Below are 491,826 nucleotides of genomic sequence, written 5' to 3' on the forward strand. Positions count from 1 at the left end.
CCAGGGCTTCCATTTTAAAGGAAATTAAAAGAATTTTACATGCTTAATGTGTTTTTAATGCTTACATTTCAATTTAAAACAGAGAGGAGCTAAAAAATTTTTGAGCGCGCAATTAATAGACGGCAATGATTGGTTAGTATTTGTCAAAGTTGTATGTCGATTCAGGGGCGGTATGTTTCCCCACTCAGTATTCGGCCACACTACAGCGAAGTTGCGGCGGCGCGTTTGGTTCGGTTTTTAAGAAGTATTTATTAAATAGTTATAAATAATAGCTGTAAACAAACCATTAAAAGCGAACAACAAGTGACAAATAAATATACATTACAATTTCTAGTTATACCATTAAATCGCGAAAGTGCAACTGCAACGGGGATAAAAAGTTAAGAAATTCCAGGAATCCTACGTTGCGCCTGTTGCTCTCTTTTGTTTTGCGGGTGTGTGCGGGTGTCTGCGTGTCGGTGAGAGCGTCTCAGCTGTGCCTGCGATATAATATTGTTTATAAAGTTTTTTTTCGCAGTATGCAAATACTTAACAAGCCGGTCGGTTGATTTCATCGTATTTACTCTCGTCGCCGCGTAAACGAAAGTGATTTGTTGTTGTTTTGTTTGTTCCGTCTGCCTCCAATTGAAGAATTGTGATTTGTTGTTACTAACGAAAATTGTATTGTTGCTGTTGTTGTTATGCGGTCAGGTCATTGCTTCAAATTACTCAATCAACGGCACTTGTGGTAAGTATCTGGCACAGTTATAAATTTTGTATTCGTTCTTGCTTCTCATTCTTTGCACCCCTTTATCGCTATCGAATTTCGTCTTTTGTTCTTTGACTTATCCGCACTAATTCATTTGCTTGCAAGCCGCGCTCGAAACTATAGTATTCTCTGTAGGGCCGATAAGAAATATTTCTATAATTTCTAATCAGACGCCCTTGCGTCTCCAATTGAAATAAGCTATTGTTTAATCCTCTCTTTCAATTGATAAAACAACAATGAATCCGCTTTAATTTAAGTGATTATGGCGACTTTGTTCAAGCTCCAAATTCCCTAAGAAATTGTATTTTAATTAATTTTAAAATAAGTTAAATAAGTGCTTTCTTAATTGAATTAAAATAAATATTTAGGCTTCCCCAACTAGCTAAGTAATTATTTCATCGCTTTAGATTTCATTTATGCTTATTAGGTAAACAACGAAACGCATGATACCCACGATTTCCAATTAGAATGAAATTCTTGCTAAGGTCGCAGATTCTCCATTCTTCTTCTTCGTGGTCTGTCGACTAGAAAAAGCGCGACAATAAACAAAAATTAAATGCAAAGAATACAAACTAAGCGCGACCATTTGCGTGGCGAAATTCAAAGTCAAAAACGAGTTGCCAGGCCACGCCCGCTATATGTACATATATATAGGTATATATACGTATGTATGTATGTATGTAAACTTATGCAGCCCAGGTCTTTGGGCCTCTCGCTCCACGAAAAAGATTTATATACACATTGCGCCTTCTGCCTTTTTGCCATCCTTTTTTCCTTTTTGTGCCTCGGCCCGTGTTTATTTTATTTCTTATGGCCATGCGCGTTGCGCTCAAGATTCTCTGCCCCTCTTCCAGATCGGCTCCCCCTTCGGTTCTTCCCCGTTTTTGTAGCGGCTCTGCTTGATTAAAGTGAGGGGGTGTGGTGGGTGGAGAAGTGGGAAAAGCAGGGGAAAAAGAGGAGCTCGAGCGTTTGTCGCCTTTGTTTTGTTTCGATCTTTTCCAGACGCGTCTGTTCATGTTTGCTGGGTGAACAGGAGCGGATTTGGTAATCGCCAGGATAATACAAATATTTTTTTTTTTAGAATCGCGAAAATTTGTAAACATTTTTTTTCCAATAGATCTTTTCATTTGCATTTTAAATCCGTAAAGTGGCTTATAAATCATTTCAGACTGCGCTCCTGTATTCTTTCCTGCTTCTGGTTAGCTTTTGTTGAAGTGTGATAATTCCGTAGATCGTATTGTTGCTGTTCCTTAAGTTGGAGCCTCGTTTCAACGTGCCGTTTGTTTGTGTACACGCTTTTCACTTCGCAACACGAAGAGGATGGAAGAGGAAGGGGAAAAAGGGTAAGGACAGCGGAACGAAGAATATACCGCTTTGGGGGCTAATCCTTTAATCCGCTGTGTGCGACTTCAAGGTCAGCAAGTGATCTTTGCACGAGTGAACTTATATAGTGTATATCTCCTGTCTAGTCGGGGTTAATTAATTGTCCGTTTAATCGTTCGATTTGCTGCCTGACTTGTCTGTCCACTCTGGTTCCTCTTTTGTACCTCTACTCTTATCCATATGTTTGTACATACAGACATACATATGTATGTATGTTATGTATATTTTCCACCACTTTTCGCTATCCCATTTTGATTGATGTCAGCCGGAACGCCCACGTCAATTAGTCAACCAGGTAACTCCCAATGCTCTAATGTTTTAGTCGTTCAATGTTCCACGGTCAATGCCTCTAGGGGCGCTCAAAAGATTCGCACGCCCACGCCCCCTAAATATAGATTTATGGCCTTGTCTTCAGAGTGTGTTGTAACCAATTTTTTGTGTGAGCGCTGCTAATTTTAACAATCTCAATACGAATGCGACATTGTTAGTGACGTCCCACAGAATAGATCATAAAACTATTTAAAAATATTTTTTGACGCTGATGGATACAATATTGAAAATATGAAACTATCTGCAGAAGAATCAGGGCGTTTATTTAAATAAAAAGTTCTTGTACTTTAAGACATCAGGAAAAAGTAATGAGTAAACTCAAGGGTTAAGATCGCCTCTGCTTGGTTGTAAATATTTACATACATCGGCTTTTGGTAAATTAATATTTTTTCTTTTTAATCCGCTTTTGCAGACACTTTTTCTTGTCAAGATGATGGGCACAAAGCATCGAAATTCACATGTCAATGGCAGCATCAAGTCATCATCATCGCTCCGATCGAGCAGCAAATCCTTTCAGGCCAAAATGGATAGAATGTCTGAAAGATTGTATGACGTCGTTAAAAGCGGTTCAATGGTCAAAAGGGCCCAAAACAAAAAACGATTCACGCCAGTGAACTATAAACATCGGTGGTTTGAGTTGACCAAGCGAACTTTCTGCTATTTCGATGTGGAAAATGTGGAGGTGAGTCATTCAATTATGAAAACGACAATTGGTTTTATTTGGAATACACTAAATCACTTATCAGAATGAATCAACATAATCTTTATTAAATAAGCGAAAACAAAACGAAAAGCTAAGATTTTTTCTGGGAATTTAGACTGTTAATAAATGATCGGTTTAATTAGTATGCATTTTGTTGAAGCAAAAATATTTCCAATTTATAATTTATAAATGGACAGAAATTTTATTTAGCACAAAGCTCGCCAATTATTATTTTACATTAGGGGTTTTTTAAATTTTATTAACCTGATTTATAATATATAGATTATAGACAACTCATTATAGGAATCCAAAAAAGAACATTTGCAAGGAGTTAGCCAGTTTGCTTGGCTGACAATGACACGTCTTGAGATTCGGACGGACGTTCATTATTCATGTTCAAGTGGGCATCTCATCTTGTCGTCATGGTTTCGTCATTTATTGCGTCGTTATTACGGCACCTACCGGCTCGCAAAATTTCACCACCCACCGACCGGGAAGAGTTACTCTGCTCGGGCAACCGGCTGCATTCGTTTCAAAACAAATGTCGCTTTCGTAGTGCCCGTTTCGGAAAAGTCTCCAAGCTCGACTTCGGTCGTAGATGTGCCATCCAGTCTCCGACTGGAAATTAACCACTGTGGGGGTTGGAAAATACACACACAAAAGCAGCTGTTAACCGGCACAATGCCCGAAAACCCACCCTCAAAGTCCTTGGGTGTAGACTCAGTGTCCTATCCCGTTATGCCATTCCAATTGGAAGCGGAGTTTCCCTTGAGTTTCCCTCTGAATTTCCTGGATGAAGTTCAGTAACCGTGGCAGGAGTTTCTATCCTGGCTTCGTCGCGTGTGGACGTGCGTTAGATTTTCGCTAAAAATAATATATTAATTTCCTGAACTTTCTAAAAGGTGTTTAAATAAATAATACAATTTATCGTGAGTTTTTTAAAATTAAAAAGTTTTTCAAACTCTTTAGAAACATAATTGTTTGTCTCAGTACTGGAAAAACAAACAGTTTTCTTATGCGCCGGCTGCTACCCTTGAAAATTTGATTGGTTTTCAGCGGCAAACTGAAACCACCCTTATTCCTCATGTTTCTAACTATTAAAGAAACTCTTGTTTATTAAAAAAACATAAAACCATAAAAATAATTTAAAAAGTGCACTGCAATCTTTAGATTGTCAAAACGTAACCACCCGAATAAAACATTTAAATCGCAAATCCCTTCCATGGCGTCGTTGGAAAATTTTTTGCGAATCTAACCGAAAGCCACCGAAAAAAAGAGAAGAAAACGCCCCACCCAAGGCAAAAGTTTTTCAAGTGTACCCAGCTGCCTCTGTGTGCGTGAGTGGTGCGTTTGTGTATGTGCGTGAATCTCCGTGTTGTTGTTGTTTTTGCTACTATTGCCGCACCCCAAATTTCGAATTTTGTGTGCCTGTGCCTAAATTAAAAGGATTATCCTGACGCCCAAAAGGACGCATTTTTAGCCCTAGGTAAGCAGCGTGATGAGAAAGAGGAAAGTCCTCTGGGAGATACTAGTTTATGTGCCAAGTTTGAATGCCGTAATTGAATTAGATAGGCTTTTTGTTCTGGGGGATACGCCTAAAATTATGCAATAAAGATTCATTTTGGTCTTGATTGGAATCGAGAATTGTTTGATATTATTGTTTGTTATGAAACTGGTGTAATAACAATTTTATTTGAATAAAACAACAACAAGAGGTATTCAAAGAAAAAGTTTTAGCCACAAGCTAAATTAATGCGTAATTTATATACATATGTACAGTATATTACTAAAAAAATAAGATAATCTTTAAATGTTTATTACCAAAACAGAGTAAGGTATAAGGTTATATAAATGCGAATTTACTAATATGTATATTTTTTTAATATTTTAAGCTGAATGCAAATGTAACTACGCAGTACAATTTACTTCTTTCTCAAGGGAACGCGAATCGCTGCATCACAATCTAAGCTCCTTTCAAATTTAAGGAGACGAACGACAATTGGGTGTCAATCACTCTTGTCACTGTAGCCCATCATTTTCCCATTCATTTATTCATTTGGCTGGTTTTCCTTCCGCCACCACCGCCGCTTTTCTTTTGTCCTTATTTTGAGGGCTGCTACAATGGTGGAGTTCGGTGGTTCGATGAACTCGAGTAGAAAATGTTCAATTAATTGATTGATTCGCGGTGGCTTCTTTGTGAGGTCCCACCCCCTTTTTGAAAGTTGAGGATATTTCCAGCTGCTTGGCACTCTTCAGTCTACCGTCCTTCCTGCCTTGTAATCCAATGTCCGAGCCTGTCATGTTTATTGGGGTCAGACCCTTGGAGCTGATTAATGGGTAGCCAGCAACAAGCTGAGCCGGTCAATTCATACATCTAGTCATTGCACTTTTACACTAAGAAAAAAACAGATCCAAAGCGTCTCCTTTCATGTTTTATGAAGTCAAAGTCTCTATATGTCTGAGTGCTTTTTTTTCGCAATTAGGGGGAATACGTTATGAAACTTTTATAAACTGATTAATTATAAAAGAATGCAGTAGAGCGATTTTTTATTCTTTTTGCTGGGTGTAACCGATGCACTCCCGCCTAGGCTTCATCATCATCGCCACCACCGATGTCGTAGTTGTGTCATTAACCTGTCATAAAAATCGCAGCTTGGGCCAGGTCCCAGTTACAGTCGCAGTCCCACGAGTGGAAAAAAAAAGGGGGAACTGAAGTTTGGAGACGGGACTCGAGGAACCGAACCATCCTCTATGGCTCACCGCGGTGGTATGCTAATTGAACCCGGACTTTTTGTTTGCCAACACTTTGCAGTTCTCTACGCTCTGCGCTCCGTGCCAATGCGTTCGTTCTGCTCTCTAATACATTTCGCACAGATTAAGGCTGTAAATAACAATTTTCCGAAAGGAGGCGGGTCGCCATGCGATCCGCGTTAAATAGAGAAATGAGAAGGGGGCTAAGTGTGAATAACGAATGTGGGAATGCGCTTTCTTAAGGAGATTTCTAAAAGGATATAAAGCTAATACTTAAAATAAAATAATAAACCTATATCACTTCTGAAGACTATAGATTAAATCGATTAAAAAAAGGTTTTAAAATGGAAAGCACAGAAAGAAATTTCTTAAGAAGAAACAGGTGACCCCCACTTTCAAAATAAGTGTTTAAGAATATGTTACAAAATATGATTATGGTTTGATCATAAAAGATTATTTACATAGATCTTTATTTTATTGGCTTTGTAAAAACTCTCCATCAAACCCCTTTCTAACTAAATTCAAAGATAATTTCTGTGACTACCTTGGGCTTAAGGTATTTATAGCTCTAATAGATAAATATAAATTGTGCATACCCTTGCCTCATATCTATTTCCATGCCAATGCCCACTGCCCTTCGGCTAATGGAAGTGCCATCTGGTTGGGCTTGAGTTCCTTGCCACCTCGGCTCGTAAATATAAATGCTGTAAATGCTTTCCCCATTATTGATGTTTGCCTGTGTGGAGGACTAATCCTGTCCAGTAGCCACTTCGAAAACGAACTCCTTCTCCGTAGCGAAAAACATTTTTTTATGACTACTCGGGGAGTTTTTATTTTTTTACGACACACTCGGAAAGTGTCTTTGGACCTTAAAGCCCGGGACTAGAGCTGCTGATCAATCTCCCACAATTGTGAGGCATACCCAATTAGACATTTTAATTTATCTCTTCGCTGGCCGTCACCTCTTTTTCTTGCTTTTCCTCGCTTTTAAGCCGCCTTCGGTAAAAGAGAAATATGTCTCTGGTGGGGATTATTACTCATCGCATGCATTTTAAAATTCTTCACGAATTGACACCTTTGGGAGGCCTCCGTCGAATGGCTTAAAGCTGATTTCGTAGAATTACAAAACCCGCATCGCTCGTTTTTACCCTTCCTCCTCCAATGCTGACAAATTAGCGAGCGAAGCTGAATATTTTTATATGTTGGGTGGTCCCGTTTCCAATCGTTGTGTTTTATGCCTTTATAAATCTTCGCGCTGCATTTTATTTAACACGAAATTGGCGCCAAAGCCAAAATGTTTTTGATAAGCTTCGTCTTCTGTTGTTTTTGGGATGGGGAAAACTTGACTCTGACATATGTCGCCCCTCTTTTCGGTTCCGAAAATGAGCGTATGGCATGACTCTGTCCTCGATTTAATTCCCGAACCTTGGAAGACAACCTGATGTCTTTTGCGGATGGAAGTTGCAGTTGCAACCGCAGGCTAAACGACTGAAATGTTGAAGCCTGATTACAGTTTCTTACAGTTAAGGCTGATACTCTTTGATTTTTGGGGAATATATGAATAATAAGCTTATAGAAAACATATATTACTACGGATATAATATTAATATTAAATATTTTTGCATGCTAAAATTGTAATAATGAAAATCAAGTTTTAGTACAATTCAAGTTAATATTACATTATAAATCTTGTCTAGAGAAATATTACATTTATATATGTGAACAATTTAAGGGTACATTTTTATTCTAGCTCAAGCTTATTAATTATTTTTACAAATTCCTAAACATGGCACTACAAATTCTGAGAACAAAGAACCCCAATTTCCATACACCTCCTTACATGACAGCTGACTTTTGTGCTGACTAATTACGAGCACTTTTGGAGCCATTTACATGTGCACATGTGCTCAATACATTTCAATTGTGCAGAGACCAAGCCCTTTTGGTAAGCACTTGTAACAATTATGAATCACATTCGAAAAGGTAACACTCAAGCTGTTCGAACTGGAACTCGAACCGAGCATGATATCAATAAAATTATAAGGAAAACCTGTTGGACAATTGGTGGTCCGCTGGTACATGATTTGCCTATTAACGGATTTCTGTCCGCGAGATGATTCATTCACTGAATGGAAGAGTTTTTGGTGTTATCCGGCGTGTCTTGAATGCCAAATGAAGGTTTTGCAGCGTCTAATGAGTTGTAAAGCCCTAAAGGAAGAGCCTGCGGGCCTAGGAATTTATATATATTTTACCTTTTGTGCCTGGACTCCCAGACGTCGCTTTGTCTGCTCGAGCTTAAGCTTTTCATGCTTCATTATGCTGCCTTGAATGAATCTCTCGCTCTGGTCTATCTCATCCCTGTTCGGCCTCCTGTCTTCCTTTGTTTTCCTTCGCCCACGAGCTGACATTGAGTTATTACATCCAGACAGAAGACCCTGCCCTCAAGTTGGCCGTAAAAATAAAGCCCAGTTCCAATCAAGTCGCTCCCACAGCAAGTGAGTTTAGGCCTAAGCCTAAACACCTTTTACGCCTTATTATCGGGCAGCGACAATAAACAATCATTTAATTGGAATTATGTTCGAAAATAAACGCCTTTCTACGGAAAAACTAAAAGTCTTAAGCCGTTTTATTGGCATTATCGCTTCAGCTATTTCCGCTGTTAATTCAAAGCTCACGAGCCATCGAATCAAATAACCAAAAAAAAAAAAGCCGAAACCCCAGAAAAAACAAACCGATCCCAATAATTAGAAATCAAAGCCGGTTTCATCCAAATGTGTGAGCATGTGGGGAGCAGTGTGGTACGAAAGTATATATCCATAATTTGAGTTTCAAGAGAATATTTTACTTATTAATAAGTACAAAAAAGAGTCTGAAAGTTAAAGCTTATATGTATTTTAGGGATACATTTTTAAAGAAGTTAAATAATAATCATTTTGTTTTATTTCAATATTTTCCCAACCAACTGCCTTACATTTTTGAAACGCACTGTATCTGAAAGCGATTCCGAAAAACTTGTCTACTTTCGTATTCAATAGTGTTATCATGAAAGATGGTCTGAATGGTCAGACGCAGACCGCAAAATCGGCTCGGGGTCTTCGAGTTCCAGATCGTTGAAAACTCGTAGCCTCCCCCTTTCCCCTCTGTGGTTGATGATTGATCTTATCGCGAGCCGCTCGCCTCGTGAGTCATCATAAAAAACACATATTTCTCTTCTTCAGCAGCCGCAGCAGCAGCAGCAGCGATCGCCATAAGTTGTTAGCTGTTTTGTACTTTATGGCTTTTTGGCGGCGAAATAGGGGCGGTGGATCGCATAAGGGGGGGATGACTTCATAACTCAATGTGGGTTGTCGTTTCGGTTCTGTTTAAGCTGCGTGCGAGACTTACTTTCCTCATTTTTTTGGCCCACACAAAGGCCGTTGCTAAAGTACTATGGAACGAAAAATGCTCTCGGACAGCTAAAAAAAATATGTTTCAACTTGTGGGAAAAAATGTAATTATGTACTATAAATTTTCAAAATAATTACTTTTGCAAGTTAATAAACATTTACGACTATGGGCATATATCTTTACAGTAAAGAGTACGTTTTCATTTCCCTTGTCCCATTTTTAATGCAACAATTTAATTTAATTTTCGACTCAAGTCTTTTAAAACACAAACTAAAGTGTTGTGCTTTTAGGTAAGTCTAGACAAGAATTAAATTTGAGTTTGTTTCTTTTTTCGATTTTACTGTTTATCATCAACCCATTCTTGTTAAAGTGCGTAACTGTAAAATCATCCGGGCAATTGTCCAAGCAAACATGCAAAAAAAAAAATATTCACACACTGGCTGAAAAATGTCCAAAATGATAAATGGCTTTCGCCGGTCGCCGCTTTTGACTCGACTAATTTCCGCTTCCAGTGCAATTTCGCCAAATCAAAATTCCCTTGAATTTGTCGTGTAAAAGATCCCGATATGAAATGCAGCCAGAGCCACTCTTTCGCTGAATACAGCATAGGAACACATGTAGGCATGGCCAATGATTCAATCTGCTTGGCATCCACCCCATTTCCGGTTTCCATTGCAGTTTCCCAGGCAGCTCTTTCTCTTGGTGGCTCTTTCTTTTTTTTCATTTTTAGTTTTGGGGGGCGTTTCGCAGTCATCGGTCAGGAATTGGCGCAGACACTGCGCTTCTGTCAGAAGGCGAAGGATCCCAGAGTTTCGACCCAGACAAATTGCCCGGCGGGCGTTGCTTGTGTGCTCTACTGCCTGTTGTAGGTTCCAGTAACCCGTGATCCAAACCGAACTACAGTGTTACTTATAATAGTGGATACAACCCATTAACCCTTTTAAAATATTCTTTAAAAATAAATAGCAAGCAAACATTTAAAATTAGCACAACATTTTCTAAATCTAAGAATGTAAACGGTTATTTCACAAGAAAAAAAAAGATTATCCAACCCGAGAATTTAATATGGCTAATGATGGTTTATTTTATTGGAGCTGCGCTTTAAATCCGCGTTTAACCAACCAACCGCCCTCTTCCTGCCCTAATTATGTTGTTGCAGATGCAGTTTTATGAATGAATCACAGCCCCCAGCTCTTTCCCACACGCTTGAAATGAATGAGAAATTTTTATAAAAATATTTTAAAATGCGTTGGAAAAAAAATTACAAAATAAAAAAGTTGGCTCGCCCGAGCAGGGACTTGAACCCTGGACCCTTGGATTAAAAGTCCAATGCTCTACCGACTGAGCTACCCGGGCACATGGCTACATAGGGGTTTAGAACCCAACAAGAGCGAAGCGTGCGAAAATCAAGAGAGAACAGAACATTGGTGCTGCTTGCTTGTGCGCTCTCAGAGTAAAATGCTCTGACTCGCGTGCCTTTGAGTCCGTTAGTCAGTGTTCCTCCTCTAGAATCGTGTTCTAAATATAAACAATGCGCCTTTATATATTTCTTACTTGTATTTTGGTCATTTTTTTTTGGGTATGAATCATAATAAAATATGATAATAACAATTATAAATCATAAAAAATATTCTAAATTTCAATACCACAATGTAATGATAATGTACTACAAAACTAATTTGACTGTTAAATATTTTTTAAATGCAGATAATGTATTAATCATATAGAGCACAAGCTGAGCGCAATACATGTTGTGGTATAAATAACTCAAAAATGCAACAATAAATTTTGAAAAAATATCATTTTTTATAAAATAATGAGCGTTATTTTATCATTTTTTAAATTTAAAGGACCTAATTTAGTTACTACATTTACACACATATTTACACGGACAACTAAACGAATAACATGGAATTTTCTTGTTCTGCATTATTTATCAATAAAGATGAATTTAATTAAAGCAAGACCAAGAAGCGTTACGCCTCAAATCGAATTTCTAAATTAATCCGATTTGTTATTGATATCCCAATTAGAGCTTCCATTCAACACAGATCAAAAAGTATAAGAACCACAGTGAACGACCTCCTCGACGATTTGCCGATGTCTGTGAATGAGATGCGGCTGGAGAAATGCATTTATCAAAACATAAAAATAAACACGAATTGCTTCGAAAATAGACAAAGGGCGCAGAGACCAAATGTTTCCCTCGAAAGATCCGAGGAAGGAGTATGGTTATATTTAAACAGCTAACCAAGCAGTGGAAAATGCTGAAAAATGCCTTTGCGTAGGGGCATACTTCTTCGGCTCCAACTCCAACTCTGATCTCAACTTCGGCTTTTCCTTTTCTTTTTCACAGCTGTCAAAGGGAACGGGAACTCTTTTCGTTCGCATGTAATTACTTGATATTGGGTAGATTTCAGGGGATAGGAATTTCGGGATAGGGGTTTTCATTGGATCCACTCGCCGCTGACCTTATGACTGACAATTTCCTCAGCACATTTATCTCCTCGGTTGCCCAGCTATCGCACTTTGTTCCCCACTCACTTTTCAATTATTCCTCTTTCTTTGTCTCCGCGGCGGACAAGTTTTCCATATGTGTGTTTGCTTAATACGTTTTAAGCGCTTTTTAAGCGTTCAAGTCACGATTTTCATATTTATAGAGTTGGTTGGAAAATCGAGGGGAAGGGGATAAGGGGATCGCTGATTGATCAGCTGTATATATGCATGTGTATATGTGTATGTTTGTGGATGTACAAGCTCTTCTTGATGCCTATCTTCGATTCGATTTTTCTTCTCTTCTTCGTCGTTGTCTTTTCTTTTCTATAAATTTAATTATTAGGGTTGCTCCAGGCCAACTTTGAACTTTGTCTTATCGTTAATTACATCGCCAACGCTTTTTCGTTTTTCCCAAGATTTCCTCTGGTATTTCTTTCTTTCTGCGACCCAATGATGGATCACTCCCATGTGTAGGGGAATTCCAGCGAAATTGCAGTTCATGCTTTGATGGCTTTTCTCAGGACGCACACGAAAAATGATGGCATTTGTTCTCAAGCTAAGCCCGAAAATATAGATTTTAATTAAACACTATAATAAAAGAATACATTTACTGTCAAATTTATTTGATTTTTGCAATATAACTAGTAATTTATTCGTTTTAAGTTGAATGTGTATAATTATTTTTAATGTATTCCTTAAAAGTTTTGTTAATTTCATCAAACAATCAAAAATCTGCATAAGAATTATTTGTAATGAGGTGAACAGTTTGAGTTTGAGAACCTTTTCTTGAATGCAAAACGCAGAGGAAGTGAATTTTTTTTATCACGAAGAGGCGAAGACAGCCTAGATGAACATGGAATGATTTGGCACAAATTACACACACTAAAATTAATTGCGCCATCTTGACCAGAACGTACGAGTCAACCAACCATGTCCTTTTGATGGCTGGGAACCAGCACCAAAGACCAAAAGACCAGCGAAAACAACTCAAATTATGCATAGGAAAATTTTCGTTTTCATTGGAAAAATGCATAAATTTCCCACTGCCCCCTTATCCGATAGAGGAAACATATGCCGGGCAAAGGAAAAACTTGGCTGTCTTTGTTTACATTCTTCTTTTAACTGAAATTTATTGCCGTTTGCCGCTCCTACGCGTGAAATTGTAATAATTAAAGAAAAACCGGGGGAAACTTGGGGGAAATTGAAAAACCATTACGTCGGGTCATTTTGTACATTTGGTTTTCTCTTTATTACAGTTATAATTTATTTGAGGCAATTTTTCAATCGCACTCCACATGCGGTCAGTTAAAGAAGCGCTCCCTCCCAGTCGCCATCAATCATGGGAATTGTCAGGGGGTTTCCCCCACCCCATAAGTTTACCCTCGATCAATCGAAGGGAACATATGTATGTACATATCTTGCCCGATTCGTTACGCGGCTCAAAGTCGAACCGAAATGGCATTTTAACATGCCACATGAGGCAGTTTGGTTTTCATTAATCAACATTGTAAAGGTTTCACTCTTGAACTTCGAGGATGCACTTGAGTGGGCGATATAGATAAGGAGTGGGGGCGGTACACTTAACTTTCCAATGGAGTGGTTCTAGCTTCCTAATCGGGTTTCTATCATTCTAACTTTTAAGAGCACTTCTAGCCACCGTAGGAATAATATTTTTAGGGAGTGTTAAGAATTTGGTCTTGTAAGTCAGATAAATTAACTAAAACAACACTTGTTATGCTTTTATATGAATATGAATAGAAATCCTTTCTAATGGAAATAATAAGCGTAACTATTTATTAGTTTGTATTTAAGCCGTTAAAAAATAATACATTCAAAATGGAGCTTCAACACCATTTAGTGTTCACTAAAAAGTGAAGCAATCTTCTAGTTAATTTGCTTATACTTTAATTGCATTTTCTCCGCTTGCTCTCTTCATCTATTCTTTAATTATCGTTTCATTTTCCACGCTCTCTCCTTCTGCTAACCCACTCCACTTTGACCCTCGGCAATGGCAATTTTCACTTAATCGTTTTCCTTTATTGTGCTGGTACTCAATTTTCCTGGAGTTTTGTTGCGTTTTTCCTCGCCGGCTCCCCTATTTTTCTTTCCTTTTCGTACTTTTTTTTTTTTTTTTTTTTTGCTTACCTGAGGTGCAGTGCAGTTTGCTTTGACAGCTCTCTCAATTATGCACAGGTGATTGCCGTGCCATTAGGACGCTCTTTTCCGAACCCTCCCCTGTTTTCCCTGTTTTTCCCCGTGAACAATAGAATTAAATAAGTGTACACACTGAGTATACTGGGTCCTTTACAGGTGCGTTTCGTGTTTCAACCTGTTGTCCTTTTTAGCATATTGTGTTACCTTTGGTTGCCTTGGCTGCCTTTTCTTCTCATGCTTCCGGAAATTCCTTTGCCATTTGAGAGTGCAGCAGAAAAAGCAACTACCTTTTGTGTTTTTCGTTTATGCAAGAGAAATACGTTTTTAACAAGCAGGGAATAATTAAGAAAAATATTCCCATGTCAGCGGCATTTCCTACTGTAATAAAGAATTAGCCCCAAGGAGGTTTTCTCCCAAGTTCTATACACACTTTGTTTGCTTAACCAACTTTCGACACCCGAAACCAAGTTCAGGCTTTAGCCATTCCATTTTCATATTCATTCAGTGTTTTTATGGCTTTTGTTTTTGGCTGCAGGCGATTCCAGAAAGGTTCGAAACCGAAACTGCATTTCGTTAATCAGTTTGATTAATGTTGCCCTAATTGACTTTCACTTGGCGGAGTTCCATTTCGTCTGGGCCTTTCCATTTCGTTTAACGAGGGTATATTATTTTTAAACAGCATTCTGCGGATCGGGTTTTACAGGGTATCGAGCCTTTCTTTTTCATTTTCAGTCAATGGAAATTTCCATGCGAGTTTGAACGATCTCCGTTTAATTGTCGGCAATTTTTAGCTCGTTTTCACTGTGAATCAGAAGCAGCTGCATCTCCATTTCGCTTATTGATGCCACATGTCCGGACATATGCTCAACATTTGCGCAACCTTTAGATGTAGATACATTCGTATCCGCTGGTTCGTTGACCTTTTCACTCTGCGGGGAAGTCAGAACTTTGTCCGCAGATATCAAAGCAGAAACCATAACTAGCAGTCATAGCCATTTTGCAGTTATGTAGCTCTACTTTTCATTTCTACATCCATTTCGGTTCAGTTCAGTTGGCTATTCACGAGAAAGTGGCACGACATGTTCCTCTTCCACCTCCTGTCCCACTAACTCCTCCTCCGAACCAAGTTGGCGTGTTCAGGAAGCATCGTCTGGCGAACCGAACTGAAACTGGGTTGAATTGGCCTGACAGACGCCGGATGTCATCTAGCTGTCGGACTATTTTCCTAGCCATCTCCTCCTCCTCCTCCTCCTCCTTACCGCCTTTTCCGCTCGGTGCTCCTATTGATGGTGCTATTCTTCGCCCACTCCATTTATTCTTGATTTTTCAATTCACTGAAAGTTTAGTTACTGTGAAGGGGAAGCAGCAACGACATTAGCTAATAATGCAGAAAGTATCTTCTGCATTCGAGATGAAGTTTTTTATTTATACAAAAAGGTATTATAGTTTTTAAAGCTCATCACGAAGTTGGGAATTAAAAGTTTAATATTAGTTGTGATACAAACTTAAATAGAAACTTGTTCCCCTCTAATTTAACCACTTACCTTTTATGGTAATGTTATGTTTGTTCTTAGCCAATTAAAACCAATATAAAATGTTTTGTCAACAATCACAAGGATTAAGATCAAGGATTTGCAGTTTTCAATGCAACCATCCCCTCGAATGCATTATACCCAATCCTTTTTTTTAACAAACGATGGCAATGCATATCGTTCACGTACCTTGACAGGCTTAATAAACTTCGTTAACTGGATGCCGAAAAATGTGAGCCATTTAAATTCGTATCGCTCCTTTTTTCGTTTTTTCGGCATCGTCCTGGCATTCCACTTGACGGCACTTGAGCAACGTCGTCATCGTCCTTTTCCTTTGCCAGGGGTTAATTTTGCACGTGTGCCGACACTTGAGGGGCAACTTCGGAGGGGCTGTGAGGTGTGTGGAGGGGGCGGAAACTGCCGGCGAAGACGGTGCAACAATTGGGGGAAGACCTTTAAGCGCTGCCAGCTCAATTAAGTCAACGTAATTGGCCTAATTGACTCAGACGGCCAACAAAGGCTGCCATCTAAGCCATAACTTCCAGGGCGTGAGGTGGGGACTCCGCTCGCTGGCTGGAACACACAGGCAGTTCGGAGAGTGAAATTTTAAGACCAACAGATAAGCACGTTGTTGCCTGTCGGGTTAGCTTTTGGCCCCAACTTATCGCAGCAACCCAGAAACGAACGAAAAAAGATCTATACAAACACAAAGTGAGGCAACCAACGGCAGACGCAGCATAAAAACCCCATCAACAACAGCGTTGACACAAAGACCTCAAATAAACAAGCAGCAATTTCAAAATAAGAAAAAATAAAAACAAAAGCTCTACAGAAAAAAAACAACTAAACAAGCGGCTGAGGGTAAAGAAAAAACAGAAACTGAAATTCAAGAAAAGAAATTGAACTTCCTTCTTGGAGTTACAAGACTTCGAGTTGATAAAGGCATACAGAGAGAGAAAATATAATAAAATGGGGCTCACATTCAGTTTATGTTTTGGATCGAAAAGGAAATATATAAACATATTCACAAGATATTTTAATCAAATGAAAGGCTTTTGAAATAAAAAGTAAGGATCTGATCATAGACCAAAAATCAAGTTACCGTAATATAAAAATCATTTAAGATACAAATCATTCTAGTACCAAAAATTCCTTTTTCTTTGTTGTGTACATAAAACTTGTGCATAAAAAGTCAAAACCTATTTGGGTTAAGTCAAAAGCTAAGTGGTGGGAGGTAAAACAGAGGGACGAGTGAAGAAGGCGAACCATGAGGCAGCACAAAATTCAAATTCAGCTTCAAATTCGTAATGAAATTGAAAATGTGTGTGTGTGTGTGTGTGTGTGTGCGGCAGGAAAAGACAACTTGGCGGCCAATTGAGAATTGAAATTGAAACTCGCACTCCACTCGAAAATGAGCAGGAAAATCCACAAGGCGATCCGTTAAATTGGCGCTGCTAATGTGTGAGTTTGTGCGATGATGATGAGTGGGGAAGATGATACCGAGATACTGCCGACGAACATGGAGCGCTAATGGCTCCGATGATGATGATTGAAGAAGCCAATTTAAAGAGGGTATGCTGTAATGGAAAGTCGGCTGCTCGAAGTGTTTCTCCTTCTTTTGTAGACACAAAAAAAAAGCGCACTTCCGTGTTCGTCGAGAATTGTAATTAATATGAATTGGAGCAGAACTATATTTCTAATCGATTTGTATAGTTCCATAGCAAACAAATTTATTAAGGAATTAGATGTGCCTGGGAGCCATACCAATTAAACCTAATTTATTTATAATTGTTCTTAATTGGGAGATATTGTGTTATATCTTTTATTATGAAAAAGTATCTCAAAAGAATAACTGGAGAGGAAGAACTGTTACTGTGAAATATAATTGGTTATCTAAACTATTTTATAGGCAGGCTTTAAATATTAATAATTAAATTTTTCAAGATTTGAAGAGGTTTACCATTCAATTTAAAATAATGGACTTAATAGTAGCACTATTTTAGCTGCAAATCGAGTCCAATTTCCTTTTCCCGAACTGAAAGTAAACGCTTTAATTAGTACCACCCCTTGGTTAGTTTATCCAAAAGCTAATTACAACTTTCCCGTCGCTCTGTTTCACTTTCAGCGGAGGCGCGAACGCGGTCGCATTCATTTGAAGGGCGTTCGCCTCGTGGAGGAGGCGACGGTCAGCGGCGAGGGCGGCGATCCCTTTGCACCGGATGTGAGTAGCCAGAAATCGCTGAGAAAATAAATCGCAGAGATTCATTAACTAACGAAACGTTAACGCTGAAATCCATCCAGGGTTATCCGTTCCAAGTGGGCTACTGTGAGATCTCATCGTCGGCGAATTCGCAGCAGTTGGAGAACGGTAACGGCGGCGGCGGCGGTGGAGTTGGAGTTGCAGTTGAGGGCCAACAGAGTGGACGAGCGGTGCCACAGTACACACTCTACGTGATCGCCAACAGCGAGAAGGAGCGAAGCGAGTGGATCCGCGCCATCCGCCAAGGTGAGCCCCCATTGACTCGACTGATGATGACCCAAAAACACAATACCAGGGAGCCAGACCAACTGCAGCTGTTTTTGTTTTTTCGGCCAGATCAATCGAAGGCGATAACGAAAACAGCCGCTTTGAGTAAAAAAAACGCCTGGAAATTAGGAGAAACTGTCCAAGAACTACTAACAAGGTTTAATTGGTTGAAAGGCAGATGCCTTTTGAAGACTTGTTCCTAAAAATTACAGTTTAAAGCAAAGAATCGAAAACTTTTAACTGAATTTCTTATGTAGTAATTATACTGTACTTTAATGCTTCGCAAATCAATTAACAGCTAATATACTTATTAACAATGTTATTATACGGTTGTTGTTTTATTAATAATCAAATTAACCTCGTCATCTTTATTTTCAGTTTGTGAGGATAGTAATACGCCAAAGTCGTATCGCTATCATCCAGGATTGTGGTCGGGAAAGAAGTGGAGTTGCTGCAAGGGATTATCTCGAACCACTTTTGGTTGCAGAGCTGCTGCCCATTGGCGAGAAGCCAACAATAATCCAAGTAAGTAGCAGTAATCTTCTAAGGGAGCTATTAAATTAAGTTGTTAAGTTGTTGTTAACAGTAAAAGAAGGAAAGTCCAATTGCATAAGTTCTTTAAAATAATGATATTTACTATTAATCTGCAATAAGGAAATTAATCTTTATACCCTTTAAAATGCAATACCTGGATTTCTAGCAAATTTTAAGTCTCTGGAGATTCTATCTTTAACTACGTACAAAGTAAACCCCAACTCTCCGCCGGAGTTGAAGAACCTCTTGAGGGTAGCCTTGACTGGCGACTTCCTTGCCGTGTCAGGCGAATGTCATTGTCAACTGTGGGAGTTCCTCCACGGCCTTTTCCTTGCCCCTGAAAATCCCCAACTGTCCCGCCCCATTTGCAAAAATCTTCCTTTGTATCTGCGCATTTTTTTCTCACTTATCGCCCCTTGTTTTTCACACACATGTTCTGCATTCGCAACGCTTTTCCTTTTTCCTGTCGTCAGGCCTTATTTGACACATTGTCTGCGGTGCCAACTGGCTCCCCATTTGGATTTCTTTCTTCATTTCATATTGTGTGCGTGTCTGGAGAGCAGCTCTTCTACTTTTCTAAGCCGTTAATGAGCAGGCTCAAAAGGCGGCTGGAGACGAGAAGTATCTTGCAGTTACGCAGATACTTGCACTTCTTGGGTGTGTGGCAGGAACAAATACCTCCACAAAATGGGTATACAACTCTAATGCAACTTGGCACCTGATGGGAGGTTTCTTTTTTTTATTGACTGGGTGCGAATTCCACATAATGCGTCTGTGGTCAGCAAATAGTTGCTAAAAAGGTTGTCTTTCATATTGAACTTGGGTTTTCAGAGAACTTAGGGGTTTGACTGCCACAAACTTAAGAATAAGAAAACAAATAAAGTTTTAAAGTTATGTAAATCCCACGCATTTCGATACCAAAATAAAGTGGATTAATTTTCTAATGATATAATTTACTCATTGTTTACCAAGCTCACGAGATTTTTTGTTTGAATGCGTCGCAGGTTTTGAGTCATCAAAACAAATGTTTGTTAGCAAGAGATAAAAAATCCACAGGAGATAATCAAGGGGTAAAATACACCTTTCTTTATTATCTACACAAAAAAAGACCCAAAACATACTTCCCAATGAAATGATACACAATGGCTCTTTCTACTTATTTGTTCAGTATCTAATGTGCGAGATTGGAATGTAAACAGCCTTTTGGTTGGCATTATTTCCCAAATCCTTTGCTCTCATTATCAGCTGTCATAAATATTTTGATGTGGATTACCAATTTTCCCGGCACCTTCTTTTCAACCTTAACCCCTGACCGCCCGAGGCAGCTGAAAATTGTTGGATAGAACTTTTCCCATTCGGCGACAGCCCGCAGATGTCAAGCTGATTTTCAGATTGCTCATTTGTGTCATCAGATTAGATTGGGAAATGGGAACGAGACTGGGAACAACCAGAACCAGAGGACAGACCCCCAGATGCCATGTGTGAGCACATTGTGTCTGATTGTTTGACAGTTTTACCGCATTTAGGGCCCAACAAGTTTCAGTCTGTTCCCTCTGGTGACAATATCTTCATGAGGATGCTCCCCCTTTTTATTTTGGGGACATCATTTAGAGGCGTCACTTTAAATTGCCGTTAAGTCTGCCAATTTCGGCCAGTCATTGGGTGAAATAAAAAATCGTCGCGGCTTCCATGGGGATCTCCAAGGAGCGAAGCGGAAATAACAATAAAAATCAGGTCGACTTCATCTTCATTTATCAGCCGAAGACAATGAAAGTGGAATGACTGGGCCGCGATTGCGGGAGCTTGTCAGTTGCCGTTACAATAAATTAGCCTGTCAATTTTCTCCTTCGGTTATCTTTCACTTCACCTCACGGTCCTACGCCCCCGAATTTTCGAGGTCTTCAGAAATTAATTATGCTACCCGGAATCGGAATCGGAATCCCTTTTTTCACTGCATCTTGACTTTCGCCGCGTGCCAATGGCTTTTAACGTGTTGGCAATGGTGCAATTAAAAGACCTTTTCGAATGCATCTTAAGTCGGTTACAAAACGAGATTGAGATGAGTAAGAGGAAAAGTGTTGAGCAGTAATTTTAATTCTGATCCGAATAATTATCAAAACTTAAACTGCTATAATAATTACAAAACTAAGAATTCCAAGAAGTGTAACATGCCCAAGAATGTCGGATTTTTCTCCGATTCATTTAAAAGATGGAAATAAATGAAGTAATAAACCAAACTAAACAGAATAATCAGGCGAAACGCAGATGGAACGGTCCGCTAGCTGCAATTTAACGATGTCGTTGCTCTTTCTCCAGATCGTTTTCTTCGGGTTCGGTTTTCGGTTCTTTTCCACTATTCCCGAAAACTAAGATTTATGGGTCTCGTTTTAAGTGCTTCAAAAATAGTTTCATGTTGTGATTATTATCTGGGTACCGCGGGGTTAAGAAAATGAAGAGTGAAAAGGGGCGGAGGGAGGGGGAAATCTAACCCATAAAAAAGTGAACTCGAAAACAAAGAAGCAAGCTCTTAAAAGTTTTTCTATTACGTTTAAACTTGAGTTTTTGGGCTGCACTTTTTTCGATGTTTTTTGTGTTTTTGTGTGTCTCCTGTTTTTTTTTTTATTATTTTGACAAACCAACAAACACCCCCACCGAAGCCATGGGAGGTTTCCTTTTGGCCAGTGGCCAGTTCTCCAAACTGGTTTCGGTTTTTAGCCAGCTCGGATGTATCCAAAAAGGCAGCCAGTTCGATATTTAAGAGCACACCTCAAGAGAACAGCAGCCAAACAAACTCAAGCCCAACAAAAACCAACAAAAAAGCTGAAAGCCGAGCACAAACTGGTTTTTATTTTGGCTCTGGGCTTGGGCCAATTGTTTAAGCCTCGAATGGAAAAAGTAAACAACAACAACGGGCCAGTATCTCTGGATCACCATTGTGTGAGTGTGTGTGCCTAGGCACGTGCAATGAACTTGGCCAGAAAACTAGGATGGAACCTGGACTTATAGATGCGATGCTTCCTTTCTGGCCTCAGGCATTGAATTCTGAATTCTGAACATTTTACGACCGAAGGGGAGGAACTGCCCCTACTGTCTATCTATCAGTCTGTCGGTGCTCGCCTGTCCCCCTGATGATTTGATTAATTTCGCTATTAGCCGATCTCGAGCAGCCGTCCGCCCCATTCCATTTGATTGTAATTAGCTGCCCCTTGTTGTCTCCTGCAGCTCGGAAAAGAACACCAAAATGCGTCGGGTGAGTGACCATGAAAACGGACCTAAAGTCCGAGTCTGATAAAAAGTCACAGTGCACTTGGACAAAATGTTATATTAATTGAATTATCTATAATTACATAATTTAAAGATTTATATTTGTTTTATAATTAGGAACTTTGGAGTTAGGCAACCCACTAATTCATTTTCAAACTATTTTTGATAACAAGCGATTGATTGAGCTGTGAGGATTATCCAAAAGATAATAAAATTGTATGGTTTTTTAATAATATTTTTTTTTGACAACACTTTGCTTAATTAAAATATTTGTTTCTAGTGTAACTTGTCTGAATCGCGTCGCTGTTCCGTTCTTGAAAACCAATCCGCCAGACGAGAAACGCGCCTGCTTGTGTGCCTTGTATTAGTTGTTGCTGCTGCTTTTTGTTCATGCATCTTCAGTGGCTGTTGGCTTCGATGCCTTCGACCTGCCCAATGTGCCTTGCTTTTCAGCTCCATTCTGTTGGACTCGGTTCGGTTCTGCTCGGTTCTGTTCTTTTTTTTTTTTTCTGTTCTGGTCGGATCTTTCAAAAAGTTTTAGGCCGCCCCGCGGTTGGAGTGCGGCATCCCCACCGCATCCCCTGGTCATCCTGCCATGATTAATGATGCGTTCTGTTGTGATTCGTTCTAAACGTGGGAAATCGGCAGCAGAAGCCGAGCTTTCGAATGTTTTGAACCCTACGTTTATTTCACCCGTTCTTCTTTGTTAACTCACTCAGTTCTCAGTTAACCTTTCCATCTCGAAAAAGACCACGCAATAATTATTTTCGACCATACATAATATCTTGCCAAATTTCTTAACCAATTAATTTTCTTTTCACGAAGAAGTGGCGTGTGACAAGTGTTTGATTTCTCATAATCTTCCATTGGATATTATATAATGGCGAGAGTTGTGTCTTGCGACAGGATTTGTTATGCTAATCTATGGATTATCTCATGTCTGCAGAAAAATATGTGAAATTGGAAAAGAATTTCTATAATTCGCCAAGCAGGTTTGCGAGTTGATTAGTGGCATTTAATCATGGGATATTGAGAGGCTTGTGTCAAATTCGTTTGATGGATGGAAGTCTTTATGTGCTTGAACAAATGTAGGATTTCATTAAGTAAGCAGTAATTTTATTTTTCTCCATTCTTCAATTGAAGTAACTTTTAGAAATATCTACCATATATACTATACAAACATACATATTTCAATTTTGTACGCATTCAGCTTCCTCTTTTCTTGATTAGGAAAACCAAAATACATATTTCTGTTCTTTTTGAAGTCCATTTTCCTGTTGCCTTCTATTTGCGGTTACGTTTTGCTCCAAAAATGTTTTTCCTAATTGCGTCTTATAATTGATATTAGCCATGTCTCTCTCTTTTCTTCTATCTCCCTCTACTTCTACGTTGGCAACTCCATTTTGGCCGCCAGCCAAAAGATGCAGCTACCACCCCCTCTCGCCCACCTTTCCCATTTCTCCATCTCTTCTCTCGTTCTGTCTCCCTCTTTTTTTGTGTGTGTGCTGCATTGCAAGTTGCCTTGTCCAAAAAAAAGGAAAGACACACAAAAAAAAAATGTTTCCTTGAGCATTTGCAGCTTACTTCCTTTAAACTTCAGAATTTTATTTTAACGTCTTATGGCCCCCCCCTATCTGGCTGTCTCTTTTCCTCTCACGCTTACGCATTTAAATCATTTTTAACCAATTCTAACTGTAATTGTGAGTGGCTAAGTGCACAAGTGCTCATTGATTTGCCTAGGCTGCAGAACAGCACAAAAAACAACAACAATTTGTGAGTATGCTCGCTCATCAGTTTTTCTCTGCTGCACTTTTCTTCTCCGTTGTACTCCCGCTCCACTTGCAGTTGCTCCAATCTTCTCTCTTCTGATGCTCCATCACTCTCTAACCCAGCTGCTCCACTCGGCTGGCCTGGCTTGTTGTTGTTACCTAGCTTCTCCCTTAAGATCGGGTGTTATTGTCTCTCTTCTACATTAAAGAGGATCTCTCCCCCATGCTTGCTGTCTTGCTTGCTCTCTCACACTCGAAAAAATCTTTGTTGCAGTAAGTTATGATCGGAACGAGCACATGATAAGCAGAAAGACTTGAAATTTTTTTTTTCGGGTGTAATATCGACAGGGCTGCCGCAGCGCGCTCTCCCACTCTTGAGCTGGCCAAGAGCGCTCGACGCCTGCGCGATTCGGTTAAGTTGCTTTTGAATCGTCGTCGAGTGCACAACGCAAAGCGGAAAGCGGATTGCGGTTTCGAATTTAGCTGTTGTTTCGATTGTCGCGTGTGCCATTCAAAAATATAGCAGTACTAACTGAAAACAACGCTAACCAAGCTACTTGATCACTGGCCGCGTAAAGCCGCAAAAAGTGCAATAAATTAGAAAATTTGTTTACGACCGATACGTGCGGCGGCGACAAAATGTAAATGCTCAAGCAAAAGTGAAGTTTCTCAAAGTGCTTAAAAGTGTTCTCAGCCTCCGAAAATAAATCCAAATGTAAATATCTGTATTGAAGAAAATAAAGTTAATTAATAACAAAGTGTTTGCAGCCAGTCGAAGCGAAGAAATTGTGTTTCATGATTTATTGCCGATGGGAGATCTCACTCATCTCCAAAAACTCATTTCTAACAGTAAAAGTTGCTTATGTCACGGCACACAAACACTCACATATGTACCTGCGTTCAAACCCTATTTAGTTGACCAATCTGGCAACTCTTGGGAGCCGAGTAAAGTTGTTTAACTTGTTTCTTTTTGGCGTGCCACAGCAGTTTTTCTGCTTTTTGCTTTCGTGCTTATCTTTTGCGCATTTTCTAACAGCCCCTTGTCACCTGCTACCCCCCTCAGAAATTCATTATTTTTTTCTGCCCATTTGCTTAATTAACTTGTCGAAAAAAAAACACACACAAAATACAACTAACTTTCCTGAAAAAGAACTCAAAGGTTTATTTTTGGTTTATTGTGTTCTTCTTAGTTTTTTGCCATCTTCATGCTTGATGAGCATAAATCAATGGATGTAAATTTTAGGTTCAGGCACGTGTAAAGACCTAAACCGTTTAAGATTTCATCCAATAGTTTTTATTTAGGGTTTTAATTAATTAAAAAGGTAAATTGAAGTACAAAATAAGGAGTTTACCTTTTTTGGTAGCTCTTTCTGTCTGTTACTACTTAATCCCTACCTTTCTCACCAGACAAATTAGTAAAGTGAGGGCGCCTCCAATCCTAACGAACTTCAATTTCAAAGTCGTTTTATGGCTTTGAGAACCTGAGAAATATCTTAAGCAGGTAGTCAAAGTAGTCTATCCTAAAATCCTCCACTGTTGTGTAATTTAATATTATTCTTGTGGATATTTGTGTATTTCCAAAACAGGATCTTCAAAACAGCTCTCTTTTTTGTTTCTTTTCTGGAATGTTTTTCGATTGAGTCTTGAGTTTGGGTCACTTTGCTTTAACGAGAATTTGTTAGCCGTTCGCCGTTTGTTTTATGTTTATTTTTTCGTTGTTTTGTTGTCTCTTGTGAGGCCAGCACGTTCAGGCAAATGCTTAAATACTTAAGCCTGCTTATCACGTAACCCAGCTCAGAAACAACCCATGAAAAGCCATGGAATAGCACTACCGACTTCAAACCGAGAGCCAAGTGTCGGCATAAGGCAGTCAGTCTATAATGAAAGATATTGCCTGGGAGTGGTCATAAAGGAAGTATCAATCTTCATCGGGTCTTATGGGTATTTCATCATATCCCGTAATGATCTTTTGTATTCCTTAAATATGCGCCATCGAAATTTTATTGTTCAATCCAAAAAGTTTTCAGTTTCTTTCTTACAAATCTTATATAATTAAACACTATTGGTTTGTGGAAACAGACTACATAATATTTTAATCTCGCTCTATAATTAAAAATTAATAGGTCACTTTACCGCATATCATTCATGATACTGGAATCTTGTAAAAACCGCATTTTCTTACAATAACATCTCAAAACGACATGTGTCATTGTTTTTCCGCAATTTTTCCAAGTAATCGGATAGTTTTCTCATTTCTTTAATCCATTTCTCAGCTTACTCTCACAACTCTTTATTGGCTTATCAGTTGAACTCTTATCGCTGATCCCAAAGACATTAAAAAATTTCAAAAAGCCGCACTAAAAGTGCCGTTTCAAATTTCAATAGAAATCAATTTAAGTCTACTCGTGTTTTCTCAGCTTTCGTGAAGCTTTTGTTTATAGACAACATTTTCTTCTCATCTCCTCTTCTCCGCTTCCATCTTTTTCTCCATGGTGTTCTTTTCATGGGAAGAGGGTTCATAAAAATAATAAAAATAACAAACCAAAAAGCCATTAAAAGGTAGCTTGAAATTGTCATTAAAAACTGAGAAATGAGCCGAACAAAAGGTCCGAAATGAGCGGGTTGACTGAGTGAAAGATACAAAGTCCCATACATGGCAAGGCATTAAATTTGTAACTCCAAAATGTAACTACCGAGTCATAAATGTTTGGATTACAAATATTTTGATGCAAGCCGATTAAACAAGACGGGAGGTTTACTTTTACCGCACTCTTGAGTGTGTGGGTAATTCTTGGTAAATGCGATTGGCATCTCGAACCTCTCCATAAAAGTAAATAAAACAAACGAGGCAAAATGTTCTTAACAAATGAGCAAACAGTAAAATCCTCTTTATGATGTAAAGTACTTCCATACAGTTGCGTTTGAAACTGTAGTGTCGACAAGATTTTGAGCTATTAAATCTTTATGTTTTGAAGAAACAATGTTTAGTTTTAATGGATTACTTAAAATTGGTTCATTTTTTGATTATTTCGTATGTAAAAAAAGATTGGGATCCTCATTTACTTACTTTAAATAACGTTAGCAGTTAACGTGCTAGGCATTATCCTAGAACTATTTTTTTGACCTCAGGTGTGCGGTATGTGTTTATGTGTGGCAGGTACCTAAGAGAGTTATTCATTGTCCATGTTAATTATCGGTAGGAAAAATGTATGTTTTCCACTCTCAAACAGGCCAAACCACTTGTGTGGTTGCTTGGCTCAATTTATAATGCAAACCAGGTTTAAAATCAAAGTATCCTTCGCCTAACGGTTGTGGCAGTGCACACACACACCGGCTCAAATGGCCAGGCACACAGATGCGAAAAGGTAGTTTTCGGATGCCTCTTCGAAGGTTGCAAATAAAAATCGGAAACAAGTTTTTCGCTCCATCTCACTCTGCCTTTTTCCGTAGGCAGCTCTCTTTGAAACTGGTTAAAACTCTTTTGCGTATTGCGAAAGCCAGTACTTAGTTTTTTCCTTTTTTCTTTTCTGTTTCGATACCGTTAGCAATTTGCCAAAAGTAAATTGGCCCAAAGATTCAATTGCAATTTGTTGGCCGTTGCGGCTGCCTGTTCATAAAAAATTGCATTTTATGGGAGCCCCAAAAGCAGCGGGTCAAGGTCAGCTACGTGCCATTTCATTTGCGGACTTTTTTAACACCAGCCCGTAAACCCCGAAAAAGTCGGGGGAAAGACGCAAAAGAAGTCGAGACCACAACAGAGGAGGGAAAATAAAAACATGACAAGCGAAAGCTATAGCTTCTTTCACTCCCTTCGTCGTCGCCGCTTGACCGCTTTAAATTATTTGGCGGATTTGCTTTGTTCACGCTCCTCAAGTTGCTGGATTTTTCGGTTTTTTTTTCGACTTTAGCATTTACCTTTTGGAATCAGGTCAAAGCGGTTGCTTTCTTTCACTTTGCCACGCCCCAAACGGTTTATTTTGTATATTTTATTTTGGCAGCGCTTTCCTTTCGCTCGGGGGCAGCATCTTAACTCTTTTTTGATTTTTGCAGGGTCAGGCAAGGTCAATGAGATGTCCATATGTCACCGTCTTACATATTCATTTATTCAGATGTGTTTCTTTTTTTATTTAGTTTACGACAAGTAAAAGTTGAACTGTTTTTCTCCTGTTTTTTGTGTCAACACTCGTTTAATTAAAGTAGCAATTTCAATGGCAGTTGTGTAAGGCGTGAAAATTTCACTTTTCCCCATTCGACACGAGTTTCGAGCAGCAATCTGTAGCACTTATATCTAGCCAATCAACAACAAACAGTCATAGCATTAAACTTTGAATAAATCAAGTATAAATGCCTCCATTGTTTTCAAATCTCCCACGACTTTTCATCAGGCATTTAACTTTAGTTTTCTCAAATAAACAATTTTTTGACCTTGGATTTTAAAGACTTATATATTTACATTGTTTCAGTTTAAATTAATGAATTGCAATTTTCTGAAAACCTTTAAAGGTGATAGCTAACTTCCGAGTGCGAAAAATAGGGTTATTTTATTTTATTTTTTTGGTAAAACAGTTAGTAAGTTATTTTTGCCTTTTCATCTGCAATTTGATCCGATTTCAAATAAACTCTATCCACACCTGATTACTTCCATATCGGTTTAAGTGTTTATCAACCTTCTACCAATCAATCTGTAAATAGACTTTAATTTTGATACAGGTCCACGCCCATTTTAGGTAAACCGCAAGCCGAGCCATCGTTAATCATTTTGAAAGTTCATTAGATTTCGTGTATTTGTTCCACTGAATTAAGGAACCAACGGGGTAAAAAAACTTGAAAATGATGTTAATTATGTTGCCAACAGTTGCTACTAAAAAAAAGAGACGCCCAAGCGAGTGTGTGCGTTACAGTGGGGCTCAATGAACTGCGCCTAGGTCTTCTCGGCCCACGGCTATAGATTTTTGTCTAAGATTGTTTTCGATGGCATTTTTTTTCTCAACTGGGTGCGCTTTTGTTTGCTTCAAGGTTTTCACTTGCCTTCGATGTAGTATCTCCAAGTTGTAAACGAAATTGTTCTATTTAGTTCAAAGCCTCATAAATCAATTTTGGTTTAAAGATTGGATCCGTCATTAGCTTCTACCGCACAAAAATGATTATTAATCTTGAGCTGCGCTTCACTCGAACAATTACAATGCGAAAATCAATGAACCTGATGATGATTGTCGATAATGATGGGGGCAACCTCAACCGACTTTGGTTGCAGCATCATTAGCATTTGCAGCAGTCTAACCCCGATTGTTTAGGAGCTTTTTTTTTCATACTGTTGCAATCTGTGCCAAGCATGTTTAAGGAAATTCTTGAATTCGTCTTGAGGAATTTTTAAAGACCAAACACGTTTGATGTTCTGCAAACAAAGCATAAATCAAATGCAAAATGTGTTTGATTTATGAGAGTTTCATGTGTCCGAGGTAGTTAAAAGCATGCCTCTAATATTTATATTCAATTGCCAAAACAGGAATTGAAATTTCGTCGGCTTCCTCTGTTGGGTATTTTGCCGTCTTGATTGATTGTTTCAATGGTCGGGCAGTTTTTGCGTTTTGGGCAATTAAAGCATCCATGAATTTGATGGACTTTAAGTGGTGTTGTAGTTTGCTTCCGCAAACGTTGTACTTGAGCAGAAGCTCATTAAGTTGCTGAACCTAATGTATTTATGTGTGACTCAAAAAATCGCAATTACAAATCGGTGCAAAACGAAAAAAAACTACAAATAAAAATAAAAATAAATCGCTTCGAATGGCTCCAAAAAACTGCTTGCTCAACTCAACTTCAATGACCCACAACGCGCCAATGTTTAAACAAATCTATTTCTCCCCCTTGGCAGCAGTAAAAATTTAATTGAAAAGGAGGGGAAGTAAAGAGTTTGAAAACGCGTGTGCAGCGCCAGCGTTTTTAGTCGCCATCACATCCGTTCTCAAATGATTCCCTGCGTGAGTTTGGCCGAAACGAGCGTCATTGGCAACATGAAGGAGCGGGTCAAGGAAATGAAAGTGTTCGGCTGCCGGCTCAACTTCTGGAACCACATCGGTCACAGTCTGACCAGTTCCAAAACCAAAGAAGGTAAATATCGAAAACCCAAAAAAAAACAGCGGATCAATACACTTAACACAAGTGGCTAAGCCGTCAAAACAAGTGTTTCGTGTTTTAAATAAGTTATGACAAAACATGTTAAGAACTGTGCCAAATATTTGTTATTTGAGATATGCTAAGTACAATTTTCTGTGTCTGAATCCATGTTTACACCAACAAACAAGAAGGAAAGAACAATAAAGCACATTCGTCTAAAAATAACATTTATTTTGGGTGTGAAGAGAGCTTAAATGTTATTAAAAAATATACAGGTTCTGTCTGTTAGATTCGCTACTAAACAAGACAGCTTATTAAGATAAGACTTAACTTTATCTGACAAGAAAAACTAAAAATAATTTGTTTTAATAAAAGTTCAAAGTCCAAAAAAAAAAACGACTGCATGTAAAATGTACGTCATTCTTAAGAGAAACTTATTTTATTGTATCTTAATCAGAGAAGTGGTATCAGAGAACAAATATTTAACAAATGTTTCTGTTGAACAATCTTGACATGAGTTTACTAGCAAGTTCTGTTTCTTAAGGGTTTTCAATTTACAATAACCGATAAGAGAAACTTCTTGGGCCATTGTTTGTTTATTTTCACCGACAGTTTCTATAGCACAAACAAATGCTTTCAATCTTATGCAGGCAATCCCTGTGCATCAATTACGTAAATGTATTGCAGCGTAAACATTTCCAGAGGCTTTGCCATGCCAACTGCGAACACGAATCCGTTTAATAGGAGATGCATAGACCAATTCTGATATGTATTGCCGCATTGCATGCAAAGCGAAAGCTCAACTCCTATGGATGATGAAGCCAAGTCATCCCGCAGAGGCGTCGCTGGTGATGATTGCCTTCAAAAGAAGGCGGCAAATGAAGCATGCACTGAAAATAATATAGCTTGACAATAGAAACATTTAGAATTAATAAAACACTAATTTGGAACTGTTTGCTAAAGGGAAAGTTAGAAAGTTTCAGTAAACAAACAAAAAGAAGACAGTTATTTGAATTTTAAGACTCTTTAAGTAAATTTATTCTTTACATAAGCGACTAGTCGCACCTTTTAGAACCATATTTTCGCAGTGTCTGAGCCAAGCCAGCATTTAGCGACAGTCTGCCGATGCCGATCGTTGCTGGCCGCTCTTGGTTCTCCGCTCCCTGACAATTATCATGATTATATGGCCATGGCTCAGATGGCAGGCGGTTATTAGATGATCGTCAGCCGTGCGGCGGGCAGAGGAGCATACTCGCACTATAAGAACATATGACAGCAGCTGGGCGAGACGATGCCAGGCACACGATAAAGAAAGGCTGAAAAAAGCGAAAGATGGCAAGATGGCAAGAGGAGTGATGCGGGAGACATGGCAATTGCATAATTGAAATCAATTAGCAGTCGTCGGCCAAGCCCAGAAGATAAAACCTGATGAGGAGACGAGACAAGACATCCCAGAGATCCAACCAATCCGTCGTTCCAGTTGCAATAAAACCGAAAGTGCCAGGCTGGGGAGGAGAAAATTGTAGATTCTCTACGATGTAGATTCTCTTCGGGCAGATGCATTAATGCCAATCGAAAAGTCTGCTCTTTTGCATAGTAATTTCATATGCGAGACGAAGATTGAAAGGTGCTCCATCATGCCTGCTCTGTAACCCCTTTGTAGTCCCCCCTTTTTTTTATCCATTTTTTATAGCACGCCCCAGTTGGAGCGTTTTGTGTGCTGTTTTTCTCGCTAGACTTTCGGTTTTACTTTTGTGTTGTTCAGTTCGCTTTGTTTTCTTTTGGCTGATTGGCATGCCAAAGTTGACAATAAAATTATTGCATTGTTGTTGCTGTATAGCTGTGTGCCTATTTATGGCCTTAACTTAACAATGACCACAAAAATTTGCAATTTGCATTTGCAATTTGAGCCGAAAGCACAAGCCATTCGCAGCTTCTGTCTCTGTCTTTCACAGCCACTTGTTGACTGTCGAGCGGTTTCGGTGCTTTAAAGTTGACCAAAGCAATTGACCAGAAACATTCAATTTATTTTGCACTTGTTATTGTTTTTGTTTTTTCTGGGTAGGAATTCATGTGCATGTCGTGTTGCGTTTTTAGGGGGTATTATTTGTACGCTGTTTTGTTGGATTTTAAAAGCGGTTATCTACGAAAGGCTATCTTTTTTTGTGGCTCAACTTATAATAGAAATTTAATGTCTAGGTCGTTAAAGCTTTGATTAATGGAGAACTATAATAAATATTACAGCTTGTTTAATGTATTTTTACAAAGCTGTAAACTCAATTTATTACTTTTCTCGTAAAAGGGTATTCATTTGGTGTAACCCCAAATTAGTTTGATTTTGTTCACATTATTTTGCTAAGTAAAAAACGTGTGTTCGCCATGACGTCACAGAACTAAGTTCGTGTCGCAATGCGAAATCACCGCAAACTTGACGCAGATGCTAATTATTACGGCAGCGCACCTGTGACCAGTTACCACTGTACTTTGCCTAATTCCATAAACCAACAAACGGATCTACGTCAAGTTTCACCAGAACTTAGTTGTAGTTTATCGATATGAAAGCCAATTGGGGGAAATAACCCAGTGTCGTGCGGATTCCGATGCCATTTCCAATTTACCCGAAATAGCCTTCGCTGGATTCGGTTAAAATTGTCTGAAACGAAACCGAAAACAGAAACCCCAGAGACGCAAATCTTGTGAACCGGCAATGGCACGTTCAGCTCAAGTCAACTCAATTCAACTCAACTCAAGTCAAGTTAAGTTAAGTTAAGTTAAGTTAAGGTAACTTGGGCAGTCGCCAAACCAGTTGGCTGCCGAGTCAAAGCAGTTGCAAAAAGCGTATTTCAATATTATTGTAAATTGTCTTTGGCCCGACAAAGCAATCGGTGACTCTTCACAGCAGACCATGGGGTTTCTTTTTCTTTTTTTTTTTTTTTTTTTTTGCTTCTGGGCACGAAGCTACGTGCATTACTGCACCTGGGTAACTCTTAGGTCTGCGATCTCTTGGCTCATTCTTGGTTGAGTAAGTTCTGTTGCCATGCTAAACAGCCGGAGATCTTTGCCATCCATCCAGGTTACCACTTTTATTTATTGTAAATTCAATTTGCATCGATATGCGAAACATAAAGTTGTTGACAAGACGTCTGCCTGAAAATGGAAAAATGTCTTTCAGGCTGATCTACAAGAAAAAAAAAAACCCAAAAAAATAAACTATAAACCGTCAAGGTCAGAGAGCAGCTTAAAAGTTGCTTATCAACTTTATGATTTTGAATTTTAATGCGTTCAAGTTGGAGTTCCTCGCTGTCATAAATTGAATTTTCATCTGCTTGTGGTCTCTTAAATGGTTTCATTAAAAATGCATAAAAAATAAAACAAATCCCTTGCTCCCCGTGCTGCAAGCTGCGGGCAAAAATGAAATTAATAAAAACCAAAAGCACCCAAAAATAACAAAATATTCAGCAGCAACGCCCGCTTTATTTTCGACGTCATTTCTCATATGCAAATGGGGTCGATTGATTTCGCTTTGTCCCCGACTATTTCTTCCTTTGTTCGAATTTTGTTTTATATTGTGTTAATTGGAGACATAAAACCCCACAGGGGGAGTGGCAACTGCTTAGAGGCGGTCGCTAATCCCAAAAGCTTTGTTTGCATTTGGGAATGATTTAAGGCTAACGTCGATCGCCTGGGGATATAGTTTTTCAAGGGAAATTTAACTTGGGATTTATGTGAATATGGAGAATTGCATAATATATATACAAGCAAACGTAAATCGTATAAACGTGTTATAAATGCATCCCAATAGATTAGCCAGTCTTGAAAAAACACTGTTTTATTTAATACATTTGTGCAGTAATTATTAATTATGTCATTGCGACTGAACATTATAAATCCATTAAGAAAATGCCCTGTCAATTTCATTTAATTTACTTAAGTATCGAATTTCAGAAGCTTTTTCTGTCAATTTCATCCCCTGCTTCCCTTCAAAAAATTGACAGATTGCCTAATATATAAGCTTATCCAATTACAACCTACTCGATCCCACTTCCGTCTGGCATTAATTGAATGCCAGAATGCTAAACCAAATCGAATGCATAATTCGATGCATTCCCGGCTGTAAATTGGATAAATAAATTACCGTTGAGGCAATTAATCAAGCGGTGTAAAGTTATTGGCGAAAGGAACACCCACAAGCAATCCATGAGATAATCGCGAAAAACATTTCAATTTGTTTTTGGAACCCCCTGACGGGAAGAACCAAATAACACCCCCCCCCCCCTCAGAAGCGGGGGCGCCCAAAAAAAAAAAAACAATTATATAAAAAAAAAAAAAAAAAAAAAATTAAAAAAAAAAAAAAAAAAAAAAAAAAAAAAAAAAAAAAAAAAAAAAAAAAAAAAAAAAAAAAAAAATACTTATTTATTCGGTTAAACAAACTGAGTTTTTGTATTTAATTAATATAATTAACTAAGTCAAAGTATGTAAGAAATAAATTTACAAATAAACTAACAGCCTTTTCATCATACCTTCTATTATTGAACCGACCATAATATTTATATTGTTAGAAAGTACTGTAAAATTTACGTTCCACAAGTAATGCGCTGCTTCACTGTTTACGTGTTGACACAAAAAGTGCAAAAACCAGAACTATGCTAAATGCAAGCCAGCCCACATAAAATCGGAGATGGGCGAAGAATGTGCGAATGACGTCAGCTGCTAAATTGCACTGAGAGAAAGTACTCCAACACAAACCACCATGCAAGAGATAGACATGTCCCGTCCTATCTTTAAAGAATACAGGCCATCAAAGCCAACCAGAAAATAGACAACCGCGCAGCCTGGGCTATATATAAAGCAAGACACCAACACGACGATTCACTCGACGGTGGCAAACCCAACCATGGACAGCCACAAAAACTCCTTGAACCGCCAACAACTCAACCAAAACATCGTCTGCGACCGAACCCTGGAACACGAAGGACAAACACCTAAAACATCCGAGCAACCATCCACAAGCAACAGACAAGTAATACAATACGAAAACGATACGAGATGACCTCAGCTTGATACTCAGACCAACCACTTCCAACACAAATCCAACCCAATACTAAAATTTACCCTAAAAAATGTCTAAAGGGAAAAAGATTATCAAACAAGACTACATGTTAACAAGGTCTAAAATAAAAAGTATTGCGAGTAATACTATCAACCCTTATTAACTAAATCCAAGATAACCCTACCTTAAACCTAATTTTATTATTCGATAGAAAACACAAAACTAACCTCTAAACAAAATCTTTAATCAAATCTAAATGCTAAAATCATCCAATGGAATATCCACGGCTATAGAAATAACTATACCGAACTTAAATGTTAATTAAATACACAACCACATATTATAGCACTAAGAAACCCATCTATCAAACTCTTACTTCCAACGATCAACTTCTACTTTACACCGCGTCAACAATAGCAATAGCTTGGGGAGCTCTAATACAAATTCCATCACCCAAACCAAATATCCCTAAACTCAGACTTCGAGCAGTCGGGGTAAACATTCACTCTAAAATCAAATTCAATATTATATCCACCTCATATCACCTTCCAAACCTTTTAACTCTAAAATCTAGAAAACATCCTCGACCCGCAAACACCCACACACTAGTGCTGGGTGACTTCAACAGTTGGCACCCTACTGGGGTTCACCAAAGCAAAACAGTAGAGGAAAACAATTGCCGACTACATAGACAAATCTGACTACATTCTACTCAACGATAAATCCCACACATTTTTCCACCCATATGACCTTTACACACATAGATCTATCCTTTGCCTCAGCATACATTGCCCCAGAAATCCATTGGAAAGTGTTGGACGACCTCTATGGCAGCGATCACTTCCCTATTCTAATTTCCATGTTCAACAACCATACTTCTCCCCCCTTTATTTCAAAACCCACATTCAAACTACAAACAGCGAACTGGGACCTCTACAGGGAAACAGCTTCCAAACTAAACACCTCTATGCAATTCCAACCAACTTCAAATGTCAATCACGAAGCAGCCCTCATAAAGAAATTAATAATCCAAAGTGCCCACTTTTCCATCCCGCAAAACTCCACGTTTTCCCTCAACCGCACTGTTCCCTGGTGGAACAAAAGCTTAACACTTCTTAAAAGGATAAATCCAATAAATGGAACAAATTAAAAGGCAAATAAGCAACTACAACATCATAGAGTACAAAAGCCAATGCTAAACTAAAAGAGCAGTAAGGGAAGCTAAAAAGCATCTATTCATAAATTCACCACAAATATAAACCAATTCTCGGACCCTACAAAACGTGGACAAACATAAAAGACTCTGCGGCCTCTATCCGCAAAAACACATCCACTGTATTTGCAACCCCATCGAAACAACCGATCAAACTAAAATAGCAAACGCATTCGCCCAAACCTGGTCAGAACAAGCAGAAGACATTAAATTTTCCTCACAATTCCGCCTTAATAAACACCTCCTTAACACAAACCCAACTTATCAGACCTCCAGCACAGCTTTAGAAATAGAAAAGATATCTCCCCTTTAGAATTTTCAACAGCACTGCACTCCTTAAAGGCAATACGCCAGGTTTCGACCGAATTTCCTACCCTATGATAAAAACCTACCTTTCGCTCTTAAATATAGAATAATCAACCACTACAACAACATTCTCTCCACCCACATCCCGCAATCATTTAAACTTAGTCTCGTTTTACCAATAGCCAAACCACAAAAACCCAAAACCGACATAGCATCATATAGGCCCATCTCCCTCAATCCATGTCTAGCTAAAGTGTTAGACAAAATTATGGCTAATAGATTGTGGTGGTTCGTTTTAAACAACGATCTCATTCACAACAGCCAACTCGGTTTTAAAAGGGGCAAATCTGTTCTAGACTGTCTACTTTACGTAGACCACCTAGCTCAAAGATCGATTGCCCTAAAAAACACCTCTCAATCATATCGCTAGACTTCGCGAAAGCATTTGATAGAATAGGCATCCACACCATAATTCACCAGCTACACAAATGGAAAATGGGTCATAAACTATTAACTATATAAAAACTTTATGACAAACAGAAAATTATAGCAAATCCGGAAAATGTCTCTCCGATACATTCCCCTAAACAACGGCATACCACAAGGGTCACCCATTTCAGTATTCTTTTCTGATTGCCTACAACTCATTAGCTAACATCATTCCAATCTCAAAGAGATCAAATTTTGCGCTTACGCCGACGACTTCTACCTCACCATCAACACAATAAACGAAAAATCCAACAACCAACCTTTCAACCATCTTTAACCGTATAAGCGAATGGTGCTTAGTATCTGGCTATTATTTCAGTGGAAAATGCAAGTTCTTCATATCTGCCGCAAACATAATTGCAAAGCTGAAATAATAACAGGTGACACAAACATTCCATCCACAAAACTCTTAGAATCCTCGGCCTTATAATAAATCATAGATACAATTGGAACTCACACATTAATATACTTAAATCAGAACTTGCCAAGACCCTAGAATTATAAAACACCTGTCCTCACTAGTACAACACCGATACAACTACTCTAATCCAAATTGTTAAATCAATTATTGTCTCTAAAATAGACTTCTGCCTTCCCATATATGGACGTGCACCCAAATCCCAGCTCAATCGGCTAAAAACTTCACTCAACTCAGGAATTAGATCAGCACTGGGAGCACATCGCTCCACACCAATAAACAACCTTCTAGCAGAATCCGACATCAACACTTTAGAGCACAAAAGAGACTTCCTCACTGGCAAACTTTCCAAAATTTACTCCAAGCCAAAACACCCCACTAAAAACCCTTATTAAAACTGCAAAAGGACCTACAGATACACCAGTACCATAGACGAAATTATAAAAATATGCAAGTCCATTCTATCCCTTACCTCCCAAAAATAGTAAAACCTAAAAATTCAATATGCCAAATGTCCTAAAGCCACGAACACCTCCTTTCAAATATAATAAAAACACCACCCCCGATCGTATTTCAGCAACTATTTCATCCTCAAACTCTCCTATCCTAACCACACCTTTGTTTAACTGAGGCTCCAGTCAGGCGGAATAAAACATACAGGTTACAAATGAATCAAAACCATAAACCGCTCTACCATTACTGACTTTCGCGAAATCATAGAACATAGGCCGAAAATGCAAAGAGGTAAAATGATATGACGACTCTTTCGTATGCTATCAAAACCAAACAACATGTCACTACAACCACCGTTAAATATTATCACCCAAACTTTCCAAAATTAAAATTATCTATCAACATGATTGTTGGCAACAAAAGCAAAGTGCCAAACTAAGCCAAACCCCCTTAACCTACACCCCTAACCTAAACCCAAAGATATTTAAATTCTAAAATTACTACTAAAGAAAAACAAAACGCTACTTACGTCCACTGGTATCACGAAATCAAAAATCATAGAACAACCACCCTTATTAACTCTTCCTAAGCAGAAGAGAACAAAATCATACACGACTAGACTTAAACATATTTAACAACCTCAACCTTGGCAGAACAAAAAGACCCCCCCCCATTGTCCAACAATCCCCAGTCCACAACCCACCAAAAAAAATCCCCCCCCCCCCCCCCCCCCCCCCCCCCCCCCCCCCCCCCCCCCCCCCCCCCCCCCCCACCCCCCCCCCCCCAAAAAAAAAAAAAAAAAAAAAAACAAACCCAAAAAACCCCACAACCAAAAAAAAAAAAAAAAAAAAAAAAAAAAAAAAAAAAAAAAAAAAAAAAAAAAAAAAAAAAAAAAAAAAAAAAAAAAAAAAAAAAAAAAAAAAAAAAAAAAAAAAAAAAAAAAAAAAAAAAAAAAAAAAAAAAAAAAAACCCCAAAATAAAATTAAAAAAAAAAAAAAAAAAAAAAAAAATAAATAAATAAAAAAATTTAATAAAAAAAAAAAAAAAAAAATAAATTGGAAACTTTGTTCTGTCAGCTCGACAAAATGCCTGCAAAATGATTAGAATTCCATGGAGTCTTGATTGCCGCAATGTTTTGTATTCATGGCGCATGCGTTAAAATGTTATTAACCCACATTTGCATAAAAAATAACAAAAACAGAGACGCGGCCACGATTACAATTTGTTGTTTGTCTTTTTGCCGTTTCCTGTTTGATTATTATTACTGTTTTGTTATTGTTTCTTGTCGCTGGTGTCGCTGACTGCACAATTTTTCAAACAATTTGCGTGTAATTATTTGTTTTCTTTGCCGCATGCAACTTGCCAATTAGTTAACAATTTTTCACACGCGTTTTTATGAGCCTCGGATGTAAACATTTAACCTTAATTTTTGTTTATACATACATATATTCGTATTTGGTTTGGGGTCTGTGTTTGCCGGCTTTAAGAAGGTTAACAACTTCAGTTTTTTGAAATAAGAGTTCATATTGTAAAATTTATGTATCATGTATTTTATAAATTTCTGAATACTTTATAAGATCTTAAGGCTTTTACAGGCTGGTTTTCCCCACAATTGAGTTGTTATCTGGACTTTAATTTACTATTGACAGTTTCACTTCTAAAGTCGTTTTTTCTATTATATACGTTAAGTGTTAACAAACTTATTTGTTAAGGGCGCTAAAGGGCTTTTGACCAAATAGTGTTTGGGCATGTGGCAGCAGACGATTTTGTTTTGCTCGATTATCATCTATTTCTTAGTAGCTTCTACTTTTTTTCAAACAACAAATGCATTGTAACCACAGGTAATATCATAAAGATATTGTTGCCTACTTTCAGGCAGTTTCAAAACTGAAAAGAAATGGGGCACATCTTAATGAAAGTTTATGATATATTAGGAATCGGAAGATTTAAGAAGATCATTAACAACAGAAAACAGAAAACAACTTAATAAATTATAAATGTTATATACAATTCATTAAGAAATTGTTTACTATTATGTTTAATTAATTGTAACCTTAGTGTTGCAATGCTGACATTAAAGAAATGGTTACTACTTAATTAAATAGTGTAGTATATTTTGAAAAAGTTACGCATTTATGCACAATTTCATCCATAAACATTTAAAATTGAAAAATGTATTTATTTTTCTCTTCGGCAGCAACATGTTGCTGGTGTAGTAGCAACTTATGTTGCTGTTGCCAACCGTTTCATATTTATTGGCTACCGGCTTGGCAGCGCACACTCACACACACCTTTACAGGTGTGCAGACATCACCCATCTCGCTTACACCTGCTGACTTTTCCAGCCTGTTGCTTCATCTTCGCAAAGAAGAAACAACAAAAGAAACTCTACTTTTTTTCGGTCTTGTCTTCTGCGGCTTTTTTTTCGTTTTTTTTCCACACACTTTGCTATTATACAAGTGAGTTTTTCGTGCTTTTTGTTCTCTGAAAACTTTAAACGTACCAGCAAAAGTTCAAAAGTTTTGTTTCTTTTCATTGATGTAATTGTTGTAATCGCCGTCATTGTTGCTGGTGTGTGGCCGTTATGGCAACTTTACCGTTAACATTCAAAGAAAATTCGTTTTACAGTTGAAGGGGCATCGTTTGGTAAATACTACAAAATAAGTTAAAAATCATAGTTGCAGCTTCAAGATTTCGAATAAAAAGAGAAGAAGAGGTATACATAGCTCTAAACTGTGCACCTTGATCGGTGATGTTTACACATGTGTGTGTTTTCTTACACTGTAAAAAACTTAAATACTGTTGTATTTATGTTCAATGGATATCTAATAATTTAACCAATCTTCATTGATCTAAGGCAAGCTGGTAATTTCAAAGTAGATCGGTGGATCTTGGCAAAATATAAATATTTATTTAATGTTATTCTATTTAAATTGTTCGCAGTGTTTGTTTATGTTGCTCAAGTTGTCGTCGTTTCGCTTGGCGGCTTCTGCTTTGTTGAGCCTGTTGCTTTTGCTCTCCATTCTCTCCACTCTTCGCTCTCCACTGCTACAATTAAGTTTTACTTTATGTTTATGGCCTCCGTGTGTTGGAAGTTGTTTCTGTTGTTGCTGTTGTTGTTGCTGTTTTATTTCTCAGCCAAGTTGCTGCTGTCTGGCTAAAAAATTCAGTTGCCATTTCAGTCAGTTGGCTTTTAAACATTTACTGAAACAGATCGCGTCGCGCACAAAATTTGATATTATTTATAAGGAGAAAGAAATTACTAGAAAAAAGAAAAACATTAATGAATACAACCAAGTTTTTGTGATTTTATATGTGTTTCAAATAAAATTTATAACGCTGTTGTTGAGCATAACTAATTCGTGAAAATGAAAATTAGTTATAGCATACGGAAAATGTTTTCAAAATGGCGTCGCCTTATGCCATTGTGTGAAAACAGATTTCAAATATTAAAGAAAATAAAAAATTAAGAATATACATATATAGCGCACGTCGAAATTGCTAGAAATAAAATCTTGAGCACAGGAAGCTCAAAGTTATTTATTTGAGGGCCGCTTTAACGGTAAAAGCCGCTCAGCATCGCTGAATGGGGAACGCTTAAAGGTCAACAGCAAGCAGCAATAGCAACTACTACGTATAATAACAAATAACAACAACAACAACAACTGCAGATTGCAAAAAGGAAGCAACCGAGAAACCAGTTTGCCAACAACCTGAAACTGTAGTTCAAAGAATTGCAAATCGAGAAAGAAGCAACATAAAAACCGAACAAGCGATTTATGTGAAAGTGAATTGACACAATTACCACAAGATATCGTCGAAGAGTGGAATTTTTTTTGCCGAGTGGAGTTGACGGAGTCTCCATCACAGATATTCGCTGTAGCAACTATGATGCTTTTATCGGCACTAAAGCTGGGTAAGCTGAACGATCGAGGTTTAAAACAGATATTTTAGTTCTGGTCTTGCCTTTTTAGGAGGTAATTAAAGAATTCCAATGGGTGCGGGGCTGAAAGATAGTTACCACGCGGTTTCAGTGAGGTTTCTCTTTATTAAAATATTCCTATGTCTGAATTAATATACAAGTTTCATAGGAACAAGTATTACGATTCTATCGTTCAAGATTTAAAATACCCACGATAGTTTTGGTTTTGGACCCTGATCTTGTTTGTAACTTTTGTGGGCGTTTCTTTGAGCTGCTGTCTTTGAGTCATCGTCCAAGCATTTTGATTAGTTTCACCTGCTTTGAACAACCAATGGAGAACAAAGCAGCAAACACGTGTTTGAAAGTCTTGCAGTTTTTGATTTTCACAAACAGTTGAGGCTCGAGGTTGAGCACCAGCTGCAATAACAATACTCGCATTAACAGCAATAACAAGAATAGCAATTTGCATAACAAATTGTTGGCAGAGGAGGGTTTTCCAAGGGGGGACTGTGTATTGGGGATTGTGGATGGCGGTAAAAGCGGAGCAAAGACAAAGCACAATTACACAATTAGCTATAAATACCTGTACAGCGGTAATGACAAATGTTGCAAGTGGGCTTGGAAATTCAACGCACCTGTTGATGTGGCATACACTCTTTATAGTTTCGAATAGTTTTGCGTAGCTATAGTATCCCCTCTCTATATTTATGTGCAATTTATGAGACCGCTTCGACTTTTACATGAATACATGGAAAATTTACTTCCGTTTGGAAATTCGCAAGTGTTTTCAAAATGATTTAAATACTCAACTGGCTGTGCAACGAGAAAATCCAGTTCGGGTTTTATGAATTATAATACTCTGCCACCTAAACAAAGCTTAAATATTTTCTCACAAATTTTACATACTCTTATTATTTTACAATGCAAATAAACAACCATTGAAAATAAAATTATTTATTTTTCATAAAGTCTTCTAAAAAAAATCGTTTTTACGCTAGTTACCATAGATAATTTCTATAATTTTCCTATTAAAGTCAAAGCAAGCATAAAACACGGCAACCTTTCGGAAGAAGTCAGACATCAAAGATTGCAATTTTCTTATTATACATAAGTATATGTAAGCAGAGAAAATGCTTGAAGCGCTTTTCATTTGCATGGAAAATGGGCAAACAAAAGCTCGAGCACGGCTTTAACAACCGGCAAGTGTGCGATTGTGTGCGTTTCGCTGGGAAAGAAAGAAAAACTTTCTATTTTTGGTTTCAATCTTGCATCAATGCAGGGGCACGAGCACTCCTCAACTGCTCGACTGGCGTATTGTGTACGTTGTAGTTGGAGCGTTGCCTCCAAGGCTTTTGTCATCTTTTGCCGGCACGTTTTCCTCGTAACTCTCTGTTGTTTGGCCTGCCTGTGAGAATGGGCGGAAAACTAGGGGGCGGGGCTGGCCCAACGAGTTTTCACATGAAATATGTGCGCACCACTTGCTTTGTGATATTAAGAAAATTGGCTTATCAATTGAAAGTCAGTGGCAGCCAGTTGCAAACTGCAGGGCAAATTTTTCTCCTCACCGTACTACTTTGTATCAATTTATTTATATACGAGTATATATCGACCAGTTGGGAAATCGCTTAGGCCGTAGGCAGTCACTTTCGCTTCGCGATTAACCTTCACTTTTGTTTTAGCCGCTCGGTGCTCGCGATTCTCGAGCAGAGGCGCCTACCTGAAGCACTTCTCCATCCGCTCATCCAATGCAAAGTGGATTCCAAGTGGCACACAGAAAATCCGAAAAATCAGACAATAAAGCCAAAAAAAAAAAAAAAACAAAATGTGTATCATGAGCAGCGCACGTTGACTCATTTGCTGCAGGGCGATTGCATAAGAGACGCCCACTCAAATGCCGAAACTCGACTGCTCTCGACTGGCATTTAAGTTTCATTTATTTATCTTTATTTATTTTTTCATTAATTGGGGTTACACGTTGAGTTCACTTCGAGCCAACGTTATTATTATTGACGGGCACTTGAAAAACCCCGGTTGGCAAACACCGAAATCGCTTTAAACCGAGCAAAGTCCAGCTCATCAAACCGCTTTCCATTGCCCGAATGTCTTTGATTTATCTGCGAATTGTGGGCGACTGAGCGGGCGCCTTGAACCATTGAAAATCTTGTCAATGTTCAGTGTCAGCGTTTGGCCAGTGTCAAATTAATTATCACCTTGACAAGAATCGCAAGCGACCAAAAAAAAAAAAAAAAAAAATATATATATATATATATAAAAAACACCAGACAACATAAGGCGATTTTGCGATATTTGTCGATGGCTAATTAATTGGACAGCCCTGGGGCCAGAAAATGTTTAAAATTAGATTTGTGTGTAGTACATGGTTCACAAACAAAAAAACCTTAGAGGTGTTTTAAAAATAAATTACATGTCTTTAATGATGGGCAATTTGTGTCAAGTATTAAATTTGTTGTTTTATATCACCTCTATATATTTAAATAATACTTTGTTATACATTAACAGTATAACACCAAATAAAAGGTTAAGAAAACCAACTCAAGCTATTGTAATTATTTTTCACTTTTGCATAATTCAAACGAAAGACTTAGGCAACGAACTTGAATATTTATACTTACATTTTTTTGTTTTCTTTTCGTACTTTTCCAGGCAACGGCAGTTCTCCAGCCCAGAATTCAACGCGCAGCATCAGTCCCAACAGCTCCACGACCAACAGTCAGTTCAGCTTGCAGCACAACAGCTCGGGGAGTCTCGGCGGCGGAGTGGGCGGCGGATTGGGAGGCGGAGGCAGCCTTGGCCTAGGCGGCGGCGGAGGAGGCGGCGGCAGTTGCACGCCCACATCACTGCAGCCTCAGGTGAGTCTTTATTTTTGTTTCTTTGGCGGAGACATTGCCCCATAAATAAACTTGCATCTAATCAACTTTCGTTTCGATTTAAAAAGTCCTCGCTGACAACTTTCAAGCAATCTCCAACTCTATTGAACGCCAACGGAAATCTATTGGATGCCAATATGCCTGGCGGTATACCAACCCCCGGAACACCCAATTCCAAAGCCAAGGTGGGCATTCAAATACATAAGATTATAACAAATGGTTATTAATTTCTATTTCTTTGACAGGACAATTCACACTTTGTCAAGTTGGTGGTGGCACTCTATCCATTTAAGGCCATCGAAGGCGGTGATTTATCGCTGGAAAAGGTGAGGCTTAGATCCCCATTATCCATGAATATATCATAATAATTTGTGTGTATTTTGCAGAATGCCGAGTACGAGGTTATCGATGACTCACAGGAGCACTGGTGGAAGGTCAAAGATGCCGTAGGAAATGTCGGCTATATACCCAGCAACTATGTCAAACCTAAAGCTCTGTTGGGTCTAGAGCGCTATGAGTAAGTATATATTTACTAAAAATAATACAATACCTTATAATAAAACTCCTTAAAAAACAATATTAATTAAAAGAATGTAGTATAAATTATACACAAATTTACTTGTACTTTAAATTTAAATTTATATAAACTAATAATGATTATAATCCTTTTTAGATGGTATGTGGGCGACATGTCGCGACAGAGGGCCGAATCCCTGCTAAAACAGGGCGACAAGGAGGGCTGCTTCGTGGTCCGCAAGTCATCGACCAAGGGTCTCTACACACTTTCGCTGCATACCAAAGTGTAAGCTAAAAATACAACAAAATTAAATACAAATATTAACCCTTGGTTTCCTACAGTCCACAGTCGCATGTGAAGCACTACCACATCAAGCAGAATGCCCGCTGCGAGTATTATTTGAGCGAGAAGCACTGCTGTGAAACTATTCCGGATCTGATCAACTACCATCGCCACAATTCCGGAGGATTGGCCTGCCGACTCAAATCCTCGCCCTGCGATCGCCCAGTTCCACCCACAGCTGGATTATCCCACGACAAATGGGAGATTCATCCAATGGAACTGATGCTAATGGAAGAGCTTGGATCCGGACAGTTTGGCGTGGTGCGCCGCGGCAAGTGGCGCGGATCGATCGATACTGCGGTGAAGATGATGAAGGAGGGCACCATGTCCGAGGATGATTTCATCGAGGAGGCCAAGGTGATGACCAAGCTGCAGCATCCGAATCTCGTGCAGCTGTATGGCGTCTGCTCCAAGCATCGACCCATCTACATTGTCACCGAGTACATGAAGCATGGCTCCTTGCTGAACTACTTGCGTCGGCATGAGAAGACCCTCATTGGCAATATGGGTCTCCTTTTGGACATGTGCATACAGGTCAGCAAGGGCATGACCTATCTGGAGCGCCACAACTACATTCATCGAGATCTGGCTGCCCGAAACTGTCTTGTCGGCTCTGAGAATGTCGTAAAGGTGGCCGACTTTGGCTTGGCTCGATATGTTCTGGACGATCAGTACACCAGCTCCGGCGGCACCAAGTTCCCCATCAAGTGGGCGCCGCCCGAAGTGCTCAACTATACGCGTTTCTCATCCAAGAGCGATGTTTGGGCATACGGTTAGTCTTTGTCAGCCAATTCCTATTTGTTTAGAGTTTAATCAATGTATTCATTGCTGTTTTAGGTGTACTCATGTGGGAGATCTTCACCTGTGGCAAGATGCCATACGGTCGCCTAAAGAACACTGAGGTTGTGGAGCGTGTGCAGCGCGGAATTATCCTAGAGAAACCAAAGTCGTGTGCCAAGGAGATTTACGATGTGAGTTGATAAGTTATTTCAAATGGAAACCAGTTTTTAATGTTGATTAACTTCTTTAACAGGTCATGAAGTTGTGTTGGTCACATGGACCCGAGGAACGTCCCGCGTTCCGTGTGCTCATGGATCAGCTGGCTCTTGTGGCCCAAACGCTAACCGACTAAGAAGCGGATCAGATTGCAGCAAATCCCCGCCTGCAAGCAACACGCACTGAACACACTGAAGCATCTTAAGATATTGGAGAACGTTAAAGGCATTACAATTAGGTTACGGATGCAGTAAAAGAAGATGAAAGATATATTTAGATTTATACATACATGTATATGAACCATAAGTTTTAGTTAAGCGCGAGCCAGTTTACGATTACGGCACGATCACCATATGACTATGGCATACTTGGATTATTTGATAGAGCTAGAGCTGAGCGAATGATATCATTATGTTTATGAACGCGTTAACTGTTAGTCGGTGTAGATACCAAGCGCAACAACTGACAGTCACATATAGCAACTATATTACAAAAAGATAAAACCGAAATGCATTAAAGTATAGAGAACTGTAGTTAATAGTCAAATTTTTGATACATTTCACTTACCGAAAGCGATTAAAAAAAAAAAAATTATAACTATACGTGCATACGATATGATATTTAAATGTGCTTTTTTAAATAGCGAGCCAATGTGCTAAGAAAAATATGATTATCTCTAAAGAATGATGAAACAAACAAGAAAACTGATTAAGCATTAAATACTAAAATGTAAGCCTCAAGTCGAAAGCGAAATGTTTGCACAACTGATTAAGGATGAAGAAGGAACCGAAGGAGAAAGATGGAAAAGTTCGCCAAGGAACATAAACAATTTTTAGACTAGATTTGTACGTGCTTAGTTTAAGTTTTGTGATTTATTGTTTAATTCTTGCAGACGATTTATATTTTTATTTAATTTTGATCTTGCGATGACTTCTACCACGCTCAAAGTATGAATCAAGTACGATATAAATACGAGAAATTTATACCATATGCTTTATATTTTAACTGAATTCTTTCGTTTTTTAAATATGATATAATGAAAAATATCTATACACATATTTTATCGTATTTTTATGAAAGTTTTACTTAATTAATTTTATCATTTGATTAAGCAACCAGAAATACAAAAAAGAATACGAAAAACCGAAAAACAAATAAAATGTACGATGAACATTTATTCACATTCCCCCTTTTATTTTTTATTTCTTTACGAAATTCAGAGACTGCGAGCAAAGAACTCGGTTTCACACCAAAATGTTTGCGAGCCAAGATCAGACGAGAACAATTCGAAGCAATGAGAACAGAACCAAAATAGAAGCAACTCACATAGACTTATAGCCAGACTATACCAGACACCAACAGAAACCCAATCAAAACAGCAATTCAAGCTGAAAACTCCAACAAGCAACAAGCAAAGCCAAAAGCGCATTTTGTACAACTTTTGATACAGCATTTTGATACGAGATACGAACTATACACAGAAACCGCAAAGGTTGCTCTATGTTTATATGAATGTGTGGTAGTTAGTAAGCGTCCTTCGAACGACTATATCTAGCATTAGCCGATCCACAAACAATGGTAATGTCTATCTATGATGATTCCTTTTGCTGAGCGCATGGCAGAACAGAATAGATAGAAGCGTTTTCCTCCTGCCGATCCGCATCCATGCAGTAGCCACTATCCAGACTAAGGTCAACATATGCAATCTACAAATTACACTACTAACTTATAATACGCGGCTTAGTTGATTTCTTGCGCCTATGCATATAGAACATTATATATACGATAAACATACAAATACGAAATACGTTTATTGCCATGAAACCCACTCCCAAAAAATAAAACAGAAACCAAAAATCATCAACGTGATATTGCTAATAAATGAACCGAAAATACTGCAGGCCTCTCATGTTTTATGAATAGTTGGGTTCGGTGAAAATCACAGAAGTGAAAACTGCAACTGTCTTCAAAGTGGCGGTGAAATGTTGTTAACAATATTCATATCACAGCCAGCTTTGAGGAGCGTTGCGGTCTTTCTGACCTGCTACCTGTAATTTTTAAAATCATTTTCAATTTGAAATACAAGGAAATAAATATACTCGTATATAAAATATCATGTAAATTGTTTTGTATATTAAATTTGGGAGCCGCTTTTGCTAAATAATTTTTGGTTAACATTGCTACTTAGCCCGAAATTATGCCACGATATATTGATGGTAGGAAAATAAAACAAACTTTGTAAAAAATATTTAATTTTACTGTTCTTTTGTGTTGCCTACCAATAGGGTATTAGAAAATACATTTTTCTTTATCTATTAATGTTAATGAAAATGGAAATCAACAGCTATTAATCTTAAATAAATCATGCGTAAGTGTTATACACTTATTTAATTTGTCGTGTTAGCTAAGTATAAATGTTCTTTAGTCATCTATTTTATTTTTAGACTACTTTTTGGTTTTCAAGATACAGTGAATATTTGGAGGTTTACGAGTTTACTTAAGAAAACACCCCGCAAACCATAGTCATGATTTACTAAAGCGCAAGAATGTTTAAGATGCAGATAACAACATTTGTCACATAGTTTTAAAAAATTCTTAATAGTCGCGGTTTCTGTGCAAAAACGAATCGTCATGCTCCATTAGGCACGTGTGTGGGTGAAGGCTGTCTGTGTGCCACCGCAGATGTGGTGCAAAAAGGAGGGGGAGTGGAAGGGGCCGATGGTTTGCCGGAGGCAAGATCGCGGTCTCTCATTACATAACCACAATCAAGCGGCATCAATTGTTGTGAGCACCGCCATAAATAGGCCTCCCGATGAGCGCAAACCCAATCGAATTACAGATAGCCAATGAGCCATTAAGATACGATTGCAATGTGGGCAGGAGACCGGGGGCAATGTCTATGTAAGGCGACCTTCCCCTAGATTTGACTTTCTCGATATGTAAATGAGCGCCAAAGCTTAATTAAATGGTAATCGATCTTAGATTTAAAAAGATTTATTTTGGTGGAAGAATAAGTTAGCACTCCTTGAATTTCAGAATATTGGAACAAAACCATCATTATCATATCACTAATTGGGAGTGTGAAAGATCTTAAAATTAAATGTGTCAAACACATCTATTATTTACACTTTCCTTTCAAGTTTTATGGCGGTTAAAAAAATTACTAAGCACACAATTACTATGTATTACTCAGACAATAATTCACAAGTCTATTTATTTTCGCATCATAAAGAAAATTATTATAACATTTTTCTTATAATTTACAGTTATTTTTATTACCTTTATTTAATAACATTATATTAGTTTCATGAGTATCATCATCATACACATAACAAAAGCAACAGACCAAATTAGCAAATAAATCGAGGAAAAATTTTATTTTTAGGCTCCATTTAACAAACAAATTTCTAAGCTGCATAACAGAGGGAGCTATGTTAGATCTTACGTTGACTGTTAACACCAAAGCCAGGGCTTACGTTACGTCATGGAGTCGCTACGTCGCAATTTGAAACGAAAAGCGAGCGTTAGCGACTTTATACCGCAGTTTCTGTTCGACAGCCCTCGAGTTCGGTTCTAGCTCTCTCACCTGAAAACAAACGCAGCTCTAAGCGGCCAACAATCGCCATAAACAAATCAGCAAAGTGTAATTTATTTTGGAAGCCTCTTAATAGATTTCCACGCGAGTCACAGAGCTCGACACTCAAAAGCAGCTGTCACTTGAACCCAATCAACGAACGAATCAACGAAATAATAAATCAGCCACGAAACCAACAACAATAACAACGAAAATAGCAATCACTTCGAGTGCTTCCGAGTGAACAGATGTTTTGAAAAACACCCGAAAATCGCGACTAATCCTGACAAGGACTGTAGGCAATAGAAGTTATTATTGCCGCGATAACGTAAAGTTTTTTACTGTGCAAAAGAAAGTTAGCTAAAATCAAGCCATCTAAGCGGAAGCAGGAGGAGATACCGCCGATAAAGTATTAGCCCTCGGTAAGGATAAAAGTGGAGTAGGCGTTAACCGTCAAGTCTGAGGCCCATCAGCCCAACAGCCCAACAGCCAGGGGATTGCGTGCTGACCCGACGACCCAAAAGTTCATTGACTGTCTGACTATTGGCATTTCCTGGTGGCACAGGGCTGTTCCGCCCAGTCAGCTGTTCCGCCCCCAAAGTCCGCATCGCTCCTCCCATTGTTTAGTCAATGACACTCGCGTATTGATGTCACTTGTTGGCGCAAACGTAACCCTTCCGCAGGTTCGCCGGATCTTCGATACCTTTATGTCTGCCTTTTTTTGCTCCGTAGAGCCCATGACATCAGCTCTAATAACCGGTCGACCCGACTACTCAGCTCATTTTTCAAAGTCAGTGATTATGGCAGGCACAACACAAAAAAGCGTTAACCACACAAAAAATAACAAAGTAACCAAAAGGAAAAGGTTAAACAGAAAAATAATCTCTCACGGGACGGGGAAATGCAATAATCGCTAAGCAAATATTTATAAAATGATCCAACAGGTATTTATGTATTTTAATCTACGAATATTTGCATATATGCAAAATGGTGTCATTCTGTGATCTTAAGTTCAGAAGATGGCGTACCCAAACCATAAATCATTGAAGCGGAAGCGAGTGTCCCATTAAATATGCCACAAAGACTTGTAATTATTACAAGCCATTCGAAATTTTAATAGTGCCTTTGAGAGCTTCAAGATCCAGTTGTTCGGAGAAGGTTTGCCAATTTTTCCCGCCTCATTTCCCAGCTTTCTCTCGGCTTTAAGAGCCAAAACACGTTCGCTGCAGAACACAGAGAATGTTGAGCAAGTTAATTAGATTTGGAGATCGCAAACTAGTTCACACAGCTGACGTCAGTCGTCGGTGTCTTGCCGCTTTATCAGAATTCAGACTTGAGAGTTCAGTTCGTTTCATTAATGTTTTTGGCTTTGATTCCCATGTTTTTGTTTTCCTCTGCTGTTGTTTTTTTTTCTTTATTTTTTTGGCCTTTTGCCGGTCGCCGCTGTTCACTTGTTGTCTGTTGCTGCTTTTGGGGAGGAATTGCCCAACTCGTTCGCTGTTAATTAAACTTATACACCGCCGCCGCTGTGTAAGGCGAAAAAGTCAATAGTTAATAGAGACAGCACACGAGTAATCGCCATTCGGCGGAGTCATGGAGTTTTGTGTGGAGTGGCGTGGGTCGGCCTGCCGTCTGGAAACCCAATTCCGAACTGGCTTTTTCGGACAACTCAATGTGGGCTAAAGGAAACGACGGCTGCCGTATTTGGGCGTAAAAGCCAGAGACTCCGAGATGGACGGCTGGAAATAGTCTAAATTTTGGGAATGAGCTCATGTTTAATTCGCCATTGGGAGGGCGTGAAATGAAGTCAAAAGAAAATAAAACGTTTTCAGTGAGTGATTGTTGATCATGTCAGATAACTGATACCCAACATACTACGTAACGAAAACAATGTTGTCTTTTAAGAGTTCAGTTATTACTGCTTTTATTCATTTATTTTGCAGTTCATTTGCATAATAATCAGAGATATCAAATACAAATTTATATATTCTTTAAAGTCGAACATTTAGTTGAAACATGTTTACTTTGCAATCTTGCTGAAATATTATTCATAAAGTATTTTAAAATTTCAACAGGGTATTTTAATTTTGACATTGTTTCTGGTTAGCGTGTTTATTTATATTTTTAAAGTTGATATCATAAATTGAAGCTGACGTGTGCTATTTTTGTTGTTGTCGTCACGGGTGCACAGTCGGGTCAATTGTGTGAATATCAATTTAAATCAAATAAAAATAAAGCAAAGTAAGCGAACACACAAGGTCACACAGATAATGCTGAAAAATTGCAAAGTCTTTCACAATCGGTGTACCTGTAACTAATCACGAGAGTCAAGGTTTGTTTTTGAAAATTGCTAAAAATATACAGAGAGTAAGAGAGATTGAAAATCGATTGTGTGGGTGTTAATATTCTGCTGTAAAGCCGGTTTTCACGTTGACCCCCGTTCATAGATTATCGAGCATCACCATCTATAATTTGATTACTGAAATCTGATCGCCACATGTAAATTTATTGCATGAGCAAACGCTCTATTAGCTTGATTAAATGCGACCTCTTGGCCGGACTCCCCAGACTGTTTTTAATCGAAGCTACACTTTGAAAAACGTACTTAATACTTTAAACTTGTTCTATAAACACTAGTATTTGTACCAATACAATTAACATCGATCATACTACTAAACTTCCCACTCTCAAAGATACTTTCAATAAAGCTTCTTGGAATTAAAATTGATTATAGATTATTGATTATCTTTTGTGTTTTGAAAAGTTTTCAATTAAATATTCTCTATTCTTTCTAATACATTTATTATATTAATTAAAGTATTGTCTGTTAAAATAAATTTGTATTTCATTTAAAATAATTTCCAAGCTTTTTCTATATACCATATGCATTATGTATTTCCTAAGATTTTGGCAGCTTAAAAAGTGCTCTGAGCACTGATCTTTATTTAGATACAATTGTATCTGCTTAAACGGATTTCTTCCGATGCAAACATCTGTGGGCAGACAAGGGGCCAAGAGTCAGTGTCTGACAGATGTCTGTCTGACTTCTGTTGGCTCAGCTGCCGGCTCTGATTCATCCGACGGATTTTCAGCTGAGTTTTCCCAACTGATCTTGGCCTCGAACGGCAATTGAACATGATGTTCGATGTGTGGGCTGCTCCAAGCTCATGATGGTGATGTAAGAGCTGCCATATAAGACCGGCTGATGAATATGCCTTGGGAACAGAACACTGCTTTTATTTTTTTTGAATTGCATGCGAGGTCAGGAGTCGCGAAAGTGGCAAGTAACAAGTGCAGCAGGCGGACTAAAAAACTAAATAAAACTCCTTCTTGGCAGGAGAGCGACGGCTTTATTGGCCCTGTTAACAGCCAGTCCACGCCCCCTAACATAGTTGTAATTATTTACACAGCCTGGCGAATTTTCACGGCCACCAGAAGTGGCACGCTTCGCTTTTTTTTTTCGGGTTCAACTGCGCGCTTGAGTTTGGTTTTGGTTCGAGGTTTGTTTTTGTTTCGGTTTTAGTTTTTTAGGGCTGGCTTTCTTTGTCCGTCATGCAATTGTCGGCCATAAGTCATTAAAAGTAATCGTTTTGTTGGCTTACATGCCCCACAAAATGGGCAGCATTAGCACTTAGCATACTTCGTAACGTTTCGATTCGGGGCGCAACCTTGTTGACCAGGCCCTTTGTACTCCAATAAATAAATGGTGGGTTGGAACCCCCAAATCTCGGAGGCCGTCAAATCCGAATCCGAATCCAGCCCCGTATCGATTACACTCCCAGATGGTTGCTAAAAAGGTGGCGGCAGCCGGGAAAAGGAGCTCCTGATACCAACAGGCACCGTCTGTTTTCCGCTGTCTGCCAGCCTGTCGATGGGCAACACTTTGGGTTTCCATTCCCTTCCATTCGAGCTGTGAAAAGAAGGTCGTCACCCAGGGCAGCCGGTTTTGGGAATAAAAATGTTGTTGAGCTGGCTTCTAATTAAAATATTTATGATGGGCAACTCTTTACTAGCTGGAAACTTTTTTACTATTTCTTTTGTTACGGTTCGAGTGTAAACATGTGCATAATAAACTTTTATGCAACGGAAGAAGTTAAGAACATTTTATTATACAATTCTTTGTCAGTAAAAACGTTTACGTTAAATTATTAAATTGCTTCAAAAAATATTATAATGTATTCTTTTATTGCAAAGTTTTGTTTTTCCACCAATTACTTATTTTTTATGAATAAAATAGATTTACAAAATATTGATTTAAATGTATTTTATTTATATGTTCCCAATAAAATCTTAAGTCCCACAGTAAAATAAAAATTGAAATTGAAGTGTTAAATATTACTGCGGATCTTCAGGTAACATAACATAATTGAGTTTGAAATTTGTTTTTGGGGGTTTGGCACCCCTTCCTGCCGCTGTCACTGCCAACTTAAACTGACGAGCCTACCGCAAAGTTATTGCCATTGTTTGTCTTTCACGCGGCGCAACAAATCCGCGACTCGCAAAGAAATAAACTGCAACAACAACAAAAACAACAATAAGAACCGAGCAACAGCCACTGCAGTGGAAAGAAAAAAAAAACAGAGTGACAGCCGCCACACGACACGCCCCCTCCACTCACCTGCCCTCGAATTTCCTTTATGGGCAAAAGCCCACACGCCTGCCCATTAGCCGCCCCACGGAATTGGCCCAGAAAATTCGAAACAACACCCAACAGGCCATAAGTATACGATTGATTTTTGTGTCATCGACTGGCAGTTGGAGCAGGACGGAATTTGGATTATTAGGTTACCCAATTTTAGGGGTCGAACTATAGATTTCGTTCGGTATTCCCATAAAACACTCTGTCTTAGCCGGAAGTTTAGTTAAATTTGCGTTTATATTTGTTGGGAGGGAGATTCCTGAATTTGATTACTTATAAACTTAAGACAAGCAAGATGAGGAAGGTAACTGCCATCAAATCTCAAGATTATAAATAATAAATCACTTTTACTTACCCTTAGGTCGACGTTTCGAAAGACACAAAGGATCAAGGACCCTGCGCCCGAGTGCGTAAAATACGTCCTATTAACATGGGCGGCAATGTGGAGCAGCGTCCTTGGACTCCGACGGTCCGAATTGGCAGGATCGCTGCCGAAACCACCAATCCAGGTCCAGCAACCGTCCAGCTTCCGACTTTGATCGGTAAGTACTTGAGATTACTATACTATAGCAAAATATTCGAATGCTTGCAGAAAAAAATACAATAGGATAGTAGATTTCTATGCTTAAATAAACTAAATTTTATTTAGTTAGTGCTTTAGGCTTTCGTTTAATATTTCCGCAATATAACTTATCTTTCAGGTTAATGTTTGAGCTACAAAAATGTATCATAATCAGACATTTGAAGGACAGATAGTAAAGAACTCACAACAAAGAAACTATAACGAACTTTGCAAACTACAATTTTAACATTTCAAGATATAAAAGAATTTTGAAAATATTTTAAAGTACCTAAATTTAAACTATACTAACAAGTGTAAAAAGCCACAATATTTCTTAGATTCTTTGCTTATATTAATAAGTTAACTTATCTAGTAGTTACTCATGATGGAACATATTTTCTTTACAGGCAGCAAAGTTCCGGACTCGAAGAAGAAGGCGGCCCCCTCGTACTCGTTTGGGCACAAGCTGGGCGGGAAGTACGACACCTCGGGACCTGGTCCGGCCCAGTATAATGTGACGGGAATGCGGGCGAAGGGCAAGGACTATCCGAGGGCGGCGACTCTCCAGAGTCGTCCCAAGGAACTGACCCGCTTCTCGAATCCCGGGCCAGGGGAATACGACGTGGTGCCGGCGGCCAAGGCGGTGATCGATGCCACGCCCAAGTACACTTTTGGCCAGAAGCCGGCGGCTCTGAAGACCTTCCAGATTCCAGGTGAGTTTCAGGCTTCTGGCTTCGGTGTTTGAATGGTGTTTTTGGACTTGGATTTCGGAGTTGGATTTGAATTTGAATTTGAAGTTGAATTTGAATATGGCGTTGCATTCGGTGTGTGTTTCGGGCTGCTGTTGCTGTTGGTGTTGCATGCGCCGACCGAGGAAATCATCAATCATGGAGCATCATTGTATATAGAAGCGAACTCATTAACTAATCCGAACCCAAGCCAGTTGCAATTTCCTGCAAGCAGCGCGTAAGTTGCTAACGCCCCCTTTCCCCAATTTCTATCTCTATCTCAGTAGCTAGTGTAGTGGTAGATTTGCCAGTAGATTTCTTCCTTATTCTTCTGTATCTTTGGATATCCTCTCTGAACAAAAAGTAGTTATGTCACTCTGTAATGTGCGTGAAAGTTTTTGCTTATTTAGTTTTGTTTCTACCTTCTTTTAACTTGCCATTTCCAAAGAAATCCATTTAATAATTGTACATTTTGATTACTATATAACCTAGTTCAAACAAATTTGCTATAATGAATTTTTCAGAAGACTCTCCGAAATAAAAAATTTCTTGTTAAAGACATAAACAATTTCGAGAAATTTCTATATCTATTTTTGGTTAGTTTCTTTGTTCCGAAAAAGTTATAACTTATCGGCTATCTTTTTACTACCTTATAAACGCTTTCATTGTTTTCCTTAAATAGCTTGAATTTTACGTAGGAAGAATCGACAGTCTTTATTAAAACGCCCACTCTATTTTAGATTGTCTACTTCGGGGCTGAAAGTGAATCATACGAGTTAATTATGAAAGAACCAATAACTTTAGTGCCAAATTGTACGTAAACGGAAACGGGAACCAGATGTCTTAATTTAGTATCTCTTATTTCCTCTATAATTAGCTTCTCTTTTTGCCACACAGTGTTATTTGTACATGTGTTAAATTAGTGTTTTTGGTAATTTGTGTTATGTGTTTCTGTTGCCTGATTTGATTTTAATTTGAAACGTTTCTCTCTTCCAATGAATGATTGCCATGGCAAAATCGAGACTCAGGTCCCAACCATTATCAAGTGGTGCCACTTGATGTCGTCAAGCGGCGTGCCCCACGATACTCCTTTCGCATTAAGGTTAACGTGTACTTTGTTAACAATCCAGGTAACCCAACTAACTGTTTCTCGCCCACGTTGCGTTCCCTATCCTTCTATTTTTGGTGTTGGTCTAGCTCCGCTCTCTCTAATTTCTGACCCAAATCGAACCCACCTCATCACTAATTCCCGAACTAAGTAACATATCTTTCTATCTGTATCCCTCACTCACAATTAGTCGTAGCTCACTTAGTGTAGACCTCTAGTTTGATTCGAGTAGACTTAACCAATGGACGTACCAATTTTTATGTTTTATTAATACTAACAGCTCCGAATAGCTATTGCCCTGAAAAGGTCACGCAATCAAAAAAGAATGCGCCACGCTACACTTTCGGTAGACGAACTAAAATCGAACACGATCAGGGCACACCAGGTAATATTCCCCGATTATACCCAAGTAAATCTGTATCTGTATCTGTATCTGTATCTGTAACTGTAAGCTACTTAAAACCAGGCACCAAATGCTCAAGTAATCCGAATTGGACAGTATCTATAGAATTGACGAGCTTTCCGTTTACATATTCCCGAATTCTCTGGGAACTTAATTCATATATCTGTACAATTCACAGCTCCCGGCGCCTATTGTCCCGAGAAAGTGAAGCTTAACAAGACGCCGGAGTTCAGTTTCGGTATCAAACACCACGAACAGAGGCCAGATTACACTCCAGGTTTGTCACACTACACTTAAAGATTGAACTATCTTTAATAGCTGCTTTATGCCTTCACAACTTTGCCACTAAAATCAGCGCCGGGCACTTACAAACCAGAGCAAGTCGTCCTAGAACACAATCCCGCCTACAGCTTTGGCCTAAAAACCAAACACATTCAGGTCAGCGACACTCCAGGTAAGGCTTCCCAGCTTGGCTTAGACTAGTTATTTGGCCTTAAGACCACACTTCTATATCCTAAATAGCACCCGGTGCATATAGTCCCGAAAAATCACGGCTACACTCTACACCCGCTTACTCAATCGCTGGAAAGGCCTCTCACGATGTTGTCGATTGCACACCTGGTAAGTTATTAAAATGATGGGTTAAACATTCCAAAAGAAGTTCGATTTTGTGATATTGATATACCTATAGGGTTGAAAGAAATACAAGAAATACTGATGCATTATTTTGTAACATTTGTAAAACAAAGTATTCAGGTTTAATTTATATTTAATCGTTGCGTTTCAATATTGTGTTTTTATGGCGCGTCTACTTTTCAATTCACTCTTCTTCTTTCTCATAAAACAAAATACATAGTTCTCACATTTTCTTCCAAATAATATTAAATTCTTAAACATAGTTTTCATACTTCAATTATTACAACATTTTTTTAATACTTAACATTATTTATAATATTATACAGTATTTATTGTCTGAGGTTTACATTAGAGGTGTTTCTTTTTTGTAAGAACATTAAATATTATCAGTCACTTAAATTTTTTATTTTGTTGTAAGAAACCTAGAAGTAGTTCAACACCACCCCCACCACTCACACCTTACTACGTAATCTCTTCCAGCACCCGGAGCATACGAACCCGAGAAGTGCGTGCTGAGCAGGACTCCCGCCTTCAGCTTCGGCCACCGCGTGGAGCTCTCCAAGTCCAGCGACACGCCCGCACCCGGAACCTACAACCCGGAGAAAGTGCGGCTGGACCACATGCCCGCCTTCACGCTCTCCGGACGCCCGGAAACCAAGTCGCTGAGCGAAACGCCGGCGCCCGGTTCGTATGCCCCGGAGAAGTACCGCAACCATCGAACGCCGGCCTTCACCTTCGGCGGTAAGCACGAGCAGCGCCTCGAGAGCTCCACTCCGGCACCGGGCGACTACTGTCCCGAAAAAGTGCGGCACGATCACAATCCCGCTTTCTCATTCGCCGGTCGTCACGATTTGCACAAGACAAGCGACACGCCAGCACCCGGAGCGTACGAAACGGAGAAAGTCCGGCAGGATCACAATCCCGCCTTTTCCTTTGCCGGGCGACACGATCTGCAGAGGCCCAGTGAAACCCCCGCCCCAGGCGCCTACTCCCCGGAGAAGGTCCGCCAGGATCACAATCCCGCCTTCTCGATGGCCGGGAAGTACAGTCAGAAGATCTCCAGCGAGAGTCCGGCTCCCGGGGACTACTGTCCCGAGAAGGTTCGCTTGGATCACACTCCTGCCTTTAGTTTTGGGGTGAAGAACGATCCGAAGGTGGAGAACAACACCCCTGCTCCTGGTGACTACAATCCGGAGAGGGTCAGACAGGACCACAATCCCGCCTTCTCCTTCGCAGGTCGTTATGATCTTCAAAAGCCCAGTGATACTCCTGCCCCTGGAGCTTATTCCCCGGAGAAAGTTAGGCAGGATCACAACCCAGCTTTCTCTATGGCTGGAAAACACGATCACAAGATCACCAATGGCACTCCTGCTCCCGGTGATTACAGTCCGGAGAAGGTGAGATTAGATCACACTCCTGCTTACAGTTTCGGAGGCAAGAATGATCCTAAAGTAGAGAACCACACCCCTGCTCCAGGAGATTATCACCCGGAGAAGGTTAGGCTGGACCACAACCCCGCCTTCTCTTTCGCCGGTCGTCATGATCTCCATAAGCCAAGTGATACTCCTGCTCCAGGAGCCTACTCTCCAGAGAAAAACAGGCAAGATCACAACCCCGCATTCTCTATGGCTGGAAAGCACAACCAAAAGATTGTAAGTGACACTCCAGCCCCTGGAGATTACTGTCCCGAAAAAGTGCGATTGGACCACACTCCTGCCTACTCTTTTGGAGGCAAGAATGATCCCAAAATAGAGAACAACACCCCAGCACCAGGAGATTATCACCCGGAAAAGGTTAGGCTGGACCACAATCCCGCCTTCTCCTTTGCTGGACGTCATGACCTTCAAAAGCCAAGTGATACTCCTGCTCCGGGAGCCTATTCCCCTGAGAAAGTTCGTCAAGACCACAACCCTGCTTTCTCAATGGCTGGAAAGCACATTGAAAAGCTGACAAATGGGACTCCAGCTCCCGGAGACTACTGCCCAGAAAAAGTACGGTTGGATCATACTCCTGCTTACTCTTTCGGTGGCAAAAATGATCCTAAAATAGAGAACAACACCCCTGCTCCGGGAGATTATCATCCGGAAAAGGTGAGGCAAGATCACAACCCCGCCTTTTCCTTTGCCGGTCGCCACGATCTGCACAAACCCAGTGATACCCCTGCTCCTGGAGCTTATTGCCCAGAGAAAGTTAGACAAGATCACAATCCGGCTTTCTCGATGGCCGGTAAACACACTCAAAGGATCTCTAGCGATACCCCCGCTCCCGGCGACTACAGTCCCGAGAAGGTTCGTCTAGATCACACACCTGCCTACACTTTCGGTGGAAAGAACGATCCCAAGGTGGACAGTACCACTCCTGCTCCAGGAGATTACCATCCCGAGAAAGTCAGGCAAGATCACAATCCGGCGTTTTCTTTCGCTGGTCGTCACGATCTTCACAAACCCAGTGATACTCCCGCTCCAGGAGCCTATTGCCCTGAAAAAGTTCGACAGGATCATAATCCAGCCTTCTCCATGGCTGGCAAGCACGATCCTAAGGTTTTCAATGATACTCCTGCCCCCGGTGACTACAGTCCTGAAAAGGTTCGTCTTGACCATACTATCTCATACACATTTGGTGGAAAGCATGACCAGAAAATAGAAAACAACACTCCCGCTCCTGGCGATTATCATCCCGAGAAAGTAAGACAAGATCACAACCCAGCGTTCTCCTTTGCCGGTCGTCACGATCTCCAAAAGCCGAGTGATACTCCCGCTCCGGGAGCCTATTGCCCTGAAAAAGTCAGACAGGATCATAATCCTGCCTTCTCAATGGCCGGAAAATACATTCAGAAGATCACTAATGGCACACCAGCTCCTGGTGACTACTGTCCCGAGAAGGTTCGCTTGGATCACACTCCAGCATATAGCTTTGGTGGCAAGAACGATCCGAAGGTGGAGAACAACACCCCTGCTCCTGGGGATTACCATCCCGAGAAGGTTAGGCTGGACCACAATCCCGCCTTCTCCTTCGCAGGTCGTCATGATCTTCATAAGCCCAGCGAAACTCCCGCTCCAGGAGCTTACTCCCCAGAGAAAGTAAGACAGGATCACAATCCCGCTTTCACAATGGCTGGAAAGCATGATCCCAGGGTCACGAATGACACTCCGGCCCCTGGAGACTACAGTCCAGAGAAAGTTCGCTTGGATCACAATCCTGCTTTCACTTTTGGAGGCAAACACGATCCCACAGTTCAGAATAACACCCCTGCTCCCGGAGATTACCACCCAGAAAAGGTTCGGCAGGACCATGTTCCCGCCTTCTCCTTCGCCGGAAGACACGATCTCCAAAAACCCAGTGAAACCCCTGCCCCAGGAGCTTATTCCCCAGAGAAAGTAAGACAGGATCACAATCCAGCTTTTACGATGGCTGGCAAGTACGATCAAAAGATTACCAATGGCACTCCAGCACCTGGAGATTACAGTCCTGAAAAGGTTAGGTTAGATCACACTCCTGCTTACAGTTTCGGCGGAAAGAACGATCCCAAAATAGAGAACAATACCCCCGCTCCTGGGGACTACCACCCAGAAAAAGTTAGACAGGATCATGTTCCCGCCTTCTCCTTCGCCGGAAGACATGATCTCCACAAACCGAGTGAAACACCCGCTCCAGGAGCTTACTCCCCCGAGAAAGTTAGGCAGGATCACAATCCAGCTTTTACGATGGCGGGAAAGCACGATCCTAGGGTTTCGAACGACACTCCCGCCCCTGGGGACTATCACCCCGAGAAAGTTAGGCAAGATCACACTCCCGCCTTCTCCTTCGCCGGTCGCTATGACCTGCAGAAGCCCAGTGAGACACCCGCACCCGGAGACTACTCCCCCGAGAAGGTCAGGCAGGACTTCAATCCGGCGTTCACCTTCGCCGGCAAACACGATCCGCGACCCCTGAGCGAATCCCCCGCCCCGGGAGACTACTGCCCCGAGAAGGTGCGACTGGACCGGACTGCACCCGCTTTCAGCTTTGGCGGCAAGCACGACCCCAAGGCGGATCACCTCCATCCAGCGCCATGCGACTACGCCCCCGAGAAAGTGCGTCTCGACCATACACCCGCCTACACAATTGCAGGTCGTCCAACCGCCGAGCCCGTGAGCCACACCCCTGCTCCATGTGACTACCACCCGGAACAGTGCCAGGTGGACAGCACTCCCGCGTTCACCTTCGGCATGCGACTGGGCAGGGAACGCATCTCCGACACGCCAGGCAAGTTATCTGCACTATAAATCCTGGGAAAAATCAGTACCTAAATGTGAAACCCTACACCCACCTTTAAGGTCAAAGTTTAAGACATTTTTCATGTATAATATCATTAGGGTGACCAAAGTTGATAGCTAATGATTTTTTGCAATAGATTAGTCCAAGAATAAAACTAGTGCCACTTTTTGCACAGAGCAACATATAGTAATGTTTAAAATATCGAAAATATAGTTATGTAGTCTTCGGTAAACTCACTTGTTTTTTTTATCTTTTTTGATTGTAATGATCTAACATCCTAAAGGATTATTCTCTATTATTGTTGAATTTTTAGATAGAAAGTATAGGTATTCATTATTTACTAGAATTTATTTAATGAATAACTAAGTGATTGCACTTTAAGTTTCCCTGCGATTTATTTACTTGAACCACAACAAAACGAACCACCCTAACGAGCATCAGTAAAATTGCAGCACCCTCCGCTTACGAGCCGGAAAAACACACTCTGCACTCCACACCCGCCTATACTTTTGGCACCAAGTCGGACATCCGAGTGACCACCGATGCCCCAGGTAAATAGTGATTTCTCTATGATTTCCAATGAATGTTGCATGTTGCTGCTGTGTATTGCATGTTCCCCGCTTTCTTTGTTTGTTCCCCTGTCCAACTGTTTAGCCCCCGGTCACTATCATCCCGAGCAATGCAAGCTGGACAGCTCGCCGGCCTTTAGTTTTGGCCTTAAGACAGTGCCAACTGCTTCACTTCCAGGTAGGTTACCCACACACCTCCGCTTTTTTGGTGCCGGATTCTGAAAACTCCGTCCGGATATGCGTACGATTTTGTTTTTTGTTTTTGTGTCTCGTTCTCTTCTGTTCCATGTTTGTGGTTCGCACACATTCCTTGGTGTTCTGGCCATGAATCTCTCATCCGTTTCGAATCTCTGTAAATACTCACGAATCACTAGAGCCCAAAGGCGCTTATATCGAAGATCGCATTGTCCAAAGACGCGAAAGACGCCTGGCAAGTCCCGGTAAGAATCTACAGCATCATCCAATCATTATATCATCTATGGCTTCCTTTTGAAAGCGTTTTAAATTTCAAACAAAGGTTCTTCCAAACACACAAAAAATAAGTTAATATACCTATTTACAGATCATTTCAATCCGTAATGACAAAATTAGAAGGAGCGTGTCTTACATTTTTTATTAGCTTTTTCTGTATATTTATTTTCTATAAATTTGCTGTACATAAAGTAAATATTCACTGAAATTAAACGCTTTCTTTGCTGAATGGTGAAACATATGCTTCTTCCATAAACACCATTGCACTCTTCTAATTTCTGCTGTTTGTTTACAAAATTTGTATTAATTTCTTAAAACTATCGCACAGTGCGCAACCATGTTGAGTCCACCACCACAACCACTAACAATAGCAACAATGCTGGCAGCAGCAACACCACAACAACAACAACAACAACCACCACCACCACAAAGACCTTTATCAATGGGGTGGAGCAGCCAGAGTTGCAACAAAAACAGGTCACCAAGCAGGTGAATGGCACCACCCACAAAGAGCTTAAGTCCGCACCACCAGCACCACTTAGCAATGGCAACCAGAGCCACTCGAAGGTGGTCAGCACCACCACCACAATGCAGCAGGTGGCCCACGGGCAGAAGGAGAGTGGCAACCTGAAGGTGGTGGCCAGCGGTAAGTCGGATGCCAGTGCCACCAAGTCGGCGGCAGTGAGCCACCAAACGGTGGTGCAGTCAGATGGCGCCATCGTGACCAGTGGCCAATCCTCAAGGACGCAGACGGTCAAGTACGCTGTGGAAGCGAGCAGCGTGCAGGAGAAGATCATCAGGTAACCGGAGTGACTGCCAACAGTTTAGGCTTAAAAGAGAGTAATAAATAAAAAAAGATGGAAGTTATTATTGGATAGGAAGTAAACAAATATTTCAGACTTTAATAAAGTAATTAGTTACGCTACGATTTAATCCTGAATTTATTATACTCGTATTTTATCTTTTAAAAGCTAAAACATGAATATATTATTACTCATACGCAACGTTGGCTTCGATCTAAAATCAATTTCAAGGAAAATTCTCCTTCAATAATTCTTAAATATTGTTTTCACATTACATTGCCTATTTTACGGGAAATACTATAGCTTTTTTAATTCATTTATTTAAATCTAAAAAGAAAAGAATAATTAATATTCCTATAATGTTACTCTTTTAAGCTTAAACTGTTCTTAGTGCTCTAACTTCTTTGTTGTCCGCCGTTTCCGTTTCGTGTGTTTATTTGCAGGCACGTCATGTCAAGATCACCCAATCCAACCCGAAACTAACCCGAACCATTCAAACACCAGCCCAAGAGACAGGCCATTGAATTAACCCCAACTAAACCAGTTTATATCAAACATTTAATTAAATCGATTATTATAATTAACAGCTCCTAACGTCTACAAAATACCCACCGTCATGGGCAGCAGCAAGGAGGGCAAGATTCGCTCGGCTCCGGCTTACACGATCACGGGTCGCGAGAAGCCGCCACTCATTCCGGTGATGATCTTCCCCGGACCCGGATACTACGACGGCGAGTACACGGTGGTCAAGCCGAAGCCGCCGGTCTACTCGATGCGCGGCAAGTACAAGATGGGCAGCGAGGACGCAAAGCCCGGACCCGGAGCCCACTGTCCGGAGAAGGTAAGTTGCATGCTCCACCCAATTTTAGATTACTGAAAACTAGCTTAGGTTCTATGGCATAGATTGGAATAGCTAACCAATGGTATTCCATTAAAATCAGATTAATATTTGTACAATATAGACTCTTTTTATTATAAAGTGATATTTTAAATTATTTTAAACAATATAAACGTACGACTATTATTTACTCATTGTATTAAATTCTTATTAAAAAACTAACAAAACAACAAATTTTAATCATCAATGTGTACAATTTTTTTCTTAATTTATATAAATTTGATATATATTGGCATTACTTATTTACAACTTATTTGAGTAAACTAAATAAAAAATAATATCTTTTCAAAAAATTCTTGTTGTATTGCGAAAATGGCATACCATTTGTTGAAATTTCGATCTAGCTTTTATAAGATTGAGTCCCGTTCTTTTGTGGATACGCATTTGACCTACTGATCCACCCACAGTACTGGGAGAAGCGTTCGCCTCCGGCCATATCCTTTGGCATCCTGCACTCCCCGTATCTCAAGAAACCCCTGCCGGTGCAAATTCCAGAGATGTGCACTCGCTATTTGTTGGCGAACCGGGCGGACAAGCCTTACGACAAATTAGGCGATTAAATTCCCTAGATCAGCACAGTATTTAAAGGTGTTTCTGTTCTTTTTTTTCTGTTTTTAAATTATTAGGTGAACCTCTCCCATGTGCCCGCCTACAGCTTTGGGATCAAGCACTCGCAGTATTTGGGTCGCCTGAACGAGAAGAACGCCGAGTTCGACTACAGCTTCTCCGGAATCTGCTGAGACGGCAGCGAATCCACACCAAATCCTCACTCTGCCCAAGACGGTCTTCGATGAACAGCTTCCTTACCTTAACTACACTACCTTCGCTACTCGTATCGGACTAACCTTAAGTTTTAAATGTTTCTGAAACCTATTTGTAAGCCGAAAGTGTTGTGGAATGTTACAATTGTGTACACTGATATATAAAGAGAGATTACTAATACAATCAAATGATTTTCTTGGGTTGGGAAATCAAAAAAAATAATAATACATTTTTAGAATCGGTCAGCCGACAAATCTTAGGCGAAACGAAAGTTGAAGAACCACGCGAACAGAATGCAATAAGTAGGTGGCTACTCTTCTTTTTTAAGAGCCAAAAAACCAACTAATGCATTCTGTTCGCCTGTTATTTTAGATCTCAGTATCACAAATAATTTCGTTGATATTTAACCAAACCCCACATTGAACTACCAGGCGAACATATTGCAAGAGTAGCTATATACTCTTCTTTTTTTAAGATTTTTCAATTGATCCCAAAAGTACGCTCCAAATTTACTATAACTTTTCTAATTTTAATCAGATTTTGATGTGGTATACCATGCATGTATTGAAAAGTAACTCTGTTTTATTGATTTTATATAAACAAATAAAATAATAAACTTTTATAAAAATTGGACGACTAAATCATATAGCTGTCATAGGAACAATCGCAGAAAATACAGGAAAATAAATAGAAAAACCGTCATTACTTGGTTGCTACTCAGCCTATACGCATTTGGCTCGACATTTGTGATGACTGCAAGGGTATTTATATAGCTTCCTTTCTTGTTTTTAATTGAATCGGCATGAAAGCAATTAGCGGTTTTTTTAAATTTTAAATTACATGCTAGTTTTTGTATTAAATCGCTAATTTTATGCAAGCTAAAGTTAGTCTCCAACTATCTTACGATCCGCCATGAAGCTATATCTTTTGTTGGCGGCTTTCGCCATTAGTTGGATTTTAATAGATGGCGCTGCAAGAAGAAGTAAGATTTAATCAGGTCCTTGATCAGGACATCGATGTACTCTTCACGCTCTTGTTTTCTAGCAAGGAACCAAAACTGTTTGAGGCATAACAAGTACCCACACGAAAGATCTTGTAGAGGACAACGTAGAGTCTTTTATACCTTTCACCGCGTTATTTTCGATTGCGCTCAGGTAGTCAGAGCGAAAAAGTAAAACATACATATATGATCCAATAACCCTTTTTCTTCTTTAGGTGTTCACGAAGTGCAGAAAAATGTACTCGAGAAACGAGTATCCAACTTTAAATGCGTGCAGAGATGACTGTGCCTATCACATGAAGGAACCAGTTGAAGATACGACTCCTGCAGATGGAGGTGATAGTACAGTGGCTGCAGAAGGGGGTGGGGAAGGAGCTGAATGATAGAGGAAGATAAATATCCACCACATGGGGATCTCATCCAAATTGTGGGCTCTAGAACTGGAGATCAGCGTACTGCAAGCATCGGAAACTGCAAAATCGACAATCCTAAAATAAACAACTATAAAATTGCTTCCCTTAAGAATTTATTTTTTTTTTTTTTTATAGACATGGCACTTTGAAACAGGTCCCATAATTGGCAAAGTACTGCGTAAATTATAAAACTGATATGGCAAGGGAGTCAACAATTTAAAATCCAAGAAATGTTTAATCTTGAACGCAGTTTTAAGCGTCCCTTCATCGCAAAATTCAGTTGACAGGATTTCTTTTTATAACATTTATTAATAAGTTGGGCCGAAATCCCGGCGGTACTGCAATACCGGGCCAACCCGCGACAGAGGTGGAGCAAGCTCCTAGCACTCCGTCTGATTCCAAAAATCAGTTTAACATTTGTTGTCCTCCAATGGAGGAACTATCAGATGTTAAGCTGATAAGAACAGATACTACACTTTGATCTTAGCCATAAGGCCGAGAAGCGATAACTTGAAACGGAAAATTAGGAGGCTCTCTATAAGCAAACTGTTTGAACAAGTTGAGAATTTTAAAGGAATGTGGAAGTACGGTTGTTAAGGGAAAGTGCAGTCTACCTGAAGGGGATGTTTTGTTCGTCCAGGTAATAGAAGGATGAGGATAATCTGCAGCTGGCCGTCGAAAGCAATCAAACAGGAAATTAATATAAGTTTTCTACAATTTGTTTGTACTAAACAAATAAATATATGTGTATATTAAAAAATCTTGACTTTGTTCGGTATTTTTTGTATATTTGTTTTGTGTGTGTGCACCTCATTACCAGTTTAATTTGCGTTCGTATTTACAACTACAAGATTTGCAAGACTCATAATATAAACATAGAATTTACTATGGGGTTTCCCCACTAGTTCTTGGAGAGCTCGATCTCGGCATGGAAGCAGGACTTGCCCTGAAGGAAATACAAAATGTTGGTAACAGAACAAAGGTTAGTTAGTAGAAAGAACTCACTGTGTCGTGCTTGATCTCCGAATCGATGATGAGGTGACCGCGGGCCATGCCCAGCATGGCCTTGTACTTGCTCAGATCGACGGAGTGATCGTTGGCGCAGACCTTCTCCTCGGCCACGGGACACGAGGAGGGGGCTCCGAACAGCTTCAGCATGTCCTTGCCCTCCGTGGAGGCCTGATCGATGGCGGCGCACAGGTCGATCTTGCCCTCCTTCATCACGATGCCGTCCTTCTGCACCTTGAACTTGGCCACGGCCGTTCCAAATGGCTTATTGCTAATGCAGCCCGATGGCACCAGCTCGCACTTCTTGTTCAGCTTCAGGCTGAAGTCACTGCCCACCGTCATGATGGCATCCTCGCCGGCGCAGTTCTCCATCTTCACCAGCTTGGCCTTGTACCCATTCTGCAATCAGGATCCGCTTTCGTATTAAGTTTGGGTTTCCTGGGCATCCTTTAATCCAATACTTACACAGGCCAGGGCAGCCTCGAGGGCCAAACAGCTGAGCAGGAAGAAGTAGATCTCTCGCAGCATTCTGTATACTTGGAGTTTGGGTTGATTTTGGAATCTCCTCGATGGCTCAGGCCCTATTTATACGGTATTCTTGCTAGCCCAGTTTTTGGAAACTCACAATTATTTGCGCATTAAGCGCTTTTTGACTGCGGCGATCAGTGATCGTTCGGCTCAATTGATCGCTGAGCCCCCACTAAACAGACGGTCAACCATTAGACCGCTCCAAATTTCGGAATTACGGAATATTATGCACTGTCATTTTTAATTGCTCCCCGACATGATATTGTTTGTGTTTGGCGTGTCGCTGGAGTTCAATATCTTGATCTTCTAAAATTTGTTTGCACCCAAAGCTGTGTAGGTATTCGTTTATTAAAGCCGAGTCACCAAGAGTCCGTTGAAATCTGTTCTGTATAATTGATAAGTGGCCATTTCTCTTATTAGCCCACATCTGAATGAGCTTGATGCGATTTGTCAGCGACGTAATTTATCTAATAGTTGTAGATGTGAATGATTTGTGGCTGCGAACGAGGATCTGAAAACCGAAGCCTTTGAGGTTAATTTTGTGTCACGCAATTGTTACGTTGTAAGTTAGGTAATAAACACCACGACAAATCATGACCAACTATTTATTCAAACTTTTTACCGAAATTTGGTAAGGTCTCCAAAGTCACACAAACAACTCGCAAAAGGTTACTTAATAAACTAAAAATATTACATTTGCAAAGAGTTCTTTATGCTCCAGGGTTTACCACATGCCCTTGGAAATAAATGGTGCTCTTGTCTCGAATGGTATACGCAAACGGATGATCTACAGTGATATTTAGAGTTGGCAAGACTAACGGCTTGGAGGTATGTTCAAAAACTAAAGCTGTAGATTAAAAAATACGTTAAAATATTCGAAGCCAGAATGGAACACCAAGTACCTGTGGCAGCCGCTGCTTCGGTCCCCTCTTCATTAACTTCAATGAAGGCCTTGTGTAACACCTTACCGATATTCATATTGCCGGGTTCTACTAGGCCGCTAAAATCTGCCAATTCAAACGCAGAGCGTATGCCCATCTAAAAGTACAAATTTTAGTAGTCGAGCCGAGACTTATCTTCTAACACTCACCGTCTGAAGAATACTTTTAAGGTCTTCGGAATACTCAATCTTGAATTTGGGAAGCTTCAAGTTTACTTGATAAAGACCGAGAGGCCGTGAAAAACCTCTGATCTTTTTCTCCAATTCCTTCAGACCATCAACTTTTTCGGGCAAAAATATAAACATTGAAAGTTCGGAATCACGATAAGGTAGCTCAATCACCTTGGCATCTAAATCTTTAAAATATTCTGCACTGTAAGCTTTATTATTTGACATCATCTGGACAGAAACGCGATTTTGGTCAGTAGTGCGAAAATCGGAAGTCTTGGTATTCTTAGGATCGAATTTTCGATCCCACTGTCCTTTCAAGTAAATGGCATTGACGAGTACCACTTTTGTATCCGAATTTAAATTATTGGATTTAACAATGTCATGGATTTTGTCATGGGTCTGATTTGCCACCCACTTATTGACAATCGAAGCGGCCTCGTCTGGATTTCGTAAGTTGATAGCCTGAGCCTCAGCCTTGAAGGAATCCCTGACCACCTGGTTATACTCAGGCACTATACTTATCGTTCACGAATATGCGGTTTGCCATTTCGAGGATCGCACCTTTCTCACGTCCTTTGAGATTCGTCAGAAGGTCATTGTATTTTTTGGCCACTTCCTTCTTATCGGCAGGAAGTTTCAGAACCTTTCTCATTTCCTCGGCTGTATTTCCTCCAGCTCCCATGTAAGCCATGCTCATAACAATTTCCACGGAAAGGGGTGAGGAAATAAAGTTATCGTCTGCGTTTTTCTCATCCAGAAGTTGGTAAAAGTCATCAGTGAATCGGGCAGTCACTGACATGGCCAAAATAACTAGGACTGAGCACAAAATAGTTCATTTATTATCGTAAGGAAGAGAATGCTTTACTTACAGAAAAGTCTCATTTTGAGTGTGGAATGAAGTGAAAAGTATCCAGTATATATAGTCTGTATAATAGAATTAGATTCGCCTGTGAGCTTTATTAATTAGACAAGCCTGAATCTACAGATTAAATAAGAATTTGTTTGTAAAATTTCTTTATTATGATGTCTGGTGCTTCAGTTTTTGTATAATAATTATATAATGGTAAACAAATTTTTTAATGGAATGCCGCAATAAATTTTTATTAACAAACTCTTTTACGAGTCTGCATTTTTGTAACATGTTGGTTTAATATTTGTTTTTGAGTTTCTTGAAATCACAAAGTGCCCTTTGAAATAAACTGTGCTTCTATCACGAATGACATCAGCAAATGGATGAAAAAAATCCAGAGGATGATCTGAAAACCGGAGCCCTTGTTGCCAATTTTATGGCACGCAATTGTTAGGTTGTAAGTTATGTAATAAACACCACGACACATGATGACCAAGTTAGCCTGATATTTATTCACACTTTTTACCGAAATTCGGTATGGTCTCCGAAGTCACACAAACAATTAGCAAAAATATATTTAATAAAATTAAAAATAATGAATTTGCAAGGCGTGGTTTATGCTCCAGGGTTTACCACATGCCCTTGGAAATAAATGGTCTTTCGCACGTCTTGAACGATATACGCAAACGGATGATCTACAGTAACATTACGAGGAGGGTAAATCACCGGTGGGAGCATGGGATGGGAGAAAGCTGCAGATTAAAAAATACTTTAAAAAATTCAAGGCAGAATCGAACACCAAGTACCTTTGTCTCCCTCTTCATTAACTTCAATGAAGTCCTTGTGAAGCACTTTCATGTTGCCGGGTTTTTCTAGCCCAATAAAATCGGCCGAGCTAAACGCAGAACGTATGCCCATCTAAAAGTACAAGTTTAGTAGTTGACCCGAGACCTATCTTCTAACACTCACCGTCTGAAGAATACTTTTAAGGTCTTCGGAATACTCAATCTTGAATTTGGGGAGCTCCAAGGTTCCTTCATAAAGACCGATGTACCGGGAAAAACCTCTGATCTTTTTCTCCAATTCCATCAGACCATCAATTTTTTCGGGCAAAAATATTAGTATAGCGAGTTCATTATCATAATCGTGAACAGCTAGCTCAATCACCTTGGCATCTAAGTCTTCAAAATATTCTGCACGAAACGGCCCCTTTTGTGACATCATCTGGACAGGAACGCGATTTTGGTCAGTTATACGAAAATCGGAAGTCTTGGTATTCTTAGGATCGAACTCAACATACCAATGGCTTTTAAAGTAATTGGCATTGACGAATACCGCCATTAGATCCGGATCCATATCTTCGGATTTAACAATGTCATGGGTTCTGTCAAGGGTCTGATTTGCCACCCACTTATTGACAATCGAAGCGGCCTCGTCTGGATTTCGAAAGTTGATAGCCGGAGACTCGGCCTTAAAGGCATCCCTGAATGTCTCGTTAAACGAAGTGATCAGTTTATAGTTATCGTTCACAAATATGCGGTTTGCCAGATTAAGGATCGAATATCTTGTATTTTTTCTAACGACTTTCGTCAGAAAATCTTTGTATTTTTTGATTAGTTGATTATTATCCGTGGTAACGTTTAGAACCTTTGCTATTTCCTTGACGGTTTTTCCACGAGCTGCTATGTAAGCCATGCTCATAGCAATTTCCACGGAAAGGGGCGAAGAAATTAGGTTTTTGTCTGCATTTTTCTCAGCCAGAAGTTGGTAAAAGTCATCAGTGAATCGGGCAGTCACTGACGTGGCCAAAATAACTAGGACTGAGCACAAAATAGTTGATTTATTATCGTAAGAAAGAGAATGCTTTACTTACAGAAAAGTCTCATTTTGAGTGTGGAATGAAGTGAAAAGTATCCAGTATATATAGTCTGTATAATAGAATTGGATTCGCTTTCGAACTGTAATAATTGTTAAATACGGAAATATTTTCGATTTATAAAATAAACAAGTTATATTACATGCCCATTTAATTGTAATAAACGGTTTAATAAAGTTAGCTTGGGCAAATAATAATATTCTTGTAAAATAAAACAGAGATAAATCAATCAAAAATTCAGTTGTCAAGCATTTGTATTGCCTGAAAATTGTTCAAACCCTTGTATATTGAAAGAAAAAGGTACTACAGTATTTGAAAAATACTATAAAAAGATTCTAATGTACTAAAAACATTTTCGTATAAATTTAAAAATGTTAAAAAATGCTGGCAGCACTGAGCACTGCTTTGCCTGGCCAGATGGAACCGATTTTTAACGAGCTGGCATCTCCAGTCGACATTTGCGACTATGTTTAATTTTAGCTCTTTATTTAAGACCCCCGTTCGGGTTCAGTCCGTTAACGGATCTCACGGGCTCACTAAGAAAATTTACCATAGATTTTTAACCGATTGGAAAAACGACGTCGGTGTTAAGTTTGAATAACGCCAAAGACAACAACAGATGGTGTGGAGATTGGCTAAGCGAGAGGTCGAACCATTTGAGATACAAATTACATTACATTAACCGACTGACGGAACCGACGAGACAACATTAAATTTATTCTACCCTGTTCGTGACTCCGTTCAATTTTAGCTCTTTTTTTAAGTTCATGTTAAGTTTTCAAGCTGTTCGGACGTCGGAGCGGAATATTGAATCGCGGGCTTTAACTCGTTCGGTGGCAAACTGTTCAAACTTTGCCGACGACGCATTTAACTTGCTGCTTCTAAAGAGAAACAGAAATTCAAAAGTCCCCCACGCAAGAAGTATTAAACAGAAATCATCAACGTAAGCGGTATTTTGGGAGGCCAAAATATAATAACGTATTATATGATAACCGAAACCAAGCCGTGCGGTATGTGTATATAGGTGATGCATCAAAGGTGCTAAACAATTGAATCCGCATTCGAAAGTTTAGATATCGATGAGAGAGAACCCACACCTCGCAAAAGTGAATAACAAAAACACAGATACGAGTTTGATTTCAAATACAAATACAAACACAGCCACAGGTTGTTGACAAGAGTTCTGAGTGATATTGAATTGAAAGTCCCAAATCGAATGTTGTGCCAGTGTCAATGCAATTGAAACCACCAAAAAAGTCAGCGGATATATAGTAAAGTATCAGCTATACATATAGTGCGCGCAGCCATTATCTGTGACCTCTCAGCCGTGCGTATGTGTGGCATATACGTATTATCAAAGTCGGTTATTGTTCATTGATAAGTGTCAAGTATACGAAAAGTGTGCGTGTGTGTGTGTCTATGTTGAATACGTCAACGGCATTCCAAGTCAACGGAACCGCAAACACCGGAGAGCCAGGTATTCAAAATCGTGATTCATCGCCGATCGTGACTGTAATTGTTATGTCTTTGTTGTTGTTGTTATTGTTGTAGTTGCCATGCTGCTGCGGCCAACGGTAGACTGCGTAAGACTATGAATATTGGTAATCCTACGATTTGGCTTACTCACTCAGTTTTTCCAGAAACTCCCAAATTGTTTGTGTACCGGAAAGTGGAAAAAAATTGAAGAGTTCACCTTTCTTTTGTTTGTTTGGACGGCTAATTTTGATCATGTGTTGGTGGCTGGTGGCTGGTGGCTATAAGGCAAATTTCTCAAACCGGTTCCCCCATCGACTTCTTGACCAACCGAGTTGTTGATACATTTCCCCAGCTGACGTGACTCAGGAACCAGAAGTTCCGATCGAATCAAAGGCCCATAACTCAGTGCCTCCAATTGGGAATCGGGCCACTGCAATTGCTCACTGCTCCCAATTTGTTTATTAAACACAGGCCTCCCGTTCTCGACCCCGCTCCATTTATCTTTGACCACTTCAAAAGGATGTTAATTGTTGTTGCCATCATTGGCCATCAATCACTTTTCCGCGCTGGAGTGGAAAAACAAATGGAAAACACTATGAGGCCGTGTTCGAGTCATAAAAATGTCAGCAGAAGTTACGGTGAAGTGAGAGGAAATAGTTGGCCAAAGAGCCGCATAAATATTTACTGGACTTCCCCCATGTTCGCCATTCGCAATTCAACAGGCAAATGTTGTAATAAGCCAGAAAAATCAATGGCCCTAAGCGGTTCTGGGAAAGTGTCTTTCTCACTAGCTACCGGCCACTTGCAGCTCCTTTTCACACCTTTCCACTATGCACATGGCACATTAATCAGACGGTGGCTTATGGCCAAGTATCCGCCAGATACGCAAACCCCCGCCGGTGTCAAATTAAAGTTACTTTACTGCAGTTGATTATGGTGAAGTACGGTGTTCCATTACGAATAAGTTACTTACGCTACACAGGAGAAAAATATATTTTATTCACGCATAAAATCAGAAAATAAAACAGTTTTGTATTTTTTATATAAATAAATTTAAACAGTATCTTTTATTATTTTTATGTTCATCAGTTCACCAGAAATTGCTAAAATAAATTGCTCATCTTATTTCCGCTACAACAAATCTTTAAAAATAATGTAACCCATAGGGACTGTTAAATCCCTCAAGTGAAGAAAGATATATTTTTATTTTGAAGAGTTGAGTTGACTCAACTTTGTTATGGAAAAAACAAGCGCAATTATGCAACAGTTTATTAATTTTTAGTGTGACAAAACATTTGTGTCAATTTCTGAGTTCTTTGATTCTTTTAAAAATCTAAATTAAAGCTGCTTATTTTCTTCTCTTCTATGAAATAAGCAATTTCTGATCAACTTCGTTTGGTTTTCTTACAGTTTGGTTATTAAGCTGAAAGAGTTTTAAGAAATGCGAAATGAAATAGATAAATCCTTTGGGAATTGGCACATAAATAACCATTTGAGATAATATCTGTTTAATTGAATTTGCCGGTAACCGATAGCCATAAATAAAACCCATTCGTTGGACAGTCACCGGCAGTCTCGCCCAACATTGAACACGTTTTCACACCACTCAGTGCGGTTTGTTTGGCATTCTGTGAATGGACACCTTCGACGCTTTACATCCGCTGTGTCAGAACATAAATAATAAATCGAGAACGGACAACAAATACAATTTTGGCCAAGCTGTCTGCATGGGGCGTAAGCGTTTAACGACGGCCTGGCCATAAATCTCGGGAAAAAGGCCAACAGGCACTTGGCTTTCACCTGAGCCCTAGAATAGAGTCCATTCATTAGCTCTGGAATGCCGGTTGGCAAACTTTGTAAGCTTAAGTTTCCACAACTGCAGTTTGGAATTTATCATGAAATGAAAATCGTATATAACTGCAATCTCGTTTCCGCCGGGAATGAATAATAAAATGGAGGCAGCGGCGGCCAATTCACCCAATTATGTCGGCAAAGAAATGCATTGGGTAAACAACGAATTGAGAAATGTTCCATATTCCATCGATAGCAACGTGTTTTTTGAGGTCACGGCAACTCACGAAATGAGCTATATACATTGGCTATATATTTATTTATTAATCGAGCGAGACCCAAAACAAACAAATTAAACACTTGTCGGCTATTAAGCGAACGCATATAACATTTCTATTTATTTCCCAGCAGCTGGCCAACAACTTGTTGTCGCCACGCGTTGTAGTTGTTTTGTGGCTGGGCAGAATGCCAGCTATTCAATTTCACTGGCAGCGTTATTGTTGTTTTTATTAATACCGCATTTCATGGAAAACAAAGAAAGCATTTTTCCTAGACTTACAGCAGACAGGAGATTAAGGGTTACACAACTAAAAACACTAAAGATCTTCCCAAATGACTCACCAAAAAAGATACATTACGTGCTGCAGCTTTTGCTCCGGTAATTTCACTTTTATTTCCCTTGACTTTCTTCGCCGTTTATGTAAAGGCTGCCAAAATAAAAAGACATTTCATTAATTTCTCTGCTGCTGCCAAAGTGTTATTCAACTACCTGCGGCAAAAAAATGAAATTTATCTATTCCCTTTCCTTATCGTAACGCCATTTGAGAGCGGTTGTAAAGATAGAGCGTTGCGAAATCGTTGTCTAAGCAGGCCGATAAGGTACGTGCTGAGAATCGGTATCTGCGAGATACTGTATCTTGGAGTGAGCCCGCAGCTTGGTAACAGTTTGCGTGCTGCCATAAGGGCTGAACTTATCTGCCAGCCTCTCGGGGATTTGCTACTGATTGATCTCACCCACTCTCCGTTCCAGTTGCCAATTTATCTAGGATTACTCGAGTCGTTCCTCTCAGATGTTGTTGTTTATGCATTTGCCTTGCAGATTAGCGCTGCCCGCTGCTATCGTTTCAAAAATGCATTAGATCTGAGCCTCAGAAGCCCGTATTTCTGCTCCTCAGCTGGGAATGTCAACCAGGAGGTGGGCGGTGGACTGGGGCGTGGTTGACAGCAGAAAGAGCTGGCACATAAATTGCGAAACTAGCTTGTTTGTGTGGGCGGAATTCACAGCATGTGCTGCACTTGCCCAAAAAAATGCCACACAAAAATGTCAATAAAAAAAGCTGAGGGGCTCGGAACGATGGCGTGGCCATATATCAATTAATTAGAGTCCGACAAAAAATATTAGACAAGATGTTGCTCCCGCTGTTAAACTCCCCCACAAGCGAACTGACCTCGATCTTCCTGCGATTAAACGTCTGCTTAATTAATCAAATCCAGATCTATTTGCTCGCCGGACTTTGGATGACAAATTACCTTGGATATGCCATCAACTTTTATGTTACTTGTTGAAAAGTTATGGTCCGGTTTTATTGAAGCAATTAGTGTGTTGTTAAACATTTTATGTAGAACTTTTACTAAGAGATCCCATCCCGCACAAGTCACACTTTTTATAGTACTCTCAAAATTGAATAGACTTTCTGCTTCTTTATCTAGCTTTTAAATTAAATTAAAGTATAGCTTCTACAAGCAACTAGTTTGACAATAGAAATTAGGCAAGAAAAACAAACTTTGCTTTAGTTAGAAATATCTTTTTTTATATATTGTGTCACCCGTAAACTTTTTCGAATGAATTTTCACTTCATTGCCAAATAAGATGCACTTCAGAACTAATTTAGATAATGTGTTTTTCTTGGTTTCTCTGGGAATATTTTTCTAAGGAAAGCATTGAAACGCCGACAAATATTCACCCAAAACAAGGTTCATTAGCGTTTCTGGTTAGCTCACGCCTACTTATGGACTTTTGTGGTCCTGACAAAAGGCACTTGGTTAATGGAATTAGCCGACGTTTCCTGCAATGAAACATTACCATGTCACCATTCCTTTCATCATTAGGAGACACGCAAACTGTGCCAAAGACGCGTCATTATGGAGAACGATGTTTAGACGTGGTTTGGGCCAACGAAAAGCGAGAGTTGGCCAAGAGCCCACACACACACGCTTTTAGCCTGGGTGGGCAGATTGGGCCTAGATTTCGATACCGTTGTCTTGCGATGCCTGCCAATTGACAAATAGTTTGATTTATGAGCCAGCAAATCTTAGCTTGGCCCCAATTGCAAATTTCCATTTGCCGGTGTGCGGCTTTTTGAATTTATAATGAACCCAACCCACACCCCTTTTTTCCCGCTTCCAGGCAATGCAGATGCATGAAAATATTTCCTGATATTTCCTCGGGCTGTTGCTCATTATTTTTGGCAAAGTGCCAGCGGCATGTTTGTAATTGCAATCACAGAATTCGTGTACGGCCAACCAACTTTCCATTAAGTTGTTGCGGGCCAAAATTCAATTGAAAAGAAAAACAAAGGCGGCTGGAAAAAAAAAACACTTGACTTTTGCACAGGCACACGCAGCGTTAAAGGTCAACGGGGAAAATCAAATAAAAGCACGGAAAACTCCGGCGAAAGAGTCGTAAATTTCCTTGGGCGGTGCAAAAAAACAAAGGTAATCCAAACAAAGAGACACACTTTTCTCGGTGCCAGATAATTGCATGAATAAACTCTGAGTTGTGGACCATAGAAAATTCAATTTGAGAAAGGAGTTGCAAATTAAAATGTACGGCAGTGAAAAGCTGGACTAAAATTTCCCCGTGATGAGGGTCAGCATATGGATTCCAGTCACGTAACCTGGAAAATTTCAGGGTGTGGGGGCGTGAATCCCAAGCCGAAACACGTGACAGAAAACCACAAAAACCAAACACAAACCACGGAATGAATCTGTTGCACATGCACCAAGTCAAAAGCACGAGCTGGCCAACTTTTTCGTTTATTGGCCATAAAGAACCGAATAATGCTGAAAGATTTCCGCGGCAAAGCGTTAAACTGTCAAAAGTTTCGACGTAAAAAAATGTGGTGGAATTTCTTTTTTTTTGGGAGAAAAACATGGAACCAATAGAATGTTGTCTGTTGATAGACTTAGAACATGAAATGGCCAGCGAGTTTATGGCAAAACCGCATGAAAGAGTTTTCTTGTTTTCCCATAAATAATATGCCGGGTCATTGAATAAATTTACTGCAAAAGTGTGCCTAAGTGCTATGTCGAAAAGATTCTTAAATAAAAACAAAGTTTGTGTAGAATGTGACTAACAAAAAAAAAAAACAAAACAAAAATTTAAAACAATGAAGATAAAGTTAACATATTAAATACCTATAAACTTTTGACGTATTTAATACAATTAACGCTTATCTTACTTTCTGTTCGCAAAATCCTGAGTGTTTTTCCATGATAATAAAACTAAAAGTTAAATCATTTTATAATTTTTTTAATTTAATTTATTTTATTATTACAAATGGTGTAGCTTTGCCTCATTGAAATGTGTTTCCTGGAAATGATTTTCAGTTTCCTTATTTTATAATTTTTACCTTGTGGGTTCCTCTTATGTTTTTAAGATTTTCTTCCTTGAAATGTGTTTTGTTTAGCTGCAAGATCAATTTTTGTAAACAAAAGATTTCGCAATACTCGTTCGATCAATAGTGCAATAATGATTAATGCAAAGAGACACTTGCTCCCAAGGGAAGTTCTCCCCTTACAAACGCAGTGAGTCAACCGGTTTGCTTCGAATATTCTACCTTTTTAAACATATGTATATATTACACAGATATACCTGAAAGTTTGCATGTGGGGCTGTTTAATTAATACGCAAATATTGTCACTTATGTAAACAGATTTACACGGAGGCCTGAAACACAAACGTGAGTGCAAACGTCACACATGAATGACCAAGAAGGTGCGGAAAAAAGGGGGAGGCATCATTAAATGGGGGACATTGAATGAATGAGCGCATTAAAGCGGCGCCACTCGACCATGGAATGACGTCATTCTTTATTATTTATACGCCTTGATGGTGGTACGATAAACATATGTTAAATACCGATATGGTTCCCGACAATCTGAGGAGTGACCCAAAAAATATTGCATAAAAGACGCAATTAATTATATTCAACTGTCTGAAAGTTTAAGTGCTTAGAAATCTGAGCGAGTGTGAAAGAAATTAATCAGTGCAATAACATAGTACTTTATTTTTTACTTTGATCAGACAATTTAAAAGAAATTGTGTTTTTCTTTGTTTCAAAAGATAGATGAAAAATTTGTTTACGCTCAAAAAAATGCACTGAAACAATATATCATTAATTTATAATATGCATATTTATTTTCATCCACTGTTTTTATTGTTTTCAAAAAGTAATTCAATTTTGCTGAATTAATTAGTTTGCTTATCCTATTTATTTTCTTGTAAATATGAGTCATTTGCATTAAATACACAAAGATAAATGTGATTATTCCAATACTGCAAATAACAAAGTCAAAATTGGAGCAGATATTTTGGGAGGCAATCCGGATTCTCTGTTTGCCCACGAAAAGTGACTAAGTGCAGAAATGTGTACTCGAGATAGGGAAGAAGGTAGAGATCCCCCCGCTCCTCCAACTGTCCTCATTATGTTCGGGCTAATTGCACGACCTGTGTTCCGTGGGCTGCGAAAACAATCAGAGAAATATCAGGGCTGAAAAAGGGATTTGCCTGCAGCAGGCACTGCAATTAGGGCGCCCTGCAATTTGCGTCACGGGCACGTGAGGAACTGGGCAACCTTAAAAAACAGCAGAAAAAACGCTGCCACGATATAAATAGCTCCAATCGGGGCTGAAGGAAAATGCCATAGTCCAGAGTCGCCCTTGAAAATTACAAAGTGGGCGTGTCTCCATGACAACAGACATTCCAGCGACAACACAAGACTGTGCACTACAAAAATTCACCACTTCTGTAAAAAATGAATTTTTTAGGTTATAAAGAAAAGCTGTTAAATCTAGTACCACTGCCAATTAATTTATTTTGTATAATTTTTTTAATATATTTGCAAATTTGCAGAGGTATCAACTTACATATAAATATTAGTTGTTAGCTTAATTTGTTTAACATACATTACATTTTCTTTACGTGTAGTAAGTGACTGGCAAAAAGTGGAAAAGAAGTTGGAGAAGTTGTAGTTGCAGCTCGTCAAAGTCGAAGATATTGCTGGCGGGCAGCAACTTGCAACTCGCAACATGTTGCTAGACACATTTGATCGCCTGTCTGCTACTGGGCAGCGATTTATTTCTGGGATCAAGTGTGTGAATTATAAAACGTTGCCAAACTGGGGTTATCAGAGGTTTAAAACTAATAAGTTTTGGGTTTTTCTTATCATTTTTTTTAGCAAAAGATCATTTTATATTTAAAGCTTAACTAAAGCTTTCTAAAAGTATAAAAAAGTTATATATATGAAATATAAATATTAAAAATAATTCAAACAACACAAATTTGTTTTTAAATCACAATTTAAACTATTTAATAATAAACAACATTTAAATATATACTAAATTTATTTTATTTTGAAGGTTTAAATATAGTAGATAATATTCGAAAATCCATATTTTGTAGAACCAAAATACAGTAGAATCCGCTTATAGCGACTTTCAAGGGACCGACGAGTTTTCGTCGTTATACCCGGAAGACGCACTAAGCAAAAGGATATAAGTGTATAAGTCTGTCTGGGGACCAATCAAGCCGTCGAGTTTTCGTCGCAATACCCGGACGGACACTATAAGCGGAATCGTTATAACAGGATTCTACTGTATTTACAAAAGTTCAAAAACCAATCTAAAAACCAAACTTCTTTATTTGCCATAAGGAAAGTGTATTTCCCAAAGTTCGTATTCCGATTCCTGATTTTTTGCCTTTTCATCGCGCCTTTAGCTTCTCCTCACAGGTGATTAGTGGCCGAGTCAATATTTGCCAGTTGATTGCGTTTAATCCGCAATGCTTACGGCTTGGACATGTGGGACAGGTGAAACCAGAGCAATTTCAATTAGCCAATAAACGCCCAACCGACCTCAAGTCCTGGGAGTGACAAAGATGAATGGCTTTGTTTGCTGACCAACTCGCAATTAGACACAATAAGTTGACTGGGCCGAAATGTCATCACGATGGCGATGTTAGATGTTAGGTGTGTCCTCAACGTTTGCCCACAAATTAAATTCCAGTTTATTGATGTCAAGCGAGGAGACTGGACACTTGTTGTCTCCGCCAGTGAGGGATTACATTTTTACGACTCGTCCACGGAAGTGGCCCATCAGCAGCCAGCTCGTTTGCTCTAATTGCCGGCAAACGATGGCGCCAATTACACACACAGGAAAAAGTTGAAAAGATGTTATTTAATTTAATGGCATTCAAAAAGACTGCAATCGGATCTAAGGATTGGCACACACTTTCTCTTCCAGAAACATACGTTTTGCTAAAAGTTTGAAAAAGCTATTAAGAAAATAAAAAAATGATCATACAATGCATAACGATAATTGTACTGTTTAATAATATAAAAAGTGTATTTTTATTTTTTTACAAACTCTCTTTATATTTATTATATATTCCATTCATCAGAAATGCGTTATTTTTAAAATACATATCAAGCAGTTCAGCTTTTAAGGCCTTTTAATCTTTTTACAGTTATTTTATCTTTAAAATTGTTTACTGCTTCAGGCAGTTTGTTTTCCATCATTCTCTTCATTTCAAGCCAGCTGATATGGGAAAAAAACATAAAAACATAAAAAACAGCAAACAAATACGAAACAGTATTAAAAAACGTAATTTTGTTCTGTGTGGACAGCGGCTAGTCAACTTGTTTAATTGTGCATGTCCCGTTGTCATTTGGTGGCTTAGACTGGCTTTTGTGACAGTAAATTATGGCCACGTGGGTGACCTGTTGCCTTTTTATACCCAGGCGTGGTCCACTCCCTTCCTCAAATAATATATCGCCCGGAAACTCCCATTACAAAATGCGGATATGACACCAAAAAAATGTAGAAACCTCTTAAGAACCCTTGGTGCCGAAAGCGCATAAATGTTGTTAAGTTGTTTTGTTTAATGCATGCACATATTTCCTGATAACTGAGCCGATTACTGTGGTACAGATAAAAACTGTTCGTTTTTTTTGTTTTTCGGTCTTATCAAAATAACGAACGCTTCAATGAAAACGAGAGAGCATCAACAATTGGGGGCTTATCGCAACAATGCATTGAAAAGCTGCACTTTCAGTCGGACTTTCATGCTGAGCGTTTGTGCTTGAGGAGCGTTCTTCAAATCGGTACCAATCCTCATACTTCGCTCAAAAGAACCACAACCTAGAAAACTACTTAAGTGCAAAGTAAAATCATTCCGAAAATATATTTGCTTCAAAAACAAAGAAATACAGTTCAAGTAATAAAGCCTTAAACATGTACACAAATAACCGATAAAATAAAAAATTTCCTAGCTCGCTACCAAAACATAAAATTATATTTGAATTATCATAGTCGACAAATAAATGCTAAATTCTTTATATAAAAATTCACCTATTAGCAACATGTATTTTTAAACGTTTGCATATAGTGAATCTTGATTTCCAATAAATGATTTCGATATTTTTTTATTTTTGCAGTGCAACGCTAAGTGAACAAAGTGCCTTCCAGCGTGATCATGGCATTACTGAACCAGATGTGTTAAAATTGTGAATATCTGGCAGAATCAAATTAGTGCAATTAGTATTAGCGAATCAAACAAACAAAACGATCCATATGGCAGTGCTTCCAGGGAGGATTCAGCTCCACTTGCTCCTGCTCACCTTGATCTCGTGGAGTAAAGCGTGTAAGTAACTTTGGGCAAATCCCAATTATTGCCCGACATGCGATTGTGTGCAGAATAATTTCAAGAAACTGATAAGCATTACCCTGAAAACAAACACTTTTCATATGGATTCACTTCGTAAAAAAAACAAAACAAAATAATAATAATCCAGACTATGGTTTCTTTTCTATGTGTGCTTCCTGCCAACACTCTCACATTCGTTATGATAGATTAATAAAAATAAATTATTTTAAATAAAAAGTGTTGCTTACTATGTTGAAATAGACAAATTATGACACATATTATATATGGTATATATATTATATTAATTTATATTGTGTTAAGATGATTGTGATGACACAATACTTCCGTAAATCATAAATATTCTGACTTAAAATGGACTGAAAACTGTCGCTAATCTGACAACGCTAGGATCTTTGAACTCAACCTGATAGACAGCCGAATTTCGATTGAAACGACGCTTGCACTTGGTAGACATCACTTATATACATTTCCACGTCTGAAAGCAATATGCAGAGCATAATACGAGTATAATGTCCATCAGAGGCAACACTCTCGTTATCGCCTGTAAACAAATAATAAATCCGAAGCAAAGAGGCAAGAGGAAGACTCGGTGGAGCAATCGCCGCAGAGGCGCAGTCATAGGGAAAGCCCAGATCAATAAAGATCGGTATGGTAATCGGGATTTTTAAATTGTTGTGCATCTACGCCCATGTCGATCTCCAGAGGGTCGCTCAGCAACAAATCACTTAAAGTCGTTATAGAAGCGCCACCAGTGGTTGGGGACCCAGTATTCTCCAAAGGGGAAACCGAAGGCTAGAACCCGGCAAAAGATAAAGTGCCATGTGAATTGTTCGGTTGTAGGGCATTCGAGCGATCAATGAACAAAACGCACACGAGTACAGTTGACCTTCTGCTACACAAGAAAAAATATATAGTAAATAAAACATAAGCAAACCAATAATAAATTAATATATCTAAAGGTATTTTGTATGAAACTTTTTGTTTTTATGTACAATTTCTTCTTCATTTTTACATTTGATTTTGAAATCATAGTTAACTCTTAGCTTGTGCTTTTACATTTATTAAAATGATGTACATATGTTATTCTTATGTATTTTCCAACACAGCTCCAGCTCCCCAGTTTGTACCTGATCTCGATGACATAACTGTGAATTGCGGCGGGGAGAATGGAGCCCCCCTGATGACGCCGTGCAAGAGCTCCATAATTTTGGACTACCAAACAACAACCTCGCTGAAGTGTGAGGCCGACGAACCGATGTCCTGGTGGACAGCACAAACGAGCATCGTTTTGGATGAGAGTAGTTTCGACAACACCGAGGATCCGGAACGACCCTACGGAACAAACCTGCAACTGAGCGGAGTGACCGCCGAGGATGTGGGCGCCTATTACTGTGTGAAGGACTCGGAACTGAACAATCTCCCCGAGAAGAACGAGCAGGCAATGATCGGGCTGGTGAACCAGGGCGGAGCTAGCTCCATTTACGTGTACGTAGACGACAAGGAGAACAAGCTCTTCACCACCGAAACCATTCTGCAAGCCATGCAGTACGAGGACCTGGTGATACCCTGCAAACCGGCAATGCCAGACACCGAGGTGCTGCTGGAATTCCGAGGAGAGGTGAGTTTACGGGGTCTAGGTTCTTAGAAACCTAACGTCCGGTCATGAATCCAGTATAGGCAATAAATAAAAGACTGTGGAAGTAGCACATCTACAGATATTTGGAATTTTTATAGTTCTATTACTTGGGCTATAATACTTAAATAGTCTTTGTACACACTTTTTGAACAAATTAATTAGGAAACCCAAATACTACGAAAAGAATTAGGAATTCCAATATGTAAGCAATTAAATACGAGATATTTATAATATATATTTATAAGCGAAGAGATAATCATACATTTACAATTAAACCATTGAGTACTGAACAACACGCTTAAGGGTTCTTGAAAGATTAATGTTTGTCCTTTAACTCATAACTCTTTTGTTTTCGCGCACAGTCTTGTCCTTGGAGAATCAGTTCAAAAGGTCAAGTTAAGGGCGACCCCAAGTGCTTCGAAAACGTGAGGTTCCACCCAAGGCGAGGCTTCACCTTCCACGTCACTGACTACTTCGCCGGTTACATCTGGTGCGGTCAGAAGGTCATAGACACTAAATTCGAAAGCAGTATGTCACAGTTTGTCGCTTAGTCAAAACGTAGTTAAAACCGTCTGATTCTTGTACATACCATCCTATACAATATTATATACCTACTATTAAAGCGTAGCATTAACAAACCAGTTTTAAGTCCGTACCTGTATTTTACGACTGCAGAGAGTTAGGAAGCTTCATCTAGGGCTCCATTTCTTAACCCGATTTATGACCATTTGACCATTATGCCTGTGTGCAGGTACTTTCCAGCACTTCTGTCGGTCGATATGATCCGCAGCGGGGATTCACCATCGAAGTCCGTAGCATTACGGACGGCGGCGACTACATCTGTCGGCCAAATCCTCCATTTCCGGATAACGAAGACGAGTTCTCTATCATACCTGTGCGCTTTATTGGTAACGGTCACATTGATAGTGAGTTTTTGCACCCCAAAGTTTGTGATTTGTGATTTCCGTCTATATATGTCGTAAATATTGCTTTCCACTATTCAACGATTATTTATCGAACCGAGCACATGAAGCGCTTTCGGTATCTATTTCGGGATTGGTAACGGTTGTGGTTTTGGTAAACTGTGGCCAAGGATCTAACCTATCTTGTCATTCAAAATCAAGGCGATCAACACACTATATAGCTTTTACACGAATTTACAGATCCTGCACGCACATCGAAATATTTTTGTTTTGGGTTCAAGAAACATAAAATTCCATATACTCCACTCGCATAACATTAATCCGCTTCAAAATTAAAACATTATTTCAAATTTCACTTTTAAATGCATTTTCATTTTGGGAAAAGAAAAATATCTACTCATGTTAACATTTTAATATTTCAATATTTTCAAAAAGCAGCAACGGTATTTTTATTGTTTAATGAAACATTTTTGTGTTTTTTTTAAATATATTTCTTGAATTCAATAAAAGTGTTGAAATTTCGCACCACAACGCACAAACACTGCTTGCACTGCTTGCTTAAAAATTCGCACATGTGCTAACCAATGGAATTTCTCTCTTTCTCAAAATACTGATCGACTTCCTGTTACCCACTGTCACGTAAATCTGCTAACTCCCCCAGAATCCGGATTGGAAATCCCCAGAACCCAAACACCGCCATCGGGTCCCACGACTAACACGGCGTATACGTATGCGCCAGATGTCACCGATTACGATGACGAGGTCATGGTCACTGTCCTCACTGTTACTAACCAATCGCCGGGTAGTGTGGCACTAACCAGTGGTGGTGGAGCTTTCACCCGGGATCGGGCAAGGCGAAGTCCAGCCCGGCTGGCTCCGATGAATGCCTCGCCCTCACCCAGACCAGGGCGTAAGTGTTGTCCTGGCTGTTGTTAATCCGTTCGAGATCTGTTTGTGATTTGATGTGTCTTTATGTTGTTCCTGTTCAGTTTTTGTCTTGTCCTGGCTGTCTTTTGTTATTCGTTGCATCCCTTCTTCGATTTGTGTTCGATTTTCGTTGGTTATGGACTGATTTAACTGAAGTATCTAACTCGCTTGCTTTCTTACTAACCCTGGCTAACATCTACCACCTAAGTGCTGTAAACTCGTTAACCCATTTGTGTCTACGTCTATGTCTAACCCACCCATCTGCATGAAGCTGTAGCATTGCTGGCCAGTCCCAGTCCTTTGCGAAGGGTATCTAATAAAGCTAAACTTTCTACTAACGCCACAGAAGCCGGCAAGGCCCTTCCAAAGCCCGTGATTAAGTCCTCCTCGGGATCTCACGTCATTTTGGGTTCCAACTTTACCCTCATGTGCGAACAGACCTCTCCCTTTGGAGCCACCTACAACATCGAATGGAGAACACAGGATCGCAGCAAGGTTAGTTGAAATGCAATCGGAACTTTATTAGTTTGGTGGCTCAACAATTTCAATCTAAAAGTAGTTTAGGAAATGAGCCTTAGATCTTTATTAATCAGCCAATCGAATAAATTCATTATGTACTACATCTTACTAATCGTTTGAAAATTGTATTTTTTTAATAAAAATTTTCAAGAAGAAGCCAAATTGTTATTAAATAGCTAACCCTACAACTATTATCATCGATATTAAACTATTTTATAATAGGTTTTTCCGAACGATCGCATCATCATCACGCCGGCAATGTTCGACCACATGGCTAAGAACAGCACCCACCTGTTGGGCAGGAGCACCTTGACGGTATTGGATGCCCAGCGTTCGGATTCCGACTTGTACAAGTGTCTGGTAACAGACGCCAAGAACGCAGTACAACACATCTCCTACAGGATCAGGGTTTTAGGTAAGAATTTCAACTGGAAAGTATTTCACTTCATGTCTTAATATTGTCGACACTTGCAGGACAAAACGAGAGCTATCTAAACGTTTATGAGCCATCGGGTCATTACAACGTAATGGAGTTCGCCAACAAAACGATCCAGATGACGGCCAACTTCGAGGGCTTCCCGCAGCCAGAGTTCCGATGGTTCAAGCCGGACGGAACCGAGGTCCGTCAGTCGGAGAACAACTTCAAGATCGAGTCCACGGAGCGGAGCACAACCCTGCGGCTGCTGAGTGCCCAGCTGCAGGACAGCGGCACCTACGTCCTCCAAGGCAGCAACAACTTCAAGACGGTGCAGCGGGAGTACAACGTGAGCGTGATGGACGGACCGGTCCTCAGCATGGCGGACACCTACGTTCAGGTGGGCTCCGTGGCCCGACTTGAGTGCACCGTGCTCTCCTACCCGCCGGCCCTGGTCACCTTCCTCTTCCGTCCCTGCGTCCTGGAGCCCTTCTGGCCCACCTGCTCCGTGCTCGAGGCGAATTTCAGCGTGAGTAAATCGGTCTTTAACTTGGTAGCTACTTTTGTTTTGGTGATGGTGAAGGGAGATGGAAAAAGTTAACTAGCCATTAGCTTGCGACGTCTTTAAATGAATTTTACTGAACTTGAGAAAGAATTTATTATTTATTATAAATGTATTATTTATTTATTGTATCTCAAAAAATATGCGAAATGTTAACTGTTATCGACTTACAGACACTTAAAACTAACAAAAGTTTTTAAAACAGCAAAGTGATTTTCCTCACTAGTTTTTAAAGGTCTTTACGAAATATTGGGTTACGAAATAATATTTAAAGACGTTAAATTTCATTAACTTTTGTTTGTACTTGTCCTTTCAACGTATTTCAATTGCTTCTCTGTGCCGTCCCCATGTGTTGGTAATGCTGTCCTGCAGTCGCCAAGTGTACAAGAATCATATCAGGTAAACAATTAGCTTACAATCTATATACAAACATCACTAGCTGCTTTTGTAACCACTTGTTGAACCACCCACAGTTCTTGAAAATACCCCGACCCGGAAAACTGAGTGTGGAGAGAATTATAGAGGTGTCCTTCCGGCCAACGGAACCGGGAATTCTCTCCTGCGTTGCGGAAAATGTGGTGGGCGGTGAGAGTAAAAGGGCCATAACCAAGGCGCACGTGCTGCTGGGCAATATATCCGAGAATATGACCATATATGGCTTCGATAAGGGGCACAAAATCGCCAAGGAGGACAATGTCAACTGCACCTGCGAGGCACTGGCCTACCACTTGGATGGAAACCTCAGCTGGCTCCACAATGGCGAGGCGTTGGAGGAGTCTGATAGTGAGTAGTATACAGCTTTCTAAAAAATATACTCCTAAATGTGCAATACAACATGAATTAATTGTTTATATTTGCATTCACAGATGTTCGAATTGAAACGAATCGTACCGAGTACTCCTACAAGAGCACAGTGCATATTACCTCAATATCCGACCAAGATAGAGGAACCTACGAGTGCCGGGCGTACCACATTAGAAAGCCATCCGAGTACAGCACACATGAGATAGACTTAAACGTCTACGATCCCTCGGCTCCGCAGTGGGTGAACCCAACTCAGGATGCCCATAAGAAAATCAAGCGAAACCTGAGCCAAACCCTGGAACTGGAGTGCGCCTCCACAGCTGTTCCACTGGCCACGGTTCAGTGGTTCAAGGACGACAAGGAGTTGACCGAATCGAAACTGATGCACTTCCTGGAGAACAACTCCAAGCTGATAATCACACATCTGTATCCCGGGGATGAAGGCGTTTACAGGTGTCTGGTGCAGAACCGATTGGCCAGCATCGAAAGATCCTACACGCTGGACATTTCGGGTAAGTCAGTCTTCCCTTTTTAATGCCTGTATACTTTTCAAACACAATAAATTATAGATATTTGTTGATATATTAATATTTCTTTAAAAACAACAAGTATCTTCTGCTCCTTATGACTCCGAGGTTCGGCAAAGTCAATGAAAACTTTACAATAAGATTTCGAGTTTAATTAAACACTTTTAATAATGAATTCAATATTTTTGTAGATCTGCCCGGCATCAACTTGGCTTGGGTTTGGATTAGCGCTATAATATTCCTCATCCTGATCAGCCTGTCAGTCTTCCTGGGCATTCGGTACAAAATAGAGCAGAAGAAGAACCGTGAACTGGAGGCCACTGGCTTTTACAATTTCAAAGAGGGTGCTCCGGAACGGATTAATAAGGACCTTCCCTTGGCCACCCAGGCATTAAATTTGCCCTACGACGAGAACTTCGAGTTTCCGGCAGAAAAGCTGAAGCTGGGCAAACTGCTGGGAGACGGAGCATTTGGCGAGGTGTACAAGGGAGAGGCCAAGGGAATCCTGGCGGGGGAACCCTCCACCGTAGTGGCGGTCAAGACGGTCAAGGGCAGCGATCCCCAGTCGGTGAAAGCTCTAGTTTCCGAACTCAAGATTATGATTCATTTGGGCAAGCACTTGAACGTGGTCAATCTCCTGGGAGCCTGCACCAAAAACAATATAGCGCGTAAGATAGTTTTTTCTTCACTCCAATGAATAGTGTTCAATCTTTTATGTGATTAATTTTGTAGGCGATATTAAGGTCATTGTGGAGTACTGTCATTATGGTAATGTTCAGAGATTCCTGTTGAAGAACAGGAGTCGCTTCATCAATCAAATCGATCCCGAAACTGATCGCATCGACCCGAGCATCATGACCCAGCGCAATTCCGACCAAATTTACCTGCAGAGGTAAGATACTTTGGGACAATGTAGTAACTAACCCAAAACTTAGTTATAAATTGAAAACCCCAAAAGTTAACTGTCCCGTTAATAACCGTTTTAGTAACTAACTCCTATTTGGTATTGTTTTTTTTGTTTTTGGTTTTGGTACACTATGCTAAAATTTAAACACCGACTAACCATCAACCTAATGCGATACACAATTTAATTAACTGTTGCAAAACTCGACACACACACACAAAAACACTGAATGTTTCTGCACCTGTGCTTGTGATCCCGCTCCTGGTTGTGGTATCCTCCTCTGTGCTTCCCGCTCTATGTGTCTCCTCCTATGTCCTTGTGGTGTGGCGAATGAACTCCAAATAACAGCAATCAGAATGGTGGTGGCGTGAACTATATCACAGTCGCCTTCCCTTCGACCTTGACCCATCAGAGCACGTTGTACAACAATAATTCGCAACCTCCACCGCCAATTCAACACAGAAACTGGGAAAATGATCCACGGTCGGGCACCCGAAGTGGACGCACAGGATCCGGATCCGCCGCCGACTACGACCGACAGATGAACTCCTGCGCCACCAACATGACCACCTTGCCGGAAGGTGGGTTTATATCAAAATATATTGACTCCTTAAAAATCAGATCGGGTTTTTCTGATGGCTTTTTTCATTACCTGATATTTATAATATTAACTAATTCGTTATTCATTTGTTTGCCACATTTATAGATGATTTTCAAACGTCCAAGAATTCTGGTCAAACCATCTGGCGATCAAACTACGTCTCGGAGGCCATGATGGTAACCACAACTGACTTGGTCAGTTGGGCATTTCAAGTAGCGCGGGGAATGGACTACTTATCAAGCAGGAATGTGTTGCACGGCGATCTGGCCACCAGAAATATTCTCCTCTGCGAAAATAATGTGGTTAAGATTTGCGATTTTGGTCTGTCTCGAACTATGTACATGGATGAGTACCATAAGACAGGTATGGAAGAACCTGAAACTAAACAATTCCAAGCTTTTTCAAAATGATTTTTGTATTATTTTAGGGAATAGCAAGCTGCCCGTCAAGTGGCTGGCGCTGGAGTCTCTTAGCAGCAAGATCTTTAGCACTTACAGTGATGTTTGGTCCTTCGGCGTTGTCCTTTGGGAGATGTTCTCGCTATCCAAGGTCCCGTATCCAGCCATAAATTCCAATCAGGAGCTGTTCAACAAACTGAACGATGGTTATCGAATGGAAAAGCCGCAATTCGCCAACAAAGTGCTTCACGAAATAATGCTAGAGTGCTGGCGAAAAAAAGTGCGTAAAGAATTACCTTAAACATCACTCTAAAAATAGTACACCAAAAATTCTTTCTTAGAAAACAATCGATCAAGCGCTCATAATGCAATAATTCCATACAATATTTTCCTACTTTCAGTCCTGAAAGCAGACCATTGTTCAATGAGCTGGAGGAGCGTTTTGCCAGCATGCTGGGCGAAGATATCTCCTCTGTAAGTAAACAGATTTAAATAAAAAAATAACGAATACCTTATGAGTTGATTTAATCCATAGCAATACCTGGAACTAAATGAACCGTACATGCAGAGCAACATCGAGTACAGGAAGGTCAACCCCATGGATTTCCTGGTGGAAATGGGTTCTCCCACCGAGCAGGCGCCTGCACCTCCGCGCTTCGATAGTAAAGTCGTAGTGCCTGAAATCCGTAAGTATTTACAGAAGCCATCATGGCGTCATGGTTGAGCTTACTAACTCAAATATGCACAATTGCACCCATCTAAACCATCGAAACGCACCAACAATCCAATCGCTGGCACACTAACTCAGGCATCGACGAACCGACGGATGGCTATCTGCCAATGAGCCCGGGCAACGGTGCCGAAGCCAAAACCGCCATATTCTCACCCACGCGCCTCGAAGGCGAGGCATCTGACTTTCCCGACCTCTCAAGCGAAACCACTTTCAATTTCCCAGGGGCGAGGCAATCGCCTACGTTGAGCAACAACCTGAACAGCGCATCGAATAAGCCGCTGCTCAAGAAGAACGGCCTGCACATGGTGGATGCAGAGGATCAGGCTCCGGAGGAGATACCCATGCTGCACCGCCAGTCCACCGGATCCGATGAGAGTCCGGAGCAGGGCAGGCGATTCAATCACGCCCTTCACCAGCAGCACGGCGCTCCAACGCCTTCACCCCGCCATCACGTGGAGACGAAACTCAACGGCGAATCCGCCGAACACTACGTAAATGTGAAGCCGCCAAGAAAGAACATACCCAGCAAAACCACAACTGGTGGTGGGGGTAGTGGTCCACCGGGCCCCACGGAAGCCTTCTCGAATCCCGGCTACCAGCCTCTGTCCATCGTCAACGAGAAGGAGCCGCGAAGATTTTAGGAAGTCCCGGAGCCATTTGTTTTAGTTCAGGACTTCTAGCCAGCTCAGTTGGTCTTTTAAATGGAAATTATTAATCAAAAATGTAATCTACATTAACTTAAGTGTAATTTAAACTGTCATAGCTGCACGATAACTTAAAGAAAATTATTAAAATTTCAACTGAACTGTTCGGAAGTCTTTAAAAGCAATATCACTTGGTGATATTGTCAAGATTCTGATAAGCTAGTTAAGCTCGTTTTTAAGCTAGATCATACACACTCAATCCATGTTATATACTATTAAACCATTTCATGTTTTCATTTAGTGTAGGTCTAAGCCGAATAAACTATTATTGTAACTGTTTGTCTTGTACTGAAAAAGGGATCTACAATGGGAATAATAACAATAAAAATTACCATGGACAACTTTAGCTGCCTGCATCAAATCAATTTGTACACATATTTGTGATGCGCTGAACTTTTTCCTCTAATTTAAAAGGTTTGTTTTTTAGATTATTAGCTAAAAGATTGAATAATTTCCTCTGGGCTTAGGTTTATGTTAGGCCAGAAGCTTAATTCAGAAGATTAAAACACTAATTTAAATTTGATAAACGGACATCTCGCTTTCGGTTTTTCAACACTGAGCTATCAATAGTTCCATTAGCTCTATTTTAAGACTAACTTAGTTTTAAAAATGCGTCGCTAAAAAAGCTTTGATTAAAGTTCTATAACATATTATGACTGGTTAATTAAATGTGTACATTTTTTTTGCAGAAATTTCCTTAAAATCTTAAAAATTCTAACACTTTCTCAACTTTTTTTAGGGTCAGTTTTGCACTACAACAATTTGTTTTCCCTCGTGTGCTTGTTGTGCTGTTGCTCTGTCTTCGTCTTTTGAATGTTTGTTTATTAACAGTTTTTAATTTATTAATAGTTTTAATTTCTTTTTTTTATTCCCTTACTTTGAACTTTAATAGGCTCTTCTTATAAGTGCCATAAACATACATGTAAAGTACTTACCAAATCTACAACAATTTCACATCGTTTGCAATTAACAATGGTTGACGGAAAAGTCTGTAGTGCTTTAAGTGAAACATCTACTTGTAAATGTTGCATACATGTGACGCAAAGGCGAGCAAAATGAATGATTTGGAAAAATGCTTAAAAATAAAAAAATTCACAAATAACATTTCGAATTTGGGTTGCCTCCACTGCACTCGTATATTCGGTTTTTTAAATATTTCTTGCATTTGGCATACAGATTGCATTTAAAAACTTGGCGACTACCACATCACCAAAAACAACCACCTATCCTTCTCATGTGCAGACCAAATAAATACAATATAACAAAACTCTGACTTGGACAGACCAAATTAACCCACACACATTACATCGATCCAAACCAAAACAATACCTGCCCATTCTGCAACGGCATAATATCAATAAGACATCTACTTTCCACTTGCAACGCGCTTAACACCCAAAGGCAACAAATATTTCAAAACGCCAACTAAATACTTTCCAACCCCACACCACCAAACATATCAACAGTTCTACAATTTTTGAAAAACACAAATTTATACCACCGCATATAAGACAATCTACATAAGTTAAACTATTTAATTAAATAACTATAAGAAACCCTAAAATAATATTATGTACTTCTCGAGCTGAAGGCCCATGTCGCCAATGCTCAACACCATTGCTAGCTCATAATTTAAATTATCTGCTAGCTCTTTATAAATAAATAAACAAAATAAATAAAAACTTGGCGAATATGTACCCCAGAAGATAAAAAATTATTTAGGGATAAGAAAACTCAATTTTAAAGAGACTTCTGCGCCCAAATGGGATTACATGTCGACCAACCAAGGAGTGGAGGTAGTGGAACTTCTAATGATGGTAATACGGCAAGAACATTTTTTAGCGATACGAAATTATCTGCTGATATTACAGGATTGGATGAAAATGTTTTAATTAGGTCTGCGACATTGCTGCAATGCATGGCATCTGGCTTTTAAATTAATTCGGAAAATTTGGATGCTTTGCACTTTAAATTGTATCCATGGTATTACCTTCCACCGCCCGTTCACAAAGTTCTAGTCCACGGTTCTGAAATTATAAGCTATGCCCTTGTTTCGATAGGAGAGTTGTCGGAAGAAGCTACCGAATCTAAAAACAAGGATATAAAAAAATGTCGAGAGTTTCACACTAGAAAAATATCTTTCTGTCTAAATAGGGATTTATTTAATAGATTGCTGTTAACCTCAGTCCCATTTATAAGTGGGCAAAGAAATTTACATTGCACAAAAAAAAAACAAAATTATAAAGCGGTCTACGATTTAACCAACGTTTGTATTAACCCTCAGCGCACACACTGGGTGAATTTCACCCAGCGCGATTTTTCGGCGGTTCGGCATTTAAAAATGGAAGGAGTTGGGGGCTTGGGAGTGGTGGGGGAAAAAACTTATGCGCCACCACTACGCCCACACCGAGTTTCAGCTTCAGTGTCCCAAAATTCGTTGAAGGGGAAATATCGAAAGTTGCTCAGCGGGTGAATTTCACCCAGTGTGTGCGTTGTGTTCCAAATTCCACGTAAGTACAGACATCGTGTTAGTTTGAAATTTTAATTGGAGACCCCCTTTTTCGCGTTTTTACATGTGACATATCATTGTTTTCATAAAAAAGGCGCCAATATGCTGACGCGGGCCCTTGTGAAGCCATTTCTGGTTAGGAGATTGTTGTTACCATCGTTGCAAATGCAATTGCGGTTGCAAATTGAACAACTCGTAAACTACCAAGATAGGCCTGAAATGGACGACCCAAAAGACTTTTCACTTGAGAACAAAATGTCTAAACACAAAACACAAAGAATTTGAGCCCCAAAATGCATTACTCTATACCACACTTTACCCGCAACAACGAAAAAATTGACCCATTTTCAAATGACTAAAAAAATATACTTTTTGGAGAGTACGGTTAAACTGCCATTAAAATCTGAAATTTCGTACCCTTAACTCTCGAAAAAATGATTTCTTTTGTAGACTGATCACTTTTTTCATTTTAATAACAATTTTTGAAAAAAAGTGACTTTTTCATGAACACCAATCAGTTTTTTACGAATTAAAGTATGAAAAATGTAATTTACAACTTCACAGCTTATACCATAATATTCTTGAGAAAATTCTCCATATTACAAAAAAAAAGTTTTTGAAAATCGGACAATTACAAGTAAAGTTATTAACGGGCAAAGTCGAATGGGTGAAAAACACCCAGTGTGTGCGTTGTGTTAAAAAACAGAGGTGTGTGCGCTGAGGGTTAAGAAGTCATTTTTTTACAGTGTGTTTAGAATATATGTATTTATAGAATTTTCGACAAAATTTCATTGCGATATCACCCCTAGAAATATTTTTGGCAGCGGCTCTATACAAGGCCAGGGGCGGACCCGAAAAAAATGTTTGGGGGAGTCCGATCGAAAAATTTTTTAGTTTATATGGTTGAACGACCGTGTGCTGTAAAGGAATTTGATAGAGTCTAAGATTTTGTGGGGGTCCGGACCCCAGGACCACCCCCTGCGTCCGCCCCTGGTTAAGTTTTTTTGTTTAATAAATCCCCATATTTCCTGATAACTGAGCCGGTTACTTTAGTACAGACAAAAACGGTTTGTTTTCTTTTTTTTTTTTTTTTCGGTCTTATCAATGAAAACGAGAGAGCACCAACAATTGGGGGCTCATTCGCAACAATGCATTGAAAAGATCCACTTATAGTCGGACTTTCATGCTGAGCGTTTGTGCTTGAGGAGCGCTCTTCAAATCGGTACCAATCCTCATACTTCGCTCAAAAGTACCACAACCTAGAAAACTACATAAGTGCAAAGTAAAATCATTTCGAAAATATATTTGCTAAAAACCCCAAAAAATACAGTTCAAGTGATAAAGCCTTAAACATGTACACAATTAACCGATAAAATAAAAACTTTCCTAGCTCGCTACCAAAACATAAAATTATATTTAATAATCATAGTTGCCAAATAAACGCAAAATTCTTTGTATAACAATTCACCTATTAGCAACATGTATTTTTAAACGTTTGCATATAGTAAATCTTGATTTCCAATAAATGATTTCGGTATTTTGCAGTGCAACGCTAAGTGAAAAAAGTGCCTTCCAGAGTGATCATGGCATTTCTGAACCAGATGTGTTAAAATTGTGAATATCTGGCAGAATCAAATTAGTGCAATTAGTATTAGCGAATCAAACAAACAAAACGATCCACATGGCAGTGCTTCCAGGGAGGATTCAGCTCCACTTGCTCCTGCTCACCTTGATCTCGTGGAGTAAAGCATGTAAGTAACTTTGGGCAAATCCCAATTATTGCCCGACATGCGAACAAGAAAGGAAGCTAGCTTCGACAAGCCGAAGCTTATATACCCTTGCAGTCACTAAATATGTCGAACAAAATACATAAAGGTTAAACAGCATTCAAGCTATGACGATTTTTCTATTCATTTTCCATATTGTTCATATGACAGCTAAATGATATAGTCGTCCGATTTTGATGAAATTTAATTTGAAACTCAAGACTCATTAGAAAACTTTATATTCCAAAATTCAAAAAAAGTTTACATAGAAAGGAGGACAGACGGACAGACAGACAGACGGACAGACGTATTTGGATTCTGATCGTGATGCTGATCAAGAATATATATACTTTATGGGGTCTGAGGTGTCTCCTTCACTGCGTTGCAAACTTCTGACTGAAATTATAATACCCTTTGCTCTGCAAGGATCTTGTTCACTTTGCTTAAATAGACAAATTATGACAGATATTGTATTTATATCTAATACATATATAAAATTCTCGTGTCACAGTTTTTGTGACCTTACTCCTCCGGAACGGCTATACCGATTCTCATGAAATTACATCGAGCATTTATATATAATTCATTACTGCGTCTAGCATTTCATTATGAGCCCGATATTGAGTATTATGCTCACTCAAAAGTGGTAATTGGTGCTATAGACAAGGAATGTCCGCATTGTCATGCTCTGAAATTTAAAAATGAGCCAGCTGGGATGTGTTGCGCGTCAGGAAAAGTGCAACTACCAGAAATTGAAACACCACCTGAACTATTGAACGGCTTACTTATCGGCACGGATCCAGATTCTAACGTGTTCCTGAAGTCAATTCGAACATTTAATTCATGCTTTCAAATGACATCGTTCGAAGCAACAGAAATAGTTCGAAATACTAATGCAAATGGTCAAAATTACAATTCTACATTCAAAATTAGAGGCCAAGTTTATCATAAAATGGCCTCACTGCTGCCAATGCCAAATGAACAACAGAGGATTCCGGAAGTGCACTTGCCAATCGCGTGAATGCACGTTGTGATTATAATAACCTGGATTCATTTTATTCCAGACGCAATTATAATAACTTAAACATACATGCATAAATACATATGTAAGTCTAGAACTGAGTAATTTTTGTACAGAAATTATAAAGTCATCTGGTGGCAAAACAACGTTTGCCGGGTCAGCTAGTATATTATATTATTTTAAATTGTGTTAAGATAATTGTGATAAACATAATCATAAATCTTCCGACTTCCGACTGACCGCCCTCACTAATCTGACAACGCTGGGATCTTTGAACTCAACCTGATAGACAGCCGAATTTTGAGTGAAACGACGCCTTGGCAACGAGCTACCGTGCGCTCTGACCGCACTGATGACCAGCGAGAGGCTGATAATGATAACTAGAGCTCGGAAGGCCAAAATATGCATGCAAATATGCATATCCGGATGTTCGATTATACGGAATACCCCTGGTTTTAATTGATCCGGATAATCGGGATTCTAATGTACACGGACAAATCCATCAACTACTGGGGACACTGCTGTCAGTGCCAGATGCACATCATCAATTCTTACAAATTTATTTTAAGGGCAATCAAGATGAGGAAGTTGATACTCGTTGTGCTCATAATCCAACCGTCAAGAGAACCATTGTCAGTTGTTGACATTGCTTCACAAGAACAATCAATTAGTGAGAATGTTCAAAAGGGCCCTGGAGCGCATGCCATCAGCCAGTCATAATATTGTAATAAGAGCCGACAAAACACCTGCTGAAGAGCATGCAACCTCGACTTTGCAATGGAATAAGATTGGCTGTGAAGAAACTTATGAGTAACATCATCGAAGCTAAAATAATCAAAGGAAAATACAAAGGAGATGATGTCTTAATCCCGCATATACCTATGATTCCAACGGATTTGCCATTCGATTTTTAACGGTTGCAATTTCCCGTGCGTCTAGCTTTTGCTATGCCCATAAATAAATCGCAAGGCCAATCGTTGAAAGTTTGCGGTATAAACTTGGAGTTACCTTTTGTGCGCATGGACAATTATACGTTGCCTGTTCGCGCGTCGGAAAACCTACAGCTTTATTTATTTAGGCCAGCAAAAAAAAAACTAGCAATATCATTTATTGGAAAGCATTATGTTAATTCACTGTATTGTGGTGATACGAAGTTCACCGGGTCATCTTGTTCCTATATATATTTTTCAATACAGCTCCAGCTTCCCAGTTTGTACCTGATCTCGATGACCTAGCTTTGAATTGCGGGGGAAGAATGGAGCCCCGCTGATGACACCGTGCAAGAGCTCCATAATTTTGGACTACAAAACAACAACCTCGCTGAAGTGTGAGGCCGACGAACCGATGTCCTGGTGGACAGCACAAACGAGCATCGTTTTGGATGAGAGTAGTTTCGACAACACCGAGGATCCGGAACGACCCTACGGAACAAACCTGCAACTGAGCGGAGTGACCGCCGAGGATGTGGGCGCCTATTACTGCGTGAAGGAATCGGAACTGAACAATCTCCCCGAGAAGAACGAGCAGGCAATGATCGAGCTGGTGAACCAGGGCGGAGCTAGCTCCATTTACGTGTACGTGGACGACAAGGAGAACAAGCTCTTCACCACCGAAACCATTCTGCAAGCCAAGCAGTACGAGGACCTGGTGATACCCTGCAAACCGGCAATGCCAGACACCGAGGTGCTGCTGGAATTCCGAGAGGTGAGTTTACGGGGTCTAGGTTCTTAGAAACCTAACGTCCGGTCATGAATCCAGTATAGGCAATAAATAAAAGACTGTGGAAGTAGCACATCTACAGATATTTGGAATTTTTATAGTTCTATTACTTGGGCTATAATACTTAAATAGTTTTCGTACACACTTTTTGAACAAATTAATTAAAAAACCCAAATACTACGATAAGAATTAGGAATTCCAATATTTAAGCAATAAAATACGAGATATTTAAAATATATTTAATAAGCGAAGAGATAATCATACATTTACAATTAAACCATTGAGTACTGAACAACACGCTTAAGGATTCTTGAAAGATTAATGTTTGTCCTTTAACTCATAACTCTTTTGTTTTCGTGCACAGTCTTGTCCTTGGAGAATCAGTTCAAAAGGTCAAGTTAAGGGCGACCCCAAGTGCTTCGAAAACGTGAGGTTCCACCCAAGGCGAGGCTTCACATTCCACGTCACTGACTACTTCGCCGGTTACATCTGGTGCGGTCAGAAGGTCTTAGACACTAAATTCGAAAGCAGTATGTCACAGTTTGTCGCTTAGTCAAAACGTAGTTAAAACCGTCTGATTCTTGTACATACCATCCTATACAATATTATATACCTACTATTAAAGCGTAGCATTAACAAACCAGTTTTAAGTCCCTACCTGTATTTTACGACTGCAGAGAGTTAGGAAGCTTCATCTAGGGCTCCATTTCTTAACCCGATTTCTGACCATTTGACCATTATGCCTGTGTGCAGGTACTTTCCAGCACTTCTGTCGGTCGATATGATCCGCAGCGGGGATTCACCATCGAAGTCCGTAGCATTACGGACGGCGGCGACTACATCTGTCGGCCAAATCCTCCATTTCCGGATAACGAAGACGAGTTCTCTATCATACCTGTGCGCTTTATTGGTAACGGTCACATTGATAGTGAGTTTTTGCACCCCAAAGTTTGTGATTTGTGATTTCCGTCTATATATGTCGTAAATATTGCTTTCCACTATTCAACAATTATTTATCGATCCGAGCACCTGAAGCGCTTTCGGTATCTATTTCGGGATTGGTAACGGTTGTGGTTTTGGTAAACTGTGGCCAAGGATCTAACCTATCTTCTCTTTCAAAATCAAGGCTATCAACACACTATATAGCTTTTACACGAAATTACAGATCCTGCACGCACATCCATATATTTTTCTTTTGGGTTCAAGAAACATAAAATTCCATATACTCCACTCGCATAATGTATAACATTAATCCGCTTCAAAATTAAAACATTATTTCAAATTGCATTTTCATTTTGGGAAAAGAAAAATATGTACTCATATTAACATTTTAATATTTCAATATTTTCAAAAAGCAGCAACGGTATTTTTATTGTTTAATGAAACATTTTTGTGTTTTTTTAAATATATTTCTTGAATTCAATAAAAGTGTTGAAATTTCGCACCACAACGCACAAACACTGCTTGCACTGCTTGCTTAAAAATTCGCACATGTGCTAACCAATGGAATTTCTCTCTTTCTCTGCACTTCAACCACCGCACTTTCTTCTCAAAATACTGATCGACTTCCTGTTACCCACTGTCACGTAAATCTGCTAACTCCCCCAGAATCCGGATTGGAAATCCCCAGAACCCAAACATCGCCATCGGGTCCCACGACTAACACGGCGTATACGTATGCGCCAGATGTCACCGATTACGATGACGAGGTCATGGTCACTGTCCTCACTGTTACTAACCAATCGCCGGGTAGTGTGGCACTAACCAGTGGTGGTGGAGCTTTCACCCGGGATCGGGCAAGGCGAAGTCCAGCCCGGCTGGCTCCGATGAATGCCTCGCCCTCACCCAGACCAGGGCGTAAGTGTTGTCCTGGCTGTTGTTAATCCGTTCGAGATCTGTTTGTGATTTGATGTGTCTTTATGTTGTTCCTGTTCAGTTTTTGTCTTGTCCGGGCTGTCTTTTGTTATTCGTTGCATCCCTTCTTCGATTTGTGTTCGATTTTCGTTGGTTATGGACTGATTTAACTGAAGTATCTAACTCGCTTGCTTTCTTACTAACCCTGGCTAACATCTACCACCTAAGTGCTGTAAACTCGTTAACCCATTTGTGTCTACGTCTATGTCTAACCCACCCATCTGCATGAAGCTGTAGCACTGCTGGCCAGTCCCAGTCCTTTGCGAAGGGTATCTAATAAAGCTAAACTTTCTACTAACGCCACAGAAGCCGGCAAGGCCCTTCCAAAGCCCGTGATTAAGTCCTCCTCGGGATCTCACGTCGTTTTGGGTTCCAACTTTACCCTCATGTGCGAACAGACCTCTCCCTTTGGAGCCACCTACAACATCGAATGGAGAACACAGGATAACAGCAAGGTTTGTTGAAATGCAATCGGAACTTTTTTAGAACTTTATTAATCAGCCAATCGAATAAATTCATTATGTAACTGATCTAAGTATTGCTACTTACTAATCGTTTACAAATTATATTTCTTTAATACAATTTTTAAAGAAGACCCTTAAATTGCAATTAAATAGCTAACCCTTCAACTATTATCATTGATATTAAACTATTTTATAAAAGGTTTTTCCGAACGATCGCATTATCATCACGGAAGCAGTGTTTGACGACACGGCTAAGAGCAGCACCCACCTGTTGGGCAGGAGCACCTTGACGGTATTGGATGCCCAGCGTTCGGATTCCGACTTGTACAAGTGTCTGGTAACAGACGCCAAGAACGCAGTACAACACATCTCCTACAGGATCAGGGTTTTAGGTGAGAATTTCAACTGGAAAGTATTTCTCTTCATGTCATAATGTTGTGACACTTGCAGGGCAAAACGAGAGCTATCTAAACGTTGATGAGCAAAACGGCCATTACAAAGTTATGGAGTTCGCCAACAAAACGATCCAGATGACGGCCAACTTCGAGGGCTTCCCGCAGCCAGAGTTCCGATGGTTCAAGCCGGACGGAACCGAGGTCCGTCAGTCGGAGAACAACTTCAAGATCGAGTCCACGGAGCGGAGCATAACACTGCGGCTGCTGAGTGCCCAGCTGCAGGACAGCGGCACCTACGTCCTCCAAGGCAGCAACAACTTCAAGACGGTGCAGCGGGAGTACAACGTGAGCGTGATGGACGGACCGGTGCTCAGCATGGCGGACACCTACGTCCAGGTGGGTTCCGTGGCCCGGCTCGAGTGCACCGTGCTCTCCTACCCGCCGGCCCTGGTCACCTTCCTCTTCTGTCCCTGCGTCCTGGAGCCCTTCTGCCCCACCTGCTCCGTGCTCGAGGCGAATTTCAGCGTGAGTAAATCTACTTTTGTTTTGGTGATGGTGAAGGGAGATGGAAAAAGTTAACTAGCCATTAGCTTGCGACGTCTTTTAATGAATTTTACTGAACTTGAGAAAGAATTTATTATTTATTATAAATGTATTATTTATTTATTGTATCTCAAAAAATATGCGAAATGTTAACTGTTATCGACTTACAGACACTTAAAACTAACAAAAGTTTTTAAAACAGCAAAGTGATTTTCCTCACTAGTTTTTAAAGGTCTTTACGAAATATTGGGTTACGAAATAATATTTAAAGACGTTAAATTTCATTAACTTTTGTTTGTACTTGTCCTTTCAACGTATTTCAATTGCTTCTCTGTGCCGTCCCCATGTGTTGGTAATGCTGTCCTGCAGTCGCCAAGTGTACAAGAATCATATCAGGTAAACAATTAGCTTACAATCTATATACAAACATCACTAGCTGCTTTTGTAACCACTTGTTGAACCACCCACAGTTCTTGAAAATACCCCGACCCGGAAAACTGAGTGTGGAGAGAATTATAGAGGTGTCCTTCCGGCCAACGGAACCGGGAATTCTCTCCTGCGTTGCGGAAAATATGGTGGGCGGTGAGAGTAAAAGGGCCATAACCAAGGCGCACGTGCTGCTGGGCAATATATCCGAGAATATGACCATATATGGCTTCGATAAGGGGCACAAAATCGCCAAGGAGGACAATGTCAACTTCACCTGCGAGGCACTGGCCTACCACTTGGATGGAAACCTCAGCTGGCTCCACAATGGCGAGGCGTTGGAGGAGTCTGATAGTGAGTAGTATACAGCTTTCTAAAAAATATACTCTTAAATGTGCAATACAACATGAATTAATTGTTTATATTTGCATTCACAGATGTTCGAATTGAAACGAATCGTACCGAGTACTCCTACAAGAGCACAGTGCATATTACCTCAATATCCGACCAAGATCGAGGAACCTACGAGTGCCGGGCGTACCACATTAGAAAGCCATCCGAGTACAGCACACATGAGATAGACTTAAACGTCTACGATCCCTCGGCTCCGCAGTGGGTGAACCCAACTCAGGATGCCCATAAGAAAATCAAGCGAAACCTGAGCCAAACCCTGGAACTGGAGTGCGCCTCCACAGCTGTTCCACTGGCCACGGTTCAGTGGTTCAAGGACGACAAGGAGTTGACCGAATCGAAACTGATGCACTTCCTGGAGAACAACTCCAAGCTGATAATCACACATCTGTATCCCGGGGATGAAGGCGTTTACAGGTGTCTGGTGCAGAACCGATTGGCCAGCATCGAAAGATCCTACACGCTGGACATTTCGGGTAAGTCTCTTTTTCCTTTATCAATGTCTTTTTACTTTTCAAACACAATAAATGATAGATATTTGTTTCATTTCTTCAAAAATAACAAGAATCTACCACTCTTTACAATCCCGAGGTTTGACAAAGTCAGTGAAAACTTAACAATAAGATTTCGAGTTTAATTTAGCACTTCAATGGGAAGGTTCTTACTTCAATAATGAGTTCAATATATTTGTAGACCTGCCCGGCATCAACTTGGCTTGGGTTTGGTTTAGCGCTATAATATTCCTCATCCTGATGGGCCTGTATGTCTGGCTGGCCTTTCGGTATAAAATGGAGCAGAACAAGAACAAGAACAAGAAGCCCAATGACCTTCACAATCTCATTAAGGGTGTTCCGGAACGGATTAATAAGGACCTTCCCTTGGCCATCCAGGCATTACATTTTCCCTACGACGAGAACTACGAGTTTCCGGCGAAAAAGCTGGAGCTGGGCAAACTGCTGGGAGCCGGAGCGTTTGGAGAAGTGTACAAGGGAAAGGCCAAGGGAATCCTGCTGGGGGAACCCTCCACCGTAGTGGCGGTCAAGACGATCAAGGACAACGACACCCAAGCGGTGAGAGCACTGGTTTCCGAACTCAAGATTATGATTCATTTGGGCAAGCACTTGAACGTGGTCAATCTCCTGGGAGCCTGCACCAAAAACAATATAGCGCGTAAGAGGGTTTTTCCTTTCTTTGATGAAAGTGTACATAAGTGTAACATCTTTAATGTGTACAACTTTGTAGGCGATATTAAGGTCATTGTGGAGTACTGTCGTTATGGTAATGTTCAGAGATTCCTGTTGAACAACAGGAGTCGCTTTATCAATCAAATCGATCCCGAAACTGATCGCATCGACCCGAGCATCATGACCCGGCGCAATTCCGACCAGATTTACCTGCAGAGGTAAGATACTTTGGGACAATGAAGTAACTAACCCCACTAGTCCAAAACTTAGTTATAAATTGAAAACCCCAAAAGTTAACTGACCCGTTAATAACCGTTTTAGTAACTAAATCCTATATGGTATTGTTTTTTTTGTTTTTGGTTTTGGTACACTATGCTAAAATTTAAACACCGACTAACCATCAACCTAATGCGATACACAATTAAATTAACTGTTGCAAAACTCAACACACACACACACACAAAAAAACACTGAATGTTTCTGCACCTGTGCTTGTGATCCCGCTCCTGGTTGTGGTATCCTCCTCTGTGCTTCCCGCTCTATGTGTCTCCTCCTATGTCCTTGTGGTGTGGCGAATAAACCCCAAATAACAGCAAGGCCTTCCCTTCGACCTTGACCCATCAGAACACGTTGTACAACAATAATACGCAACCTCCACCGCCGATTCAACACGGAAACTGGGAAAATGATCCACGGTCGGGCACCCGAAGCGGACGCACAGGATCCGGATCCGCCATTCCCACCTTGCCGGGAGGTGGGTTTATATCATATATCATAAATATATTAAGTCTTTAAAATCAGAACCGGTTTACTTGATCCCTTATTTGATTACCTAAAAGGAATAATATTAACTTCGTTTTTTATTTGTTTGCCATATACATACATAGATGATTTTCAAACGTCCAGGAATTCTGGTCAAACCATCTGGCGATCAAACTACGACTCGGAGGCCATGATGGTAACCACAACTGACTTGGTCAGTTGGGCATTTCAAGTAGCGCGGGGAATGGACTACTTATCAAGCAGGAATGTGTTGCACGGCGATCTGGCCACCAGAAATATTCTCCTCTGCGAAAATAATGTGGTTAAGATTTGCGATTTTGGTCTGTCTCGAACTATGTACACGGATGAGTACCATAAGACAGGTATGGAAGAACCTGAAACTAAACAATTCCAAGCTTTATCAAAATGATTTTTATATTATTTTAGGGAATGACAAGCTGCCCGTCAAGTGGCTGGCACCGGAGTCTCTTAGCAGCAAGATCTTTAGCACTTACAGTGATGTTTGGTCCTTCGGCGTTGTCCTTTGGGAGATGTTTTCGTTGTCCAAGGTCCTTTATTCGGAGATAAATTCCAATCAGGAGCTGTTCAACAAACTGAACGATGGTTATCGAATGAAAAAGCCGCAATTTGCCAACAAAATGCTTTACGAAATAATGCTAGAGTGCTGGCGAAAGAAGTGCGTAAAGAATTACTTTTTGCCTAGATGACACGCACATATAGTAAAATATTAAACTTTAAACAAACATGACTCTAAAAGTAGTACCCCAAAAATTGTTTCTTAAAAAATAATCAATATTTAGCGCTCACAATTCAATATTTTCATACATTATTTTTCCTTCTTTCAGTCCTAAAAGCAGACCATTGTTCGATAAGCTGGAGCAGCGTTTTGCCAGCATACTGGGCGAAGATGTCTCCTCTGTAAGTAGACAGATTTAAATAAAAAAATAACGAAGATCTTCTGAGTTGATTTAATCCATAGCAATACCTGGAACTAAATGAGCCGTACATGCAAAGTAACATCGAGTACAGAAGGGTCCACCCCACGGATTTCCTGGTGGAAATGGGTTCTCCCACCGAGCAGGCGCCTGCACCTCCGCGCTTCGATAGTAAAGTCGTAGTGCCTGAAATCCGTGAGTATTCAGATAAGCCGTCATGGCGTCACGGTTGAGCTTACTAACTCAAATATGCACAATTGCACCCATCTAAACCATCGAAACGCACCAACAATCCAATCGCTGGCACACTAACACAGGCATCGACGAACCGACGGATGGCTATCTGCTAATGAGCCCGGGAAACGGTGCCAAAGCCAAAGCAGCCATATTCTCACCCACGCGCCTCGAAGGCGAGGCATCTGACTTTCCCGACCTCTCAAGCGAAACGCACCAACAATCCAATCGCTGGCACACTAACTCAGGCATCGACGAACCGACGGATGGCTATCTGCGAATGAGCCTGGACAACGGTGCCCAAGCCAAAGCAGCCATATTCTCACCCACGCGCCTCGAAGACAAGGCATCTGACTTTTCCGACCTCTCAAGCGAAACCCCTTTCAATTTCCCAGAAGCGAAGCAATCGCCTACGTTGAGCAACAACTTGAACAGCGCATCGAATAAGCCGCTCAAGAAGAACGGCCTGCACATGGTGGATGCAGAGGATCAGGCTCCGGAGGAGATACCCATGCTGCACCGCCAGTCAACCAAATCGGATGAGAGTCCGGAGCAGGGCAGGCGATTCAATCACGACCTTCACCAGCAGGACGGCGCTCCAACGCCTTCACCCCGCCATCACGTGGAGACGAAATTCAACGGTGACTCCGCCGAACACGTCGTTAATATGAAGCCGCCAAGAAAGAACATACCCAGCAAAACCACAACAGGTGGTGGTGGTGGTGGTGGCGTTCCACCGGGCCCCACGGAAGCCTTCTCGAATCCCGGCTACCAGCCTCTGTTCATCGTCAACGAGAAGGAACCGCAAAGGTTTAAGGAAGTCCCGGAGCCATTTGTTTTAGTTCAGGACTTCTAGCCAGCTCAGTTGGTCATTTAAATGGAAATTGTTAATCAAAAATGTAATCTACATTAACTTAAGTGTAATTTAAACTGTCATAGCTGCACGATAACTTAAAGAAAATTATTAAAATTTCAACTGAACTGTTCGGAAGTCTTTAAAAGCAATATCACTTGGTGATATTGTCAAGATTCTGATAAGCTAGTTAAGCTCGTTTTTAAGCTAGATCATACACACTCAATCCATGTTATATACTATTAAACCATTTCATGTTTTCGTTTAGTGTAGATCTGAGCTGAATAAACTATTATTGTAATTGCTTTCCTTGTACTTAAAAAGGGATCTACAATGGATATTATAACAAAAATAATTACCATGGACAATTTTAGCTGCCTGCATCAAATCAATTTGGTCACACATTTGGGATGCGCTGAACTTTTTCCTTTGAAAGGTTTGTTTTTAGATTATTAGCTAAAAGGTTTAATAATTTCCTCTGGGCTTTGGTTTATGTTAGGCCAGAAGCATAAACATAACTATCACATAACATAACATACACTAATTTAAATATGATAAGCGGACTTTTCGCTTTCGGTTTTCCAACACTGAGCTATCGATATTTCGATTGCTTTTAACCACCACGCACCGAATCCAATGGTCTAGCTAAATCTTAAGAACAGCTTAGTTTTAAAAATGTGTTGCTAAAATTAGCTTTGATTCCTTGTTCCTTGACATATTATGAATGGTTGATTCAATTAACTCGATATATGAGAGCAATATAAGCTATGATAAATAAACTCCCGAAATTGCCGGCTAGGTAAAAATATCTAATCTAGCTATAAAAGAGAGATGAATTGGCAACCCTGGCCACCACTAGTTAAAATTCGTGTTGCTCTCTATAATTTGTATTAATTGTTTTTAGCCCAATCCAATTGTTATTCACTCGCCGCAAAATGATGGTAAGTATAATTAAAAACCCAACGAAAGCCAAAAACCTTTATAATGTTTCAATTAAGTTTTTGTGGCATCAAATATGACTCCTTGTCCGCACACAAAGAAAATCTTATCATCAAAAAATGGGCGTATAAAGAATGGACGATTTAATGTTTTTTTTTTGCCCCAATAGGACGGCACGGATGACTCAAATATACTGAGCGGCCCCTCGGCCAACAACGGAGCCACAATGGAGATCGCCTCGCCCACAAATCCGCTGGCGAATTCAGCAGCAACAGGCGTAGCATCAGCACCAAGTGGTGCCACCAATGGCAGCGGATCTGCCACATCGCCGGATAGTTCGTCCTCCGCCCCGGCCACGCCCGCCGCTCTGGGCGAGAACGCCCTCCACGTGGAGATCTCCGATGCGCTGAGCGAAAAGGAGAAGGTCAAGTTCACAGTCCACACCCGCACTACGCTGCCAGGATTCGCGAAAAAAGATAACAATGTGGTGCGCCAGCACGAGGAGTTCGTTTGGCTGCATGATCGCATTGAAGAGAATGACGACTACGCAGGCTATATTGTAAGTACATATCCGCAAAAATTGTTTAAAGCTTTCTAATTTGTGGTTATCCCACCTAGATACCTCCTTGTCCTCCGCGTCCAGACTTTGATGCATCCCGTGAAAAGCTGCAGCGATTGGGTGAAGGCGAGGGCAACATGACCAAAGAGGAGTTTAAGAAGATGAAGTCTGAGCTGGAGGCGTAAGTTACAAAAAGCTATTGATGTTATATACTCATATTCTCCTTGCTTACTTTCAGCGAGTACCTAGCCACCTTCAAGAAGACGGTGGCCATGCATGAGGTGTTCCTGCGCCGCCTGGCCAGCCATCCTGTCTTTCGTGTCGACCAGCACCTTAAGGTATTTCTCGAATATGACCAGGACCTGTGCGCCAAGCCACGCAAGAAGATGGCCATCTTTGGTGGCTTTGTCAAATCCCTGGGCAAGACCACAGACGAAATTCTGCTGAGCGCTACAGTGCGGGATGTGAATGACTTCTTCGAGAATGAGCTACAGTTCCTTACTGAGTACCATGGTCATTTACGCGAAGCAGCGATCAGGACTGAAAAAATGACGCAACGCCACAAAGATGTAGGCGATTCACATCAGAAAATTTCAAATGCGTTGACGCAACTTTCGACCACGGAGAAGGGCAATGTGGAGACATTTGTGGCGAAGTCAGCGGAGATATTCGAAAGAATAAAGGTAAGTTTAGTCTTTACTCCAAACTTGTTTTTATATTATAAACGTTATTTTCTTCTGCTTTTCAGAATCTGGAGACCCGAGTCGCCAGCGATCAGGATCTCAAGTTGGGCGACACCTTGCGCTACTATCAGCGAGATAGCGATGCAGCCAAAGCTCTACTAATCCGACGTCTACGCTGTTTGGCCGCCTATGAGACAGCCAATCGAAATCTGGAGAAGGCTCGTTCGAAAAACAAGGATGTGCATGCGGTAAGATTGGGTGGCGGTTAGAATTGTTTTCAAAAATATGTTTCAGATCGTTTAAAAAGCAATTGTTTTCCCCTAAAAGAAGTTTCCAGCGGGGCATTTAATTCTCACGCTTCACTAATTACAAACAAAAAATTATTTGCGTTCTTGTATTTTATTTCTACCGTCCACAACCCCACATTGCTCTGCTCTGCCTGTCCCTCCCTCTTCACTCTTTGTGCGTGTTTGTGGTTCTGTTTCTGCAGCCTTTGGAGGTGCAAGAGGTATTTGGCATTTAACATTTTAACCGTCGGTTTAGTAGATGTGTTGCCACCCCACGTAACTGCTGCATGAATTTCACAGATGCTCCACCAATATTCACTTTAGCATGTCCATGTTGCAACCCAGTCTTAAAGGTTTAAAATTTATTTAATCGTTGATATTTGAAACCATTTAGGCTGAGACTGCCCAAGCGGAGGCCTGCGAGAAGTTTGAATCGATGTCTGCTTGTGGAAAGGAGGAATTGATCGGCTTCCGTAACAGACGGGTAGCTGCTTTTAAAAAGAGGTGAGTAAAGGTCTCTTAATATATTGTTACAATTTGATTGAAAATGCTAAATTTTCTGTTTAAGCCTTGTGGAGCTCTCGGAACTGGAGATAAAGCATGCCAAGACTCAGTACGAATATTTGCGCCAATCGTTACTAGCGCTCAAAGAGATTGCCTGAGACGGAGAGCCGGAGGAGGCGCACGAACTGGAGAGACCGGAAGTTGATGAGGAGGGGTAGGAGGACGAGTCACCCGCACATTGTTTACACACCCCTTTGAAGCGCACGCCTCATTGATAAAACGCCCCCGGGAGACGAAGTAAATCAATTGTTTAATTGCTAAGCAAACAGTTTATTATTGCACAGGCCAGATCGAGTGCAACATTATTATCTTAGCCCACGTATTGTATTAACGAATATCCATTTGTTTTGCGAACAGAGCGCTTTTATATTTGTCAAACAAGCATTCCTCTCTAAAGCATACACTACATTTATATTGTAAACACTTGCATTTGAAGCAAAATATAAACGAGAAATATTGTACAGAAAGCGGGCTGTTTGTAAACAGTCAGTATACTAGCATTGCTTGATATCGGTTCTGTAGCCAGGCAACAGCAAACGTTCCAAAATTTAGCGTACCAAGGAGAGCACTTTTCCACAGTCGCTGAAAATTTGTATTCTTGCCAGAGTTTGTTTCAGTTTCCTCTAGTTAATTTTTGGGCATTAAAAATCCTTACGCCATGGATGACTTTGGTGTCTTTGACTATAAGCGTCCTGCCAGCGCCAAAGATCTTGATTGGAGAACCTCGTACTATCGTGGACATCGTCACATCACTGATCTGAGGATGGGCAACAAGCTAAACGCCAAGTTCACGGACAAGGGCATTTATGTGAATGACCCGCTACTGTCGGAGAAGCTGACCTCCGAAAGCATGGCTAATTATGTGTGGCAGGTGAGTAGATTAAGATAAAATTTATTTACCTTTGTATATGTATATGTATCATGTTCGTCTATCCTTCCAGTACAACGATCCCAATGCCCTCAGGAATCCCTGCCTTGGCGTGAAAACGCAATACATGAAGCCGTTCGAGGATGGCTATCTTCGCTTTATAAAGCGAAAGATGAAGCCAATTTCGAGTGTTAGTCATGACTCGTTCGTGCTTAAGGAACTGCCAGAGGAGCAGGAGGTACTGCCGGTAACAATGCCAACCCCGGTTGCGGCCACCAAGCTGGTCATCGACCGTTCGCAGGCGTCCTACAGCAAGCACCTGGATCCCTCCGCCACCACCTACAATCTTTCGTATGTACGCATGAGTCCCGAGGATTTATGTGGTGGAATAGCAGCTCACGATAATATAACATACTGGAATTGGTCAGAGAAGATGCCGCCCCCTCAGAAAGTAGCCCGGGAACCGGATCCCATTATGTGCGACGACGGACCCACGAATCTCTGCCCCAAGCGACGGTGCGAGTTCCAGAACCTCACCAAACGGGTTCCGCATTCGGGATCAATCACCGAGGTACGAGCCAACTTCACGGATCCCCGGTTCCGAACGGTGGAGTTTGATCCGGAAGTAAAACCGATACTGGAGTATGCGGAAGTAACACCGTTCGCCAAGAAAAGCGAGTACGCCATCTACGGATCGGGAGAACCGGTTATTAAGTACGTTTAGAAGTTACCATTGTAAATTGTTTCGACTTCTCATTGAGCTAAATTTATGTTTAAGCAAAGTAAGGCATGCCATTCTTAAAAGCCGACCTTTTTATCTTACTCCCTTGAACGTTTAATAAACGTATTTATTTGAAATTTAACTTTAAATAAAATTTTAAATTAAATCTTTCAACCGCAAAAGTTTGGAGAAGGACCTAAACGGTATACCAGTGTGGAAATTATGCGTCACATGTATTGAAGCTGTACGGAAGCAGACGGTAAGCGGAAGTGACTAGGACTTCATCGTCATCCTGGATGGCAGGAATGCAGTTCTCCTGTTCCGGTGGCGGAGCTTTTGCAATATAGATGGGGATGTCCTTTCGCACGAACTCCAGTATGAACTGGCGGCAGACGCCACAAGGTGTTGTGAACACATCTGGATGATAGGCCACAACAGCGCCCGCTGTATAGTTCTTCTCGCCCTCGCTTATTCCCTTAGCCAAAGCACATCGCTCAGCACAGTTACCCGGCGTTAACGCCACGTTTTCAATATTGCAGCCCGTGTAGATCCTACCGCACTTGGACCGGAAAGCTGCTCCTACTCTGAAATTGGTGTACGGGGCATAGGCGCATCTGCGGGCGGAAAGAGCCGCCTCCAGCAGCTCCCGGCCGTCTTCACCTGGGCCAAATTACATTAATCGGATTAGGTTGCAAATAGGTACCATTTATGCGGGTACAGGACTAACCGACTGCACAGAAGGCAACTGTGAACTCCTCTAGCATTTGCGGATGTTGCAGGTTCTCGGATTCGCTGGCCCGACCCCTGTCCCCGTTAAGCCTGGCCTCCCTTCGGGCCAGCTCACAGAGCAGTCCCTCCAACGTCGACATGTAGGAACAAAGAATCTTCCGTAATCTTTTCTGCCGCAGCTCCTTCATCTTGCCGCCGGCGCATTTGGTACCCGAACGCTCCTGGCGACGAGCCATTTGGCGCTGCAACAACTCCAGCTCCACCATTTTCTTTTCCAGCTCCTTTCGCTTTAGTTCGTCCTGAAGCTCGTTCAGATTTCTCATATAGCATTGGAGGAGTTTCCGCTTCTCAGCCATTTTTTTTGTTAACTTAAAATTTGTAAAATAATAAATTTTTTGTGCCAAAAGCAAATACTGATAGAAGTTTTTAAAAAACAAATGTCATTCCTGATATATAACAGAGGACAATGAAATTCCCTGGGTTTCTAAGATTTGTTTAAATATGTTAATAAATTTGTTTTCTAATCTTTAGAAACATTACAAATTAAGACTTTTTCTCATTTTCTTATTTTTATTTCTAAAATCTATTTTCGAATGTGTGTTTAGAAAAAATAATTTGGTTATAACTTGATTTATTAATGATTTCCTTAAGAAAAGATTGTCTTCCAAAAATTCGTTGTTGACTATATGTCCCGGGTGTTGGAAAGCTGTTATCAAATAAATAAATATAGTACAGTATAATTCGCTTAACTGCCTCGATGCTTAGCTGCATCGTCAAGATAACTGCCTTATTTCTATTTTTTCTGCATTTATGGTCTCATTTGTATGAAATTAATTACGTTTGCTGCATTCAAGTTAGCTGCCTTTCGCACTTAAGTGCCTCGTTTCGGCAGAATTTAACTGTCTTATTCTATGAATATCATCCAACTTAACTGCGCCATCTAGGATTCGAATTTGGAAACAACAAATTTATGAGTTTTAATCATGTATCTTTTTTTGTGCATATGGCAACGCTTGCATCTCTTTGCGCATGTCCGTTTTTCGTTTGTTTTGATCGTGCCATTTGTGTGCATAAATCATTCCTAATCGTAAAAATGGGTAAAGTGAAGCGCTTGGTTGGCTTAACTTTAAAAGAAAAGCTCCAAATTATTACGGCTGTCAGCGAAAAAGTTGATAAAAGTGTTCTCTGCACGAAATACAAGTGTGACAGATCAACAATAAACCGTATAATTAAAAATCAAGACGAAATTCAAAATTTAAAAATTACGTTAGCTGCCTTTTTAAGATAGCTGCCTCCAAAATCACTGCAATCGACTCGATGCAGTTAAGCGAATTATACTGTATTAAGTTTCACTTTTAAAAAAGTGGGAATTCCCTCTATTGATAGAGCGTTACCTATCTATAAAGAAAATTGGCTTTACTACCAATTTTATACTAAGTTTACAATCTTAATCGGATGAATTATAACATTCTATTGTCCAATTTTCAAAAGTCGGTAATCTCCATATTGTTTTTTTTTTTGTTTAATAGTGTAAATTTCTTTATTGCAAGTGATTAGATTAAAATGATATAGATTACTATTGACAAGAGGCAGTAAAGGGGTTGTGTGTCAACCTTGAACTAACTGATTTCTCTCTCTATCGCCCGGCTCCTGCAGTCTAGTGGCATTATTTCCGGTAGGTGTGAAAACTGCTAGGCAACAGATTGTATATTGAGGTGCAAAGAATGGGGTCCTCCTTCTGAAGCGGTTCCTCCTTCGCGCTAATCCTTGCATCAATAGACTGGGCGATGTAGATGGGAATATCCTCGTTGGCAAACTCCCGAATAAACTGGCGGCAAACGCCACAAGGAGTGGTGAAAACTTCGGGTTCGTAGGCGATAACAGCTCCTGCAGAAAACTCGGTGGCTCCTTCACTTACGGCTTTAGCTATAGCCGTTCGTTCCGCACAAGAGCTTGGCGTAAAGGCCGCGTTCTCCACATTGCATCCGCTGAAGATCTGTCCGCCGCTCTTGGCCCGAAAAGCAGCACCCACTTTGAATCCACTGTACGGAACATAGGCTCGCTGACGCACTTGAAAAGCAGCTGTCAAAAGTTCTTGAACCGATAGATCTGGAATTCGTAACAATCCACGTCACAGAGGCATAATAAATAATTTAGCACTTTAAGTATACAGTAAAAATTATCTATAACATTTTATATCTTTGCTATATAAAGTAACAATAATATCTTAAAAATAACTTTGCAGGACACTGTGTTGTCAATTTAAATCAGAAGTTTTACCTAGACTGCCGAAGGTTACCACCACTTCCGTCTTCTCTGGACGGGCAAAATTTTTTGTCAGATCTGTCATTATTATTTAATACTTTTGATCAATAGGGGCACGCCTCTTTTCTAAGATTTTGTTTTATTTTTAGCGAGGCGAGTGCGTGGCTCTGTGTTTCTCCTCTGAACGTCCGCTGGCGAATGGACGGTTTGTGGTGACAACGCCGCGCGAAGTTGCCTATCATGATAACCCTCTCTGTCGAGCGGTGGTGACGAAAATAAACACTTGGCCATATCGGATCGGGAGAGAGAACTAGCTGTGTGTTAACAATAACGATCGAGAGTAGTGAAAAACACAAACATATGCCATGTATAAAGTATTCAATCAACAAAAAGCGAGGGGTGGGTTTACAGAAAACAACAAACGGGGGAGTCACATAAATTATTGCACATGGATTGCTGTGGGCTTGCACCCTGTAAAATTCTTTCTTTCTTATTTTCCGTTTGAGAAACTAAAGCCATTGGGCAGCAGTTGGAGAACACTGGTGCATAGCACCCTCAGTGGGAGATTGGTTGGCTTGGCGGCGTATAGGGGGATGTCCTTGCCGTTGACGAACTCCGAGAGGAACTGTCGGCAGACGCCGCAGGGTGTGGTGAATCCATTATCCTGCTGGGCCACCACCGCACAGGCCACAAAGTCGCGCTTGCCTTCGCTGTAAATAAAAATAGTCTTAAAATAAAGTTCATATAACACTATATGTATAATAGTTTAAAATTATTTAAGCATATCAAATCTTTATAAGTGTATACATCTTTAACAGAAATGTCTACCGTAATCTGAATACGATGAAATAAAAAAAAAAACTTATTTAGTAGATAATACTATTGACCCACTGACCTAATGGCCTTGACGGCTGCAGTGCGCTCCGCACAAATGCAGGTGGCATACGCCCCGTTTTCTATATTGCAACCAGAATAAATGGTGCCATCGCTGGTCCTCAAAGCAGCACCTACAGCAAAGTTACTGTAAGGACAATAAGCCTGCTTTCTGGCTTCCGTGGCTGCCAGGATGAGCTCTTTAATCGAGGGATCTGCTCAACAAAGAAAAAATTTAGAATCAGTAAGCACTGTCTTCAACATCGTACCCAAGCTCTCGAACTCCCGCACATTGGCCTCGTCTCTTGCTCCATTGATGAACACCTGTGTCATGGCCAACGATTGTAAACTTATATTTCGCAATAGAAAAAGCAACTTAACAAATAAACAGCTTCAGTTATCACTCCCACCACAAAAGCTGACACAGCTGTTCGCAGCAGGGGCGGAAGTAGTGTTTTCTGATTGACCTAATAACGAATTAAAACATTTATAATTATAAATCTTTTCATTAAAAAGGTTAAGAAAACACATTTTAACATCAATACTCGCATAGTTGCGCTTTAAAAGTGTTTATAATTAAAGTTTTAAATTCGAATTTGAAAACAAACCCTTTTTAGACGCTCCTGTCTTCAGACAGCGTTTCCCAACACTGTAAAATGACGAGTAAATAAATATACAGGTAGATTAAGTGCGTACCCATACTTCCAGCAATCTGTGAATTGCGCTTGGTTTATTTTTCTCTTATCGTATAATTCAACGCCAATCGGAAAAGTTAGCGGCCGATTTGGTGGGCATTACGACCGGAAAGACCGTGAGTGACTGGTTCGTTGTGGTTTCCCCGCACAAATATCAATCTAATTAAGTGTAATAATGTCGGCGAATCCAAGACTCCAGCGACAAACATCGGACGGCGTTCAGATCTCGATGGGTGGGTCCGGAGGAGGATCTGGCGATGGTGGACCGGATAGGTTGCCACCAATTAGTGCCCAGGACCAACGTTTCCCTTACTGCATTGTTTGGACACCCATTCCGGTGCTCACCTGGCTGCTGCCCATGATCGGGCACATGGGTATTTGCACTTCAGCCGGAGTGATCCGAGACTTTGCCGGCGCATACTTCGTTTCGGAGGACAACATGGCTTTTGGGCGGCCTACTCGCTACTTAAGATTACACCCAAAGTATGTAGAGGGAGGCAGTTACGCCTGGGACGAGGCGGTATCCAAGGCATCAGTGCTCTATGGCACTCGCATTCACAATATCTTCTGTGACAACTGTCATTCGCATGTGGCCACGGCGCTTATAAATATGCGATACAATAACAGCACCAGTTGGAACATGCTCATCCTAAGTATGTGGCTCTTTGTCTGCGGTCGGTACGTCGGAATCGGGGGCTTCATCAAGACATGGCTGCCGTTTGCGGTTGTTCTAACCATTTGCATACTGCTGGGCGTCTACTTTTAAGGTCTAAAACTATATTAATTATATATTGCTTATGCAGGTTGAATTACAATCCTTTTTAAGTAATGTACATAGTCTAAATTCATATTCGGAATATCACTAAAAAATTGTTTTGAAATTAAATAGATTATTCAATCGTATTTATTTACCTATGTAAGCTAATAATGAAAATAAATGCATTATTTATTTATATAGATATTCGTTTTTAGTTGTCATAAAAATTGACTAATAGGAAGATAAGAAATCAATTATTTATAAAGCTGCAGAAGCCTAAAGAAATAAAAGCCAAATAGGAGCCGCATGACTAATTCCAAACAAGAAAGATAAGTTTCAAAGATAAAGTTTATTCACTGGGAATGTCCCACTTAAACGCTTGTTAACATAATGTAGCGTAAATTAATCCCTATGAGTTAAATTTTGGCATGGATTCACTTAATTCTCAACGGCGCGGGTGACCTCTTCAGCCACCTCAAGAAGTTTCTTCCATTGCTTAATAGAAAGTGATATGCCCTTTTTGCCGGGCAAAGTTTCTCCGTTCTTCTCGTAAAACTCTCGGATGTCGACCATCTTGCGCCCTCGGAATTCATTGATTCGCACTTGGCGAAGTCCTTCGAGGGTCCAAGTGGTGGCACCATCTCCTCCGGAATCTCCGGCACCAGTTTTAGCACCGGCTGGCGCCGATTCCTTGGCCTTCTTGCTCGCCGGCTGATTGCGCTTAATTATAAGCAGACGTTTTGATTAGGGAGACAGTTTTCAGAATTTTTCGAGTTGACTTACATCTTCTGGACCGCTGTCGCTTTCTGAAGAGGAGGCCTGCTGCTTCTTCTTTGTCTTGGGCATTTTTTCGTTTATTATTTTCGAGAAAGGCAAGATGAGAACAGAATCTGGCGAAAATGCGTGAAATTCGCGCTTGTTGTACAGTGTTGATAAGCGCATCAAAAGGAGCAGTGGGCAACATTACACCAACAATCGATATACAAAAGTTTTGACTTCTTTATATTTCGGCCAGGGGCGGACGAAGAAAAAAATTTTGGGGGGTCCCGATCGAAAAATTTTTTTGTTTGGGGGGGTCCGATCAAAAATTTTGGTAATTGTTTACAAGTGCGGTGCACGGTAAATACAGCTTAAAAAAATAAAGTAAAATATGGAAACGATGTGTTTTTTTCTAAAACTTCGAAATCCGTTGGCGGAGAGTGAAAATTTTGCACCGTTTTGTTGTTATTAGCAATTAAAAATACGATTTGTAGTAGAAATTCGGATCTGAGTGACCGTATTTGCATGTGATGTGCCGATTATTGCAGTCGTCTGGTGGCGGATTATTGCAAATACGGTCACTCAGATCCGAATTTGTACTACAAATCGTATTTTTAATTGCTAATAACAACAAAACGGTGCAAAATTTTCACTCTCCGCCAACGGATTTCGAAGTTTTAGAAAAAACACATCGTTTCCATATTTTACTTTATTTTTTAAGCTGTATTTACCGTGCACCGCACTTGTAAACATTTACCAATTTTTTTAGTTTATATGGTTTAAAGACCGTGTGCTGTAAGGGAATTTGAAAAAGTTTGAGATTATGGGCCCCCCGGACACCCCCTGCGTCCGCCCCTGATTTCGGCTATTTTATTTTACATTTAAAAACTGTATTAAATTCAAAGCGGCTTTTTAAATTAAGTTTTGACCTTCAAATGAAAACGGAAATTAGTATTGAAAGTTTTTTTGGTAAAATTGCGCTTTAGCGGCTTTTGCTAAAAATGGTCTAGGAATTTTTTTTTTTTTAATGGATACCTTGGGGCCTTAACATTAATAAAAAGTGGCGGAAAGCTTAAATTTTAATTATTTATGTGTTAAAATTGCAATTATTACTGCCGCGAGGCAACCCGTTTTAGAACATTGCCATGTTTTTCTAGCGAAAAACTTTACCGTTGAGAATGTGTTGTGGATGAAGAGTGCTGCAATTGTGTGAAAATTTAAAAACAAAAGAAATTTAACAATTTTACCATGTCAGGCACTGCCAATTTTACTACTGAACGCTGTAAAGGTTGCGAAATGACTCAGAGTGATTTTATAGTACTGAGTGAATACCCAGAAAAGCTATGGCCAGTTGCTTTTTTTGCTATTTTTACAAATAAATACTTAGAAATCAAGCTTTCCGCCACTTTTTTATTAATGTTTAGGCCCCAAGGTATCCATTAAAAAAAAAAAAATTCCTAGACCATTTTTAGCAAAAGCCGCTAAAGCGCAATTTTACCGTTTTTTTTTAAATGTACTTACTGACTTGAAAAGTTAATACTAACTAACTTAATTTTAATAACTAATTTAAAATAAACTTAGTGAAAAATATGTCATTTCTACATTTTACGTAAATCTGACACTTGACAATCTATGTTTTGCCGCGCAGTGTTGGAAAGCCGTGGGCATTTTCGAGCACTGTTTCACCGGCGTCACTTTGGAAGGCGCATTTTTTTTGCGGACTTATCATTTATTAAAAAAAAATCGTATCGTCAGCACGGCGGCTGCTGCATATGAATAAAATCGCGCCAGTGCGAAAGTATTTTTCTCGATATAGAACTAGTGGTAAGTGACCGCAGGTTGTGATAAATGAAAGCGACTAAAAATGTTATTTTTGCATGTGCTCGTGTGCGTGTGGATGTGCAGTTTTTTTTTTCCCCCGTGCGAAGTTTTTAAATTACAAACAAAATGGGCAAGAAATCCGACAATCCTGAAACATCCAGCAAGGGTTCCGATGCGGAGGAGGAGGAGGAGGAATACGCCGTGGAGAAGATCATCGACAGGCGGGTGCGCAAGGGAAAGGTGAGTGATCCGTAGGACCAGACATTCCCACGACACCGAGTCTTACAACGGCGTCTGTTACCCTTAGGTTGAGTACTACCTTAAATGGAAGGGCTACCCCGAAACGGAGAACACCTGGGAACCGGAGAGCAATCTCGACTGTCAAGATCTTATCCAGCAGTACGAGCTGAGCCGAAAGGACGAGGTAAGTGCGATGTGTTGCCAGGTACAGTTGAGTACGCTCGAGTTCCGTTTATATCTGGCTACCGACTCTTAGGAAAAAGCGGCAGCTTCCAAAAAGGATCGTCCCAGCAGTAGCGCAAAGACCAAGGAAACCCCAGGACGCGTTAGCACATCGGCTTCCTCAACAAGCAAGCGAAAGTCGGAAGAGCCATCAGGTAGGCAAAAATTTACTTCTAGGATTAAGCATTCTCAAACTTCTCCGTACAAACATTCAGTATCTCAGACATATTTTTATTGAGCCGCTCAATTTTGTGTACCTAGAAAACAATATTTTCTCTACACTAACTCCTTTTTGCGCGCAAAGTAGTACTTGGAGTAAATAAGAACTAGAGGTAGCCGGAATTTACAAACCTAAACATATATGTAGATGAACTTCCTTAAGAAAAACGAAGTCAGTTATGATGCCCTTTAAAAAAGAAGCAAACCAGACCGAAATATTGTTCTTTACGAGAAATTCGTGTGCTAGAAAGAGACGAAGATAATTTTGCATCAACTACTGAGTACAAAAATCTTAACGTGTAAGGAGGACTAGAAGTCTGGGACTGATAATGCGTTTTACTTTAGAAAAAAAATTTAATTCAGGTGTGTTTTAAGTTTTGAAGAATAAATATAAATATGGTATAAGGTGCGGAAAATTAAAAATAGTTTAAAATTACAGTAGACTCCGGTTATAACGACTTTCAAGGGACCGACGATTTTTCGTCGTTATACCCGGAAGACGCACTAAGCAAAAGGAACCAAAAAACATTTTATTTTTTGTTTATTTATGGTTACCGGCTTCGTAATATGTTTTTAAAGTAAATCAAATTAATTTTTGAATTAAAAAAAAAATTTGATAAATTTAATTCAAAAGCATGGGTTTCTCAAAATACTAAAAACTGAGTGAGCTTATTATTGCATTTTTTGCATTTGCCGAATTTACGCTTTTAGTTTTACTCGGAAAAAAGCAGAAAAAACTAGAAATACAACGGGACATCTCATGGAATAGGCTATGAGGTCTACACACACAGTGTGACGTCGGCATTGCACTTCGACTCTCTCTCTCTCTCGCAGCAGCGTTGTTAAGGCGACAGCTAAAACTAACAGAGAGTTGTGCCAGTGCAAGATCCTTCGTGTCGCTGCTACGCACACAAGCAAGGGTGCCGATCACTGACAAATACATACATTTCTAACAGCGTGTTTTGATGCTTAAATTTGGAACTATGGCACTGTATTTTTTTCTGGCACGACGGTTAAATTTTTCAATGTTCTTGAAAAATTTCATTCTTATAAGCGGTTTGTCGCTAAAAGCGGAAACGCTCTAAGCGGAGGCCCTTTCATATATGTAACTTTGTATGGGGACCAACCAAACCATCGAGTTTTCGTCGCAAAACCCGGACGGACACGATAAGCGGAGTCGTTATAACAGGATTCTACTGTATTTGATACCAACCATTTACACATGGCGAATAACATTTTTAATTTTCCTTAGCACCGACTGGAAACAAATCAAAACGCGCTGCAGAGGCGGAGCAGGACAGCGGCGATTCCTTATCGACCGGATCCACAGGATTCGATCGCGGACTGGAGGCCGAGAAGATCCTGGGCGCTTCCGACAACAATGGTCGGCTGACATTCCTTATTCAGTTTAAAGGCGTCGACCAGGCCGAAATGGTGCCCTCTTCAGTGGCCAACCAGAAAATCCCGCAGATGGTGATTCACTTCTACGAGGAGCGACTGTCCTGGTACTCTGATAACGAGGATTAAATTAGCTCCGAGGTTGCAGCATTAATAGAGCGGAAAAGAGCGTTCATTCATCAAACGAAAAAACCAACCACATAGATATATCTCTGGCCTCCCCGTAGGCGTTCACAAAACCCCCTCACAGCTCATGAAGTACCGGACAACCTTTCTTCTTCTGTCTGGAATTCATGTTTGTATTTATGATTTAAATTTGTAATGAATAAACAAAATTTTTTTCAGTTAAAGCTTATACAAGTGTTTTTATATAAGTTCCGTTCTGGACATTTTTTTGAAAGGGATATTCTAGGTAAAGTACTAAAAGCAGCGATAAATTTTAGGTTTGGTATCGCAAGGAATCTAAGGTTGTCAGGGCCCTTAATTTATACCGTAACGAAATTTTTTTGATTTCATATAAAAGGTACTGTTCCATTAAAGTTATTAAATCGCAAGGAAATCTTGGCAATTTCCTTAGGAATTTAAAAGCTTGTTGGCCACATTGCATTCAGAGTTCTCTAGGACATTTCCGCAACAGGACCAGTGGCGTCTTCCCGGATGTCCTGTGTGCCCGTGACCACAGCCACTATATCCAGGCATTCTACCGTCGCACGAACACATGACATTACGGTTGCCCTTTCCGGAGCAAAAGGAGCAGCAGTGATATATACCCGTATGCGGACGAACCTGTCGCGCCTGAAAGGTAAAAGGTCCACCTTTAATGGGCCGTTCGTTAATAGTGATTGTGAGGATGAGAGCTCCTTGTGCATCCGGCGTGAAGGAGATGTTATAGGTGCCGTCTCGATTGTCGGACACCTCAACGGGTAGGAACTTGGAGCTTGTTTCCTTATACTTCAACATGCAGTTGATCTCTAAACCACCGTGACAAAGGGAAACCCCATCGGCATCTCTGGAGTGGAGCAGCAGGTCTGCTTTTTTGTGGAGTCGCAGCTGGGAAAATCCCTCCCATTCCAAGGTGCACAAACTCGGCTCCACAACCTGCATGGTTATAATTCCGTATAGAGGTATATCGCGCTGGTCTTTAGTCGAAGGAGCTCGGATTTTTGGTAGAAAGTGCAGTGAATCAGATATCTAGAAGGGGAATGGTTAAATAATTGCAAATTCATTTTTGGTCTAGCCACCTTTGGATCCACTGGCGGCTTAAATTGTTGACAGTACTCCAAGCGTCTAAGAAGTATAGCTACATAACTTAGGACCTCCACATCGGCACCAATCTCGCACAATTCCTGGCTAAATCGTATTGCATCCATAGCCTGCTGAGTGCGTTTTTCTACGGAAAAGTAACCATGAGATAACAATGGTGGTTACTTAATAATAAACTATTTGAATTAAATATATTACCGAGATCCAGTTGCTGTTTAACTACTACCTCCACCTTGGACTCCCGAGCTCTACTGATTTGCTGGAGCAAGGTCCTTCGATGAACTTCCAAGGCCTCAATGTACTTCTGCATATACCTTTCCACTTGACTTTGGATATCGTCGCATCGCTTGTTGATGCCGCCTGCAATCTCGTTCAACCTTTCGATGGAGTGCTCTGCATATTGACAAAGCGGACGCGTTTGATCCGTGGCTTCCTTAAGAAGCTTCCCCTGATGTCCAATTGCCCTGGCAATAGTTTCATGACGGTGACCCTTATGGAGCAACACCAAACAATCTGTGCAGGCTAATTGCCGACAGTTGATGCAGAAGGCCTTAAGTTCGAAGTTGGTATGGATTCCACACCGGAGAACGAGTTTACTATTATCACCCAATCCCAGTTGCTGTTGCTTCTGCTTCCTGGCTCGTCTAAGTTCCAGAATGCCCCTCATCCGATGATTTGCAGTGCTCCTTTGTCTTTCGTGTGCCTCCTTGCACAAAGTGCAGAGATTCAGAGTGCAACTAATGCAATGATATGTGGCCTGGATTGAAGGATACGTTAATAAAAAGGCATTTCTATGATTCACTTCTTCTTACACTGATCTCCTCGGTGCAAAGGGAACACCAGACCTTAGAGATGACATCATCACCAGCTTGTAATCTTAAGGCCTCGATGCGTCTTACTAATAAATAGTTTTGAGGAAGCTGACGCACTCCACCCAATGGGAGATCCGTAGAGTAGTTACAAATATGACAACGGATACATCGAGTAGGTACTTCACTTACAAAGCTTCCGGTGAACCGGGTTCCAAAGGAACTGGTCGATCGCTTGCCTTCACTCTTGGACTGTTTATAAGAAGTGGGTTATATGGTATACTTTTGACTCTAAAGACCTCTGCACAAGCACAGTTTTGTTTTTTTGTTGTAGTTTATAATTTTAACATCGGAATTCAGGATTCAAGGAATTGTGGAGAACAATCAATGATTGCCCTGATTGAGTTGTTTCTTAGATTTTTTTATAATTTGGTTGGTGGAGCTACTTTGTTAATTCGGTAATACTTCTGCAGGGTTCTACTATTTGTTTACATGTTTTTATCCTTATAATTCTTTTTCCAAACTTACCCTAATCACTAGGCGATCCATGGATTTCTTTCTTCTCAGACTAAGACTTGCTCCCCGCTGCCTGGCGGGTGAAACCGTAGCGGTGAGTTCAGTACTAGAACCACCCATCTCTGATCTTAGACTATAGCTCGAGGGATCTTCGCTTCGGCCATGATCCTGATCCCACAAGGAGTCATCCTTAAAATTTTCGCTGACCAGGCATTGCAGGCAGAAAGAGTGTAGACAGTACAAGGTTCTAGGATCCGTGTAAACATCCAGGCAGATGGCGCACTTGAGATCATCCGTAAAGGTTATGGTGTTCCCGGGTGGAGTACTGGGTCTTAAGGTAATGCTGGGCGATGGGGAAACTGCTGGCGAGATGGCAGGAGATCGTGAGGGACTCCTGATGAGGGGCGATGGTGCATCAAAGATCTCTGGCCTTGGAGAGGCTGCCAGAAGAAGTTGAGGTAGATTCTGCAGCTTTGGTTGGACGGTGTCTGGCGTTGGAGGCGAGATCCTCAACTCCGGGGAGGCCTTCAGGCTGAGCAACCTTTTCGGATGAAGTTGTTCCTTGGCTTTGATGGGTTGTGCCACTGTGGCATTACTTGCCTGACTACTGCTACTACTTTGGACGGAAACGGAGGAGGCACCACTGAGGATATTGTCCAGTAAGGACTCCGGAGAAGTAGAGCTACCTCCTCCAGCCAAGCTGCTGGTGGGCTCACTGCCACTATCCCTATCCTGCTGTCCGATGTCCTCAGCCGTTGGTAATCCACAAATCCCAACATGGGCGTCATTTGATAGTCCCAAGGTCTTTGAGCGCCGAATAGAGCTTTTCGGTGCAAGTATCGGGAGTTTAGGCACCGGTGTGGGCTGTTTTTCGGAATTCGCATCTCCTCTGGGAGCAATGGTAAAGGTAAACAGCTGTGGGGCTGATTTCCGACGAACTGTATCCGATAATGGTGCAGCCTGAAGATTTTTCTGCGGAGTCTGCGAGTTCTTTTGAAGGAAAATCTTTGACGAACTCAGCTTCAACTTGAGTTTTCCCTGTCCATCATTAGGTGGTACGACTGGTGGAGGTGGTGCTGGGGGAACGACAAAATCTCCCTGAATGCGTTCATAATCAATAAGCTGACTGCTTTTGCTTCCAATGCTCGTCTTCCGTTTGAAAACGATTTTCGGCTGATTTGTCCTGCTCATGTTTTCCCTAAATTATGCAACCCTCCAGTTTTGGTAACGGATTCGTGCCAATCTGTGGCAGTCACAAACAGTTCCGTTGCAATTGGGACTGATACTGATACTGGGTCTCGGACTTGGTTGCTGCCTAATCCAATTACATTCCGCATTGGAAACTCACGGCGTATTGCGAATGGAGAGGTGGCAAAAGACTGACACTGACAATTGTGCAATTATATATTGTGGTTGCACATTCTAAACAGTTTTCTCGTGAAGCTCGGCACTTGCTATTGATTGACCATTACCGTTTTGATGGAAAGTCAAACCATAAAACCAAAAAGTCGGCAACATGTTAAAAGTGTCGCATTATTCTTTAAACAGTGTTTTGATCCTAGGCAGTCTTGGCCTAGATGCATTTTAAGCTTGCTTTAAATTGACATTTTGTCTAAGGTAGGACTTTTAAATATTTTACTTTTTAAATATAAATGTAAAAGCATTGAAAATAATACTATTATCAGAGAATTTTTAACGTGTTTGGTTTTTATACCCTTGCAGAGCAAAGGGTATTATAATTTTGGCCAGAAGTTTGCAACGCAGTGAAGGAGACACCTTAGACCCCATAAAGTATATATATTCTTGATCAGCATCACGATCTGAGTCGAAATACGTCTGTACGTCTGTCCGTCTGTCTGTCTGTCCGTCTGTCCTCCTGTCCGTTTCTGCCTAAACTAGTCTCTCAGTTTTAAAGCTATCTTGCTGAAACTTTCCCAAAAGATGTGTAGTTATTGCACGCAGTATATAAGTCGGAACGAGCCGGATCGGCCGACTATATCGGATAGCTCCCATACAAGAGGTCAAAAAATAAAGGATAAAAAATTATTACGCCGTTGTTTTTGATCAGATCGACTTGAATTCTTCAAGATGGCGTTTTCTAACGGTTATTAAATTTCGGATTAAATTTTAACAAAATCGAATACCCCTATCATATAGCTGCCATAGGAAAGATCAAAAAATATATATAGAAATAATGGCAAAATAATCATAACGTTGTTGTTTTTTTATTCCACGAGCATGATTTTTACAACATCGACTTTATGAACTACCCTTGAACCGAGAAAAAATTTCATCAAAATCGGACGACTATATAGCTGCCATATGAACAATAGTCGAAAATATGGAAAATTAATAGAAAAGTCGTCATAGCTTCGATGTTGTTAGCCTTTATGTATTTTGTTCGATATGTTTGATGACTGCAGGGTATATAAGCTTCGGCTTGCCGAAGCTAGCTTCCTTTCTTGTTTCTTGTCTCTTTCATCTCATTTGCAGAAAGTTCCGTTAATACTTTAATAGCTGATCGAGTGGTCAAGTAACTAGTTCCATTGACATAATACACCGAAGATTACATTAGCCATGGGAAGCTTTCTCTCCCTCCTCACCAAATCTCACTCTCCCACCTCAAACTCACGCCGAAAACCCTCTCCCACAATCACACGATGCCTCTCTTTCACTCTCCCTATCCACAGGCAAAACAAATGGGTGGGAGAGGGAGCTTTTTTACCCAGTACTCGTGGATAGAGGGAGTATATGGTTCAAATAAAATCCATGCAACAAAAAACAATAAGCAGAAACAAAATATTTTACGGGTGAAATAAATTTTACTCTCGCTTTGTTTGATCAATTTAATATTTTATACTCCATACATTTCCTGTTCCCAAGTATCCTCAACCTTAGAATTTGGGTATTGGGTAAAGCGTAGTCGTTACTCTCCCACTTTTGACCAAGCAGCTGGCCCAGTGGCTTTTATTTTCGATTCGTTTCAGTTGCAGTTCGGAAGCGGAATCGGCTCGGATGTGGAATATTTCAACTTTGTACACTCGTATTTTCCACTTGAAAGAATCGGCTGAAAAAAGCGGCACAGAACAGACCGATAAAACTTTCCTCTTACTTTCGCTTTTCGCCGTCGGATAACATTTTCGAGTTTTGTTTTTTTATTTGTGTTCCGGGTTTCTAATTTCCATTTAAAAACCATTCCCAAACCCATGAAATCGAATAAAATCCGTTAAACTGTCAGTGAAACAAAAAGTTTTTATAACGTTTCGCAGTTTGGTTAGTACTTTCGCTGCTTCTGGCTGTTTATCGTGTGTGTTGCTTTGGTGCTGATTTTCGCGGGGGACGCACAATTTTCCATTTGGCTTGGAGCTTCAAGTTCTACGAAACCACCCCCACCATTGTAAATCCCATCGCTTGTGGCCTCTAACAATATGGAAACAGTACGTATTCGCACCTTTCGCCGGTCCCAAATAATAAATGTGGGGAACCGGCATCTGTGTTACAAAGTCCAAGTCCGGTGCGATAATTCCGCTCGAGACATTGCGTAAAAGGTTGAAGTCTCTTCTTACCAAACTGAGATTCGATCGGTTCCGTTTGATCCTCGCATCAGATTGTCCAGCCAATCAACTGAAAGCACTCTTGGGGATTTATTGGTGCCCCCCACAATAAACCAACAAAATAAAAAAGAGAAGAAAAGGTGGATTTTAACTTCACAAAATAAAAAATTTGTACGAATAACATATTTCATAGGGCCCAGAGTGTTAAAAAATGAATTATCTTTACTTTCAAGAGTTTTGTAATATTTTACGATTGCAAGAACATTGATTAATAGGTTAAAGTCTTTAAACCATTCAAGTTGTCGTGAGCGCTTTGATTTGATGTTTGATGAATAATAAGCAGGGACCTACTGATAAGACCTCATTCCAATGACTCCATGAAGAATTTCGGGCTTTGGGACTAAATTCCTCCACTTTTAATAATCTGATAAGCAGTGACAGTTTGAATTGGGGCACGAACGAAATAAGAAGAATAATCTGAGATAATAATGTATTGGGGTAATATATAAATAAACGAGTGAAGATAATTACAATTATCTTGGTATTTTAGAGTTGTAATAACTTGTTTTTGAAAAAAGCTTTTACACTATAAGATTTGGGATAGTCTGATCTCGAGCAGTTGACAGAATCATATATTTTTGTTAACCCATTAAGATAACCTAGAGTAATTAACATTTTATGCCTATAATCCCAGACGTCCATTAATTATACGATTTTGCGCACTTGTTCACACAAAATAAATAAGCCAAGTTTGAGAATCTCAGTACCAGCTGATATTTAATAACATGTCCATTACCCCTTATTGCACATTAAACAAATATTTAAGTATGTCTTGCCGTGTTTTATATAAGTGCATTTGATATGTATTAGTCATGTATATGAAAAATCTATACCTTCTCGCAAACAATTCTTTTTGATAGGTAGCGAAAAAGGGCATGGAGAGCTACAGGTTCGGCAGTGTGGACTATGTAGTTTTCCTGGGGATGATCGTTTTATCCACCAGCACGGGAATCTATTTCGGGTGCATCAAGTGAGTGACCTTCAATTCCACCGACCATTGCCAAACAATTGCGTAAATTGCAGGAAGAACAAGAGGAAGCTCGAGGAGGCGGAACCGACTTTACCGACCACAATGCCAGAAAGGCGAAAACACGATTTCGGATCGGAGAAAATGAGCGAGTATCTGCTCGGGTCACGCAATCTGAAAGTTTTCCCTGTTGCCATGAGTCTGATAGCCAGGTTTGTTTATTTGATGACACTACATCCCTCAAGCATCCCTCTAATCTTTACTCTTTTATTAACCAGCTATATATCGGGAGTGACGATACTGGGCACCACCTCGGAAATCTACAATTATGGCACGCAATATTGGTTTATAGCCATCGCAATCGTGCTCCAAGGCATCGCCGTCTCCTATGTCTACATACCCGTATTCTCGGCTCTTCAAGTAGGCTCTTCATATGAGGTACGACATTAGTCAATACTAAAAGCTAAGTTATTGATTTACAACCTTGTAAATCGGAACAGTTATGGTTTCGGTAAAAGTAGCAGTAGGTGTCTAAATCGACAGTAGTTTTAACGAGAGAATGATGAAGTATATTTGAAAAGCCATTGCTTTTTGTGGCTTTTCTTCAAGAAAATAACAATCAGAAGAAATCGTTTAAAATCATGATTCTTTTAATTGTATACCCAAAAGAAAATACATTTAAAATGAAGAGGCAAATGCCGAAGATAACTACAAAGACGTTATATTGTAGTTATTGATAAGAATGAGACACTTTCTTTGTGATTTCCGCCTGCCCGCTTTACTCTTTACTTTATTTGCAATCAATGAGCGGAAAACGTCGTGAACATTTTAATTAACTGAGAACCGCAGACCACCCTCTTAAGTGGAATTTCGTGGACTTTGGTCTCGGCCACTTGTTGCAATGTTTTTTGTATCTATGGGTCCTAAGTGATTAATTACAAAGCATTTTGCTTACACTTGGCAATTTTGTTCGGCCAATTAGTTATCTCTAAAGTGAAGTGACGTTAGTTTTCAAACTTTACTAACTAGTAAATAAAAAGGAATGGTACTAGACATTGTCTAGTAGACAATTATTTTCAAATTTAAAGATTACTCTACTTTCAGTACTTGGAAATGCGTTTTCATTCGATCATAAGGAGCATAGCGTCGTTTATGTTTATACTGGATGAGGTAAATCAAAATTAAAGTTCAAATGTATACATTTAAAATAATTAATTATTTTATTTAAGATACTGTTTCTGCCTTTCATTGTATATGTGCCAGCTATAGCTCTGAATCAAGGTAAGCTAAAGTGATTATTTCTTAATAATACTTCTCTAATCGTTGGCTAATCTTGCAGTTTCTGGAATTAATCTCCATGTGATTGCAGTTGTTATTGTTGTTGTTTGCGTTTTCTACACTTTTGTGGTAAGTTTAATAAGGTTTGATCCTTAGTTAAGCCCTCCAAAATCGTTTGACCTTTAATTTTTTCAGGGAGGAATCAAGGCAGTGGTCCATACCGATGCCTGGCAAGTTTTAGTGATGTTCCTTTCGGTCGTTGCAGTGGCAATTTTAGCAACAGTGTACGCCAACGGGTTAGATGTCCTGTTTGATGATGCTGCTAAAGGCGGCCGATTGATCTTTAGCAACACAAATCCCTCGCCATATGTTCGCCATACTGTTTGGAGTGTACTCATCGGTGGATTCTCCTATTGGACATCTTTTAATGCTGTCAATCAAACGATGGTGCAACGGTACATGTCTCTTCCCTCGCTGAAGAAAGCGCGTGCTTCTATGGCCATTTTCACCGTTGGAGTGGCTGCCTTTGTCTCAGTTTGTTGTTATGTGGGACTGTTGATCTTCGAGATGTACAAAGACTGCGATCCTCTGAGTGCGGGGCTTATTACAGTGAGTAATTGAATAATTATAAATATGACTTCGTATTTACTTACATTTACCGCTTTCAGCACGATGATCAACTCCTGCCTTTATTTGTCGTCCAAAGTGTGGGGCACATCTATGGAATGTCTGGTTTGTTTATAGCCGGTATATTTGGAGCTGCATTGAGTTCTCTCTCCGTCGTTCTTAATTCCACGTCTTTGGTGATCTTGGAGGATATAGTTCGCGGCTGCTTCAAGATGCAACCAAGTGAAAGAGCCTCCACCATTTTGGTCAAGTCAACTATTATAGTTCTTGGCTTAGTGGCCCTCTCACTGGTGTTTGTCCTGGAGCAACTGAGTGGAATCTTGAGCATTTGCACTTCAATGACGGCCATCGCAGCTGGAACCACTTTTGGCCTGTTCACCCTGGGAATGCTCGTTCCCTGGGCCAATACTGTGGGCACTGCTGTGGGCGGAATTGCAAGTGCTTTGCTCGCCGGCTGGATATCCTTTGGAACGCAGTTTACTATTGCAGCGGGTGAACTGAACTCCCAAAAGCTTCCCGTATCGGTGGAGGGTTGTGTGGGTAATGTAACCCTTCGGGAAAATGTTTGGGTGGATGAGGAGCAAGTGTTTCCGTTGTATCGTCTGTCTTACCATTGGATTAATCCTATTGGTGTGGCCACAGTCATTGTAGTGGGTGCCTTGGTCTCCCTTGTGACGAAACCAACAAACATAAAGACTCTGGATCCGGACCTAATATCGCCTGTTATTCACAGGTACAAAAAACTATATAATCGTTTACTTGTGATTGAATAATCCAAACAAAATCATTTCTTTCAGGTTCCTTCCGAAGGAATGCTTTAACGGTCGCAATCCCCCCGCGCAGGCGCACAAAAACCTTTTGAATGTCTCCTAAAACTGACCCGCCATTACTTTCTGTGCCAAACTAAATGGATTTGGTTAAGCTAATGGGCTTCTATACCTGTGGCATTGTATTCCACATACCCTTTTTTGTTAGCATATTATGTAGTTGTAGTTGTTTTGTGGTAGTTACTTTATAGATAGCCTATTCTAGTACAATGCGATCCAACTATTGGATTGTAAAACACAAAACGAAGTACAGGAACCTATGAATCTGCATCTCCAGCTCCAGAGTGCACAATCATTAGCGTAGATTATTATTGTATTATAATATAGCTTTATTTAATTGTTCTGTTCGTATCTGTTCTTTACTTTCCAGCTTATGTTCAAGCACTTTTTTTGGCATTTTCGATTTGTAGTCAGCAGACTGTGTCTCATAATGTATTCCGTGTGACTTTACAAGCATAATGTCTGTGATAAATTCAATAAATAGATCATACACACACTTTCCGAATTGTTTACACCTAGAATATAGTTTAGCGATTGCAAAGCAGCAGGAATGATATGACCACTGTTTGGATCTGGGATCGGAGTCTGGAATCTGGCTGTATCTAGTCTAAACTAAGCCCCAATTAGGCATAAATCACAAAAGAGGATGTGCCTTGTAAAGGCTCGCTCTTACGTACTAATTGACCTTCCGATGATCTGCGGTCAAGGACTGTCTTCTGTTTTTGATGAACTTTCGCAGCTGGAATGCAATCACAATTAGGCAGAAGAGGCCAGCACTCATATAGCTATTATAGACAAACTGCTGCGGCAGCATTTTGCACTTGGAGACCACATAGTCATCGGGGGTGATGGTAGCCTATAAAGCGTAGGTTATAAGTACAAGCTAGGAGGGCTTACAATTTAATACCCACCAACATAAAGCTGGGATTGACTTTGTTTCGCCAGCTAAAGGAGGCCACCGTGTACTCATCGATGCCCAGCCGATTTACACTATGGCAAAAGTGATGTGAATGGCCGGCGAATGCCAATCTCGGCTTTAGCAGTTCCCCCAGCATATCCGTGGCATCCTTGGAGAGCACGTGAAAGCGTTCCCGAAACGCCTCGATTTTCGGAGCATCGTGTTCCTCGCACATGGTATCTGAAATTCGATACGTGGGAAAGTGCTGCAGTAAGATCGGCTGGCTATACGGGTGCCGTCTGGTGCGGGCGCACTCTGCCTCTAGTGGGTACTTCATGCAGTGAAGCGTTCGCGAAATGTTCTTCAGTTCATCCTCGGCCTGGGTGCAAAATATGCAGCCATCGGCCTCCATGGCCATGGAGTTTATTACGACGAAATGGATCTGTTTGATTGTGTACAAATGCACAGATGAGTAGTTCAGATAGTTTTCAAAGCGTGACATGAAAAAGGGGTGCATCCTGAAAAGGATACAAAGGAAATATGAATGAGAACAAGCCATATATTTTTTTATACGACTAACTAACTTGTAGTGAAAGCCAACGTCGTGATTTCCTGCGACACTGATGAGTGGTATACCCGGTGGCAGGTGAAACATCTTTAAGTAGCGCCACACATATTCCTGGAACTGCTTGTCGCTCACCATATCACCCTCATCGAACAAATCACCCAAGACGAAAACCACGTCTGGCTGGAAGAGTCGGGATGCCGCCTGGAAGGCACGCGTCATGTGCCACTCCCGGTAAAGCTTGTCAAGCCAGTGGCCTCGATGCGGACCCAGGAGATGGGGATCCGCCAGGATCATCGCCCTTAGCGGATCATCGACATACTTCTTGCGCTTGATTTCCGGCCACTTGCACTTTTGCAGCACCACAAAGTCTGCTACGTACTCGCAGAAGATCAGGGCGCACAGCACGATTACAAAGCATGCGTATAGAAATCGCATTTTTCGGTTTTCAACCGGCTTTGCAAAATAAAAACAAATTCAATCCAATAATAATAAAAAATCACTCGATAACTATTTTTGTCTAGAGACATTCGATAATTTTGACAGTGCTGTAAAGAGACGATAAGTAAGCTGAACAGTGCTTTGGGCTTGGCGCGAGTTTTTAAAATTTTTTTCGAATACCTTTTTGAAAAATGTTGTAATTATATTAGTTATATTAATTTACTCATCAATTTTAAAATAATTTCAATTTGCATTTGGTTACCAAAAAAATATCTTCTTGATTATTTTACCAAAATATAGAAGCGTTTTTGCTAATATAGCGGACATTTTATTTTATATGTATATGTATTGTGCATTTCATGCTCCCTAAAGCATAACTAAAAGAGATCGTAAAAATAGTTTAGGCCCTGTCCAAGTTCCCAGATCGAAATGCCAGTGCCCAACTCCTGGGCTAGCTTAATTCGCTCGTTGATGGAATGCAGAGTGGGATAAAAGACAATGTGACGACCATTATCGTTTCTAAAGATAACAGAAAATAAATTAGTAAGCCCTAAATTTATGCAAATATAAACTTACTTGATTTCGAAGAAATTTTCCACATCTCGTTCATCATAAGTTAGGTGTTTCTTTACATGCCTTACTAAATCCAAGTATTGAGAGAATGTTATGGGTCCACCGCCATCGGGCGTGTAATCGTTGCCGTACATGTTTAAGCCCAACAGAATTTTAGCCCGCTTTGCCTCCTGATCAGGACAACCTTCTGGAGCAATTGTCTCTACAGCCTTGCGGACAAAATATAGTGGTGCATTCGCTCCAGGGCGTTGTACACTGGAAAAGTCGTACGTCATTAGCGAGAAGGCGAATATATGCTTGTACAGCTTGTCCATGTGCTTCTCTCCAAAAAGATTGCCTGTATCCTTGCGGAAAGGAGGAATGACTAAAATGAGCCGAAGCTGCTGCTTCTGGAGTTCCTTAGCTAAAACAAAGCAAAATTGTAATAAACCAAAATAGTTAATAAACTTTAGTAGCTTTCACAAACCCATTTGTAGCACCAAACTATAAAGGATTTTGTCATCGATGCGCCCAGCCAGCTGGGACCACACCTCCAGGACAAGTCCATCGAAGCCATTATCCTTGCAGCATTTGATCAGGACTTCGTTAACTTTCGTCCGCTCTTTTGCATCACTGAGCAACAACTTAATATCCCGATCGGTGAAGTGATCGAATATAAAGCGGGGAAACACTGTAATTGTAGAGCTCAAGTGTAATATAGAACTAACATTTGGATTATATCCGTTGGTACCCTTCACTGTCCGCTGATTGTGGGGCTGCTTTCCCTTTCTTCGGACATCTGTCACCCATCCTGCGTCAATGTCGTGGGTTCCTGCCACGGAATAGCGATCTCCCTGCTTTACAATCTGTAGCCAAACCGGCGAGATGATGTCAAACTTCTTGGCAAATATCTTGGCCACATCATAGCCATGGGAGTTCCACTACAAGTAAAGTAAACAATTAAGTTGCCACACATATGAATACAAATATATGGAGAATGTTTTTCACTTACTGGAGTTACATAGCCCAAAGTAGTGCCATTGAACCGCCTTAAGCCCGTTTCCTTGAAGTATCCTCTATGGTTGAACACAATATCCTTGGCCAATGGTTCGCGATTCACCAACCCCAAATCAAAAACATCGTTGTCTTGCGGACCGCCACGCAATGCACTTTCCTTGGTTTTGCTCTTGGATTTCTGGCTGTCTGGGGAGAGGGTTCCTTGGACGGAGGTCAGCAGGAAAAGCAGGACAGCGAGGTGGAGCAGGAGCGCATCAGGCGCACGCATTTTGACAAAAGGAGAACCAGTACCACGGCATAAATCGCACAAAAACAAATCGCATACAACAAAACGGCCGGCAGCAGTGTGACCATAGCGACGTTAACTGACACTTATCAGCGGGGCATTCTACAGTCCAGGTGGTCACCCTAAGTCGGTAATACCATCGTTGCCAGACTGTAGCAAAAAGCTGTTCTTTGGACAACAGCTGTTTAGAAGCATTTGACTTTTTTTTGACTTTGATACATTTTCTTAAGCGCAATTGAAGCGCAGAAAAGAAACAATGCGTAATGTGCCGAAATCGTAAGTTTAAAATTCCGAAACTGCCAAAAAAATATAAAGATATATTTAATTTTTCAACCTCAAGCCTCGGTCTCTCGGTCACAACTCCAGGCGGTAGTTCGGGGGCTCCGGACAGCGGACGCCACAACAGCTTGGAGGATATCAATCTGGACCAGTTCCTTAAAACATCCAACTACGAGGACACTGTGAAGCAGCTGGACATCTACTATGGCATCGGTGAGGATTTATGTAACATAGGAGCTCTGACGGTGGGGCGGTTGGCCAATTGATCACCAATTGATGGCGTCTATTAATAAGCATCGCGAAATGTCGACGCCCCAAGCTTGATTGTAAACAGTGTGTCGTTTGTTTATTTGCATTGCCAATCAAGTAGCGATAACCGGAAATTCAAACACTTTCTCTTCCCGCAGTCAAGCGCCAATTGCTGCGCTACCAGAGTCCGATTACCGGACTGTTTCCCGTGATGAGCACCGACCAGGTGGTGGGGTCCGTCCGGGACAGTGTCTACTGTGCCTCCGCCGTGTGGAGCTTGTACCAAGCATACAGGCGCATAGACGACGACCGCGGAAAGTCCTATGAACTGGGCCAGAGCACTGTGAAGTGTATGCGCGGCATCCTGGAGTGCTGGGTCAAGCAGGCATCGCGGGTAGAGCTTTTCAAGCAGCGCCAGTCTAACCAGCATGCACTGCACAGCAAGTTCCAACTGCACACCGGCGAGAAAATATACCCTGATGAGTTTTACAACCACCTGCAGATTGATTGCGTGAGTTGGTTAGTTGCAATTTAAATAGCACCCGATAACATGATTTTTCTTTTTATAGGTATCTCTCTATCTGCTGTTCCTCGTCCAGATGATAACCTCTGGCCTGCAGATCATTTACACCCACGACGAGGTGGCTTTTGTCCAGAATCTCGTGTACTATGTCGAGCGTGCCTATCGTACGCCTGACTTTGGAATGTGGGAGCGGGGATCCAAGTATAACAATGGTACCCCTGAGATCCATGCCTCTTCCATTGGAATGGCCAAGTCCGCCTTGGAGGCCATAAATGGATGCAATCTGTTCGGCGAGAAAGGAGCTTCGTGGAGCGTTGTCTATGTGGACATTGATGCCCACAACCGCAATCGAAGTATTTTTGAAACCATGCTGCCCAGGGAGTCCAGCTCAAAGGTTAGACAGTAATATATTTTTAAATGCTCTAAATTAATTAGGTTAATTGTATTTCAGGGAGTGGATGCCTCACTGCTGCTCACACTTTCCTTCCCAGCTTTTGCTTCGCACGAAGACCGCCTGGTGGAGCAAACCAAACAGAATGTTGTAAATCGTTTGCGCTGCAAAATGGGCTTTAAACGCTTTACGCGCGATGGTTTCCTTAGCAAAAACGAGGATAAATCACGTCGCTATTATCACTCTGGGGAGTTAAAGGAATTCGAAGGCCTGGAGTGCGAATGGCCGCTCTTTTTCATAGCAATGATAATCGATGGCGTATTCAAAAACAACAACGAGCAGATCGAAGAGTTTCAGAACGATCTGCGCCGCTGTTTGCGCACTGACGTTAACGGCGATCCCGTGGTGACGATGTACTACGCCCCGGATGGAGAAGGTTCCTACATGCGTGCTCCATCGCAGTCGCTGTTCCTCTGGGGCCAATCCTTTTTCATCATTGCCCAGCTGCTGACCGCAGGACTGCTGCACATCAACGAATTGGATCCAATTCGCCGCTACTTGCCAAGCTATAATCGTCCCAGAAGGGCGGGTCGGTATTCAGCTTTCCAGGTGAGCTAAAATCGGGTGACGAGTAGGGTCTTAAACGCTATGAAGTGATTAGTCTTATTTAAATTCAAATGCGAAGCTTTTCAGCTCAAACATCTTTGTAAGTCAAAGATAAACCTAACTCAATTATGTATTAAGCTTCGGTTTTTTGAACGGTGATTGAGAACACATTTCATAGCGTCGGGTTCATAAAGGTTTTTCCGACTTGCCTTTTTGGGAGTTTTCGCTTCTGCCGCCGCTGCCGCTGATGAGTTTTGTGTGTCTGCCGTGTGTGTCTGCGTTCGCTCCCAATTGGAATCTTTTACACATAATTGTTCTGTTGCCTAAGTACTTTGTATGGGTTAAATGAATAATTGGCTATTTACATTTAATTCTATCTACATTCTGTTCATTTCTACTACCAACCACTACCACATACTACTGCTACCACACATCTATATATCCAAAATGAACAAAATCAAATCCTCCATAAAAACCCAAATTGTATAATAATTGGTTTCGTAATAACAGGGAAAAGCTATTGACGATAAACACCATGTAAGTAGATGTCCTGCTATACCAACGTAATTATTAGATATCAAAATTCAAAATTATACCTACGTGTACAAACTAAATTATGCTTTTTAGAGCACAGACACATTCGCACCAAAGATCACTTAGTTAACCTATTGTGGCTTTTTATGTTCGGCAAGACACACTGATCGAAAATATATAGCTATGACACACTTAACGATCAAAACACACACCACACTATAGAAATGATTATTTGCTTATTTTCAGTACGAATTATTATTTCTGTATTACTGTTTTATTTGTATATAGTAAAAATCTTTTTGGTATCTAAATCAAAAGTTTTCTCTTTACTCTTTTCGGTTTTCTTTCCTCTCTATATACCTATTGCATATTTCGTTTAAAAATCAACATAAACACAGGCTCTATAGGCTAAACCGGGCACTGTAAGTAATTTGTCACCAGATGTTTGGGTTTATTTACGTAGTTTGCAGTTCCTAATTCATGTTATTAACCAAAAGGCCGTAGAACAATCAAGCTTGTCTTGGCTTAATATTGTTACGAAGGTTTTAACACTGGGAATTGGCTTTAAAGTTTTCAAAATAATGATCACGCCCTCCCACATGGCTTTTTTCAAATGTTGTTCGGGGGCAACGCTTGAAAATAAAATGCCAAGAGACAGCAGCTTTGCTTAAGCCCTTAGAAAATATTAACCTCTTAACTCCCATTGCTAAATATTCATATGTTCCTCTACTAAAATATCTACACGGTGCATAAAGAAACCACGCATTCCTATTATACTGGATGACAAGAAGGTAATTGTGGTTTAACTTTTGGGCCTGGGCTGGGTCTCCTAATTTTATAACGACACAAATTGGCAGATATAAAATTTGTTTCTTAAAAAAAACCAAAAAACCACATAAAAGTTGCACCTAATAACATATTTAATGTGTTAAAGAATTCGATTACAAAATTGGGTCTAAAATAATGTTTTTCATATTATTTTGTAAGTTTTTTCTAAATTAGTGTTTGGCTTCACCGCCATCTAATATTTGTTTGGCATGTTAGATCCCTTTACTCCTACATTCCATAATTATACCCCTCTGCTAGTATTCCCTTGATTCCTTTCCCTATTAATCTTCCCTTTTGTGTGTTTTTGCATTTTGGCATTTGGCTAGTCAAAATTTTCTTGCAATGTAATTAAAATCCAAGAATATTGAATTGGCCTCTTGCATCCTAACATGTTTAATCGACCATCTACGAAATGTTGACGATTTCTAATAATGTTTTCGCACCCTTACAGGGCACTGCCACTGATCTTGTGGTGCAAATTGTCCTCATTGCCGAGTCTATGCGACTGCAGGCCATGATGGCCACCTATGGCATTCAGACTCAGACTCCACATGAGGTAAGTCAGTAGGCAATATCTTTAAAACTAGAACTAAACTTTTATTTTCGACCAGGTGGAACCTGTGCAAATATGGAGCTCCACTGAGCTCATCAAAGTCTATCAACACCTCGGAGTCAACAATAAAGTTGGCTTATCCGGTCGCCCATCGCGACCCGTAGGATCCTTGGGCACCAGCAAAGTTTATCGTATCTGCGGCATGACCGTGCTCTGCTACCCACTGATCTTTGAGGTCTCCGACTTTTATCTCTACCGAGACATGGCTCTGCTCATAGATGACATCAAGACGGAACTGCAGTTTGTGGGAAAATATTGGCGTTTGTCGGGTAGACCCACAGTGTGCCTGCTTATCCGTGAGGAGCACATGCGGGATCCGCAGTTCAAGGAGATGCTTGACCTGTTGGCCATGCTTAAAAAGGGTTACTGCGATGGAATGAAAGTGCGCATTGGTCGTCTACAGAATCTGATTAGCAGTTCTTGCATCGAGCATCTGGATTTTATGAACCAGAGCGATCTGACCGACAACGAGAATGCATTCTCGCAAATAAACCATGAGTACATTGGCTATCAATCTCTGACAGATGTTCCCAAAGCATTGACTTATGTTGAAGAAAAGATTTCTGTGGCGGTAAGTAAATAAATAAGAAAATTTAGCTGCATAATTATTTTTTCACAATTAAAATTCCAGCACTTTGATACCAAACCCACGCCGGACATCATAAATGCACTGCGCAACACCGATTCCATCTACTGTTTGTGCCAATTGTGGGGTATTATCCTCAATCGCGAGGGTCCGCACTTCGAGGTTAATGGCTTGAATGTAAACACGGCTTTGACGCAGCTCTATCATCGAGCTGGATCCTTGCGCTATTGGCGTGCTGTGCGATACTGCTCCTCTCTCCTTCACCACATTGTGGACTCCATCAGTCCATTTATCACCACTGTGCTGGTAAATGGCAAGGAACTTACCGTGGGCATTATTGGCCAAAAGGAGACGGTGTTTGACAAACCTATGACGCCGGCGGAGATTCAAAATGTCATGTACACGAGTGTCCAGCCCTACGATGTCATCCAGGCGGTGTTGCAGCAAGAAGTTGTTTTGTACTGTGGCCGTTTGATAGCTACCAATCCATCCATGTTCCGGGGAATACTTAAAATTCGGATTGGCTGGGTGCTGGAGGCCATGCGCATCTATCTGAAAATCTCAGGTCAACAGAGCATCGATGTGGACAATCTCTCGCCTTTCCAAGTCCGCATACTTTTGCAGAAAGTTCTTACTGTAAGCGAGTGGGCTGCAGAGGAGAAGTAAGTGATGACTATAAACATATTATTGCTTATAATTGAATATTTTCTGTTTAGGCTTACCACCCTGCAACGCCGACAATTGGAGGGCTGCTTGTGCCGTGTGCCAAAACATTTTTACAACAAAATCTGGGAGATCCTGCAGCGCACCCCTCAAGGCATTCTAACCCAGGGTCATCACCTGCCAGCCACGCCAACATTAACTAATATGAGCCGTGGCGAGCTGACCTTTAATCTGCTGGTTGAGGAGACTCTGATCTGCATTGACCGTCCAGAAAGGCGCCAAATAACCGTTGAATTGCTGTGCATTGTGGCTACCATTCTTAATCGGTAAGCCCATATAATATAGAGCCCAGTCAAAACGCAGTTGTAAATTCTCACATTCCTTTACTTTAGCAATCCTGAGCTGCACTTCAAACAAGCTCTTGACTTGGACGGCATCTTGGCGGAGGCGTTTGCAATGTACTGCAAGGACAACAATATACAGCACCAGCCGGACCCTCAGCAAACGAAAAAAGAGGATCTCAAGGCTTTCTACTCGCTGCCATATTCGGAGACCACTGGCTATTTGGCTCGTGCCGCAGTCAACAAGGTTTTGCAAGGAGGCATCTTCTCCACGACCGAGGAGGATGTTCAGCTTGATGGCGATCGCTTGCACGACGACAACTGCAAGGTGTCCTAAACAGAGGGAGCCGAACAGAAGATTATGTACATAGCACAGTTTGGCATATCCTCGTTGCACTGACCCACCACTAGCTCGAATTTTGTGGCTATTTTACTCTGTTGTTCTTATTTAATTTGTCTCTCTCTGTGTCCCTCGCCGTTCGCCTAGTTCTTAATTAAATGTTATGTATATTTTGTTGCAATAATCGAAGGTGTTGCATGGCCGAGTGTTTGATTAGTGAATAGGTCAATAGCACTTGGGGGTGGAAACCCAAGCAACTGAGCCCTAACCTTGCCTAATGCAAGCCGTATTGATTGGCGCCCTCGACTTATGTCACCCCCACTTGGCTATATAAGCTCTGCACCGATTCCCCACTCGGTTTACTTGACCAGCAGTCGTCGCACTTACACATCATGCGGGCCCCCGAGTGGATGAGCACTGAGATGGCGCGCCTTACATCGCGGCTGGAACGCTATAAGCCAGCGGGCAGTGGCTACAACCGCATACAGCCGATTCGTCTGTCCAAAAGCGTCACCCAAATGCTAAACAATCCGATGCCACAGGCATCAGCCGCTGCCACCGCTAGAACGCAGCAGGAGAGCTCCTTTACAACGCCGCGACGGCGCGGTGTCCTTAGTCGCAGCGAATCGGAATGGGAGGAGGTTTATCCTGCCGTCAAGTTCGCCCGACAGGGAAGCAGCGAGAGTGCCTGTAGTGCGGACAGTGAGCTGCGGTTTACCCACTACAGAAATTGTGCCACTCGAATTCCCTAATTAGGGTTTATATCTTTACTCCGCTTCGAAAATTTGTAAATTTATATGTGTTAGATATGAAATAAAACCAGAAAAACCTCTACAATCACCTAGTCTTTTAATTGAGTATCCACATGCCGAGGGCTTTGTCTTTTTTCTACTTTAGTTCGGTTTAAATGAATTCAGATAAAAATTCATATTTCGGCAAGTCAAGTTTTTATATCCTCGAAGCTTTAAGAATAAATTATTTTAATATTGGATGTCATAAAACAGCTCACGGCTTCCGAAATAAAAAATTGCGTAGAATTTATGACAATAAATTTCGATTCTTTTATTAGTTCGTAAGTATTTCATGTAGATATTAAGCTTACTTTGAAAAATTAAACGCTAAAAAATAGTTACATAATGTATTCACGTTTAAGGTTGTTCGTTTCTTGGTACAAAAATTTATTAATAATTTACATTTATTCATTTTAGTTCATTTGATATTTATAAAGTAGAACATACAGAGTTAGTTGGCGTTCACTAATTTAAGAGATTGCAAATGGGAGATATAAGCTTAGTTGCACTGTAGCAAAATACGTATTTAATTTTGATATGAATTCGCCTAGAAAATAGTTGCTCAAGCAAATGATATTTGCATTCAATACAAAAATATGTTACGTGATATGCCTATAACTAAAGTCAACGCTCTATATATTTGCAACATATTGATTTAGTTCTATAACAAACAGTATAACATATACATAATATCTTTAATCAGTTTTGTAAAGGGCACACACAGGCAAATAGCATAGAAATGTATGCGATTCGAAGCATTACATTATGGTTAATATTACATGATATTTTTTTTTTGTATAAATATAAAACATGATTATTATCTAGGCTCTAAAGTTATCATTAATAACTCGGTTGCTTTAGGTTAGTTGTTATATTTACGTTTTCTGTAAAATGCTAGATTCCCTGAATATGAGTTTTATCGTTATTATTATTAGTATTTCCGTACTTAATCTTCGCTTTATACACTTATTTAGAATAAACTTAAATAAATGTTTTGCATGTTTTAGGCAATTACAATTCACTAGTATTTTCATATGTTTAAACTAACAAATAGCAACACTTTTCGCTTACTTAGGACTAAGCACACAGTTTCACACAGGGGCAGTACTTTTGACAAAAGATCGAACGACTGTATAAATGGGTGATGTGTACTTTTGTGTTCACTTCCTTCGAATATAAAAATGTTTAAAAAAGACTATGAAACCTACGGATAACGCAATACGTACTAAATACGTAAACGAACTCTACCTTACTTAAGCGTTTGGATTAAGCCTATGTTATTGTGGTTGCTGCTGCTGCAGCTGCTCGGGTCGGCGGACACTCATTCGGCTGGGAATCGAGTCGGTGTCGCCGTCATCGTCCACGTACTCCTCCTTGGGACGGGTCCACTTGATTAGCGTCTCAGGCGATCTGTACAAGAAGAGTAATTTGGCAAACAGATCCTCCTCCAGGGCGAACTCCAAAGCCTCGCGTACCTACAAGAATGCAAATGGGGAATCAGTATCAAGCCAAATTCGACCGAAGGTTATTTATAATTACCAGATAAATATCCAGACACAGTTGCAGCACTCTGTCCACATATGGCAGATCTTCGAACATAATCTTTCGATTCTGACCGCCAATAAATGACTTCATAAAACGTGAGGCCAATAACACAAAGGTGGTGTATAAACCAATGATGCTACAAGGAAACAAGTTTAAGTTTACACTTTAAATACTTAATAACCCTTTGATAACTCACCCTCCGGCTGTGAGGAAACTGAACGTCGATGGGAACTTCTTGTCGTTGAACGTGTACATCACAATGCCTGAAGTGCAATTGCTGTAGGCAAACTTTGACAGCGTTTCGTTGTAGAAGGAATCGTTGCAGTAGTCTCGAATCTCCCACCACAAGCCATTGGTTTCGTTGTCTCGATGCATTTTGATGACCAGCGGACGGTACTCGTGGTGCTTTTCGCTCAGCACACTAACCACAGCGGCATCTCCCGAATTGAGAACCTTGATGAACTTGGGGATCATGCCCGGTATCACTACCACTTCCTCAACTTCGGGAATGGTTCCATTTGTAGTGGTATTGCTGTGAATTGGTTCCACGTCGTGAGTCTCGCTAAGCATATGGATAAGAGCGGCACGTCCCTCGAAGGATTCGTCCAGGGATATGGCATGTTCATCGCCCACATTTTCTTTTAATCCCTTGGCCGGAGCCTTTCGCGTGAGGGAATAGGAAAAGCGCGCCTTTAATGTGTGGTCTAAAACAAAAATATTTAAAAATATATTACAATTTGTAAAATTAAGAACAAGAAAATATCTTACTATTTCTCAAATCATTTAACAACCGCTGCCTATCTGGCGGTGCTATGTTCCAAAGAGATGGCGAGTTTCCTGCTAGTCTAACCGCCGCCACATCCGTTGCATCATAACCGGTAATAAAGGTTAGAGCCTGTTTCTCATTTATGTATGCCTTAGTCATCTGGGAGTACATCTCGGAATTGATTTCGAATATACTATCGTAGTTGTTCGTGGTGTAGATCGGGTCATAGGGTCCAATTCGTATTGACAGCGACACATGATAGGGTACGTTGGAGGTGCCCACAGCATTTCCGAGGGCAAACAGGCACAGTGGTCCCCAGATACAAATCACAATCAGCAGGACAACGGTGCCACCCATGATCAGCTTGGAAAGTGAGGCCTTCTTTTGGGCCCTCATGGCGGGAAAATCGGTCTCCGACTGCCGGGTGCAGCGAATCAGGTAAATATTCGAGAATATGTCCTCCATTTTCAGCCAGTCGAAGATGGTCATTGTGCTGTCGATGCAAACCCAATCCAAAATCGTTCGCAGCTCGTAAAGGAATGGAATTTGCATGTACACCTTGAATGCAATCATGTTGACCATCGAGAAGCCCTTGGTGAAGAAGTTGCCCAGAATGCGCTTGGGATAACCGGACTTGATTTGATAGGAGCTGAGCAGCATGTAGAAACACTTGATCACGTAGAAAATGATTGGCGGTGCCAGGGAATTGAAAGTACGCTCCGTAACAGCCGGCACCACGAAGAACATCCAGATGTGTATTCCAATGACCGAGAGGAAGTGGAAGATGATCTTGTTCACCAGGGCTTTGCGCAGATACAAGGCTCGATCTATAACGATGAGCAGGAACTGAACCAGTAACATGATGAGGAAAGGTATGGGCACTTTGTTCTCCGCCAGATAAGTCTGAACGCCCTCATCGCTTTCCGTTTGTTGAGTCTGAAATGTAGAGATTGTCAAATTAGTAAGTCTCTTTATAATATATCTAAACATTAGTTTTACTCACTCCAAATGCAGTGAAACCAAAAAGCAGCACAAAGAAGTTTACAAAATCGCAGAGGAACATCAGGGCATAAACATCTGTGGCTAGGCGGGATTTGTGGACAAGACTAAAGAAGAACTTGTACAGCGACGAGGTGTACTTGGTCCGTCTGCAAGGAAAGTAGTTACATTAAATAAACATTTCTTTATCTTCCAGTGGAGCACTTACTCTAGCTGATTGATGCCACTCTTGCTGTATTCAGGCGATCCTGGTAGAGAAGCCTGACTGACTTGGAGGCTCATCTTCTGAGCAGCATCGTCGTTAAGCTGGCGGGAATCGGGTTGCGATAGATTGTCGCTATCATCGCGATCATCACTGAAATGGAAATATGTACATAAGTTATTAAGAAAATACCTCCTTAAGAACTCTCGAACTTACATGCTAGCGGTGGGTTTGGTAAATTGGTTATCCGTGTCCTTGTAGCCCGACTTCCACAGGCCCTGCGACTTAAGCAGATAGCGATGCAGGAACAGTACCAGCAGTAGAATCAGATCATAAATCGCATATTGGGCTTTGTTCTCCACACCGAAGATTTTAGCTGGGGCCAGCGGTTGGTTGGGCAGTTGGTGGTAGTTGGACCAGATCAGCTTGAACTGGAAGATGCACTTGATCAGGACAATGGCCTGGGTGTAGGCGATCAGGGTGACCCAAAAGGTTTTAGTGGGACGTGGCAGGGACAAGGTGCCCCACAAAAATACCATGATGGGTAGCGGCAGCGAGATGAGACTGGCATTGACCACCTAGAAAATCAACAATAAATTAAATACAACAAAAGAAAATTATTATTGCAATCCCTTACCTGATTGATGAACACCACAATGTAGCAAATGAGATCCGTGTTGGCCAACAAAGCATACCACGAGGAGATCAGCACCTCCACAATGATATGATGATCCCGCTGGGCGAAGTTCTCCTCCTCCAGATTAAACTCACCCGCGCTGCAAGATCACATGAAACAATATTAGATAATGGATCATCCTCTCACTGATTTGTGGAATCTATCAACTTGACATGCCGGGTGCTGTTCTTTTTAGGAATGTGTGCGCTGCATGCTCCACAGTCTACATGCGAGTGCATCGTGTGGAACTCGGGTGGTACCAAAAACTAGGTTTAAACTAGGGTTAATCGAAGCCAGACAACGGTACATACTAGCAAAGAACGCATAGAGATAGGTTTAAATCATAGCATCGAATACAACTTAGTGGAGAGGCAGAGATACGGATACAAATACAGAAAAAGATGCAATTACAGTTACCAAAAGATACTTAGGGGAAGAGACAGAGAGTCGTGATAGATGTTATAGTAGATGATGAAGCTCGACCATGATCGTGACAATAGGGATGGCAATGATCTTGAAAAATACAGAGATATAGATTGAGGAGGGTCGATTTGCAGTACAAATTGTGGGTTTTATTATACCATTCATTCTTAATCTGTTATCTTCTTTCAAATAAAAAAAAGAGATTCGATCAATGAGGTTTCTATTTTAATATATTTGCAAGGTTTAGTTCTTATAGTTCTTTAAGACTTAATTGAATAAGATAACTTGCAAATCAATCTCAATTTCATACCCCTTACATTTTTATCTTTAATAAATTGAAAAACTCTTTTTGTAACCCATAGTAAAGTATTACTTTTTAAGTTTTATTTGTAGAAATCGACCCACCCTCTTATAGACAGTTATAGAGCGTTACGAACACAAACCGAAAGACACCAACACATTAATAGGCACATCAATAGGCTAGGGGGTTAGTAGTAGTGGGCAATACGCATAGTTAGTGGGCGGGACCAGTACCTGTCCACCTGTTCGTAGGACCAGTGCTTGCTCAAGGATCCTGAGCCACCGCCACCGCTGTGGTGATTATGGTAATACTGTGCACCGCGCTCCACGGACGGCGCTTTAATTCGGATCTCAGGCAGGCCACAGTCCGATTTTCGACTGAGCATCGTGCTATATATACGATTTATAGATCACACAGCGCACGGATGGGATGACAACGGGAATGGAATGGAGTGAAATGGGAGAATTGGTGTCACAATGCAGTTGAGATGAGGATTACAGATATAGAGAAAATTGCTCAAGTATTAAGAGTTCTGGGTTGAGAGTCTTAGGATAAGACACATGGAGATGTGTCTTGTGTTGTTAGTTGTTTTTACTGATCTCATTTAAGGCTTAGATTTGTAAAATGGTTTGATCTACTTACCCCTTGGCTGGCGGCGATGAATTGATTGATTGTTTTCTAACAAAACAAAAAATTGTTCGGGTGATCGAAATGCGCGCAGAGAGATGAAAAATGTAAGAAAAAGAAATTAGTAAGGATCTGTTTTTGTTCAATTTGGATTTTCTTTTTTTTAGCATACACATAACCACATTGAATTTATTTATCTCTAGCCAAATGAAATGTGGGTAATTTTATATCCTCTGATATATTAAATACTATGAAACTCGATGTAAATAAAGTTTGACCGAAAGTGTGCAGAAATATATTGTGAATTTGCTTTCAAAATTTGCTTTAAACTTAGTGCATCATAATCATTTTCGTTTTCTATAATTTGAGTTGCGCGATATTAAAAGTGTCATTTTTTTTTAAACAATATATGTTAAGTTTGAATCGAAATTAAAATTGAAATTTAATATGTGCAGACAACATGTTTTGGTTCTGCCAAAGAGGTGGTCTTATATCCCTTGCAATCCCCACATTGAAAACCATTGATTCTGGGTGGCTTTTGTTACCTATGGGGAGCTGCATCGACAGTATCTACAGGCAGTTCGATGATTTCGTCGGCAGCGCGAGCGTGCTGTTGCTGCGGTGTACTGGTCGAAGTTGGTGGTTGCAGTGGTTCTTGTGGTGAGAGCGGTGTGGTTGTCGTGTTCGTGTTCAGTGTGGTGCTGGTGGGGTCTGTGTGCTCGGTGGCATTCGTTGGTGCGATCACCACCCGCCGCGGGGTGGATGAGGAGGCGGGCGGATCACTTTCATCGCTTGAAAAACAGCAGCCGCAGCAGCAACAGCAACAGCAACATCGATCGATCAATCAAGTTCGACAACAACGACATGGTGGCACAAATGATGGAGGTGAGGTGGTGAGACATTGTTGCAGGTGTGTTGTTGGTTTCGAGAATAGTAGTAGTAGTAGTATGTTGTGGAAGCAGGTACAGAGTTTCAAATACACGAAACACAAAAGTATAACGGATATGCAAATAAAAATAAGAAGAAAAAGAATACGAAATAAATATTGAATCGAAATCGAACACAACTCTTGAACAAACGTAAAGTACAAATAAAACTAGGATATAGTAACGCGACCAGAACACGCTACTCTAGGGACGCTCGGGTTTCCAGTTTCCAAAAATCAAAACTTAATTTAAAATTTAACGCAAGCGGCGCACACTGGATTCTTGTTTCCAGAATCGCTTTCTAAATACCTCTCGAGATTGGACTTAAGGAAGTGGAACATGGCAGCGGCACTGGACAGACCCAAGCGATTCAACGAGCTGGATTCCTATAAAAAAATATACAACAATTATAATTAGTTACATATTACATATTAGAATAGCTATTCAACTTACCTTGAGAGTCTTTTTCTCGCCGGCTAAAATGCGATTCACAAAGCGATAGTTGCGCGAGAAGCGGTTCAGTCTTATGGTCAGCGTAACCAAGAATCCCTCGAGCAGTCTGATAATGGGATTGGTGTCAAAGTCCTCATCCGAATCCTTGGCCGTCACCTCGCCGCTGTCAACCTCCATTTTGGACTTGCTATCTGAAGTTTCCTTGGAGGTGGCCTCGCGTCCCAAGCCAGTAGAAGGTGGTGGTATCACTGGCACATCAGCCACATCCCGTGTGGGTGCAGGACTAGCCGAACTGGAAGCCGTGGCCGCCGCATCCCTCTCCTTGGAGATGCCCTTGCTGGTGGAGGGGAAATCACCGGAGGGAGCATCCTTGGATTTCTAATGAAGCCAAAATAATACAACAAATAAGTTTATTCCTGCTTTGTTGAGATTTCTTGAAACATTTACACGATTTAACGAAAAACCAAGCTTATACATTATGCAGATACAAGAAATCGTTTGTTGGTTGTTGATTATTGTACAATATACGAGTATTTTGAGGTGAGTGCGCCCAACTGCTGGTCGGCAGGTTGTTATTGCGGGCGCATTTGGAAAAACTTGAGCTCGTGGGCAAAATAAGTGAAATCAACGGGAGGTGCGCCAATTAAAGACAAGATATTTAGGAACTTCTGCTCGTTCAGACTCACAACCTCGAGCAGCGTTTGGCTGCGACGACCGAAGTCGAGTGGCTCTGACAGCGTTGAGGTGCGCATGCCCAGATCGCACTCGATGGTATCGTCGTCCTCATCGTCGTCGGTGGTCAGACCCAGTTCGTGGGCCACCTTGTCCTTCTCGTCGTCCAACTTCAGGGCAATACGAGAGCCCGGCTCTGAGGCATAGGAACGCTCGCGCATATAGAAGTGCCGACGATACTCGGCATCGTTCAGATCCTTCCACACCTTCGATCACAAGTCGGGGCAATTTTTGATATATTTTTTGTTTTGGGAATTTACAAGAATTTAAATACGGTTCAAAAGTCATGCGGACGAGGATGGCATGCAGCATGGTATGATCTCAGATAATTCCCAAAAATTAATGTTGGAACACTTACATCGTAGAGGGTCTTGCGGCGCTGCATCTTCATTTCGCTTTCGGTAATGTTCTCCTCCTCCAGGAAGTCAATCTCATCGTGTATCAAGTCGAGTTCAAACTTATCGTCCATCTCCTCGAACATATAGTAATCACCAGCACGAGTAGCTACGGGGTTACACCAGAAAACACCATTAGAACATATCCATCCATCATAAAGTTCGATAATAGTGGTTAACAACATTCAGATGGATATTAGTAAAGAGTGGCTAGAGGGAAAGGCTTTTCTTTACGCATTCAATTTACAGAGCAGCACACACAAAGTTTCATGCAGTTAATCGGGAATAGTTTATATACATGGTAAGGGCATCTTTATATATAGTATAGCGGTAGCTTAATATCGAACAAATAAGGCACAACAAACAAAAACTTTACCATGTGGGTGTAATTTAATTTCCTTCCTTCTGCGTACTGTTGGTGCAGGAAGTGGATAACCATGTTCTAAAAAATAATCAAATACAAATACAAAATCAAAACCAAAAAATAAAAATTTAAGAAGCGAACACAATTTAGACGTTTTGTTTTAATCGAAATTAAGATATAAATAACTCTATCAACGGCTCGCCGAAGTTTGAGATGTTGTAAATTGTATATTTCTGAACCGATCCCAAGGCATTCAATATGCTTATAGCAAAAGGATCCGAGTTGAGTTGGTAAATAAAATGAAATATTATAAAACTAGATTTCATAACGTTTTTAAAAAAATAAAAGAGACACTTTATTGAAAATATTATAAAAAGCTTTGGAGAAAATTTAGAAAAGTATTACAAATTCTTCATGCAGATCAAAAATCTTGATTTACAACATGAGTAAACCCCCCGAAGCTTAAGAAAACTGATTCTAGAAATCACATCAAGATCGAAGGAGATTTATAATACACTTGTAGATGCGCTCAGGCACTCTGATTGCGCCTTCATTCACCGATAAAGAAGTAATTGGGAGCAAAGTAGATCTAGATTTGTGTTATTTACAGGGCAGACTCGGAGAATCAGTTGCTTGGGGTCTGCTACACACGACCCCAATCGATTTTATTTGCTTGGAGAGCACGCACATTGAACAGTTTGTCTTTTTTGTACAGAGTTTTCGTTAAAAATTAGCAAAATTATTATTAGAGAGTAAAGAGTCATCCAATACATGGTCCATGCAGCAGTGTAGGTTCGTAGAAGGCGCACATCAGCGACTCCATGTAGGAGGCCGTACCCACGGGTCCCCAGCTATGTGGTCTCTGGGCGGATCGTAGAGCTGTTTCGTCCCTCGCTCCGGATAAATTACTGGACAGACGTTTCCGCTGCGACTGGGAGGGATCGTCCAGGGAGTAGCTGGCATTGCCCATGCTCTGGTGACGACGATGCAGCAGCTTGTGGCGCATGGTCACCAACTCCTCCGTATCCGCCGACTGTTTAGGGTGGTCGACACATAAAATATTTGGCAGGAAGGTTTTCTCAGGGATGCAAACCGTATTTGGACAATTCAAAATAAATTATATAACTTTGATAACCAAAAAAATATACAATTTATGTACTGGCACTGATTAATTAAATTTAATATATTTTACTTATGGAAAAAAACAAATTAAATAATTTAAAACGATTTGCATCCCTGATAATCCCACTTTACCATTTGCTTTTTCATGGGTGAACGCTTGATGGACACTGTTTCGTTCCAGGAAACAGCAGCATTGGTTGACGACTGGTGGCGATGTTCCCGGCGAAGATTCGGAGTCAGATTGGTGGACAGCACTGAGCTGGGGGCACTGGAAGCCATGGCTGTGGCATAGGCAGCCAAAGGAGGAGCCAAGGTTTGCATGCCAACCGGTGCACTGAGCTCGGATGAAGCCAATCCCAGGGAGATCCTCTTCGGTTCCAAAAATCCCTCGGTAAGGAGAGTGGACAAGGCATCCGTACTGGGAGTTGTGGCTTTCGAGGGATCCATTCTCTTTAATGCACTATCCTTTTCTTGGATTTCTGTTGGTTCCACTTGCTTTCTGGGTAGTGCCACCGTTGCTTCCTCCTCGCTGACCGACTGCACATCCACATAGTCCGCCATATCCTCACAGGGCATCACATTAATCTCCGGTTCAATAATCACAGCAGCATCTGCACTGTCCACGCTCTCCACACTGCTGCCACTGCTGGAGAGGATCGAAGCCCTCGCCGGCGACGAAGTGGCCGAGCTGGCGGAGCTGTGCTCATCGGGGGTCAGATAACCAGATCCCTGGCAGGAGGTAAAGCTGATGTTGTGGGCCAGAGGCGCCACCTCCGACATGGCCTGCTCCGTGGGCGTGCGTTGCCCTTCAGGAAGCCAAGGATTAATGTACAAAAACACACGCGACAATTTCCAACGTTCAAAATACAAAAAGGGAAATTGCAAAAAACGCGACGCGAAGTACGAAAGAAATGCAAAAAGCGCCAGAATGGGGAGGATGATGAAATCCTCGAAAGAATCGCACGATAACTTACCATCGAAGTGGGTCTGTTTGTCCAGGGGTCGCAGCATCTTCTGCTGTGTGGCACGAATGCGCTCCATCTTCCGCTTAATCTTGTGCAGCACCTGCTTTTCGTGGTCGTGACGATGGGCAATCTGCTTATGCCGCAGGCTCTCAATGATGTCGGCTCCTCTGTGATATAAAATATATTTAAATAGTAAACAAATTGATAAATAAATTAAATAATAAACCCACCTTGAGGCCAGGATATTATTTGCTTTAGTATCCGTGATAATATGACAGAAGTAGTGCGACTTGAAGATGCGCAGCTGGAAGATGATGAAGGCAAAGCATATTGTGTCCCACAACAAGACCACCTGATGTGTAATCTTAGGACATTCGCCAGGTGCAAGCACCAAAACAGTGTCCTCGGGCAGCATTATTTGCTCCTTGGGCGCATTACTCGTGCAGGTGATGCCCAACATGTGCACCAGCCAACAGCAATCGGTGGTGAGTTGCGTCATGAACAAACAACCAGCCATCTGGAAGGTCGTCTTGATGAGTATATTCGCCACATTGAAGGCCAGCAGCCACTTCCAGCGGCAAATTATGGTGTGGATGGGTCGCAGATAGAAGTCAGATCCCTGCCACAGGAATATAAAGGCACCGATCAGGTAACCCAGCGCAAGCAGATCCGCAATATTGGTTCCTGCGAGGAAAACCACCGCCAAGGTGAACCAGTAAAAGCCGCACAGCACTCCGTTCTTCAGGATATCCGAGTAGTTTCTTATGTAGGAACAGAAATCGTGGGTGGGATTGTCGAAGGGAACGCGACCCAGTTGGGCAATATCCGCGATCACACTGCGGTTGCTGCCCCCAGGATAATCATCATTGCTCGCATAACGCTGTTCAATGCAGAAAATGCTCTTCTGGCGATTGAGGATGATCAAGACAATGAAGTCGAAGATCAGCTTGGGCACGTGGTTGAAGTGCAGAGCTCCCGGCAGCATTGTCCAGCGTTGAATACCCTCTCCAAAGGGACCCTCATCCCAAGGATAAACTGCAAGAAACATAACAGAGTTATTTAAAAATAAAATCTAACAAAAAAATTAGTTTAATATTTTACCCAAACACGAACTTGGCGGCAAACCAACCAGCACAATGTACTGCGTCAATATGGAGATGGCAAAGAACACCTGGAAAATGCCCCAGATTTTGGCACACTGTGATCTTCTGAGAAGCAGGAGCACCACCAACCAAAGAGCATAGGCCACAGCCACAATATCCTGGCGATATGTGATGGTGGATACCAAAGCTATCAGCGATATCTCAATGCCAAACTTGTAGAAGCCAAAGTTGAGGAGGTACTTGACCAGTCCAACCAAATCCTTTTCGGCATCAGCTCGAATAATATGGGGGAACAACAGCTTGGTGGGTGGGGCATTCAAGGCACCAATCTTGACCCGCATTTGAAGCTGGCGTAGGGTAATCACTGCATGCATGGTCACAATAACCATGTAGATGATGTAGGTGCGCAGCAGACTCATCAGTCCGCCGGTTACTTTATCGGCTTTGGTCAAGCCAATCCATTCGGCATTGTTGGCTGTCCGATTGTCCGACTTAAAAAATAATTATAGATTAATTAAACAAGAAATAACATTTATCAAATTGTAAAATAATGACTTACACAAACCACATTGTACTGCGAGTGACTAAGGTACTCAATCTGATAAATCATTTTCGAAAGCACTATAATGGTAACAATGAACGAGATGAGCCGGCTGATCACCACCTGGATGGCCTTGCGCGATGTGGCGCCCAGCACACAGAAGCCCACGAAGACAATGTGCAGGACGCAGACTTCGCTGACGCTGCAGATGAAGGCTGCAATGTAAACCGCCTTCATGATGTGCAGCTCCAGGAAGCGCCAGAAGACGTCCTTGAAGTTCTTGAAGATGTATTCCGATTTGTTCTTGATTTTGCGGAACGAAATTCGCACCAAATCCCGCACAGATGTCTCGAAATCGGTGGTGGCTCCGGGTGCAGCCTCCGCCGAGGGACCCTGGGATCGACGCAGTGAAGCGGCGCTACCACGACGCTTCGATGGCGCCGGTTCCAAGGCAGTTGTCTCCGTGGGCTTCTGCTGTACCGAACCGCCAGTCGCCGGTTGCTGTTGCAACGAGGCGATGAAGCGCTTGTGGAAGTAGTGCACTTGAATCACAGTCAGGATCACAATTATCGTGGGTGAGACCAAGTGTAGGAACAGATCCTTCGTCTGATAGCGCTTAAGGCCAATGTCGTTTTGCCTGGAAATTATAAATCCTGATTAGCAAGAGGATCTAATATAGTATGTTAAATAATCCCTTACAGCGTCTTGGACACATTGAGATAGTCATTCCAGTACGTATCGAACTTATCAAATTGATATGTATAGATCAATATGAGTATGGACATGGCGTAGAAGATCAGGAACAGCCAGAAGCCGTACATGATCTTAACCCAGGCCTTGGACGACGATTGAAAGACCAGCAAGAAGAATAGGAACAGGGCCATGTAGCAGATGCGGAATCCGGTCATATTCTCGCCGGTGATTGCGCAGAGGAAAATCACCAGCACCAGTAGCCAGATCCACAGGCGAACCAGCAGATTCTTGATCACATCGCCGGCCTTCTTTAGGAACTTTGAGGTCTTCTTGCCGTCGTTGATGAGGTAGCTCGATCCAGCCGATCCCACGGTGATCTGCAGTGGCGCAATGATATCCGCCAGGGTGCTGTCCCTCCGCCGATCGCGTTTCTCCTTGAAGAACTGCCGTGATGTCACCCAAAACATCAAGACAAAGGCCGTCTTCACGATCAGCGGCACACACGGACGCATTTGGTTCTCGATGGGTCGCTCGAAGCCAATTTGCTGAAGGTTAATGCCCGCCGTCTGCAAGTACTTGAGCTAATTAAATTGAATTCTGGATTTAAGTGACGCAGCCTTACGGAAACCTTTGTGGGAAGTTCGTTGTTGTTCAGATCCATGCCGTATATATATTGTGCCACCAAAAGTGCCTCAGCATAGAGAACAATAAACGGACTAGACCGCATCATGGCCTTCCGCTGATTGGGAATCATCCAAAGCACATTGGCCCAAAGCAGCAGGATAAAAGTCAGCCAACTGTGATAGACTATGGACCAAGCCTAGAAATAAAATAACAATATTAATACAATTTATTAACACAATTCTTGAACCTAAGCACCTTTGTTGAATTGATTTTTGAATAGTAATAATATATTATTTTGCAAACTTACCATCATCAGAATATTTGTGAATATATAACTGTTCTGATAGATGAAACCTCCGACGCTGACGAAACCATACGATATCTGATCCAGAATCGAGGTGGTGGTGTTCTCCTGCTCCGATCGCTGTTCCATGGAGTCCATCTGGATGTCATTGCCCCGCTGAATCGCACTGGGCGCCACCGAGGATCCACTCTCCACCGGTTGGGGTGTTCTAGCTTTTCGCGTGCTCTGTCGCACCAACTGTTCATAAAGTTATAAGATTAATTAGCCGAGAGTTTAAGCCACCGAAGCAGACATAAAGTAGAGAGAGTTCAGCTTACTAATTTAAATATGTACATACAAAGAGGACTAGAGTTCTAGGGCAACTACGGGTTAGAATGTCGGTTTGGTTACTATCCGGGTGAGAGTTGCAAACTATTTTAAATCGCTTTCGGCGGTGCTCTTTGGCCCAGAACACACACACACGCATTTACACACACACTTACGCGGTTAGTATCATGTTTTGTTTGAATTTTGGTTAGGATTTCTCATGACTTGGAGGCGATTACTGGGGAGGTTAGTACATACTATAGAGCGCTAGAGATGTTAGACGAGAACATTTTTACATCGACAAATGGGAAAGGTTGGAAAAGCCAAAAACCAAATGATACACAGAAAGACAAAAGCGGAGAAGGGCTGTACAGGCTACTCTAATGATTGATTTGGGGTTAGGCTGGGAGGAAGATACACAGTATTTGGCGCAAAGAGGAGTTAGTTTACGTACAGGCGTCGTCTCAGTCGGTTCATTCAACGTTGCACGCTGATCACGGCGCAAAGAAACCTAAAGCGGAAGTAATAAAAGAGAGAGCATAAACAAAAATCAAAAGAAAACCAAACATACGTAAAGGAAAATGGCAAGAAAAGTCGCAAAGGAAAGTGGTCATATTTCAGCAAAAGCACACACAAATGGCCTTCATTTCGAAGAAGTTTTTCGGGGTTAATCGTTAAAAGCACAGACAAACATTTAATTGGATTTTAGTTGGGTTCACTAATTGTGTATAGTGTTTTTGCAGACATGTATGCCCTAAAATAACTATAATATCCCATATTTAATCGAACAGAAATACTGCATAGTAAATAATTATTTTAAGTCGTTTCAAATATGAAGACAAATTTATATTTTCAGCTAAATAAACCCCGAAAAGCATTAAAGAAGAATAAAGCAAACAAAATGTAAGGCAAAATAGGTTCTCCATCATCTAACTGATGGATGTTAATGGCTTATATTTTCCCGGCCATAAGCCAAAGCCGGCTTATTGGGAATTTGCTCCCTGTCTCCTCTTCCTGGCTTTCCCTGGCTCTAATACACCCATTCAATTCTTCTTTGTGCACACTAGAAATCCCCAAAAAAGACTGCATCATTCAGGAGGCAAACCCAGATCGAACTGAAAACCCTAATCCCAATCCATTCGCTCGCTTACACTCAAGCGCTGGTTGCGGATTGCGGTCGATGTGGTGGCGTTGGTGGTTGCGGTGGTGGTGGTGGTGGTGGTGGTGATGGTGCCACCACCTCCGCCAGGATTCGACCCATCCCGACGACCCCGCGATGTTTGCGAGGTGAGCAGCGATAGCTGGCGGTTGACCTTGTTGCCGGTGTTGTTGATGCTGCTGCTGTTGCAATCTAGCTGCTGCCCAAATGCGGTGGCGGGCTTCGATTCCAGCTAGGAATTTGTGGCCCAGCGGTTGGATGTTGAGGTGTTCAGGTGTTTGGTGTTCGATTGTTTTGTGTTAGTGACATTTTGTTGTTAGGTGTTAAGGATGTTTGTTTATGGTTTATTGTAGGCGTGCAGAAGTTGTTGTGTTAGTTTAGAAATCGAAGTGGTTTATCCGGATGCAAATGGCAGCAGAAGAAGAGCAGAAATATAGAGCAGATAAAACTATGTTTTTAAATAATGCTAGGCTTTAATAAGACTGAAAATAGCTAATGTTTTCTCAATTAAATTGTTATTCAATATTCAATGAACCTTACAGTTAAATATATAAAAGTAAGCTTTAGTTATACCTAAATTTTGTTTTAAATTACAATAATGGTTTTCAGTCTTATTGATATGTGTCTGTACTTAGGGTACACTACCCCATAAAGTTTCTCTAAGCCAGTCTAAGCGAGAGTTAGAGCCCCTAGGAAACTAAAGAACTTTAATTTCCAGTAATTGAAACTTACCCGTGGCTTAATGAGATGCTTGGTAGTCAGGGCCAGAGCGAAGTAGGCAAAGAACAGGGCAAACGGATTGAGGTACGAGTCCAGGGACAGCTTATTATTGTACAGAAAGACTCGAATATCCGGCGAGCAATAGGATTCAATGAGCGGCTCCAGTCCAATCAAGCTGATGGCCAGAGATGGATAAAAGTCAGATGATTTGCAGCACAGAAAGCCCCCTTTACCCCCCTTTTACGTACCGAGCTGTCAGGGTGGTGTGATTGAGGTGGCTCTGCATCCAGGGCGTCTGGTAGGACACAATGGACAGGGAGTGCAGCACGAGGACGACCATCACGCAGCGCAGCAACAACGCGAAGCCCCTGCGGAAAAAGGTGCGAGAATACAATGGAACGAGTCAGAAATTGATGGCGCTGATGCGCTGATGGGGCACGCACCGTTGCAGCGTCTGGCAGGTTGCCCAGTAGGTGCCGGCCAGCAGGAAGATGAGAAAGTAGAATCCACCCGGCACCGAGGGACGCAGCACCGCCGCGAAGAACAGCGTGGCCAGGCAGAACAGAGGAGCTGTCGATGGGGAGGCGATTCATTAGTTTTGATTGAAACATATCTCAGTCCCAATGGTGTTCCGATAATCTCTTAATTTAGTGGGTTTTAAACTAACTCCTTGAAATATTTCTAAAGAGAATTATTTAAAGCTCTTTACTTTTAGTGAACAATATTATATAGTTTGGTTTAAAACCATAGAGCATTGTTATGGGTAATTTATAGATTTGAAAGGGTTTAAGTTAATGTAAGTTTAATGTTCAGAATCAAACAGTTTAAATGGTTTCTAGGTCACTAAGAACCGATTTTCTTTAAAATTAGGTTAAAGGAGATTGCAAAATCTTGTGGTATGGCTTCATCCCCTTACCGATCTTGATCAATCCCTCGAAGTGGATGTGCTGGCTGATCATGGAGACGCGCTTCCTCAGCTGCTGCTGCTGCTGCTGCAGTGGCGTGGTGGCCGTGGCCTGTTGCACATCTCCACCATTGGCATCTGCGGCAGGTGGCTGATTAGGTTGGGCGTTTTCCGCCTGACCATCCACCACTTCGCCATTTTCCAGCTGCTCGACGCCAACGGGCTGAGAAGCCACTCGCTTTACAGTGAGATATGATCCTAAAGAAGTGGCGAAAACCAACACTTCGGGCACCAGCCACTCAATAATGGCAAATGGCCTGAAAAGATAATTTGATAAATTAATATATATAAGGTTCGTTACCCGATAAATACTCACTGTAGATCGATAAAGCTCACGAAGCCAATGTGCCTAAGCAATCGCTCACTGAACGAACAGTTGTAGATTGGCAGCGTGAGGCTTACTGCTAGAATCTGGAGCGTTATGTGACCCAAGAGCACTAGAGTACTCAACGCCAGCAGGATGATGAAGAAGGCGGTCACAGATCCTTTGAAGTTGCGTCTTGTGGCCAGCGGTACAAAGGGCGATATGAAGAACATCAGCAGGTACACAAAGGATATGCCCACTGGTCGCATCAGCGCAGCTAAAATTGTTAAATAAAACAATCAGATGAAATAATCAGATGAAATAGTAAAACCCCTTTTGCTATTTTGGTTTAACCCCACAAACTTTAAGAAAATTGTCTGAAATTTGTTTTGTTTCTGTATTGCAAGCTGCACATTATTTTGACTTTCTCATATTATTTTTAAACCAAAATTCAAAGTATTTTGTATGTTAAACCAATTACTTACCGAGTACCAGGACCGCTGGCACCACGATGCGCTGGAGCACCATGCACGCATAGCTGAAGACCATTTCGATTGATGCTCCCGCCCCTGTTCTCCTCCAGATGCCTCTCCGGACTCAGACTCCCACTCCGACCCAGTAGCATTCATAAAAGCCTCAGCTTCGAGTGCAATTTGTTGCCACAAGCAGCGCAGAGCAGCTGAAACAAAAGGGGAAACAAATACGAATTAAATTGCAGCTTAAGCAGACCCGGAGGCCCTGTTGCTAACACTTTAAGAAGGGCAAGTTTTATGGTCCTTAATAAAGCGGACTTAAGAGAAACCCAACTAATTTACGGATACAAACATTGACACACTTTTAATTAAGACTGGCGAAAAAAAAACAACCGAAATAAAATCAAGACCGTGCTAAGAAGTGGGCGTGGCAGTCGGTAGTCGCACGCTATCCTTCGTTGGGTTGGGTTAGTTTCAATTTTCCACTTCCGCTTTTCCGCACATTTCCCAGCTGCAAAGGGTGCGAGGAGTGGCCACGCAGCCCGGTCTTTAAGGAGTAACCCAAGTAGAGGAAGTGGGGGCCACCGACAAGATGGCTTATGGATAAATGTGTAATTGACATTCAATGGCACATAATGTGGCATTTATTCGAATACGCTTTAAACTAATGGGGCAGAAACTGTTGAAGACAAAGAAAGACAAGCAGAATGCGAAACGCGAATAAGGTATTTTAAAATGAAGAAGTTAAAGAATTGTTGTTTAAGGCAAGCATAATCCCTTTTAGAAAACAAATAGAATATGATTTAAACTGAAGTTATTTTTTTCTATTCTTCTATTTCAACAAGAGCTGATAAAATATTTTTTTCGTATTCTTTTTTTGGGGTCTATTTAAAGCCTTATCATTAAAATTTGTCATAGGGTTTTTGTTGAAGCTTTTATTCGAATGTTTATTTTAAGATTCGGGCAGCCACATCCGATCTATTAAATAACATCGACAAGTAGCATGAATTCCTGACCTGATGCCTCACATACTCAATGGCACAAGTGCAAAATACAAAAAATGCAAAAAACGAGAAAAAACATCAGCAACACTGCTAATTTTGCACACATTAGTGAATGGAAAAAAAAAAAAGATCGAGAACCATGACGTAATTCGGCATGTACAAAACTTTTTAATTCTTCATTTTTTTTTTGGCTGGGTTAACCAGAACAACAATGGAGCAAACAAAGAAAGCAACACAGAGTGAGAATTCGACGGGGAAAAGAGAAGCCGCCCACGCCTAAAACGCAAATATTTCCGACATAATGTCGGCTAATAAGAGAGGAGGAAAATCCAAAAAAAAAAAAAAAAAAGAGAGGGTCTGACAGTTGAGCCACCGAGCCGACAAACCTGAAGTGGTGCCACACCTAACCCCACACACCACCGACCACCCACCACCCCTCGCCGCCTTTGGGCAAACAAACAGATTCAACCAGACATGAAAAAAAAAAATGATGGAACTACAACAACGAGGCGGGAGAGCCCCCTAATGGCGATAAAAACTAGTAGTAGGCATATAAAAAACAAAAAAAAAGCACTCTACTATTTTAGCAAAATAAATGCTGGTAGCTTGTGGCAAGGCGATGAGGGGATGCCGGGAATTCCTGTCTGAGCAGATGTCTAATGGCACAATAATGCTGATGGAAGTGCGTCCGTCTACATGGGAGTTTAATGCACAATCACAGCAAAAAGTTTGCGTTCCACACACAGATAAGGATGTTTATAGCAAAAACATAATGGCACAAAGATGAAACAACAACAAGGTATAAGTCAGTATCTATTGAGTGAGCAAAGTTCATGAATCATAGTTTAAGTATTTCTCAAAAAATATAAAGTTAAAGGTTCTTTAGCCGCATATTGTTTTCTTAAAGAATATGTATTATTTTTAATGTACTTAAACTGAGTCTGCCATCTTAAGAAATGTAATATTATTTAAAATGTTAAATTTAGTTTAAATATGTATTGAAATTAAATTGGATATTGTTATTTTGGACCCACTGTTGGGAAATACCAAAACGGGGTAAGCCAATAATCAGAACTCTTTTCGCCTCCACGCGCGGGAAAAGAGCGGCACGTCGCATCGTTCCATCAGAATCGAATGAGACACGTGTTGCTCCTATGCTTTGTGGCTTGATTATGGGCCTAAGGGCATTCCAAAGCACACACCCCCTTTTTGGGGACCACCAACCCGCAATGACAATGAATACGAAATGCGAGGCGAGGTGGAGGGGACTTTAACCAGCGTGTTATTCGCTACTAATTCATTTGCCATGCACGCATCGCTGATTGCTGAGCTTCTGCTGCTGTTTGGCATTATAATATAAGCGTTATAATGTATACGGATCTGCAGATATCTATATGCCAATCGAGGGGCCAGCTGCTGTTGTCCGTTCGCCATGATATAAATGATATAGGGGTGCCTTGTTTCTTCTGCCTGTTGCTGCCACATATTGTGCTCCCGATTTCTGTTTCAATTTCGATTTGAAATTCCATTTTCATTCGGATCCAAATGTTTATTGTCTTTCCATTTGCCCCATCAGAGGAAGAATATCAGACATAAGTAGAATTTGTATGTGCTATTATTGGGTTATCTTGGCACACATATTGCAATGGACACTCCAATGCCGCTGTCGGAGTGGAGAACCTCAATGTTGTCCATTGTTTTACTTGGTTAATGCATGTGAAATGCATGTTTTGGCACTTAAAAACAAACATTAAAATTTGTTTTGCATGAAACTTAGACAGCTGGTTGCAATTGTCTTGGAGTGATACCCATGTGGCGTATACGGGATTTTAGATAGTTCTTAAATATAAATCACAAGGCAGTAAAATTGTTGTTGAATTCGTAGGAAACGAAATAATTCATATGTAGTTAAATGTTAAAAACTATTATTATTTTAAAATTCCATGTTATGTGATAAATAACCAGATCTAATGAATTAGAAGATGTAGTACTGCCTAAAAAATATTTTTTTTCTTTTTCTTCCACATTAAATCTTAAGTTTAAGTCCAACCTTAGCATTACAGCTTTCTTAAAGTTCCTGAACAACTCAGAGTCAATGTCTTATCTTAAGCGGCTTACATGAATAACGAAATTGAGCTGCAAGCGAGGAACTCAATTGCAAGTCTGCTATCATCTCGCACTCGGTGCGACCTTCATCCTCCTCGTCTTGGGGACCGCCTCCCAACCCCCTGGGATTCATTAGCGCAGCCTCATTGCCAAGTCTGCCAGCCACTTGAACTTTGTCTGGGCGTTGGCAGACAACTCTTGCAATAACATTTGCAATTCTATTTTCCTAAGTGCAATTGCGAAACAGAAAAATCGGAAAAGTCGGAAAAGCGTTGACAAAGTCACCTAATCTCTGTCCAGTTAGTCGGTTTTTAGCCTCCCTTGCCGCGTGTCTGTGGGCCATTAATTTACCATTAATTACAAATGTCCAACGCGAGTGGCTTGAGCTTTTCTTTTTGCTCCCCCCTTTTCCAACTTGCTCTATTTTTAGTGTCCGCTTTCCTGTTTGAGGTTTAGTTCTTTTTTAAAACCCCCGTAATCTGAGAATTATTGTGGTGGCTCGGAGACCTCTCCCAGTTTTTGTTTTTAAACTTTTTTCCTGCAATTGTTGCTATAAACACATATACGAGTATATCACATGGGGTGCATGTCACACGATTTTGATTCTGGTTCCAGTTTTCGAATGATGACGTCACTTAGTTTGAAGACTGTCAATGTCACAATTGTTAACCCCTTGTTGCCAGGCAAGAGCTTTAAAAGAAAAGCTATCCGAGAATCAAAGCATAATTACTTAAAAACACGCAATACTTATTCTGAAACGAGGGAGTAGCGAATATAATGAAAAAATTTCATTTGACATTCTTCGTGTGCGTTTGACAAGTAAGCGCGCTCATAAAAGGCCAAAAAGCGAAGAGCTTCACATGCCATTTTACTACGGAGAGCTAAAAGGAAACTAAAAATTGCGGAAGAAGTCGGCAGAATATAGTTTTACTTGCCAAGAGCTCTGCAATGTTTTGCTTGAAGTGAGTCCTTGTTTATAACCTTAAACCTGAAAGGATTGCATTTCCCCTCTAAAAGGTACAGAGTTTATATAATTTTTCTGTTAAGAAATTTAATTAAAGAACCGCCAGCAGTCAATAGTAAAAGGTCAGAATATAATTCATTGAGAATGACAAGCCGAATTAAATACTTTTCGAGTATCATTCCAGCCCGCATTAATCAACAAGGGTTAATTGAATCACACAAATTATGGTTAATGCGCGATAAATCCAAATGGAATCGTTAATTTCATATGCACAGTGTGCAGTTTCATCGCCATCTGCGGAAGATTTGGGTCACTTGCAGCGCTTTCCTCGCTCTTTTATTCAGGGCAAGGGAAAGGGCAGTTCTTACAATTACGTATACGTAAATTTCACAAGGGAAATTAATTTCAAAGTGGTTGCGACCCCATCCCCATGCACATTCAGACACACTCGCACTCGTACTCGTACTCGTATTTATGGCGAAGGGCAGACAGAGTGAGCTAATGGGCCAACAAGCTGTGGCCAACGCCTTCGTTTCACTCAAAGTGACAGTGGATGGCCAAGGAAGGAACGGGAGGCGGGAGGCAGGAGCAGAAGAAGGAGCAATGGGGGCGGAACGGCCGAAATGCATATTCGTCTCTGGTCTTGGCCTACATTTATCTTGGCGACCGAGCCCCCAAAACCGCTCCCACCGTGGAACTACTCTCAGTCTCTTAGTTAATAAATACGAATTTTGAAAATAAAAATGCGTTTGCCAACAGCCAGATTTAAATTAATTTGTTGAGCTAATAAAAACTAAAAGTTTTTCTAAAAATAACTATACAGTCATATAAAACAACACTTTAAAATGTATTATCTGCATAGTTTCAATATTTAGAACGCACCGAAATCTATGCATTTTTTATTTTTATAGGTTTCTACCAAAAAGTTTAAATTACATATTGTATGCTTACTCAACTAAAGTGTACAAAACTGCTTAGAAGTGAAGCATCTTACTTAAAAACCCTTGAGCACATTCCCTTAAAATCTAAGTTTTTGGGCAAACAACTTAATTTGACTCTTCATTTATTGATTTTAGCCCATGGTTAACTGCCACCAGCTGTGCACAAGAGCATCGACTACAAAGTGGCAGGAGGTGGCATGGGGCAAGTAGGCGGTGCGGCCTGTGGATACTCCATAGAGTGCAAATATCATAAAATGTGCAGCGCGCCTCACTGTTTGACCTGTCAGAGCATATTACACATCCGCCATGTGTGCCGTGTGTCTAAAACGATGGGGAGGAGCACAGGCATTGCTCCTGCCTGCCATGTTGTCCATTAACAAACAATTTCGCTGATGCATTCGGGCCAAAGGACAGAAGCAGTTAGTTACGGGTCCGTTTTTCACGGTTTATTTCACGGGTTTATATTTTTTATACCTATTCCCTTTTTGTTAATCTATTTGAAAGGCCAAAGCCCGCGGAGCACGTACACTCGACGACGTGTGTGCAATTACTCCGCCCTGAAAATTGTCGCGACCAGCTAACGCGACATTAATAGTGACAAATGTCGCAAAATGGTAATGGACTGGTCACGACTTTATCCTTTGGCACATCCATTTCCTTTCCATTTCATTTCGTTTGGCCTGTCGTAAAAGTCTTTTTTTCGTCGTTTTATGACAGTTGTCCTTACCTTTCACTTGCTAATTTCATTATCCGAAAAAAAGGAGAATCCTTTCAGTTGAAAGCACCATTAAAGCCAGAAAAATGTAATATTTCCCTCATTCATCATCATACATCGACGGAATAGTTTGGCCAACCTTCATTCCATTCCACAATCCCTCAGAGAAACACGCAACAGTTTTTTCCAGACACTTTTCTTCGGACTATCGGGGGAAGAAACGGGGGGCAGGCTGTCAAATGAGTGTCGTCCTGACAGGCGGTCCTAAGGATTATGGCCCGACATTAACATGCTTCCAAATAGTTGACTCAACTTGACTTCAGGGATATCGTTGAGTCAACAGGTTATGTCCCAAGTGCGGGGAAACTACATTTTCTTGGAGGTGGGGCTTGTTTGATGACGACAAAAGTTATCTAACAACTCTGTTTAAAAGTTTTGGGTTAGTCAAAGTTTTTCAAATGATATTTATTTATTTAGAAAATAATCACGCTTGCATTTTGTTGTTTTCAAGTTGATATATGTTTACTATGTTAAAGCAGAGAATTAAGTTCTTTGCAAAAACTTCCGTATTTCGACATTGACATATTTTGTGAGCCAGGCAAAAAAATATTTAATAAATCATTTTATAAAAGAATTTAATTACTACTAACATCTTGACTGTCTCTATCTTGGCTATCAAAACACTGCACTACGCTTCAAGCAATTCTGGCTTCTTTGCTTATCTAAAATATGATGGAGAAAAATGTTCTTTATAATAAATTCCTGACTGGCAGCGAAGCGTGGCCAAAAGCAGCCATACGCGTCGTTGCACACTTTGTAAAAAGGAATTCAAGATCGAATATGAAGACTTCAGTATATAGTGAACGATAATTGAGAAGAAAACTCAATGAAAACACTAAACCCAGATTCAGTCGCACTCTCACGGCCTTCAGAACATTGCAAAATAAACCCGAAACAAAAACATTCACGCATGAGAAGTCAACCAGCTAGGAATCATCTACATATACCCGATACCGAGAACTATCCAACGATATATCTGAATAAGTCTGTGTGCCAATACAGACGAATATTTATTTTATTTTCTGATTGCAGACCCCACACCCACAACGCGACGATAAGCAAAAATTAATTTTGCTTTTGAGAGAAATAAAACTGTCTGCGATAAAACTAAAATTTAATTAAGGCGTCTAGAAGGGGTGACAGCTAAATAAAACTGAAAACGTGGAAACTCATGCATAGAATATATTCTAAAATATGTTGTTGGTATGTGATCTAAACGTTGAAATAAAGCTAAATCGAAAACAAGTTCTGTGGTCGCGACCGGCAGATGACTAAATTCCAAACCAGACTCAAACAGTGTGAGAGTTGTGTTTTATTGTACCTAAATAGACGCTTATAAATATGTGACTTTGTGTTTGGCCGGCATATAGTATATATATGTATGTACCATTACAGTTCCGTGTGCTAGCGATGACGCAACAACGCACAAAATGTTAAGGAATTCGTTTGCTTTATATTATTTTTTTCTCGCTTGCCTCTGGCGGCAGCATTTTGTTGAAGTATTTCGGTTCAAAAAAGGCCACGACGGGGCAAAGGCCAAGAACAGGTAGGAAGGTAGGAAGAGGAAACAATAACAGCTGCTGCCTATCGCTTCATGAAAATGCATCCTTTTACCTGTAGGTGGTGGCCAGTAAAACCGGAAAGATGAGGGAACTACTAAGGATAAGACAGAAAGTAGACCAAGTTGTGTCTTTGACGTGGTTGGCAAAGAAGAGTTTTTAAAATACGAGTCTTTTTCACTTTTAAAGTCAATTAAGCTCTTTTTTATTACCCAGGATAAGGCATTTTTTATTAAGTTTATCAGCCATAAAAATCTCTTTTGTTTTGCGCATTCGATGATGCACATCTTTACGCTTCACTGGAATTGGACACCATTTTTCAGGCATTAAATCGAATGTGAATCATTTCTTCCATATGGCGTTTCAATATAACCCACGTAGATTGTTTTTTCTCAACGAGTTCTATGCAAAAATCGAAAGCCAAATATGTTAAGAGACGGAGATGGAGACGGGACGAATAAGGTACAAGGACCGAGTGAGCACAAAAGAAAAATAGCAGTGGCATCGACGAGCGACAAACAAAACAAGCTGAAAAATAACTGCAGCTGTTGCAGTTTTATAAATGTGGTTCCCCAAAAACCTACTCCCTCGGTCGCCCAACCAAAAGTGATACCTATCCTCCTCGTACACATGTGTACGGGTATAGTATAGTATATATGGGATATAGCATATAGAAGTGGGTAGATGTAACTGGTCTGTTGTCGCTCGGTTGGTTGGCTCTCCACAATAAAAGTGAAATTTTCCTCGTGCCAAATATTGCTGATGGCGGCGGGTGGATGGTGCTCGGTGGTAACGACTTTTAGGCACTGACACTGAAACAGTTGGTGGAGAACTTTTCCGAGGTTGCACAAGGCAACATAAACTAATTGCAACAACATTTCCGTCCACTCTGCAGCCAAGAAGTAATCAAAAAAGCTACTCTGATGAATGATATGAGAACTAATGATAGTGAACTAAAGGTTTTTTCTTCACTCGTTGGCAATTAGTCAATGTGGTTCTCCTTCGTATATCGCATCCAAGTTGAATGCCTTAATTTGTGTATTTCTCAGAGTTTTCATCGTTAAAATTTTATTGAAATTGTTTCGTAAACCAACTCAAAGGCGAATAGCCGCAAATCAAAACAAAAGGTTGTTTAAACAACTGAACGAATTTAATTCCATTAGAAAGACCTGGAGAAAACACTTTAAAATCAAAGTTCAGTTTCATTGATCTGATCGCAAATCAAATACAAAAATGAATAGTATGCATAAGTAATTTTTAAAAATATTCATGAAGTCATCAGTAGCATCTGGAATTAGTGTTTCATTGAGACAACAAATACATATATATTCCCAAGCCGTGATAATACGATGGGTCTAGACAAGCGAAAGTCGTGGGTCCCACGGAATGAAATGCGTCATTTATTGATTGCAAATAAATAAATATGGGAAAACAACAAGGAAGCCAAAAGCTAATCACAAATGGGATGCAATCCATAATTTCGAAATAAGAAAACAATCAGAGAAGCTGTAGTTCTAATTGTAATTGTTTTGTAATACTAGAAATAATTTTACAAATCATAATGACCCACTTTATAAGATTTCTGTTTCATGTATTTCAGCTCGCGTGCTATATTTTAAATATTTTAATTTGAGCAAGTACAGAACAAACAATTTCCTGATCATAATTGATACCCGTATCACCTGACTACCGCTCTTTACTTTAAGTGTTAGCAAACGCCAAGAGCTGCATTCCCCTAAACAACAAAACAGTAGGTCGTGGGCCTTTTGCCATATGTTCAAAGACTGCACGCTCAGGACTGATAACACTGAGCCCCAGTTGTTTACCCGCACTCATTAATATTTGTGTGTTAGACAACTGCAGTGGGTATGTTAGTATAAGTTTAAAAAACATAGAATATTAGAAAATAAAAACTGAATTCCCACTTCAGTTTATGGGTCATTTTGTGGCTTCTTATCCGTGACCATGACTAATCTGGCTTTGAAAGCTACTGGGTCAACGGCGTTATCGGGGCAAAAGAAAATACTTGTTAAATGAAAGGGGTGAACCACTCAGCGGCTTATCTCCTCACCGAAATGTAAATAAATGAAAGTTATTTACGCTGATTTGACGTTTTTTTGTTCCTGCGCTAATTCCTCAAACTAATTGACACAGATAACGCGTAGCAATGGATCTAAAAAACTTGCAGTACGTTAATGAAATTAAAAATAGATCAACAGCTGAAAATACATGGTGTGTGAAAGGGACAGAGCGAGAGAGCAGCGCCGATTAAAAGTAGCCAGAAAAGTCAAACAAAAGCAAACAGGGAAAAAACAAGAAGGGGGAAACAAAAACACAAAGAACTAGAACATGGGAAATCAGAATGGAAAATCAAATGTGGTATCTTCTTGTTTGTTTGCTCTTCACACTTGTTATTTGAAAATCTCGAATATGTTAACCGACGAAGACCTTCACTTTTTTTAGCGCCCTTTTTCGAGTTGCTAGGCAGTTGGAGTCGAGCAAAACAAAAAAATATGTGTAAGTTCCACGGTGTCTTACCACATTTGCATAAGCTCTGCGAATGGAGACCACAACAAAAACAAAAGAAACGATTTTTACCGATTTATCAACCAAACGCACACACTAAACCATTAACTTTCTTCTTTTTATGACCTTTTCAGATCTTTTTCGATCACTTTGCTAACTTTTCACCGGTTTTTGTTTCGGTCGGTGTTAAACTTTGATTATTTGGTAAGCACTGTAGCCCATTTGTTATTGTTTCGATTTGGCTTCGATTTTTACAGGCGTTGATTTTGTTTCGCGCGTTCGCTCTGTACACCGATTTGGATTGCGAATTATATAGCGTAGTATCCGTTTGCTATGCAGAAACCGTATCGGCGTTAATGTAACATGTTCTCCCGGCGATTTGGGCACTTTTTGTTACTTTAAGCGGAGCACCGAAAACACGTCCAGCTCGGATGAAAACATTTCGAATTGAGTGGAAGTTTGAGCATTGCGGGCGCCTTAAATACCCCGGTGAGAGCGACCCAATATGTTTCTCTCTTATGTGGCTCGCTCTCTTGACACTCTTAGCTCGTTTATACAATGTTGGTTCATGAAACTCTCTGTTAACATTAATATAAATTATAAATAAACTAATTGATAAATAAATAATAATATGTCTGGAAAACTAAATTAATTAATTAAAATGATTACGTTCCTAAGCTTACCAATAAATATTTGAGTTCTTGATATTTGCTGCATAAACAGATGCTGCTATTGCAAGATTCTCTTTTCACTTCGCTCTAAAACTCAAGAGAACGAGTGAGTGGTCTTTCTTATTAATAAATTCAGCACAAAACATTTTAGATATATAAATCCAAGCCTTAAAGACACCTTAAGACAGTTGAAACCTAACTTATTTTTATACCCATTATAATAAGATTATCTTGTTGTCTAGCCAGAATTATATTCAAAATTCAAAGCAACAGTTCGTCCGGGTTGCCAGACTCTACCATTTCCATTATTGCATATGGCTTATTGAACTATCCAACTTTTGGTCACACCTAAAATAGACCTACCTAGTTTTTGCAATTTTTTCTTAAGATCCACTTCCGCTAAAATAAAAACAAAACATGTCCGAATTGCAGGTAAGTCCTACTACTTTAGTCTGTATATTAAAGATTAAACCCCAATATGGTAAACCCACAGGAGTTCAACCAAGCGGCAGAGGATGTGAAGAACCTGAACACCACTCCCTCGGACAACGACCTTTTGGAGCTTTACAGCCTGTACAAGCAGGCCACAGTGGGCGATTGCAATACAGGTTAAAGCCACTGTCTTTACTGCATTTAACCTGACAATGAAGCAAACCCATTCCAGATAAACCGGGCTTCCTGGACTTCAAGGGCAAGGCCAAGTGGGAAGCATGGAACAACCGCAAGGGATTAAGCAATGCCGACGCCCAGAGCGCCTATATCGCCAAGGTGAAGGGTCTGATTGCCGCCGTGGGTCTCAAGTCCTAGACTAAATCTTCAAAAGATATTGCATTTTAAAGTCTCAGTTGTCGTCAAACGCACAAACTTTGATATTCTAGCTTTCGCACAAAATACACCACATACACGCAACGTTAAGCATTTAATTTGTCATATCGGGAATGGATACATAATTAACTATATAGGATACTGTTTAGGCTTCTGTGGGGGGAGGTGGCAGTGCTGCCTTGTGAGTGGCGCTGCCTTTCATAAACCTCACGCTGCAGCTCTCGAAGATTCAGCTCCAGTGTCTCTACTACCTCGAAGTTAAGGTCCTGGCGAGCTTGCTTAATATAACCCTTGATGATGTTGATCTGCTCAATCAACGGATCGTCGAGAGTGGATTTGCTGGCCGCCTGCGGTGCAGACCAGTTGGTCAGAGATTGGAGATCCGACTGAAAAATAAATTCACTTTAAGAATAGGTTATCAAAGCATTAGATTAATACAAACCCCCTGGGCGAAGGAACCGCTTTCTGGGCCAGGAACTGCCACTCCCGATTGATTCGCTGCCAAATTATTCCGCTCGTAGGCTTCCATGGCCATGCGCTGCTCGGTGAGTATCCGCTGCTGTGTCTCCATGCGCCGTCGCTCCTGCATCTGTCGAATGTGGGCCTCCTCCGGCAGTGGCGGCAGCGATAACATGCGCTCCTTGATCGCTTGGATGCAGCCCAACCTAATCGCTTTCTTTAAGGCTTCCTCTCGGCTGCCCGGCTCACAAAATATGGCTAAGATCCGCTTGCTACGTAGGTCCATGGTTTCAGCCACTTGTCCGATCTTTCCGCGAAGAGCACCGGCGTCCGCCAGCGTAAAGATGGTGTCCCCTTCGTTCAAGCTATTGATGATCTTCAAATACATGTCCAGATCGGGAGTTACTTCCTTTTGCAACTGCCGGATTTGCTCGTAGACCTGCATGAGAAGCGGGCGACAGGTGCGACTTTCGTGCATGTCCCGCCGCGTGTCCAATAACCAGAGGCAGTGTTCACAAAGCCGGACGGCGTTCTCGTGCTGATGCAGCTGCTGGAGGGGCTCACTTCTCGTGGTGGAAAGGCTGGCCAGTTGCACTGAAGAATAAGAAAGAGGTTCGCATTCATTTTGTGCTGAAAAATCAGGGTACATTACTTGCATCCTCCAGGGGCAGGAACTTAGAGCAATCGTTACACATGATCCCTCCACACAAGCGGCAGTGGTGTTGTCTACGGGCGATGTGAAAACTCTTGGCGCAGCTGGGGCACAACTTGACGGAACTTCCGTCCAACCAGGCCACCGTTTGCTGCTCATGTTGCCGTCGCTGGACTGAGTCCGTGGGCAAATCCTTCAGCAGGCGGTGGAGTCTAATAATCAACTTGTTCGTTTCGCTGGCATATCGCTCCAAACGCGGATTTCGGATGGACTGAAAATAATCGAAATGGGAGCACTCGGCGCCCGCCTGTTGCCTGGCCATATGGTTAAAAACATTGTTGCGAGAACGTGCATTACTGGGTCCGTTGCGATCTCCGTTGCCATTGGGATTCTTGGCAACCGCCGAAGAAGAGGAACCTCCCGGCGAGGCAGTGGTGGCTCCCTTTTCGTCTTCAAATGGGTTTAGAATTTTCTTTTTGGCCTTGGCAAAGATGTCTTTAAAGGATTTTAGAGCCGCTTCCTCTTCAGCGTGCTGGCGGGCAAAATGATCCGTAAGCACGTCGATGGACTTCAGGTCCGCACGGCAAATGGGACATAGGAAACCTTCCAGGATCTCCCCGCTGGTCGAACTTTGGTCGTCATCGCTGTCGAAAGGATTCCCAGACATTCTGACGATGAGTAATCGTGGATTATTTGGTGGGTGTGTTTTGTTGTGGTCTCCTCCCCGAAAAGCGGTCGTATTTAGGGTATTTCACTTTTACTAAAGCGTTGGCATGGCGGGATCTACGATACTGGAAGGCCTCACGTAATTTGCAACACAATAATTGTTATAAACTCGTTTATTTAATTTATTTAATATTTCCACAAAAATCAGTCAACTTGGTCTTCTTCTTGCCATACTGTAATTCACTTAATATTTTAAGTAGGGCTGCAGCAGGTGCTGGAAATGAACTCTTTGACAACAAGTGTACAACCAAATTGCGATCTGCGTTTTATTTTGCGGTAATTTCCTGAATTGATAGTAAATGTTTACAAAAAAAGGTACAGCTAAAAGTTCATCGTTATAAAATCCGCGAACCCATATTATCAACTTACTTTCATAGTCGTTGCAGCCCTGTTCAAAAGCTCTTCGTGGTGACTGTCTATCGCGGGAAGAAGCAGTAGTTGCCTGCCTGGAACTTTTCTCGGTTTTTCCGTTTAAAACAGTCGTGGGTGTGAAAATCCTGCAGTGATATAGTTCTCAAGTCAGTTGAGGACTTAAAGCAAACGTACCCATTAAATAAATCTAAATAAAAGCACCAGTTTGCCCGCTAACATGTCGGAAAGATCCAAAGGTGACGTGTCCGCTCGCATAAACAACAATGCAAACGCGACGCGTGTCGTTAAAAATCCCCTTTTGAGCGCCTCGGTGACCGGCCTGAGTTTTGATGACTTCCCAAACAAGCCGCAGCTGCTGCCTGCTGCACCGCCCGTGGTCCATGCCACGCCCCCTGCGCCCACGCCCGTCCTCATCGCTGGCATCTTGAACCGCGGTAAGTGGGTCACGGCTCGTTTGCTTGGGAATCCAACGGAGGGAGTGGGTAACCTGTTGCTCGGTTGGGAACATGATAAGCTGATAAGCCAGGCACTTGACCTTCTACCCCTACTTACTCCATGTTTTTTGAACATTAACAAAGATCGAGATAGTCCCAATTACCCAAAATATTTCGGGTAATGAGTCAGGTCAGCATTTGTTATGGTTTTAACTTTTAAATGTTGAAATGCAGTTTGGTTAGCCTTTTTAAATGCACTTTGGTTAATATAGTTACATGACTTAACGTTTCTTTCTAATCTAATGTGTGACACAATAAGCCTCTTATTTTGTAAGGTCTGGTTGAGTGTCACATTTCTGGATGGGATTGGATTTCCCTGATAACTTTGTGACATGTAAGCAACCTATAAAAGCTGCTGCATCCTAAGTTTTCTAAACTCGTATTATGGTAACATTTTATTTTTGTAAAAATGTGCTCATTTGAAATGTTTTTGTTAGGCTTCTCAATTCATTTATCGATGGCATATTTTATTAGACTCTTTCAAGTTATCTTTGACTCGTCTTAAGCGTTTGGCACAATAACATAACAACAATCTACTCCATACTCCTGGTGGAGTGAGACCTATATGTGGGCAGCTCCAGTATTGTCTTCCTTCGCCGGCAGCACCATACGATGCTCCAAATGAGGGCCGCAATAAGCAGGAGCAGTAAAATCACTCCCAGGCAAATGGCTGCAATGGCTGCCTCAGTCAAGTATACATCCCTGACATCGATGATGAGGCTCCTCTGATTGCCTGCCGCATCAAAGGCTACTAGCGATACCTTGGGTTCGCAGCAAGACGCCATGTAGGTGGCCTTTAGGGGCTCTGTGCTGCCGGCTGTATAATAGTTCCTATAGAAAAGACCCTCTGGCGGTGTGGCCTGCAATCTCAGCATGCCCGACTGCCAGTCCTGAGCGGTGACATCCAGTGTCCAAAAACGCTCGCCACAATTAAGGGATTCCGGTGTCAGATAATCACAGCGGCTGCCAAACTCCCAGGACAGTGAAGGGCCAGTTGAGTCCTTAAAAACATTAAAATCTATTTAAGTACTCGAATAATGTGTGAATCTGCAGATCCCAAACCTGAGCATCTATGCTGGTCACAACTTTCAGATTGACCGCGAGTGTGGATGTTTCGCGACCATAATTGGTGAAGGTTATTCTATCTGTTGTGCCTTGAGCTGTTCCTGTGGGCACCAAAACGGTCAGACGCACTATGGCCGTTTCCATTGGCCGAAGGTTTAACCTTCACAGAATAAAATTCCATTAATATAAACTAGACAGTTTTTATAAGCAATTTACCTAGTGGGATTTAGCTGCACCAGGAATCGCCGCTCATCGGTAACCTGAATGGTGGAGTAAACCGTCTCCGCTTTCATGTTGGTGACCTCAAAAAGCAGTTGGGCTGTCTGTCCAGCCGTCACTAAGAGTTGAGATTGTGTTCCAAGCTCAATTTTAGTTCCACATCGCTGAAGAAGCATGGAATTTAGAGTGCTTCTCGGTTGTCCTGTGGTGGCTGCTAATAAAGTTTGATTCAAACTTGGAGAGCTCTGTACTTCTTTCTCGGAAAAGGTTTCAATTTCATTTTTTGGCGAGTCCACATCGTCCTCCAGTTTCTCGGTGTCCTTTTCTTTGTCGGGAAACTGTATTTTAGCCGACTTCGGCTTCGTTTGTCCACTTTTGTAGTAGCTATCGATGCGTTTGATGATGTCGCCTGTGAGGAATTGAAGAAAGACATTAGAAAATCAGCTGCGTACACGTGTTTTAGGTAATACATATATGGAAATATTGCGTTGATGGCGTCAACGCTGACGTTTCCATCCAAGGTTGAAGCACGGTTATCAGTCGAGATTCGTGTTCATTCGGGCAAACAAAACAGATCACGGACTCTTATCACTCGAAATTGAGCGCCAGAGCAGTCAATTAGCTAACGAGGGCTCAGTTCTGTGTGGCAATCAATAGCGCCTGGTTGTTTGCTTTTAATTTTCTATAACTCACCCAAAAACACATCCGCTTTTCTTTCGGCGCGGACGAAAACATTATATTTCTCATTCAACTCGGGCTGTAGTTTCAATTTAAAAATTGCCGCGCGTCGCAGCTTGTTAAGTGGTACGTAGGCATCCAATTCTTGCTGAGTCGAAGTCTCTGTGTTGTTCACTCCACTGAATTTCGACAGTTTCTTCAAGTTGATCTCTAAAAAAAAGTAAACACAAAAATAAACAAAAATCTAACAGCTGTTAGCCATTCACAACGAATCGCGAATAAATGTTACAGGTGTTTTTACGGCGTTGCCACACGTTCGCATTTCGTTTCGCATTTAATTAAGTCATCAATTGTGCAATATAAATTCATTTTGTAAGTCACTAGTCGTGTTTCTTGAAACCGCAATCATAATTAATAATTAGCTGACATTAAATAAGCAAATCAGTGCTAGACAGGCAGTAAATGGAAGACCTTGGCAACCCTGGCCCTGCAGCTGCGCCGTAGTTGTTGTGAAAAAAACACGTCTACAAAAAATCGCGACAAAAACAATTGTTTTTCCTTGTGAAACCAGAGAATTACGAACGATTTAAAGCCGCTAAAGTGTTGGTCAAGAGGCCTTTTAATAGCCGGTCTAGATCAACATTAGCGACATTACTCACAAGTGTAAAAAGTCAAAGAAAATTGGTCATTTTTTGAACTTGCCCTTGACAGTGAGGCGAATTGTCTAATTTTGTTGTTAAAAAACCTATGTATGTATGAGATTTTAAGAGGAAACTCTTATTCAAAAACTAGTTAGCAAGGCATTAAAACTTTAAGTAAAACGGTATATTATAAGCCATAAAAACACAACATTTTGGTAACCATTTTCCTAGGCGTTTGTCCATCTTTGTGAATTTGCATATATTATTGCCAAATATCCAACGAGTATGTGCGTGTGTGATTTTAGTGTCTTTAAAGATTTAAATATTTTGCTGAAAAGGTCACAACTCATTTGGAGTTGAGGCAGGTAATAAAAAAAAACAGCCCCAAAAATTGATTTCTTCAGGGTATACATGTGCAGTGTACATCTGTATTGGTAACTTCCGGATGATAACTTTGTTTATAATCGGCAATTGAAAAGTTTATAAAAAGATTGCAATACTTTCCCCTGTTATTTTCAGTTTGTGCGATAAGTCGATGTTTTGACTTGAAACGTTTTGTTCCATCATTTTTGTTAGTCATAATTATTTTCTGTCTGACCCCGTACAATCTTCTTTTTATAGGCTATATATAAAAATTTGGACTTTGTTCAGTGGTTCGACGTGGCGTATGATTAATCTGGGGGAACGCTCGTTATATTTGATCCATTCTCCTAACCATTATACGTTCTAAGTTAGTCAACAATAATATTTTGTGCCAGACAGTTGAAAGTGCTCTCTATTAAAAGGAATTACAACACAATACAATAATATACAACACGTACTCACCTTCCAGGACGAAACAAAAAGGGACAAGAACACAAAGTGCTGATAAATAGTTAAGATGAAATACCAAAATAACATATTTTAATAGCTTGACAGACAATAAAACGATTTAAACATCAAATATTTATGTGGTAAATTTGTAATGCCTCTAATGTAGCATTTTAAATTAAAGTGACTTGAGTTTATAACTATAACTATTTAATATTTAAAATCGTTTTCTTGTATGTGATTTGGTGTTAAATCAGTTTGCTTTTCATAGTTTTCGTTTTATTTGTGGACCCTTAAAAAGCTAAAACATTTATTACTTTATATCTGTAAAACAGTAAACATATATGTATGTATATTGAAAATTCCTTTGTACTACAGTTAAGTGTTAAGTGTGGTTTTGTTGAGCATTATTATTATTCTAGCGTTTTGGTTAAGGAAAGCGTTTGGGACTTCGGCTATATACAAGGATCAGCATAGCTGATCTGGGATTAAAGAGCAGCGATTCTTCAAGGGTTAGTCAAGAATCTTACGAGCTAAGGACATAAATTACACAGTAGTACAGTTTTTGTTCTTTTCGGAAAGTTATTGGAAGCTAGTGCCATTATCAAGAGGATTAGACTTAGGATCTAGGTAGGTTTTGGCACAGACTCCTACACATTTAACTCGCTAAACACTAAAATACAACCCTGCGTTAGTAGGTGCGATAGAGCAACGGAGTCGGTGCTTGGTAACTCGGTTTTTTTTTTCGAGAGGGACTAACCACCATTCGGCGTTTCCATTGTGGCCCGTCTCATATTCGCATCGATGCGCACATGGAGACTGGACAAAGTCGTGTCCACCGGCAGTTCCAACTCTTGGACGCCCTGATATGAATCCGCCACCAGGGTGAGCTGAAAACAGAAGAGACAGATCAAATGACGTTATTGTATGAAAGTGTTTGTAATGAAAATGCCATGAAGGGCAACGATTTCACTTTAAATAGTGATTTAAAAAAAACACTATTTTAATTGTTTAGTGGTCTGAAATTCCTACTAAAAGCACATAGTGCTAAATCTCTAACCTCGAGGAACTATTTTATGGACCCCTTTGGTCTCCCATAAACACCTGAAACACAGGAAATCCCAAATTATGCAGATTGCTTGTTCCGCATTTGAAGAATTCGAGTACAAAATACTTGATTTGCCATTTTCGCTGTGTGGGTTAATTTCGGCATTTTTGTCTAGGCTTCCTTTCTATCAACAGATTTGCCCTTCACTTTTCTTTCCATAACCTAGTTTTGCAGTGGCCGCACAGCAACAAAAGATGCACCATCATCGACAACAAGTCGCGGAGTCTCGAATGCCCGGCCACTGGAGAGGTAATCCAAGTGGCTACGTCTCAGTTGGCTGCTTGGGCAATCTTGGCTGCTTGGCTGGATCTGGTTGCCACTTTCAGTTTCTCAACACTTAGGCCTTACCCGCCGCACACACACTTTAATTACCCCAATTGCGGGTCAGGTTTGCTCTGGCTATCATCGCGCTCATATCTCACCGTATTGCCAGCAATGTGCTGTCCGTGTTCGGTGCTCACGATGTGGATGATCTCGCCACCGGATCGGATGGCCACCTCGCCCAAAATGCCGCCCACAGCGTCCTCGGTTTCGTTCTCGCTACCCGATCGCTCTCCGTACCACAAAAGGAATAGCTAAAAAGATTTTAAAATGTTTTAGGGGGAATTTTAGTTAGATATCTAAGGTATAGCATGACAAGTTCTCACCCTGATTCGCTTCTTGAGCAGAGTGATGGCCGCATCTTGGACCAGTTCCGTGTGCGGAGGAATCGCTGCTGTCGATATGAAAACGGCACTGTCGTAGGGAACCAGCTCGGCGGCATGGAGCACGCCCACAAACGAGTTGCCGCCCTCGTGCTCCTTGGTGCTATTCAAACCAGCTATGAACTCGCGGGTATTGTTGAAACTGAAGGCAGAAGGGGCTCCTAAATGGGAAGAAATTATTCAGATTTAGCAAAAAATTATCGGTACAACTAGTTCTACAGCAATCAGTTTTCCTAATATAAATTATCTGTTCAGTTTTTAAAATGACATTATATCAAAACAATATGTTAAAGCAATATTAATAATTCAGCAACATTGCTAATCTAGGTATTCGATTTGCAAAGGCGACTAATTGACTTGTTATAAATTAAAAACATTTTCTATTGAGTTATAAAATACATTTAAATAACATTAATAAATCAGCAATTTCTAGCTATAAATAAATAAATGTCAATTCTAGTCTGAAAAACTTTGAATCAAATTAAAATATATTATTAACAAGTGAGTTCCTTATTCAAAGATATTTGATATAAACCTCAGGTTAAAACTCAATTAACTCACCTGCTCCATTAAGTGTTACCAAGACAATCTTGATGTCTATGTTCTTGTCCTGCAAAGCATCGATGTAGAGGCGCTTGGCCTGCTCCAAGGATGCGGACGAGGGATCCACGATGACTGCCAGGGGCATGCGAATGTACACATCCTTGATGTAGTTGCGCAACTGATCCGCAGGCAGTAATTCCGGCTTTAGGCCACCGCTAACTTGGATGTGCTTAGGTTGTTTCCTTGGACTCGTTGTTGTTGTTGATGTCGTTGTCGTTGTTGTGGTCGAAGTTGTTGTGGTTGAGCTGGTAGGACTGTCGGCTTGAGGAGTGGGTGATAAAGTTGTGGCCCAGGGAAAACCACCGAAGCGAGCCCTAAGAATTGGCAGAGCTGTTGTGGTTGTGGTTGTAGTGGGATTTGACTTGACTTCCGCCGGCTCATCGTAGTACTCATCCTCAGTGGAGTATTTAAACTGATTGGGTTTGTCCTTGCTAGGCAGCTGCTGAACTTGAGCCTGTGGAATGGGATCCAGATGCTCCACTTGATAGGATTGATCTGCGGGAGGTTGCTCATCCACCGATTTGGTGGCCTCTTCCTCCACATAATCGGATGCACTTTGCTCTGGATCTCGCTGGGGGAATCTCTCCGCCTTGGCCTGGCGAACATATTCGGGAATCATGGTGGTGGCAACCCTGGCCGTTGTGCTGGCCACCACTTCATCCTCGGGTGCGTCTTCGTAGTAGTAATCCCGCGAAGGCTTCTCCACCTTTGTCACTCGTTTCTGCGTCGGAGCATCTTCCATTTCGGCGCCTGAGGTTTCCTCGGAGTACGGAGCCATGGTGTTAATCCTACTTTCCAATGGCCTCATTGTGCTCATTTCTGGCTCCATGGCATGTGCAGTTTCGGTTTGGTCCTCCTCCAAACTGTTGCGATGCTGCTGCATCTCCGATTCCACCTCGGCTTCCAATTGTGCCGGATCGAAGACATCGTCATTGGGACCCACTTCACCGCCCATTTCACCGCCATAATCTTCATCCTCCCCAGAAACTGAGGTACTAATCAGCAGTGTCACCAGGAGCACACCCAACCATAACTGCGTTCTCAAAATCATTTTGTTGAATTGGCGCCTCTAGCAATCTTCACTTGTCACCATCAAAGTCTGCAAAAAAAAAACGAGCGAAAAAAAATGTCAAAACACAATTTTTGGAAAGCTTTTGAGAGTTCAATGATTGATTGATTGCCTGACTTCTTTCGCTTACTTAATTGACGCAATTATTTATTTTTATTTCGAGTTCACTTTTGTTGAACCGTTAAAATCATATTTTTAGTTTTTCTATAGATTTGTTACTTTTTATACTTTTTTGGCTGTCTGTCTTCTTTTCAACACTTTCGCAATGTGAAAAAGTGAAATGTTATGATTGCTCGTTGTGATTATCATCTTGTTTGTTATTAAAATCATTTTATATAATTAACCCTGACAAATCGAACATTTATGGCAAATTAAAAGAGCAGAGGCTTTTTTGGAAACTTCCGTTTAGCTACAAAGCTCTGGAAAATTCGTATTATTTGTTTAAAATTGTGTTTTAAATGTTAATACATTTCATTTATTTAAATATGTGTATTTTTGACAACCTGATGTGATACATCTGTACCATAAACACAGTTCTCTTCTATTTTGTTCAAGTAGCTTACAATATTTAAATGTTAGCAGTAAACACAAAATTAATTTGAGTAGGGAATCATTTTAACTTTAATAAAAATGAGTATCATAAAAGATTTTTTGCAGAGCCAAAAATACTTTGCAAAAGTCATGTTCGTGAGCATGCAATAATGTAAAAACAAGCCTTGATGCACGAAACTTATCCAAATTATTTAATGTAAACAGACATAAAAGACAAGTAAAACACTGGTATGTGATGAAAAGCTTGGCCGAAAATCCACTAAAAGTCGAAGTAGCTTGTTGGAAAAAAACCGGGTAGGGTATTAAAAATATATACACAAAGATATGGTCAAGGTTTTGTTAAACCTGCTGCAGGTGAGGAAAATAGAAACACAGAAAAAGAAGACGGCGTTGACAATAAAACAAATTCGCCACAAAAAACCGACTTCTCGTGGATGTGTAAGCTTATACATGTGAATTCATTTATGAATAAAAATAAATGTTTAAACTTGATTAAAGCCGGAGGGAACACGCTAACTTTTTGGCTTCAATTTGCTCAATTTATATTATTTGATTAAGCAAATGCAATTAACACATTGGTTAAGGCGTCATGCAAACGTTTTTATGATATGCTATTTTCCTCTGCATTCGCCATTTGTGTATTTAAACTTTTTGTTTTTGTTTTTGTTTTTGTTGCATCTTTGCAGCCGTTTTGTGTTGGAGTTGTTTGAATAACAAATTACCCACAAATCAATTTGAGTGATTGATTTCTTGGCTCTCGCCTCGTGATTTGCAGCGTGAAGAGTGATTTTGTGGAGGGGCGTGTTGGCTCCTCCAAAACGAGCAGCTGCCATTAATTAACAATATGCAAAGCCGCAAAAAAACAAAAAACAAAAGAAACAAGTAAAACGAAATGAAATATACACATTCAAGTTGAAATCCAAAATATATCGCATTGATGCGTAAAATGGAAATAAATTAAGTTAAAATATTCTGCGTTCGTTTTTCTCGTTTGGCAGGCTGCCTGAATCAACATCAAATTGATTTGTTCATTTTTGTGCGTTGCAAGGTCACTCGATTGGCGGTCAGAGGGGATCATGCAATTTAATGGCCAGAGCTTAGGCCTCTCTTGAGGTCTCCCCGTATTTGTATTTTCTCTTTTATGAAGCTTAGCCATGATTAATTCGTAAAAGACACGTTCGTCTGTCGTTTCCATACAGGGTTATTATCGGTACAGATGTTTAAGTCCATTGCACAATTCCCATTCACAAGACACCTTCGAGCGAATGCTGTGCATCGTTTATTTTTAGGTTCTCAGCTCGAGCAGGTCACGTAATTCTTGAGCAGATTTCATTGAACATAGAAAATCTTGTAAGTTTCCAAAAAAAACTGAAAGTTTTTCGGTAGAAAGAAAGTTTTTGCTACAAGAACGAAAGTCAAAATGTGCCAGAATGACACCATTTTTAAGTAACAAAACTGATTGACAAGTAATTAATTAAATACTAAAATAAAGATAAGATAGTAAAAGTCAGGAAATACAATTAAGAACCCGACATAGGAAACCAATAATTGTAAAATAACTTTAGTCGGTTGCTGATTGACAGACCGAGTACTTAACTATTTCAAATGTTAACAACCTAGAGCATTTCCTATTTAATTATCACTGCAAATTCCTGTATGGTTATAAATTAATCTCTAACCCCAAAAGATAAAAACTGAAACGTGATTGAAGTCACCTATAACGGTGCACTTCTTCATTATTTATAGGCAATTTATTTTGTAATCAAGGAAAAGTGCTCAGATGAAAAACCCAAAAAAAAAAAAACAAAACCCGCTGGGGCAGTTCATCAATCAGCCACACAAGCCGTCAGCAGCTGATTCGCTGGGGCTCATAAAAAACTCAAAAAAACTACACAGCGCCAGCAAAAAGGTTCTATAAACAAATTAGAGAGGCGAGCACGTTGTCGGTTTTATTTATTTACATATTTCTTTCTGTTTTTTTTTTTTGTTTTTTTTGTTGCTTTTGCAATTACGTGGAGTCGCCGAGATGTGATTAACAAACGCGTAAGCATTTATTTTCGCTATAATTTTTATATCACTCGGACGTTATTCTGCCGTTTTTATGGCCGCAACAAATTAATGAAAAATAATTGCGAAAATTATAAATTCAAATTGCGTTTGCTTGGCAGCCCCTTTATGCCCCTTGCGTTCTGATCAGCCCCTTCGTGTCAGTTGAATCTACTTGAAATGCACTCTAATTGTGGCAGCTTTATTTGACGATCATCAGCGTTGAATACTTGTGGATCGCGGGGAACTACGCGGGCAAACCCTTTAGAGAACCCACGCGCATTTATTGTTGATATTCTTGACATTGAAAAACCAATTGATTTGTTGATTTTAACGAGCGTTGATAGCGTTTAAAAGGGCCCAGTTGGGCTGGCGAATAGCAATTAACAACCATAAATCTAATGAAATTCAGTTCGTAGAACAAACCGTGTAAACCAGGTTTATACTTTTATTGCTGCATAATGGATTTAATTCTAATTGATTCGCATTTCATTCTTTGTCGAACTTCAACAATTCCGGCTTGCTTTTGCTATTCGTTTGTTTGTTACTCTATTTTTCGATACTATTTCCTACAGTTTTTTACTTGGTTTAGGTATTTTAATTAAACCCGCTTTAATTTATTCTTTCACTTGCCTTTTATGGGAACTTCTTGTCGACGTGGCCGGAGATCAAGTCAGCTTTCAAGTTTTTTTTAATACTTATTAAATGTTTTGTAAATTTTTGGAATTCAAAACAAATAACTTAGGCAACAAACTTGTTTTCTCCTTAGAGCCCGAACAAAATCTCAATGAATTTTAATTACACCTTAAGCGGTGCACTTTATTTATGAGTTTTGCCCACTTCTTCGCATTGTTTATTAACTTGGCAGATTATGCAAATCGCGACAACAACAAAACTCCACAGCACACAGAAATTCACTTGCAGCTGAAATTTACGCTCGTCAAATTGCAAGCGACCGAAGCAGAAAAAAAACGACGTATAAAATTAAGAGCGTTCGATTTTCGGCTGTGTATTGGATTAACCCGTTTAAAATATATTTTTCATGCGCGACTTGTAGTGGTTGGCTTTTGGATTTTTGCCTGGCCGCCTCAGTTTGGCAGCTGGTGTGTTTTTTAGCTGGCGATCGCGACAACGTCTCAAATGAAACTGAAAGCAGAAACACAAGCTGCGGCCAGCCGAGCAGCTCGTTGCTCATTTCCACTCCGATCGACTCAACGGTTCGGCTCTCTTCACCGTCGGCCGTCGCAGCAGGTATAATGCTATATAGCTATAAAGCTATAGCTATATGGGCACATTGGAATCTAGAAGAGCGTGCCACTGATAAATCGAAGCAACGTGCTGGAACAGCTGAGCTGCTGAGCTGATGCCACAATTGGATATGTTCATGACACGATTGTTCGGTGGCAGCGCCATTGGAAATATCTTTGGTCAGTTGGCTACTCGGTTCCCAGAGTATCGCCAACCTGTTATGCAACCTGTGCGCTAAATCATCTTCAACACCGAACAAGCTGATACCACTGTTGGATTGCCAAGATCTTATCTGGCTAATGTGTCATAACTACAAGCAACCAACAAATTTATCTTCAGCTTAGCACTTATGTAGATTAAATAGTTATTAACTCTTTCAGACCATTAAAGCTTAATATTTCATTAACAAACTCAAGATATTGCCATACAATTCTTTGATTTAAATACACATGTATTTTATTTATTACACTAGGCATACAAACTTTGTAAGTTTTTGATAAAGCTTTGTTTTCTTATCTAAGCACATTGATTTGGTTCCTTGAACGCCAAAATACGAGATGCAATGGTTTCAGTCATCTCTCCGATTCCCTGCTTTCGGTATTGATTGATTAGTGTAAAAAGCTCTCCTCTAGAAGAGTTATCTGAGAAATTTAGCACTCGTTCCAAGTCGTCGGCAGCTTTAATTATCTTTTTGTGAAGTTCTGAATAAACATTATTAATCATGTTGAATCGGAAAATAATCAACGGGCTTGTTAGCGCTTCCTTTTTGGCGGGAGACCCAGTCAAAAATGGTCTTTCAGCAAAGTTATTAAATCCGTTAAAATATTCCATCTTCTGTTGCACTGAACTTGACTTTTCTATAGTCTTTCCAATATCGAGATACGCCTTCATTCTTTCCTTGTAATCTTGATACTCAGAATAAGGCTGTAAGGCATCAACCATATTCGATAAGAGGCTCTTCATCTGAATAACTGAATCTTCCCACTGGTCATCTTGGAACGTCTCAACGTTTTGGAAAAACTGGCAAAGGGCTCCATTGTTCCGATTCACAGGATCGCTCCTAGCAAATGTCTGGGGTTTCAACAAGAATTACAAAGTTGAAAGGTTTTTCAAGAGAAGTACTCACTATTAATGCCAGGAATAAAAGAGTCCTAGAAAATACCATTGCTTTGTTCTTTATAATTTACTGAGATTTTTGCCAAGCGCTTAGCAGCTTTTATAGAAAATCTCGCCCAAGACTTATCAACATTTTCTTTTTATATAAGACCTTATCTGTTTTACAATATGAACTCAAGTGCTTTGAACTTTTCTGTATAAACACACATCATGAGAGATTATTATATGAAAAGTCTATTTTTTATAGGTTATGTGGCTGAGTCTCACAGCTTTAACTTAAAAAATCTTTAAAATTGTTTCAAGTTCAAAGTCATAAAATGTTGCTATTTTTTTCGGCAAAGTTCTTTGCATGTTGACCTTTTATTTAGGGATCATTATGGCAAAAATCAACCGTATGCAAAATGAATAGGTAATCGCCTCGGCAGTCGTCAAAATTCACTCAAAACAGACCGACTCTGAACTTGTGTAGGAAGTTCGACTACCCGACTGGCCGGCACATTAAAATGGAGCGTGGAATGAATTTAAAGACAACTCCGACTGCCAGTCGCTGATAGCATCAATAAAATCATATTAAGTACAAGCCCGTTTATATTGTGGGCTATTATATATATTTGCTCATTTAAATATTGTATGCGGAAGCGTTGAGGTTTTCTCCCTCCGATTTCATGGATAGCAAAGGGTTAAGTGGGCCTGCCTTTCCTACCTGAGCCTTACAAATTCCAGAGAAATTAGTTTTGCTAAACGTTTATTGTGGGGTTGTCACTCATGAGAAGGACTACCTGTACCTGTGAGTACCAAGAATGTTGAAAAGAACCAGCCTAATCCATTATTTCGCCTATGACTAATGTTTGGAGGTTTCTTGTAAAAGCACATTTTATTGTTATTCCAGCAGAACCCTTGGTTGCTTGAAAAAATGTGTAAACAACAACGACGGTTAACACAATGATTCTGGTGCTATTTAGCTTGTTTGACAAATTGCTGAGCGTCTTGAGCTCGACTTGACGTATTTTCCAGGCCGAATCGTGCCCATCTTGACCTACGTGTCTCAGTCGAAAACTTCCTAATGCTGTGGTGCTTGGCAGAAACCATTGAACCACTCTGCATTTGACTTTGAATTGCCGCACCACATTGCGTTGCTTAGTACTGTTTTGTGGTTTAACCGCGGAGACATGGGCATTTGGTCGAGGTTCTCGTTTGGTAAGAGGTCGATTCTACATACAAAAAAACTTGTTAAAGTAGTTATGAAATTTGTTAATTTGTATGTTATGTATAGATATAATATAACAATATCTTTTTTAACATAAGTAGTAGTAAATCCCCTGGGTATACAAAAGTCGCAAAAGTCCAACCAGGAGTTCCCCACATTTTAAAAAACAAATTTATCGCATCGAGAATTTATGCAGCTCACGCAATTTTCAATTTGCGAATTTTTCGCTTTTTTTTGTTTTGTTATGCTTGCTTAATAATTATGCAATCAATTTTTTTGGTCGCCTTCTTGTGCAGCTGCTCTTGCTTTCGCGTATTGCTTCAATTAACAACTTTCCGGCATCGAGCGCAAAAGAAAAACCCTTTCAATAAAACAAATTAAATATTTGGCAATCGTTTTGTGTCGATTTTTGTTGATTATCGTTCCATTTGCCGCTCGCTTGCCCGGCCTGTGATTTTGTTTGCGTTTTTGTTCACATATCGATGGCGAGGCTGGTTTAATTTTATGATGAATATATAAACACGTACGCATGTCCAAAGAGTGTTAATCAAAAATTACCAACTTGTTTTCGCAGTAGCGGTTAAACGAGCCTCTCGAAGAACGAACGAACTGGTGCAAGGCGGTGTCAGTTTATTTTAATTCGGAACTGTCACTAAAAATGCCACTGAACACACTTTGATTCACTGTTATCCTTAATTCGATTATCCTTTCGGTTTTACTTCACTTGCACTTGGTTCATACGGAACACCTGACTCCGATCGACTAAAGTAAGCTCCACTAATTACTGACCTTTTTGTACTTGTCGCCTTCGCATGTGGTGTGTGCTTTTGTGGCTCATAAATTGTTCAAATATTGAACAATTGGTTGCAAATGGATGTAGATAGAGTTAAAAGGGAACGCCACTCCTTGTGTCGCTCGATCGATAAGATAGAGTCATAGGAATCCGCGATCGGAATAACCCGAAACGAGCGAGATTGTGGCAGATGCGTCACGGACCAGTGGGTGTGGCAGTGGGTGGCTGACACAATTAGCATACCCGAAATTGCTGGCTTAAGTTCCCCGCACAAAAACCCAACGAAATACCTTCAAAAACATTTCGTGTTTCGTCACCATTTTTCACTTAAACTTGCTGCTACCTGAGTTTGTTTCCTAAGTCTTTTGTTTGGCGGTCCTGGATGACAAACTTCCTCTAAAGAGTATGACACAAAATTTGTTTTGAATGGATGTTACGGTTATCTTGAGGTGTTTATATAAATCTACTTAATTCAATTCAATGTGCAAATGCGGCAGATTCGTAAAATTAGTCGGTGGCTGCAATATTGTTTGGGTAAATTAGAAAAACCATTTTTTCTAAATTCAGCTACCTGATATTGTAGCCCAAACAATTTTCTCGGTTCTGAATACATACATCTTTGAGAGTTAGAGAAATCTTTGTACAAATTCTATGCTATTTTGGAGACCTTAGCCGAACTCTACACTTTAAGATCTCCATAAAAACGGCAGGACGCGTTTCGTGGTCTTTAGTTGTTTTAAATTCCTTCCACTATGCGGTTCTCTCACTTTGTAATTTTCTTCAGCGTATTGGTAAGCATCATTTTGAATGATATATTAAAAAACTAATTTGTTGTGTTGCCTTAGAATCTTATCAGTGGATTTCCTTCGCATCCGAAAAGTGAAGTCGACCTTTTGGATAATTTGGATCACGACGAGCCATGGGGAAATCTGTATTCTACGGTTAGGAGATCTTTGCAATATGCTTTTAGTCGTGCAAGCTATGAGAAATTTCTTCAACGCTGTGCAGATTTCACCGAGAGCATTGTAAACCCGAAGGAAAAAGTGGACTTTTCTCAGGAATACATGAACTATCATATAATAGAGAGCCAAACTGAACCAACACCCATCAATGAAAAGAGCAAATTTAATTTTTTTTCCAAGATATCGCAGATAGCCGAAAAAAATGAGTTATTCTCAACCCTAAACAAAAAACTTAAAACATTAAAAGATGAATTGTTTTGAACCCTAGAATAAAACATTTATATTTAAATAAAATTTCCGAATATGCGTAAAGACAAATAATTATTTATGTTTTACCAACTAAGATCTGCCGAAATTGGGAATACCTTTGATCTAGAGTATTGGCAGTCGTGCCCGCTTTATTTATATTTTTTAGCCGCTGGCAATCGCAGACTGCCCGTCGTCTCAAGCAGCTTCTTCAGCTTCTTCGCGCAATTTCCAAAAAGCACGCATTTTATTGAGATTTATTTTGATTCAATTTCGGCCTTTTTTCAGTTTTTATTTTTCTTTTTAATTTTTGCCTGAGGGTTCAATGCCAAGCATTTTTGCCATCTTCTGTTTGGCTTTTTTTTATTGTCTGAGATTTTTGGATCGTGTTTTGGCATGCGACCTGCACGAGCCTTTGGCCAGCGTTTAAATTCCCAAATTGATGGCAATCTTTTTTGGGGCAGCATTATGGTGGCATTGTTTGTTGTTGCCCGAATACCCATTATGCTTGGGTATCCTGCAAATGATTTCATCGTGCTTGACGTGCTCATGTGGGCCTTAATTGTTTTATTTGAGTGCCATTATGTGCAGGCACTTGGGACAGAAAGACGGACCAACGAGTTGGAGTTGAAGATCTTTCAGATGCTTCTTCTTTTGAGCACTGAAGTGCCCGAAATCTGGTTATGATGTCATGCCCAAAAGTAAAACAAAATTCTTCCACACTTTTATGCTTGTGTGTGTCGGTTTTTTTTTTTTTTTTTTTTTTTTTTTTGGGAGGGCAATTTGAATGAATTATGCTGTTCTACTTTTTTCCCCCCTTTGCGGTTAGTCGAGCGACCGTCTGTATTTATTTTAACACATTTGTCGTAATGCGTCATTGTCATTGCGAGCATTTGTAAATATTAAAACAAAAAAACCACCTCAGGCTCAAGCTGAAAACTGGAAATTTTTCGTCGTTATTTAACATTTTCCTAGCCCCACCTCGAGCAGTTGCCATAGCAAATCTTTGCCTAGTCGTTACAAATGACGACCCTAAAAGTGACAACAACAAATTGACGGGACGCATTCGCAACCAGCAAAGTCGACAATGTCAAGTGCTTTAAAGTGGCAAAAAATACGACGAAAAATAGCTATGGTTTATGTGTGATTTGAGGTTTTTAACCAGACATTTATTTATAAAAATGTGGAAAATAAATATTTTATATTTTCCCGTAAATAAGAAATATGCCTATTAAAGTCTTATGGAATCTTATTTATTTGAGCGTGTTCTGTTGTTTTACTTATAATTTTTTATAAATATTACGACGTAAAACTCAACCTTCTCTAATAAAATCCCCCATATTACAATATTAGCTTTAACAACTTACTAAGGTAAGTGATTAATAGACTTGACAACCAAATGGAAATTACTTTGGTAAAAGGAATACTGATATGCAAAGCAACCGGATTACTGCGAACGCATCTCTGTGATTATTAAGAATCTAAGAGCAGCTCAACCTCTCTCGCTTAATTCAAAGTCCGTAATTTAAATCCCATAATTTGCCATATCCATAATTCTAAATCATTAGACGGTGCTGCAAAATCTGGTTATGCAGCTGCGGCAAAAAAATTCCAAACTCGCTCTTAAGTATGTGAACAATGCAGTTCTTAAAATAGTCTCAATAGTCGAGGTGTGAAAACCATTTGGCCAGCAGTACTCACTTCGGGTCCAATCACGTTTCAAGATCGAGGTGAATTCTTTGACGGATTTGCTGGACAAACGACACGTTTGCCATGTTTTGCCTCTCAATTGCTTTCGTTTCACATCCATCGTTTGAGTTCGCAGCGCTTCTTCCACAAATGCCATGGCATTTGGTGCCGCTAATGTCAAGATTTGGCTTTTTATGACACCCCCGAGTGCAAAAGGAAAAAAAACCCGATTTGTATTTAGAGTGTGGATTAAGCTAAGTCCCCTCCAAAACGTTAACTGACTTGTTTGTTTGCCTGCTTCCCCGTGATTGTTGCTCTTTATTGTGGGTTAATCAAATGGTTGAACCATAAAAACAATATCAAGTCGAATTAAAGGCGGAAACGCTGCTTATTGGGGATTGTATTATTGCATTGCTCTACCATTGAAAAATAATAAAGAATGGCTTACCTGTAATATGGTTGAAATATTAGAAAGAGTGCTCAATAAATTCATAAATGTTACTAGAATTTATTTTTGATTTACCCACGATTTTGTATGGGTTTTAAAGGGTTTTTAAATTGCAAGAAAAATGAAGATGTGTCATCTATTGTGGCAAATTCCATTTCATCTAAACTTAATCTCCAAGTCCAATTCTTCCTTAGAATCCAAGTGCGAGCAAGTAAACCAGTTTGTAGCAGTTCCGTTTATAATTGTGCTTGTTCGCTGGTCGATTTCAATTTGCATTTATTACAAACCATAACTTTTTTTGTTTTCTGATTTATGCTTGTTTTTGTGCGCAGAATGTGAATGAGAGTGGGGAGCTGGAACCACCCACCTGGGCACTTCCGAGTTCAGATTAAGCTTGGGTTTTATATTTGATTTCAATTATTATTTTGGTTTTATACTTAATTGTTTTTTGATTTCCCTGTATATTTCAGAACCGAAAACTTTGGTTACCGTAGGCCAGCCATCGAGCATTGACGACAGCGAAGCCCTCGACGAGATTAACTTGAACACCAGCAGCGAGGATTCCACTGGCGCCGGAGGATCGAGTCCATATCAAGGTGCTGGCGATCTGAACGCCAATCCTCTGTTGGAACCACTTCAGGAGCAAGGCAACGATTCCTTGTTGAGCCAGGCGGCCTCCTCGTTTACCGCCCTGCCATCGGTGGCCTCCAATGTGTTCTCCACCTTCTCGAAACGAATCTACGCCGGCAGCAGGGAGTCCTCCGAGGAGCCCAAGTTGGACATTCAGCCCACTTACATTCAGCAGGCCAGCTACGCTCCTCCAGTAGCTCCTATACCAGCTCCATTTTACGCAGCTCCTCCAGTGGCCGCCAATGAAGTGGTCGCCCCCGAACCACCCAAGTTCTACGCACCCACTGAGGTGCCGCCAACGAACGTAGGAGTCCCTGGACCAACATCAGGTGCAGGAAATCCCAATACCTATCGATTCACCGCTAGAAAGAAGCTATACGCTCCCATTCCCGGTCTCTCGGAGCAGTCTGGACAGGCTTCTCAGTATCCACAGGCTCCGCAAGCAGCTCCATTACCGTTCCAAACGCCACCATATCCACCTCAGCCAACACCCGCTGTAGCTCCGAACCCTTCAGCCTTCGACATATCAGCTCAGTCGGCTCCCATTCCCACAGAGGAACGTAAGTCGGGAGGAGGACTCTTCTCGCTGACGAGTCTCGTGCCCACGGGAGTTCTGCAAAACATCTCGGGACTCGTGCAGTCCGCCACTGGTCGAAGCAGTGAGCCAGAGCAAGTGAATCCTCCACAAACGGGAGGTTACTTTGATATTTCAACAGGACCATCAGCTCCTGCGACCAACTATTTCGGAGGTCCAAATCCAGCACCGCCGACAGGAGGTAACTTCTTCGTACCAGGAGCCACTCCATCTTTGCCCGCACCCGAGGTAGCAGCTCCTCCTTCTGTAGGAAGTTTCTTTGCGCCATCAGTTCCGTTGCCTGTGGCTCCACCATCCGGAGCAGCATTACCATCAGCCGCACCACCAACTGCAGGAGGATTCTTTGCTCCAGCAGCGACTTCAGTCGCTCCAGGAATACCAACTCCAGTACCTTCTGTTTTCACGCCAGGATTAGTTCCACCTGTGGCCACACAAGAGGTTCCACCAGCAAACCTTCCTCCAGCATCGGCAGTAGGAGGTTTCTTCAATCCAGCAGCTGTTCCACCTGTTGCCACTCAAGCTGTTCCACCAAAACCTGAAGCTACATTAGGAGAACAACCAGATATCCTTCCTCCAACATCTTCAGTAGGAGGATTCTTTAATCCAGGAGCGGTTCCGCCTGTACCAGCAACCGCATCAGCAGTACCAGAAGCAAATCTACCTGCAACTTCATCGCCAGGAGGATTCTTTACACCAGCATCGGTTCCACCAGTTCCAGCACAAGCTGTTCCCCTAATACCTGCAGCCACATCAGCAGTACCACCAGCAAATCTCCCACCAACATCCGCAGTGGGAGGTTTCTTCACTCCAGCAGCTGTTCTACCTGTTGCTCCAACAGCTACAAATCCGAATCCCCTACCAGGAGCTCCGCCCGTGGCAGCTGTACCACCACCGGCCGCTGGACAGGCATCGTATCGCCTGCAAAAGGGCACTCGTCTCTACAGGAGTCCATTGACTGCGCAGGAAACAGCAGCATCTACTGGCTTCGCCGCTCCTTTGCCACCCACATCGGCACCTGCGGCTATTTTCAATCCATTCGGAGCAACTGTTCCAGGAGGTTTTAGTTCAGGAAGTCAACCAGATAACCAGAACAGCCAAGGGGTCCCACTCTTTGTGCCTGCCTTCACTCCGGCTGTACCACCAACAGGTCAGACACCGGAAATCGGACAAGGATTCTCTGCTCCACCATTAGGTTTTGCTGCAGGGGTTGCTCCTCCGCCACCAGCATCTATTGCTCCACCAACAGCAGCAACTACTGCAAGTTTTGCTCCTCCAACTTCAGCATCTACTGCAAGTTTTGTTCCACCGCCAGCAGCATCAATTGCTAGTGTTGCTCCGCCACCAGCAGCATCAATTGCTCCTCCGCCAGCAACATCAATTGCTCCTCCTCCAGTAGCAACTATTCCAGGTGTTGCTCCTCCATCTGCACAGTCTTTTGCTCCACCACCAGCATCATCTATTGCTCCTCCACCAGCAGCATCTTTTGCTCCTCCACCAGCAGCATCTATTGCTCCTCCACTAGCAGCATCTATTGCTCCTCCAGCAGCAGCATATATTGCTCCTCCACCAGCAGCATCTATTGCTAATATTCCTCAAGCAGCAAATATTGCAAGTGTACCACTCTTCGCTGCACCACCAACATTCTCCACGGGCATTCCCTTCTTTAATCCGCAACCAACAGAGCAAGAAGTAGCAACTGCTTTGATCCAAAAGGAAACTCCAGCAAGTTCCTTCTTTGCTCCCCAATCATCGGCAGAGACTTCTCTGCTTGAAAAGAGTACTTCAAGTGCTGCTTCGGAAATTGAAAAAGTGGTTCAAGAGCCGTCATCCAACCAAGGAATTCCGTTCTTTGCAGCTCCACCTCCAGCCACAGCAGGAATTAATCTATTTACACCACAATTCAATCAAGAGGAACCGGCAATAAAAGAGGAACCTGAGCAGGCACAAACTCAAGAAACATCTTTGATTGCAGCACCAAAAGAAACTACTGAAACTGCAGCCAGCGAAAATACATTATTTGGCCCTGGAGTAATTGAACCTGTTGTAGAAGATACTCCAAAGACAAGTGAACCAGAAGCAGAAGGAACTCCATCTGCGCCTGAGGAGGAAGAAACCCCATTATTCGTGCCAGTTCCACCTTCATCTGGACAAAGCCAAGGCGTACCACTGTATCCACCGCTGCCAACAGGATCCACCAACGCAAGCGAGCTTTTTGCTCCTCCGCCAGTAGCTTCAAGTGCTTCATTGTTTGCTACTGAACCTGCGACATCTACGGTTTCCTCATTTTTTGCACCTTCTCAAGAGGATTCTACCACCTCGTTATTCGCTCCGCCACCAGCTGCAATATTCAATCCGCTGTTTGCTCCTCTACCAGCAAGCCAATCCGCTCCAGAACCGACTCCGGCAACACCTTCCGAGTTAGTGGATGCTCCACCTGGTTTTCTTGGAACCCCAGAAGCCCTCACTCATAATCAGTTCCAGAGTAACTCCGATACCCAAACGGTTTTCAGTCCGTTTGCACAAACAAAATCAACACCTTTGATTCAGGAAACTGGGCAGGAATTAGTGCCACCTCCCATTGGATTTTTTGCCCAGCCAACGGAAGACGAAGCAGCGAACCACCCGCCACTTGCTCCCTCACCGCTGCAGAGCTTCTTCAGCGCAGCACCACCAGCAACTGCATCCGCGGACTTTAATTTCTTTGCGAATCCAGCACCAAGCAGTGTATTTCCGGACTTGCCAGTTCAGCAGGGAATTGCACCACCACCGTTGGCACAGGAGAAACCTCCACAGGCCGGTGACTTAAGTACTGCCTCAGCTCCTCTGGGATTCGAACAGCTGAACCAATCCCAGCAAGCGCAAGAGCAAACGGCAAGTCAGCCCGAAAATTCGTATCCAAATTCAAGTGTCAACTCTTTCACCGGCTTTTTTGGGGGCCACGGTGCCGCTCCACCGGCACCAGTTGCAGCTGAACCTGCTCCACTGACCAACAGCGATCAGGTCAACTTTTTCGACCAGGTGCCCCAGCCTCAAACTCAGTCGCAAATTCCAGAAGCCAACGAGGATCAGCGTATTCAGAACTTCTTCAACAATCCACCGCTGCAGGATCAACCAGCTGCACCGGGTGAACTCAAATACGACATCGTTCACAGCGGAGTGGCTGTGAAGCAACTGCAGGAGCGTTCGCAAACTCCCATCTCGAATCTTGTCGAGCCGCCGTCGTCCGCCTGCTCCGAGTTCTCAACAATCGCTCCAGTTCCTCCCCCAAGCGATCGTCAACCGGGCGAGGATCTACTTCAACAGCATCTGGGAGAGTTGCCCGAGGAGATTCTCAGAGAGCTCAGGATGGCCAGTGCCAGCAGCGAAAAGGTGGCGACACCTCCAGTCGCTATTGTAAGTTTCTTAAAATTGAGAAAATATAAAAATATGTGAATAATGTATATCAAATCTTATTAGGCTTATTCACCAGTGGTTGTCCATTGGTTCTACAAACGAAGCGTAGATGCAAAGTTCATCTGGACACCATTCAGTCACTATGATTCAGCGCTGCTGGAAACCAGTCTCAACCTAGGTAAAACTATAGATTATAATTCTTATTGATTAAAGGAAATTAACTCATAAGCAAATCATTTTTTCAGACGATTCTTCATTGATAATTCCCGTCGAGGGTGGTCGCTACGATGTGAACATCAAGGAGCGTACCAAGACACCCGTTTACTGGGAGGGAAAGGCCATCGAAGTGAGGCGCTGCTCTTGGTTCTACAAGGGAGTGGACTCCAAGTACGTGCCTTACACAGAGGATACGGCCGCCCTGCTGGAAGCGGAATACAAACGATCGGCGGAGACTGGCGAGTGGCACCAGAAGATCATGCTGGCCAATGGCGAGCAGGTGGTCTTCCATGGACCCACCGTCATCGTGCACTTCCTGCCGCAACAGAATGCCGACACCTGGGGAGCCAGCACGCAGAGCTCCATGCGACCGCGAGTGGTCAAGAGGGATCTGGATGATTTCACCATTGAACAGGGCGAATCGCAGCGCGTGGATCACCTGCTTTTCATGGTCCATGGCATTGGATCGGCCTGCGATTTGAAAATGCGTTCGGTGGAGGAAGTTGGTGGGTTATATAGTGAAGCTGGCAAAAAGTTGATTGGCAAATATAAACGTGTTTTTCTCTTACAGTTGATGACTTCCGATATATTGCCCAGCAACTGGTGCAGTCACACTACAAAAACTCCACCGACATGGGACTGGTGGGTCGCGTTGAAGTCTTGCCCATCTCCTGGCACGGTCACCTGCACTCCGAGGAAATGGGCATCGACGAAAAGCTCAAGTCCATTACTCTGGAATCGATTCCACGCCTGCGAAACTTCACCAACGACACGCTGCTGGACGTGCTCTTCTACACAAGTCCAAAGTACTGCCAGAAGATCATGAACACGGTGGCCGATGAACTTAACGATGTCTACCTTAAGTACCGAATGCGTCATCCGGAATTCAATGGAGGAGTCTCGCTGGCAGGACACAGTTTGGGCTCCCTCATCCTGTTCGATCTGTTGTGCCATCAGGAGCCGCTGAAAGAAAGCGAGGAGGAAAATAAAGTAAGTTTAACCACCAATTATATAATTGAAAAGCTAATAGTTTTTCCGTTAAGGAGAATCCCGACCAACTGCCGCACAAACAAGCCAGTCAGAAGGTTCAGCTGCCAACCAGCGACCTTCTGCCCAAGCAGGTCAGCTATGCGATGGGACAGGAGGGCACTGGTCAACCGGTGATCACCTACACGCAGCTGATTTTCCATCCGAAGAAGTTCTTCGCCTTGGGCTCGCCCATCGGAATGTTTGTAACCATCCGAGGAATTGATAAGCTGGGACTCGACTTCCACCTGCCCACGTGTCCGGGCTTCTACAACATATTCCATCCCTTCGATCCGGTGGCCTATCGCATCGAAGCCCTCGTCAACCCGGACATGAATGGCATTCGGCCTGTGTTGATTCCACACCACAAGGGACGCAAGCGAATGCACCTGGAACTAAAAGAGACCATGACACGAGTGGGTGCGGACATCAAGCAGCGGTTCATGGACACATTCAAGACCACGCTGGACAGTGTAAATTTCTTGGCCACGGTGACGAAGGTGAAAAAGGAAGCCGAGGAGTCGCTTGAGAAGGAAGCTAGCCAGGTGGGTGCATACAATATAAATTCATTTCAAGAGATTTAAGGGAAAACTAAACCTTTTTTATTTCAGACCTCTTCGCAGGCTTTACAAAAGCAAACTGAATATCAGGAGGAGAGCTCTGTGGCCAGTTCATCCTACAAACTCAGAAACCGCAGCGATTCAAATTCAACCACAACTTCCGATCCGGAGTTCATAGAACTCGATTTCCCGCTGGGCAAGCTTAACGACTCGAAGCGAGTGGACTATGTGCTTCAAGAAGCGCCTCTGGAGTTCATCAACGAATACATTTTCGCCCTGAGCAGTCATGTGTGTTACTGGTGAGTGACTTTGCTGCCAAGTTAGTAGATCCCTAACTAATCAACTATTATGGTTATTTTTAAAACAGGGGCTCTGAGGATACGATTCTGTTCGTGATGAAGGAAATCTACGCCAGTTTGGGCATCAGTACCGACAGCCAGGTGCCGCAATCCTCCATGACCATTGAGCGACCCGTTTCACATGAGAGCAGTGTCAGCCAATCGCTGTTGCCGATGTGAGTCTACCAAACCACACGAGCGATTAGTTGGATCCGCGGATCCCACGAACCTAACACACCATAACTATATATACTTAGTACCAATTTATTTAGATATGTTATTTGTTAGCCAAATCATACAAAGAATTTTCCATATGTGCAACTCTAACGTGGTTAATGGTATTATCAAAGTAAGAAGTCTTTATCGTTTGAGCGACTAATCCGTTGCAAGTTCTCGAGCTTTACAAATTGACCTAAATATCTACCGGATGGGCACTTCGAGTGCTGTTTGTTATTTTTGTAATATCGCCTGTGTAATTGAATTTGTAACATTTATGCTTAACAAAGTGTATGTCTAAAAACTTTTAAAATAAATAAAATAATCATTGTTTTCAAATTCGGCGGTTACCTTTTTTCAAAGGGATTATCGGACACAGTGCTGCCCATAAACGATAACTGACTACTATTAGCAGTATTTTTGTTTTTCAAAAATCGATAGTATCGATAAGCCTGTTGGTTTTTTGCATCTCCATCTCCGGCCACTCTGCCTCCCACTGCACAGCCGGTCACACTGCGGGCAAGTGGTTATTTTTTCGTGATAAAATTAAGGAAACGCGACTTTTGCGTTGATAAGCGATCTAAAATTTGCCAGCAAAGCACTCCATCGAGCTGGCAAAAAACTAGATCCAGCTGGATAAAAAATATAATATTGTGATGCTCGGCACTCGGCTGGCAATGCAATAACCTTCTGACGTTCGCTTTGCAGTCGTGGTGTTTTGTTATTGGGGCGGAAAACAAATTGCAAACGCGATTATAAATAGGCACAAAATGTGTGTTTTTGGGACGATGAAAGTTCTGGTGTCGACGAATAAGTGCTCCTGAATGCCAAAGACCCTAAATCAAATAGTTCCAATAAAACCCGGTCGAAATCTACAATTGGGTCGACACTTTTGGTAGGGGTAAGCATATTTCGCTAGCCTATTTCTATTTAAACAACATAAATTTGTAAAATTGTGAGCTAATTATGAGTTGGCTGTTTCAATTAAGCTGCAGTCGCTGATTTAAAAGCTAAATCAAGCGAAGCACTAGCCCAAAGAGGAGTCAACAACAAAAAAAAGCGGCGAAGAGAAACGTCGAAAATTGTTTCAACAGCACACGTTCAAAGTGAAGGTCAACGTCACAACGACTCGACGACGAGCGGCAAGTCTGGCGGCCAAAACCGAAAGACAAAGTGATCCACCGTCAGCATCGGAGGTCTCCAGATAGCCAGCACCATGACTACCTCATCCTTCCATTCCGTGTCCTTTGCTCCTGGCGAGCGGCTAATGCTGTCCTTCCTGGTGACCCTGCTCATCCTGGTGGCCTGTGTTCTCAGCACCGAAACCACCATGCCCACGCAGAACATGTCCCACAAGGAAAGGGCCGAACTCAGGTAAATAATTTTTAAGTACATAAAAACAGAGCTCACACCTGCCTAATTATAAGATACACTTGCAGTCTTGATTTCAAATAACTTATGGTGATTTACGGACATAGAGAAATACTTTCAATTTAATTAACTTCATTAAATAGCTGCCATACACGAAGGCTTGATTTGCATAACCTGTTGTCTCTGAGCGTATAAACTTAAGTGCTTATTATTTGATATATCTTGTTTCGTAGGAATTTATAAAAGATGTAAAGTTGTGAAAGTGTTCCGCAATTTATTACTATTTTTATTCGCTTCCAGGGAAGAGGCACGCGAAATGTTCTATCATGCATATCACGCCTACATGGAGAACGCCTATCCCGCGGATGAGCTCATGCCGCTCTCCTGTAAGGGACGTTATCGTGGAGTGACGCCATCGAGGGGAGACATGGACGACATCCTTGGAAAGTAAGTGAAAAAACAGTAATTACTCCGTGGGGATACTAACATTGTTTATTTTTGTTTTAGCTTTTCCATGACTCTGGTGGACACTCTGGACACTTTGGTGCTACTGGGGGATTTTACCGAATTCGAGCACGCGGTAAAGCTCGTTATCCGCGACGTTCAGTTCGACAGCGACATTATTGTGTCCGTGTTCGAGACAAACATTCGAATGGTTGGCGGCCTGCTGTCAGCCCACATCTTGGCGGAGTATTTGCAGAAACATGCGGACACGATGCACTGGTACAAGGGCGAGCTGCTGGAGATGTCACGCGAGCTGGGTTACCGATTACTGCCGGCATTTAACACTTCCACGGGCATTCCACATGCTCGGGTCAATCTCCGACTGGGCATGAAGGACCCACTGCTAAAGAAGTCCCGTGAGACTTGCACTGCCTGTGCGGGCACAATCCTTCTGGAGTTTGCAGCTCTCTCAAGGTTGACAGGCGATCCCATCTTCGAGGTGAGAGCTCACGCGGCAATGGATGCTCTGTGGAAGCTTAGACACCGTGGCTCCGATCTAATGGGCACGGTTCTCAATGTACACTCCGGCGACTGGGTGCGTCGAGATTCCGGAGTCGGAGCGGGCATCGACAGCTACTACGAGTACCTATTCAAGTCGTACGTCCTGCTGGGGGACGACAAGTACCTGGCCCGCTTCAACCGTCACTACAACGCCGTGATGAAGTACGTCAGCGAAGGACCGATGCTGCTCGACGTGCTCATGCATAGGCCACATGCCAAGTCAAAGAACTTCATGGACTCACTGCTGGCATTCTGGCCGGGCCTACAAGTGCTTTCTGGCGACCTGAAACCGGCAGTACAGACACACGAAATGCTCTACCAGGTAAAGTTATTATTTTCTTTGTAAAATACGCTATTCTGATGTAAGTTTTTGTTTTACAGGTTATGCAAATGCACACCTTCATTCCAGAAGCTTTTACCGTAGACTTCCAAATACATTGGGGACAACATCCCCTCCGCCCTGAATTCATCGAGTCCACATACTTTTTGTACCGCGCCACTGGCGATCACCACTATCTGCAAGTGGGCAAGAAGGCGTTAAAAACACTCCAACAGCACGCGAAAGTGGCTTGCGGCTATGCAGCCGTCAATGATGTGCGAACGAGAAAGCACGAGGATCGAATGGACTCCTTTGTTCTGTCCGAGACGATCAAGTACCTCTTCCTCTTGTTCTCCGATCCACAGGATCTGATAATCAATGTCGACGAGTTTGTCTTTACTACCGAAGCCCACTTGCTGCCCCTTTCAATTGCGCAACTAGGGAATGCCACGTTTAGTAAGTTTCATGATTTAAAACTAGTAACTTTTTGCACATCATAAAGAAAAAGGTCAACTGCCTATCAATATTAGGTTTTTTAATCTTTGCTGCCTTCAAAGCACTAAAGGCTAAGCACTTTCTCTTATCAGCAACTTTATCACAAAATTTGAAAACAGCCCCCGACCAGTCTGAACTATAAAACTCTATTTGCGTCATAAAAAAGAATAACTGACCAAATCATTTATTTCTAAAAAGTATTAATCAATAATTCTTGCAAAGCAGAAAGTTTTCTAATTTTACTCATATGTAAATAACATTGAATTTTCTCGTTAATGCTAATCTTATTTAAATTATTCTCTTTCTTCTCCAGGCTTTCGCCAGTCGGACGAACACAACGTACTCGACTTCATGCGCACCTGCCCCAGTTCAAATAAGCTTTTTCCTGAGAAAGTACGCAAACCACTGCGCAACTTCATTACGGGCTCGTGCCCGCGCACCACAGCCGGAAAGCGGCTCAGCGCTCTGGACTTTCAGGCAAGCAATGCAGATCATCTGCGAGCTGTTTACGACATGGGCATTACCATGGTTTCGGTAGGCGACCGCAGCCAAGGCAAGGTGCGACTGTTTCATAGTTTCTATAATGTAAGTTTTTTTCTGTTCTGCTTTTGGTTTCGTTTGCATTTCGTTTGACACTCTGATTGGGCACCTTGGCACTGCCGGTTTCCTAGAACTTCTGCTTCCTTCTATTCCTTCCCCCTATCGTCATCATATGACAATGCCAAACTGCGCATTTTAATACATTTTCGCTTTAATTCAGGCCAAGAGTCACGAGGAAGGCGAAATGGGACTGCAGTTCATGCAGGAGATGCTCGAGCTCACCAAAATGCAAAGCGTAAACCAGCTGGCGCAACTGCAGGTTCGTAAACAATCTATTAATAAATTTCCCGAATGTGTAACATATGTGGTTTCAATTTTTTTAGGCCGTGGCTTATGCCACCGACGAGAAAGCGCAGGATTGGGTCGCCCTCATGGCCGGACCCTCGCACTTTAGCCCCGAGCTAATCGGCGATCAGTTCGTCCAGGGGGATGTGGTGCTGGCCAGGCCGCTTCGCGCCTGCGATGAGCACCTAGAGAACGCCGAAGAGGCGAAGGGCAAGGTCCTGGTTGCCGAGCGTGGCGACTGTACGTTCGTGAGCAAAGCGCGGCTGGCCCAAAAAGTGGGAGCGGCGGCGCTGATTGTCTGTGATAATGTACCGGGCTCTTCCGGGGAGACGCAGCCGATGTTCGCCATGTCCGGCGACGGCAAGGACGACGTGCTCATTCCCGTCGTCTTCATGTACAGCGTGGAGTTCGGCAAGCTGTCGGCGGTGATGCAGCGACGAAAGCAGCCGCTGCGCGTTCGCGTGATGCAGATGGTGGAGTTCAAACGATGGCAACTGGCCAAGGCACAGCGGCAAAACCAAACTGCGACGACCACACAGAAACCGGACAAGGAGTTGTAGTGGACCGCTGGTGTTGCTGCTGGACCGCCCTCAGCGTTAACTATTGTTTCTGGGCTAATTCGCGCCTTGAAATGGTTCTCGCCAAAATAGAGATACATTTTCTATATCGTAAATTGTACAGTAAGCGATAGTAACTAAATTTTAAATTCTTGTACTTTACTAACAACATTGGAACGAAGTAATGCCGCGAGTTTTTGAACTCCTCAGATTAGGGATCTTTGCATTTCGTGGTTAGTTCTCAGGCTAGCAATTGGCTTCCTAGTGGCAATATGATTACATTTGCGTTCATTCTAAATGTATATTTGGTCCACCTCACAATTTTTTAGATGGCTTTTACTTTTTTGTGTAAGTAAAACCTGTGTACATAATACAGATCCTAGCAACTAATAAGTACCAATTAATAAATAATTTTAAGAAAGATTAGTTGATAATGTAGTGAGTCCGGAGTATGACCGACAAATGTGTAGTTGAAATTGTTTAGTTCTTATACAATAAAAATAGTCTAAAATATACGAAAGATAATGAAACCTAATGTTTTTTGGAATTCTGATTCTGATCGAAACAGATCGTGATGCTTTATGGGATCTAAGGTGTCTCCATCACAGCGCTGCAAACTTCTCACTGAAATTATAATTCCTTTTGCAAGGGTGGGTATTGAACCCCCACAACATTTTCGATAAAAATTATTCCCTAAAATTCAAAAAAGCTGGTATGCAGATAACATTACCGAATTATAAACATGTTTTTTTTTTTTTTAAATAGATTTCCTTTTAATGACATTCATTTGTTTCCATTTTGGTGTTTCCTTTTAACTAAAAATATGACACATCCACTGCTGCAGTTGATAATGGTATATCAAATATTTGAATTCAAAATTAAGTTAAAAACTACGGTGTCTTATGCTAGGGTTTTGATTTTCTTTAAGAAAAAATAAAAAGAACCAAAGAAACAAAAACACTTAATCAAAGATAGCCGCAAGCTAAGAAAAAGCTTTTCGGGTCTGACTTAAGACTAAAGCGAAATTTCGATATATGTAATCGGATGATGATGATGGTTAGGTCTACAGAGTTTAACATGCAACTTAATATAGTTTTGTTTATATTTGAACTACATGTTTTGGGCTGACAGCCAGAAGCATATAAAGGGATCTTACATATTACATTAAAGGCGTTATTCGTATTGTGTCTTGTGGGTGATTTTTTAACAAGAATTGTGAAGAGAAAACAAAAATATGATACTGGGTCCAGACTTTTCAAGTTCACTGGTACATATGTCTACGCCAAGTGTTGCTGCTGGACGGCCAATTTCAACATATGATTGGCGATGCTGTCGACCGTCAAATGTTGCGCCGACATCTCGATCACCTGGGATTTGTGGCGTGCGTAGAACCGCTGCGATCCATTGTTTTGCGGCGCCAAATAAGTGAGCTGTCGCGGATCGGCGGCACTTATCCAGACCTCGTCATTTGTTGCCGTCTTGATGATCAGATGATCCCCGGTATTAACGCCCTCCGTGGCGTCGTCGAATTGCGGCGATGGCAGGCGGTGAACCTGCAGCAGTCGGTGCGAGGGTGTCGCGTGCGACAGTTCGCATGCGATAATATGCACCTCAGCGGGCCTGTTGGGCTCCTTGAGGTGCTGGTAGAGCACCAGCATACTGCTCTGGTCCATGTCGAGGCTGGGATAGTGCATGGCGGCTAGGCAGCGACCCAAGGGACGACCCAAATCGTAGTTCATCAGGGTGTCGCCGCTGCGATGATCCCACACCGTGATCCGTGTCTGTCCATAACCGATTAGCCGGTCCTCCGAAAGGCACTCGATGTGGCGCAGCTCGTGGCGCAGCTGCTTGAACTCCCGAATGGAGGCAAGGGTGTCTAGCGTGGGTGTCAGCGAGTACTTGCAGATACCCGAGCGTGGCTTGCCCATCACCAGTTCCTGCTGCCAAGCCATTACAAAGTAGCGAGACTCCGCGATAGTTGTATATATGACATGCGGCCACTCACTAAAGAAATGAAAATTGACTATTAATAAGTTTTGATGGAATTATTTGTTTAAACCTACCAGCTGACTGCATCCAAGTGGACAGAGTGCATACGTGGCCTCAATTCCTCCTCGCAAAAGTAATACACATTAACATGCAGCGACGTAAGCTTCACTTCCCGCTTATGATGATCCAGTGGCCTGCTGCGCATTTCAAGGTAAACGGGCGTTGAGTTGTGCACGCAAATGCGGCTGCCAAATGGCGTGAAGATCTCCTTTTCTGTAAAGAATAACAAGGATAGTTAAATGCCCAACTATTTTGTAATCTCAAAAAGTTAAATTTACCATTTGTAGGGCGACGCACTCTGCCCAAGTACACCCAACGGGGACCACTTTCCAGCTGATTCTCAGTGTCCCCAGAATTACGATGATACTGGTGCTGTGGTGCTGGTGATTTCCTAATCCCCTCGAAGAAAGGTTGCTGCCGCGGTTGGTGCAGCACGTTGAACACCTTCGAGTACTTCCAAAAGGTGACGCAGTTCTCTTGCAGCACAATAAGCTGTTCCAGCTCGTAGTACATATAGAGAACCTGGCCGTGCTTCGGGGAAAGCGGATTCGCCAGCGTCGAGTGTCCCTCGCTGAGTCGTAGAAGGCCACCAGGAGGAGTAGACAACACTGGGTTGGCATTTCCCGCTTCCTGGCGCAGGCGACGTGGCTCCGGCGACTTCGAATTCAATGGCGGTGATGTCGGAGAAGGCGGGTAAATCAGCACGGGCTGGACATAAGGCATTTGAGCGGGGCAAGGGGAATGGAGTTGAGCTTGGTCTGTTGCCTCGACAACAGTGGGATTACTTAGTTGCTTGTGGGGATTCACAATAGGATCCTGAGGCAACTCTGTGATCCTCAAGGCAGTGTTACTAGGAACGACTGCAGTAGAGTGATCGGGCATTGTCTGAAGATTAACGGGCAGCGAATTGGCGCGAAGCCTTTTGGTGCGTTTGGAGAGGCGACCTGTGGCCTTCGTTGCACTTGTGGCTGCGGCATTCTCCTTGACGCCCTTCACCTTGCGGGGCGTGTTGGGCGGTGCCACTTGCTGCTGCTGCAGGCGATGCTGCAGGGGAAGACTCTTGTCTGCCTGGTCGGGTCTTTTTAGCTTCGCCCGCACAGTCTTGGGCAAATGGGCCTTGTTGGAGCTCTGTGCTGTGCCGCCACTCAGCCGCTTGGCTCTTCCTTGGGCCATTTTGTCTGAGAGGGCGTAGCTCTTGAGCAGACTAACCTTGCGGTTCCTCAGCAGCTTCGAGTTGAGATGCGTGGTGGAGCGGGTGACCAGATCCCGGACTCGTGCGTGCTTCACTGAGCTGGGAGCACCCACGGTAGTGCGACGGCGTTGGGTGGCAGATACTGGTTTGATAACCCCATGGGTCCTTCTGTGTTTTGGTGTCTTTGGCGCCTGAGCTGCAGTAACTGGGGATGAAGCACTTTTAACTGGCAGATGGACTGGGGATGAAGCACTTTTATCTGGAGTGGCCTTTGGGGGACTCGTCTTCACAGGTCGAGGAATCACTGCAGATGGATGCGGGGCACTCACGTCACCAAATCCCTCTCCCAGGTGAGGCATCGTTGGTATACGATTCTCCTGTCGGGGTGGCATCGCAGTTGGCGGCGAGGCGTTGTTGGTAGCCTTGATGATGTAGATTGATGGCTTGGTTTCGCGCGCCTGGCGCAAGCGCTGCTGCATGCTCTCCAACAGCTTCGATTGTGCAGGAGCGGCTGCCTCGTAAATCTTGGCAAAAGCTGCCTTAACGGACTGAACCCGGTCTTCCACCGGCATCTCCTGCTCCTTGCCCGCCTTTTCGGTTTCTTTAGGGGATCGGCAACGCTGGGACTCCTCTTCCTCGGGTGATTTGCACCTCTCGCGCTCCTTTGAAGACCTGTGTGTCCGTTGTTCTTTGGGAAATCCAGCTCGCTCTACCTCTTTGGGCATTTTGATTGACGAGCCAGCTTCCTCTTCACGGAAGTAGGAGTCGAGCAGGCGCTTCGGTTGGCTCTGCTCTTCTGAACGCATAGCAGGCAAATTATGGATGAAATTAAGCTCTGTATCCACTGCTCCCGGAACAGAATTAGTTGCCTGAGGAAGGGAAGTTTCGTCTTTATCAGTGCTCAGCTCACTGCTGGTGGTTAAAGGCATCTTTTTGTCCTTATCCTGCAGCCGCTCTCGTTCCCTCTCCCGCCTCTTTCCGCGCACATTGCTACGCATTCTGTCCAACTGATCTTGGGGTCGCACCCGTAGAGATCGACGTGCCACCGTGCTGTTGGCCAGTTCCCGCATCGCCGTAGCGACCGCATTGGCTGTGGCCAGTTCGGTGAGTCCCAAATAGTTGCAGAACTCCTGCTGCTCGTACAGCATGCTGTCGTTGGCCATTTGCATAGGCATCTCTGCAAAACAAAAGTTGAATTAAGGAAAACAGAACTACTGAACTTAATGAACTCACCTTGTGGCGGTTGTGGCATTTCCTGGTAGTGATACATCTGTTGCTTTTGCTTCTTGTGCTCCATAAACATCTGCTGTTGCATCTTGACCTCCTGACACATTGCATCGTATACAGCATTAGCCAGCTGACGACCATCCGAGCGCTTAACTTCGCTCGACATCGGCTGCATAAAATCGCCAACTACTTGCGAAGCAACCGCAGGCTGGGCATCGGAAACTGATGCCAGTAAATTGACTGCTGCAGAGGACCCAGCCGTTAGAGCAGCCGCGCTGCTATCCAAGTCCGTGGTGGAGGTTTTCTTCGTAAGCTGCCGCAGCTCTGAGATTTGTGTTTCAGTGGTCTTAACATCAGAGGCGTCGTTAGGTACCACCTCCTCTTCTTCGGGCTGCTGTTCCACTTGCAGCTCTTCCTCGGGAATCAACGTAGTGACGGAGGCGTTGTCCATGCCCACCACCTCGTAACAATCGTCGTCCTCATCGTCCAGGACAATGGTTTCCTCGGGTGGCATAATGTGCAGGCAGCGACGGTGCACCGGACGCTCTGCCGACTGGGAACTGGCTAGTTCTTGGGTCGATTCATCTGAGGTCTGCATTATGTCACGCGTAATCTTCCCCAAATTGCGGGCCAGTGTTTCGCGAAACTCCAGGAAGCTGTGCTGCTTGAGCGGCGCCTTGGTAGCCTCGTGCTGGTCAAAGGCGGCCTCAAAGCTCTCCACATCCTCGACAGCCGCACACTCCTCGCTGGCCGCCGTGTTCCAGCTGGAAACCTTCTCAGCGGGAGACATCTGCGGCTGAGCCTGGCAGATGCTGGCCAACCTTCGATCCATAGCCTCTCCATGGAGCGTGTTCTTCATCAGTGGCGGATACTTGCGTTTTAGTGGCGCCACTTTGGACGGAGAACGGCCGCCCATCAGCTCGTCTTCAAAGTCGTAATTGTAGCTGGCGTTGGGCATCGAAGAGGAACTAACTGGGAACTCTGTCGGACTGCTGTGTTCGCGGGGCAACTTCCTGTGCAAGTTATTTTGCGGCGGGCCCTGCTCTTCAAGTTCGCGAATACCAACCGACGTCCGCTGCATGATGCCTTCCTCGTCTTCTTCATCGTCATGGTCCTCTAATTCGTGTTCGTACACCTGACAAATATCCGGACGCTCCTCCTCCATCGGAGTGTCGTCTAAAAATGTAGCGTTCTCGTTCTCCTCGTTCGCTTCATCTTCGACCAGTTCCTGATGCACTAGTGGCTGCTCCAGCGCTGCATCACTGAGGTATACGTTGTTTCCAGCCGCAACACGAGCCTCGTCCTCGCCCAAATCCTGCACCACCTCCTCAATATAGGCAGTGCCATTGAGGCACTCATTTTGACCACCTTCCTCGGGCAGCAGGCCCAGAAAAGCACCGGTGCCGTTTTCGGACATTAGAATGGCCCTGGCGAACTCCTGCTGGCAGGCTACTCCTTGGGTGGCTACAATTATCTCGCAGCAGTGCTCCTCTCCCAAAACAACCATGTTTTCTCCATCTACGGCCTCGTAAATAACACACTCTTCTCCCTCTTCTTCCATTTGGAGTTCATGTTCCTCGTCATCTTCATGTTGCACCATGGCGAACTGATCGATGTTACCGTTGGTCAACAGGATTCCGGGACTGTTGGCCACTGCCTGCATTAGAGCAATAGAAGGATCCTGTGCTGATTCAGGAGAGTCTGAAAGAACATTTAAAGCGGTTTATTAATAAGCATAAATTATCTAATAAAAATGTAAAACTTTCTTAAGCTAAGAATCGAATTCTGTGCTCTCAACCCACCATGAATCTCGATGACCTCCTGCCGGCTGCACGGACGCTTGGCAGGCGTGCAGCTGGCCCATGTAGGAGCTGGAGCGGTCAATTCCTCGGCTGTCACCATGCGGCGGCACACTCCGTAGACATAGCGATCGCGATCGTTGACAAATGTAGTGCTTTCCGGGCTCTCATCCGGCCAGCCCTTGAAGCCGCTTCCACTCGAAATGAGGCTGTGGATGTCCGAATCATCGGATATCACATGAAGCATGCTGTCTACGGCCGGGTCCAGACAAGGCACCACTTCTGGGGGTTCTGCACAGGATTCAATCGTATCCGCCATGTCATCCTCATATTCAGCCACGCCCGTTCCGGCGACTGGAGCTTGAATCGCCTCCGATTCCACCTCTTCGTCGCCTTCCAGCGGCGAGTAGCAATCCAGCAGGTGCTCCTCCGCCGTCATGTAGGCCATTAGACTGGCGCCTCTCTTGGACATTGCAATGGGGATTGGATTACCAGGTCCTGACCCGCAGTGGTCAAATGGTCGGTTCGTGTTGCTATTGTGGTAGGATTTCTTCTGAATTTAGCACGTGAAATTTATAAAATATACTTGATGCTGTCTACAAAACAATAACCGAACTGATTGTGGTCGTTCATGACTACATTATCGAGGCCTGATCGGTTTGCTCGGATTGTTATTTTATGTATTTCTGCGTGCTTGTTGTATATTTCTTATTTGGCAGGCCTTATTTTTTTTTTGATTAGCAGCAGGGTTGTCGAAATTATAAAACTATCAATATATCGATGCTTTTCGAAAATACATCGTAAAACATTTTCACTTATAAACATCGAGGTATCGATATTATTAAATCTACACAAGATGTTACTTAGAGCAGTAACCATTAATTAATAGATATAAATATTTTTGGCAAAACGTTAAAAGCTACTAAATAAAATAAAATGTTCTCTAAGAAGTTTCCTAAATCAGCTGTTGTTGGTTTCACAGCGCAATACTTGGAATTTATTGTGGGGTTAGCGGGTGTTGGTTTATTTAACAAAACCGTTTACGGTCACTCTGCTCTCACGGTATTTGCGATTGCGAGAAAAAAATGAAAGAATTGAAAACCATCCAAGTACACCGCTCAAACGCCCCGAAGAAGCTCCCATGCGCCCGCGCGCTGATAACGCCAGTCTGAGAATCTGACTCCCGATTCCCATTCCGATTCTATTCCGTTCCGAATCCACGAAAACTGAGTAGCTCGGGCAATTATATTTATATAGCGGGCGCCGTCGTAGCTCAGAACAAATAATACACAGCTCTCGAAGCGTGAACGTCGTCGAGTTTCAGTTTCCGCCTTGAAAAATCAAACAAAACAAAAACGCCTTTCGTTTTCGCTCTCAATGTGTGTCTTGAAAACCGGGTTCTAAATTGAAGATTCGAAAAGTCAATAACAACATAATAAAAGCAATCGATATGGAGGACAAGCGGGCAAATGGCGATACCAGTTCCTGTAATGGACACTCCAAGAAGAAGGACGTTCGCGTTTGGTGCGACGGATGGTAAGTTATGAGTCATGTTCTTGGGGAAGTCTTATTTTCTGGCCTCCAAATGTCTGACAACTAACGGTTTCCATTGCGTCACGTCACTCGTTACTCAGCGGTAACGGTACAGTGAGTCAAAGTAGAACAATTCCACGTCGGTCTTCCCATCAATACCAATAGCGGTAATCAGCTACCGATAAATAATCTTCATTTGTTGTGAGGCGTGCAAAGTGTTCAGGGTTTTCTCAGTTGATTAGCGAATATGTGTGGAACTGTTTGAAATAGTCTCAGTTTGCAGCTCTAATAGGCACTCATTGTCATCCGGCTAAAATGGCTATTTCAGGTTCAAGGCCTCCCAGTTTTGAAATATCTGTACTTTTCACAGAACATTAATCTTTGGGTATAATATTTATTTTTATCTCTGCTAATTATGTTTTTTATGAAAGTAACAAAACTTCCGTTAATTCTAGTTTATACAGTGATAATTTCAACCAATTTTTAGATCTTTAAACTTTACTGTTTAATATTTATATATAGTACAACTTTTTATGCAATGCTATAGATGTATAATAAACCATATGCCACAGTATTTTATAAACACATAATATATACTTTGGGTGCTGCCTATATATCCATTGACGCACTCCATTGTTTTTGGTGGCCATCAAATTGTTCTATATGCACTGCGCTCTCCTATAATTATTTGATTTCGTGCAATGCAACGTCGGTGGGAACCGGTTTATCTTTATCGGGAATGACGCATTAGACAGCGATATGGATAGATGGCCTACCATAACAAGTTTGTCTGCTCTATCAGACGGCAGGAATTTCCTCAATTGTGGCTTCCGCCAAACGTTTTATAAATAAGAAAAAAACCAAAACATACATATCTATTGTTTATGCTCGCCCTCTATTTATTCTCTTTTTTCTCTGAGTTCCACTCACCATATAAACAATGGCATACGCCCAACAAACAAAAATATAATCGTACGATTCTCTGTATGTATGCGATACATGCTGTAGCTAACCCACTGTACCGGAGCAGCCGCGTCCGCTTTCCTTATATTTTTTGAGGAGCTTTACATTTTTGAGGGCTGCGTTTACGTGGCCCTTGTTGACTGTGGCTGTCCGCCGGTTGTCCCAAAACATCACGTGATTTTAGGCCTGCGCATGCCTCGTCTTAGCCTTTCCCACACCCAGTTTGCACCACCATCATTGCCATTGCCATCGGCATCGCCATTGACCCACAATACACAGTCGTCATCGTCTGGCGGTCTTTTATTTGCTTAATTTAATTGGCATTTTGCCGGGCTTCCCTTTACCCTGAATTATAATCGTAAGGGATCGGCTTATTTCAGGAGGTAATTTAAATTATAACCGCTACTTGTCAAGGGAGCGGAACTATATTCAGTTCGTTTTACTCTGTGAGAGAGGAAATTGTAGATCAGCGTCTAAATTTATTTCTGTATATAGTCATGTAAATAATTTAGGTACCTACATACAATGTGCTTTATTTTCTTTAAACCCTACACTATGTAGCTAAGATTGCTCTTGTTAAACTATGACCCCTACTTTTGTACTTGTTCCAGTCTATAAAAAAATGGAAGCCATAGCTTATACTGACAGTACTTCTGTCACCTAATTTATAGAGAGCAATTCATTAAAAACATAACATAAAACATAGAACATAAATCTATCAACTTCATAATCGTTTCCGGGTTTTTTGTCGATCTACTCTCCCTTAGCCTCCATAGTCAATAGGTCACACCTTGCCAGTGTAGAAGTCCTCCAGCTGGAGCTGATAAGGCTGACCGAGAAAGCACCGCATTAAAACCAGATTAACAAAGCTGAACAGCCACATCAGCTGCTTCTTCGGCGAATAACAAAAACAAAAAGTATAAACAATATTTTTGTGGAATCTGCCCATTAACCCATCAGATGGGGAGCACATGTGTATGACTTGGACCCAAATATTCTAATCAGCAGAGATTGATCATTGACGCAAGCAAATGCTCTTGCTACTACCTCCTTTCTGCCAGAGTCAATGAACCTGGTCTCTGGCGGCAGCCAGTGGGGAAAAATACAAATGAATGGGGCTCTCGTAATACTGTAAGAGAGCTGTGGGGCCTCACACATCTAGTGGGTCTACGTCGAACGACTACCCCTCGAACTCAAGCCTGGGGTCCGTTGTCAGAGCACAAACTCTACGGAGAATCGCGTGATATTTTTTAATCAGCAAACGGGCGTCGGCGTTGCTGTCGCTTGTGTGCCGCTACTTTTTGCCCACTCAATTGATTAAGCGGCCCCTGGGTCTGTTCTACATATAGAGTACAATGCTATATTGTATGTTATGTACGTACATTCGGCACAGATTTATTTATACTGCAAAAATCTCCGGGAGCAAAGGTTTTTGCTTCGATTAATGAATGGCCCACGTTTTTACTAGATGCTTTCTCGTCTTCGATTTGTTACTATCGGGACAAATCAAGCTTGTTAATCAATTGCTTATTTTTAGGTTAGTACTAGTATTGATGTCGATGGAATTTTTACTAAAAATAATTTCATTTCGACATAAATTAGCTTAACTTTAAAATCTTAGTAGAACCATTCCTCCCGCCTTTTAAACGGAATTTCCTTATCTTTTTCGACCAAATATTTCGTATTTCACCCTTAATCGATAACAGTAAAAAGGCGGGCCTGATAATGATGACGTTTTTAGTCTTATCATAAACAATTTAGTAAAGTGGTTACGTTTTGCATCATGTGTTTATTATAATAGGTCATTGTGATATTTATATTTGAAATCAATGAATATTGAAGCTAAAAATAATACTTCTAAAGTAATGCCTATGAATGCTAATTAATCTGGTTATAAATAAACAATCAAAAAAAAAAAGTTTGCATAACAATCAATCATCTGTTCTGACAGCAGCAATTTTAAAGTAATATATCTTTTGGAAAAAAAGCCAATAAAAAGTAATAAACAACCATTGATTTGCGTAGTGCAATCAATGAAGCACAATAAAAAATAGAAATTGGCCCGACTATGCGATTGTATTAATGACTCGTAGCGTCAAAGGGTATTCTATCCAAGTTGATATTCAAGTTAAATTGTAGTAATATCAATTTGGTAGCCTAGTAATATTAATTCGATATTTTAGTAGTATTTTTTACACTTTACTAGTAGTTACCTGTCCTAGTTATGACTAAGTAGCGATAAAAGTTGCTAGGCCCATTTAAAGCGTTAATCTTAGCAACTGGTATCTGACAGTCGAGGCGATCGACTCTCTTCGAGTACTAAAATTCGGTTCCGTAGTAAATACCTTCATAATTGGTGTTAAATGCAATTTGAGCAGCGGCTCACGTCCCCCAGCTGTATTATCGCTTTCCCAAGCCAAACAAAATTCAGGCCAGGGCACGTGTGCCTATAACCATAATGCCTAGAATCGAGGGAGAATGTAAACAAGCTGAGTGGCGCTATTTGCGAATATGTGGCCACTGAAAACGCTGACGTAGCGTCGTTCACAATTGCAATTAGAATTGCAAAACGCTGAGAAACACCATTGAAATCTCCCGTCCTGGTTGCTCAATCTCTCAACATTGTTTGGTTGTTTTCTTTTTTTTTTTTTTTTTTGCGAACCAACTCTGATGATCGAGTCCAAAGATCAATCTTGACCAATGCACCGCAAAAGTGGAGCACGCAAACCGCCTGGGAATTGCCACCAGTCAGGCGGAGCTACTGGTCATTAAAAGCACTCGACCAGACATCATTGACGCGCTTCGACAGCGGCTTATGTAAATTATGTAAATGGCTTGGCCGAATGAGTTTATTGCTTTTTGCACTGGGTCATAAGCAGTACAACTCGGCCAAAGGTTTCATCCGAGGGTACCTGGTTTTTACCATTACCATTATCAGGATTCCAGCAGAGCGTGAACAAACAAACAATTAAGATTTACCAAAATATTTGTAAACCCAATGCTACACATTTTGGTTGCATCCAAATACGTACATAAAGTATGATTATTTAACAGCAGCGAAGAACATAACTGATTACGAGGTATTATTTATGCCGTTAAACTAATTAAGGGGATTTTCCGTTGTCAATTCCAAGCGAATATTGTTTTTTTTTGAACACGCCTCGACTTTAAGCGAGGCTTATCTCGCACGCTCACAAATTCGCTAATTTTATGAAATATGTGCCATTTTCTGAGTCATATTCGTCAAGGTCGGACGTTGCCAGTGCATGTTACACTTATCTCAGCAATTGTTTAACTTCCCCGAATAGGAAACTTCGTTTCCGGCGACAATAACCCCGTTCATGTCTCGATAATGGTAGCAAATGAAGTTTGTCTGCTTGTTCGTGGCACACTCCTGATAAAAAGATTGCTGTATCTACTTGTTTCGTCTGAGAACTCTAGTAATTGTATGTTGTTTCATTTTTTCTGAACAGCTATGATATGGTGCACTTCGGGCACGCCAATTCGCTGCGACAAGCCAAGGCTCTTGGCGATAAAGTAATTGTGGGGATTCACACCGACGAGGAGATCACCAAGCACAAGGGACCACCTGTCTTCACCGAGGAGGAGCGTGTCAAGATGGTCAAGGGCATCAAATGGGTGGATGAGGTCGTCCTCGGAGCTCCGTACGTCACCACACTGGAGGTCCTCGACCAAAACAACTGTGATTTCTGTGTACATGGCGGTGGGTACAAGGAATACTTATATATCAAGACAAATTCTAAACATAGCATTCTTTGCAGATGATATTACAATGACTGCGGAAGGAGTGGACACATATCATTTGGTCAAATCAGCCAATCGCTATAAGTAAGTATATACAGACATGTTTTCTAGGTATTAGAAATCATAATGCTGCATTGGCAAAATACATCTTATGTCCAGTTACTTTTCTGTTTCGAAATTAAAGAAATGAATTGAATATAATCTTTATCTTTATCGATTTGTTTCACTTAACATTTAATGCTCTTCAAGCAACCGTAAAATTCGTATGACCTTTGACTTTCACAAACTAATACTTGATTTTCTTGTGCTCTTTTCAGGGAAGTCAGACGCACAGCTGGCGTTTCGACCACCGACTTGGTTGGCCGCATGTTGCTCCTGACACGAAACCACTTCCGTCAAGGATCCGCCGAATACGACATCGAGAAAGAAGGTAATTACAGCTTGTTTCAACGCTTTTTTTTAAGCATTTCATTTTAATATTCCTAAATCACAGCAAGCACATTTCCTGTTTTGTGCACCATCTTCATTGTTTTAATTTTTAACTACTTAATAATTAACAAAGACTAACTTTAGTTGTAAGATTTTAATTTTTTTGCACTCCTCCCTCCTGTCTTTCATCTCTTACTGTTGATCTTGTATATTGCTCTGCATGCTGTGCATAAAGTCAAGACGATCAATCAGTTCTAAGGATAAACCATTCAATACTGATATGTTTAGTTTATACCTGGCCACGCACGCTTAGTTTATGATTTTACTGTGATAGATTTCCTCCAACCGTTTCAACTTTTGTTTGCCATAGTTGAACGTAAATAACTTCTTGATTTATGTTGCTCTCTACAACTTTACTATTTCTCTTCTTTTTATTTCTATGTACGCACTGTTTACCACTAACAAAACTATAATATAATGTATGAAACCTATGAAAACTATGCTAAAACCTCAATATGCCAAATGTTATGTGCGTGTGCGCGCCCGCGAAACGAATCCAAAATGCCAAAAACCCAACGACCAACCTGCAATCAAATTATCCAAATCCGAATCCAAATCGAAATCAAATCCTAAACGTAAATGTTGCTATTTAATATACACACCTGCTCATTTGTCTGCGTTGCTTTACAATACCGATCAAAAACAAACACAAAAAACAGTGAAAATTTTAAAAAAACAAATGAAATCTCATCCAGGTTCTTCGAACATGGGCCAAGATTCGGCAGCCAAAAGTCCATGGACCGGTTGCAGTCAGTTCTTGCCAACTACACAGAAGATTATTCAGTTTAGCGATGGCAAGTCACCGAATCCTGGCGATAAGATCGTGAGTATAAAACCCTAATATATAGGAAATATAACATTACTCACCAAAATCTGCTATTTCAGGTTTATGTAGCTGGCGCCTTTGATCTGTTCCACGTTGGCCATCTCGACTTTCTGGAGAAGGCGAGAAAACTGGGCGACTATCTGATTGTTGGCCTGCACACAGATCCCGTGGTGAACTCCTACAAGGGCAGCAACTATCCAATCATGAATCTGCACGAGCGCGTTTTAAGCGTTTTGGCCTGCAAAGTAAGATTAAATCGGCTATTTTAATTTGCCTCCTGATGTATATTTTATTTTCTTCCTCAGTTTGTCAATGAAGTTGTAATTGGAGCTCCTTACTGCGTAACCGAGGAGTTGCTGGAACACTTCAAAATCGATGTCGTCTGCCATGGACGCACACCCATTGCGCTGGAGGACGGAAAGTGCGATCCGTATGCCATACCCAAGACGCGAGCCATCTTCGAGCTAATCGACTCCGGCAACGAGATGACCACCGAGCGAATCGTGGAGCGCATCATCTCACATCGACTGGAGTACGAGCGACGCAACCAGGCCAAAGAAAAGAAGGAAATCGAGGCCTTTGAGGCTCTTCAACGCCAAAAGCAGACCCAAAAGGCCGGCTAGCCGGAACTAGATTCCGACTTCTCACACTAGACGGATGTTTTTATTTATATTTTAGTTGCGTTTTTTTAGTTTGTTTCGTTCAGTTGTCAGCTTTTAAATAATGGCGATTTTGGTTTGTTGCGTTCAAAGCGATCCGACTGCTGCCAAATCGCGCCGTGAGGCCATCAAATTTTTTAACTGGCCCCGACCCAGCGGAAAGCTCGCTCGTTTTCTAGTACAATTTTTAAACTGCTGCGGGTCGCACAGGCGGCTCTTAGCAAGCCTTATTGATATCAAGTTATATACATCTATATATATATATTTGTAACACCCTAATATAGCATATTTAAAATCTAAATTTTATGTATGTAAGCTCAAAATTTGTAAATTCTACTTTCTATGTATGTAAGTGTTGTGAAGCAAATTCAAGTCATGATTGAAATAATAACTACAAAATTGTACGAAATATATGTAAGGCGAATAGCAAAGATACACTGTGACATGTTATCCAAAAGGCGAGGTTGGCGAGAGCGAACTTCGTATGAATTGTATATAAAGTACAGCAATGTAACGCGAGTAGGATGTCCGGATCAGGAAATAGCTGCTTTTATCAAATGTAATCTCCGATACTTTGTCCTTATTTATTAACGCATATGCTAAGTGCAAGTTCAAGTTTTATGTTTCAATGTTTAATCTTAGACTAAATACAAGGCCAAAAATATTGCAAACTCCAATTTATCATTTTCTGGTATTTGTTTTATCAAATTCTTGATTCGCTGATGACCTTTAGTTCCACGGTAAGCAGTTGCTGACACACATCCAGATCCATTAGTTCTCGGAGATCCTCGAAGCTAATGAGGATCACATTGCTGTCCGTTTTGATGAACTCGCTGCAGGGTTGGTTAGCCGACCAGGGAAAAATAGAGCGGGCCTTGATGAGTTTGGAGTAATAACGTGGGGATTTAGCCGGTTGGACCAGTAGGCGCAGCTTGATGGACACATCCTGCAAAGGAGTTGACACCCAAAGGGCCAGGACATCGCACTTGACCCGTTTCTTTTGCCACAGCATCGAGTGGGCGGTGCGGCAGGCAAAGACCATTAGGGCACCGTGCTGTGAGTACTGGCGATATTCCGCTGGCAAATGGGTGTTCCGGTGGCATTTCAGGGGATTGAGTCCTGTGCGCCGATAGCCATAGACACCCAGCAGCGAGTTGATATCGCTTTCTAAGCTGCTGAAATGGCAGGTTAGCGTCGCCTTTTTACCCGCCTCCAGTTCAAAGAAGGGAACTCCCATTCCCGGCAGATGGTCCCTTAGATAGTGACCCAACAGACCACAGGGTTCCATAAAGCATTTGCATTCCTGACAGGGACATGGAACCAGAGACATTCGTGCCCACGGTGAACTGCTGTGCGGCAACACAAACAGCGGGATTCGTCTGCTCCTCGGCGTTTCGGTGAGGTTCTCTAAGCGCTTTAGGTGGAGAAGTTGCTCCTCGGAAGATGAAGCCACCGGTATGGGCAGCCGGCAGTTGGAAAAGTGCTTGGTGTACAGTAGACTTTGCATCTCTTGGAGGCGCTGCTTCCGCCGCTCCTGGCGTTTTTGGCTTCTGCTTCTCCTATCTCCATCTTGGTTTGCTTTGGAGGTGGATGCCGCAGACATGTTGGAAAAGAATTTTAGCCAAACTTACACAAATAACATAATTTTGAAGCCTAAAAGTCTAAAACTGACAAAGTCTAAATTACTACTAATTTTAATTCAGTTTCGGGCTGAGTTATGATTTGGTCCCTGCAGTTTTCGGTCATCCCAATCACCGAAAATTTTCGGGAAAATCTGACATCCATGCAAAGGAGACACTAATCGACTTTCAAGAAATCAAACATTTTAATTGCAGTTTCCTTAAGAATCTTACTAAATCAGGGCAAAATTGCCGATCAAGTTTAACCTGATTTCTTTTTAAAATAACATTTATTATTAAGTTGGGCCGAAATCCCGGCGGTACTGCAATACCGGGCCCACCCGCGACAGAGGTGGAGCAAGCTCCTAGCACTCCGTCTGATTCCAAAAATCAGTTTAACATTTGTTGTCCTCCAATGGAGGAACTATCAGATGTTAAGCTGATAAGAACAGATACTACACTTTGATCTTAGCCATAAGGCCGAGAAGCGATAACTTGAAACGGAAAATCAGCAGGCTCTCAATGAGCAAACTGTTAGAACATGTTGAGAATTGTATGTAGAGAAATTTGAAATTAAGGATGTAGGGAGAAAGTGCAGTCTACCTGAATGGGTGGAAGGGATGTAGGTAATGTTGGTTCAGGTAACAAAAGGACAAGAATAAGTTCACCCTACTGCGGGGATCGAACAAAATTAGTCATGAAATTTAATGGAAAAATTAATTTTGTTATTCCCAATATCTCTTTTAACTTTAAATTAAAATTTTTAGGGAATTATAAAAACTTGATTAATTTACTTTTAATTAAAAGGCATCACCTAAAACTTTATTATTTCGTTTTTTGTTCACTTTTAGTGTGTGGGCTAAAACACTTAGAATCATGTAAATAAATATTCTTATAATATTTACGGTTTAAAATACATCAATAACTACCAGAAATAAGGCGAGGTACATTTTTCTTGATTATGTATCAAGTGTGAATCTACTAAATCCTTTTTGTTAAGGACTCAAAGAGGTAGGGTGTGACGTTGATGATTAAGATTCCAAATCCGGGGACAGACTTAATTCAAATGACATCGGAGGTTATGGTGGTTTTGCAGCTGTCGGTGGTTTGACCATGTCGGCTGGGTAATAAAAATAAATTGGCTTTTAATTTGTATTTAATTCTTTAGGAATTCTCACCACTACGAGACTGCCGTTCCTTTTTATTGCTATTATCATTTATTCGAATGCTGCCGTACTTTTCCTTTAGGTACTTTTGCACATTGGTATTGTACTTGCTGCGGGAATTAATTTTTGATTGGTTTGGTGGACCCGAAAGTTCTTCATTGTTTTTAACTATGTTAAGGGCAGTGGGGTCATTTGAGGACAAAAGGTCCGGTTGATGTTCATCGATTTTGCCGGTTCTTTTAGAGCTTCCTGTTGAAATCGTACAACTCTTAACATCGAAGCTTTGAGGACTCCCATTGAGCTTGTCTTTAAAATTAAAAAAAAATATATTTAAACAAATAAATATTAATTAAATGACCTTTTTACCTTTCGGTTTGCGCTCTGCGTTGATTTTAACACCACAATTGTCTGATGATGTGTGAGCTGCCTGATTGTCAAGGTATTCAAAGTAACTATTTCTATTTAATCTCACGCCTTCATTTCTTCTCGTTGTAAGTTGATCGTCTTGGTACATTTCGTTGTCATTAGAACTTGGGGATTTAAATAAGGAGTAGCTTTTACTAGATGCTCCATTGGCAGCATTCAATTGATCTAGCCCCATTTTTCTTCCTTGAATAACTCCAGAGCTTAAGGCGCTAATTCCATTAGTATCCTCGCTTCCGAACTCCTGGGCGGGAAAACTGGTTGGTTGCAAATACGGATGCTGATTGGGATGAAATTGCTTGAAACGCTTGAAAATCAAGCATGTTACCAGCGACAGAAATATGGACATACAAAGAAATCCTATTGCTATCATACAAATTATGGCAAAGATGTTGGTGTCGATCAAAGGAATTCGCGGCATGTCCTTTTGCACCACCACGCTTATGTGCACCGAATCCTTGCCTCCAGGATTCTCAGCTAGACATGTATAAATGCCCTCATCGCTTTTCTTGGCATTCACTATGGTGAGACGTGATACGAACACATGGTTTCCGAAACTCTGAACCTTTGGTTCATTTTCCCGCAACATTTCTATATAAATGTGCTGCTTTTGTTGAAATTTTGCCGGCTTAGAGCGCGACTCGTATACTTGATTGTTGTAATCCCAGGCAACGACCGTATTGGGAGATCCATGCACCCTGCATATCAGCGTTACATTCTCCTTGGAAGTGTTGATGGAAGTACCGAGTGTGGGATACACTATCTTGGGCTTACAGGCAAATGCCTCTGGTTCATCCTCGATCCACAGTCGACCACGAAGTTGCAAAGGATAATGGCAGGCTGTGGGTGGGGTATATAGATTCATGTCTATAACGTAGTTGCGAAACAACTGAAGATCGCAGGTACAATTCCAGGGATTTTCGACCAAAGATAAAGCTGTTAGTTTACTGAGCCCTTGAAAACTTTCCACTCTCAGTTTCTTCAGCTCATTATTGTCGAGATATATCTGTGATAGAAGCGGAACTCCCACGAAAGCCTGTACATCGATACTCATCAGGCGGTTACTCTTCAGTTCGATCTTGTGCAGATACTTGAGGTTACGAAAGACCCCACTCCGTATTGTTTGTATTAGGTTGCCATTTAAGAATAAAGCCCTCACTTTGGACAGACAGTCGAAGACATTGGGTAGCAGTTCTTTAAGTAGATTATGGGACAAGTCAAGCTCAATCAAAATATTCAGTTGGGTGAAACTTTGCTGGTGGATGTGTTTCAGTGTTCCATTTCGTATCAGTAGCTTCTGCAGATTCTGCAAGTGATTCGTAGAAAAGGCGTTCTCCTCCAGATAAAATATGTGATTGTGTGATAAGTCCAGTACTTGAACTTCCGGACTGAGGTATTCTGGCACTCCACTGAGACTCAAGTTGCGACAATCGGCCGTCTTTTTACCGGAGTTCCATTTGCAGTTACAGTTTCCACAATCCATCAGCCAGTCCGCACTGGCACTTCGAAGTATAAGAATCAAACAAAAACTCTTTAACAGGAAGAGCAACAGGTGTTTACAGGAAGGAGTTAGTAGATCGAAGTTTTGTTTGTTTTGGCTTAGTAAACTTTGAATAGCCATTGATTATTTGTAAGAAACTTCTACTACCACTTTCCCAGATCGACTGGGTTATTGTTTGCCGCACATCTAAAATACTTTAATTAATTATTCTTCATGTCCAATGTCCGGAGTCATTTATATTTTTGTTTTTCATTAATATTCCGAGATCCATCCTGTATAAATAAAAGAAAATATGTTTTTATTGCTGTTTGCATAAAGACATTTTTTTTCAGGTTTATTATTAGCTTTTAGGTATCCTGCGAGAGAAAACAAAAAATAGAAAACAAACAAATCAAATATTCTATGTGTGTCTGCTAAATATCGAATTCCCATGGCGTCCATTACCTTACTCAAGGGAACTGCAGCTTCAAGGCCACTTTTCCTGTTTTCATGGTTTCAGTTTCGAATGAAAACATTGGAAAATGGCGTGTAGATGGGTGCGTGACACTGGCCGTAGCAAAACAAAAAAAACTGCACTTTGTTGGCTTACCAGATATTAAAAAACAATATAAGTTTACTATACCGTCACGCCTAGACCTGCCGTTAAAGAAATTCACCCAAAGACCTCGGCGTATATCCATCAACTGTTTTTATGATTTTTTACTGCCCCATTTACCAGAGGGTTAACAGTGATACTGTGCTCGCGCATGTCCAATAGGCACCCAACTTTTGCCTCCTTTTATGTAAATTAACATTCGGTAGTTGTTCTAATTATTTTACTTTTAGTTGGGCTTATATTAGAGACAGATGAAAAGAATATGAAATTTAAACAAATAAAAAACGAATTTTTAAATATGTACTTATAATAAGCACAAATTATTTAAATTATTTTAAAAGTATTCCTATCTCGTATTTATAAATAAAAGGTTGATAAACAAGGAAAAAATCAAACGCTACCTCCATGCGATTTACAGTAAACAAAGAAGCAACCCCCTAAAGTGTGCTACAGCGACTGAAAAAATATTTCGTGTGCGCGTACTTATAATTCCCAACTGGTTTTAACAGTTTGCTCATGGAGAGCCTTGTGATTTTCCGTTTCTGGTTATCGCTTCTCGGCCTTATGGCTAAGATCAAAGTGTAGTATCTGTTCTTATCAGCTTAACATCTGATAGTTCCTCCATTGGAGGACAACAAATGTTAAACTGATTTTTGGAATCAGATGGAGTGCTAGGAGCTTGCTCCACCTCTGTCGCGGGTTGGCCCGGTATTGCAGTACCGCCGGGATTTCGGCCCAACTTAATAATAAATGTGAAACTTCTAACTCTTTAGTGAGTTTGGTTGGATGGAATGTCCATTGGAAGTGTGACGTGGTAATAGCAAATCGGCCAAATATCCGTGTTGTTTTAACTTTTCGGTTTCGTATTAACTTTTTCGGTTCAGGTTGGAATGAAGAATTTGATCGCCTCCATATAAAGAAAGAACACGGAATGTTTAAGTTGTTAGTTAATAATTCGTATATTTATTTCGATAATACACCTATTATGAATACAGTTCGCTTTTTGATTGTTTGTATTATTTTGCTTCGTACAGTAAGGACCTTTTCTCAACTTCAGGCTATAGATTCTTGTTAAATGAGGGGAAATTTAAATCTTAAAGGTAAGTTGTCTTAGTTACGACGAAATATTTGTAAAAATTGACAACAAAAGATTTGTTTTGGAATAAAGTTGAATTATGGTATAATAGGAGTTAAAAAAGTATAAATCAGGGGAATATATTGCAATGCTGTTGAGCCAGTTTTGACTTTACTGACATGAAGATGAGAAAACGCCCCCGCAATCCATACAATTACAAAGTTCTGTGGAGATACGCTCTTCTCACGGGCGCCGCAATCATTGTTCCTAACACTCCAATCCGCATTCAACAATAAAAGTAAAGGATTTGAAAGTAAACAAAAAAATCGATTCAAATAATGTTCAGCAATTACGATACGTTAATATACTTTTTTCTCAAGGTGAATGCTTAGTTTTTCGGTGTTTGGTTTCGCTTTTTTAAAGGACAACTTCAACTACGGAACAATCTGAGGCTGGCTGTCTCCTTCGTGGCTAACTATTAGCATCTGTACTAACTGGCGAATAGCTGTGCTATGCTCCCACAAACAACATCAACCGTAACAACGCGCTTACATATCTTTGGCGAGAGACCACTACGTTCAATTAAATCGAAAAAAGGGAAGAGATTTGTGATGTGTGTAACGTATACAATGCCATAGAGCTACAGTTAAAGAGTGTTTTACGTGTGGGTTATGCTTAAAACGACGAAAGATTTTGTGTTTGACCATCTCGATCCAGTCCACCGGCCTTAAACGACCACTGCCCCAGCCTCCGAACGGCTAACTGGTAGATCGGGGCAATTTTTCCAGGTGTCCGACAGCGGATCATAGCATTCGACAGCGTTTATGGTCACTTGTGCTCGGTAAAAGTTTACCTCACAGGGCTGATAAAGAAAAAATATAAATTAGAGGTGTTTTGTTAAAATACTGTGGTATATATTTAATTTGATTATAGTAACCTGATCACCGCCAGCTACGTAAAGGAGCCCATCGGCAGCAGCCACGGCAGGAATTGCTCTGGGCACGTTAAGTGCACACACGGTCGTCCATTTGTCCTCATCAAAGCTGTAGCGTTCCACAGAGCTGAGAATGTCCTGGCTAATACTGCTGCCGCCAACCACATACAAGTAGCGATCCAGAACAGCCACGCCCATTTGGCAGCGGGCCGTTTGCATGCTGGCCAGCTCGGTCCACTCTTTGGTCACCGGATTGTAACTGCAATTATTACATGAATTAGCTAAATCAACTCAAATATTATTTCGATAAAAACCTAATCAGATCCGGAAGATGACGTGTTGTTGTTGTGCAACCACCCACGATGTAGATGAGACCCTCGAAACTGACGACACCCATGCTGAATCGAGGCTGCGGCATGCTACCCATTAACTTCCAGAGATCCTGCTCCGGATCATAGCATTCCATAGAGCCACCAATATCGTCGCCAATCCAACCGCCAACGGCAAATAGATTTCCGCCCATTGTGCATAGACCAAACTCGCATCGAGGCACAATCATTGGGGCAATCGGTTGCCAAACGTCGTTCTGCGGATCATAGACCTCGCCATTGGCCAGAATCTGTGAACCACGCTCGCCTCCAACCACGTAGATCTTGCCATTCAATGCCGAAACGCCCGGCAAGATGCGTCCCACTTCCATGGGTGCCGTTTCCGTCCACTCGCGCCGGAATATATCGAACTTGGCCACCGTCTCGAAGATGCAATCAGCCGAGTTCCAAGTGCGCGGCGTGTCCCGATGAGATCCGCCAATGATATAGATGTTCTTCTTAGCCAGCTGGCGGGGACAGACGCGCAGTGGTACCAACTGGCCGCGCTTCGACGCAATGTCCCGGCAAATGGAGCGCAAGGCGATTTTCACCGACATGTCTCGGCAATCATCCTTCAGAGCCTTATCAATCACTTTCACGGGTACCAGGGCCATGCGAACGTGGGAGAGGATGTCGAATACGTAGCAACGGCGCTGCGTAACATCGTGTTTGATCCAGCGAAGAGCCGCCTGGAACACCTGCGACTCGGAGTCCACGCGAAGCAATTCGGAGTTCAGGAGCTGCGACAACAGAGTCTGTGGCGTTTCTAGGAACTCATCCTCAAGCGTTATCTGATTGGGGGAGGGAAAGTACAATTTAATAAATAAGACATTAACAACAAAAATATTAGTCCCCTTAAATATAAAAACCTTATAGTTAATAATTCTTGAAAAACATATATAAGTTGTAATTGTTAATTGTCTTTTCCAAGCATTAAACCAAACAAAACAGCCTATTCCATTAGTTTTAAGCTTTTTACTAAACCCTCTTTTAGTTGCCCACACATAAGCCCCTAAAGTGCTTCCAACTCACCGCTGGGAAATTGGCGTGGACAAAGGTCAGTGCACTCTTGGCCAACGACTCGCAGTTGTGGGCCTCTGCGAAGCGTAAAATGCCCAATGCATTGGAGGCGTGCAGCTCCCGGCAGAGGAACTCGCAACAGCCATCGACCACCTCGTTCAGCTGCAACATGTCGGCGGCAGCGAGGAGTTCCTGGACATTGGACTGTTGGAATATAACAAGGATTGGGGATGAGGGCGAAGCTAAGAAGACAAAGAATTAAGACTAACCTGGGTGATTTCGCAGCGACCCGTGTAGATGAAATCGAGCAGGATGTTCAGAATGTCGCCGTCGATGGTGTGCAGCACCACGGACTTTTGCTTGACCTCGTTCAACCCGAGTTCGGGCCGAAACATGGCCTCGAAATAGGCACTGGCTGCACTCAGGACCGCTCGGTGGGCACTCAACGTGGCCATTCCGGCGATGATCTCCACATCGCAGAATCGCGACTGTTCCCGCAGCTGGTTGAGATTCGAGAGCACCTTGAACGGGTACTGGGCATTGCAGTAGGAGGGAAGATTTGTGCGCTGGCTGGCCGTTGAGGTGGCTCCCAATCCCATATTTTGGCCAAAGAAGTCACCATCGCTGCCGGCGGTGGGACTCTGATTGGCATTCTGATTGGCGTTCGCATTCGGACTGGGATTGCCATTGTATTCGTGGTGGTGTATCTGGTATGTTTTCAACGGTGGCATTTCGTCGGCTGTTCTTTACTTTTCAGCGGATATGGGATATCGCCTTTATAAATGCACTTTTCAGGGGGCAACAGCTCAGACTTTTTACATTCAATTGTTTGGCTTAATTAAACTTAATTGCTGCACTCTGCACACTTCATCCGTTGTTGTTGTCCGTTCATTTTCCTCCAATCAGAAGGGGAACACACACACACCCACCCGCAATTCGAAACGCCAGCAAGCAAAAGAAGTTGGCATTTCACGAACGAAAACAACCGAAATCCGATTTTATTTTCTCTATTTCCCCATTAATACTAATCGGATAGTTTAACATTTACAAAACTCGCATATTTCTTTCAACCTTTTCAATGCACTTTTGTATGTAGAGCTGGAACAAAAATCGATGTTTCTCGGAATCTATCGATGTGCTCTGCAACTATCGATTTTCTTTACTCAAATATTGTAGTGGTGAGTTATACCGTTATCTTTAAAGCCGAGATTCGAAACAAAGAAATAGGTTCTACAAAATTCCCATTGTTATCATTACATTTTTCAAATACTTATAAAAATTTTAATACCTACCTCAAATAAAATTTAAGTTATCCTAATTCCATGGAAATAGAAATTATCTGATATACCAACTAAAAATATACCAAAATTGTTATCGCTGTTTACTCTTATCGTTTTATGGTCATCTCTTGTTGTTATTTAATTTTTACTTTTTACATTTTTCAAATTTTTCAATGAAAAATCTGACAAAATGCTGTCGCGTAAATTGATTAACCTTCGGCTGGGATGTATAATACGTCGATGGGCCAGCACAGATCCACTGAGCATCCAGAACGAAAAACTCCAGGCTTATTTGGAATCCTTACGGCAGGAGTACTATGCCGTTCGTGTAAGCGCCGCAGGAAATAGCAAATCCTACGCCCGCCTTGCTCAGCTGGAGGGCGTGGTTAGTGCTCTGGAGCAGCGACGCGTCCTTGAGCGGCACATTACTAGTGCAAAGGACATGGAGCTGGAAAAAGACGAGGATATGCGCCAACTGATGAAGGAAGAAAATGAAGTCTATGTGGATCTCCTGGACAAACAGGATCAAACGCTCTTGAAGGAATTACTCGCCCTGTCAGATGACGAGGCGTATCCAGCTTTGATCTTTGGCCTTAATGCCGGCGCCGGTGGCCAAGAAGCCATGCTCTTTGCCCAGGAACTTTACGAAATGTACACAAACTACTTTGACCACATGGGCTGGGATTGGGAGGAGTTCGCCAGCGAGTCCACCGACATCGGAGGCCTCCGTCACGCCAGCCTGATGGTCAGTGGGGAGGACGCCTACCGCTGGTTGCGCTTCGAAGCTGGAGTCCATCGGGTTCAGCGCGTTCCGGCCACCGAGAAGTCCGGACGCATGCACACCAGCACCGCCTCGATAACCGTGATTCCGCGGCCTGCCGACGTTCAAGTGAACATTGCCGAAAAGGACCTAAAAATCGAGACAAAGCGTGCAAGTGGCGCTGGTGGCCAGCATGTAAACACCACCGACTCGGCTGTCCGGATTGTTCACCTGCCCACGGGTCTAGCGGTGGAAGCACAATCGGAGCGGTCACAGCTAAAGAACCGAGAATTAGCCATGAAACGTCTTAGGTCGCGTCTTGTGCAGCAGCAACTAGAGAGCGCCGAGGCCAGTAAAATGGCCACTAAGAAGGCGCAACAGGGGAGTCTCAACCGCAACGAGAAAATCCGCACCTACAATTTCGTCCAGGATCGGATTACAGACCACAGAGTTCAAGGTGGTACGCTGCACAACCTAGACGGGTTTCTCAAGGGCGGCGATCAACTAAGTGGACTTATTGAGAAGCTTCAATTGGAGCAGAGAAAGGAACGACTGAAGGAACTCCTGGAAACGTGGCAGCCACCAAAAGAAGCTATTACAGAAAACTAGAAATCTTCTACTTTTGTTTGTTACTAGATATATATGTCGGCGCCTTACATTTTAAAGTCGTGCTAATTTTACAAACGAAATACATGGAAATTTGTACAGTGTTTTGCATTTAGATTTCTACACATACAAAAACTTTCCTTTTTCAAGAAAGCAAGTCAAAAACTATAAATTCAAGTTAAGAAAGAAAGCAATTTATTTATTTCAACAAACTCTCGCCCAATCGGCAGCACTGCCCATATGTAGTAGGTGCTCCTTAACTGCCGCCTCCAGAATATCTCGGATTTCGCGGCAGCCGGCCATTGCAGTTTCGATTACTGTCTCCAGGTGGTCGATGTGGAATCGCTCGCTCATCTCCAGAAAGGCAATCTTTTCGGCGGTGGGCAAAGCAGCCACTGTCAATTTAGGACCGCCAGAAACTTCCTCGAAGTGGGAGATGTCCGTTAGCGGAATGTTCGACTTGCTCAATGAGGCGGTGCAGGCAACGATAAATTCGTTTAGACAGATTCCAGCATCAATAAGTGCCAGAGTAGCCGCATTAAGGGCCACTGCGTAGTTGGCTCCGTCCGCCTGGAGCACCTCCACATAGATGTCTATCTGGGAACGAGGATAAAGCTCCGATTTGATGGCCGCACTCAACGCTTGCTGCAGGTACATCTTGAATTCCAAGGACTTGCGATCACCGCGTGGTCTGTTCTTTCGCTCCGCCGTGGAGAAGGTGGCCTGACTGTACTGGCAGTTGATGAGTACATCGTTGGACTCCGTCTTCTTGCCTTTAGTCTGGTGGGGTCCATAAACGGCGGCCAAGACCTTAGTATTGCCTTGCTCCATGTAGGCGCTTCCATCGGGCTGTTCAAAAACTCCTAATTTGCACTTGATGTGGCGGAGTTCGTGAGGACGACGACCGTCAAGACGAAGACCCTGCTCACTAAGCAGCTCAAAGTTGCCGGCCATGTCTTGGTTTAAGGAAATGTATTTATTTTTAAAATAAATAATGCACGTGCAGAACGGTTTGTTTACAATCTGAGCAGTGTTAGGAAACAAAATAAAGGTACATACCTTTGTTTGGTATTTTATACAAACTTAGAAACTTCAATTAAAATTTTTAATATATTAAATTATGTGAAAGTAAATCTGTAATTATATTTATAATTTTATAAATGTTTAAATAATTTGAAAATACCTTAACAATTTTAAGGCCGTTGAAATTTACCAACACTCTTTCTTTTGTCATCGATTTTTCGATAGGTAGCATACGTGTGGCAACCCTAAAATATATAAATAGCTTGGAGTGCAAAAAATATGTTTTTAAAGAAATAAAATAGATAATTATTAGCTAAATCGTGTGGAAAATAGTGCTCGCTAGCACAACAAACCCGCACAATGTCAAAGTCAAGCGCAGGTGGGTAAAAATCAGTTTTAAAAACCGCTTAATCAAGGTAGACGCTTCCGGGTGATCGCAAAACAAAAATAGAGACCCAAAAAGTCTTTAAAAATAACTGACTAACTTCCGGATTTTGCAGCACGCTGGGTGAAGTTCTTCAATGCGGCGGGGATACCATCTCCTGCGGCCGCGGGATATGCCCACGTCTTCGTGGAAAACCGCATTCAGGACGACATGCTGCTAGACCTCAACAAGGAGTACTTACGAGAAATGGGCATTACTTTGATGGGTGACATAATTGCCATCCTGCGGCACTCAAAGAGTGTCTGCGAACAAAATGCCCGGGATCAGGTCCTCACCACCGAGGTGGTACAACCCGTTGCCCGTCCGGCATCGCCAAAAGTCAAAACACCGGTGGCTGCCAAGCCGAAGACTTCTCCGCCCGCCAAACCGGCGAGACGGGTGCTCCCAGAGCACGAGGGCAAGTACAAGGTAACACTGCCCTCGGGAACCACAGAGCGTAGCAAACAGATCTTGGCCAAGCGAGAGAAGCGTAAGATTAAAGTTTCCTTTATACTTTAACCCAAAATGTAACCACTTTTGGAAACCCTTTTTAGTATATTCCGATCGCGTGAGCAGCTCCAAGAAGCCGGATATCTTTTCACGCCTGCAATCTGGCGAGGATGGAGCCCAGGAGGGCATTGTCTCCAGCTCCGGCGAGAGCAGTGTTCGCGTTCACGTCAGTGGATTGTCAAAAACGGCGGACACCTCCAACAGCTCGGTATTTGCACGACTTGGCGGCAAACAGACTCTTCTTTCGGGAGACGTAACTCTTACTAAGGAAATAAAATCGATCCTAAAGAACACACAACGCACGGTTGGAGGGGGAGTTACCAAAAACTCGCCCATAATCAAGGCTAAAAAGGTGGCTTCGTCTGCTGTGCCGCAGCAGAAAGTTATGCTTGTGCATAAGGTACCTCTTAAAAGGGGCGACGACGAAGAGGATAGCATGGACGATCTTGGAAGCGATGAGGACGATTACATTTCCAGCGGTGAAGACTACGATATGGGATCCACTGAGAAGATTGTAAAGTTCGCATCCACAGCAGAGGTTCGGGAGATTGCACCCGAGTCATCTTACAAAGCAAGGCACGGCAAAAACTTTGCCAACAATATTAAATCGAGGCTGGGAATTGGTATGTATGATTTCATCCCTTGAGACAGTCTCAATAAAGTTATTACCCTTGATATAGTATCCAAACTTCATGCCACCAAAAAGACCTACAACCTAAAGGCATCGCCTTCAAAGAAACCACAGACTCGCATCAGTCCGGTGAAGGGCAAGACCATACGCATGCGCAGCGACGAGCTGATGACTCGCCAGGACATGCTACCCGTTCACAGAAGGTTAGGAAATAACTCGTCATCCGCCCCAAACAGGGCTCCGCCGGCACCACCGCATCGCCAGCAGAGACCGGAACCACAGCAGCAGAAAAGAAGTATGTCCCGCCAAGGCGGCACAACAGCATGAATGCAGGTCACAAGCCACGAGATCAATCTGGATCTGTCTTCGACCGCCTGGGCTTCAACAACTCTATGTAAAAATAAGTAATGTGTCTCATAAATTGTTTTAAGTTCAATTGCGCCTAAATAACTTTGCGAGTAAATGTTCGAATTGATTCAGAGTCATATTTTCATTAATGAAAGGGAGAGGGACAATGAAATGGATTTCTATCCTTCTAAATCGGATGAAAATTGGAAAAGGTATGAACATAGAATTAACGAATTTAAATAAACCTATTATTTGGAAAATATAAAAATTGAGAAATATCTGCCAAATGGAAATGGCTAAAATCTTTTTTTTTCAGAAAACTTACAACATTTTAATTTTACTATTACTTTATGGTGATAGATTGTTTTCGAGGCTTTTGATCCCTGTACTGTACGTGGAAACCACCCATGGAAAATCACCAGTGTTTTAATTTAACCAAATAAAATTTAATGATTAATATATGATTTATTTTATTTAACATTAGGGTTTATTTTACAATTAAGCTAGGGCTTTGCTTTCGTTCATATTGTACAATTTGTCCGCGGTCACTTAAAGGGCTATATCACTGGTTGCTAGGCAAATCACTCCGTTCAGAATCTATAATATGAGGCTCCATGGCAATGCTCATTGTTGGAGCAGCGCCTGAAGGGCCTGTCGCCATTCCAGTGGCCAGGTGCTGGCATCCGGATTGATGCTCAGCAGTTGGCGCATTTGGAGCACGGCACGCTGCTTCTGGAGCATGTATGCGTAGGCCTGGTGATTCAACACAGGTGAATGAGTAGCTGGAACTTGGGTGACCGGAAATTGGGTGGCAGGCATCGAATATTGCTGCTGCGGCGGAGTTGTAGGTGGCGTGGGTGGCAGTGAATGTGGATGAAATTGCTGCTGCTGTTGCACTTCCCGCTCCGTTCCTTGACGACGCTTTCGTGGAGTGTTCTCGCTGAGGGCGTATGGCCGGAAAAGAGGCGTGGTCGTGGCAGAGGCGGCAACTTCCTTGCTGTTCTTCTTGCCAAACTTTTTGTGCGTGTAGGCGGAGGTCTTGAACTTTTTGTGGGTATAGCTCTCACTGACTTCCTCCGACTCGTTGTGGTAATCCATGTTCGAAGGTGCCATGATTGCTGGTTTTCAATGTAGTTTTGTTAGTTTCGTTGGGTAAAGATGTTTTCACGACGGCTGGTAAGGCTCGACTGTGCTCTAGATGCTGCGCAACCTGGTTTTTATACCTCTGAGCCGAGATGTCCTACCTGGATATTATCATTAAGGCCGACAGCGCCTTGTTTATGGGAAAATCTTCGTTGACAAAAGGTTGGCATTGTCGTAAAGAGAAAAGGATTTCGGCAACACCTACACTACCTGCCGCAGACTACCTGCCTGAACGAAAGTCCTTTGTAATTAATTTTTCATTTGCTGCAACGGGCTCGCACCTTCTTTTGTGTCTGCCTGGCCTGTCCGGTTTTTCTTGGAATTTTCCCCAGAGCGTTTCTCGAGAACAATCTTATACCTCGAGATCTTGCAGCGCCTGCGCTTGCCACTCTTTGATGCTGGCCAAGATCGACGCATCGACGCACTGGAATTTCGAATCTTATCTCGCTTACCGCTAATCTGCCTCATTAAGTTCTCGTCCAGGGTACTCGGGGATACCTTCGAAAGAATGCCAGCCGCTGCTTAGTCACAATGGCCATTGAATGGAAATTTATTGGGATTTTCCCGAAACGTTGCGTGCGTGTCTGTCTCAGTCCGTCTGAGGGATTTCTTGCGCAGTTCCAGCTTCTTTTCCCGGGTATCTGAGATTTGGTTTTAAGTTATTGACTATTTATTGATCGGTGCGATTGGTTAAATCAGATTTTACTGTTCTCGTTTTAACTTAACTTTTTAGTAAGAAAATTAAATATAATGTGATGATCATGCCAAATAATTATTTGTTATTAAAAGTTATAATGAATAAGAAGTCTATATTAATGGAAAATTTAGATTGCGTTTTTAATTTATATAAACTAAATAAGCCTTCTTAGTTCGAAGTACCTTTACAGCATATCAGCTCAAGCTTAGAAATATACATATGTATGTATATAATATTCCCTTTTAAAGTCTAACAATTAGGCACTACACTTAATTGCTACTCCATTAATTTCATAAATAACTACGCTTTCTTTTTGTTTTAATGGAAACCGTTTTAGTTTCATTGAAGGACAGCTCCCACTTATACCTTATTAAATTTATGGTTGAATTAATATTATAATCATTTAAATACTACTCTATTTAATTAATTAATTAAAACCGCCACTTCTACCTAATTAAATCTAAGGTTGAATTAATAAATAATAAAAATGTTATATCTAATATGCGTATTTAAATTGTCCACAATAAGTCAACATTAAATGTTTACTTTGAGAAAGCGATTTCTTAAAAGCAGATTAATCGCTAAAAGTATACCAAACAACAAATACATGGTACTATATGTTTCATCCCAAACAAGTACAATCCTATATGTTCCATTGTTCATGCCATGGGAAAATTTTTCCTATCCACCGAACTATAGATTCAATATGATTCAATGTAACGTTTAATTGTATCATTGGTGAAAGCACTTCCTGGTAGAGAGTTGTCAATTCTCGTCCCAACTAAGGTCATTCCCCCTGCAAGGAGGAAACACCTCCGAGGATCCCTTGCAATCGATTCTTTCCGTTCCAGAACAGATGGAAATTGATCAATATAATAATGGGAAACAATCAAACAATGCGACAATCTTTCACTGTAATACTTCAACCGAACAAATAGCAACTCCCACTCCGCTCCTGCTTATTGACTTTGTGTTCATTTCTTGAGGGCTGGTCTCAAGCCCACCTGAAATAAATCCGCTTAGGCGAACGCACAGTGAAATGTGAGAACCAGCCAGTTTTATATTCCTTCGCTGACTGCATAAATCAATGGACAAAAGGCATTGAATGAAACGAAAAATCCGACATACTGTCAAAGACACGAAACCCAAAGAGCAGAAGGAGCATTCAGTAATTGCCGAGTTTCTAGGATTTGGATCGATCCGCAGACAGTTTTCAGTTTTTCAGCTGGCCAAGCTGAAGTCACAAATGGATGTTTTTCGGATCGGTATCATCGGGTATTGAAAGCGGGACCAACATGCCGCGTCTGCTATTCAGGTGCCACAAAGAAAGCCGAAACAAAAGCGGGACGACAGACAGCCCGTCCAGAAATTGAGCGCCAGGATTACACAGAGAGATCCTAGATCGCGGTCCCTTGGCCCAACAGGTAATTCCGTTGAAAATCGCCGGCCATGTAAACAGACGGAGGAAGGACAACAACTGGTTTATGACACCCTCGAGAAGGAATCGAACGGATCGAAAAGACTGCCAGCCGGCGGATTAGGGACTCCCTATTCAGGTACCAAAAAAAAACACCGATTAGTTCGGGACAATATTTCGGGAATGAATGAATTGCGTTTGGGGAAATACCTGACCCAGGTGCTCCGGTGGGAAATCCTTCGGGATTAAAGGGCAACCCATTTTGTGGGAGGCTGTGTGATTACCTAATGTTGCATAAAAATGGTCGCCAGGAGGAGGGGCAGCACAGTCGTCTCAAAGACAGCGAAGCAAACACAACTCCCTGCACATCAATTAATCAACATAGTGATCGAACAATGGAGAACTACAGCCACAAGAAATTCACTGGAGCTCTGAAGCGGAAGCGCAGCCAGGATGCGGATTCCGATGATGATGTGGTCTTCATTATGGAACAACCAGGACAAAGGACTCCGGAGCAGCCACAAGCCAAGCGTCGCTTTTTCCGTCCCTGGATGAACGAGGAGTCCGAGGAGAAGGAGCAACCACAGCCTCCTCGAAAGATTGTGGCCACTCCTCCCGCAGTTGATGCCTCCTACCACGCCAACATGGTGAGGAATCACCCCAAGCGGAGGCAGCGCAGTCCCCAGGAGCAACTGCGTCGGGATCGGAACACTTTGGCCAGCCTTCGCCATCGGCGCTCGCAGCAGCAACAGCAGCAACTCATCGAAAAGCAATACCTGACCAGCAGGATCCAGCACGAGGCCAATCTGCAGCAGCAGATCCGATTGAGCCTCTACTACGTGCGCTTCCTGCAGCAAGCGATGTCCTCCATGGAGCCACTGCCTCCCACGCAACCGAGGCAGGTGTTCCCCGCCCACCAACCGACCACCACCCAGCATCCTTGAAGGGTGGCCCTCAGACTTGGCGCTCTCCAAGCGCTCTAATTTATTCTAAACTAACTAGCTGGATAGCCTTGTGATTACTTTTAAAGTTATAGTTATTTATTTGGTTGACTAAGCAATAAACACTTAAATTGTTATCGAAATTATTTGACTTTTTCTGAAATTTGATTTTCTGAACCTCCTCAATTTTTTAGCGCTTTTATTCCAGGGTTATTACAATATAAAGATTTATTCCAGTGGCTATATTTTGTCGACATATTTAACCCAAAAAGTAAATACTTTGGTGCTTCATTGATAAAAAATTTTTCGTTTTTTAACTATGATTTTACAATTGTAAAATCTGTTAGAATATGGGAAGGATATTCTTTTTAAAATATATGTTAGGGCTCTGGGGAATGTTATATATATATTTCAATTTTTCATTAGAAATTTAGTAGACTTTATTCTAATCTGAAAAGCCGTTATTTAATGTGATTAATCCCAGACTCAATTAAGCGGAAGGTGTTTGGCATCAGATTAATGCATTTAGATAATTTGCATTGTTCAACTTGAAGATTATATAATAAATTTCTAGAGAGCGCAATTTGCAATGCTAATTAAAAATAAAGTAGACATACATGAAGTAATGCCAGTGATTCATACTAACAGTAGTATGAGATTCGGACAGATTAAACTTATGTAATGTAGTGTTGAGATTAGGAATAAAATAGCTATTTATTTCAGTCACTAAATTTATTATCAAATCCGCATAATAAACATGGTTGACGAACTGGAAAATAGTTAAAGGGTTGTAACAATAAGATCCGCCTTGGTGATTGATATAGGAAATTAAATACGTCATTGTTATTGTTTAAAAGTTAAGCACAATAACAGGAAAGTAATTTATTTAATAGAGAATAGAGAATAAAAAATAGATCTATTCATTTTGTATGAACCTTTTCTTTTAAAAATAATTGAAAGTACCTAAAAAAATAATTCATAAAATTACTAAACTGGAATCAATTTATTTACTACCAGTATCATATATCCATTAATTCATTTCCTATTCTTTAGTCATAAATCACATCTGGCAGAAATTTGAAAAGATCCTCGGTAGTCTGTAACCAAGGATTCGATATTTTTTCATAGTCATTCTTCGGGAAAAGTGTTTGCAAAAAGATCCTCGAGAATTTCCAGAGAATTAAGCCGAAAGTGTGGACCACACGCACAAACAACCAATTGTGTCAAGCAGGTCAATAAAAAAAGTCCCAAGTCTGCCTAACAGTTGTTTAGTACAGAACTTTCTTGTTCCGGTGGCCACCTTTTAACCGATGATCCAGGTAATCCACCAAAAAAAGGATAATGAGGCAGTGCTGCGACGGCAATTAGCGATGGCGATAGAGGAGGTCATAAAATACGGCTTAATCCATAACGATTACCTAACACGGGATGCGCTAATCCCTTTGTTGACAGACCCAAAACCAAATGGGTATCCCTTTCGGCTACCTGTGATTCTACCTATGTGTGAATATAAACAGGATATCAAGCTCGGTGACAATCATTCAACAAGCGATCGTCTAACGAGTCACACCACACGAAAATAATATTGGAGTTCTATTTTTGACTTGCAATAAATAACAGCAATGGAGAACACAGCTACTTACACCCACAAGAAGTTTGCCGTCAGCAAACGCAAGAGGAACTCGGATCAGGACAAGGAGAACTACACTCAACAGTTGGAGCAACCCATTGCCAAGCGCCGCCAGAACCAAGGATTCTTCCGACCCTGGTTGGATAATGAACAAAATCAGCAACAGGAGGCAATCCCCACCATTCCCGTGGAGAAACCAAATGCTCCAGGATCTTCAGTTAGCCAATACCATGCCAACATGGTGCGTCGTAGCCAGATTCAACGCCAGAGAAGCCCCAAGGAGCAACTGCGTCGGGATCGGAACACTCTGGCCTGCCTGCTCAGTCGACGGGCCAAACAGGCTCAGATGGAACAAATGAGTCAGCAGTATGAACAGTATAGGAATCACCACGCCGCCATAATGGAGCAACAGGTCCGCCTGGGCCTCTACTACCGACACATCCTTCAGCAGGCGGTGTTCCAGAGGGCCATCAACCCGGCACCAGGATACGTTTTGCCACAACAACAACAGCAGTTCCTTCAGCAGATGGCTCTCTCCCAGCAAATGCTCATCTTTGGTGGGCAGCACTAAACCGACGAACAACGCCATTAGCCACTTTAATTGGCCAAGTCATGTGATTTAGTTTAATAAGCCTTAATTATTACTATTTATTGTTCACTTTGAAATAAAAACAAAACGCGCATTTAATGAAAATTACCAGCCTTTTGTATTTCCCATATTATTAACCAAAAATCATAAAATCAGCAAAGGGGGAATGACTTTATAAATTAAATTTATATTTACTATGTATTTGTGGCTATAGTTAAACTGAAGAGTTGCAGTTCAAATAATTTGATTTATTTGGTTTTTTTTTAATGCTGGCCACCAAACACACCCTTTCTGGTTAACCAAACAATATCTAGATGACTAACCTTTTGACAGATTTTTCCCAGAAACAATTTACCAAGAGTCATTACCCGGCAAAGTTCAACTAATTGTTGGTTAACAGATTTTCATGGCGTTCTCATTTCGGAGCAGCTTTCGTCAAGGTTCAAGCGCGCTCAAAGAACAATATGATTGCCGGACATAGCTTTTGCCATCGCCTTCAAATATTGACAGAGATCGGATGTGGTGATATGGCCAAAGTCCGTCCAGAGATCTCGTAGTGCCCCAACTTCAAGTTCAATTGGGCAGCGAGGCGGAGTTTTGCAACCGCAACACTCAAAACTCAAAAACTCAAAGCGCAGAAGTGCAATTTTCAATGTTAGAGCGACCGGCCAAAAAGCCAAAAGAGTTGGCCAAAGCAAAAAAACTAACAAAAAACACTTGACAATTAACTGAAATTGAAGTTGGCTGCATGGTACAAGTGCAAAGTGGTTTACTGGGTTGTTGTGGCCGCGACGGAAAAGTTTTCTGCACTTGGATTTTCCATAGGAAGTCGCGCCGCCGCGTATTATCAATGAAAATTAAAAGTAATTAACTGCGCTAGCTGCGATTGCGCAATTGCAAAACAGAGTTAATTACGCGGAGGGGCATGAATACTCGAATCGGCAGCATGAATACTTGAATTAAGCAAAGCTCTTTTTATTTACCTACCCGTACTCGTACTCGTACTGCCTGATCTACTTGAGTGCACTCGCGACGGGTGTGCTCTTGGCCAAACATAAGTCTTGCCAATGCATTTATGTTTTGCTCATCCGAACGCCTGAACTTCCTTATAGACCGTTGATTTTCTACTTGGTTAATCATTATGCAATTGCGTTGGCTGAGTGCCCAGCCGTTAAGTAGAGTGAAAGCACTTTTTAATTTACTTAATACTGTAAGATTGTCTTGAAAGTATAGAATATTGTTTTTACTTTCTGTTAGAAAAAATCTTAATATTACACAACGAATAAAATATTCAAATCATACATTAGATCAGTTCCCAAACATTTTACATTCAAACTGAACAAAGTTCTTACTATCATTTTAAAAAGAATTTATTTATAGAACACATACATATTTAAAGGAATTATTTCAAGAGCTAAATCCATACCAGAACAATGTTCCGGAATCAGTATGATAGCGACACGACGGTGTGGAGTCCACAAGGTCGCCTCTTCCAGGTGGAGTACGCCATGGAGGCGGTGAAACAGGGAGCTGCAACCGTGGGACTAAAGAGCTCCGATTACGCTGTGCTCATTGCTCTTTGCCGATCATCGAAGGACACAAACACTCTCCAAAGGAAGATAATGCCGGTGGATTCGCACGTGGGCATGTCGATAGCTGGTTTAACCGCAGATGCTCGTCAGGTTTGCCAGTACATAAGAACCGAGTGCATGTCCTACCGGCATTCCTACGATTCCGAGTATCCAATTCGCAGATTGGTGGCCAATCTGGGAAATAAACTACAAGCCACCACTCAGCGCTACGATCGTCGTCCTTATGGCGTTGGCATGTTGGTGGCGGGATACGATGAGCAGGGTCCTCATATTTACCAGGTGATGCCCACCGCCAATGTCCTCAATTGCAAGGCGATGGCTATTGGATCTCGTTCTCAGAGTGCTCGAACCTATTTGGAGCGGCACATGGAGAGCTTCGAGAGCTCCAGCAAGGACGAACTCATTTGCCATGGAATTCAGGCCATTCGAGGTGCTTTAGGCCACGAAGATAGCTCCACTCTGACTATTAATGTAGCCATCGTGGGCAAGGATGTGCCCTTCACAACATTCACGGATAATCAGAACAGGGTTTACCTCAACATGGCCAAGGTTCAGGGTGATCCTTTGTCAGGAGAAGAAGATATTTTCTCCGATGAGGGAATGAGCGATGATGACCTGATGGACCAGGGACCAAGTGGCAGTGGAATGCCGGCCGAGGATGCAGCTGATGTGAATTCTAGTCCCTCCACTGGTGGCATTTGAAATCTATTCCAGTAGAAGCAGGAGCTCTCGCAAAGTAAACTAAATTTGTTGTTTTTTGTTTTTAATGTTATTAAAGTTTTATGAAATATAAAAACACGAGGTATTAATTACTAAGATATACGAGAAGAACCACAATTTTTAATTTAATTTAACACAGGCAGTTTCCCATATATTATTATTTTTGTGATGACCAGATTTTCTTAGCAGTTAATCTAGTGAAATACTAGTATTCTGTATTACCATCTTTACAAATTTTCCATTTATCCATAAGGGTGTTATGCAAGTCACCGATTTAAGCGTGACCAAATCGATTACCATGGACTTTACAAAGTTTGTACCCGCAACTAGTTAGGGTGTCTAGCCAGTTTAACTTTAAGTACGACGATGACAGGTGAGTGATGGACGGGAATGGGAGTAGTTAGCTTTTAACCGATGTTCCCTTAGTTGCGGTTTCGATCGGCTTATTGTTTTGCCAGTGGTTCGTCCGGATCGAAGGGTCAATTCGCAGTGAACTTTATCCGAAAGGCTGGCCAAATCGTCAATATGCCACAACGCTCCACAGGGCAATTGCAGAAGGTGCTTCCAACGATATATCCCCTGGAGTGATGATCGCACACGAATCTCTTAAGACGGCATTTGGAGTTCTATTGGCCAGTTCCGGTGGATCCACGTCGGACGAGATTCGAGAGGCAATGACTTTTCGATTAAGGGATCACCCCCATTCTGAGAATACAAGAACGAACCACTTGAAATCTGACTTGGATAAATTCAAGGAGTCCAGTTATGTAGGTGCTTACATACCTTCTGATCTGAAGATATCGCCGGAATTTGAGGCAAAGATTCAGGATATGGGAGCGGAAGTGATGCATTCTTTTGGCAGCAGCACTTTGGAAGAACTTTCTGTTAAACTAGAAGATGTTAGTTTCAAACTAAGGGATTCGGTATCCATAGATGATTTACCCTTCAATCTGTTTTGGCCAGAGTTATTCATTCTAACAGCGGATTCATTTAAAGCTGTTTGGGCGGATGCAGATTTCCACCAGGAGAATCGCAGGATGAGGGAGTTTAATGTGGACAAGCGAAGGAGAACATTTGTGGATACCTTATATGGCTTGGCAAAAAGGCGACAGGTTGCCCATCTTCATGGCTTAAGAGCCTCTATGTTGATATTGCCACTAAAAGATAGTCGAGTTAAGTTCATGGTTTTATTGCCGGATAGAGTAAATGGATTGAAACAACTCGAGAGTGAATTGGAGTTTGTGGATCTGCGCAGTTTACTCGAAAAGAAAATGGATACCCGCATGTACGATGTTCGTTTGCCGGTGATTAATTTATTAACCAATCTTGAGCTGGCCGACAATTTGGGACTCCTTGGCATTCGGCAGGCTTTCAATCCCAAGCAAGCTAACTTTAGCCGAATAGCGGGTATAAACCAGCATCTCTGGATTCGCCGATTTCCACATTTAACCTATTTCAAACTGGACGAGAATGGCATCAATTCTCAGAAACCAAAAAAACGTAAGTTTACGCTTTTTTCATTCATTTGAAGTGCGAAACTTTGAAGATTTTTAAACACGCGTAAATCATAGGATAATTTATAATTAATCTAATCATATCTCAAGAGCACTTACATGTTTCTTTTTTTCCACAGAAAGCCAAGTTCGTTATGATGGTGACACAACAAATCACTTTTATGCTTCACATCCTTTCTTTTTTGCTCTGCTGGACAAGCACAAGATATATGCCACCGGTAGATATGGCCAGTTATCGGTGGACCCAGATGATATGTAAATTATTCTTAAATAACAGATAAAGACTGCCATTAGATTCATTTCAAAAACCAATTTAAATTGTTTACTATTTTGGGAAATCCTTGTATAATATTTTATAAAAGATGTATGATTTAAGTAAAAAATCATTTTTATTTAATAAGAAGTACCTGCTTAACCTTAAAGGGCCCTTAAATATAAATGGCATATCTTAGCATAACAATTTCTTAAAGAAACTTAACAACGTTGATTAGAACTATAACCTATATAACTATATAGTACAATCTCCACAGGAGGCTGGATTCTCAGGCTTGCTCCTGTTTAATGCCGCCGATCAGGTAGTCGATGCTAAAGTTCCTCTTGGCGTTCTCCTCCGGGATTCTCCTCGGAGTGGCCTGCGGGTGGTCTTCCTGCTTCACCAGCTGCTTCAGGTGATTCAGATAGACCTTGGCGCGCAGACTCTGCTCGGCGATCTTGAGGTGTTCCATGGAACACTCCTTGTACTGCTGCTCGATCTGGAGGTCATCGAACTTCTTCTTCCGGCGACTCATCCTGCAGGCAATCGTGTTCTTGTTCCGGCGCTCCTGATCCTTCGGCGATCGCTCCTTCTTCGGGAATTTCCTCACCATATTGACGTGGTACTTGAAGATGTCTTGGATGGCTTCGGTGATGATTGGACTGGCTGAGTGGTAGGAAACGCTCGAAGATGAGGAACCCAGACGTCGGCGCTTCGGAAGTGGTGGAAAATCGGGATCCTGGTCACTGAAGCTCAGATTGATGGACATATCGGCCTCATCGAAGGCACTTCGACTGGTGCAGGGAGTTCCACTCCTGGAGATCAGTTCCTCCTTCAGTTCCAGCTCGACTTTTTCTATGTTTCGACTGACGTCGAACTTTTTGTGGCGATAGATTTGATGGCTCTCCATTTTCGCTGAGATGCTGATGCGTCTTTTCTTCTCGAACTCTCTTGATCGAATGCTGTCCTGTGGCCTGCTTCGCTAGTTTATATGGGGAAAATCTTATCTGCACCCTCGCCGTAATCCCCCAAAAGTTTTATAACTTTGTTTACACAAATCGACGCCGAAATTTTCTTTTTGCAAAACGAAAACAAGATCATAAAACCGCTCGATTTGCCTGCGCACGCGTACACGCCATCCAATCTTTTACCTACATTCAGATGCAGATCCATAAGCCCACCCGTTGGGCATCCGTATCTTTCAGTCATGTTTGTTCTTGCGTGCGTCCAGTACGTATCTTTGAGTTTGCAGATACAATGCCTTTTCGAATCCCCACGGTGCAGTAGGTGGCGAAATGCGCGCCCATCGATTGTCCCGGTTCATTCAATTCGTGTTTGTTCCTCTTTGAAAACTAAGTATTATCTGCAGACTTTTCCAATGTCGCCGCCTTTTGTCAATTTTCGTGGGCTGCTCTTGTTCAATTGGTTTCTTTCCCAAAAGTATTTTGCGGGCTCATTTGTCCAACTCCTTTTGTTCTCGGCTCTTGATAAGGTGTGTGTGGCACTGATCTTTTGTTCTTTGGTTGTTTTTTTTTAGGATCTCAGTTCTTGGAACTGAAAGTGCCATTTTCGGGTTTGCAGTATTAATGGTAGAGATGTTGATAAGATGACTTCTATTTGGGGTTGCAAAAGGGCACATTCTTCTGGGCAGACGACGTCTACTGATTAGGCGGTTTTATCTATTTTGTGCCAGGTTCAGTGATAAATGGCTCATCTGAAATTGGAAAGTGGCCCTTTAGCAGATAAGATTGGAAAATGGCTTAGGTAGAATCTCAGTTTAGCCTTTGCTTTTTATATTTAATATAATATTAGATTCAATCCGATGTAAACTAGGTTCGATATGAGACATAAAGTATTTAATATTATAAGAATCAACGCTGAATCAGTGACATCTATGTACTAAGATATTGGCAGTGTCGTCGCAGTTTACTTAAACGTGACTAAATATTCTCTAATCAAGCCCTTCAAATATTGTAGTAAAGTGCAAAACCAGAATTAACATTATAAACTGGAAGCTGTTAGCACATCCACGGTTGACTGGCAATGTTTGATTTATATTTCCATTACCCATTTAAGGGCGTGTGATTAGCAATTTAGGAAATCCCATTTGTATAACTTAATTTAAGGTGATGGAAATTTAAATTCTCTGTAAAAAAGGATTAGAGTGTATAATATAATATTATAGTTATTTTAACAATGGGGTGTATATTTAAAATATTTGAATTGATTGGTAAATAATTCAGTTTTATAATTAAAAGGTAGAAATTAAAAAATAAAATTTTTTCAACTTTTTTTTTTTATTGTTTTCTAGAAACTTTGCAAAAGGTGACAAGATGAAACATGATTAACCCAGGTAGTCGTTGGAAAAGAGCGAAAAATTCGCTTTAGAAAATATAATTTATGAAAGAGCCAAGACTATATTTTTACACTGTTTACTGCATTCAAATTACTAGGGTTAAGTTATTTATATAACAGTAATTTTGATAGACCACTCAGTATATGGACAGTCTTTGCTTCTGTGGTAATACGTGTGATAATTAGCTAAGAGGGTAAAAAATTGATTGGCTGGCTTGTTTTAATTGCGGTGTTAAGATCTGGGCAAGCTCTTTGAGGAAGCACTTAAGGCGGATCGGATCAACTGGGACAGCTGCCGGTAGCTTCAGCCGGGCTCTGATGGGTAAGTCGGGTCGAACGCGGGTCGCGATAAGTCAAATCAGATGGCTGGGTGGCTTCCACTTCACGACTCTACTCTGTGGGGGAATTTAATAATGTCGTTTGTATTTCTCTGCTGTCTATTGACTTTTGCATTTGCTTTGTTTTCAACTACTGCGACGGTGACGGCGATGTACTCATCATTAGTTCCAAGCTATTTTCGTTTTCAACCCACCGCCCACCGACCCGCCCCCAAATCCCTATTATTTATAATGCTGAGCATCTGTGTTTGTTTGTGTCTCTGTTATTTTTTTGCCTTTGCCTTTGCGATTTCGATTTGATTCGATTGGATTTGTTTTGTTTTCTTCCCATAAATAAAAGCCCGGCACCCATCGCAGCTCTCAGACGTTGATTCGCATTTGCATCGTTGAGGTTCGACTACCTGACAGCTCGTAAAAAACCATTTCACCGAAAGGAAAAGGCAATAAAATATTGCATTTTTAAGCTAATTAAAATAAATAGAAAATCTATATAATTAAAATGTTTCGAGTCTTTTGCGCTGCTTTTATAATTTCCATTTCGGGATTATGTTTGACTGCCGATATTGAGTTGCCGCCAGCGGAGTTTAAGCCGGTCCGAGAATTGCGTGAGTGTTGAAAGCCATTAATTGTGATAAATAATTAAACTCAATATTAAATTAAATAAATTATTTTGTGCCAACACATGTTAACAAAACATACATTTATAAAGATAGATGAGAAGACAGGTTAAAAAGTGTATAAGTACTCATGATAAATAATTAAAAATTATCCTAAAACTATGTTTTAGTTTAAATCATTCCGAATTTTTTTTTGTGCATTTTGTTAGTCGCATTAAATAGTTAATAAATACCTTTTTACTTTTAGTTAAAGAACTCAGTTCAAATAAATATACATTTAAATATAAATCAGGTTTGCATGTTTACAAAACAAAAAAGTTGAACAAAAAAATATAAATACAAAATATGTGTCGTAGTAGTCGTTTAACTAGCGTTTTTATCAGCTAAATAGAAAATTTAAGATACAGAATTGGCTTAATGATAGCAATAATCATGTGAAGCACGCAACTTTGTGTGAATTTTATAACAAAGCGAATTAAGCGTTCGGCAGTCAAAGTTTATATCCAGTTTTCCTTTAAACAATGGCATTGCACAACTACCATAAATTGTCACAAATTACATGAAGTCTTTTACGGAAATAAAATAAAATTTTCGAATTGATGCTGGCCTTTTAAAGGATTTTTTATAGCTAATAAATATGTAAACGAGGCAATACTTCGAAAAGGAATAATGAATACATTCGTATGCAGAGTAGAATATTCCAATAAAATAGTGTGTCGTAATAGGTTCTTTACTCCTTTTTTGATAGAAACAAATATTATATATTCTTTATGATTAACCTCCTCAAACAAATTCAGAAATTTTTTGGTAATGGTTAGTAAGATATTATTTATAAATTAAATCGCTTTGTTTATTTGCATACTGGTTCAAACGTGATCAGACATTTGAGACCATGACAAACATAAAACTTGGATTGTCATGCTGATAGGAACAGTCTTTAAACAGATTTAGCCAAAAATAAGCACTTGTGGCAAAAACATTTGAATTACCTCATTGTCCGAGAAACAATTGTACATGCTATTTTTATACGTTTTTTTGCCGACCGAGTCATATGTTTCTGCAGATATAAATACAACTTTTTTATGGGAGAATATAAAAATAAAAGACAAGTTTGCCGCTTAAGTCTTTTGTCCGGATTTGTCACTTCCGCTAACGACCTTCTCCCAAGGTAGACCAATGGGAAAAGTTTTAATTGCCGGCGTAATCAAACCGAAACGTACTTGAGACGACAGTTCATAACTCCTCTAATTAAATGCAGGAATTTGAGCCTATCTCACTGGAAAAATCAATTCTAATCAACAAAATAAATTGCGCATAACGTTGACAATTATGCGAGCAGCGAAACAGAAAATTCTCAGCTAGAAAAAATGTCACGTTCTGAACATAGACACATCGATCTCGATCTCGGCTGAGATATGACTAATGTCTCATGCTGAACAGCATAAATATGTCAAGGTTCGTAGGCACTAATTTAATTTATTTGGCATTCGGCAGCTAACGATATTCCGACTTGTCGAGAGGGCGACATCAACATCAACGAGTGCATCAAACAGGGCATCCAGCAGATAACGCCACGCATGAAGTATGGAATCAGCGAGCTGAACATCCCGCCCCTCGATCCCTTCGAGATGGGCAAGAGCTCCTACAGCTACAACTCCGGACTCCTCCAGGGTCGCATCTCCATGAAGAACGTGGTGGTCCACGGCCTCAGCACGGGAATCGTGGACAAGGTCGACTTCCGGCTGAAGAACGGAAAGGTTCGCATGGAGATCCTCTCCCATGTCCCACAAATGTTCGTCGAGGGTCTCTACAAGGCGGACATCAAGCTCAACGACCTCAAGCTGAACCCAAAGGGAACCTTCAACATCACCATGAGTGAGTAACCCAGAAGAACGCACACCAAGAGCGTTCCGCTTTTGTGTATCTTTAAGGTCGTTTCAAGTATATCATAAAGGGGCAGCTAGTTCTTCCATGACATTAAGACTTACAAAAAATTAAAAAAATTATAATTAAAATATTTTTGTAAATTTATTTTCTTTTCCTTCCTTTAACATTTACTTTTTTTTTTTTTTTTTTTGTACTATTAAAACTTTTTTGATTTATACGTACCTATGTTGTTCATTTTGATTTTTAAAGTTTACTATTCCCAAAGATTTGAAGTATTGCCCTTTTTTTAAACATTTTTATATGTTTGTCTACCTTTTACATTCGTGATATTTCAAAAAAACGTTATTAAAACTATTTTTTACTATGTTATTTAGAAAATATCATGTGATATTGGTCTATTATGACATAGTAATATCTAAAATTTAAATGACTTTTATTATATATTTTAATGGTTTGTTTTGATTTACAGCTGATGTTGCCATGAAGGCGAGACCCATTGGCGAACTTTATGAGCGTGATGGACACACCTACCTGCGTTTAACCAAACTGGAGACTGAGCCCAAGGTGGGTGACCTGAAATTCTACGCCAACGGACTGGTTCCCGATCCGGTGCTCAGTAAGTGTCTGCTTCCTAAGTATAATTACATTTTAACTAAAATTAAATCACTTTTAGACGATGTTATCTTGGACTTTATCAATCAGTACTGGCGTCAATTGTATCAGGCGATGCTTCCCGAGACTTTGTCCGCCTGGCAGCCTTTGCTCCTTAAATCCTCGAATGATTTCTTCGCTGCATTACCATTTGATATGCTTGTTACCAAGAATTGATATCCCGACTTAAATACTGTTATTCTATTTATAACGTTAGGCTTCATCTGTTCTACTCAAGGTGTTAGCATAGTTTTTACCGAAATAAAGATGAATTTACTTAAATGTTTCCTTGCATTTAATACTTCTAAAAGTAGTTTAAATATATTGCAGAAGTATATATATATAGTATGACTGTTGAACATTAAGTTTCAATTACTTTCAATTAACGTTTGCCAAACAACATTTTCCTGTGCTAATCAAAGATTCAATTTACCCTTAACCCTTTTAATGATATCGAATTAAACCTTTAAGTTTATTGCTTTATTGTAGAACAAGTCTATAAAAAATATTTTACGGCCCAGTCATGGATAATAAATTAAACCGATTAAAACGTTTGGGAAGACTTCGAGCTTCCGTATAAAATTAATTTTCATTCGTATGACAATTGAGAAAGAAAGATATGGTACAGATGAATGATACTATAAAAAACTTGAGTAGTTCTCTATGCCATAAATCGGATAATGCAAAAGTATAGGGCAGATTATAAGAAAGCTTAATCAATTATTCCTAATTATTTTCTTAAACATTTCGTTGTACTTACGTACTTTAAAAGTTCGAAGTGAAATTAACCTAAGCCTTCCTTAGAATCCAATGAAGCTAATTTCAGTTTTCGCTGTGAAGTCGTCGTAAAGTTCATAGTATCACTATGGAAATGACTCACTCAATGTGAAATTCTGTTTAGGCTCGATTTGGTAGCCCTTCGACTTCGACATTGTGCGACTCATCAAATAGCCAAAAATCAGCAGCCCATTATTAGTATACGTACTTGGTAATTAGTAGAAGAATTTATCGCAAATCATCGTTCGCATTTTTTTTCCATTTAATAATACGACATTATAAATCAGAGATACGGAGCCGGTTTGACGTTCAGTCAAAGTCTAGCCGTTAGCTGGCTAATGTTTTACTGATTTAAAAGTAAAATGTACTTAGCTAGTTACTAAGTTTCTGAGTTTCTCACTTGCAATGTGCAATGGTGTGCTAAATCGAGAATAAAATAGCTCGACTTGGAGTCTGGGAGCTTCAGTTGTTGTTTAACGTTCTAGCAGCAGGTTCAAATCGGTTTGAGCCCAAAAAGGATATAGCTTTGTAGTATAGTAGAACCAACGAAATGCATTACGTTATTGGATTGCTGTGCCTGCTGGCTTTTGGTGCCAATGCAGCTCCTGCGGGCACTGATTACTTTAAAGGTATGTCAAATAAAAAATACTTAGATTTGATTTGTTTTATTAAATATTTTCTTTATTAAAGATTTGCCAAAGTGCTCTACCGAAGAGGACCAACTGGGAGAGTGTGTCAAGGAGATATTTAATACACTGACTCCCCGCTTAAAGGACGGAAATCCCGAATTGAGAATTGAACCCTATGAACCTCTGCGTCTCAATAGAACTAGTTTCCAGTACACCAGTGGTACGGTCAACGGTCGGATTACAATTCGTAATGCCAAAATCTACGGATTCGCCTCAAACCGGGCTAAAGAAGTATCGGTCAAGTTAACTGGCGACAAGGTGAAGCTGCGCCTGGTCACCAAAATGCCCAAATTGAACATTGTGGGCAGCTATAAGGCCGACATGCAAGTGAATCAGCTGAATTTAAAACCCAAGGGGGATTTCAACGTAACGCTTTGTAAGTAAATGAAACTCAAATTTTTGGTTTATTTAATTAATTTTTTACCACTCCGTTTGCAGTTGATGTGGAGGCAACCACAGTAACTGATGGCGAAATCTACGAAAAGGATGGTCACCGGTATTTCCGATTGAAGAACATCGATTCGAAGCCAAAGATTAGAGATTTGGACATCAAGGCCAATGGAATATTCGCAGATCCTGAATTGGGTGAGTTTAAGGGTTTAGTGTGAGTCAAATATCAACTGATTTAAGGCATAAAAAATATACAACCTAAGTTTTATTAATAATACGTTGATGGATTTTATGTTAAATCATTTCTGACAAGAAAACAAAGTTTTCAAAAATATGAAAAAAAGCTAGTAGATTTTATTATACATACTAGGCTATTCATTTTATCGAATAAAAAAGTCATAAATGTTTAAAAGCAGGGACCCATAAAGGCACTTTTATGAGAAGTTTTTCTATTACATTGGAAAGTAAACCGCATTAGTATATTTGCCAATCATTAAATGAATCTCCGACGTAAGCTGGCTAACAAATTAATTGATTTAGAATCAATTACACCGTAAAGGCAAACAAGTTGTAACGCTATAGTAAACATTCTATTTAATCGATACAATGTTGAACGCTTCTAATTGTTTCTCGTTGCAGATAAAGTGGCTCTGAACGTTGCCAATCAGTATTGGCGCGATATCTACGGAATAATGCTGCCCGAGACCCGTCAGTTTTGGCAACCCCTTATGCTGCGAATGTTCAACGAGGCTCTCGAACTGGTTCCCATCGACCAGTTTCTCAAGGAGCAGCCCAATTAGCTGCTGAATTCAAAATGTGATGATTTTTTTAATGGAAAGTAAATCGTTTTCATTATCCGTTATTAACTGGCAATAAATTTTATTTTATAAAATATACATTTATTCTTGGCGCCGTTTGGATTAATTGTAAATTAAATTCCAGATTTATTGCTCTTTGTCATGCCCTAGTTGGAAATGTAACACACATTTTTTTGTAAAACTATGCCCGGTGGGTGATTTAATGATAATAGCGTTAATAGGTTAAGTGCTCCCCGACTTTTGACCTTGACTCGGATTGTGGTACAGTGAAATTGAGCAAGACTAAAGCGCCTCTTATGACTATCTCCGAACTTTAATGGTGTGGGAAATTTATTATTCAGTTGGGCCGAAATCCCGGCGGCACTGCAATACCGGGCCAACCCGCGACAGAGGTGGAGCAAGCCCCTAGCACTCCGTCTGATTCCAAAAATCAGTTTAACATTTGTTGTCCTCCAATGGAGGAACTATCAGATGTTAAGCTGATAAGAACAGATACTACACTTTGATCTTAGCCATAAGGCCGAGAAGCGATAACTTGAATTAAAAAGTAATGAAGCTCTCCATGAGCAATTGGCTAAAATCAGTTGGGAATTAGAAATGTGAAAGTAGGGAAAGCATAAAATTATCCATTGCATATCTTAAGGGTTCTGATGACTAATTTCACATATTTCAGGTAGTTTAAAATAGCCAAAGAAAATAAGATGAAAAATGACTAAACGCATACATACTTTAAGGGTGGCTTACATCACAGAATGAACGTTATAATTCCCAACGAGTTCAAGCGCGTTCTGAGTGAAAGGGTAGGTTTTTCGCATTCAATAATCACTCTGGTTTCTCTTCAATTGTCGAATAAATCTTTCGCCTTTTACTAAAGATTTCCGTGGAGAGGAACACTCTAATGAGTCTAAACACAATTTTTAGTAGTGCCTAGCGACTCCGGTTGCAGGGCCATAATAAATACATTTTATACTTCTTTTAATCAGGGGCAAAGTATCATTGCATTCGATTTATTTTCTTATATTAAAGTTTACCATAAAAGTGACGAAATTTTACTTGGCCAAAGTTCAAACCATTGACGGCGCTAAGCATGCCATAAATCAGCTTATTATATTGCATTCAATTATATATATATTCTTAATGCCTATGATGTCTGGGCAGTTCCGTGCTGGGAATTTAAATCAGCAACAGTGGCAACTTTGTGGATACAAATTCCAAGCAAACACGCGACTGTCGTCGATCCAAAGAGAAGCCCGTCATATTGAGTAGGTATTTAAACTATTTAATTATATATATTTGGCTGGGAATTTGTGCAAAATGATTAGATTGCTTCCGTAGCAAAGTTCATTGCTGCAAAATTCTGATTTTAGTTTTTTGCACTAAAATCTTGCGTTTGGTCAGTCGAATTTTCAGAGATGTCACGTACCAGACTACCTTGAACATCGATTTGTTCACTTGCACACCCACAAAGTCACAAGTTCATGAATAATTTTATGTGCCATAAAGAGCTGTTAAGATTTATAACTGACCCACATTTTACATGAACACCTCGGAGGGCCTCACTGTTGAATGCTGAATGTTGAAGTGCGTCTCAAACTGGGAACTGGGAACGTGCCTCGCACTTTGACTGAAAACAGGGATTGGAGGTTGTGGATAGGAATGGGGAAATGCCTTCTCGATTTCCTCATTGTTGGCTATGTTTGACAGATTGGTGGGAACAATCATCCGACAGATGCAAATCCATGAGTTATTGCATTGGTATCTTTTCTATACATTGCCTAAAACTTTTACTTAACATTGAATAAAATACAGAAAGGCACTAATTAAACTTGTAAAAGTATAATAGTTTTCAGCAAGTTATTAGTAGTAGTTATAAATTAAAATTAAATATATTATAAAAAGTATTCTGTTCAAATCTAGCTCTATTAATGATTAAAATAAATATTGTTTTCCTTGAATATGTCACTTGATAATTATCATTATGATAATTGATATAATTATTTATAATTATTTTCTGATTGTTTGCATTGGCTTACAAATTTTAAATCAAGTGGCAGCAAAAAATAAATGATTTGTATCATTTTACTAAATATATAGGTATTAATATTTTCGAAAAAAAAAAATATAACACACTTACCTAAAAAAAGAACCACATTTAAAATTTAAATACATATATTGAAAATAAAAAATATATTAAATATCAATATGCTTCAAATTGTGGCTCTAAAACCTCGAAAAGCTTTGTGTTTTTTGGTGAGATGAGCTTTTGAGATCGGCTTTACCTTCGGCTGTGACGGCCCAAAGCCTTCGAAACGACCGATTTCGTGGGGCTCTTTGGCCATATGTTGTTGCTGTTTGCTTTGGCTTCGGCAGCCGCATGGAAAAACTTTTGAACGAGCACAAAAATCGGACAGCTTGAAAACTATAAATAAACGTGGCTTTTATGCAGCGCTCATTTCAAGATTTGCAAGCAACGCGCCGCCAACTGAAAATACAATTCGTTTGTCCATTTTTTGCGAATAAGTTTGGCAATTAGCTGGCTGAGATTGTGTGCATCCCTGTGTGTCCGTGTGTGTGTGTGTGCAGCAATTGCAGCAACAATTGCAGTTAACCGAGAAAACCGAAAAGCCAACAAAAAAGCAACTGTAAAAAGCGCTCGTGAAGAAATAAAAGTGAAGCCGGTTTGCAAAAAATTACGCAAATAAAAAAAGGAAAAACGGAGACAGCCGAATTACCGTCTGCACTGAATTCGTGTGTTAAATCAAGTCACACGAAAAATAGTCAATAGAAGAAGGAGTCCAGTAATCAATTGAAACGAGTTTTGCATCGGCCGCTTTGTGCTGAGGAAATCGGAAAAACGGAAAAACAGCCACCCAAAATGCAGTTGCTTTGCATCTCGCTCGCCGTTTTGGCCGCCTTGGCACTCGGAAGTGGATATGCGGCCACGCTGCCCACCAACTCCGCTCCCAGTGTTTTCAGCAGCGATCCCAGTCCCAACTCGAATTCCAATCCGAGCGAGGAGTTTGCGGACAGCGAGTTGGCTTTGCCAGCGGGGTCAATTGATTTGGGCGATGCAGGTAAACGGGCTTATGCAACCGAGTCGAGAACTTGATATTCAAACAAAATGTCACTCCCATCCCACGCCCTCAAAAGTACACACACTCCTTATTCAATCAGCAAGAGATAAGAAGTTCGTTGTCTAAGTCTTTTGTTTGCCCAGTTGGTGCGAAAAATGCCTGCAAAAACTCAGCCGCGTGTGGCATTTTGAACCAAAATTTACTTTATATATATTATTTTCGAGTTTATGTATTTAGTCGCAAAAATGTTCTGAAGTACAATGTGGTGGAATTTTTTTGATTTTTTGCCAACTGCGGTTTTCAGAAAGATATTGATTTTTGTTTTGGTAATTTACTGGTTTAGCTAGATTTTGCAATACTAGTTGATTATGTGCTTTTTGCAAAAAGATAAAATAACAAGAAAAGCAAAATGTGTAGAGTAAACAGATCCATTCAGATTTAATTATTATTTTCTTTCTTATTATATGATTTTCGATTTTTAATAAGTATTCTATTATTTTTTTAAATTGTGTTAAAAAACTTAACTGCCAACTACGTCGTACTTTTGGTTTCGCACTCTCACTTCCTGTTTTCAAGAACAAAACCTTACATACGTTCTTTATTTGCTCTCCACTGTTAACCACAATAAGTTTTCTTCGTTTAAATTCAGTACAGACCTTGTGCGGTGTGCCTTCCATGCCAATCTTTTGAGATTACTCATTGTAGGCTTCTTGAAAACACTTACCTGAGCTGTGCATAAACTTAACACCGCTTTTATAGGCCTGTAACCTTCAAAACCAAATGAAATTGGGAAAAATACTGAGTAACTGCAATCGTAAAAGAGTGTGTTTAATGAGATTTGCCAAGAGCAAAGTTCGGGATACAGAAAAATAAATTGCAATAGAAATTAGCAAGTGAATTCGCAGTAAAATCTTTATGTTTATTTGGTTTTTAACGCTTTTGAAATGGCAAGTGGAATATGTATGTAAAAAGAGCGACAAGCAAGTCATCGCCTGTGCCACTTGAACTTGACACACTTACACCTGCTTTTTGGGTAAAAGTTATCAAGTCGCGCCGAAACGCAAATCTGCCAGCAAATAGAAATTGTGACGCAAGTCGTGGCGAGTTATAAATGCAGAATAAACACGAGATAATGCAGGCTCGAGAAATCCGTTTGAGATATTGGCAATTACATTAATTTAATCAAGCATGAGGTGTTGGCTGGCCAGTGTGCGTGTTTGTATCGCTGTGTTGTTTGCGCTCTTGCGAAAAGAGTTCAGCGTCAACAAAAGCGAGAAACGAGGCTTAAATCCAATACGAAACCGGCTGCTGTTCGCTGACAAAAAGCGAGAAGCTGAAAAACTGACCTACATCAATGCGTAAGCGGCGCTGCTGGGCTTGTGCCAAACCGAAAGCTGTAATTGTAACTTGTAACTTGTCTCTAATTGCGCAAAGAAAACCGTCAACAAGCTACGCTACGAACTACGTACTAAAAAAAACTTGTCCAGCGGACATTTATTGACATTTACTTGTGCAAACAAAGGACTTAGGCAACGAACTTTAGTGCGACCCAACCCTTTTCCGTCACCTCTCAGTTTTGACATTTTGCTGATTCGCCGATTTGCTTCATGCCATGATTTACCGAGGTTCGGTTCACCTTTGACATTGAACTTGTCGGGCGAAGCAAAAAGGAGAAATATAAAACAAAACAGTGGGAAACAAATTCGGGCACTCAAGCCAAATGACTTAATTGGCGGCTGTTCACGTGCGTAATTCGCCTTTGGATTGGCCAAAGTTTGTCTCGTTCTTCAAGTGCTTAATTGCAAGCTTTAAATTTGTTTTCATATCTTTAAATGTCGAATTGCCTTGCCAGGGAACATAAAACTAATTACTTTCCGCTTGTCATAAGAAGGAGAAGAAGAAAACAAGTGGCGTGACTAAATATCATTTCAAGTAAAATTTAATTTTAACAACAAGTTTTTAGTGAGAATAGGCTACGTAAGCTTCAAATAAAAAGAAGCAATTAAAAAACCTTTATTTTTTTTATTTTTTAATATGAATATGTAGTTTCAACAAGTATAAAAATAAATGTGCAAAGAAAAGTTGACGCAGTTTGCAATTTATATAAAGTTAAAGTTCATTTTATGTTTCTATTTAAAAAAATTTTTTTTTTAAATAATAATAATAATTATAATAATAATAATAATAATAAGTAATTAAAAATGTAATACTAAAATTTATATTGGTTTTAGATCTAGTTGAGCTAAAAATTTTGGAAGTTTACCTTTACCTTTAAAAATTATGCAAATTTTACGGGAAGATCCAATACTTTTTAGGGTTTGTTTAAGGTATAAATTTCAGTTCATTTCCTTAACCCTCAATACCTTGTCACCGAGTGTCACCGTGACACAAACCCCAATTGCATTCAAGAGAAGACACGTGGTGACAGGGACACGTGAACTTGGTCATGCCTGGTTGGCTGCCGCAAAAGCCGAAAAACGAAATAAATATAATAGCAATAATGGTTATAAGCTCCCCTCGGCTTAGGCGCTTATGCTATGCCTCGACGAACTTAACAACTGGGGCTAGCCATGACTTAACCGACTTGTGAACTAATCTCGCATCACTTTCGCCTTTCAGTTGCACCATCGCCAGCTTTGCTGTCCAGCGACTCGAATGAGGTGGTACCCTGTAGTCTCAGTTCACCGGAGCTGAATGAGTGCATACGCGGTTTAATACAGTCGTTTGCCCCGAAGTTGAGGTATCGGGGAGTTCCTGAATACAACATGGACTCCATTGATCCGTACTTCTACAAGAGGGGAATCTTCCGGTACACGAACGATGGCATCCAGGGAGGACTACTGATCAAGAACATGGAGATCTACGGCATCAGCCAGTTGCAGGTGAACTCTGTGGCTGCCAATTTCACGGACAGTGGCTTCATAATTAAGCTGGGCGTTGAGCTGCCGCAACTGAAGGCAGGCGGACACTTCAAGGCGGACGTGAAGTTCGGCGGATTGCGACTGGTGCCCAAGGGACCCTTCAACATCACCATAGGTGGGTTTTGGCTTAAAAAAAAACTTATTGGAACACCTGCCTGATACTTTTACATTCCCCAGACAACATCAAGGCCACCATTCTGACCGACGGCCACATCGAACAGCTGCCCAGCGGTCAGCAGCGTCTCAGTTTACACCGCCTGAATGCCAATGTCAATATCGGCGATGCCAAGGTGGTGGCCAATGGCATTTTCTCCGATCGCAACCTGAGTAAGAATATAGCCCTCCATATATAATTACCCTTTCTGATTGACTTATTTCGATTCTAGATGCCATGATTCTCAATCTGGTGAATGAGAATCTCCCGGAGATCACTCGCGTTGGAATTCCCGCCACCCGCGAACAATGGGCTCCCATTTTAATTGCCCATATTAACGAGTTCTTCGCCAAGGTTCCCATCGAGAAATTCCTGGTTCAATGATCCACTTGACCCGTTCTCAAGCAACACTTAGCTCCTAGTTAGTTTTAGCCTAATGTTAACGATTACAAATTTATCTTAAGCGCTGTTTCCAAATAATTTTCTATGCACCAACGATTTGGCTAAAATTTGGAATGATTTTTAACAATTACCAATTTGTATTTATTTATGTCGTCCATTCTAAACAAAAAAAGAAGCTATGTGGAAATTTGAAAAAATAAATTCTCCTTTCAAAGAGGCTGCTTTTTTTGGTGGTAATTTTTTTTTTTTTTTTTTTTTTATTGTAGTCGGAATTGTTCAAGATAATAAAAGAAAAACAGGGGAAAAGAGAAGGGGGGAGGGAGGGGAGAAAAGAAAAAAAGGGAAAGGGAATGGGAAAAAAAAAAAAAAAAAAAAAAAAAAAAAAAAAAAAAAAAAAAAAAAAAAAAAGATCGCTGGGGTGGAATCTTTTTAGTCGTCTGAGGGTTTGCGGGTCGGCCAGCCTGCCTGCCAGTGGATTTGGGTGGCTCGTTAGCCTATCCGAGTAACGCCGGCTGTGTTGGTTTAGGAGGTCGCCCACAGGAACAAGGCGTAGGTCGTTTTGGATGGCCTGGTTTGTCACATACCAGGAAAGTCCCGATGCCCGTCGAGCAGCACGTGCCTGCACTACCCTCAGCCTGTTTAGCTGGTGCTTGGATGCGGTGCCCCATACTTCGATTGCATACGTCCATGTTGGCGTAAGGATTGCTTTGATGAGCAGAACTTTCGTCGAGAGCTGGAGGCTTTTGGAGCTCAGCAGCCAATCGAGCTTTTGGAGTTTGCGAACGCATTTGGCTCTGATCCCCGTGATGTGGGTGTTCCATATGAGCCAGTGATCTAAGTGTACACCCAAGTAGCAGTGAGAGGTGGCGTTTTCACTCTTGTCGGCCGAATCAATACCACCACGCAAACAGCCACACGAACAACTACTACCAACAAATCATCCATAGCCTCAATGCTTTCGGCCACCAAATGCGTTTTGCAATGAGCTGCGCACAAAATTATGCAATAGTTTTTTACGTATTTTAATCATTTTGTCGTGAAATTCCAATTGAATTTCTCGTTCCCGCTTCCCTTTTGTGCTTTTGTTTTTTAAAATTTTGATCTCTTAATGCTTGAATTATTTTTTGGCTGCAATTATTTTTTGTCTGCTAAAATTATGTTGTTAACCATGCTTAGTCCACTAATGTTATTATTTTAATATTATTTCGTTGATTTTTATTATCGCAATTTTATTTTTCCTTTCTTTTTAATTTTTTACAGCTTAGTTGTTAGCGAAAACAAAAAAAATGTTGTTATAAATTAGCTATACAAAACTATTAATGCTTTTTTAATTCATTTGGCCAACGATCTGAAATAAAGAATATTTAATTTCCAAAATGTATGTATGCGAGTAGTTTTGAATAATTTAGAGAGTTTTGTAATTGCTTATATATTTATAGGTGCGAATATAGTTACAGGTAAGTCAACGAATCACACTTTACTTTGGGAAAATCCAAACAATTTAGTAGGAAATATTCTATTTTGCATAAACAACCTTATCAATGTGTTAGTTATACTTTGACGCAAGATTTTCTCAGACCTCTAAATTTAATCTGTGATCTAAGCCTCAGCTGATAAGCTTATTTATTGAACAGCGTAATTATTGTGTTACAAAGTTCGGTATTATTTGATTAAAGCTTTTGATTTACTTGGTGGGTTCTTGCTGCTTGAGTTCCTCTCCGTTTCCCTTGACGGTGCTGAGAACAAATTTGGCATGCAGAATTCAACCATTTCTATCCACGATTGTCTTGACTAACTCGCCGTTGTTGTTCTCAATGTCCGAAGCAGTGTGGTCCACCTTTTGCAGGAAATCATCTATGGTTCTGTCACTTCCGTCGATATTTGAGGGCGAGAGCGTGGGAAGGGGCACCAAAGTTCGCTGGGTGGTCGAGGTTGAATCCACAACGGGAACGAAGACAGGATCGCGTTCGTTTTGGCGGGTCACAAATATCGAGTTGGTGTCGAAGGGTCCAGCTCTCGATGAGGGGAAAAGTGCACTGGGCGGACTCGGTGCAAAGCCGGGATTAATGGCACCAAGTCCCTTCGAAACATCGGGGAATATCTGGCGGAAGACATTGGTTCTTAGATCAAGGATGCCACTATAAGTGCTCGTCGTGGTGGTCACATTTCGTCCTTGACCGTCCACTTCCGTTTTAGTCGTGACTTGTGGCGTCAGACCAGCAGGCACATCCCAGCTGGAAAACAGTGAGCACAGACGATCGGGATTGACCACGTACTCCAAGTCTTCCTGCGGCTTCGCGCGGCTATTATCCTCCAGCCTGGCAGGAACTAAAACCAATATGATCTAGAGCCTCGAAAGGGAAGTGCCATCCGGACTGAGATTGTAGGTCACCGTGATCAGATCTCCCGTTGGACTCAGGCTCCTGATAACCAGCGGCTGTCTGCTGCGCCACAATTCACGCAAACCCACTTAGTCCAATCCCAACGACCTGGCCGACTCTCGAAGGGACTCGCTGGGTCCACTTTCAGGCATGTATTCCACGTCTTCTTGTGGCTTCGCGTGGCTATTATCCTCCAGCCTGGCAGGAAGTGTACCCTCTGTGACCTTGCGCCTCGAAAGGGAAGTGCCATCCGTACTGAGATTGTAGGTCACCGTGATCAGATCTCCCGTTGGACTCTGGCTCCTGATAACCAGCGGCTGTCTGCTGCGCCACAATTCACGCAAACCCACTTCGTCCAATCCCATTGACCTGGCCGACTGTCGAAGGGCCTCGCTGGGTCCACTGTCAGACACGTAGTCCACGTCTTCTTGTGGCTTCGCGTGGCTATTATCCTCCAGCCTGGCAGGAAGTGTACCCTCTGTGACCTTGCGCCTCGAATTGGAAGTGCCATCCACACTCAGATTGTAGGTCACCGTGATCAGCTCTCCCGTTGGACTCTGGTTCCTGATAACCAGAGGCTGTCTGCTGCGCCACAATTCACGCAAACCCACTTCGTCCAATCCCATTGACCTGGCCGACTGTTGAAGGGCCTCGCTGGGTCCACTTTCAGTGGCTCTCGTTGCTGCCATCTATTATAGACGGAAAACGTTTTGTGTCTTCTAGATACACAGAAACTTTCATGACGTACCTCTAGTTGGAGCAGCAAAATGCTGGCACAGATTGCCAGAAAATATGCGCTATTCATTTTCGAGCTTTTCACTTCAATTGCCTGAATCGAACTGAGCTTGGGGTTTATAAGCTTGCCGAGTTTATATGCAGTTGTCGTCTGAAGGTTGTCGTTTTGTTTCGCAAAATGTAGAGTGCATTTTGTGGAAGATTCGCACATTATCTTAAAGATTAAGAGTCGATTTGTTTTTTTTTGTTTATAATCATGCTGCTGATTACTAAGTACCCTGCAGTTCTGGAGGTGGCGATTGGTCTTGCGTAGGTGCTTACTTCGTCGATTACCATATGGGTACTTACTCTACTGACCCTACGGTAAACGAGCTGCGAACCAGCTTCTAGCTGGATTCTACATGGGTACTTACTTTGGTGACCCTAGGGTTATCGAACGCCGAACCACGTAATAGAAATATGTATGCACACGAAAGCATAAACGAAAATTCATAATAAAAAAAATAAAAGGCGATGTTTTTGATATTTTGAGCAACAGGGCAAAGTAAATGTTGAAAGCATAATTTCGATTACAGTTAGATCTATTTATGTTGCGCCATTCTTTCGCTGAAACGCATTTGTGTTTGCCGGTTGTCAAAGTTATTCTAAGCATTGCAGTTGAGTGGAGAGAAGCGGAGCAAACGCAAATTAATTGGTAAGTAAAACTAATTATATTAAATGTTTTGGCTAATGAGGTGGTTTTGGCTTATAATATAGATGGTGTTCAGGGGAAAGCGGCCTTAAAAATGAAAATAGATTTCTATGGTGTCATGATTGGTAGGTATTTATAATCAGGCCTGTTAAATTTGAATTAAGATTAATAATCATTAAATTTTTCTTATTCCCAGATTCCATATATGCTGCGAAAGGCCTTGCAGCTCCAAAAAAAGAGGCACTTTAAAAAATTCTAGCGTTAACAAAAAAATTAAAAAAATGTATTTATTTAAAAATAAAAAATAAATAAATTAATAATGCATTTCAACATTTGTTACTTCTATTATTTTAAAATTAATAATGGGTACTTACATTACCGACCATTCCATGGGGTCCCATGTAAGTACTTACATTACTTCCCTATGGGTTCTAGGAGGGGTATTTTAGTTCTGGTATACGACACGGTGGCGACTGACCCTATTTGCGGACATTTCATACAAAAACGGAAATGAAAGATCGCATTGCTTTGGGCCGATGGGTAAGTAGGGGTGGTCTGCTGGTAAGCGCTTATTTCACCAGCTACGAACCAGCGCGCAGTACTGCAGGGTACGAACCAGCGCGCAGTACTGCAGGGTATGTTTACTCAAGATACCCAAAAGTATACTTTAACTTTTGTTATCTTACGTAACGTAAGACAAAACGTAAAAAAAACGTAAGCAAAAAGGTAAATTTAAAAGATGAGACACATTGTCGTTTTGTAGTTAAACCTTTCTGTGGAAAATTTAAAACAAATATTTAGATCAATTAATTTTGTCAAAGAACAATTTAAATATATTTATATTATGATTTTTTTTTAGTTGATATTTTTTTGGCTAGAAACAAACTAGAAGGTGGTAAAAGCTAAAGTATTGTTTAGATTGACCTAAAAAGAGGATTTAATTTATATTATTTAATCCACAAAGAAAGCGATGAGAATTATAATTTAGAAACATCAGCTAATTGCCCTATAAATAAATTTCAATGTTCAATGGCTCCAATTTTCAAGTGGCTCATTGAGCACTTGGTGGGCGAAGTTCCCTTGTCAGAACATCCAATTGACTCTCAAACTGAACGAGCTTGAAGACGTTGAGAACTGCAAACTCGATCGCAACCAATCCCACTGAAGCGTTGTTAAAAAACAATATTCAATATTCAACACTCCCACTTGCCGATCAATCAAAGGGGGCGAATGTACCCCAAGGCTCCCAATTACAGACAATTAGTTGGCAAAATATTGAAACACAATTATCCCAGTCGAAAGGTCCAGGCCGTGACACTTAACTTTCCATCGATCACCATTTGGAACTGGATTCGAGTGCCTTTCATTGAAATGATCTGACCGATTCTCGGGAAACAATTGGATTAAATTGTGATATTTCTAACACCCAAGGCGCCGCGTAATCCTACCATACATAATGTGATTTCAACAAAGCCCTGATTAATGTAGATTTTGAATTCAATCCTGATTTAGAGGTGCGATTCCTGTCGCCAGTTCAATGCTCGCCGAGGGTCGTACATTTTGCATATTATTTAGTAAAAACACTTACATCAGCCGATCGATTCAAACGAGTCTACTTCAACTGGCCGAATGGATGGTGAAGAATCAAATGCAATGTGCGCCACGGAATTTAAATGGAAATTCAATCCAGCCATGCAGTGAAAAGTTTTATAGGTAAGTTAAACAGGGTTTTATATTTTAGTACCTATCTTTTAGATATAGATATTTAAAATGCAAAATGTACATTGAAATTTATATTAAGGGGCAATTTATATTTATTGTTGAAGGATATTAAAAATCAAAAAAGGTTATTTTAGGTAAATTGTTAAAGAAGGAAAAAATTGAAGAATATAATGACATCTTTATATAGCATATTTAATATGGATCTTAGCAAAAATATTTTTACTGAATAGTTTGGTTTTTCTTTTTGATCCCAGTCATTACAAAATTTCAATTTCTAATATGAAAATTGCTATCAAATAGGATTGGTTTTCTGAGTGCATTATAATAACCAAGTGAGCCAGAATGAGAAGATGCAACCGCAGCTGGATCTTTCATTTAGTAAGTAGTATGCAGTCGCACAACTTCCCGGCGGCGGCAGAAAGAGTAGCCCGCCCTGTTCAGTCTGGATTTGTGCGTGTTCCGGATCGGATTCAGGATCGGGTTGGAAGAAGAAGAGCACTCTTCAGGCCGGCTGCCTGGTGGGCAATCCAAACGGAGGCGTTGCCGCAACTAGTTTAGTTTAGTTTCAGTGGCCATCGCGATGCGCATGTGTGCATTTGAAGGCGGCCCAATAAGTTGGCCAAAAGTGAGTCGTCGGCCGAAAGAAACGCGTTCATAATTGACATTTTTCGGCTGCTCCGGCTGTTCAACATTTTCTGCCGGCTTCGCAGTCGCAGTCTTCTGCTTTCGTCGACGTCGTCGTCTTCTTCGTTTGGCAACGGAGCTGTTAACCAAAGCCCAGAAATTCTGTTGCCTCAGAAGCGATCGGACCTCCCAGCCCAGCAGACGGTCCTGTCCGTCTAACGCATCGAAAATCAGAACCGAGAATCGGGAATCGAGTATTGAGTATCGCGTATCGAGTATCTTAACTCCGAGAACTTCGTCTCTTCGCGATCGTAGTCGTGGTGGTCAGGTGAATGCCATCGGGGCAACGTGCCTGGCATTCGAAGAGATATATATTCTGAGTCGCGGATTTGTGGTCGCGGTTCCCTATACTATATAGCAGCCAATTTATATATGGTCTGCCCCGTTCAAAACGAAAACAAATTGGGAAGATATCGCCGCGCAGCGAAAGCAACAAATATCAAAATGTTTGCATTTTTGCAAGTTTTATTACTTTGTGTGCATTTGCTGCATTTTAAAATTGTATCGGGAGTAGATCTTCCCTCGCTTTCGGGAGGAGCAGACGTTCCCTGAGTGGCGAATTGGTGAAATAAATGTGGAGCCCGAGGCAGGATTGTTCAAAGCCAATGCTACAAATGGGGAAAAATTCCAAGGAGCGGTGGAGGGTATGTAAAATAATTGGATTTGTGGAGTGTTATCACTAGAGCAGAAGGCAAAATAGGAAATATTTTATGAGACTTTTTCAAAAGACTTAGGACACAAACTTTTGATATATTTAAACTACAAGTAAAAAGAAAATCTTTTGATATGTATTTCAAAAATGTCTTGATAAAAAATCTTTAAAGATTTTTTTAAATAAGATTATAAACTATTATTTTTGTTTTTTTTATTATTAGGACTTTTTAAGTTGCCAAAAAATTAAAATATAATTACTTATTTATTCTAAAATTTTTATACACTTAGTTATATATTTTCTGGGCCTTAAAATGTTTCTTAAGGAATGGCAAAATAAAAGATATTCCAGCTCTATCAATAGCTCTTCTTCAGTATACGTCACAATTGTAGATCTAAGTTCAACGACATCGAAATAACTTTTTCTGATTCAAGAGTAGAATTTATGCGAGGCACGCACCAAGCATTACTTGTTTGACCTTCAGAAATCTATAAATCGCTTATAGAAAGAGGGGAAAATGCGAAATTTTGTGCTGTGAGTGTTCTCAACAATGTTTACCTTATGGCTTCGAAGGCTTGTTTCTAGGCCCGGCCCTTTAAGCCAGTTGTTGAAAACTTTCTAGTGCAAAAAAATAGAGCTCGTGTAGGCGTCAACTTACAGATCAACTTCATCGGTTGTCGATCGTGTTCGGTCGCCTGTCAATGTACCCGCCAATCTATTCTCCTTTATTTATGGCCAACAATTAGACAATTAGACAGCACTTTTGATGGACAGGCGTGATCTGCGATGATGTTCTTTTTTTTTCGGCGCGACGACATAAGCCAATTAATTTGGGATGCCTTGCAGATTGGGCCATAAACATATACAGTATGCAAAACAATAAGCCGACACCTTTCGCAGATTTAACAGGCCATATTCATTAAGAATTAATTTTTATTTGCATTTTGTCCACTTTGCTCGATCGTTGTTAACAACGCCAGCAGTCGGAATCGCGATAAATATCGTTTATATGAGCGCTGCTCGTATAAAATTTAAGAGCCACCATAAAGTAGACCTCCAGATCGAGTTCCCTGCGATCCTGCGTTGCAAATCAGGTTTTCAGTAGCAGACTGGCTGTAACGGTCTTGCAGACCTTGAACTTGTAACTTGCCCCTGATTCTCATTAAACACTTTGCAAGTCTTTGGTATTAAGAGTTTGCTCTTGGCAGAAAAAACAAGTTGCATATTGAGTAGGCTGTAAATTGAATTTCAAGAAAATGTAAACCCAAAGAAAATATAAATCAAGAAAACAGTATTCCTAAAATAAACATTTAAAAAATTAAATTTTAACTCACTTTGTGACTAACATATATTAATCAGCGACTAAAATGGTTCTTGCCTCTTGAAGTTCTTAAAATATTTATATGATCTAATTTTAGGTATTATTTATTAAAATATGTTTTAGTATAAAAGGATTTATTGTAAGTTGTTTATAAAAAAATTAATAACATATATAACACATAAGATTCTTAGTCTTGCTAAGTGTGTCGAATTCCAAGCAGGATTAGCGATCAATCAAAGTGAATTTGCTGCGCTGATTTTTCGGTTGACAGCTTGTCATAACAATTTAAAAAGAATCAAAGTAATGTCCCATAACAATGAACATGAAAGCACCAATTTAAGACATTATTTGGGGCAAATGAGTAATATTGCGATGACTTTCTTTGGGGATCCACACAAACATAAGTTTCGGTTAACATTCCCAGTCGAATGAATCACGAGTGGAATAACATTTTTGCGTTGGGTGTAGGCTTTACTTTGTAACATGAAAACTTCAACAAAAAAAAAAAAAAAAAAAAAAAAATGATGTATATTTATTACCGATTCGTAGCACGCCCTGAACGTATTTTTCATTACGAGTTGTGAAGCAGAAGCCACGTGCAGATTTTCAAGACTTCACTGCTCCATCTTCCGCTGACAAATCGGTTTTATGCTCGATTTAGAATCCATAAAACTTACACCTCAACAAAGGCACTAAAGTTTAGGGCTGTCAAGAAGCTCGTTTAAATTAATCGGCACTAGAGCAAATTGCTCGTTAAGAATAAACCCCCAGAAGATCAGAAGCACTAATCGCTTATTTAGTCAAATTTTATGCGCTGCCGAACGAATCGAACTATTTATATGGGCCAAAGCAGACCAAAACATGTGTAATAAATTAAAAATATGGCAAATTCATGCTAAATAGCAACAAAAATATATAAAGCGAATAGAGCCGGCGAGCTAAACAAAGGCCTAGACCAATTTTAAGAAGCTGCCAATGGACATGACAAATATATGACAATTGACAGTAGAAAGTTGCCGCAGTGGGGGGCAAGTCCCATTCCGAGTTCGATTCCAGCATCTTGGAAATGGCACAGCAATTGTCATTCCGTGTGGAAAGAGCTTAAGTTTATTGTCAATATTCTGGGCAGCGAAATATGTCAAAATATTGAGTAATCACTCTCGACTGGCGGAGAAGCGTGGACCCGAAACTCGAAACGTGAACGAATGTTAAGCAAATATTGGCTTCGTCTTTTCTCCACTCATTTTTTTTCTTTTTTTTTTGTTATTTGGGTGCTTTGTCAATAGCGCAACAGATTGCCAAAAAAAAATGGGTTGTAAAGTACCATAGTTTTGGCTAGACAATTGCGTATGTAGCTCAAATCTTTCCGGGGGGTCAATAAACTCTGATCTCGAGTGTCGCCATAAATGATCGCCAGTTCCAAAAACCACGGAGATTAATCATCATTTTTTATATATTTAATTTATTAAAAATACTTAAATTATATTTTATAACTGTAAGGAACCGTTTTTAAAAAATATCTATTACTTCGTTAGAAAAAAGTTTACTGATATTTTCAGTTTAGTTTTGTTCCAATTTTGGCTTATATCTTTATTAAATTAATAATATTATTTATACTTAAATCTTTATACTTATATTTAATAGATATTGTATCTATATATTATCTTATTTCTCTCTTGCAGAATCTCCTTCACCAAATCAGAACCGCCAGCGACGACAGTTTTTCTTCGACCCAAGTATTTTCCTGTGGCAGGGAGCCCTTTCAGGATCTGGTATTCCTGGTGGCTGGGGTCCAACTGAAGGATCCAAGATGCCTGACATCCCGCGGCCAACCTGGTGTTTGTGTCCGCATCGAAGGATGTCGACAGTACTTCAGGGTGGCCCGTCAGATATCCATCTTCACCCTGCGGCAATGGCCACAGAACAATGGACTTGGCCTGAATGGCAACATGTGCAACTTCTTCGATCCGCTGGGCAGAGTAAACAATGGAATCTGTTGCACAGACATCGATGCCAATTACCTTTGGAGTGTTTCCATTGCCGGGAACAACAACCAACGACCACGACTACTGAGAAACCTTCGATTTCAGCTGATGAAGAGGATAGAGTGGATGTGAATCCCGAAGGAGATGTGGAGAATCCGGAGGGAGATAATGAGCAGCCAGTGGATGCTCCTCATCCAGAGTATCCCATTGATAACGCAAATAGTGTAGAGGACATGCCAGATTTCCAGGATCACAACACCATTGAGGGAAATAATCCAGACGGGAGAAAACCAACCTGAAGGAGATCCAACCCGTGGATCAACCAGTGGTGCAGCCAGTGGAGCAACCTGTTCCAACCCAACCAGCTTCTACTATTTATCCCTACCAGTGGCCATTCGGTTCCTTTGCGGGGGAGTGGCTCAATGGCCACCGGCTTTGCCCACTCATCCACCCACCACTGGTGGTTGGCCACCACCACTGCCCACTCACCCACCGAACCATCACTATCCCACTCACCCCACTCACCCCACAACCGTTGGAGTTCCGAGTACAAAGAGGACCACTCCGAGACCAATTACTCAAAGACCCACCATTACCAGCAGACCCACCACCACCAGGCGACCCACTTATCCCAGTTATCCTGCCACCACCACAACGACAACCAGAAGGCCATCGAGTGGCAGCAGTCCCGAAGGACTCCCCCTGCAGTGTGGCAACAAGAATCCCGTTACCCCGGATCAGGAGCGGATTGTGGGTGGCATCAACGCCAGTCCGCACGAGTTTCCCTGGATCGCGGTGCTCTTCAAGTCGGGAAAGCAGTTCTGCGGCGGCAGCCTCATCACCAACAGCCACATCCTCACCGCCGCTCATTGTGTGGCACGGTAAAGGGAGCTACTACACCTTTTTGGGTATTCTGTATCATCTCTGTATCCTTTAAGCATGACCTCGTGGGACGTGGCGGCCTTGACTGCCCATCTGGGTGACTACAACATCGGCACGGACTTTGAGGTGCAACACGTGTCGCGCAGGATCAAGCGACTGGTGCGCCACAAAGGATTCGAATTCAGTACCTTGGTAAGTGTAATTATGTAGCCTGATCTCACCAGTAAAATTCTCTACCAAAAAATACATGTTTTCAAATTTTAAAAATAAATTAAAAACTTTAATTTTAATCAGCTTTTGATGTGGCATACCTATAAATGTGTGTATTTCAATTCTCTAACAAAACTGCATCATTAGTTAATTTTTTCTTTTTTGAACGATTTTTTTTTAACTTTTATGATACAAATCCTATCCACATTTCAAAAAATTTGGTTTGCTGAAAATTGATCAAGATTTTTTAATTCGAAGTCCGTAACTTTTCTTTTTTTTTTTTTTTTTTTCTTTATTTATTTATTTAGTGCAGAATCTGTACAGCAAATTAAAAGTACTTAACAACACAGGTGTCACCAATGAGAAAAGTAAACCAAACCTCAGCATTAAGAAGAGGATTATATATAGTATTTTCTTATTGATTCCTTATCGTCTTGGCAAAGCCTTGCCTTTTGAGACGCCTCAAAGGTCTCGCTGGGAGTAGATTCCTAGCCAGTAAGCTGCGGTGTCTTTCTAATCTATCTCGGTATCGGCTTGTGTGTCTCCCAATCTGTTCTTCCACAGTGTGTAGATTTAGGTCTCTGTGAAGTGTCGTGCCACGCACATACCAGGGACAGTCAGTAATGGTACATAGAAACCCCTTTTTAAACCCTTTTTACCTTTTTTTTTTTTTTTTGGCTGCGATCCCCCAAATTTGAATACCATAAAGCCAGATTGGCAGGATACAGAATGCATATACTGCCCACTCCGCATCCCCCCCCCCCCCCACCCCACTCACCCCACAACCGTTGGAGTTCCGAGTACGAAGAGGACCACTCCGAGACCAATTACTCAAAGACCCACCATTACCAGCAGACCCACCACCACCAGGCGACCCACTTATCCCAGTTATCCTGCCCCCACCACAACGACGACAAGAAGGCCATCGAGTGGCAGCAGTCCCGAAGGACTCCCCTGCAGTGTGGCAACAAGAATCCCGTTACCCCGGATCAGGAGCGGATTGTGGGTGGCATCAACGCCAGTCCGCACGAGTTTCCCTGGATCGCGGTGCTCTTCAAGTCGGGAAAGCAGTTCTGCGGCGGCAGCCTCATCACCAACAGCCACATCCTCACCGCCGCTCATTGTGTGGCACGGTAAAGGGAGCTACTACTCCTCTTTAGATATTCTGTATCATCTCTGTATCCTTTAAGCATGACCTCGTGGGACGTGGCGGCCTTGACTGCCCATCTGGGTGACTACAACATCGGCACGGACTTCGAGGTGCAACACGTGTCGCGCAGGATCAAGCGACTGGTGCGCCACAAAGGATTCGAATTCAGTACCTTGGTAAGTGTAATTAAGTAGCCTCATCTCACCAATAAAATTCTCTACCAAAAAATACATGTTTTCAAATTTTAGAAAAGTAAATTAAAAACTTTAATTTTAATCAGATTTTGAAGTATCATACCTCTACATGTTTGCATTTAAACTCTCTAACAAAACTGCAACATTAGTTAATTTTTTTATTTCTTGAACGATTTTTTTTTAATTCCCTAATCCCTTATCTTAATTTCAAAAAAATTGGGTTTGCTGAAAATTGACTCAAGATTTTTTAATTCGAAGTTCATAACTTTTCTGTTATTAATCCGTTTTTGAAGTGGCATACCTCTAAATGTTTGTTTCTCTAACCAACTGCATCATTAGTTAATTTTTTATTTTTTGGCCAATTTTATTGTGGCATATCTCTTTAATTTTTTTTATTGAAGCAAGCCTCCTTATCTTGACTTTTGTTTTTATTGACTTTGCTTAACAATTTTTGCTTTAACCTAGCACAATGATGTTGCCATACTCACTTTGAGTGAACCGGTGCCCTTCACCCGGGAAATCCAACCCATTTGCCTTCCCACTTCGCCTTCCCAGCAATCGCGATCTTATAGTGGCCAAGTGGCCACGGTGGCCGGATGGGGAAGCCTTCGGGAGAATGGACCTCAACCTTCCATTCTTCAAAAGGTGGACATTCCCATCTGGGCAAATGCCGAGTGTGCCAGGAAATACGGAAGAGCAGCACCCGGTGGCATTATTGAGTCGATGATCTGCGCTGGTCAGGCGTCCAAGGATTCGTGTAGTGTAAGTGGAACTCCTTCAAATATATACATGTATTTAACTTCGGTAAGTATTAATTAATAATTTAACCTAAAGGGCGACTCTGGCGGACCCATGATCATCAACGATGGCGGACGCTACACTCAGGTGGGAATCGTATCCTGGGGCATTGGCTGCGGCAAGGGTCAATATCCTGGTGTTTACACCCGTGTCACTTCGCTGCTGCCCTGGATTTACAAGAACATCAAATAAGCATAGGATTCCGATTAGTCTAAGACGTGATATGCAGCAATATAAGAGCGAACGATTTAATAAAATGATAAAACCATTATAGACGTAGACCTTAGAAATGCCTGAAAGTATGCCATATTAATCTTACAACTATTTCTACATGTTAATAGCCATACTTCAAGGGGTTCAGGTGAATTTAAAAAGCCAGCTATCGGCATACAACTTGTATTGTAAAAAAGAGAGGATGACATAAGCCTAGTAACCCTTTCTTGACATAGATTACATTAATTCTGTTCTCTAGCAAAAATTATTCCCTTTGCATAATGACTTCACCACGACTTTTCGTTTTCGAAGACATGTTCAAGTTCAACAGCATTGCGATGGATCCTCTGGTGGAAGTTTATTCCCTGCCCTTCGTAATCCCCAAGATGTTGGAACATCCCGAAATGGTTCTTGCTGTAGATTCACCAGATGATCGTCTGATCGGTTTTGTGTTGGGAACCCGCGATGAGGATTGTGATGAACGCATTGGCGATGGGAAGGATTGCAGTTGGAGCCATGGACACGTTTCTGCACTGGCTGTGGATTACAAATACCGAAAATTGGGAATTGCAACTCGTTTTATGACCACTCTTAGGAATATGATGGATGATCAAAAGGATTGGTATATGGATTTATATGTGCGTGAAAAGAATGAAAATGCCATCAGGCTTTATGAATCCCTGGGGTATGTGAAGTATTCCTGGATGCCAATGTTTTATCCCGATGATAATGGCTATCATATGCGATTGCCCTTAACCCGTGATGTGAATAGAAACTGCCTTGATGGGATTTTGGTTAACAAGCTCTTTAGTTTCGTCAATTTGGTGTACTATATACTAATAATCTATTTTACGGGACTCAAAAAACTTATCTTTGGTGATCGATTTTCAAAAAAGGATTGAATACTTCGTTTAACATAATCCAACTATAACCACAGACATTTTTATATTTAAGTCATTAAGGCAAATGCATTGATTGTTCAGTTTGGCAGCAAATAAAAAATTAAACCATTGAGGAAACATCTAGAAAAGTTCATTGCACTCGGCCAACGAAATTGAACTAAAAGTTTGAGCAAATCGCTCAAAGTAAAAAATGAAAACTTGAAAATATATGTCAGAAAGCATATGGAAACAAGATTTGTTTATATGACAACATTGAACCAGAATTTTCAAATGCTGTGCGTTTCAAGTTGCGCAAAATGCCAAATTGTGAAAATCATTGCGCGTGTTTCAGACACATGCCCCGACCAGACTACACTTTATATTTATATATATATTTTCTAATTTGTTTGCTTTGAAAAATGTAGCTAATAAAAAAGACAACAGCGAGAGCCTTGACCATCTCGAAACGGAAATTTGCAATTGGATTTGTTTGGCAAAGGAGACGAACATCAATGCGTTTGGGCGAAAGTATTTGCACTGTCTACATTAGAGTGGACCTTTTGCTTACATATTATATATATTTTATATATTCATATTTTTTTTAAACATTTTTTTGAGTCATTTAATATGAGACATACAATAGACACTGCAGATTTTCTCAAGGCAATGAGTCAACATTTTCTTAAGCTTATTTTTTCCTAATTTTGAAGAAAAATATCTTTTGTGCTCTTATTTATTTATGTGTTGACCATCAGTTTATATTAAATAAATATATAAATTACTTTTGAAATGCAACTCTTTAATACTGTCAACACTGCGTATGAGTAATATGCATACCTAGTTCCCACTTTTTTAGTATTTAGGTCCGCCCTATAGTTTGGTTGTCTGTACTTGTACTTATAGTTAGCTTTGTGCGTCAACGGAAACTGATCTTTAGTTAAAAATCCACCTCAATTGATTTTCTTTAATTAGCTGTGCAATCGAAAATAAACTAAAATTTATAATGAAAACACATGTGAGGAAGTTCTGCTTAGTAGACGTCCATAGAACGGGGTATATACTTTCTCATCTCGTAGGCATTCTCTGGATCTGGGTTATCTGGATAGTAATCCAGCAAAGTCTGGCAATGTGCATAACCCAAGAAGCAATATAATTTATAGGCTGCCTGATTACTGGCTCTCATAAAAAGGTTTACAAAAGAAGCTCCTTCGAGATCGCTCATCGCAAAAAAATAATCCATTAGTGCAGTGGCCAGACCAAGTCGTCGATAATCGGCAGATACACTCAATACCGAAACATGACCATGTGGCTCTTCATTTTGCTTGGCTTTATAGTCGCCGAATATATATCCCACTCGTCGGCCATCAGGAGCCTCAGCAATCTGAGAAAGTCCTGGAAACTCCATCAAATGCTTCACAAAGAATTTAAGGCTGTAAACCTCAGTAAGTGCATCGAATACTAAAGAATTTATTTTGAACAAGTCATTAAAACATATTTCCCGAAAGCTAGTCATTATTAACAACAAATTTTGTTTTCTATTTCTACTTTACATATATAATTACAAGCATTTGTCAAAATCGTTTACATTTATAGGCATGCTTTTTAGGCTTTTATTTTAAACATTTCTCTTTTCCGTTCATTGTCAGGGTTTTTGGTGGCTATAGACTATAACCGATAAACATAATCAAGACTCTCCGGCTGTCCGGCTTCGCACACAAGAATTGAACATCGTTTCTCGATTCTCTAATGAGGTTAATGTTCGAGGCACTCGTTGACTCAGCGCCCTGTGCGCTTTTCAAAGATCTATTTATACAATTTAATGGCGCATTTTGCACAAAAATAAATAAAAGTACAAACCGATATTTGTCTTTATATGTATCTACATTTATATGTAAGCGTACATTATATCGGCATAGATGCTGAGTTCTATTTATAATCGGAAGCAACAGCCAACTTTGTTATGTTTTCCTTTTGGCCTGGACAGGTGGTCCAGTCAAAATGATGGAGAACTTGTAAATGTAAAATACTAGATGGAAATATGAAAACCTAAAAGTCTAAAAGTCTGGCCGGCTGAAGATTAATGATTTGCTAATTCCACAGCAGTGCTCCTTTTCTTTTGTTTAGGGTACATACACTCTAAATTTACACATATCCACTGAATGTTTGTTTAGCGGTCTTTTTCCATTATTTATTTTCCAAGCATGTGTGATTTATCATGATTTATATCCACATTTGTCTGCGAGAAGCGGCCAGAGCAGCCAAATGGAATCATTCACATCGTCTCTAGATTTTTTGTGTTGAAAACTGTTTAATGGGGCATATATAACATTTAGGATGCAGTTTTCTATATCTGTTTTGACACTCAATAAATTTATCACAAGTGCTGCTTGCTTGTAGAAATTAACTACAGTCGGGGTAATAAGTCTTGAAAAAATAATATAGATAATTCCAATTCAAATAAAAAACAGTCTTCTGGTTTTTATAATATTCTTTTAAATTATTTTGATATTAGAACAAAGGAAAATTGTTAAAAAATATGTATAAAAACATATGTGCAATAACAATGGACTGGAAATCGAAATCTTAAAACCAGTCAAGTGTGAAATATCAGCGTACCAATAATTTATTTAATGCTCTGAGTGCATTGCACATCAAATCGAAGACTGCTGTAAATTCATTTGAATGGTTCGGCAGATCGGAAAATAGGAAAACAATATAGTAGGTAAGTACAAACGTTCGCGGGCTTTCTCAACTTTTAGATTTCTTTTAAATAAACTCAAAATTCATAGAATTTTCCAAGCAAACGCACTTTACACACGCTCACAATTACCCACACACACTCGGAAATTAGACCACTACACCCAAATAAATAGAGACACGGACATGACCGATGGTCGAAAATAATATGTACGGAACGAAGAAGAAGGAGAATTTATTTCGAAATGTGAAATGTGCTTTTCGGCTTTTCGGCCGAGAAAATTTCGTGTGCGAATTCAGTGCGACTTGGGCTGCTAACTTGAACGCGTTGCAAACGAGAAAACCATCCGAAATAAAGAAATTTTCAACTAGAAACTAACACATAGATATATCTATACCATCTAGCTGGGCTGTCTATATATACGGATATATATAGATATAGATACGAGTATTTTCTCTGGCAAAAGTGAGCAATGCGTCGTGCCGCGTTTTATAAATAGCAAATTACAAAATTTTCAAAAGAACATTTGTGAAAAAGGGTTTTCTTTGCTTCGAAGCGAGTGCGAAACCTTTCTAATTTGAGATAATCTCTTTTCAAATGCAACGATCATCACGATCCTGAACATATAATATACTATACGTAAATGTGAAAAACTATTCGCTAGTGGATCGAAAATGATCGTGCCGCAAATTATATAAGAACGCGTGATATTCGGTGCACAAATAATTCTCGAATTTATATTCATAATTTCCCTCTAATTTTCCATAAATTTTTCAGTGCTTCTGTGTGCATAGGCGTCGTTTGCAAAATCTTTTCGTAGAACTTGCGTGCAAAAACCAACGCCTACGACAAAATCTATAGAACGCGATTCCTTCCGACTGTCGGCTGTGTGTAGGCGGTGTGTAAAAGTGTGTTGAAGTTGAACTTGAAATACATAAATAGCGGCTAAAATGAGTTCTGGGTAAGTCAAATATAAGTATGAATATCTTTCAGTACCCAAAAATTACAAACATTAAAACCGAGTGCATATACAACGAATATATAGATCAAGCACTTAAAAATTCTTTTAATATTGATGTTAACACAAATGAACTGTGGTAATTTACAAAATTCTATATGGTAGTTGGGTGGGCATCTGCCTTATTTTGAATTATTATTTTTTCAGATGCTTATTGAAAACTATTAAACACACGCACAAGAAACTATGCCGGGAAAATATTTTAAATTAACATAAATAAACATGAAAACTGAAGTCTACACAATTAAGTGCAAAACAATAGTACGACTTTTTGATATTTTCTTAAAATTAATAGATACTGTATTGTAATTTCTTATTTATTTTAATAGAATAAATATATTTATCACTAACAGTTTGCCTGATAAAACAAAAGTTTAGTTGATAAGGTTTAAATATTTTCGAATATTTTGTTAATAAAACACAATCAAAAACTGATTTTACGCGATAACTATTATCTTGGCTCCAGCTGTATGGGCCTATACATACAGTCGGAAGATCTTTACGATCTCTTCCACAATTAAGGCTCACACATGAGCGTTTTGAAGGCCACCGATGGCCCACGCCCACGCCCACGTTAACGCCCAAATCTCTTTTGGCTGGCCCCATGCTGCACGCGCTTTTTGGCAGGCGACACTTTCGGTGTTAATGCCTCCTCCCTCCCCCTCCCCTCCTCCCTTTCCCACCATTCCCCCTTCCACTTCCCTTCCCTCCACTGTTAGGCGAATTAATTAATTAAATTTCGTATTTTTCAACAACATCTCACTCTGTTCTGCTGCTGGGTGCACAGTTTTATGTTCTGGCCGCGGCCAGCAGCTGTCTCTTGGCTTTTGTCTAGAAGCAATTGGCACACGTGTTGGGAATTTAGACGGTTGACGGCATTCACCGGAAGCTTCTCTCGCAGCCACGCACATCATAAAGCAAATTCCCAAGAACCTTTCAAAACAAAAAGCCAAGAATTTGGCATAAAATGCATTTATTTCATTTTTCACTATATTTTTTTTTCTTTTTGGTTTTCTTTCCTTAGACAGAAGGTATTTTTTTTTTTTGCATTTCTATGTTGACGTTGATGTGTGGCGCATAAATTTTCAGCACCCACGGAAATCGGCGATAATATATTGACAAAATTGGGTCAAACAGCAGAGAAAAATTAGAAGTGTTTGTTAAGAAAAACTAGGACCACTTTATGAATATTCAATTTTGAGTTGTCTAAATTTCATTGTTTCCTCTTCTTATACCCAAAATTTTGAATGCATATCTAAACATGAACATTAAAAAATATCAAGTATACGCCACGAATAAAAAATAATTTATTAATTTAATTTTTTTCTCTTTTCAATTATAGAAAATATTAAGACCTTTATAAAATTTAGAAATATATAAAATTGTGGTTTGTAATTAATATTACAAGGTAAACATTGAAAACTATACGTACTTAAAAATTTTACGTGTGAACCTGAAGCAAATATTGACCATGCATAAATTAAGTGTTAACGTTTATTTTAGCTTACATTATTTTTCGCATTTAAATGTCTGTGAGTCTGATGCATTACCAGACATGACTTTGATTTTTGTCAACGACAATTATTTTCACACTTCTTTGTCGGTTTTTTCCTTTTCTCGATTGCGTAAATCAGGTGTGAGTTTATTTATTTTATACATTTTTGCATTTTAAAATTTCGTAAACAGATTTCTTGCCCCGAAGTTCAAGTTGGTCGCAGTTGACCGTGAAATTTGAGTGTGAAAAAGGGAATTAAAATTAAAGGAAGATCCCCAAGTGGATAAGACATCAAAAATAAAGCCCAACCCATATGACAGTTCAACAGCATTGGGAATTGATTATCGGACGGAGCCATGTGATTTGACTAAGATCGTTCCCATGATAGTTGACTTAATGATTCACACTGCTTCTAGCTTCTCTTTACTTTACACTTTGAATACACTTTGAATAAAAAAGTAAGAAATTATTCAAATTTTAAGTAGAAAAAAATATAAGCAAAAATATAAAAATTTCCTGGTATTAAAAAAAGTTTTTTTGAGTAAAATTGAAGTGTTGATCTACCAGTTTTGGTTTATTTCCCATTCTTTAATTATTTACGGAAAATTCCTTGCCGGTCCAAAAAACCTATACCACCACACTTTCTCCCCAAATCAAAAGAAAAATTTCCTGTTTTTACTTTTCTTTTGTTTTCTCAAATCAATAACATGGCCATTTTTCAACCAGCACCAATTCGGGCTGCAAGGAAAAAATACGAAAATCGAAAAATCGAAAAATGGAAAAAAGGCGCTGGCGGGATTCGGTTGCCTGGTTGCCTATCTGGCCGTAAAAGACCGACGATGAATGACGACATGTGGTCATGGGTAGGAAAAATGTACAGAAATTCACGTTTGCCTGGGCATACGATATATACGAGTATGTATATCCCGCAATCAGCTGGCGAAGAAATATTACCGCCATCGATTGTGCAACGGGCTTTTTGGGGCCGAGAGCCTGCGTTTTCGCTTTCACCTGGGGATCGCATAGCGTCGCGCCGTTGACCCAGGCCAGATTAATATAAATAATTACGAGTGCGGACCCAGCTACAGCCCAATATATAATCCCATGGCTTCCATGTCTGATGTGCTCATGTCATGCAATCAACGCAGCGCCACTGCCAAATGACAAATGCAAAACGAGTTGCACACTCAAGTGGTCGTAGAAAGTGATGAATGAGTTCCCTGATTGCGTTTTTTTTTGCTTGTTTCAAGAGTATAAACTTTTTCCCCCGCCTTTCGGGCCATTTTTCAAGGTCAGTTCCAACAAAAAAAACTACAAAAAAATAGGCCTGATATCATAGTTTTTACACACGCTCGTGTCTTTTATCGTGGGCGTTGATGGGAAAAGCTACTTTATTGGATTATCTTTCTCTGTTTTTTGTTTAACTTTTTCCTGAGAGATCGCTGATTGGTGTTTTTGTATTTTAATGGGATATAAATTTGGTTCGTTTTATGTTTGCAAAATTAAGTTTCGTATAAATAGGATTGTATCGTATGTGTGTGTACGTGTTTATGTTTTTTGTTTGCGTATCTTTAATGCCCATATAGTTTGGTTTAATTTATGGGACTAATCGCTAGACCCATAGGCGTTAATCGTGGCATTGAGTGTAGAGAAGTGTGTTGTTTTCATGCTCAATCTCGTAATAAAAACCTTTTACTTGGAAGATATTCTCTTTGTTTTGTCATTTATGTTTAAAATAATTAGAATTAAATAATATACCACTGCAACAAACTGGGTCATTGTAGAAAACAAAAGTGAAAGAGAAATATAAAGTATAAAAGAAAATTGTTTTCGAAAAGAGCACAGGCACGTTTAACACATAATTAAAAATCCAATTCTTCACGGTCAGAAGAAGTGTAGAAGATATTCTAGTTTTCCCACGAAGAGAGGCCTGTGGCTAACTAATTAGATGGCCCTGATGATTGATGTCTGCACAACACCGAATATCTCTGTCTGACCCAGTTTCCTCCCAGCCAAAACAGAAATACTGAATGAATGGGGGAGACCAATTTTTCTGACAGTTTTTTGAGCAAAGTATAGGTATACATTAGACAAATCGAATATTATTGACAGCCACTCGGATTTCAAGTGTGCGTCAATTGGTGGCGCGGCACTTAAGTGTTTATCGAACCAAATGAGTCATTTTTTCATTCAGTCGGGCAACTTTGGATGGGTGTCCACTTCGAAGATGTCGGGTTCTCCATGGAGTATGATCTTCACGAAGATCCTTCGCTGTTTTCCCGAGAGAGACAGTTCCCTGATGTCAGTAGCCGTGTAAATTAGATAATCCGTGTTGCAGTACATCAGCTGCCTGTTGGCCTCCAAAGGACTGTCCAGTGAATTTCGAAGGCATCGCAATCCTGCCTTTTCATTGGCAAGCGAACCATCCAGTAAAGTGACCCGAGCACTGACCTTCTTGGAGGCCACCGGACTCACCAGATAGAAAATGTAGGTCTGCTCCATATTCAGAAAAGGCGGACTCACGTACAACATGAGGATAATGGGCAGATGATGGAAAACCTGCAGTTCCGAAGTGACTGGATAGCTGAGTTCTAGATTTGGGGTTCCCGCGTAGGCAATCACACCCACCGAATGATTCCGGCCCGGTGTTAATTTATCCAGTTCCACCTCGTATTGGTTTGGTAAATCAGCTCCGATTTCGGTCATCGAATCCTGCGGATCGTGGCGCATCAACAGATGGGCGAGCATTTCAAGTGGAGCCATTTGCGACTGGCACTTTTCCACCGGACAGAGCAGCGGAATTCCAAAGAGCGCCTCTAGATCAAATTGGGCGAACCGGTTGTTCTTTATGGGATTAAATGGAATACTTAGAGAGAACAACTTATTTTTTGTTTTTAACTTACCATTGTTGAAGGATAGATGAAATTGTATTTCCTTTAATTAACTCGTACAAAATAGAATGACATCACCAATTGAAAGCTGAGAAATCATAAGAAATGACAGTGACTGGAAAGGAAATGCCTACTGTGAAAAGTGTTAAAGCTTGGAAAAACCTGAGAATATATTTAAAAAGAGCAAACAAATTGCCAGTTATTGCAAAAAGCAGTGCAAACAAATATACTCTCAGTGCGAAAATGATTTGTTTTCTTCTGAAAATTTTAAAGAGTCTTCATTTAATTACTAGCGAAAAATTATAAAATATTGTAAGGGTTAGATGCTGTGTGTATATTTATAGTTTGTCAAACATTTTTTAATTGCCAACAATGGGATCAAACGAAAGTTAATTCGATGACCAGAACCATCGACAATAATCGTTTGTCGATATTGTCTTTTAACTTTCCCCTTCTTTGTGCCCGTTTCGGTTTTTTATTTCGTTCAAATTGCAGCTGTCAAGCTGGCAAAAGAAAATGATTTTCAGCGCAGTCATTCCGCGTTTTAAATTCCTTAACGCTTTCTTGCCAATTATTATTTAACTGGGCAAAAAGCAGTCGCAAAAACAGCGAAACACAACGGGAAAGATAACATCTTATTTGTCTGTCAAGGCTAGTGGGCCACATTTCCGCAGATGCTTGTTCGAATGAGTTAATTAGAGCAAACCAAAGTACGGGGATTCGATAAAGAAATCCCCCGAAGTTAGATAGTGGGGTGGGAGATAGTCGCTAAAAGAATTTTGGCTTAATTATGGGGAGCGAAAAAAGTAATAAGCAGACGACACGACAGCGAAGTGAAAACAATTAGCTGCACGAGATAAGAGATGCAGATACAGCCAGAAGATACGGCGAATCCGACGAATGGCGAGATAAACGAAAGCGTCCAATGTCTTTTGGCGTTTAGCTGGAAATTTGTCGCCATCATCGAACCGCATTGACAGACGTATAAATTGCCGCACAGTCCGCGTGCCACTCGACCGTTTGTCAAGCGATCGGTTTTCCTTTTGCGGCAGGCAGAGAGGCAAAACAGGCAACCCAGATGGAAATGTATCTGCAACAAGTTGCCGAACCGAACAAGCCGCCGCAGCTGAGTCGAGCAACCAGTCCGTCCAGCGAACCCGACTTCAATGCGCCCCGAGAGTCTGTTGCGTTCAGTCGCCCAGTGCGCTCCTCAGATACAAAACGCAAACGCTAACCTACGAGATACTTTTTCCGCTGCGCGTGTGTGTCCGGTCCGAACTTAGTGAGTGATTAAAGTGTGCAGAAAATAAATTACACTTTTGATATCTGTCCCCTGCGGCGGCCAAGCAAGCAAATGTTTGCCTAATTCAGAGCAACAATTTAGCTCATGCCTAAAAATATAATTAACGTGCGTGAGCGTTTTTCTCTCTCTTTCGGCGAAGGAAAACAGCTGGTCTGTATTTGATTCCCCCGAAAATCCAATGATTCTTCTCCTCCGACGTGAGTCATCATCCGTCGGATACATTTGAGCATTTGCCGGCTGCCCTCTGTCAAACCAAATAAAAAAGGTTAAATTGACTTGCCGCAATCGATCGATCGTTGAGTCATTCGACCACCTAGCAATCCAAAATCTACAATCCAGCACCTTTGTTTGCCTCTCAGGCGATCTGACAAATGTAAATCGATTGTACAAGCCATTATGCCTGGTTATATTGCCAGTCTTTGTTTTGGCTGCGTTTATTCAGTGCGCATTTGCTGATAAGGGCCAGTTGCAAACTGGCAAATGTCTTGTAAACATTACTGTTTCAATTGTTTGAGTTCTAGTTAAAACAACAAAGGAAACAAACAGAGATACTTGACTTTCCTAATATAATTTTCCTGTACAAAAAGAATATTTTAATAGAACATTTTTTATTTTAAATTGTTTTTGTTACCCGAAAAGGCAAATGCTTTATTTGGTTAGCCCATTTTTATAGTTGTGTTGTTTACTAACAACAAATATAGCAGTAAACTAATAAAATAAACTTGTTGTTTATTGAACACATGCATAGAAAAATACAGAATACAGAGACCGAATCATCTAGATTTCACTGTTTAAAAATATTTTGCATTAGGTCACCTAAAAAGTGTTTCTATAAAAATCATTTGCTTGGATCTTCTGAAGACAGAGCGGCAAATCAAAGAGACTCGACTCATTTCCGCGGCAGTGTAACTCAAAAACAAAACTGAGATAAAATAGTGAAGCGAAAAATAAGAAAATAAATATAAATAAACAAAAAAGCAAGCAAGCAAGCAATGGCCACCTCAACGCTGCAATCTCCTTCGCCGTCTTCGACGGCCAAGAATCCGCAACTGAAGCGCGTCGTCTACTCGAAGTATCGCGAACTTCTCGGCTCGTACAATGATAAGGCCAATGCCATCATCGAAACCCTGCCGGCCTATATGGTTCGTCAGGATCGCGGCTTCCAGCTATCGGAGCTGCCCGTGAATGGGGATGCCAAACTGAACCTGGAATCGTCGTAAGTTCCCCGCCTAAAACCATTTCAAAAGCAAATCACTTAAAACGCAATAGCAAAGGCAGCCAATGAAGCCAGAATGCCAGTGCCAAGTAAATATTTATCGCTAGATTAGCTCAACTGCGGTGCGGAATGTGGGCGTTTGGCCGGAGGAGCACCCTGTAAACCGAGTTGGAGTCGAGCTATTTATAGCCAAGACGGGCGGACAATGACTATCATTATGTCATGTTGCATGTGGCAGCTTTCAAGTTCTTACTTCTTCTGCTGCTGCTGCTGCTTGTTGCTGCTGATGTTGCTGACTGCCCTTGATCTTGAAATATGCGCGGCCAGCTGCAACTGCAGATTCTTCTAGGCAACAAGTTTGCTTTTACTAGAGGGAAGATGGGGGTATGATGAACTGGCATTCAAAAAGAATTACACTTTCAATAAAATGAGGTTTAGTCCTATTAAAGATAATGATTTAACCTTGATCAACTCTCATAAAATGGCATTTATTATTAGTATTATCTTATCTATTATTATCTATTCTTATCTTTGAATTTTAATGGAAAGTCTTTCTTTAATATCAGGATAACTCTTAATACCCTCTACTCATTTATGTTAATATTGGTTTTATATTCATTATGTGAACACATAAGTGAATATAGCAGATTGGGGCCTAAATATTATATTTGTCTGATAATATTAAAAAGGCGGAAATTCAAACAATTTTAAATATTAATAATTTGGTTGCACAAACATATGTAAAGGTTCTTAATATTTAAACATGCATTAGGTAAACATTTAAGAGATACAATCGAGTTCATCACTCGCTTCTCTCGCACTTTTCCTGAAGACATCTCCGGTATCTTGTGGATGCACCGGGCTCCCAGTCAGTGTCAGTTGCCTGCAGATACATTTCTGCACGCTTATTTGCATGCGGCGAGGCAAAATCAAAACCGAAAAGCAAATAGGGAAAAAAAAGTGAAAATGCGAATTGCCCAGATGTTTTTCTATCATTTAATTTTTAAATTGAGTTTTTTAGTGACCGTTGCATGATTTCAAATCACGCACGAGCAGCTGCGAGTTCGTGTGTTTCGCATTTATTTCTGGCCAAACATAAAGCACAACCATCAATCAGCAGAATGCTTTACATATACCTACTTATAAAAATATATCAATATTTATTTAAGGCGCAAAGTGCAAGTAGATTGAATCGCATTTGCTTATGAATCACAAAGAGTATATGTAAAATGCGCCAGTATAATTAGTCATGTGGCATTATGATTATGGGAAAACTATGCCAGCTGATGGGGCATGAACTTGGTGTGTTAGTGTGTTTGTTTCCTTGTTCCACGTAGCTGGGGGTCTGACATTTTAATTGCCACATCTGTCAGAGGGGCAAACAGTTGGCGGTCTTGTCTTGTGGTCAATTGCTGGCCAACCGAATCTCCAAGTACCAACTACTGACGCCATCTCCCAGCCATTGACGTCATCAGGCGACATCTGTGCTTTCAGCGCGTGTATCTTTTAGTTTTTAATGTTTTCCCCATCTTTTATTTTTTATCATTTACCCTGGGAAATTTGGCAGCGATTTTTTAGTTCAATGTGCGTGACGATCATTGGAATTGATCGGTGAGAACGAATGAATGGCGGGCTTTTTGCATTGCTGCTGTTCAGGAAATGTTAAGTGCACAAAGTGACATTTTTCCAGGCTTGTCACGGTGTTTAATAACTTTCATAACCGCGCCGAATAAGGCGGGCTAACATTTAGTGCTGTATAAACGGTTAACCAAACGGTTGTGTAAATTGAATTTCCTACCCGGCCATAAAACAATCCAATCGAGTCAATAAACGGAGGGGTAATTCAACTAAACCGATCCGATCCGATCCGAACCGAACGACCTCTCGATTTTGGGCACGGCTCCTCAATTATGGGAAGCTGTTGATGCTATTTAATTCGCACATCATCAATGGCAAGTTCAGCGGACACGGTTATAAATTTTGCCAACCTGCTACGGGAATATCTTTCCATAGTTTTCGTTAAGGAGCAGACAACATTTCTTTAATCCCCTGCCAAATATGGTGGCAATTAATAATTTGCTATTTTGTCGTCTCGACTCGACTCGATTTAAATGCGATTCTGTGAGCAAACCGCAGTCGAGTTACGTCATTTGCATTTGACTTTGATGCACGCGCTCCAATTTGCATGTAAGCCAGTTGTGGGTGAGTTTCGCAACCGTTTTCCCACATCTTTTTGGCCTTCGCATTTGCGGTTTAGTTTTATGTAGCTCTCAGTGTCTCAAGAGGACAACCGCAAATGCTTTTTTATTATCTTAATAGATCGGTCGAACCGCAGGGGTTTCGGCCGTGTCAACTTTGTGGAACGACCGGGCCAAACAGACACCACCTGTTCCTGTTCGCCTGACCCACTTGAGATGCGAATCATCCACGCCGAGCAGCATGAGGCATCATCATGAGGCAAACGGGCCTGACAACTTTTCAGAACCCGAACTCCATCACTTTCTTTCTTTCAGCATAACAGGCTTTCAGGCTGAGCTGAGACGACAGCGTTAACGTTAACGAGAACGTCGCCGAAGATCTTCGATTTTCGCTTTTAATTAGCGAATTGTTAACGCTTAGCGCATTTAAAATAAGCAAATTATGCGGAGAAAAGTCGACGCCAACTGGGAAGTGGGATGTACGTGCAAGAAGCTACAAATTTTAACGGTACTGAGAAAGTGCGAATGGGAAAGTGTGGCCAGCTGAGATCCATATCTAATAAATACTGCACTTTAAGGCGACTCACACTAATTTATATATTTTTCTGTCACAGAAAGTATTTAGACAGTCTTAGAAAACTCTAGAGGTTTTAATGATGCTTGTGTTCTGTGTAATATTTTTAACATAATTACTACAGATTATCTAGATTATTAATAATCAGTGACCATCTTAATTTATTGTTATTTTCAATTTAGAAAGTACTTTTTCTCAAATGGGTTCCAATCTTCATTTTGCACAAAGAAGATTACTTAATTTTACGTTCAAATTATTTTAATCAAACTAATTCGCATAATTTTTTCAATGGAGCATTTTTTGCCATGATACGACCATATCTTCTCACTTTCAACCTTTCAAATTTGGCACTTCATCGGACGTCTTGCCTTTTATGAACGGTCGTCCATACAACAACTTCAAATCACTTTCCCCCTCGATCGTTAAAAAATCAAAACATTGGCTCATTGAACTATCGATGAGCGACTCATTATTCAAGCAGCGGCAAAGAAAGGAAAACAACACAAATGAGTGTTTTTTTGCCGGCGACCAAAAGCCAAACAATAAATTACGAAAAGATTTAACAAAAATTATGATAAATAGTCCGAGCAATATGCAGATGGACGCCAGATTAGCATGGCCATCGGGGAGTAGCGAAAATTAAGCTATACTCTTGAGAAAACCTTATCTAAAATCTATATAATTTGTCAAGCTTTCATGGTGTATTTATGATAAATTATCATAATCCAACAAGCTAATTCTACGGGTAGCAACGAAAGTCTTCTTAGGTTTATTTTAATACAATTTACCATATTTATTTATAATAAATTGCTATATATGGTATGTTAAAATGGAATACATTTTATATTTATTAATGTGTTTACACCAATATAAAATCAATGAAAAAATATGCATATGGTCAAAACGAACATGTGTTTTCAAACGAATAATCCTGTTTTATAAATCATTTATTGGACATATATACATATGTTAAAATGGAATACATTTTATATTTATTAATGTGTTTACACCAATATAAAATCAATGATAAAATATGCATATGGTCAAAACGAACATCTGTTTTCAAACGAATAATCCTGTTTTATAAATCATTTATTGGAAATGATTTGTTAGAAATTATATGATCTAATTCTAGAATTAATAGTGCTATATGTTTTTATTTTCCCATGTTAATGGAGTTTGTTTTATTGCCTTCCTTTTTAGGTATGGCCAACGCGGAGGAGGCGGATCCGGAAACGGGGGCTACGAGGCGCCCGCCTGTGTGCAGAATGCGATGATGACGAAGGACAAGAAGCCATTCACCTACACGCCCGGCGGCATCGATCTCTCGCAGATCCGCTCGGAGCGGATGGCCAAGCGACTGGCGCGCAATGCCCAATCCGAGGGAGCCACCGGTGCCGCCCAGCAGAACAGACCCGCGCAGCCACAGTCGCCCGGTGGTGCAGTCGTCGGTGGGGCAGCCAGCACGATTGGAGCCGCCGGCATGGGCATGCCGTTCCAGGTGCTGCCACCACCACCACCACCGCCGCAGCCACAAGCACAGGGTAAGAATGGCGCTGCGAGTGCCGCAGCTGCTGCACCACCCCCACCACCCCCACAACAACCCAGCTCGTTAGCGCCACCCGGTCGCCTCAGTGCCCCGGGTTCACCGGCTGCGGCCCGTAAATCGCCGACTCCACAGCGCTTTGAGCCGCCGCCACTGGGCTTCCGGCCGGAGATCAAGATTCCACCGAATCCCATGGCCGCTCTGCGCAAGGTGGCTCCGCCGGTGGAGAAGAACACGTTCTGGAAGGACGAGTACCGCAAGGATCGCTCCAAGAGCCCCCTGCCCGAGGTGGCCGCCAATGGAGGCCAGAACGATGGCCAGAACGGAGGATACAGCCAGGCGGATGTCGTTGATGGTGAGAGCAGAGCATCCAAGGATTGGGCTCGCTTTACTTTTGGGTGGTTTCATGGTTCCGCTACTGATCCCGAAACGATACGATCATCATGCATCGCCAGCTCTTACTAAGCGGTTGAGGTTGCTTCTTCTAAAACCCCCATTCGACTAACCATTCGACATCGAAAGGCCCAACAAAATGGCTAAGAAACCTCCCACTAACTGCACTAAAATATTTATTTATTTAAATAGCTACGAAAGTGGTGACTATAATGAGTGTTTCTTTTTAAATTTAGGTCCTAAGTCATCAGCAACTAGTGTGGAGAGCAGCTATAGCCCCTACACACCACCCCAACAAGCTCCTCCAGTGGCCAAGAGTCCACCGGTGCGCAGCAGCAACAGCCAACGCCGCCGGCAACACCACCGCAGCAGCAGCAACAACAGCAACAGCCGGAGCAGCAACCTGCAACACGGCAGGAGTTCCGCAGTGTTCCCATGCCAACATCTCCGGCTGTGAATGTCTACACTCGCCAGTCGGACAGTCCGCGATCGCCTTTCGAGCAGCAGCAACAACAGTTGCAGCCACAGCAGCAGCAGCAGCGATCCACTGAAAGCCCCTTCCGATTTGCACAGCAGCAACAGCAACAGTCGCCGCAGCAACGGCCGCCAACAGCGATATCGCCGCTGGCTCAGCAGCAGCAACTTCAACAACAACAGCAACTTCAACAGCAACAGCAGCAGTTGCAGCAATTGCAGCTGCAACATCAGCAGCTTCAGCAACAGCAGCAACAACTGCAGCAGCAACAGCAACAGCATCAACAGCAGCAGCAGCAGCAGCAACAGCAGCAACAACAGGCAGCCCAATCAGTTCCGTGGCGCACTCAACGCGCTCAACCTGCCGCACAGCAGCAGCAACAGGAGTCGCATCCACAACCCATCTACAACAATGTCCAGCAGCAGCAACAAAGATCTCGCGATGTTTTCAGCCCGGCAAGGAATGAAGCACCAGCAGCAACCAGCAGCACGTTCAATTCACAGCAGCAACAGCAGAACTTTGGCACTCAACAAAACCAGTTTGCAGGAGCAGCAAAGCCAGTGAGTTACCTTATAGCATATTGTATATATATATATATATAATATATATAGTATATTATTATTATTATATAGTATATAGTATATTATATTTATCCTGACCTCTTTTCTCTGTGCTTAGTCAGGGGATTTCTTGTTTGGCAATCTCAAAACATCTCAATCCTATTTCTCAAGATCAGCAACATTATTACACACGTTTATTTACATGCCTCACTAATTTTTGTGTTATTTCCATATTGAATTGACCTCTAACTTTATTACTCATACGCCTCATTGTGCAAGCCTCTGATTGGCCTATGAGTAATTCTTAAAAAAACTGACCGCTGCTAATTGGTTACAACTATAAAGGTTGTGACATATTTAATACGCACGATAATTCAATGTAAATAAATGGAACTCTTAAAGTTGACAAGCTGTTTTTGCGGAAGTACATTTAGTTATTTTTAAAACAAGATCTGCAGAAGAGAGTGTGTTCGATTCACACATAAAACTGAACATTGAATGTATTTACCAAGTGCAGTGTCTAAAATTAACCAAATGTAAAGGCCAAACACGAATTTTGAACTTGAGGCGATTGGCAAGTGAGAAATCTCTTGCGGAAAATCGAAAAATTTAAATATAATTGTTAGGAAAACAATGCTGATTGGCAAATGTAAGCTAAATATTTGTTTATTTTTCATGATGAACAGACCAACGTTGGCTCGCTGTACATTGCTCCTTTGGCTCAGCCCACAGAGCCGCAGGCTCAACGGATCCTCTTGCAACAGCAGCAGCAATCTGCTCGGGATTCCCCAATGCGCCAGTTGCCACAGCAACAAGGATCGCCACAGCAGCCACAGGCCAACCAACCGATGAGGTGGCTCAGCTCCCAGCCGGCCAGCAAGGAGCAGGCTCCGTGGGCTCGTCCCGAGGAGAACGGCAATGTCCTGCCCTCCACCTTGCGACAGACCACTCCGGCTCCGCAGCCCCAAGTTGCACCTCAGTCGCAACAGCAACAGCAACAGCCACTGCAGCAGCAACAGCCACTTCAGCAGCAACAGCCATTGCAGCAGCAGCAGACGTCGTTCTTCCAGCCTCAGTTGCTCCAGGGGAATGGATTTGGCCCATCTTCTATTGGGTCTCCCATCAGCCTGCAGAACTTTCGGATCGAATCCGCAGCCAGGAGGACTGCGTCTGCAGATCAACCTGAACACCAATGGCAGCAGCAACAATGCCAATCCAAGTGCTCCAAGGGTGAGTTCAAGGAGTTAAAAACTATTAAATATTATGGAATAAATAATAATATTAAATTATAAAGGAAACCATAAAATTGAAAATCATTGAAATTCCAATAAAATTAAAAAAAAAAATATATTCCCTTTTTAAATACGTAAAATAGTGATTAGATTACTGTAAATAAAAATGTATTCCTTAGTGTTAGTAGTCTTAATAAGTGTTTTATATTTGATCTTTTATTTTATTTTTTATTTTAGGAGCGTATCATACCCATTACTTTAGAGCAGACACCCACTTATGCCGCAGCCCAGCCCAATTTTGGTGGTAAGTTCTGAAGCAAGCCCTAAGCTTTTTGTGTTTTGTATAGTATATGTGGCGCTTTCCTAAAAACCCCTAAATGTTTGTGACTAAAATCGTATGTAGTGTACTCCCACCCGAAACCCGAAACCCAAACCCAAAACTCCCGTGCACTCTCCGCTCCAAAGGAATGACTTTCACCCGTGTATGATTTTCCCAACCCCCGCTCTCGTCCAAATGTGTAACTCTCCAAGTTCTTCATCGATATGTGTCTATGTATACTCTTCTTTCCCACGAACAAAGCGCCTGCAGGTCACATAATACGCTCAGCTAATCAATTTGTCGATCAAGGTTACCAGAATTACCCAGCTCAATCGCAGCCGCAGCGAGTCCTGTCGCCCAATCAGCCCACCAATGCCAACAACACCAATGGTAATGCCAGCAGGATAATTCCCATTTCGATCGAGGGACGCGGAGGTCCTGTTTCCCAGTCCCCGGTGCTCTTGCAAAAGTGAGTTGAATCTAATTTGGCAGTAGCCTTCCGTAAGCTATTTTTGTGCTCTTCCAACACCAAACAATTGGCCCGCACTAATGCGTATTAATTTTGTGCTTTTCTACCAACTAATCCAACGACTATTTAGTGGCAATTACAATTTGTATGTGCACCAGTGTCCGCTCGAGGCGGAGATACTCTACAGAAAGAATCGTCTCAGGTAGTACGAGAGCACTGTGCCCACCAAAACAATTCGAATAACATTTGTAGTTCATGTCATGCACCTCAGTGTTGTCAAATCCCCAAATAATGGAGCAGATGAGTTAGGGGTTAGGGCAAAATTCGTAAAAGATATATTCAGAAGTTACGGTATACACAAATTTATACAATGTATTAACAGAACATGGATGGCCAATGTTATTTATTCTTTCAAAAGAGGTTATTAAATCAACCGAAATATACTTAAGCTAAACTCCTGTATCTGAGGTTGACTTCGGAAGTTTCGCTTTTTGATGTTTTTATATTTAATTAAAGAAATATCAGGTTAAACATTTTTATGGTAATTCAATTTATAGCTGAACAGATAAAAAAAAAATAAATCAGGATATACTATATACAAATATAAATATTTGGGTTAAAGATTTTCCTGCTCCATGTTTAAGTGTTGTAAACTGTTATAGTTATTCTTCATCAATTGCATTTGCATTCCAGCTTAAAGTACAGTTTCGTACATCTTGGCAAAATTTAAAAATATTTGGTTTTTCGTTAAGCTGCAATCACCAATCCAAACCGGAGCTAACCATTAATCCACACGTTTCGTTCGCACAAACACAAAATCGTTGTAATTTGGTTGATTTCAGACATTTTCGACGGCATGCTAACCAACAACCTAACCTAACACACGGCTATATCTACTTGCAGCGATCCACGCTCACCGCCCATCCAATCGAAATCGTTTAGAATATTGCAAAAGATAACCGACACCGTGGACGATGGAAGCGGGAATGGTAACGATATGCGGCAGGATCTGCAGCAGACGCCCCAGGAGGCGGAGTTGCAGAGGCCGCAGTTCGCCCGCCAGATGAGTGCCCAGCAGGCCAGGAACAGTCCGACCATCGAGCAGATGCGACGCCTCCAAATCTCGCAGGATCAGCAGAACAACACTTATCAGCAGTCGGGTACGCCACTAGCTTGGTCCCCGCAAGGTGAGATCCGATAGGTTGTCCCCGCATCCCCTGGTTCATCCTCAGATATCTCATTACTCGAATCCTTCGGTGGGAGAAAGTCGGGTGGTGGTGAAAGTGCCTAATCCTCGGGGAGTGTCTTGGGTCCTTGGGTAGTCTACTACTAATACCTAAACACCGCTTTAAGCCACAAGAACACCTCTTGGTCGACAGAAACTAACCAGCTTCCTGTGACTGTCCTCAATAGATTTACAAATTTTGGTGCCACTTGTTTAAATCGAAATTTTGCAGCACTACTAAGTAGAAAACTAATCTTATATTTATTGAAAATTACATTCATTAAGTTTGAGTTGGGTAATCATTTAAATATTTTTTTCAGGTAACGGCGTTTCTCCTCAAAATCGATTCACACAACAACGATATGGTAAGAAATGATAGGAGATCATAAATATAGTAATTAGTTAATAACAACATTTTTTTTTTAAACAAAATCTTATAAATTTATATACTTTTTTAGATACCCCCCAACAACAACAGCAATATGTGCCGCCAAGTGAACAACAAGCTCCGGAACCCAAAAAATATACTGGCAGCGCAATTCCCAGTCGATCATTTAAAATTCTACAGGCAATGACAACACCTGAAAATGCCGGTAAGTACAGTTGTGCCAAAGACTCAGTGTCCCGAAAAACAGTTACAAGTTTTGAATCGAATACATTGCATCAGACAATATCATGGCTGTAAATATATATACTCAGAACCCATTGAGCATTACTAATTTTAATCCCAATCTCATCGAGACACAAAAACATGGAGCATTGCATCAAGGATCGTAATTTTTAAAAACCCTTTTTGAGAGATTTCACCTTTTTTGCTGAATGGTGTCGACACAATAGTTTGACTTAAACCTAATGGCTTTTATTATTAACTTTGAGCATCCCATTTTGCATTTCTCATGCGCCATTAACTTGTACATAGCTTGCGTAACCATATAACCAATCAATCGGATCAGATATTGATCGGATCAATTTGACAAAAAATAAAAAAGATTACATACCAAACACAACATAATGTTCGCACTCTCACCGTGTCTATTTCTCTTTTCTTCTTTTATATTTGATAACCGTGTACCACAAAACCGACCTCAGACCATAAAATTCACACCGAGCTGGACTCGGATTTGGAAAATGTTGAACTGAACGAATCCCCAAATAATAATAATAATAATAGTAACAATGGAAATACTGAAAATAATAATAATAATAATATTAACAGTAAAACCAACAAACGTCATAGCTACACCTCATCCACAGCCACACCCACATCATCATCCTTCGCAGAACCCAACACCCATTCATCAAACTCATCCCTGAATTCGGATAGCTCTTGTCCACCACACTCTGCTCGATCGCAGTCGGTGCCACCACAATATCCCTATGCCTATGGTTATCCTTATCCCTGGTATATGCCTCCTCCTCCGCCGCAGGTGAATGGTGAAACTGCTCCCTGGCCATATCCATATCCGTATCCCCCACCACCACAATCCGTGGATGGCAAACCGGCCGAGGGATTTCCCCCGTATCCCTATTACTATCCTTATTATCCACCACCGATGCCACCCTACGCTCAACAGCAAGGGGATTCCCAATATCCCGCCGGTTATCCTCAGTTCCATGCCATGCCACCCTATGGTCATCCGTATCCCTATCCCGTGGCTCCCAGCTATAGCCAGAGTTCCACCGAGGAGAGCAGGGCCAGTAGTGTTCTGCCAGACATAATTATCACCCCGAGTACCGATGATATCCCCTCGCAGGTGATCATGAAGCATCACATCCGTGTGGAACCCAGAGAACCACCAAAGAGAGCACACTCCGTGGAGATCGAAGAGTTGGTCAGCAGACCGAAGGCCCGAAACATTTGCACCAACAAACACGAAGTCATCGATGTGCTGAGTCAACGGTTGGCAAATATCAATAAGATTGCCAGTGGAAATACCCAGGCAAATCTCTCAAAGCAATTGCACAAAAACTATGTGGGTGAACAATCCAAGGAACTGGGTGAGAGATCTCCCAGCGAAAATGCCTCGAATTCGGATAGTGAATCTGATGAAGAAAGTAGCGATGATGACGAAGAGGATACCCCCAAACTGGGAGCTCGTCCAGCTCCATTGCAGTCCATTAAATCAGTGACCAATGTCCAAGTTTACAAGGGAAAAGTCCTGGAACAACATCTGGATTCTGAAAGCAGTGAGGATGAAGATGATGTGACCACTGCGGATGAAATGTACGATGAAGAGGAACAGATCGAAGAAGAGCAAGAGGGACTGGTCGAGGAAATGGAGGATGATTACATTGTGGAGGAGGATCTCAGTGTTATTTACGAAGAGGAAAGCGAATTAGAACGTAGCAGTGATTATGCCAAGACAGTCATTCGAAAGGATGACTCCAGATCCACAATAGTCGATGAGATCGAAAACCAAATCGAAGAGAATGATGATGATGACGAAGATGAAGATGAGAAATCCAATTCGGTTACAGTTCGTTTGCCACTTCGATTCTCATTTAGCCGGAGTTCCAATGATGAAAACATTGCCACTGTAGAAGTTGGAAATACTACTCAGTATGAGGAGAAGCAACCCAGTATCGCTAGCACCTTCAGTGTGGCCAAGGTGGAAAGTGAAGATGAGGACGATGACTGCGAGGTTAGTGTGACCATCAGCTTGTCAAACTCTTCGCGTTCAAATTCCGTAGAAAAGTCAACACAACCTTATAAGACCTCTACTGCCTATCCCGTGGAAGATATTAGCACACCAAAAGTCAGTAAAGAAGATGTTTCTGCATCGTTTTCACTGGGCATGCGCAACAAATTCATGGGCGAAACAATTGACCATGATGTGACGAACAATATTTCCCGAGATCAACCAATAGCAAAGATCGAAGAAGTGAAAGAAGTTGCCAGCTCGCCCAAAGAGGAATTCGATTTCTTTGCCACATTGATGGCCACCAAAATGCAGGCTCAGAAAATGATGGAGCAGTCCAAGAACATGTGGAAAACTCCCGAGTCTAAGCCAGAGGAACCTGTAGCTGAAGCACCAAAATTAAGACCTAAAGAAAATGTGGTAGCGGCCAAACCACCAAGACCTATTTCCGGTGATATGTCTAAAACTCAGGCTTCATTGGAAGCCGCCAAAAATAGTTTTTGGTCAACATTCGCCACCGCATCCAAAGAAAAAGAACCTGAAGAGCAGCCCGAGGAAGAAACTGAGGAAGTTGACTTTTGGGCTAGCATAGATAAGAAGGAAACCTCAGAAAAAGAGGAAAAGCAATGGACCAAGAAAAAGAAGACCGTAACCTATACTCCTCTGCAAAAAGAATCAGTTACTAAAGTGGAGCACTGGACAACAACACTCAGAGCTCAGGGGAAATCTCTTCCCACTGCCCAAAAAGCTGAGGTGCACTTTGTAGTTGAGGAAAAGCCAACGGAAGTTGAGCAACCTCAAGAGGAAAATCAAGTTGAAGAAGAGGATTTCTGGGCTTCGGTAAATCAAACCAAAGTGGAAAACACAGTCACCTCAAGCTGGGAACATACTACATACAACCCAGAGCCTCAAAATGAACGACAGATTGATATCTGGCCCACTCAAGAAAATGTAGAGGAAATCAACCATCAGGAAGAAGAGGATGTGGACTTTTGGGGGAATATTGAATCAACCGATAACTACCAAGGCGAGGAGAAACCCAACAAATTTACCTACGATCCCACAAAATATCCAGAAGAACCTCGAGAAGTGGATACCGATGAGGAGATTGATTTCTGGGCTGAGATCGAAGCCAAACGCCAACCAGGGGAAGAGGACGATGAAGATGTTACTTTCCATAAGTCGGCTACTTTTTGGGCTCGCAAGGAACGTCAAAATTCAGTGGAGGAGACTCCTTACAAACCAGTGGAGATCAAGGCTTTTAGAGCCAAGTTACCCGACGAAGCCGCCGTGGAGATTGATGTTTGGGCCACTTTGGAGGCGGCCAGAGGTCAAGAGCCAGAAATAGTTGATCCTGTGGTTGAAGAGGAAAAGGTACTTGCTCATAAATACGAGGAACTCGAGCACGATATTCCGGAAGAGGAGCAACCAAAGGAGCAGATAAATGAGAAGCCACAGGAAGAGATTCATGAGAGCAACCTACACCATGTGGATACCATGTCTTTGGCTTCAATGCACGAACCAGCCACAGTTTACACCTGGAATCCACCACCACAGGAAATGGAGGATAAAGAGACCGAAGAAACCGATTTCTGGGCAGATTTGGAACAGGAAAGAACCAAAAAGGAACAAGTCGAGGAGGCGGAACAGAAACGACAAAATTACCGACAGGCCATGGCCTTCTTTAATACCTCAATTGATGGACAGCAATCACCACCTCAACAAAATAGCAGTCCCAATAGAAGCAGTACTATCCTGGAAGTTGATGAGCCCGAAGAAGTGGACCTGGGTCCTCCTGGTGAATACGAGATAGTTGGCGAGGATGGTGTCGTTGTTGAAGAGCACAAGCCAACAATAAATGAAGTTGAAGAGGAGGAGCGAGGAGCTGCTACACCCACAAACATGGAGCCACAACTACCAGAGGTTTACGTAGAACCCGAACCGGAAGTAAGGCGACTGTCCAACGGACTTCCCGATCTTGGCGTGGAAAAATTCAGCGAAGCTCCTAAGATATCGGTTCGTGATAGAATCAGTGCCTTTGAGGTGATACCTTCTCCGCAAAGCGAAAGCTCCAAGGGATTAACCAAGCAATCCCTTTCAGTGGACAGTGCTTATGGCAAGGGAACCCTTTCCCGCAACAGCAGCACCCAGCGATCCGAGTCTGAGATTGAGGAGGATGACTCCGGAGTGACAGACATGAATCGCCAGCTATCCGAAACGGATACGGAATCGGAAAGTTTCCCTGAGCTGCGCAAGATGACCAGTTACCAACGGGCGGCGACACATTCCAGGCTGTTTAAGCTCCTGCAGGATGAGAATGATGTTCCCGAGGCGGAAGCAAATCAAGCCGATGAGTTCCAGTTTAAGCCCAGTCGCAGGAAGATCGTGCACAATGTATCCATCACCAGGCGACAGAATCCTGGAGCCCTGAATGATGCGGAGACCATGACTCAGCGCAGGGAACGTCTTTCGTTGCCTCTTCGCAAGAACACCAGTATCGATGCGGACAACCCTTCGACACCAAATAGCCCTGCTTCACCCATCATGGGTCCGTCGGCCAAGAATCAGCGTAAGGTGAGCGACAAGTTGGTCAACGAACTGGTGCAGAGTCTGCTCCTCAAGAGCGACAGTTCGCACTTGAGGAATCTGCCTATGGAGAAACTTCAGGCAGCTGCAAAGAGAGCTCTGGTGGAGGAAATGGACTCCACCCAGGAGATCAGCTCACTGGACAGCACGCCGGCTCCCACGCCCAAAACGGATAAGGAGTACTCCGACTACTACAACAGCTGGTGCGAAGCCAGCGGAGATGAGTCGGTGCCCTCCAAGAGTTTTCGTGCTCTGCAGGATCCACGTCGCAGCCCCTGGACGGCGAGATGTCCTCGGGTTCTTAGCTCCAAGACGATCAACCGGGATTTGGCCCGCGTTACAGAATCGCCGGAAATCGCCAATGGACGAGGCAGCAAAAGTCCGGAATGCTTCCGCCAGAACTCACAATCCCGGGAACGATCCGTGAGCAGTTGGCGGAGAGTCTAGAGAAGATGGCAAAGGAATGCCTATTGTATATACCAGGGCGGGTCTTTAGTCTTTAGCAGGGATGTGAGACCGGTTCAAATGGAAAATCGAACCTCCTCAAATTCGAACGAAACTAAAAAGCGAACTCAAATCGATACAGGAGAAGTACTCGGGTACTAAAGCCTTGGGCTCAGCCCATTTCTGGTTGAATAAACCAGAATTTAGTGGGTTATGCTTAAAGCCAAACCATTTTCGAACCGGATTTCGCTTCCGAACTTTTGGTAAATTAAGCACCTTCTGCATTTGGCCTCAACCATCACTGCCTTTAAGAATGGGTGATAAAAGAGCCAGATATTGCATTTCTCATCTCATTTTCATCAACCCCCAACCATCCACATTGTACATTATGAATATCGAACACACTCAATACATTAATAAACTAAATCTAATTAAACATGTAAATAAACCAATTGAAACCAATGAAAGGAAATCGTTCATTCGTTCGTTCGTTTGTTACCTCAGTAAAGCGCAAAAACCAAAGAAAACCAAACCAAAAAATCACTTTCTAATACTACATGAGTATTTCAAAATTTGTAAACCGTAACTCATGAAATCGAACCAAATAATAACCAGCATATGAAACTGAAAAAAATCTACCAAACGCCACAATAAACAACAAAATAAAAACCAATTTCATCTCAACTCAATGATTTTGTAAAACTCGTTCAAAATCCTAAGGTACCTAAAAATTGCAATTTTATTAAAAAAAATTACCCAAAAACAAGTTTTAACTAATTGAATGTTTTCATAATATTCCAAAAATTGTCCTCTATCTATTCTGTGTATTTACTTTTATTTTCGCCGCTATTTGATTCTAATTCTGTGTGCCGTATTGTTTATTATTTGTTCATAAAAATATTTGCGATTGTTTCTATTCCATTTTAAATAATCTAACAAAGGTTTGTATGTATGTAATATATATCTCGCAATCGTTTAAATAAATAATAAATAAAAGCAAATAATAAACATCGCAAATGTTTTTATAGAATTGTTGTAGTTCCTTTCCCAAATGCTTCCCTAGAAACTTGAGCTTGGAGAGCTAACTCCACCTTGCAAAGAACAACGAATGAAGATTACTTTTTTGTTGTTGTAACCATAAACAAATACAATAAAAATAATAGAGTGGAAAAATATAAAATAGAAAATTGTACAATATAACTTGTCGAAAAGTCGTTCGTTACATTAACCATTCATGAGTTTACAAATGCATAATTAAATGTTCTTTTTCTTCTACTCAATTAACTTGTTTTATACACACGATAAGGAATATATATTTTTAACAAAAATTAATCGTTAACTTTAATAATGACAATGAATGGCTTTTTCCCCCAAACTTAAATTGAATTGAACTGACTTTAATTGAATGAACAAATCAAACGAAAGTTGAATAAAAAAGGTGAAGTTTTCTCTCAAAACTGATTTGGCTGCCTGGCACTTGCACTTTTTCAGTTGCTGCTTATTTTTTATTTCTTCTTTTTATTTACTTTTGACGTTTTCTTTATATTATATGTAAGTCTGAACCTGGATCAGTGTTCATGGTCAAGTCAAGACTTGAAAGTTTCCACAATTTAGTGTTAGCTTTATTTGTTTATTTTCTGATTGTTAAAGACATTCCAAAGTAACACTCTTTTTGATTTGATCTTTTTCAGGGCCTGGACAATCGGATCTATAATTATTTCTCAACGCCATAGAAATCAATTATAGCAACTCAGCAGCATCATATAAACGAAACTGAAAATCAGATTGCTTGTTATAGTTATCTAGTTTAAGTACCAGACACTCTAAGGATCGCCACAATCAAATAACTTGGGAACGGGAACAAGTTTTTAGTAAAATTTCTTTACACTAACAAACACCATTGTAGTTGAAGAGGAAAGTTTTTTTTGTTAAACGCGATTTGGTAGCAGCACTAAAACCAAACAAAATTCTAACACAATTACGAAGCAACTAGCGAGAGCGAATATTTACTAATCCTAAAAGTTAAGAAGAAGAAAGCAGGTGCAATGAGGTAACAACGAAACGAAACAAATCCAAGAAATCGACTATGCTTGATATGTATCCGGATAACACGAAAGCGCGCATCAAACACGACTAATAAAATATTAAATATTTTTGTTACTTGCGAACATTATAATTTCATTACTGAATATTATTTTTGGTTATCATCTATATTTATTCATTTACTCAGTTCGTATGCATACGAACAGTTTTTAAATTTAAATTTATTTGAATATTATTATTTGATACATATATAAAATATATTTTGTGTTGTATAATTTTTTATGCAGTAAATATTTTTAGTAAATAAAGAGAAGTAAAATCAAACCATATTTGTCTTTTAAGTAACTGAAATAATTTTGGAGTCTTTGGAAGGTTTTGTATATTTTTCAACAGTTGATTATATAGGTGAGGAGATCATAAACGAAGATAAAATTCGTAGAGGTACAGAAAAGCCAAGTGTAGCAAAACCATTTTGACCTAATTTAAATTCGATATACGCGTATACATGTATATTATTGTGTATACAGTAGTACATTGAAGAAGTACCTACACCTCTCTAAGCACTTATTACTAATCAAAAACATTCGATATATTTTTGTATGTCAATATTTCATAGTTTGGACATGCTTATCGATGTAACGCAAACAAAACTATTGAATTCTCATCTACAAGCGTTACAGTCAACGAACATTAAAGTCTATTTTATATTTGTATATTGCGTAGCCACATATTTCTAATAGTCAGATAAGCTATTTCAACATTAAATGCATACAAGTATGTTAATAGTTTACGTATTTTATATGTAAATACTTTCAACAGTACGTTTTTTTAGTTAACTTTGAGATAATTTTCATTTGTACAACATATCTCAATTGAGATCAGTAATATAAAAAGCTCCAAAACTAAATAATTAAGGATTTTAAAAGTAAGGACAACAAAAGTTAAACATGAGTTTGTATAGTTATTGTTTACAATATTGCTTGGTTAGATTAGTGTACCTTAAACAACTATGACAAACCATTTAAGAGGTTGCGCTGTCCACCTGCACTTCCATTAGTTCTTGCACAATCCGATACTCGTGACAGTCGGAGCACAGCAGTCGACCGTTGGAACGGCTTGAGCGCTGCACCTTCTCGTGGCAGACAATGTGAACCAGTTTGAGGTTCTTTAATGAGAATATTTCGAGGAAGTACTCAAGTACGGAGATATCAATAACTTGCTTCTTGTGAAGTGGGCACTTGCGCTGCGGATAAGAAACAAGTTCTTCCACATTGGCCACCAGAGCGGGCAAAATCGTGCGACACAACTCGATTTGGTGGTCCAGGTTCCAGACCTGGAATAATATTAAATTCTCCCGGGAGGCGTAAGGATTGATAGTGTGCTGCATGGAGCAGCAGTTTCCATTATCCGAGTAGGCGCCCTGGCAATAAAAGTCACCTAAGTCGGAGCACAACGACACGGACCACTCGTCGAGTATGCAGTTCTCCTTGGTGTACTCCTTGATCACCTGCCTTAGTCTTTTGCTGGGCAGATTGCCAGCATCAGTTTCCTCGCCGCCCAATTGCTGATGCAAGAACTCGTGCTTTTGCTGGCACCTACGGTCAAACATCATGGAGAAATAGTCGCAGCCGATGAGCAGGTAACGAAACTGCTCCAGCACCGAATTTATCACTTGTCGAGCCTTAGCATTTTGACGGTACAGAGGATTCCGGGTCAGCTCCTCCTTGGCCTTATAGTAATAGCCGCGCACACGTGTCTGCGCCCTCATGGCCATGGCCTCCTCCTTGGAGTGGAAACGCTCCTCTCCGCCTTCGAACCACTCCACGTGCTCGGCCTTCAGGCTTAGGTGGGCTTTTGTGTTGTCGAGGACACGACGTTGCTTTTGATGCTCGTATTCGGTGATCATGCGACGGAACTTTTCCGGATGCTGTTCGATAAAGTCGTAGAAAATGTCAGCCACCTTCAGCAGTGGTGATTGCTGTCGCATCTTCTCAAACTCGAAGTCGGCATCTAAGTAAAATCCAGAATATCGGTCATAAGCAAAACAATATAAACTAATTAGAACCCACCTGTTGTGATGACGGCATCCGGACCAGCCACAATGAACAGCGTCTGAGCTGGCAGACTGTTCAAGTAGTCATCATCGGAGACTTCGAAGCCATCAGATGCCAAATACAAATGCAATTCAAGCAGCTAAAAAGAACAAATTGAATTAGTTGAACTGCCCTTGACATGGCCCAAATATAACAAGGCCAGGGTGACGAAGTGTCTCGCCCAAATTCCTGGTTCAGTGGCCTTCAGCAAGTGTTTGTTTTTTTTTCTGGCTGGGCAAGGACGCACGAGCAACAAGTGGTTAGCACCTAAGTCAGGACATGCGCAGTGGTGGTGGCATTGAAAGAGAGCCAAACAAATGCGGAAGCCACTGCCAGGGACATGGCCTTGAAACTGCCAGGGCCAGGAAATTTCTGATTTTACGTGTGTGGGTGTTTGTTTCCTGGCGCTTTTACGCAGGAATTAATTGTTATTTTTCTCTTACCGGAAACTTGCTTCTGGTCTTGGTTATTAGCATTTCCAGGGAATTGGCTCCAATGCCGTATTTCCTTGTCCGTTCGTTATCAGTAACCTTGTATCCACGCATTGGAGCACCTGCTGTTTCCCTTGGTTCAGATGAGCCCACATCCTTGAGAACTTCACCTGCTGCCTGATTGCTATTGTTCTTCTTGGGACTGCTACGTGTGGTTGGAGCCATGATTGCGTCTCTAATATAGTTGAGCATCGTGCTGGCTCATAATAAAGTCAATTTTAGAGTGGAGTCCTTGCAGCAAGTTTCCTTTTGGGCGGACAAAGCAAAATAAACGTAGGGCCAGTGTTGGATAACGGCTAAGACCTTTTGTGTACTATAAAGCAATGGTGCTGGCGATTTGGATTTGGCGGCAAGAATTAATTTAACACTTCTTGTTGACTTTCTATTATACAGTTTGTATATTTTTTTTTGGTTACTTAAAAAAAATACATTACTATCTACCATTACTATAAAAAATTTGTATTATAAAAAATCCTTTAATATATAATTTTTATTTCTTAAAAATTAGCCAAATCAGCTTTAAACGTTTCTAGCCTTTACCAATACTGTTCTCTGCATCAGAAAACAGCTGTTCGGGCCAATAGTTTTTTTTTGGAAAAAGTTATTGCGGAAAACCTACAACAAACGTAGTTTTAGTGAACAATGAGCTGGGCTGCGGGCTCCGCGTAATCCGTACTCCGTCCGGAACCGCGTATCACGATGAATCTGCGGCCGCGCTGCCGCAAGTGGCTGCCATTGGCCACCCAGCAATTGCGACTGCGGAACCTGGCGCGAATTCAGGGATTCAATATTGTGTCCGGGTCGCAGAAGCATTCGTTGGAGGAGGTGGAATCGGAGGACGTACTCCTCTACTACACTTTGCACACGGATAAGGCCAGTGAGGCATTCTACACCAGCGAGAAGCTGCCGCAGCGTCACCAGCAGCAAAAGTGGGCGGAGATATGTACGGATGACGAGGCCTGGCGGAAAACCAATGCGCAGTGTGTGTGTGTCAAAGTGTGGAAACACTATCCGGCGGAAAAGAGAGTTGGCCAACCGGCTGAGACTGATCACAGGGATAACGAGATAAGCGGGTACCTAGAAAACCCATGTTAAAATGTTTACCCTTTTCATGCTTTGCCTTTTCCCAGGAGATCCCAACTAACGCCCAGCAGGCTGCCACGTCCACCCGAACTGCTCTTCAGCTGGGGCGTCTTCTTCTCCGGCCTTATCCCTCTGTCACCCCTCACCCTTTCCCAGTGTGGCAAAAATTGTCTGGTTTTCCAGCTTAACGGAGAGCAGTTTGCCTCCCCGTCGAAAATAAGTGAGCAGGGTTTGCAGACGCAACTCCATTTGCACTACCAAAACTATGCGGCAGATGAGGAGCGAGAGGAGCCGCAGGACGAGGGCATAAACTCCCCGGCCGTCAGTCGCAGTTCCAGTCCAGTCCTGCGGATGAGCACTATGCGTTATGCCCAGCTAAAATGCCAACAACAGGAGATCCGGCGCAGTTACAACTTGGACAAACTGCTAAAGCTACAGCTTCTGCAGCGCCTACACCAGCAGAAACTGCGCCAAATGGCCGAGGGTTGCCGGGAGATTGCCCGACTTAGTGTGCACTGTGTGACCAGGAACGAGCTGCGCCTGAAGCCACGCACTACATCGTTGTCCGGCGACCACTCCGCCCATCATCACCATTCCATGGGTCGTGCCCTCAGCGTCTTGCTCGCCGAGCAGCAGCAGATAGCGCCCCTCACGCTTTACAATGCCCAACAGCTGACCAGAAGGATCGAGGGGCTACGCAGTCAGCAGCGACTGCTTCAAGCGGAGCGTGAGACGATTCGGCAAAGAAACGAGCGGGCCCGTCAGCGTCTTGAAGAAATGACGGAGCAACGGGAGGCACTGCAGCAGCAGCTACACAATCAAAGGCATCGACTGGAGCAAGAACGCTTGGAGCTGCGCACCCTGGCACCCCAGCACTTGGCACAGCGCGAACAAAGAAGACAGATAGTTCGACAGGTGAGGGAATCTATTTATAATATACAGCTTGAAATTGTATAAAATGACTAGGTGGAGCGTCGAATGTCAACTCTGGTGCTGGAGCTGCAGGAGATCTACAATATCCAGAATGTCGGCGGGCAGCAGTTCAGCATCTGCGGCATTGCCTTTCCCCACATGGAGCAATATACAAGTGAGTCGCGTCAGGCGGCCAATGCCCAGTTGCTGGAAAACGTCTCGCCGCTGGCGGTGAGTGCGGCTCTGGGTTATGTGGCCCACTTGGTGCAAATGCTAGCCATTATCATGGATCGACCGTTGAGAAACCGCATTCTGTACGAGCCATCGAGGGCACGAATTGTCGACGACATCAAGGAGTTGACCTACACAACCAGAGAGTAAGTGCTAAGGGTTAAAGATACCAAGGCTTAAGTATCACCACATTGCATAACTTAAATTAGGAAATTCTTATAATTATTTGAATCATTCCTTTACAGATTTCCTTTGTATACGCGCTCCATTTTGCCGTCGCAGCAGACCAAGTATGCAATCTACCTTCTGCGCCAGAACGTTTCCCAATTGTGCTTCGACATCACCGGTCACTGCGACCTGCGTAACACCTTTGGCAATCTGCTGGAGCTATTTAGAACCCTTCGCTACATCGAACGAACGCAGCGCGATGAGGTAGACGAACGGGATGGACCTGAAAACGGTGCTGGCAGTGGAGGAGCACGCCTGGCAAATGGGCTGACTGCACCACACCTGTCGCAGTCGCACTCGTCGGTGGACATGAACCACGTGCCACTGCCAACCAGCGTCAATGCGGTCAAGGATGCCCTGCTACAGCAACTTTTGCCCCCAGGCGTGAGTCAGGCTCTGGCCATCGAGGGTTATGCGTCAACGCAACGGTAATAAACATGACTATATCTTTAAGTATGAGGTTACGAATAAACCTAATTATGTATACATTTGAGTAATTGATTTATCGTTATTAATATAATAATAATATTTAGAATTAAATATTTTTTATTTAGTTGAAAAATTCCTGGAAAAAACTGAAAATAATTTTATGAACTTCTTGCAGCATCTGCCGCTCGGTTGGCTCCTATTCGGATGGTGAGGATGAATTTCGACCTCGGCTGGAACACAGCTATTCCAACTCGGACTCCAACATACCGCTGCAGACGGAGCGAAGCTGAGCAGAAGCAGCGCATCCAAATGTGTAATATTTCAAGCGGTTTATATTTATTATCCCAAAACATAGGTTTTCGGATTGGTCGCGTATTAGTTGGAAATCATTTGTGTACTTTTAAATTATCAAAGTCAACGGTAAAACATGCAGACCGCAGTTCATTGCGGGCATATTATTTTTAGTTGTTTAAGATCTCTGTGTAAATTCCCGTTTATTGTTTGTTTGCTAATGTAAGCTACGAATAAACATTTAATATTTTATACACACCAGAGCTATTTCATGCGCTCGGACCACCAAACTTTTTATTAAAGCAGATGTTCTTTGGTCAACTACTACTTATTATTTAAGTTAAGTGTTTTGTTTAATAGGAAATAAGTTGAGTTTAAATTTACCGCCAACAAGTGTGGAAAACTAAGAAAAGCAATTGTTGCTTTATCGCAGTTATTGGAGAACGAATATCTACTTCTTACATGGTTGTATTCTACGTATTGTTATTGTGTTCTTGCTTACATTTTTAGTTAATATTTTATTTAAATTATTATTTTTGCTCCCCGCTTATAAATTTAAAATTCCCACAGCCACGACTCAGCCAGTGTTGCTCAGCGCACGATTAAGTTAACAGTGCCCTGTAAAGCCAGCTGATTACGGTTTGGCCAAATTATTTCGCTGGCAAGTTGCGTGTGGGAATTAAACGTTTTTCGAGCTACATCCTGGCTAAAAATAAATAAAAAATGTGCTGGCAAAAGTCCAAAGCAGGGCTAAAATAGGTGCAATTAACGTTTTATGAATGAAAACGCGGAAAGCTTAAAACTCAAGTGGCCAATGAAGAGTGTGCTTGTGTGTGTGGCCCGGGCCTTGGCCTTTTATTTATCGAATTCGTATCAATTTAATCGCTGAGCAATAGTCACTTGGCATTTATTTTTATGGTGACGATGTGGTAGCCGGCAACTGTTCGACTGATAAGCCGACTGACTGTTGGAATTCCACTCCGGGGAATGCCTGTGATTTACGCGTATACAGTGTTTACCCTACCTGTTTACCGCTCAAAAAAAAAAAGTCTCAGGTGTGATAAGACTTTTACACCTGAGTGGCTCAATGGAAACGTGGCAATAAGACTAAAAACTTACTCCGCATTTATTTTTATTTAGAAGACAAGAATATACAATAGTGTGGAGAAAATTTCACATCCAATTAGGTGAGGATCAGTTCAATAGTTCAATTCAGGCGCCAAAAGCCAAACACCTGCATGCAGCTCCCTTTACTTAAGTTAACTTAAGCTATCTACGTTCGCGCTCTCTGTAAAAAAATAATGGCTGAGAACAATGTGTCGCTACGCGATTTCGACGAAGAGAGCGAAACGGATTCGGAGACGGAATTGCTCATACGCCGCGATGTCCCGAGTGGGAGAAACAGCAGCACACAACAACAACAACCACAGAGCTGGCAGGCGGCGCAAAAGCTCAACGGGCTACAGCGGCGCCGACGTCGACGCCGGCGCTGGCAGCTCTGCCGCCGGTGGCAGCTTTCTGGGCAATCTCTTTGGAGGCAACAGTTTTGGCTCTGCCGCCGGACAAATACGTTATAGAAATGAGCGGAGTCGCGAGCGCGCCAAAAACTCCAACGGCAGCAGCAGCTACAGCATTTCGAAACTGGCGCAATTAACGCACACGTCAGCGAGCGGGGTCGCGGGGGCGGGGGCGGGATCGGGGGCTAGTGGGAGTGGCAGTGGAGTAACAACTGCGGATAATGCAGCAGCATCGGCAGTTTCTGCGGGGGATCTTGGCAATGGCGGTACGCACAGTACCGTTGTCGATCCCGAAAATGGTTCCTCAACGGTCTTCTACCAACACAATCGGCGGAAGAGCAAAAGTCGCAGCATTGGCAACGTCTGCAAGCTGTGCTTGTGCAGGTGAGTTCAATTTTCGATGCAACCAACGTTGCGTATGCGCAATATTTCCATTTCACTGCTGCAATAGTGGCGGCGGGAGTTATGGGAAAGTAAATAGCGAAACAACAGCTGTTCACTAGTCAACAAAACATCGGGAAACACAAGTGTTAACGTCGGAAATCTTTCCCAAGCATCCAGACTTTTTAGTTGAATTAATATATAATGGAAGTGCTTTTTGGAGGTCTTTATTGCCTCAACCTTCGAGTGATTACAAGTTATTTTTTCCTGTGATTTTAAAACAAACAGTGCTTTACCGAAACTAGAGAGTTTCAAGGGTAAAATGATTTATTTACATAAAAGTTATACTGTCAAAATACGTTTTTATCTGAAATCGTTTTGTAGCATTGATAATCAAAACTAAAAAAAAATCATGGAAATAATAACAATAATCGAATTTCCTTACAAGTGAAATAAATACGATACTGACTTCTAAAAATACATTCAGAATATAAATATTATTGCCGAATAAGCAAAGAAAAACGTTGACCTCTCTCGGACGTTCTATCACTTTCACAATTCATCAGCTTCATGCCGAACAAGTTGTTGTTCTGTTCTGGCCACTTGGAATTTGTTTATTATTTTTTGGCGTGAGCAAAATGTTTTTGAGGGTGAGCCAAATTTTGATGTGTTGCAATTTTATTTTTCTTCTTTTAAATTAGATCTTTTACGAAATGTGGTTCCAAGAAAATGATTCTTGCCGAAAGGCGAGTGGAGAGTTGTGATGTATGGTCCACATATGTATGACATACACAATGAGTGCATCTGTATAGACCGATTCCTAGATATATTTTTAATTTACCTAATTAGAGAGGGAAACACGAGAGAACTTTTGAGAAAGGCCGCACATGCGAGCTGGCGAACAAGCACACACGTCTGTAAGTGGATCGGCGAAAGAAAATGGAAAAAATTTCGGTTTCCGCGACGAACTGCAAATCGATAAACGTGACGGGACGCACAGACGTCTTCCAGGTCTGGGGGAAAGATTTCAGCCAATGGAAATAATAACAAAAACACGGCTATAAATAGTGGAACAAGACAGGCAGCCCAGCAGCGAATCGGGTGACATGGCATGAAGTAAACGAAAACATTGGCCCCCACATTTCTTTCTGCTTGCACACCCACTGAGCGTTTTGATGGGGTCTAATTGCCGCGAAACTTTGCCCAAAAACACACACAACTCCGCCCGTTACCTGTGCATTTTTAATCGATGTTTGCCGTGCGACTCGAAACCCGATTGGTGGGCGAGCAAAAAATAAAAATAATCGCTCCAAGAAGTCACCAAGAAATGCTAAAAATTCCGAAACCAGTTCCCCGACGGTTCCTCAGCTGGTTTTGCTCTACACATTGTTGTTTTCAAGGTTTCTAAAAAATACAAACGTGTTGCAGAGAAGAAGTCGCTTTAGGGGTTTTTTTTTTGGTCAAACGTTGCTTTTTTGCGTCGAAAATTGAAAGTTTCTCTGCTGTCTGGTCGTGGCTTATCAGAATCAGGTCGATTGCCGACCAAATACAAAATGAAGCCACGAACTCTGCAATGCGTCATTAGATGAGAATATTGATACGAGGCTTAAACTTTAAAATTGTCTATGTCGTGTCCAATAGCCCTTCAATACGCTAAGCTTAATCATGTTTCTGTCAGTGTATAAGTTAAACGGTTTCGCTTTTGGGAAGTCTAGACTTTGACAAAGCAAAACCTTTATCAGAAGCGCAATAGACTTTTGAATGTGTAATTTCTTGTTTAACTCCAACGTGGGAAAAGTAAACAATATTATCTTTACTCAAAAGCAAATTCTCTGTCTCAGCTATTTCTAGAGTATTTAAGAGATCGTTGGGAACAAGGAAAACTTTAAATACTGTGGCTAAAACGATTTTATACAAGCAGGGTTCACAAAAACCACAATAGAGGCTGATGAGGTCTTTATAATTTCATAATTCATAATTTCTACCTTAACGACGCATTATTTTATTTTGATGATTATTGCATAATATTTTTTCTCCCAATCCGATGCTCCAATGTCATCGTTATGTTCACAAGTGCGTGCGTAACTTTTCATATGCCACTTATCGCCCCCATGACCACGAAAAAGACTTCAAGCCTTTGCTCGTACTCAAGTTTTTCTCAATTTTTCGACACCTAGCTTGGGTTTTGTGAGGGTTTTGTTACCCAGAGCCTAACCGTCCGCCAGTTTGAAACTTTTCTCGGGTTGTTCGTTTCATTTTCGGCGCTCAACTCCAATTGCCGTTTCGGTTATATGAGGCTCAAAGATTTCGACAGGCCGATTAGAATTGCAAAGTGAGGCGCCATGCGGCACAGTTCGTTGTTGCGTTTGTTGCTGCCACGGTGGCCAGCGTGGTGGAACCAACTCGCCGTTTATGTTTTTCTATATACCATTTTATAATATTCCACTACTCTCACAAAGAATAAGTGTAGCTGATAACCTTATATTTTAATATATTTCATAATCAAAAATATTTCATTTGATTTATGATTTTTAACGCTTGCATTTATTTGGAATTCTACAAATACGTTAAACCAAAATATAATCTCTACATGGGAAAATTATATAATTAAAAAAAACTGTAACGATTTCCTTCCAGGAGTTCAATCATATGATTAATCTTTTCCATCATTTTTAAATCTCTCAAATTAATGACTGAATTAATTGTAATTGCATTAACTATAGCCATTGCCAACTGACGACAGACTTTTCCCAACCTTTTTTCAGTTTGCCGCATGCAAATTAGTCCGCCACGCCCCCTGTCCCCCCTGTCCGCCCCCCTCACGCCACAAACTGTCAATGGTAACGCCTAATGTTATTATTTTCTAGTCGCCGTTAGCTGTTTATCTAGTTTGCTGCTGTTTGCGACTAAATGCAAATGGTTGGGAAGAGAAAAGCGATGGCTAAGGGGTCTGAGCGGTGAAATGCGACAACGATTGACGCCCGCAACTTGGCCTGGCATTGTTTTCCACCCACCGGCAATGTGGGTTAATAACCAAAAGCCAGAAGGCAGCGCAAGTCACACTATTCATAGCTCACCTATTTCCATTCCGGTTACCCGTGAAAGGGTATATTGCACACGTGTCTCCACTCCCAAAGTAACCATATTTGTTGTCTTTTTTCGAACAACGAATTTTACGTTTGTTTAAACAAGTTTCCCTATATGCTTGGAGGCTTTATATTTATTTTATACAACAAAATTGTATAGAGCTGATTATTTAATAACGTCAATATTTGAAGATATTTTTAAAAAGAAGAATTAAAAAATTAAATGGATGGATGGGAAAATCTGTCATTACAGACATCAACATTTTGAGTCACAAAAGAATGTTTTCAAACCGTTTTGTTTTTTGTCTTTTTATTTTTAGTTTCTTTGCTTTGTGGGTGATAATATTTGAGTTGGTCCCTACTCAATACTTCCGTCCTGAAAGTTCGACTACATTTTTTCAAAAGACTTCGCAACTAAAAACTCATAACTAAAAACTTTAAATACTTCTGTGCTTTAATTATGTACTTTTAAATATTTTCTAAAGACAAAACAATTTACTTTGCTCTTATCTTTGGCAAACAAATTGTTAATTAGTTTCTTTGGAAAATGACACATAGCCGTTAAAAGGAATTGGTTGCGGGAGTTAAAAAAAGATGTGAAAGACCGCCATTGGGTGATGCATAAATTACACAAATCATTTACTCTGTTTTACAATCGCTCATTGGAGGAAACTCTTTTCAGTGTGATCCAGTTTTCTCTTTTCCGCTTCTGTTTTTTTTCTGGCTCGCGTTTTTGTACGGCAAACTTAGTTTTTCGACCAAGGTTTTCTTAAATAAATCTGAATAATCTTAACTACAGCTAGTAAATTTCATGAAGTGTTTTATGAACATGCACCTTCTAAAAGATGTTTATGTCATATTGCTGACACTATTTTATTTCCACATTGACAATGCAAATCAGATCTTTCCTGCGGAATGGTTTATTATCGTTTTATTCTGGGTCAAAGATAACCGTTTGTTTTCTTTTTAATCAACCACAGTCCACTTAGCTGATAAAGGCATTTATCTAATTACAATGTTTAATAGGCAGGTAAAGGCAGTAAATTAATAAAAATATTTATTATCTGCATTACCTAAAAAACAATTTTAAGTTGGATATGACGGATTGTTTATTCGTTAAGTTCTATATTCAAAAATATATATTGCAGAGAATTGCGCACTTCCCCAGATTGGTGCAATGGCAGCTGTTTAAAGGCTAAATTTAATGGGAAAAGCGGAAAACAATATTTGCTTGAGCTGTACTATGCAATCAAATTTGCTGAGGTCTACAAATCGTTTTGAAATTTCCAGTTAATTACTCAGAACGAAACGAATCGCTGCATTTGTTTGTTGTGGACGCTGCAACTGTTGACGAGTGCATTTCAATTCAAACAGTATGCAGCAAACCTTGGCTGAATCACACTTTGACCAATAAATGAGGGTTTAAAATGGAAAAAACACATAAAAACGCATCTAGGCGTATATTTAACTAGGGTGACACACATTGGGAATATGGAGATTCATACACCAGAAGGCTTCGCCGGCAAAAGCGCTGACTTTGAAGTGCAACGTGAGTCACTCAGGTGAGCCAATTCTGCTGGCCCTTTCTGTTTTTATTGTCTCTGTTTTGCAGACAAGTCGTTGAACTTTCCCTTGAGCACTTTTGGCAACTTTTTCTTATGAGATCATGACACGAAATCGTCTCACCGGCGAATGTGTGTGTTTCATATTGACAAAACTTCGAAGCGCGCTTCATTCGCACACGCCTAGCACAAGCGGCCAAGTAGAATGGCCGTAATATAAAAAAGCTGGAGAAAAACAAGTTTGCTCGTGGGCTAACAAATAAGAGGAGCAGCAATGATCTAAGCAGCTGAAGCGTAGACACCCGGCAAGAGCTTATTTAATTAACATCCGAGTGCTAACGAAAGCAACGAGCAGAGCTGCTCGGTGAGCAATAAAGAGGTCATAAACTACGCAACGTTCATTTGCCAATTTTGAATTAAGCGCCAAACGTAGCGTTGCCAGACATAGAGATTATGGAATAGTGGTATCCTTGTCAAAAAAATAACTATACAGTTGTCCCTTTCTTGCTTATTGATTTCTCCTAGGCCCAAAAACAGGGTTGTTAAACACGTAGACGACGCAGTTTTCATACGGAATTTTCACATTCGCGTTTGTTTTGTGCATAAGAATTTCACCTAATTAATTTGTATTGCGGATTGCCAGTGAATTATGCGTGTGCCATGAGCCGCGCCTGTGATTATGTGAGAACGGCAGACGGAAAACCGCGAATTGAATCTGACGCTGCAACTGCAGAGAACAAAGGCCAAAAAGGCTGCATAAGACTTCGAAATTAAATTAGCACAGCTAAATAATCGCAAATCTCGGCAAGTCAACATGGATGATGCCACCTCCCAGAACTCGGCTGCAACGCCCATGACTCGAGAGAATATTCCGTTGCTGAATCGCCAGCGAAATCGCTGGTGTCTTTTTAGGTGTGAATCATCACTTTAATGGGGTGGATTTTTTCAGGCTTTCCTTATCAACTTTTTGCAGTGCATTCATGTTAATCAATTGCGGTTAATCGGTTGGGTTGCGGTGTGCTCCCTTCTCTTTCTTCAACTCGTAAAGCCAGGCTTTTCACCTACCACTTGCACACTCTCTCTCACTCACACACACCCACACACTCATAAAGAGATGCATACACATTCAGTTGATTGTTGTTGTCGTCTGAATTTTCACTTTTGTTTATTTTCGAGTTTTTACTATTGATTTTCCGCTCAAGGTCGCCTACTTTATGGTCCCATACACTGTGTGACTGAAATTTTAATTCGCTCGGCCATTTACTTGCTACCAAATAGGGTTTTCCCCCCATCGGTTTATGAATATTAGGTTCTATAGCTAATTGAGTATGCCGTTAAAAATTTATGGTTCCTGGGAATCGGTTTAAATGTGGAAAACAAATGTTTAATTGTGGACTTTTTATTAAGTCAACATTACTTGTTGCGGCTTGAGAGTAAAACCAATAATAATTAGAAATGTTTAAAATGTCCATAAATAAAAAAAAAACGAAAAATTAGGGCAAACATTTTTTTCATATTTTTGACACACTTTTCGGATGTTCAAATTTAAACAAAATTCTATGTGAAAAACGAGGCAATTCAAATCAATTGATGTTAACGCCGACCGAAGCTTGAAGCTCGCTACTCTTCGGATTTTCAATTATTTCTGTTTGAGACAATAAGAGGGTTTTATGGGTGCCTGGGAAGATCGGCCAGAAGGATGTTCCTGGCTCACACCCTAACTGAAAGCTGCGTTATACTGATCCTTCTACTCACTTTCAGTTGCTGGCGAAAATGGTTCCGACCACGAGAGCTGAGGGCCCGGACCGTCAACCTGGGCCGGGTCAATACGGAGAAGTTCCCGCCGAACGAGATCCGAAATCAGAAGTACAATTTCATCACCTTCCTGCCGCTGGTGCTGTTCGAGCAGTTTCGCTTCTTCCTCAACCTGTACTTCCTGCTGATGGCGCTGTCGCAGTTCATTCCGGACATCCGGATCGGCTACCCGTACACCTATTGGGGTCCACTCGGCTTCGTCCTGATGGTCACCATCTGCCGGGAGGCAGTCGATGATCTGCGACGGCATCAGCGGGACCACGAGGTCAACTCTCAGAAGTATAAACGCCTGTCGGCCAACAACCTCAGCGGCTACGAGATGGTACCAAGCTCGAAGCTGAAGGTCGGTGACATTATCATCGTAGAGAAGAATGAGCGGGTGCCCGCGGATCTGATCCTGTTGCGCACCAGCGACCGCAGTGGTTCGGTCTTCGTGAGGACAGACCAACTGGATGGTGAGACGGACTGGAAACCCCGTCTTGCCGTCCCGTACACCCAGAAACTCAGCCGGGACTCGGAGCTGCATACTATCGATGCCAGCTTTTATGTGGAGAAGCCCCAGAACGACATCCACAGCTTCATTGCCACCTTCTGCATGGCGGAGGGCAGCGAGGACACCGGCCTCAGTGTGGAGAACACTCTGTGGGCCAACACCGTTGTGGCCGCAGGCACAGCCACCGGAATTGTCATCTACACAGGATGCGAAACGCGCAGCGTCATGAACAACTCACAGCCGAGGTCCAAGGTGGGCCTGCTGGATATGGAGATCAACGGATTGACCAAGGTGAGTTAAACATTAGGATTTGTAGGATATCCAAGTATAATTATGTGTACATTGCATAATCATTGTTTTTGTTTTCTTTTTGATATTTATTATTACAACGAAAAGTAATCAATCTTATTTTTCAACAGGTTCTGTTTTGTGCCGTGCTGGGACTGTCGCTAGTCATGATGATGCTGAAGGGATTCGGCGGCCCCTGGTACCGATACATGTTCCGCTTCGTGCTGCTCTTCTCCTACATCATTCCAATCAGTCTGCGCGTAAACTTGGACATGGGCAAGGCCTTCTACTCGTGGCAAATGCAAAACGACTCCAATATCCAGGGAACCGTAGTCAGATCGACGACCATTCCCGAGGAATTGGGCAGAATCTCGTACGTGCTGACCGACAAGACGGGCACTCTTACCCAGAACGAGATGGTCTTCAAGAAAATCCACCTGGGCATAGTGTCCCATGATGCGGACACCTTCCATCACATTGGTCAGATGATACAAAAGCTATCTGGGAATATATTGCAACAGCAGCAGGGTAGCGTATCTAGCTCGAGTAGCAGTGCGGAATCTACAAAGCCAATTATGTTCGCCGGCAATCGGATGCGCCGTCCCGAGGGATGGCGGGAATGGGAGGCAGTGCGAGCACTTGCCCTTTGCCACAATGTTACGCCCGTGAGCGATGACGAGGACAACCGATCCGTGTCCACGGCTTCCACCGTCACCGGCGGCAACAACTCGCCGACCAAATCTGTGATAAACATCGAGGCACCCGGCAGCACGGACACGGAGCATCAATACCAGGCCGCCTCTCCAGATGAAATAGCGCTGGTCAAGTGGACTGAGCAGGTGGGCCTGACTCTGATTGCTAGGGATCTCAATTCGATGACGTTGCAGGTGAAAACCCCCAGCGAGGACAGTAAGTAAAACTAAAATATTTCGCTTATCATCGAACTAATGTAGATATTTCCTGTTTACCCAGATGACATTCTGCTGCATTATCAGATTCTGCAGCTGTTCCCCTTCACCAGCGAGAGCAAGCGCATGGGTATTATAGTGCGCGAGAGCAAAACGGGACAGATAACGTTCTATCTGAAGGGTGCCGATGTGGTGATGTCCAGCATTGTGCAGTATAACGACTGGCTGAGCGAAGAGTCGGGCAACATGGCGCGAGAAGGCCTACGCACGCTTGTGGTGGCCAAGAAGGTGCTTACCGAGGAACAGTATTCCGACTTTGAAACACGTTACAATGCGGCTCGTTTGAGCATAACCGATCGCGTGGCCAAGGTGGCTGCAGTCACGGAATCTCTTGAGCGTGAGCTGGAACTGCTTTGTCTGACTGGCGTCGAGGATCGTCTGCAAGAGAATGTGCGTCCCACTTTGGAATTGCTGCGTAATGCCGGCGTTCGCGTTTGGATGTTAACGGGCGACAAGCTAGAGACTGCTTGCTGTATTGCCAAGTCCTCACAGCTGATTGGCCGGAACCAGGGATTGCATGTTCTGCGCTCCGTCAAGACGCGTACGGATGCTCATCAGGAGCTGAATAGTTTCCGACGCAAACAGGGTCATGCGCTGGTCATCTCTGGCGAATCGCTTGAGGTCTGCCTGCAGTATTACAGACCGGAGTTCCTGGAACTGGCCACAGCTTCGCCAGCCGTGGTCTGCTGCCGCTGCTCGCCCACTCAAAAGGCCCAGGTGGTGGCTCTCATCCAGAAGCACACCGGCAAACGAACCTGCGCCGTGGGAGATGGTGGCAACGATGTCAGCATGATTCAGCAGGCCGACGCCGGAGTTGGAATTGAGGGACGCGAGGGAAGACAGGCCTCGCTGGCCGGTGACTTTAGCATTCCGCAGTTCTCGCACATTGCCAAGCTGCTGCTCATCCACGGCCGGAGGAGCTACAAGCGCTCGGCGGCCCTCTCACAGTTCGTAATCCACCGCGGTCTGATCATCACCACCTTGCAGGCGGTATTCTCGGCGGTTTTCTACCTCAGCTCGGTGGCCTTGTACCAAGGCTTTCTCATGGTCGGATATTCGACACTGTACACCATGTTTCCGGTGTTCTCACTGGTGCTGGATCAGGACATCACCTCGGAGACCGCCGTCACGTATCCGGAGCTTTACAAGGATTTGTCCAAAGGACGTAGTCTCAGTTACAAGACCTTCTTTATATGGGTACTGATAAGCATATACCAAGGCGGCGTCATTATGTATGGAGCGCTGATACTCTTTGTGGATGAGTTTATCCACATTGTGGCAATCAGTTTCTCGGCTTTGATCATGACGGAGCTCATTATGGTGGCACTCACCGTGCGCACTTGGCATAGGTTAGTTCTGGCATCTTTTTGAAATCCCGTTTTTTTTATAAGTTTGCTAACATTTTATTATGCTTTATTCGCAGGTTAATGGTGCTAGCGGAACTATTTAGTTTAGCGCTCTATCTCATTTCATTGGCCGTGTTGCATGAGTATTTCGGTAAGTAACTTTTTAACTTATTTAAAGAATGATGTACAACTTGTTATCCTTTATTTATAGACTGGGAGTTTATCTGGTCGTACGATTTTCTATGGAAGGTTTCCCTCATCACGCTGGTCTCCTGCTTACCACTGTACATAATCAAGTTCTTGCGTAAAAAATGTTCGCCGCCCTCTTATTTGAAGCTCTCTTAAATGGTGGCACGGCAGACAACTAACAAATTAATTCTCCAGATTTTATAACCTTCATTGCGTTCTGTTCACAATAGTAATGTTTCTTATCATTAAGCACTTTATGGTTTGTTTATTTTTTTTCGATTGAGGAGGCATCCCACAATTATCCCTCGATTTGCCAATACCCGCACCAACCCCAAATATACGTGATATCAGGTTAAACGCCCCTTCCTCGACACTACACTTTCGTTTGATGATATTTTTGTTGATTTTGAAAGATTCACAAAATACCAGAGAGAAAGTGATTCGATTATTATAGTTAAAATGAAAACCGATTCTTATTTGTAAGCTTGAGGCGTAACTGTTTCCATATATTTCAATTTTGTATACCTGTGTGTATTTGATAAATATTTAAGTCGCAGAAAACCAAATTATGTTACTAATTATTTAATGATAAAATAAATTAATAATTGTATCTATGACTAAAAATTAAATCAATTACAATGGTATAAAAAAGAATGTGAAAGAAAAAAAATAGATTTTGTATTAAGGTTTAGAAATCGCATTGGATTGTGAAATAATTAATATAAATAAATTAACATATATAAATGAACAGATCGTTATTTAATTATTTTTGAAGCGGCTCCCGAAATACGGCAAGAAATAAACTAAAGACTTCGTTTTTTTTTGTATTGTACATTTTTTATTTACCATTTTGCTTGACATTTTGTTTCTGTTTATTACTAATTCACAATTCTTTGCTTGAAATACATAATAATTTTAATAATATATTATATTATGCATGTACGCACATACAAACATACTTACGTACGCAAGTTAATGAATTTTGTGTTGTCTTCTTGTTGGTAATATAATAGTTTAGCTTTTGCTATGCTTTTAAAATGCATGACATCCATTAGCGTTTACACTTTCATGGTTTTCTAACAATTTATTTATTTTTTTTTCGTTTTCGTTTTGGTTTTCATATTTGTTTTTTGTTTATTGAAATCTTGTTTCTTTACTTTGTTTTTAATTGCTTAGCAAAACTTCGACTCTTTATAGGTTGAAATGATGAAGCACTGTTTTTCGATTTTGCTTAAATGCGCAGAAATACTTTTGAAGTAAACAATTTGCATGTCTTTTTTTGTTTTGTTCAAATTTCACAACATTGAAATTTTATTTCTCCATAAACACATGCAGTTTTTTAAGGTATTATTTTTGGTGTGCTTTGTTAATAACATTTTGATTTCCTTTTTGTATACTCGCCTTGCCTTTTGCTAATACTGAATTCTGTTGAGCCTTTCATGTACTTCCAGTTGAGCCAACTCCTCGCTAAGAACTCGTTTGAGCAATTTAAATAAACTTTTATGTCGGTGTATAAAAGTTTCCTCCAATCATTTGGGTTTCTTAAAGCTTTTCCATTTCTTCATTTGTTCAATCAACAACTTCAACTCTAATTCTCAACTTGGGTACAGAGAGCTGAGCTACATTTGTTTAAAGGGTATGGGGGGATGTATATATTTGGGATAAATACTTTGTAGACATATGCATGTGTGTTGACATTTGGTTTCGTATTCGCTCACTTCTAATTTACTAAAAATCTACAAAATATAATATTTGAATTTTTTCTCTGCTAAATATATTCTGCATATACATACTTTATAATGATTGTTTAACATTTATACATTGTTTTTTATGCAAGTTATAATTTCTTACTCTGCGTTTTTTATGTGTGGTTCTTGATGAGGTCAACTTTGATTTGTTTTATTTGAAACTTCTGGTTTTCGTCTATTTAAATATTTTTAGTTTTAGAATGATCTTGTCTAATTGTTGATATGTGTTTACTGTTTTATGTTGTGGCTAATATGAAATTGTTGTTTTTGGTTTACGTTTTTACAATTCCAAAAAGGTTTAAACGTTTTCTTTTTACCTGTTATGTTAGTTTATTTTAATTTTTTTTAAATTTTTTCTTTGTTTTAATAATATTCAGTCTATATAAACATTCATTTATACATTTATGCTAAATTTTTGGAAAACAAATCGGGAGAATGTGCGAAACTGATCTAAAACCGATGCACATTTTCAGTTCCTCAACCAAAACTGGTAAAATTTGTCTAAAAAGAAATCGGATTCAAATAATGTAGAAATAAGAATATCTGAAGATCTGTGGATGATCGGATTCATGTTGGAGAAAGTGTTCAATTCATGTAAATCTATCAAAAATTAATGGTTGTTCGCTTTACCTCGCTATGCTTTACATGTATATATGTATTTAATTATGTAGGTATAATTAGGGCATGCTATTTGCTTGCATTTGTTTCTGTATATTTAGTTAAATATTTTGTTACTTGTTTGCTATTATTTTGCTTGTTAACACATTCCTCTTGACGAGTTTTATTCAATGCATTTAATTTTTAGTTGTATTTTTCATTGCTGTTTCTGAATTTTTACTCAAGTTGGCTATACCTTTTCACGTGATCTGATTTGTTTACTCAACAGATTCCCTAATTTTTTCCTCTGCATTTGAATATAGATAGAAATCGATCAACATAAACGAAATCAACTATTTACATACACATAAATATACTTAAACCCGTATACATAAAGGTTTCCGTTTGGTTATAAATCTAATCACTGACCTCAGTAACAACGAAAGCAAAACATCTGGGTTCCTGTAGGGTTCAAGAATTTCGGTACTTATTCAGTTTTGAGTCAAAAGTAAATCTTTTTGCAATATACTTTTCAACATCGTATGCTAAAATATTTATTTCAGATATTGTTATTCGTAATATTTTACGTCGTGCCTTGTAGAATAATGTTTATTAGAGTGTTGTAGCAGCGATTGAGCTTGCTGGGAAAATATTCATATAAAGAAACGTATTTTATGTTATCATTCACTAATTACTAAGCAAACCAATGCCAAGCATATCCTAAAATTAATGTTTTTTGCTCTACTTCAATTTCGGCGCCATTTAGCTCCTTTAAAAAACTGCCAATTTAAATTACCACATCCATGCTCAATAATCCAAGGTTTCGAAAAGAGCCATAACACTTCAATTAAATCAATCGATAATTGTTATTTTACCCTGGATGTTGATGCATGAGCTGGCTTTACACCTGCACCGATATATAAAATTTTAGTGGATAAATGGTAAAATTATCTATGTAAAAAAGTTCCTAACTTAAATCATTGTAGGCAGTATGTCATTTTGTTTTCATTTTAACTTTTTATAGGCCGAAAGTAACTGTTGATAGTGTGATAATTTTTTTCTGAACACAATTGCGTTTTTAAGACGATAACTATAACAGAGCTTCAAATAAAATACTGTGTGTCTCTTAATATATATATATTATGTTCAACTTAGTCCATTAAAACTTTTTAAACTGTTGGAACGACTTGCCGAAAGGATTACCTCCCCAAAATAACCAAATTGCGAAAAACACTCAACGGTAATCCTTCACTTAAAGGAACATCTCTAATGCTCTAGAGTCTAGACCCTTGTGGTGCTATTAATATACGTATGCCATTCCGGCACACTGAAAAGCGTCTACACATTTAAAAAATTGGCAAAGCTTTTACAAAATTACGAAACTACGATTACAAACTACTTTGCCAAAAAAAAATGTAACATACAAGCAATACCCAAGTGCAATATTTGAGCTGATTTGAGCCGGATCAAACGATTTGGCCTGGCAGGTAGGTAAACTCCGGAGAACTCGACGCCTCCGAAAGCAACTCTAAAAACTAACCACTGTGCTCAGGCCAAGTGGCGCTGCTCCTCGCAGTTGGCACTGCGGGTGGCCTCGCACTGGGCACAGTGCTTCTCCAGAAACTTCATGGACAAGTGGAACGTATACCGGTGCCGGGTGCAACGCCTTTACATCTTGTACTCGACGATCTTGTTGGGATTGAGGAACTGCTCCCGTTGCGACGCCTCCAAATGGGCCACGGTGCGCGTCAAGGCCGAGCCCGAACCGGAACCCGAACCGGAACCGGAACCAGTTACCGGTCCAGTTGCAGATCCCGTTACTGATTTATGCTTGCCATCAGCTGATCCCCCTCCCCCGCCTCCTCCTCCTCCTCCGCCGCTGGTGCGTCCTGTGTCCGTGCCAATGGGTTGGTAGACCCCCTGGTCACTGATCACCCCGACATTCACCCCGGCCACAACGGGCTGTTGCAGATAGCCGGAGTACTGAGGCGGCAGCTGGTAGCTGCCCGGTGGCTGCTGCTGCTGCTGTTGGTGGCTGCCCGCCCGCGGCTGCTCCGTGTGGGCGATTGGGTACTGCTGCTGGTGGGCGTAGTCCTGGCTGCTGCCCACAGCGCCAGCGGAAGCCACCGAGCCACCAGCTGTTCCACCTCCTCCTCCTCCCACTCCGGCCAGCGATCCACCGCCAACTCCGCCTCCACCCATCCTCGAGCCGGAGTCATCGTTGAGACCCTCGCCCATTTCCCCGTCTCGATTGTGGCGTCCCCGGATGCACAGCTTGGTGAAGAGCCACACGCGTCCGCGGTAGAGGAGGTAGCAGCAGAAGTGCACAAAAAAGGTGAAGATGATCGCACAGGCCGTCACTATAATGGCCTTTCCCGGCTTGGTCCAGTCCATCATCGGGTAGATGGCAGTTTGGTTTTTCCTGAAGAAAAATATTATATTAATCTAATCATAAATATAATTATTTAATCTGCTATTTAGTGAGGACTCACCTATCTGTTCCCCCGGCCAAGAAGTAGATGCCTGTAAATATGGCATAGGCCAGGCCAATTCCAGTGGTAAAGTAGGCGTGGCTCATTTTAATCGGATGACCCACTATGGCCAAATCGATCAGCATTATAATCGTGTTGAGCACATGGACCATTATATTTAAAGCATCAATCTTGTGGATTTCTGAAAGATGAATGCCATTGTAAGAACAAGAATTTAATGTATTGTAAAAGTATAATTTTTATAATGTTTATTGTTTACAGAAAATGTCCTTTTGGTATTTAAAATAAACTTGACTATAAGTAAAAATATATATCCCTTTTTATTAATTCTGTAATAATTTAGAAAATAAATGATGTAGTAAAACATCCTTGTCAAAAATCAGTAGTTCTCGGGTTATATTGTACATTTGTTAAATTTCACTCATTTTCATAACTACTCAAAAATATCTCAGCAACTATTTGCTATGGATTGCTCTCCAATTTGAAAGGAATCCCCATTTGCCCCCTTCACATTTGGCTTTTTATGACTCTGCCGAGAAAGTCAGACGTTGACTTTTTGCTGAGGTAGTAGTACTCGTAAGCAATGTCATCGGCGCAGTCCAGGAAGACGAAGCAGGCGAGAAAGTCGATCAGCAGCACCGTGGAGCACAGAGGTCTGTCCAGGATGGGCGGCAGGTTGTCCCAGTGGCCGGAGATGACCTGCGCCTGAAATCCGATGATCGGAAAGGCGATCTGCCAGAGCACAAAGTGAACGGCTGCCTCGAAGGCGTATACTTTGCCCGGCAGGTGGACACAGCAGGCGACCATCAGGACACTGGTCATCACCACGAACACGAACCAGGCGAGCAAGAGGTAGGTCATCGCCGGACAGCCGGGCAGCGACCAGGAGCCAACCACCTGGATCAGCACCATCATTACGAGTACCTCCAGGCTGAGGAGCAGTACGTGAACAACATGTCCCTCCGGGAGAACCGTGACCGTTCCAAAAGCCAGACAGGCGGCAATCAGGCAGCTGATGATCCAGTTGACCGGGAACTTTCGCCTCAACCAGGTCGTATTTACGTAGATGCAGAAGATGAACAGGCCGATGATGAAGAAGCAAATGGTGGCCGTGGCGTCCGGAAGGAGGACAACTCGAAGGAGATCCGGCAGGATGAGCAGGAAAATCGCCAGAGCGATGAAGACGAGCGCGATGCCGTAGATCCACAGACGCACCACGTTACGGAGGCCATCGAGGTTGTCCTCTTGCAAATCAGTCATGCCCTCTCCAGGTTTCCAGCTTTTTAGGTTTCCGGTTTTCCAGCTTTCCGGGCTTCTCCAATTTGTCCGGTAATTCTTTTCGGGCGAGGGGCGTGTGTCGAAGTGTCAAAGGTGAGAGCTCGGCCTGACAGCCAGTATGTTAGGTCTAACCAGATCAGTATCAGCCCCGAATTTTAGCGTGCGAACCGTTGAATCCTCCCGCTCGACAAACCGCTTGGAGGCCGATTCCAGTGTGTGGAGCAGCCAGCTGCAGGAGGAGGAGGCCTCCGTCTCCAGCCTCGGGCTCTCGTTCATCCGCCGAAAGCAGCCGTCGCGCTTCGTGTTCCGCACCTACGTGTGCGTCCTGCTGGGCATCGAGGTGTCCCTCGGTTCGCTGCAGTGGCTCGGCTCCACGTACCGCTGGCGACCGGACCTGAATCCGGCCAACCGCAGCCTGTCCGTCCTGCTGCTCCTGCTGTCGTGGATCAACCTGACGCTGGCCTTCATCGGTTTCCGCCGCCTGCAGTTCACCTTCCCGCTCAACTGGATCATCTTCGGCTGCATCTTCGAGAGCCTCACGCTGCTGGTCGTGTGTCTGCACATCCTCGAGCTGGATCTCACCTGGCCATTCGTACTGGTCGGCATCGGGGTAATGGTCGTCTATACGCTGCTGGGGCTGTGGGTGCCGAGCTTCCTCACCGCCAACCTATGGATCATCATCCTGGCCAGCTTTGTTGTCTTTGTGGTGTCCGCCATTGCGTTGTACTTTCACCTGCAGATGAGCTACTATGTGCCGGCCAGCCTGTGCCTGGTCTTCTTCGGCCCGTGGGCCATGTTCAACTCCCAGAAGCTCTTCCTGCCCCACATGCGCACCGGTTACCTGCCGCACCAGTACTTGGAGGCATCGGCCAAGATGTACATCAACTACGCCTTCACCGTCAGCGGCATCATCTTCGCCCACCGCCTGGCGGTCAACACCTTGGATTCCCATGGATAGCAGGGAGGTGGAGGAGGAGCAGGAGGTGGAGGAGGAGGAGGTTAAGTTACTTTCCTGGTTGAGTTTTGAGTGGAGGGAAGCTGGGGCTGATCTCATTGGTTGTTTTCGTTTTTTGTAAGTCTTTCATCACTGAATAAATTGTCACGTGTTTACTTGTATATCTTAAATTATCCGTTGTGTCATTTGTATTTTTCGTGATGAAACATTTTCTTTTAGAATATATTTAAATATATTTGAACAGAGCTACGACAACTATTCGCTAATAAAATGTAAAGACAACGGTGCGTATGAGTGATAATCTTTATGTGCATTGCGCAGCATAAAACCTCGTTTCTAAAATGTGTTTTCTTTTTATGAGTCATCGCAGGATCCCTTATTTATATATTATTACTTAGAATATTGAGTAAAAGTGATGTTTTTTTTTTAAATAAAAAGCAATTTATATTATACTCTATGGATTACTATAACTGAAAGGATAGTTACAAATGAAAGGGCAGTTTAAGAAACTCACCAGGATTGTGGACCAATAGCCAGTAGCACATGGTCACAATGAACGCGTAGACCGTGGCACAGGTGTAGAGCACCCAGTACAGATGGTGCAGTCGGCTCTTCTTCGCCTGGCGCACAATCTCGAAGTCCTCGCGCTCCACCATCATTCCCTGGGTGACAATCCAGGCGGCCAGCCACGCCTGCACCGTGCAGAAGAGCAGCCCCCAGTGGGTCAGGTAGATCCACCACTTGGCGTAGTGGTGCTCGAAGTGCTCATCCGTGCGCCCGATGTCTAGCAGGGAGCAGACCAGCGCCGCCAGGCAGGTGATGGCCGTTATCCAGCGGTAGAACAGGTACACGATGCGCACCTGCGTGTTCCGCTGCCACTGAATAATTAAAGGGGATTTTTAATATAAATATGTATCTAAGTAACCTAAGCAATAGCTAAGTGAAAAGATTTTCTAAGTTGTTGTATTGGAATTTAACAAATTAAAGGATTCAAGACTTCATTTAAATGCTACAAATTGAATGTAACTAGAGTTCAGAATTCTAGTTTATTGAAGGAGCTAAGGGTATAATTTAAAACGTAGCGATATGCTTTTGTAATTTCTAATAACAAGGGTACAATATAATGAAATTAATCCAAATAATTTAATTTGTATGTAAAGAAAAATTCTTTTTCAGTAAAAACTATTCAAATTTAACCAATCAGTTGCTAAAGATTCCTAACTTTTGGAGAACAACTCTGTTCAAATATTCCCATATTCCATTTCCTATAGATTGAACTACCCGCTCATTGCATAATAAAATACATTATTTATATATTTTAATTTCTTATTATAACATATAAGATATAGTAAGGGTTATCTCACCTGGCACAGATAGAAGTTGTGGCGGTGGACGTGGTCCGGGGTGAACTCCGGGAAGCAGCTGTTCCACAGTTTGCTAACCATCATTCTCTGGTTGCCCAGGCAGCTGCCGGCGTTGGTGGCGAACTGGTTGAAGCCCTCGCAGCTGTCCTGCGAAGGATACTGGTAGGAGTGGTACGCCTGCTGCTGCAGTTGCTGCTGCGACCCCAGGAACTGCTGATGCTGCTGCTGCTGGTGTTGCTGCGGGTAGTGCGACGACTGGTGTTGCTGCTGTCGCTGTTGCTGATGTTGCTGATGTTGCTGCTGCTGCTGCTGCTGCTGATGTTGCTGGTTGAGCAGATGCTGCTGTTGCTGCTGCTGTTGTTGCTGTTGGGTGTATTGGTAGGGCTGGTAGCGCTGATCCTCCAGGATGCGCTGCGACTGGCTGCCCGCTGCTGAGCCCACTGCTGATCCTGATCCCGCTGCTGCGCCTCCTCCCGCTGCGGCTGAGCCGTGCTCCACTTGGTACTCGTGTTGCGGCGGCGTCTTGTGGCTGTGCAGGCTGTCCCGGCCGCTGCCGCCGTAGGGATGCAGAAAATCGGGAAGGTCAAGGATGCGCGCCAGCTGCGTGGCCACCTCCTCGTCGTCCTCGTCCTCGTTCCTCCGGCTGTTGTTGTGGTTGTGGTTGTGGTTGTGCTCCTCCTCGTCGTCCTCCTCCTCCTGCAAGTGGAAGAAGCGCAGTTCCTCGAGACTCGAACAGTCCGTGGAGAGCAGTGCTTGCGGCAGGCACTCCTCGAGCAGGTCCTCCTCGTCCTCAGTGGTGCTGGCGAAGCCCGGCAGATAGCCGTAGTTGTCGTAGGCGTCGTACCGCCTTCGGGGCGTGGCCTTGTAGCGATAGCCAGCTTGCAGCTCCTCCGCCGCACTCCCGTACTCTCGGAACGGCGAGGTGGATACCGCTGACGATGCTGCCGCTGCCGCTGCTGCTGCTGCTGCCGCTGCCGAAACTGAGGCCGCCGCTGCAACCGCCGCCGGAGTGGGCGGGACGGGCGGTGGAACGGTCCGGGTGCTCCGGCTGCTGAAGTAGTAATCGGTGGCTACGCTCGGCGCCGGCGGTGGTGGCGGTAGAGCCGCCGGAACGGCCAACGGTGGCAAGTAGCCCGGTGAACTTCCCGCTGAGGCTAGCAGCGGCGTGGGCGAGGCATCGAAGTTGATCAGTGCCGCCGCCGGATAGCCGCCGCCGGAGTATCCGCCCACGCTGCGGTACGGGTACGGGTAGGGAGTCGCTGCCGCGCCACCACCACTGCTGCTGGTGGTGCCGATGTAGATGTGCGCCGACGTCGACGGCAGATGGTACCAGCTGCAAAGACATTGCAAAAAAAAACATTAATTTCTAATTCATTTTAATTATTATAATTTTAGTCCATTTTTTTCAAATTTTGAAAAGTCGGGGGTCATAAAAAATGACAAAACATCGACCAAAAAATCGAAAATAAACTAATGATGCAGCTCATTAGATATTTTTATAACAAATTTAAATTAAAAATGTTAAAAAATTAGAAAATGTTTGCATTTCAATTCTCTAACGAACTGCCTCATTACTTAATTTTGTGATTTTTAACCGATTTTTTTCAACAACAAATCTACCAAAGTCGTTAAATAATCCGATTAATAAAACCCCATTGATTCTATTGATTTTAAATGGAAAGTAACCAGCTAAAATAATATTTTTAAACTATTAAAAATGGATAATGTAGACACAGGTTAATTGGGACAGATAAAGTGATAGTGATATTGATCTGATTAATAAAACCCCATTGCTTTCAATGACTTTGAAATGGATAGTAACTAGCTAATATAATCCTTGATAAATTCTGACAAAAGAATAAAGCAGATATTACCTGGCTAGGTTGCCGCTGCCCAGACCGAAGCCCAGGCCCAGTCCGAGACCCAGATCGGTGTTGGTGCTGCCGCGACTGAAGTAGTAGCTGTACTGCTGCTGCTGCTGCTGTTGTTGCTGCTGCTGCTGTTGCTGCTGCTGTTGCTGCTGCTGTTGTTGCTGCTGCTGCAGTTGCTGGTGGTGCAGCTGCAACTGCTGGGCGGCGAAGAGCTGCTGCTGGGCCAAGTGCTGCTGGTGCTGCTGCTGGGGGGCTGCGTAGCCGGTGAGCCAACGTTGCCGCAGGCACGAGTAACTCTGCTGCAACTCACGCTCGAGTCGCTGCAGCAGCAATTGTTGCTGCAGCTGCTGGATCTGCAGTTGCTGCTGCTGCTGGGCTAGCAATTGCTGCTGCACGAGCTGCTGGTGCTGTTGCTGCTGCTGTTGTTGCTGCTGTTGGCCACTAATTGGCACCGCTCTAAAGTAAAACTGCGCGTAATCCAATGTGAAGGCGTTCCTCTAAACCTCCGACGCGCGTCTACCACATTCACGCTTGGCTTTTGTTCGCGTCGCTCCCTGCTGCTTTTTTTTCCTTATTTGTTCCTCTTGTTGCTTCTGTTGTTGTTGTTGCTGTTTGTTGTTGCCTTTGTCCTATGTGTCCTTTGTGGCTTTGGCTGCTGCTGTTGCAGTTGCAAGTGGAAAGACGTCTGAGCCTGTAAGTGGAGCAGAAGGCAAAAAGAGATGAAGGCATTGAGTTGAGTCGACGACTGCTTTTCACATGCGAGTGCATAATGTACTAATTAGGCAGGCGTTAAGCATACGCAGTGTGGTACGAAATCAGAGGCGTTACCTCTAGATGGCTAAAAATTATACCTATTTATAACAGAATTTACTCCTTTTAAGTTGAGTATTTAAATGGTATTAGTTTGTAATTTAAATCTGAATTAAATAATTTTTAATGTACCTATATGTAGCTTTATTTACCGTGTAGTATAACGAAGGATATTAAAAGGCATTGCATTAAGCCTTAAAGTATTATTACTTAAATGACTTCCCCCACAATCAATTTTAAATGTGGTTAAGCTCCTTTAATAAATATCCAGCTACGTCTCTGGCCAAGATTGCAGAAGATAAAGATGCACTCCACTGAACGCACAGTTGGCGGCTGTAAAACAGTTTCTTTGAAACCCTAATTTATTGCCTCACTGCCGTCTCAGCTTTCCAGGTATAATGGTAACCAGGACAAAAGGGAAACAGGAGGAAGGCAATCTCAATGCAAAGATGTTCATTATAAATTCGCTGCAATCTTGAGCTAAAGGCAACAAATGTGTGGGATTCGAACTCGGTTGAACTTTTTTGATAGCTTAAGCCTGCTGAATAATGAATAATAAGTTCATGTCTCTATTACCAATTCATAGAGGTTTTATGAATAAAATAAAAAAATAAATCCTTAAATACCTAAACAGCTAGAGAATGCAAACATAGCAAGATGATTACGGCTTAGATTAAATATAATTATAATTAAATAATATTTGTAAAACTGTGTAACAGATGAGGACTTAGCTGTAAGCCTTCGTGCTATTTTCCCTTGATTCCCGCCAAGTGCCAGTGGGCGAAACTATTTCCATGGCATTATCCCTGCGCTGCAGACACTCCAGCACTACCAGCATTAATGTCCTTTGCCAGAGTGGGCGTGGCAATAAAATCAAATCAAATTGCGCGTGCCTCAGCAAAAACGCAAAACGCAAAACGGCGACCAGGAAGCGCCGTTGTGGCCATTTTGGTTGCGTTGCTTTTCCGTTGCAGAATTGAGTTGCAGTTAGTTGAGTTGTCTGCTCGGTGGCCAAAATGCGGAGGTTGGGAAAAAGGAAAAGCGGGGATTTGGGGCTTGGGGGTTTGGGTGGAAAATGTGCTGGGTAAAATGGGCCTGCAAGTGTGCAAGTGTTTGTGTGTGTGAGTGTGCAAGCCTTTTGACGTCATCAGCAAATACTTTACTCTTGGCAGTGGGTGTTGTTGTTCTTGTTCTTGCTGTTCTTGTTGCCGTTGTTTACACAGCTGCTATGGGTGCCGCATTTAGTTGTTGCCACTACCGCTGCCGTCGGTTGCTGCAACATTTACATTGGCAATTTGCTTGAAAAAGCACTTATACCATCATCCTCCTTGTACGAACTGCGGAGCCAACACACCAACACCAACACACTAGAACACAAATACAGATGCCGACGTCCCCACTTCCGGCCACAAGTCTGTGCTTTTGGCCTAACCCGAACTTCCGACATTGCCACCCAGCTGAGAATACCCTTCAATTGATTGGGTCTTCTTTATAAAAAGGCAACCGGAGATTGATTTGTTATTGAATTTATTTCAATTTATGTGGTACTGCTTTTTGGACCTCTATCAAGTTTTCTGATGAAAGCAATTCTATCAACTTTATAAGTCTACAAACAAAATGATGTTATAAAATAATCTTTATTTAATTTATAACATCTTTATTGCTTATTTTTCTATCATATATGTTGCATTTCTAACTGTTCCTTAAAACCCTTTCCATTTTCTACATTATCTTAATTTTCCCTAAGAAAATTTTGCTCAATCACTTCAGCAATCAAGATATAACCAAGTAATGAAAATTGCCTAAATGTTATGTCAATTTACAAAAGAGCATTCATGATTTTCGAAACACAGGCTTTTTGTGCTGACTCAACTTACATTTTTACTCTTTGTTACTTTGGTTTTTAAACCCCGCTTTGTGTGTGAAAACTTCGTTAAACTTGTGTGAAAACTTTTTGCTTCCATCACTTTAAGGCTCCTCTGTTTTTATGGCATACAGGGAAAAAAACGGAAAAGGACTGGCAAGGACAAAGAATTAAGCTGGAATAAAGTTTTGTTCAGCATTTAGTTAAAGTCGTTTGGACGGTTTTCCACCCTGGCTGTTTATTTATAGCCCGCTTGGCGGGCAAAAGAGGGAACATAAAAATTTGGCAATACTTTTTTTGAAGCGGCAATTAGGGGCACGCAGCACGTTGCAGGTCATAAAGGCGAGAATGAATTACCCAACCGCGTTGCAATTGAAATTGAAATTGAAATTTAATGGCTGCGAGCGGAGAGATCCCGCGGCATTCAACGCGGAGTTGTGGAGTGTGGCGAAAATGGCTCAATAGTCGAACAATTGTGTGCTTAAGCTGCATCATAAATTCGCTCAAGTGGCCAGCGGATAAATAAACACTGGCGATGCGGCCAACATGTCGTATGCGCGATATTCAATGAAGCGTGTGCGCCGGCGAAGGACACACCATTAATGCTAATTTAATTACGAAAACGTGTCTATGTGTGCCACTTCGTCACGTTCTTAACGACTCCCATTAAATTTCGCCGAAAATGTTTCAGTGGTTTTAAGGACTTCACTTGCATTCATTTTCCCTACATCCACTGCAATCCAGTTTATTTCTCATCAAAAGCCATGCTTCAAATATTTATTATAACCGGAATTCCTTCAAAATAATTAATATAATCCTTGACGGAAATCCCCACAAGATCAGAGCAATTTTCTTGCTGCTCAAAGTCAAAATAAACAGTGAGTCGGGCAAATAATTTTCGAAGCTCATGAAGCCTTAGATATATGCAGTATTTTCCCGAAAGGCACCCACATTCCGCTTCCACTAAAAATAAGAGAAAGTAAAAGAAATTTTGTTCGTTTTAATTAAATTGCATTCTCTTCACAATGCCACTTTCATCTGGAGGCGAAAACCTCCTCCTTCCCCGAAACTCGTTCACTTGGCTGACTTGGAATTTCTGTTAATCAAAGGCAGTGTTCAGCATGAAAATGCTTAATTGTGTTATTACATAACTTTTATCCAGCCGAAAGTGGAAGAAAGTGGGGACTGAAAGTGGGAATATATGTATGCTACTCGACATAAAAGTCGTTGGCAATTAATCCATGTGTTGGCCAAGAATAAATCGATGCGGTCTCAAAGGATAATTAATGCGTCACCAGAGCGCAGAAAACTGACCATGACAGCTGCTCGACGATTTCAGTGTGCCATAACTTAAACTCTCCATTAATAACGTGGTATTATCCAAGGGAACTTTCCGCAAATGCACATCAATTTGTTGGGTTAATGAAAGCAACAAAATTCGAGAGTTTACATCCCAGTTCCACAGCTTTGCTTATCAGGCTTGCTTATAACTTTCTCCTGTTCTAATATAAATAAACACTATAACATTTTGCACTGAAAATTCTGGTAATGCCCAAAATAATAATAGAATATAAAATATATAATATAATAAGCCAAAATAAATCTATGGTATTTAAATTAATTTGGAATCAACTAAAATCTTAAGAACTATTCTTCTGAGTTTAATTTCCCATTAAACGTTTTCTGTTAGTTCAGCTAATAACTAATACTTTTCTAAGCTATTTTATTTTGAAATCAACATTTTTCTGAGTGCACACATACGTGTAAATAAGCTAGCAGATATGTAGGCATTTCCTAGTCTGGCTTTTGTACTGAAAACAGAAACCTCTGCGAGCTAATGTACACTTTTGTTTTCCACGAAGGCAGTGGAAAGCGAGGCAAGCCACGATACCAGGATACGAGGCTCAAATGGATTGAAAGCAGAGGGAGAGAGGTGACGTGTGTGTCTGTGTAAACAGGAAGTGTTGTGCCGCAGGCAATGTTGCAACAAATAGCCTTTCGAAGGACCTACAGGGGAATCAAAGGCCCCCCTTCTCTCGATCTCATGTTTCTGCCTGCCGTTGGGGATTTTGCAAAAATATTTGCTTACATAAAATAAGAGGAGGCCAACATTTAATGAATGGCCTGCCACCTGTGAATGCTTTTAATGAGCTAACGCAAGGACTGCATCGGGTATCCTTGCTGGCTGGCGGATGGCGGATGGCGGATGTTAACTGCGGATGGTTACGTACCCCTGCACCTCTATAAACACTTTGAGTGGTGCATCGTAAACACTAGAGCTTTATTGCCAACTCCTGTTTATATTTCATCAATTATATTATACAATAAAATCCAAATTATAATTGGCACATTAAATATGGGTGAACGCCTGCATCATTATCACATAAAATATAGTTAACGTATATCCACTATAAATATAATAATACTGACAGCTTGAAGCTGCTGATTTATTTACACTTCTTTTTAATATTTAATAAACTCAATTTGAACTTTTCCCAGACAAATAATCACAGCATTAAAATTTATTGCTTATAAATAGTTTTGTTGCAATTAAATGTTCTGATGAAATTTACCTAAATAAATATGGTTCGAAAAATGCTTAAAGGTCTGCCAGTCTTTAAGCCAACATTAAGTTTAGTTTCTTTCACCGAAAACAAATGGGCTGGCAAAGGAATCTTGTTTATGGCATATACACAAAATAGTTTGGCCAAAAGCCGAAAAAAGTCATAGCTGCCATAAATCAGAATGAAAAAGTGAATGAGCAAACTCGGGCCAACACAAATATTGCCGCGGCAGCGAAAGAAAACTTTGAAAACGACTTCGAGAGGGAAAAAATGAGGATTCAACGACACATTTGCGGCTGACTGAGGAGGGGGAAAAATAGAATGGAAATATATTTCCGGCGACGACAATCAGGTGAAATGCGAAAAGTGTCGAGGAAGTTGTCAAAACAGTGCGATAACGCTTTCTGGCCAAAACTGTTACCACATTTGATGGCCAGCCGCAGATGATGGGCCACATCCTGACCCTAATTGAAGACGGGGTCCAACTTGTCTGTGCGGCTCCTTTAAAGTACATATATTAATTTCTGGAGGAATTTTCCCCACAACGGAGGCTTTTCTGCCGGCTCCCCTTTTATTTATTGTGCCAAACGAACCAACCAACGATGGTAATATTTTTTCTCCACGGCCTGCACTTTACATCATTTTTCTTCGGAGCCGCCATCTACATAATTTCAAGGATTTTTCCCCACAGATGCCTTCAAAAGAAATTAATCTTGCGAACGCGAAACCCACGAAAATTTACGAGGCGCCTTGCCAAAGGTGGAATCACATTATTTTGCCAATACATTTTTTTACCGGCCACTTTTTATTACTTTAAGCGAATAGTATGAATACCATTCCAATATAAATAGCATTACAATGAAAAATGTATATTAAAATAACATAATATAATAGCACTACAAATAGCATTACAATGAAAAGCATTTATATATTAAAATAGAATTAATCTAGTTTACGAGTTGCCTCGCCAAAGAATTAATAAAATTATTCAGCCAATTCATTTTTTACCCGCAACTATTAAATACTTTAAGCGAATAATTCGATTAACATACCAATATAAATAGCTGAACAATTGAAAAAGCATCCATATTCAAATTGGATTAATCTAGTTTAATCAATGTACACAAACGCTGCGATTTTAATTAACACATCAAATCCTTGTTGCCGCTGAGCGGGTTGGATTATTTGCAAACAAAAAATAAATAAATAAACTCGGGCAGCGGGGAAAACAATTGAGAAATTGCTGTAATTGAAAGGAGCTTGGTAAACAAAACCTTTTGCCTCGAGAGCCGCGGGTGGCGAAAAACAACTGCTGTACAGCGTTTTCCCTGTCAGCTGACTTTTTGCACTCACTGTTGGTGTTGAGCCGAGCAGCTCACAGTGATTGTAAAAACAACAGCCTCTGGAATAACAGAAATATCAGATCATACAGAAATAATATGCACTTTTTATAACCTTTTTAAATAGCTTTGCTTAAATAAATATGAAAAATGCACTTAGCTCGCAATTTGATATTAAAATTTTCCACATGGGAGTTATCTCCTTATGCGCTAAGCCACATTAACCCTTCAATCCAATTCACACAAACACTTTTTCAGCGAATCGTAAACCAATTAACTTCCACTTATCGTAAATCAGCTGTTCGCGGTTGACATTCTTGAAAAATCATGCAGCGCTGCCTGTGCAATATGGTTGAATGGCATAAATGGCTGGAAAACACAAATATGGCAGGCAGGTCAGCTCCTCGTTCGGTTCTGCTCCCGACCGCCATAAATCACATAAATGTGTGGCCGCATCAGCAGCGTCCAGAAAAAGTAAAAAACATTCAAGTAAGAAAAAAGTTAAAAACAAGCGAAACAACGAGGAAAGCGTAATATCAGCATCAACTTTTAGTTCAATTAAGCGCATCCAAGAGCCAGGGACTATGTTAATTTATGGCCACGATAATGTGGGGGGGTTTCGGTAATAAGGTACACCGCTGAAAAAGGATAAACTAATTTGGTTAACGACTCGATTGCCCTACATTTAGCCACGTAGTAAAAGATACAGCTTATACAAATTTATTCCCCTCAAGCATTTACTATGAAAAATCCTTAAAAAAATAAATTCAAATTTAAATAAAAATGCTTTCATTTTGCATGAGTTCTCCTTTTCCCTTTATATATACAAAAACAATTCTGCTGTCCTTTGCATGAATTCATACGAGTATCGGATTTAATTGAAAGCCATGAAGATTAATCTGGTAGATACAGTGGACTCCAGAGTTTGTTTTCAACTAAAATGCAACATTCAATTTATTTAAAAGCCATTGAAAATTTAACTAAAATCAGGGACGAAAAACAGATTTCAGGAAAACATGAATGCATAAAAAATGTATCTTTTTTACTGGAATCGAAGCATTCTGCGGCGCAGAGGATGCGGCGCAAAAACCGCAAACGTAACAAATGCATAGCATAAACTGAAAAGAGGTAAAAAACAAGCAAAAACATTGGCCAGAAACGAAAAAGAAACGACAGGCGGATGAACACGGCCGACAAATGCAGCAAATGCGTTCGCTGCGAATCAATATGCAACCGAACCAAGCGAAAGGGTACGGGGCAACAACAATAACAACACGCTGAATAACGTCAAACTAGACCATGAAAACGAGGGAAAACCCAATGAAAAGATACCCGACAGACACTCACGGAAAAGTTGTCACAACATGTTGGTAGATTCGAAAAAAGAATTGTATACTTTGTATAACATTTTTGTCGTTTGTTTGCCACCAAAAAAAGTAAATATTTTGTTTTCTATTTTTTTAAGGAAGTAAAAAACTTGTCGAACACTTTTTAAGCTGTAAAATATATCCTATAATAATAAAAGAGGGCAAAAACTATTTGGAGAATGAACACTTTCAATTTAAAATTTAAAAGAAATTAAATGTTAAGTTTATGTTCTGAAAACAAAGTTTAGAGGCAAATGGAATAGTTATTATTTAAATAATAAATAGAAAATATTTTGTTTTATAGAATTGTTCTTGCTCTTGCTTTTCAATAATAAAGTAAAAAGTGTATATTTATTAAGAATTAACTGTAGATTTAATTTAAAAGAAAATAAATGTTAAGTTTATATTCTGAAAACAAAGTTTAGGGGCAAATGGAATAGTTATTATTTAAATAATAAATAGAAAATATTTTTATTGAATTTATTGAATTGTTCTTTCTCAACTTCATAGGTATGAGTAATATTTTTTTTGAGTGTCGAGTTCATAGGAGAAGTATACGCCCCGTTGCACGTGATGCACCCAAAAGTATGCAGCGCTGCTCTCGCAGCGGCCGAGTTCGCTCGGGCACAATGCGGTTTTTGGTTTTCATTTTGAATTTCTCCATTTGCCGCTTAGAGGCGGAGACAAAGACGCACCACGTTGACCGCAATTAAAGCGAAATGTTCGGATGACGGTTCTTCAGGGGAGAAAGTGGGACAGGTGGAAGCGTTTTTTCTACCTTGCTGGCCAGCTACAAAGAAACTTCCCCGGAACGACAGAAGGAAGGCGGGGATAAGGACGAAGGAGCATCTATTCCTGACAGTTGAGTGAAAATTTAGCACAAGAAATTTACTGTCAGCTGAAAAAACGAGAAGCGGGGTCTTTTTTTTCGGCTAGAATTTATTTCAGTGGCAGCAAGAAATTAAAAGACAAAGGTAACCGCCGGGAAATGGCAGGACAATGTGGCGACTTTGACGTTGCCAGTCTGCTAATGTCCAAATTTGAATGGACGTACAAATTTTTTGGTTGAGTTCATAGCGCAGTAAAATGGATTCTTTATTGTTATGAATAAGTTTTAAGTTTTGTACCCCTAAACTATGTTACATAAAAATGGGTGTACATTTTTATTAAGGTATTGTAAATATAATTAAATAATTATCTTTTTTTTTACTATAACTTAAGTTTGCATATGAAATCCATATGTTAAATTGCAACATAAATTTCTAAGAAATTAAAGCCAGGAAATGTACATTTTTACTTTAATATTTTAAATAAGAGAAACCCTGCCATCTTTGCAGACATATTCAACTTCAAAGTTTAAATGGAAATATAAATATAAATGAATTCAGCCATGTATTTTCTTGCAAGCCAAGTGGACGTTTGTGCTTCCGCATTCATGAAGAGGCTGGGATTATTGAGAATACAATTAGTGTGTGATAAATAGTCTCAGAAGACAAGTGTCCCCTCTTGAGACAGTTGATGCACCGCCGGAGGGGCAACAAACATGATATATCTAAGTTCATCTATGGAGAGTCATTGTGCAGCACTAACAACCGACAGATGGCTGCATTTTCAGGCTGCCAGTCATGAGGTTACGCCCCTTTTTGGGCCACCATAAACCAACCAACCTTTCAGCCCTTTCAGCCCTGCCAGCCCACCCAGTTTTTCATCTGACATATTGTGAGAGTCAAGTCAGCTGCTCGGCCTATTTGGCATTTTGTGTTAGACGACGTTTTCTGAGTCCTGGGATGCGAGTAGTTTGGGGGCTGCAATTAAAATTGTTAACCCTACTGTAAAATCGCATTGGGGCTGCTGTTCTCTGCCAGCAGCTGTCGCTCCCTTTCCCCCGTTCCAACCCGAAATTCGGTATTTATGGTATAAATAATTAAGAAGAGGCAATTTTGTGGTGACGAGGAAAATAGAGCAATTACGGTCCCCAAATAGAATGGGGCTAACGTAGGTTATTGACATTGCAACCGTGCGAATCGGTTCATCATGGCTTAAAGCATTAACTTTTTTGTTACTATCTGTTGCCAACGACCGAAACATTGGCGTGTCAATAAAGACTCCTCAGCTCTTCCGATTCATTTGGATTGAAGCTGCAATTGTGGAGGAGATTTGCCTACTTAAAGGTCGTTCGTAAAAACAAGCTAATGTTTGTTATTGTCGCCTTTATCGGGCATAAAAAATGCACATCCCAAAGTTTGGGGCGAGAACATGTGTCATCTTGGCTGGATGCATTGGCCGGGAAAATCGACAAGTCGCCTTAAAAACATGCAAATGGATTTCGAAAAGCGCCAGTTATTCTGGGGCTTTTCTCGTCTTTTGAGAAGCAAAAGGCGAAAACTGTCAACGGCTTGTCGGCGCCTAAATGTATGCCATGAATTTTGTGTGTGAGTGGCCCGCATATTTTCAGATTGCCCTCTGCCGCAGAGAAACTTTTGCCTTCGGTTCACAACCTTGGAATTTTCGCGGAGGAAAACTTTTGCTGGCAGTGCCCCGCCGCACTAAAAAATATACAGAATAAGGAATGCCTGCCAAACAATTGGCAAATATTTATAGTCTAATTGTGAGTGCGATTGAGATTGAGCAAACATACTACACTCGTAGTTTCTCTTTTTCTCTGCGGGAAAACAACCCACACTCTACATCACCTTTGTGCCACCTCCTGGGGGGAAAGGGTGCCCCACTTTGCGGCACCGCACAAAGATGTCTTCAGTTTAGCCGGCGCTCAAAAGGATGTGCAGTGGAGCGAAGGTCAGGGGGTGGGGGGATCCAGGGGGTCGCATTCGCAATCTTCGATCCGATCCGGGGTCGCACACCCATACACCCATACATATACATCATACATATATACATGTGTTCTCGGATATCCAGAGACATCGACATCCCTATCGAAGGCGCGTCTTTTGTGCTTCTGTCACTTGTCAAAGCTGCAGGAATTTCGAAATAAACAATGTAGGCATCATCAGTTGACGGGGCACAATGTCCTCGAATTGCGAGAGATGGGCATTCTAGTTCAAAACACATTTAATCGAGGTGGGGCTGAAGTTGTAATCCTTTGGAATTATTCACTTATCGGTGACGAAACAAATCAAAAAGTTTCAACAGCTCGAACTTCCGCAACATTCAAGGAAGTGCAAATGGTTCATAATATGTATGAATATTATTATTAAGTTTAAAATATTATCTGTTAGTATACTATATTTTATGACATGAACTATAAGGTTCTATTAATCTACAATATTGTCTGCATTATAATTTGACTATTTTTGATCTATTTTATACTAAACGGTTTAACACAATAGAGCTTTCTATTTGTTGTACCATTAAATTCTCTACTGCTAAAAAGGGGATATAACAATAAGAAGTAAGCACGAAGCGTATAAAATAAATCCCACAGAAAATCCACTTCCGGTGTTTTTTCTATATTTTAACCACTGTATTTTGCCATATATATATATACACTTGAGTATTTGTATGTCCTAATGGTGCGACTGTGTGTATATACGAGGATACGGTTTGTTGAGCAGCTGCTGGTTGCAAAGGACGTTAGGAACTCATACCAGTGCACCAGTACACACACACACAGACTAATACACACACCCACAAAGGCGAGGACCCCTAACTGTCATAAACTAGGATTATGTTGCATAAGCCCGCCTGCCTCATTGTTATTGTTGTTGTTGTTGTTGTTGTGGATGGGAAGCCTACACAGTTTAAAGGAGGCGAACCTCTGTTGCTCCGTTTGCCGATAATTACATTTTCGTTTGGGAAATTGATGAGTACATGTCATTCGGCGCCGAGATTGCTACCCGAAGTCCTTGTAAACTGATTGTCTCGCCTGTGGGCCGAAACGATTCTTCTCGCTTTGAGAGCCAATTAGAGCCGGCGACATTTGTTAGTCAAGGCTTAAATGCGTAATTTGATCCATTTGCCCAGATAAGAGTGGCCGGGCAAGGAGCAAGGCCAACTGGGGGACCAACTTTCCATTACCGCCGGCAACTAAATCAAAATTTCCCTCGCACGGCTAAAAACGACAGCATCCGGGGTCGCATAATCAATAAGTTGCCTTTTTTGTGTGTGCCAGCAGTGTGTAAATGTGTGTGTGTGGGTTGTGGCAGCGGAACAATGGCGAAAAGTTCGACTTGCTGCTTCATTAAATTTAATTTATAAACTTGCCATAAGCACTAAATCACTGTGCAGCTTCTGGAGGAGCGGCCATCGTTGGAAGATACGAGATGTGGCACGAATGGTTTCGGTGGCACTGGCGGCACTAGTGGCACTCCCATGGTGACTACGTCTCCGATGCGCTGGCATACAAGAAACTGCATAAAATGGCGACCAGTGGCCAAAATGGCGGTCCATAAACATCCGGTTTCCTGGCCTTTTTTTCCCCTCGGTTCGTTTTTGTTTCTGCAGCTGCTGACCATTATTTACATGGCAACAAAATGGCGAAGGGAAATGGCCATGAGGATATAAGCCAAAAATATGAACATGTTTATGCAAAAGGACCCCTAAACTGCAAAGAAAAGGGCACTTGACGAAAAATCGACTAAAGTCACAAAAGCTGAAAGCTAAAAGCATTGGCTTTGCTCCAAAAAGATGAAACAGAAATCAGTTGCACACACCCATTTTACCATTTTATGCATATTTTTAATATTTGATACAAAAATCAGCAGCAAAAAAAAAACTATTTCAACATCAATGTTATAATAAATGTTAATATAAATAATAAATATTTGTAAAATTGATTCTAATTCAAATTAATTTTATGCCAATTGAATTATATTTTTTATTTTTATATTGAAACTTTGTATATATTATTTTTGAAACTGATTCAATATTCAATTAATAAATTGAAGGTAGTTTAAATGTGGAATACAAATGGTTTCCATTTTTGGTGTGAGCAATATGTTGATTGCCTTACCACCCGTTACAAAACATGGGTGTTAAAAAATAAGCAAGCTTAAAATGTCAAGAAGTTAAAATAAGACGGTGAAAGTAATGTAGAAAGTAGCGACGCTTGACATACAGAGCTACAAAAACAAGAAAAACAACGGAACAAACTATAAAAGGGCTAACATTTGCTTTTTTTATTGAAGCTGTCTAAGTCGACATGCCAGCCATTTGTTTGTTGTTGACATTTCTCTACTTTCTCCCGCTCTTGTTGTTTTTGTTGTTGCACGAGCATTTCCGCTTGGCGCTAAAATGTGTGCTACAGTTTTTTTGTTTGCCCTACAAGCCCACGCACACACACACATACACACGCAGACACACAATTCGACACACATTACACACACTTTGGCACACACTTTTTGAGCTGGCTGGCTGTTTATGTCAGGGACCGTCTTTAAGGAACGACAATTTATAAGACCACGCCCCCATTTGGCGTGACCCCGCCTTGATTTTTCCTCCTTTCTGCGGGTGACAAGCGCGTGTGTCAAGTGATTTCTGTGCGAGTTCTGTCTTCTGTCTCCTGACTTCTGTCTCCTGACTTCTGGTAATCGCCATTGGCCTGGCCAAAAGTCACCGCGTCCTGGTCACATCTCCAGTTGCCAATTGTGTGTACCTGTCGGGGGTTTTAATTAAGTTGCTTCTCAGCTTGGACGTGATCTGATGATGTCTTCGCTTTGGCCCTTTCGGTTACTAAATCAATACACAGAGTGTGTACATTTCGGTCGGAAACTTTCCATTCACAATTAAGCCATTGTCAAGTCAGCAAGATGTGTTGCTTTTAATTTGCTATTATTTTAACACTTTAAGCAATATTAAATCTTGAAGCAATTTTAAATGTTTATGTAAGAAGACATTTTATATTATTAGAGATATCTAACTCAACTGGTGAGCAACAAATGTATTCCCCTTAAATTCGTATTATATCCACTTGAAATCATAAAATTGTTTCGATTCTTGGGAACCAGATGCCATTCAAGAAAGGCAATTATTTCATAAATATGCCTTCCAGGAAGCACTTTATATTCCACTTACGATTTGAAATTCGGAGAAGGCTTCAGGATGGAGAAGGTATAGAAAATATGCACATACATCTCCACACACTTAAGACGAGGTGTAATTGCAAATGTTTCCAGGCAGAAAAATAAATCCAAATGTGGTACAAGATAAAATAGAACCAAATCAGTGAAGTAAGAGTCTTATGCCAAGAAATTTTCATTTAATGCCGCATTTAATCCTGCGCTTAAAATGCAAATGCAAATGCCATTTTTAGTGCAGCACAAACTTGAAGTCCTGGCATATCAATTTGTGCATTTCCTAAAGCCGTTTATAGTCACTAACTTTGAGCTTAAACTAGATAAAATGGGAATAACTGAACGAGCTTTATAAATTCTATAAAGTGTTTTCAATATTTAAACACCTTTTGAAATAGTTAAGCAAATTTAAAGCTTAAACATATTTTTTAATACCAAAAACAAGTGCGTAACTTATTTGTCTTCTCCATTTGCTATATTTCAACCATCTGTTTCAATATGCAGATAAATGTTTTTTTAAAGGGAAAGCCTTCAAATAAAATCAATTTTTTTTATTACATTTGTAAAAATTTTTCCCCTTCCCCTTTTGCACGAAGTGTTTGTGCCACTTATGGATAATCAGTGTCTAAATCAGCGGCATTTGAAAGGCGTTCAGACATCGCGTCGCCCTTTAAAATCTTTTTAAGAGCCTTTTCGCGAACCTCTTCGCCTCGTCTCGGCCCATTGAACTATAAACTATAAAGCTATAACAGGTGAGAGACAATTGGCGCCATCCAAAAGGCGGCCCTTTGAATTATGTTAAGTGGACGAGACTCGGCTATGCCATGCCATTCCATTCTATTATATTATATTCTCAGCAATTGTATTTATTTGCGCGAACTGCGCCCAATGGCAGATGACAAAAAGACGCTTGACCTTAGGGCGCAAAAGGCAAGTCCTGTGTGAGTGCCACTCACAGGACGAAGGCGATGGGCCAGAAATGGGCTACATGCTTGTGTCGCCAGGACGAGAGAATATTCGTCGTTACTCGACAGCAGTAGCAGCGCCAAGTGCCACGCCCTCGCCCGACGCCAACGCCCATTTTTTTTGCCCAGTTGCCCACTTGGCTCATAATGATGAGATGGTTTTTTCCGCCATGGCGCACTCGCTTTTCCTCGCGCTGTCTTTTTTTCGCAACAACAGCGAAAATTTTCAATGTTGTACGCGAAATTGTTGACAAAGTTTGCCTCAAGGCAAACACAATGCCAAAGTGGGCTGCGTATTCTCAGTTTCAAGGCAGCAGAAGCGGCAGAAGCAGCCACCCTCCTTCCTTGACTACATAAAAATAAAATTACACAAGAAATTAAATTAGCGCAAATAGGAGTGCAGGGAAGCAGGGCAAAAATGAAAAAAAACAAAAAATATTAAAATTTACTTGCAATAAAAACGACTGTGGCAGTGTTGTGACACTTGAAGGGGGGGGTAAAAGGGGGAGGTGGGTGGTGAAAGGGGGTTGGAAGGGGAGGTTGAAAGACAAACAGTGGCAACAAACGAAAACAATAAATTAAATTCAGAGCAGCATGGCCAGGCCGAGTCAAAGGCGACTGAGTATCCCGAGTGGCAGGCTCAAGGATCTGCCACACAGCAACCTCTCCCCTCCCCCTTCCTCTTACCCCTCCCCCTTTCCCCCTCCCCTTCCACCACCCATCTCCCCACCCTGTCGCTCAGACGTCTCGGTATCAAAAGCCTCGGACTCGAGTGGCCTCATAATAAACAGGCAAGTGCAACTGTGACGCATTTGAAGACGACTGAGCCTCGACGGCTCGAGTGCCAGCATGGATCATTTTGTGCCAGGAGATATGGCGCAATTACGCCCAGACGAGCGACAGGTGGTCAGTTTTGTCTGGCTGAGATGGGATCGAAATACCAGTTCAATTAGAAGGATTTGGCCATCGATTCGGAAGAACCATTGGAAGCTGGAGTGGCATTTTCAGGAGCATATCTCCTATAACATAAAAGAAAATCAAGTTTTATGTAACTAGGAACTGGGATAAACAAGGCAAGAAAAAGGAAATATTTCACACCAATTTAAGTTATCTAGTTATTCTTTTAAAGTATTAATATGATTTAATTCCTCAATTTGTATAAGCTACAAGAGTAAGTAAGAACTTTTTAAGAAAAGTGAAACAATCAACTTCTTAACTCATTTATGATTCTATATTCATATGGTAGGTTAATTTCATTATTTCCTTTCCTTTTTTAATCATACAAATTTCAATAGAACAATTTTATAGAATGTTTCATTTAATTACAGAAATTACAAATCTCGTTGCCAGGACACATTTTTGTAATCTAGACAATTATTTTAATTGTTTTCCGTTTCAGTTATTTAGCCCACAGGTCACTCTTGCAAATCTTGACAACGAGTTTGCCAAATGGATTTGAGTGGGTTTATTTTTGGCAAACGTTGCATGCCCCCGGGGAAAGTTTCAGTGAAGGACAAGCGGCTGCATGCCCCTCGTGCCACAGCTACAGCCGCAGCACAGCACGACACTATATGTAAATTGTGCCATTTTTGCGTTTACGTATGTCAATTTAAAATGCAATTCGAATTGCGACAGCCAACTGGAAAGTGGAAACTGGCAGGGGAACTTAGGGCGTGGGAGGACGACAGCCCAGCAGTTTATCCTTGGTGGCTTTCACTCTGTGTGTGTGTGTGTGTGTGTGTGTGTTGATGATGAGGTGGGCGAATGTTGGGCTTGTGATGGCCTGGTGTCTGCGTAATGAAACAGTGCGTCAAATATTAGCCATTGCAGGCAAAAGTTTCGCAGCCGCAGCAAAGGCGGCTAGCAAAATATGTATCTCCACACGAGTTTCTGCCGGAGAGAGTTGCACATTCTCGTACATTCAACTGTCTAACTATCTAACTATACCTTTGCATTTGTTGTTGTTCAAAAGGACAAGTTCCTTGAGCGAGGTTTTCTATGCTTACGCACGGTTGCCAAGTTTTTGCACCCCCATTCAACCACAATTTTTTCTGCACATCAGCAAAACCATTTAACAAAAATTGACACGAATTGTCTGAGTTGAGTGTGCAAAATTCATTCAGGTTAGTGTCAAATTCTAGTTGAGAGTGCACAACAAGCATTCCTGAAATTATTTTACACACCGACATGACGAATCGAAAACCAAAGGTCCATGTACAAAAACCAAACATTTACTTGCGCACAATTTGAGGGCAGGTAGAAATGGTAATTTGATATATCACACAACAGCTATGAAAAGTTTTCGTGTAAATTCATTTACAATTTATGTTTTCATTGATGCCCATATTTTTATCCATTGGTGCTGAATAAAAATATTGGTTTTCTGGTAAAATGTGTAAGCATTGAAACGAAAAATGTTTCTGAATTTTCAGAAAATAAATATGTAAACCTTTATATTCACTAGCGTCATTCAATTTAAATGGTGGTATGAAAATCATACCACTATAAAGGGTTTTTACAGATAAGATACACAATTTTATTTTATTTTGAGGAACAAAAGTAGAAAGTTTGGTAAATTTCTTCTCTCTTTTGCAAGTTTTGCCTCGACAGCTCGTGTTAAAATCTGATTTAGACCCAGGTACATTCCCCGATTCAACCACCGGTTCCCGGAAAACTAATTAAATTAACAAAAGCCCGGCAGCATTGAATGCTTTCCCAGCGCCGCAATCCACACACCACAAGGCAAACAATATTAACCACAATTCAAATCCAAAACGGGCCACACACGACTGTAAGTCAATAAAAGTTCGATACGTACCCAAACACACCCGAACACCCGCACACTCGCACACCCTTCCAACCCCTCTCACATTTTTAAACAATTTTTTGTGCAAACATTCGTTGGTGGCGGGGGAGAGATACGGATGAATTCGAAATTGAAGCGAAATGTAAACGAATTCCGTTGCGAGGAGATTCTGATGGGGATGCCAATGCCGATGCCGATGCCGATGATGAGCTGCTGGAGGCGGCTTTAAAGCGCTCGAAGATATTGCCTACATTTCGGCCTGCTGCGCAATCAATCATGGCCGAAATCAATTTCCAAGAAGAAAAACACACACAGACCGATGGAAGTGCGTAGTTTCCACAACAGACTTTACCGGGAAGAACCATCGCAGTGCCCTTGGGCCTGTCTATTTTAACAGCTGCCGGAGAGCTGGAGGTGAAGCCCCGGCTGCAGCGACATAAACAATGCTCATTAAAATTGGCAAATCATGCGGAAAATGTGTAAATAACAATTACACAGATTCCCAGTGCGCACACTGCGTATGAGTAATAAGGACACTGTTTACAACGCCACTTTCAAGTCCAGGGACGATGTGGAGGATCTATTTACCTTGACTTTTATATCCCACTTGCAATTCATAATTAGAGATAGGAGGTTAAAAGTTGGTCCTATCTTAAAATACAAAAAAAAAACCAAAATGTCCTTTCTTAAACAATAAAATTAGAGTTTGAACAAAACGTTTCTTAATTTCGGCATAAATGTTTCTAAGCAGTTTCAAAAGTGTTTGTAACACTACAACAAAAAAATCTTTATATTTCAAAAATAAAACAAATTTTTTTATAAAGAAAACCTTTTAGAAAAATCACATACACTAGCCTGTAATTATTTTTACATCGTTTTAGACTAAAGTAACCATTCTCTATTAAATTTAAATTGTGCAAAAAAAAAACATCGACATCTATAACAACATAATTGCTTTCCCCAGATTAATGCCCTGTTCCCCTTAGCAAAAGAAATGAGCGCCTAAAAGGACTTGGGTTTTTAATTACACTTATTCGGGGATACAATGAGATAAAAGGAAAATGAAAGTCAGCCCTCATGATTGATTGCCTATCGAGCGGCCTTTGTGGGGTTCGCTAAAATTGCGTTAAACACGTCGGTCATTTCAGGCTTGATTGCCCGAAAAAAGTGTGTGTATGGTATGGTAAATAGCCGAAAGTTTGTTTTAAATTATAGTCAATTACATAACGGCACATTAGCTTTGAATTATCCGGGGCTATTTAAACGCTTGAGTGAAGCCTTTAATATTCACGCAGGGCCCAAGAGCTTGAGGTGTAATTAGCATTGATGATGTGGTCTCAGCTCGGCGGCAACTCTCTGAATTAGGTTATTCAACTATAAAATGATTTGCGGCATAATATTTGGCATAAACACCATTGATTATTTATCAGCTAAAACGTAGTTGATTTCGTACGTTACAAATGGATTACTGGTTAATATTTTATGTTTGCTCTTAGAAAACAAAATGGTTTTATCTAACTTGTAAGTCAATTTTATTGTAGAAGCTATGTAAGAAAACGAATACTGCCTTAGATCTGCAATACTTATATTAAAGTGGTTCAAAAAAGGTATAAGATATTAAAACCAATCCAATTTCAACTTCCCTTGCTTTTAGCAGATGGTTTTTATAACCTAGTCAAGCGTTTTTACACCTATTCGGCAATTAATTTGTACAAACTCCCCAAAGTCCTAAGGGTTTTTAGTCCCGACTCCAGTCAGCCGCAGGCAGTTGGCCAAAAAATCAATGCCACATGTTAAGTATCGTGGGAAAAAGCACAAATACAAGGGCCGCCCGAGGGGGCGTGGCGGGCGGGTTAAATGTTGAATGAGAGCTGGCAGCAAATTTGCAGAGCGCAAAGCATAATGAACATTGTTGTCGCACTTCCTGTCTCCTCCTCTGTTTTTATTCCCGGCGTTGTTGGGTCATAAAAGATGGAAATACTCGTACTTCGGGCACACAAAAGGCAGGCGGCATTGACGAAAAGTCAACTTCCCTGAAAACGAGCCGCAGTCTTTTCTCCGTCCTGCCAGGTGGGCCATTAAGTGTGCAATATTTATTTTGTATAAAACGCGTGCCAGGCATAACAACCGAGGAAAAGCGAAGCCATTAAATGAGACTCGAAGGTAAAGCCGAATGCTTTCACTTCACGAAAGGATATTTTCGGGGGTCCTGGATAAAACTAAAAAATTACATCACTGCAAAGGCATTGCAAAAGTTTTTGTAGCCAAAAAAAAGAATTGTTCTATACAAATGTTTTTGTATTAACAAATATTATAAAAATAACAAATATTTTTTATAAAATACCTAAGAAATGCAGCTAAGCAAAGGGTAAATAATTTTCCAGGATATCATTGTTTCCTTTAGGTTTTGTATGTTGTTTTTCCACGAACACACACCGAAATTTCGCATTGTTTTGTGAAGTACGACTGCGCTTCAACATTAATTGAAATATTCATGCCAGAACCTCTGATGCTGGTTATTTTTAGCCTGGTTGAGTCCGCGCTTAAGGACACGCAATATTTTCACAGTAATTATTTATTCATTTGGTACGCTGAATAATATTCCATTTTTTAGAACCAAGGTTGCCAGCGAACTTAGTCAACCGAGTAAACACACCCCTTTACCACAAACTCATAATCTAATAACAAACTGGTTGTTTTTCCATTTTTTGGCATAGCAAATAATGTTTTTATTTCGATTTGGCTACTACAGAGGTAAATATTTATTCAAAATGTATTTTTATTTGTTTGAACTGCTAATTCAAGCGCATCAAAACAAAATAGTTAGGTTTATCGGTGGAATCCAAAAAAATAATCTTTACCTGAGGTTTATTTCATCACGTTTACATTTATTGTGGAATGCCATTTTGGCAATTATTTGTTTAAAAACTTATTCATGTATTGTATTTTTTTCTGCGGCTTAAAAAACAAGCAATTACGCAATTCTTCACTTTTGTTTCAGTTGGTTTACATTACCACCAGCTTTGAAAAGCAATAATTCAATTAATTTAAAAGGGAACAGTTTGAATTGCAATAAAATAATATGAATATAATAAATACATAATAAAATAGTCATACGAATTTCCTATACTTTCCAAATATGCCGGAAAAATCTTAAAAATCGATCAATTAACTTTGAGACCTCGCCGGTTAATTGAAATTGAAATTCGGGTGCTGATCGCACGCACTTGATTACGGGCAGAGTTTTCCCACAATTTTGATTGCAATTTGGATGCCATTTGTCAATATCAACAGATAATTCAATATATGTATATTTAATTGACTCAATTGAATCAGTTGGCTGTGCCCCTCATAAATTTAAAATCAGACCAATTATGCAGACCGATCGATCAGGCATTCGGTGGATGCACTGACTTTGACATTGCCCCAGCAACGGTGTGGATCAAATTTAAGAGGTAAGAAGACTTGGCAGTTGTGTCAATTAAAGGTGATGCTTGCCACAAAAGAAGCGAAAGCCGCTCCAGCTTTCAGCTTTTGTGGCACGTTGATCAATCGAGCGATCGTGATCGAGATCGCGATCGTTTATTGCCGCCTTGGTTCAATTTAATTGACCGAGCTGGTGACGTCGCACATGCAATAAACTCATCGGCGTGGGAGACCCGCCGCCTCCAATGGGATCTCGATCTCGATCTCGATCTAGAGAAAGTGCCACATAATTGATGCGTGTTTGTCCGCGTGCCGCAAGGTCGCCCAGATGTCAATTGGCCCATCGCCCAGCGCAAACACGTGCAACGTGGAAAGTGCGTGTTGCAGCTTCCCCAAGAAGCGAAACCCAAGCCCAAACCGAAACCAAAATGAATGCAACGTGCAGCAGCGTGGCCTGCAACGAATTTATGCTCTCCGCTTTAATAATTCACACGCTGTGGACTCAAGGACATCCCCAGAGCTTGCATCCAGAAATAGCAAGAGCCCTCCGAAGTATGCAACACACACACACACACACACACATACATAGAGAACATGCTCCGGCCACCGAAAATAAAATTCCATTTTAATTTCATTGCAACGCGCTTCACTAATTTGTTTTGCCTTCTGTTTTAGTTCTCCGCCATTCCCGTAACCGCATTTTATTACCGAGAGCCAGCAAAAAGATTTCCCAGCGCATTGCCAAAACATCTCATTTTCATTTGTCGTCCATTAAAATGCATTAAGTGCAAGGCTTGATTTTTAAAAGCAAATGGGAAAGAGCACGCTGTTTCAGTTAGAAAAGCACTAAGATTTTATGGTGGTAACCATTTTTTAAGGGATTAAAGTTTTACTAAAATCTTCATGTAACGAGAAACATTTTGGTTTCCCTTAAGCCATTTTGGATATAATTAAAAAGAAATTACCGAATTTCCTGTTACTAGTTTGGCGTTGCTTTTTAATTTTTAAACACCTGTCCAGCTGTAAAATGCCGAACTCCTCATAAAAGTTTGGCATGGGAAAAAGAAATGCTGGGTAATTATGCCCTTATCTTTGTTTCCTATCCTGGCCAAAACCACCACCCTTCATTTTGCCGAACCCGGTCTAATTTCATTACGCATGCAAATCGCGCAGTTTTCGCCAGCTGCCGATTGCTGCCAAGTCCTTTAAAAGAATTCCACAACGAAAATGCGGATTGTTTCGCCACGGAAAAAAATGCGAAACAGGAAGGGGATTCATTTTGGAATACTAACGAATTAAAGATACTTTGCGGATACTTTAATTATTAGCGGAACTATTTATTAAAAAAAGAAAACCAATTTAAGCCAACCTATATTTAGAAAACGTTATTAAACTTTTCAAAAATGACTAATTTTTATATGTTAGAAGCAGGTGTTAACTCTTATTTCATATTCTTAAACAACACAAATGTTGGCCTTAAACAACTTTGGAGACCTTGACTCATTCTTAATGTGAAATATACCCATTCCGGAAAGAGTGTAAAATAACTTTGAGCCAAAATCTCATTAAAAGTTTTCTGGCATTCTTGGTTCGTCTTTGTTGCGTCTCGAATTTGACTCACAATTATTTGGCATAATCAGCCAAGAAGTCGCGTGCTAACCTGTCCAGGACTTAAGCAGGGTTTGTTGGTGGCTATTCAAGCGTGCGGGGATGGGGATTGGGAAAGGGACTGCGGCCCAGAAAAAGGTTCCCCTATAATTTGTTTTTATGTATTTTAATTTGTTTTGTTATTGGTCAGCAGCCGGCGAGGAAGAAATGCGTGCAGCACACAATTTCCAGAAATGTTTGAAATGAAAAAAAAGCAACCTTTCAAAATAATTTGAAACACTCTTAAATAAGTATTTTTGGTGGTGTTTTTTAGTTAAGGAAAACGATTAATGCAGCTATTCAAGCCTAACCATAAAATAGAGGTATTTGAAATTGGGTTTTCCCATTACTTAAAAATTTTAAAATTCTGTCGATGATAATTAAGGAACAAATTGAAATTGAATAATTTCAGAAGGGTATTAATTAGCAAACAAAGCTGAATTCAAAGCAAGGGGAAAAGTCCTTGGTTAAAAAATTGCTTCAGATTCAAGTCGATGTTTAGAGTCAAACTGAAATACCTAATCAAATTGTGTGGTGGACTTGGGTCTTAGTCTGTGATGCACGATGACCGAAAGTGATAATTCCGAGAATCCCCTCCGGAAAGGGACAGGGAAAGTGGATCGGGAAAGCGTGTGCTCCGTGCTCCTAATTCCCTCGGCTGCTGGGTGCACATGCCCCTGACATTTAAGCTTCATACGAGCCAGTGGCTACAGGACGAGCAGGAGCAACAACAGTGCTGCCACCGTTTGTGGCAGCCAATGTCAGAGAACGCCACTCGCTGATTGGCTGCCCGCTGCTGCCGCTGCATGCATGCTGCAATCCCGATTGTTCTGGCCCGTGTTTTCATTACGTCCTGCAGGATTTTCGCGTTCTTACCTGGACTTTTGGCGCTACATTTGATTGAAGACAGTCCGTCTGTCGTCTCCGGCTGCCGAATGGATTTTCCACTAATTTGTCACACAATCGAAACACTTTGCATGTTGTTTATGGGTATTGCGTTTTCCCCGGATTGCTTTAAGTCCCGTTTTGGGTCACACACTTTCGGGAGTATCCTTTTTTTTTTGGGTTTTTTCTCGTTTGATGGTGAATGGTGCAGGCTGAGGCGTTTGCATTAGTTTTCACCAAGGAGATCTCCAGGCTATAACCACGGACCACAATAATTTCCAAGCTCTCGATTTTCTGTCGAGTCCAGAGTCTGTCGCCCAACTGAAATGGCGAGCGAGTCGGCAAAGGCAGAAAAGCAGAAAAGCTGCCTCGTTTTCATCGGGGGTGTACTTGTGTATGTGTGTGTGTATCTCAGGTATGCGTGTGTGTGGGCTCTCCGTGTGCCCGTGAGCGGAGAGAACGGCGTGGCAGTGTATTGGTGCCAGGAGCCACGTGAACGTGCGTCAGCTGTGCGGAGCCATGGAAGCAGCATAATTGCCTCTCCAAGCCTCTCTTTGAAAGCTCTGCTCTCCGAGCTTCGCGTCACCTGATGTAGCGTCACTTCTTTTCTATTTATTTTTGTGTTGTTGTTTGTTGCAAAAAGCCGGTTTGTTCCCCCTGTCCGTCTGTAGTGGTGAGCGAGCCCTGCGGCCAGGAGTTAAAGCGAACCGGGGGTACAAAAACAATTCGACAGCTCCGAAGGGTTAGTCCGCATAACGGGACTTCAATTCCAGGCAGGTGGGCTTATAAATGATGGATGAATCATTTGCCAAATACGAGGGTTTCGCGTTAAGCGCCGAAAATCGATGCAAGGCAGCATACAAAACAGGGAATAAGCCTGCATGCAAAACTTTGATTGGTCTTGTTGTGTTTTGGAGTGGCTGTAAGTTCATACTTATCTTAACAATGGTTCTTACTTAAAAGACTCAGTTGATTTAGGTAAAACAGGACACGTTTGTGTTTAATTTATCATTTTATTTAAATTTTTTTAAGTGACATTAATTTGTAAATCAATTTTCTTTTGGTCAGTCCCAAATGATGATGTTTGCTGGAACATCCTTCGATATCTTGGTCCTCTTCCGTCTAGTTAGACACGACGGCGTCTGTGCTCTCAAAAAGGACCCTGCCTCAATGTGCGTGCTCAATGAAAAGCTTCGCGAGAGAAGATGGCCGCTCTCTGCTGCCAGATTGATGTAACTGAGCTTTTTTTTGGCTCGAACTGTGCAGAATGCAGGACGCTTCCTGAATGTTTTGCTCACGGGGGGTGGCGCCTCGCCTTCGCGGCCCCTGAAGGCCGTCGCAATCATTTTTTATTAGGAAAGGTTAGTTGTGGTTGCTGCTTTTGTTGTTGGCCCGGTTGCCTTTGGAAAATGAACTGTTAAGCAGACAAAAGCTGCTCGATGTGCTTTTTGCGAAAGGCGTGGGCGTGGCCACTCGTCAGAAGTTGCAACAGCGATATCAACAAAAGAAATGTAATCACACAGGTTAATTAAAGTTTGCCAGCAAAAGGATTCGTAAAAACATTGGTAAAAAAAAATTTTTTTACCATGAAGCACTTTTGGTTGCATTGAAGCCTTGTGAATATAAAAAGAAAACATTTTTAAAGCTGTTTAAAAGATTATTAAGTGTTTTAAATAACATGTATAGTAGGTATTAGCTTATTTATTATAAAAACTAGATTATTAATCTTTCTTTAATTTATTCATTTTATTCGGTCTTTATTTCTGAAGGTTGTCCAAATTCGCGAACGTGAAACGTTTCATTTTGAACCCGTAACGAGCGCCTAACATTACTCATACGTAAAGATTAATGCACTGCTTGATCGAATAAAGCAGCTTGTTAGGGATGGCTTCCAAGTTTTGACAGCTTGGATAGCTATTGTAAGCTAAACTTTTGGCTTTCAGTTTTTCCACTTACCTTTTACACGGCCTTCCATATAATGGAATCCTGGTAAAACTTACGTGGATTAAAAAACTTCAAATTTAATTAAACAAATACCGTAGAGTCTAACCATTGTCACACCATAGACTCTAACCAATCTCACACCATAGACTCCAACTATTTCTGAACCGCAGACTCCAACCATTTGTACACCAAAGACTCCAACCATTTTTGCACTATAGGCTATATAAGGAAAATCCAGCCAAGATCGTCTTCGGCACGCGATCGAGAAGATTCGCATGGTAAGTGGTACCCCTTGGGTATCCTGGATTCTGATAAAAAATATTCCGCGAAGGCTTCTTTAAAAATTTGCCACGCCTACTATTACAGCACCAGCCTATATTCACGGGTATCTCATAGTCGAGGCACTCAACTATATCGTTCTCCCTTATCAATTTTATATACTCGTTAAGGATCATAATTTTGTGAGAGTGTTGAACCGCTTATTATAAATTATTATTATATACACTGACATCTATACGAATGCGAAAGAGTTAATTTTTTTTCTGGACGCCGCAAGATAAGTCTGCTTTGCACAGTTTTTCATTCACATTTAAATTGTGTTTGCGGTAGTTAATTATATTTTACAGCTAATGGCAAAATGTCAAAATAATTAAAATGGCCACAACAACTCTGCATTAAAGCCAGTTGTGTGGAAGGGAGTTTGAGGGAACGATGGTGTTGCATGTATTCGGGGCATAATTGACAAGCGGTTGTCAACTGTCAGCGCCGATTAAGGTGCAAAGCCGCTTAACGATAAATTAAATATAAATATATGTTGTAAGTCATACCATGAAGTGCGATTCTCGCTCTAAAAAGGTGATTATTTTAACAACTTTTGTGAGGTTTCTGGTTTTACAAATCAAGCATTTGGATTAATTATTTTATATTTCAAGCAAACATGGCAAATGCATTTAAATGCCGATTTTCAATGCATTTAATAAAGCGTCCAAATATACGCAACCGTGAATGGGAGTGAGAAATTTATTATTAATAGACAAATGCGTAACTAGGACTGCGGAACTGGAAACGTTTTGTAATTAGGCAGTAGGAATGATGCTCGGAAATACAAAGGCTCCTGCAAAAAAGGCCGATAATTACGCGCCGTGCATACAAGTTTGTAATTATATATTAAAATCTAATTAAATTAGCAGTCAGGCATACAATTGACAAACCGAATGAGAGAGAAGGCCAGTGAAAGGGTTTATCTGCATTGACCGGCAGAAAGGTTGAAATATCACGCGCCAATGACATCACACAAAGAATTGAATAATTTAATAAATCACAGAGCCTAATTTAAACATCTGATTGCACTTTCAGGTTCAGGTAGTAATTAAAATTTAACTGAATTTAAACTGAGTGCAGCATTGCAAGCTAAGAAGTGTTGTATATCAGTAACATATCAAGCAATTAACATATACGTATCAATACGAATTTAAGTTTCATTTCAAGAAAGTTATTCACTTCATTTAGTGAATCAAAACTGACTGTGAGCGATTGTAACGACCGAAGTTCTTTGGCTAATTGCCGGCAGAGTTCATTACCAATGCCCTCCATCTTTCTTAAGTGCTACATATGCTTGTGCATTTATGCCAGTCTCATTAGCATAGTGATATTGATTTTCCGGTTAACCATCAATCAACAAAACGTTAGACACACAGGCCCCAGATTGCTATGCAATTGAGGCTTCAAACCGCAGCACGCCATGCTCGAATGCCTTAAAGCGCCTGTTGGCATCCAGCAATTTATGTGCACATCGAGGTGGCTCCCAGTTTGCCCAGTTTCCCCAGTCTGCCCAGGATCCCAGGATGCGTGGCTCGTCCTGCGGGAAGGGAGCTGAGCCGAAACCAGAGCCAAATACGCAGAATGTTGTCCTTCCGCAGCTATTGGGCTTCGACAAACAATTATGGCAGCGCTTCGCACAGCCAAGTGAATTTACAAGACGACGAGAACAATTAACGTTTGCGCAAATGTCACTAATTAACTATTAAATTGAATACCATCCCAGACAGATGGATGGAGGTAGGGACGAATGCTTCCCATTGCATCGATAAATTGCAGAACAAATAATGGGCTTAGCACACGTGAATCGGATCTGAGAAGATAATGCTCCATAAACTCTATAGCTTCAATTGATTGCATAAACACAATAGAGAGCAGTTGATTATCACAGGATAAGAATGCTCCTTGTAAACTAGTTTAAGTTCTTACGTATCTCTTTTAAAATATTATTCTTTTAATTCAATTAATGTTTGATATTCTTTTTAAATAATTTGGTCTCTTATGAGATCATAACTCATTATAGTAACTGGTCAGCTCCAAATACATTTTTCAGTTTTTACTATCTAAATTAAGTTCGTTATCTGTTACTATAAAAGCTACGTAAACTCTTCCCTTAAATTCTTGGGGTTCTTAAAGAATATTTGTGGTGGCATTTGCCCAAAAAATAGTTCACACATAAACCGCAAGGGACTGAAGAACATGTAACCGCTGGGGATGTGGCAGTGGCAAGATACATTGATTCCCACCCAGACACTCGTTGCCCTCCGGTTATTCGGAGCCCCACCCTCCCCCCTCGAAATGTACCCTTTATCAAAATGCGGCATTCTTCGGAGTCAAAGACACAATCAAGTCGCCTGAACTTGGTATTGCATTCGTTGACTGACTTCCGCTCTATTTGCTGCGACAAAGTAATAGTAAAATTTCATACTTCCGCAGAATCTGTGTTATCCGCCGCTCCTTCTCCTTCGTTCACACGCAGTGTTTGGCTGCATGGCATTCGCCCCCCCATGCCACGCCCACATTTTTGTGTGCCATCGACCGCCCCCCCTGGCTTCTCTGTCGCTTGTCGCATATTTTGTGCTCGCTCAATTATACGCTAAAATGAAGCTGCTTTTCAAGTCGCGCCCGGAGGCCAACGTCAGTCCAGAAGTCCAACAGTCCAACGGGGTTTCCAGCAATCCCAGCTCCCCGCCCACTTTTCCCTCCCCCTCCCCCTCCCCGCCCCCTTTTTACCCCCTACTCCTCCGAATTCGCATTCCGAGTGCAGCCCTCGCCCATGCGATTTAACTGTTTGGTTTTGTTGGCATTTCATTTAAGCGCAGCAGCATATTTTGTTGCCATTGTTTGCAATGCGTCCGCATCCGCATCCGCATTCAGTTCGTGGGACACCCACATCCAGTCAAATCCCATCCCATCCCATCCCATCCCAAACCAACCCATCTCATCCCATCCAATCCAATCCGATCCGATCCCCAGGGGGTGATGCATGCCCCTTGGCTGGCAGCTTATTTGCTGCAGATTTGGCGGGAATGTAAATCAGTTATTGATAGCCCAAGTAATGAACGATTTGCGTTTGCAGGGCATTTGCCTTCTGATTCCAGATAACCTATTGTTAAGGGCGATCACTTGAATGGTGGATTAAAAAATAAATAAAAAATAAAACCAATTCAAAATGCCTTAGTTTCACAAAAAACGAATCATATAAAAAAGAACCTATCCAAAAAATTTATATAATAAATTTCATAGAAATGTATTTATACATAATGCGCACAGAATATGAGATGCTAACTTTTAATCTAAAAAACTAAGTTTTGTTTAATAAAATTCAAAAAACTTTGTCATTATCGTCATAGGAATTCATTTAATTTTCAACGACTAAGATGAAAATCTAGTCTAAAAAAGATCAACGAAAATTAACCGAAATGTTGTTAAAATAGTTTTTAATTTGTTTAAATTACTTTCGCACAATTTCCCTAACAATTTTTTCTGACAATGGATGTGAATAATTTAAGTTTCATGTTTATCTTGACTCTCAAAAAAAAATAGAAAATACCCAACAGTTTGGCGTCCAGCAAAAACATCTCATTTAGAAATGCGTTAAGTCAGTTGTGCAGCAGAAGTGACACCTGCAACTGGAACATCAAAGAAATGTGCCAACTCAGACGGGTTTTGTCCATGAAAAAAGGAGAGCGCCGGCGAAAGTGTGCAAAATGTTGCGCAAAACAGTTGAGGGGGGCAGTGGCAAAAAGAAGAGGAAGGGGGAGGGGAAGGGGGGGGAAGGGGGAGGGGAGGGGAGGGGAAGGGGAAGGGGAAAGGGGCATGTTGCACAGCCATATGATGTATACGCCGTGTTCTCCTCGCTGCGGAAGAACAAAAAGCGGAGGAAGACCCTTGACACATGGACAGGTGTGGCGGTGGTGGTGCAGGTGGTGCAGGTGGTGCTGGTGGGGCAACTGACATTGAGTGTAATATGCCAAACACAGGCCAAAGCCAAAAACCTTCCTGCCACCGCCGCGTTCAACCGTTGCTTATGCGAAATGGCAAAAGGAGTGCAGGAAGGCAAAAACGTGTTGCATACGCCATCGCAAAAACTTTAACTACTTTTTCAATTGTTTGTAAAATGCAAATGTGTCGCTTGTTTCCCCCAGAAACGTTCGAAAAGAGGATGGCCCATATCCGTTATTCATACAATATCCTTTGATTTTTTTACTCCAATCCAGCGCCTTTGTGAGAAAGTAAGATAAAGAGCCATTTAAGCCTTACATTCAGTCTTCTGACTCCTGAAATCAGTACATTTGCTTTACTTAGTATTTAATTTAATTTAGTTAACTCATATTCAAAGATTTTAAATTAATTTAATTATTTAATTTGGCTTAACAGTAAGATTCGAACCAAATTATATTCTTTTACTTTCAATAAAATCAAATAAAATAAATGATAATAAAATAAAGTACATAACTTAAGTTTACAGAAACTTATGAAACTGTTCTCTAAAAAAAACAACCAATGCCAATAATTATTCTGACTGTAATTTGTGAAAATATTATAAAAAGTTAAATGAATTTAATAAAATATCAATCTGAATCAGTTTTACTAAAGTAGAAGTTTTATGCGTATTTACGTATTAAATTCTTTAATACTTTTCCCGGCTTGTCAAGCCTTTTCCTTTGGCCAAAATTCGAGGAAGAGGCGGCACTTAATTACGATCAAACCCAGACATGATGGCTCATCATTGGAGCCATCTCAGCAGACAGCAAACATCAATCAGGCTGGCGGCACTGAACCGCACCGTCAATCGCTTTGCGCTCTCAAGTAGGCAGCAATTTACCCACCGATATATGTATATATATCCTGCATATTTATAAATATATATGCACAGATATATATCTGTATAACAAGCACATTGACTAGTTTCGTTCGGAAGAGCCAATTATGGCAGCTTTGATCATCAATCAAGGGGCACAGAAGCAGGCGCCAAACGATTGACCCCAAAGAACCAGACATCGTCGAATCAGTTGGCCTCGAACTAATAGACCAGGACGAAAGGACCAAAGGACTGAAGGACTGAACGACTGAAGGATTCAAGGACTCTCGAGTCCCGCCATCCTGTGTGAGCGTGTGTGCAAATTTTTGACAGCTGCCAAACAAACGTTGCACATTAACAGCAATTGCTTTTAAATTGATTGATTTGCCTAGGCGATAAGCCGCCGCCAAAGCCCAAGTCTCCACGGTTTTCTCTATGTGTGTATGTTGGTGTGTGTGTGGTGTGGGTGGGTGTGGGTGTGTGTGTGCTTGGCAGTGTGGGAGTGCACATGCAAACATGAGCAGGACGTGCAGGACGTGCAGTCCTGCCACTGACAGAGCAACCTGATTGCATCCCACCCGAAAAACCACCCAACCACCCAACCACCCACCAACCCACCGAACGAACACCACCCATTAGCAGCGGCACCACTTCTCGCTCAAGCAGCTCTTGGCAAACAAAATATGATTGCTCGCAATTAGGCGCCACGATTTTGGCAGGCTTCAAAACCCACGGCCCCGCCAGTAATATCCTTCCCCATAAACCCTTCCCCCCCCTTTCCGCTCCACCCCAAAAAAATGTCCTCCATTGGGGGTGCATTAAATAAGAAATTTTCAAAAAATTGCACCACAACACGCCAGAAACTAATTACCCGCCTGCCCCACGGTTGCACTTTCATCTGCAGTTGAATGCTAATGAGGATGGGACGCCAATGGAAAGGTCCTGCCCCTGCTGTTTGTGGTAGCTGTTTTTTTTTTGCTGCCCAACTGTCAGAGTCCTGCCACAAAAGCGGCACAAAGATAGCAGACCGGTTAATCGAACCAATTTAATCAGCGGGATCGCATTCGAGTTGCTTTGATTTATTATTTGGTGCAACATGCACGTTTGATTGTGTTTAATGGAATTATTATTGTCATGCACTTTATTTATGGTTTTATGACAAAATATATATGCATGGGGAAAACAATAACTTCAATTACTTTCAATTAACTCTACGGGTGTTCAAAGTACTTTGTATTATTTCAATTGTAAAACGTGGTAAACGAAATAACTTACTTGGTCAACATAACTCTGCTTTATTAAACATTTCAAAAGAAACGAACTTTTGGTTTACAAAAGTGGGTACATTAAATAAAGTCCAATGAATTCTTAATTCTTTTATAGTTGTATAATACAATTTATGCATTTTATTGAACTTCAAGGTACAGCTCAACGATTTCGGTTAATAAAGTACAGATATCCAGAGATTTTAACACTGAAAGGGCTGCAAGCCCTTAATTTTGGTTCGACGCACTTTTAATCAACAAACTGTTGATGCAGCAGCGAAGGCAGTCGGCTCAGAGTCCAACGCCCACCCACGGCACGCCCACAAATGGGGGTAACACAATGCAGTAAGGCAACTGAAATTGCCAATTTTACCGTATCGGCAGTTTTGGGGAGCAATCAATTTCGATGCAAATGCACTTGTACTTGACGACTCAATGAATGAGGCAAGAGTCTCTTGCAACAGTGAGTGGCCACCGACTGAACGATCTTTTCTATCAGCATTATTAAAAGGACTTTAAGTCCATTTAGTGTACTTAAAATTAAAGATATTTCTGATCAGAAATACTTATTAACTTATGCAGCCTATCTAGCTTACCGTTTGACTTTAAAATCCCCAATTAAAATGTTTTATAAGCCTATTGTGGCGAAAAAAAATATCAAACAATGTCGACAAATTCACTTTACCCTTATTCATTTTCAATTGTTTATTGCGTGGCCGGTAAAATATGACCGTTTGTGTCTGCTAGACATATATACTCATATATATATATTATAGTATATATAAATATATGTATAGAACGTGTTCGTGTGAATCGCATCAAACTTATGCGCATTCATTTCATGCCTCGTACCATTCCTGCCACTGGGATGCCATTTAAATCGCGCTTTAACTTAATTTTTATTGTTGTCGTGATTTTCCACCCGAAAACCCCCTCTTCCATCGCCTCCGCCTCTTCGACATCCCCACACTCGTCATCAGCTCGACCAGCATCGTCAGGCATCATCATCCGTGGAATGTGTGGATTGCATTTTTATTTTAATTAAAAAGTCGTCATCACAAAGCGATTCGGCCGAGACCATTCCCCGATTCAGATTCAAGTGGCCATCGTCCGATGCCAAATGTATTTACGGCTTCATTTTGTTCGATTGTTTGTTTCCCAGCTCTTTTGAGATCCGTCCAGTGCGTTAGTCAATGGTCGAGCTCTCCCATTCGCATATTGATCAATTAAAGAGCCGTCGGTCTATAAATCCTGATGGTAATTGCAGTTATTTTTAAACTGATTACATTACACCACATTAAAAAGGGATTGAACCCTTGATGCATTTTTCAAGGGCTGCAAACAAACATTAACACATTCGCTTCATTAATTTAATTGATAGTGTGGGAGAAATAAATCAATTTTGATAATATTTTGGATGTATTTTGATCTGCGTTTTGTTATACAAAGAAATAAGTTGTATATTCCGATTATTTGTTGGCCTCACTTGTAGTAATATTGCTTACCCAATATTTATTTTTCCATTTAAGGCCTTATTATAAATGTTTTTATAAATACTCAAAATATTTTGTACTTTAACTTAAACTCAAATAGAAATGCTAACATTTAAGCTCAATTTCTCTAAACTCAAAACGGGAATTGCGTAACATTTACACTCTATTTCTCTTAATTGAAGTTAAGAGCAGCATTTGGCTCAATGCTAGCATTTGAGCTTTTTTTCAGATACTCATATTGAGTTCCGCTTAAAAATCTACACTCACAGCTTGGATTGAGTGACAAATTTTGCGCTCAACGCATTTTTCATAACATTTTAGCGCCAGCTTGCAAATTCAGTATATCAGCGAATAATGACTTTCACACACAGACAATGGAGCACAATGCACAGCATACGTGGATGCAGGTGAGCAAAAAATTGTAGCAATTTGCAATGATTTATGATTTTGATAAATTTTCTTCGGGTGACTTTATTATTTTTCTTAATAATGATCTATGACAATGTGCGTTGCCGCACAAGGATGATTGCGTTAGCGTCAGATATATAACAAAGATAGAAGGTTTTTTTAGAAGAACTAAAACTGCAATTTTCCAACTGCAAGGATTTCATTTAATTTAAAATTTTCTCGTATAAATTAAATCATTTCAATGGCTAACAATTTGAAGCAAAAGCAAGAGGCCGCATGAATAAATTCATTTTGTGGCAAGGTCGCAGCTCTAAAATCAACCTATATCTCTCGTCACAACCATGACCATCAAACAACACACAAACAAAAATTATCAAACAATAATAAATGCATTTTCATGTAATTGCCTTGTCTGATACCCAATCCACCCACTTGCCAAAAATATCAAAAATTTATCGAGGCAAAAAGTTTGGCACGTCAGCAGAAAATATTCGAGGCCAAATAACAACAACTGCAACCATAACAAAAACAACAACCACTACAACAGCACATACATAGCTAATGAAACATTTGAACTTCAACCCAAAAACAAGAATATCCAAAAACACCATCGACAGCAGAAAAACAAACAAAATTTAATGGAGGCTTCTAAAACTGAAGTTTAGAATACCCTTGCCGAAGAATTATTGTAGTGAAAAATACTGAAAATTTTATTAAGTTTTAAGTTCTTTATTTATTAATATTTTTACCTAACTGCGGGGCAGCTTAGAATGTATTTATACATTATTTTATAAGAACTTACATATAAAGTTTCTTAGATCCATTTTGTAAGGGTGCAGGAATAGCTTTCGGAAAACTTGCTTAGTCAGAGGCGAAAATTGCGAGTAAAATAACGCAGCGTAAAATGAAAGCTAAACCAAACTGACAATAAAAAAATTCTGGAACCATGAATTCTATATCAAAATGTAATAACAATAATGGATTCAGGATACCGAAAATTGAATGGTGTTGTGTTTATTTTCGAATCTTTTTAAATCAAAATTCACGTTATTTTTATTTTGCTACTAGTAACAGCGTGGGAGTAATTAAAACTCACATCATTCGATTGATGGAGAAGGATCATACTTAATAAGAGCATATTGTCCCATAATTCAGCGATGGCGTTGCGCCAGGAGCTGAACAGGAATTCGAATCCTCACCAGGTCATTCGGCATGTCAACATAATTGCCTCGAATTAACTTTTCGTTTTTGCCCTCCAAAGCCGTTTACCAGCTACAGAATTTTGGGGACTGTTGTGTTTTGGGGACCGGCGATTGCTGATTCATTTTACATGCGCCAAATTATTTGGCTCGGACAAAGTTTGATTATATGTTTGGGCCAAAAGCTTGTGTCAGACGTTGTTTTTGTCTGGTTTCTGGCAGCTTTGTTTTGCTGTTTGCTGCGTTGATTTATTCTGCACAATTAAATGCCAACGCAGATGTCTGCGCTTGCTAATTTAATTAGCGGCTTTCATGGGTCTCCTTTTTTGAGAATAGTTTTCCAACAGTCTGTCCCGCGTGGCCCTTTGACAGTCGGTTGTTTGCCTGGGCAAACATGCCATTTATTCGACGCCACCACATACGAGAATTTAGTGAGTAAATTTTAAATGGGATAATTCAGTGGGTACATTTTCAATTGAGAACTTTTGTTTATTTTACTGCTTTTCTGTAAAAATTTTTTAAAAACAAAATAATATAATTTTCATCAGCAGATTTTCATAGTAAACAAAATATACAATAATTTAATAATGAATTAATGGATTCAATAATTTAATTCGTTAAAAAAGTCCGTTCCAATCGAAGCAACTGAGATTTTTCAACATTGAAGCAGTTTAAAGTTAAAAGTTACATTTTTTTTATTTAAATTTCAACCTCTTATTATGTCTTCACTGTCTTTCGGATGTCATTATCGACCAGTTTGCACAACTTTCCATTTTGAGCACTTTAATGAACGAATTTCAATAAGCAGGCCATACAGCGAAATTCTTTTATTGTGGCGATTTTTTTAATAAAGCGCCGCGCATACACGATGCGTTTGCTTATGTCACACACACACACAGGCACACCCACAGGATCCCAGGATGCACCCCGAACACGCACACATACACACATTACGGCCTATCGGTCCTCCAGCAGACAGGACACCGAGCGTCAACGACGTCGACTCAGCTGCCAGGACTTGCTGGCTGATTAAAACTGATTTATTGCTTTAAGTGCGATTTACATAAAAACCGAACAATAAGTTTTGCTGAAAATGGTGGGAAACTATGTAATGTACAATATATAATACATATATTGTTGCTACGCGTCTCATTATTATTCAAATAATTGTTTGAATACTTGTAATGCTGTTTACAATAAAACAATACCAATCTAAGTTAATATTCCAATAAAATATTTAATCAAATTATAAGTGCATATAGAACAGAACCAAACGCAAACCTTGAGATAACAATGCATTAACTCTTTATCAAACTTGTATTGGCATTAATTCCTTTTAAATTAATTTTATTTATAAAAAAACTGCTGGACAATTTAATGCATCCATTTATACTTCCATGATAAAAAATATAAAAATAGCTTTGCGATTAAAGTGAAGGAATAAAGGCATTTGACGCCGATATATACAGCTTGATGTTATTTTTTTCATTAGTTCAGAATTGTCGGTGGCGGTGCCTTGTTTATTTAACGAAATGAGATCGCGGATTTTAGTTATTTTTCTTACATTTTTGCTTTTAATTGGGGAACCTTCTGCCAGAGCAGACCCAATTAATTGTTTTTCGACTGAGTCCTCGGAGCAATTTAATGAAAGTCAGAGCGAAAGATATTGTTTTTCGGTATTCAAACCCCTTCTCGATCAGTTTATAGACATTAATCAAGCAGCCGATACCCATAATGAACTCAAAGGAAGATCAAAAAGTATTCAAGAGCTGAAGGATATCCTGGCAATAACTGCTGTACAAATAAAAATCAAAAATGATCTAATAAACGCAATTTACAAAAGAAATAATGAAACAAAGGAAATGTTTAAAATCAAAAATGAACTCATTGTGCTACAAGACGAACAAATTAAGAACAAAACTGATTTGCTTACGAGAAAAGAAGACGAAATCAAAAATCTGACTGAAACAGTTATGAATTGCAAAAATCAATTGGAAATTGCTGAGAATCGAGTTAAATTTAATGAAGAGAAAATAAAAGAAAAACAGGAAAATTTAGAGATAGATAAAGAATACCATAACGATCAGCTTAAAAGCAAAGATGAAAAAATCAATAATTTTACCAAAACTATTAATGCTTTGGAAAGTCAGTTGGCAATTGCTGAAGATCAAATTAAACTCTTTGAAAATCAAATAAAAGAAAAAAATGAAGAAATAAAAGAAGTCAGTGACAAGTTAAAAGTAAAAGACGACCTCATAACGCTAAAAGAGAAACAAATTGAAGAACAAAACGATCTTATAAACCAAAACGAATACAATATGACAGAAATTAATATGAATTTGCAGAGCCAATTGAAAGTTTTAGAAGGTCAAATTAAAAAAAATGAAGAGCTAATACAAAATAAGGACAATGATTTAATATTTAAAGAAGAACTAATTAAGGAATTAAATAACAGAATAGCAGAAACTTCTAAAACCTTGAAGGATCAGTTAGAAAAAGCTGAGGGGGAAATTAAAAAGAAAGAGGATTTAATAAATTCAAAGATTTCACAAATGGACAGTCTAAGTAACCAGCTAAGCCACAAAGATACAGAAATAGGTAACAAAAAACTAGAATTGGAGTCAAAAATAAATCTGATATCAAGGAAAAATTCTGAAATACTCAATCTAACCAACCAAATCGAAGATGGTTCTCAAAAAGTGGCTTCATTAACCGAACAGCTTCTGAAGTGCAACGGTTTAGAAAGTTGCCCCAATGGTTCCAGTGGCATTTTCCAAATTAAATTAAGAGGAATAAATGCCTTTGAAGCTCCTTGCAAGCCAGACGGATATATGGTCATTCAAAGGCGCCAAGACGGGTCAGAGTCCTTTGATCGCAACTGGGAGGATTATAAAAACGGATTCGGCGATCCTAAGAAAGAATTTTTCATTGGCCTGGAAAAATTGCACCAAATCACTAAAGCAAAACCCCATGAACTCTACCTTAAGATGAGCGATGTCAAAGGAAGAACTGGCTATGCTCACTATGAAAATTTTGAAATTAAAAGTGAAAAAGAGGCATATGAACTGAAACCTTTGGGAAAGTATTCGGGAACTGCCGGCGACTCACTATCGCATCATGAAAACAAAAAATTCACCACATTTGACCGGGATAACGACAATTGGACTGAAAACTGTGCTCAAAATGGAGGTGGTGGTTATTGGTATCATAAATGCAGTACAAGGTAAGTATTCTATCTTTAATAAATCACACAAAATGTAGTAAACACCTTTTAATTACAGTTCCCTCAATGGAAAATACTTTGCAAGTGGACACAAAGGATCATTTCTCGGCCTGTCAATTGCTTGGGGTTCTTGGAGTAACTACGATTTCAAAACTTCTCTTACCTTTGTTGAAATTATGATAAGGCCAAAGTCCTAAGATGCCAAGCCTGATGTTATTTTCTGTCTTCCATTTTTTTCTACGAAATAAAATCTAGAAATCCGAGCATCATTTAGAGCAGCAACATGATTACAATTACTTTTAATTATATAAATTAGCTTAATAATCCCATTTTATTTGGCGAGCTAATTTAGCCACAGCTTCTGTGACAGCAGCCAGATCGCTTTCCGAAAATTGCCATGGGTTGAAAGCCGGAGAGCGGCAGAATAAAGTGATGGCTCCTGCGGCTGGCCGCATATGTGGGCCAACTTAGTGGCAATAAGTTAAATTAGCATAAACTTAATTAGCATAAGAGTGCTGGGCCAACTGGGAGACAGATAGAGGCCATACCACCACCAGGTGGGTGGTGGTGGCGGTGGTGATGGTGGTGCAGGTTGGTAAGTTGGCAAGTTGGCAGTAACGGCTCTCCCCAACTCTGCATATTTCACGGCAAATCCGCAGCGCATTAAAAGAAAATACGTGGCAAAAAAAAAAAAAACAATGAAAAAAATAAGGTAGCAGGGGAATAAAAAATAAAATAAAATGCACAGCAAAACAATGAAGGCAGGCGAGCGAGCGGGCATTTCGAGTCTGGGGATTGTGCCAATGAAGTAACGACCGCACACAATGTTGCACGGCTCTTTGGTTGGATGGCAGGCAGCAGTGCGCTAAGTGACTGCTGTTATACATTTAGCCGGGCTGATGGGATTGCCGGGCGATATGGAGGAGCAGATATGGAGCTGTGGAGCTGCGGCGGAGAGAGAGTGGCCACCGCGTGTATGGGGCACAGATGAACACGACTCACCTCGCTGCCTCACCTGCCTCACCTGCCACCTGGGCGCCTTCTGGATCCCCAAAGCGTCCGGGAGCGCGACAAGATAAAAGCCGGCGTACTAAATCTGCTGTATGTGCGCCACGGGACTCCAAATGGCCAGCCTTCCACTGCAGCTCTCTCTTTCGCTCTCTCTTTCTCATTCTCGCCGTGTGCTCCTTGGGCCACACTGCGTATGAGCAACGTAGGTAGTGTCGAGTGTCCGTATTTGTCCTCCTGGATTTGGACTTGGATTCGGATTTGGCAAGCGGGCCTCATCTCGCTCGCTTTGCATATGCAAAATAATGCGCTCGAAAATTTTCCACCCGTTGGATTCACTTAGAGCCAAGGTATTCCTGCAAAATATATGAACATACTCGTAAGTGCATTCAGTGCATATGCATTTTGTTTTGATTTTACCATCAGAATTATTGTTATGGTTATAGTTTCTAGACAAATAAAAATATATGTTACCATAGAATATCAGCTTATATTTTCAGTACTTGAAAGCAGGAATATTCATAGGGAAAAAGATTATTTTTACTTCCCTGTTAAGTTGTAAAAAAAACTGTTTGAATAATAATTTTAAGTTTCATAAAACAGTTTAAATATTTTAAACTCACACATGAGAAAAGCCCTGATTTTAATATCGTCGATATTTCGCTGAAATGGCAATACATTTTGCAGCGCCCCAAAGCTCGATGACCATCATTAATGCAACCATTATTTCACAGTTTTTTTTTTATTATTTATTTTTGGCCTTATCTGAGGCAGGCCTGAAAGGGGGGCAAGTTAATTTCGGAGAACACTTTACGTGCTGCAATTTGGAGCGGTTCGGTTGCATTCGGACCCCGGCCAGCAGCACATTTGGTAAGCAATAAATTGACCGAGCAGCCAACGCCATCATCTACTTTAAAAGCATTTGTTGCCGCACCGCCGTCGCCCCGCCCCCAATCAGCAGCACTTCCAGCGATCCGCCGCCCCTTGACCTCTCACCCCTCCCCTTTTCCCTTTGCCTCACCTCCAGTTCGCAGTACTCGAAGCGGCGACGATGCTAAAAAGATACCGGAAATGTTGCAGGAAACAAAATGACTTAATGGCCGCGATTGCAACGGCATGGAATCGTTTCAGGCACCGTGCCGTGGTGCTTCCTCCGTTCTCCTTGGTCCTTGGTCCTTTTTGCTTCCATGGTCCATGGCCTGCTGGCATTCATGTTGCCATGTTGCCGAGGTCAGCATAAAAGCATAAAGCAAAGGTTACACCTCAGTCATGTGCTAAAAAAGGAATGCTCTTTCGCTGATCAACTAAATATATGTTCTATTTATTAAGAACAAAAGTCTGGTTAAAATAATATCATTTCAATAATTTCTTATTCTTGTTTCTGGTTAATATAGTTTTGAAATCACTTAGATATTTATTTTTCACAGAAAAATATTTTTTAAAGTCATTGTATTTAAATAAAAGCTGAAAACATTTTAAGTAATATATTAATAAGACGACAACCGAAAAACTTGCATCTACTTAAGGCTTATTTTGAGCAGTTCCTTAATCATTGCATAGTATTCCACTATTTTACTATACTTTCCGGATTACTCATATAAAATTGCTTCTGTGGAGATAAAAACGACATTTTCCCACCCCACACGTGATGGCCTTTGAATCTGGCCGATGATGAGCCACCATGGCAACTAACTACTGGCCATCCGAACCGGACTCTCCATATAGACGTAATTGCAATTGCCGCATCATTATCATAAGCTAAACGGGGCCGCATGCTATTGAAATGGTTTTGAGGTTTGAATTTCTTTTGAGCTGGAACATATTTCTAATTAAATTAATTAAGCGAAGCGAGAATATGGCAAATATGCAAGCCAATTAGTGGAAAATGCAAAATTAAATGTCTGTGCATGGGAAACACGCTGGGAATGCGGGGGACAGTAGTGGGAAAAGCGAGAGGACCGTGGGTGTCGCACAGTCAACTCATTGTCCTTGCACCACCCATCACCCCCTCCCCTTCCCCTCCCACTTTCCCTTCTCCATCCATGGTCACTCGTCCTGCGAAGCTCTTTGTTGGCCACTCCGGCAATAATTGCGTTGAGACATGTAAGCTTTTGTTTTGCAGTTGTGCGTGTGTCTGTGCGACAAAGTTAATGACAGCATAATTAAACAAAACTAACAGCAGACTAATAAAATGTTCATACTGCATGTCGCTCAAGGCCTTGCCACATTTTGCCACCCCCTCCTGCCCCCTCCCTCCATTCCACCTGCCACTTTCTGCCTCCATCCCTAAGTATTCCCCCTCACCCCCTTACAACTCCTTGTCGGTGTGTGTGTGTCAACGTTTGTCAAGCGACAATTAAAGTCATAATAAAGGCAAGCTGAAGACAATCATTATACCTGTGCCACGCCCCCCGCTCCCGCCCTCTCTGAAATAGTCCAAACATCCATACGCCCACGCTCTTTTCGGTTAGTTATGCATAAAGTTCGCCACAAAAGGGTATAACCTGAGCGTAAACATACCGTCACTGGTCCTGCTCGTCCTTCTCGTCCTTTTGTTTTGCAGGCATATAAATTTCAAAATTAAAGCAAAGTTTAACCTTTGTCCTTGCGCAAATGCGTGGTATGGGAGCCCATCTGCGTTTGTTTGAGTGTGCATTACAGGAATGCGAATGTGTGTGATGCCCGCATAGTTAACACTTTAAATTTATTGCTTAAAAAATTCACATTTTTCGGCTGACTACTAAACAGTTATATAAGGGATTTATTGGGCAAATAAAAGAGGAAATGTTATCAACATCAACTAAAAAGATTAAAAAGAGGAATTATAATTTTTTTGTTGTTTTACATTAGCACTTTTATTAATAGCATAGGAAAAACTAAAAAGATTAAAAAGATGGTAGTACCTACTACAAAAACTATTTTTTGTTTTAAATTGCAAAAGCTAACCTCTATAAAGCATTTATTAAGATACATTTTTTTAAAACAAATATTTTCCCTCTCTTAATATAAAATTTCATCAAAGTTCATGCGGAATGCATTACTGTGCCTCAATTACAGGATCTTACTGTATTTTGTATACTTTGTTAGCAAACTAATGCAATCCATCTGCGTTAAATAGTTGTTTTATAAAGTTTATCTGGAAAGTTATTCAACCAGCATGCAGATTCGCTTATTGTTAGTACTAAAGCCGTCAATCGCAAAGCGGCTGTTTAAATATTAACTAATTTAGTGAAATGCAGCTCTCAACCAATATTGAAGTAGCCAACAAATGAACGAGTATTTGCCTACGCGAGATATAAAAGCGAATCAAATGGTTGGGGGAGATGATTAGGCTATCGATCGACCGATGATGCATTCGACCAAATCAGCACTGCTCCTGCTCTTCCTGGCCATCAGCTCCTCGTGTGTGGTGGCCACACCCAATCCGGAGCTGTTGGAGAGCATCTTCGAGGGCATCAACAGGACCGGCCAGACGATCATCAGCGGAATTGTGGATGCCACCAAGAACGGCACCGCCATCGCCGGCGAGTTTCTCGAGAGCCTGAGGAACTCCAGTGCACAGTACACCCACGAAACGGTGGAGTTTGCCCAAAGGATAGCCGATGCTGTCCATAAAGCGGCCACCAAAGGACTCGTCGATTTCTCCTCCGCCCTGAGAGCTGCCATCTCATCGATTCACAGCGAGATTGATCGCGTGCGAAATGTCCTGAAGCGAAAGGCTCTGAAGGATGCCCTCGTCCGTTTGCAGGAGGTGGATGCCGCCGCCACCGATCTGGAGGTGGCCGTCAACAATCTGAACGATCAGCTGGAGGAGAAGAAGCAGAAGTACGCCCTGGAGATCCAGGAGAACTGGAGCAACTGGGCCGCCGCTCAATTGGATCGCGTTGATCAGCAGACGAACGGAGTGGGCAACGAGGAGGCGGAGGAGATCCTCGACGAGCTGGTCAACCGGTACTCCGGCTATCTGCACAGCTGCGTGGAGGATCTGCAGGCCAGGCAGGCCATCTTCGAGCGGAATGTCCACCAGGCGGTGGTCAAGTACCACAATGCCACCGACAACCTGAGCGCCCAAATCGAACGCTGCCTGCAGTCCAGCTTGGGCATCCTCTCCTGCAACAGTGGCATCAACAAGGCGCTGCAAGGACTCGAGTCCGCTCCCGCTGATCTGATCAGCCTGAAGCTCCAGGGACTGCGACTCCTGGCCATTGGACTCGATGCCAGCGGCTGTGTGGGCCAAACCCTGCTCGACCACGAGCTGGAGAAGCCGGCGATTGAGCGGTTGCTGGACGAGATCATCCGGAAGTACCTGCAGGAGCAGGAGTCCTCCACCGATGAGGACGACGAGGACTCCACCACCGCTGAGGCGGACGAGGATTCGACCACCGCGGACGGCTCTGGTTCAGAGGATAACTCCAGCGGCGACTCCAGTAGCTCCGGTTCCGGTTCCGATTCCAGTAACTCCGGTTCCAGTAACAGCGATTCCAGTAACTCCGACTCCAGTAACTCCGACTCCAGTAACTCCGAATCCAGTAACTCCGAATCCAGTAACTCCGATTCTAGTAACTCGGAGTCCAGTAACCTGACTCCTCGAGTTCAGATTAATCAGACAATCGTATATTAATTAGTCAGGTGTGGGTTAATAGCAGCATAATAAATTATTTTAATGCAACAAAACAGGCGACGAGTATTTTCTTAAAAAAATGAAGCCATAAAGCTTCGCATAATAATGACACCCCAGAAAAGGAAAATATAAAACAGGTAATGGGGTAAAATACAGAATGCATTCATTCGATTAACTTCGTCAATGGAAAGACACATTTTTCTGCGGTTGCTTTACGCAATCGATTTTCATGCAATTATTTAAAATGATAACTGTTTTCAGTTAATGCAAGGCAGCAGGAACTACACAAAAGTGGGATAGGAAGTCGCGATTAAAATAAGTTAAATATATATTTTTTCATTGTAATTCCTTTTTTGTTAATTTCCCTTAGGTTAGCATTTCTTTTCCTATTTAATTAAGTGAAACTGCTTACTTATGCTCTATATAAAAGCGTTTGCAATAAACCGAGTCCGAGAAAATGAGTTTTACTAAAAACGTACACTCAAAGCACTTCCCCTATTTCTAGACGTTGCAAATGAACTGCATAAATACCCCTTAAAAGTGAATTCAGAACTATAATTCACTTAAACTTATACTCACAAAGTTTTTGCTACAGTTATATTAAATAGAACAATTACACGTTAATGACAGAACTATACAATTTATAGCGCATACGCCCTGTATAACAGGGGCATTATAGAACTTTCATATAATCCAGTTGAAGTTTATATAACAAGCATTTAAAAGAACATATATATAACAATTTGTACCGTAACTGATATGCACTGTATAAAAGAAGTATGAACGAATTTGCGCACATAGCTCATACGCCATGTATAACAAAAAATATAAAAGAACTTCCAATTTATAGCTTATAAGCTCAGTATAACAGTCATATAAGAAAGCTTAGCTAGCTCTCATCACTTGTGCTGTATAACACAAGTATAAAAGAACTTGAATATTACGCATTTATAGCTCATACGCCCTGTATGACAAACATTCCCCTCACTGTTTGCGAAAGAGGAGAAATGGTTGAACCTCCCTTAGAGAAATGAAACAAAAGTGTTCTACCTTTGTTTGCTCATCTGCAATTTTATTGACTTCTTGTATTTTAATAGATCTCTTTAGTATCTGAAATTGCCACTTAACAACTAAAGACCGACTATTTGTATATGTTATGCACTTAATTGTTACGATATACTTTTTGCGCGCTAAGCCAAACAAAAAGTATACTCATTTCGAAGCATTGAAAATTCGATTCAGTTTTGTGGTAAGCCTTAAGTGATTACTTTGCATTTATCCTGCTGTCGCATGCCTAAGGACTAGCAGATGTGTCCTAGTCCACTAATTCAGAGTCTAAGCGCTAGCCTCGGAGGACTTTTCCCTTACTAAATGGTAATGTTGCACTAACAGTTCACTGGGAAAATATTAATACATATTTAGTATCTGCATGCCTTGACTTTACTTTGATTTTTGTATATTTTTTAATTGCTTAGTCTACAACACGAAACAATGGCTTAGATTACATATGAATTTCGCTTTAGGAATTTTCGGAATTTTGCTTAGGAATAATTTTGCATTAGGATTACCAAAATTGGGAAAAAATCTTTTCCAAAGTAAACAAAAAACCAAACTGTGATTAGTGATTATAATTTTTTAGTTGCTTCTATCTAGCATTGTCTGAGTATTTTTTTGTGCAGTTAGACAACAGAAAGCTGAATAAAATGTGCAATCCTCTTTACTTTTTCTGGTATTATTAAAAAATATTCTTAATAAAATTGTTGATAAATGTAAACTGTCAAAAAATCTACTTTAAAGTATTCAAAATAATTGTTGTTTGTAATTATAAGTATTTTATACTGAAATCGTGCAGGACAAAAAATTAATTTTTGGCGATGAAGTTGCTTCGAGATCCTTTTCCCGAAATAATGTTTTATTGCTTTTTGATTTTTGGGTGCCTGCGCTGTATTAATTCTAAGGTGAGCAAATGAATACACTTAAATCGAAAAGGTCAGTTCATTTGTTGAGCATTCTGATAATGGCCAAATGAAGTTAACCAACTGCACCGGTACACAACCAAAATTAATCCTCGAACTAATTGGCACAGCAATGAACCAAAGACCTACTATATATCTTCTATATGTTGCCAACCAAGTCCCTTTCTCATTGATATTCCACCCGAGCGACGGGAATCCCAAAGTCATTCACCTCGAAAACGATCAGCTTTCGTTTCTTGCGAACATTTGCCGAAGGATGCGATTGTTTGGGGCCCACTGAAGTCCTCAGAGTTGTTTCAATTGGCTTTGTCACTGGATTGGCTTTTGGCTGCTTCGTTGTCACTCTCTTCGTTGTTGCCTTCGTCGTCGTTGTTGTGCTCCTTGTGGCCGCTGTGGCAGCCACTCTTTTGATTAGGTTCTCCTTCGATGTGACTCCCTGTTTTAAAGTGTCCTTCGCACTCGATTCCCGCATCTGTTGCAGCAGCTTGGGTTTTAAATTGGGGTTGTCCTTGGGTTTATCCTTGGGCTTCTCTTTCGTCTTTATTTTGGAATCCTCCTTGGGAATATCCTTGGTCTTGGGCAGCGGTGGCAGAGCCGGAAGATCGCAACGCTGTCTTAAATGGCGATAAACTGCGTCAACCCGTTGGACCAGGCGGTTCACATACTTCGTGGTCGTCCGATCCACAATCGATGGAGCCTTGATGCAATCGTTGCCACCGAATTCGCATACCTAGTTAAGAATATAATAAAGAATTTAAGGGAATTAAAGGAAAGGCAAAACCATGCCAAATTAAATGGTGGAATGTTATATCGTTATTTAATATTCGCCGTATTATCTTATTTTTAAAAATCTCCTTTCCTTTAGAATTTTTTCATTGAATTTGTGTTATTTTTGTTTACATACCCGATAGTGCTGCAAAATGGCTTCCTTGGGTGGCACATTCAGAGAACCTTTCCCCGGTGCAAATTCCCAAACGAAATGATTGCCAGCTTCGACCACAGCCTCCGGTTTGCAAATGTACTTGGATCGCTGCTTCTGAGGATGGAGTTTATAGCGCCTGTGGAGATATTTAAACCAGAAAATATTAAATTTTATATTTAGCTATCAAGAGTGTTCACTTACCTGCGGGTTTTCCTTTGGGTAACCAGGGAAGCTCTTACACTGGCCAACTGCTCATTGCCACCTTCTATTCCCGAACTAGCCAAGCTGTCGTCGGCAAACTGGAGATAGTAGAAGGCATTCTGAAAGGAATAGGCTCCCGTGTTGCGATTGCGGAAGCGCTGATTAAGGGATCTATAATAACAAAGTATATTGTCCATTAATTAAATACTAAATTAAATTAAAAGAAATACAAATCACTCACCCAATAAGATCGTTAAGCGTGTCCGAGTATCGTGGCACAATGAACTCATCCAGATCCACCAACGCCAGATATTTGTATCGGTACATCGTGCGGTAGAGGCAATCGTTTAATGCCGCGAAGAGTCCTTCGGTGCGGATCTCCTTCTGGCTGCGCATGCGCAGATTCCACGGCAAAATGCTCACCGTGGGTCGATGGTAGTTCGTTTTGAGAACCCGTGGCGTGGCATTGTTGGCCGCCTCGGAAGGAAGCAGTGGCTCTAAATCATGAGCTGTCAGATTGCCGGGCACCAAGCCCTTTTGATAACTTTCCAAAACGCAGGAGGCATGTGGTCCCAAAGTGTGGTTGTAAAAGGTGAAGTGGGAGACACCGAGCAGGGCATAGAACTCGAGGTACTCCATCAGATAAAGTGCCTGATCGTAGTTGAAATGCAGGGGTTTCACGCAGACGGCTATTCGATCGGGTATATTATCGCCACTGGGCGGAGCTCGACCCACTGGAGAACCCTTCCTGGCACTCGCATTACTAGGAGGATTCGCTGCAAAGTCCGTATCCTGGTCGGTGTTTCGCAGGGTCAGCAGGTTACCAGGTGGAGCTCGCAACCGGGAAACCACACTCACAAAATGGGGAACGGCCAGTGGAGGAGTTCTCACGGGACACAGAATGAAGCAGGCGCTGTACTTCAGATTCCAGTTCTCACGAATTATCTATAAAATAAAATAATGATTCGTTAGAGAATTAAACTACAAACATTTAGAGGAATGTCACGTCAAAATTGGATGAAAATTGGAAAAGTTATGGTCTCAGAATCAGTGAAACCCTTTTATTCAAAGAGGGGTTGTATCATAAAAATAAAAAAAAATTGGCAAAAAAATAAAAAAAATAACTAATTATGCAGTTCGTTAGAGCAGTATTTCCCAAAGTGTGGGTCGCGACCCACTGGTGGGTCGCGTGTAGATTTTTGGTGGGTACTAATTGTCATATAGATCTTGTAATTTTTTATGTAGGTGGGTCGCGGTCCCGAAAAGTTTGGGAAACACTGCGTTAGAGAATTGAAATCCAAACATTTAGAGGAATGCAAATTCAAAATCAGATTAAAAAAAAAAAACATTTTTTTAAAAATTTTGAAAGGGATTGTATCATAAAAATTGAAAAAAAAATCGGACAAAATACAAACTTTTAGAGGTATGTTACTTCAAGATCTGATTATTTCTTAATATCTTATCCTATTTAAAGGATGGCTTTATTTGTGCGGCCAAGTGGAAAATGGAAAATGGAAAATGTGGCGGGCTCACCTTGACGCGGGCCATCACCGTGGCCGAGGAGTATTTGGCACGTGCCGAGGAGGAGGAGGAGGCGGAGGAGGAGCCCGTGTCGGAGGCGTTGGCCGGAGGGGGTCCGTACCAGAAGCGGCACCACACCCGCTCCGGGCCGCGGGTCTTGGTGGCGCCCACCACTCGGACGAGGCGCGCTCCCTCGCGGCGATCGAAGTAGGCGGAGTAGACGAAGAACTTGAAGCGGGTGCCGTTGACGACCTGCCAGGCGCCGTCCGTTGGCCGCGTGCCAAAGGGGAAGTGGGGCAGGGTCTCCTCCACCTTGCCGGGCAGCACCTGGCCCCATGGAATGAGCGGCACACTCACACCGAATGCCCCAGCTCCACCGCCTCCGCCGCCATTGAGGAGCATTCCTGCCAATCGCTGGCCATCGGCGCCTGCGGCTTCTGCAAAATTGGAAAATGCATGAGACATGCGGCGTATACGTAATGTGCCGATTGTTGGAGCCATCTCCTTTGTCGGCCCTCGCATTCGCATTACGTGGTCCCATTGTCTGGGCAGCCAGCCGGAATTGGTTCGGGAACTCACCTTGAATTTTCAGTTTATTGTCACGCAGCTGTACAAATCCTAATTTATTATCACTCAGAATGCTGGCATCCAATAGGTCATAATCCTCCTGCAAAGAAAGGAAACGGGTGAATATTATATAAAAGTTAATCAAAAATACAGAAATAGGAGAGGCAAGAATTAAAAAATTGTTCACGAAATAAATATTTGGAAAATGGTTAGTTACGTAATTAATAAATTTAAAGAAAGCTAATAAGTATCTGTGATTTCAGTAATAAAATAAGAGAGAATAAGAATCCATTTCATTCAAATTTTTTAAATATAAAAACCGGCAGTGAGGTAAAAGCTAATTTCTTAATTTCAAATGCATATCCAGGAATCACAAAATTAGCGAAGCACCAAAATTCTTTGTTTAAGTATTCAAATCGCTTTTTTTCCGACACACCTTCTGTTTTCCCACAGCTTTTCAAGGACCATAACGAACGAGTTGTCCACTAAGCCGCCTGAGTTGCGATTTGCATAAGCAAACTTACCTTAACATTATCATAATCCGGCATCGAGTCGCCCATCCGTCCGCCCAGACTGATTCCTCCGCCGCCGCCCGCCCGCATCGCCAACATTCCGCTGTGGGTCCGCTCGTCGATCATGAAAACCTGCGGAGAAAATGGGAAGGAAAATTTCAGCTTGGCGTAAATTAGAATTTCAAGTGGCTTTCATTAGAAATGCTATGACTGATTTCTTAATTAAAGTTGATAACAAAATGTAAATAAACCATTTTATGTTGTATATTTATAATATATAATTGTCTAATTGTAAATTAAATACATATATATGTTAATCTTGAAATCTTTGCTTTGCTAGTTTACTAAGTTTTAGACGAATCAGTTCTCGCTCAAGAAATAAAAATAATTTAACCTTGAAACCTTATCAGTTTAATATAATATATTCGTATATATAAATTTGTACATATAATAAAGTACTTTGATAGTAACATATTATTGTGTTAAATTTTCAGAAATTATATAATAATGGACTTTACTTAATAGAAAGGTATTTAATTTTATATACTCGTAAATGCCATGTTCTTACCTCGGTTAGAATGATCAATCCAAAGACGGCGAAGAAGGTGATGACGATGAGGAAGCTCATCCCTGATCTCTCCCTGGTGCCCCACTGCTTCTTGCCCCGCTTCATGGTGGGTGTCAGCGAGGTGCGTCCTCCGTGGTGGTGGTGATGGTGGTGCTGATGTTGCTGCTGTTTGTGTTGCTGCTGCTGATGTTGCTGCTGCTGGTGATGTTGCTGTTGCAACTGATGCTGGTAGCAGGCGTGCGAGTGGCCCTGCTGTCCGTAGGCGGACTGATAGTGACCCAGCAACTGGGACGCAGAGCTGGTGGAGTTCACGGATCCGGGGGAACCCAAGGAACCCACGGAGCCCGCGGAACCGACGGAGCCCCCCGGGGATTGCTGCTTGTACTGAGGGGGGCTCCGGCTATTCAGCATGATGGTGAGCAGGGAGCGTGGGATTAGTTTCTCGTCTCAGGGCGCTAATTTTCCCCAATTGTTTCGGGAATATATTGTATTTCAAGCACTCATGTGCACCTTATCATCGAAGCTTGCTTATTTTGTAGCATTTCTGATTCTAATCAATTTTATTGGCATGTTGTTGAGCAGCGGATTGTTTATTTGCGAATAAGATGAGCAAAACAAAGGAGATAACAGAGAGAGCGGTTCTTTTAGGGAGAGGAAAAGGATGTCGGAGAGCAGACAGAGATTGCGCTCTCGGGACACTTTTCCTTCCTGGCCAATCAAAAAGGAAAAATCAATAAAATCTGTGCAAAGATAGCCGTGAATTATTTCAAAGAAAGCGGCTCCAATCTCCGAAAATAATGTTGACTTTATGTTGAATATATTTATAGTCGACTTTGGACTTCAAGCATTGCATTTTCAATAATTTTCACTTAGTGGCTTTTAGCAAGTGCCTCAATCACACGTTCATCACCTTTTCAATGCATTTAACTCGGCAAATTAACTTTATTATCTAACCTCTTCTTTTATTAAGGTTGTCTAATTAACTTAAATTTTGTTTTCGCTAAAAATTGATTAAATAGTTTTTAGTTTTTGCGCTAACTTTCGGTATTTAATTTAAAATTTAACTCGCGTCGACAACAGCAGGAAAACAATGCGGCACAGCTGAGCAGCTCAAGGCGAAGGACATGCGCACAGGACATTGAAAGCCAACAGATGATGGCGAACATTGCCAGACATGTACGAAATTTTAAAACAGACCAAACATTAACTACAAGATCTATATTTAAATGAAATTTAATAAGAATTTTTTAAATTTAGTTCAGATTTGAATTTAGTTCAAAAACCCAACTAATTATTTTTCACCGAATTCGTAATGAGAAAGCCTTCACCAGATTTGTATAAATATAAAATACTTTATTTTTAACCATAATTAAATATATATAAATATATATATATATATATATATATATATATATAACCATACTTAAATATAAATTATTAAAGTTCTCAGGAAAGTTCACCCATTCGTTTAAGATAAATTTAAGCAAACAAAAGCGACAAGAAAATCAAAACCGCTTTTATTCACACCCGAACTACAAAAGTCCTTCAATTCTATGGCTTTCATATCCGGCCTAACTTTCCGAGCGGATCGTATCCTGGCTGGACTGGACAAAGGGAATTACCGGAAACAATAAAATTTCAAAAACTTTTGAAAACCAATAAATTCCAAGTGTTTGGAAATCAATTGGGAACAAATTGCAACAGACAAAACTCCGGGAAAGAAAAGGCGGATGAAACTGGGATGTGTGTGGACTTGGTCGCTCTCATTCATGGCATTCTCCTTTTCACTTTATATTTGGATGAGCATTTCCACCAAGCAATTGTGGAGTTTGCAAGACAAATATGCAAAGAAAAAGGTGCCCAAGTGGTTGGGGAAAACAGTTTTGTTTGCTAAACTTTTGTCATTGAGTGCGCTCAACAATAGCAATGCAATCGCCAAGGCGGCTAAGAGAATAAATTCGAATTCGAAGCTAGTTTAAGGTCTTGGGGAAAACAAACCAAATGCAATGACAAGAAAATCAACATAAATGTTGTCTCAACTTAATGTAAAGTCCATATGGGAAATGGGCAAATAAATATGCACAAATACTCTACTCTTGCCAAAATAATGTGTTTAATTTGATTATTAAATTGTAAATTAAATATCAGTACATTGTTTGGCCGTAATAATGATTATGTTCAGGTAATTGTTTAAATTGCCAAATAGCAAGAGCAAATAAAGAGATGGAAGTACAGAAGTACAAGTATCTGGCAATAAATACAACTCAGAACGAACGAATCCCACATCCCACGGCAAACACTCAACTTGGGAAAATCGGCTGCTGCACCTCAAGTGAGATTAAATAAAACTGCAAGAAAATTGAAATGAAAATTCGGCAAGGCAAACACAAATTCGAGACAAGTTATAGCGGCATCTATGAGATACTTTCCCCGGCTACCTTTTTACCTCCTCCCCTCCCACCTGGAAGGCAGTCCATCCTGCCAGCCGAAAATATTTCATTTATACAGATAGAGGCACCCACTTACATATATTTGCTGCAACTTCCACGTCGAAGAAGTGCCGCTGTGGCAGCTTAAGTTACTGCCAAACCGTCTTCCACCGGCTTCCACCGATATTGCCCCGGCATAGGCAACTTAACTTTGATGAGTTTGCAAAGTAAAATTCCCGGCGAAAGGGGGAAAAGGCAATAAGGAGTCCGACTCACCTTATCCACCGACTCAACTCGACTGCCGTGTGCGGTCGGGTGTGCTTAAAATTATGATTAAAATACCGAAAAGGATGGATTCCTGCTCGGTTTCAGCTGTTATTTAAGGCATATTAACCTGGATCAGAAAAGTAATAAAGCGATTGTGCAACATGCTTGTAAGAAAGGTCAATCAGGAGGATAACTAAAGCACAAACGACGTTAATATTACTTTTTCGTGCGAATATAATATTGCTCTCTACTTTTGTGTTGCTATTATAAGGATGGGAACATTGTTTATAAAAAGAGTTTTTAATACCATTATTTTAAAATATTTCCAAGTTATTTTTCCAAGAACATATGTCTCTAAAAATATTATCCTGAGTAATACAATTTAAAAAAAATGATAGCTTGATATGCTTAGCCTTATAAATATAAATCTACTGACTGGCAAAACTATATTACAATTAAATGAAAAAAAAACTGTTGTAATACTTACAGTCTCTTTAAAATTATTGTTTTTTTATTAAATATAATTTTAAGAAATGTTTTTAAATATAGACTATTTCCGGGCAAAATAAACACTCGACTTTTAATTGGGCAACCTACGATTAAGTCTTCCTCTGAAGACGACCGACCGACCGACCGCCTGCAATGATTTTTTACCCAACCGCAGTGGCGGTGCAGCAGCAGATATCCGTGGAGAGAAGTACGTAGCATGCTTGCAGGCATTTTATTAATTTCACTTCATTTTGATGCTCTCGTTATCCTGGGCAGAGGACGAGGACGAGCAGCACGAGGATGGGGATGAGGATGAGGACAATGATGTCTGGAAATGGCTGGCAGCACTGCGGGCGCACATCTGCCGGATGCGCGGGTTGTTTGGTAATTTCCTTAACGGAAGTGCATGCAGTTGCAGGACCATAATAGGAGGAACCCTCCTTATCCTGTCGCTCGGTCGGCCATCGGACTCCGAAGGAAGTTTACCAGTGGCCAGTGTGTGTCGGATTGCCAATCCGATTCCTATTCCTTTCCACTGGCGGCGAGTGGACTGTGAAAAATGTGTGTGGCCAAAATTTGATACACAAATTTCCGCAGCAATAAAGTGACCAAGATCCAATCATTTTTGATACTTCAGACAATGAGGATTAAAAGCCAACTATCAATTGTTATGCACTTTTGTGGTCGAGACAAAACCACAAAAGTTCGGACAACATTTGCATATTGGGCGCTAATTAATGACTAAGAAAATATGAAAATCATGCAGTAGTTTCATTTTGTTTCATAAAATTTATGGGCCAACATTAAAAGGTGTCCCTTTAATGTTTAAACACGAAATAAATTTCCTTAAAACAATTTTACTACTTTTTTACTAATTTTACAACGATTTTAAAGACAACTTGAACGGCTAGAGATTTATTTTATTTATATTAATACAATATATATTTAACATGATCAAACATACTTTTGTTAACCTTTTTAAATTTTTGTGGCTCCCCAAGAAAAAAGTTGAATTTCCAAATTAAGATAAGGGTGTGCAGAGATCCCAATCCAGGAGAACCAATTAGAGGTTAAGCCGCTTAAGTTTTAAATAGGTATTATAGCATAGGCTCAGCAATTGTCGAGTGCTTAAATGAGCCACACCATTAGGTTCAGCACGGAAAACCGGAAGCACAATTAGGCTGAGTGCCAGGGGCGTGGGCCGTGGCAAGTGCCACAAAAACTCCCTCTAAATTAGGGCCAGAAAGGAAGGAAGGAGGAGGGCGGAGGGCATCAAATGCAGAGACCACAAGTCTGAGACGATTCCGACATAAATTCAATAGAACGATGGCAATAAGTGCATTAGCAGCATATTTCACAGATTGGCAGACACGTCGCTAGATGTGGTGGTCCCTTTGGGCCACGGAGAGACCAGAAAGGACCAACCAGAAGCAGCCAAGCACACCAGACTGGCCAAGACCAAGACTAGTAAGCCACAAATTGCATGAGATCATAAATATTTCAGGCATAAAGTACAAAATATGCAAAAGTTTTCTATTTCCCTTTAACGTTCGGTTCGCCTTGGCTGTTTCCATTGCCATTTCCATTGCCATTTCCATTGCCAATGCCAATGCAGTTGATGCAGTGCTGCCGGTTTGTCCTTTTGGCCAAACAAATATTTATTATCCTAACCGAAAATCTGACCTTTAAGGGCTTGACTTAAAAAATTGTAATGCCAATAAACAAAATAGTAATTGAACTAGCTTTAAATAATCATTAAGCTCATTTTGTAAATATCTACCTTTGTTTTATAGTTTTTAAAATATATATATAATCCAATTTCTTTTTTGATTTTATCTTATTTTCGTTTGGTTTTTGGCAGCACTGACTCCTGCTGGCAGTTGGCTATTGCAGTCGCCCAGATACGGAGGACGTCAAACGGAGTAAGAAAAATATATTGCTAAATTCTCGCACAGGAAACGGCAGCAGGAGCAGCAGGAGCAGCAGCAGAGCAACAGCCAGCGGGTGGAGAATGGACGGTGGACAGGACCCTTCCCTAGTCCCTGTCCCGTAGTCCTGCGTCCGGAGTCCTGCGTCCTCCGCTGTCCGTTGTCCGTTGTCCGGCACGTGCACTACGGCAAAATGGCAAACGGAAGTTCAAAAGAGCAAAGAGCATGTAACGATATTTCGGCTCTCCTTGCCGCTTTTCCGCTTTTCCGCTTTTCCGAGTCCGAGTCCGAGTCGAATGGCCAGGCGATTGCGGGCAACAAATTTGCAATAAGCAATTTTTCAATTTTCAATTTAGGCACCAAGGCAGCAGCGGGTGGACAAGGATATGCAAAACAGCCACCAGCCACCACATATCGCCCGGCCATAATTCAACGCGCGTTGCCAAAATCCGACTCTGCACAAAGGACAAATGAGTGTCCTGCCAGTGACCCATACAGTCAGTCAGCCAGAAAGCGCTATTAATTAACAAGGACTCCGTTTTCGCGATGGACACCTGAAGAAAAGGTTTAATTTCTGCCTTGATCAGCACTTTAATTAAATAATAAGTAATACCTCTTAAATACCATCAGTAAATTAAACATTACTTATTACAAAACATTACAACATTACTAACTTCGATAAAATAATATGAAAATATGAAAAGTTTCTGTATGTCTTTCTGTTCTCATGAACTTTTATATTTATTTTTTTTTTTACACCATATACTGTCTAATATCAAGATCGCGTTCTCTGAGCTTCTGATCGATCCACTGGCGGTAGACTTTGACGTTTGTGTAAATCCCCAGCAGCTGTGGACCATCGCAGCGAGCTGTCCTGGTCAAGAGTCCTGCCAAGATGAACCGATCATCGTGACTGGAAAGTGGACACATCAAAGGCACTCCCGTCATGTCCACATCCCCGCAGACGAAATCACCTTTGTCTCCGCCGGCACACAAGAGAGTATCGTTGTGGGCGTGTCGCCTCCCCAAAAGGGACAATCTCAACTTGGTCCTGCACTGATCGGACGGCAGGACGTAGAGGGTCCACCGCTTGGGAAGGATTGCTGATCCGCCAAAGTCACCTCTCTGCCAACCGGAAACATAACACTGACTGTAATTGTAGGACATTTGTGGAGGTGGCAGGCAGATGGGCTGCACATTGGGCGCCATCTGAAAGGGTTTGTCCTTGTCCACCAGGATAATCGCCAAGTTGTTGGCCAGCGGCATTTGGGTGAAGTTGGGATGCACCACAGACTCCACCGCCAATCTCTCCTGCTGTGGTTGTGGTTCCAGTTCCACGGCGGCATCCCATTCCCCGGCAACCAGACGGAGTTTCCCCGCCTCCACATTCTGGACACAATGGGCTGTTGTGACCACTGCCAGAGGAGTGATCATGGCTCCACTGCACAGATAGCCATCTGCAGAATACACCGCCACCAACCAGGGAAACTCACCGAACTTGGCCTCCTTCTGTTTGTAGCCCAAGGGACGAAGGTAATACCAGAGATCATGGCGACCTCCACACGAACAGTTGGTGGACCCCATAGCGGAGTCAGGTGTCAAGAGCTGTAAGTTAATATAAAATTTAAAACCAAATCCATTACTTACATTTATTAAAATTAAATTCAAGTAGCAACAAAGAGGTTAAAGTTATAAAAGGGAAGGTGGTAAAAAACAGCACTTTTTTTTTACACATCACATAAAAATCAATAGAGCTAAGAATTAAAACACTTTGATAATTCCGCTTCAACCGAAGGATAAAGGATTTTCGATGAAGATTTTTTTTTTTTTTTTGACGGACTAAAATCATAACTAAAATGAATGGAAATGCAGCTTATGAATGTGGACGTCATTCAGACTGTCAGCCAGGTTAAAATAATCCCATGGGATTAAACAAAAACCAAGGGAATCAAAAAAAAAAACAAGACCTCAGATTTTATTAAAATCAAATGTGCGAGTATTAAAGCAATCAAATTCGAATCCAGTGAAGCAATTAAATTAAAATGAAATGCGCGAATCATGCACCTATATATCCATTTACATTCAATATAGTTTACATATTTTTTTTACTCACTGTATCGTGTGTATTACAGCATTTCTCCATATAGTGACACTGCTCATCCAAAGTGGTTCTACTTCGATCCGGATAGAACTTTCCGTCCACCATTAAGCCTTTGTTGCATTGTTCGTATGGAACACATTGCTTATCCGTTCCGCAGCTTTTGAATGCCGTCAAGGAAGTGGTTAGGGATCCAGAAAAGTATATGACCAAGGTCCAATAGCGCCACATATCCGCGGATTCCGATTCTGAACGGTTGAACTTGAACTTGCACTTGAACTGCGCAACTGGGCGACCGTTGGCTTTTATAGCCTCGCCAAAGGTTCAGGCCGTACACCCAGATTGGATTGGGTAAAAAATAGATTGCGACCCATTAAGGAGCTAAAAATAGTCGGCATTGCTCTGGGAAAAAGGGGCTGGACCTGGAGCAATCAAACAAATGATTCAGACGACGATGCACTCAGAAAAAGAAATAAAAACAAGGTTTAAACCTATTTACTTCGATAAATAGTATAATTTAAAAAATCTTTTTTTTTATATATAATGAAATACAATGTAATGTAATGTTTCAAATTTTGTAAATATGTATAATAAATATACATATATATATCTAACAAATTATTGAATTTAAAACACGGTTAAAATTTGTATACTTTTATGTTTAAGCTTTCAATGCTAGATCTTCCCATCGAGTGTTCGGGAACGTGACTCCCAGGAAAGGGTAACCGTTCTATGCCCAATTACGCAGATGTATCTGGCACTCTGCTCAGTCTGCCGACACTCGCAAGTATCCGTATCTATTACCGAGCATTCGAACAGGGCATTCAAGGGGCGCAATGCGAAGAAGGTTGCCGTGTGGATCAGCTGTGCGCTGCCTTCAAGTTTTGCGTCATATCTTAATGCACAATCGTCGCCTAAGTGCACGTAAATTGAATAAAATTTCGACAAGTTTAATACACAAGACATGCACACCGCACTCCGAAAGGAAAATGAGGTGGCGACGGGGCAGGTGGTGGGGCTTTTCCGGGGGGAAAATACTTAGTTTAGTTTCCCTGCCGTTCGATAGACACACAGCAACAACTCAACACTCAAGTGGAGTGCTGTGTGTGTACTTGGACATACATATTTGTTGCACCGACTTGTGTTTGGCTGGGATTTACGCAACTTAAACAGATTGTTGTCAACAGGAATTGTGAGGGATGAGACGGCATCGAGTGCCCTGAAGTGGAGGACCTGGAGGACACCGGGAGGACAAAACATGCGTCAAATGTGTAGAAAGTTAACGTGTCCGTTGGTCCTGTGCCAGTTCGTTCGTCCTGTGCGAAACTTAATTTGTTCAATCGTGTCGCAACACTTCTGAACAGATGTTATCCTTGAGGAAATGAATTCCGTTATTGTTGCAGGCCATCATCCACTTTAAACAGATTTATGAGCGTGTCACACCCCCCTCCACCCATCCGCAATCCACCATCCACCATCCACCATCCACCATCAATTCGCTTTTGCGGTGGCAAATATTCAATTATTATGAGAATTTATCATTCGACCAATTGTGTTGGACGGATCGGAAGTTCATTTTGCATGGTTGGGAACAAAACAGTTTGTATATGCGTCATGCATCCGGAAGACTATCTTTGATGCATACAAGCCGCATAATGTCATAATCAAAGGATGTTTTTGCAATAAATATTATGTAAATCGTGTAAATGCCGCTTAAAATACATACAATATTACACAAATTATATTTATAAATAATATTAATCAGAACAATGATTATTGATGGTTCAATTCACAATTAAATATACACATTTTATGGGATAGGGTTTGTTTTTTATTAGTAAAATATCGTTAAATGTCACTCATTTTAACATTTTAGCACTTCTCTGCAAGCCTTTTAACTCGTTTTGAGCCAAACATAAAAGGATTTTATCCATGCAATTGGAGCACTTTCATTGAGTGAGTAAATTATTCTCTTACCTGCAATTGCAATAAAAATAATTCTCTTAAGTGCAACTGGTTCAACTCAACTGCGGGAGGAGTGAAATGTTACAGACGGCAAACTGTAAACTCAAGACTCAAACTCAGCAACGAGTGAGCCAAAAGGAAAACATTGAGCGAACTTAACAGAATTAAAGAAGCTCAACAGATGTTAGTAACGTATGCTCAATTCCAATGTTAAGAATTTTTGTTTTTTGAACCTATTTCCCAAAGACCAAGTTACAAATATTTTAGCTTGTTTACGTTTTTGTGACAGAGTTAGAAAAATATACACGGGTGTTGTATTTCATATTACATATACTACGTTTGCTTTTATTTCAATATCAACTCAAAGGATAGCTTGAACATAAAATGGCCTACAAGCAATAGTACATTAAGTCGTAATTGTAACTACTAACTGTTTAAGGGGTTACATTTATAACATGTCTTTTGCTGGTCTTATTGGAGTGGAAATTAATAAATCTTACAATTGATAAGTCGAAGCAGTATAAAATTGTATATTGACAACTTCAACTACTCCAGAAAGTTGATACCTTTAAAGCGTTGTCCATCAAATGTAGCATTTTAAACTAAACAATCGGCTCTTAAACACTTTAAAACAGCAAATTATCTCATGGAAGCTTTAGTGTATTTCTATTATTTATAGACCTATTTTAAAACCAGCATAAGACATGTGTATGGTGAATGTGCTATCTTAATCTCCGAGGCCACGCGGTCCCTCTTCGCCAGACATCAGTGTAAACAGGAGGGTCCGATTGTAGTTTGCCTGGGGTTTGACCATTAGAGCACCAAGTCCACCCTACTGTTCAGGAGCCGTTCCCAATCCCTCTCCCAGCCACCGGAGGCAACGTCACAGGGTGTCGTTAAAGAGCCGCTTAGCCCCCTTGAAGTTAGGATGAATCGGTCCCGGTAGCACATGCGGCTTGAGAGCACTCTTGCCGGGCAGCCGAGTCGCATCGTAGGGCAACTGGGGCGACAGTTTCAGCTGGCGGTAGTAGTCACTCTTCGGATAGAAGCAGTTGCTCTTGGTCATGATCCGAACGCGCTTGGCACTGCCCGTCTGTGGTGTGGCAAACTGCAGACGCGCTGGTTGCTTGGGCGTTGATTTCTGCAGCTTGCTGTTCGCTTGCTTCAGCTGTACTTTGCGCGAAGGAACGAAGATTTCCTGTTCTCCGGGTTTCAGGGGTTCCTCCCAACCATTTGCTGGTTGCGGTGTGTCCGTCTTGGCTTTGTCATCACCAGCAGTCTCCGGTTCGGGAGTGGACTGTATCTTGGCCTGCTCCTCCTGCTTGGTCGCAGGCTGCTCATCTTTCTGGGGCTCGGACTGCACATCATTGGCCTGCTCTTCGTTTTTTGCCTTTGACTTCTCTTCCTTTTGCACTTTGGATTGATCCTTTTTGGGCTTGAGAAGCCCTTCCTTCTTGGCCTTCAACTGCTTATCCTTTTTCGGCTTGGGCGTGTCTTCCTTTTTTGCCTTTTTTGCCTTAGGCTTGGCCGTCTTTTCCTCTTTATCCTCCGCTGTTGAGTCTGCCTCTTTCACCTCCTCCACAACCCAGGCGTTGTTTATGCTGGAACGCACCTTTGCATTGTGTTTAACCTTCTTCTGCAGCTCAGGGGGCAGAGCCTTGCCAATGATCTCGTCGTAGTTGTGCTCGTCCACCTCCTCAAAATTGATGGACTGCAGTAGACGTTTGCGCTTGGTTTTGTTAAGCTTCTTGAGTTTCCTTCCAGTGCCGAAGACCTCGTCTTCCATCTCATCAATGGCGGCCACCTTCTGTTCCACCATCTCGGACAGTTTTTGACCTTCCACCTTTGGCATAGTGCGCACGCCAAGCGGAAACTCTCCGTTCTTGTAGGTCTCAAAAATTTGGATAAGCTTTCGCAACCCCTTGCGCCGCTTACTGTTGAATTCGTTGGTGCGCAGTTGTGTCTGCAGCTCGTCCAGGACGCAGTCGGCGTTGAGCGGGAGCTCTGGCATGTGCACATCCACATTGCCCGCACGGGGGTCCAGGGATGTGGCCCGCGGCTGCTCCTCGTCGGCGTTTCCCTCGTCATCTTCCTCGTCAAAGCCGGAATCCAGTTTCTCAATGTCATCGATGGAGGCGGTGGGGAAGCCCATCAGCTTCCAGGCATTGTACTTTTCGCTGTACTCGCGTCCCAAATCGCTTTGATAAAGCAGATGATACAGCACCCTGGTGCGGCACTGGGCCACCAGCTTGGCGTCGCGCTGCGTGGCCATGTAGGTGACGAACGGACGCAAGAACAAGTTGACCTGGGCGGCGCTGATCTCGCCATCGGCCGCCTTGGCCAACTCCTCGAAGAAGATATCCAAATAGTGCATAGTCATGCCGCGACTCTTTGGCTGCTCCGACAGCACAGACTGCTGCATGCTGGTGTTAAACGCAGCGATTAGGTCCGCCGACCACTGCTGCTGTTTTAAAAGGCGCAGGATATATCGCACCATGCGGCGAGTGAGCATCAGGAATTTGTCCATGCGCCACTGATCGATTCCAAAGAACTCCTGGCACATAATGCGCATGAATGCACTGAAGTAGGCCAAGCTGCAGGCCGTATTTCCATCGAAGCTGTCGATCATCTGGGCCAGCTGCTCGGCGAGTTCCTCCTGCACGAGGGGCTTATCCGACATCCACATGTTGTAGTACAACCCCTTCCAGATGCGCAGAAAGTCATCCTCGGTGAAAGGAAAGGAGCTGCTGGCCCTCAGCTTGAACCACTTGCGCAGCTTACGGATCTGGCGGTTTCGCTGGACCACATCGTTGCAGGCCAAGGCACGGACAATTGTTACCTCTTGGGCGACCACCATCACGTCCTTGCCCACCTTCGGCTGAGAGGCCTCCTCCTCCGAATCTTCGGCGTCGATAGCCGCCACCTCGGCGCTGCGCTTCACGGGCTTTTTGCGCGTCACCATGCTCCGGCTAATTCAACTTTTATTCGCGAAAAATAAGTGAGCTGTGTATATTGAATGCGGCCGCACGTGTTGCCGTTAAAGGTGGAACAAGGAGTGGAGTGCTATCGATAAATGACAACTAAAATGTGGAAGCGTTCAAGCCAAATAACGGACTGCAAATTTGGTTTTCTTTTTTAACTTGTTATTTGGTTTAGAAACCATTGTTTCTCTGAGACTTTATAAACTTTCGGAAAAAATTTATTGCATTGAATAAACTTTAGAGTATCACGTTTATTTATGAATGTATAGAAATCTAGCTTTTATTTGATATATGTTTACAAAAATAATAAATTCCAGGCGAAACCTGTGTATTCCATTTGCACAAAATTTCAATATTTTATTGTGTCACAATCAAAATCTACCTATTACATTTAAATATAGCTAAATTTTAATTTTTGCAGATTGTCACCACGATACAATTGTTGGTCACTGGCCAACACTTAACAAAGGTCGCTTGGCAACACTCTTCCCCAGCTGATAATTCGGCCTGCATTTTATAAATTTTGCAACCTAGAAAATTTAATTAAAAATCAAAGAAAATATGCCCGTGGTAAACGTTACGGCCGCTGAGGAGTACCAAAAGTACATTAATGCCGACAAGACAACCGTAGCGCTATTTGCCGCCGACTGGGCGGAGCAGTGTGGTCAAGTGAAAGACGCACTGGAGGAGCTATCCAAGATTACTGGCGAGAAACTCCAGTTCATTAGCCTAAATGCCGAACAATTCCCTGAGATTTCCATGAAGCATCAGGTAATTTTTAAAGTTTATAGCTAAAGAATGCATTAACTTATATATTATTTCATCAGATTGAAGCCGTGCCCACAGTAATCTTCTTTGTGAAAGGATCCGCTGTGGATCGCGTGGATGGCGTAGATATTGCCGCAATTAGTAGCAAATCCAAGAAGTTGGCAGAAAGCGCTAGCAGTGCTGCGGCAACGGGACAAACGCTGGAGGACCGTCTAAAGGCTCTCATTAATACAGCACCGCTCATGATCTTTATGAAGGGCGACCGAAATGGACCACGCTGCGGATTTTCCAAGCAGCTCATCGCCATTGTAAATGACACCAAGTTCGTACTCACATACCTATTACGTTTCTTATTTCTTATTTTATATCAAATAATTTATCTGTAAACAGCTTGCCCTACGAGACTTTTGACATCCTGAGCGACGAGGAAGTTCGACAGGGGCTGAAGACATACTCCGACTGGCCCACCTACCCGCAGGTGTACGTCAAGGGCGAACTTATAGGTGGACTGGACATAATCAAGGAACTGCTGGCCAACAATGAACTTGAGACCACGCTCAAGGGCTAATTCCACCAGACTGCGACCTATTCATCAGACACCTCAAATCAGGATCAAATTTTTTGCTAAGTCCTTTGACACTTTTGTAGTTTAATAAAGGATTTTAGCTACTTGTTCGTGAATTTTATTACAAATTTTGGCAAAAAGGTTGACTAAAAACTTAAAAAATAGTGGACCTTCATATTTATTTCATGGCTCAAAAAACAAATATGCTAATAAAATATTTAAACTTGTTTTCCTATCCTTGCCGTAAATATTAAGAAAGGCTAGGCTAAGAAGTGGTGGGCAAAAAACTTGCATGATTTTTTCCTGTATTTTACAACACTGAACCTTTTGTCTTAACAGCTGGCGGCTTGCATTTTATTTTCGCAACATTAATATTTTTAAAAATACATATTAAAACCCGACGTGAAACAATATTTACAAATGGCTGAGAGCAATACAGCTGGCGGCGAGGATAAGAAGTTGTCAGACATCTTTTTGACCGGCTGGAACATATTGGATGAGTTAGAAGTAACCGATTTGCCTTTCAATGGAAGTGAATTTCAGGTGAGTAATTAGCATCCCAACTAAAAGCATCTACAAATATAACACCTTACCATATAGAACAAAGTAAAGACGGCAATGGGTCTTCTCGAGCAGGCCACTGTTATTGTAAACCAAGTTAGCATGTTTAGTGCCAATGAGATGATCGACGAAGTATCTACAGAATCGCTGCCCTTCATGCTGCTCCCTTATTTTCTGGGCAAGCTTACCACCAAGATCAACAGTCCTAACAGCACACAGTCCTTGGAACTGGGCGAGATTTACTTTAAGGATCATTTGCAGCGCTGCCAGGAGTATGAACTGTGCCCTGCACCCAAATCACAGGTGGTTTCGGCGGACAACCAGGCTGAAAAGAGCGAGAAGCGGGAGCTAATAGAGGCAGCCTTCAATAGAAACGACAAAATCGCCCAGTACCGCAGGATGAAGGAAATCGACGCCTATATCGCCAAGATGCGCGAGGCAATCAAGAACAAAACGGCCGACGACGAAGACAAACGGGAGTTCTTTCTGAAGTATTTGGACAAGAGCATCATAGACTCCAAGCAGGAGCTGGAGTCACTGGGCACGATGAAGCAGCTGGCCCAGATGCGTCTGGCCCAACTAGCTGACGGAAAAGTTTACAACGAAGTAAATGAATTTAATCCATCGAATGAGCATCAACCTGCATCTTCCACCTCCCGTGGTCATGGTCACAGTCACGGACCAGGACGCAATCACCATCATCATCAGCAGTCCGCCAAGCCGAAGCCCCTGCAGCCATTTATTATCACACGCAATGCCACACAGAAGGCGGTGTTTGGTTTGGGCTATCCAAGTTTGCCCATTATGACCGTGGATGAGTTCTACCAGCAGCGCGTCGACGAAGGCATCTTCCCCGACGAGGAGAAGGTGGCCAAGATGAACCAAGCACAGGCAATTGCCGCTACCCGAGATCCCAACGAGCAGGAAGACGAGGAGAAGGCCGCTGAGGAACTCCAGGCAGAGCAGGACGATCCGGAGTATATCGACCGCATGAGACGCATGGATGAGTATAAGGATGTCGTGCGTCGCGGGGACGGAAACCGTCATAACCGAAGCTAGGCAAAACACTCATATATATTACATACTTTTCTAAAAAGAATAAAATGGATAATTTACAAAATTGGTTTAAAGCCAATGTATTCTGCAAGCAAAACTCGTATCGAAGGTATTTTCTTATCTCAATATTTATTTTAGGAAAAATATTTAATGATATTAAAACAGATACGATTTGGGACGGTTTACATTGTAGTTAAGTTAAATATTTAATCCGGCTCTGTTGAGTGTTATTTGCGATGAATTTTGAAATTCATTGAGTATGAATTTTTCAATCTTTGAAATCCGTCTTCCCTCTGATTTAGTGTTAGTAAACGTTTGAACTAATCGCACATTTTACAACACTCTTTGTCACATTCCACCACCAACAACAACAAAATATCCAACCTGAGGGCACACAAATATTGTTAAAATAAAGACGCATAAAAGGGCGTATAACTATAAAGATCGAGTAAAGGTAATAGAGAGTTTATTAGGTGTGATATGGTGTTGAAGTACATTTTCTGAACTCGGCAGCAAACTCTGCAATAGAATGTCCGTGAAAGACTTTATCAAGGGGCTGCCCATTCACGATTCGAGCAACTTTACACACTTGAGTAATGAGCATGGGATTCGAACATCGCAGAAGAGGGCCTCCGTTTATCTGCCCACTGAGGACGAGGCCTCCGAGCAGCTGATCGTGATGGACAAGCGCTGTGTTCTGCTGCGCTATCTCACCCAGCAATGGGACAAGAAGACTCTTCAGCGAAAACGTGAGCACGGAGGAGAATCTGGAAACGGCAACGGAAATAGTTCAACTCCAAACGGCAACGGCACTAACAGCAAAAAGCGCCCACGCTTGGACCCCAACGAACTGAATTAAGGCAGGACCTAATGGAAAACCACACAAAAAACCTCTCCCAACACTCATAATCGTCCCCGACCTTCGCCATCACGAGCCACCATTCATTTTCATAAATATGTTAAAATAAAACTATACTAAGTACAAAGGAGTTGCAGTCGAATTTTCTTAAGTCAAAGTCGCATTATAAATTTGCGTTAAAAAAAAACACTTGTTCTTTGTTAAAAAAATTCTAGACTTTAGAGCCTTTCTTGTAATTTAAATTGTAACCAAATTAACTTAGTTCGATTATCAGATTTTGTGTTTTTTTACGGCGATATTTTGTAATGAGGTGAATATTATTAACACTTTGTACTTGAATAGGTCAATAAACGTCTCGATTTTTTTAAATTTCGAATTCGACCATTACTTTTATATTCAGCAAAGGAAAAACTATCAAATGCAAATCTTTTCTTGGTAGTTTTCCACCTAGGCCAATAAAATTACCCTCTTAATATAGTTGCAGTAAGGAAATCTGTAACACAATATTGCAAATTTGTTTCGAATAAAGAAAGTACGACTAATTCCTTACAAAAAGAATATATAAACACATTATGAACTCCAATAGATTTACTTTTAAAGACAAAGATTGGATTTGATTTGACTATGGTATTCTAAGATTAGTGGTGACCCAAGTCCTGGGGATCCGGCTTGCCATACTGCTTCTCCCACCAAGTGACATACTCCTTCTTGCGCTGTTCTCGCTTGGCAAAGTACTCAGGGTACTGGGCCTTCTCCAGGGGGTGCCAGTAGTCCAGCATCCAATCCGGCGGGATAACCTCTCGTTCGAAGGCGCAACCACCTACACTATTGGCAACTATAGAATAACACATTATTAGTGCAAGCATACTGTGAAGTTCAATTTGTTTACAGTTCCGGGGCTGAAAATGCTTCGTCTCGAATAGCTCCTTTTTTCCGCAGGCCAGGAGTCGGATGCCTTCGCCCAAATCCTTGTTGCAGTTTTCGTCGAAGCGGGCACGCAGCTGCACAGCGCGGTAGCGGTAGTCATTGCTGGCGGAGATTGAAACAACCAAGATGCAGTTGCTCATTATATAATCTGGGGGTATTCTTTGCCAGATGCACTCACCGTCGGTCGTACCAGGCCTCCAGGTTGCGCAGTGCCTGCTTGTACAAGGTGCAAACCTGGCGCTTATGCGAGGTAATCGCACAGGGGACTTGGGCCATCGTTTCTTCCGCCTTATTGGTTAAATTCTAATAATTTACTTCAATCTCGGCAACAAACAGCTGTCAAAAGTTAAGTGTTAAAAAGCACTCTAAAATTAAAGTGCTGAACAACGCATGAAAGATGACAAATATGGCAACTCTTGTAGCAACTGTGCTTATATACCCGTTACTCAATTAAACAATTAGCTTAACAATTTTGAGTCTCAACGTCCATACAGACAGCAGGGCTAACAAGCGTTGAAAATCAGTTCGTCTTATTGACTGTAGTCATTCTTTCCCCTACTTTATACACAAACACGCATACTAACCCTTCGTAAATTATTTAAATGCATATTTCGAAATGCTTTAATAAATAATAATTTTTAACAACTATTGTTAACGTAGCTATGTATATAAAATGTTAGTCCTCTAACTGCATAACATTCATTATGCATTGAACAATATGGTCTGGTATATTTAGAGGCGTTTCGCACATATCGCCCGTCTCCTTGTCCAGCATGTAGATTTCGTTGAGTACCCGATCTTCGTGCTCTGGATCCAAGGACGAAACGAGGGCCAACGATCCCTCTGCCAGTTCGGCGAGGATTTGTTCGATATCTGGCTCGGTAGTTGACGGTGGAATGGGGTCATCCGGCGTAATAACTTCATGACTCTGATCTTCGAAAAAGTTAACTAAATATGTATCCGAAGGTCGATTGAGTGCCTCAGTTCCGGAATCGACATCGCTTACATAGGTTAGGGTGCCGTCATCCATATTGATGATAGTCTTATCACGAGTCTTGCTTACATCTACTTCATATTCTACTGGTTCATCCATCAGAAGACCGTTCAGTTCAGCTTGTAGTTCTCCCCCCGTTGGTAGGTGGCCTCCCGTTTGTTCGGTTTTGATCGCATCCTCTTGCTTAATTGGAGCCAAATCCGCCGGTCCCTCTCCTGGCACTAAAGCCGAACATTTGGGTGACCGCCGCTTAGCCTTTGGCTTTCGTTTAGCCGAAACATTTCCGTCGTTCTCATCCGTCTCCAATTCCTTGCGTCTTTTGGCCCAAGCCTGCTTGCCCAGCTTTTTGTTTGTCACGTTCTCGTTTTCATACACAACATCGCCATCGCTTAGAGCTCGTGATGCCTTACTTTGAAGCTGTGCCCGTGCACGCTAAAATTATATGTAACACATTAAATATTTCAAAATTCATATTTTAAATAATCTTTTCAAACCAACCTTTTTCGGATTCGCGGGATTGGCGCGTGCAATTTCTTTCCACTGGCGATCGTTCTCTTCCCGTTCGCGATCTTCTTCCTCCAGTTGGTCCTTTAGCTCCTGAATGTTGAATGCCTTCGGATAGAGAAGTGCCTTGTTGATCAGCTGTCCATTGGTCCGCTCCTCCTTTTTGTACTTAAGTTTTAGATCCCGACGTGAACGATTGGGAAACATTTGACACATAAGGGAAAAGTCCGTTCCGATGATCTGCAGGCTACGATAGAAGCGAACTGTCTCATCGGACGTCCAGTAGGGCGTTCGCTTGTGCCGTTTATAAAATCCATTGTCACCCGTGGTCTCATCCATCAAGATAAGGGATGAGTTTGCCAGCACTTTGCGGGCCTCCACCTCGGCTGTGGTTTCAATCTCGAGGGTTTTCTCGTCAATGATCATCTCACCGTTTGCGTCTAGCTTTAGCTGCGGCACCAGCATGGTGGATGTGGGCTCACCCTTGGCCTCCAGCAGCTGATCCTTAGATGGTTTGGCATCCTCCCCGTTTGACTCGTCCTTGATGGTCGTCACCGACTGTTTGGGCACCATGGGATTGTTCTCTGGATTGTAGAAGATCATGTCCATCATCTTGAACGTGGACTTGTCGGGCACGCCCTTGTTGAACCGCGTCTCGAAGTCCCGCCGGGCATTCAGACGCTGTCCACCTTGGCTTTGTGACTTATCATCCTTTCGCTGCTTGCTGCCACCCTCGGAATAAGTGGAGCAGGTGGACTCGGTGCGGATGCGTCCCATTCCCGGACTCATGACCGGCGGTAAGTATTTGTAGGGTGACTGAGGCATAGGGGAAGCTACCATCTGCTGGGGAGTTCCCGTCGAGGAGCCACTAAGGTACCTCTCTCGCCGCGTGGGCGTGGCCGGAGATTGATAGTCGCCCTCAAAGTCCCCAGCCATTGGGGAACCGACGAAACTGTTGCGCCGTTGCCCAAAAACTGGAGTGGGCCGAACGCGTTGGCGGGCTTGAGCCTTACTTGGCGACATAGGAAACCCACTAGCGGTCTTTTGTAGGTCCATCTGAATGACATTGTCCTCAATGTCTGAGTGAAAGACCTCATCGCTCTGTGCCACTGAGCTGGTGGGCATTTTGAAGGCGATTGCATCAGCTTCGAGTTCGGACTCCGCGGGGGTCGATGCAGCGGTGGGCGGGGTTTCAACCACTGCAGCCGCCACTGCCTCCTCCTCCTGCGGTTCCACCTTCGGCGCTGGCAGTTCCTCCTTGCGCGGTTTTCGTTTGATGAGCGACAGATTGGCCGGAGCCTTGATGCGCTGTCGCCGCATAGACATCCTGCCTGGATTCAATTAGGGTTCTTCTTGGATCAGAGACAGTTTCACACATTAAACCGAGTTGAAAATTTGCGCAACAAAAACAATGCGGCACCACGAGTTTCTTAAGGGTAGTGTTGGCTAGCGTCGAACGGCAAGGACAGTGGGCTGAAGCTCTTGAATACGGAAGAAAATGGTTCGTTTGTTGTACATCTTATAAAGTTTTTAAGCGATATATAGAAAGATTTCATTGATTTTTCACTCTGGCAGTAAAATAAATTAAAAGCAGTACTTATGTGGTTTTGATTAAAGTTTTGTTTTTGAAAAACGAATAATTAATAATTACTGATCGCAGCTGTCAGGTCTCAGCGGACGTCTGTCGTTTTTCAACACTGTTGCCTGTAACGACAGAACAGCAATAACAACAACAACAACAGCGGAACAACTTGAGCGCGCACCAATAACACAAAGCAGCAGACAAATTGCAGGTTGCACGTTTTTTTTCCTATCGGTCAAAACATGATAAGCCCGACCAGAACATAACCCAGCTCTCGTGCAGTAAGCTTCCGTCAAACCAATCGATTGTGTCCCGGCTAAAAGTACTAAATTCCCTAAGTTTCGAAGCGACAAATGTGCCATTTGTGCGAACGCACAGTAATAGCGAAGGAGCATTAACAAGTTATGCAAGCGGGCAGCCGCCGTCAGCCAAATTGAATTAGCCGGCATGCTGCTCAATCGATTTGTGCTAGCCATCAAGAACCAGTCCCGCGAAACGCTGCGCGCCTGGACCTACCAATGCGAGTCGATATTTGCCCAGCGGTCCCGTCGCATCCAGCAGCTCTTGAGTTTCTACCAGTCAGTCTATGGAACTCAGGGATTGAAGCAACTATGGAGAGCCTATTACCGTAGGGAGCTGCAGCCACCGCTCCGGGGTATGGTGATGAGTGCGGTGGGCCTCGTGGGGCTGAACATTAAACGGTTGGGCAGCGATGGCTTTGACTGGAACAAGGAGCGACTGGCTTTATCCAATTTTGATCTGTGCCGCCGGGATGTTGAGTTTATCAATGCCCTGCCTCACAATCAACTCTGCGAGCGCTGCCAGTCCAAAAAGATGAAGTACTGCTACTGTCTGCTGGGCAATCAACGCTGCAGGAAAGGCCAATCTAATCCCTCGACCAGCAAGGAGGAGGCTGAGGCCGAGTCCAGCATCAGCAACTGCCGGACACCACTTGGTCTGGATACGCGCAATGCTCCAGCGGGAACAGTACACATTCAGACCCAGGACGACCACAAGTGGGAGCCCTATTTCAGCAAGAACGAGTTCAGCATTTGGCGGCGTGAGGAGCGATCCTCCTTGTATTCCTACAAGGTGATAGTTGAATCCGTAAAATTGTGTAATCTATATTAAGCTTCTAAATATGTACACTAGGTTTATGCCCGTTTCGACGACATCACAGCCGACGATTTCCTTCACGTTCAAACCGATCTGGACTACCGCCGGCAATGGGATAACACAGCCTTGAGACTGGAGCTCATCAGCGAGGATCCCGTGCCGGGCAGCAACTCGCATCTGATTTATTGGGAAATGCAGTGGCCGCGACTGTTTGCCAATCGTGACTATGTTTATTGCCGTCGTTACATCAAGGACGACAACAAAAAGCTGATCTTTATCTGCAACCGCGGGGCCACGCACAACACCTATCCGGCGTTGTCTGGGAAAGTACGCGTAACCGACTACTGGAGCCTGATGGTCATAAAGCCCTTCCGCAGCTTCCACGAGCCGGGGCTGCACTTTGTGCTCACATACTATGATGATCCTGGTGTACCCATACCGCAGAATATCAAGTCCTGGGTGACCCAAAAGCAGATGCCCGAGTTCCTTACCAAGATGTACGTGGCCACCAAGAATTATGCCTGTTCGCGAGCCATCAAGATGAAAGACATGTTTCACGGTTTCGCCCTTATAAACGATGATTATACGGCCAACGAGCAGCGCGGCAGCTGGCTAGGAAGTTTGAGCCGGCGTAAGGGCAACAGTAAACCGGAGGCAGAACGCTAGGTATCCTCTCTAATATCCTCCCGCTCACATCAGACCTTCCTGCCCCACAGAGCCACTAATCAAAGAAACCACACACATAGTTTCTTCATCAGTTCACCCCTACCTTCCACTGGGAAATCAATTCAGGCGAGACTACACGAAGCCACAGAACCCCAGAGCAAGTGTGCAATAACTTTTGGTTTTTTTCGCTCATAGAATGTGTGCCACATTGATGAGGAGCTTTAAATATAAATATATTTATACATTAGCTACTTAGCTAAACCAAAATATATTAAGTTTAGAAATTGGTTTAAACGCAAATAGAAATTATTGAAATTATTTGTACAATAAAGAAACATACATGGAGAAAGTCTGAAGTCTGTAATAACGCAATATCTTGCCTAACTATTGAAACTCAAGGAATATTTCTTAATCTTGCATAACACCTATATAAATTCAATCATCTAGATTATGTTTTTTCATTATGAATAAATATGTTATTTTGCTTTATTACTTGTGCTTATCAAATCATGCTGGCTGGCCCGCATTATCTTTTATACCATTAAAATTCCTCACCTAAGCTTGTTGCTATTATTATCATGGGCCAATTTTTTTTATTCTGCTGTATTTGCAGGGGACTAAAGTAATCTACATTGTTTTTGTGATGTTATTTAAATTGAATATTCACTTTTTTTTTGTAATACAGGCATCTGTGTAAGAGCATTGGTAAACGAAATTATTCTATAATTTGTAACATAGTTTATTAGTAAGACATCCACTTTGAAAATGCACATATATTCTATTTAATATTCGATAGTCTAGACGACTTTTAAGGCTGATTGTTAACGAAACGAATACGGTTAGAGCTAATACATAGGTGAGATTGGAAAGTAGTGAGAGAGAATCATAGTTACACTTGGCAACAGCGTATCACAGCTCTGTGCGGTCCGCTGAGCTCGGCGGGTTGTTCATATAGGCAATGAAATCCTTGCTGGTGCGTCCCCCGTTGTAGTCCAGCTTGGTTTTGAGGTAAGAAAAATACAGGATAGTGGGATATCCGCGAACATTGTACTTCGCGCAAAGAGCCGCGAGCTTCGTACAATCGATAGCCACAAACGCGACGCGAGGATCATCCTGCAAAGCATTGGCAGCCGCTGTAAATTCCGGTTTAGTGTGCTTACAGTGTCCACACCCTTTAAAAGGTAATTGGTTTTTAATTAACTCGATCTTTAAAGATTAATTTTAAACTTACAAGGAGCGTAAAACATGACAAGTGCGTGCTTCTTTCTTTTAAGCGTTGAACTGAATGTTTCATCATTTAAGAAGAGCACCTCCTTGCTATCTTCCTCTTCCTCCCAGCTCTTCTCCGGCGGAGGTGGAGGTGGCGGTTCCTTGGGATCTCGCATAAATTCCACTATTTTCGATGCCTCGCGCACATTCACCTCAAACTTGAAGACGCCGTTTGAGAAGAATTTGACGGTTGGATAGCCCTTGACTTTGAATTTTTCGGCTATTGACGGCTCCTTTGTGGCATCTAGTGCAGCTAAAAGGCCGGGAATCTTTTTCTGCTTCATCTCCAAGGCGGCCTTCTCATATTCCGGCTTCATACGCTTGCAGTGTCCACACCATGGCGCATAAAACATGACCAAGGCGGCCTTCTCGTCCTTCAAAGCCGGTTCAAAGCCCTGCGTAGTAAGATGGACAATCTCCGAATTGGTGTCTGCCGACCAATCGGGTTCTTTTGGCTTTGGGGTGGGCTTGGCATTGGGATTGAGCATGAAGGATACCAGAGCGTCCTTATTGTTCTCTCCCTCGTAAGTTAAGCGCAGCTTTCCGTTTTCAAAGTATATCAAGGTGGGAAATCCTGAGAATGCGAGGTGGCTAGAAATAAGTTTACTTGAATAATTATATTTTTATTGCCTTACCCGTTATGTTGAACATTTTGCGTATGGGAGCGTTCTCTATCCGCTCTACATTCATCGCGGCAAGGATATATCCACCTTTAGTTTTTAACTCAGTGGCCGCCTTGCTGTAATCAGGCTTCATTTTCTTGCAGAAACCGCACCAGGTTACGTGAAACATGACTAGCATGGGTCGAATGTCCTTGCGCAGGTGCTTTGTAAAAGTGGCGGCGTCGCTGAAGTGCAGGACATCTTCGCCGGCTGGATCCTCCTCCCAGGGAAGATCCCCTGAAGGGTCACGCATAAAAGTAACCATGGAGGCGACAGTAAGCTGCCGGTCATAGTCCTTGTGGAAATCGCCATCCTTGTAGTGCTTAATGGCATAGGGATCAGGTGAAACTTTCAGCTTCTTGCACAGCTTTTTACGATCCGGTTGACCGCAATCCAATAGCAACATCGTTCCAGTTCCTCGTACCGCCTCCGCAGCTTCGCGAAACACCTTTAATTCGGCCACGGCGGCCTTGGCATTAGCAACATATAGCGTCAGAACATTATTCTTGGTTCGTAGCAACTTCTTGAAGTCCTTGTATTCCACTATGTCCTCCTGAACCGCGGAAGTTTTCGTTTTAGCGGCAACAAGTGCCACCAGCAGAAGCAAAACAAACTGACCCGTGATCCACATCGAAACGCTGAAACTTTACACTTATATTTAACGGAATGATTTGTTTGTAACTATAGTATTCAGTGTGCTTCGAGTAATTGCATGTTTTATACAGCTTTAACTCGGCATTTAAAATTTTTCTTTAAAACCGCAGCTAGAAGACGTGGACTTGTTAAAGAACCTATCGATAGCTGGCTTGGTAGGGATGGTAATTGGAGCATCCATTAAAGTGCCGGCTATGGGAAAGTCTCCTGTCCCATCTCCAGACAGTGAAGTAATTTTTTAAGTCTAGCTTTAAAAAAGCTTAAAATCAATCTCTTAAAATAGAGTTAAAAATAAGTTTACATTTTGTATACATTTAAGTATACATTTTTTTCCCCGATTTTGCTATAAATGTTTTACATTTTTTTAATGTTTTACATTATAAATGTAGTTACATTTAAAAATGTAAAAAAAAAAATTAGGAATCACGCTTTCCGATGCTTCTTATTAATGTTTGGATCCCGAAGTATGTAGATCTTAAAAAAAAATTTGTTTCCTTCCCCATTTTTAGCAAAAGCCGCTAAAGCACAAGTTTTCTTTATTCAATTGGGATACATTTTTTAAAGATTTTGGCCTCTTTTTGGGAAGCTATTTAACCGCCTAGCTAGGCTTTACTTGGGAAATAAAACACTTCACCTGCCGTTTTCGACTATCGATAGGTTGACAGCGCTTGTACGTGGCAGGCGACAACCCTAGGCCAACTCTGACACATTAACAGGAGAATAAGAAGAAGAGCAGCGGAGGCAGCAGCAAAAGAGTTTTTCTGGTCTTGCCGCAATTAAATTAGTGTTTTCGCAGACAGCCGTAGTTTGCCCAAACCGTGTAAGATGCCTCTTAAACTGGACATCAAGCGCCGGCTGACGTCGCGATCGGATCGGGTCAAGTGCGTTGATCTCCATCCGGCGGAGCCGTGGATGTTGTGCGCCCTGTACAATGGCCACGTACACATCATGAACTACGAGAATCAGCAGATGGTGAAGGATTTCGAGGTCTGCGATGTCCCAGTGCGCTCCGCTCGCTTCGTGGCACGCAAAAACTGGATCCTCACCGGCTCGGATGACATGCAGATCCGGGTATTTAACTACAACACGCTGGAGAAGGTGCACTCTTACGAGGCTCACTCGGACTATCTGCGATGCATTGCCGTGCATCCCACACAGCCGCTGGTGTTGACCAGCAGTGGTAAGTAAGATCGGACAGAATCCTGTCACCCAATCAGGGTCTGTTTACTTAACACGCCCGCTGGGAAGTATGCTTTGGTTTTGTATCTTACTCCTGTTTGGTTTTTCCTTCCAACAGACGACATGCTCATAAAGCTGTGGAACTGGGAAAAGATGTGGGCTTGCCAGCGCGTCTTCGAGGGCCACACCCACTACGTTATGCAGATCGTATTTAACCCCAAGGACAATAACACCTTCGCCTCCGCCTCCCTGGATCGCACGGTTAAGGTTTGGCAGTTGGGCTCAAACTTTGCTAACTTCACGCTGGAGGGTCACGAAAAGGGCGTCAACTGTGTGGACTATTACCATGGTGGCGATAAGCCCTATTTGATTTCCGGTGCGGACGATCGGCTGGTTAAAATCTGGGACTACCAGAACAAGACCTGTGTCCAAACCTTAGAGGGACATGCCCAAAACATCTCGGCCGTGTGTTTCCACCCGGAGTTGCCCATTGTGTTGACTGGTTCCGAGGATGGCACCGTGCGCATCTGGCATTCGGGCACTTATCGTCTAGAGACCTGTCTCAACTACGGATTCGAACGTGTTTGGACCATTTCCAGCATGCGGGGCACCAACAACGTGGCCCTGGGCTACGACGAAGGCTCCATCATTATTAAGGTGGGCCGCGAGGAGCCAGCAATGTCCATGGATGTGGTAGGAGGCAAGATCATTTGGGCTAAGCACTCGGAAATGCAGCAGGTTAGAAAAAATTATATTTCATTGCTTGTATCGATATACTCAATTCCCTTTTATTTGTAAAGGTGAATCTTAAGACAATTGCCGATGGCACAGAGATCAAGGATGGCGAACGCCTGCCTGTGGCCGTCAAGGATATGGGCGCCTGCGAAATCTACCCACAAACGATTGCCCACAATCCCAATGGTCGTTTCGTTGTGGTCTGCGGCGATGGGGAGTACATCATCTACACATCGATGGCGCTGAGAAACAAGGCCTTCGGCTCCGCCCAGGAGTTTGTGTGGGCCTTGGAAAGCAACGAGTATGCCATACGTGAAAACAACGGCACCGTTCGCCTGTTCCGCAACTTCAAGGAGCGCAAGAGCTTTACACCCGAATATGGAGCGGAGAGCATCTATGGCGGCTACTACTTTGGCGTGAAGACCTCCTCCGGCTTGGCCTTCTACGACTGGGAAACATTGCAGCTGGTGCGTCGCATAGAGGTGCAGCCGAAAAACGTTTTCTGGAACGAAAGCGGTAGCCTGGTTTGCCTGGCCACAGATGACTCCTACTTCGTTCTGGGAGTGGACACAGCTCAGGTTGCGAATGCCGTGGAGTCCAAGGAAGGTTTGGAGGATGACGGTGTGGAAAGTGCCTTCAATGTATTGGGTAAGTGGAAAAAATTAAACCTAAACGTAGATACCATCAACAAATTGGGGCAAGAACGTTATCAAATATCTTATCTTGAAAATGTGGCTCACGTTTTTTTTTTCCTGAAATAGATAAATTATTTTCATCTGATTTTCAATTCTTTCTATTGTGATAACTTTGAAGAGCATTAACATATTTATTTCATCATGAGCTCAACAAATTATTTTTTATAGAAAGTATATTTCATCAGAGATGTAACTTTATGTTATAATTTCAGGCGAGGTCTCGGAATCCGTGAAGACAGGCCTGTGGGTGGGCGACTGCTTCATTTACACCAACTCGGTCAACCGCATCAACTACTACGTGGGCGGTGAGATTGTGACAGTATCCCACTTGGATCGCACAATGTATCTGCTGGGCTACGTGCCCAAGGACAATCGCCTTTACTTGGGAGACAAGGAGCTAAACGTGATTAGCTTCTGCCTGCATCTGTCCGTTCTGGAGTACCAAACAGCGGTGATGCGCCGAGACTTTGAGCGAGCGGACATAGTGCTGCCTACCATTCCCAAGGAGCACCGCACCCGTGTGGCACATTTCCTGGAGAAACAAGGCTTCAAGTCGCAGGCCCTGCAAGTGTCCACCGATGCTGACCATAAGTTCGACTTGGCCCTCCAGATCGGGGAGTTGGACTTTGCTCTTAAGCTGGCCCGCGAATCGGAGAATTCTCAAAAATGGTCCCAGCTTGCCGATGTGGCGGCGCGCAAAAACAATATGGCTTTGGTGAAGGAGTGCATGCAAAAGGCAAACGATTTTAGCGGTCTTTTGCTGCTTTCAACCGCCTCCGGCGACGCCCAGATGCTCGAGGATGTTGGAAACGCCGGCTCCGCCCAGGGACGCCACAACATTGCCTTCATGGCAGCTTTCCTGCGGTCGGACGTCCAACGCTGCCTGGAGATTCTCATCGAGACAAACCGGCTGCCCGAAGCAGCTTTCTTTGCCCGCACTTACCTGCCCAGCCAGATGTCGAAGGTGGTGGAGCTGTGGCGCGAGGAGCTGGGTAAGGTGAACGAGAAGGCTGGCCAGTCGCTGGCCGATCCGGCTCAGTATACAAATCTCTTCCCGGGCTTGGGCGACGCGCTGCGCGTGGAGCAACATCTACAGGAGGAGCGGGCACGCAAGGCCCCGGCGCGTCTTGCGGGTCAATTGCCTCTAAATAGCGAGCGTAATCCCCTCCAGGAACTGCTTGCCGTCGAGCAAGGTGGTGCCGGTTCGCAATTGGAGGAAAAGGCAAAGCCGACTTTTGTTCCCGCTCAAGCTGTCGCCACCAGCAGCAAGGTGGCTGAGCCTTCTTCTGTCGCGGATGATGACGACGACCTGGACCTGGAGATCGATGGGATCACGCTGGATGATAATATCGACACGACAGATGTGAACCTGGATGACGACTTTTTAAGCGACGATTAGGGCGGGCCGAGATCGTAGCCAGATCTAGAATACCATTTAAAACTATCGTTTACTGCTACGGGAGTCACACATTTCGAGCCACAGAATTCCGCGCATACATTCACATTTGATTTGATTGAATGTTGTTTAAATATATATCTATTAATATTATGTACAACAATAATTGAGCAAAAAATGCAATAAATACTTATACAACAAATTCAAATCTGGCGGGCACTTTTTATAACACTTCGATTGCGCTGAATAACTTATCGATAGCCGGTAAAAGTCTAACGGCTAGATCATATAGCTGCACTGAAACAGAATAGTACAAGATTATTAATAATAAAATATTTTAAACATAAAGAAACAGGAGTATGCGTATAGGTATAGGTATAATATTGAAACACTTCAAATAAGTTTAAATATTTAAAAAAAATTGGAATTACGTAAAACGATTAAAATATCTATAACTGGAAACCTTGTTTTTCTTTGGGGTGGATGTATGGACCAGCTGAGTAGGCTCAGTGACAAAAGTCCGGCAACCACGACCATCAGTATACATACATACAAAAAAAAATCGTGTGTGCGTCTGGATTTTGCTGCATTTTTTATTTAAGAATGAATTATTAACTAACCATTAATAAATTATTATTAAATAAAAAACAGTAAAAAACCGTAAATCAACCGTGAGTAGTCCTGGCAAATCGGCGGTAGCAGGAGTTATTCGTTTTTTCCTTCTGCATATGCTGCTCGTAGTCGTATCGATTTTTCAGCCACATAGTACCTTAAAAAAACCCCTCAAAGCAGATACACACCGAGTACTACAGAAAACCGAGAGAAACAGGAACACCATGGACCAGGAGAACTTCCACGGGCACAACAGCCTGCCGCAGCAGCTACAGAATCTGCACCTTCAGCCGCAGTCGATCCAAAATCCCGTCCAGACGGGATTCGCTCCACGGCGGCAGTACGATAACTTGGGTGCCCTAGGCAATGGCAATCCTGTCGCCGGTGGAAGTCCGGTCAAGGGTGCTCCGCTGGGGCAGCGACCGGTCAAGATTAAGAAAGAGAAGGTGGTGGCCCAGGTGGCGCAGCATTCCCAGTCGAGCCAACTGCAGGTGTTGGAACTGGGTGATCCTGTTTCAGGGGTTGTGGGACCAGGAGTACCCGGAGCAGCCGGTCTGATTGGGGGCATCCTGCCCAGCGATGAGGCCCTGAAATTTGTCAGCGAAACAGATGCCAACGGGCTGGCCATGAAAACGCCCGTGAGCATTCTGCAGGAACTGCTCAGCCGACGTGGCATTACACCGGGCTATGAGCTTGTCCAAATCGAAGGAGCCATACACGAGCCGACCTTCAGGTTTCGCGTGTCCTTTAAGGACAAGGACACGCCCTTCACGGCCATGGGTGCGGGTCGCTCGAAGAAGGAGGCCAAGCATGCGGCGGCCCGTGCGCTCATCGACAAGCTGATCGGCGCGCAGCTGCCGGAGTCACCGAGCAGCTCCGCCGGTCCATCGATGACTGGGCTCGCGGTTGGCGGAAACGGAGGAGACGGCAATGCCAATGCCACTGGCGGGGGAGAGTAAGTTTGGCCCATAAAGATTTATTGATCTGCTAATCGATTTACTTGCAGTGCCAGCGACAAAATCGTGGGAAACCCAATTGGCTGGCTGCAAGAGATGTGCATGCAACGGCGATGGCCGCCACCATCGTACGAAACGGAAACGGAAGTGGGTCTGCCCCACGAGCGGCTCTTTACGATCGCCTGCTCGATCCTCAACTACCGGGAGATGGGCAAGGGCAAGAGCAAGAAGATCGCCAAGCGGTTGGCCGCCCACCGCATGTGGATGCGACTGCAGGAGACGCCCATTGATTCGGCCAAGATCAGCGACAGCATCTGCGGCGAGTTGGAGGGCGAAGTGAGTACCATCCAAGACACCAGCAGCACATTGAGCGAGAGATACATGCGCATCTCAGAAGAATTTACTTTGCTTGAGATTTAACCCATGGGGTGCCAAGCATCCCACTCTTTTGACGCAATATTTATGCATGCCTTTAATAACAGACTGATAACATATATTGGTTGCGGACTATTAACCTAGAATACTTTTGTAGACAATTGTTCAGATTTTGTTGAGATGTCCGCTTTTTTTTTATCGATGCTATATTGTTATTGTTTATAGAGCTATGCAATATTTTAAAATCAACTAAAATTTGTGATACATCCAAAATGTTATACTAACCAAATGTTATAAAACTTGTTTTATGTCCTCTAATTTCCCCACTCTGGAATGACCAAATTAATCAGTGTTTGTTTTTGAACCTTTAACTAATTTAGTTAAAAGTTTTACTTAACACTGTTAATTAGTAAATTCTAGAGTGATGTTTTGTTACAATTTAGTCTGTCCCCTTAAAAATATTCGATTTTAGCTTTCATTTGAATAATAAAACAACCAATTTAGTGTACAATTTTAGATTATTATTATTAGTAGCTTAGAATCAATTACACAAATGTTTCCAAAAGTTGTAAACTTTGTTTTATTTGTTGATTTTGCGGTTTCTTTTGGTTGGTTCTTGTCCTGTTTCTATACTTCCGATTTTCGTTCTTTTATTAATCTTAAAAGCAAGTATAGTTTGAAGAGCTCAAACTTTTAAAGCACCCTCTGCACAATTTCACATCCAAGCGATATGTTTCAACTCACCATTTAGCGTGGTTGATTTCGATTGTGTGCAACATAGACTGGAGAGAAAGAAACCAACAACTTTGCGCTCTTATTTACAGCCCCGCAGTAGCGAAAGTTATTATGGTGAATTGAAAGATATCTCTGTGCCGACACTGACCACGCAGCACAGTAACAAAGTATCCCAGTTCCATAAGACCCTCAAAAATGCGACGGGCAAAAAACTGCTCAAGTTACAGGTAAATTTCACTGTCACCTAATCACACTGCATCAGAGCATTAGTTTTGATAATTTTGACAAGATATCTGTTGTAAAAACCGAACTTCTCAAAAAGCTTTTAAAATATTTATTGACTTATTCTTATTCTTATTCTTATTTTCTTTTTCCCTAAAAGCTTTTTGCATTAAACAACCGAATTTAATTAGGTTTGGCTTTGTTATTAATATAATTGGATTAGGAAATGCTGCAATTCAACAAAAAAACTTCTTTAAACCCTTTTATAAGTTTACTTAATTATAAACTTCACATTTTCCAAATTTTTTAATCAAGAAAGTATTTTCTTCGGAAGTTCGGTTTTTAGTTGATTGTGTTTTAAGCCCTTGTAAATACTTCGTATTTTAAATACACTTTTATTTTGAGTCTGCGCTAATGTGGTGCCCTATGTTTTGTTTCCAGAAGACTTGCCTAAAGAGCTCCAAAATCGACTATATTAAGCTGCTGGGCGAGATTGCGACCGAGAATCAGTTCGAGGTGACCTACGTGGACATCGAGGAGAAGACCTTCTCTGGCCAATTTCAGTGTCTGGTTCAGCTCTCCACGCTGCCTGTGGGTGTTTGCCATGGGAATGGACCGACGGCTGCCGATGCCCAGCGCCATGCCGCCCAGAACGCTCTTGAGTATTTGAAGATCATGACCAAAAAATAGGGGCAGCCAACTGCATAGCAAAATCTGAACGCACACCACGGACCACGAAGATTCGGCGGAAGCAATTGAGGACTCTCGATAGCTTCCTTTCCGGGGATGCACCTAGCACCATTTTTGGCTCATGGCGATATTATGTTTAGTTTGTTTTCCATTCACCGATTCCTTTGATTAGACAGTTGACTTTTTTCACTATATATGTAAATGTTCATATATACATAACTATACGTACACTTGCATATACAGACAAGTGTTTAATCTATATTGGAATCTTAAAGTCACTTTAAAATGTAAAACTCCCAAAAACGAAACCCAATGAATCCAATGAAACTATCTAACTAGGCTTAAGGCAAATTGCGTGGTAGGTCTGCGGAGTTAATAAGGCTTATGAATATATGGTAATTCGGTATTCGCAACTCGAGTTGTCTTGTTTACTTGGGGGTTATCACTGTTTGTGACTTCTAGTGATGGAAATCACTGGTTTCAAATCGGAATAAAATAAAAACTACCTTATTAATGCCTGGTTTTTAATCTAATCCATTCTAATCAAATTTGTATTCAATTATATAACCGATATTATTGTTTATATTTGTTAATCACAGAACATTTTTAAAACCTTCCAATTCAGCTCAAAATTATCCTTAAAGTTCCCGTTTTCAATAACGTAAACTAAGAAATATTGCCATGAAAAGTTTAATTTTAATCAGTAAAATAGTACCTAAGCTAGATGGTTATATAAATTACTCTATTTCTTCTTTCGGTCCTGCGTGCACTTAGGACAGAACCACTTTCCTTTGGGTTTTGTTGTCAGGCCAACGCAGGCAAAGTGGAACCATTCGATGGGACACTGAAAGTATGGTTGAAAAATAACCATTTGAATAAACCATCGCTTGCATGTAAAAGAAATACGTACGTCAGGATTGTCGCAGCCAATCATCTCGCCATAGGACACCTGGTGGCACAGGCAATATGTTGGCTCATTGGGATCGACGGGCATGTCCATAACATCGCTGGGATGTGTGGCGGCTGTGTGGCACGATTCCTTCTCCGAGTCATCCACCTCGACGGTTTTCTGTATGAATAAGGCAACCAAAAGTTTTAGAAAAGTTTTTGGATGGCAGTGACATGCATAAGTGAAAATGCAAACGATAGTCTGAATGGAGAATGCAGGATATCTACAGGGATAAGCTAGAAAAAATATAGAAATTCTTCTACGTTGGGCGAACTAAAACTGGGAATTGGTAAACAAACTAAGATTCTAACAAAGCAGATGAGAATGTGGATGGTTTACCTTTTGTGCGCCCCCTTGCGAGTTTCTTTTTCTTGATTTACCTTGGACTTTTTCTTTTTGGTACCTTGTCCGGTATTGCTGCTCGTATTGAGACTGGAATTGGCATTGTTTTGGCTGCTGCCACGGCCAGTATCCTCGTCCGAGGATGCTGATTTTTTCTTTTTACCCGTCGTCTTGCTGTCCTTGGTTTTTTTGCGACCCTCTGTAACAAAGGATTAGATTGGTGCTAGAATCGAGGAGTACACAAATCCTGCTTACTTTTGGCAACCACTTCCTCGGATTTGGCGCGCGTGGAGGAGGCCTTCTCTTGGATCTCGCCCTCAAATCGTGCCAAGTCGTTGTCCAGTCGCCGGATCTGCTTGTCCACCAGTTCGTACGTCTGGATAGCCAGCTGCACCTTGTCATCACTGTATTCCTTGGCCTTTCCGAAAAGAGCCTTTATATCCTCTTGGCGCTCCTTTCGCTCCTCGTCGCTCATGGCCCCGTTTTCGCCTAGCTTCCGCATAAAGTCCTTAGCATGGCTATCGATGCTTTTCATGGCCGTTTGAGCACGATCGTCCAGTTTCCGCATCAGCTTAAAGTTTCGCTCGAGCTCGGTTGGCAAACTCTCGAGACCTTTTAACAAAGGGTGAGTTATAAAAGTTTTCTGTAATTCGAAAACGCCAATACGGATTTACCATCGAGATAGTTCTCCAAGTATATAGCCGACGACATCTTTTAGATGAATTTTACGTCTCTAAGCGCAATTTAGGATGTATAAGCAAATACTAGCGTCTATTTACTATTCAGCAACAGCTGTTGTTAATGCGTGGGAAGATTAGACATGACAACAATGTCCCTCGATTGTACAACTTATCGATAAACAGACAGTGGAAGCAAATCTCAAATAATTGTTAAAAATAAATTCTATTTATTAAGTATAATGTAAAGTGTAATTTTTTTGGGAAACTATTTTGTTTGACTTGTCAGAATCTTACAGGATAAACCAAGATCATAAATATGACATAAATATATGAGATCATATGATGACTATCGACATTACGATAGTTGGCAACTCTGTCTCAACAAATTGCTATTATTTGTTTTGACTTGAAAGCTGTAGCAAGAATTTGTCCAATTCGTAAATAATGAGCGCCAGTTCCGGAGGATCTTGGATCAATGCCATCTTCGATGAGGTAGCCCTCGAGGGTTTGGAGGGGGTGACATTGCCCTGTAAGTATTTTTCATGTTATAAGCCATTGTAAGCATCGTTTCCTTTCTCATTTTTAGATCTTTGGGAACTTTTGGCCAGGCGCCTAGAGTTTCATCCCTCTCCACTGCCGGATCGCATTCGGGAGCAGGTGTGGACCTTGCTGCTTCGTGCCCCATCTCAAAAGATCGAGTTCTTTGAGCTGCCGGCAGAAAGACCCCTAATGCCATACTATGATCGAGCCAAAGACATGGACGAACAACTGGGTTTGCCTGTTGTGCCGGAGAAGTGCCCCTACATGTTGTATTCACCTGCCTCTGTGCAAGAGAATGGCGTCATGGGCAACTGCACTTCTTTCAAAACGAGGAAACTAATTTCGGCCAGTGATTTGCAGGACCTAACTGCCGCCCAGGCCACCGAAAAGCACGCAGGCAAGCTGGTCGTGGTGGCTTCCCAGGAGCTGCGGGAGTCGTCTTTGACTCCCCAGAATCTTATGTTTCCCAAAAACCTACCACTGCCCAACTACATCTTTTTGGAGGCCATTGGTCGATCGCGCTATAGCGGGCTCACTACCGGAGGCCCTTGGTCATTGATGAACTATAGCAAGGACACTGGAATACTGTTTTACATTAAGTGGGTTATAGCTATGGGTCTTCATAATATTTTTTTTTCTTTTTCTATAAAGCAAATTAATAATTAAATAACATTTTTACAGAAACAAACTGCTGACATTAAACCTTATAACTACTCAGAACTATAACGAAATTAACAACGGGCGCATCTTGCTTTCTTCGCTGCTGATACTACCCCGATTTCATCGAGTCTACAAGAACCACTCTCAGGAGAACCTCGAGAAGCTATACTTGGAAATAATGCGGACGAGCAGTCGTCAAATACTTGTGACCGACATTAGTGATATCCTGGGACGCCCAGCACATTTTAAGACTAAAAAGCTGCTAGTGACACACTCTTTTCGGAAGTTCTTTGAGACGAAGCAAGTGGAAAGGTCTATTAATGTGGTGAGCAAGTCGGGAAAGCCGTCCAAGTCGACCACACGCAAGGTAACTGTGATACAGCTGCGCAATCCTGATATGCAACTAAAGGACCTCTACAAGAGTGAGGAGAGCGAGGAAAGTCCGGTATCCGAGTTCCTAGATATGGCTCACTGCCATTTGGACATGCCACCCGAGGAGGAGGTACTCCGGGCCGTGGCAAGATTTGGCAAGCGTGGTCTTAATAGCAACGAATTGTGTCACTACACGGGTATCAACGCCAGCTCAATGCGTCACTTTCTCAAGCTGATCAAGAAAAACGGACTTATCAAGGAGTACACGGAGCAGGTGGGGAAGAGCCGCCAGTTCCGCTTTGTAGCTGTGGAGCACTTACAGGACCTCGAAAAAGAAGACGTGATAAAGAGAAAAGGACTGGAAATCAAGTGCAAAGATGAGCCGGTAAGCAAAACTACTATCTCAAAATAGATACTTCATTTTATATATTAACCATTTCTTTCCTCAGACAATTACCGAAAGCACAGAGGTTATTCTTAAGGATTTGCCGGAGATCGTGACGAATGCCCGAACCATTACGTTTAAACTAAAAAAGACCAGATCGGCCTATATAACGCAGCGCCAAATTGATCGTCAGAAACGGATTGTAGGCCAAATTGATCAGAACTGCTTAGTGCCCCTGCACCGGATTCTAAAGAGCCTCCAGGAAGCGGAGCGCCAGGCAGGCTACAAGGACTGTCTTTGCCGGCGTTCGTTAATGCGCTTGTTGCGTCCCTTGGTTGAAGACGGTGTCGTAAACGTGTTCGAGGTCACCCTTCACTACAAGCAGCGAGTTCGCCTTTACCGCTTTGCCACGCACCCGAAGATCGGGCTTGATCATCCGGTCATGAAACGGGAAATCGTTAAGCTGAAGAGCAACTTTCATTTGCTCTCCGAGGAGCGTATGCGGCGGCCGTCGCTGATGCCTTTAAAGGAGCGCAAGGAGGCGCTCGCCCGGCGAAAACTAATGGCAGAGCGCCCAAGTGTGGTGGCCAAGACTCAGGCTCCAAAGCTGCTGCTGGCCAGGACATTGCACGAATTCCTCTACTATCTGTTCCACGAGCTGTCTCCGGAACAGCAGCCCCTTACTGTCACCGCCGAACTTTTGCAGCACTGGCAAAAATCGGAGCCGGCGTTGCAACCGCGCCAGTTTCTCGAAGACTGGCAGGCGGAGGAGGAGAAAATCCTGCCCTACACCAAAGACATAAGCTGGCGCACGTTCATACCACCGTTACCGCGTTATGAGGACAAGCCATCTGGCTGGCTTTACTTCATGGACGCCATGGACCGAATGCCCCTTTCGCTCTTCCTGCGCATCTGTCGCATCGAACGCGAAGCCAGCGATGAAGTGCGTCTACAGCTGCAGCATCCCATTCGCCAGCACTACCTTCTTTCCCAACTCAGATTGGAGGCCATTGTGCCTCGACTGAAGTTGCAGCAATTATATGTGGGAACTCTGCGGCTTCTTAACAACATGGGTCTTATTCAGGTATGCGAATCGTGATTTAATGATTTTTCCCTTTTTGTCAAGTCTTCCTTTTTTTCAGGTGAGCGAGCAAAAACTTGGTCGCGACTCCCTCCATCGCTGGGTCTTTTTAAATCAGCGCACTCGCTTATTGGACACCACATCTAGCACGGAGCACAATTACATGCAGGTCAGCGCTGATCGCTCGTACACGCAGCTCAACTTTGAGTTCACCAACGCAGATCAAGTGGGCAACTATTGGGCCAAATTGCAGCACATCTGCATCTACACAAAGCTGGGTTACCGCAAAACTTTAAGCTCACAGAGCAAGCTTCCGGTTCGTCTAAGGATTCTAGCGTTCCAGCCTACGGTGGAGTTCGATCAGGCCGTTGAGCTGGACAATGGAACGGTTCCGGGCGATCATTTGGGAGCCGCTGGCCTTGGCTCGCATTTGTTTGCGCACCAGTTCCGCCACTGGTCGTGGGTGCAGCGCCAAAACATTACCAAATTGGCTGCAGCGAGGGATAAGGTAAAAAAAACAGCTCGGAAACGGACAACCATAATGCGTCTGAAGATGGGACCCCGGATGAATATTCGAAAAACTCGTGAAGTGTCATCCGGTAAGACTACCAAAAAGAAGTCTACCGGTCCACGTGACGACATTGACCGGGATGCTCTGCGAAATATGCGCACATTACGCGTTAAATGGGCGCCCGAGGAAGACCGCCTGCTCAAGATGGGCCGGGCCGTTTATATGTTCATAGACGCACCCACGGTGACGCTGGCCTTGTGCGACTTGGGCATCGTTTGCCGGGATCTGATACGTCGCTGGCTGGGCATTTGCAACAAGACAACTCAGGCATGTGTGCGTCGAGTGCAGTTCTTAGTTAAGATGAAGCGCGACATCCCAGACGTGCCTAGCTGGATTTACGCGATGCAGACGCAGCCACAGTTTACCTCGGTCTACAACGAACGCTTTTTGAGTCAGCTAAAGCGGGACTACCCGAATAAGACAGATTTCCAAGGGGCGCTGATGGTTCACTTTGCCCTCTTGATGGCCAAGCTGCAGCGAATGATTGCCAAATCGGTAAGTATGATGAAGGTCTACTTTATGTCGGGATTGCTCATATTAAATTAAGAGGTTTACTTCTACATTCAATATCAATAGTACTTGTTTAATTCATGAATCAATTTTTATTCCAGCAAGGTTCAGTAAGTCGGCAGTTTCTATTGCCAGACTCATTGGACGCTTTTGGTAACCAACTGCGCGACTGTCGATCAGCGGTTGAGGAGCAGCAACTGCTTTATCAAGACCCCGCTACGGAAACGGATCTTCAAGTGGCCGTGGCTCAGGGAGTGCTGCACAGCAATATCTGCTGTGCCAAGGATAAAACGCTGCTCAACTTGCAGACGTTTGAGATCTACAAACACTTCTCTGAGGAAGTACTGAATGCAGCCTTCAACAAGGCGCGCGCAGATTCGCTGCTAGTTGCGGTGAAGAGACGAAACATACAGTCGGCGGCAAGTCGGCAAATCACAGGACCTGGTCATCTACTGAGCTCGAAGTACAAGTATCGGTTAATCTTCACCAAGCTGACGCACCTTGTCTACGACGGCTACTTTGCATTGGATCAGAAGTTGAGGGCTGACCAGGAGCAGCAACTATCGTCGCCACACTTGGCTCAACTGCTGGTGATGGGCGAATGGTTATCGGAGAACAGGCTGCGTCTTTCGCTGCAACTGCCGGCCAATATTCTTACGGTGGACACCTCCAACATGGGGCGGCAGAGTGGATGTGCTTCGGATCGCATTTTGGATCACTACAGTTGCATTTTTGACAACGCTCCGCAGACCGAATACTCCAAACGGTTGGAAGGAGAGTGTAGTGGCCGCCAAGCATCTCGAGTGCGTTTCCACCCTGCCAACCTGAGCTTCCGTTTGCCCACCAGTGCGTACAACCAACTCTCCAAACTGCCCTTGCGTAGCATGCACTTTTTCTGCGCCTTGGATGCTTTGAGCGAGACAATTACTATAAGCCAGTCACGCTTGGAGCAGGGTGATTGTCCCTTTACCAACTGCATTATGCGCAGCGGCAACTATCTAAACGCTGTGGAGCGGATAGCCCACGAGCAGAGGCCCATCCTGCGACAACTGGTGGCGGACGCCCTGCCCTCACAGCAGTTCCAGTTGGAATCTCACCCTGCGGGAACCCCAATCACATTGAACACTTCGAATCTTCTGCCTCTTGCCCAGCAATTGGAGGCTTTTTGGCGCCGGCAGCAGCAGGCGATGGAGCTCAAGGATTTGGGCAAACAGCTGGCCGATCGAACCCTGCAGAAGCTCACCGACTGGCGCACAATTTGTGCCGAGCTGCTCGACGACGAACCACATTCGTGGGAGGCGGAACGTGTTCAGGAGTACGAACCGGCATTGAACAAAGAGGAGCGTGCCCGGGCACAAGATGTGTTTGTGGTCCATTTGCCAACAATCGGCATGAAGGTCTCAGAACAGCCAGAGAGCAAATTGGCAATTGATAGCCTGCGCACTTCAGTGCTTAACAAAGTTTTAAAGTAAGTTTTGGTTGAAATCTTCTTTGGTTTTTAGAAATCAACTCTTTGTTTTTCTTGCAGAGCAACCTACTGGCAGTATACCGAAAACACCTTCGAAACCCTGCGACCAACACTCGAGGAAAGGGGATTCGACGCCCGTGCCATTAGGTACATGGAAGACATCCTAAGTCATATTGAAAAACATACCCTTGGTGTGACGGGTTTGGAGTTGCGCAGGATTTTTCCCTTGGGCGACTTCCTCCTGCAAACTCTACACCTCCTCAGCGATCACGATCTCGTCAAGCGTGTGGGCATAGTTAGTCATATGTACGTTCACAAAAGCCACATCCGCAACTGGGTGGTACACACATTCCACATCAAGCGATTGGAGCGTGAGAAAGTACAGCCCATGGTGGCAGCGGCTCCGGGAACACTTTTGGCTGTTGTCAATCACAAGCGAAAATTGGAGGCCCAGGAGACAACCAGCTCGAATCCGGAGAAGAAAATTAAACTTATGGATCAGCAGAGCACGGAAAGTGAGAGCGACGAGGCAGGATGTTCGTCTGCCAATCGTCCCAAGAGGCTTACGCGAAAGGAGCCAGCCATTGAGGTTGCTAATTCCGCGATAGAGGCCTCTCGCGATGCGATTGCCATGAGACCGCAGCCGTGGATAAGGGTGAATGCATCTCTTAACCGTCGCGTACTCGATCGTTGGTTGGGCACCGTTCTCAGCGAGTGCATTGCCCGCATCGGTTGTACTGTGCACAGTTTGTTCCTGCGATTCTTGCATCTGGTGCCGGTAGATATTATGTTTTTGCTGGAACTCCTGCACGATCTTGGGTGTCTTCAACTCATGGAGATGAGGCCGCACAAGGTGCACGTGGAATCGCTGCTGGACGATGATGAAGAGGATGGTGACGAGCAGCCAGTCACGGAGCTTTACGATCCAACGCAGACTTACATTCAAGTTCATGGCAATGCTGTTGGCCGTCTTACCAATTTTATTGGGCTTAAGAAATACAGCACTGAGTTTATTTAGGGTTTGTGCTTAGATATTTTACCTTGTTTAGAATATCAAAGTAAATAATATGTAAGCGAATTTGATAGTTTTGTAAACTTATGTTTGACTTTCATTAAAAAGTTGATTAACTTTGAAAACACTGTGTAAAATTTTTACTGCATCTGCAGTCACATTTGGACGCCCTAGCAGAAATGATAATAAAGGTTGCTTTAAATAAATATTAATTAAAAGTAATTGTTGTTTAGAAAACCGACACCAAGTCAATGCTAAATGCAAAGAAAGCTTTTTACGTAGCAAACGATTTATCTTTCTATTTTTGATAATCAAACATTTAATTGATTGTTTAAAATAATCCATGATTAAATATAATCCACATTGTTTGATCTGTGCAGTGTCCACTTAAAAACCAAACTTCAGAAAACAAAAACACGCGAGTTTTTTTTTTTTTTTGTACCGCGAATTCGCATTCGTGGCGTTTGTTTAATTTTCAATTCACTTGTTCCTTAAATCCTGGATTAACTTTAGCACATCACTAACGCCGTGGAGAGGTTGGATCTGTTTACCGCTTGCCTCCAACGCGGGGAGCAGCCTTCTGCGTGACCTTGGCGGCCTTCTGCTTGGGCGCGGACTTCTTGGCGGGAGCTGGGGCAGCAGCCTTCTTGGCGGCCTTGGTGGCACGCTTCTGCTCCTTGGCCACCTTGATGGCCTGGTCGCGCTGCGCCTTGCGAACCTCGGGCTTCATGTTCCTCTTGGCCATGATCTCGGCCAGCGAGGCACCGACGATGGCGCGCTGGAACTTCTGGGTGCGGCGGGTGCGCTTCTTGGAGGCCTCCTCCTCGATTCCCTTGCGGTGCTTGCGACGGTACAGCACGGTCCACGTAACCTTGCGGGGATTGCGCTTCATCAGGTAGGAGCGCTCGCACTTCTTGTCCAGGAAGGTGAAGGACTGCAACGGATGCACTTATTAGTCATTATATCCCTAGAATATCCCGGATAACCTACCTTGCCATCGACCTTAACCATGGTCTTGCCATGACCGGGGTAGATTTTGTACCCGCTGAATGCGCACAGTCCAATTCTGTAAATCAAAACACACTTGTTAGTGAGGGTACTGTTTACTTTCGTCAAAATGGCCTAATCCAATGCAAAACAACGCAATTAACCAGGCATTTTGTCGTTTTTCGGCATCATACTTCATCTTGCTGGCGTAGAAACACGAAAAGAAAAGAAAACGGAAGTGGAAACGAGAGGCAGAGCCAAATTGGTGTGACCGCCACTGAAGAACGAAAGGGGTTTAAAAAAACCACCACGTGCCGACATAGTGCTGTTATTGCAGGGCTGTTAAGCGCACTAATTTTAAATTTTAAAATTAGGGAGGGGATTCCTAAGAAAGTTTAGTTTTGATTTTTGAATCGATCAGAAATTTGTTTGTAATGGGTAAGGTATTAATTAAATAAGTTAATAACGAATATATTTACGCCTGCCCCTAGCTTAGCTTCTTTTTATTGTTCATACATTTAAGGTAAGACAAATTTATTCGGGTTTCTCAAATTCCTCTTCTTCAGTATAGTTGGTGTGCAGTTCTCCTGGGCGCAAAAGTTTTCCAACATACGGATATTTTTCCCTGTACTGCAGGTCCCACTCCCTCAAAGTTTTCATCTGGCTGATTGAAAGGTCGCACAAATCATCGAATTCCTCGCTTTCATTCGAATCCACTGAGAAATTTATCAAGTTTCGTGAAATATCCCGTCCGGCGTAGTTTGGATAAACACCATGTTGCCCGTAATAGTGAACAGATCGCGATACATCGTAGACATTAAAGTTTATGGCCACCAGGAGTCTACCATCCTTTCGGGTTCCATTGTATTCACGAAGCTCAGACACCGTGAAGTCCTTACGAAGAGGTTGCAGTTTCTGTTGGCCGCTATCCTTATTCCATAAATTTGTGTCTGGTTTCTTGGTTTCCTGTTTACCATGACGTTGATGACGACGTCGTGAAATTTTCAAAACCTTGTAGAACACGATGGTCGAGACAATCAAGACGGTTGCATTAAACGGCGTCTGCTTAATAGCGTTATACAAACTCGAGTACCAGGTTGCGCTTTGATTCGCAATCCTTGAATTGCCCGCCATGCTTGTCATCTGAAATAATAAAAGGTAATAAATTTATTAAAGTACGAAAATGTATTGAAGCACCCTCAGTGTGCTTAACAATTTTTACTTGTGAAAACTGAACGACGGTGTTTGTTGGACTTATTAGATTAGCCTACTTGGTTCGTTTTTATAAAATACCGGTATATATGGTATATATCTATTCATAAAATTAAAATATACGAAGTCGATTATGACGAAATCTGGGGCATCTTCAAACTTCAGATTTAAAAGGACAGCAATAAATTCCAAATTTTAAACGACTTTTAAGACCACCATTAACATACAACGCTTTATAACGTTTTTTAACATGACTTTTTATAAAGTGCTACAACATAATATTGATTGTAAATGATATTTAAGATGCAGTCTCGAAAACAGTACGTTCCATGGCGAAAACACGCTTGGCTCGCTTTGTGGCTATAGCTTCGACTGCTTCATTGAAATCCAAAAGAGCCTTGGAGAATTCAGTATCGCTTTCAATAAGCCGGAGGAAAATGGTGGCCTCGTCTTCAACTTTTGGCTCTTGCTCCTTTTTCACCTGAGCCTTCTTCTTCTTGGCCTCGATCTTCTCGCGGGATTTGCGTTCCTCCTCCAGATGAATTGTGGTCAGACGCTTCTTCAACTTGATTTCCTCCACGCGAGCTTCCAAAAGTTTGCAGCGCGTTATTTCCCGTTCAAACATCTGTTGGAAAATATACGTAACTCAAAAATGGTTATTAATAGGCATTTGAAAGCTTCACTTACCGACATCATGAGAGACTTTTCCTTGACCGTGGCACTTCGCATACCCTCTTCCAAACGGAGCATTGCACAATCGCCATTTGCTAGACTCACGGTCAGAATCGATCCATCTGGCTTGAACACCAAATGGGTTACGGCGTGCTTAAACTTGACCGTCAGAATTGGTTGTTTGTGGGACATCAACAGGTCCCAGAATTCCAGATTACCCTCGACATCCCCAACGCAAAACAGGGAGCAGCGCCCAGTGCTCCAGGCGCCACTAATCACTTGGTTTTTCCGGCTGAAGTAAAAGGTACTTGGACAATTCTTGACCTCCTCCGGACCAAATGCGGATCCGCCAATCTCCAACTAAAAGGAAGTTCTTCACGAAGAAGGGATTACGCATAACAGCGCGAATGGGTCCTTGGAAAAGTTTATAGGCGTTAACGAGACTTTCCTGCGGAGTGGTTCCCTTGCGATTGCCCACGAAGACATAACCCATATCGCTGCCAATGATATAACGCACCGGGATGGTGTACTCAAATTCCAGAACAGTAACGCCATGTGCGTCCTGTCGATTTTGCACTGTCTTGGGATCCGGCTCGGCCAGGACCTCATGCACCGGCATCAGGAGATCTCGGGTATCCCAGTACTTGACGGACCCGTCCAACGATCCGGAATAGAACTCAGTATTCAACTTGGAGTGTACCCAGCAGAGAGCCGTAGTGGCTTCGCGATGAGCAGCTTCCAAGGGACAGACGCTCAAGGGGCCACCCATGTTGCTCGTTTGCCAAAAGCTCACCTGACCCTCTTCGTATCCACCCACCATATAATTCTCATCCCGCATACACACTTTGGCTATCAGAAGCACTCTTCTGGTATCGTAGTAAGCAACAGGACGTGTGGCATCGTCCAAATCCCAAATGTAAAATGAATTCGAGTTTTCGGTTCCAAAATCCGGCAATATGTACTGTGGTTCCGTGTAATTGGGCAGTAAGCTCCTCGAATTGGAGAATGTCAAAAGAAACTGGCTGGGCTCGTTGTTGAGCCACTCACACGTTTTGAGCTGACGTGGTGGAATCCAAAGATCGTGGAAAATATTTATACCTCTGGCTGCAATTTTCATGTAGATGCCACGTCCCAAATCTTCTGGCAGATCCGTAAAGAAATCTTCATAGATGTTTATTGCATTGTTGGCCGAACTGATTTGCATCACATTATGCATGAGTTCATTTACTTCGATTCCCCAAGAGTCATCGCGTTCGACTTTTTTGCGATAACGCATTGTGGATTCCTCGTCCGCGACGTTCACCTCCTTGATGTTCCACCCGCCCTCGTAGTGATTGAGGCCATGCGAATCCAGGGTAACATTGTGGGTCAGCACCGAGGATGCGGCGTACTGCTCGCTGAGCTGGGTCTTCTCGTTGATCGGATTGCGCAGAATGTACTTGAGACGCAGGCGGCCACTTGGCTGCACACTTAGGATCATCTCGTTACGGTCCGTGAAGAGGCACTGCCGTCCAAAGCGACGACGCTCCCGCGACAGGATAAACGTGTTGCCCAAAGTACCCATCTTGGTTAAAGCGAATCTTCAATCTCTTTGGAGCTTTTGCCAAATATTAACGAATTTATTAGGTGATTAATTTTTTAAAGCGCCACAGGCCCAGCGGAGGAATAACTCTGATTGATTTTTCTCGGAATAATTGGAAAACTTACAGTTCAATGGAAAATATAAAAAGAAATTTAAAAGTGAGTTTCCTTGTTTAACAAATCTAGGAATTTGTCAAAGGCCGAGCTGAGTATAGTAAGATTTGTGATTGATTTATCTCAGAAAGCCAGTTAAAAATCAACTTTGATTTTTCAACTTCGTATTTTTTGTAACTTTATTTCATTAGTAAAAGCTAAAATGTAACATTCAAATAACAGTTTCCGGTTGGCACTTATCCAGCACTGTTGCCTTAGGGTGGCCATTTTTTGGTACTGTTCAACGCCTTAGTGCTTGCAGTGCGAGAAGTAACAGGTACTCAACTTACGGTCACACTAATACATAAGAACGCGGAAAACATTCAATTTTTTCGAAAGACAAGCGTCGAATTATCCAATTAACTAGTGCGCCCATAATAGAGCAAGCTTTGTTGCGTTGGCATTGAATGTCCAAAAACGATTAAGAGCAATTTGCAGTATGGTGGGTTTGGTCAGTTGCAAATCGTTGATTGTGTTTATAAGTATGAGTATGTTTTGTTTTAGAGATGGACCTGCAACAGTTCCTTTCCTTGGAGCGCCAGCAACTGCAAAAGGACCGCCAACGACTGGCTAACCAAAATCAATGCCCCGCCGCCTTGCTTGTGAAATCCTCCGATTTTAAAGTGCAATGTCGCAGGGCCAAGGAGTTTAGAGATTCCATTGAGGCAACGGAGTCCAATGAACCCACTACACAATCGTCTTCCTTGGCAACCGGCGGCCAAAACGAAGAACTCCACTTGGACTTGCAACAGGGCGAGGAGGTGGTAGGTGAAGAACCTCCCACCGAGAAGGAGACGGTGCCCCCCAACACCTCGAAATCGACCAAGGAGTTCGCGAATCAACGCCAACTGCTCGTCGGCAGCGCTCGCCAGTACAAATCGCCAGATGCCTCGTTGCGGCGCAATTTGGAGAACGAGCGACCGCTCAGTGAAAACCGCTTGCCAATCCGTCGGTCGGTAAGTACACTGAACGAGAAATCCGCAGCATAAGATGATCAGTTAGTCGATTTAAATCTGTACCTAGATTACGGTTTAAAAGCTAACAATTTTAATTCACATTTGTTGTAGCAATCTTCTGTGATTAGTTTTTAAGTTATATATTTTTTTTATTTAAAAACAGTTCTATTTTCTGTGTACATTCAGAGATTCCGTTTTATAACTTTGAGATCTAGAATGTGCGTTGCGCTTCACTGACGGTTCTTACCGCATCGCCAATTTGTCAGACGACTGGCCATAAATGTGCGAAATTGGTTTCTCTACGCCTCGTTGCGCTACTCATTACTTTCAAGCATATTCAAATATTTTTGGGATCTTTGTATCAGTTGCACATAGGATTTCATAGTGCTCTTAACTCTAATTAGGTGTGTAACATTCGGTGAGTTTCCCAGATTGGGTTTTTCTTTTTAGTTATTCTTCCTAATTAACAACATTTTAGCAAAGCTTTCAGTTTCTTTTTTTGCTCAGTTATACATCTCGAATTGTCTATAAATCTTCCCAACTGAATCAGTAATCAGTCTATTTCTATTCTATTGCAATGTCAGGCTTTCAGCAAAGGAAATTCAAGCTTGAGAAGTTCAAATGTAATTAAAAATTGCAACTCATTTGAAATTGAGCTACCTATGTAAAGGTTTCAACTTAAAAAAGTTCATAGAGTCATAGAACTTGTGTTTACATACTGCATTTACAATTATGACAGTGAAAGATATTTAACGACTTCGGATTAGCTGAGTTGGCTTACCCGTTTTCACTTTTAAATTTGCATTATTTATAAGGTTCTCGCAGGGCCAATAAATAATACCTAGTCCATCGTTCACCCTTTTTTAAAATTGCATGGCCTATTGGTTTTCACCGTCACCTGTCTGTGGATTTGGGAACAGCGAATTAAGTTTGGCGTTTTAATTATTCACATTATTTCTTTTGAGTGCTCCGTGTTTTGTTGCGTTTTGAGTGCGGCCTCGTTTCCTTCCGCTATCAATGTTGCATGGCCCGTTTGTATTTGCTACTGTTTTTTTTTTTCTATAGCAAGTCCATTCCGTGCTCCAGTTACCAACAATTACGGCTCTGCTGTGAACGAGCCATTCGCTTAATGAATTTGCTGGCACCGCTCTCAGTTGTAATTCGAAGCTCGTTTGTTGCGTTTGCTTTTGTTGGCCTGAACTTGAAATTACTTAGCACACACTCGGTTCTTATACTCGGATATACCCTCAAAATATAACTATATGAGGTGAGCGGAAAGTGGGGGCGTGCCCCTGATTGCCGGCAAATCAAACCCAACGAACGGAACACAATGGAAGAGTCAGTCTAATTGACTTGATTTGGCAAACCGGCAAGCGCCACAAGTAAACCCAAAAATCAAAGTGACGTAAACCAAATATTGAACGAATTCTAAATATACCCAAACTGACACGCTTCAGTTAACCCAAAGAAAGTTTAAAATTAATTGTCAATCAATCAGCAGCAATGCAGAAAAATTTATCAAGGATACTCCCCTTTTTAATTGCTAGGAACTGACATTTTGGCTTTATGTAATTTTTAATCAAATATTTGTATAACGAGTTTCTCTGTAACGCGAGTTTCTAAGTAACTTTCATTTTTGTCGAGTCATATCCCTATTTTCTGTCCATTGGTGTGAAAGTGCACAAAGTACACGTGCTAGCCACGCCTTCCTGTCAACTCCGCCCTGCGATGGTTTTCATAAATTCCTAATGATAATTGATATTGAAGTCCCCTTTTCCCTTGCTAAAAATTAAGAACTACAAGCTAATTTTTAAACAACAATTTCGTTTAATTACCCAATATATTTAAATACTATTTTTGTGTATATGCACAGAAAATGAACTATTGCTAATGAAAGGGAATCAAACACGGAAACTCGAACCCTATTAAAATTTACCTATGTACTGTGAACGAAAGTCATGACCTGGACAAGGTTGAAACCAGACAACTTGTAATTAAACTGCTTGTTAGGGATGGTCAAACTAATCGTTTCCTTTTTGTTAGTCTTTGTGACGTAGTTAAGGGTATATTGAGGTCAATATTGAGGTCCGTTATCCTGTTTTAAATTCTTTTGACTGGCCTTGAACTTACAACGATGCGTGGCGACGACAAAGGCATCCATTCCCGTTCAGCTTTCACACGCATTTTCATTAGTTTTCGCGCTTTTCGCACACAAACTAGCTGGCACTTAGTTAACCCAATTTTGATGCGACACGCAATCAAATCCGATGAATGGGCGTAGTAAACAGAGTCGTCAAAAGTGTCGAAGCCACAGTGGGTGAATTTTGTAAAGGGTTTCAAAAATATAGTGATATTCATGATTTCTTAAAGAATTAATGAGCTTAACAAACGTTTACTTTTAAATTCTAAAGAAAAAGTAAGTTAATTATAAGAAATGTTTATTCGATAAAGTGGGGGATTACAGTCCTGATTTGAGGGTGCAACCCACTGTTTTCAGGCTCTTGACTTCGGTAAATGAGGGAAAAAAAAACTTAACCCAGACGAGCTACCTTTTCCCCCATCTAAGATGAACTGCGTGACCCCGTAATTTAGATTCCTACTTGCCACCACTCCTCTGATTCGCAGTCTTCATTTTGATAGTTTCCTTGACCTGAATTGCTGGAGGGCTATTGCTTTTTCAGCTTTCATTTAAGGACTGAACGCTATGCCAACTATTAACAATCGCCTGCTTAAATTGCTCTTAATTATGCAAAGCAGGAACGGTACTCGGATGTCCTTAGTCTATTCAGGCACTCACCTGAAATGATGAAAACGTTAAAAAGGACTTTAATTAAGGCGCACATCATCAGGGCTAATAGCGAGTGAAGCGTAATGCATGCAGCTAATAAATTGAGGCGCAGGTTCCCTTTCGACTGACGGAATACCAGTTTACCAGTAGGCTGAAACAGCCAGCTGGGTTTTGTTGATAAACAGGCGTGGAAAACGTCTCAGCCGAGTGCTAAAGGCGCTTTCAATCGTTTCACGAAGCGCCTCGTCCTTTATGTTATTATTTTTGTTACCCTTTAACGTAAGTAGCATATGAGGATGAAGGCTAAGAACGAAACAGATCAATAAAAAAAGAGAAACCTTAATAATAATTAAAGATTTTCAAGTTCTTGAAAATATTTACACAGTATATTGATATTATAAGAAAACGTTTTCTTGTGTGTTGTTTTATAAATCCATATTATAAACACAATCAAGAGTAAAGTTTCCAACAAGGTATTTTTTAGTCGATTCCTTGTCGGTAGTTCTTTGTTCGGATTATATATAATTTTGTTGATGCCATCGGTGCACGCGATTTGCGACGTCAACGGCATAAAAATTATGTGCAAAAATGGCAGTAGGCATTGTGGAGTGTTCGCTGGAGCAGCTCCTGCTGAAGTGCTGGTGCTGCTGACCCCAAAAGCAGACGGAGAACGGAGCCAGAATAATTTGTGGCCCTCGCCACATATAAAAATGTATACAAGCTTCTTGCTGGTGGTTAGTGTCGCCGAATGGAACACGGGGCATTAGAAAAATAAAGGGGGACCGATAAGGAATATATGAAAACACAAATGCCACCTACCCCACCGAGAAACCACTCGCAAATAAGGACGACGGCCGACTAACATTTGCTTTCTCTCTTGCACGCAGGATGATATGGAGCAATGGGTTACGGACACATTTTATTCGTACTTTCCCGGCTTTAACAATGAAAATCAGAAGCGGCAAAATTATTTGCGTGAGCGACAGCGCGAGAACCAGCAGAACTTTCTCAAGCACCAGGTGAGCGTTTCGATATTACCATAAAAATATTTTGATTATGTGCGAACATTCGTTCAGCTAAGCAGTGTGAAATTTATGAGTGCGAAATCAATGTTTATTTCGTTGCTAGATGCTCCATCCGCCGGTCTCGAAGCATCTGCGACCGGGACAAGTGAGGAAGGCATCCCAACCCGCTGCGGCTCCGGCTCAGAACCGCTCCAGCCAATCTAGCACTAGCACCTCGAACCACAGCACAACGGATAAGACTGACTTAGAGTTAATTGTAAATAGCAATCCCAACTATGTGCCGCCCAAAATACGGCCCGGCACGACGCGTCAAAAACTCCTCCAGGATCTGGGACATGTGGAGCTCTCGAACATTGTAACAGGGGATGGCATCATGGAGCGGAATCTCCGGAGTGCCGAGCTGGAGACAGCTCGCAAAAAGGACTACCAGCGGGATTTAATGCAGCAAATTGACGAGAAGCGTCGCTCCATTGAACTACTGAGAGAAAAGGAACGTCGTCAGGAGGAGGCGTTGACCAGGTAATCCATTAAGTAAACACTCTTTTAAAAGAATACTAATATTTGACTCACCAACAGACGACTGGAGGCGCAATTAAAGACAATACAATTGGAAGAGCAGTTGGAGAAGGAACGTGTTCGTGCTGAAAGGGTAAATATCATAGCCACTAATTATTTAATTAATAGGTATAACTTTTAAAAGAAAAAAAAAAAACCTCTATGCAAATATTTTTGCTTACCTAGTCAAACCATTCTGAAATATTGGTTTCCATTTAATCAAACACTAAACCGTAAAGCCTTGAGTTTATTTATATAACTACATTGCGATTACATATCCAAATATTCGATAGGGCGTAATTGTCATTGATTGGTATTACCATTAGATTTACAATCTTCGCCCCAAAATAAATGGTCCGAAAGGGAAAATTAATTGTAATTGATAGGAGTATTAAGCTCCTGATTTTATTCGTTCGCATCTAATGATAGATAATTGTAACTGTGCGTTGTTTTAGTAATTGAATAAGCCTTCTCTAACTTTTGTTCACTATACTGGCAGGCTCGCATCGACTCGGAACAGAACCGCTTGATGCGGGAACAGTTGTTGGCCAAGCTGGAACAGGATGCCCAGTTGCTGCACGCAAAGGAATCTAATAATCTAGCTGAAACGCCAAGGACCACACGCATTCGAGGCAAGAACAATAACGCCAGTAATATCAGCTTAGAAGGAAACGCCAACCGCGTGTACAAATACTTCAGTAACTCGGCGCATCACGAGTACAGACGTGGTCAACCGTTGCCGCCAGCCGTTGAGCTGGACTTTGAGGTGCCACAAATGGCCAAGATCGAGCGAGAGTGCTTCCATCTTTGCGACAAAATATGTCCGCTCTGCGATGAGCCACTGAAGAGCTACGAAAGCTGCTGTCTGCGATGCCAGCGGAAATTGGCGCTAAAAATTAAGCAAAAGCAGCAGCCAAAACGAGATGGAGAAAACGGAGAAAAACCAAGCGAAGACTCTGAGGAGGGCAAACACGAGGAAGAACAGGAACGGAATGATGATCGTGATGAGGAATCTAACCACAACTGCCAGAGCAGCTACGCTTTAGTGTGCCATAAGTGCGAGCGCCTCTATGCCATGTGCAGCCAGTGTTTGGCCAAAAGCGATGTCTGCCGGGCGTGTCAGCGAGAGCGAAATGTCTGCATGAACTGTCGCCGCAATTTGTGTTCTTTTTGCCTGGAGGAGGTTGCCTGCGGCAGGGACACGGAACGTACGCATGTAAATGACAAGGAAACCATCAGGGAACCGCCTTCCAGCAACGCGTTTCAAGTTCTGGAACTGAACTATTCTGTACCGCCAGCAAAGGAATCAACGGCCATTAATGCAGCAGACATATCGCCTCCGTACTCCGTTAACATAGCTAGAAATTCTGTGTTCCATGCCGACTACAAACCAACGCCGGTGAAGCCGTCCATTCTCGAACAACTGCCGACGACCTCGGGTAGTGCCAACACCAGTTTCGAGCTGGACAGCGCCGACGAGCAGGCTGTGGAGCGGGTGCGACGTCAAACGGATCAGCGGCTGTCGCGGTACCTCAAGAACTACGGGGATTTGGCCACCAAACAGCAGCAGAAATTGCAGCAACAGGAGTTGCAGCGCAGCAAGAGCGAATCTCGTCATCGGGGCACGCAGACAATGCCACAATCGTTGGGCAGACGGGATGTGGTTCTACGAGAGTCCGCTGGTCAGAATCTGTCCATGCCTTTGTTGCGCGAAATGCCCAAAATGACGCGACAGGAGACTGGAGCACCCTTGGCTGAAAATGGGCAGCGCAAGATTGATAATCTTAAGAAGCGTTGGGAGGTATGTGGATTACTTTCAGAATAGCGCTTATATATTTAAAAATGCATTTATATTTATATTTACAGGTGCCTGCCGTGCAAAAGTTCACCGTTTCAACGTCATCGCCTAAAATCCTAACCCAAGTGGGAGCCATAAGAAAACAGTTACAGGCTGCGCGATTCTTTGATGATGAAGTTGATCCGGATGATTACTAGGGTCAAGCCAACCATCTTTTTTTTTTCATAACAAAACTGATTGTGTTGACGCCCTTATTATCCGAGCAAAACGAATTTAATTCTGTTTGATGTCTTCACATTTTTAAACTTTTGCCATTATTATTTCACTTTTCTTCATTTTGTAAACAACTCATGTAGTAATAGCTTTATAGTAAGCTGATTCCAAGTGCTTCGGCTGTTTCATTCAGCAACTTTAATATGTAAGCCATAAAGTTTGTTAACGTTTATTGTTCTTTTTTTACGAAAAATTATTAACTGCAAAAGTGTTGATTAAAAGGATACAATTAAAAACAAACTTTCCTTAACAAATGAGATGTTCATTCTTTTAAAATCAATATAAGTTTGGTAAAAAAAAAAAAAATTTTCCTTAATAAGATTGCAAATATTTAAGCGTATGTGGTTTTTTTTTAAGGCAAATAGTTTTTTTCTACATATTTTTTCCTGAAATTTATATATATTATCTAAAATGAGTAAGCTTGAATCCCTTATTTCCCAGGTAAGCCCAAAAGATTGAAACAATTCGAGTGTTACGTTTGAACATAAATATTTTTTTTATTGATTTTTTTTTTTTTGCATTGAGTGGTCGATCCTTGGGGTCAGTGGCGTCTATTGGTCAGCCTACCACTGGAGGGGCTGGGGAGCGTAGACGGGGGCGTACTGCGAGTAGGCACCGGCGGATCCGTAGCTGGGAGCTGGGGCGCTGCAGGGAACTGGGGCCAGGTTGGGCTGGCAGCTGAACAGGTAGTTCTTGGGGCAGGGAGGAGCCGGGATCGAGACGGGAGCGGCGGCGTAGGATGGAGCAGCCGGGGCGGCGTAGGCCGGAGCAGCGGGAGCCGGGGCGGCGTAGGATGGAGCGGGTGCAGCGGCGGGCTTGCCATAGCCACCTCCATAGGAGGAGCCGAGCATCTTATCGTCCTTGTCGGCGACAACGAAAGCAGCCAGCAGGCAGATGGTGGAAACGATGGCGATGCACTTCATGTTGATTGCTTTGGTGGTTTCTTAGACTGGTTGGTAGCAGACTGCGATGCTTCTGCCTTCGCCACTTGGGCTTTATATACCCGGAGTTGTGCAACCAAAAGTGCAGAGGCAAGCACTGACCAAGTTTACGGTTTACCCAACGACCCCTCGAAGTCAACGTGTGTGGGGCTTTTTCTGCATGGCCAACAGAAAGCGAAAAGAACAAACATTTCCTCCGCTTTTTTGGGCCACTGAACTTGTTGAGTAAACAAATTGCCGTATGCCAAATTCATGGGTTATGATAATATCGGAACCAAACTATGATGGAAATGGTTAAAGCAAAGAAAATAAAACAAGTGCACAACATTATAGATATACATTTATTTTAATTAATTAAATTACTGTCAAGTTTCTTTTATAAAGAGGTTAAGAGGTTGTGTTAATTATAAAAATAAATTAAGTACTTTGTTACACCCCCATATTCTTAACACTTAAACTTTTCTCGGAAAATTATATTTAATCGCCCAATATGCATTCCATAGCAAAATATATTTGCATAGCAACATATTCTACAAGTTTTTAAAATGTGTTGAGTGGGTGAACTTAATTTCCATTTCCGTGTGCTGAATTTGATTTTGCTTTTAGAGCTGAAAATTTAAATAAGAATTTAAGCTTACTAATCCCTAAGCAATGCTTAGTAAAATATGTATTAATATTATTAATATGTTTTACCCCGCTTTCAAGTTATAAAAACTTGAAGACCTTCTTATATAAAATTCCTGTAGTTAAGTTTCAGTAATTGTGAATGGAGAATGCTTTCATTCCTTTCAAAAACCGATCGAAAATAAATATGAATCCACACTGTATTCAAATTTTCACATAGAACACCAAACAAAGTTGATTTTCTGTAAAGCTTATTAAAATGAAATTCGCTTTGCAATTCTGTCAAAGAGTGCGGCATCGTCAGCTGCAAAACCGCGGCTTGCATATGCCACCAGTTGAAAAGACCAGAAGCAATGACCAATGGAAGTACAAACTTGAGCACTCTGAAGATTTAATAAAACGGGCAATGACTCTGTATAAGCCCAATGAATTGATGCTTTGCTTTAATGGTGGCAAGGATTGTACGGTGTTACTGGATATTTTAGCAAAAATAAAGCCTCCATCGATTCCATTGCGAGCAGTTTATGTTAAGTCCGCGGATCCCTTCGAAGAGCTGGAAAAGTTTGTCGATGACTGCCATAATCGATATGGATTGCAATTGCTTCGCTACGAAGGAGTTCTTAAATTGGCTTTTGAGCAATTGCTAGCCGAGAATCCCCAGGTGAAGGCCATGTTCCTTGGCTGTCGACGCAGCGATCCTGGTGGCTTAAATCTTTCAGAGATGTTACCCTGCGATAATGGTTGGCCGGCAATGATGCGAATTTTCCCTTTGCTCGAGTGGAGCTACCACGATATTTGGAGTTATATTCGAATCAACAATTTGCCATATTGCTGTCTTTACGATCAGGGTTATACTTCTTTGGGAGATCGCAGTTCAACACATTTGAATCCCAGTCTTCTGGCTTATGACGAGAATCTGGGCAAGATGACCTACCGGGCAGCTTTTGAATTGGAAGACACCCGAATGGAAAGGGTCAATAGGGATGAACATGACCAGGGGACCATGGGCGAATCCAAGCAACAATAATCTGGCTCAGGTCAAGCTCAAAGTTCTTTTTACTCTGCTCTTGACATGCCATATTCTATTTTTTGTCCATCAGAACTTGAGCCAAAGTGGAGCAGCAAGTGTCAGCTAACTGGGCCGACAATTCTTCGCAAGACCCCATTTCAGTTGCCATACAATTCGCTTATCAGACAATTTGAACAACTTCAACAAGCCGGCCGAACACCTTATGAAAATTAAACTTGTGTATAAGAGAAAACATGGTGAAAGTTGCAAAGATGAGGTGGTTTTGGTGAAAGCTTTTTGTTTCTAAAGTTCAGGACTTATATTATTTTAAATGATATCACAAGTAACTGATTAAGGTAATAGTATATTTGTACATTTATTGAAAAGACCTGTGGAAATTGTAAAAGTAAAATCGCTTCTTAAATGCAAACTATTAAATTTTTTGTTAAAAATGACTTGAGTTTATTTGGTAATTAATAACTTATATAAACAAAACATTATTACTGTTTAATTCAACAAAAAAATAAATTTTAAAAGCAAAACTTTGCATCAAATAAATATTTTAAATAACACTTTTTTTTTATATGACTTGTATACCATAAGTCAATACCAGAAATGTTTACTTTAATTACTTAGTGTGGCTACTTACGCCCCTTTATAAAATAAACCAAGTTGTTTACCGTCTGCGGTTGATTTTTATGAGGTGATGGAGATGGAGTGGTGCTGGTTCCCTCTTCTCCTATAAGGATCAGCGGGTGGTGGTGCCTTTGGCATTCCTTCTTCCTCGGCACCTTTTCCTCTTTTTCGATTGCGTTACCATTAGGAATCTCTTGGGATGCCTGTGCCTGCGGCGAGTATTCCAGAAGGTCACGATAGACTTTCCAGAGACTCTGGTCCTCGGAACGGTCCAACCAGTTGAGCAGATCCTGAATGGTCTTGTCATGGCGATGGGCCACTTGCGCATCGAATGGCGGATGCTTTCGAGTGGCAAACTGTGCCCGGTAGCCCGTTTTGTTGGTTTTCGGTGTAAGACTAACACGAAACCACTGCTGATCTTGTGGATCTTCTCCCAGTAGAGCATATTCAAAGTCCGGAGCTGCCGATGATGTTTCCGTTTGCAATCCCAGTTGATTTGTAGTGCTCACGTAGCTGTTGTTGTTAACCTCCAGCTGAGGTCCTTGCCTATTTAATAATACAATTTGATTACACTTATTGGAAACATTTTTAAAGTATAAAAATCATTACCCCAACTGAGTGTATCTGGCCAATTCTGTGGGTATAGCCACTCCACTGCTAACCATTATACAAAAAATGATTATTCCCATATACGGTTTGTTCCACATTTCGCCCATTTTCGCTGAGTGCGACGAAGTTTTCCACGACACTGGGTTATATAGGGCACCGATAGTTTATGCTTATGCTTTGTCATTTTTCCCGGTTGCTGGGGCTTCGTGTTCGGCGTAGAAACCGGCATGTAAATGTAGCTTTAATGATTTCGATTCGACAAACTTCTCAGATAGCCAATGTTCGCGATAGACTGTCACGTTTGTGGTTTAAGTTACTGTTTTGGAATTTAAATAATTATCATTTAAGTATTCTTAATACTGTAAATGAGGCGACAAATTTGTTATAAGAGAAAATATTGGTATAATTCTTTAAGCTTCTTTATTGTTATGTGATTTAAATAATATTTATTGGATGTGGTAATAAACAATATCTAACAAAATTGATAATAAATATTTAGAACATAAAAACAACTAAACAAAATAAATGGCTTGGTCACTTCTATACAATAGTTTTTTTATAAAAAGAAATAGTTTTTCCGTTTCCTTCTCAGCCTAATAAGAATATTTGTTGGCCTTTTGAATTTGCTTGGGGAAATGCCACTTGGCCGAGTCACTTCCGGTGCGCTCTTTCCGTTTTCCGCTCCTCTCTGGCAACAGCTGTGCCAGCATTGCCAGCCCAAAAGAGAGTTATTATCAGTGAAATTGGCGACCTTTCCAATGTGGGTAAACTCTGAAGGATGTTAATCAACAAGGCTACTTTCACTTTAACCCGCCCCGCACACCCCCACCTCGTTCTGCGGTGAGCGTGCGCCCGAAAGGTGACTTCCTCTCACATTTCTCTCTCTCTCAAACTTTCTCTCTATTTCTCATTTGGCAGCAGCTGAGACGGCACAGCTGTTTGGCATTTTGCGCGCGCACTTTCCTAAAACAAAAAGAAAATACGAAACGCACATCACACATACGCGCCGTGGTACGGCGAAGGCAACTCTCGTTGGGTTCGACAGGACTCGGAATCGCCTCGCACACTCAGTAGACAATCTTTCCTCATTTCGTTAACACACTCACAGCACCTTCAAGCGAACCAAATAATATACAGAAGAATTTCCCCAAAGCAACAAACAGCAACAGTAGCTAAATTAAATACCCCGAAGATAAAACGAGTAGATAAATATGTAAATACATTAATTACTTTCGAAACAGATTAAAAAAACCCATTAAAAAAGAGCTTGAATAGATACGTGTGTTGTTCGCCGACTAATACTCGTATATAAATCTGTTAAGCATATTTAACCAAACCACATTTAATTATATTGAATGTCAACGTGCGTGTCTAGTGCAAAAAGCTAAATCCTCGTCTTGTTGTTGTGGCTCTGTCGTCGCCCTTAACTTTAAACGAAAGTATGTAAAAAAATGTATCTCTTATCAGGCAGCTTCGTTTATGCGTGGCACTTTAATGGCAAACAGCAAGAAACGGCCTGATAAAATGCGGCCAACTCGCTTGACTTTTACCATTTTGTCTGTTTTACTTTATGTATCCTGTTTTATTTGAGCTATTCGACGAATAAGTTTGCCACTTATCAGTAGAGAAGCAAACGCTATGGGTTTTAGTTTGTGTGCAGAGTAATTGCTGTACTCGGTGTCTGATAACAATCACTTATTTCTATTGGACGGCAATCGTTATTATAATTGATGGGTTGCTACCATCAACTGATGTCAGTGAGGGGAAATTGTGAAAATTGACAAGGCCTTGAATTGGCTAAATAATGGTAGCAATTTCTTTTTTGCGCTAAATGTTAATTAAATTTGTTAGTTACACAAACAGTGTAGTTTTGTTAGGTGAAGTCAGTGAAAGTATTTCAATTCTCCAAAGCTTCCCACACTTATCTGAAGTTGAACCAAAGTTTTAACAATTGAGTTTCTCTGAAGTTCTTCACAGTTCGGCATTATCTATTATTTTTAATTTAATTAAATGCGTTTGGCTCATGTTCGTCGGCTGGTTTGTTCGTTGCCTGCGTGTTCAAGTGGCGTGTAAAGTAATTTACCAACCCACAAACTTTTCGTGGCCGCTTAATTTTTAGCGCAAAACAAATAAGCAATTGCCAAAGGCAGAAAGCAGAAACGAAAAACTGCGGACCAAAAGTCCTTCAGAGTGAGCTGAGCGAAGTTGAGTTTCAGCCAGGTTAGTTAGGCGAAAGGAAAAGTTTCAGCCTGCCCATTACTTTCACTTTTTCAGCTGTTCCCGTGCTCGCCACTGCAATATTTCTGCCGTTGTCTAAGCGAACTTGGGGCTTCACCTTAGGTGTGTCTACAGCATATATACACGAGTATATAGGTTTTTCTATATGTATGGGAGTTTCTGTGGGTTTGGGTGGTGGTGCGCTGACTCGTCCTTCAATAATGCTGCCGTTAGATTTTTTCATCAAATGCCTTTCAAACGTTTCATGATCCCTGCATTTGACTTACAACTTGAATAACTTAAACAACTTTTAACTTAATTGAGTTGGGAAAGAGTTTGGTGAGTGTATCAATCTATAGTTGTTTTAATTAGTTCGAAAGGGAGTTACGTTTATAATTGTAGGTACCTATCAGTTTTATAACAATTGAATTAAAGCTGTTCCATAAAGTGTTTACTTAACAAAATCATGTGGATATTTTCTTTAAGCCAAGATATAAAAATTTGTGTATTGTTTTTTTATATTACTTTAAAGGCATTTTGTGAGTGTGGGTGTGCGTGAGATGGAGCAAAAACTTTTGTTTTTTTTTTTTGGAAGGTTTACAGTGGAAACTATAAAAAAGTCGTCCAACTCGGTTTGGAGTCGTAAATTGTTGCTGTTGCTGTTGCCGTTTCTTGGTAGTTTCTGCCATCGTTTGTTGTTGCTTTCGGCCCTGCAGCCTGACTTGTAATGAATATAAAACTGCCTTTTAACTGCCTTGGCAGAAACCCTTCACGTCACTTGGCTCCCCGGTTTTTATGCATGTCCGAGAGCATTGCGAATTCCTTTACTGAATTGTTTTATGACCTCTAGCCAAAGGCTTCAACTTAGGCGAATAGTTGTTCCTCAACGAGAAACTTGTTGAGGCACAGCAGTCATATCACACAATTGAATAGAACACAACAACAAAAACTTTAAGATTTTGGCACGCTATAAACTTGTGTATAATTCTTGCGAATCTATTTTTCTTTTTCAGCTTTGAATAGAAAAGATTTCGACATTTCACTTTTGCGATTTTTTGCTCCAATTCCTGTTTGGCAAGTCGCGACGCTTTCTTTCGCCAAAGCAACCAGTGTTTTGTGCGAGATAAGCAGCTTGACCGTGGGCACTGCTAGTTGGGTGGGAATGTGGGGATGTGGGATGCGGAACGTGGGATGAGCAGGACTCCATCCAAGGCACAAGGACAGGCGAAAGCTCGAGCCGTGGATATCCTGGCGACGGCACGTACAGCAACGAAGCGTGCACAGCGAGATGATAATTCCGTTGAATACCCAAGTCAGCCTCGACTTTATTCCATATAACACCATGAACGAGTGGGATAGAGAGAGTGGAGAGGTGGAGAGGGGGAGGGGCAGGGTGAGAGGGGATGCAGGAGAGTGAGGAAGTGCTAAGTGTTGAGCTGATATGCAAAACAGCTATACGTACGGCTCTGACCAAATCCGAACGACACCAGACCACATTCTGCTTAGGTATATCGATAGATATTCTGCTGAAAGGAAAGCAATTTTAGAGAACTCAAGGACGAGACCACAAATTCGTTTTACAAACTGTGAATAGATTTTAATTTGAATATTCAAACAAAGACAGAGAAAAAAGGCAAGTGGAGAAACTTTAAAAGTTTAGAGTATTTTGATTACCAACGAACAACAAGTATTTAGAGCCAATACTTCTTGCTCTGTTTAATGATGTGAAGATTAAAGGTTATTCCATAAAATAATACCATTTGCGTATTTTAATATTATATATAGTTAAATGGACTCATATTATATAAGTAATTAAATAAGTTTCCAATTCGGATTTATATCCATTAATCTCCACTTTCTAGAGATAAACTCAAATTAATCAAAACCGCTTTCGGTTTCAACCCACATTTTCAGCAGTCATTTGGGGTCCATTATAGACTCATTGACAGACACTAAGCTGAAAGCATCAAATTAGTCAACTTGATGCGATGGGCTGTATATCTTATGTGCATATATTCCCTTCTGTATGCCAAACAAGACCATAATTTCTGGCTTTAATGAGAGTGGCCAATGCCAAAGCCAAAGGCCAACGTGAATTTGTTTCAAAGTCGTTTGGTGGGCGTGTGAGTCGCGCAAGGATGTGGCTAAGTGTAGAAGCCCACATGCGGCTGAGTGTGTGTAAGTGTGCGAGAATGTTGGAGTTGTGTTTTGGCCAGGCCAACGCCTGAATGTCTCAGCGTGAAGTGAAATCTTTAGAAAAGCCTTGAAGTTGTCCGCTGCCAACTTTTCGACAAGACAGCTCCAAAAGTTCAAGTTAAGTGCAGCGAGCAATAGCAACAGCATACATCAGCAGCTCGAAAACATGGCCAACAACGACTTTCAAGATATACTCCCCAACTGTTGTTGTTATAAACAAGCCAGGAGCTGGCCAAGTTGCCAACTCTCCGGAGGCTCCTGCGCGCGCATATTTTTTTTATTTCATTTTCCTGAGAGCCAGGAAGCCAGAGAGCCGCGAGAGTTTTCTTCCCACAGGACCTGAGGACGCAGCTGCTCGGCATCCAGTGGCCACCCATGTCCTTTAGTATACAAAACGCCAGCGAGCAAAGCGTTTGCCACACGGCCAAAAAGCAAAACCAAAAAAAAAAAAAGGGAAACTGCGACAACAGCAGCAACAATATCAGCGCCAAAAGTTCGCGTCAAATGAAGTGAAAAGTGAAAGTTGCTAACTTGTGCAAAATTATTCCCCTGCTTTCGCCCAGGTGGGCCTTTCGGTCGGGCGCACGTGGCGTATGTGCGATATATCCCAACGAGATTGAATTAAATGCGCTTGGCTCCGTTCGGCCCAAAGGAGTCCCGGGAGCATCCTTGCCCTTGGCCATAACAAACGTTGTATTCCTGTTTATTCTATTGCGTAGGTTGAAACGGGAGGCAAATAGGAATAAAGATTAAAGGTTTTATATTTAAAGATAAGAACAAAACGTACAGGCTTTATATAATAAAAGAAAGACCAGTTTCCACAATCATTTTCCTATTAAATGTGTTTGAAAACAATGAATTAAATATACATATATAGGTATATAAAGCTAAAGGATATTCCGTTAGTTAAACTGGGTTAAATTTTATTGTAGAAGTTAACTTTAACTAATACATTTTTTATCACAATATATATTTTAAATTTGTCGTTTTACTGAAAAGTGGTTAGCAGATTGGATTGTAAACAAGTTAAATTAATCCTTTGAATTCTATTTTATTGTTTATAATTTATTTTTAACAATTATTTAACTTTGTTTTTAAACACTTAATTTAGCGCACAGGTTTATTGGCCGCACCTAAACTCAGTTCAAAAATGAACACATCAGAAAATCACAAACTTTGTGTGTCCAGGGGAAGAGCCTCATTCTGCTCACCATTGTCAATGGGGTTTCGCTTGTTGTTTTTCCCTCAACGAGCCATCATTGTATTTCCTTTCAGTTTGAGTTGGTGCTTCCGTTTTATGTTTATTAACCTCTTGGATTTTTGGCCAGCAAATGTTTGATCAACTAACTTTAACTGAAGTTCTTCTTTGGTTTTTCATATATTTTATGGAAATTGCTACAGGCAAAGTTTCGCAGCCATGAAAACCCCTGACTTTGATAACAAACTGCGCGTATAAACTGCAAAGGGAAATGAGCACACAAGAAAAAGCCATTGTGAAACTGTGAAAGTGTAATCAAATAAATTCTCTCGCCGAATAATCCGAATAGAGGAAGAATAAAGGTCAGCTGTAGAAAATGTGCATAAAAACCTGCGACGACATCAAATTCGGTGACAATAGCGACGGAGGCCATGAAGGTGGAAAGAATCACGTCATCCGCACATCCAATTCGGCCATCGAGCACTTCCAACTCAAACTGCAGTTGCAAGCAAAGTTAAACAAACAAAAGCACAAGGGCTCCAAATTGCCCAACTTTAAGATCCTCATGTGTTGTTGCTACTTCATTATCATAGTCCTGATGATATGAAAACAGCTAAGAAAAACTACCATCCAATGAAACTCGAATTCCAACCGAAAAATGCTTCACTTTTATAGATAAATAAAAGCACTCTAAAACCACAAAGCGCACCACAAACTAAATTAAATTCAACTAAACTCGCAAGCAAGGTAAAAATTTATTGTTGCCTACTTTGGGGAGGAAATAGTTCTTAAGTGGCTTAAAAAAATATTAAATTCTTGTGAACAGATGTGTGTTCTTACCATTATTTCAATAATCTTTAGTGTTTGTTTGTTTTTGTTGCTGATATTTGCTTGCCTTAAAATTTAAATGTTGAAATTTGAATGGCTTGTTGTCTTGCTTTAATTTCAAGCATATTGATTTTTTAAACTTTTCATCAATAAACCATTAGTTATACAAGCCACTTGATTTACCATTCCACACGGGTCTAATCCAGTCAGCAAGGTCATCTAAAAATAGTTAGCGACTATAAACCGCTCGCCCACTTAGTTTTTGTCTTCAACAGCCATCTTTTCTACTTATCGAATTAAATCAATTGGTGTTTTATGGGCCTGTTTGGTTTATTGAAATTAGCGCTAAATTGTTTTATACTACAATATGTTACCGCCGTTGGTGCACGAATTACGCATACGTTTTGCTCCTTTTTCGTGTCCAAGCTTTGTTTGTTTGGCTTGTCCCCGCTGATTACTCATACGACGCGTGGCACATTTCATGAAAATTGATTTTACACTGTGACAAAGCTCAAAGTACACATACAGACATTTCCCTTCTGCGTGAGTCGGTCTGTGGTATTTGTTTTTGTTTTTATTCTGATTTTCAATTCACATTGCTGACCTACATTCCCGCTTTGCGTGGGTGAGGCTCTGGTTTTTTTTACCGTCGGTGCTTTTTGGGCCACAGGTTTCTGGAAAAATAAAAGAAAAATACACCCATGGGCCATAATTTATTCGTTTATACGGCCAAGAAATTAATTAATCCATGGAGCCACAAATTTGTAAATATTTCCAATGAATATTTTAACGGCGTTTAAACTTTGACGAAATCCTGAACGGTCAACGAATAATTCATTGCATTTCGGCCTGCAGAAGCAGCAGTTTAAAAGCTTTGCAGTTAAATGCACAAATATTTGCCCGATGTACACATTGCAAGCTCTTTTAATATTTCCTAGCTCAACAGAAATCATAAAAAGATTCGCTTGCGCGGAAAAAAGTTGTCTACGGTAGACAGAAACAAATTGCTGAAACCATTATAATTTTCAAAAGGAAGTTAAACATAGCGAAACATAATATTTAAACTTTCCCTCAACTCGGAGGAGTGTAATATAACATTAAATTATTTTCGTTTATTTTTATACTTTTGTACGGTCGTAAGCAAAGTATTTACAGCCAAGCCAGCTCGTAAATGCAAGCCATCGTTATTTCGCTGATATTGTCAGCTTTGAATTTATTTTTATATTATCGGACTTTATAGCAACCGTAAACATGCAGTTGGGTGCTTTTATTTTGCTTGAGGATTTTACGCGACTTTTAAATCCTAGGAGAAACATGCTTAATATTTGATTTTTTACGCTTATGTCTAATAAATTTAAATAACTTTACCCATAGATCTTAGACCCAGGCGAGTTTTATACGCATTTGTTGAGTTTTACTGAAACGTGCATTCAATCCCAAAGGAAAAGAATCATAATCTTGTTTTGGATAGCCATTGGCACAGCTGCTGCCACAAATGGGACAAAGGGATCCAATTATTAACAAAATAGGCTGACCCAATGTGAACACAAAGCCACATTAACAACCAAATAACATGAGGGAATTACGTGTAGGGAGGTTCTTATTCTTTGGTTGGATTTCAAAAAGTCTTAAGCAACTTTGATTGAAACCAAAATGTTATAAATTCATTCATTTTATTTTAAATAATTTCTTTTTTAAGTAACGTTTGCCTGATCTCAATTTTCTTGGTGTGTAGAATGTCCCCTGTAAATTGATTAGTAAAACAAAAACCAACCTAAAATAGATTTTATCTAACTAAAGGATAAAGCAGCTTTTTCATTCCAGACAGATAAATATGTTTGTGAAACTTTACCACTGTGCAACACGAAACATTTTTCCACAAAATGTAGAGACAAACACATGTGAACGAACCGATATATACTTTTGTCATTTGTATGCGTAGCTAAACCCTTTATTATCCTTTATGTGTTTTTGTACCAATTCACACACACACATGCCGAGCAAGGATATCCTGTCAAAATGTTGTTGTAGCTTGTGTCTAGCCATTGTGCAATCAAATTGTTCGGTGGGCGTTGGTTTTGGGTTAGCGTCGCTTACGCATGCATTTACAACAAATTATTTGGGGAAAATTGTTATTAATGCTTTTGGCAAGGTCACGGAATGGCTTTTCGGGAAATTAGATAAAGGGTTCTGGCTTGGGTGGGCGTGTATGTGACTAAAATGTTAACGAGATTTCTCTGGCTTCCAAATCTAATTTAGATTTCACTTTTTCTACTTTCAGTTCCCATTCGATTGGTGTCTATAATATAAACCATCAGTTGTTTACCTACGTGTGTTACTACAAATCAAACGAATTAAATATATGTGTCTAGTTTATTACAAATAGTTAAATATTTTCAAATCTAGCTTAAAGAGTGAAGATGAGCTAAAGTTTTTGTGTCTGTGCTAAGTGAAATTGTTTAACCATAACCATTGAAAAGTATATGTTTAACTGAAAAGCATTCAATAATTCAAATAATCTGTAGCGGCTATAATAACACCATTATTCGGCTATGAAATCGGCGAATGGATCCAGCAAGTGGCATAATTTATGAAAATGATACCGATGTGAAGTGAGTACATCTGATTTATTTTACTATATTGGGTAATCTACAATGGGAATTCCAACGAGGTTTTGTCCCCAAAAACTTAATAAGAATAAAGTTTGTGTATAGTTAAAAAATGTATTTAAATTACTGATTTGTATTGTAAACTTTTATAGATTTAGGTAGACTTGTTGGAGTTCTTATTGTTTAATTAGCCTTATTGATTTTAGAGTTAACCTCCTTAAAAAGTAATAAATAATTCCGTAATCTATAGCCAGTTTCATACGTATGCTCCATTGAACCCCTAGTAAATTATTCAGAATTAGCTACATATTTAGTGTGTAAATTCATGAAAGTAGAGTTTAACCACTTTGTACACTAGTCGTATGCGTAATGTGGATTCCAATCATCACGACTCGGCTGAAAATGTTTAGCAAACAACAATATTGAATGGCAGAGTAAATTTGTAGAATATGTTGACAGACATGCGAGAATTGTCCCAGGGTTGGGCAAACAGAATGTTTCGAACTGACGAGAATCGGGGGAAAAAGGGACCCATTTCTGTGATTTTGTGTGCTCGTCTCTTTTTCCTGTTTGCTCTCCCCAGCTTGCCTTTGGTCAATAGCAAATGCAATTTTAAACAGGTCCTGGTAATTGTTTTATGGCACTCCAAGGAGCCACAAACAAATCAAAGTGGAAAAGAAAACAACTCAGACTTCAGTCGTTAGATTTATGCGACTGCCTCGATGAGCAGAGCAGGCATTATAAAGTCGTAAAGAAAGACGCTCACTTGGCAATTTGGCTTATCAAAAAGCCAATAAATAATAAGCCGGAGAGCTCGTTGCGCGGTACATGAAAAGTAGATCAAGATTATGGGAGAGAAAACTTGTTTTTGTTTTAACATGCCGGTGCGGTTCGAACGTGCTTTTAGTATACTTACATGAGTGTTTGTCCGCAGGACACGTTGACACTTTTTATGGCTTATTTGTTGGTGGCATACAAAATTCATCTAATTGGCAATGTCTGCATATTTGATTCCACTAATGGAGGGCTGTCAATGTGGGACACAAAAGGTATTGGCATTCGCTTTGACAGCTCGTGATTAGAGCAACTCAAATTCCATTGATTTTCCCCACAATTTTAAACCGTTTGGCGTTTTTTTTTTTTGTTCGGCGAGGTCAAGAGGTCAAGTTGTCACCGAAATGCCAAACTCAATGGCATCTACACACTATTCCGTCTGTGAGTAACAAGGTCGAGGTCTTCGCAATTCAGAATGCTCACCAAACTTGACGAACGGAGACCGAGTTTGGCTTTGCCGGAGAAGTGCGTTAATTAAGTAATTTGCCAGGTCACGCTCACCTGTCCTTAGCAGAATAGAACACACCTTTAATGACCGCCGCGGCTGGCCAAAAATCGATTTGGCCTCTCTTTTCCCATTTCTTTGTGGAGCGACGAAATAAAAGTGGTCTTCTCTTAAAATCGATGAATTTTCGGGCACGTAATCATTTAACAAATGCTGTAATAACGTTTTTCGGTTTTTGGGTTACCAAGTGGTTTTATTTTTTAAACGATTGCTGAAAAGTGAAGTTCCTGCGCTTTATCGATCCATACCACAGTCTTTGTTAAGGTATAAAAGCTTAATTAGGTATTTATGTGCACCTGGTTATGGTCTCTGGCTTTTTAAGTAGAGCAAACTACCTTGTTAGTTAGCTTCTGCAAAACAACATGCAAGAACAATTAATTTGCATTGGAAATTGGAGTGAATAAAAAATAGGAAGCAAAGCAGATCAGCTTAAAAAACAGGGCCCTTTTTTGTGGCCTCGGCCTATTGCATTCAGTTTGGGGGTCGTTTTCTCGTCTTTTGCCACCAGGACACACCTTTCAACCGTGTTGGTGGAGTGCATTGTTAAATATCTCGGCATTCCTTTCCTTTTCGCTTTCACTTTTCACCCAGCAAATAGCACATTCCGCATTTTCCCTGACACATTTTGTTCTTCACCAATTTCTACCCTTTTATTGCATTCTTCTTGCAATTTCACTTCACCTAAAATGTTTTGCTTTAATTAAAATTGGCTTATGACTTAGGAGAAGGTGACTTGCGGTCGACTTTGGCTTTGGGTCTATTTTTTTGGGGAATTCTCCAACGTTTCTTGCACATAAATCAGATGCCACAACCAACACACACAGACACACACACACACACATAAACTCGCACAGCGAGGACATTGAAAACGCTTACATAATTTGTTAGGCGCGTCCAAGTCGCAGTCACTAAAAGCAATTTGCTGTAAAAGTAAATACGAAATCGTATTTCATTCCATGCCGCGACAGCCGAAAGACATATGCAAATCATTACTGTGCTCCCAACTTAAGGACCCTCGCTTGTACATATCCGTGTATGCACTTAGTTGAAAATGGTGCTGCTTAGCCCAAGTTGCGAAGAGTAATTTATAACCTAAACATTGTTTTTTGGTGTTTACTAGTTAGCTAGAAAGTCCTTAAAAATTGTAATTTATTATAGTGTCGGTTAATGGAAGTTATCATTTAGTAGTAGTTTTTTTTCCTGCTAACTATAAAAGATACAGAACTCCTCAATTGGTTCCGAATCTCTGTATTGAATAAAATTCATTTTTATTAGTTATTCTTAAATACCATAAAAGTTTTTGTTCAATTTGCAACTTTTTAAAGAATTAGGTTGGTGTAACTCTAAAGGGCTTAACCCAATTTTATTTCGAAAAAAAGTTATCTATTTCGAAATGTAACTTTCCTTTTATGTATCTTTAATTATTGTATAAATTAATTTTTACTAGAGAATTAACCATACAATTTTGTTGCCTTACGTTTGGCGCCTAGATATTTGTGAAATTGCCCTACCTATTTAATTTTTAGTGAACTCTACTTGGCCGTCTATTACGATTAAAAATACTTTCGATTCGAGTTGGTTGTTTTGCTCCTGCGGCTCCTCCTGCTCTTTCTGCTCCGCCAAACTCGCTGCCCAAGGCCGGAAACGGAAGTGTGCACATTGAAGAATGGCGCTAGGCGAAGACGCCAACATCTTGAATGCGGTGAATGGGCCAAAGTAAGTAGTTGGCCTAGGGAATGTTGCCAACTCGCAGCGCGCAGCAGAGAGGCCACTTAAATACCTGCAAAAGTTTTTCGCGCTTCCGCCGGAAATTGCCGAGGGCGGGAAACCGGGAGGAAATACGTAAAAAAAAAGAAGAGAGAGTTTTTACTTGAAGGGCGGGTGGGGCGGCTAGTGTGTTTCATATCAAATCTTCTTGAAATGCACAGCGAGACAGCCAGGAAGCGCTGAAGGAAATTCGTTTTCTTTTGAGACACACGTGGCAAGGGGAAGAGATGGCTGGCAAAAACAAGACAAGAAGAAAGTACAGTGGAAAGGCCTTTGAGCGGCCGCTGCAAATATTGCACAAGTGCGCTCGCCACTCGTCGTTGCAATGCAAACAGTAAGCAAAACAGCAGCAACTCAGCGGGTGAAATAAAAAAAAAAAAAAACAAAACAAAACACACACAAAAAAAAATCAGAAACAAAAGCAAAGGCAAAGGCAAGCTCGTTAAAATTACAAATAGAAGGCAAGTGGCAGAAAAGTGCGCTCAAGGACGCGTTGGCGTCTCGTGGCCCATTTGCCACCCGCCATCACCCACCATAACCCCCCTTCCCCCCGCCCCCTCGTTGCACCTTCACCCTTTTCTAATCTCCACATGTGTGGCATTGTGTGGCAGTCATGCAAAGCGTTTGAGGCAAGACGAGGCTGCATTTGAACTTACTCGTATCATGCCATCAGAAAACTTGCGCCTCAATTACGAAATGTTATGTTCCCCGTCTGGAGTCCTGCCACCTGCCACCTGCCACCTGCCACCGCCCCCTGATCCTAATCCTGATCCTCATTGCGGTGGGCGTGGCATGCGTGTTTACCCTTGCATTAGGCGGCACACAAAGTTTTCGCCTTTGGATAGCTACCTTTTTTGCTCGCTTCTCTTAGAACTGTTGCATTTCTGGCTTGGTTTGTTGATATGGTTTCGGTTGGCATCTGAAGGTCACTTCTGCCACTGACAGGACCTCATGGGGCGGCATTTCGGGGGTGTTTCTCCGGCAAGACCAATTTGAAAGTCAAGTCAGCTCTCGAATACAAAATAGCCAAGTCCGAACCACGCAAATGCCAAGGAAATGGAAAATGTAAATTAAAGATATTGCGAAAAAAAAGTTCCTTTGCTACAATTTTGAAAAACGCAAGGTAAGGTTTTTATTCAGATCGATAAAAAAGAATTTTAAAAGGAGTTTTTTCGAAATGATCAACCTAAAGCTCTGTAATTTGGCTATGAATTTTCAATTATGTCTCGCGATAAAAACAATGCCACAAAATAAATTGGCAAGTAAGCCTCAGAGTGCTCCTTAATTATTTCTGCAGTACAAAAACTTTAGATTAAGTGCGTGAGAACTTTTTCATAGCTCAGCAAATTAATACAGATGTAACAAAATTACCAATTACCTTTGAAGCCTTGCAACTTCTGTTCGCTCACCTCCAACGAAAAGCGTAGCCAACTTTTGTATAACTTCAGAACGAATTTCGTTGGCAATTCGCTCAATTAGGCAACAAATTAACCGAAGCCATACCACAAAACCCAATACCCATCGATCCAATCGAATCCAAGAGCTGCCCCGCCGTAATGGAATAAACCCGAAATCCCACCAGTAGACGCCGGGGATTTATGTCGACAAATTATGCACATTTATTTCAGCATAAAGCGAATGGCAAATGATGCAGCCAGAGTCACAGGATGAACCGAACTCGCACCCGGAATTCGAATCGGCAACGGAGCCAGAAACGAGAATCGAGTGCAGCGAGGACAAAGAGCGCATAATAAACTTATAATGCGTGACAGGATGCGTTTCAGAGAGTGCGAAGTGCCGGCGAGTCCTGCCGAAAGCCGTAAGTGGTTGCGGCTCATTTGGCACTCCATGCATCTTTGTTTGCCGAACTCCACCGGCTCCACCGACACTCCACTCCACTCCACTCCACTCCAGATTTATGTGCATTGCATTTTTATTCAAATTTAATTGATACTTGTTTATGGCAATAATGACAATGTCGTCGCTAATTTAATGACGTTGCGTATACGCAACTTCTCATCATGGCTGAATTTATGGACCATTTTACTGGCAGTGCTGAAGCGACATTCCAAGTGGCCTTCAATCCAGTGGCGTCAACCAAGCTGGGCCAGTAAGCCAATGTCGATTTAATTTCACTGCTCCAGCCATTGCCAATTGGGAGTTACTGCAGTGCATATAAAAAATAGTTTGGGTGGAAAAAATGAAGCTGTTTCTCTTAAAATTCAAGCAGGAAAATTTTAAATCTACTACTTGTGTTATCCTTGTAAAGTAAAATAAAGTAATTTTATTGTAATTAACATGTGTGCAAACTTTAGTAAAACACAAGTTCGCAAAACAAACAAAAGTTGCTTTCACTTTTTATAAAAGCTGTAATTAAGTTGAAATAAATAGAATTTATTTAAATATTTGGTATACTTGTTCAAATGCGGGTGCTTTTTCTATTAAATCCTTCAAAGGTGCTACCACGCACAAGTATAAAAATGGTAAAAATGAAAGCCTTTTAATATACGTTAAGCGTACCCAAAAAAAAAAGAATTTAATTAAAGTGTGTCCTTTAAAAAGAAGAGCTATTAAATATGCAAAGTGTAAGTGGTATTTGCATCCTTACGAAGCTCATTAAAAAGCTGATTGCTAAATTATGTGACGCTTGACATCAGAAGTTTGCTTACTTAATGAAGTTGTAAACAATGAAGATATTTGAGTACCCCTGCTTTTCGCTTACCGTCCTCTGATTTTATCATTATTACAAGCCACACAACATATTTTCTCGTATGTCGATTTTGCTGGGATGCCAGCGATGTTGCCGATTCGACAGATAAGACATGCATTATGGCGATATAGCAAATACGTTGGGAGCCCGTGACTCTGGGGCGCCTCTTGAATGACATAATCGACGCTGCAGTTTCCGTACTCCGGAGTCCGGACAGAATGGGTCCGGAACATTAAACCCGGAGGTGGATGGGTGAATGGGTGGTTGGGTGGTTGCGTAGTTGAGTGGATGTGGATGTATTGGCGATGCTGACGGGTTGCTTCCTGTTGTGACGAAACGACACACAAGTCCCAGCTGATGCCTTCTGAAGGCTGGCGAAGGCTGCCAGTTGGCTCCATTATAAAACACAGAATGTTATGTGCCTTCCTTCTCAGGCGCGATGAAAAAGTTCCTAATTAGGCAGTCGGCTGTGTGAGCGGCATGAAAAACAAAATGGAAGCTGCAAAGTTTCGCCATGTCGCAGCTAATTGCATTTAGAGTTGCTAGCTGCAGATGATAATGCTAATTATAATAATTAGGCTGACGTTGATTAGCTTTTAGTTGGTGTCTCCCATATTGAATCTGTTGGCAAACTTATTGTTCATATTTATTGCCAGAAAGTTCCGATGCCTAGCGACATATCATAAAGTTTCGAAGTTAGGTGAATATCAGTTAAGTCATTTTGAATTAATTTATGGGTTGGTATTTGCTGGATTTTCGGGCGAGTAGTTTAAAATTCATTAAAAGTGGGGCGGTAATGTGTGTGAGCAGAGAAATTTCTGCAGGACTTTTTCATAGCTAATTAAAATTTGAAAATGGTATGCACACACGCCCTTGGATGCAGGAAATGCCAAAATGTAATATGTTTTTGCATGCTTTTAATTAAAAGTTTACCACCAAATCCTTTTGCCTTTTAAAGAACGTTCAGATCTTTATGTTTTACAGCATTAAATTACGAGCAAAAGTTAAGCAACAGCTTAAATATGCCCAAGGTACACATATGAATTAAAATTATTATTCATTTACACAGTTTAATGCAACTTTTCACAGATGAAAACACATTGTAAACGAATCAATTCGAATTTAATGCAATCAATTTAAACTCTTAAGTGTTGAAAACATGAATAACTTTGCTTACATGTATGCCTTTGCCTTCAACAATTGAGTGCTTTAATTATAAATCATTGAGTTAAATTACATACTTGGTCATTTGGCAATTTTGCCACTAACTATTAAGTCTGGTATCCCAATCTTAACAAAGTTAAGAGAACTTTGCAAGATTTATTTCTTGCACTTGGGTGCCTAATGCGAATTTCCGCAACGTATTACTGCTGCACTTAAATTTAGTGAGATAGGCAATTCCCACGCCCCCAAAACGACTTGCGGAAAATTCAAATGTGAAATTCTCGCAATGAAAATTTTGCGGTTCGCTGAATCGAATGATGCTGCAGCTAAACTGCATAAATTGAAGCATTTTGCGGAGCGCACCTTTTCATCACGTCTCATTAATTTCCACTGGCATTCCAAGTGCAGTTTTCCATGTGCCATGTGGGCGTGGCCCACTGTGTGATTTAGTATGTGTGTGGGTGGGCGGTCGCTTATAATTTATTGTATGTTTACTTTACACTCGAGCGCATGTGGAATGCGGAATGCGGATTGGGGCACGGTGGCACGGTGGCACGGTGGCACGGTGGCACATTGCTGCAGAAAGGGCCACGCACCGATTTTCTCGCAACTTTTGCTCCGTCTTATGCAAATAAAAGTGCATAAAGATGCAGATGACTGAAAGCTGCACACACACATCTCGAAGTTTGCATATTTTATGCGCTGCAGTTGTTTTGGGCAGCGGGCTAAAAGTAATCTTAGGAGAAGGCAACTTCACCAAGGAGCACAGTGGGAATCCATTAAAAAAACACAAATTAAAAATAAAGAGAAAAATGTACCTTAAAATAACTGAAACTTTAAAGAAAGTAAACTGTATGATATTTCTTATAAATATCTTTAAGCTTGGTTTATTTTAAAAATTTTTTATAAAAGAATAATATTAATTACTACTGTTGTTTTAGATCCTTGTAAATGTAAATATTCTAATCTAAAAATTTCTTCCACCGTTTGCTAAATTTTTGCCAAGAAAAATAAAGATTTATTATTGCAGCACATTCGAGGCAGTTAGGACAATATTTCAAGGCATATTTATGTTTCTCCTGTTTTAAACCCTACCCTTCAGTTTAAAAACTGCAATTGCATTAATTACTCCTTGTTGGCCATTGTCGTGAGCATCTGGAAAGTGTTTCCATCTTCAAGTTGCTGGGGTGGTGCCTCTCGGCACTCGGAGCTGCACCAATGCTTAAGCACAATATTATTATTATTACTTTCTGCCTGTCGAATTTTAAGCAAAAAGTTTATCCTTCGGCTGGACGAAGAGCTTGTCCATGCAGTTGTTTAAACTTGGCCCCAAAATGGAAGGAAAAGGACTTTTTCCCCCTCCGAAGAGAGAAGGGAAGTAAAAAGCTGCAGGCGGGCGAAAGGCGAGGATGGAGAACTCAACAGCCGAGCACTTGAAAAAGTTGAGCCCCCATCCCCTCGCAATTTCTATCTGTGCTGAATCTTCGGGGCGCCACAGGTAGAGAAGAGCGGCATTCACATAGATACTCGGATACAAATGTGTATGCGAATATATATAAAAAAACTGCAACTATATAGAGCTGCTGCTGTGCGCTGTTTGCCGAACTCAACTTGCAACTTTGTTGCCTGGCATTTCGTTATTTTTTGCTATTTTTATACTCGGTACTTGAGGAGCACAAGGGTGCGTTGGGAATATATAAGGAAGAATAAAGCATTTACTATTTTAATGAGTTTAAAGACCAGTTAAACTAGATCTGCAACTTTTTAACTAAACTAACTTAAATACCCAATAAAAAAATGTATTAAAAATATGGTTAAGAATAAATTTAGTAATTTTTATTATTTTATAAGCTATTAATAGTCTCAACATTTTTTTAAAATTTTTGACAAACTGCAATTTAAAATAATTACTGGGTATTTCTTAGTTTAGTTTAATATTCGAACGTTCACATTTTTTATTCCGTTTTTCCCTTTCGCGCAGCTTTCTGTCGAATTTGTTGCTGGTGGCTCTGTTGCAGTTGGATTTTTCAGTATTTTGGCGTAGTTGCTTCATGCCCCGATGCATTTGAACACTTACGATGTCGCATGGCCTGCATCTGGATCCAAAAATAAGAGGAAAAAGATGACAACCAGCATGTCCGGGGATCCAAGGGGGTTTATTGGGGGGCTTGTTGGCCCTGCATCTGCTTAATTTCTTTAAAAACTTTCACAACATTTCGATACCTCAACTTGCTCCAACACTTTTTATGTTTACTTTGCATCAAAAAGCTTGGATTTTCTACCCATGGGGTTTAAGTTTACTCCTTGTTATCTTCTGTTTTAGTTTGATTTAGGAAATGCAGAAGGTTGTTTGATAAGAGGTATACCTCAAACGAAACTTTCAATGCCGCATTCGCCAAAACGCCAACTAAGCGTTTAATGTTGCGAACAAATTACAAAATGCAATCCTGCCAGAACAAAAAGGGAGACCAGAAGGAGAAGCTAAGACAAAAGACCTCATATGTGGCTGACAATAATGTTGACGACGTTTTCTGCTGTTGCACACAACAATTGCGGAGCAATGGGAAGAAGAGCAGCAGCCGCCAACAAACTGGAACGACAATCGCCAAAGGCAGCCACACACATGGATGCATCCCCGCCACCAGCGTTTTCCACCAGTTAGAAGGAGCAACACCTACCACAAAAGGACGGCCTCAACAACAACAAAAAAAACTAAAAAAAAAGAAAATATAAAAAAAATGTTGGGAGAGACAGGACAAAAACAAGAACCGGACGTGCCACGGTCACCATTTGTTGCGGCATTTTGACAATTTTGCCATTTAATGTGGCGCAAGCAGCAGCTCGTGGCAATGTGGATGGCAGGAAGATCCTTGCCGAGCGCCACGACTCGCGCATGTGGCAAGTGTGGTCGTGGCAGACGTGAGCTCCAATGAGAAATGATCTTTTGCGAGAATGCTCCTAAAGACAACAAAGATGTTTGTTTGAAATAAATAGAAATTTTGGGTTCTACATTTTAACAGAATGAGGCAAACATTTTAAGTTATATATAGACGTTAAGCTTGTTCGGATTTTTGATATAACATAACTAAACAATTTTGTTGATCAAAAAGATTTTAGTAACTTCTAGATCGATCGATCAAAAAAATATTCAATTATTATAAAACCAATTCCCTTATATAACTAAAGTAAGACTTCAAAGCAACACCCACAAAACTTGCTAATCTTGACAAGTTTTCGACTCAGAACCGAGAGCTCATTTTCACTTTGGTCGATTCCCTTTTTGCATTTTCTATTACCCCCAGACACACTCGACTTAAGTGCATTCTGTGTTGTGCTCTGCACTAAGCCGCTAGTAACAAAACAAATTGTATTTACCCAGTTGTTTGTCTGCCCCGCCCTCCTCTCCTCACCCACAAATGGCCCAGATTGCGTATACGCAACGTTGAACATTTCGGTGTGGAACCAAGATTGAATCGAGCGAGGGATGCCTTCCAGGCAGCCAGCCATCTACTGGCAAAACACAAAACCGTATTGATTTGTTGCTAATAGTTGATCTTGTTCACCATTCCTATTCTATTCGATTTCTCTGATTTTTTTTCGGATTGAATTTGATTTGATTTTTCAAGTACACACTCGCACAAAGTTACCGCCATACAAAAGCCACTCATCTGCGGAATTCAAGGGGAAAGTATATATGCGGTTGGCGAACTGCAAGAGAAGCGCAATTTGGCTTTTGTCGATGTTTATGCCACTGCTCTTCGCTTACTTATCCAGTGAGCTTAGCTGTTGTCGAGGGTTTTGTGTGTATTTTGATTTAATTTGCAATGCGCTACTCAAAATGCATTTTCCTTTGGCATGCAATTTGCCAAATGTCAAATAGGTTTGGGCCAATCTGAGTGGCGTGCCTGCCAACACAATGGCCATGGTTGACATTTGACAGAGGATTTTGAATCTTGTTCCTGGCATCCCCAGAAACATAAATTTCCCCAATGGCCGTGAGTAAGTGAGTGTGTGTATGTTTCTGCGGGTATGACGTTAATTTGGTGTTGACATTTATGAGATACGACCCTTTAAAAGCTGCCGAGTTCAGCTCTGATTGATGAGACTTCTTAGCACGTCCGCTCATTACCATTTGCGAAACAACTCCAGCGTCTAGTTTTTGCCAAAAAGTCAAAAGTCAAGCGCCCTTTTGTTTCCCACTGGCATTTACCAGCAGTCAGATTACTGTTCCACTGGAGGCCAGATGTGCAGATGCATATATGCATAGATAACCCGCATTTTGGTTTTTGGGCAGCGAGTGTTTGGCGGAGATAATCGGATTCTATTTGAACGCATTACCATTAGCTAAAGTGGACTAAGTAGTTAAATTAGCTGTGCGAAATGTGGTAATTTTTAAATGATTATGAATCACAGACATTTATTATTGATGTTTGCCATTGTTTTCAAATTTAATAATGACTATAAATTATTTAAATACATAACTAGGGAAATTATGATACACAGTTTTGAGGTAAATAAGTGAAAACAATTTGCTGGATTTTCCTTGTGATCACTATTTAATTTTTCTTTGTTTGGCTTAACTAAATCTCAGTAAAAAAATTAAAACAAACCTCACCGCAAGCAGGCTGTTAACAAGTTAAAAATTTATAGTTACCCACAAGTTCTGGTTCGCCAGAGAACAGCTTTTGTCATCACTATCTAAGAGAATACAGGATGTGCGTGAATGTAGGCCGACAAAAAGGTGCAACACACACAGTCTACGCTTTTTGCGAGCTACAGTGCGTATACGTAATACGTTTGCGACTGTCGAGAGGACTCTTACACCATCGTTGCCTGCCGTTTGTGTAATTGGGCGTGTAATTGTGTTTGCCTTTTCACATTTAGCCGGGACCGAAAAGGTCACTTCTGATGTGTGTCCTGCGGCGATGCTGAACTGCATGAGTAGACCAAGCACACCCAATTAAAATGTCGCTCAAAACTTTTTGGACCTGTAGGATGTACAAAAAAAAAAAACAAAAAACTGTTAATTGAGTTTCGGGCCGCCAACGCGAAATGAATTATGAGCAACTTATAATGAAGACGGCTCAACTTGAGCGCAGCAAGTTCGACAACTCGACAATGTGCCAAAGTCCATAATGACTGGCTGCGTCCTTGGCGCGTTCAAGGCCAACTTCCTTCGAAGGCTGCCATTTAAGTGATTGACTTGGCCCAGCATGGCCCTTATTTATTTTTGAGTGTCTGGCCCAGTTGCAGATTGGCCAGGTGGCGAGGCGCGATAAGCTCCTTCGTGGGCTGCCACACACCTGTCAGGATGTGTCAGGATATGCCAGGATGTGCTCCATGCGTGACAGTTCAAGGCGCGGCTTAGGGCGAAATATTGGGACCTCTCATCGCATATTCATGGCGGGCCTCTTTTTTAATGGATCAAAAACGGTTTAATTCCCACAAGTTATTTATTTTCTGGTTTAAGCCCCTCAACCAATATTTCTGAAAGGTAAATTTTTTTACGATTTAATCGGAACGTGAGTGGGAATTTATAATTTCTGTGAAATCGTTAGAAATGATAATAAAATTGTCAGAAATAACTTTTTATTCTACCCTTGCATATCCATATTTTATATGGCTTACCCCATTAGTTAAATTTTTATTTTCTGCGCTTATTTTTTTATGAAATCCGATTTCCAAAAAAATGGGTTTGTTGACAAGTGATAAAAATTCGGTACTTCTAAGTCCACAACTTTAAAAATTTTAATTACATTTTGAAGTGACATTCCTCTGAACGTTTGAAATTTGATTTTCTTACAAACTGCAAAATTTGTTTATTTTTATGCTGACATTTGTGATGACTGGAAGGGTATTTCAGCTTTGGCTCGCCGAAGCTAGATTCCTTTTAAGTTTAACAACATTTAGAAGCCCGAAATTAGACCACAAAAATTCGTAGACTTCGTGTGACTCCCAAATTATTTTGTGTTCATTGACTCATAAACACTGCTCCTAAGAACGTGCAAACACTTGAAAAGTTACCGCTCAAAGTTGTCAGTAAGAAAACAAAAAAATGTATAAACAATTCTTATCGACGGCCAGAAATTCAGAAATAGGAAACATGAGCACACCATTAACATTATGGCATTTGGGCATAAATAAATTCAGCAAGATAGCCGCAAGCCAAGGAATTATAAAATGTTATCGTCAAAGGAAAGTGTCTTGCAAACCAAGATGAATGTCGAATTAGTTGTATTTAAATGAGTCATGTTGTAGGATTCACAAGTTAGAAAGGTATAATAAATTTATGATTTATTTTCTACGGATAGAGATGGAAAAATGTTGTACTATTATAATAGTAGTAATATAGAAAATAACAATTTATTTGGGTCAAGCCAATGCTCATAAAATTATAAGAGATGCTAGATATATAGTTACTAAATATTATAAGAAATATATATTTTCTTGAACATTTAATCAAAACTAATGGAAAACTACAGTCGTTCTTTGACCCTTCGCATTTCACAATCATCTTGTACTTTGCGACCCATAATTAAGATATCATCACGGGTGAAAATCGCCGAGTGATTGCCGCTTGCCATCTCTAATTTGATAATGGCGCCTCACATGGCAGCCATGTCAACGGGTCTCTCAGCGTGCCGATACTGGCCGAGATAGGGAACCACAAAAAAGTCACAACAGTCTGCAGGCCAAGCCAATTGGCCAGATAACAGAGTTGGCTGGCAAGAGCCGAAAACAGCTGTGATTTAGTCATCGCCGAAGCTTTGCCGTGTTCACATATCCGCGTCGCAATTTTTCGTTACGTTCCTGGCTCGTCGCGAACCCAAAACCCAAACCCAATAAAATTAAAAATCATAAATAATAAATGCCAAGAAACGGCAAGGTGAAGTGTCCGCAAAATGTTGAGTTATTTACCGGCCGTCTGGCTCCTTTGGGCCATATTGGTGCCGAACGCAATGGGCCAAATTATTCCGCTGCCAACTTTTTGTTATGATCACAGTCCGGAGTGCACCTGTGCCGCCGAGGCGAACGTAGTGAGGTTCCACTGTCCCGATGAGTATGCCATGCTGCTCGAGGTTTCCGAATCGGGAACTTCATTGTACATGAGTTATTATGCCGCGGGTGCATTGAATTGGCTGCCGCGTTTCAACATCAGCGAACTGGTGAAAATCGAATTCGATGCGTATAGTTTTTGGCCGGAAACGTTTGTCGCCGAACTGCTGGAGACTTTGGGAGTGCAGAAAGTGAAAGCGGTCGTATTTCGTGATCGCACCACGGAAACGGTGGTCACGCGGGATGTTCTCAATTCCGGCGATAATTACCAGGGAATGTCGCCCGAAATGAACATTACCTGCTGGCATTTCGGAAAGGTACCTGGTCTGCGAAAGTTTAAGTTCTTCAGCAATGTGGAGGTCCTGCAGGAGTCGATATTCCACGGATTCGATAGCTTGAAGGATTTAGTGCTCAACGTGAATGTGTCAGAGTTGCCGGGAAATATGCTCTCCACGGTGAATGGAACCCTGAAAACGCTGTCAATCGTGAGTCCCGGAATGGTTTCCTTCGGAACTCCGCTGCTCCGCGAACTTCAGCAGCTGCGGAACTTGACCCTCGTCCTTACGGATCCTTTTCGCATTCGCAACGGTTTCCTGCAGCCACACTTGTTCGGTGCCATGAAAAACCTGGAGGAATTGCGATTGGCCTCGGCCAATCCGAGAGTGCATAGGAAAATGTTCAGGGGAACCCAGAAGTTGGAGCTCATAAAGATAAACGGCAACGAGGACCTCACCGAATTGCCCGCGGAAATGTTTGTGGATCAGGTCAACCTGAAAACCCTCGATCTCTCGTGCAATGCTATTGGCACCCTGCACAACGATACGTTTAAGGGTCTCGCGAACCTAACCCTTCTGGATCTATCCAAAAATAGACTGACTGACTTATCAAGGTGGGTGGAAAAAAGGGGGAGGAAAAGTGGGGGGCTTTGTTGTTTTCGCCACTTGCTTGCCCTGATTAAAAGATGGCCCACACAGCGATAGGGCTCGAAGTATAGAACCTCTACCCAAAGTAATTAATCGATTTCCATTGAACCCGAGTCTTCTCCGCCTTATCGCTGTGGTCTGTGGCTGCTGCCTTTTTTTCTTATCAACTTTCGGCACGGGCGATAACTCAACAAGCATTAGGTGTCTCACCTGACAGCCAAGTGGGGTTATCACGGTTTCTATCACCCAGATACTAATTGTTTGTGTTATTGTTGTAAGCATTAGGCTCCGAAAAGAATGTTTAACGTTATTTATTAGTTGATCCTTATCTGGTTCGGTGATTTCGATTATTGATCATAAAAATCAGATAGGTATTTGCATACCGTAGTAACAGTTTTCGCTTCATGTGAAAATAATCAAAATCATAATGACTTTTATTATCAACCGCAAAATGAATACTTCCATATCTTCCTAAGACGCCATCAAATAACTTAAGACGCACAGTAATATTTTTATAAGTCGATAAGATAAGATGTGGTTGAAAAAAAAAATTAATTAGATATTTAATGGTTGATAAGTGATAAACACAAAACACAATCCTTGGAGTTTCGGACTTTAATAAAAGAAATGAGACTTTCCATTGTTTTTCTTTCTTAATTTTTTTTGACATACTGTAAAAACCAATCATCCTTTTAGCACCACCATAGCTAGAAAATTTTGTATAAGAACAATATTTATTATTATACATTTTCTACATCAAAAAATGGATTATTCATGAAGTAGATTTGATTTTTTTTTATTATCTGTAGCTAAATAAAATTAGTACATTGCCTTAAATTAACTTATTCATCTATATAACAAATTAAACATATAGAAACTATGTAGAAGGTCATTAAATTTTTAGAAAGTTTTTTACAGCATTAGTAACAATATGCGATAAGATTTTTGGCTCCCTGTAAATGAACAGTATTAAGAAACATTTTTGGTGTGATAGATCCCGATAGCCCCACTGATTCCTTAAGTAATGTTATTCTAATCCTTTTGAGATATCCTTCATCCTGCAGCACGATTTTCGCCCCGCTGTCCTCGCTGACTGTTTTGCGTTTGAGCCGAAACTCGCTGACTGCAATGTCACCAAGTGTATTCCAGAATGTAGTCACTCTGAATTATATCGAGATGGTGAACACCCAATTTTACGGAGCCACGCTTTTAATGAATTACGAGGCGGTGGTCTGCACCAATGACGAGACCTGTCAATATAAATCGGCTGATTGGCACTGCGATCCGCGTTGCATTTGCTGGGTGCAGCAGGCAAAGAAGAGCTTGATTTTGGATTGCCGTGGCACCCAATTGGGGTCACTCCCGGAATTACCCTACACCACTCTAGTGACCACAGCAATTAAGGTGGGCAACAATAGCCTCACAAGTCTACCGGCAATCGGCGAACATAAAGGTTATGCAAATGTCAGCTTTCTCTTTTTGGCCAACAACAGCTTGACCACTTTGGGATCGGGTGACCAGCTCCCGGAGAATCTTACCCACTTGGATGTGCGCAGCAATCAGATTCAGTCGATCAGCGAGGAGTTCGTGGATTTCCTTCAACAGGAAAACAACACGATGACTTTAACACTTTCGGGAAACCCAATATCTTGCGATTGCTCTGCCTTGCCACTTTTGTTCTTTGTGCGAACCAATCCCCAAAGGGTTATGGATATCGCGAATGTCATTTGCCCCAAGCAGAATAAGTCCTTCCAGCAGATGGAGGCTTTCGAGCTGTGTCCTTCGTATGTCCTGCTCATCAGCTGTGTGATCGGTGGCCTGGTGATTATTAGCTGCCTGCTCACCGTTTTCTATCTGATGTTCCAGCAGGAGCTGAAGATCTGGCTGTACAATAATAACCTCTGCCTGTGGTGGGTTTCCGAGGAGGAACTGGACAAGAATAAGACCTACGATGCCTTCATTTCGTACTCCCACAAAGACGAGGAGTTGATCAGTAAGCTGATGCCCAAATTGGAGGGTGGCCCTCATCCCTTTCGAATATGTTTGCACGATCGAGATTGGTTGGTGGGCGATTGCATTCCAGAGCAGATCATTCGCACAGTGGACGATTCAAAAAGGGTTATCATCATCCTATCGCAGCATTTTATCGATTCTGTGTGGGCTCGAATGGAGTTCAGGATCGCCTACCAGGCCACTTTGGAGGATAAACGAAAAAGGATCATCATAATTCTCTACCGGGAACTCGAGAACATGAATGGCATCGATAGCGAATTGAGAGCTTACCTCAAACTGAACACTTACCTCAAATGGGGAGATCCACTCTTTTGGAGCAAGTTGTACTACGCGATGCCGCACAATCGAAGGGTTCTTAAGGGTCAAAAGAAACATGCTGGTCCCCTCATTTGAGCCTAGCTATTATATTTGTATTTGTATTTGGATATATTCTCATGTGTGCTTTACTTCAAAAATTAAAACGTTAAAGAAGTTTTTTAAACACTAAAGTTTGCCAACAATATTGTATGTCGTTTCAATAAGTTAATAAATTGTACAAATACAAGCCTCATGATATTTAAACCTAGTGTACATTAAGTTTCAATAGTTTAATATTTACATTACTGTAAGCTTATTTTTAAGTAGGCAAAACTATAATTTTCAAAAAATCGATAGTATTTATGTAATATTTACAAAGGCATAAAATGCAATTATTTATTAACGATAGAAAATAAATTTAAATTAAAAAGAACATTCTTCCGTTAATGATATTAAACAGTTATTTATCGACCAAACTGGGCGATAAAACATAAAAACCAACTTGTTGCATTTTTTTTCGTATAGCTTATTATGTGCAAAAGTGCAATCATAATTATCAGATTTTAAGCTTTTGATAAATAACCATCAAATTGACAGCCGTTGGCACCAGTATTTGCAACTTCATATTAAATTTACATGCTCTTAATTGTCTTAAATCAAATTAATTAATTCAACTGTTAATGACCGATAATATCAGCTTTGAAAGATTTAATTAAACCTATAAAGGTTTGTTTTATTTATCATCCTAAAATGAAATTCTATAGTATCTGTCACACAATTTAATTTACACATGCCTTAGATATTAAAAATGTTACAAACAATTAATAAGACTACGAGAGAAATGTGAAGAATATGAAATTAATCACTTTTAAAAAGCTTTTCATTCTTTATACATTTTTAATTTACCAGAGGGACTCACAAAGTGGACAATGTTTCCAGGCCGGTACGAAAATTTCCCTGCTGGCTTAGGCTTTTGATGAGTTGGTCCTTGGGTGTCCTTTCTTTTGTTTCCCTCAATGTTTTGTGTTTGGTTTTTGTAATTTTTCGCATATCATTTTAATTAAATTTTAAATTTCATAACAGTTTCCAGCTGTGAACTGTTTGGCATGGCTAATTTAGGCTTAAAATGTTTTTAAACGGATGTATGCATAAGAGAATTAATTACTCCTGTTCCGCATGACTACAAATTAATTTTCTGAGCGCTGGAAGAGTTGTTATTCTGCATTAATGTTGGCAAATTCAGTTGGCAAACATCAGCACATCACAAGGATTAACATACAAAGGCCGAAATATTTGCAATATAAATGGATGATGAGTGCTTGCCGTTCGATAAAATTGCTTAAATATTTATTCAGCCACATGCTTATGGCCCGCTTCAAACTCTAATTATCCACTTCAGTAATTGCGCTGGCCTTCATTGTTCAGTTGAGGCGAGGACCGAAAACCCAGGCGAAAGTATCAGTCTAGGCCCAAAGTGGGGGGCCAAGCCAATTTTCAGCCAGAAATAAGTGAAAATATATGTAATAATAAAAAGGGGCAGAGCAAAAGCATTTGGCCAAGTTGCGCTCTTTACGCTGTCAGCCTTTTTTTTTTTTTTTTTTTTTGCCCCTCGATTGCGTGGCCTTTTGTCCACCCACCTCCCACTCAGCACCCACATTTTGGGTGGTGGCTCAGTTTGCCCTGAGGTCTTTTGCGGAGCGTCTTTGAAGATTCATTGCCTGCCCGCTGGCCAACAATTTGTGGGCGAGGCGTCTAAAAGAGTGAGGGTCATAAGGGAATGGCATGTTAAAAAGGTCAGTTAAACCACTTTTTTAAGCCATTAAACGGTTGAGCTAAAAAATAAAACAATATTTCCCCATCCATCATTTATAAACAATAGTTTTTGTAAAACTTAAGAACCTTAAAAAAACCTAAAACACTACAACTGCGAATGGCTTATACTGAATCTAAAAAAAATTTACAAAGTTGACTTTATTGAAAGTTTTTTTTACAATTATAAAATTTACCTAAAAATGCATTTAAAGCTTACCTATATTTTGTTTAAAATAATCCTTTAAAAAATGTACTTGAACGTATATATTTTTTCAAAAGCCAATCCTTTTCAATAACTTCAAGCATGGACAAATTGCACTATTGCAGCAAACTGAATGCTGGAAATTCAATCTCTTCGCAATTTCACAATGTAATTCATTTTGTGTACGGTATCCAGTTCGATTTCAAATGTAACCATTTTCCTGGTCCTTTATTCCCAGCCAATGTTGGGTTCCATTTCGCTCTGCCTTTGTGCCATTCTATAAGTTTGTAAGTAATGACATTTGATTGCTGCCCCAACACTTCACAGCTGCCATCGAATAATCATCCGGGCTCATTTTTCATAAACTTACATTCAGAGCTGAAGTCCGAGTAGTTATCACAAACATCTGTTAGCCACTGCTTTTCATTTATCATAACTTTTGTGAAGGAAACTATAATAAAACCGGCTTGTAGTCGCTGAGAGTTCCTGATGCTGCCCGTTCCCAGGACTTTCGGCTACGTGACCCAAAGACCTATAGTTTCTCCATTTTCCTCAGCCAAAATTCAACGAGGATTCCCTGGCGTTGAACTACTTAGTAGTCATAAAGTAAGGATGTGTGGCTCACAAGGGGTTAAGACTTCCTCGGGCTGTGTAAGTGTGTGTCTCTGTGTGTGTGTGTGTTAACGGGTGTGGATGCCATCAATGGATTTTGGCCTGGCGCCACCAGCAATTCGAATCGAAAGCGGATGCAAATGCAAAATTGTTGCTGGCTGTGAGTCAGCTTTTCGGTGGCTCCATTGAAGATGTCTCTAGCCATTTGAGTACACAAATCATTTCGAGTGCATACTGCGAATATATCCCGTTTAGTGTTTGCTGATACTTGGCCCCATTCATAAGCATACTATATGGCTTTTATTACATTTGATTTTATTGCTTTTGACTGCCGGCTATTCAAGCACTCTCCGTATTTATTTTAATTAAAAATCAAATCAACGTCATAATAGCTAATTTGTACATAATGGTGTCATTTAATGCAAAAGTTTATTTTGTGCTTTGTTTTCTAGTGTTTGGGAAATTTTTAATGTGTTTTTTGGTAAACATGTTCAATTCTGTGAAGGAATTTCCAAACTTGAAAAAATTTCAGGTGATTTAAATAAATGAATAAAATAAATTCTTAAAATAGCATTAAAAATTATGAGTTTTTTCTTGAATAATATAACTGAGTAATATTCCAATATTTACGTGTTAATGGTTGAATTTTTTAACTTGCACTTAAATCGCTTGTATCTCTTTCATATACGAGCGTTTCATTGCGCTTTTTTAAATGCAATAAAATTCGTAAACTTTCGGCACTTTCTACTGTGGTGTGTGGCAGTAACCTCGTTGCGGTTGTGTCCTGCAATTAGTGGAAGTTTTATTGCATACTTTCGTGCCATGTGGCCGGGTCAGGAAATGCATTTCGATGTCCGACACAAAGAGGTCATTAACAAGTGCAGAGTTGGTCGGGGTGCGGTTTCCTTTTCTTCGGTTTTCGCTGTCCTCCAGTCGACGCCTGATACACATACATATATTGACAGGAAATCACACATCTGCCATGTTTTATAGATGGCCTGCAAGACAAGCAGAGAGGAAACACTTAAGATTGCATTTCCTTATATGGTTTGACCTAAATCAAATCTATTTGGACAAAAAAAATAAATAAGATCTTGTTATATTTGTAAAATATTGGTATTAATAAAAAGTCAAAGAATTAGTTAAATTGGATTTTAAAATTACTACGTATACTTAATTAGAAAAATTAAATAATACAAAATACGGACCAGAGTACAAAATATATATTAATATATATTTCTCAATTTCTTTTAAAATATAATTTGAAAGCTCCTTCATTTTTTTTTTTTAATTGAGTAGTTGTTCCAAACCCCTTTTGTTAGCTTTTTCCCTGGCTTGGTATTGGAATTTCCCCCATTGCCTGGCAACCAGCGCACTTATCTTTGATTGCGTGCAATTTACGCTGGGCCAATTGTTCATATTTTTGGTTTCGGGCGCGTGGCTTAGTTGCTGACCTTCCCCAGTGGGCTGCCGGCTGCCAGGGGCGCGGTTGATAAATGGCCACCACAAAGGGGAGCAACTGAAAAGTGGGTGGCAGCGAAAAGCTGCAGAAGGCGGTAAATCATGAATGCAGGCAGGCAGGCAGGCAACTGCTGAGGCCTGCACTTTCTCATCTCATCTAGCCAGTGGACTGCTGTCAGATGGCATAAATCCGCACATTTTTCCGACTCCGGATGGGCGGCTAAAACCGCTGGCTCCACTGCTCGGTGGCCGAAAATCAATCGCGCTCGGCATTAATCAAAAACCCATTTATCAGCAAGTGACCAGGCCTTTCTCTCGGAGGTTTATTAGCTGCCGGCTGGCCATGGTCGGTGATTAGTTGAGCGTTAACCCCGGTTCGGCTCAGTTCCGTATCCCCGTACGTGGTTCAAAAAAACTAAAAAAAAAAAAAAAAAAAAAAAAAAAAATACGGAAAAAAGTGCAGGCGAGCCGAGCGAGAGTGCAAATTGCAATGAATATTTCACGCGAAAAGGGACTTGATGGGGATAAATTTCGCTGGCTTGTTGGACGAATTGGCGGCCCGTGCTGGAGCCATTAATATCGCCCAGCAGGTGACAACTGCCGGCTGCTTTTATCGTCAAATCCATTAGTGTTCCACTTTGTCCAACTCAAGTGTAGGGGCTCTGCCAGCACTCCGTTCACCACCCACTTTCAATTGATGTTCCAAACGCAATCGGAACTCGGACATAATTAAAGGTCTTACCACGCCATATTCCCCATAAATAATAAACGCATGTGCATGCGACGTCCTCTCAAAGAAATGACAAAGTTGGGAGCTGCCATTGAGCTTCAGCCAGAATTGAAAGCCAGTTCCGGGTCAAGTGGATCAGGAGCTACTTGTGCATCGTCCTCGAGTGCAAATTGGATTACCCTTCAAACGGCGAAAGAGGGACAAGAGCCAATGGCTGACGGGATGCTAACACTCAGTGCGCGGAGTCTCTTGGTATGTTGGCTTAGATCTGCACACAAGTGAGCACACAAAAATACATAAATTCCCCTCAAGTATCCGCTTTCTGACATAGTAACTTTGTTCAAAAATCAGTGCACTTCCTTCTGATAAGGTCGAAAAAGCATACATATACATTCGAAAGTTGTGCCAAAAACTGCATCAGTCTAAACTAGCAGGAATTATGTTTAAAGCAATCGGATTAAAAGGGAGTATAAAATATATAACAACTCTATGAACAAATATCGATTTTAACGTGGAAATGGGGGAGCGAATTCAGGCTTACAAATTCCACAGAGTTTTCAAGGCTATAGTCATACAATTAAGTGATTACTTTCTATTGCCTGTTAGCTACTTTAGTTTGATATATTATATAATGATTTATTGGTTGCTTATTTAGAGCAGCTTGTATTAAAAAAAACAATGTTAAATGAGGTAAATGGTTTGGTAACTTTTAAGCCACACTCCATTATAACCCCAAAATATATATCGTAAATGGCTACTGCTATGAATAACTATAAGAATTTTTAAATATCTAAGATTTGGAAAATATAACTCATGACCAAGCCCACTGTGATGAAATGGAAACAATTTACATTTGCATTATGATAGAAATTTTAATGAACGTCAAAGTTGTATAGTATGGTGGATGTAGATATTTTTTGGACTTTTTGTTTACGCTAAACGAAAATAGGAAAACTTGCTGCCATGAGTCGAACGAACCTTGCTCCTGGCAGTGTGTCAATCGACTAGTCGGCGTGGAGGTGCTGCCTCCGCTTGGCGCGTCCCTTTCCCAGCTTTTTGGATCTCAGCTTCGCCATGTGGGACATGACTAGGTAGCTGCCCGGCATTATGAGCAGCAGGAGGTATAGTTTCAGGAAGAGAACCATGTCGAAGGTTATGTTCCAAGGGTTGGGCATTTCCACGGTAAAACGTTTCGTTTCTTCGACGTAGGGAATGCTGCGCAGCACGATGATGCCCTCGCACAGGATGCCCATGGGGTAGAGCGGTATCCAGATGGTGTATCTCAGCCAGGTGAGCAGGCCCACCTCGCGATTAAGCAGTTGGGCCAAGTAGAACGGATATCTAGTGAAGTAAAGTTCACTGTTCGATAAGATATCCATTCACTCTTCGATAAAGAGGCTACTCACCGCACCAATTCGACCAAAGACCAGATTATGAATACATAGAAAACCACGGGCTTTCCGTGCATGCGTGGCTCCATTTCGATCATAAGGAACAGGATGAAGTTTCTTCCAGACACCTGGAAGAAGGGCACCACCGGACCACCTTTTGTGTAGCCAAAGATGGGGTGCATCACTTCCAGATATTGCAGGAGCTGAATGAACTTGAAGGCGTTGCCCACATTGGCGTATGTTTTGCTGATGCTATCGTAGCCATCGCGGTAGTATAGTACTCCCATTACGACCATTATGTACAGGTAGCCCACGAACATGGCCAGGTTGTAGAATATCATGTAAACCTTTTTGGTTTTCTCTGGAAAAGAAATTGGGTAAAATACTCGCTAAATTAAATGTATATCAGCAGATGTACAACCTTTAATATAACCCAACTCGCGTTTCTGCAGCTCGGCGTACTCCTTCTGGTAATCCTGTCGAACATCTCTGGGTTTCTCCTCCAGCTCAGCATCGTCTTCGGTTCGCCAGCGGTCAAAGTCGATTTTCAGCCAGTGGGGCTTCTGGGGAGTGGCCACCAATCGGGGCCACCATTCCGGCTCCAGTTTCCGGATTTGCAGCTCGATTTTATTATCGCTAACCGCAAAGGTGGCCGTCTCATCGTCTATTAGGGCGTAAAAGTGCAGCTCAAATTTGTAGGCATTCACTCCTCGAGCTCCGTGTCCATTGGCACTGAAGTTCACCGAAACCGGTGAAAAGTCCGCGATAGCTCCCTGGGAAAATTTTCAGCTACCATTATTGATTTTTCACCGGGGTGCTTAAAACTGTATAATTTCAATTCAACCTACCTTGGCATCCTTGAGGTCGACTTTTAGTAGTATCGTTTGTTTGGTCTGCGACCAGTAGACCAACGGGCTGAGGTTTGCCATTTAACTTTTTTAAAAATATAAAAACATCTCCGGGAACTGACTAGTCCCATATGTTCTCCTCTGCAATTTGGTTTGAATCGAGCATTTAATTTTCACCACATCGAACATGTGCGAAGGAACAGCAATAGTGAGTAAAGGTCGCACACAAAAACAAATCAGGGTGAGTGAGCGGCGCAGATATTTGAAATCCGCTGTTATCACTGAGGGTTTTTGATTACAGGTTCGATTCGAACATTTGTAAAACTGTCTTTAGGCTTCTCTGTTTCCATATTTTGGTATGGAATATGGATTCATTATAAGATTCTTACTATACTCCATAATTTGCCTTAATTTTCACTTAATAATCGGCTGGTAAACAAAGGGACTGCAGCCCTAAGGTCTTCCCACGTTTTCCAACACTGCCAGTGTGACTGTGACAAATTCACCACACGTGTGGTATATTTTATATACCAGAATTTTCTTCCTGGTTGGAAACATAAAAATAAATGGTTTTGCACCTCGCTAGGCACTTTAATTTAAAATGTAAATAAATCCGTTATATCATAAACCATATACAAAATACATAGTTTTAAGAACAGAAAATTGTTTTCTATAAGCAAGGAAAATTAATTTCCTTAAAAAACTCTCTATTTCACTATATCACTTTTACATGTCTTCCTAGTGTATGATTTTGTCGGTTTTTCGTGAAAAAAATTTGTATACTAAAAAAGTTTAAACTTATTTTACACTAAGCTATTTTTAATAGGTCCTAAAAATTATAATCGTCTAAAAAATGTGCCCTAAATATCCTTGGCTAAATTTGATGAACTTTTTGTTGGCTATTCTTCTTTGCCGCACGTTTCGGGTCATTTTGATTTATGGGTCGGAAGTTGTCAGACAACAGGGCAAAAAACAAAGCAAAATAAACGAAAAAAAATACGAAAAAAACACTCGGCCAAGTCGAGGACCTCGGTTGGGTGTTTGTGCTCGTGTATATCCCTGTTGTATTGCCAGACATGGCAGCTTGGTGTTGTCCTTTACGCTTCCTTCCTTTTTTGGGAAATTATAATGGGAGGTGGTGGGTTCGTTGCTAAAACAAGAGGCGACAACTTGTCAGGCTTGTTGTTTTGTCGTCGGATTTTCTATTTACGAACAATAAACCGGGTAACTGGAGCAACAGCAATGGAGCATACGTGTGAGCCAGGAATTGGGGAATCGCAATCGCTAATCCCGATAAGTATTTTCTATATCTCATTCACAGCCATCGACAGCACGGTCCCATATCATTTTGCACACAGGCATAGGCACAAAGAATCGGGCGGCGCAAAATGCTGCGCTTTCTCAAGAACCGTTAGACCCGGCGTCCTCAGCCCAGGCACCTATATCGTACCGCCCATCTATCTATATGTATATGCTTAGCTGTATCCGTATCCGTATCCGTATCCGTATCTGTATCTTCGTGTCAAGGTAAGTCTACTCGTAAGCTTCTATAACTGTTGTATTTAAACATCGCTAGCATTGCAAAGTTCTCAGGCAACTTCTTAAATTCTTTATCCACCAATTTTATTGATTTACCTCTAAGAGGTCCTGTTGCATTATTTAGAGTGCAATTTCGTGGCCAGCGAAGACGAACAACGACCCATGGATGGCACTGACCCAAAAATATCCCATGCCGGTTAATTATGCATGCTGGTTTTGTGTGTGTGTGTGTATGTGTGTGGGTGCATGCGTATGGGAAGGTCAACCGGCTTAATAAACAGATGTTTCCCTTGGCCAGTCCATCGTGGCGTATACGTGCTGCCAGCTCCAGCACTCAAGTGCGCCTAATCACCGTTAATGACACCGCTATATGCTTACCTAAATGATATATACATATGGCCCCTATATGTAACGCCCATATATTTTGTGATAAATAGAATTGCGGCTGCTGACATTTCCTCAATTTTTCCCCCACCACTCGCCTTTGTTTGTTGTCCATTGGCGCCCAAACAAAACGCAGCAAATGGTTAAGGTCAAGTTGGAATTGTGTCGAGTGAGTGAACAGGAGCCGAAGGACGTCAACTTCTGACTGAGCGTTATTTGTGTGTGGCAAAGGAGTCGGGGTCTATTGAATGCGGCATGCGTGTTCGTATATGTTCAAATTAGGGATTCGACAAGGAGACATGTCATAAATGGGGAGAACCACAAATACACTGCAAACGTCGCTCAAAGAGAAACTTTATTACTGTCTATAGTAAGTTCGATATAGTAAATATATTAAAGTGCAGAATGATAAAAAATGTTGTTAATAATAACTTTCAGTGAGGATTTCAGGTAGAATTTGAATAATTGCTTTTTAAATTTTCTTTTAAAATGTTTTTCTGCATTGCGTATATATTCGTTAGTATTTAAATAAATAAAGAACTCTACCATTAAAAACGAGCTTTTAATCTGCTATTTCAACATAGAATTTATTAGTTTAAGCGAGATTTTTCATAGCCTACTTTTCTGATGATAAAATTCTAAAACCAATTCTTTACTTTTCCTCACTAACTTTAAAAAATTCGACTACATGCCAACAAGTTTGGCCAGATCCTGGGTAACCTGATTCTTGGCAATCTTCGGTTTGATCGGTTGCTTAGTGATGAGCGCTTCGGTGGTGGCTAAAAGTGAGGCGATTCCGGCGGCATCCGAAATGGCAGCTCGCATCACATTCGTGGGATCCACAATTCCGCATTCCATGAGATCTCCATACTCCCCTTTTGCGGCATCGTATCCAAAACTGCCAGTGCCTGCTAATACTTTTTGAAGAACCTCGTTGGGATCCACTCCAGCATTTTTGGCGATTGTATAACAAGGAAGCCGAAGGGCATCCTTCACAATTTCCCTGCCCACCTGGTATTCCATCACCTCCGCGGGGGGTAATTCATCCAGAGCTTGAATACAGCGCAGAAAAGCGGTTCCACCACCGGGAACAACTCCATCACTAATTGCCACTCGCACGGAATGCATGGCGTCGTTGAAGCGATCCTTTCTCTCGGTTGCCTCCAGTTCACTATTGCCACCCAAGTAAATGGTGGCCAGATAGCCCTGCAATCGACCCAGTCGTATATTCAGCCGATCCTGCTCCTCTTCGGTAAGTGCCTCACCAACCAGCTCACGAAGGTAATCAATGCGACTCTGCAGCTGATCCTCGTTGACTCCAACTGGCTGCATAAGGTGCGTCTCCTTGGCAGTAACCACTACCGATCCCACCTCGCCCAGATCCTCTTCCTTTAGTTCCCTTAAGCAGGAAGCACCCTCCAGAAGATGGGCACCCATGGCCAACGCCAAATCCTGCATTTCCAATCGCTGTTCTTCACCAAAGCTAGGTGCTTTAACGATACAAACCTGCACTCGACCATGCAAATGGTTGAGTGCCAGGATCTTAATCAAATCACTCGAAAAATCCTTGGCTATAATCAAAAGAGGTTTCTCCTTCAACTTTGCCAACTCCAAAACGGGAAGTATCTGTTCCAGCTGATCAATCTTGGCCAAGGTGAGAAGTAATAAGCAGTTTCCAAACTCCACCTTGCTGCGTCTACTTTTGTTTGCAAACATTGGGGAACAATAACCCGATGGCAAGGTAGCGCCTTGAGAAAACCTAACCTCGTCTAAGGGACCACTAGACTCCTTCACAAGGACTACTCCACATTCTCCCAACTCCATGATGGTGTCGCCAATCATTTCGGCCAGTCGTTCATCTCCATTCAAGGCTACTTTGGCCACGGCTTCCACTTGGCCAATGGTCTCTACCGATTGGGACATCTTTCCCAGAGCTTCGCACACCACATCGGATCCTTGAAGGATACCCTCCCTTAGCAACTGAACATTAATTTGTCCTTGACGAATCGCATGCATTCCCTGACAGGCAATTCCACGGGCAAGGATCGTGGCAGTGGTGGTGCCATCGCCCACCAAGTTGTTGGTATTGTTGGTCGCCTGGCGGAGTAGCTGGACACCCATATCCTGGCGACGATCCCTGAGCTGCACACTGTTGGCCACCGTACTGCCATCCTTGGTGATCCTTGGCGATATCAGCAGCTGTTCGATGAGCACATTCCTGCCTTTGGGACCCAAAGTGGCTGCCACCGCGTTGGTCATGGTGTTCACTCCCTGCAGGAGCAGACTGCGCGCTTCGACGCCAAAGCGAACGTCCTTGGCGAAGGAGCGCAGGCCGGTGCCACAACACCAGCTCAATCTGTTCAGCATCATGGTCCTTTTTCCTAATTCTAAAGTTCTTGATAGAGAATTTTGCTTATTCGTTTCCAAATTTCTACAATTTGTACAATTTTCTACTATTGTGTAAATTATATTTAGTACCCTTCAATTGGCAAGCTTTGTAGATAACTGAGAATTTAGAAAAGAAAATCAGTGCACTTTTTTTTGTTTGCTTTTTATAAAGGCTTTGGTTAAGAGATATAATTTGTTTAACTAAAGTTTAGTATTTGATTTATAAAAATTCGAGTTTAAATAATTATTAGTTAAATATATATTTAAATACATTTTTGTTGAATTAAATTAAAAATGTTTTAGTAAAATAAATTTAAAAAACTTTGTTTTACTAAAATAGACCTACAAATATTCAAAAAAATAAAACTCAAAGCGTATTCAAAAGTCACCTGTGCCGAAGTGACACTTTATTATGTTCCAACTTGTTTTCCGTTTCGTCATTTTATTTTAACAACAAATATTACATTTGCGCCATGTTTCCTGCTTGTTTTTCGGCATTCGTTTATTAAATGTGGCGTGCACGTGTTGGTAAACTAACACACACGCAGACGGTGGCACTCATACATTCGCGGCTAGGCAGCAGACACGACGGTCGCCACACTCACACACAGACACAGACATCCTGCTCACACCGACACACACTCCGCGCAGACAATGTGATTCCGCCATTAATATTAACGTTAAAGAAGCAACAACAAAACGCTCATCAAACATGCGGCGTTTAGTACGCAAACAGACACACACACGCACACAACCAGGCTAACCGAAAGGACAAACGATTGTGTCGGTGTGTGTGAGAGCGAGCGAGAGAGCTGTCGGCCATTTCCTTTCGTCTTTCGCCTCTTTCCGGTGCGTTGAAAGTTTCGCTTTTCGTTTTTCGTTCGCTGGTTGTTTTTCTGTTTTTTTCTTTTTGGTGTCTCTCAGTTGGCGTCGAGCATTTCCTTAAGGCAAACGCTGCTTTGATTTGCCCTCCGCGTGTGCCCCAAAAAAAATTCTGAAATATTTCGAAAATATTCCGGGAAAATCGTGAGGTGTTTTTCCAAATAGCGAATCATGGCTTTGGTGGCCCACCGAATGATGTTGCCCGCGCGGCATCGTCGCAACACCACTCAGCAGGTGGCCCGCAACAAAGTGGGCGTCCTGTTGGTTCCAAGTGTCGCGGATTACTATGGCGGCGAGTTGCCACCGCCCCAGGCCACGCCCACACCCACGCCGGCCGTCTCCCAGTTGCATCTGCCACTGGATGCAACGGAAACAGCCAACGATGGCAGCAACGGAAATGTAAGTGCAACAAGTCGGTGCAACGCCCCAGATTCACTTCACTTTGCTTTGCATGCAAAAAGCGAAAACGGAGGATTTTCCTCTGGGGATTTCCCCAAAAGCAGCGCTTTGCTATTTCCCTACTCATTTTTTGCCATTTTTATACCCTTGCAGAGCAAAGGGTATTATAATTTCAGTCAGAAGTTTGCAACGCAGTGAAGGAGACACCTCAGACCCCATAAAGTATATATATTCTTGATCAGCATCACCATCTGAATCGAAATATGTATGTACGTCTGTCCGTCTGTCTGTCTGTCTGTCTGTCTGTCTGTCTGTCTGTCTGTCCTCCTGTCGGTTTCTATGTAAACTAGTCTCTCAGTTTTAAAGCTATCTCGCTGAAACTTTCCCAAAAGTTGTGTAGTTGTTGCACGCAGTATATATGTCGGAACGAGCCGGATCGGGCGACTATATCGGATAGCTCCCATACAAGAGAATGAAATAAAAAATTTTTACACCGTTGTTTTTGATCAGATCGACTTGATTCCTTCCAGATGGCGTTTTCTAACTGCTATTGAATTTCGGATTAAATTTTATCAAAATCGGATGACTCTATCATATAGCTGCCATAGGAGAGATCAAAATATATATATATAAATAATGGAAAAAAATTATAATGTCGTTGTTTTTAATGCCACGAGCATGATTTTTGGAACATAAAGTTTTTTAAATACTCTTAAATTGAAAAAAAAATTCATAAAAATCAGAGTACTATATCATAGAGCTGCCATAGGAAAGATCGAAAAATCTATATAGAAATAACGGAAATATAAATATAACCTCGTTGTTTTTCATCAGACAATAATAATTTTTGGAATATAGAGTTTTCTAATGAGTCTTGAGTTACAAGTTAAATTTCATTAAAATCGGACGACTATATCATAGAGCTGTCATATAAACAATATGGAAAATTAATAGAAAAATCGTCATAGCTTCGATGCTCTTTAGCTTTTATGTATTTGTTCGACATATTTAGTAACTGCAAGGGTATATAAGCTTCGGCTTGCCGAAGCTAGCTTCCTTTCTTGTTTTTTTGCTTCTTCTACTGGCGCCAACTTTATGTGGCCCTTTGTGAGCAGAGTTTTGTTGTTCTTGGTCATGGTCGGGATTAGAAAACTCGGTTACTCCATCGCGTATACGACATGTGGCCATCAAGGCTGGGAATATTAAAGTGAATGTCAGCCAGAAATGCAAAATTACTTAATACAACTTTTTCAGCTTTAATTTATTTTCCTTGGATATGAGAATTTTAATCGTAAATAATGGTTTTCCTAACTTCCTAACTACTTCTGCTACTTATTAAAAGTACTTAATTATAAGAGTATGAAAGATATTAGATGTTAGCTAATAGCCCTACTCAATGTGAAGTATGTGTTTGCTACATAATTAACTTTTCTATATACCTAATTTGAGCGGGATACTACATTTAAATATCAGAGAAAGACACATAATTCCAAGTGATTACCAAATGTACAAACAAACAACAAGATTGAAATGCTTTTGGTTTTTAAAAAAATAATTCTCAAATCAAAGGCACAATTTGTAGGTTTCCAATAAATAGTTATCACAATTGTTTGTATCCCAGTAAACCAATTAAAATTAATGGTACCTGATTGAATTTTCGGTAATTCGTTACAAGTGCCCGAGTGCGTGACGGTATATTGTTTATCACGCCTTTTTGCTGACCGACGGCCACAAATGGAATTTTTAATCATTACCGGCATTGTCGTTGGTCATAATTGAATAGGTGGTGGTCTTTGGCTTTGTTTTGGTTCTCGGACGCAATGGCACCTTTTATTATTCCGCTGTTACAATGCGTGGCGAACTTGTCGCCGACCACTCGTGAGCAGGAGCCCATAATTTATTTAGATAGAAGGCTTTGGGGGGGTGGCGGCACTGACACCGGTTACTTTAATCAATAAGTTCGGCTCTAATGCATGGCCTTGACATGGTAAAAATAGATGGGACCTGCCTAAATTAGCAAACATTTGTTTACAACTAAGCCTCAGGAGAAAGTTAGAAAGTGAGATAATTGGGAAGTCAGTGATTAACTCATAATTGCAGTTGGAGCTGTTCTGACATTTAAGGCCCTTTATTAAAAAAACAAGTATAACTTCTTGCTAAATACAATGTTTCATAGTTTTGTGACCAAACAAATATTAAAAGTGTTTTACTTTAATAATTAGTTTTGCAAAACCCGAAAAAATCTTTTTTTTTGTTTGAAAAGATAAACTTTTACTTAAAGTTTTCTTATAAATATTAATGTTTTTCAAAAAAAATACTTCCTAAGCCTACCCCAACAACAAATATCGAAAACAAAACTCACCACAATGGAGACAAGAACCAAGAAAAGCTTTTACATGAAGCTTTACAGTTTTGACAAAGGACCTACGACAACAGCTTTCTGAATGTCCTGGCTTTCTAACTTACACAACTTTGAGCCAAAACAATTGTAGTTTCCTACCCCAATAATAAAACATTAAGTTTATCGTACTACGCGCTTATTCGATAAAAAAAAAAAACTGTTTACAGTAGCAACTTGTTGATGTTTCAATATTCATTTTTCTTTGGGGCTCAGAATTTTTTTCTTTTTTAACTTAACAAAAATGAAGATTGCACTTTTTTTACAAAAATTTCCAAAAAAAAAAAACAGTAGCGAATTTATAAATTGTTAAGCATTACGAAAAGAAAATCTCTTAGCTGACAATATGCAAGCAAACTTTGAAAAATCTGTTGAATGTATCTAATATACAAATAAACTACATCCTCATTTTGGATTTACTGTAATAATTTAATATTAAAATGTTTGCGGTCTATTCGTGCTATGATGTCGGTGCCAATGAGGAAGTAGATAATACCGAACTGGGTCCCTCCTCTAAAATTACGGCCGAGCAACGTGCTGAAAAAGAAATGCAGTCCATCATCCTTTTGGCCCACCAGGAGCATGAGGCTCAGACTTATCACCAAGTAATGACCGCTATTAAGCAACGCGAGGCGAAGGAGCTTAACAAGCTTCGGGATGTTAACCCAATGCCCTCAAGTTTTGTCAGGAGCCAAACTGACCATGATGAGGAGGTCCGAGTTCTACTAGATCAAGTAGCTTTCAAAGAAGATAATGGCGATGAAGATGATGAGTAGTTGCTTTGAATACCTTGATTTTATAAAATACTAAAGAGACTTAAATGCTTTTAAGCCAGACTAAATATATAATTCACAGAATTAAAAACAAATACATTAAAGTAAGAGGTGAGCAATAGGTTTTAATATTATTTCTGTGAACCTTAAACTTGTAGCTTAGGTAACAGTTTAAACTAATCTCCAATCCAATCTCCAGTTACAATCAAAAAATCAAACACAGTTTAGGTGGGATTTGATTCCCAATTATGACTTAAACTTGGGATTATGCAGCTTGTTCAATGCCTGACCAAACCCTAATGTTTATGGCAACCCGAAATGAAAAATTCAGAAAGACATAAAAGCTTACACGGATTTATTTATGAACGATGGGGGTGGTGTATAAATAATAAACCGACTTGTGGCAATTACGATGATGATGATGATGATGATAAGACGAAATAGTCAAGGTCTCGTGTGCATCTTGTAAGCCGCATGGCCAATTGTCATAATTTATGCAACAAGGAGCCCGAAAAACCAAGCAGTCAACGTTTTGTCCCCCACTAAAACTTTAATTAAGTTGAACTTATCTTATGCTTTACACATGAGACTTGAGCGTGTGCGGTCGCCCCCTCCCCTTCGCTCCCCCTCTCGCCCTCTCACTCACTCTCGCTCTCTTAGCGCGTAAGCCTGAAAACGCTCTCAGATATGCAAATGAATGTGGCACTGGCACGTCAAATGTGGCTTTGCACCCGCACACTCGCCCACACAAATACGCTGGCACCTTGGGGAACATGCATTTTGGTCATGTTTACAATGTCAGCTAGGATAACACACTTCGGATTGCAGTTGAGTGTGTGAGTGTGGGCTGAAGAGCTTTTACACTGGAAAAAAACAACAACAAAATCCATTCTTCTAAAGGCAAGGAAACCCGCAAATGTGTGGCGAACTATTTCAAGTAACTAATTCTTTTACCTAACGATTTCAATTACTTTTTGGGTGAATTAAAAAAAATTTTTTTTAACTACACTTTTTGATTGGAGTAGGTTCACATTTTTTGCCAAAATGGGAAAAAAATAAAAAAAAATTGTGTGTGAATGCCAACTAATTATAAATTTGATTACGAGTTCAGTTTTTTTGTTTTTTTTAGAAAAAACTAATTTTAGTATCACTTTTTGAATGGCCTAATGTTTAAAACATTTTTAATATTTTTTGTAATAACAATGCGTTGTTGAAATGAAAAATGTTTTTGAGTTTTTTGTGATTACCAAGTGCAACTGTTTTTTTTTCTCAGTGCCTAAGCAATGTCACCAAAGTAGGCCAAGAGAAGGGTCGCTGAGAGAGCGCTGTCAGCCATCAGCTGTTTGCAACGCCCACGCACAGCTGAGCGGTAAAGCGTGAGCGCGAGCTTTTAAAGCAGAGCGCAGCGCTCAGCTGGGAGCGGAGAAGGACCCTTCGGTTGGCAGGATTTGGCGCTCGGTTGTGTGGGTCTATGGGCAATCGGCTCTCGGCTCCGCATCCTTACCTGGCTTCGAGCTTCGTCCTGGCTTTGTTTACATGCCTTCAGTTGCTCCTGCTTGGGCTGCTCCCGCTCCTCGGCTTCTCTGCTCCTCTGCTCCTTCGCTCCTGCTGCAATGCAGGACGAGCGAGCGACCCACTTCGGGCGGCGGCCAACGCTTTCAATTTCGTTCAACCTGAATCCTTAACACTGAGTATCCTGGAAACGAGTCCGATTCGAAAACGAGCCATCCATCGGCTGTGCGCGGCAATCGCTCGCTTTCAATTTCGCCTCGTTATTCGTTGGTGGCCGTTGGGCGGCCTCAGTCGTGTTTTTTTGTTGTGCCCGTTCGCGCGTGTCCTGCTGCTGGCTGCCGTCTCCTGTCCTGCTGGCTGGCTCTCCGTCGTCCGTCGCCGTCACCGTCGTCGCCGTCGCCGTCGTCGTCGTCGTCCTCGCCGCTCGACAGCACACCCAGCACACAACGGCACCGAGCTCGGGAGCTGCAGTTCGCCACGCGTCCGCGCCTATAAAATATGAATTTCTACCATTTTTCTACTCGTCGTCGGGAGCACTAAAAAAATAAAAAAAATATATATATATTTATATATATACACGCGATACGCAAAGGAAAAAAGGGAAAGCTAAGGAAAAGTTAGGACTAACGCCCACCTGAGATGTTAGTGTGCAAAGTATGCGGTTAATAATTAATTCGGTTCCCAACTGGCTGCGGCGAAGGGAGTTTCGTGCAGAATAAATAATGCAAAAATTGCAGTGCAAATGTAATATGGAATTACAATCACAACCGTATCAAGGTGACCACAACAATCCGATCGGCAGTCCTGTAATTGTCACTCCGACGTCGCTGGGTGGCCAACCCAACAGCTCGTCCTACGAGTCGTGTCCTGCAGGTAAGGTGGAAATCGGAAATCAGGAGCTGGGATCCACCAAACACGGCGGCGTCGCTTGAGTGACAACTGCAAATATGCAAAACTAACGCAAACAACAACACTCAATATATATCCGAATCAATCAATAATAGAAAGGAAAGCGACTGAAAGCAGAACCTTTTAAGTTACACCTTCAATTACTCTGATTGACATGTGTGCATTATAAAGCAAAATTCAAGGGCCGACAAATTGAATATTAATATGAATCGTATAAATATCGTGACCCACTTATAAAATCAAATTTAATAATAAATGAATGCCAACTGTAAAAAATTTAATAAAGCAATTTCTTCTAAAGGAAAACTACAGCAAAAAGAAAATAGCTAGGATGATTTATTTCGTGAATAACAAAAAAAACTTATAATAATCTACATAAAATAATACCGATTTGCTTGAAACTAAATTAATAAGCATTTATCAATTAATTAATTGTATCAATAACCAATTGTATTAATAACTAAATCAACAAAATATTTAACGTGATCAATGTTTGCGATAAATTTAGTAAATGATTTAAAACTTATTTCTTTGAATGTTTAATGAATTGTTTATTAATTTAATTATCTAAATGATATTTAAAGAGGGGCAATTATGTTTACTTCATACATTTGTAAATATTTAGTATGCGGACTTTGAAAATGGCATCGATTTGGTATTAAAAAATAATTTTAACTACTAATTCAATCAACAAAATGTTTCGATGGAAAATATTACCTTTTACTTCACTTAAGGACTGTCGCATTATAAATTCAAGGGCTAAACCGTACGCCACAAAAGATAAATCTGAACGGCCTTACATAATCAAAACAATTCATAACGCATAAATAATGATAAATTGAATTGCGGATAAGTAATAATAAAGGGAAACCTGAGACCTGCGAAAGAAGTCAGGCAAACAAACGAGACACGAAAAAGGGAAGAATGTATATACAGCTGCTAACAATAAGTAACCAAACACAATCCAACGAGGCAGCATGAAAAATGATAATGACAGCCGCCGCAAACCAAACGTGAAAAGTGATTATATATACGCTTATATCTATATGCATATGCATACTTAATCGACCGTTGATGTAATTCATGTAATCGAGCGGCTTATCGGGGCAGAAATATCAATTTTGCAGTTAAAGTTCCGTTGAGAATGCCGTGTTAGTCGTCTAATGTCGATAAATTATGAGCACTTTCCAGTTGAGCTGTAGGCACTTGGTGCAGTTGTTTACATGTAATGTGCTGCTAATTTGTTGCCACAGGAGCGTTACTCATTTCCGAGCAATTACATTAACGCCACAATCGTTTTAATTAGGCCAGGCACACGCATGCACACATGCACAGTGGGCAACGAAAGTATCTCGCCGTCGCGCATCTTGAAAAATATGAAAAAATGCAAATGAAAAGTTGTCTCTGCGAAAAGTTCCCCTTTTTACGCTTTTCACTTTTCGCTTTTGGCATTGGCGTCGTCATCGTCGTCGTCGTCGTCGTTGTCGTTGTCGTTGTCTGCCAGTCGAGACAACTTTGTTCAGGTGTTGTTGGTTGTTTGCGGCACACGTTTCTCGTTTCTCGTGTTCTCACTGGAGTGTTGAGGGCTGCCCGGGGCGGTCCTACCTTTGACCTTTCGTTGTTTGTTTTTGGCAAGCGACGCAGCCATAAAGGATATGATATAATTTTCAAAATATATCACATTATATTAAGTCATTTGCTCGCACTCAAATGTGGATAAAATGCAATCAAAAAGTTGCGGTCAAGGAGCACGTTACAGTATTTGCTTACATATGCTTGAAACAATTTAGTTTCGTTAAACTTTTCATAACTTTCAAATAAGATAAGATCTTTAAAATAAGTCAAACTGAAACTTTTAAAATACACACCAAATTTTGATGCTTGGACGAAAATTGAAAAAATTGTTATCGCAGCTTTACTATCGTTTTTAAAAATCGGGTAATTGAAAGTGTTATTTACTTGTAGTAAATAAATAAATAAATAAATGTTTAGTTGTTTGTTTTATGTTGGTAAAAGCCTTAAATAATCTTTTGTAGAATAAAAACTTTTTTTTACAAGTTAAATATTACCTTACATATAGAACTACATTTATATTTAAATTATTTCCTCAATAAAAAATCTAAAACTTCACTTCCACTTCATGCAAATATAAGATTAGCATTCATATTATGACCAGAATTATTAGTTTTTGACATTTTAAAGGTGCCTAGCCTCATTTTACACCATAGTTCATGTTTCAAATTGGTTTTAAAACCAAGCCAAGGACCTTTCGCTCTCCCAGTTGACCTTCAGGGAGCGTTTGGCCCGCTTTCGCCCACATTAGTCCGGTTACCTTCCGTGCCTGGTAACAATTTTTCAAAATTCAGTTTCAGCCCGGCCAAGGAAGCGAAAGTAGTGCAAAGTGGCCAACGAACGCATACGAATTAAACGCTTGCAAAAACTAGGCCCAAATGGTTGGCCATATTCGCAGTAGCTGCTTAGCACTCATCGCACAGGCTGCCGTCGGCGAACGTGGCCATAATTCAAACGACGCGCAAACTACTTAATGTTATTAGATATGTCTTGTTGGCCCAACCCCCTCCTCCTCCTCCTCCTCCTCCGCCTCCCCCGAAAGTCACGCCCCCATTGCAGTTGTGTGGGTTGGATGGCGGTTGGGTAAAAACTTTTGCACGGATTTTCTAACAGTGTCCTATCGCCGGCTTGATGTTTTTGTGTGTGTCTCGGCCAAGTTTATGCTGATGTTGTTGATTACAGCTGCCGCTCCTGTGGTCGGCCGCCTTTTGGCCTCGTCCTGCCACAGTTCCTCCGCCTTTTTTAATTTTTTTGTGTCCTCAACTTTGCCTCGTTGACATTTCGTTTTCAGCATTTTTCATGCGAGCGAGTATGTGCGTATTTCACTTTTTTTGCTTTTTCGTCCCCGGAAAATTCCTGGCTCGTCTAGCTGCAGGTGCTGCATTTAAAATGAAATATGGCAGTCTTTTTTGCGGTCGAGATAAATGCGGCTGAGTTTGTTTGCTCCAGCGTTTTCTGCTGGCTAACTTATTAGATTTGTTACCCAGCCGCACTTCGTTCCATGCAAGTGGCCCTCCTCTCGTTTGCTTTCTGTTTCCTTGACAGTTGACGTTTGTTTTTCTTGGCTCACAAACGGGGCTGTCTAGAGTTTATACGGCAAAATGGATATCTTGAATCGCTACCAAAAACAATTCCAATTTGAGTTGAGCAACAAAAGGAATAGTTTATCACTAAACTGTTAGAAAGTAAGATTAAGTTCAACAAGAATTTTGTCGGAAAGATTATTATTAATATTTACTGAACTTTATAGCAATCCTTGCTTTTAATTTCCACTTATGAGTTGTAAAAATATCTCAAAACTTTATTTTTGTTGGGAAATTATAAAGCCGCTGGGGAGGCTCAGAAACTTCTCGCCATTTGCATTGCAACAAAAATAATTACAACAGGTTCTGAGTTATCCTTGGCGCCCGTTCTCAAGATTTCAATTAGCCGAAGCAGCCAATCAGGCAATGTGCGCCACTTAAAACTTTCAGCCAACTTGGAGGGTCAGTGGAGTGCCGTTACCAATTTGCCAATGGAATGGGGGCCTTATAGGGAATCATGAACCGGAACGCAGTTCCAGACAACTTGGCAGCAGAATGCAATCTCTGCTATTCGTGCATTTTCAGATTTTCCACACGAGCCGTGAATAAATTGAGTGAAATTTCCACAGAATCGCTGCTCCATCGGCTGCAGTTCGAAATATATATATATACATATATACGAATTTGGTATTTGTCAGGTTTTCTGTTGAGATTTTAAGTCGGCAAGATTAAAGGGAGAGCGCCCAAACAAAAAAGATTATTTGTATTTGGCAAATTTACGCTTATTGACAGTGGAGAAGGGCGAAAGGGAGCCACACCAGCTTTTGGCCCGGTTTAAGGTTGTTTATGGCCTCAGCTTGTGCGGCGATAGGCCTGTCATTTATTAACTCGAATTTGCATTTAAGCTGTTCGGGGTGAGAATGGAGACGGCCTAAGAAAACATCAGCTAGGACAACAAATTAAGCACAGCGCATTCATGCAGCCCGATCTTAAAGATATGCTTAAACAAACAGATTTGTCAAGATCTAGCGTAAATTCCTGGTAACCCTTAACTCAGGCACTGGCGTAAAACTGAGTGGCTAATTTGAAAGACAGGGTTCTCTTTCCTTGCTCTGAAGAGCCCCCTAAATTATGGGGGGTATATTTCGTATACCCTCTGATTTGCCAGCTGGCTTCTTCGCCAGCACACTTTTCCATTTGCTTTAACTTTTAAGTGTTGCTTTGTTTTTCCCTCCCTTTTTTCCACCAACCAAGCAACCGACTGCCTCCGTTTTTAAGGCAGTTTTCTGGGCCCGTAAGCTGTAGGATCCTTGTAAGGACCTCAGACTCAGACTCGCTCGACGAGCTGTTGACATTGTGTGCGGTTATTGCTGCTGTTGTTGTTGCTATTATTGTTGTTGTTCTTGTTGTTGTTGTTGTTTTGTTGTTATTATTGTTGTTGTGTGCCAGGAAGCAAACACTCTACGCCTACTTAGGTAGCTTTTTCGTCTTTCTGGTGCTGTGTGTATTGCTTTGTTTTCGCTTCTGGGAGGAGGCTGCTGGCTCTGATGGCTGGTGCCTCCAGCTCGAGTGGCCGTCCTCGAAAAATGCCTGCCAGGGTCATTTGTTCATTTGCATTCGCTAGACTTGCATCCTTTATGCATTTAGCATAGCCACGCTCTTTGTCCCCTAAAACTAAATTCCGCTTTAAAATAATTAAAAAAATGTGACGCAAATGCAAATGCAACTGCGAATGCAAATGAAAGAGGTTGCAGGTGGGGGGAGAAGTTGGCCAAGTGCGCTGGCCAGGCCATGTCAAACGAATTGGCATGTGTCGTGGCAAAAGTCTAAAACTAATTGGGTTATGTCCTCCCCAGACGCTCGTTGTCAGCCGAGCTCAGTCCGGCTCAGCTCATCTGAGCTCTGCTCTGCTCAAACAATCCCATTGCCCATGACGTTGATGGCTCTTAAACTGCACTTCATTTGCAGCACCACATGTATACACACTCTACTGTACTGTACTGTACAAAGTGGCAACAAGGATGGGATACAAATCTAAGCCCTAACAGTGGCATTCAGGTGTTTGTGGGCTTTGTTCCTGCAAGACTCACAGACACTGATTCCGCGTTTGTGCCTCGGATACCTGTGTGCACCGCCATCCCCTTCGGGTTTGCATAATTTAGCGAGTTGTTAGTGCAGCCCCAGCTGGCCAAATTTTCTTGTTGCCAATATTGTTTTGTGGTCGGCATTGAGCATCGCAATCTGACAGTTAAATTTGAACTTGTTTTGGGGATTTGTTAATGTGGTTTTCGGGGAATCAATAATACAATCTGAACTTTAATCCCAGATTGATTTTGCAAAGACTATTTTGTTTGAATTAGAAACCGATTTGCTTTACTGATTTGTTTTACTAAATAATACAAGTTATGTATCTCAGTCTTAAGAAGAACATAAAACAAATCAAGTGAGTTCTTTTTTTACCCAAAGGGGTTCAGTCTTTTGTTTTTTTGCTATCACTTTCGTTACTGGCATCACAACTTTTTTTCATTAAATAAACAATAATTTTAAGGTAAATGTTTGACAAATACTTGTCTGAATAATTGTTTAATTTCCCCATTATCATTAAAGTCAAATAACTGACAGTAGTTGGGTTAGTATAATATTTGCTGTCCAGAATAATTTATACGATTCGTATGCAAACACTTACCACCGACACCGAATTTCAGCGAAATCAACTAATAAAAAAATTCCTAAAGCCGAATATTTGTGCGGTTTTTGCATTCCCATCGAGTGGTTAACCATTCGTTTGATCAGACCGATTTTCCCGGAAAGGCGCGATGTCAACAATGTGTTTTGTGCATGTAGTATTTTCCATTTTCCATTTACCATTTCCCCATTTTCGATTTGCAGCTTGCATTTGCATAACGCGTTGCTCTTCCGATTTCCACCTGGCTGACTGGCCTGTCACAGCCACCTGTCATTGTCGTTGTCGAGGTTCCAGGACACGGGGTTCCAGGACAAGGGACACGCGGCCGGGCGACAAGTTGAGTAGATAACAATGACAATGACGAGTCCTGGTTGCTGCCATTCGATGTATTTACACAGCCATATTTGTATATCACAGGAGTGACTCTATCCTTACACACCACACACACACACACAAACATACGTACTCGTACACCTCAATAAACAACGGCAATAATGGGCCGTTATCATTGGGGAGGCGGTGCCAAAAAGGGGGCGGGGCCATTGTTTTCTGATTTGATTGTGTGAATAGGACACAAGTCAGAAGTAACCGCCCCCCGTGGTGCGTTGAATCAACAAGTTCCCAACTCTGCCCATTGGTTATTATTTAATGGAACGATGAGAACCAACGAAAATCAATCATACGCCAAGTGTGTCAATATGCCAGCCACTTTGGGCTGACTCAACCTTTGTCTTTTGCTGATTTTAATATAGGTTTTTATATACATATATAAGCTTTTCTTTATAGTAGTCTGCTCTCATTTTGGCCTTTGGGTCAGGTTGTCTAAACAAAGCTAACCTCATTTCTCTGCTCTTTTTTTTTAGTTTGCTGTATTTGCCTTTTTTTTTTTGCTATCGGACAACAAAAAGGGGCGGCAATGGGGGGGCCTCCTTCAAACAAACTGACCCCAATACAGGGAAAACAATAAATTGCGAAATTGTTGAGAATGCAAAGATGCAAAAATAAATTCAGAGACTTCGACACCCGCACACAAAGAGGTCAGCTGAGTAATGCGGCGAGTGCATGAGAGATGGCAAAATAACAAAATAACAAAATAGTGAAATAGCAAAATAGCAAAAGAGCAAAATAGCAAATGCCAGTGCAAGTTTCAAGTGGGAGGGACCCGCTTAGTGGCAAACTTCCTCGGCCAGAACCTTAACTGGCCAGCCGTGATATTTTATGGGCTTCGAGGACGGTCACTGCTAGTAAATAAAAAGTTGCCATTATAATTTTGAATCGCCAGAGGGACAGCAGAAAGCGGACTCTACAAAGATAAATAATCCACGCCTGGCAAAAAAAAATAGAATAGGGAAGTTGCCTTCGCTTAGTCGGACGTCAACTGCAATTTTAATGTACTACAATCTGTAGCTGCAAGCTTGCCACAAAGGAAAATTGACTTCAGATTCTATAAAAAGTTGTATAATAAATTCAAGTAAATTAGATAACCGAATCAGGCTCCCTTATTTTTTAAAGGGAACCTATAGTCCCTTGAGAAAATGTATGATAAATGTTTTCCAAGGAAATCAATAAGATTTAGGTTAAGGTTTGATTAAATAACTATTTGAACTTACCATGCTTGCCATAAATAAAGAATATCTTAACAAAAACATAAATGTTTTAAATGCTACCTCTTGTTACATTAAATGTTTCGTTGGTAATGTTTTTGTTTTTTTTTTATATTAAAACTCCTTAAAGTACTTACAGTTGTCAAAGTTTACCCCCTGTTCTTTTGTTTAAACTATTTTCTGACTGGGGAATTTGCGTAAAGAAACGGAAACTATTTCTTTAAAGCTTAAAAGTTTTATGCACCCATTTAATGTTCACGCTGTTGCATAGGAGCGTCAAATGGGTTTCCACTCATCCTTGGGCGAAGTCCCCTGGCAGCGGCAGCTCTATACGAATGCAGTCATTAAGCGGCACCATAAAAAGCAATAAACACGACGGGCTTCACTTGCAGTTTATGTCATTTGCAAAGAGGGCTCCATGTGCGCTTTAAGCGGACCAAATGTTCTCGGCCAGGCCGCTTCTCCATTCTCCATTTATCCTTTTCTGCATTTTTTTCCACCATTTCCTGGGGCCAGCGTAATGGCCGATGGCCACCGGGCCAAACTCCAGCTGAAAACCACTCGGCCAGTTTATTGAAGTTTTTCCTAGCCATTGCACTCTCCCCTTTTTGCACTTTTCCCCCTAGTTATTTATGGGGAGGAGAGGTGGAAATGGGCAGCCCTGTTGCCTGCGGCGCATCGGCTGGGGCACTTTGTCTTAATCTGAGGCTCATTCTACGCAACATTGCGTTCGTCCGGCTTTTATGGCTTCAATTAAGCGGAAATTATGCCGTATGGTCAAATTACATGTGCGCCAGCCACGTTCGCTGCAACCTGGGCGTAATTTATGTTGCAATATGTTGTTAGGTCATGGGATTTTCTACCAATATGACTACAAAAGCTTTAAATAGAATAAACTAAAATTAGGAAAATTTGTAAACGATTTAAAAATATTTAATGAACTCTATACATGCGATGATATATACAGGTTAAATAACTACTTGTTAAAAAAATAAATGTGTTTCGTTAAAAAACTAAAATATCAATTATGATATTTAACAATATATGTATAGTTTTCTTCAACTGTTAAGCATTTTAATTTTACCCAAAGCTAATCTGAATAAATTTTATAATTTATACTGGGCAACTTAAAGCAGCATATAAAAATCTTAAATGTATGCCATCTTTAATTAAATGAAATTTAAAACCTGGAAAGTGATAACTAGCTTAATGTCAGAACTTTTGAGCCCTTTTGTTAAAACGAATTAAATGTGTCGCTCTCGAAATCTCAAATATCAATTATGAATGCTTATCTCTCCTTCCATTGAACCGTTGAGCAGTTCAAGTTCACCCATCGCTATAAACTGACAAGCGACCCGTTGCGAGTGTCGGAGAACTCCCTGAACTTTGTCTGACATGCAGTTCTCCAATGAGTTTTCAGACATTTTGGGCAAGTGTCTGATGCCAAGGCGGCGACCCCTGCACGTCAGTCAGTGAGTCAAGCACACGAGCCTGGTGTCAGTTAGTTCGCCTAACACTTTAATTAAAAATCCGAGCAAAAGGAGCAAAAAAAAAAAAAAAATCTAAAGTTATGAATTCCCAACTAAAAGTGTCGAGGAAGCAGAACTAGACAGCCAGCTAAATGGAGGAAGGGGAAAAGTGTGGACGGGTGACTTTGGGTCCTTCTTCGGTGGCTTTTTATTAGACAAAACTGAATCGAAATCGAATGGGAAAGGCAGAAAATATTTGCACTTTCCCCACTTATATAAGAAATCAAGCGTAGCCTTCTTGCCAAAAATAGGTGATATGGAAGGGGATAGAGGAAAATAGAGCGTAAGTTAGCAAAAGGGAAAGGGGCGGACATAAAATATAAATGTTTTCCTCGCGCTGCAAACGCGAAAAACATCACTGTGCATTATATGGAAATTGAAATCGAAAAGGAGTACCGAACGAAAATAAACGTTTATTGACATTTGCTCTTGCGATAATCAATAATATTTCCGGTTCTGGTGACTGGTGTGCCTCCGGCAAAATATTCGATTCCATTTGGGTATCTGCCTCAATGTGTTCGTGCCCATGCAGAAAAAGTCCACATTTGTAGTAAACTATTTTATTGACAAATTTGCATGGCAATGGCGTTGAAATTGAACGAGCTTCTGCCTTATTGAACCACTCAAACAACGAATATGTTTGCATATGCGTGGATATTGCTAAGTGTGTTTTTGAGATGATTTAATAACCTATAAGCTAATAGAGTGGAAAAGTGGCATTCAAAATCGGAAAATAATAATGAGAATACCATGAATATAACCGCAATATCTTTATTAAAAGGGGAAAGCAGTGGCAAAAACTTTAGTGGCTTATTAAAATGTTTTTTGGTTTAAATGAGTATTTGAGTTGCTCTTAAAGGATAAATATTTTCAAACAGTTTTAAACATTTTGCCTGTTTTCATAGATTACCCCACTAAAAAAGGGACCCCATTCACTTCGAGTACGTTTAATTAGCAATAAAATCAGTAATTATCCTGCACAAACACGGAAGCAGTGACCAAAAATAAACCGAAAAGGGGCGTGGCAAAGCGGCCATAAAACGTGAAACAAACAATGCCCGTCGGCCATGCCACAAAAGTCAGCTTAAAATAAATTTAAATTTTAATTTCAATCTCGGTTCCACTCGCCCGAAAGCGCCACACAAAAGCCAACTGTGTTGGCGGCGGTGAAAGTCTGTTTGTTACCCTTTTCCCCTCCTTCTTTTTTTTTTGGCCCATACCCCCGGCATCCCTGTGCCTCTCGCAGGAATCCTTGTTGCCACTGCTGCGTAGACAACTTCCAGTTGTGGCGCAGCAGCCATTTCGTGTGTCTGTGTGCAAGTGAGTGCGGTCTGATGGAAGCCATTGGCAGGTCCCTCGGCTTCCTGGCTTCCTGCGTGCGTCAAGTGTATCTGTGGTTCTATGCAGGATACACATAAGGATGCACTGAGATAAAAATGATCTTCCACCATGTATATTGGGAAAATAAATGAAGTTTTAATAGCCTGCTTTAGATGCCAATTAATTAGATAATATGTATAAATAAATTAGAATTTTAATTCCTTTTGTTATAGACAGTTTAATACTTACATTTCTTAATAAAATATGTAAATGAAATTAGGTTTAAGGAGACTGAAATACATTTTATGAATATCAACTTAAAAAAATGTATATATTTAAGATAAATACACCATAAAATTCAGGTTAGGGTATTTTATTCTAAAGATATACCCAACAGAAAGATTGCGGCTTGGGGATTTTTGAGCGGCTTTTATATATGCATGCAGGATGAATAAATAAAGCCAAGTGCTCCGCTCCGGTTCATTTCTACCTCATACCTTTTACCTTTTTTGGCCGCTGTGCTGCTGCTGCGGGTTTCTCGTGCTTTCCGTCGGCCAACCCTCGTGATATGACGTATACGCCACGTTGTCTGACTCTGAACGGCAGCCTTTTGATGCAATGTCTCCTGTGGGCAGTCGGGCCAAACGATTTGCGTAACCGAGCACATGTTGAGTCATCCAGTGGGTGTTTGCTTCTCCATATATATATATATATATATATATGTATACACATATATGCGATTTTGTGGGCGCGCTGGCCGCAAAACAATTGCGGACTCTTAAGTATAATGGGCAAATGGTTGGACGTCATTAGACTGTAATTACCCAACTTGCTCAATTTAGCAGTTTTTTTGGTCTTGATCTTTCAATCGTTACGATATGGCATTGTTATTATTTTGCCATAATATCGATTTTCATTGTGGCTTTTCCTTTTTCACCTGTTTGGCGGCAGATTTAATTGCTATCATCTAAATTCATATTTCCTGGCCCACCATTTTGTGGCCCAGTTTGCAGGAAAATCCGACATACACACACAATAGGCATATTTAGACCTTTTTGCTTACAAATGGTCAATATGTAAATAGGTTGGCAATTAAAATGCTGGCAGGGTAAATTTTGTTAATTAGCCAAGAAAAAATCTAATTGGCTTTGGGTTTTACAGGCTTAAAAGCTTTTTGTAGTGATGAAAGCTATTATTATAGCGTTGCATTTTTGATTTTATAAAGTTATTTAAATACATACTTGTATATAGAGATTGAAATTCAAGCCAAGAACTAAAACATGTCTTTAAAATCTGTTTGAAAAACAAACTCGTTTGCTATCTAATGTCCTATTTGTTTCATATCTCAGTATCCCGTGGCTTGACATTTTGTTTGTGCCAAAAATAAAATAAAATGCAGAGCCAAGCAACACGTCAGCGTCAGCACATTTGGGCCAACTTTCAACTACACTGTAAATAGAGTCGCGATTTTTTGGCTATTGTGTTCTTGGCACTAGCATATACCTGCCAACTGGCATTGTTGGACCCTATATGCCATACAGTTTTTTTATTCTCTTTTTTAGCTGCTATTTTACTTTTTTTGGGGCGTTGCCGTGGCTGAGTTTTAATTAGCCCTGAGTGCGTGTTGGGCTGAGCCGAAAGCCGTACAAATTGTTATATAAACACATACACACGCCCAACAAAGTGTTTTAAGGGCCTAAAACATTGTCGCCACCAAATGAAGTTGGCCAACACGAAAACTACGCAGGTCGCCAGGAAAATAGTTAGCCAAGGTGCTCGTACAGTAAAAGGCAGCAACTGAAAAGTCTTCAAATGGCAGCGGAAATGAAATTAGGGTAAAGTGGAGAAGTTGTTTGAAGGGACGTGCTGGCAGCCCTGAAAAGGAATGTTTCCTTTCCCCCTTTCCCACTTTTCCCCCCTTTTGCCATGGCAAATGTTAAGGTTATATGTCCTCGGAAAAAAACACAAAAACTAATAGCAAAAGGCGGGCGATGGCCTGCCCTTTTTATTTTGCATTTTTGTTTTGTTCTCCCGCCCTTTTTTTTTAATTTGCATGTTTACGCCAAAATGGCATGCAGACGTTGAAGTAAAAGCAAAATGTTCATAAAATATGAGAAAAGGAAATTCCGTTAATTTTATTTTAGCTCGAGAGCATTTAAAACAGCATTCACAAAATGCTAATGAAAGGCAGTGAATGCATTTATATGTAGCCAAAGGACTGAAACAAATTCAGGGATTTTATATTTCATATTTCTCTATATAGTACACACTATACGTTTTAACTGACGTTCTGGGTGAATCGTAAAACTGATTTTGGCGCAAAAAAAACTTGAACTTTCATGGCACGAAAATGTTAACGGAAATGGAAAAAATGGTTGAGTGGCGAAAGAAAATGGGGGAAAACTTCTGAACTTGGAAAAATACTGCAACATTTTTCCTGATAAAAAGCAAAGTTTTCCGAGATCGTTTGCACGACATTTAACAAACACAGTAAT

At 41.3% G+C, this 491,826-nt stretch overlaps 88 protein-coding genes and 6 non-coding genes across 152 annotated transcripts; 48 read left to right on the plus strand and 46 right to left on the minus strand.

Annotated features, from left to right (window-relative positions):
* Positions 1-362: 362 nt before the first annotated feature.
* LOC108092654 (tyrosine-protein kinase Btk29A) lies at positions 363-48,186 on the plus strand. 4 transcript variants are annotated; one of them, XM_017192310.2, is made up of 13 exons: positions 363-727; positions 2,874-3,143; positions 17,610-17,705; positions 17,786-17,990; positions 18,390-18,536; positions 44,208-44,413; positions 44,500-44,616; positions 44,677-44,757; positions 44,818-44,948; positions 45,105-45,233; positions 45,290-46,062; positions 46,128-46,261; positions 46,324-48,186. In XM_017192310.2, the coding sequence occupies exons 2-13, from the start codon at positions 2,892-2,894 to the stop codon at positions 46,420-46,422; spliced, it is 2,370 nt and encodes a 789-aa protein (XP_017047799.1). In that variant the 5' UTR covers positions 363-727; positions 2,874-2,891; the 3' UTR covers positions 46,423-48,186. The 4 variants fall into 4 exon arrangements, with proteins under 4 accessions (XP_017047799.1, XP_017047800.1, XP_043065401.1 ...); XM_017192311.2 differs by lacking the exons at positions 363-727; positions 2,874-3,143; positions 17,610-17,705; positions 17,786-17,990; positions 18,390-18,536 and adding exons at positions 23,990-24,293; positions 29,451-29,686; XM_043209466.1 differs by lacking the exons at positions 363-727; positions 2,874-3,143; positions 17,610-17,705; positions 17,786-17,990; positions 18,390-18,536 and adding exons at positions 23,990-24,293; positions 29,454-29,686.
* On the minus strand, positions 10,586-10,658 carry Trnak-uuu. Its single transcript has one exon. It is a non-coding gene; the product is annotated as a tRNA-Lys (tRNA).
* A 1,595-nt stretch (positions 48,187-49,781) lies between the features above and the next one.
* LOC108092702 lies at positions 49,782-64,732 on the plus strand. Of its 3 annotated transcripts, XM_043209425.1 has the most exons (14): positions 54,583-54,803; positions 54,861-55,041; positions 55,469-55,774; positions 56,818-56,919; positions 57,178-57,282; positions 57,479-57,577; positions 57,656-57,754; positions 57,823-57,921; positions 58,417-62,181; positions 62,646-62,744; positions 62,848-62,940; positions 63,137-63,202; positions 63,562-64,033; positions 64,624-64,732. In XM_043209425.1, the coding sequence occupies exons 1-14, from the start codon at positions 54,795-54,797 to the stop codon at positions 64,628-64,630; spliced, it is 5,502 nt and encodes a 1,833-aa protein (XP_043065360.1). In that variant the 5' UTR covers positions 54,583-54,794; the 3' UTR covers positions 64,631-64,732. The 3 variants fall into 3 exon arrangements, with proteins under 3 accessions (XP_043065358.1, XP_043065360.1, XP_043065359.1); XM_043209423.1 differs by lacking the exons at positions 54,583-54,803; positions 56,818-56,919 and adding an exon at positions 49,782-50,282; XM_043209424.1 differs by lacking the exons at positions 56,818-56,919; positions 57,178-57,282.
* A 1,866-nt stretch (positions 64,733-66,598) lies between these two features.
* LOC108092626 lies at positions 66,599-67,218 on the plus strand. The gene is made up of 3 exons (XM_017192263.2): positions 66,599-66,678; positions 66,741-66,850; positions 66,912-67,218. Exons 1-3 carry the CDS (start codon positions 66,609-66,611, stop codon positions 67,077-67,079), a joined length of 348 nt encoding a protein of 115 aa, XP_017047752.1. The 5' UTR covers positions 66,599-66,608; the 3' UTR covers positions 67,080-67,218.
* A 202-nt stretch (positions 67,219-67,420) lies between these two features.
* Positions 67,421-67,616, minus strand: LOC122320874. Its single transcript, XR_006245891.1, has one exon. It is a non-coding gene; the product is annotated as a U2 spliceosomal RNA (small nuclear RNA).
* Positions 67,617-67,876: 260 nt separating this feature from the next.
* Positions 67,877-69,106, minus strand: LOC108092762. The gene is made up of 3 exons (XM_017192497.2): positions 68,583-69,106; positions 68,115-68,516; positions 67,877-68,055 (listed from the first exon to the last, which is right to left on the minus strand). Exons 1-3 carry the CDS (start codon positions 68,643-68,645, stop codon positions 68,011-68,013), a joined length of 510 nt encoding a protein of 169 aa, XP_017047986.1. The 5' UTR covers positions 68,646-69,106; the 3' UTR covers positions 67,877-68,010.
* Positions 69,107-69,236: 130 nt separating this feature from the next.
* Positions 69,237-70,567, minus strand: LOC108092763 (serine protease inhibitor 42Dd-like). The gene is given in 4 exon segments (XM_043209420.1): positions 69,237-69,492; positions 69,548-69,683; positions 69,736-70,270; positions 70,272-70,567. Coding segments are annotated over 4 exon segments (1,092 nt in total). The 5' UTR covers positions 70,556-70,567; the 3' UTR covers positions 69,237-69,355.
* A 525-nt stretch (positions 70,568-71,092) lies between these two features.
* On the minus strand, positions 71,093-72,507 carry LOC108092612 (serine protease inhibitor 42Dd-like). Its single transcript, XM_017192251.1, has 4 exons — positions 72,480-72,507; positions 71,576-72,426; positions 71,413-71,524; positions 71,093-71,358 (listed from the first exon to the last, which is right to left on the minus strand). Exons 1-4 carry the CDS (start codon positions 72,490-72,492, stop codon positions 71,222-71,224), a joined length of 1,113 nt encoding a protein of 370 aa, XP_017047740.1. The 5' UTR covers positions 72,493-72,507; the 3' UTR covers positions 71,093-71,221.
* Positions 72,508-73,260: 753 nt separating this feature from the next.
* Positions 73,261-93,693, plus strand: LOC108092689 (vascular endothelial growth factor receptor 1). 18 transcript variants are annotated; one of them, XM_043209373.1, is made up of 19 exons: positions 73,261-73,425; positions 83,465-83,670; positions 84,801-85,312; positions 86,082-86,256; positions 86,915-87,163; positions 87,527-87,675; positions 87,922-88,114; positions 88,174-88,643; positions 89,049-89,075; positions 89,150-89,459; positions 89,543-89,992; positions 90,199-90,675; positions 90,740-90,899; positions 91,260-91,492; positions 91,618-91,875; positions 91,940-92,189; positions 92,312-92,384; positions 92,446-92,596; positions 92,719-93,693. In XM_043209373.1, exons 2-19 carry the CDS (start codon positions 83,601-83,603, stop codon positions 93,282-93,284), a joined length of 4,773 nt encoding a protein of 1,590 aa, XP_043065308.1. In that variant the 5' UTR covers positions 73,261-73,425; positions 83,465-83,600; the 3' UTR covers positions 93,285-93,693. The 18 variants fall into 18 exon arrangements, with proteins under 18 accessions (XP_043065308.1, XP_043065303.1, XP_043065318.1 ...); XM_043209368.1 differs by lacking the exon at positions 73,261-73,425 and adding an exon at positions 73,432-73,959; XM_043209383.1 differs by lacking the exon at positions 73,261-73,425 and adding an exon at positions 73,432-73,959 and having other exon boundaries at positions 92,866-93,693.
* A 2,068-nt stretch (positions 93,694-95,761) lies between these two features.
* LOC108101143 (vascular endothelial growth factor receptor 1-like) lies at positions 95,762-108,760 on the plus strand. The gene is given in 20 exon segments (XM_043209432.1): positions 95,762-95,857; positions 97,402-97,607; positions 99,840-99,893; positions 99,896-100,347; positions 101,116-101,272; positions 101,971-102,219; positions 102,583-102,731; positions 102,940-103,132; positions 103,191-103,660; positions 104,048-104,074; positions 104,149-104,458; positions 104,542-104,991; positions 105,209-105,685; positions 105,758-105,917; positions 106,293-106,453; positions 106,587-106,844; positions 106,909-107,158; positions 107,328-107,400; positions 107,462-107,612; positions 107,735-108,760. Coding segments are annotated over 19 exon segments (4,884 nt in total). The 5' UTR covers positions 95,762-95,857; positions 97,402-97,537; the 3' UTR covers positions 108,508-108,760.
* Positions 108,761-109,311: 551 nt separating this feature from the next.
* Positions 109,312-112,003, plus strand: LOC108092715 (sorting nexin-32). 2 transcript variants are annotated; one of them, XM_017192442.2, is made up of 8 exons: positions 109,312-109,445; positions 109,613-110,002; positions 110,062-110,183; positions 110,241-110,685; positions 110,751-110,933; positions 111,176-111,193; positions 111,367-111,476; positions 111,541-112,003. In XM_017192442.2, the coding sequence occupies exons 1-8, from the start codon at positions 109,440-109,442 to the stop codon at positions 111,632-111,634; spliced, it is 1,368 nt and encodes a 455-aa protein (XP_017047931.1). In that variant the 5' UTR covers positions 109,312-109,439; the 3' UTR covers positions 111,635-112,003. The 2 variants fall into 2 exon arrangements, with proteins under 2 accessions (XP_017047931.1, XP_017047932.1); XM_017192443.1 differs by lacking the exon at positions 111,176-111,193 and having other exon boundaries at positions 109,313-109,445.
* Positions 112,004-112,095: 92 nt separating this feature from the next.
* Positions 112,096-113,267, plus strand: LOC108092716. Its single transcript, XM_017192444.1, has 2 exons — positions 112,096-112,407; positions 112,478-113,267. The coding sequence occupies exons 1-2, from the start codon at positions 112,195-112,197 to the stop codon at positions 113,126-113,128; spliced, it is 864 nt and encodes a 287-aa protein (XP_017047933.1). The 5' UTR covers positions 112,096-112,194; the 3' UTR covers positions 113,129-113,267.
* Positions 113,216-114,304, minus strand: LOC108092717 (cytidine deaminase). The gene is made up of 2 exons (XM_017192445.2): positions 113,853-114,304; positions 113,216-113,785 (listed from the first exon to the last, which is right to left on the minus strand). The coding sequence occupies exons 1-2, from the start codon at positions 114,208-114,210 to the stop codon at positions 113,346-113,348; spliced, it is 798 nt and encodes a 265-aa protein (XP_017047934.1). The 5' UTR covers positions 114,211-114,304; the 3' UTR covers positions 113,216-113,345.
* Positions 114,305-115,354: 1,050 nt separating this feature from the next.
* Positions 115,355-116,251, minus strand: LOC108092719 (cytidine deaminase). Its single transcript, XM_017192449.2, has 2 exons — positions 116,135-116,251; positions 115,355-115,963 (listed from the first exon to the last, which is right to left on the minus strand). Exons 1-2 carry the CDS (start codon positions 116,202-116,204, stop codon positions 115,521-115,523), a joined length of 513 nt encoding a protein of 170 aa, XP_017047938.1. The 5' UTR covers positions 116,205-116,251; the 3' UTR covers positions 115,355-115,520.
* Positions 116,252-116,480: 229 nt separating this feature from the next.
* Positions 116,481-117,427, minus strand: LOC108092721 (cytidine deaminase). The gene is made up of 3 exons (XM_017192450.2): positions 117,262-117,427; positions 117,015-117,207; positions 116,481-116,829 (listed from the first exon to the last, which is right to left on the minus strand). Exons 1-3 carry the CDS (start codon positions 117,323-117,325, stop codon positions 116,610-116,612), a joined length of 477 nt encoding a protein of 158 aa, XP_017047939.2. The 5' UTR covers positions 117,326-117,427; the 3' UTR covers positions 116,481-116,609.
* A 188-nt stretch (positions 117,428-117,615) lies between these two features.
* LOC108092718 (transmembrane protein 222) lies at positions 117,616-118,642 on the plus strand. Of its 3 annotated transcripts, none has more exons than XM_017192448.2 (2): positions 117,617-117,814; positions 117,880-118,642. In XM_017192448.2, the coding sequence occupies exon 2, from the start codon at positions 117,917-117,919 to the stop codon at positions 118,451-118,453; it is 537 nt and encodes a 178-aa protein (XP_017047937.1). In that variant the 5' UTR covers positions 117,617-117,814; positions 117,880-117,916; the 3' UTR covers positions 118,454-118,642. The 3 variants fall into 3 exon arrangements, with proteins under 3 accessions (XP_017047935.1, XP_017047937.1, XP_017047936.1); XM_017192447.2 differs by having other exon boundaries at positions 117,619-117,803; XM_017192446.2 differs by having other exon boundaries at positions 117,616-118,642.
* Positions 118,643-118,774: 132 nt separating this feature from the next.
* On the minus strand, positions 118,775-119,390 carry LOC108092722 (RNA polymerase II transcriptional coactivator). Its single transcript, XM_017192451.2, has 2 exons — positions 119,228-119,390; positions 118,775-119,164 (listed from the first exon to the last, which is right to left on the minus strand). Exons 1-2 carry the CDS (start codon positions 119,384-119,386, stop codon positions 118,883-118,885), a joined length of 441 nt encoding a protein of 146 aa, XP_017047940.2. The 5' UTR covers positions 119,387-119,390; the 3' UTR covers positions 118,775-118,882.
* A 1,487-nt stretch (positions 119,391-120,877) lies between these two features.
* On the plus strand, positions 120,878-123,458 carry LOC108092694 (heterochromatin protein 1). Its single transcript, XM_043209413.1, has 5 exons — positions 120,878-121,027; positions 121,110-121,264; positions 121,332-121,448; positions 121,521-121,641; positions 122,958-123,458. Exons 2-5 carry the CDS (start codon positions 121,151-121,153, stop codon positions 123,230-123,232), a joined length of 627 nt encoding a protein of 208 aa, XP_043065348.1. The 5' UTR covers positions 120,878-121,027; positions 121,110-121,150; the 3' UTR covers positions 123,233-123,458.
* A 96-nt stretch (positions 123,459-123,554) lies between these two features.
* On the minus strand, positions 123,555-127,298 carry LOC108092690 (tripartite motif-containing protein 45). The gene is made up of 5 exons (XM_017192399.2): positions 125,704-127,298; positions 125,179-125,427; positions 124,565-125,123; positions 124,345-124,493; positions 123,555-124,294 (listed from the first exon to the last, which is right to left on the minus strand). Exons 1-5 carry the CDS (start codon positions 126,880-126,882, stop codon positions 123,677-123,679), a joined length of 2,754 nt encoding a protein of 917 aa, XP_017047888.2. The 5' UTR covers positions 126,883-127,298; the 3' UTR covers positions 123,555-123,676.
* A 1,368-nt stretch (positions 127,299-128,666) lies between these two features.
* Positions 128,667-133,500, plus strand: LOC108092692 (sodium-coupled monocarboxylate transporter 1). Of its 2 annotated transcripts, none has more exons than XM_017192401.2 (10): positions 128,667-128,964; positions 130,166-130,275; positions 130,329-130,484; positions 130,551-130,710; positions 131,377-131,442; positions 131,502-131,553; positions 131,612-131,679; positions 131,746-132,159; positions 132,219-132,910; positions 132,975-133,500. In XM_017192401.2, the coding sequence occupies exons 2-10, from the start codon at positions 130,181-130,183 to the stop codon at positions 133,048-133,050; spliced, it is 1,779 nt and encodes a 592-aa protein (XP_017047890.1). In that variant the 5' UTR covers positions 128,667-128,964; positions 130,166-130,180; the 3' UTR covers positions 133,051-133,500. The 2 variants fall into 2 exon arrangements, with proteins under 2 accessions (XP_017047890.1, XP_017047889.1); XM_017192400.2 differs by having other exon boundaries at positions 128,668-129,128.
* Positions 133,313-134,991, minus strand: LOC108092693 (metallophosphoesterase 1 homolog). 2 transcript variants are annotated; one of them, XM_017192402.2, is made up of 4 exons: positions 134,487-134,991; positions 133,916-134,420; positions 133,682-133,860; positions 133,313-133,616 (listed from the first exon to the last, which is right to left on the minus strand). In XM_017192402.2, exons 1-4 carry the CDS (start codon positions 134,903-134,905, stop codon positions 133,607-133,609), a joined length of 1,113 nt encoding a protein of 370 aa, XP_017047891.1. In that variant the 5' UTR covers positions 134,906-134,991; the 3' UTR covers positions 133,313-133,606. The 2 variants fall into 2 exon arrangements, with proteins under 2 accessions (XP_017047891.1, XP_017047892.1); XM_017192403.2 differs by having other exon boundaries at positions 133,313-133,860; positions 134,487-134,990.
* A 222-nt stretch (positions 134,992-135,213) lies between these two features.
* On the minus strand, positions 135,214-136,828 carry LOC108092608 (chitinase domain-containing protein 1). Its single transcript, XM_017192248.1, has 5 exons — positions 136,473-136,828; positions 136,212-136,401; positions 135,948-136,151; positions 135,485-135,884; positions 135,214-135,427 (listed from the first exon to the last, which is right to left on the minus strand). The coding sequence occupies exons 1-5, from the start codon at positions 136,743-136,745 to the stop codon at positions 135,286-135,288; spliced, it is 1,209 nt and encodes a 402-aa protein (XP_017047737.1). The 5' UTR covers positions 136,746-136,828; the 3' UTR covers positions 135,214-135,285.
* Positions 136,829-136,927: 99 nt separating this feature from the next.
* Positions 136,928-142,900, plus strand: LOC108092698 (probable phosphorylase b kinase regulatory subunit beta). Of its 4 annotated transcripts, XM_017192410.2 has the most exons (12): positions 136,928-137,039; positions 137,104-137,255; positions 137,450-137,802; positions 137,861-138,208; positions 138,266-138,814; positions 139,322-139,348; positions 139,753-139,767; positions 140,625-140,729; positions 140,785-141,357; positions 141,418-142,034; positions 142,089-142,361; positions 142,428-142,900. In XM_017192410.2, exons 1-12 carry the CDS (start codon positions 137,020-137,022, stop codon positions 142,711-142,713), a joined length of 3,318 nt encoding a protein of 1,105 aa, XP_017047899.1. In that variant the 5' UTR covers positions 136,928-137,019; the 3' UTR covers positions 142,714-142,900. The 4 variants fall into 4 exon arrangements, with proteins under 4 accessions (XP_017047899.1, XP_017047900.1, XP_017047901.1 ...); XM_017192411.2 differs by lacking the exon at positions 139,753-139,767; XM_017192412.2 differs by lacking the exon at positions 139,322-139,348.
* Positions 142,901-143,011: 111 nt separating this feature from the next.
* LOC108092700 lies at positions 143,012-143,553 on the plus strand. Its single transcript, XM_017192414.2, has one exon. It carries the CDS (start codon positions 143,109-143,111, stop codon positions 143,466-143,468), a length of 360 nt encoding a protein of 119 aa, XP_017047903.1. The 5' UTR covers positions 143,012-143,108; the 3' UTR covers positions 143,469-143,553.
* A 200-nt stretch (positions 143,554-143,753) lies between these two features.
* Positions 143,754-171,511, minus strand: LOC108092686 (piezo-type mechanosensitive ion channel component). 10 transcript variants are annotated; one of them, XM_017192383.2, is made up of 31 exons: positions 171,082-171,511; positions 161,207-161,400; positions 160,734-160,998; positions 160,370-160,674; positions 159,897-160,023; positions 159,702-159,821; positions 159,466-159,628; positions 157,272-157,505; positions 156,963-157,160; positions 156,347-156,906; positions 155,666-156,284; positions 155,105-155,597; positions 154,234-155,038; positions 154,013-154,170; positions 153,171-153,844; positions 152,688-152,949; positions 151,516-151,661; positions 151,112-151,363; positions 150,426-150,803; positions 150,282-150,358; positions 149,592-149,837; positions 149,062-149,097; positions 148,653-148,808; positions 147,657-147,795; positions 147,236-147,597; positions 147,026-147,172; positions 146,822-146,966; positions 145,821-146,754; positions 145,249-145,756; positions 145,047-145,188; positions 143,754-144,982 (listed from the first exon to the last, which is right to left on the minus strand). In XM_017192383.2, exons 2-31 carry the CDS (start codon positions 161,268-161,270, stop codon positions 144,785-144,787), a joined length of 8,913 nt encoding a protein of 2,970 aa, XP_017047872.2. In that variant the 5' UTR covers positions 161,271-161,400; positions 171,082-171,511; the 3' UTR covers positions 143,754-144,784. The 10 variants fall into 10 exon arrangements, with proteins under 10 accessions (XP_017047872.2, XP_017047863.2, XP_017047862.2 ...); XM_017192374.2 differs by lacking the exons at positions 151,112-151,363; positions 152,688-152,949; positions 153,171-153,844 and adding exons at positions 151,929-151,994; positions 158,029-158,085; positions 158,726-158,965 and having other exon boundaries at positions 156,969-157,160; XM_017192373.2 differs by lacking the exons at positions 151,112-151,363; positions 152,688-152,949; positions 153,171-153,844 and adding exons at positions 151,929-151,994; positions 158,029-158,085; positions 158,726-158,965.
* Positions 171,512-172,053: 542 nt separating this feature from the next.
* Positions 172,054-172,649, plus strand: LOC108092651 (acyl-CoA-binding protein homolog). The gene is made up of 3 exons (XM_017192303.2): positions 172,054-172,172; positions 172,234-172,348; positions 172,405-172,649. The coding sequence occupies exons 1-3, from the start codon at positions 172,158-172,160 to the stop codon at positions 172,545-172,547; spliced, it is 273 nt and encodes a 90-aa protein (XP_017047792.1). The 5' UTR covers positions 172,054-172,157; the 3' UTR covers positions 172,548-172,649.
* Positions 172,641-174,595, minus strand: LOC108092649 (rabenosyn-5). Its single transcript, XM_017192301.2, has 3 exons — positions 173,677-174,595; positions 173,008-173,618; positions 172,641-172,951 (listed from the first exon to the last, which is right to left on the minus strand). The coding sequence occupies exons 1-3, from the start codon at positions 174,341-174,343 to the stop codon at positions 172,691-172,693; spliced, it is 1,539 nt and encodes a 512-aa protein (XP_017047790.2). The 5' UTR covers positions 174,344-174,595; the 3' UTR covers positions 172,641-172,690.
* Positions 174,596-174,799: 204 nt separating this feature from the next.
* Positions 174,800-199,785, plus strand: LOC108092646. 5 transcript variants are annotated; one of them, XM_017192293.2, is made up of 9 exons: positions 174,800-175,208; positions 192,943-197,090; positions 197,154-197,268; positions 197,336-197,812; positions 197,878-198,296; positions 198,353-198,877; positions 198,944-199,191; positions 199,260-199,406; positions 199,519-199,785. In XM_017192293.2, exons 1-9 carry the CDS (start codon positions 174,992-174,994, stop codon positions 199,607-199,609), a joined length of 6,387 nt encoding a protein of 2,128 aa, XP_017047782.1. In that variant the 5' UTR covers positions 174,800-174,991; the 3' UTR covers positions 199,610-199,785. The 5 variants fall into 5 exon arrangements, with proteins under 5 accessions (XP_017047782.1, XP_017047783.1, XP_017047781.1 ...); XM_017192294.2 differs by having other exon boundaries at positions 174,801-175,208; positions 198,350-198,877; positions 199,503-199,785; XM_017192292.2 differs by having other exon boundaries at positions 174,801-175,208; positions 198,350-198,877.
* LOC108092648 lies at positions 175,715-189,097 on the minus strand. 3 transcript variants are annotated; one of them, XM_017192298.2, is made up of 9 exons: positions 188,897-189,097; positions 181,055-182,195; positions 180,437-180,654; positions 180,212-180,364; positions 179,442-179,571; positions 177,246-177,440; positions 176,550-176,961; positions 176,331-176,493; positions 175,715-176,269 (listed from the first exon to the last, which is right to left on the minus strand). In XM_017192298.2, the coding sequence occupies exons 2-9, from the start codon at positions 182,145-182,147 to the stop codon at positions 175,802-175,804; spliced, it is 2,832 nt and encodes a 943-aa protein (XP_017047787.2). In that variant the 5' UTR covers positions 182,148-182,195; positions 188,897-189,097; the 3' UTR covers positions 175,715-175,801. The 3 variants fall into 3 exon arrangements, with proteins under 3 accessions (XP_017047787.2, XP_017047788.2, XP_017047786.2); XM_017192299.2 differs by having other exon boundaries at positions 188,893-189,097; XM_017192297.2 differs by lacking the exon at positions 188,897-189,097 and adding an exon at positions 185,397-185,978.
* LOC108092596 lies at positions 186,437-187,176 on the minus strand. Its single transcript, XM_017192236.2, has 2 exons — positions 187,138-187,176; positions 186,437-187,082 (listed from the first exon to the last, which is right to left on the minus strand). The coding sequence occupies exons 1-2, from the start codon at positions 187,174-187,176 to the stop codon at positions 186,528-186,530; spliced, it is 594 nt and encodes a 197-aa protein (XP_017047725.1). The 3' UTR covers positions 186,437-186,527.
* On the plus strand, positions 189,832-190,410 carry LOC108092650. Its single transcript, XM_017192302.2, has 2 exons — positions 189,832-189,918; positions 189,973-190,410. Exons 1-2 carry the CDS (start codon positions 189,880-189,882, stop codon positions 190,348-190,350), a joined length of 417 nt encoding a protein of 138 aa, XP_017047791.2. The 5' UTR covers positions 189,832-189,879; the 3' UTR covers positions 190,351-190,410.
* Positions 199,786-199,944: 159 nt separating the features above from the next.
* Positions 199,945-204,613, plus strand: LOC108092668 (ER degradation-enhancing alpha-mannosidase-like protein 3). 5 transcript variants are annotated; one of them, XM_017192332.2, is made up of 8 exons: positions 199,945-200,347; positions 200,436-200,820; positions 201,118-201,264; positions 201,325-202,144; positions 202,204-202,597; positions 202,950-203,221; positions 203,397-203,495; positions 203,560-204,613. In XM_017192332.2, the coding sequence occupies exons 2-8, from the start codon at positions 200,663-200,665 to the stop codon at positions 204,079-204,081; spliced, it is 2,412 nt and encodes an 803-aa protein (XP_017047821.1). In that variant the 5' UTR covers positions 199,945-200,347; positions 200,436-200,662; the 3' UTR covers positions 204,082-204,613. The 5 variants fall into 5 exon arrangements, with proteins under 5 accessions (XP_017047821.1, XP_017047822.1, XP_017047823.1 ...); XM_017192333.2 differs by having other exon boundaries at positions 200,442-200,820; XM_017192334.2 differs by having other exon boundaries at positions 199,945-200,341.
* A 549-nt stretch (positions 204,614-205,162) lies between these two features.
* On the minus strand, positions 205,163-211,094 carry LOC108092667. Its single transcript, XM_017192330.2, has 5 exons — positions 210,349-211,094; positions 208,553-210,247; positions 206,406-208,496; positions 206,142-206,340; positions 205,163-206,082 (listed from the first exon to the last, which is right to left on the minus strand). The coding sequence occupies exons 1-5, from the start codon at positions 210,815-210,817 to the stop codon at positions 205,356-205,358; spliced, it is 5,181 nt and encodes a 1,726-aa protein (XP_017047819.2). The 5' UTR covers positions 210,818-211,094; the 3' UTR covers positions 205,163-205,355.
* A 305-nt stretch (positions 211,095-211,399) lies between these two features.
* Positions 211,400-219,257, plus strand: LOC108092705 (ethanolamine-phosphate cytidylyltransferase). Of its 3 annotated transcripts, none has more exons than XM_017192420.2 (7): positions 211,400-211,881; positions 216,315-216,565; positions 216,624-216,690; positions 216,924-217,036; positions 217,755-217,918; positions 217,981-218,166; positions 218,227-219,257. In XM_017192420.2, exons 1-7 carry the CDS (start codon positions 211,796-211,798, stop codon positions 218,542-218,544), a joined length of 1,185 nt encoding a protein of 394 aa, XP_017047909.1. In that variant the 5' UTR covers positions 211,400-211,795; the 3' UTR covers positions 218,545-219,257. The 3 variants fall into 3 exon arrangements, with proteins under 3 accessions (XP_017047909.1, XP_017047912.1, XP_017047911.1); XM_017192423.2 differs by having other exon boundaries at positions 211,402-211,881; positions 217,812-217,918; XM_017192422.2 differs by having other exon boundaries at positions 211,403-211,881; positions 217,791-217,918.
* Positions 219,191-220,684, minus strand: LOC108092706. Its single transcript, XM_017192424.2, has one exon. It carries the CDS (start codon positions 220,181-220,183, stop codon positions 219,284-219,286), a length of 900 nt encoding a protein of 299 aa, XP_017047913.1. The 5' UTR covers positions 220,184-220,684; the 3' UTR covers positions 219,191-219,283.
* Positions 220,496-220,691, minus strand: LOC122320876. Its single transcript, XR_006245893.1, has one exon. It is a non-coding gene; the product is annotated as a U2 spliceosomal RNA (small nuclear RNA).
* Positions 220,692-221,005: 314 nt separating this feature from the next.
* On the minus strand, positions 221,006-223,945 carry LOC108092631 (leucine-rich repeat-containing protein 24). 2 transcript variants are annotated; one of them, XM_017192269.1, is made up of 4 exons: positions 223,912-223,945; positions 221,732-223,561; positions 221,378-221,671; positions 221,006-221,319 (listed from the first exon to the last, which is right to left on the minus strand). In XM_017192269.1, exons 2-4 carry the CDS (start codon positions 223,407-223,409, stop codon positions 221,279-221,281), a joined length of 2,013 nt encoding a protein of 670 aa, XP_017047758.1. In that variant the 5' UTR covers positions 223,410-223,561; positions 223,912-223,945; the 3' UTR covers positions 221,006-221,278. The 2 variants fall into 2 exon arrangements, with proteins under 2 accessions (XP_017047758.1, XP_017047759.1); XM_017192270.1 differs by lacking the exon at positions 223,912-223,945 and adding an exon at positions 223,734-223,759.
* A 487-nt stretch (positions 223,946-224,432) lies between these two features.
* On the plus strand, positions 224,433-224,628 carry LOC122320875. The gene has a single exon (XR_006245892.1). It is a non-coding gene; the product is annotated as a U2 spliceosomal RNA (small nuclear RNA).
* Positions 224,629-224,818: 190 nt separating this feature from the next.
* Positions 224,819-228,406, minus strand: LOC108092723 (actin-binding protein IPP). Its single transcript, XM_017192452.2, has 5 exons — positions 227,551-228,406; positions 227,294-227,485; positions 226,208-227,052; positions 225,897-226,152; positions 224,819-225,821 (listed from the first exon to the last, which is right to left on the minus strand). Exons 1-5 carry the CDS (start codon positions 228,010-228,012, stop codon positions 225,687-225,689), a joined length of 1,890 nt encoding a protein of 629 aa, XP_017047941.1. The 5' UTR covers positions 228,013-228,406; the 3' UTR covers positions 224,819-225,686.
* A 259-nt stretch (positions 228,407-228,665) lies between these two features.
* On the plus strand, positions 228,666-230,031 carry LOC108092744 (peptide chain release factor 1-like, mitochondrial). Its single transcript, XM_017192473.2, has one exon. It carries the CDS (start codon positions 228,752-228,754, stop codon positions 229,928-229,930), a length of 1,179 nt encoding a protein of 392 aa, XP_017047962.1. The 5' UTR covers positions 228,666-228,751; the 3' UTR covers positions 229,931-230,031.
* Positions 230,032-230,099: 68 nt separating this feature from the next.
* Positions 230,100-230,972, minus strand: LOC108092745 (exosome complex component RRP41). The gene has a single exon (XM_017192474.1). It carries the CDS (start codon positions 230,879-230,881, stop codon positions 230,132-230,134), a length of 750 nt encoding a protein of 249 aa, XP_017047963.1. The 5' UTR covers positions 230,882-230,972; the 3' UTR covers positions 230,100-230,131.
* Positions 230,973-231,171: 199 nt separating this feature from the next.
* Positions 231,172-232,996, plus strand: LOC108092758 (uncharacterized protein C19orf47 homolog). Its single transcript, XM_017192490.2, has 4 exons — positions 231,172-231,329; positions 231,451-231,864; positions 231,929-232,507; positions 232,565-232,996. The coding sequence occupies exons 1-4, from the start codon at positions 231,311-231,313 to the stop codon at positions 232,840-232,842; spliced, it is 1,290 nt and encodes a 429-aa protein (XP_017047979.2). The 5' UTR covers positions 231,172-231,310; the 3' UTR covers positions 232,843-232,996.
* Positions 232,997-233,354: 358 nt separating this feature from the next.
* On the minus strand, positions 233,355-234,063 carry LOC108092637. Its single transcript, XM_017192275.2, has one exon. It carries the CDS (start codon positions 233,974-233,976, stop codon positions 233,488-233,490), a length of 489 nt encoding a protein of 162 aa, XP_017047764.1. The 5' UTR covers positions 233,977-234,063; the 3' UTR covers positions 233,355-233,487.
* A 2,404-nt stretch (positions 234,064-236,467) lies between these two features.
* LOC108092640 lies at positions 236,468-237,064 on the plus strand. Its single transcript, XM_017192278.2, has one exon. The coding sequence runs from the start codon at positions 236,516-236,518 to the stop codon at positions 237,062-237,064; it is 549 nt and encodes a 182-aa protein (XP_017047767.1). The 5' UTR covers positions 236,468-236,515.
* Positions 237,065-238,623: 1,559 nt separating this feature from the next.
* LOC108100767 (protein Mabiki) lies at positions 238,624-239,385 on the plus strand. Its single transcript, XM_017205207.2, has one exon. It carries the CDS (start codon positions 238,684-238,686, stop codon positions 239,260-239,262), a length of 579 nt encoding a protein of 192 aa, XP_017060696.2. The 5' UTR covers positions 238,624-238,683; the 3' UTR covers positions 239,263-239,385.
* Positions 239,386-240,602: 1,217 nt separating this feature from the next.
* Positions 240,603-241,735, plus strand: LOC108092622 (proteasome subunit alpha type-1). The gene has a single exon (XM_017192260.2). It carries the CDS (start codon positions 240,714-240,716, stop codon positions 241,572-241,574), a length of 861 nt encoding a protein of 286 aa, XP_017047749.1. The 5' UTR covers positions 240,603-240,713; the 3' UTR covers positions 241,575-241,735.
* Positions 241,736-241,945: 210 nt separating this feature from the next.
* Positions 241,946-243,418, plus strand: LOC108099934 (serpin B10-like). The gene is made up of 3 exons (XM_017204004.2): positions 241,946-241,965; positions 242,019-243,092; positions 243,226-243,418. The coding sequence occupies exons 1-3, from the start codon at positions 241,959-241,961 to the stop codon at positions 243,363-243,365; spliced, it is 1,221 nt and encodes a 406-aa protein (XP_017059493.2). The 5' UTR covers positions 241,946-241,958; the 3' UTR covers positions 243,366-243,418.
* A 91-nt stretch (positions 243,419-243,509) lies between these two features.
* LOC108092638 (protein Mabiki) lies at positions 243,510-244,306 on the minus strand. Its single transcript, XM_017192276.2, has one exon. The coding sequence runs from the start codon at positions 244,267-244,269 to the stop codon at positions 243,649-243,651; it is 621 nt and encodes a 206-aa protein (XP_017047765.1). The 5' UTR covers positions 244,270-244,306; the 3' UTR covers positions 243,510-243,648.
* A 2,101-nt stretch (positions 244,307-246,407) lies between these two features.
* Positions 246,408-249,489, plus strand: LOC108092616. Its single transcript, XM_017192254.2, has 4 exons — positions 246,408-246,657; positions 248,164-248,544; positions 249,026-249,172; positions 249,230-249,489. The coding sequence occupies exons 1-4, from the start codon at positions 246,552-246,554 to the stop codon at positions 249,382-249,384; spliced, it is 789 nt and encodes a 262-aa protein (XP_017047743.1). The 5' UTR covers positions 246,408-246,551; the 3' UTR covers positions 249,385-249,489.
* A 956-nt stretch (positions 249,490-250,445) lies between these two features.
* Positions 250,446-251,959, plus strand: LOC108092765. Its single transcript, XM_017192498.2, has 4 exons — positions 250,446-250,613; positions 250,675-251,049; positions 251,112-251,258; positions 251,703-251,959. The coding sequence occupies exons 1-4, from the start codon at positions 250,535-250,537 to the stop codon at positions 251,861-251,863; spliced, it is 762 nt and encodes a 253-aa protein (XP_017047987.1). The 5' UTR covers positions 250,446-250,534; the 3' UTR covers positions 251,864-251,959.
* Positions 251,960-252,217: 258 nt separating this feature from the next.
* Positions 252,218-252,413, minus strand: LOC122320877. Its single transcript, XR_006245894.1, has one exon. It is a non-coding gene; the product is annotated as a U2 spliceosomal RNA (small nuclear RNA).
* Positions 252,414-252,703: 290 nt separating this feature from the next.
* LOC122320878 lies at positions 252,704-252,817 on the plus strand. Its single transcript, XR_006245895.1, has one exon. It is a non-coding gene; the product is annotated as a U5 spliceosomal RNA (small nuclear RNA).
* Positions 252,818-254,352: 1,535 nt separating this feature from the next.
* On the plus strand, positions 254,353-258,649 carry LOC108092619. The gene is made up of 4 exons (XM_017192257.2): positions 254,353-254,955; positions 257,575-257,991; positions 258,054-258,203; positions 258,263-258,649. The coding sequence occupies exons 1-4, from the start codon at positions 254,757-254,759 to the stop codon at positions 258,412-258,414; spliced, it is 918 nt and encodes a 305-aa protein (XP_017047746.1). The 5' UTR covers positions 254,353-254,756; the 3' UTR covers positions 258,415-258,649.
* A 1,467-nt stretch (positions 258,650-260,116) lies between these two features.
* LOC122320868 lies at positions 260,117-260,802 on the minus strand. The gene is made up of 3 exons (XM_043209444.1): positions 260,768-260,802; positions 260,229-260,666; positions 260,117-260,168 (listed from the first exon to the last, which is right to left on the minus strand). Exons 1-3 carry the CDS (start codon positions 260,800-260,802, stop codon positions 260,117-260,119), a joined length of 525 nt encoding a protein of 174 aa, XP_043065379.1.
* Positions 260,761-261,630, minus strand: LOC108092605. Its single transcript, XM_017192245.2, has 2 exons — positions 261,562-261,630; positions 260,761-261,502 (listed from the first exon to the last, which is right to left on the minus strand). Exons 1-2 carry the CDS (start codon positions 261,616-261,618, stop codon positions 260,903-260,905), a joined length of 657 nt encoding a protein of 218 aa, XP_017047734.2. The 5' UTR covers positions 261,619-261,630; the 3' UTR covers positions 260,761-260,902.
* Positions 261,631-264,783: 3,153 nt separating this feature from the next.
* Positions 264,784-272,075, plus strand: LOC108092625 (serine proteinase stubble). Its single transcript, XM_043209426.1, is given in 11 exon segments — positions 264,784-265,184; positions 265,186-265,289; positions 268,301-268,428; positions 268,430-268,636; positions 268,638-268,672; positions 268,674-268,893; positions 268,896-269,015; positions 269,018-269,484; positions 269,542-269,677; positions 271,505-271,801; positions 271,874-272,075. Coding segments are annotated over 11 exon segments (2,037 nt in total). The 5' UTR covers positions 264,784-265,017; the 3' UTR covers positions 272,030-272,075.
* Positions 272,076-272,271: 196 nt separating this feature from the next.
* On the plus strand, positions 272,272-273,085 carry LOC108092628 (N-alpha-acetyltransferase 20). Its single transcript, XM_017192266.1, has one exon. It carries the CDS (start codon positions 272,332-272,334, stop codon positions 272,950-272,952), a length of 621 nt encoding a protein of 206 aa, XP_017047755.1. The 5' UTR covers positions 272,272-272,331; the 3' UTR covers positions 272,953-273,085.
* Positions 273,086-273,863: 778 nt separating this feature from the next.
* On the minus strand, positions 273,864-274,475 carry LOC108092634 (N-alpha-acetyltransferase 20). Its single transcript, XM_017192272.2, has one exon. The coding sequence runs from the start codon at positions 274,442-274,444 to the stop codon at positions 273,962-273,964; it is 483 nt and encodes a 160-aa protein (XP_017047761.2). The 5' UTR covers positions 274,445-274,475; the 3' UTR covers positions 273,864-273,961.
* A 5,702-nt stretch (positions 274,476-280,177) lies between these two features.
* On the minus strand, positions 280,178-281,158 carry LOC108092672. The gene is made up of 2 exons (XM_017192353.2): positions 281,046-281,158; positions 280,178-280,986 (listed from the first exon to the last, which is right to left on the minus strand). Exons 1-2 carry the CDS (start codon positions 281,046-281,048, stop codon positions 280,333-280,335), a joined length of 657 nt encoding a protein of 218 aa, XP_017047842.1. The 5' UTR covers positions 281,049-281,158; the 3' UTR covers positions 280,178-280,332.
* A 1,032-nt stretch (positions 281,159-282,190) lies between these two features.
* LOC108092670 (protein piccolo) lies at positions 282,191-300,582 on the plus strand. The gene is given in 14 exon segments (XM_017192339.2): positions 282,191-282,486; positions 283,148-283,552; positions 287,528-288,225; positions 288,500-288,591; positions 288,594-289,298; positions 289,985-290,434; positions 290,436-290,528; positions 290,768-290,834; positions 291,120-291,318; positions 292,222-292,505; positions 292,864-292,908; positions 293,002-293,136; positions 293,633-298,932; positions 299,904-300,582. Coding segments are annotated over 12 exon segments (7,575 nt in total). The 5' UTR covers positions 282,191-282,486; positions 283,148-283,328; the 3' UTR covers positions 298,216-298,932; positions 299,904-300,582.
* A 452-nt stretch (positions 300,583-301,034) lies between these two features.
* On the minus strand, positions 301,035-303,122 carry LOC108092671 (DNA fragmentation factor subunit beta). The gene is made up of 3 exons (XM_017192352.2): positions 302,792-303,122; positions 302,325-302,448; positions 301,035-302,265 (listed from the first exon to the last, which is right to left on the minus strand). Exons 1-3 carry the CDS (start codon positions 303,029-303,031, stop codon positions 301,277-301,279), a joined length of 1,353 nt encoding a protein of 450 aa, XP_017047841.1. The 5' UTR covers positions 303,032-303,122; the 3' UTR covers positions 301,035-301,276.
* A 265-nt stretch (positions 303,123-303,387) lies between these two features.
* LOC108092739 (UV radiation resistance-associated gene protein) lies at positions 303,388-306,267 on the plus strand. The gene is made up of 5 exons (XM_017192468.2): positions 303,388-303,912; positions 303,970-304,837; positions 304,889-305,211; positions 305,311-305,721; positions 305,898-306,267. Exons 1-5 carry the CDS (start codon positions 303,539-303,541, stop codon positions 306,010-306,012), a joined length of 2,091 nt encoding a protein of 696 aa, XP_017047957.2. The 5' UTR covers positions 303,388-303,538; the 3' UTR covers positions 306,013-306,267.
* Positions 306,268-306,648: 381 nt separating this feature from the next.
* LOC108092664 (probable phospholipid-transporting ATPase IIA) lies at positions 306,649-318,406 on the plus strand. Its single transcript, XM_017192326.2, is given in 7 exon segments — positions 306,649-307,413; positions 307,415-307,914; positions 314,321-315,158; positions 315,287-316,064; positions 316,128-317,472; positions 317,547-317,620; positions 317,681-318,406. Coding segments are annotated over 7 exon segments (3,768 nt in total). The 5' UTR covers positions 306,649-307,314; the 3' UTR covers positions 317,815-318,406.
* Positions 318,407-318,507: 101 nt separating this feature from the next.
* LOC108092604 lies at positions 318,508-330,055 on the minus strand. The gene is made up of 6 exons (XM_043209445.1): positions 329,937-330,055; positions 327,967-328,458; positions 326,093-327,425; positions 325,243-325,606; positions 322,496-322,676; positions 318,508-322,425 (listed from the first exon to the last, which is right to left on the minus strand). The coding sequence occupies exons 1-6, from the start codon at positions 330,053-330,055 to the stop codon at positions 321,672-321,674; spliced, it is 3,243 nt and encodes a 1,080-aa protein (XP_043065380.1). The 3' UTR covers positions 318,508-321,671.
* On the minus strand, positions 322,865-323,862 carry LOC108092666. Its single transcript, XM_017192329.1, has one exon. It carries the CDS (start codon positions 323,753-323,755, stop codon positions 323,003-323,005), a length of 753 nt encoding a protein of 250 aa, XP_017047818.1. The 5' UTR covers positions 323,756-323,862; the 3' UTR covers positions 322,865-323,002.
* LOC108092665 lies at positions 323,880-324,898 on the plus strand. Its single transcript, XM_017192328.2, has one exon. The coding sequence runs from the start codon at positions 323,892-323,894 to the stop codon at positions 324,729-324,731; it is 840 nt and encodes a 279-aa protein (XP_017047817.2). The 5' UTR covers positions 323,880-323,891; the 3' UTR covers positions 324,732-324,898.
* Positions 330,056-370,659: 40,604 nt separating the features above from the next.
* On the plus strand, positions 370,660-372,002 carry LOC108092760. Its single transcript, XM_017192492.2, has one exon. It carries the CDS (start codon positions 370,675-370,677, stop codon positions 371,947-371,949), a length of 1,275 nt encoding a protein of 424 aa, XP_017047981.2. The 5' UTR covers positions 370,660-370,674; the 3' UTR covers positions 371,950-372,002.
* Positions 372,003-372,996: 994 nt separating this feature from the next.
* Positions 372,997-379,307, minus strand: LOC108092756. 2 transcript variants are annotated; one of them, XM_017192489.2, is made up of 9 exons: positions 379,127-379,307; positions 378,217-378,766; positions 377,661-377,780; positions 377,149-377,236; positions 376,582-377,006; positions 375,290-375,993; positions 375,049-375,219; positions 374,830-374,983; positions 372,997-374,655 (listed from the first exon to the last, which is right to left on the minus strand). In XM_017192489.2, the coding sequence occupies exons 2-9, from the start codon at positions 378,625-378,627 to the stop codon at positions 374,092-374,094; spliced, it is 2,637 nt and encodes an 878-aa protein (XP_017047978.1). In that variant the 5' UTR covers positions 378,628-378,766; positions 379,127-379,307; the 3' UTR covers positions 372,997-374,091. The 2 variants fall into 2 exon arrangements, with proteins under 2 accessions (XP_017047978.1, XP_043065390.1); XM_043209455.1 differs by lacking the exon at positions 379,127-379,307 and having other exon boundaries at positions 378,217-379,117.
* A 4,734-nt stretch (positions 379,308-384,041) lies between these two features.
* LOC108092627 (phenoloxidase-activating factor 2) lies at positions 384,042-385,680 on the minus strand. Its single transcript, XM_017192265.2, has 2 exons — positions 385,443-385,680; positions 384,042-384,934 (listed from the first exon to the last, which is right to left on the minus strand). The coding sequence occupies exons 1-2, from the start codon at positions 385,656-385,658 to the stop codon at positions 384,083-384,085; spliced, it is 1,068 nt and encodes a 355-aa protein (XP_017047754.1). The 5' UTR covers positions 385,659-385,680; the 3' UTR covers positions 384,042-384,082.
* Positions 385,681-387,704: 2,024 nt separating this feature from the next.
* LOC108092713 (ribosomal RNA processing protein 1 homolog) lies at positions 387,705-390,460 on the minus strand. Its single transcript, XM_017192439.2, has one exon. It carries the CDS (start codon positions 390,352-390,354, stop codon positions 388,276-388,278), a length of 2,079 nt encoding a protein of 692 aa, XP_017047928.1. The 5' UTR covers positions 390,355-390,460; the 3' UTR covers positions 387,705-388,275.
* Positions 390,461-390,843: 383 nt separating this feature from the next.
* Positions 390,844-391,810, plus strand: LOC108092714 (glutaredoxin 3). Its single transcript, XM_017192440.2, has 3 exons — positions 390,844-391,144; positions 391,201-391,463; positions 391,532-391,810. The coding sequence occupies exons 1-3, from the start codon at positions 390,935-390,937 to the stop codon at positions 391,707-391,709; spliced, it is 651 nt and encodes a 216-aa protein (XP_017047929.1). The 5' UTR covers positions 390,844-390,934; the 3' UTR covers positions 391,710-391,810.
* Positions 391,811-392,035: 225 nt separating this feature from the next.
* Positions 392,036-393,420, plus strand: LOC108092727 (immunoglobulin-binding protein 1). The gene is made up of 2 exons (XM_017192456.2): positions 392,036-392,249; positions 392,307-393,420. Exons 1-2 carry the CDS (start codon positions 392,127-392,129, stop codon positions 393,324-393,326), a joined length of 1,143 nt encoding a protein of 380 aa, XP_017047945.1. The 5' UTR covers positions 392,036-392,126; the 3' UTR covers positions 393,327-393,420.
* Positions 393,421-393,652: 232 nt separating this feature from the next.
* On the plus strand, positions 393,653-394,558 carry LOC108092730 (DET1- and DDB1-associated protein 1). The gene is made up of 2 exons (XM_017192458.1): positions 393,653-393,777; positions 393,837-394,558. The coding sequence occupies exon 2, from the start codon at positions 393,853-393,855 to the stop codon at positions 394,180-394,182; it is 330 nt and encodes a 109-aa protein (XP_017047947.1). The 5' UTR covers positions 393,653-393,777; positions 393,837-393,852; the 3' UTR covers positions 394,183-394,558.
* A 197-nt stretch (positions 394,559-394,755) lies between these two features.
* On the minus strand, positions 394,756-395,476 carry LOC108092729 (NADH dehydrogenase [ubiquinone] 1 beta subcomplex subunit 9). Its single transcript, XM_017192457.2, has 3 exons — positions 395,288-395,476; positions 395,072-395,211; positions 394,756-395,017 (listed from the first exon to the last, which is right to left on the minus strand). The coding sequence occupies exons 1-3, from the start codon at positions 395,383-395,385 to the stop codon at positions 394,821-394,823; spliced, it is 435 nt and encodes a 144-aa protein (XP_017047946.1). The 5' UTR covers positions 395,386-395,476; the 3' UTR covers positions 394,756-394,820.
* A 236-nt stretch (positions 395,477-395,712) lies between these two features.
* LOC108092751 (transcription factor TFIIIB component B'') lies at positions 395,713-398,078 on the minus strand. The gene is made up of 2 exons (XM_017192481.2): positions 396,602-398,078; positions 395,713-396,535 (listed from the first exon to the last, which is right to left on the minus strand). Exons 1-2 carry the CDS (start codon positions 397,931-397,933, stop codon positions 395,786-395,788), a joined length of 2,082 nt encoding a protein of 693 aa, XP_017047970.2. The 5' UTR covers positions 397,934-398,078; the 3' UTR covers positions 395,713-395,785.
* A 124-nt stretch (positions 398,079-398,202) lies between these two features.
* LOC108092710 (stAR-related lipid transfer protein 7, mitochondrial) lies at positions 398,203-400,320 on the plus strand. Its single transcript, XM_017192432.2, has 3 exons — positions 398,203-398,470; positions 398,529-399,281; positions 399,342-400,320. Exons 2-3 carry the CDS (start codon positions 398,637-398,639, stop codon positions 399,969-399,971), a joined length of 1,275 nt encoding a protein of 424 aa, XP_017047921.1. The 5' UTR covers positions 398,203-398,470; positions 398,529-398,636; the 3' UTR covers positions 399,972-400,320.
* A 207-nt stretch (positions 400,321-400,527) lies between these two features.
* On the minus strand, positions 400,528-402,700 carry LOC108092709 (protein disulfide-isomerase A5). Its single transcript, XM_017192430.2, has 3 exons — positions 401,876-402,700; positions 401,203-401,814; positions 400,528-401,143 (listed from the first exon to the last, which is right to left on the minus strand). The coding sequence occupies exons 1-3, from the start codon at positions 402,531-402,533 to the stop codon at positions 400,881-400,883; spliced, it is 1,533 nt and encodes a 510-aa protein (XP_017047919.1). The 5' UTR covers positions 402,534-402,700; the 3' UTR covers positions 400,528-400,880.
* A 564-nt stretch (positions 402,701-403,264) lies between these two features.
* Positions 403,265-406,769, plus strand: LOC108092676 (coatomer subunit beta'). The gene is made up of 4 exons (XM_017192359.2): positions 403,265-403,736; positions 403,854-404,473; positions 404,536-405,118; positions 405,378-406,769. The coding sequence occupies exons 1-4, from the start codon at positions 403,382-403,384 to the stop codon at positions 406,562-406,564; spliced, it is 2,745 nt and encodes a 914-aa protein (XP_017047848.1). The 5' UTR covers positions 403,265-403,381; the 3' UTR covers positions 406,565-406,769.
* Positions 406,770-407,168: 399 nt separating this feature from the next.
* Positions 407,169-410,564, plus strand: LOC108092677 (interferon-inducible double-stranded RNA-dependent protein kinase activator A homolog). Of its 4 annotated transcripts, none has more exons than XM_017192360.2 (5): positions 407,170-407,232; positions 407,354-408,128; positions 408,180-408,465; positions 409,329-409,466; positions 409,903-410,564. In XM_017192360.2, the coding sequence occupies exons 2-5, from the start codon at positions 407,398-407,400 to the stop codon at positions 410,149-410,151; spliced, it is 1,404 nt and encodes a 467-aa protein (XP_017047849.1). In that variant the 5' UTR covers positions 407,170-407,232; positions 407,354-407,397; the 3' UTR covers positions 410,152-410,564. The 4 variants fall into 4 exon arrangements, with proteins under 4 accessions (XP_017047851.1, XP_017047852.1, XP_017047849.1 ...); XM_017192361.2 differs by having other exon boundaries at positions 409,906-410,564; XM_017192362.2 differs by lacking the exon at positions 409,329-409,466 and having other exon boundaries at positions 407,169-407,232.
* Positions 410,565-410,825: 261 nt separating this feature from the next.
* Positions 410,826-412,401, minus strand: LOC108092678 (inhibitor of growth protein 5). Of its 2 annotated transcripts, none has more exons than XM_017192365.2 (5): positions 412,117-412,401; positions 411,698-412,054; positions 411,481-411,641; positions 411,062-411,220; positions 410,826-410,995 (listed from the first exon to the last, which is right to left on the minus strand). In XM_017192365.2, exons 1-5 carry the CDS (start codon positions 412,151-412,153, stop codon positions 410,894-410,896), a joined length of 816 nt encoding a protein of 271 aa, XP_017047854.1. In that variant the 5' UTR covers positions 412,154-412,401; the 3' UTR covers positions 410,826-410,893. The 2 variants fall into 2 exon arrangements, with proteins under 2 accessions (XP_017047854.1, XP_043065340.1); XM_043209405.1 differs by having other exon boundaries at positions 411,062-411,222; positions 411,441-411,641.
* Positions 412,402-412,501: 100 nt separating this feature from the next.
* On the plus strand, positions 412,502-418,846 carry LOC108092703 (general transcription factor 3C polypeptide 1). Its single transcript, XM_017192418.2, has 7 exons — positions 412,502-412,651; positions 412,709-413,261; positions 413,344-414,079; positions 414,144-415,163; positions 415,222-416,226; positions 416,343-417,709; positions 417,770-418,846. Exons 1-7 carry the CDS (start codon positions 412,567-412,569, stop codon positions 418,725-418,727), a joined length of 5,724 nt encoding a protein of 1,907 aa, XP_017047907.1. The 5' UTR covers positions 412,502-412,566; the 3' UTR covers positions 418,728-418,846.
* A 170-nt stretch (positions 418,847-419,016) lies between these two features.
* On the minus strand, positions 419,017-419,957 carry LOC108092704 (60S ribosomal protein L24). Its single transcript, XM_017192419.2, has 3 exons — positions 419,903-419,957; positions 419,712-419,787; positions 419,017-419,655 (listed from the first exon to the last, which is right to left on the minus strand). Exons 1-3 carry the CDS (start codon positions 419,905-419,907, stop codon positions 419,269-419,271), a joined length of 468 nt encoding a protein of 155 aa, XP_017047908.1. The 5' UTR covers positions 419,908-419,957; the 3' UTR covers positions 419,017-419,268.
* A 221-nt stretch (positions 419,958-420,178) lies between these two features.
* LOC108092630 (membrane-associated progesterone receptor component 1) lies at positions 420,179-420,977 on the minus strand. Of its 2 annotated transcripts, none has more exons than XM_017192267.2 (2): positions 420,931-420,977; positions 420,179-420,851 (listed from the first exon to the last, which is right to left on the minus strand). In XM_017192267.2, exon 2 carries the CDS (start codon positions 420,849-420,851, stop codon positions 420,243-420,245), a length of 609 nt encoding a protein of 202 aa, XP_017047756.1. In that variant the 5' UTR covers positions 420,931-420,977; the 3' UTR covers positions 420,179-420,242. The 2 variants fall into 2 exon arrangements, with proteins under 2 accessions (XP_017047756.1, XP_017047757.1); XM_017192268.1 differs by lacking the exon at positions 420,931-420,977 and adding an exon at positions 420,906-420,920.
* Positions 420,978-421,124: 147 nt separating this feature from the next.
* On the minus strand, positions 421,125-423,390 carry LOC108092759 (dynein intermediate chain 3, ciliary). Its single transcript, XM_017192491.2, is given in 3 exon segments — positions 421,125-421,545; positions 421,608-421,922; positions 421,924-423,390. Coding segments are annotated over 3 exon segments (1,875 nt in total). The 5' UTR covers positions 423,157-423,390; the 3' UTR covers positions 421,125-421,218.
* A 217-nt stretch (positions 423,391-423,607) lies between these two features.
* On the plus strand, positions 423,608-430,975 carry LOC108092736. Its single transcript, XM_017192465.2, has 7 exons — positions 423,608-423,768; positions 423,831-424,282; positions 427,958-428,089; positions 428,199-428,614; positions 428,672-428,744; positions 429,150-430,451; positions 430,517-430,975. Exons 2-7 carry the CDS (start codon positions 423,833-423,835, stop codon positions 430,643-430,645), a joined length of 2,502 nt encoding a protein of 833 aa, XP_017047954.1. The 5' UTR covers positions 423,608-423,768; positions 423,831-423,832; the 3' UTR covers positions 430,646-430,975.
* Positions 430,976-431,193: 218 nt separating this feature from the next.
* On the minus strand, positions 431,194-431,693 carry LOC108092633 (vitelline membrane protein Vm34Ca). The gene has a single exon (XM_017192271.2). It carries the CDS (start codon positions 431,642-431,644, stop codon positions 431,285-431,287), a length of 360 nt encoding a protein of 119 aa, XP_017047760.1. The 5' UTR covers positions 431,645-431,693; the 3' UTR covers positions 431,194-431,284.
* Positions 431,694-432,451: 758 nt separating this feature from the next.
* Positions 432,452-433,750, plus strand: LOC108092766 (FAD synthase). Its single transcript, XM_017192499.2, has 2 exons — positions 432,452-433,323; positions 433,387-433,750. Exon 1 carries the CDS (start codon positions 432,546-432,548, stop codon positions 433,311-433,313), a length of 768 nt encoding a protein of 255 aa, XP_017047988.2. The 5' UTR covers positions 432,452-432,545; the 3' UTR covers positions 433,314-433,323; positions 433,387-433,750.
* Positions 433,751-433,859: 109 nt separating this feature from the next.
* On the minus strand, positions 433,860-434,660 carry LOC108092603. Its single transcript, XM_017192243.2, has 2 exons — positions 434,541-434,660; positions 433,860-434,477 (listed from the first exon to the last, which is right to left on the minus strand). Exons 1-2 carry the CDS (start codon positions 434,645-434,647, stop codon positions 433,937-433,939), a joined length of 648 nt encoding a protein of 215 aa, XP_017047732.2. The 5' UTR covers positions 434,648-434,660; the 3' UTR covers positions 433,860-433,936.
* Positions 434,661-440,465: 5,805 nt separating this feature from the next.
* LOC108092726 lies at positions 440,466-469,420 on the plus strand. Its single transcript, XM_017192455.1, has 3 exons — positions 440,466-440,898; positions 443,261-443,591; positions 469,235-469,420. The coding sequence occupies exon 1, from the start codon at positions 440,528-440,530 to the stop codon at positions 440,756-440,758; it is 231 nt and encodes a 76-aa protein (XP_017047944.1). The 5' UTR covers positions 440,466-440,527; the 3' UTR covers positions 440,759-440,898; positions 443,261-443,591; positions 469,235-469,420.
* Positions 457,344-461,358, plus strand: LOC108092724 (protein toll). The gene is made up of 2 exons (XM_017192453.1): positions 457,344-458,513; positions 459,612-461,358. The coding sequence occupies exons 1-2, from the start codon at positions 457,471-457,473 to the stop codon at positions 460,951-460,953; spliced, it is 2,385 nt and encodes a 794-aa protein (XP_017047942.1). The 5' UTR covers positions 457,344-457,470; the 3' UTR covers positions 460,954-461,358.
* Positions 466,527-468,139, minus strand: LOC108092725 (very-long-chain (3R)-3-hydroxyacyl-CoA dehydratase 3). The gene is made up of 4 exons (XM_017192454.2): positions 467,914-468,139; positions 467,487-467,838; positions 467,081-467,426; positions 466,527-467,015 (listed from the first exon to the last, which is right to left on the minus strand). The coding sequence occupies exons 1-4, from the start codon at positions 467,992-467,994 to the stop codon at positions 466,679-466,681; spliced, it is 1,116 nt and encodes a 371-aa protein (XP_017047943.1). The 5' UTR covers positions 467,995-468,139; the 3' UTR covers positions 466,527-466,678.
* Positions 469,421-470,404: 984 nt separating the features above from the next.
* On the minus strand, positions 470,405-472,332 carry LOC108092755 (60 kDa heat shock protein homolog 2, mitochondrial). Its single transcript, XM_043209429.1, has one exon. The coding sequence runs from the start codon at positions 472,204-472,206 to the stop codon at positions 470,521-470,523; it is 1,686 nt and encodes a 561-aa protein (XP_043065364.1). The 5' UTR covers positions 472,207-472,332; the 3' UTR covers positions 470,405-470,520.
* A 271-nt stretch (positions 472,333-472,603) lies between these two features.
* Positions 472,604-473,538, plus strand: LOC108092674 (the record flags this gene model as incomplete). The annotated part of the gene is made up of 1 exon (XM_043209453.1): positions 472,604-473,538. A coding segment is annotated over exon 1 (261 nt), but the record flags the coding sequence as incomplete, so codon positions are not given.
* A 2,725-nt stretch (positions 473,539-476,263) lies between these two features.
* On the plus strand, positions 476,264-476,775 carry LOC108102225. The gene has a single exon (XM_043209447.1). It carries the CDS (start codon positions 476,344-476,346, stop codon positions 476,677-476,679), a length of 336 nt encoding a protein of 111 aa, XP_043065382.1. The 5' UTR covers positions 476,264-476,343; the 3' UTR covers positions 476,680-476,775.
* The last annotated feature ends 15,051 nt before the right edge of the window (positions 476,776-491,826 follow it).

The sequence above is a fragment of the Drosophila ficusphila genome, unplaced genomic scaffold, assembly GCF_018152265.1.
Source record: "Drosophila ficusphila isolate 14025-0441.05 unplaced genomic scaffold, ASM1815226v1 contig_127, whole genome shotgun sequence".
NCBI classification, from domain to species: Eukaryota; Metazoa; Arthropoda; class Insecta; order Diptera; family Drosophilidae; genus Drosophila; species Drosophila ficusphila.

Coding starts and splice junctions, on each gene's coding strand:
- LOC108092654 (XM_017192310.2), top strand. CDS start 2,892: ATGATGGGCACAAAGCATCGAAATTCACATGTCAATGGCAGCATCAAG. Junction 45,234..45,289: donor CTTTCGCTGCATACCAAAGT/GTAAGCTAAAAA, acceptor GGTTTCCTACAG/TCCACAGTCGCATGTGAAGC. Junction 46,063..46,127: donor GAGCGATGTTTGGGCATACG/GTTAGTCTTTGT, acceptor TTGCTGTTTTAG/GTGTACTCATGTGGGAGATC.
- LOC108092702 (XM_043209425.1), top strand. Junction 62,745..62,847: donor AGTGACCACCGATGCCCCAG/GTAAATAGTGAT, acceptor CCAACTGTTTAG/CCCCCGGTCACTATCATCCC. Junction 63,203..63,561: donor AAGACGCCTGGCAAGTCCCG/GTAAGAATCTAC, acceptor ACTATCGCACAG/TGCGCAACCATGTTGAGTCC.
- LOC108092626 (XM_017192263.2), top strand. CDS start 66,609: ATGAAGCTATATCTTTTGTTGGCGGCTTTCGCCATTAGTTGGATTTTA. Junction 66,679..66,740: donor AGATGGCGCTGCAAGAAGAA/GTAAGATTTAAT, acceptor CTTGTTTTCTAG/CAAGGAACCAAAACTGTTTG. Junction 66,851..66,911: donor TTATTTTCGATTGCGCTCAG/GTAGTCAGAGCG, acceptor TTTCTTCTTTAG/GTGTTCACGAAGTGCAGAAA.
- LOC108092762 (XM_017192497.2), bottom strand. CDS start 68,645: ATGCTGCGAGAGATCTACTTCTTCCTGCTCAGCTGTTTGGCCCTCGAG. Junction 68,517..68,582: donor TCGAGGCTGCCCTGGCCTGT/GTAAGTATTGGA, acceptor TCCTGATTGCAG/AATGGGTACAAGGCCAAGCT. Junction 68,056..68,114: donor CGGAGATCAAGCACGACACA/GTGAGTTCTTTC, acceptor TATTTCCTTCAG/GGCAAGTCCTGCTTCCATGC.
- LOC108092612 (XM_017192251.1), bottom strand. Junction 71,525..71,575: donor TTAAAAGTATTCTTCAGACG/GTGAGTGTTAGA, acceptor TTGTACTTTTAG/ATGGGCATACGTTCTGCGTT. Junction 71,359..71,412: donor TAATGAAGAGGGAGACAAAG/GTACTTGGTGTT, acceptor TTTAATCTGCAG/CTTTCTCCCATCCCATGCTC.
- LOC108092689 (XM_043209373.1), top strand. CDS start 83,601: ATGGCAGTGCTTCCAGGGAGGATTCAGCTCCACTTGCTCCTGCTCACC. Junction 85,313..86,081: donor TGCTGGAATTCCGAGGAGAG/GTGAGTTTACGG, acceptor GCCTGTGTGCAG/GTACTTTCCAGCACTTCTGT. Junction 86,257..86,914: donor TGGTAACGGTCACATTGATA/GTGAGTTTTTGC, acceptor TAACTCCCCCAG/AATCCGGATTGGAAATCCCC.
- LOC108092715 (XM_017192442.2), top strand. Junction 110,003..110,061: donor ACGACTACGCAGGCTATATT/GTAAGTACATAT, acceptor TATCCCACCTAG/ATACCTCCTTGTCCTCCGCG. Junction 111,477..111,540: donor GTAGCTGCTTTTAAAAAGAG/GTGAGTAAAGGT, acceptor TTTCTGTTTAAG/CCTTGTGGAGCTCTCGGAAC.
- LOC108092716 (XM_017192444.1), top strand. CDS start 112,195: ATGGATGACTTTGGTGTCTTTGACTATAAGCGTCCTGCCAGCGCCAAA. Junction 112,408..112,477: donor TGGCTAATTATGTGTGGCAG/GTGAGTAGATTA, acceptor CTATCCTTCCAG/TACAACGATCCCAATGCCCT.
- LOC108092717 (XM_017192445.2), bottom strand. CDS start 114,210: ATGGCTGAGAAGCGGAAACTCCTCCAATGCTATATGAGAAATCTGAAC. Junction 113,786..113,852: donor AGTTGCCTTCTGTGCAGTCG/GTTAGTCCTGTA, acceptor AATTTGGCCCAG/GTGAAGACGGCCGGGAGCTG.
- LOC108092719 (XM_017192449.2), bottom strand. CDS start 116,204: ATGACAGATCTGACAAAAAATTTTGCCCGTCCAGAGAAGACGGAAGTG. Junction 115,964..116,134: donor GGTAACCTTCGGCAGTCTAG/GTAAAACTTCTG, acceptor TACGAATTCCAG/ATCTATCGGTTCAAGAACTT.
- LOC108092721 (XM_017192450.2), bottom strand. CDS start 117,325: ATGACACAGGTGTTCATCAATGGAGCAAGAGACGAGGCCAATGTGCGG. Junction 117,208..117,261: donor GCGGGAGTTCGAGAGCTTGG/GTACGATGTTGA, acceptor TTTGTTGAGCAG/ATCCCTCGATTAAAGAGCTC. Junction 116,830..117,014: donor GCAGCCGTCAAGGCCATTAG/GTCAGTGGGTCA, acceptor TTTTATTTACAG/CGAAGGCAAGCGCGACTTTG.
- LOC108092718 (XM_017192446.2), top strand. CDS start 117,863: ATGTCGGCGAATCCAAGACTCCAGCGACAAACATCGGACGGCGTTCAG.
- LOC108092722 (XM_017192451.2), bottom strand. CDS start 119,386: ATGCGCTTATCAACACTGTACAACAAGCGCGAATTTCACGCATTTTCG. Junction 119,165..119,227: donor GCGACAGCGGTCCAGAAGAT/GTAAGTCAACTC, acceptor CTTATAATTAAG/CGCAATCAGCCGGCGAGCAA.
- LOC108092694 (XM_043209413.1), top strand. CDS start 121,151: ATGGGCAAGAAATCCGACAATCCTGAAACATCCAGCAAGGGTTCCGAT. Junction 121,265..121,331: donor GGCGGGTGCGCAAGGGAAAG/GTGAGTGATCCG, acceptor TGTTACCCTTAG/GTTGAGTACTACCTTAAATG. Junction 121,449..121,520: donor AGCTGAGCCGAAAGGACGAG/GTAAGTGCGATG, acceptor ACCGACTCTTAG/GAAAAAGCGGCAGCTTCCAA.
- LOC108092690 (XM_017192399.2), bottom strand. CDS start 126,882: ATGAGCAGGACAAATCAGCCGAAAATCGTTTTCAAACGGAAGACGAGC. Junction 124,494..124,564: donor TAAACAGCAACTGGATCTCG/GTAATATATTTA, acceptor ACTTTTCCGTAG/AAAAACGCACTCAGCAGGCT. Junction 124,295..124,344: donor AGCCGCCAGTGGATCCAAAG/GTGGCTAGACCA, acceptor TTCCCCTTCTAG/ATATCTGATTCACTGCACTT.
- LOC108092692 (XM_017192400.2), top strand. Junction 130,485..130,550: donor GCCATGAGTCTGATAGCCAG/GTTTGTTTATTT, acceptor TTTATTAACCAG/CTATATATCGGGAGTGACGA. Junction 131,443..131,501: donor TTATGTTTATACTGGATGAG/GTAAATCAAAAT, acceptor ATTTTATTTAAG/ATACTGTTTCTGCCTTTCAT.
- LOC108092693 (XM_017192402.2), bottom strand. CDS start 134,905: ATGCGATTTCTATACGCATGCTTTGTAATCGTGCTGTGCGCCCTGATC. Junction 134,421..134,486: donor GACGTTGGCTTTCACTACAA/GTTAGTTAGTCG, acceptor TATCCTTTTCAG/GATGCACCCCTTTTTCATGT. Junction 133,861..133,915: donor TCAATCCCAGCTTTATGTTG/GTGGGTATTAAA, acceptor TACGCTTTATAG/GCTACCATCACCCCCGATGA.
- LOC108092608 (XM_017192248.1), bottom strand. CDS start 136,745: ATGCGTGCGCCTGATGCGCTCCTGCTCCACCTCGCTGTCCTGCTTTTC. Junction 136,402..136,472: donor CTTTGGGCTATGTAACTCCA/GTAAGTGAAAAA, acceptor CTTTACTTGTAG/TGGAACTCCCATGGCTATGA. Junction 136,152..136,211: donor CAATCAGCGGACAGTGAAGG/GTACCAACGGAT, acceptor CTACAATTACAG/TGTTTCCCCGCTTTATATTC.
- LOC108092698 (XM_017192410.2), top strand. CDS start 137,020: ATGCGTAATGTGCCGAAATC. Junction 137,040..137,103: donor ATGCGTAATGTGCCGAAATC/GTAAGTTTAAAA, acceptor TTCAACCTCAAG/CCTCGGTCTCTCGGTCACAA. Junction 142,362..142,427: donor GTGGCTACCATTCTTAATCG/GTAAGCCCATAT, acceptor CCTTTACTTTAG/CAATCCTGAGCTGCACTTCA.
- LOC108092700 (XM_017192414.2), top strand. CDS start 143,109: ATGCGGGCCCCCGAGTGGATGAGCACTGAGATGGCGCGCCTTACATCG.
- LOC108092686 (XM_017192383.2), bottom strand. CDS start 161,270: ATGGTCTTCAGCTATGCGTGCATGGTGCTCCAGCGCATCGTGGTGCCA. Junction 156,285..156,346: donor CTCAATGTGTCCAAGACGCT/GTAAGGGATTAT, acceptor TATAATTTCCAG/GCAAAACGACATTGGCCTTA. Junction 149,098..149,591: donor GTCGATGCAGCTCCCCATAG/GTAACAAAAGCC, acceptor TTGTTTTGTTAG/AAAACAATCAATCAATTCAT.
- LOC108092651 (XM_017192303.2), top strand. Junction 172,349..172,404: donor AGTGGGCGATTGCAATACAG/GTTAAAGCCACT, acceptor AACCCATTCCAG/ATAAACCGGGCTTCCTGGAC.
- LOC108092649 (XM_017192301.2), bottom strand. CDS start 174,343: ATGTCTGGGAATCCTTTCGACAGCGATGACGACCAAAGTTCGACCAGC. Junction 173,619..173,676: donor CCTGCCCCTGGAGGATGCAA/GTAATGTACCCT, acceptor CTTATTCTTCAG/TGCAACTGGCCAGCCTTTCC. Junction 172,952..173,007: donor GCGGTTCCTTCGCCCAGGGG/GTTTGTATTAAT, acceptor TTTATTTTTCAG/TCGGATCTCCAATCTCTGAC.
- LOC108092646 (XM_017192292.2), top strand. CDS start 174,992: ATGTCGGAAAGATCCAAAGGTGACGTGTCCGCTCGCATAAACAACAAT. Junction 175,209..192,942: donor CGCTGGCATCTTGAACCGCG/GTAAGTGGGTCA, acceptor TGTATATTTCAG/AACCGAAAACTTTGGTTACC. Junction 199,192..199,259: donor AGCAGTCATGTGTGTTACTG/GTGAGTGACTTT, acceptor TTTTTAAAACAG/GGGCTCTGAGGATACGATTC.
- LOC108092648 (XM_017192298.2), bottom strand. CDS start 182,147: ATGATTTTGAGAACGCAGTTATGGTTGGGTGTGCTCCTGGTGACACTG. Junction 176,962..177,245: donor AAAAGCGGATGTGTTTTTGG/GTGAGTTATAGA, acceptor AATTCCTCACAG/GCGACATCATCAAACGCATC. Junction 176,494..176,549: donor GTGCAGCTAAATCCCACTAG/GTAAATTGCTTA, acceptor TATTCTGTGAAG/GTTAAACCTTCGGCCAATGG.
- LOC108092596 (XM_017192236.2), bottom strand. CDS start 187,176: ATGGTATTTTCTAGGACTCTTTTATTCCTGGCATTAATA. Junction 187,083..187,137: donor TTTTATTCCTGGCATTAATA/GTGAGTACTTCT, acceptor TTGAAACCCCAG/ACATTTGCTAGGAGCGATCC.
- LOC108092650 (XM_017192302.2), top strand. CDS start 189,880: ATGCGGTTCTCTCACTTTGTAATTTTCTTCAGCGTATTG. Junction 189,919..189,972: donor TAATTTTCTTCAGCGTATTG/GTAAGCATCATT, acceptor GTGTTGCCTTAG/AATCTTATCAGTGGATTTCC.
- LOC108092668 (XM_017192331.2), top strand. CDS start 200,663: ATGACTACCTCATCCTTCCATTCCGTGTCCTTTGCTCCTGGCGAGCGG. Junction 200,821..201,117: donor AAGGAAAGGGCCGAACTCAG/GTAAATAATTTT, acceptor ATTCGCTTCCAG/GGAAGAGGCACGCGAAATGT. Junction 203,496..203,559: donor ACCAGCTGGCGCAACTGCAG/GTTCGTAAACAA, acceptor CAATTTTTTTAG/GCCGTGGCTTATGCCACCGA.
- LOC108092667 (XM_017192330.2), bottom strand. CDS start 210,817: ATGTCCAAGAGAGGCGCCAGTCTAATGGCCTACATGACGGCGGAGGAG. Junction 210,248..210,348: donor GGAGGTCATCGAGATTCATG/GTGGGTTGAGAG, acceptor ATGTTCTTTCAG/ACTCTCCTGAATCAGCACAG. Junction 206,083..206,141: donor CACTTGGATGCAGTCAGCTG/GTAGGTTTAAAC, acceptor TCATTTCTTTAG/TGAGTGGCCGCATGTCATAT.
- LOC108092705 (XM_017192420.2), top strand. CDS start 211,796: ATGGAGGACAAGCGGGCAAATGGCGATACCAGTTCCTGTAATGGACAC. Junction 216,566..216,623: donor TGATTTCTGTGTACATGGCG/GTGGGTACAAGG, acceptor CATTCTTTGCAG/ATGATATTACAATGACTGCG. Junction 217,037..217,754: donor ATACGACATCGAGAAAGAAG/GTAATTACAGCT, acceptor CACAAAAAACAG/TGAAAATTTTAAAAAAACAA.
- LOC108092706 (XM_017192424.2), bottom strand. CDS start 220,183: ATGTCTGCGGCATCCACCTCCAAAGCAAACCAAGATGGAGATAGGAGA.
- LOC108092631 (XM_017192269.1), bottom strand. CDS start 223,409: ATGGCTATTCAAAGTTTACTAAGCCAAAACAAACAAAACTTCGATCTA. Junction 221,672..221,731: donor CGCAGAGCGCAAACCGAAAG/GTAAAAAGGTCA, acceptor TTAATTTTAAAG/ACAAGCTCAATGGGAGTCCT. Junction 221,320..221,377: donor GGAACGGCAGTCTCGTAGTG/GTGAGAATTCCT, acceptor TTTATTACCCAG/CCGACATGGTCAAACCACCG.
- LOC108092723 (XM_017192452.2), bottom strand. CDS start 228,012: ATGCCACCGTTGAAAACATACCAGATACACCACCACGAATACAATGGC. Junction 227,053..227,293: donor TCCACGCCAATTTCCCAGCG/GTGAGTTGGAAG, acceptor TCCCCCAATCAG/ATAACGCTTGAGGATGAGTT. Junction 225,822..225,896: donor ACGTAGCTGGCGGTGATCAG/GTTACTATAATC, acceptor TTTCTTTATCAG/CCCTGTGAGGTAAACTTTTA.
- LOC108092744 (XM_017192473.2), top strand. CDS start 228,752: ATGCTGTCGCGTAAATTGATTAACCTTCGGCTGGGATGTATAATACGT.
- LOC108092745 (XM_017192474.1), bottom strand. CDS start 230,881: ATGGCCGGCAACTTTGAGCTGCTTAGTGAGCAGGGTCTTCGTCTTGAC.
- LOC108092758 (XM_017192490.2), top strand. Junction 231,865..231,928: donor CTTGGCCAAGCGAGAGAAGC/GTAAGATTAAAG, acceptor AACCCTTTTTAG/TATATTCCGATCGCGTGAGC. Junction 232,508..232,564: donor TAAATCGAGGCTGGGAATTG/GTATGTATGATT, acceptor CCCTTGATATAG/TATCCAAACTTCATGCCACC.
- LOC108092637 (XM_017192275.2), bottom strand. CDS start 233,976: ATGGCACCTTCGAACATGGATTACCACAACGAGTCGGAGGAAGTCAGT.
- LOC108092640 (XM_017192278.2), top strand. CDS start 236,516: ATGGAGAACTACAGCCACAAGAAATTCACTGGAGCTCTGAAGCGGAAG.
- LOC108100767 (XM_017205207.2), top strand. CDS start 238,684: ATGGAGAACACAGCTACTTACACCCACAAGAAGTTTGCCGTCAGCAAA.
- LOC108092622 (XM_017192260.2), top strand. CDS start 240,714: ATGTTCCGGAATCAGTATGATAGCGACACGACGGTGTGGAGTCCACAA.
- LOC108099934 (XM_017204004.2), top strand. Junction 243,093..243,225: donor TTCTCAGAAACCAAAAAAAC/GTAAGTTTACGC, acceptor TTTTTTCCACAG/AAAGCCAAGTTCGTTATGAT.
- LOC108092638 (XM_017192276.2), bottom strand. CDS start 244,269: ATGGAGAGCCATCAAATCTATCGCCACAAAAAGTTCGACGTCAGTCGA.
- LOC108092616 (XM_017192254.2), top strand. CDS start 246,552: ATGTTTCGAGTCTTTTGCGCTGCTTTTATAATTTCCATTTCGGGATTA. Junction 248,545..249,025: donor AACCTTCAACATCACCATGA/GTGAGTAACCCA, acceptor TTTGATTTACAG/CTGATGTTGCCATGAAGGCG. Junction 249,173..249,229: donor GGTTCCCGATCCGGTGCTCA/GTAAGTGTCTGC, acceptor AATCACTTTTAG/ACGATGTTATCTTGGACTTT.
- LOC108092765 (XM_017192498.2), top strand. CDS start 250,535: ATGCATTACGTTATTGGATTGCTGTGCCTGCTGGCTTTTGGTGCCAAT. Junction 250,614..250,674: donor GGGCACTGATTACTTTAAAG/GTATGTCAAATA, acceptor TCTTTATTAAAG/ATTTGCCAAAGTGCTCTACC. Junction 251,259..251,702: donor ATTCGCAGATCCTGAATTGG/GTGAGTTTAAGG, acceptor TTCTCGTTGCAG/ATAAAGTGGCTCTGAACGTT.
- LOC108092619 (XM_017192257.2), top strand. CDS start 254,757: ATGCAGTTGCTTTGCATCTCGCTCGCCGTTTTGGCCGCCTTGGCACTC. Junction 254,956..257,574: donor AATTGATTTGGGCGATGCAG/GTAAACGGGCTT, acceptor TTCGCCTTTCAG/TTGCACCATCGCCAGCTTTG. Junction 257,992..258,053: donor ACCCTTCAACATCACCATAG/GTGGGTTTTGGC, acceptor TACATTCCCCAG/ACAACATCAAGGCCACCATT.
- LOC122320868 (XM_043209444.1), bottom strand. CDS start 260,802: ATGGCACTTCCCTTTCGAGGCTCTAGATCATATTG. Junction 260,667..260,767: donor CGAGGCTCTAGATCATATTG/GTTTTAGTTCCT, acceptor ACTGTTTTCCAG/CTGGGATGTGCCTGCTGGTC. Junction 260,169..260,228: donor ATTGAGAACAACAACGGCGA/GTTAGTCAAGAC, acceptor ATTTGTTCTCAG/CACCGTCAAGGGAAACGGAG.
- LOC108092605 (XM_017192245.2), bottom strand. CDS start 261,618: ATGAATAGCGCATATTTTCTGGCAATCTGTGCCAGCATTTTGCTGCTC. Junction 261,503..261,561: donor TTTTGCTGCTCCAACTAGAG/GTACGTCATGAA, acceptor CGTCTATAATAG/ATGGCAGCAACGAGAGCCAC.
- LOC108092628 (XM_017192266.1), top strand. CDS start 272,332: ATGACTTCACCACGACTTTTCGTTTTCGAAGACATGTTCAAGTTCAAC.
- LOC108092634 (XM_017192272.2), bottom strand. CDS start 274,444: ATGACTAGCTTTCGGGAAATATGTTTTAATGACTTGTTCAAAATAAAT.
- LOC108092671 (XM_017192352.2), bottom strand. CDS start 303,031: ATGCTCAACTATATTAGAGACGCAATCATGGCTCCAACCACACGTAGC. Junction 302,449..302,791: donor AGACCAGAAGCAAGTTTCCG/GTAAGAGAAAAA, acceptor TGTTCTTTTTAG/CTGCTTGAATTGCATTTGTA. Junction 302,266..302,324: donor GGATGCCGTCATCACAACAG/GTGGGTTCTAAT, acceptor GATTTTACTTAG/ATGCCGACTTCGAGTTTGAG.
- LOC108092739 (XM_017192468.2), top strand. CDS start 303,539: ATGAATCTGCGGCCGCGCTGCCGCAAGTGGCTGCCATTGGCCACCCAG. Junction 303,913..303,969: donor AGGGATAACGAGATAAGCGG/GTACCTAGAAAA, acceptor GCCTTTTCCCAG/GAGATCCCAACTAACGCCCA. Junction 305,722..305,897: donor GGTTATGCGTCAACGCAACG/GTAATAAACATG, acceptor AACTTCTTGCAG/CATCTGCCGCTCGGTTGGCT.
- LOC108092666 (XM_017192329.1), bottom strand. CDS start 323,755: ATGACTGATTTGCAAGAGGACAACCTCGATGGCCTCCGTAACGTGGTG.
- LOC108092665 (XM_017192328.2), top strand. CDS start 323,892: ATGTTAGGTCTAACCAGATCAGTATCAGCCCCGAATTTTAGCGTGCGA.
- LOC108092604 (XM_043209445.1), bottom strand. CDS start 330,055: ATGTTGCAGCAACCGACGGCAGCGGTAGTGGCAACAACTAAATGCGGC. Junction 328,459..329,936: donor AACAACACCCACTGCCAAGA/GTAAAGTATTTG, acceptor GGAGGTTTAGAG/GAACGCCTTCACATTGGATT. Junction 325,607..326,092: donor ACAACTTCTATCTGTGCCAG/GTGAGATAACCC, acceptor TTAATTATTCAG/TGGCAGCGGAACACGCAGGT.
- LOC108092760 (XM_017192492.2), top strand. CDS start 370,675: ATGATGCATTCGACCAAATCAGCACTGCTCCTGCTCTTCCTGGCCATC.
- LOC108092756 (XM_017192489.2), bottom strand. CDS start 378,627: ATGCTGAATAGCCGGAGCCCCCCTCAGTACAAGCAGCAATCCCCGGGG. Junction 377,237..377,660: donor CGGATTATGATAATGTTAAG/GTAAGTTTGCTT, acceptor CTTTCTTTGCAG/GAGGATTATGACCTATTGGA. Junction 374,656..374,829: donor CCATTTTGCAGCACTATCGG/GTATGTAAACAA, acceptor ATTCTTAACTAG/GTATGCGAATTCGGTGGCAA.
- LOC108092627 (XM_017192265.2), bottom strand. CDS start 385,658: ATGTGGCGCTATTGGACCTTGGTCATATACTTTTCTGGATCCCTAACC. Junction 384,935..385,442: donor GCTGTAATACACACGATACA/GTGAGTAAAAAA, acceptor ATTAACTTACAG/CTCTTGACACCTGACTCCGC.
- LOC108092713 (XM_017192439.2), bottom strand. CDS start 390,354: ATGGTGACGCGCAAAAAGCCCGTGAAGCGCAGCGCCGAGGTGGCGGCT.
- LOC108092714 (XM_017192440.2), top strand. CDS start 390,935: ATGCCCGTGGTAAACGTTACGGCCGCTGAGGAGTACCAAAAGTACATT. Junction 391,145..391,200: donor AGATTTCCATGAAGCATCAG/GTAATTTTTAAA, acceptor TTATTTCATCAG/ATTGAAGCCGTGCCCACAGT. Junction 391,464..391,531: donor GCCATTGTAAATGACACCAA/GTTCGTACTCAC, acceptor ATCTGTAAACAG/CTTGCCCTACGAGACTTTTG.
- LOC108092727 (XM_017192456.2), top strand. CDS start 392,127: ATGGCTGAGAGCAATACAGCTGGCGGCGAGGATAAGAAGTTGTCAGAC. Junction 392,250..392,306: donor TCAATGGAAGTGAATTTCAG/GTGAGTAATTAG, acceptor CTTACCATATAG/AACAAAGTAAAGACGGCAAT.
- LOC108092730 (XM_017192458.1), top strand. CDS start 393,853: ATGTCCGTGAAAGACTTTATCAAGGGGCTGCCCATTCACGATTCGAGC.
- LOC108092729 (XM_017192457.2), bottom strand. CDS start 395,385: ATGGCCCAAGTCCCCTGTGCGATTACCTCGCATAAGCGCCAGGTTTGC. Junction 395,212..395,287: donor GAGGCCTGGTACGACCGACG/GTGAGTGCATCT, acceptor AATCTCCGCCAG/CAATGACTACCGCTACCGCG. Junction 395,018..395,071: donor GCATTTTCAGCCCCGGAACT/GTAAACAAATTG, acceptor GTTATTCTATAG/TTGCCAATAGTGTAGGTGGT.
- LOC108092751 (XM_017192481.2), bottom strand. CDS start 397,933: ATGTCTATGCGGCGACAGCGCATCAAGGCTCCGGCCAATCTGTCGCTC. Junction 396,536..396,601: donor ATCCCGCGAATCCGAAAAAG/GTTGGTTTGAAA, acceptor ATATAATTTTAG/CGTGCACGGGCACAGCTTCA.
- LOC108092710 (XM_017192432.2), top strand. CDS start 398,637: ATGCTGCTCAATCGATTTGTGCTAGCCATCAAGAACCAGTCCCGCGAA. Junction 399,282..399,341: donor CCTCCTTGTATTCCTACAAG/GTGATAGTTGAA, acceptor TATGTACACTAG/GTTTATGCCCGTTTCGACGA.
- LOC108092709 (XM_017192430.2), bottom strand. CDS start 402,533: ATGTGGATCACGGGTCAGTTTGTTTTGCTTCTGCTGGTGGCACTTGTT. Junction 401,815..401,875: donor CAAAATGTTCAACATAACGG/GTAAGGCAATAA, acceptor TCGCATTCTCAG/GATTTCCCACCTTGATATAC. Junction 401,144..401,202: donor TGTCATGTTTTACGCTCCTT/GTAAGTTTAAAA, acceptor TACCTTTTAAAG/GGTGTGGACACTGTAAGCAC.
- LOC108092676 (XM_017192359.2), top strand. CDS start 403,382: ATGCCTCTTAAACTGGACATCAAGCGCCGGCTGACGTCGCGATCGGAT. Junction 403,737..403,853: donor GCTGGTGTTGACCAGCAGTG/GTAAGTAAGATC, acceptor TCCTTCCAACAG/ACGACATGCTCATAAAGCTG. Junction 405,119..405,377: donor AAGTGCCTTCAATGTATTGG/GTAAGTGGAAAA, acceptor TTATAATTTCAG/GCGAGGTCTCGGAATCCGTG.
- LOC108092677 (XM_017192360.2), top strand. CDS start 407,398: ATGGACCAGGAGAACTTCCACGGGCACAACAGCCTGCCGCAGCAGCTA. Junction 408,466..409,328: donor GCGGCGAGTTGGAGGGCGAA/GTGAGTACCATC, acceptor TCTTATTTACAG/CCCCGCAGTAGCGAAAGTTA. Junction 409,467..409,902: donor AAAAACTGCTCAAGTTACAG/GTAAATTTCACT, acceptor TTTTGTTTCCAG/AAGACTTGCCTAAAGAGCTC.
- LOC108092678 (XM_043209405.1), bottom strand. CDS start 412,153: ATGTCGTCGGCTATATACTTGGAGAACTATCTCGATG. Junction 411,642..411,697: donor CGAGGAAGTGGTTGCCAAAA/GTAAGCAGGATT, acceptor CCTTTGTTACAG/AGGGTCGCAAAAAAACCAAG. Junction 410,996..411,061: donor TTGGCTGCGACAATCCTGAC/GTACGTATTTCT, acceptor CCATACTTTCAG/TGTCCCATCGAATGGTTCCA.
- LOC108092703 (XM_017192418.2), top strand. CDS start 412,567: ATGAGCGCCAGTTCCGGAGGATCTTGGATCAATGCCATCTTCGATGAG. Junction 412,652..412,708: donor GGAGGGGGTGACATTGCCCT/GTAAGTATTTTT, acceptor TCTCATTTTTAG/ATCTTTGGGAACTTTTGGCC. Junction 417,710..417,769: donor GTGCTTAACAAAGTTTTAAA/GTAAGTTTTGGT, acceptor TTTTTCTTGCAG/AGCAACCTACTGGCAGTATA.
- LOC108092704 (XM_017192419.2), bottom strand. Junction 419,656..419,711: donor TGGTTAAGGTCGATGGCAAG/GTAGGTTATCCG, acceptor CATCCGTTGCAG/TCCTTCACCTTCCTGGACAA.
- LOC108092630 (XM_017192267.2), bottom strand. CDS start 420,851: ATGACAAGCATGGCGGGCAATTCAAGGATTGCGAATCAAAGCGCAACC.
- LOC108092736 (XM_017192465.2), top strand. CDS start 423,833: ATGGACCTGCAACAGTTCCTTTCCTTGGAGCGCCAGCAACTGCAAAAG. Junction 428,090..428,198: donor AGAACTTTCTCAAGCACCAG/GTGAGCGTTTCG, acceptor TTTCGTTGCTAG/ATGCTCCATCCGCCGGTCTC. Junction 428,745..429,149: donor AACGTGTTCGTGCTGAAAGG/GTAAATATCATA, acceptor CTATACTGGCAG/GCTCGCATCGACTCGGAACA.
- LOC108092633 (XM_017192271.2), bottom strand. CDS start 431,644: ATGAAGTGCATCGCCATCGTTTCCACCATCTGCCTGCTGGCTGCTTTC.
- LOC108092766 (XM_017192499.2), top strand. CDS start 432,546: ATGAAATTCGCTTTGCAATTCTGTCAAAGAGTGCGGCATCGTCAGCTG.
- LOC108092603 (XM_017192243.2), bottom strand. CDS start 434,647: ATGGGCGAAATGTGGAACAAACCGTATATGGGAATAATCATTTTTTGT. Junction 434,478..434,540: donor GCCAGATACACTCAGTTGGG/GTAATGATTTTT, acceptor ATTATTAAATAG/GCAAGGACCTCAGCTGGAGG.
- LOC108092726 (XM_017192455.1), top strand. CDS start 440,528: ATGTGCATAAAAACCTGCGACGACATCAAATTCGGTGACAATAGCGAC.
- LOC108092724 (XM_017192453.1), top strand. CDS start 457,471: ATGTTGAGTTATTTACCGGCCGTCTGGCTCCTTTGGGCCATATTGGTG. Junction 458,514..459,611: donor AGACTGACTGACTTATCAAG/GTGGGTGGAAAA, acceptor TTCATCCTGCAG/CACGATTTTCGCCCCGCTGT.
- LOC108092725 (XM_017192454.2), bottom strand. CDS start 467,994: ATGGCAAACCTCAGCCCGTTGGTCTACTGGTCGCAGACCAAACAAACG. Junction 467,427..467,486: donor CGAGTTGGGTTATATTAAAG/GTTGTACATCTG, acceptor TTTCTTTTCCAG/AGAAAACCAAAAAGGTTTAC. Junction 467,016..467,080: donor TCTTTGGTCGAATTGGTGCG/GTGAGTAGCCTC, acceptor TTACTTCACTAG/ATATCCGTTCTACTTGGCCC.
- LOC108092755 (XM_043209429.1), bottom strand. CDS start 472,206: ATGATGCTGAACAGATTGAGCTGGTGTTGTGGCACCGGCCTGCGCTCC.
- LOC108102225 (XM_043209447.1), top strand. CDS start 476,344: ATGTTTGCGGTCTATTCGTGCTATGATGTCGGTGCCAATGAGGAAGTA.